General features: G+C 37.6%; 17 protein-coding genes and 4 long non-coding RNA genes across 43 annotated transcripts in view; 9 read left to right on the top strand and 12 right to left on the bottom strand.

Moving 5' to 3' along the window:
- mast4 (microtubule associated serine/threonine kinase family member 4) overlaps nt 1-134,191 on the bottom strand; it is a 152,275-nt gene extending 18,084 nt beyond the window's left edge. For 3 of the 10 annotated variants that reach the window (XM_065284553.2, XM_073814774.1, XM_065284554.2), the window contains exons 1-19: nt 133,758-134,191; nt 101,711-101,864; nt 96,594-96,721; nt 49,305-49,336; nt 35,618-35,698; nt 24,615-24,703; nt 19,181-19,250; nt 18,080-18,158; nt 15,039-15,193; nt 14,876-14,951; nt 9,406-9,615; nt 9,147-9,248; nt 8,500-8,632; nt 6,800-6,864; nt 6,493-6,584; nt 6,189-6,397; nt 5,894-6,032; nt 2,077-2,209; nt 1,675-1,840 (exon numbers count right to left, since the gene is read on the bottom strand). In XM_065284553.2, coding sequence (XP_065140625.2) covers nt 1,675-1,840; nt 2,077-2,209; nt 5,894-6,032; nt 6,189-6,397; nt 6,493-6,584; nt 6,800-6,864; nt 8,500-8,632; nt 9,147-9,248; nt 9,406-9,615; nt 14,876-14,951; nt 15,039-15,193; nt 18,080-18,158; nt 19,181-19,250; nt 24,615-24,703; nt 35,618-35,698; nt 49,305-49,336; nt 96,594-96,721; nt 101,711-101,864; nt 133,758-134,000 — 2,356 coding nt within the window. In that variant the 5' untranslated portion in view covers nt 134,001-134,191. Of the gene's footprint in view, nt 1-1,674; nt 1,841-2,076; nt 2,210-5,893; nt 6,033-6,188; nt 6,398-6,492; nt 6,585-6,799; nt 6,865-8,499; nt 8,633-9,146; nt 9,249-9,405; nt 9,616-14,875; nt 14,952-15,038; nt 15,194-18,079; nt 18,159-19,180; nt 19,251-24,614; nt 24,704-32,042; nt 33,092-35,617; nt 35,699-36,803; nt 37,126-49,304; nt 49,337-73,186; nt 73,307-96,593; nt 96,722-101,710; nt 101,865-133,757 lie in introns of those variants that run through there. The other 7 variants (XM_065284555.2, XM_065284556.2, XM_065284559.2 and 4 more) reach the window with 6 other exon arrangements.
- An 8,401-nt stretch (nt 134,192-142,592) lies between these two features.
- LOC135774442 (interleukin-12 receptor subunit beta-2) lies at nt 142,593-168,459 on the top strand. Of its 6 annotated transcripts, none has more exons than XM_065284549.2 (16): nt 142,593-142,701; nt 142,825-142,863; nt 143,157-143,216; nt 147,803-147,905; nt 148,013-148,224; nt 148,428-148,573; nt 151,289-151,424; nt 155,167-155,267; nt 156,128-156,350; nt 156,514-156,699; nt 158,345-158,473; nt 162,345-162,491; nt 165,377-165,520; nt 165,702-165,795; nt 167,169-167,250; nt 167,399-168,458. In XM_065284549.2, the coding sequence occupies exons 1-16, from the start codon at nt 142,647-142,649 to the stop codon at nt 167,948-167,950; spliced, it is 2,409 nt and encodes an 802-aa protein (XP_065140621.1). In that variant the 5' UTR covers nt 142,593-142,646; the 3' UTR covers nt 167,951-168,458. The 6 variants fall into 6 exon arrangements, with proteins under 6 accessions (XP_065140621.1, XP_065140624.1, XP_065140622.1 ...); XM_065284550.2 differs by having other exon boundaries at nt 142,612-142,701; nt 142,846-142,863; XM_065284552.2 differs by lacking the exon at nt 142,825-142,863 and having other exon boundaries at nt 142,607-142,701.
- A 3,961-nt stretch (nt 168,460-172,420) lies between these two features.
- Nucleotides 172,421-191,424, bottom strand: srek1 (splicing regulatory glutamine/lysine-rich protein 1). The gene is made up of 12 exons (XM_065284546.2): nt 191,175-191,424; nt 190,441-190,574; nt 183,431-183,543; nt 182,711-182,875; nt 180,830-181,008; nt 180,040-180,170; nt 179,860-179,953; nt 179,602-179,712; nt 179,378-179,509; nt 178,604-178,672; nt 178,410-178,524; nt 172,421-173,813 (listed from the first exon to the last, which is right to left on the bottom strand). Exons 1-12 carry the CDS (start codon nt 191,291-191,293, stop codon nt 173,661-173,663), a joined length of 1,515 nt encoding a protein of 504 aa, XP_065140618.1. The 5' UTR covers nt 191,294-191,424; the 3' UTR covers nt 172,421-173,660.
- A 1,878-nt stretch (nt 191,425-193,302) lies between these two features.
- LOC135774569 (uncharacterized) lies at nt 193,303-195,416 on the top strand. Its single transcript, XR_010543736.2, has 5 exons — nt 193,303-193,879; nt 194,397-194,490; nt 194,590-194,722; nt 194,805-194,903; nt 195,014-195,416. It is a non-coding gene; the product is annotated as an uncharacterized lncRNA (long non-coding RNA).
- On the bottom strand, nt 195,066-196,419 carry LOC141282254 (uncharacterized). Its single transcript, XR_012336796.1, has 3 exons — nt 196,079-196,419; nt 195,518-195,654; nt 195,066-195,199 (listed from the first exon to the last, which is right to left on the bottom strand). It is a non-coding gene; the product is annotated as an uncharacterized lncRNA (long non-coding RNA).
- Nucleotides 196,420-220,332: 23,913 nt separating this feature from the next.
- On the top strand, nt 220,333-244,210 carry tmc2a (transmembrane channel-like 2a). Its single transcript, XM_065284691.2, has 18 exons — nt 220,333-220,677; nt 221,447-221,596; nt 222,973-223,063; nt 223,319-223,400; nt 223,749-223,855; nt 226,828-226,926; nt 227,111-227,253; nt 227,655-227,802; nt 228,436-228,624; nt 236,861-237,040; nt 237,142-237,300; nt 237,652-237,780; nt 239,623-239,690; nt 239,912-240,151; nt 240,320-240,445; nt 240,534-240,612; nt 243,068-243,191; nt 243,294-244,210. The coding sequence occupies exons 2-18, from the start codon at nt 221,484-221,486 to the stop codon at nt 243,503-243,505; spliced, it is 2,289 nt and encodes a 762-aa protein (XP_065140763.1). The 5' UTR covers nt 220,333-220,677; nt 221,447-221,483; the 3' UTR covers nt 243,506-244,210.
- Nucleotides 244,211-247,073: 2,863 nt separating this feature from the next.
- Nucleotides 247,074-252,586, top strand: LOC135774440 (annexin A1-like). Its single transcript, XM_065284545.2, has 13 exons — nt 247,074-247,164; nt 247,324-247,387; nt 247,523-247,634; nt 248,070-248,164; nt 249,334-249,447; nt 249,814-249,904; nt 249,986-250,065; nt 250,163-250,219; nt 250,728-250,821; nt 250,932-251,027; nt 251,645-251,703; nt 251,827-251,949; nt 252,392-252,586. The coding sequence occupies exons 2-13, from the start codon at nt 247,334-247,336 to the stop codon at nt 252,446-252,448; spliced, it is 1,032 nt and encodes a 343-aa protein (XP_065140617.1). The 5' UTR covers nt 247,074-247,164; nt 247,324-247,333; the 3' UTR covers nt 252,449-252,586.
- Nucleotides 252,587-256,126: 3,540 nt separating this feature from the next.
- On the top strand, nt 256,127-263,698 carry LOC135774439 (annexin A1-like). Its single transcript, XM_065284544.1, has 12 exons — nt 256,127-256,254; nt 256,893-256,998; nt 257,326-257,420; nt 257,945-258,058; nt 258,148-258,238; nt 258,315-258,394; nt 258,494-258,550; nt 258,716-258,809; nt 258,909-259,004; nt 259,984-260,042; nt 260,564-260,686; nt 263,509-263,698. The coding sequence occupies exons 1-12, from the start codon at nt 256,204-256,206 to the stop codon at nt 263,563-263,565; spliced, it is 1,023 nt and encodes a 340-aa protein (XP_065140616.1). The 5' UTR covers nt 256,127-256,203; the 3' UTR covers nt 263,566-263,698.
- A 3,226-nt stretch (nt 263,699-266,924) lies between these two features.
- Nucleotides 266,925-300,322, top strand: pcsk5a (proprotein convertase subtilisin/kexin type 5a). Its single transcript, XM_065284543.1, has 37 exons — nt 266,925-267,310; nt 268,588-268,692; nt 268,920-269,036; nt 269,171-269,305; nt 270,012-270,088; nt 270,465-270,553; nt 270,851-271,023; nt 272,132-272,344; nt 272,438-272,538; nt 272,864-272,967; nt 273,248-273,365; nt 273,528-273,716; nt 274,242-274,378; nt 275,298-275,405; nt 275,604-275,706; nt 275,796-275,986; nt 276,194-276,278; nt 276,370-276,473; nt 276,860-276,998; nt 277,086-277,201; nt 277,286-277,388; nt 278,829-278,965; nt 279,115-279,315; nt 280,157-280,225; nt 280,368-280,410; nt 282,588-282,730; nt 283,336-283,536; nt 287,143-287,226; nt 287,484-287,682; nt 287,767-287,981; nt 288,355-288,597; nt 291,454-291,687; nt 293,920-294,094; nt 294,372-294,589; nt 298,315-298,415; nt 298,568-298,763; nt 299,167-300,322. Exons 1-37 carry the CDS (start codon nt 267,149-267,151, stop codon nt 299,637-299,639), a joined length of 5,601 nt encoding a protein of 1,866 aa, XP_065140615.1. The 5' UTR covers nt 266,925-267,148; the 3' UTR covers nt 299,640-300,322.
- A 1,494-nt stretch (nt 300,323-301,816) lies between these two features.
- prune2 (prune homolog 2 with BCH domain) lies at nt 301,817-311,768 on the bottom strand. Of its 2 annotated transcripts, XM_065284539.2 has the most exons (11): nt 311,615-311,768; nt 310,107-310,183; nt 309,466-309,666; nt 309,065-309,241; nt 308,579-308,681; nt 307,867-307,998; nt 306,873-306,959; nt 306,688-306,786; nt 304,575-304,613; nt 304,377-304,424; nt 301,819-304,040 (listed from the first exon to the last, which is right to left on the bottom strand). In XM_065284539.2, exons 2-11 carry the CDS (start codon nt 310,159-310,161, stop codon nt 304,013-304,015), a joined length of 969 nt encoding a protein of 322 aa, XP_065140611.1. In that variant the 5' UTR covers nt 310,162-310,183; nt 311,615-311,768; the 3' UTR covers nt 301,819-304,012. The 2 variants fall into 2 exon arrangements, with proteins under 2 accessions (XP_065140614.1, XP_065140611.1); XM_065284542.2 differs by lacking the exon at nt 304,377-304,424 and having other exon boundaries at nt 301,817-304,040.
- A 9,928-nt stretch (nt 311,769-321,696) lies between these two features.
- Nucleotides 321,697-335,603, bottom strand: LOC135774436 (guanine nucleotide-binding protein subunit alpha-14-like). The gene is made up of 7 exons (XM_065284538.2): nt 335,194-335,603; nt 328,232-328,416; nt 325,279-325,433; nt 324,496-324,624; nt 324,292-324,421; nt 324,057-324,210; nt 321,697-322,587 (listed from the first exon to the last, which is right to left on the bottom strand). The coding sequence occupies exons 1-7, from the start codon at nt 335,360-335,362 to the stop codon at nt 322,397-322,399; spliced, it is 1,113 nt and encodes a 370-aa protein (XP_065140610.1). The 5' UTR covers nt 335,363-335,603; the 3' UTR covers nt 321,697-322,396.
- A 2,109-nt stretch (nt 335,604-337,712) lies between these two features.
- On the bottom strand, nt 337,713-354,162 carry gnaq (guanine nucleotide binding protein (G protein), q polypeptide). Its single transcript, XM_065284537.2, has 7 exons — nt 353,402-354,162; nt 344,095-344,279; nt 342,971-343,125; nt 342,273-342,401; nt 340,213-340,342; nt 339,594-339,747; nt 337,713-339,309 (listed from the first exon to the last, which is right to left on the bottom strand). Exons 1-7 carry the CDS (start codon nt 353,535-353,537, stop codon nt 339,119-339,121), a joined length of 1,080 nt encoding a protein of 359 aa, XP_065140609.1. The 5' UTR covers nt 353,538-354,162; the 3' UTR covers nt 337,713-339,118.
- A 982-nt stretch (nt 354,163-355,144) lies between these two features.
- On the bottom strand, nt 355,145-369,976 carry hnrpkl (heterogeneous nuclear ribonucleoprotein K, like). Of its 4 annotated transcripts, none has more exons than XM_065284533.1 (16): nt 369,845-369,976; nt 368,631-368,741; nt 367,246-367,343; nt 367,086-367,142; nt 366,234-366,277; nt 363,236-363,308; nt 362,890-363,003; nt 362,642-362,770; nt 362,178-362,485; nt 361,856-361,909; nt 361,341-361,383; nt 359,560-359,575; nt 359,358-359,390; nt 359,164-359,231; nt 357,694-357,863; nt 355,145-355,995 (listed from the first exon to the last, which is right to left on the bottom strand). In XM_065284533.1, the coding sequence occupies exons 2-16, from the start codon at nt 368,689-368,691 to the stop codon at nt 355,965-355,967; spliced, it is 1,299 nt and encodes a 432-aa protein (XP_065140605.1). In that variant the 5' UTR covers nt 368,692-368,741; nt 369,845-369,976; the 3' UTR covers nt 355,145-355,964. The 4 variants fall into 4 exon arrangements, with proteins under 4 accessions (XP_065140605.1, XP_065140606.1, XP_065140607.1 ...); XM_065284534.1 differs by having other exon boundaries at nt 361,341-361,380; XM_065284535.1 differs by lacking the exon at nt 359,358-359,390.
- Nucleotides 369,977-371,432: 1,456 nt separating this feature from the next.
- ntrk2b (neurotrophic tyrosine kinase, receptor, type 2b) lies at nt 371,433-403,577 on the top strand. The gene is made up of 18 exons (XM_065284531.1): nt 371,433-371,979; nt 374,015-374,089; nt 374,192-374,263; nt 374,345-374,413; nt 374,512-374,657; nt 376,565-376,716; nt 381,934-382,066; nt 384,526-384,840; nt 385,099-385,119; nt 388,426-388,443; nt 388,541-388,569; nt 388,686-388,785; nt 389,669-389,857; nt 390,366-390,496; nt 390,776-390,948; nt 393,027-393,267; nt 395,602-395,760; nt 399,263-403,577. The coding sequence occupies exons 1-18, from the start codon at nt 371,786-371,788 to the stop codon at nt 399,446-399,448; spliced, it is 2,403 nt and encodes an 800-aa protein (XP_065140603.1). The 5' UTR covers nt 371,433-371,785; the 3' UTR covers nt 399,449-403,577.
- A 1,344-nt stretch (nt 403,578-404,921) lies between these two features.
- Nucleotides 404,922-429,332, bottom strand: kcmf1 (potassium channel modulatory factor 1). 4 transcript variants are annotated; one of them, XR_010543683.2, is made up of 8 exons: nt 429,091-429,328; nt 414,782-414,949; nt 414,530-414,669; nt 411,747-411,848; nt 408,710-408,887; nt 408,107-408,392; nt 407,624-407,942; nt 404,922-407,316 (listed from the first exon to the last, which is right to left on the bottom strand). XR_010543683.2 is itself a non-coding variant. In XM_065284529.2 (8 exons), exons 1-8 carry the CDS (start codon nt 429,275-429,277, stop codon nt 407,231-407,233), a joined length of 1,377 nt encoding a protein of 458 aa, XP_065140601.1. In that variant the 5' UTR covers nt 429,278-429,332; the 3' UTR covers nt 404,922-407,230. The 4 variants fall into 4 exon arrangements, 2 of the variants coding, with proteins under 2 accessions (XP_065140601.1, XP_065140602.1); XR_010543682.2 differs by having other exon boundaries at nt 404,922-407,313; nt 429,091-429,327; XM_065284529.2 differs by having other exon boundaries at nt 404,922-407,313; nt 407,710-407,942; nt 429,091-429,332.
- A 1,060-nt stretch (nt 429,333-430,392) lies between these two features.
- camk4 (calcium/calmodulin-dependent protein kinase IV) lies at nt 430,393-472,688 on the bottom strand. Its single transcript, XM_065284528.1, has 12 exons — nt 472,529-472,688; nt 472,305-472,437; nt 452,896-452,974; nt 451,641-451,703; nt 450,729-450,811; nt 447,855-447,927; nt 438,085-438,175; nt 437,722-437,796; nt 437,013-437,088; nt 436,547-436,673; nt 432,397-432,549; nt 430,393-431,773 (listed from the first exon to the last, which is right to left on the bottom strand). Exons 2-12 carry the CDS (start codon nt 472,412-472,414, stop codon nt 431,612-431,614), a joined length of 1,092 nt encoding a protein of 363 aa, XP_065140600.1. The 5' UTR covers nt 472,415-472,437; nt 472,529-472,688; the 3' UTR covers nt 430,393-431,611.
- Nucleotides 471,083-471,982, top strand: LOC135774567 (uncharacterized). The gene is made up of 2 exons (XR_010543734.1): nt 471,083-471,211; nt 471,331-471,982. It is a non-coding gene; the product is annotated as an uncharacterized lncRNA (long non-coding RNA).
- A 2,067-nt stretch (nt 472,689-474,755) lies between the features above and the next one.
- Nucleotides 474,756-494,724, bottom strand: wdr36 (WD repeat domain 36). The gene is made up of 23 exons (XM_065284527.1): nt 494,448-494,724; nt 492,745-492,772; nt 492,004-492,104; nt 491,717-491,834; nt 491,470-491,602; nt 488,502-488,556; nt 488,187-488,319; nt 487,805-487,980; nt 487,600-487,720; nt 487,432-487,497; nt 487,227-487,310; nt 486,925-487,079; nt 486,739-486,853; nt 486,472-486,637; nt 483,379-483,487; nt 478,822-478,901; nt 478,305-478,412; nt 477,693-477,790; nt 477,088-477,233; nt 476,877-476,993; nt 476,486-476,567; nt 476,194-476,381; nt 474,756-475,018 (listed from the first exon to the last, which is right to left on the bottom strand). Exons 1-23 carry the CDS (start codon nt 494,598-494,600, stop codon nt 474,869-474,871), a joined length of 2,682 nt encoding a protein of 893 aa, XP_065140599.1. The 5' UTR covers nt 494,601-494,724; the 3' UTR covers nt 474,756-474,868.
- Nucleotides 494,725-496,762: 2,038 nt separating this feature from the next.
- Nucleotides 496,763-502,895, bottom strand: slc25a46 (solute carrier family 25 member 46). The gene is made up of 8 exons (XM_065284526.1): nt 502,416-502,895; nt 502,017-502,059; nt 501,800-501,857; nt 501,567-501,644; nt 499,373-499,473; nt 499,190-499,246; nt 498,776-498,833; nt 496,763-497,971 (listed from the first exon to the last, which is right to left on the bottom strand). Exons 1-8 carry the CDS (start codon nt 502,666-502,668, stop codon nt 497,384-497,386), a joined length of 1,236 nt encoding a protein of 411 aa, XP_065140598.1. The 5' UTR covers nt 502,669-502,895; the 3' UTR covers nt 496,763-497,383.
- Nucleotides 502,896-504,262: 1,367 nt separating this feature from the next.
- Nucleotides 504,263-522,617, top strand: tmem150ab (transmembrane protein 150Ab). Of its 2 annotated transcripts, XM_065284525.2 has the most exons (9): nt 504,304-504,358; nt 507,818-507,912; nt 512,392-512,647; nt 513,975-514,022; nt 514,104-514,190; nt 514,309-514,376; nt 515,907-516,034; nt 516,121-516,298; nt 519,804-522,617. In XM_065284525.2, exons 3-9 carry the CDS (start codon nt 512,583-512,585, stop codon nt 520,112-520,114), a joined length of 885 nt encoding a protein of 294 aa, XP_065140597.1. In that variant the 5' UTR covers nt 504,304-504,358; nt 507,818-507,912; nt 512,392-512,582; the 3' UTR covers nt 520,115-522,617. The 2 variants fall into 2 exon arrangements, with proteins under 2 accessions (XP_065140596.1, XP_065140597.1); XM_065284524.2 differs by lacking the exon at nt 507,818-507,912 and having other exon boundaries at nt 504,263-504,358.
- LOC141282201 (uncharacterized) lies at nt 520,689-523,434 on the bottom strand. Its single transcript, XR_012336728.1, has 2 exons — nt 522,610-523,434; nt 520,689-522,271 (listed from the first exon to the last, which is right to left on the bottom strand). It is a non-coding gene; the product is annotated as an uncharacterized lncRNA (long non-coding RNA).
- Nucleotides 523,435-532,659: the final 9,225 nt, after the last annotated feature.

Here is a 532,659-nt window from a genome sequence, read left to right as displayed (position 1 = left end):
ATGGTCAGAAACAATGCTCAGGTAGGCTGTGGCATTTAAATGATGCCCAATTGGCACTAAGGGGCCTAAAGTGTGCCAAGAAAACATCCTCCACACCATTACACCACCACGACCAGCCTGTACAGTGGTAACAAGGCATGATGGATCCATGTTCTCATTCTGTTTACGCCAAATTCTGACTCTACCATCGGAATGTCTTAACAGAAATCGAGACTCATCAGATCAGGGAACATTTTTCCAGTCTTCAACTGTCCAATTTTGGTGAGCTGGTTCAAATTGTAGCCTCTTTTTCCTATTTGTAGTGGAGATGAGTGGTACCCGGTGGGATCTTCTGCTGTTGTAGCCCATCCACCTCAAGGTTGTGCGTGTTGTGGCTTCACAAATGCTTTGCTGCATACCTCGGTTGTAACGCGTGGTTATTTCAGACAAAGTTGCTCTTCTATCAGCTTGAATCAGTCGGCCCATTCTCCTCTGACCTCTAGCTTCAACAAAGCATTTTCGCCCCCAGGACTGCTGCATACTGGATGTTTTTGCCTTTTCACACCATTCTTTGTAAACACTAGAAATGGTTGTGCGTGAAAATCCCAGTAACTGAGCAGATTGTGAAATACTCAGACCGGCCCGTCTGGCACAAACAAACATGCCACACTCAAAATTGCTTAAATCACCTGTCGTTCCCATTCTAACATTCAGTTTGGAGTTCAGGAGATTGTCTTGACCAGAACCACACCCCTAAATGCATTGAAGCATGCGATTGGTTGATTAGATAATTGCATAAATGAGAAATTGAACAGGTGTTCCTAATAATCCTTTAGGTGAGTGTAGATTACTAGTAATAATGTTGTAAATAACATTCAGTATCTTGCACAGACCAATCAACCTTTAATATGTCGTCAGGAGCTGTAAGAACATTTTTTGTTGCACATATCTACTTTTTTAAATTTCAAAGACATGGAACCTGTGGACTTTCATTTATAATAAACCAGGAATTACAATTCCAGCTGTTCTACTGAAGAAACAATTTCACCTGCATCTTGGATGACCTGAGGGGATGTAAAATAAAAGTAAATTTTCTTTTTTGGGTGAACTAACTTTTTCATTTTTAAAGCAAATAATTACAGCATACCAATTATGTAAATAAGATCAGTATTTTATAACATTGTATTATACATTTTTTTCTTAATACAAATTAGCATGTAAGGATGTTGTTATGCAGTTGCTAGAATGTTCTGGGTGGTTGTTTACTAGCCCATGCCAAAACAGCCCTGCCCTCTTAAACAAGTTATGCACAGACGTTTAACCTAGGGGGTTTAAATATGTAGAAGCTAGTATTAAATAATTATAATACTAATGCCAACAATCAAAATTATTGCTCTAAATATAAAAATATGCCTCAAACATTAGAATAATTGTATTAAACAAATAAAACAATTGTCACATGTGATACAACTACCAAAAAACTGATATAAATGCCACTGATATAAATCCAGAGATCAAGCGGGTCTGCATAACAACAAGTGCAGATTAGAAAATGTCTCATGTCTTTTGATCATATTTAATACTGATCTCCATTAATAAAAAGGCACATACTTTGAGACACTATCTCCATCTGCAAAAGCTTTAGGCTCAATGCAGCATGACTTTATTACATAACAGAAATCCGATGTTACTGACCACTGATGACCTGGCCGAACAGCTCCTCTGGAGTGTCTCCAAAGAACGGTACACAACCCACCAGGAACTCATACAGAATGATGCCCATTGCCCACCAATCCACTGGCTTCCCATAGCCTTGTCTCAAGATCACTTCTGGAGCAATGTACTCCGGAGTCCCACACACCTGTGAAAAAACATGGGCAGATATTACAACCCTACTGAATATGCCAATATGCTAATCATTAGCAGATGTCATGCATTGGTTAATAAGCATTACCAAAAAGACCATGCTGATCCATCACCTACAGTAAACTAGCGTGATCTAGCACTAACCAGCATAATCCAAACTGGACAATTTAGAAACATTAATAATAGACAACTTAATAATTTATTCAAAGAGAAATGTAAAAAGATCTGTACCTGTTTATCTGAGAACTCTCTGGCATCCTTCTCCACGTGACCCTCATAGAGATTAGTGGTCATATTCATCAGTCCCACCTTTGATAGGCCAAAATCTGTCAGCTTGATGTGTCCCATTGAAGTGACCAATAAACTGTCAGAAAGTAACAACATAGTGTAAACAATCATCACAACAGACTATGAAACTTCAATGGAATTACATAGTGGGTACAGATAGTCACCCCTTCTCAAAATGTGCACCTTTATATACGCAGATGAAGCATAATATTTGTCTCTTATTTAAGGGGGTTTTACTTTAAAGATTTTGGTAGAAATCGGATGCTGTTTTTGGTCCTATGTATGCAGAAATATAGAAAATTTGAAAGGATTCATAAACTTTTGAAAACCTCATATGTCATTCAGCAGGAGATGAGAGTTTAAGTGCAGCTTCAAAGGACTCTAAACCATTTATTAGGGTCTTATCTAGCAAAACGATCATCGTCACAAAAAAAGGTACATTTTAACCACAACTTCTCGTCTTGCACAAGCCAGTATGACCTTACATATTACATAAACAGGTCGAAAGGTCACGCATGATGTATGCGAAACTACCGCTCCAGTAGACCGCTCCAAAGTTCTTGTATGTTGATTTATACTAATTTATGTTTTTGTGACGGTTTATCGTTTAAAATGGTCCACAAGTGTGCATTTCACATTCAGTACTGTGCAAAAGTCTTCGGCCACCATGCCACCAGTAAGGGATAATGTAGAGGCAGCCGGTAGTTATCGGGAAATAAGCCCCGACAGTGTGATCAGGACCCGATAACTACCGGCTGCCTCTACATTATCCCGCTTATTACACGGCTACTTGTCACATAAGAAAAAAACCGGACATGAATATGAATTTGAAACATTTTATTGGCATTTTTGTTTTAAATTAACATTTTTATCCTTCCGCGAAACTTTGCACAGACGCATAAAATGATCGTAATACCTTATTAAGATCCTCTGCTTCATACTTGTCTGTCTCCATATTTTGTCTTTTAGCCAGTCTTTGAGAAGTTTTAATGCCCATTCTGTATTTTTTTTGTGTGTTGGCTTCGTAGCTGTCATGCTCTATTTTGACAAGTTCAGTCTCAGTAAGCTGTCTGTGTTTTGTCGTGGTTGTCCAGTGTTTGTCACAATATGGCGCCATCTTTATTGGCGCGGATCGATTTTACTCGTACAAGTAGTACCGGCTATGCGTTATTACTTTGGAGCGGTTATTATTTGAAAAGGACGAACCTGCAAATGTCTCAACTGAACAATTAGAATCAAGCATTCCAGAGAGCCGTGTAATAATTAGATTTATTTTTTTTGCAACGTTGTAGTGGTAATATAAAATTGCTTCTCAGTCTCTTTAAAAGAATGCAGCCAGAAAATACAGGAAATGTATATAGTATTAAAACTGTATAACATTTTTAAACTAATTTTTAGAGTAAACTCCCCTTCCACTTGAGCAATAGCAGAAAACTGCAGGATCTCTTAAACATAAATAAAATTAAATCCTACTTTCTAATTTTAAAGAAATCAAAAAAGCGTCAGCTAAATGAATAAATGTAAATGTAAATGTACCTTATTCTGCTTAAAAACGCTCAAGATGTGTTTAGTGCCAAGAGAGGTCACACTAAAACCAGACGATGCCTATAGAAGACATTCAGTCCTGAAAATTTTATTTATTTGTACATATTTTCTGTTAGTCTCTTAATAAAATAGATTGAAAATAAATTGGGATGGACATTAAAAGTTCTTAGACAACAAGTCTGGTGGTCGTGGCCTAAGACTTTATCACAGTACTGTTTATAACGCTTGAACTTTCGATGTGATTAAGTAATACATAAAGTCGAGCAGGCGCGTCACATGACTAGTACAAGATGAGAAGTTGTGGTTTAAAAGTACTGTTTACTGGCAAAAATGACAATTGTTTTGCTAGATAAGGCATCGATTGGGATTGTTTAGAGCCATTTGAAGCTGCATTGAAAATGCATTTTTTTAACTGCACTAAAAATGTAAACTAAAGTCCACTTATATATATATAAAAAATGTTTTCAAAAAAATGTTTCCAAAAAAAAAAAAAACTTATTTCTTCTCAACTGAACAAAGAAAGATATAAACATCTTGGATGACATATGGGTGAGTAAATTATCTGAATTTTTTTATATGAAAGTGGAATATTCCTTTAAAGGAATAGTCTACTCATTTTCAATATTAAACTATGTTATTACCTTAACTAAGAAGAGTTGATACATCCCTCTATCATCTTAGTGCGTGCACGTAAGCGCTGGAGCGCGCTGCGACACTTTGATAGCATTTAGCTTAGCCCCATTCATTCAATGGTACCACTCAGAGATAAAGAAGTGACCAAACACATCATCATTTTCCTATTTAAGACGAGTAGTTTTACGAGCAAGTTTGGTGGCACAAAATAAAACGTAGCGTCTTAAAACTCTCCTGAAAAATCCACTCCCCTTCTCCCTCTCATAATGGGAGAGGGAGAGTGTTACTGCGCCGAGTCGAAGTACTCCCAAAAGTGCTGTTCCGCCATACAATATAGTTCCTCTTTTAAATCCTCTTAGAAAAGCGCTACGTTTTATTTTGTACCACCAAAACTTGCTCGCATAACTAAATGCTATCAAAGTGTTGCAGCGCGCCCCAGCGCTTACGCACTAAGATGATAGAGGGATGTATCAACTCTTCTTAGTTAAGGTAATAACATAGTTTAATATTGAAAATGAGTAGACTATTCCTTTAATCTTATCTGAAGAAAAGCTTTTTGGAAAATCTATGGAAACCAACCAGAGGCCAAGATAATCTACCAGAGATGGGGACTCCAGTTTGAGACTCGGACTCAAGTGCGACTCAAGTCGCACACACAGTGACTTCAGACTCGACTTGAAACTCTTCCTCAAAGACTTCAGCCTCGACTCTGACTCGAGCAGCGCGACTCGTGAACAATGTTCATTTTTAGGAAACGTCTGATGAGCTTGCTGTTATTTCCCTCCCTCCGTTACCTACAACCTGCTCACGACGTAACACGTGTCCTAACTGCTCCGCGCGCACGGCCATGCATCAGCGAACATACTTGTCGACTGCACCGGCAGCTGGTGTGCCATTCATCTGAAGATTTGGGTGGTGCTGTGATGGATCCGCGGTTCGGCTCGCATGCGTTTCGATGATTAATATGCAATTTAATTTTATTTGTTCTTAAAGAGACAGTAACCTCAATTGACCTACTTAAGTCTGTGTCATTTATGTTAATCAAACAACCCAAGACAAACAGAAAATCACTTCTATTGCTCTAATAATAATAATAGTCATATTTAATTTGTACAATAAAGACAGCGTTATTATCCATTTCATTCGATTTCTGTACCTAATGCTAATTTTAGACCTTACTTAATGTGCAACTTTGTTCTTTTTTTTTTAAATGTTTGTAATTTCTTTATTTGTTATTAGAGTTTTATTTGTTACAACGAGACTTGAGACTTGACTTGGACTCGAGCCCAGAGAGTTGAATTGGATTCAAGCTCAAAGACTTCAGACTTGACTTGGACTCGAGCTCAAAGACTTGTGAGCATCTCTGTGATCTACCAGGTCAAAAGCATGTGCACTAGCTATTAGTTCAGTTCAGTTTAACAAGCATCTACTCTAGCCTGAATGCCAGTACAGTAAGTGACTACAGTAGCATAGACTAGCAAGAAGCCTTTTCCCATCCGGGAATGGGCAATCTTTATTTCTTTGCAATGCGCTTCCTGTATGTTATCTTTAACTTATTCATTTAATTAGAATCAAACCGTACTTGTCTGGTTTTAGATCCCGATGCACAATTCCATAGTTGTGAAGATACTCCAAGGCTAACACAGTCTCTGCAAAATACATTCTGGCCATATCCACAGGGAGAGGACCCATGTTCTTCAGAAGAGTAGCACAATCCCCTCCTGTCAAGTTGTATAACATACAAATCAATGCTGGAAATATTTCAACCTTTTTGAAAACTTTAATAGTACATACTGAAAGGCTACTTCAAACAAAACTCTGTGTTCTGGTAACATAGTGATAATACAATGCATAATGAAACTAATCCCTTGGCTTACCCTCAACATACTCCATAACCATGCAAAGATGTCTGCGAGTCTCAAAGGAACAGTACATGCTGACCACAAAAGGGTTTTCTGCAAAAGTCAGGATGTCTCTCTCCACAAATGCCTGCTGGATCTGATTCCTTAACATCAAGTTCTGCTTGTTGATCTTCTTCATGGCGAATCGCTGTTTTGTCTCCTTGTGTCTCACTAAATATACAGCACTATGAGACAAAATAATCCAAATTAGTCTGCATATAGGCTGATTAAATCAACAAACAGCCAGCCAATGTTAAATACAGCCGTTACGTCATCTTACCCATAAGCCCCATTACTGATCAGTTTGATCATTTCAAAGTCGAGTTCACAGGGTTTGCGTCGGGACCGCAGTGCTGCACTTAGGCTGTGGGACTGGATGAGATATACAGCACATAGTATATTATGTAGCCTGTTATACTTAATAAATTAATTGAAGGCCACATTCTATTTATACAGCCAAAATAAATATTTGAGATTCATTTAACTAAATGTTCTTGTTTACTTTGATGTGCTTTACTAATTCCAAATTGTTTGGAATTCTTTATTTTGTGGTTAACCATAGTTTATAAATTAATATTTATACTTACAGTAGAGTCATCAGTTTCAGGAGTTTCTGCAATCCCACTGTCGTAGCTTGTCAGCTGGGCAATTTCTGCAAAATAAATAAATAGATACAAAAATCACACCATGCTGAAATACAAAGTTTTCTATGAATACGTATGCAATCAAAGACAAGGTTCTTTCTCCATGGAAAATAGTCCAACCCTAACCGTGGAAACCATGCTTATCAAAGTATTGCTTTCTGTTACATTCATTATTTTCATATTTTCTACCACGGAATATACCAATTACTATTTAATAAATAACACAATTGTGCTAAATAGTACTAAAAGCTTGTCATCATAGGCGGGGTTTCCCGCAGCACATTTCAGTTCAGGTGGCCCGCCTAAGCTTGGAAACCCTACCGCCTTAACTAGGTCGTCCAAAAAAAACGTAGTGCGGTATAGCACTAAAAATGGTTCCCCTATGATCAAAAGCCAGTGAACCGCTTTAAGTGCTATTTAGAAGCATTTTTAATAGTGTAGCATTTAATGCTAAATGGAAGGACAATCAAGTGAGTGGTCTTGGGTCTTGTAACAAGGGTATAAATTATTTACGATGTTGTCAAAAATCAACCCTCATGTTGTTACTGTATGCCTGTAAGTTTGCAGACCGTAACTCCAATCATGGAAAACATTTCCTTTGTCATTGATGCACTTAGAAAACATCACAAAAGAAGAAAAAAAACATCCAGTGCCTCCATGTCTAACCGATCTCAAATGCCATAGGAGAGACAGTATTACAGTATTCCTTACGTCATGACTTAACACAGGAGCATTAAAAACCCAAGCTCCCTGGGAATTTAAGCATGGCTGTGCACATGGGTAGTTTAAAGACTGCAACTAAAACAATACTTTTCCCCCGTTTTTTGTTCTTGTCTTTTTCAGCAAAATTAAGTCACTTTTTCCAAAAGAATAAGTCTGTAGAGCTGACTTCTGTGGTTTTGAAATGAGTTAAATGGTGTGTAAAGCAGAGGTAAGTTTACACACATCATGAAACATTTGCTCGGAAAAACTGCTGCTCCAGACAAATCCCATCGAGGCAGTTCTCAGGAGGCTTCAACAGTAACCGATGAACAGCAGGAGGTAAATGAACCAGAGGGTCGTTCAGCTGTCTCTAAAGACACCTAAAGCCATCGGAAAAGCCTCAGAACAGCTGCCTATCTCCATTTCCAATCATCACACAAAATGATTTGGATGTTCTCTGAGGATTTGGAAGACTTGGAGGTCTTTGTAACGAAAACTTCCTTGGCAAAGAAGACGAGGCAGAAGCTACAAGGTCTATGGGCGTATTCAGTTCTCATTACCGAAAATGATGGTCTCGAGTACCAAATCTGAGGTTTCTTAAAGGATGTCTGGTCTGTATTAAGCTTTTAGTCAACAGTACAGGAAATTAAACCCAAACGAAAGGATAAATATCACATTTTCTCTACCTAGGCTCGTGACCATGGTCATTAATGAAAGAGTCCAAAACAGACAGATGTACAATGATAGTACGATAGTAACTGTGCAGCATATATATTTGCTACTAACTTCCTCAAATAAAACTTGTTTTTCCTCAGATATGCTAATTGTAATAATTGTTTAAGGGCTGACTAATAAAGCCTTGACTGCCATTTAAAACAAAACCTAGATATTGACATCGAATTTTCAACTATTTTCGTATATTCCCGTATTAACCCTCCTACCCTCAAGTGGGTCTCTCGTCAGCCCAAGCTGGCTTATAATGTATCTCGGGATGTCTGTCTTGATTCCTTGTCCCTCTTTGGCATGACCCTCTGCAGCTTCCAACAGATGGTAGAACTCCTCAGGATCAAACTCCTACAGGATATAATACATACATCTTTATAATAAGATTTCAGATAAACTCGACAGTATCTGCATCATTCTAGAAGCAAATCGCAAAATAAAAAAAAAATGTTCATATTGATTCCGATGGAAACTATTACATTTTGGGTTAAAATTACGTTATATTTTAAAGCAACACTATGTAGTTTCCATGTAAAAATGACTTACAGCTCCCCCATGTGGTTGAAAAGCACAACAGTGCCTGGTATCAGACACTCTTCTGCAGGCAGGGGGAGGGGCGGGGCTGTGTTTCCTACCCTCCACCGCCACTTTCAGAGTGTGCTTGTAGCAGCTAGGAGGCTGCTCAGGTTGCAGCAACAGTACAATTTGTCCAGTTAAAAGTTGTTCTATCACTGAAATAATTTTAGAGACATTATTTAAAGGTAAAAAAACTACATAGTGTTGCGTTAAACCATAATAAGTTCCAAACCTGACTGACCTAGATCATTTTATTTTGTTGGGGAATTCTTTCAGAATTCCAGCTTACCAGGCATTCTAGGAGTCGTGCGGGCCTGGCAATCACAATGAGGATCTTCTTTACCAGCTCTTTAATGAAGGTCACCTCTGCACTCTCTGATCGCTCAGTCGACTGCATAACAATGACAGAACACATCACAGGTCAATGCAAAGATGACGAGTAACAAGATGGTACTTTGCTTTAAAGTATGGCAGCTGTACTGCACTGGGGAAATGTATTCCAAACACTGCAACCAGAAATGTTCTGGCCATCTAGAAATGTTGTTTACCTCATGAAAGAGCCTTTCCAGTTTTTCTGTGAGCTCACAGAAGTATCGAGAGGTGATGAGGCCAAGACGAGACTTTTCCAGGCAGTCTCTGGCCAGCTCAATGATCTGGTGGTGTGCAAAGCTGAGGACACCGTCTGCCAGAGGGAGGACATTCTCAGGAGAGTTGCTTTCGATGATCTCCTTGATGCGCTCCTCCATCTGAGCCGTGGCCTGAGGGGTAGTAGAGAGACAACATCAGTGGTATAGTGTGTCATTAACCTGGCCCCATAATAAACATTCCACCATGCTCGCCAGATTTTCACAAAAATGAAACAAATCCCATTCTGTTTGTATTTTTTTTAAATATGTAACTTATTGGGTTGGTTCCATCTTGACCAAGAGATTCTGATATGTCAAAACTAGGTCCACATTTGGTATTCCAGCTGACCAACTATCTAGAGCAGATGGGACTTTACACTAGCTAGTACAGTAAAACCAGCTTCCAAGAGAAACTGGACTCAAGCATGGGAAGTTTAAAAACCTCTTAGCAGAGTTTAAAATGTAACTTTACTCAAATACTATTTTACATAAATCCTCAGATTCTCTTGACTTTTTTTCAGAGTGACAATAGCCGTGTAGCAAATACCAGGTCACAAGCGGGCATGCTAATACATTCCTAGGGCCGGTTGTGTTTGCACAGACACTTCCGGGGCTTGATCGTGCTTCTCCGTGGGTTGCTTTGGGGCCAAAGGCCAGAGTTTTTTGGCTCGCCGAACAACAATGGACAACAGTGCTGAAAAATGACAGATGGTGTGTTGGATGATCGTCCCTCTGTTAGTGGAGAGATCCCTTGGGTCACCATTTAAGCTACAGTCGGCGAATTAACTTATTTGCTACACCTCTACATACAATACACCTAAAATATTATGCAAAACATTGCACAAGTGTTTCATATGCGTGTTTATTCTGTTTGTGTCGTGTTGTTTGTTCATCTCGGTTAGATGTTTTTGAGTCAGCCCTAAAAAAAGTAACCATGGATTTATTATAGTTAAACTGTAGTGGTCCTTTACCATTTTTTCCAGATTTTTTGAGTTAATTTAACTGCTATATGAATGTAGCAAATCTTATACTTGGGTATACTATGTGTATGTGCAATTTATGGAAAACGTCAAAGGTGAGCTGCTTTATTGTTTTGTGTCTGCTTTACAGAGTAAAGCCAAATAAAGACTTTCAATCTGTCATCCAGGGAGTTTTTGCATTGTATGTGAGACATGATGCAGCAACAGATGGAAGAGTAGGAGATGAAATAAATAAAATGAAGATGATGATAAGGTGAGAGGTGATTGATGTTGAGCAATGGATGTTGAAATCAGACGAGAGATGTCTTAAAATTCAAGTGTTTGTGTTTATAGTGCACTGTTATAAACATAACATATAAATAAAGTAATACCCCACTATTATAACTAAGGCTGCGTGTCAGTTTACTATATTGAAAATGACTGCATAGTAAGGTACACAACCTCCAATGAAACATACAGAAATGCTATGGCACAACCAAAGGGTAAATATAACCATCATTAAAATAACCACTGTAAAATAACGTTTTTTTAACCTCTTCAACCCTGAGGACCCTGTCCCGGGTCCAGAATTTCGTATTTTGACTTAATATAAAATATTCTTTTAATCTTTGATGCTCCGTCATGGACCCCAGTAACACATATGAGATACTGTTTGAAAGCTTAGAGTCTCTACTTTCTGCAGATATGCATCACTGTGACACATCTTTTACTGTATGAAAGTTATTTACACTTAATTTACACTATCACCCCCCCAATATTTTATTATATCATTTAATATTTACATATTTCATATTTTTCAAAAATGACAAACATGGGCAAGTCTTATATCAAATGAAAGCTCTCACTCTCAGGAATAAGGCTACAGCGTTATTTTTGTTCTAATATCAACACATATCCAACAATCATCAAATGAATAATAAGGTAAAAAATGGTCTTTTGTAAACATATGGGAAACTTGAGTGTGGACTGCCTCAGATAGCACATATAGCCACAAATGATACACCATCTTTTATTTTAGGTCCTACTCTAAACAATGAGTCCATTCACAGCATTTTCTTTGGTTGTGTGCATATATAATCCCTTGCTATTTATTATATGTGCAAAACAAAAAATTAATATTTATATGAAAAATGTATTTTCACACCCTTTAGTAAAATGAGAATAGCTTTTGAATGCGACATGCTAAAGAGTTCATTCTTTTTTTGGGTGTTTACTGTCTGCTGCTGGTAACAACCAGAACTGTCTGCAGTCTGCTAGAGCACACAGAACCAGAGTTATACACTATCAAAGACAGTGTTTATAACATAAAAAAGAAAATTTGGTGTTTCATCATATGAAAAACAACATAAATAACAATATTTGTCACAAACAGCAGCTTTTTATGTAACTTCAAAGGGTTTTCTTTAAAATGATATAAAGAAATTGCATGTATTCCACTGTATGTGGTTATGGGGACACTTCAAATGTTTTTAGGCAGAAATTGTATACAAAAAGGGTATTATTCCTCCCTTCAGTTGGAGTAAAATAACTTTTGCATAGATTATGATAGAGAAAAAAATCCTTTTTCCTCTGTAAGCTGACAATTGCTGGAATCAAACAAAACTGTCTGCAGGGACCTGAGATACCCAGGGCCAGAGTTATAAACTTTCAAATAAAAACTTTAGAAAAAAACATCAAAAAGCGCCTATTTATTTTTGTGTTTATTAGAGGACTGATATCACATACAACCATGTTGAGCACTTTTAACAGTGTTTTATGTAATTTCAAAGGGTTACCTGTAAAATGATACCAAACTTTTGTATGTAAACCTCTGCATGTGGGTATGGGATGCTTTTGAAATTGGGTAGGCCAAATCCAGGCGAAAATCCCCAAAATAGCTTCAGGGTGTAAGAAGTTAAAGACTTTGTGGATTCAGACTTGATTATTGATGGGAACATTCTCTGATGATTGTCTGACAAGCATATTTTCATTTTTGAGATGCAAATAAAGTTATTTTCACTACTATTCAGTTATAGTGCAGGTATTGGCATAGACAAATTTACTTCTTGTTTAGATGATTATTTAAATGGCTGTCTGACAGTTACCTTTTGTTTCATGTGAAACTCACTTATTAAAATTTTCAAATACCACACATCTTTTAATGTGCAAGTACGTTTACATCGACAAAGAACCGGTTACAAATATATACCTGCATTTAAAATGTTCCTAAATAAATATAAAGCTAGGACACGTTTTAACGTTCCTAAGAATTACTAGGCGTATATAGTTTCATGGCACATTATGTAGACGAACGCTTTATATATTCCATGATATATATGTTCTCAGCGTTATTGCTTATATCGTTGAATATACACATTTGCAGAAATTTGCTATTCATTAATTCGCTTTTAAAGGGACACTCCACTTTTTTTGAAAATATGCTAATTTTCCAGCTCCCCTAGAGTCTTACCGTTTTGGAATCCATTCAGCTGATCTCCGGGTCTGGTGCTAGCACTTTTAGCATAGCTTAGCACAATCCATTGAATCTGATTAGACCATTAGCATCGTGCTAAAAAATAACCAAAGAGTTTCGAAATTTTTCCTATTTAAAACTTGACTCTTCTGTAGTTACAACGTGTACCAAGACCGACGGAAAATTAAAAGTTGTGATTTTCTAGGCAGATATGGCTAGGAACTATACTCTCATTCTGGCCTAATAATCAAGGACTTTGCTGATGTAACATGGCTGCAGGAGGCGTAGTGATATTACGCACTGCCTGAAAATAGTCCACTGCTACTGAAATTAATCAAGAGTACTATTGTCGGGCAGTGCATAATATCACAAAAATATCGAAACTCTTCGGTTATTTTTTTTGCGCGATGCTAATGGTCTAATCAGATTCAATGGATTGTGCTAAGCTATGCTAAAAGTGCTAGCGCCAGACCCGGAGATCAGCTGAATGGATTCCAAAACGGTAAGAATCAAATGTTTAACTCTAGGGGAGCTGGAAAATGAGTATATACAGTATACAAAAAAGTGGAATGTCCCTTTAACTAAATGCTCACCATAGTTTAAAATATGGGCAAGATAAAGTCAGTGTTAAAGGGGCCATGACATGAAAATCTGACTTTTTCCATGTTTAAGTGCTATGATTGGGTCCCTAGTGATGCTATCAACCTAGAAAATTTGAAAAAGATCAACCCAGTAACTTAGTTTTGGTAAACCATTCTCTACAAGCACATGAAAAAATAGGTCGTTGAAATTTGGCTCTCCTTATGATGTCATAAGGAGCTCTTATTATAATAATCCAACCCCTTAATCCAACCACAGCACTGCCATTTAGTGCAGAGAGAAAATAATTCACAGAACAATTGAGTTTCAATTTCAACAAACCACCATCATTGTGATCAGTGTTTGCACTTGATCTGCACATGTGCATTTTAGAGGACACACCCAAAACGGCACATTTTTGCACACACCTACAAAGTGGCAATTTTAACATGCTATAATAAATTATTTATATGGTATTTTGAGCTAAAACTTCACACATGTGCTCTGGGGACACCAAAGATGTATTTGACATCTTAAAAAAGTCCTGTGACATGGGCCCTTTAAAGTGAAATTGCCCCAAATATAACATTAAATTAAGTCTTGTTTTTAAATCAGTTCATTTTCTTGTAGGCTATTAAAGGTAAAGTATGTATTGTATACTATATGTTTACAGTACAATAAAAATAGGCAATATGCATAACAAATAATATGAATATATGCACAAACCTACAGACAGGGTAAATACCTGTACATAAGAGACATATAAGACACAATCTCTAAATATGGAAATTATAAAAATGACTTGTATGAGAGATTCACTTGCGCCTATTATGAAATTACTCGTTTGTTATGTGTGCATTATTTCACTTTCCTCTGTCATACTCAGTCTATCATGCAGAAGTACAGAGTTAGCCAAGCCCCTTTATTTACATTTCACAGTATACATGGAATAGAAAAATTATACAGTTAACATTTTTGTTTGACGTAACAATATATACCGTCATACCGCCCAGCCCTCCGTATGGTTAACAACTACTTTGCCAGGTTGAAACCCTGCCTCGCACTGCTGGCTAATGATACAGACTGAGTACCGAGAAGCACCGGCATTGACATAATTGTACTTTTCTGGCTTTAAAGTTTAACTTTTCTACATTGTTTCAATTCGTTGTCGAGTAAAATATGGACAAACCCAACTGTTGGGTTTAAATTAACATATAGTGGGTTGTTTAAACTCAAAATGCTGGGTTGGGTCAACTCATGGCTTGGTCAAAACTGGACACTTATGTTAATTTAAACCAGCAGGCCTGTCCATATTTTACCCAACCAAGGGTTCAAACAACATATGAGACAGTCATATGATAGTAAAGAGGTTTAAACCTACCTTAGGGAATCTTTCTTTGTATACATGATTCATCATGATAATCTCATGGTCAAAACATGACGGTGATCTTCCAGGACTGAAATAAAAGAAAAAATAATTTAATACACAGAACTTTCCATATCATCATTATAACTACCAGCAGCCAAACACAAGTGCCCTGTACCTGAGGCTGCGTGATCGAGGTCGCATGGGAGTGATTCTTCTGCGGTCGTCACCAGCAATGCTCTCAGTGCAGAAATGCTTGGACAGGAAGTGCAGCTCATCTGGTGTGGGCTGAAAGGGCAACTGATGGAGCTTCTCCTGTGATGAACAGGATGACTGGAAATGAAACGAAAATACAATGAAAAAGAAAAGAAGAGAAATGAGATGAAAACAAAAGATGACAACTGATGTGTAATGACACACATCAAAATGTAAGCATGCATATGGCTGTTTCTTCGGGATGAAATTCTTAAAATAATGGTTAATGGAGACCTCAGGCAAATATTTAAGCATATCAGTGAGAGACTGTCCTCCAAAAAATAACAACCTCACAGGTCGTTTGTACAAGCACGTTATTACGACGTAAAGTGATGTATTAAGGGATTTGTGTCCTCTAGCGGCAGTAGCTTATACAACCTGTTGTTACGTTTTAAGGTTTTTGCCTTATACATCACATTAGACACATTTAATTTTATGAATTTGTAAATGTAGAAACGGTTTCATAAACATTTATGGTTTTAAAGATATTTTGGAGCATCTAACCCCACCCTCGCCCTTACCCTAAACCCAACCACTTCTCAACCATATAAAACACAACACACAAGTAAAAGTACAGTCAGGTATTTATTGCATAAACAGTATATCAAAACGCAAAGTTAGATCTCATTCAAACATAAACCAGCATGACGCAGTCGGTCACAAGAGCCAATAGTGCTTTACATTCTTAGCTAACATAATGTAATGATGCAATCGGTCACAAGACAGACGAGAGCCAATGCCTTTTCACAATCATAAATGACGTATCATCGCTTCTTCTGGCGGCAGTTTTTGAATCAGTCTACACCGGATCTGATATTTACAGCGGATTGTCATCACTTTTCTTCAAATAAATCAATTGTTTGACCTTGGTACACTTGGAATATTTCAAGTACATTTTTAAAAAGTTGTGACTGGTTTTGTATTCTGCGTTTGTATCATATAATAAATAAATGGGTACGTTATTTGCCCTAAATGCCTGAAGAGTATAATAAAATACATTTAATCCTGTCGGTTTAAATTGAAAATCTTATCCCAGTACATGTCATCATAGCAAAATGACCCCCCCCCCCAAAATATCATTTTATACCCTAATATATTAAGTTTCACCTGCTGCCGGTAGAGGCGCTAATTTAGCAAATGCATCTATTGGTCGTATTTGGTGAAATAGACAAACGACCAAAGCAATCGTATGAGTTGGAGGATATGTTGATAACTGAGGGGCTAGGATGAAGTGCTCTCAATAAATATAACAGCCCGGTACAGATTTTTTTGTGCTGGGTCCCATACCCCAGTGCCTACTGTATTTATTAAAAGAATAGTTTAAAAGAAAAAAATGTCTCATAGTTTACTAGTAGATTTTATGAAATAAAATCAGTAAACTATATTTAAAAAAGCTGAATTCTTGTTTTTTTAATGAAAAGTTGAGTTAAAATGACATAAAAATGTGAGTAATTTGAGTAATTCTAAATAAAAATATTATTGAGTAAATGCAACTTAATTTGATCATGTTTAATCCACTTAAATTTTTAAGAAGGAAATTAACTTAATAATTTTGTATTTGTATTTGTAGTTCCCAGCATGCTTTTCACGGGAGTGCAACTGCAGCGTAAATTTTGAAATTAAACAGTATTTTATGAGTTTTTCACTTAACGGACAACTTGCTTGTGTTTAATGTTCATTTATTTTAGTGATTTAAAAGAGTTTCTTTTACATCTTTATCTTTTGTGGTTACCTTTGTTCAGAAGAGTGTTTGTGTTTAAACTGTCGTGACACAATTATAATCATAATGTGTGCAAATTCACTCAATGAGCAATAAATGTGCTCATCACATTGTGGTATATAATAATAAATATAGAAACAAAAATGCTAGAAAAGCAGTACATTTTACGTTAACAGCTTGTGATATGTTCCCTGATTTTTCTTGAGTAGATAATGCACGTTATTTTGATGGTGTCGGTTTAACTAATCTGACAATTTAAAATGATTAAATCAGGAAAATTCTATTCAAAAAGCTGTAAAAATTACTCAAAAATATTATGTGTAATATTGTTAACACTATTTTTTAAGTAGATATCACATATCATTTATACAGTTTAAGAAATTAAGTGTGTTGAAAGGAAGAATATTTTAATTTTTTGGACTTTTCCTTGGATGTTTTGGCTGTTTTAAAAGGCCAACAACAATGGTTCAGATACAACTAGAAACAATAACAAACATGAAACCATTAACAGTTAAGTTAACAAATGCTTTTAATTTCATCATATTTGGATGGGCAGCTGCAGTGACTGTGTCACTAAACACAGCAAAAACCAGAGAGTGGATGAGCAAATGAGTGAGTGGGCAGTCTGGCACAAATTCAGGGACATATTTACGAGCAAACAAATCTGGCGTTGCTCAGAGTCACATTAGTCAGATTGGGAAACAGTGATGGCAGCATCTGTTACCGGTGGCAGACAGTCTCAGTCCACATATCAGTTCAGTTGAGCGTACAAGCACACAGACCCATCCTAACTAAAAGCTTCAAAGCAAATACAGCAAGGCAGCTTGCACGAAGCTGGCAACATACAGCTTTCGTTGGTGGCTTTCAATGTAGTCAACACACGGCATATGATTTTACATGCAAGTGTCTTTTGAGATGAATTAAACGTGTTAATGATAATTCATATTAATATAATTTCATAGGGGTTGAGCATGTTGGGAAACACCTGCAATAACGATAATAGAAAGCACTGCTGCTACTGACAGCGATTTAAAATCACTGTGCTGTTATTTGCTGGTGGGCAACCTACTTAACTACAATATCAAACTGTGATCACTCCTTATTTGCATCATATAGATCTCTGCTCAACTGGAGGCTACCAGTCACTTAAATTTGGAAACTCTTTATGCAAATAAATGACTTCCAGTGGCCAGAGGAGATGCACCTTTTCCTACACTTGCATGGTACAAATGCATGGTACTTACAGAAACAGTGGAACTGGGTGTGTTTGTGCCATATCCAGAGGAGGGAAGGGATGCCAAGGACCATCGTCGCCCATCAGTTCTACAAAACACAAACGACCCTCAGTTCATACATGTCCCAAAAAAATACAAGAGCTAGACACGAGTTAGGGGCTGATGTTAGTCAACAGCATTGTAATAGGTGAGTGATACACAAGATAAAAGAAAAATGCAAAGTGAGTCATTTGTTTTCAAAGTGAGCTGATGAAAGCCAGTGTATAATCTATGGGTTCAGGGCGGATATCTTTCACAGTAGAGGTCCGTTAGCAATTTCCTTTAAGCTGATTGAATGATCTGATGATAGTCACAAAAAAAGACAAACGCCACAAACATTGGGAGGAGCATTTTATGGACCACGTAAATACAGAAAATGTCCAAAAATGCTTGTGAGGGCCCTGGGTATGAAACACGTCTATGCATACAGTACAGGAAGGTGCATGACGCACTATGGTTGATTTCTTTGAAAAACAATGAGTTATTATATTAAAAAAGAAGTGTCATTTGAATTACCTGTCTGCTCTTAGGCCATGACTAGAGGATTAAAAATAGTACAAAGAATAATTGGTATGAAAGCAATAATTCAAAAGAACAAAATGCAGCTTTTTTGACAAGCAGCATGGCAGCTCTGCTAAGTCGCTTATGTGATGGGTAAAAACCTGAACTTCTGAACCACAGATTTATGCTGTAAAAAACCTGTCAGCTCCCGAGGTTTTCAACAGCAGCAACCAAGGGCTTTTATCAACCATAATGAAGAAGAGAAGCGTCTATGACTGTTCCTCCCATCAAAGAACATTTTCTTTGTACATTTCCTGATATTTCTGACAGATCTGGAGCATTATTCTAATAATAAAGCTTTCTTGTCTATCAGAGAGGGTGGTAGAAAATTAATTGATAGAAATAGATTTCCTGGCTTAAGAATTTGGACATGTATTACATATTTACACTTAAAAATGAATCAATTACATTGTAAGAGCATTTGCAAACAAACGATGCTAGCCCTTATCCCCAGGACTATATCACTTTAATATTTTCAGATGAGAAAGTAGATTTGGAATTTGAAGTTACCTTCGAGTGAAGGAGAAATGAGCTGAAGCACTCGGTGAGAAGTTTCTAGGACTGTCTTGAGGACTGGTACCTGCAAAAGCAAAAAAAAAACAGGTTTAAAGAGTCTAAATTTCAAAGTAGGGAATGTACCTTCCTTCATTTCTTTAATGGTTACATTATATTTTTCAAACAGCATGTTTAAAGCTACATTCCACTTTTTTGAAAATATGCTTATTTTCCAGCTCCCCTAGAGTTAAACATTTGATTCTTATAATTTTGGAAAACATTCAGCTGATCCTCAGGGGTCTGACGCTAGCACTTTTAGCATAGCTTAGCAGAATCCACAGAATTTGATAAGACCATTAGCATAGTGCCCGAAAATAGTGCCCTGCTATTGAGAGATACAAGGGACCTATTTTCGGCTGCTGCGCAATATTATTGGGCCTCCTGCAGCCATGTTACAGCAGCAAGGTCCTTGATTATTACGCCAGAATAAGAGTATAGTTCCTAGCCATATGTGCCTAGAAAATTGCAACTTTTAATTTTCAGTCGGTCTTAGTACACAATGTAGTCGGTCTTAGTACACAATGTAACTACAGAAGAGTCAAGTTTTAAAAAGGAAAAATATCGAAACACTTTCGTTATTTTTAAACGCGATGCTAATGGTCTAATCAGATTCAATGGATTAGGCTAAGCTATGCTAAAATTGTTAGCGCCAGACCGGAGATCAGCTGAATAGATTTCAAAATGGTAAGAATCAAATGTTTAACTATAGGGGAGCTGGAAAATGAGCATATTTTTTTTTTAAAAGTGGAGTGTCCCTTTAATAAACTGAATTCATAAAGATGTAATAATTTATCTTTTCTAAAATAATCAAATAAAACAAAAATAAATTTTCATCAAAACTAGGGATGCAACAATTATAGATTTTGATGGTACGACAACAATCATTTGCACTCGCACAAATTCTCCCATATTTTGAGGTTGCGCCAACTATATTTCAGGAGAATATTCGACCGAAATGGTGGCAATGCTGAGCCCTGTAAATGCAAAACATTATTTTGTATTTAGTATAAAAGCAGTATCTTAATATTAATATGTAAAGAGCTCATATGCAAAAGCTAGTAAAACGCCACCCTGTGTCAAAAATAAGTAGGGCTGTGACAATTAATCGCGTGTCCCATTAAAAATGCCTGTCTAAAATCGATTCTGAATCGCATGGCTCCGATTCTGTGTTTCATGCACAGCTTGTGTGTGTACTACAGCGTTTGGTCAGTAGGAAGTCCTTATCAATCTAAAATCATTATGAGTCGGACTCGTTTATAACGCGTATTTAAAAAACCAACACTAATGTTACAAAATCATTAAAAATAATCTTTATTATCATGAAAATACCTGAAACAATCAAAAGCTATATAAATATCCCTTAGACATTTCCTTGAATATCGTTTCTAATGCTACTACTTCTGTGGCACAAAGGGACTTTCTGCACGAGAGCGCCCCCTGGCTTTTGGATGTGGCGGCATTTCACTGTAATTCATTAAATTTCTTTCATTGAGAAAACGCGCATTTGCACGATTAATCGTCCCAGCCCTAAAAATAAGATCATTATATACGACCCAACCGTTGCAAAAATCTTTTTTTTCGATTTTGCAAGTATTGATAGTGTGGGATTCTTTTTGTTTTCTCAGGAGCTTCACAGCCAAAAGTAATAAAATTAGGGCAAGTAAAAGAGCCAATATTTTCATTTTTGGCACAACAATCCTCTTAACCTAGAAGCAGGCCAGAAAGGCTTCTAACACCATATCTGTAACTATATGCACTCCTGCTTTCATTTTCTGAACCCCACTGTTTCAAGGGACTGCTCTTGGCAATATGGACACATTTGAGAATCTGGGAGTTCCCAAATCATAGTCATTAGAACCAGTGTTCCTCTTTCACTAACATGGTCTTCTGCTCTGCAATAATTACAGATAATTAACCTGAGTGAATATGGGAAGTTAATAGTTAATTAACAGACATTTCTATGGGCTCGCTGGCATTGATAAAGATACGCAACTATGCTTAACCGATGTTATCTAATCATTACTGGTGACTCATCTACTGATATTTACACGCAACTGATATAAGGACTGATAAAAAAAATTTAGATAATAAAGCACAGGTTACAGACTGATATTGTGTTCTCAATAATTGATGCTAATATCTGTTTGTCTATCTACAGTATAAACTGGCACAGTTGGGTACAGTTATAACCCAATGCTGATATTCTCAAAAATTGTTAGGACTGACATATTAACCTATAGTATGTTTACATTTTTAGTCTTACACAGTCTTAGTTCTTTTCCAGGTTAATCAGAGTCTTTGTTCTAACCGGCCGCAACGCGATGCCACAACATTTCTATTTTAGAAACATTTTTTTGTGATGTCACAAAAATACAGATATCTCATTTAATGAAAGTTCTGCCATTATGAATATTAATTATCAAACCTGGGTGTGGAGAGGCTGATTATAGATGTTTAAAAGCAGAAATATATAAGAAATCCCTCAAGTTGCAGAAGGAAAGCCATAAAAGGGAGGGATGCATGTGTGTGTGCCCTCCTCAGCTGCAGTTCGAGAGAGCAAAACTGTCGTGATTGGCTACATTTTTGATTTACTGTCTTGCACTACACCCTTTTTCCCATTCAGTATGGACAGACAAATTGCCCATCGTTGGAATCATATCACGTCGCGCCTATAGGACGCGGTTTTACGCTTTGTTCTAAAATAATTTTAAATATAGCACAAAGGAAAGCTTTGTGTCTGGGGAGGCGTGCAACCGTGTGTGATGAACTTGCAATGCAGACTGTGAGTTTACATAAAATTTAGCTACATAAAGGCTAAATACAAAGATGAACATCAATTTATTTATACCATTTTTATTATTTTAAATACTTTTATACACTGAAAATTCATGATAATTGTGTTTTAAGAAAACTTAATTCAATTATGTGAAGCCTGTGTTCACACAAGTTTTTTTTTTTCAGTGAAGGTAGAGGCTTCATAGACTTGGCAAATTCATTTGTTCAGAAGTTTGTAGGTACAGTCAGACATTCGTTGTGGGCATTCTTTGCAGATCAGACATTTTGATCATGAACATAAGTGGAATTTTGAACTGTTGGTCGTGCTCGAGGGTTTGAGTTAGAGACTCCAATGTGGGTATAGTAATGGTCAAAACTGTCCTCTATCTGTCCACCAAGGAGAAGAAAGCCAGCCATATGGAAACAGTGGATATAGTTGGTTTATCCAGGGTAGCAGCGGAGTTTTACATGTGTGTTTGTTGCGCTGGATTTCATTGAAAAGTCTTAACCGGGTCATGAGTGGCATGCGGTAAGTAAGACCAGGGTTTCACACAGCACTTAGCAGTTTGGGTGGCCCGCCTGAGCTGGGAAACCCTACCGCCTTAACTAGGTTGTCAAAAAAAAAATTTGCTGCACAAAAGGCCGTCACATGCATCTCGGAGAATAGTGCGGACGCGCTTCAAGCCACTAGCGGGCACGCGCGCCACACGGCGGAAATTAGAAAGATGTGGTCCGGACCGCCACTGTCTGGAGGATAACTAGCCAGTTGATAAAACATCTCGGAGAATAGCGCGGACGCACTTCACACCGCAAGCCTGCATGCGCGCCACACGGCCGAAATTAGATAAAGACGTGGTCCGTCATGTCTGGAGGACAGTTGATAAAACACGTGTATGTGAGAACTGTAAGTGGACTTATGTTTTGGGTTTATTTAAGCCTGTTATTGTATTAGTCTATAGTTCTTGCAAATTTAAAGTAAGTTAGCTGGTGATTTTGTAGTTTGAGCAACCTGCTTGCTAGGTTTCACATGCCTGTTGATTAGATATAATTGTTGAGTGCTCTTGCTCACTTTATTTATGTGCATTATTTACATGTTACAGTAGTTACACTCCTTTAAGATAATGTAATTAATAGTGGGGAAAAAAATCTTTTTTTATAATTTTTGTGCTATCTATCATCGTTTGCCAGACGTTCTACAACATCTGTTTTAGTTTGTGTTTATTAACCCCTTATTTTCACGCATGCTATTCTTGTTAGAGTTAAAAACATTTAATTCATTAATAATCTAGTATGTGTTCATTTTTGTCATAGTTTCTTAAAATTTAAGTTTTATTTGAGTGTTTTAAATAAAAATATTTTAATTTTCATCATGACGCGTACGCCCCGCCCCTTTGATTACGAAGCCCCCCGGCCCCATACCACCTGCCCAACCCTACCACCTTAAATAACAAATTTCTCTGCGGGAAACCCTGAAGACTTTTGTGTTATTTTGAAAATATATATAAATAACATTAACATGTAATGAATCATACTGTAAGTTAAACAGTGTTGCATGACTTGTACTTGCTTCTCCCGTGGTTATACTATTCTATAGGTACTCCAGTATAACATCAGAAATGCAGCTTGTGTTATGGACGCTTTAATACTCAAATTTGAACAAAACGCCCATATTAAATCAACAAGAATGCTGAGTATTCCAGTAGAAAAATTTCTCAGTGGCAGTGTGCTTGTAGAATGAGAGGAGAAAAATGCAGTGGGCAGCTCACGAATCAGACAAGATTGTTGCTTAAACAAGCTTTTTCCTTAGGGCTAATTCAAAACAAGAGTCACTGTTCTCAGGACCTGCCTATTCCTACCAAAGCCTACTCTCTCTATAATGAGCAGAAATGTCAAGTTTTCAAGTCTAATACTTTTTCATTTCTTATTGAAACTTGTTGAAACTTCTTTATTGTGGCATGTCAAATTACAACCATTTAGAAAATGTTTGATGTTTAAAGGAACAGTATGTAAGATTGTACATCAATTAATCATAAAATGGCCCTGATATGTCACTAGACATTAAGAAATCATTTTCATTTCAAATACTTATATCACTGACAACAGTGGTCTGGCCAGGATATTGTCATTTAAAAAGTGGAGTTGCAGCCCTCAACTGATGTTTATGTTGTCATTTTGGGTATTGGCCACCAGTTGGGTGATTGCAATACCAGTTTTGGCCACAATCCTACATACTGTTCCTTTAAAGTTGCTGTGACTTTTTTTTAATCACCCAAAAAGTATACGGTATGTGCCAAATATCAGAGCTGTAGATTCAGGGTTTTTTTTGGGGGGGGGGAACCCATCTCTTGCAGCTAATGTCACAGAAAACTCTTGCATCAGCTATGCAAGCAGGATGTTGGACCAATAGGATTTTGCCACTGTAATAGATTCAAAAAGTGACCAAAAACCTTCTGTTATCATGCTATTATGTTCCGACTGGTTAAAAATCTAACTGTGCCAGTCTGGCAGATTTTGCAGACATCAAAGCAGTAAAAACAGACACGTACGCACAGACATGGAAAGACATGCATTCACGCACGCACGCGCGCACACACACACACACAAAACAGGTTACCTGTGTGTGATGAGAGAGGTGAGTGTGGTCGAGGAAGTGCAGCCGACTGTCCACTTCCTATGAGACTCTTTCTGTTGCCCGTTCTGCAGCTAGAAAAACAAACCAAAGCATTGGGTTTTTAAAGGACACCTACAAGAGATAGTGTGAAATTACTACAAAAATGTTTTTGTTTAAGGACAGGTGAGTAATTTAAAAGTGTAGTACTGGCACAACCTCACACAAAGATTTAAAAAAAAAGTTTGACTTGCATGGATAATAGAGAAATTGTTATGCCATCTAATGCTGCACTGTGAGCTTGGGAGCCACAAGGGAACCATTAACTTGTTTACAAAGATAATAAAAGTAAAGTCAATCTTCCTTAAACGGTCCATGTGAATGATTTAATAAGATAAGCTTACACACACACACACACACACACAAAAAAACATTTGAAGATTACAATTCTACATTGATGGACCCTAGGTAGTTGCCTATATGTGGTTGTCTTTATGATTTTCTGGGTTCTAGACATGGCTTACGACCCCTCTTGTAAGCCTATTGGGATTTTTACTTGACCACATAATTATCATTACCATCTAATGGTTACAGTCTTTGCCAAAGTTTAACAAACTCCAATAGCAATAGAAATAGTGATGCTTGCTTCAGCAAATTAAAGAAAACTTTATTACTAGCAACAAAACAAAGCAAATAAAAAGAATATATTACATTATTTCACACCACAGGACTGTTGAATGCTTTGTTCTGACTGGTTGAGAAATGTACCACGGGTGTGCATTATTTTTTATAAATGCACACCTGACAAAGCCTTAAAGTAATTACCAGAACAATGCTTGTGGTAACAGTGGCATAAACTTAATAATTGATTAAGGTCCTTTGAATTATCTAAGGAAAAATTGACGACAGGCCGTTGAATTATTCGAAAATAATGCCCGCCCAAGGTGGTAATGTGCCACGACACGAAGTGAAGTTACACTGCGGGTGTGCATTATTTTCAATTATACCACGGGTCTGTTGAATGCTGTATTCTGATTGGCTTAGAAATGTTCCGTGGGTATGCATTAATTTCTGGTAACCGCACACCTAACTTGTCAAATGTCTTAAAAATAGGCACCAGAGCAAAGTCTGTGGTAACCGTGGTATAAGAGGAATAATTGACTCCGGTCCTTTGAATTATTTGAAAATAATTCACACCCGCGGTGTAACAGCATCTGCTTCGCATCGTGCCGCATTGCACCTTAGGTGTGCATTATTTTCTTATAATTCAATGGCCCGTCGTCAATTATTCCTTACATAATTCAAAGGACCGGAGTCAATTATTTCTCTTATACCATGGTAACCACAAACATTGCTCTGGTAGGCACTTTTTAAGACATCTGAAAGGTTAGGTGTGCGGTTTACAGAAAAATAATTAACACCTATGGAACATTTCTCAGCCAATCAGAATAAAGCATTCAACAGGCCGTGGTATAATAGAAAATAATGCACACACGTGGTGTAACCTTGGGTGTGCATTACTTTCCAAATAATTCAATGGTTCCTTACATAAACCTCAGCTGTCTACAGCCCAATACAGTTTGATTAGTTTTGTTCGCAAACTGTGATTTGTGCCTGCCAAGATACCTTGTCAATAGTGTAAGTATCCTGTGAGATGGTCTAATGTTCATCAGTTTTGTCACTCTTCACAGAAAGTGAGTGCAGTCATAGCTAAAGGGCACAGTGTAGTTTTCGTGACAGTCAGGTCGGCGCTAATCAAACAGATTCGTTTAGTTTGAGATTGAAAGATCAACTTTACCCTATACGAACACTGTACCATGTGTAGGCTTGCCGAAAAACTCAGTGACATTCCTCTGACATTTAACACAAATGTGCCAACAATTTCACTATCCTAGGGCAGTGTGATCGTCTCTAAAACATACATGTATGCACATATGAAAACTGTCCTCAAAGCAAGATATAAAGGTGCTGACAAGGTACAACACCCCTACTGGTATCACAGAGGATTAATGAAATACATTTATAATCTAGACATCATTGAATTATTGTGAGAGGTTTAAATATGGTTGTGTCTAGTAGGGCTGCACGATTAATCATATTTTTATCAAAACAGACGGTCTGTGCAGAAAGTGCAGAAATATGTACGGTTAGTTCCTAAAAAGGGTCAAATAGGCGTACTCTATTGTTTGGATATTTCGGATTTAAGGAATGTGATGCTGATTAGGCAAGTTACGAGTTTTGTGCAAACTGTGCTCCTGTTCCGTCCAAAAGTGCAATATAAAGATGTTCAAAAGCTGAAGACACAAACCGCAACCATAAAAAAAATCCCCGACCATGCACGACACAGACAACAATAACGGATCACGTATCATGTAAGTTAGCCAATATGTGTCCATTAAGCACCGTTTAGCAGCAAGGGGTTTAAAAAAAGTATTGCCACATAAAAGGCATATCATAGGCTAGCAAAAAAGAATTTACTTTTTTATTGGAAAAAAAATTCAGTTTAATTCTAATTTAATATAAATATATATTAGAGCCCTGTATTTCAGCCTTTTTACGCCCCTCAGGTTGGGTTTCAGGCAAATTTTAATGTCACAGTTAATATGCGTGTCAGGCCTCAGAATTTTTTTATGGTGCGTTTACACCAGCCACAGTAGAGGCGTCAAGCGCCAGTGATTTCAATGTGAAGTCAATGTGAAGATCCGTTGATGCACGTTTGGAGGTCTCGCGGCGTGAATGTTCATTCGCACATCTAGTTTGTGTGAATGGCGCGAATTGAGCATTGCTGCGGCAAACGAGTGAGTTGAAAATTTTGAACTTTGGCGAAAAACACGCTGCGTTAACCAATCAGGAGCTTGCTCTAGTAGTTACGTGATGACAGGAGTCGCAGAAACCCCTCCCATGACACGAATTTCCGCGTGAATGTCTCGATGACTAAACTCAAAATGTTCAAGCGGCAAACTAGACACGGTATACGCAAATTTGACGCCTCAAACGCAGCTGGTGTAAACCCACGGTTAGACTTCTCCATCTTTTTATTTTTTTAGTAAATTAAAAGAAACGTTGAGACAGTGATAATTGTAAAAGAAAAACTTTTAACTTATTGCACGAGTCCACCTCGCACATTCACGATGCACCTGTTGCAACAGTGTTTAGCGTCTCCGTCAGCAGCGGGACCTTCAGCGCATCAGGAAAAATGAAGAACTGGATTAAAACCTTAAATACTGCGCATACTGTGTGTGTTGATAATAAACATTTAAACTAACATTGTGATATGCTGAAATATATATTTTATTCAATTGTTCTTGAAGGCAAGTGAGTGTTGATTTAAGAGGCTCAATTGATCAAACATGTTGTCAACTTGCTAACCGTTGGTCATCATCAAAAACCTTAATTTAACCAACAAAAAAATGCTGTAAAATGTAAGAAATAAAATATTTTTTATTATTTTTCAGTTAAAACTGAACTGCTTTAATTGCTACAAGAGTAGTACAGCTGTGTAAGGAGTTTATTTCTGCAGAATTATTTTGCAAAATCTATGCAGAAATTTGCGAAATGATTTTAAATGTTTTTAAAAGATCTAAGAGAATGGGAGCAATTAAATATTTTATAATGTATAAAATATATATATAATGGCTATAAAGTGTAATAAAAATACTAAAGTGAATAAAAGTTCTTCACTAAAAGAATGATAGTCATTTTTAATCGTGATCAAAAGTTTGAGCAAAACAATCGTGATCATCATTTGTCCTGTACTCGTGCAGCCCTAGTGTCTGTCTAGCACAATAATGGAGGACAGGGTGAAATTTTAGAGGGGGACGGAACATGTGAATGTGGCCAGCTCTCCAGTCATTGATCCCACGGCTGAATGGGAGCTTGGCAGTCAACACAGATGACATTGCAAAGCCCTTGTGATCTGGTGATGGGTGTGTGTATATTTTCTCAGCCTCAGGTCATTGAATATATTTATGATTTGCTTTTCCTCTTCAGAACACAAAAGAAAACCTTTCAGACTGCTCTGGCTACTCTTTTATGAATTACAAAAGTGGATTTATTCTGTCTATCATATCATTATTCTGTCATTTGTGAATCCAAAAGAACAGGTTGTAATGAAAAACAAATGTGTAAATGTGAACTGCATATTGTGTATGATCGATGCAATATATTTCAAAGCCATTTAACAGATAATACAGGTATCTATAAAGCATTCTATATCTATAATAACAAAGTCAATGAACATATTGCAAATTATGTGCACAAAGATCTTAACTGAAAGAGATTCAAATGTATAATGTTATTTTTTGCAATATGTAATTCTACATGAAGACTCGGGACATCAAACTTGTTATCAAAAGATCAGGGACATTTCAGTTGTCCATGACGCAGTCATTTATGTACCATGATAGGAGGATGCAGAATACTACCTGGGGTTCATGGAGGCTCAGTGAAAGCGGATCAGACTTTCTTGGCTATTTATACAGCAACTACACACAGGCAGATTAAGAATGAACGGTGTTCACATCTAGAGCCACACAGTGATGAAAATACATAACTCTCGGCTGCATCACGGGGAAACCCACGCTTAAAATGATTATAAAAGCCTGTAACATGCAATGACTGATTCATGACAAAGATCAGTCACTGCTTATGTCAATTGTTGTACATGACATTTCTGTATCGTCAATGACTTTAGTCATATATAGGCACATTGACGCACTTTGTAAATGGTAATTGTGGAAATGTCACTTTACACTATAGGGCTGCTCAATTATGGGCAAAATAATAAATCACGATTATTTTGGTAAAATCATGATCATTTGTCACTCAGTGCATCTATTTAACCTATAGGCTACACTTGTCAAAGCAGTGGTGCCTTTGAAGTGCCTTACAAACACATCAGTCCAGCACCACGCAACTTATATTTTAATCACACAATAATTGGTTTACATGGATAATCTTGTTTTTGTAATTCTTTGAATTAATAATTAAAATTGAAAATAAAAAATTATTAATTGCACAGCCCTACCCTACAAATGCATCCTTTTAATCTAAAATAACACAAAAACACGTTATATCCCAATAACGGATTTAAAAAATGGTCTTTTGATCTTATCTGAACAAAACACTTGTTTTTACAATGCTGAATGTACATGGCACAGTACAAGCAAATCAATAATGAAATAACACAAAAATGTTCTGGAAAATTTTCCAGAACTGACTTGGTTTACTAAATAACTTCACAATCTCTTAGTTTTTCTAATCTATTTCGTGTAACCCCAACAATGTATTTCTTTCATGGCCAGCGCTACAGAAGATTGCAAATAGATCAGGTCAGCTATTGTTGATACACAAAATTTCTTTCTAAGATACCAAGGAATGTAAAGGCAGAAAAAACTTCCAAAGCAATATCTAATTATAAATATTAAACAGTGTAAACCAGAAAAGTACAATGTACTTATTTAAAATGAGTGAACTGTACTACTGACATTTTTTATTTAACTTTATTAAGTTTTATGTGTGTTCAACAATTTCACCTCTTTGAGTTCCACAAACTCAAATGAAATAAGTCAAACTTATTTGAGTTTAACTTAATAAGTTAAACTTCCAAACGGAATCATTTTAATACAACATCCTTATTTTAACAAATAAATGCAACATTTTTGGTGATTGTGATAAGGTTTATGGGATTCAATCCTTCTTGTTAAGGTGTACAATTTAGTTCAGTTTAACGTTAAATAAACACAATTAAGTGATATTTTATGTGGTTTTAAAGAGAAAGACTCAATAGTTAAATATTCATGTTGGAGATTTAGAAAAGTTTGCTATTTTTTAGTTTTGTGGTTACCATTATTTAGAAGTGTAGTGCACGTGCTTAGGCTGTAGGTCGGATACAGTATGTGTTGCTTAAACAATAACTGTGTAAAGCAGGGGTGGGGAACCCTGGTCCTGGAGGTCCACTGTCCTGCAGAGTTTAGTTCCAACCCTAATTAAACACACCTGAAAAATCTAATTCAAGTCTTCAGTATTACTTGAAAATGAAATTCAGGTGTGTTTGGTTAGGGTTGGAACTAAACTCTGCAGGACAGTGGCCCTCCAGGACCCAGGGTTCCCCACTCCTGGTGTAAAGTCACACTTACATACACATGAGTCACATTGTCTATTTCTGTGAGTTGTGACCAAAAAAATGTATGCTACACTACTTAAAAACAGTAGTTTTAGTATAGTGTACTTAAATATTAAATACAATAAAATATAAACCTTTAATATATGTAATTTAAAAATATTATTTACTTAGAAATTTTAAGTTGATTTACTTAGGTAATCAGTGTCCACAAAATTTTTGACTACTCTGAATTTTACATTACTTTTACATTGAATATTATAGTAATCAATCAAAGTACTAACATTTTTAGAGCATTTTAAAATATTTTCCCTGAAGGTCACTGTTGTTTAATGTTTCAATTTAAACCAGTTGTTTGCTCACAGGAACATAAGTAAACCAAGGACAAGACATTTTTCTCATGGCAATATCCAATTATTAGCTCAGGTATTCTGAGAACTTAAATCAAGGTCAGTATCTCTGATCATAAACAGACACATGTACTGTAGTTCTATCTTAAATTAAACATATGATTTTTTATTTTATTTTAAATGTAGGAAGTAACACATAAAGGAATCACTGCTTGGTTATTGGTATACTTCTCTGCCATTATCACAGTTACTACAGATAAATGACTTACTCATTACCGAGACCTTCACCCTGTAATAATAAACACTGAAATGATCACAATGCAAGGTCCTGTTTTTCATATATTTCCCAATCTCAAACACAAACGTCATGGTAAATACTACTGTATAACATTCTAAGAGCGCTATAAAACAAGAGACCAACATTTAGCGTGCTACTTAGCCCAAGTATATTAATCTGATCATCTGAACTGTAAATTGGGTCATTCCGAGGATTAAAACGTATGTGAGATGAAATAGAAAAGCACATGACATCATAGCAGAGATATCTATGACTAGTTTGCTTTTTGGTGAAGGTTTGGTCTTGTCACATGAGAAGTGAAACGGATACGATGCATCTTCAGCATTTTCTGCAGAAGCAGTTTATTTGATCAAATAACATACAAAACTAGCTTTTAAGGAGATTCATAAAACAAACCACGTTCCTTGCAAAGAGCACGCAAATTTAGGTAAACACCCTTTAATTACGCCTGTATGTACGCAAACATCTTTTGTGCCCGCCGTATGGTCTAAACAATACAGTTCTGATTACAATCAGGAGGCACTCCGGTATAGCATTCACAAAGGAAATCAAACACAATGGAAAACACGGCAACTGGTTTACCATATTGTTCTTCTCTACAACCTCAAACGACTTAGTTTCAAAACTCTTAAGTATCGGCAAGTCAACATCCTCAACTTGATTACCTTTTGGAGCGCCATAATCTTGCTCCACTGAAAAACTGGGGCATGGAGAAGTTGGAAAGTACGGTCCACAGGCTGGAGTCAGACATGGTTTCAAATTCATGCCCACAAAGTGTTCTGAACTGCCTCAGAAAACAGGGAGAGCAGACTTGCCTGGCTTCCAAGGGCAGTAGGCACCCGGCGCAAGAGTCTCGCCGGTAAGTCCTTCCAGCACAACACAACGTTTGTCCATGCACATCTGCCGTTTGCTGCAGCATGCACAGGCTGTCAGGTGGACGATGTGTCCTTTGAAGTGTCCTAAATCAAACGGTAAGTAGTCTCCTGTGAGCTAGTCCTATTCAGGTCATATCCGCTTCTTCTCGGTCACCGCATGCCTAAGGGACAAAGGTACGGGACTGCTTCAAGCAGGACGACTTTTGTTTTGCTGTGAAAGTCGCATGGCTTTGCCTCTATCCCGTAGACTCATTGAGACTCAAGCACGCACCATATCGTGTAACAGGCACCTACCGTATCACATCCTGGGGCGGGGAGGGTAGAGGAAGGGAGGGGGCGTGAGTCACAGCAGCACTGCATCATCAGCAGACGACGCATTGAATGCAATCAAGGCTCTCCCCATCTGGCCCTGCTCCAACACCCATCAGGCTGTTTGAAGTGGAAATGCACAGCTTTATTTCCCAAGCTTTTCAACCATGTGTAAGTCCTGCGTCCTGCAGCCAAGCACCCTCTCTTCCATTTATTTCTTCCTCATTGGACCTGCCGTGTAAAGAAAACCACCATCTCTTTTCCACTTCAGCACCTTTGATCCCCACCTGCTTTGCTCTTCAATCTGCTCTTTTGGCAACCAGACCCAGAGAGGCCCAACCTCCCTGACACATGACAGATGAAGTCGGAGGGGTGGAATGGGGCTGCTGGTTTTCGACAATTAGCCGTTGAATGCGCAGGGGCCGCTAGTCACTAAGGTGTGAGGTGAAGAAAGCCACTACAAAAACCTTCTGTGCAGGAAGACAAGAACCTTAGGACAACCAATTCTAATCAGACCTTCAAAGAGTGCCTCAGATATTGACATTATCATAATAAGTCTGGCCAGCCTGAAGTGAGCAAAGTCAAGACTCACAGCTTGCATCTTATGACTTCTTATCTTTTCCTGAAGAGGCAGTGACCTATAACACAAAATGTTTTATGTTTTCTAACCCAGGAACTATTTTAATACTGCTTTGTCATCCTAAGCTCTTGCTATATAAATGCTGTTTTTGGTGCTCCCATGTGAATAGGATGAACCAAATACGCAAGCATTCATCTGATTAAACTGGGTGGGATGTTATAACAGGTTAACACCATGCAATTCCTTCCCTTCCAGCATGTTAGTCATACATGACCATCAACAAACTGCAAGGTAGCTTGCTTGCTTTTTAGTAAGGTACACTGTTGCAAGGTAACACTACACAAGTGGGATAGAAAGACTTGTACATATAGTGGTAAAATACAAGTTTTAGTGTCTACAAAGTACTTTGGAAATTAACGATATTATTTATCTTGATTTGTAATACAGTAGTTCATATTGATAGTTTTGCCCTAAAGCAAACAGCTGTCAGTTTTCATGCCTGTGCAAGCATTTATCAGTAACAAACAGATTTGATACTTTCAGAGCAGAATAGGATCATTATTATTATCTTTAAATCAACTGAAAAGGAGTAGTTCATCCAACTATGAGATCTCTCTCATTATTTGCTAACAAATCAGATCAGCGCAGTAAGTTCAACTATGCCGGCATGTCAATAAGGTTCAATCTTATTGTTTTTTGTGGTCTTGTGACTAGTTATCCTATGCATGTTTCATCACAAGACACATAATGAGATGATGCACCAACATTTAAATATTTAAATTACTGCGGTAATATGTACAGTATGTTGCCATAGATGTGCAACACCCTAATCGATCATTAAATAAGCTAAAATCCTTTTCTCTCATAAATGTATTGTTTCGCTTCAGAACACCTATATTAATCCACTGGAGTCATACTAAATGGATTACTTTAATAATGGATTTTTGGAGCTAGGGCATGTTGAGCCCAATATTAAAATAGAACACAACAGCATTTAAAAATTTGAATTTTAAATTCAAATTATTCTGCATTTTAGAGTTTTTTTGTAGATCCAAACCCTTTGACTGTTTTATTTTGTTTTTGTTTTTTTGATGTGTGCTTATATAATGTTCTCAAAAATGTGAATTTTAAATAAAAAAATTTGGGGGGATTATATGAGGGGGAACTATACAGGGCTCAACTCAAACAAAAAAATTTAGGTTTTCACCAAAATGTTCACTGGCCAAAAAAAATAAATTCAGTGTCACATATTTAACAATAATAATTCAAAAGTCAAATATAATTGTATTCATATACAACAGAGTCATGTTCCAACAAAAAAAGGCTCCCAACTTTTCTGCTTTACCTGTAAACTGACAGCAAACTGTGCAAAATATTGCATCGTTTCTTTCTTTGTGTTATGAAATAAATGTCTGCTTCCAAGATGTTAAATAATATACATTGATGAAAATATATTTTAGTGACTGAGGGTGAAGCACTGGCCCGATCGGGCAAGTGACAATACTTTTTACTGGCCCGAACATCTCTCACGCTTGCCCCGGGCCACCAGGCAGTCCTTATGTTGAGCCCTGCTATACCTTAAGTCCAACTCTACAAAATTATATTTTAAATGGCATTATGTAGGGTATGAACAATTCTAAATGGTCTGCTAAATGCCTAATGTTGTTATGACCTCCTTAACAGTTCCACTTTACGGAAATCAGATTATTGTGTGTAAACACCAACTAATCAAACTAGTTTAAACAGCTCAATGACCTAATTCATCCGTAAATCCAAAAGACATATACTTGATAAACATAGTCAGATTTACTGTGGCATTCACAGTTTTGGCTCATCATTAAAGCACTAAAGGGGGGTTTCTAGAACAGGCAACAAAGTATATAAATGCTTGAAACAAAAAAAGGCAAAGCTGTAAAACAAAATCATTTTGTTAGGCATATATTGTGTACTCTCAAACAATTTAATACATTTACAATTCCTTGTGAAGCACATTTTAATTTTAATTTGATAAATTATTGTGCAGAAATTCCCTTATTATACTGTTCAAAGTCTTCCTCTCTCAAAAATGAACAGGATGTGCCCTTTGTCTTTGCAGTACAAGTAATCACTGCCACAGTGCCTCACAAAGCACAAGCTTTTCAAATGACCTGATTTCTCCAGAAATGGTGCAGAGCTCTTTCCACCAAAATGTTCAATGGCCAGAGCAGCAAATCCTATTTAGCACATAAAGGAGGGAGACTCCAAAAAAAAAAGGATGGGGAAGGGGTGTGTCTTTGAGAACATTATATAAGCACACAGCAAAAAAACAAAATAAAACAGTCAATCCAAAAAGGGTTTGGATCTACAAAAAAACAACTCTAAAAATGCTGAATAATTTCAAACCCCCTAAACCCCCATGCTTTTTTAATTTTCAGAGGCATTAGGTACAAGTTGAGCCAAAAAACTAAATGACTTTATGGGTGAAGCACGCTCTTACCTCCAAAAATGAAACGCGTGCAGCGGGCTGCATGGGCTGCAAGGGCTTGTAGGAGTTGGACTCAAGCTTCGCGGAGTGAGGCTAGAAGTCAAATTGAGTTTTGTGAGCGTTCATCAGTAACAAAAGGACACAAAACAGTATTTCTCAGAATGCAGCCTTTGAAACGACATACACGTACTAGCATGCATTAACCACAGTGCAGCATCATGCATGGCCATTGTAGGCTATTCTGGTAAGAACCATCACATGCGGTATTCCGTCCGACAGAATCATCTGCGACACATTTATTTTGGACGATGCCAGGTATTACACTTGTTGATATTACACCCTGGCTGGTCATATGCGCAAATCTACTCTGCATCTGAAAATAACTCTTTAGAACCTAAGAAGGATTTCGAACGTAAATCCAAAAATAATTCCACCCCAGGCGCTTGTTTATCAACAGCAACAAAGATACAGATCACTGATTCAGTGAAACCAATCATGTCAGAGGAAACTGCTGAGCTGACACGTCCAGGAGATACGCATGTATTGGTCTCCTTAGCAACAGCAGCCGTGATGCAACACCTGATCAGAGACGCAGACATGCATCTCCTGCGACCTCTGTAAACAAAAACAAAGGCATCTCGTCTTCTCAAAACATCAAGGGCCAATCAAATATGCAGAGAGATTAACCGTTTATGTCGCAGCATTAAAGGCTCAGCTGCTATAATACAGTGACGTCTTTGACCTGCTAACAGGTCGAAAACAAACAGGCCTCATTTATAAGGCATCTAATTCCATAACTGACGATGGGCAAAATAAGCTAAAGTTAAAGTACGTCACTGTAGCCAAACAGAGGGGCAGGTTGCCCAGCTGCGCACATCCACTGGCTCTTATGAGCTGTGGATAGAAAATGATCTTGCATCTGTGTCCAAACATAATCCTGTTCAATCACAAGACCACGCGCAAAGCCGTTACAAAGGGACACTTTAAATGCCCCAAGCCGGCAAACGCTAGCTGGATCTAGCAAGAGCTAAAAAACCTATGTTTACCCTTCAACACATGCTCCGGACGCTGCTACTGTGGTAATGCTGCGCTACTTGAATCAGATGTGCCCGACGCTGCTACAGCGACAGACACACTGCAGATAAACAGTCTGGTGTCCTCACAGCCAGGGAATACAAGAGAGAACCAAAATACTCACTCCAGCGTCAGCCCGGGAATCCTCAGCCTCTCTCGCTGGGCTTTCATGGTTCCTCCGCACACTTTCACTCTATTGTGTACATGATATATTCACACTGCTCGCCCGCATGCACCCTTGTGCGCTGACAAAGAGCCAGAGCAAGGCTCTGGTGCAGAGAAACCGGCTGAGAGCTGCACACGGGGGAGGAGAAGATGGGGGGGACCCTGTGCTCTCGGTCGCTCAACTTCCACCCCGAGCTGTCAGATGCGATCGTCAACTGCCTGTGGAGGGCAGGGAGGCTGGGCAAAATCCTGTTTCCCCTCCCTTGTCGCTCTCGCACAGACACCAAACACAGACCTTGACGCCCCTCCTCCACCACTGAAGGAGCCTTACGTCAGCAAAGCACCGCTGAAAGTCTACATGCTGCCCTTGCTCAATGCAGCAGGGCTGTTGACCATCACTCAAGTTGTTTGTGTTGCCCCATTGCATAGTTTCCTTAAGCACTGCAGTATAAATGGGAATGTCTTCCTGCAAAAAGTCCTCAAAAGCTCTAGAACCTTGCACTGGTCTGCACCATCCTTTTGGTAGGAACAAAGGTGCTTGGAGACAACTGCAATAATGACTTTGGGGTTTACACACAATTTAACCCTAGTTGTGCTTAAGAGCAGTTAATGACCTCATAAAGCCGAAGAAACATCAGACCTGAAAGCACAAAGGTCTCCAGCTTGGCAACATCAATATGTCTCGAACCAAACCAGATACATCACATAACAGTATTGACAAATGTATCCAAAATGGTTAGTAAATTAACACTTTTCAAGCACTACATTTGGAGTAAAAAATGCTGAATTAACAAAGCAAGTCAGTGGTCTGCAACATCATGTTACAATATTTAAAACAAATCCAGGAAATAATGAAGAAGCATAATGGTTTAACCAAACTGAAGCGAAACAAAGGTGCTAACCAAATTAAGAGGATCATTATAAATCTTAAATTAGATTCTATTCATAACACAACAAGTCCTTTAATTATCAGAACAAAAGCCCTACTCACATACTCAATAAAATTGAGTTGCAATTGTACTTTGTATCCTCTGCAACATGTGCCTGGGTGCAATAATCTAGCAATCATGGCCATATCCTTTTTTTTTTAAATACAATTTTAATGTAGATTTCTACAAAGTGCTTGAAAATGTTACATTTTTTTAAAGCCAGGGGCCCCTTAATGAATAGGAAAAGCAGGAACCCTCAAGTATCAAATCAAGACTGGATTTACATACGTTGTTATGATGGCTACATTACAAAGATTTTACAATAATAATGTTTGGCATCCTACATTACATACACTATATTCCCAAAACTTTTGGGACACCCGCCTTCATATGCACATGAACCGTAATGACATCCCATTCTTAATACATAGGGTTTAATATGGAGTAGGCCCACCCTTTGCAGCTATAACAGCTTCTATGAGGCTGTTTACACTTGGCATTAACATGCGTTTTTGTCGATCGGATCACAAGTGGACGACGTTAATGCCAGGTGTAAACGGTGTTCAAAACGTTTTGAACGCGTCCACTTTCGACCACTTTCAACCACATCCAGAGGTAGTCGAAACCACTTTCGATCGGATCGCTTTGGAGTTGCGGAACGCAAATGTGGTTGAATGTGTTCGAACAGCCACACGCGACCGCCTTCTCTCCGCCCATTTATCTAATCTGAGGTATTAGACACAAGTTCTACGTCTTTTTCGACTTCTGGCGTGAACATACGGTGAACAGCGCTATTTTTAGCCTTTCATTGATAAAACTACTGCGGGTGTTCTCCGTAGTTTCGTTTTTAAAGCGTGTAAGTTGCGCGATCCTATTTCATCAATTGCGCTGAAATTTCAGAGAAAGCTCCAACATATAAACGTACAAAACACTGTGCAGCATGTATACTTGCTAAACAAGCAGCGGACTTCGACATAATATTAGTTTGCGTCCATATAAACTCATAATTACTCCCGCTCGGGTTTGAATGACAGCAGAGAGACTCGTCCACCGCCTCACGGACCGTCCCCTCACAGTATTCAGGACAGAAGCGGTCGAAAGTGGACAAAAGAGACGGATTTAAATAACAGGTGTAAACGTAATGTGTCTCTCCCGTCCACTTGTGATCCGATCAATGAAAACACATCTTAATACCAAGTGTAAACAGCCCCTAGAGGTAGACCAATGTGTTTTTTTCTCTGGCTGATGCCGATTCCGATATTTAGAAATCAGGGCAGCCGATGACCGATATATGATGTCGTTTTTCTTGGCCGATATGTTTGCCCGATTTTCTGTTTGTAGATAATAATCAGATTATTTTAAATGTAAAAATGTCACTATTTAAGCCAAAGTATTTAAAGGTGCAGTGTGTAAATGTTAGCGGCATCTAGTGGTGAGGTTGCGAATTGCAACCAAAGGCTCAGTCCCCTGCTCACTCCTTGTTTTTGAAACGAATAGTGAAGCTATTGTAGCCGCCACTGGATAAACATGTCATCGTCTGAGACAACTTAGTAAGAAAGTTTGTCTGTTAACGGCTTCTGTAGAAACATGGGGGCACAAAATGGCGACTTCTATGTATGGGGACCCTCAGATGTAGATAAAATGTCTAATTCTAAGGTAATAACGATTTATTGTGAAAGGTCTTTATACACCCCTAATAATATTTTTTTGTATATTATTTTGCATTTCTGTCAAGAGATCCTTCTAAAAATTACACACTGCACCTTTAAAAAAAAGATGACTGGTCTTTCTGAAGAGTTTTAAAACCTCCTCTGCATAAAGTTAACATAGTAAACGTCTATTTTTTTAGTTTAGACTTTTATTTAGGGCAAATCTTTCTAAACACATTTACATTCTCTTTTCTGAGGCGCCATGAGTGATTTATTGTGCTGACGTAATCTTGTAAACACAAACTTACAGACAACAGTAAGTGAACATTGGATCAAAAGACCAAACAGGAGCCGTAGCAGATGGCAACTGGGACGTAGGGGCAGAACCCAGTTAAGCACAGTTCTACGGAATAAGGGCAAACTGTAATGCATTTATGTTTAGGAAGTTGAATGAGTAATACATTACAGAATCTAGGTGATAGATATATATCTGAATAATACCTACATATCCTTAACTCATATTCAAAACAGTTGAAACCTGAGGCTCATCAAGGGTTTGTGTGTCCGTGTGTGTGTCTGTGTGTGGAAATAAAGCAATCATCTGAGGCCGCTGGGATTGCTCCATTGGGATTTAACAGGTCACACCTCACATATTAGATTCTATTTCCATTTATTAATTGCACTAACCATTTCGTTTTCAAACTACCATCATATATCTGTCAACAGAACACTCATAATGTGTATTAAAGGAGATCTAAATTATTTTTAAAACCTCACTTTAAATGGGCCTTTTTCAAATAAGATTTTCCCTAAGGTGTATTTATAATTCAAGTCATGGCTTCTTGCCAAAACAGTTGAATTTTTTTACAAGATGATCTTTTTTCTCTGCCCTCTTAAATTAAATGGAAAATATACTGCTATTCTACCTTTTTTGCATTTGTGGCATTTTGCAGTCAGTAATGTCACAGTCACACTAGACTTTTAGCAACCGATGACATCACACGCCATGCTGTTGTCTTTACAAACTAATTTTAACGTTAAAATAAGTAAAGTAAGTTTGTAGCGACATTGTCATCAAGGCAACTTCTTTTTTACAATCTTTCAAGGCAGTGTTTAACAAGACAGGATTGTGCAACACCACTACTGTTAATGTTTCCTCCATCTTGGATTTTGTAAAAAGGTCATGTATGCGACGTGTTAATCTCCTATTAGTCACACGTCTTTGCGTGATACAAATTCACAGTAATGCAGTGAAATGCAAATTTTTCAAAGGAGCTTGCATTTACGATCTACCGTATTCATATGTCAGTGGTTCGAAAAGTCTAGTACGACCACAACATAAGGCATATTAATTATAAAAAATAAAAACCGTACAGCCCATGACCTGCTACCGCTGCTGTAAGCGGGTGACTCACCTCTCATTTGCATTCAGTTGACACATCAGGCGGCCCATAGATGACCTGAACATTTATAACCTCCCATCCACTACTGCACTTCACCTCACTGTTGATCAAGCCCAGTCACGTGACCACTACATTAACTCACTCGCTCTCAGAAACGAATAGACAACCGTAGCGGCACATTCATCACACCCCCCGTGTTGCCGTCACAACGGACAGCCCATAAATCACAAACGCAAAGGGCCAATAAAAGTCATTGACATGTTTTTTCTTCTAATTCGGTTGTGACAGGTTCTGACACCCTGAAAATCTATCACATACATCCAACCGAGAGCGCAAGGGAACCGTGAGCCCATACTGTCAGATGAGATGTTGCACTCTTATTTAATAGTTTTCTCACATAAATAGAAGTTTTGTAAATGTCAACATACTGCATGATGAAAGTACTGTGGAGTGGGAAAGAATGCACAAGCATGACAAGACCTAATACAGGTCAAATCAAACAACAAAAACTAATTTTTTTTTTTTTGCCATAGGTTTACTTGAAATATCTGCCGTATCTGCTGTTTGTTTTGACAAGCAATGTAATTTCAATGCTTTTTGCAAAACAGTTTTCAACAATGCTCATTTGCTTTTGACAAACAGGAACGCACAGTATTTGCGGCAATCATAAACAGAAGTCTTGTCACGGTGCCAGAACAGTACAGTATATTTTCGCAAGGGTTGTGAAGGGCATCACACTAACCACATCATACTACAGTTGCTGGAATGTACGGTGTTTATCCTAAAAACCTAATGAGAGAATCATAAACTAGAAGCTAGCATTGTTATTTTGATCAAACACTATTGCTTCATTTTGGCAGATGTCTTTTAAAATGAACTTAGATACGTGAAGAGGTCCCACAAGAAATTTGATCTATAGTACTGAATAAGAAATTATACTTTATAAAAACAGTATGTGGGGTCTGTCTCCTCTTGGCCGATTTATCCACATTTTTGAATGCGCAAGTAAGTGATGTGACGTATTACCTTTTTTTTGTGCGAGACTTCCAATGCAATATCCATCTGGTAGAGAAAATATAGTGGGAGCACGCACAAAACACGAATAATAACAGTTATGGTAAACATTAACTACAGCCTCCATGTATAACCCATTGGGAGGATGACATGAAGATATAATTTTAGTGTCACTACAAAAGAGTCAAGTTTTAAATAGGAAAAATATCAAAACTATTTGGTTATTTTTGAGTGGTCTAATCAGATTCAATGCATCATGCTAAGCTATGCTAATAGTGGTATCGCCAGACCCGGAGATCGGCTGAATGGATTTCAAAATGGTAAAAATCTAATGTTTATCTCCAGAAAATGAGCATATTTAAAAAAGGTGAAGTGTCCCATTAACTACAAACCGGCTGCCAAACCTCCCTTCACATAGCGGTGATCTACTATCGCCGTCTCCCCTTGTCTTTAGGAAACCAAAACTTTTATTTTCGACGAGGTATTTGTTCCAGAGTTCATTTTAGCCACTAGTAAGACCATTAAACAAACAGAAACAGGAAGTAAAGTTCCGACAAGACACTTAACCACAACAACGCACGTGCGTCCGATGAAACGGTCTATAGATTCAGCTCTGTGTGTAGATTATAGTCAAAATAAATGTTTTGTGGAGATTTACTAACTTATGTCAACCCCCAACTGCACAAATTATGCCGTCTTTTTGGATTTCATAATAAACCTTACCTATCCAGTCAAAACGGCACACTCGTGTCACTTGCAATACGACTACCACTAGCTTTAGTGGCTCACTGGATGTTTAACACAAAAGAGCTCAAAGATGGCTGCGCCCACAATTACGTCAAAAATAAGGTGGATACTTAATGCTGAACTCTCTATGCCGTATGCTACGCATAAATTAAATTTATATTTCTGCATTGTTGTCTACATTGACATGCAAACCACTTGGCAGTGTCAACTGTGGTGTATCCCTAAAGGTACATTTACACTGGGCAAAAGCTTTAAAGGTGCTCTAAGCGAATTGAAGCGTTTTAGACCATAAAACATTTTTTGTTACATACCAGAAACATCTCCTCACTATCTGCTTGCTGCCTGTCCGCTGATCAAACTGTAAAAAAACGCGATCTCTGTAGACAGCCCAGGCTTCACAAACGGCAATATCAACAAATGGCCAAACCTAGCAGCACAAAACAAAACAAAGTATTCCAGCCAATAAACGACAAGAAGGATTTGGGGGTGGGGGTTGGGCGCGTTCATGAAAGCACGGAAGGGAGGGGGAGGGGGAGGAGTTAGCTACGCTCTGTCTGTTTGAAAACAGTTCAAACATCAACAGGAAGTGACGTCGCACATTATTCGCTTAGAGCGCCTTTAAAGCTTCATGGAAGGCATGTCTAAAGCGTGGTCAACAGCCAATCACAGTGGCCGCAACACATGCGCTTGAAAAGTTGAGAAATGTTTAATTTCTGCTGCGAGCAACGGCAGTGACGTGACATTGACGCGACATCCATTAAAAGTAAATGAGAAGTACTGTATGAATGTACTGTAAGTATCAAAAGCAAACAAAGCAGCATATTCTTGTGTATGTGGTGGAAGAAGCATCAGACAGCAACTTTTGTTACAGTCAAAGTTGTTAAATATCGCTCCTCAACTTGGTCCATGTTTTTACCGTCACAAATGAACAAAATATGACAAAATGCTACGCAATATATCATCCCGTTTCCTATCCGAATTTGCCACACAGCTTTTGGTATAAGCTTAATTGTCAATGAGACTTGAGTATTGCAATGCTCTGTAGGTCGTCTGACAATAAAACCCAGCTCACATCTCACTTGTCTGTTACCTGTTGCGGCCCACATCAAATTCAACGACTTTGAACAGCTCATTTCATCTTCCACAATATTCAAGGTCTACAGTACATTCCACAGTTTAGTGCATTTAGTGGCTTCCAAACGGCACCTGGTGTTTCCATCTAAACATTATTTTCAAGCTTTACTATTAAAAATAAAGCAAAACTGTACACAATAGTTCAGCATCCACTAGTATCTGTCATAGCTTTTATATCTTGGATTAATGATGAATGATGTGTATGTGTATTAACCTAATCCCAGCTGCTCCCGACGAGCTGGATGGCGCCTTGCATGGCTGACACTGCCGTCGGTGTATGAATGTGTGAGTGAATGGGTGAATGTGAGGCAAAATTGTAAAGCGCTTTGGATGGCCATTGGTCTACGAAAGCGCTATATAAATGCAGTTCATTTACCATCCATTTTTACCATTTGATGTCTGTGTTTAAACTCTTATTATACTGTCAGTGAGTCACATTAGCAAGTGGCTAACGCATGTTGCACTTACGGTCATCATTCATCATTAGTCCAAGTTATAAAAACAACGACAGACACTAAAATTTTTACACTCATTTAAGCAAGTATGTAAGCTAACCGGGCTACATCTAAACAGTAGTTTAACTGCAACATGCTTTGCTAGCATGGCTTACTGATAAGACATTACAGTAAACTAGACATTTTAAAACACTTGGGGGAATATAAACACATAATGTAATAATCATACTTAAGGTTGTGGTTAGGAGACACAGTGGGCCCTATTTTAACGATCTGAAACGCAAGTGCGAAGCGCAATGCGCAGGTGACTTTGTGGGCGGATCTTGGGCGCTGTTGCTATTTTCCCGGCGGGAGAAATAACTCTTGCGCCAGGCGCAAATCAATAAGGGGTTTGTCTGAAGTAGGTTCATTATTCATAGGTGTGGTTTGGGTGTAACGTCAAATAAACCAATCAGAACGCTATCCAACATTCCCTTTAAACGCAAGGGTGCAAGTTTCATGGCGGGTTGCTATTATTATGATGGATTTACCAGGCGCACGCCAGGAGCGGTTCACAGCCGAGGAGACCGACGTTCTTGTAAGAGCAGTCAAAGACAGAGAAGTTGTTTTGTATGGGGATGGGAGAAACCCGCCCAAATCAGCGTAGGTTAAACAGGCGTGAGAGGAAATAGCCACAATTGTCTCATTAGCTGGCATCCCCATCGTTGCGCAATGCGCTACAATGATGTCAGGAGACGGGGGAATCCCAATTGCCAGCATAAATCGGGCACGCCGTGTAACGGGAGGTGGATCTGCCTCAGGACCTGACGCCAGCAGAGGACATCGCTGCGTCCACCCTCACCGCTGAAAGGGTTTGGGGGCGTTGAAATCGGACCCAATAAACGCAAGCAAGGTCCAACCCCAAAGTACACTTACAAATCAAGTTCATATACATTAAGGTTTCTTATGAAAATATTTTAATCGTTATTTGCATGAGAATTTTTTAACGGAGCCACACAATAAATAAAAACTATCACCACAATGCTCACCACTATGATTTCCCTTATCTCATGTGTTAATATTTTTTATTGTAACAATTTATGATTTGCAAAAATAACTGTTGCATCTGTGTAGATTAGATCTGCAAAGTAGGTGCGCATTGTGCACGCTATACATTATGCGCCCTTAAAATAGCATAATGAACCACGCGCAACGTGGTCAGTGGCGCAATTGTTTTTTGAAACTGCAGAATCGCATCAGGGATGGTTTGCGCCGCAACACGCCTCCTTTTTTGCGCTGAACCGCCCCAAGGTGCGCAAGTTCATTCCCTAGTTTGCCGACGTGCGTCTGTGAAGGCAGGGCTCCAGACTAACTTTTTTCAGTAGGAGCACAGTGGCCCCCAACTGAAAATTTTAGGTGCGCAATCAGAAAATTTAGGGGCACACACCTGAATCAACATGCTAACCAAATATTCACATTTCTACTTATTTACACTGTATTACTAATAAATACTTTGATAAATGCAGAAAGTACAATGTGCTGTTTCAAATTTAGTGTCACATCACAAAAAAAGGTCAAATTTACAGGTCGCACATGTGCGACTGGATGTAAAATTCAGTGGCACACTCTAAAATTTTGGTGGCAAAATGCCCCCATTTGGTGGCAGTCTGGAGCCCTGGAAGGGAAAAACCCGCTGTGCGCCGGTGCAAAATATGAATGATACATGCATCACTGACAAAGTCAATTGCGCTGGGTGCAAGATAGGGCCCTTGAACCATCTTTCATTGCCAAACATTTATTAAATTCCTTCCGTGAAAAAGTAATTTTAACCACTGATTCTTCACAGCCAAACGTTTAGTAAATCCCTCCTTAAAAAAGTAATTTTAACCAATGATTCTTCACAGCCAAACGTTTAGTAAATCCCTCCTTGAAAAAGTAATTTTAACCATTGATTCTTCACAGCCAAACGTTTATTAACTCCCTCCTTGAAAAAGTAATTTTAACCACTGATTCTTCATATCTTCATCCTTTGGTAGTGAACACAACACAAACTTGCCTTTACAGCTACAAACAGTGTCCGCCTGACATGATGTTTACACACTAACTAGCTGAAGTGTCTGTAGGCAGTTCAGAGTTTTTGTTTCTCCTGGGCAAGACTGTAGGCGGAGATTATTATACAAAGTGTTCGTATCTACGTAGATAGAGACAGGCAGGAGATTCAATACATATGACGACTCGTTTCCGTGATTCAGAGTCGACTCCCTACTTTAGAAGCCAATAACTTTATTAATCGTGCACATTTTGGTTGAACTACTTTGCACATCTTTACATTAATGGACAGTTACATGAAACACTGCAATACAGGTAATTTTTCGATTTTGGGTCTGTGTGGCTCTTTAAAGAACCTTTGCATGAACTCTACATAGATTTGGAATGACGCTGTGTGGCAACTGCACAAACATTAGATGTTACATGACCAAGCATCACATTAACTCCTCTAAAAACTCAGAGCATCAAACTGTCATCAACACATAATAACCTGTGCTATGTGAAGAGCTTATTTTTAGTCTTCCATATGCATATGCAATACAGGCTTGATCTTTAAATATCCATTGCACATAGAAACCTTTTAAATGGGAAAGCTATTTAATGTGGCTATAACTAGCATTCCAGTAGTCCATTGCCCTAGTAACTCAAATCACACCATGACCTGTTTACAGTGAACAGGTGTGACAGATCACAGCAGTCACATGGTGCGCTGTAAAAGCCTTTGGGCTCTCCAGCTTTTGTGTAATGCTATCTGTGTGTTTACAGAGACCAGAGAGAATGAAAAAACTGAGTTTATGTTTCAAAACATATTGGCAATATTATAAGTATTATTTTTATAAGTTTTTGGTTATGCCTGGTTGGTGTGATTGCTGCTTTCTGAACTTGAAACTTTGTTTTGGTCTATGTGAACTCTGGTATAACTCGCTGTTGGTATGAAAACAATCCGACCTACTTTGTGGAAGTGAGAGCTCTTCGACCTATATCATGGTGCGTGTATACACTTTTGCAGACAGACAGGACTGGTGTCCTGCAAGGAGAGAAATAAAAGCATGTCTTATTTCTGCTCGTCTCTACAGTAATTGCTTCAGAAAGCATTCTGCACTTTCTTCATGCTCTCAGTGCTCTTCTGTACTTACGTTATGGAAATAAAACCGAACACTTAAAAACATTAGTTTTTTAAAGTAAGTGCAAGCTTGCAGAGGCTCTGGGAATCAAACTCAGGTTCAGGAAAAGCAATCAAACAAAGAGTGAAAGCACTTTAAAGCAAGAGCAAAAGACTTTAAGATCTTAGATTAACGGAGATACTATGTCTAAAGTTAAATCTCAATAGATTACACATTTGGAAAATTTGACCTTTCCAGGCTCTTGTCCTGTCCATTCTGGACTATTGCAATGCGTTACTGGCCTGACTCCCAGCCTGCACAACCTAACCCCTACAGATGATCCAGAATGCAGTGGCAAGAGTGGTCTTCAATGAGCCAAAGAGGGTGCATGTCACTTCACTCTTTGTCAGGTTACACTGGCTTCCTATAGCAGCTCGCATCAAATTCAAAGCTCTGCTCCTGGCCTTTAATACCACCACTGGGCCAGCACCCCCTTACCTTATTTTAACAAACTTATTTTTGTCACTTAAAAAACATCTGAGCTTTCCCATAAACAAAGTTTAATTCTTGCACTGCTTTATGTTTTGTTTGTAACACAGAGCTTTCCTTTTTACAATCCAAAAGTAAGAGCCCAAAGTTCAAGTAACAGAGCAGAATGATATTTAATGAGACGTTAATGTGAAACTATGATGAGGATAATAATAATTTTAAACTATAACAAGCAAACCTGCCAACTATTATGTTGGCCAAACCTGCTAGATATGTACACTGAGACGTAAGCTCTTCGGCCAGCTTCCATGTTGTGCAACCGTGTATATTTAACAGGAAGGGAAACCTTGTCTATGAATTTTATTTCCATCATAAGTGGTTTTAATAAAGGTGATATTCTCATATGAGGCTTTGAGTTGCATATAACCAATAAACATTTATTCCTCTTTGCATAAAATACACAATTTCTTGGGAAACCGGGCTACGTTTCACATATTTGTTTTCTGTAGCCTGTATGTGAACTGCCAATAACACGGCCACCTTTGGTTAGCCAAGCATTCTTCAGATCATAACAGTTTATTCCAACACTTATTCATAGATCAATTGCAAGAGGAATCTTGGCCAGACTTCATCCACATAAAGTGAAGGTTTCATTCATTTTTCGAAATTATAAATGTGCATTCCATTAAAAGCTTAAGCAAAGCATGCCTCAGATCACACACCAAATCTGCTAACGGATATTAAAAAAATGATCAATAAATCATAGAAATATGACTATGTAATAACTCATGTAAGGTCATACAAAAACCTTGAAGTCATTTAATTAAGTAAAGACCTTAATAGCTTAAAATGTTTGCTCGATACCCACATTCTGCAACATGCAAACACTGTTTGAGATTCTGTCGGCTTCATCTATGTCCACATACAGTATATGTTGTTGTTATGACATCAAAACGTTATCTCAAATCCAACTCATGCAAAACTTCGGATATGTGCTACCAAACCAACATCAAGGAGTCCTTTGAGTACTAAACAAAATATTTGTATGCAAACCACTTGAAAAATATGGAAGAAAATAAATAAAATCTGAATGCAAGCAAATCCTTTAATGTGCACATGAGGGCTGCGTTGATTTGTTTACTCATCAAATTCTAAACAAAATCTCAATTTGGAAGGTAATTGGGTGTGCTATTTACATTGTTGCATGGTCTTTTAAAAAATTGCTAACTAGGCAGTTCTTCTTTGTATATCAGAACCTTCAAAGCAACAATATAAACAGCAAAAAACAATACAAACCAGCTGACACTCATAATTCACTCTTAAGCTATCAACAAGGGATGCGGATGTCATGCACTTGTAAAAAACCTCATCCCAAGTTAAACTTATTACATTGAATATTGGAAACCTGACAATAGTCTATAAATGATGACTACTTTTTTTGGTGGTGTTGCAGGTTTATGTCTAGGTTTTGTATAAAATGGATTAGACATTAAAATCAGTTTTACTTACAGACTTCCTCGTCTAGGAAGGCTGAGCTCCTTCTGTAAGAGAGAACACACAACAACAAGCTGTTTAGCTTCATAAATGACATAAATTAAATACATGAATACTTTTCATGTGAGGATTAAATTGACCTAACGGTGAATTCTTCAATCAGTTTAATGTTTAGAAATGTGTAACTCGAACAAAGCCATAATAATGTTGATTATCTTGAAAAGTGTTACTATTGTGACTGCTTGACACTTTCCAAACATTTCTGCTTTTTCGTGAGCAACCTGACATTTCAGCCAGACATTCGACCAATAGATGCACTAAAAATGCAATAGCATTTTAGGCCAGGGGCATAAGGGGTTTAGTATAAGCCATTATTTTTTAAAACCTGTGTTTGCTACTAGTGGTGCATAAATTATACACTTCACTTTTAAACACTCCTGCCTATGACACTTGACACTTAGTCTCAGTAAGTATGATAATAAATAAATAGGGTAAGTAGGCAAATCATATGCAAACACATGAATACATCTGTATAATGCTTAGCTCTAAAATGCTGTCTTCTGAGGCAGCATTCCAAGGCAGGAAGGCATCAAGCCATATCAGAATTCAATGTTAGGTTTACATCCTGTCTCCTGAGATACCTTCATGTCCTGTCCCACAATTCTATGCGTGGGCATGCACAGAGAATATGATTGGTCGAGCCTGATTAAAAAAAATTAATGGCATGCTGAAGCACAAATTCACTTAGATTTTCACTTTTTACATCTTTTAATTGCATTTCTAGCGAGAAATTAGTATTTGTGATTAGTTATCACATAGGCGCTCTCTGTTTATATTTCAAACGGAATTCCGTAATGCTGCCTATGAAGTCTGTCCCAAAGCATTTCTCGGAGCTGCCTTCATGCCTCCGAAGTCATTGCCTCATGAGGCAACAAGTCAGCTGCCTAAGCTCTCGGACGGTGCCAAAGTCACTGAAGGCCAACTGAATGCCAACAGTTGACCCATTTTTCAACGGCAAGTCCAGGTTTCAATGGTGACCCACTTTCACAGCTCTTAAGATACATTGCAAGTTTAAGCCGAAAGTATACTCGGGACGTCCGCGTATGCGCGCCGTCCGCATGACGTCATTTTCGTCATCAGGAGGGTCCGCGGCCGGCCGCGCGGACCGTCCGCGTGCAGCCCAAAATTTGAGACCGCGCGGACAGTGCGCGTACAGTCCGCGTACGACAGCGCATGCGCATGAAAATATTTAGACAGGACACTCCACTATAAACAATTATACAAAGGAAATAGACAGCATTTGCACACACACTATCGTTTTTCTTCTTTAACTTTTACTTCTTCCAAGAACAGAAAGCTCTGGAGCATGTTTGTTTGATTCCTGTTCTTTGTTGTCTTGTTGTTTGTTCTAAACTGTGTTTGCAATGGTGGATCAGTTACTTTTCTTCACCTATCCTAATGTTATAATGTACTGTAAATGTCTCCAAATCAGTGCTGCCCTGACAGCCTGTTAGAGTAATAATTTGAATAAGAAATCATTTGTATTGCGTATAGTGTCGAACGTGGCCATCCGCGTGTAGCCGCGAGGACTATACCCGGAAAGCTGCGCGGACGCGTGCGCGCGCGAGCCGGACGCGGAAAAAAAGTATACCCGGGCCTTTAGCCCTGAAGTCGACATGCATGTTTAACTGCCATTCATCACAACAATCCAAGTGTGCTCTAAAAATATATATTTTGTAGAACATGTCTTTATTAGGATTTTACCAAATATTTAGAAACAAAACAAAACAAAAAAAACCTTTCCCCAGGCAGGATTAAAAAATAAAATAAATAAAAATAAAATAAATAAAGTACAGATCAACAGCTTCTTCAATATCTCAATTTTTAACAAAACTAAAAAATATATTTTGAATTTGATATCAAGTCTTTATTAACCCTTAACAGTTGAAATGTAGGAATACTGCATTATTTGACAGAAAACTTTGACGACATACAACAAATCAAAAACAAAAGGCTAAACATGTCACATACACTATATTGCCAAAAGCTTTGGGACACCCCTCCAAATCATTGAATTCAGGTGTTCCAATCACCTCAATGGCCTTAGGTGTAAAATCCATCACCCAAGCATGCAGACAGCTTTTACACACATTTGTGAAAGAATGGGTCATTCTCAGGAGCTCAGTGAATTCAAGCGTATTACAGTGATAGGTTGCCACCTGTGCAATAAGTCAATTTGTGAAATTTCCTCACTACTGAATATTGCACGGTCAACTGTTATTAATATTATAAAAAAATATCATAAAGACATGGATGAACAAGTTTGGGCTGGAGGAACTTGACTGGCTTGCACAGAGTCCTGACCTCAACCCAATAGAACATCTTTGGGATAAATTACAGCGGAGACTACAAGCAAAGCCTTCTCGTCCAACATCAGTGTCTGACCTTACAAATGTGCTTTTAAAAGAATGGTCAAAGAACACACTAAACTAAACCTTCTAGAAAGTCTTCCAAGAAGAGTTAAAGCTGCTACAGCTGCAAAGGGTGGGCCAACTCCATATTAAACCCTATGGATTAAGAATGGGATGTCACTCAGGTTCATGCTTATATGTTCATATAAAGGCAGGTGTCCCAAAACTTTTGGGAATACAGTATAGTGTATCTTTGGAAAGCTGAGATTCTTGTGATTGAAATTATGGAAAGATGCAATCAACAAAGCAGGTACAATGAGTGTCCTTTCTAGGAGCTTTTAACCTTTTTAGGAATGCTAATGGGTTAAATATATGTCATTTTGAAACCCTGCACCTAAGAGAGCTTTAACAGATCAACAGAACAACATTAAAAGGTTTTGGAAAACTTTTTAACTTTAATATACAGGAGGTAATTCATTTAAAGCGTTTTTAAAGAATGCCTTAATGAAAATTACATCCATATCTCTAAAGTGATGTTTTATTGTGCTGGTTATAAAAGTCAAATTTGAATTTAAAACGTGCATTTAAATTATATGAAAGATTCCCAAATTAGCTTTTTGCAGATGATGCAGTTTTCATGTTTCAATAAGAGGCTGACCTATCTGCTCATGCACCTAATGCAATAGTCACACAACACCAGCAGAGGGCATTTTAGTTGACATTTGTAATGGATTTCATTAGAGAACTTTTATTGTACTGAAATAAATGGTTTCTTTTTGCTTGGGTAAACATTTTTACAAAATAAAAAATATATGCCTAAAAATATGCATTAAAATTAAACAGTTTCTTTTACATCAGTAACCACATTCAGAATTGTATCTTTTTGCAGTCTTAAAGAGCTGAATGTTAGTCAGACACTATATTAACTAGTAGGCTATACAATACTGTACTGGTGATATTATTAATTTAATCATTTATTGAGCATTGGTGTCTTTTATAATATTGTGGTTTAGAGCAATATTACCAAAGCAGTAAGCCACTCTGGACCATGTGTTACAGTCATTTTACCACAGTTCTACATCATGACCAACAACAAAACCCAACCATCATACCAAATCACCGTATCGAATGGCCTCCCATAGCTTATTGTCCCCACACCATCTGGCTATTATAGTTGTAAAAATGTGTAATCAAACACTTTAAGTGCCACTCTTTCCACTGAGCAAAACCTAACTGTGTGTCCCCACTGCCGATTCCCATTCATCAAGTCAAGAAATCCCATCCCTGCACAGTCTCAGTTAGTTACAATTACATTAGTAAAATGTATTTCAATTCTTAAATGTTACATAAAAGAAATAAAGATATGCATAGCACATCCAATGTGTTAAAAACATTATATTATGCATCATGCCAAAATGGTCACTACTAAAAATACTTTTTTTGCATTAAAACCTCTCTTTTGTTCAGAGGAACAACAATTCGTTTATTTTTATATAAGTGAAAGTGTGTAAGTGGGCTTAAATTTTTTTTTTAAATATTTGCATAAATTAGCCTAATTACAATTTAGGTAACTACAGTAGTAATTACAATTGAATTAAACTTTTAACGTAACCACTCACACTTACCACCATTGACTTACTATTGATTTCTCTTTTTTTTCCAACAAATTTAAACGCAAAAAACTGCAGACGTCTAGATTTCCAGAGTCAAAAACTGGATGACATTTCCAACAGCATCTAGATCTGAACTCCTGATGCACGGATGTGGCTTTAAGCCCCTCTGTATGGTGCTTCTGCACACTGAGATACTGTAGCCTCACGCTACTCAAAAATAATGAATGAAAGAGAACTCTGAAGCTGATGGGGTGCACAGCGGGGGAACAGCAGTGAATGGTGCGACACTGCAAGGGTTTACCATGAATTCAACATGGGGCAGGCTCACCAAGGGCTGAACATGAATATATGCATTACTATTCTCTGAGAGTGCCTGTGGAAAGGTTGCGCTATTTTCATCACATTTGTATGAAATGCAAAGGAAACAGAAAGAGAAAACCTTGGACTGAAGGGGGCTTGTTGAGATAGTTAAAGAGGGTCAAGATTATAAGTATGCAAGAAAGATCCATAAGACTATATTTCATTTAATGGAGAATTAAAGGGTTTTTTAATAACCCAGATGCAGTTTCACACTATAAAATGTCATAAAGACAGATTCAGATTTGCATATATATAACAATGTCAATCGACTTTAACTTCAGATTGCTGGACAAATTTGAAGCAAAGTTAATTTCTTTTGGGAGTAAATCATACAGAGTACCGGCATGACACAGAGCTAGGAAACACATAACAGCACTGTCCAGCGATCACTGTCCAGTGTTCACTCCCATCCCACTGAGAGAAAGGTCAGAGTGTGCACCGTGAAAAGTGGAATGTCATAGGGACAGAAAGCTTGTTAGCTTCTGCCAAACAGAAGTATCTGAAGGCTGATTAGTCACAGGATCAGGTGGATCACTACGATTGCTCACGGACAGCTTACTCAAAATGGCAAGCTTCAATCTGATCAGCTGACTTTTGGGTAATTTATGTCATCAGGAGGGTGTGCGGTTATCTGTACACACAGCCAATTTTTGACGATACGTGTACAACAGCACATTTGCAAGAATTTTTTTTGAGACAGGATATTCTACTATGAATAACATACAATAGACAGCGTTTGCACATAACGTCTTTTCTTCTTAAATTTTCAATTTTTTTCAAGAACAGAAAGCTAAGAGGCATTTCCTTTAGGGATGCACCGATCCGATATATTTTCATTGCGGAGCAAGGATTCCCATGTAAGGATGCTTCAAGTACATCAATGCTGCGCCCAGGAAGCACATAATCGTAGCGTGGATGATTAAAGCCGGGATACACTGCACGATTATTGGCTGTCCCAGACGAAAAATTGCCATCGTGAAACAAACGCTGGTCTCCCTAAGCCAAGAGCAAAAGCTCTAGCAAAATTTTGTTCAATCTCAGCAATAATTGGTAGTCGGCATATATGGAGAAGGCGTTGTTATTTGTACCCATAAACTGAGACCAGAGGCAAGGACTATTGGATTACAATGCTTGTATCTAAGATTGTTTGTGTTCAATGAAATTTATTGTAAAAGGTGAACACAAATAAAAGATTAAAATGTGTGCGTGCATTTAAGGGACTCAGTAGTGCACACACAGAGAGTTGCAATCTGTGCATATTTGGTCTTAAAGAGACAGTAAGCTCAATTGACCTACTTAAAGAGTAACTAAACCCTAAACCAACTTTTTTTAGTTAATGATCTGTAAGAATGATGCTTTATTAGTGCTGTTCATTGATTTTAGTAATTTTTTTGACATTTGGATATAAAGTGTTTCAATACTACAATATATGGTGTAAAAACGTCTGATTGCTGCCCTCTTCAGGTTGAACGGTGGCTACTGCAGTTGAATTTTCCTATTGGATTTTGGGTCCAAAAAATGACTCGTGACGTAGGCAGGTTCAAGCTCACCACGCCCTTGTTACGATCTCACCACACACTTAATACGAGCTTAGTTCGTCCCCTCTATCTTCGTTGGTATCTGCCCACTTTTCTTGCATTTTTCAAATATTGCCAGTGGGTGGAGTCAGGCTCTGACCAGGGGTTTAGTTAATCTTTAAGTCTGTCTCATTAATGTTAATCAAACAACCTAAGACAAAGAGAAAATCACCTCTGAAGCTTTAAAAAAATAATAATTAATTTATAATATAATAATTTAATTAATACAATAAATGCAGTGTTATTATTCAATTGATTTCTGTACCTAATGATTTTAGACCTTACATAATGTGCAACTTTGTTCTTTTTTATACATTTTTGGAATTTCTTGATTTGTTATTAGATTTTTCCCATACTTTTTTGCAGATCCGAAAAATTATCGATCCGTGCCTCAAAAACCGTAATGTGATCTGAACCGTGAGTTTTGTGATCCGTTGCACCCCTAATTAAAGGTCGGGTCAAGTGTATAATTCCTAAAATACCAATCCGCACACTTGAAAATATATTTACAGTAGCATATTTATTTGATCAAACATCCCTATTATATGTTCTCCTAAACACTGCCATGATTAATAATTAATAATTACTAATGTTCTTTTAACTTGTAAATCATTTTAAATTACTGTTTTTTAAATTAAAAATTTTATAAGATGTAGCAGAAAGCACTCTACACATTTAACATTTTGTGTGTGTGTGTGTGTGTGTAGTTGCGCGCATGCAACTTTAACTTCAAAGTAAAAATAATAATAATTATGTATCGGATCAGCAGGTACTCCATAATGTTTGATTACTGTTCTTTGTTTTGTTGTTGTTTGATCTAAACTTCATTTGCAGTGGTGGATTTGCTACTTTTTTCATCTATCCTGAATTTGTGAATGTCCTGTAAATTAAGAGAAAAAAGTTTATTTATAAAAATTATAGATTTTTGAACTAGATGTTCATAAAGTTCATGACATTGAGGGGCGGTTTCCTGGACAGGGATTAGACTAGTCCTAGACAAAAATAAATGTAAGCACTGTCCAAACTGAAAACAACTTGCACTGACATATCTTAAAATACATCAGTGCCCTTTGTTTTGCCTCAAAATGCACAATGCAGTAATGTTTTTAGTCAGGCATTGTTAAAAGTAGTTATATTTCCTAATAAACTAAGGTCTAGTCCTGGCTTTTGTTGGAGACATAACAGCTTTTGTGAGTGGTTTTTGGATTAGCTGCAATAATGTTGTCACAATACTGGAATTTCTAACCTTGATACTACAGGCCTACCTACCAAAATAATGGTATTTGGAATAATATTAATGGAATAATACCATTTCCGGTACCGCGTGGGAAAATCTGTCACAACATTAAGGCCTTAAACTTTTTATTTTTGTTATTTAATTATAAGACAAATACTTTTCATTGGTCCGTTAATTGCCCCAGAAATAAATGGGGATAGTCGATAGTAGTGTCTTTTTAAGACCATTTTATGTAACAGATTAGTTATGACAAAAAATAGCATAATAATGCAAGAACAAGGATGTAAGAACACACATTTGATTTTTAAGAATATTAAGATAAAAAATATGAAATATTAATTTGAAATTGGGATGTAAGAAAAATAATACAGTTCTTAATATTTAAAACATAAATTAATATGATTAAATATGCAGTATAAATCCCAGCTTCAAAGGGTTTGTTGATTTAGACGAGTGTTTACTCTGATCGCAAGTGATATGCAGTTACGTTTATAATAGTTACACCCAGTGCTTTAAGTGGGCCGGTACGCTTCGGTACTCAGTACCGCCACTTCCAAATATAACTCTTGAGCGTACCAGTTTGGTTACCCGCGACGTAACTTCGGATTTCCTCAGGCGACGTGTCGAGTAAAACATCCTTGAAATTACAATATACATTTAGTTTTATTGCTAAACTACAAGTGCACAAAATTTCAAATAATTTGAATGACGCGCACAGGAGTTTTACCACCCGCAAAAATGGAAAACAATGGGACAAAATAATGTGATGACTTTCGAGTTTCAAATGGCCAGTATTTTGTTATTCCTGAACCCATATACATTATTTATTTTAAGTTTTTTTCAAGCTAGTTTTAGCATTTAACCATGTTAAAAATTTTACTCACATACCTACCTTTTGCACATTTTATTTATGTTCAATAGCTCTTTCTACAGGTGCTCTTTCTAAGGGTATTTTTTCCAAAATCCTTTTGCACATTTTATTTATGTTCAGTAGCTATTTCTAGCTCAAGCAAATCCACAAACTAATAAACTGATTTATTATTTTTTACAAGGTCATCTGTTGACTGCTGTATACAAAACCTCTTTAATAGTTGTTGTTACCTCAGCAGAGAAGTTGACTCAGCAAAAAAATAAATAAATAAATAAATAATAGAGTACCAGCACCTATTTTGGGTCACTTAAAGCACTGGTAACAGCTCAGATCTAAACACTAGATGTTATGATTATGTTTCACATGACTTCACATTATTTGTATAGCTGTTTTCATCACCTGTATAGCTGTTTTTGAACACAGTAGACATGCTGGCTTGTTTACGTTAATTACCTCTCCTTACGTCGGAGATGCGGGTTGTAACTTAAAAACCAATTCCAGTCGGAATTATCATTTCAAGCGGTATGTATTCACCAGAAAAACACAACATTTCTGCTTGAGTAGCTTTCTCTTCGCCTGTCACGGTCCGCTCGCCCTCTCTCTCTTTGTGTGTGTGGACCACATGTGGACCCTGAGCTGCACGTGCCATTCTTCAGAGACAGACAATAACAGAGGCAATCGCAATCTGCTAAAATGCTAATGACATTCATCTTTTTTACAAACAAACACACCTGTAAACACTATGGTAATATATCGCCTCTCAAAAAACTACCGACGTCATGTTTACCTATCAGGCGATAAGTTGATATCGCGACAGGCCTAACAAGGTCATTACGGATTTATTCTCCTCAGCTTCTGTCTAATGCTATTGGGTGATTCTCACGAAACCATTGAAACACCACAGCACTATTGATTTTAGCTATAAAATGTGTAATATAGTAATATTAAAAAGCATCAGAATTAACACATTACTGTGTTCTACCTTGCACAATGTGTGATTTCAACATAAGAATTTATAATTTGTCAATTTTATCTAATTTTCTCCTGAAATTCTCATTACCGCAATGTGTCCGGCTGTGTTTGAACATGCGTTATGTTGTAATTTAATCAAATTAACACAAAAATATTTAGAAAAAAAATAAATGGATGTTTTGCTAGACTACTTTAGATGACAGAAAAAATATTTACTGAAAATTCATGTTCAATAATAATGAAGAAAAATTAGGAAAATGATGTGTCCATGCCTGATGTTCTCATCCTCCGCAACACTTTTTGAGAACAGTTTAAGCACACATACAGAATTTTAATAAAGTTTGATTTTGAGTGACCAAGCACATGGACCAGTTACTTCAAGATGGCTACCAGGTAAGATCATTTTTTTACAGTTAATTTGAAATATTGTCTTGTCAGAATGCTTACACGACATTTTGATTATCATTACCACAACAGATGCTTATTAAATGTTAATTTAATTAATAGAAGCATAATACTTTGATTTTAAATGCATGTGCAGAATCTCCAAATTATGTTCTTTCAGGTTTGTCATGTCATTTTAAAAATATGTCAGTGTTGATGTTTTCTGACTGTTGTGGTAATGAGATTTTTTAGGACTAATTTTTTAAATTATGTTACAAAAAGTGTTAAATGATAAGTAAAAGTGTTTTTAATTAATTTTCCCATTTACTCCAGACTTTGTTTTTCAATGTCTGGTGGGAAAAAAGTAAATTTAAGCAATTTTTACATTTTCATGCTTGACATTTTTAAAACCAAGTTTTCGTGAGAATCACCCTATTACAGAAATATCACACTTTAGGAAATATTTTTGTTTTTCTTCAGACCTCTAAAATAAACGTTACTATCTAACTAATTTACTAACTAGTTAATAGTAATGGTCCATAAAAATTATTAACGATATTGATATTTCTGACACCAATATGGAAATCTAAACATATTTTATAAAAACTACATATTTATTTCTTACATTTATATATAAAATGTAAAACACCTCAACTAGATTTCACTTTTTGCAGTAGCTTAGGGATGGGACGATTACCGGTTTCACGATTAACCACGATAAAATGTCCTGACGGTTAGTATTATCGTTTAAATTTTAATTATCATTACAACCGTGTTTGATTAACGTGATTTTAAAAACTGACTGTAAATCCGGTCCAGCCAGAATCAGTTTGACGCAGGTGCACACATGCAACATAGTTTTTTGCACAAGAAGGTATTTAAGGGATAATGTATTGTTGTCATTCATGTTAAACTTATTAGACAGATTTATTTATTTTTTAACACAGAAATAATTTCAGGGACATGAAATATTAAATTGTGATTTTCAAAAATAAAACTTGTTCAAATGTTTTCAGTGTGTATCAGCTCTTTTTGAACATTTCCATCTCATTTTAACAAAACCATGATAATATTAATAACCGCGATAACTTTGGTCACTATAATCATGATATGAAATTTTCATCCCATCCCATCCCTACAGTAGCTGTAAGCTTCCAAAAGCACAAGTTGATATAAAGGTGCAGGAGAAAACTGCAGGATTTTGTAAAATGTCTTTTTGCAGCTTTGGAATGCAAATTTGGATCATACCCTGTTTTTAACTATGAATAAATTAAATCTAAGATGAGCAACTCAAGGTCATGGTGCTTTAAACTTTTCCAGGTATTGACAGATAAACTTCAAACCATCCCTGGACTTTTGAAAATGTCTTTTTTAATAAATTTAATGTTAGCATGGATTCTAAGCAGCCCGGTAACACACTACAAAACATTTCCTGTGTTTGATAAAACCGAAAACACACAACTAAACGTATATCCTTAACAACGGTTTGCAACTCTTGACCACAACATAAAAACTCACATGTCCTTGTTGTAACATCAAAGCTTTAGTGATACGGATTTAAAGACCTTGCTATGATAGTACATTAATAATTCCCTTAGAATTTGCTGCTACGCTGCACCATCACAAGATCAAAAGTATGTCAGCCTATCGAATATAAACTGCTGACTCGTACAGTAAGTTAGTAGAGGGCTTCCCCTCTCATTCAACACCTTTTTTTGAGCTTCTAATGGAAAACAGATTGAAAGCGGAGGTTGAACAAATCAGCCATCTGTTATTTCCCCCCTAGGGCAGTGCTGCTGAGCCCCTGGTCAAGAGAAGCAATGTTTACATTAAGATTTCTGATAAGATGAATGCTTTAAGCGCACAGACAAAGCAAGCAGAGTGACTCATTTTATAACAACAATGGAAATCTGTAACATTTCCTACAGAGTCCAGTGTTTCCCACATAAACAAAAATCCACTTTAATCTGTAGATTTTTTAAAGGAACGGTTTAATCTAAAAATACAAACTCTGTCATCTCTTACACATCCTATTTTTTCTCTGTGAAATAATTTAGTAGACGATTGTGGAATGTCCATGCTGCTCTTATCAATACAATGAAACTGAATGGTGGGATTTATACATGCTCTAAAAATAAGACAAAAAAGAGATTTCAATGCTAATAATCTTTACCTTTGCAAAAATGCAACTGAAATGTGAAAACTTTCAAGTCAATCATGGTACCGGTTTTGAATACACTCAAATGCAAATGAAAAAACAAGAATGGAAGTTTTTCTATTTGTTCCAAACTGATGCTTGAAATAATTTACATTTATAGGAAAAATAGCTGCTAAGAGCAAATTTTCCTCTAATCTTCCACAGAAGACAATTTAACAACATATTATAACAACTGTTTTGAAAAGGGGAAGGTGACAGTGGGCTCTATCATACACCCAGCGCAATGCAGCACAATGTGCGTCGCAAGTGTCTTTTGCTTCAACCCAGCGCAATTATCATTTTCACGTTTAGCGCCACGTTGTTTAAATAGCAAATGCATTCGTGCCCTATTTTGCGCCCATGGGCGTTCTGGTATGAAAACGAAGTGTGTTCAGGCGCGTTGTTGGCGCGTTGCTATTTTGAGGCAACTAAAATAGACTATGCCATTGACCAACAAAAACCAACTAAAGTCCATATGTTTTTTGTTATTTAAAGAGCGCGTTAGTAATACGCACCTATAAATGGGACGACAACGCAGGTTTGCTTATCACATACATGAATGCACAGCAGCACAAAAATGCTATTAAATAAGAATAAAGGATTAAAATGTAAAATACTAATATTGAGTCTCTTGGACATTAATGAGGACTGATTATGAGACTCTAGAAGGCGTAAAGAGCTGTTTCACATGTAGCTTGGTAAGTAAATAAATGCTTTGCTTTAAAAAAAATTCTATTTTTAAATGTTTTTTAAACGCTAGCCTACGGATTTAGTGTATATGCAATGATTATGTAGGATATCAATACATTTACAGCAATTAAAAGCCTGCTATTTGTACTTCTATGACTGAAAGAAAAAGGCTTTTAAAGGTTTTAATTCAAAAAATCAAAGTTTCAATAAAAATGAAAACAACACAATTATTTAACATTAATCTTAAACTGGGGGTCTTCTTCTTCAGCTTAGTTTTCCAGTTTACAAAGTCCGTCATCTAAATAGGGATTAGACATAGCGCCAGCGAAACTGGCTTTTAAAGGGGATGAGAGATAAGACTCTAATTGGTTTATTGCATGTTACGCCCAAAAAACACCCATTACTCATTAGGAGAATATGAACAACCCTTTTCGACCGTGTGCTCGCCGCACAAACCAATTTTCCCGTCGTTGAATTAGCAAAAGTGGCATTGGACACGGCCATTTCGACTGTGCGCTTTAGACAATGTGCTTAGATCGTTAAAATAGGGCCCAAAGAATGATGAAAATTTTTTATAGACATTATTGGAAATGTTGAGAATGGTGGGAATATGCCCTTCAGGTCTGTCCGCTGGCTACACTGCTGCGAAATTTTGACTACAGCCTTATACTGTACCATCGGTTCCCTTAACTACGTTCAATCAATCTAATGTTTCCTTATCAGATGTTAGAACAACATTTAGTAGATGTTAGTTTGCTGTTGATCATGATTTGAAATACAGAATTAAAGGTTTTATCAGAATTTAACTTAATGCGATTTTTAAAATAAAATGCAGTGAATGCTTTCTAAACAAATGAGTTCCGTTGACTTGTACAGTGTTGGAATACCCACTATTCAAAAAGTGTCCTCATTATTTAAGTACTGAATTGTGATCATTCTTCATTTTCACATTTCATTGTGGACAGATTTTTCAAAACAATCGCCTAAAACCTAAAATGCTAACACAAATAGTTTCTTAAGGAGATGCATCTAGTTATTTTTAAAATTCCATTTTGGCTCTGCTAGAGGGTCAGCTTTTGCTTAGAAATTGTTTTAAATGGAATAAGCATAACTATAGCTCTTAACAATCTTAAAGATGATCAGACTACAGATCAGCACCATGGAGACAGCTAGCGTGTGAATGGCGACTTCAGGGTTTCCCCATAGAAAATTTGTTAGTTAAGGTGGTAGGGTTGGGCGGGTGGGCGCGACAATCATACAATAGCAGGCTTAAATAAACCCAAAACATGAGTCCACTTACACTTCTCACGGGCACGCGTTTTATCAACTGGCTACCCTCCAGACAGTAGTGGACCACGTCTTTCTCTCATTTGGCCTTCAACATTTTTTTTTTTTTGGACAACCTAGTTAAGGCGGTAGGGTTTCCCAGCTTAGGCGGGCCTCCCAAACTGCAAAGGTCTGCGGGAAACCCTGGACTTTGCATTCAGCAGGAGTTTGTATTAGATAAGACATCAGGTCTGGGGTCAGTGGTCAGGTTACAGTTGCCAGGAAAAGGTTGGAATGTGCTATAAAGGTCAATCCAGCTAATATCATGGTCATGGCACTCAGAAATCACACAGGGCCACAGAACAGTGTTTTCAAAATTGGTAAAGGTCAGCTGATATGACAGACAGCAAGAATGCGGATACATTGTCTTTACACAATCACTCTGTTACTTTATTGTGTCCTTCCCTTTCTAAGCATTTTGATATCATGAGAATAATTAATTAATTCATGAGACAAAGGTCTGCATATTTCAGGCTATAGAGAATGGGTTAATAGCCAGCAGCAATCCAAACTTGCTAATAATGTGGGAACACAACTTAAATAACAGAACCTTTACCATCAGCGGTAGATGGTTGATGATTTGAAGAAGTTTTCTTGGATCACGTACGGTATAATTTTTTGAAGATTTAGTAGTCTGTGATGTCAAGGCGAAGAGCATTATAAAAAGCTCAGAGAGGTATCAGTATCTAAGCAGTGATAAAGTCGGTCAGGTTATAGATTTAGGAAACATCGAGCCAGAGCCTACACGTACAGGTATCACATCATCTAGCTAGCATCAATGCTTGGATACTAGCATCAGTGACAGGTGAAGTACAGACGGCAGGTTGTTTATTTATTGTAAGGCCAGGACGCTCTTGTAGTCAAGCAGCAGCACTTTTGTGGGAGGACTGTAACGTAAGCACAATAAAGGGCACTTTTTTGATTATATTAATTTCAGTTTAGGTTGAGAATACAGTTAGGAGGGCAGACAGGCATGGGATGCACTGATGTGTTCAAAACACACGTTTAAGCCACAGAAACAGATTAGTCCAGTTACATGTACAACCGCAAAAAGCACATATTGTTCTTAACTCTTTCCCCGCCATTGACGAGATATCTCGTCAATTAAGAGAAAACGCTTCCCCGCCAATGACGAGATTTTCCGTCTTTCCGCAATACCGCTAGTATTCACCAGGCGGCGCCCTTCCGCAACTTTTTAAACCCGGAAGTATTGCCCTATGGCAAGCTGCTGCATGTCTGTGTCTGTTTTAAAGATCGCTCTGAATGGGATCTCTATGAAAAGTCCGTCACAAAAATGGAATTATCTCTGCTTTTTGCTCAAAATATGGTGTTTTTGCAAAAACCTACCCATATTCAAAAGCTGATTGCAAAAGAACCACTAAAGGTAGGATGAAACGTTTTTTTTTTTTTTTTTTGAAAGCAGAGGGTCTGTTCTTTCATTTGGTATATTGTATGTTTATATATTTAAAGAAGAACATTTTCTGGAAGGCATAAAACTTTGGTGAAAATCATGAAAAACGCTGGCGCTGGCTGGCAACTTTTTTTAAAAACGCTGGCGGTGAAAGAGTTAAGCGCCAGATTCTTCTATACAATAGCGCCCCTGCAAAATAGGTGGATAATGATTCTGAAAAATTTTGGAACAGTTTACTTGACATTGCGTTAAACCAAGAATTTCGTATATCCTGTTATTGCGTTGACAAACAGCGCAGGCAGTTCTGTAAAGCACGTTAATAAATAAAATAAAATAAAAATCACGTTTTAATGCCTAATGCAGGTGCTTTCTGGGAAAGATGAAGTGTTTTAAAATCCAACTCATGTACATAAATAAGATGTACAGTATAGGACAAAATATAGTGACTTAAAATAATAAAAGTCCCATACAACAGAGTTTTTTCTTTTTGCATTGTCAAGCAGCATGCAGTGAAATGCTGTGATGTGGGTCTCTTAAGCTTTTTGACATTTCAAGCTCATTAAAAAATAATAAATAAGTTTCTACATTTCAAAAGTCACGCTCCCTTTACTTAAACATCATATTTGTCTCAGTAATTTCACTATTGTTTTATTGGATGTTTTTTTTTTCCTTTTAAAAACCCTCCAAGTCTAACTTCAACCATTTGTTTATCCAATTTATGGTTCTCCTGCAGTGTAAGTAGCACATTTGAAGAATTGTGTATTTCCAAAGAATCAGACTCACACTGCTAGATGAACAAAGTGTCAGCCAAGTGTTTTTAAATCCAAGTCATGTACATAAATAAGATGTACAGTAAGGGACAAAATATAGTGACTTAAAATAATAAAAAAGTCCCATACAACAGTGTTTTTTTTTCATTGTCAAGCAGCATGCAGTGAAATGCTGTGATGTGGGTCTCTTAAGCTTTTTGACATTTCAAGCTAATTAAAAAATAATAAATAAACTTCTACATTTCAAAAGTCACGCTCCCTTTACTTAAACGTCAGATTTTTCTCAGCAATTTCACAACTGATTTAATGCATGTTTTTTCCCTTTTAAAAACCCTCCAAGTCTAACTTCAACCATTTGTTTAGCCAATTTATGGTTCTCCTGCAGTGTAAGTAGCACATTTGAAGAATTGTATATTTACAAAGAATCAGACTCACACTGCTAGATTAACAAAGTGTCAGCCAAGCAGATATGCGGCATATGGCACACAGCGCATACAAATTTATTTTAGATGTGCTGATAACTTCCAGAGGAGTTGAACACACACACTGTGCTGGACTGGTGAGCTTTTGATGTTGGCACGAATACAGTAAAGGACCAAACCTACACCATGCATCAAATCATGCTGTTGCTGCAAAATTAGCATTTTATTTGGATTAGTGGTGGCAAAATATTAAAACTGAACATTGTTTGTAACGTTTAGGGTTGTCAAAAATAGATCAAGAACAACCAGAATTTCACTATTTTGATTGTCCTGAGATTTTTTTAAGCATTTAGTTTGCATTTACAACTTGAGAGTATAATTTTTGCAACAAACGGCATTGCAAAATATGTCATAAGGTTTCAAGAAAAATTTTTTGATCTGCTATGGTCATTAAAAGGATAATCACACCCAAAGTCACACCACCGGTTGGTCCAATTTCACCTTGTTGGGCTGGTCATGATGCTCAAACAAAAGATAAATGTTTCGATTGTGTGAAACAAGGAGGCAATTAGGATGAAACATAAAAACAAGAAACTGCCTTTAAATTTTGTGTGACAAGCTTCTGGGCAGCGTATATTTGAATTTATAGTTCTATAGTTTTATAGTCTATAATGGAAGTTTCACTGCACATTAAAATGGGAATTTCACATGCATCTGTAAATAACATCTCATTTGTTAAAGCCCCATCCTAATTGTCATAAAACTAAATTGGATCTTAATGGTTTTCCCCATATTTTGATGACAAACAATTTCCTGTAGCTCAATAGGCAAAGCAAGTCATGGTTCGATTTATAGGATGGCACATATATTCATAAAATGTCCAGCTTAAATGCACTGTAAGCCACGTGTCTGTGGGATCACTATAACACTGATGCTCTTGTTTTAACCAGACTTTTAGAAAATGTATTTTAATTCAATTGAAAGGGAAGAATGTAGACTACAGCTCTTCCATGTTCTCTGTCGCTCATGATGAACACATAGCAGCACTGTCAACTGTTCAGGGCGTGAAAAATGAAGAGCCAGAGACATGTTGAGAATGATGTGCATTATTGCTCTTCATGTGGAAAATAAGAAATGACTGATGTGTCCATATAGGTGCAAACGTCTTTCATTAGACATTATCAATCATGCTTATTGAATTCTGATCTATTGTCATATATCATGCAGAGCAAAGCACACGTCACTGTCAGCTTCAGGGAATGCGGCTAAGATTGCTCACTACACACATAAATCAAATATAAATGCCACAAAATAACAAACGTGAAACAAAGCGAGGGTATATCAAAAAATTATATTAACGGACTTTCCACAAATGGCTTTTGATTGCCCAGCTCTTGCAGATTTCCATAAAAAATGACACAAAAATTGCACAAACATACATTCCAAATTGCCGAATAATTACCTCTATAAAAAAGAAAGGTAATTACATATGTACATCTCATTAAAAACAAAACCCCAATGTTTTTATGAGGCCTCATTGTGAAGTGAACGCAGACTAAACAAATGCAGGGAGAGGTAACCCCATGAGAGTTATGAGTGCACACATTTACTGCAACTGTAATTACAAAGCTAAAACAGCACCACTGTCTATTCATTCTAATTACCTGCCAGTATCTTCTGCCCATTTCAATATGTTCTGCTGACAACAATATCCCCTATGGAACAAATCAGCCTACGGGATATGGCCTGTAAGACCCATGTTTATTAGCAAGACAATATGTCTCTTTTGAATGCATTACTGAATCTAATGTCATAAAAGGTGGAACAAGCGGGAGGTAAAAAGCAAATATTGTTTTTGCAAACTATAAAGATTTTTTCATAAAGGCATGTTGATCCAAGACTGTGACTTTTGCAATTTTCCCTTCCCTTGATTCTTTATTATAATAGTACTCATTTACACCAAGAACTCATTTAAAATTAAACTAAAAGGCACAATGAAATGAAAGGTCTATTCCAAATTAAATACAATATAGTCACCACTCCACCCTTTACTCAAACAAAACACAAAACTACCCCCTAACCAAAATCATTCCAGAATTGCATGACCAAATAAAATGCTTTACATATAAAGTTTTGATTGTTTCAAATATTTACTGCAAGTGTTTTGCTTTTGGTGCACAGACCATTTCATTAAAAGCCCTAGGGTTGGGTAAATATTAGATAAAATCAAGATTTGTGCTGAAAAATAAAATGACAGAATAATGTGAATATCAGACATTGTTAATAATTCACAATGCACCAAAGACGGCACCGATGGGCACATTCATTTCCACAAAACGTAACCATTAAGGTGGCAACAAAAGTCCCGGCTTCCAAAAGGTTCCCGACTATAAATACATGTATGCCTAGTTATTATAGTTTATAAAGTTTTAAATATGGATATTATTTTAATAAAGTCGCATTGATTACCCTTACGCTGGATTTCCACCAACTGCGGAGCGGCTGCAGATCGGCTCCGCTGCGTTACGGCTGCACACTCCGCCATCCGCCAATACCCACCAGTTCCGAATTTGTTGCAGAGCGGCTGCGTGCTGAACTGACAAGGACCCATGAGGTCTCGCAAATTCACGTGATGATCGCGCGATATCTAGTTCTGTCTCCGCCCATTATGACGTTAAATTATGATGTTTTGCTGAACCAGCCCAGATCATGACACGAGATCTCGCGGAGCTGTCCAGCATCCGTCAAAAATAGAAGCTCTGCGTATTTTAGGGGCCTATAATTTCCGGAATCGCGGAATTGGCTAATTCATATGGAATCTAGTATTAACGCGGAATTTTGCATATTTTCAATAAAATTATGTTTTTGTGTGGGAGACGAACGTATGTCTGGGGGAAATGCTGACCGGGGGATGTAAATCTGGGCGACACTGAAACCATGGCGAAGCGGCACTCCACACTCTGCTTTCGTCAACGAAAAAATTAAGAAATTCGACGCTAAGCACTTAGTTCCGAGCAGGTCTCACATGGCTTTTATGTGACCGGACAACTGTTATTTTGTAAGTTTTGTCAACACTCTGTTCACGGTGAGCGCGCTCATGCTGTCCTAAGTCAGATCACTATCTTGTGTATGTTTGTAAAGTTATATGCATTTCAAGCGATTGTGTATAAAATATGGATCGTGTTCCGCTGGATTGATGTGTTTAAGGCACTTCTGAAGGCACCACTGCTTTGACACCTTGTTGTAGCCTACTGCAACAACACTAAACAATGCATTGAATTGAGTTGTGTAGTATTTGTTCCGGAGGGCTGCGAATGGCCGGAGCTGTGACGGATTCGGAACGCAGTCAGTGGAAATACACACATTGACTTGAATGGAAACTGATTGACTCCGCCGCCGTTCCGCAGCGGATTCGCAGCCGTTCCGCAGTCGGTGGAAATCCAGCATTAGAATGCCTTTATTTACCCACTGGAGCTGTTTTGATTACTTATGTGAAGGATGGAAGCACTTTTTTGAGCTTGAAAGTCTTGGACCCTGCCATTATGAACTTGGAAGAACCTGGATGTTTTCTTTTTTTTTTTGTTATATTTTATGGCCATTTTAACCTTTATTTAACAGTGAGTAAGGAGAGGACATGAAAGTTCAGTGAGGAGAGAGGTGTATGGGATCGGCATATGACCACGAGCCGGGAATTGAACTCGGGTTGCCGAAAGTGCGAGAGACCCTAATGTTGGAGCACTGCCCACTACACCATCGGCTCAGACAGAGCCATGACATTTTCTAAAAATAACTCAAATTGTAGATGATGGACTTATGTATCTTGAATGGCTTTAGGGTAAATATATCATGGAGTAATTTATTGAAAATTGTGGGTTTATTTATTTATTGTGGATATGGCGGCATTTGGATGTCTGGTTAGCATTACAAGCGCATGTGGTAGTAAAGACTGGGTCTGGAGATGCGTTTTTGACGTCGTGTCGAGCTACGCAGACCGACGTATGACATCAGTAACATTACAATGCGTGATTAAAAAACAAACAGATAATTCCGCGCGACTGCACCGCAGCAACCTGACGATCCGCGCAATGCCCGCCGCTCCCATGAAGCCGGCCACAACTCACATCACTGAAGCATATGGTTTAAAAGGATGCCGTGAAATTCGGAAATACAGTCAGTCAGGTGCAAAATGTACAGCGCCGTCAAAAGTTCAATGGGTTATCATGTCATATTTAAACATCAAATGTCAAGAGATACCAGAGAGCCATACGAGCATTAACATTACATCTTGACTGAGGTAAGAGGACAACACGACACAGCTTAACGCTAAAATGATAGCAAAACACTTAAAGCTGCTTAATGTTATGAAGCTTGAACTTTGACTGGACGTGTTTAAAAGTGCGCTGTCTATGATGCACATCCACAAAGGGAGTTAAACTTTCTTTTTTTTAGATAACTTAGTAGAAAACTTAGTTGAAGTCTTGCATTTATGCAGATAGATGGACGTTGTACATTTATGTTATATAAAGGATTAATATTATGCAGAGTGCGTCATACAGAAAGCGCTTCGGTTTGTGTTTATTAACCCTTTAGTTTCACTTCATCACGCAGCTTTTCCTGTTAGAGGTTTCTGTTAAAAACATTTAATTTATTAGGAATCTAGTATGTATATTGTTCTGTCATAGTTTCTTCGAAATTAAGTTTTATTTGAGTGTTTTTAATAAAAATATTTTCATTTTCACCATGACGTGTACGCCCCCACCCCCAGTTAATCGAGTACTCGTTCTTAAGACCTATGGATTAATAGAAATGAAAAAAATTACATAAATGCACATCCCTACTTATTAGTACCTCAAAAATACATATTAGTATCTCAAAAGTACATGCTTGTACTAAATGTTTACATACTGTATCTGTACCTAATGGTCCACACAATTACCTTTTTAAAGGGTGCTGCCCCGCTGACAGCTAGGGTACATATTTTGACTTTTTTCTAACAATGTAGGTCCTTAAGGTACGGTAATCTACCCAAAATTGTATTCTGTTTTGTAGTCCTGTAAAGGTAAACTAAGGGTGAAAAGAAAAGGTGCAGAAAAGGTACAGTTTTGTACCTTTATTTCTGACAGTGTATGTAACAAGTAGTTGTAAGTGGTAACTACATAAATATGTTTAATGCGATTTTATTAATAATATATATTTAAGCAATAAAGCTTGTGTAGTAGTGTGATATAGCTCTATGTCATCATGGCTGTGATTAGGCCAGAGTAACAGCTCTGAAGTATCTTTGTCTGATGGTCAAAGTGAGATTTAATTTGTTGTCGATAGATCTAACCAAACAGTCTTTTATTCATATTAAATCTCTCATTTGTTATTATTGTTTTGCTTTGTTCTTGTCAGTACTATGAAACAGACTAATAAGGGTTTTTAATATAGCATTTTAACCAGATAAAAAATCCCCAAGAGTCAGATTGATGTCGTTTGTGGGTGATGTTTATAAATATTAGTGGTGTTCTCTTATGTTTTAATATTCACAACACCGGAAAATAAGCCATCAAGTGTACCGAATCCCTGATGTATAACTTAGTGAGCCAGTTACTTACAAGTGCCAAAGCGCCTGTAAACGATATACTAGCTGGGTTAATTGCAGCTTTTTCCAGTAACAGATAGAGCGACTGTACAGCTCAAGTGCTTCATGCCATTCATGACCAGTGGCGGAATTATATGTAAACAATACGAGACGGTGAAGCTGTTACTGTTACGATACTGGTAGAATATATAACGGCTATCAGCCAATCAGAACCTAGAACCAGAAATAATTGTTAAAAAAATAAATAAATAGGTCACACTATCTGTTCAGTGGGTATCTAACAGTTGCCCTGCATGAAGCTACCTTAATTTTCTTAAATTAGCATTAACCCATCTAAACCCTAATGCTGCGTTTACACCAACCGCGGTAGAGGTGAGAAGCGCGAGTGATTTCAATGTTAAGTCAATGTGAAGACGCGTTGACGCGCGTCAAGAGGTCCCACGGCCCGGAAAAGGCATTCGGCGTGGAAGACGCGTTTCCGCCTCTTTCGCGCGTGAAGCTCGCTGAGCGTTGTGCGCGGTACGCGCGAATGGTGCATTTTGCGAAATTCACGCGAATTTCGGATGACGCCAGGGTTGAAAAATTTGAACTTTGGCGGAATTCCGCGCCACGTTAACCAATCAGGAGCCTGCTTGCTGCTGTGGTGGCAGCCCCGCCCGGAGTCACTCATTCAACCAACGCTTGATATAGTATTGTCCATAAGCAGTCACCCGGAGCTATACGACACAATTTCTTATTTCTATAGAGGAGACAGGAATAAAAAGGACCTCGCTTGGAAGATTGTCAGTGAGGACATTGGGCAACCTGGTAATTGTAATACACTTCACTTTTGAGTCACGTGACGTTTATAGACCCGCGTCGTTTATTTTCCCCCTATAGTAATACAAATACCAAATACAAACTGGTAACTCTCTCGATAAATGCACAATCAACATCAGTCATCTTGCAAACAGACAACCGCATAGCCCCTCCCACAAGAAGCGGAGTTTGCCTCTGACGCGCGTCAAATGCTTGCTTTTTCCGCGCGTCTACTCCGCTCTACACGCGCGAATGCATCCAAGTTGTTCAAGCGGCAAACCACGCGCGTTAGACGCAATTTTGACGCCCAAAACGCGGATGGTGTAAACTCAGCATAACACTAACTGTCTGTGATGCCGTATCAATTAAGACAAACTCAATTGGGAACTTCCCTGACAATATAAAAAATTCATATAAAACATTGCAGTCAACACACCATCTCCAATTTAGGAGATCATAGCCCAAGGCTATACAGAGAGTGTGGCATGGCGCATTGTCATGCATTTGACAGACAAATGAAAAAGAGTCTGTCCGATACAAAATCATAAAGCAGTACTCTGAATCTTGTCCCCAGGCAAGCCATATTTTTTCTGCCATGAGCTACTGTGATGCTCTCAGAGATCACAAAGTGTCCTTTAGCTCAAATAAAACAGAGGTTAAAAGAGTATGACATGAAATATCAAGCAAAGTTATTGCCAATAAAATAAGATAAAATATAAACAAATCAATCAAAACAAATCACTCTTAAAATTGCTCTGCTCCAAGTTAACAATAATTGTAATTTTAAATATTAAATCTACACCATTGGCACTCATTCGGAACTTGCCATTCTAACTAAAGCCTAAATGAACTGGAAAAACTAACTGCGGCTCCTTTGCTACTAAATGCTTTAATATTAATTGTTTTGCCAGCAAAGTACAACTTCAATTAAGGTTTCATTATCATAATGAAGTCAACAGTCTAGCGCAGACACCACTTTAAGAAAGAATGCCTGTTGTGTTCAGTTTTGTTAAGTTGCTGACCATGTTTTACCAGAAAAGGTAAAGGCAGTTTTCTGACAATCGTTTTACAAATCAATACTAATTCCTGTACTTTGGAGGCCTTTCAGTGACAACTAAAACATCTTAGTGATGCACTTGGAGATGAAATGTCTAAGCATGCAGAGACACAAGCCTCTATTTTCTTATTCAACCCACACGTCAAGTGTTCCCACAGTAGCTACAAAACTCCAATGAAGCAAACGCCCCCGCTCGCCGTCGCTCCACGTTCCCTACCTGTAGCCCGCGTCTCCTCAGAATGCTGGACTCATCCATGCTGTAGAGGCAGAGCACACAGTCTATCCCTGTTTGTGCGTCCCTCGCCGCTGCTTATCCATACTGCACTGCACTGCCTCCACCAGAGCTCCGGCGATCCTACAGGCACGCTTCATCTGATCCGAGCTGCTGCTAAAGACTTACATCAGAACTTATCTGATTGGAAGGGGCCGGTCAGCTGACGTGTCACAGTTTCTCTCTTTGAACTTCAGGACAATGTGGGAGCATGTACGTGTTTGAAGAGGAGAAATGATGTGAGTGTAAAAGAGAGGGAGATTGTGAACACATGTTTGGTAACAGAGTGAGCGAGCGAGCGAGATGCAGGAGGGGCGAGTGAAGAGGTGGAGGTATAGACAACCAGCTCAAATTCAGTGTTAAATCCTACGGGGGGCCAACAATTTATTTCCCCCCTCCAAAGCAGGCACGTTCTTTGGAGCCCGGAGTGACCGCAAATGGGGAGAGAGAGGGCAGGAAATCCTGTCATGTATTGTTTTGCCACCACTAAACAATGCAGCTGGCATCCTGTGCGTGCGGTCACATTTGGTCAATAGCACTGGTGATGTGCTGGTTACGAGTATTGAGTCTATTTGTTTTTTGACCGGAGGTGCAGATAAGGAGTCTGGTGTGAAGGTCAGAAGGCTGGGCAGACAGCGGTCACAACCGGGAGAATTGAGTCTGATTTCGGGGCAGAAATTGGATAAAGGGAGGCACAATGAGAGAATGAGAGCACAGGAACACATAGGACTTCCTGTAATGGCTACTTTGAAAGCACTTCCTTCATTATTGTGATGAATTACAGCTGAAAAGAATCAGAAATTAGGCTTCTTTCCTCTCTAATATAAATTGTGCTCTATGCGAGTGTCACAAAACATGTTTATGATACTGTATTTCAAATAATAAGGTTTTCCCATACATACAAAATTAACTTGGTTTTTCAGCCAATGCACTGCAAAAGCCATTAAATTACCACAAAAGCGGTGCAAACCTTGCTGTAGAGCAGGGTTTATAACCCTATTTTAATTTTGGGGATAACCCCGCTTCTAAATTCAAGTGTGAAACGCTCCTTACCCTAGGGTTTAAAGCAGAGCTTAGAATGAAGATAACTCAGGGTTAAGTGCAGTGGGAAAAGCCTATAAATAATTTGTTGGGCATGTGAGAGTGCTGTGTGTCATCGCTTCCCAAACTATTTGAAAAAAAGCCACATGGACGCCAGTGTTGAGAGAGCACTTTACTTCCTGTTTTCTTTAAAACAATTGCATCCTAATGACGAAAGCGTGCTTGGCCTCCCCCCTTTTTTGCACATTTTAAAAAGATTTGCTTCACATTTGGATGGAAACTCAGCTACTGTCGCTCATTTGTCTTACTCCACTCCACCAAGTCTAACAGGGCATTCACACGGGGCGTAAGCGTTAGCGCTTCCCATTCACTTTTAATGGATGACGTCATTCGTTGCTGAATTGAATTGGTGGATCCGTCTGCGACGCGCCAGTGCCGTTGCTCGCACCAGAAGTTAAACATTTCTCAACTTTTCAAGCGAAAAATGCGTGTGTCAGCCAATCATATCGCCTTATGCAAAAAACCTAGGCAGAGCCAGCCAATTACGTTTATGGAAGAACGGAGCTTGTGTTGTGGCCACTGATTGGCCGTTGGGCACGCTTCAGACAAGCCTTCCATCAAGCTTTAATGCTTTCGCCCCTTGTGAATTCGCCGTAAATTAGTGAGTGACACTGTGATTGTAAACCAAGACCGCGTACGGCATCCGGAAGTGCAGTCTGCAAAATGCCTGCGCAGCATTACGCAAACATTATCGATTACTTTTCAAACTGTAATTATTAATTTATAGGGGGGGGAATTACATTGCGATATCAACTTATCGCACAGCACTACTTCTTGGTCTTCTGCTGTTCTTCTCAGTCTCTTCCTGTTTAAGTTGGTGTTTTTTTGGCTAGAATACACATCAAAGTAGACAAGGCTTTATGCATAATGTCAGAAGTCTGGCTACCTGATATTCCAGCCAGGTCTCACAAAATTTCGTTATAGAGTGACGTAATTTTTTTATTATTTTTCGTTGATATTATCACAAATTTCCGTGTTTTTTCACGATGGTATAACTAATTCCTGTTTTCGTGTGATTATCATGTTACTCAACTGTTTTTTCCTATTTTCTTACCATTGTCGCTTAGGTTTAGGGTTAGATTTACATAAACTTACATCCCTACCCAAACCCAACACTAATGCCGAGTTCAGACCGCATGATTTTCAAACAAGTTGGGTCACAGATATTTTCATATTGCGTTACTATCTGGGGTAGCATTCAGTTGCTGTTGTTTCACACTGCACAATGGATCGGCAACAGGGGGTTTCACACTACATGGCTTTACCATAGGAAGAATCGCCGACAACTTTGTCCCGGTCCGAAAACTAAGTTTCACAGCCAAACGCACGCGAGAAGTGACAAGGAAACAACGCGAGGTAGCGCGTTCAAGACCGGAGTTCTCGCGTTACACTGTGGATTATTATTATTAATGGTAGCCCGCAAAAAGCTTGCCATACAAATTGCATATGCACACATTTGAAGCAAAAAGAAAAAAAAAACAAGCCCTTTTCTTAACCAAATCCATGCTTGCTGATATTATGGGCTGTACCTTCATAACTCCTCCACGAACTTCCAGCTGCCCTGTATGTTGCTCTCTTATTGGCTGTAGGTCATCGCCGATGTTATTTTTAGTCAAAACACATTTCAAATGGCATATTTTTGTAATGCCGACAGGTCCAGATATTTAGCATGCCAGATATCTCACGTGTGTCAGCGACTCGTCTGCGATTCTCTCAGAACGCGTCTTGGATAATTCGCACCGTGTGATTGTCACTCGCGTGCACGAGCATCGATTTGCCTGTGATTTCGGGCATTTGTCTGCAATTTCTCAAAACCTTTCAGCGAGTCAAAATCAGGGCTAAAATCGTGCAGTCTGAACTCGGCGTAACCCTAACGCCAGGCGACATATAAAAAATGTATCAGAATAATATAAACCAATACATAAAGTGACATTCTAATGCAAGCCCCAAATCTAACCCTAAACCGAAGCGACAATGGTTTGAAAATAGGAAAAGGCAGTTGAGTAACCAATACGTGATAATCACATGAAAACAGTAATTCGTTATACGATCACGAAAAAAGGCGGAAATTTGTGATATCACGAAAAAAATAATCAAAAAGTTTACGTGACTATATCACAAAACCTTGGGAGACTGGGTAGGATATTCATCCCAGATGGTCTAGGTAGTTATCATTGTATACTCCTTTGTTTGGAGTAAAAAACACCCTGACAAGCTTTAACACCTACAGCATTTTAAAAACCAGCTATACAAACTTTAAATCAGTTATGACCTGGTTTTTCCAGTAGAGTGCCCCCAAAAACTAATTATTCCTTGAACCAGCTACATATTACAAGTCAATACAGTGTAATTTCATGGGAAGCTGTAGCGGCATTTTTAAAACATTCACTTCCCCATTTCTCAAGGAGTGTTACTGGGCAGTGCCTTCTTATTAAAATGTAGATAGGCAACTTTTAGCGACAGCTATCACGCCATTCCCAATTGTCAATTTCACAGTTGTGTATGTTTTTTACTCGCCTTCCGTCTCACGTTTTTTTCACCTTTCCACACACTCTCTCGCTCCAACACACTCACAAACCCTCAGCCTTCTTCGCTCATTCATTTCAATTCACCATGACTGCCCTGTGAATATTAAGTGGGTTCCCCCCAGTTTTCCTTGTTTTTCTGTCCAGGGTTGAACGAACCCAGATATGGAGTAGCACAAAGGAGATTGACAGCTACATGCAGGCGACATACAAGTTTCTAGAAGGTCAAATGTGTAAAAATGTAATAAACTCTTCTTCATTGTTCCTTCACCTCATCAACCAGCTTTCCTGCAGAGACGAGTGTTTCTTGGTGTAGGAATGATAAAAAGCATAATCTGACATTGCTATTTTAATTTCTTCTGACCTGAGGCGCAGCGGTTGGATTAAGAACGTCTCTTTTCTGTAGACGAACAATTGCAAAAGATTATCCCAAGAGAATTAGTCCCATTTCAGCAAGTACAGTGAACGGTGACAGAGAGCAATTACAACAACTCTTCTTTACAGTTTAAGCAATATAGACCTGACCAGTGCAATACAAGTACCAGTAATTTCTCTTTCAATGTTGGGAAAGCTCCCTGTGGTGGGATATAAATGCAAACGGCGAACTTTCTCAGTCCCAAATGTATTCAAGGAAACTGTTTTCGATTACAACGGTTTCAAGTCACGTATAGGAATTCAAAGAGGAATTGTCTAGGAGCAACTTCATTGACAAAAAGCAAAAGCGCATGTCATAGCTCTTATTTCCCGCAGACTTGCAGGAAACAAATTCAATGACAAACATATGAGCCAGCCTCTGCGGGCATCCGCTTAACGTGATTTACCCAAGGAGGCTGTGTTCCTGGATCAACATCCTTGATGGAATACTGCACTACATAAATTAGACATTAAAGTCAGGGCTAGGATTGGATATTAGGTTAGGTTTAGACTAGGATTAAGGGCTTGAAACATTCTTTTAATCTTTTTTTTAAGTTTAAGGCACAGATTTAATTACAGCTTGTGCCAGCGAAAACCATCATTTTGTCGTTAAATAACGACTGTCAGGATTTACTAAAGACGCGCAGTGGATAATTAGCGCTGAACAGGTGTGGTCTAGTTATTTTTGCGACCCACTTTGTTGCATACGCATTTCAAGGAGTTTACCTTTTAGACGCAAAATATATGGGAGGAGAGTATTTAAATGATTCATGCAATGCCATATACTAATGTTTGCACATGTGATATTACTGGAATGTGTGCCATTATATAACGCAGAAAAAGTATTACAGCTTATCTTAAATCATTTTGTGCTTGAAATGGCTGCAATTGTTGCTTAAAGAAGAGACATCACAGAGATCAGAGAGCGCATGGTACAAGGCAGGCGTTTTTTTTACGTAAGATTTTATTTGGAATGCCACAGGAACAAAAATATTGTGTGTCATGTTATTTTTTATTTGCTGGAGAAAACATATTGTTTCTTGTTACCATTATTTTTTTGTCCTTTTTCAGTGTACTATGGCTTCGTTAGTTGGGATTTCACACCCCAAAATATTAGGGATGTCCGTGGTGCTGAACTCAAGAGCATCAGGCGTTAGTCGATCACCCGCACCTCATCAGCTCTGCTTAGTTGCGACCCTGAACTCATTTGCGTTGCTCTTAGTAGATTGTGTTGGGGAAAGGGCTGGGGGAAAAAGATTTACAGACTTTAAACGATCTTCAATTTAACAAATCAATACAGATTCCGGAAATCCCTGAATCGATTCTTATTGTGCATTCTTTACTTCGGGAAGGGCTCGTAAGGAGTGCCCAATGGTCCGGGGCAAGGGTAGGGCTGGGGGGAAAGATTCACAGATTTTTATCAATCTTAAGTTTAACAAATCAATACAGTTTCTGGAAATCCCTGAATCGATTCTTAATGTGCATTCTTTTCTTCTAAAGAGTGCCCAATGGCCCGGGGCAAGTGAGAATAATGCTCAGGACAGTTGACAGAACTGTAATTTGCCTGCATGGGCCAGTTTGTCATTTGCAGGTTTGAGGCCTTGTCAATTAAATTTTTTAAGCAAAGACGGCACGAAACAAATTTTAATGCGCTACCCACGCACTGATTTAGAAGTTTTGTGTGTGCACATCTGAAACATGCAACCGACAAGCCACATCTCAAGGCTTTAGACAGAGCTGGGTTCATGTTTCCTTGCACTTGAACGGACATTTTTTACCAAAAAAAATTGAATTGAAAAATTTAATCAGACCAAGAAATGTCTATCCAAAAATATTTTTTATTCTTTCATATGCAAAAAGTGAAAAGGTTACTACATTGCAAAGTGTATAATAAACAAACGTTTGAGCCCATGCTTTCTTCAGTGCTTTCTTCAGAGCCACAATTTATTGGACTCAACAAACTTTTTTGTTCTACCCACCTGAGCAAATCTTTTGTCAGTTTTAAGCACATTCTACATCTACTTGATTGCAAAGTTATTGATAACGAAACTTTTTTGTACTGAATCTAAACCGTATATAAAAAAAGAATTAAATTGACTGCCACATTGCACGGCCCTATTAACTCTTTCACTGCCATTGATGAGATATCTCGTCAATTAAGAGAAAACGCTTCCCCGCCAATGACGAGATTTTCCGTCTTTCCGCAATACCGCCCTTCCGCAACTTTTTTAACCCGGAAGTATTGCCATATGGCAAGCGGCTGCATGTCCGTGTCTGTTTTAAAGATCGCTCTGAATGGAATCTCTATGAAAAGTCCGTCACAAAAATTGAATTATCTCTGCTTTTTGCTCAAAAAGTTGGTGTTTTTGCAGAAACCTACCCCCTTTTAAAAAGCTGATTACTTTTTTTTTTGTTTGAAAGCAGAGGGTCTATTGTATGTTTATATATTTAAAGAAGAACATTTTCTGGAAGGCATTAAACTTTGGTGAAAATCATAAAAAACGCTGGCGCTGGCTGGCAACTTTTAAAAAAAAACGCTGGCGGTGAAAGAGTTAAGGGGTACAGAAATATTTTTGATGCCAGAAAACATTTTACTTTGATAAACGATGTAATGCATGTGCATCCTGTCCTATACACATTAAAAAATTAAGCCTGTCAGCAGATGTCTGAGCCCAGGTAAGCATGATGATGATGATGATGAAGATGAAAAAAGCAGTCACTACTGATTCACACTGAGGTCACTGCAGGTGAGGAATAGGACATTGGCCAATGGTCATAAAAAAGAGGTGAAAGATTTTGGGGATCTTAGTGGTTGGGTGACTTGAGAGGCTCCAGAGAGACCAAAGTAGGAGTGAGGGATAGAGGAAGGGAGGTAGAGTGGAAACTATCTTCATAGGTGAGAGCAGAGGGCCTGTGGTGAAGGCTGATTAAGTGACCTCAGAGGTCGAGCTCTGTTCTAGCCTATCTGAGCCTCTAAGGGGCATTGGGATCTAAGTCAAGGGTCCTGCAGAGACCAAACACAGAGAGAGAGTGTGAGAGAGAGAGAGAGAGAGACCTGAAACCATTACAACCACACTATCTCACCAGGTCTGATACAGGATCCTTTAACTGGCACATCAAACAAACCTGATGGCAACCACAGAACAACTGTGGTATCAGCATCATATTGGAGAACACAATGATGTCATGGAATGAAAAAAACAAAACCTTAAACAACATATTAACCAAGATGTGCCAACTTGTCAAAATGCATACATTCCAAATATATCTCAGCGACTTATAGTAATTTGAAGGTTGGAAAATATGACGAACAATGTCATATTTCACTTGATGGTTAATGCAGTGATATTTCAGCAGAAAACCATTTTAGAATAGAACGGGCCAGTGAGTCAAGAGTTCAACATCCCAACTGCTCCCACTTCATCAGAAAGACAGCTCCCATTTAGCTTCTGTCTCTCTCTCTCTGTGTACACACTGACATGCAGTAGGCCTGTAACTCAATTCAAGTTTACTAAAGGCATTCACCTCTCATAACCCTCCTGAGATGATTTTGAAGGTCAAAAAAATCAGATATACGTACCAGTGGAAATTGTAACAGGAAAGGACAGAGATATTGAAAACGGGTTTTGCCCGGGTTATTTAAGTTCATACGTTAAACCTGTTGAAATTAAACAAGTCGACTAGTGGTCAATGATACTCTTGGCCAATGAAGTGTGTTTTAACTAAACTTAAACATGGCAAATAATTAGCAAACCTGTATATTAGGCTATAAGGTTACTATTACAAGGTTTTATTTGGTTTACTCAAACATTGCACACAAATGTATTTTATACCAGTAGACTTTGGAGTTAAAGCAGGTATTGACAAATGCAGACATCTCAAAGTATTATCTCATTAATTAGCTCTGTCAATATTTCATTATTCACAGCAGAAATTGTGACATGGCCTTGTGTAACAACCTCAAAAGCAATTTAATGATTTCATGAAAGGCTGCATGTGCTGCATAGTGACGGAGATGTCTATTAACATCTCTGTCAAGAACAACTATTTAAGTTTCATGCACTTTAGTTTACAAATTAGTATGTTAACAACTTTGAAAGCTCATCTTAGGAGATGCTATGATTTAAGATGACTTTATTTTCATGTTTCTGTCAACACAACAGCACCAGACTTTTTGGGCAAAGGAAGCGACCCATTTAATCAGCTTCGATAAGAACATCAGAAATGGAAAAATTTAAAACTACACTGAAATACAGGGTTCAAAGGTTTAAGGATTTAAAATGGACCTCCTTGTAATTTAAAACTTAGAAGCTGTTTACTCGGATCGCAAGTGGAAGACGTTAATGCCAGGTGTAAACGCTGTTCAAAACTTTTTGAGCTCGTCCACTTTCGACCACTTTCAACCACATTCAGAGGTAGTCGAAACACCTTTCGATGGGATTGCTTTTGTAGTGTAAACGCACATGTGGTTGAATGAGTTTGAACAGCCACAAGCGACTGCCTTCCCTCCACCCATTTATCCAATCTGAGGTACTAAACACAAGTTTTACGTCTTTTCTGTCTTATGGCGCGAACTCGCGGTGAACACCGCTATTTTAAGCCTTTCATTGATAAAACTAAAATGGCTAATCTCAGTAGTTTCGTTTTGAAAGCGTCTGAAAGTTGCGCGATTCTATTTCATCAATTGCGCTGAAATATCAGAGAAAGGTCTAACATATACATGTACAAAACACTGTGCAGCATGTTTACTTACAACACAAGCAGTGGACTCCGACATAATATTAGTTTGCGTCCATATAAACTCATAATTACTCCCACTCGCGTTTGAATGACAGCAGAGAGACTGGCCCACCGTCTCACAGACCACCCCCTCACAGTATTCAGGACAGAAGCGGTCGAAAGTGGACAAAAGAGATGGATTTAAATACCAGGTGTAAACGTAATGTGTCTCTCTCGTCCACTTGTGATCTGATCGATGAAAACACATCTTAATACCAAGTGTAAACAGCAAGAGACTGTCCCCCAAAAAGAACGACCTCATAGTTTGTTTGTACAAGCAGCTGATTACGGCATATTGTTACATGTTAGGGATACGAGCCCTCTAACAGCAAGCAGGTTATTAAAACATGTGGTTACGTTTCAAGGTTGTCTGCCTTATGAGTCAGATTAGACGCATTTATTTTCTGCATTAGTAAAATCAAAAATGATTTCATAAACAATTAAAAGTCTTAAAAACATTTTGGAGCATCTAACCCTTAGCTTAAACCCAACCACACCTAAACGCAACATGTAAGTAAAAGTATAATCACTGTTTTTTATTGCATAAATTGACCAATAAACAACAGTATAAAAGTATTAAAACAACTTGTGTTGCAAACCTTGCGAACTGAAGCCATACGATCACTTTACATACAGAACTATTTAATAGAAGAACCATTAATATATTAAGTTTCACCTGCTGCCACTAGAGGCACTAATTTAGTAAATATGCATCTTTGGGCCATATTTGGAAAGTTGACAAACAACTTAATCTTATGGGTTGGTTGATAGGTTGGAAACTAATGATATTACGTTGGAAATACTAAATAAAATAAAAAAGAATAAATTTGCTTTTTATCACAATGCAAGGCTGGAATTTAGGTATGCTAGGAATTCAGAGTTCTAAAATGGTTGCTTACATACTATAATTATAAAAAAAAAAAAGATTATTAAATGTCTTCTTTATAATATAAACATCAAATGTAATCTTTCTGTTCTAAAGATATAGCACAATAAATAAAAACTGTAACAGATCTGGTCTTAGCCGTGGTTAGCGGTTTTATATCTGTTAAGACAAAAGTTGTCATTTAAACAACAGCTACTAGCCAACTTTAAAAAATATTGGAACATTCTTTTGTAAAACAATATATATTCCAATCCAGTTTTTATTTTGTTTTTTGACAAAGTAAAATGGTTAAGGTGTGCTAAGGTGGACTACAAATAAATCAAAGTCCACTTTATCTACAGTCCAGGTACAAGGTCAAGTTGGGTCAAGAGAAATAGCTTGGAGTTTGGTTGTTTTAAAGTGGACTCAGCAAGCTCTTTGTTATGACAGAAGCGTGCAAGTGTTTTGGGAGTAAAAAGTCATTGCTGTTTAATATAAGAGGTGATTAGTTATTATACTCCTATTTATACATTTAGATATCTACAGTAGGCGACAGCAATATGACGCACTGTAGATAATATGGTATATCTTTAAAATTAAATTAACAAAACAATATAAAAAACAATACTGTTAAGTTTTTAATGACTTTGTTATGATTTTTATTATTTTTAAGCTCTACTGGCTGGTCAAATACAATTTGTAGCATTCAACAATGTAAATCAAATGCAATAATGAAACAGACTATCCTTCATCTCTTTGTTTCTAAGAATGCAGCCAGAAACAAAAGAGACTGCTATCAGTGAAGGACATCTCTGGCCACAATAATGAAGAGACACTCGCGGCCACAAAGCCTCGACATCAGGATTATGACGTCTTATCTCCATGTCTGGCCAAGAGGAACTGTATTGATTTTCTGTCAAAGTTCATCACGCTCGGAACACACAAGATACCAACTGTAGCTGGTTGAATTTTTACACTGATGCAAGATCAAATATTAAGCTTTCTTATAATGGAACGGGTTAGGATTTGTCTAGCTCCAACTGGTGCAAAATCGGTATGAAAACTCAATAGCTCCATATGATGGTCTGTAATTCATGCTGAAGGGCGTAACATCATAGATTGGGGTTGAGGACATGGCAAATCCAGCTGAGGTCAGAGCTAAAGTTTTTGAAGATTTGGCACTGCTACTGCAGAAAGACAAAGAATAAAGTGGTAGAATACGCCGTTATCAAGCACAGATGGTTAAATGCTGATTGTGTCTATTAGAAATCACAGACCAGTTCATCTTGGATTCAAGCCAGCAGAAAACAGTTGTGAGAACAGAGCCATCAGAAACCTCAAGTTCGGTAATGTTCTCAAAATAAATGTGCTTTAAACATTTCTACCTTTACAAAAAGTACATTGTACTGTTGTACTCAATACGAATGCGTGTAAATTTTATTTATACAGTAAAGATTGTGAAGTGTTTTATTTTCATTACTTTTAACAGACATAAGCATTAAATAAAGGCATATTAAATTTCTCTTTGCAGAAGAAATATTTGTTGTGCTTATTAATTTGATTCTCTATTTAAAAAAATTATCTAATTACTGCAAGTAATATAACAACAACAACATCTGTGGTATTACTATATCTAGAAAGATTTTTAACAATTACAGTCATCAAAGAGCTTGCATATCAGCTTGAAGAATTGATATCGGCATTGGAATCGGCCGATCACGAAGAAAACAAATCGGTAGTCGGTATCGGCTGCAAAAATCCTGATCAGCGCATCCCTAGTTCTTGCTTATGGTTAAGAAATTATATAAGATGCATATGTGTGCACTTACTATATATCAATATCTCAACATAGCTCAAAGACGACTTGGATGAAAATGGATGAAAATCTCCTCTGGGGAGTGCTTGAATTCCAATGACTCACTGCAAGTTCCGCAGTGTCATAATGAATAAATAATCCCTTTGTAGTCGTCATTTGTATTCTACCCCGTGAGACTACTGCTGGATAGTAATAAAAACAGCAATTGCCCTGAGCGGCCCTGTCAATAGAGCACAGAGTTGATTCAAAATCTCACTAATAAATTGCATAATTCATCAGTTTCAGATATGACACGTAGGTCTACTGTGAAGATTTGATTTATGGCACACAAACCCCCCTAGTGAAGCTCTTGGAGAAATGAAAGAAGGCCTGTACAGTTTCATCATGGGCTGGGAAAGTATTTATTTATAGGCATTGTCGTCCTCCGGATGAGACGTTAACCGAGGTCCTGACTCTCTGTGGCCATTAAAAATCCCAGGATGGGATCCTTCAAAAAAAAAGAGCTGGGGGTACCCCAGCATCCTGGCCAAAAGTGCCTATAGGCCTTCTTCATATTATGTCATATTCTTCACATAGTGTCCTCTACACCAATATGCAAGTGTATGGTGAGCATTCTGGTGCAGTATGGCTGAAGTCGCATCATCCAGGTGAATGCTGCACATTGGTGGTGGTTGAGAAGAATTCCCCTTTCCATCCCACACATTGACTTTACTTGGGCATGCCGCTCAGGTATATTAACCATCACCCAAGTATATCTGGCATCAAATTTGTTCCTTTTTTGTTCTTCCATTATAATGACAGTCTTTAATAATGACATTTTGCATGCAAGCACGTCGTGTCTCCCCCGCTTGAGTTCGGTGTGCGTTTGCATGCTCTCTGTCTCTCAATGAATTGGGTGCAATGCGAAGCAAGCTCTGTGTCACGTTGTATCCTTCCATGTTTCTGAACTTGAGCAGAGTTTTACCATTAGAGTTCTTCACGGTGGACCTGGGACCCCTACAGTTCTGGTTTATATTTTAAATGGTCAGTCGGGTCCGGGTCGGTCCTAGTTTAATTACTTCAGGTCCCAAGTCTGATTAATATTGTGTGTAAAACCCGAGTCGATCATAGAACAGCCGTGAGCCCTAAAGCTCATGTGTAGTTTCAGCAGCCTCTGGTTTCTATGGTGATAACAACTGGTTCTTGATTAAAGGTCCCGACCACATGCTGCATTTTCTTTCTCCCAATTTTTATAACATTATTATTAATAAACCATATCTTTTCTAAAATCTAAAAAGTTTGCACAGAGATGGTAGCAAAAAACAATGCTAATGTCAAGTCCATTGCACTGAACAAGCTAAGCTTAAGCTGTCTCAAGATATAAAAAATGCAAAGCTGTCATGTAAAGTCACCCGACACTCGGACAGCAAGTAGACTTTTGAATCTGAAATAATGAGTGGATTAACCTGTATTTAATCGCCAAGAGAGAAATAGAAAGAGAGGCACTGTTAACTACAGATCGGCTGCCAAACCTTCCTTTACATAGCGGTGATCTTGTCTTTAGGAAACCAAAACATTTGTTATTTTCAATAGTTCAGATTAGCCACTAGTTAGACCATTGCAAACTCTTACAAACAGAGACCGGAAGTTAAGTTCAGACTAGGGATGCTCCGATCGATCAGCCGCCGATCGTAATCGGCCGATAACGGCATTAAATGACGCGATCGGCACTCGCTAAATTTGCCGATCTCATGAGCCGATCTTTCTGTTTACTTTTGTCATCATAGCGTTCCTGATGCGGCTGCAATTAGAGACAATTTTAGACAGTGCGAGCATTTTGTAACCCGTTGCTCATGTGTGACGTGCAGATTTGGATTTCTCTCTCTGCCTTTACAGAGATATGCGTATTTTCTATGAGAATGCGCTCCGGTCCTCAGCGCGATGCGTCTTCACATCCCTATCACACAGCGTATACAACACATATCTATCGCGGACAATTGCATCCTCATGCCGAAAGTTTATTACTTGCATTCGTTTTAAAGTTTTGAAGGTTTAAACTTCCATTTCCTCACAGCTGCTCTTGTTTGCGGACACCCGCCGCACCCATACACAGCAGCCGGTCATCAGTGCACGTGAAGAGAACAATCTCTCTCACGTCTTAAAGCAACAGTAACCTAATTCATCTCTCAATAAAATTACTCTCTGCTCATCAGTGAAGAACTGTTGTACTTCATACGAATGCGTGTATATTTAAATCATACAATAAAGACTGTGAAGTGTTTTATTTTAATTACTTTTAACAAACATAAACCTTTTTAAAGGCATATTACATTTCTCTTTGCATGAAGAAATATTTGTTGTGCTTATTTATTTGATTCTCTATTAAAACAATAATATACCTAATTAGGGGTCAAGCCCCGAAGGGGCGAAGACCCCTATTGTATTTGTTAGTTTTCTTATTATTATTATTATTCTTCTTCTTCTTCTTCTTCTTCTTCTTCTTCTTCTTCCGCCATTGCGGTCTATGGCAGCCCATAGAACCGTACGTAGGAAAGTTATGAAATTTGGCACACTGATAAAGGACAGTCCAAATATTATCCACAGCAAATTTGGAGTCTCTATCTCAAACCCGCTAGCGCCACCAACAGTCCAAAGTTGCACTTATGTTTTTGCTTATAACTTTTGATCCGTAAGTCCTAGAAACGAAATTCTTGTTTCCTCTGATTCCTTGGCTCAAGACGATTCGACTGGACCCTATGACGTCATTTTCCGTCATGAAAATTTTTCCGCCATTTTGAATTATTCGTAAAACCTACTTTTGCGAACTCGTCCTAGAGCTTTTGCCCGATTTCCACGAAAATCGGTATGTAGCATCTACAGACCCTCACGGCAAAAAGTTATGGAATTCATGTCGATTCGCCAATCTGTTTGCGTAAACCGCGTCAACAAATTTTACGTAGAGTGCAAAAAAATGGATTTGAGGCTGTATCTTCGCCAAACTTAAGCCTATTGAAACGACACTTGGTACTTGTGATGCCAGTCAGGAACTGAGAGCGCATGCCCAGTTTCGTCGCAGCGCCACCTAGTGGTAAGACGAATGTTTTACACACCTATAACTTTGGCTGTGATCGACGTATTTTCATGGGACTTGTTTCCTTGGAGTCCTGAATTGTTGCCGAGTCCAACGATACCAAACATGCCAGAATTGGCCTTACGGTTTACCCTGCGCGGCAAAATAGCACTTAAAAAACACGCGCGAATATCTCCGCGAGCGTAATTCTGATCGACTCGAAAACATCATAGGAAGAATATTGCATTACCTTCTGAACAAAAAGTTCTATTGGCATTGTATTAAAATTTTCATCAGAAATGGCTGAAAATTGCAAAAAACGAAAAATTACCTTTAAATTTTGTGTTTTTACACATAAATGGCTATAACTTCGTAACGCAAAGAGATTTTTTTACCATATTTGATACCCTGATGTATGAGCATATTTTGAGGCCACACAAAAAAAATTGTATGCTTGCACCACTAGGTGGCCCTATAATTGAACAAAACCTTTGATATCAAGCCAGCCCTATGGTCATACAACTGTTTCTTCACTAAACTAAAGTGTATAGTCATAAAACTAGCTAGATGTAACACAGTTATGACCTGAGGTTGCATGCACAATTTTGTCATTGCGCCACCTACTGGTTTTGAGATAGAATAACGCATTTTTTGCCTAAAACTACTGCAACAACACTTCTAAAACCATGAGTCATCATGGATTATTCCTTTCATGGCTTTGACTATAATCACTGATGGTTGCCAATTCACTCCCTAGCAACCAATGAGAATACCTTATCAACCGTTTTTGCAAAAGCTATATCTCTGCATCGGAACACCGTAGAGACACGGGGGTGGGCTCTTTTCACTAATTAAACTTGGTTTATCTAGGTTCTTCAGTCTGCTTATCCAATCTCAATTATACATCCTTTTGGGCCCTTTTTGGCTTGACCCCGGTGATTGCTGCTTGCAGCTATATTTTATAGTTAGTTTCATTTCTACAAATGGTGTAAACTCTGCTAGATTATAGATAAAAGATTCCCATTCCACTGCCATTCTGTGATCGGCACTGATCGGCGATCGGCAGATCATGATCTTGGTGATCGGTAATCAGTGATCGGCCCCAAAAATGCTGATCGGAGCATCTCTAGTCCAGACGTGTAACCGCGACAACGCGCAAGCAAACGATAAATCGTCCCAAGACAAACAAGCGGCTTTCGTGATCAACACGCAATTTCCGGTAAACTCCGCTAAGAATAAATAACAACAAAGTACTTTAAACTTAGTTTATTTATATAACAAGCAAAATAAACAACACGTAGATTACCCAGGAAACCAAAACATTTGTTATTTTTAATGAGGTATTTGTTCAAGAGTTCAGTTTAGCAACTAGACCATTAAAAAAAATTAAACCAGAAGTAAAGTTCAGACCAGGGCCCGGTTCCCCGATAACGTTCACTCTTAGCGTGCTAAGAAGACTCAAAAAGATATATCTTACCAAAGTTGTTGATGTTCCTAAGTGTGTTCCCCGAAGTGTCTCTTAAGAAGCTTCTTAACACGCTGCCTCTAAGAACGACGTACAATGGCGCTGTCCCAAGTGAAGGTGCTGAATTATTTGCAATCGATCACTCAGGGATCGATTTTCCACTTCACGCGAAGGTGCATTACGACGTTAAGAAAGACAACACGTTATATACAAATGGAACATTACTCAAATTATTCCAGTCACATTTATTTTAACATAGTTTAAGTTATCCGTAAAATATAGACTATTAATTAAATGATCAAATTGTCAGAAATACGGGTAGACGAACCGGGTATCCCTCGCTCTTTATCCACCCTCCTTATCCCGTTGTGCCACTTGTGCCGCTTCTTGACATGGGTTTTGACTTAAAAAAAATATGTAATACACTTTTATACGACTGTTAAGGTACTTAACAATCAGAATTGATTGCAGTATTTCTGTTTAATGCGGTAGGCGATTTTTTTATTTAGCCTCGTCAGGCAAAATGTCAAAAGGTTTAAGGGTTGACGAATAAATAAATTGGCATGGACTTAACAGTTACGTGGCCGGTGTTGTGTGGAAGTCTGTTTCCCCTATGTTTCCCTTTAGTGTAGTATTTTTATAGCATTTTTATCACATTATACGTTTATTATTTATATACATTGAAAGTTTTAATGGCTACTGAGATGTATATGTGTGCATTTATGTAATGTATCTTGACTGTTCTTGATTGTAAGTCAATTATTTTTACAGTATAAATCATATTATTCATATTATATACTTCGCGTATGAACGTTTTGGGAATCATGCCATAGAGTTAAGAGAGAGGTTAAGGTATAGGTTAAGAACTACTTAGCGATAAGAACGTTTTGGGGAACCGGGCCCAGATCCGTATCGCATCACTGCATGTGCGTCCGATGTAACTGTCTATAAAAAAGGAGAAAATCATCCAAGATAATACTTCAGTTGTTTTCATGATGACGTATGTCACGTTATGTATCAACATGGCGGATGTAGTACATCAGTATTCAATTTACCCTACCCATCTTCACACTTCATACAACATACAAATAGTAGGTACTTCATCAAATTCAATACGTACGTACTGTCAAAGTATGTGATTTCGGACGCAGGGGCTGTTTTATCCAACAATCCACTATAAGCTATTTTTAATTAACTAATATTTTAGGTACAGTATGGCTACTTTGTCTATGTTTGCGCTGTCAAAAAATAGAAACCAAAGCAGGGCCAACCATTATTTTTTATGTTCCACAGACTGGGTTTGGGCAAAGTGAGGTTGACAAAAATGACAAACATTATTATTTATGGTTGAAGAATCCATTTCACATAATTACTATAAAGATAAAAAAAACTTAAAGTGCCTAAGAAAATAATTGACAGGTTGAAGAGGAGAAAACAGAGCCATATTTACAAGTAACAGAACAATATCCCTAGACAAACACATTTGTTACCAAATCCATTATTATTTTATATTCCCCCTGGAAGACATAGCTCCCATGAATAAGATTCAATAAAGAAAAAAAAAAATAGAAAACGACCCTGAGCTCGATATAGCAATCAGACATCCACACAGTGATCACTGCAGAAAGGATAACAGAAATCACATTTTTCTTTTATCACAACTCTCTTTGACAACACATACAGTTTACAATGTTCCTGAATATCCAAACCAAAACCCATATTGCCTCCGCATGAGGTATTCAAAGGGAATAGATAAGCCTCCTCTGTGTGTGAGAAATATCTTTCCAAGGTCACGTATGAACTGTCGGCCTACTCCACAGGCACTCGTTTTCACTAAAGAGCGTTAACATTCCCAAGACATCTTGCTTCACTTTGTATTTTGCGGGAGTTGGAACATCTAAAAAGATACAGCAGGAATGGCACTGGGGACAGAGCATTAGCAATTCAACGGGAGTCTCCGCAAAGCGGGAAGGCCCAGCCATCATTGATTTTCAGTGAGGCTGATTTAGAAGTAGGGTCATGTAAACATCCGATAAAAGGCAAACACTGCACACGGTGGCTGAGGAAACAAAACGGAGATCGACTGAGACATATATGGAAGAATAAACATGGGTATGGAGGGTAATGGTTGTCTGTTAATAACATGATCTGTTATTCTTACTAGCCAACCACTTAACCGCTATACAGAATGCATGAATCAACAAACCTTATACTGATGAACAGAAAAATTTGTTTTTAAGCTCGTCAGACAGTATTCACATCAGCTGAGCCGGTCTAGGCCCTTATGTTTAAAAAGATGAGAGAGAGAGAGAGAGACACATAGGAAGCCCCAGTGATAAGCCGATTGGATACAGGCGCTAAGTAAATGACATTCTGTTTGCGCTGTATTGACCCAGCCCACTGTGATCATTAATTTAAATCAGGCACCCAACCTAGAAGCTGGACTTCTATCTACAATGGCTAGGGAGAGGCAAGCAAGACAGGACGGGTTTCCTGGATTAGCTCAGACAAATAAAAAATGTAAACCTATTTAACTATTAAATGAAAACTAAACCAAATGACAATGGCCCTGTACACACTGCAAAGTTTCGAAAGGGACAACAGCATTTACATAAGAAGTAAATCCACTATATGATCATTCCATGTCTAACATGAATAACTCCTTAAAAAATGCAAAGATTGACACTGAGGTAACCATAACAACATTCTAAGATTTTTAGCATTTGCGTTTTTTATTAAACCACCTTCTTGGCGTACGTGTCTGGCTGCTTGATTGAGTAATGTTGCCCTTATAGGGCAGGTGTGGGCAAACTTTCTTACTGGAGGGCCGCATAAAGTTTTAAAATAAAGGTTAAGAGGCGCTTACTGTACTATGAATTTAGCAAATGTAGCTTTATTTATTCAAACACGCATTAACTACGCAAGTAATAATTGACGACGGGCCATTGAATTATAAGAAGATAATGCACACCCGCAGTTTATCGGCTGAAGGCCACCTTGGGTGTGCATTACTTTACCAGCTTCTGTCTGATGTTTTTGCTGTCCATTCTGTTTTAAACATGCACCATTTCGTGTTTCTCTTTCTATTTTGTTGCTGCTCTGGCGCGCTAATTTTCCCGTTGAGTTTTTCAGCGCTAGCGACATTTTTTGGACATTGATGGTATTGCATCAAATGAGTCATTCTGGACCAAACTCCTACACTGTTTAATATAATTATAAACTACTTGGAGTGCCAGATTGAAGTGCCAGGCAGGCCTCTGTAGAGGAGGGCAATATATTGAATATTATAAAGATATTTGTCTAAAAGATATATTACAGAATATCTTCATAGTTGAATATTAATGGGGACATTCCATGAAAATCAGACTTTTTCCATGTTTAAGTGCTATAATCGGGTCCCCAGTGCTTCTACCAACCCAGAAAACATGAAAAATAGCAACCCTGTAACTTTGTTTTGGTAAGGCTCTCTCTGCAAGCATGTAAATATATGGGTCATTCGGAATTCGTACCCCCCATGACGTAGGATGAGGATTAACGTTACCTAAGTGCAAGAGAGAGAGAGAGACTGAGTGAGAGAGAGAGCGAGTGAGCGATTGAACGAGAGAGAGAGAGAAAGCAATGCGAAGGTTCCCTTTCATCAATACAAGTATGTTGTTTAATGTTTCTCTGAAGTTAATATGAATGAACACGAGGATTAATGCACTGCACCAGACAGAATGAGAGAACAACGCGTATTCACAATCAAACACAATAAGCATAAATATGCAGTAGCGCCTCACTGCAGAACAAGACATCCAGGGGGCGGGGTTGGATTTAGATCCAGGGGCGGAGCTGGATCCCGATCCAGAGATCCCATTGGTCGGCAGTTTTACCACAAGACACGTCATACACGTGTTGCTGCATTACCATTTCCGCATTAAGTTGTAACTAAATTAAGTTATTATTTTGACATAAAAACTGACTTTACTTATGACTACAATAAAAGTAGTGCCTTTAGGGTGAAATGTAAGTTGCTATAATGTTTTGGAGTAAAACATTTCAGGTAAGCCTACTACGAGTAATCTTACCACATACAGTTTAATACCTATTAATGGATACAGTATGAATATGCATAATTATTAAAATATATAGGCTATGGCATGTTATTTAGAAATTAATAAATTGACTTTGAACTTGTTTTAACGCGTCTTTGCTTACAGCCATTAGGAAACAGGTTTCCCTCGTAGATGATTTACTTTTTTTTAAACTTGCTAATAAAATATATCAAATAAATTTGTTTTTATATTTACTCGTATAGGAATAGCTGTGTAATAAGTGGGATAATGTACAGATAAATCCCATCAGTGATATCAAACTGTCGGGAACGTGTCCTTACCTCCCCTTACACCTAACTGTGATACTTTCTAAATTATGAATCTTTCTCAACTATATTATTTATCAAACGTACACTTAAATTGATAAGAGCAAATGTTGGCGACCACAGGTTGCAACTAATTGCGGGCTGCAACAACGCAAATATACTGGTTCATTTGACGGAACAAAGTATATAAAGTGGATGTTGTGTTCCACAGTGAGGACCATCTCTAAATATGTTGTTTAATGTTTCTCTGAAGTGTCAAATGAATACGAGGAGTCACAAGACAGAGTGTGAGAGACGGACAGAAATGCGAATCATACACAATAAGCATAAACATGTCATTTGATCTGTTTCTCTAAAGTTTAAGCATTAAACGTGTTGTTTTATTACAGATCTTTTAAATGTGCTTGTGTGGTTTGGTCAAAAAGTAAACTTCTGAGTGTTTGTGGAAGTGTATTTTATTGTTGAAAAAAAATTGTGCCTGTTTAAAACACTGGCAGCATGAGACCTAAAAGTCTTTATTTTTATTCCACAATGTTCCCCATCTGCTGATAAACATGTATTTAGTATGCATAAAACAGATGATTGACTTTTTAAGAGAATGCAATTTCTTGTCTACAGCGCGAGCGCTTGAGACTCCGCCCACCTGAGCAGCTCATATACACACAAAAACGGTGCACTTTTGCTCAGACCCATAAAGTGCCTATTTTAAATGGATGGATGGACTGCATTTATATAGCGCTTTTAACAGACCTATGGCCATCCAAAGCGCTTTACAATTAGCCTCACATTCACCCATTCACTCACACATTCATACACCGATGGCGGTGTCAGCCATGCAAGACGCCAGCCAGCTCGTCGGGAGCGGCTGGGGTTAGGTGTCTTGCTCAAGGACACCTCGACACTCGGTCCGGTGGAGCCGGGGATTGAACCACCAACCTTCCGGACAACCTACATGAACCACTAGGCCACTGCCGCCCCGCATTAACATGCCACAATAAATTACCTATATGGTATTTTGAGCTAAAACTTCACATATGTACTCTGGGGACATCAAAGATTTATTTGAATATCTTAAAAACGTCTTGTGAAATGTCCCCTTTAAATAGTAAGATTTTTGTGCCAAAGACGGCACCAATAGACAAATTCAATCCACCTTTGAATCTTACAAGTATACAAAAAGTAACCCTTCCTCATCAAAATGCCAACAGCAGGCGACACAGATGTGAAAAGAGACACATGAGTAGATGAATTAATCCTCAAAAAGAATGCACATCTCTAATATGGTGATTTTGCATGGTTTGCAAGAAGAAAATCACACCAAAGCGTGACAGTTTTAAACAATGATTAATTTATTTATGTATTGGATTTTTTTTGTCTATTATAATAAGTGGTATGGATTGCAGCTTTAGGAAAGACTGGTAAGTGTGAACAATGCTGCAATCTCAAAAACTCTCACCTAAGAAGAAACACTATAGCTGGAAAATACCAAAGACCTCAGTGTTTATCAATCCATGCCAAGACAAACTATATACAAAATCAGAAAAAACAAAGAAGATTGCAAACCGCAAATGACCTTTTTGCAGATCTGCACAGCGGTACTCGTGGAAGAAAAAGATGTGCACTGCACACCAACATCGAAACCTCATCACAACTGTGAAACATGCATCAAAAGCACACAGATTTGTGTTTATGAATGGCCAAGTCAAAGTCAATACTGTCACTACTCGCTTAACTGCAATGTTTTCCATAAACTTAAAAATCTAAAAAGGCATACTTTATGTAAAAAAATATGTCTTTTGAAATTAGTAATACTAAGACATTTTTTGTGCAATAATTGTGCAAACTTCGTAATAATTTCTTTAATATTTTTTTTTAATGGATAGCTGTACCAAATAATGAAAAGAAAGCGGAATATATGAGAACTTATCTATCTTTATTGCTATAAAATAAGAATGTATTACCTATTGAACCAGTATATTTTGTGTATTCTAGAAAAATAATATACCTGAGAGAGTTTTTATAGACCTTAGATGCAAAAGCCTCTAAATGCCACCCATCAAAATTAGATAATGATATTAAACAAATGCTCTCGGCACATATTATACATTCATCAAAAATGTTTCTGACATAAAAAAATGCTCATTTACAAGAAAAAGTGTTGGATGCACTTAAAGGGTTTTATATTATTATATTGTACATCTTCATTGACATTATTTGACAACAAACAATGATCTACAAGTTCTTTCAGCTCTTTATGCCTTTCATCCTTTTATAGTATCAATATAATGCTTTTCGGGACGTGACCTCAATTTTTCCCTCCACTTCTTATTGCAGATCTCATAAAAAATACTTCACAATGCATTTTAAGAGAAGTAAAGTGATGCACATCCAATTACACCAGGGATACAGCAGTCCATACATGAAAAACCCTTGTTAAAGGTTTCGGTCGGGATAAATGATGAAACATAGGTGCTCTGTGAACCCTATGTGTCAGATAGGGTGCAGTGATAGCATCAAAGACAGCTTTTTTGTTCAGTATACTTCAAAGTTCATCACGCTGCTGTCATCAGCAGTTATGTCATCAACAAAGATGAGTAATCCAGGTTCAGTGGCAGCCACACAAAAGCTACCACCTGCTCGTCTCTATGTGACAACTGAATTACAACCCATTTACTACAGTGGTCCGCAGTGTCCCTTAAATATGCAAGTGTAACATTTCATTTTCTCTTCATTACAAGACACCATCAAACACAACAATGACAGGAGTTTTGTGTTAAAATGTAAAGGTAACATCAAGCAAGTCTACTGTATTTAAAGAGTTATTTGTTATTGAATACAATAGACTTCAAAACAAGACAAATCAAGTGTGCTTTTGATACACCAGTGCCCCCTTGTGTTCAAGATACAAATCTACCAAATGATCTCATACAGATGTCAGGGAGCCCCTGTTATGGAAATAAGGTAATGTGGTATACTGACCAGGCTGGCCGTGAGGGATGGTGCAGATTTCCCAAGGGTCTGGGAGCGCATGCGAACCAGGTTGGTGGTCTCTGAACCTGTGGCTGACCACGAATGCTGTGCTGAGACATATGGCAGCAGGTACTTCCCTGGAAAAATTGAGGTTGGTTAGGCCAACTGGTCAGAAATAATAGCAAACTGACTTTTTTACTCTGACAGCAAAAATGCCATTTGTCATATAATACCTAAACTTCCACACCTACAGTAGGAAACTTAAAACTTCCAAAAAGTTCGGCAGAGAAATGTGACCCTGTCTGCACTCACTTTAAATGGCTGGGTTATTTTTGATCCATAATGGGTAAATATGGGCGAGAACACACCGCTGGGTTAAAATTGACCCAATGCTGGGTTATTATACCCCATGGTCACATAACAACAACCTAACATTGGGTCATTTTAACCCAGCATGATGTGTTCCTTCCAATATTTACCCATGATGGGTCAAAAAATACTCCAGCCATTTTTAAAGTGTGTGAACTTTAGCCTAAAATCTAAAAATCTGATTATGAGATTACACTCTAAAACATGCTGGGTTATTTTCAACCGAGTATTGGGTCAAAAAAGGGAAGAGCCCGGCCTGCCGGGATGTAATTTAACTGATGCTGGGTTATTTCAACCAAAAATGCTGGGTTATTTCAACCTATTGTTGGGTCAAATATTAAAAAATTGGGTTAACTGTAACCCAGCTGCTGGGCTCATCCTTTTTTTAAAAGAGCCCAGCATTTTTTAGAGAGTTGGAGCAATAAAGTTTGATTTCACTCATTGATTTCACTTTAATTTTAATCTTTGACAAGTCCTTAGTCAATATTAAAGATTTCAAGGTAAATTTTCTTTACATAATAATAGGGATGCACCGATAGGATTTTTTTGGGCCGATACCGATTTAAACAGACAACGTCTGGCCGATGCCGATACCGATATTAAACACTTGTATACAATACTATACAGTTGGTCTATTAGCTAGTTTATTTCTGCATCAAATAATTTTTACTGAACATGGATTGGATCTAATTAACATTCAAGTGACCAGCATAAAAAGAGAGGCACAAATTAAGCTAAAACAAATATAAAAAGACAACATGACAACCTGTAAAGGAGGTTTTTGCTATTCTGCTTTCTTTCATTAACAACATTAACTCATTTTTTTTACATATAATGGATTTCTTTATGCAGTTAATTAATAAACAATCGGTATCGGCCTTTCTCGTGCTATTGCCGATATGCCGATGGTTTCAAATTAATCAAAAATCGGCCGATAAATATCGGCGGCCGATACATCGGTGCATCACTACATAATACTGTATATTTACGTATGTAGGATGGTTTTATTTAGAAAACCGTAAATCACAAAAAAAATGACTTTAACTGGGTTTTAAAGGTAGGGTTAAAATAGGAAACCAGGTGACTAATAAATGTCATGTCACTATTTGCCTGTAGCAGTTGTGGCATAGCATAAAAACTCAGGTTAACATGGAAGATGTTTCTTCCAAATAACTGCTTGCAGTATATGCCAAATAATTCATGAATAATACATGCCAAATAAACAGCATGAAGGTCATGGAGCCTTGGTAAATTACAAATTACAACTAATGCAACTGTGAAAATCCATATCAACTCCATACGCTTATCTTGGCAAAATAATGCAACCTACAGTATGAGCGATGAAGGCAGGGAAACCCCTGCACCGGTGGCCCACACTCACCACCCAAAATGTGCAGCATTATTTTACACGATCCAAGAAACAGTTTGACATGCACAATTGGCTTTACTTTATATATATTTCGATTAACCTAGGTCTTTCACTTTGCTGTACTGTAAATGTATTAGGCAAAGCATGATAATGCTGAACAAATTCAGAATAAAAGGAGCAGCAGGGGGGTCATGTGGTCATAACAAAACCTCATCATTGTATTATATTAATTCAATTTGATTTATGTTTGCTGGGATGATAGAAAAAATGATTACCACACACATAAAACAATGCATTAAATGGAGCCTCTCCAGATAATTAAATGGATTTGATCATTTTTGTTTTTTGTCTCTTCACTTGTTATTATCCGTGGAGTGTTATTTCAGGACTCAAGTGTTTATGTATGATCTGACGTCCTTTACATATGAATCAGCAGCTGTTTGCTTTCTCGGGCTAAACACAGTAATATTCTCCTTGACAACTAGCAGGTCGTGACAACACTGCTCTTTTGACCAAAATGTGAAGCTTGTATTTTTGTAAGTGTTTGGGCTATAATTCATTATTTTGAAGTGAGGCTACTTTTCTAAGTGGATAAACGTATGGTTTTGGGTTACTAACATAATTCTTGTGTGTTCGGAGTTTACACCATGTAAACAGTGCTGGGATATGCAAGGTTACATCCAGTCCTTTTCCTAGTATTCATGTACCTCGTCAAATGTTTACTCTTTAGCCGGCAATAAGCTTAAGGATTGGACACACTTTGCACAGACAGGGTTGGTAAAAGATTTGCAAGCTGCAATGGAGGGCAAGAATTTTTGCCAAATAATAACTTCTGTAAAAATGCAAATGAAACAAAGAATATAAAGAAAATAAGAGTTTATGAGAAATATAAATAATGACAGATTTTTGGTTTCTTTTAAATAATGGGTATTAAATTATGATAAAAGCAGTCCAAAAGCACTTTAAATCAGATCCATTCTAAAAGAAATCTAACAGAACGATTCAGCTGGGGTATAATCACATTCTAGGCAACCTTTTGCTAACCAGTATTTGTGTGTTTGTGGCTCCACATGGCCAGAGAACCAGGTCAAAAAAACAGGATACGTAGGAGGAAAATGCCTGTTTCCACAATGTATCATCCACAGAACTCAGGAAATGTCAATTTATCACCCTCAGCATGAAGTATTTCAAATATGTATCCTATATACCTGATGCAACACATATAAGCAGTTTAAGCATAACAAATGTCTAGATTACAAATATTTTTATTAACCCTGGGAGTTTTAAATACGAGTTAAAGTGTCTATTTGGTGCAATAACAGGTTTTTTTATTTTTTTATTATTTAACACGTCATATTAAAGGGATAGTTTGCCCAAAAATGTCATAGTACACTCCCCTCATGTAATTCTATTTTATGATAAATTATGGTAAGCACACAATTTCCAAAGTAGGAAAAACAAATACTATGAAAGTCAATGGGTACCATCAACTGTATGGTTACCAAAATATCAAAATATTTTCTTTTGTATTCAGAAAAATATAGAACAACATGCGAGTGAGTAAACTATGACAGAAATTTAATTTTGTGAAGAGACACAACAAACGAGCAGACTAGAGGCCGACCGATATGCATTTTTTGGGGCCGATGCCGATACAGATATTAGGGAGTAAAAAAAACACAGATAACGATATATCGGCCGATATTCTTTATGTGTATATTATAGTACAGTACACATATACTACAGTATATTATACTAGCAGGCTACTGTAATGTACATATAATACACTATATACATTAACAGAATATACTATATATAAATACTTTTTTTGCAATGATCACTCACAAATGTGGTGATCAAACACTTAAAATGACGTGACAAAGATATGTAATATAGGCAGGTGTGTTTTACAAGTTAACAATAAACTTTATTATCCAAAATGATTCTGATATAAGTGCACAAAACAGTAAACTTGACTAATTATAAATAACTTTAAAAACACAAACAAAACAAAATACATATAACTTAAATGATTGTCAGTTTTGACGAGAATAATGTTATATTGGGCTTATTTTGAAAATGGAAACTTATAAAGTCATTGTTTATTTGCTTTACAGTAAGTTATGTACTTCACAAATTAATTAGAAACTTACTGTTAAGACGACAATGCTTTACTGACAACATACTGATGTAGGCTTATGTTTAATGTACTGCACAACGTTTTTATGACGCGAACCCACAATGTTCTGCCGGTACTTTAAACTGTCTGCTCTCCGCCTCTTTAATTTAGCGAGGGTGTAAAGTTGCGCAAGCTTATTTAATCAATTGCTTTGAAATGAGCATGTTCAGTAACAGCACAAGCAGCTGTACTCCCACAGACTGCGCGTCAGTTTAAGCGTGTCCTTTCTCCGCCTCGCGTCATTTCTTCCTCTTGCGTTTTAAACAACTCGCAAGTGGACAAAAGAGACGGATTAAAAACACCAAATGTAAACCGGAATGTGTCTTTCTCGCCCACTTATAATCCAATCGACCAAAGCGCGTCTTAACACCAGGTGTAAAATGTTGTGAAGAAACCGCGTGACTGCCCCCACCTGAACTGAGGGACTGACTGAAGTGAAGGGGGGTTGGCTGGTGTCACTACAGTGAGTGACCTGGGTCACCATTAGCAACCAGTAGGGCGCACTCTGCTGGACAAACAAGTACTTACATCTTTCAAAAGCATTTAATGTCTTCTGTAAGGAACGTTCATATTGGCTTCATATCTGCGGCTTATACACCGATACAGATATATCTGCGACAGGCTCATATCGGCCGATAAAATCGGCAAAACGATAAATCGGTCGGGCTCTAGAGCAGACGGAAAAAAAGACCAAATAAATCCATTTAATCATCTGGAGAGGTTCCACCTAATGCGTTGTGTTTTATGTGTGTGGTAATCATCTTTTTTTCTATGATCCTGGCAAACATAAATCAAATTGAATTAATAAAACACTATGACGAGGTTTTGGATATGGCCACCCCCCGCTGCTTCTTTAATTCTGAATTTATACACGCCGCCTTGAAGATGCTTTTAGTAGTTTCGCATTTTCACCCACATGCCTTTCATTTGAAAAACCCTGCCCTCCAAAAACATTTCATCTCACTCAATATGAACAACCTCATTAACATAAAATAATTCACAGGAAGGGTGCATGTGGGGCAAGCACTTCCTTTTTTGGGGTTGCTTGTTTGGCGATTTAAAGAGAATTAGTGTCAGGGATATTTAATGCATGACATATTAAAATAAACATGTTATAACTGGCTAATCTAAAATGCTTTGAAACTGGTTGTTATAAAGAAAAACCATATACATTTTCCTGGTTTTGTACTGTAAAGGGCTACGTGTTACCTGTTAAAGCACCTCCTAGGCTTCCTCGTCTCAGTTGTTTGCCATCTTCGCTGTGCTGTCGTTGAAATTTCAGTGCTAAATTTGTGCCCTGAGAGACCTCTGGGTTACTGAACTTGCGGAGCGACATGGAGGGGGGGTAGAGAATGTTATCCGGCTGGAGGAGAGGAAGAGATGAGATCAACACAACGTTTAATCTGGGAACGTTTATAGAGAAGATCACTGATTACATTAAAATAGAGTCCACAGGCAATAAACAACAAATTAAACACATGGAAGCATATCCACTAATGACAAAGGAATTTGATATATCTATTATATTAAATATCTACTTTTGGCATTCAAAGATTTAAGTCTTCAATCAGCATAATTTAGTTTTTAATAATGTTATGTCTGATACTCTGAAATCACGGTCATTATTGTAACAATTGACATTTTAATATTAAATTGTCTCTACGTTACATAACACATTATTTCCATCCACATTTAGTTCATTTAAAGCTCCATCCTTTTAACTGTATCCCTTTCACCCCCTCCAGCTCTCAGCGAACAAAACAAGCAATTCTCTCTAGACACGCAAACACATTTGTGCTTTTTACCTCCTTGTGATAAACAAATTGTAGGAAAAAAACTTTATAGAGCCTTAGGCTTCAGTCACACCAAAAGCGCTTTAAACGCTTGCAAACGCAAGGCGCGACGCACTGCCTTTTTTAAAAAAAGAGCAGTGCGACGCGGCTTTTCATATTGCTAAGCAACCACCGAGTCAGCTGTCTTGTCAATCAAATATTGAAGCGTGAGCGCCCTTTTGCTGTTAACTGTCATATCAGCAGAAACTTTAAAAAGAGGACGCTTGCTCTGACCTTGTTTGAGGGTCAGAGGTGCACAAACACACAGGAGAGAGTGAGCGAGTGGTGTCCGGTTCTTCAAAGCAACTGTAACTTCCCTCACCACAACGTAAGGCCCGCCTCTCCCCTCATTCGATTGGACAATGGAAAGACACGAATGACGTCGGGCGCTTCTCCGCTCTCAGCGCTCCTTCAAAAACGCGTGCGCGGCAGGCGGCAAAAAACCGCAAGGCGCTCGGCGCGCATAAACAGCGCGCAAACGCGCCCTGCCCATAGAATATCATTCAAAAAAGGCGCCTGCAACTGCCATAAACGCTATTGGTGTGACTGGCCCCTTACACAACAAATTGCTTTTAAACCAGCTTTCACATTACAAGCACTCCGCAACAATGCTGCAGAAACAATGCAATATATAATATAAGGGATATATAAGGAAATATGCAATATACAATAAAACAATGAAACCAAATTAACTGAGAAAAGTAAGGAACAGTGTTATTGCAGAGATAGAAAACTGTTTCCACTCACAAAATCTGTGATATCATAAGAAAGATTAAGAAAACTAATAGAGTTGCACGATTATGAAAAAAATCATAACTGTTGATTAATCACTTTGATTGTAATTGCAATAATTATGAATAATTAAAGTTTGGAAATGTTTAAAACTTTTTGTGAAGCAGCTACATTTAAACATCCAAAATAATATAATGTGTAAGTAATAAATAATTATGGAAGTTATGTTGTTAGTAAAAACAAATGGCTAAAGAACATGTCAACTTTTACATTTTAAAATCTCTGATCCACCACTGTAATTGGTGCCCAAACATACCACCAAAATGCACAGAAATGAGCATGGGCATTCAGGTTTTGCCTATTATGTAATAGTTTCACCAGTCATTGTAATCCTGATAAGTTTTTCGATCAATTGTGCAGCCCCAAACACTAACGTGTTTTACTTGCCCAAAAAAAATTACTTAAAAATAAACAGACACCAAAACCTCATATATGGATCTGCGGATATCCAGGATCTAAGGTAACAAACATTGTGGATTAAATTACACCGTCACATAATACTTAAGGTTAGTGACGCAAGTAATTGAGACAAAGTTGACAATTATTAAAAGAAATTCACGTCATTCCCTGAAATTCTCAATTTACTTAATCTATGGTGGGAGTAATCCTTTAACGTGTGAATTATGATGCTTTATGGGTGGTCACAAAAGGCAAACAATGAACCCTCTTTAAAATAAATAAATAAATAAATATGAAAAAGTGGAACAGGAACCTAAGTAAATAAATAAATGTGAAAAAGTGGATCAACAACGAACCTTTTGCAATATGGACTGTACAGTGCATTTAAGTGAGCTTTGTTGCTAATATTATTGGATTTGAAAATTTTATCCTTGTGGTGTATTGTTACCGTTGCATTGTTACTATCCCAAACACTAAACCACAACATATCATACATGTCTTCATCTCATTGTCGACACAGGTGAAAAGGCCTAAGTACAACATCTCAATATGGAACAATGGTGAAGCAGAGGAAGAGGTTCTTCCCGCTGTACAGTATGTAAACACATGGAGGCCCACTGGGTGTTTTCAAAGGGAACACCCTCTCATTTAAGGGAAATGATTCATGACACTATGTTCTCTTGTTTGGAGAAGCCAAAATAAGGTAAAATGGCCTCCCAGATCTTTGGGAGAACATTGCTACAAGACCTAATGGAACACACATGAGATAAGCTCCCGTTGAAGAGGGGTGTGCAATAAAGGCAAAACTATTTGATGAAGATGATGGGCTCTCTTACACCCGGCGCAATGCAGAGCAATGCGCGACGCAAGTGTCTTTTGCTAGTTTCCACCCTGCGCAATTATCATTTCCACTTTAGCACCACGTTGTTTAAATAGCAAATGCATTTGCGCCCAATGTTGCGCCCATGGGCATTCTGATCTAAAAACGAAGTGTGTTCAGGCGCATTGTTGGTGTGTTGCTATTTTGAGGCAACTAAACTATTGACCAACTAAAACCTGGTCTAAAGTGGCGCAATATGTTTTTTGTTATTTAAAGAGCGCATTAGTAATATGCGCCTATAAACGGGACGACAACATGGATTTGCTAATCACACACATGGATGCGTAACAGCACACGAAGCTTTTAAATATTAAAAATTAAAGCATTCAAATGTAAAAGATTATTATTGAGTCTCTTGGACATAAATGAGGACTAATTATGAGACGTTAGAAGGCTGCAGCCTGGTAAGTAAATAAATGCTTTGCTTTAAACAAATGCATCTGTTTTTAAATGTTTTTTTTTTAAATGCTACCTCACGGATTTATTGTATATGCAACTCTGTACCTGTGGATATGGTGAGATGAGAAACATTTTTAAGTAATGCTTAAAAAAAACTGACGCTGTCCAAGTGCTGAAACGAGAGCCGTTTGTAAAATCTTTATCTCCTGTTTGTTACAAATAAAGTATTTTTAGAGTACAAACCTTTTATTACATACTTGTAAATTATTTTTTGATGATATTGGATAGCCATACATTTAAAGCAATTAAAAGCCTGCTTTTTTACTTCCATGACTAAAAGAAAACGGGTTTTAAAGGTTTTAATAAAAAAATAACAATTTCAATAAAAGTGAAAAACAACACAATTATTTAACATTAATCTTAAACTGGGGATCTTCTTCCTCCGCTTAGTTTTTCAGTTTACAAAGTCCGTCATCTAAATAGGGATTAGACATAGTGGCAGCGCAACTGGCTTTTAAAGGGGATGAGAGCTGAGACTCTCATTGGTTTATTGCACATTACGCCCAAAATACTCCCATTACTCATAAAAAAGGACCAACCCTTTTCGACCATGCGCTCGGCGCACAAACCATTTTTTCCGTCGTTAAATTAGCAAAAATGGATTCGAACACGCCCATTAAGACGTTGCGCTGTGCGCTTTAGACAATGCACTTAGATTGTTAAAACAGGGTCCGATATCTGTAATTTTGCAAATAATGATAACAGATGATATTTTTCATCCTTCAAAATTTTTTGAAAGACTTATATTGTTCTAGCTCCTTCTTACAACATGTTAATAGGATTAATTTTGATAGGTTAATAGTAGGGCTGGGTATCGATTCAGATGTTTCAGATTGATTCGATTTCGATTCACAAGCTATCACATCGATTTGATTTAGATTCTCGGTCCGATTTTCGATTCCGATTCTCGGCTGGATTTTTATACTCGATTTTTGATTCAACTCAACGAATATAGATTATATAGAATATTATATATTATATTAGAATATATTAGCATATAGACTGAATGAATGAATGAATGACAGGCTCGCCTCTCGCTCCTTGGTAACATCGCGCAAGGCAAAAAAAGGGTGACATCTAGTGGAGAAGACTAGTAATTAGATTAACGTTAATCCTACGTTCAATGTTTGTGGGAATACTTCTGTCAAACACGGCCCAAGCAAAGTTATCATATGCTGACTGTCAAATCACGTAATTGACAGAAACAAGTGTGATCTCCTTAACTCCGTGGCAAGTCTTTTTTATCGGTACTAAAACCTCACACAGCAACAATAGCTTCTTCCCAACTGCAACTGGCCTCCTCAACAACAAACCATGACAGATTAACTGTAAAAAAAAAAATGCATGCAAGTCAACTGAACCTACTATTTTAAAGAGCAACTACTCTCCGATTCACGATTTTACGTTTCCTTAGGTGTGTAAGTGTGTATTAGTACGTGTTAATGATATGCAAAAGGTACATACCGCAAAGTAAACTATGATGCGAGTTATCGTTTCCAACGTAAATCTACTTCTTGGACTACAACAAACACACGGATTGTAGGCAACAGTTTACTTCCTAGGCCTGTTGACATTGACAAGACCGACATTATCATAATTCCTCCCTCTTCTGACTCGGCCTGTAAGTTGAGAATCAGCCTCAACTCCTGTCAGCATTGCATTGTGAGCGAATCTTTCAAACATGGTAAGGAGCGTCACATTTCCGGCTGGCGTCAGATATATTCAGGCCAATCCCAACGTACATATGAGCTGGCCAATCAGGGACAGGCTCCTCAATCTGCTTTTCAGATCAATGAGCTTTGTACAAAATTAGAGCGGATGTACAGTGTGTGGAAAATAATGTGTTTTCTTAACCATAAACCACATAACACATGGTATTATACCAAATACACAAAATAACAATGTCTTTTAGGAATGAAAATAGGTGCACTTTACGTTTTTGACTAGTATATAGTTAACATAAGTTATGAACAAGCTGAAATTATTTATCTTAATTTAAGTTAAAGTAATACAAAAACTGATGGCTTGCATGACATTACACTTTTCACTAATTTCAAATCTTTTCTCCAAAATGATATCACATCATCCAGTGAACCCCAGGTGGTCTTAATTGCTGAATAAGAAGTTTATAGATTTCTCTACTGAAAATACTTTAATGTAATGGGCAGTCTGGTACACTTTCTGTGTGAGATTACATTGAATTGAAGTTTTTGATTTTTGCAAAAGCTCCTGCTATTTTTGTGGAGAATATGTATCGTACAGACCGTACTGTAATTGGTTGACGAGTGGTAATATGAAGGGGCCACCTAAACCATAGACTATTGCTTTATAGTGCATCTCACCCAACCCCAGATGGATGGTTCAATACTGTAAATGTTTAATAAATTGCTACATAACATGTTAAACATCATACAGTTATAATTAATTTTCCATGTCAACACACTTCATATTCAAGAGAACAAAGAAATAAAACCCATTCAAAACATATCAAAGAGTTTGTGCTTTTCACTTCACATTAATCCTGGTTAATGACTAACATGTTAAACAATAAAGATGGTGATATCGTTACAGGGTGCACTTACAACTCAACAAACTGACCAAAACATATTTGCTAAAGGCCTCAGGAAGACAAGTCAATGTGAACTGCTTCAGAAGGAAATATGAGCCTCAAAGCCAACAAAATCTTGCAAAAAATACTTCCATAACAAAAACCATGCAGAGACTAAATGCTCCACAGGTTTCTGTATCATGTTTCAGGGACATACAATCAAAAACGTGTAGAAAACTGAAAGATTTCATCTAACTACTGTGCTTTGATGTACAGTTATTAGTCCCACTAATTAAGTAAAAAAAATCCTTAGGGTTCACTGCAATTACAAACGGTGTAGGTTATAAAAAAAATGTAATCTTTCCTTAATCATTTACAAAACATTTTTTAATATTTTGTTAATAGAATAATCGTTTGTTTGCCCATAGGAAATGCATAAAATCACAACATAACCACTACCATTCATTTTATGAGATGAGATGTAACCGTGTGTGCAAAGCAAAATTCAAAACATAAATGAGTTTGTTTTCCCTAAGGCTATCGGCAACAGGAGAACAGCCTGTTTACTGAAGCTGTCACAGTAAATCCTATGTCCTTAGCTACATAATTAAATAATCATGGCCAAACATTACTTCTAATGTTAGAATCTACAGTAGTTCATTTAACATCAACCACCAAAATCCTTTTTATACTAAAATTTATAATTTTCACTTCATAAAACTTAGTAGAAAATTCAGTACAAAAATGCCATGAACCATACCCATAAGCTCCTGTGACTTACAGTAGTAATTTAATTGTTCATGTTAGTCAAAGAAAACTGATGGGCCATTTTATTATTTTATTATATTCTATGAGGTGTATTTATAATTGTACTCAAGGTTTTTGCCAAAAAGCATACAAGTTTAAGTAATTTATGGTCTGATTTGTGCTTCCCCTTTAGGAGCGTTCAGCTTTTTGTGTGTTTCCCCATTAAGAGCTTTCGGCTCGTTCAGTGTCCCACCCACTTTTATGATTGATACACTACATGCTGCATCTACTACGCAGTTTCATTACAAATACAGCTTCTTGTGCTTAAACGGTCTTTTTAAGCACACCGTTTGTTTATTCATGTCACAGACAGCCAAACAAGCTCACAACCAGCAGAACGATAAAAGTTTTTACCACTAAAGGAAGCAGATGAATGAAAGACTAGCAAATACAGACATATTGTTCCCAGCTAGTGTGTACACCCACATTTTTACTATTTTAAACAGAAAATTTCACCCTAAATATTGCACTTATTGCCAGCAACTGTGAGCAGAAGTTATCAATACAATACCAGCATGACTAAATTTGATTTTGAGTAAACTAATGTAAACTTGATTTGTATATTGCATCCAATAAGGTTTATACTGTATGCATACACAGCTTAAACTGTTTAGTTTCACTTTAGTTTCTACTGTGTCTCATACTGTGGTCCATTATAGGGATGTCCCGATCCCACTTTTTCATTTCCGATCCGATTCTAATACCAGAATTTCGTAAATGAGCCGATACCGATATCTGCCCGATACTATTGTAATTAAATGTGTATGTGCTTTCTGCTACATGTAGTATCATTTTAAATGTTAAAATCAATTATTTAAAATGATTTACAAGTTACAGGAAACAATAGTAAAAATTTATCATGACAGTGTTTAGGAGAACATATAATAGGTATGTTTGATTGATTAAGTGTGCAAAAAAAAATTTCTTAATTGCGTAAAACTGTCATAGTAAAAAAAGCATTAGTGTGCAGATGGTTATTTTGGGAATTATGCGTTTGACCAGACTTTCTTTAAGCTATTGAGTGTATTAAAAGACTTTGAATATAATGCATAAAACATTTATGATGCTTTTATATACGTTGTCCTTTTAATAGCTTGTCAGTAACAACAACAGCTAACGCACAAATCGGAATTGGATCGATCATGTTGTCGGTCCTCGATCCGATGTCCTGATAAAAAATCCCTGATCGACCCCAATACCGATCCAGCATATCGGATCAGAAAATCCATAGTCCATTAACTCTTTCACCGCCAGCGTTTTTAAAAAAAGTTGCCAGCCAGCCCCAGCGTTTTTCATGATTTTCACCAAAGTTGAATGCCTTCCAGAAAATGTTCTTCTTTAAATATATAAACATACAATATACCAAATGAAAGAACAGACCCTCTGCTTTCAAACAAAAAAAAACCATTTCATCCTACCTTTAGTGGTTCTTTTGCAATCAGCTTTTGAATATGGGTAGGTTTTTGCAAAAACACCATATTTTGAGCAAAAAGCAGAGATAATTCAATTTTTGTGACGGACTTTTCATAGAGATCCCATTCAGAGTGATCTTTAAAACAGACACGGACATGCAGCAGCTTGCCATAGGGCAATACTTCCGGTTTTAAAAAGTTGCGGAAGGGCGCCACCTGGTGGATAATAGCGGTATTGCGGAAAGACGGAAAATCTCGTCATTGGCGGGGAAGCGTTTTCTCTTAATTGACGAGATATCTCGTCAATGGCGGGGAAAGAGTTAAGCTATTGAGTGTATTAAAAGACTTTGAATATAATGCATAAAACATTTATGGTGCTTTTATAATACGTTGTCCTTTTAATAGCTTGTCAGTAACAACAACGGCTAACGCACAAATCGGAATTGGATCGATCATGTTGTCGGTCCTCGATCCGATGTCCTGATAAAAAATCCCGGATCGACCCCAATACCGATCCAGCATATCGGATCAGAAAATCCATAGTCCATTAACATGCACCTAGCGAATAAAGCACTCAAAAGTAAGTTACTTTTATGTGGAGCGACTATTTATGCTGCGCCGTTTGGAATTCCTCATCCGTCAGTGTGTGCGCACACGTTTAAGTGCACTCAGTAGTTCATACACAGAGAGAAGCGTTTCCAAAAGCAAGCGAACATGAAATCTTTCTGTTCTTGACAGGGCACATACAAACAAAATTATCTCCACAGTGTTCTTTTTCTAATAAAAACATTTGTTTATTTCCTAAGTTTATGTATAGATTAAAGGCAGAAAACAGGTCTGTGCTTATCTTAAAGAGAAAGTAACCTCAATTAACCTATTTAAGTCTGTGTTATTAATGTTAATCAAACAACCCACACTGTTAACCCAGAAATTGTCTTTACTCAAACAATCAAGGAAAAATTAATATTTTCTGTTTTGAAGCCAAAGCTTAAATTGATTTGTTGATTTAACTGTTAATCTTACAAAATCTATTAAACTAAAACATTCAAGTAAAATGAACTTAAAATTATTAGTTCGTGTTGTGAGGAATACCCATAATCCTTTGCGCTTTAATATTTTTATTATTTTCTGCTTTTTCACAAATTAAAAACTGATAAGAACTTTCTCTATTCAAATATTTGTTAATAAAATGTCATATAGGTTCAAGCTCTTATATTATTGATGTTGTTTTGTTGTAAATTATAATTTTGTGAAGTCACCGTTCAGGTGATCAGTGTTTCCGTACATGAACCCTGTTCAAAACATTTTATTGTATTTCTCTCCACTGTACTTACAATGTATGTTAAACACATTTTTGTGTGTTTCTGTGGAAAATCACGTTTATTCAATGATTGACTTAAAATCAGTCATTAATTTTTGTTATAATACCATTTATAACATCAAAAGTAATACAAAGTGATAAAAACTAAAATTATATGCAACAGGTTTCCTCACACATTTCTAGTAATGTCATCTAAACTGGGTTAAGAGTGCAGGAATATTTTCGAAGAAATTAAAACATTAAGTACATTAAACTTTAAATTAATTGTTATTTCAACCAGGCAAAATCAACTTTTTTAGGGCAACGAGTTTCCATAAATGTTTTAAGTTCAATCAACCTGTATGGGCTTACAGTGCAAGACAAAGAGAAAATCACTTCTGCAGCTCTAAAAATATTATAATTATCTTTAATTTATACAATAAAGACGGTATTATCTGACTTATTGCATTAATCGATATAAATGTAGCAATGTGCAGTAATAAATAACATAATAATCACAATCGAATTGAGGAACCAGTATAGATTCACACCTCTAATTCTAATTATATGACCAGGCAGCACCTGTATAAGACATTTTGCATATTTCTTTTTTTACTGTGGCAAGTGACCTGTTGGGTTTGGATAAGTTAAAAGAGAATGAAACAAAGAAAAATGTTTCCTTATCTGAACATATAGAGTGGATCAATTCATTTTTATGCACATCACTTTTGACTTTCTAAGTCACAAAAACATCAAAAAATAACCATGTAATATAATGCGCACAACTGCACAAAGCATTTAATAACCTAAAATGCAACACCCACTATAAGAAGAAGTGGAACCTCATATTGGATTAATCACTATCTGTATTCATGGGTTGGTCATTTTTACCTAGGCACGCTGGACATAATATAACATCTCTACAGTAGATCACGCACATGGCTATGATCTCATAACTGGTCGCTTGCCAGTGCTTCTTTCCATATCTCGAATGTTCATCTATTATATAACCAAATGATCTTGTAAAATTTCTCTGACCATAGAAGTACATTATGCTGTGTGTATATATATCTGAATTGAATTCTTTTTATGACCTTCTTTATAAACACTGAAATAAAACCGTTGCTGGATTTACGCCCTTGTTTGGCAGACTTCCAAAGAAATAGATATAATCAGTTATATAATTAAAACATAACTCAAGCAGACAGATCACTTAGTCCAGACCTGTTTAAGAGGATTAAAGGTGTGTATTATAGTGAAAGATCCATAATAAACCAACATTATTCCATGTATTCTAAATGCTTATGATGCGCAGATATCTAGTGGCATTCAGCCATGCAGAAGAGCACTTTCAATAGAAGAGCTGAAATGTGGATTCTGCGACCCATGAAGTGGCTTGAGTTAAAAGCACATTTCTAATGGATCCAACTAACAAAACACACTAATGTCCAAACCAGAAAATGTATTTTTATAAACAGGTTATAGGTAATTAAATGCAAATTTCTTGACAAATACGGCAATAAAACATTATATCAATGCATATTAAACTTTAAGTGCCAGTCAGATCCAGTGTAGCTGTCCATCAATGTAAACAATGTGAAAAGTTGTTAAGCCCACATAAGCAGGCTTTTATATCAATATGCTACCTCGTAATTGTTTAGAAAACAATTATCACAACAACTTACATAATTAGTTGTTGTTATCATAATGTAGGGTTGTCCCGAAGGACGATATCATCGTGATGCCATGCCCCCGCCCCACTCCGCTGCGAGTCGACACACACTAACTCTCTTCTATAGATTAGGAGTCAGGAGTTGGTCTATAAATTAAATTGAAAATATAACTTATGCATAATTTGCTAGAGACGTGACGTGTGTTAGTCTGTGAAAATATCCGACCGAAACGCGGGATTTACATACCATGTTTAAATTTTGATGTTTCTGGCCAGAAATACCATCTTGTTTACTTTGTCTGGTTTAAAAAGCTGCGGATTGGAGAGCTGGCTGTTCCCCGCAGTGCTGAAGACCCGCTCTGAGGACAAAAAGTATTTATGTAAAGATATTTATTAAAATAAAAAGTGCACAACTCTTCTTATGTGGAAGTAATGAAGTAAAATAACGAATAATAATTATATAATGACGAATAATAACAAAAAAATTAAATACCCCCCCCCCGCCTAACGATATCATCGTCCATCGTGATGGTTTAACGTAACCATCGTCAACTGCCAATTTAGGAGACATCGCCCAACCCTATCATAATGTTCGTATTCTTGATGCAATTATTATGAATTAAGATATTACAAAGACACATAATGAATTTGCCAAGTAAACACCACCTCAATAAAAATGATGGCATAATGAAATTGTGGGACTGTATATTATTTATTTATTTAATACATTTCATTATTTTACATTATCAGCACTTCTACTCATGCTTAAATATATACTGGGCAGAACTGCAATTAAAAAACAAGGCAAATGTGCAGGCTTGTGCAACAGATGTGACAACATATGCAGGCTTAAGAAATAATGAATCAATACAAACCGAGCAAATTGTGTACTAACCCCTAGATGACATGATTATATAATGTCATGTTCAGAGGAGCAAGGTAACATAGCTCAGTTGTTTTAATTTTGGTTGTTTCTCATTTTTAGGTAGCAGAGCATATAGTCCCAGGAAAGCGTATAGAGCGGAAACAGACAGTGAAAGCAGTTTTTTATCTCTTTAAATCCATCAGTGTGGAAAATAACCACACCACATCAAATGATAAAGAAATTACGTGTCTGGAAAAGTGGAGATGCCTGTATCTACTTGTACATGCAGATGAGGCAAAACTGGCAGAACTCTGCTAAGCAAACAAGAACATCCAGCCACCAAAACACAAGCCTCTACAGAAACAACACACGCAAGAGTCAAAGGTCTAAGTATGCCTTTCTAACCAGCAGATAAAAACAAGTTCAAATAGTGAAGTAGTACAAATAAGTTTTAAATAGCTATAGACTGCCTTTATATAATTTTATAAATTGTAATATTTGTAATATTACACAAAGTTAATAAAAATAAAATAAAAAATAAAATTGTTTATGTAGCTATACTGGTATATATGGTGGTGAAAAACATCCTCATGACGACACTCAAGAATACCATTCGATCGAAATCCTCCGTTGCTCCCATGTTGAGCCTTTGTTTGTTTTGCGTTTTTATGATGATGTCACGGCAGTGGAGGAAGACCACACTTGTAACATTAAGCCTATTTTCACACCCACTCTGAAGCGGCACTTAACATCAACGGAAAAGAAAACGTCAATTTTTTATTTCTTTATTTTTAAAAGTTAAAGACAGCGGATTTAATAATATAAATTATGAATTAATTACACTTTGTTAAATTCCATCCGATTCGATTAAAAGGCACATTTACATATAAAATCTGGCTATGAAACCAAACCATTTAACAGCTATGGTTGCTGTGTAGTGATGCCAACAACAGCTTGGTAAAAAAGGCTAAGAGACTGAGATTTATCATATTCAATCCATGACTTGAATTTGAATGAACAAATTATTTTATTAATATAACTGTGACACCATGGCACTACCACATCACTGTTTTGTGAGGTCATCTAAAACATTCTTAATCTATTAATGAGATTATGAAACTGCTACTACCCACAGGATCACCACAACATTAATGATCCCACGAGAGAGGATTTCACACGACAATATATTTCTAACTGAAGGACCTTGCACAATTTTCCACACTCTGTTGCCTTGTGAGTAACCCTGTATGACACATCAATCAGGATTCATCATTTATTCATCCTGTTATGAAGTACTGTGTTGTTTTATCATGCAGAAATATTATTTATCATCTCTCTCTGAATAGACATTGAGCAAACCATTTAATCTGCAGTACTGGTTACTTAGAAACAGTTACAATTAAATGTTTAAAGCCATAAACAAAAGGATACAAGGGAATATTTTCTTTGTCTCTCTGGACATGATTGTTTTTACATTTTAAACTTTATAGTCTCCCTCAGGAAGGGTGAAAGTCACAAAAATATTTAACAAATCAAAAATCAGCACTTTTATAAATGATAGAGCATTGCGTTAGCAGCACAAATTGGGATTGGTTCGATCCCAGGAAAGACACAAGGAATCCACAGAAGTCGCTTTGGATATGCCAAATGCATAAATGTTTAATTATGTATATTTGGGACATTTGATATCCTTGGAAATACTTTGAAGTAAAGTATTATATAAATTCTATGCTATGTACATTTCAGTACCATTGTTTAAAATTACTTTAATAACATTACTATACCAAAGTGTCATAAATTTTTTCCACGTCAAGATACTTATACTGTATATTCTATATTGGTATGAGTATATATTAATATTCCAAACTATTTATTTGAGTGGAACAGTGTGCTAACTATGATGTGAAGCTCTTTTTCCCAGAAAATGACGAGATATGTTTTTGGGATGCCTCCCGTGAGAACTACTGACTTTAGTTACTCATGGAGTGTTGGGCCATACTTAAACAAACAAACTTTATCACACTGAGGAGAGGCATTCAACAACTAACCCAGTATTTCACTCTATTGTAGGACATACAGAAGTAACTTTCTCTTTTATTCAAATCTGTTCTAAAATGAGAAACACAAGTGATTGACCTCTATTCACAATTTTAACAGTAAGATTTGACAACAGGAAGGGGAAAACATTCTCAGGCTTAAAGACTCACACAAGGTCATGGGTAAAACATATGGATAGTCCCTTATGTTTGTTTTCTCATGAGGGGCTGTATATCATGTCCTCTTACATTTCCAAGTTCCCATTATTGAAATAAGACAACTGAGAGTTAAAACACAACCCATTATGTTTGAACTATTTTCTTAAAGCCACTTTCTACTTTTTATTTTTCTTAAAAAAAATGACTCGTTTTGCTAGATAAGACCCTTATGCCTCATTTTGGATCGTTTAGAGTCCTTTAAAGGGCCATTCCACTTTTTTTGAAAATATGCTAATTTTCCAGCTCCCCTAGAGTTAAACATTTGAATCTTACCATTTTGGAATCTATTCAGCTGATCTCCGGGTCTGGCACTAGCACTTTTAGCATAGCTTAGCACAAACCATTGAATCTGATTAGACAATTAGCATCACGCTAAAAAAATAACCAAAGAGTTTTGATATTTCCTATTTAAAACTTGACTCTTCTGTAGTTACATTGTGTACTAAGACCGACAGAAAATTAAAAGTTGCGATTTTCTAGGCAGATATGGCTAGGAACTATACTCTTATTCTAGCGTAATAATCAAGGAATTTGCTGCTGTAACATGGCTGCAGCAAGCGTAGTGATATTAAGCACTGCCCGAAAATAGTCCGCTTGATAACTTTCAAAAGCAGGGGACATGCGGGAAGTTGTACATTCGACCCCGCTCCACAGCTTTATTGTACCTGTATTGAGCTTTGTTTTTCATTATGGCGTACGGCCTGTTTTTTTTTTTTTACATGTTTATTATTTCATACTGCAAATCATATAGGGATTGACTGAATTGGCATTCGTTCTTGCAAACACAAAATCCTGGAAGGACTGTCTATTGGTTGTAGGGCTGTAATGATTAATCGTGTGTCCCATTAAAAATGCAGGGTTTCCCGCAGCACTTTTTAGTTCGGGCGGCCCACCTTAGCTGGGATACCCTACCACCTTAACAAGGTCGTAGAAAAAAAATTTGCTGCACAAAAGGCTGTCAAGTGCATCTCAGAGAATAGCGTGGACGCGCTTCACACTGCGAGCGGGCACGCGCCACATAGCCGAAATGAGAAAAAGACATGGTCCGTCAATGTCTGGAGGATAACTAGCCTGTTGATAAAACATTTAATTCATTAATAATCTAGTATGTCTTGATTTTCTGTCATAGTTTCTTCAAAATTGAGTTTTAAATAAAAATATTTTCATCATGACGCATACGCCCCACCCCTTTGATTGGCACACCCCCGGCCCACCCACCTGCACAACCCTACCACCTTAACTAACAAATTTTCGGCGGGAAACCCTGAAATGCCTGTCTGAAATCGATTCAGAATCGATTTTAAATCGATTATGTGTTTCATGCACAGCTTGTGCGTGTACTACGGCATTTTGTCAGTAGGAAGTCCTTATCAATCTAAAATCATTACGAGTCAGAGTCGTTTATAACGTGCATTTAAAAAAGCAACACTCATTGGCACACAGGGAGTTCCTGCACGAGAGCGCCCCCTGGCTTTTGGATGTGCCGGGATTTCACCGCAATTCATTCAAATTCATTCATTGAGAAAACGCGCATTTGCACGATTAATCGTTACAGCCCTAATTAGTTGTTCCAGTGTTCAGTAGCAGGATATTAGGGAATTTAAATCAAACAAGGAGCAATGTTTTTCAAGCACCATAATTTACACTTTTGGAGAATTTAAGTATTTTAACATAAAAATTGACAAAATTACATAATTTAACTCACTTTATTTAGGCTAAACCGTCATGCTAAACATACACACTTGGGGTCTTCACAGGTCCACCTGGATCCGAAAACCCGAGGTCTGACCGACGGAGACTCGAGTGAACTTGGTGCTAAAATGTTCAGTCCGAGTGCCTTGGACATGGGTCAGGTCTGATATTAGTGGCCTCGTGTCTTGGGTAATTTAAAATAAATGTGCTTTTACCGCATGGACTAGGGGTGCACAGTTATATTGGCCGATGATGCTTGCTATGCTTCTCAATGAATTGCGGTAAAATGTCGCTACATACAAAAGCCAGAGGGCGCTCTCTTGCAGAAACTCAATATGTGCTGCAGACAAAGAACCATACACACGCAGCTATGACACGCAGCTCCAGGAAATGTATATAAATATAAATGAAATGAAATGCATATCAAGTCTTGGTAAGAAATTATTTGAGTTAATTTGGGACCGGGTACAAATCTTTGGACAAAAAAAAACTTCTAATGCACATGCTAGGCAGACAAGAGCATCAGTAAATTTATTATCCAAATCTCAAAAGGATCACTTTCTCACGGATCCATGTATTTTCTTAATAATCTCTGCCACAGATCAAAGTCATTTACCAAAAGTATTTACATGATGATGTCATTGCAGGAAATTCTGTCTGTTTGTATCAGATTACTTTGCATTTCAAGCCCCTAAAAATTGATCTTCTGAACTTCACTCCAACTTAACAGCAGGAAGCACCACGCTTTGCTGAACCATTGAGCTTTCTGTTAATGTCATTAGCAGCCAATTTTCGACTACTACAAGTTGTTTCAGCACCTGACAGGCGAAGTATCAAATGTCACTGTCAGAAATGAATCAACGTAAAGGCCTATATCATGTGTAAAGGTCAAATCAACATGAGCTACTGCACTGCAAATCCAACTGTGGCCCATCTGCCCGAAATAAACCAAGACCAACCTGATATTCTAAAATCAGACATGAAAATCATGAACCACCCGCCACAACAACACTAAACCAGAGTAAACGGAACCTGAGGCTCTAGTCTTACTGGATTAATATGCTTTGCATAAAGGGCACCGACATTTCACAGATAAAGAGATAGTACTTTTGACCAGTCTGTTTAATGTACACTTGATATAAAGACTTAGGGGCGGTTTCCGGGACAGGGTTTAGATTAGGGAAAGACTCGGTCATTTAAGAAGTTTTTCCAAACACACCTTACAAAAACCATTGCTGGTGTGCATCTTCAGACAAAGCAATGGCACTGATATGTTTTAACATTCTCTATGTCAGTGCAATTTGTTAAGACAGTTTAGGCCGAGCTCACCCAAAAAAATCCTGGCCGATTATAAAGCACACACATAAGGGGAATCTTGACAGGTTATATTTTCTTAAATCTTTTCTTAAATCTGATAAACGATTTTCTAGGCAGATATGGCTAGGAACCATACTCTCATTCTGGCGTAATAATCAAGGACTTTGCTGTCATAACATGGCTGCAGGAAGCACAATGACATAACGCACTGGCCGAAAATAGCCCCCATTTAAAGTTACTATTATCATTGCGCCTCCTGCAGCCATGTTATGACAGCAAAGTCCTTGATTATTACGCCAGAATGAGAGTATAGTTCCTAGCCATAGCTGGCTAGAAAATCGTTTATTAGGGGTGTGACGAGACACTTAATTCACGAGACGAGACATGAGATTGGTTTCACGAGAACGAGACCAGACGATATTTTCACACTTTTTAAGAAATCTCTAATAATAAAATAAATGAAACAGAAACTGAAATCACGTTATTTTTAAAAGTTTTTTTTACTAATCAAGGACTGGCCCTAACAATTATTTTGCTAACTGATAATGAAGTAATTTGTTATTTTTGGGTAATAAAAATAGACCCAAGTGTGCACTAGCCTTTAAAATTACATAATAACGAAGATGCAATAATAATTGGTTCAAATAAAGTATTAAAACCAAGTTACATTAAACAACATTACATTAACAAACACATTACATTTGTATCCTATAAATAAAAAGCATTATGTATGTATTATAACAAATGCCTGCAGGGGGCGATAGTGGACTCGTCTCGAGGATGCTATATTCACTTTCACTTTCACTTTAGACGGAGAGAAACGATTATTTTTAGTCAAACAATGTTAAAATCCATTTCAATATTTAATATATGTCCATTTCTTTACAATAGAAATGATACAGCCACCGTAATGTTTTGCAAGGACATGCAGACATTAAATCATGTAAACTCTGAGTGAGGGTTTAATCTGCTGAGACTTCACATCTGACACTGATCAACAGACAAACACAACGCGTCTCAGAGTTCACAAACGAATATTATTGGAAACCCAAACAAAAAGGCAAAGGCAGTTAAAGACAGAATATAATGCATGCACTGTAAAAGGTTCAAACAGAAAGCTGCATCCTCCAGAGGTCGCATATGCAGGCTGCATACATCATCAAGGTTTATTGCAGTTAATTATATGAGCATTACATTCGCAAGTCGTAAGCATATTAGCTACAACAATTTGCGATTAACTAAATAATTAGTAAACTTTATAATTGTTAATATTCTCTAATAAGACAGTCTTCATTAAGTAAATGCAGTTTAAATGCGACCTCCGAAGGATGCAGTCTTTTATTTGACAAAAACGCCAGCATTTCACTTCCACAAGAAATCTCGCGAGACACATTTAATCTCGTTGCACGAGATCTCGTCACACCCCTATCGTTTATGTTTAAATCGTAAATGTTTAACTCTAGGGGAGATGGAAAATGTGCATATTTTTAAAAAAGTGTTCCTTTAAGAACACTGTCATTGCAGATGTCATCCTTGGAACGTCATCTCTGAACTTTTTGACAGCAATTAGCTGTAAAATGTTTTGTTCCTGCTCGATTTTTGCTATCTTCGAGTAAAATAATGTAAAGTTTTTCATAAGATCCGCTGGGGTCAATGTGTTAGCATGACAGAAGCTTGATGCTGTCGGGAGAACAAGCAACAGCCGGCATTTTTCCTTCTACCGAGTGCCTCTCGCGTAAATTATTCGATTTTGATGGCTTACATTTCTTCCACACCACAGAAAACCACCACAGGTTCAACAATGCCATCAAAGTATTATTTTGTTTTTGTTTGTTTGTTGATCACAAAGTACAAAGTAGATGAGGAAAACTAGGATTCTGTGTGTATTCAATGCACCGCCATCGTTGTTTACAATGCGTGGAATGGTGCGCTGTGATTTGTTGAGCGGATTTATTACATTCTGCAGAGAAGGAGGACTGGTGTTTATCACGTTTTGAGAAAAAGGGAGAAAAGATGACAGAACAGTTTATATATCAATTATTATTTGTATTCTCATTGGAATGTTTTTATTAATTATTTATTTATATATTGTAAATCTTATTTTAGCATTTAATATAATTTTTTTTAATCAAAGTTGAAACTGTTAACATTAGTTAATGCACCATATAAACTAACATGAATAACTCCATTAACACAAACAAGAATTAATAAATGCTGAAAAACTTGTTAATGTTTGATAATGCACTTACTAATGTAAGCAAATACAAGATTATCGTAGAGTGTTACAGAAATTTGTATTTCATATTATTCAGTACACAAATAATCCAGGGTCTGTTCTGTTCACACAACAGCTTACAGGCAAAGATCTAATACAGTGTGTATATGTACATATACAATACCCTGATCTGTGATTTAACTTGATCTGGGACTTTACATACCACAAAAAAATTTTCTTGTGTCTGTGCAATTTCTATCAAGGCAAACAAACCACTGCTCCTTCACTTGCTGCTTAGTTATTCAGACGTAAAAGCCAGAAATGTGCAGATGCTGCCCAATTCCACTATATCTAAAATTATGTATACATGCACAAAATTTTGTCAATTCGACTCAAATTAATCTGATGCAGGTTACAACAGTACAATGTACATGTACCCTGTTTGCACTCCTGGTAGCGTTTCATAATTCTGCCCACTCACTGCTTTGGTACGCCCTCAAAATTACATTAGGGTCTGAAGGAAACGGAAGTGACTTGTTGGCTTGAGTCATACTGAAACTCTCAAATGTGTTATGTGTTATGTTATTTTCTTGTTTTTGCTAGGTATTGCCCCATGACTGACGCGCTATTCAGTCATGTTTTTTCCACACTTCCACAAACAGTTTCCCCATCTCAGCTGTCTACCAGATCCATACAGCAGCTTGCTTTGAGGTTGCCATTTCAAAAGGTTGGTCATTCACCTCTCATTGTCTATTGTACAAGTAATGATGTAATCATCCCGATTTAAAATCCAAAATATCAAACATTTTTTATATGATCGGGGCGGCCCTAATTTGCTTGTGAGCACATCGGGATGTGTAAGATTTCATCTGTAAACATTATACATTATATAATAATCTGAGATTAACATTGGAACCGATCAAGGTCCAGGACCTGATTTTTCCCTCTCAAGAATCCACGAGAAAATCGGTCTGATAATCCTGTAAAGCCAGTGAGATAGCTTTAAATAGGGGTGGGCGATACGACCAAAATCTTCTATCACGATAGGATTAATTTTATATCATGATAACGATATGTATCACGGTAGAGTTTTTTATGTTTTAATAAGGTTTAAATCTTTAATACCATAGAAATGTTCATAATTCTCACAAAAAACATATACAAGCATAGAAAGAAGATAAAAACAAACAAAACTCAAGCTCTCTGAAGATACACAGTCAATAAGAATGATAATAAATAATTATGCATGTATGTATAGGCCTATATATATTTTTATTTAAGGTAGAAAAGTGATTTAATCAGGAGCAGTGAGAGATTTTTTTCTCAATGCTGTTTGATTAACACGAGTGACAGACAGGAGCAAAATTAGGTAACTTCCCCTTTAAGACCAAAGTCCGGATCCAATACACTGTTACACATGCGCTTTATCTTTTAGCTGTTTACTTTCTCTTAAGACCTTACTGGTCGTGTCTATGATGATGCTTGCAAAGACGGGAATGTTGACGCATATGTGTATTTAAGGCCAATAAAGCGGGAAAAATGCTCACGAGCTTAATAAGCAGAGGTCGCGCGACTTGCGCGCTCCTCACAGACAGAAAGAGCAGCGGTTGCGCGACTTGTCCGCTCCTGACACACAGAAAGAACGCACGCATACAGATCTGTTGTCTGTGTTTCAATGGCTTAAAATAACTTGTTTTAAAACTGCAGTGCTTAAATACGTGTACAAACGTTACGTTTTCGCGACCACAAGCACAGGAGCGTGACGTGGGCACGTAACCTCGATAGAAACGATAGTCCAAAATCTCTACCGGTTGACAAATTTCTACCGGTTAATTTTGTCTACCGGTTTATCGCCCACCCCTAGCTTTAAACATGCAGTTTAGAGGCTGTTTACACTTGGCATTAACATGCGTTTTTGTCGATCGGATCAAAAGTAGACAACGTTAATGCCAGGTGAAAACGGTGTTCAAAACGTTTTGAACGCGTCCACTTTCGACCACTTTCAACCACATTCAAAAGTAGTCGAAACCCCTTTCAATCGGATTGCTTTTGTAGTGTAAACGCACATGTGGTTGAATGTGTTCAAACAGCCACACACGACCGCCTTCTCTCCGCCCATTTATCTAATCTGAGGTACTAAACACAAGTTTTACGTCTTTTCTGACTTCTGGCGTGAACACACGGTGAACAGCGCTATTTTTAGCCTTTCATTGATAAAATTAAAGCGGCTGATCTTCGTAGTTTAGTTTTGAAAGCGTGTGAAAGTTGCGCTAAAAATTCTGAGAAAGCTCTAATATATACACGTACAAAACTCTGTGCAGCATGTTTACTTGCTAAACAAGCAGTGGACTCTGACATAATATTAGTTCGCGTCCATATAAACTCACAATTACTCCCGCTCGCGTTTGAATGACAGCAGAGAGACTCGCCCACCGTCTCGACAGACCACCCCCTCAAAGTATTCAGGGCAGAAGCGGTCGAAAGTGGACAAAAGAGACATATTTAAATACCAGGTGTAAAAGTAATGTGTCTCTCTAGTCTACTTGTGATCCGATCGATGAAAACACATCTTAATATCAAGTAGGGCTGCACGATTTGGGTAATTTTTCCCATTACGGTTATTCATGCTAATATTGCGATGTGCGATTGCGATTATAATAAATGGTATCATGAGTCAACTTGATGGGTTTTAAGGAAAATCCACACACAGTTTAGTGATAATGCTAAAATGTGTATTTGTAAAACTAGAAATGTTTTCGTATTGCCACGTGATGTAGCAACTGCTCAGTGTCAGTAATCCTAAATCCAAAATACTGCCATACAACAGACGTAGAGTTTTTTTTCTAGCTACCAGATCACTGTCAACCTCCTCTGCATCCATCTTCGCTCTGGTATTTCTGCGCTGCGCACACACAAGTGACGACGCACACCACACAGGTGCATGTCACACATGCACTACCTTTTTTGTTCGTTTTTCTTTCTTTTTTTTAAACAGCAAGGAAAATCATCAAACTGTTATCAGAAAGTTGGTGTTAACAAGTCCACACATGGATTTATTTAATATAATTGCAACATTTTGCTGTCATATAATTGCACAGGCTGACATTGCGATTGCGATGCGATTAATTGTGCAGCACTAATATCAAGTAAAAACAGCCCCTTAGTCTGGTACTAGGCTTAAGTCCCAGCCAGGAAATCAGTTCTAATGCTGCATTTACAACAGCCCCGGTAGAGGCGGCAAAAACGTGCTAATCTCGCGTAGTTGAAGGCTTGAACATTTGAGTTTACTCGTTTCATTCGCGCATGAAATTTAGTCATTCAAGACATTCACGCAGAAATTCGTGTCATGGGAGGGGCTTCTGCGACTCTGTTGAGACTCCACTCCCTTCCTGTAATCACGTCACTACTATAGCAAGGTCGTGATTGGTTAACGTGGTACAGAAATCCGCAGATTTTTCAACTTGGACGTTTCCCGCGACAATGCTCAATTCGCACTGCGCATTCCGCGCAATCTGGCCGCGCCTACCACGCCTCAGGATGCCTAATCGCGTCTTTGCATTGCCTTAACATGCAAATCCCTCACGCTTGCCGCCTCTACCCCATCTGGTGTGAACCCTGCATTAGTGTTAAACATGGTAAAACACATTAAATTAAGCTGAATATTTTCACCAGTGATATTCATAGATCAAAGCACCAACCAATTAAATGAATCAAAATGAGCTATTGTTGAACTACAGTTGGTTATAAAAGTGCTAATGCAAAATAAATATACCACTAAATACAATGCAAAAACCAGTTCACAACAGTTCATGAAACCTTTCTAACATTTCAGCTTGGAAACCTTGGAAACCTTCTGCACGAGGCATACCAGACCTCTCAAGGATTTACAACATTTCTGTTTCAAAGAGTTATGTCCTAAACAACAGTCTAATATCCTGGTTCCACAGAAGAAACGGGGACACTACCCATAAATTGTGAAGCTAATGAGTTACTATAGGCCTAAACAATCCACGACAATCTTGTCTGATGTAGAGAAGCCATCAAATGTAAATAGCAACTGGTCTCATTAATCCTCTCAGTTTAACAGAGAAATGTATCATCAAAGAATATTCAACGTTAAGTAGATTTTTTATTTTTGTGGACTTTTTGCTTAAATACAGGCCAAATCACAGACAACTTCTGCTTTTACATGATTGCCAATGACATTACAGTACATCTGCCTGACCTTAACCTTTTCCCCTGCTCCATTTCCAACTAAATAATTTTCTCTGGAGGTTATTTTACAGAGCAGTGCTGCTCGGGTCAGCTTCACTGAAAGTCCCACTCCCAATGTCACAGTAGTGTCTCAATGACCTTAAAGAGGCATGCTCTCCAGCACACTGCACGGCTCCTTGCCCCTTAAGATTTACTGGTGTAAATCAGCACCACAGAATCTAAGTAGCAAGGCCATGTTTCCTGTGTTGACAACATTTCCCAATGGACATAAACAGATGTGTTGTTAAAAAGCATGATAGTGTAACACACTTGCATATTTCTTGCTTGAGGGAAAGAAAATTGCCTTTTGTGTTTATTTAGACATGCTCATTCACGAAAGCACTTCTGTAAAGTCAATGTCAGTTTGTCTGATGACAAACATCAAACTACAATGCAAAACAGACTCCACAGCTGCAATCCAACTCCAAAAACACTTAGGCCCTGTTTATATTAATGCATTTGCGTTTTAAAACGGCATTTTAAAATGAAAACGATCCTCGTTTATACTGGCATTTTAAAAAGAATCTTCATCCACACTATACACCACCATAAATGCATGAAACATGCCCAATCATGTAACTGGGCATGCGCATAAAAGTGTAAAATAACGTATTACTCTAATAATAGCTTACCTTTGCGCGTTTATGCAGCCTAGGGGTGTGCGATATTGACAAAAAGTCATACCTGGGTCCTTTGCTGGCAACTATAACAGACACTATTTTTGAACCTATAAAAATGTGTTTGGGAAAGTCTTATACTGTTCTATTTCCCCCCTCCAACATATTAATATGATTAATAGGTTAATTTTGATTTTATAACTAAACAGAAAGGTCTTTATGATTTAAAAAGAAAGCATTCAAGTGAACAGTACTAAACAGTAGCAAACTTGAAGCAAAAATAAATTTCAGCAAATGCAAACTTCAATCAAACATAGCAAGAGGTGAAGTATTGCTTTAGTCTACCAGAAATGCTTATTGCATTATTTTTAAAAGTGTGCGAGGTCCGTGCACGTCCTCCGCTAGCAACACAGAAATAGCTAAAAGCGCAACGCCTAAACGAGCATTATATATTAATGACGATGAGTTTATTGTTTTTATTCATTTATATTCACAAAACTTATCAACAAAACATCGATTAAAATTAAGAGACAAATTATCTGAAACGAAATTCATTTTAAAGTAGCAAACAAAACTTACATTAAACTGGAAAATAATGTCCCATTACAACTCTCCCTTCATATTGGCCTTTACAACGCCCTATTTGGCGTTTAAAATTACAGTCTATCTTTCGTAAGCTAACTAAATTTAAACAAAACATAAACACATTACAACAATACTCAAACCCAACAATCCTCAAACATTAATATAAAACAGACATTATCTATAAGGATACATGTTAAAACAATCCAATATAGCGTTTATAATAGCTGGTTGGTAGATGTTTACTATTTTTGGCAAAACCTCCGTTGCAAACCAAAATTTACATGAATAAAATAATTTTTACTTTTAAAATGATGCGCTGTCACGTTAACATCAGCTGTTCATTTACATAAGACTCCGTCTACGTTCATTTACACTCAGAGCAACGTCTGAGTTCTCAAACTAAAACAGGGTCTTCATCGTTTGCGAACGAATCCGTTTATGAAGGTCGAAAACGGTAATGTAGTGTAGATGAAAGGCGTAAACGTAGCAAAAGTAACGCGTTTTAAAGGATAAACGCATTAATGTAAACATAGCCTTATAGTGCTGAACTCTAGTATGATGATCATTGCTTTCAATGTAGATGGACTATAGAGCAACCAGGGTATCATTCCCTAAACAAAAGTGATGTGTTTGCGAAGACTTTTACTTTCCTTGGACCTTCAGGCTTAGTGTCTGTCTTTTATAATCCTGTCTTATTAACATGGATTTATCTTCCTTTGTAGTGTTGCTTAAAAATACAAAATCCTAACATAAGTACAGGCAACAAAGTTTATTTTAGCTTGCATTACAAAATTCTTTGTTGCACTTATGTTACCTCAGACAAGTTTCCAAACAGGTGTTAACAAACTGCCATCATGAAAAAGCTGAAAACCTGTGCAGGCACAACAGTAAGCAATGTCCTTATAATAACACCAACCAAACCACACATAATTGTTGACTGCATTAGAACTTTAATTTTCAACACTGTTTTGGATTGCCAGTAAAGTCTTGCTGTCATGAAGTTATATCTTAAGAAAAATACCAATGCCAAGTTCAGCCTATTATAGGTTATGACTGCTTTGAATTTGCCTGATATTAACTCTCTGGGGTCGACCGTGGCGTGCCCGCTGCAAACTTTTTATTTTTCAATCACTCTGCAAAGAGACAATTTCCTCATTTATTTATTCATTTTTTGTATGACATGTCACTTGATTGGTGGAAAAGAAGAAGCTGATTTACTCCAAGGGCAACACTGTCATGACGGCAACCTTCTTAAAACTGATGGCATTGATTTTTGTCCACTAATCAAGTGACTTGTCATAATAAGTAATAAATGAACAAATAAATAAATTTGTAAACTTCGCTTATGTACTCACTCCTGTCTCCTCACTAAAAGTTCTCTCCAAACACAAGTGATTTCTTTGTGCTTTCATCAGGCAATGGCCACACACACACTCAAACACAAGAGGCATCATATTTTTGATGCGCTTTGGGGTATCTTATACTGTACATAACTGATTGAAAACTGGACAGCTAAATCCTTATTTGCTCGCGCCTATCTCTGTACAGCATGTATATACTTACATTCTATTAAAATATTTTGTTATAAATTCACATACCTTATAGAAACCATGGTTTTATTACAGAAAAAGTACTTTCCTCTCACATTCCTGCCTAAAAGGCCCATTATGCGGCTCATGCAAGTATTTGTTTCCTCAGGTGTCAATCACAGATTATTCAGGAGCATGTTCTCGCATATGGCCTTTCTCAGCAAAAAATGTCTTAGATATTCTAAATCAATATATTGTTTTATGTGAATGAGTAGGCAAAATGATTTTCACATCATTTTAAAGAAAAAAAATCTAGATTACTAGGATCCTGTTTTGTAAAAAGTAAATTTTTGCAAAAAAAAATTATAAGTATGGGTTTTGTGGACTTATATCAGTGACTTTTAAAATGCATGCATAAACATTTTTCTCTCAAAAATACAAACATGAACATACATGTAGCTCATATAATATTGTAGCCAGTTTGTGCTGAACACAGTGTTTTTTTTTCTTTCATTTTTATGTTTCTAAACATCTGAAAAAAGCAAAAATGTCAGTGCAGGTCAAAACTGCTCAAGGATGCAAAAACAGCCAAGACCTCGGAGGGTTAAGCTAAACACAAAATCTGCATAATTCATATAACTCAAGGCAAAAAAATTAAAGAATTACATGCACTGATATGCTGTCTAAAAGTCATGTCCTCCAGTCAGCTTTCATTCAAGGATTTCTTACCCTAAACCCATCAGATGGCATCCATTCTGGCACCGTCAAATTTCTTTTCAGTGCCATTGGTTTTCCATATAAAAGAATTCACTCAGAAGCCAATATTAACTACATCTCTCATCACAACTGAACCAAGCGAAACCCATACAGTAAATCAAAATCAAACAGACAAGCATCCTGGGAACATCACCTGTGGTGGATGCAGGAAACCCTAAACAGATTAAAGTCAATCCTCTTAGCCAGTAAGCCATTCACCAACACTGTACATTCTCTTCACAGATCTGAGAAACTCTGTTCAAGTAAATGGATGATTATTTATAACAGTTGATATGTAGTTTTACTTGTTGAGTCCGGTCAAGAGCTTTATCAGTAAAAGATAGAAAACGGTTACTCAGATTAATTAAAACAAACATAAGAGTACTTATAATTCTGAAAACAATACGTTGTGAAAGATCATGAATGATGACTAGCTTGCCCACATATTAAAAGCAAACATTTCAAAACCCAGAGATTACTTTATAATCAGAGAAGCATTCAAGTAATTATTTTAGGTCTGCTAATCAAAATATATTGTCTCGGTTTTGATCTCAATGCACCAAGGCAACACCAACAAAAAAAAACTTTCTGACTGTATTAACTTATGCGGGATAAAACAACAAACAAACGTATGCTCATATGTGCTTTCTTCTCTAATAGAGTCACCATTCAACAAAACTGTCAAACAGGTTTCCTACAAAAAATCCTATGTTTGTCATTGGTAAGGTTAAACAGATCATCCTGTCCCAAACTTACATTTACACTTTTAACACAACTATGCCACGTCCACAAAAAGTTGTCCTCAAATGCTCTCAGGTGCCACACCTCAGAGCATCAAAAAATAAACTTTTAGGACAGTGGCAATGTCTTTACATTCAGGTCCTGTTCTTTTCTGGGACAGCAGTCATGAGGGAAGGGTGCAAAAAAAAAGAGGCTATTAAAAGGGACATTCCACTTTTTTCCCACTGGTTAATCAGCGTGTGACAAACCCGGTGAAACCGGTATCACCGGGTGGGAGGGGCTTATTTATTTTCACTTTTGAAATACGCAGCGGCTTGCGTACCCTGCGTTAAATCGCGTATGAATTTACGTGCAATGCGAGTTAGGGTTGTTGCGGTGACAGAATTTTCCCACCGGTTAATCAGCACGTGACAAACCGGGTGATACCGGTTTCACCGGGTGGGAGGGGATTATAAATGCACATACAGACGTGCGCATTTTACTTTCACTTTTGAATTAGATGCAACTGTTGTTTAAATCCAGCGCTTGCGTACGCTGCGTTAAATAGCGTATGAAGTTGCGTGCAATTGCGAGTGCAAAAGCTGGTTTAAGTGCTTGAGTCAATGTGCGCAGGTACTTCTGACAGAAACCCGCCAGTCCCAAGCAGAGCAACCGGTTATTCCTCCATCAAGCGCTACTTGAATGATGGGTTTATTATTATTCTTAATGAAAAACACAACAACACAACGATCTCGCTTATATTTAACATCATATATGTATATTATAACAAAAACGAGTAAGCACGCGGCTTCTGCCATGATCGTCTGGTCAGTCAGCTCGCCGCAGACTGACAGAAATAAATGAAATCTGACACCCCCCGCCGCTGCTCTGTGATGACGCGCGTTCAGCTCCGCTGAATTTAGGCAGCAGACACATTCAGTTCTTAGTGTTTGCTCTCTCTAACGAAACTTAATTATTTAATTACAAAATATCAAAACGACGGTGAAAGACGGTGTCGCGGTGGGCAAGTGATCCAACCGGTGAGAGGCTGAAGCACCAGTAATCACTGTTTCACCGACTATCGCAACAAGCCTAATGCGAGTGCAACACTGGTTTATTTAAGTGCTCGAGTCAATGTGCGCAGGTTATTCTCACAGAACCTGCCAGTCCCAAGCAGAGCAACCGGCTAGTTCTAGGGCTGCATGATTAATCGAAAAAGAATCACGATCTCGATTCATACATATAGGCGATCTTCATTTTAAATGACGGCGATTCACTTGCATTTACAGTATTTCCCTGTATTCAGTTTCTGCGTTCAAGTGTTCACGTATTTACATTACAACAACCCAAGAATATCAGTCAAACTTGCTAACACACACTCATACAGGGTAAAACCAAACCCTATTCATTCACCAATCAGACCCGATCGTTTCTCTCCTCTCTCTCATCTCATTTGCGGTGTTCCGCTGTCACTCGCGTGACGTATAACAAGGCGGCAGACCTAAACACAGTCGTTTACTTGGTGGATCTGGAGCGGCAATTTTCACAAAAAAGAGAGGATAAACGAGTGTCACTGTGGAAAATCCTGGTGGCGACGGAGAAAGTGAAGATGCAAACAACATTGTTTTCGAAAAAAGGCAAGGAAATTATTTACCTCAGGCTCCGGACGTTTCTAAATCGGAAGGCTGCAACCTCAGGAGGTCGCATGCAGGCTGTATACGTCATCAAGCCTGGTTCATTTGAGTTAACGGAGCATTACATTCGCAAGTTATTAACATACTTCAACAATTTATTATTAACTAAAAATATTAGTCATCTTTATAACGTTAATTGTTAATATTCTGAAATTAGACAGTCTTTATGATGCGCAGTTTAGAAATGCGACCTCCAGAGAGGCTGCAGCCTTCACATTGAGAAACGGCCTCTGTGCGTTCCCCATTAGAAAGGGTTTTTCGCACGAGGGGAACATTGTTACATGTCTGCGTTTCTCTCTGATGCCTCAAAATGTTGATCTTTTAGTCTTTTAAAGGTTTAACGTTAGTGTTTTTAAAGTTTTAAGGTTGGCCAGTTTGATAGTACAAAAAGCACAGGTGCAATTTAACAGCTTACAAATTTTAAATTATTCTAAATTTTAAGGGGTCTAAAATAAGAAAAAGAGACTTTTAAGAAACGTTATTATAACTGAAAGTCCTGTAGCACATTTTTTAGTTAAGTGCATAATAAATGTTTTTGTTAAAATAAAGAGAATCGGGTGAGAGAATCGGGATCTCAATTCCCATGGAAAAAATCGGGATTCACATTTTAGCTTGAATCGTGCAGCCCTAGCTAGTTCTACATAAAGCTCTGCTTAAATGATAAGTTAATTATTTTTCTTGATGAAAAACACAACAACAAAATGATCTCGCTTATATTAAACATCATATATGTATATTATGACAAAAACAAGTACGCACGCGGCTTCTGCCATCGTCTGGTCAGTCAATAGTCTGACAGGAATAAATGAAATCTGACACCTGCTGCTCTGTGACTTGACGCGCGTTCAGCTCCGCTGAATTCAGGCAGCAGACACATTCAGTTGTTAGTGTTTGCTCTCTCTAACGAAACTAAATGATTTAATTACAAAAAATATCAAAACGAAGGTGAAAGACGGTGTCGCGGCAGACAAGTGATCTAACCGGTGAGAGGCTGAAGCACCGGTAATCACAGTTTCACCGACTATCGCAACATTCCTAATTTGATTCTTACCGTTTTGGAATCCATTGAGCGGATCTCCGGGTCTGGCGCTAGCACTTTTAGCATAGCTTAGCACAATCCATTGAATCTGATTAGACCATTAGCATCGCATTCAAAAATAACCAAAGAGTTTCGATATTTTTCCTAGAAGACTTGAATAGAAAACCCCACTACTAATATGTTAAGATATGTCAGTGCTAAGGTGTTTTTAAATTAAGGCTGATCAATCATGCATTTTAGTCTGGGATTACGATAAGCACTGTCCGCGAAGCCGGCACTTTAAATCTAATAACAGTGTGGCAGTGACAGGAGGTCAAATTTCTCCTCCTGAATATCAGTTTACCCCGACCACCCTACAGTATATGTTCCCACCCACTTGACCTGGCTGTGTTGTTGACTCGGTGTGGAAACTTGTCATATATCTGATTTTTCAAGCTATCAAATCCTTAGGCAAGCCAATAGGACATCACTCTTACTAAAAGGGGCCTGACATATTAGCTATGTGCTTAAATTGACAATCACTAGGTCGAGCTGGACAAACCAGTTGGGAAGAGTGCAAAGACTAACCTACTTTACAAGTTAGACAAACAAAGGTTAAAGAATTCCTGTTTCATTTAAAGAACCCATTCTAGGAAACCAGCAATGCTTGTTTTACATAATGTACAACGTAATCACCACATATTTAGTTTAGTTTAATAAAGCTGCATGGCAAAGTAAAAAAAAATACATGTGTTGAATACATATAAACTTAAATATCTTAATGAACTCAGTTAAATTTGCCACAGAGCCTAACACTAAGATGTTCAAGTGACAACAACCTGTTAACTCCCTTAATTCGATTAGATTAAAACAGGACATTTAATTAAAAAAGGCAGCCATTTGGGTGAAAGGGTTCAAAACAGGAGTTTTTAAAACTTTGACGAAAGTTAAGACTTTACCTTGATATTTTAGGGTTCATTTATTACATACACTATTTTATTAAAATGTAATTTTTGTTGTTAACGAAGTGTTTTTATTAATTAAAAATATTTTGCCAACCTAAATGTCTAAAGCCACAACACAAATAAATATACAGATGTATTTTCTGAATAGAATGCCAGTGCTTGCAAGACAAGTCAGCAAAAAAGCCAATGCCATGCATGCCACTATCAGACGTCATCTTCATATGAGAATCAAAACATAACGTCAGACGGTTATAGGCTACTCGACCAATCACAATTCAGTATATGTATATGATTGTAAAAAATACAAAATCACAATTCATTATGGAAATAAATAAAACAAAGACAAATCGTAATTTAAAGTGAATATTACACTGGAATAACTTCAAAATCAGTTTGATTTTGCATGCGCACTTTCATACTGTATGTCACATTCAAAATTTAACCTTCTTGAAAAATATAAAAGGTTAACATGTAGAAGGTTTACTTAAAGACTAGCTCGATGAAGTTTGTGTGTAAAGCTCAACATATGAGAATATCTTTCAATGTAGAAGCTTACATAGCGCGAGAGAAATCGCTTTTATCCATACACCCACACTTTTTGTTCACTCTCCTATTGCGATTATCGAAGATAATGCTATATCTGTGGTATATTAGTCAATGCACTTTAACTTACCATTTCATCATCGTCTCCTTCTCCTTCTTGGTGCTCTTCATTTCTCTCCTCGTTGCAATCCTCCGAATCATTTCCTCTCACTTTCCCTTCTAAACTTACAAAACCTAAAGCGTGAAATGTCAATTTGTCAAAGTGCAATTCGGGTTCGTACGGCTCGGATCGCGTATCGCCCTCTGACAGAGTGTCTGATCCTGATGTATCGTCTCCGCCACCGCCAAATGTTTCACACTGTTCACTCTCCATTGCCCTAAAACATCTCGTTATTTTTCTTGAACTTTAGTGACATGCCGTAATACAACTTGTCCGATGTCTGGCTAAGAAAACTACCCATACTAGGCTGCGATATTAACTAATATTAGTGTTATTTTGAAGCCAAACATTCATCCTGAGTGAAGTTTGTATCACAAAACTGCATGCTCTGCCTCGCGCTGCAGCGTCTTTGACTAAAGCCTGAGCTTATTGGTTGTGCAAACTCCGCCCATCAGCCAATAAGAGAGGAGCGCGCTTTCTACGTCAACTCAAATACACGCAGAGCTTCTGACTTTAAGCTCAATTTGGATTTGCATTTGAATGTAACAGGGAGAGGTTTAATGTCAAAAGCTAAAGGGGTTTCTAGATCAGTGTATACATCTTTATCACTGGATGTTCTTCCCAAAGTAAAAAAAAAATATTTGGAGAAATAAACCACACTATTTGAAATTGTATGTAGGCTAATTGTAAAGATCATGGTGGATAAGAAGTACCGAGTTATGACACATTAAACAAGGTATTTAAAATAAATTGGATTATTCAATATCTAAAGGATAAAGATAGATAGTATATGGCATTAGTTTCCAAACAATTTATTTAAGCAAATGGGTGACCTTGCATTTTTGTTAATATGTTATCATTCAATTGAAAAAATACCAGTTAAACTTACTTATTTCCATAAACAAGCTCTCTTGGTTTGGATTCTGGCCTATGAACACAACCTTTCCCCTGGGAGATCTTACATTTGGAACAACAAAGATATGCTGTAGAAAATAAAACACTTTTCTTTGATCAATGTATTAACATAGAAGGAATTTTTGGATAAATAAAAAAAATACCAATTAAACAAAGGAATTTGCTGGTGTGATGGATGCGGTCCCCAAAAAGGTATTGACTCTTTTTAGAAAATACATCGCAGGATGGAGATCCAAACCTTATTCGCATTAAGAGTAAAATATTAATTGGAGATATAAATATATTGCACAATAACTATATAGTCACAAATAACTATATTAGAAACAAATTTAATAGAATTGTTTATCCTCCAGCTCGTTTCTTTTTTCACTACTGTTTTTGGGAAGGTGAATTGGTGCAAAGCTTGGCAAACAGTTGACAATTTTTTATTAATAATAAAATAAGTTTCTTTTAAATAATGCATAGGATATACCCAGTTAAACATGCGTTGGAAAGGTTTAAATTGAATATTGATTACTCATGTTGTTTTTGTGAAGGTGTAAAGGAAATCATTCTTTATTTATTATTCCATTCTATACAGATTCTAAAGATGTTTTTGGTTGAATTGAAATGATTTATTATGAAGAACTGTACATTGTTTTACAGCTAACTGGATTGGACATAATAATAGGCCTAAATTTGGATGATTAAACACTTGATAAAGACAATAAATATCTTATTCAAATGTTGATTTTACTGAGGAAATTTAATATTCATAAAGTAAAATGTTCTTACTCCAAACCAAATATCTCTCATTAAAAAAATATTGTACTATGATAAAGAACTGTTACAGTAAAAATCACAAGATTACAAGCAAATATGACATTGCTAGTTAAATGACACCCTTTTCTCCTTTTTTATTTTATTTATTTATTAACTCTGGCATGTTAATTGTATAATAATTGTATACTTTTGTTTAATTGCAATGTTTCTCATTGTACTGTTGTATTATGCCAAATAAAAAAGACTTTTAAGCTCAATGTACAGTTTATTTCATTGTTTTTGTTTTTATTTCATTTGCATGACTACCAAATGTATTTAATAGATATAACAGCTTACATAAAATATAAAGAGATTGATAGACACTAATAGATTAAGATAGCAAAATAAACTCATTAAATATTAATTTATATATTTTATTGTTTAAGCATTAAGGTGACTATAATCATTTATATTTTAGGTCATATATTTTCCCACCATTTTTAAATGTGATGTTCCCTTAAAACATCTTAAATACAAGCATGGTGACCCATGAACATGCAGAACTCAGATTTACTGTTTCAATACCAACAATAACGTTGATCCAGGACTAATACCCTACTTGGTAAAATCACATTATAGAGGAAGAGCACAACACCTTTTGTATTCTCCGATCTACTCTTAATTTCCAGGTCCTTTGTAAGGATCCTGTTTGGTCTTTCCAGACTATTAATTGGGTTTCAATACAAATAGAAAATTTGGGTCCCATTCGATTAGTTTTATTTTTGGTTCTTTAATGCAATGAGTTTTAATTTGCTCATATTTACAGTTACATGAAATGAATGATTTACCCAAATCAAGACTCAAGATTTATTGTCATAGTTAAACAAACTTTTATGTAGCTATTTTGCTTGACAATATAACTATAAACAAACAAAAACAAATCTTTACTATGATAAATTATTATTTGCCAAGAAGACAGAGGATTTTGACCACTCTAAAAGTAAACCAAAGCATGCATCTGTCAAAGTTTAGAACATGCCACCTGACCTAAAGACTTTTTAAAATGAACTATAAATAAATGTGTCCTTAAAATAGATTTTAACCCTGGATAACCCACGGGTCAAATTTGGCCTATGTTAATTGCTGTTAAGAAAAGGGTTCTTGGGTTCTCCAGGGTTAAATTCATTTCAAAGATTGCTGTGTTGTAAAATGTATACACTAACTAATTGCTCAAATTGTGTAGACCAAACATAAATTCGTTCGTGGTGTTTTTATCTATTTTATTTAATAAAAGCTGCATACAGTTTTTACATGCACTAGGGGGCGCTCATCTACAATAGTTAGATTTGCAAGCATATACGCTACAAGGGTCTGCACCCTTTTTGTGAGCAAGGGCTACCACAATGGCTAAAACAATCTGGAGGGCTACTTTTTTATGTAGTCTACTCAAAACTTTTTTGTTTTACTTGTTGTTTTTATTTAATTTACTTGTTTGTATGTTTTAACTATGTTTAAAATGTTATACATAAAATAAGACAAGCTAATAAAATATGTAATAAATAAATAACAAAATTGAGGCAATTAATAGAATGTGTTTAGTGGGCAAATCACAAACTCTGTGCAGGCAACCTGGTGCCCACCGACACCATGTTGGAGACCACTGTGCTACAGCATATGATGCCTGCAGTTCAAATTAAAATTCAACATTTCAGTTATAAGCAGGTCTAGATAAAACACTGGGCAAAAATGAATTCATACAGGGTTTGCAAATAAATTGAATAGCACAGTGCCTAAGCATTGTTGCTTCATGTTTGTTCTGTTAAGAACAAAAACTTAAAGATGTACATGTTTACATCATCTGGAAGCAAAATCTATCTTTGGAAAATAGTTTTTTATATTGATGAAACCAGATTTTCTCTGAAGTAGTCTCCTCTAAATAGCTCAGTAGTAGAGAACTGTATTAGTAGTGCCGAAGGTCATGAGTTTGATCCAACCTATGTACTGATAAAAAATTTTTTATACATTGTAATGCACCACTTGGATAAGAGCATCTGCCACATGATGGTGTAGTCTTATTTTGCAACATGTCTAGATTGCAGAATGAACATTTATTTAATCATGTCATTTTTAGGAATCATTCTGAAAATAAAGTCAATTTTGGTAAAAGGATCTTGTGAAATTCAACCAAATACACATCACACAAAGCAAAAACCCACACACTTTTATCTGAGTCAAGGATCTAGACCGCCCTCTTCCATGAGTCAAGTAATAAAAGAGATGAGTGGTAGAAGTGTAGATAAACATATAGGTGGGGGATTTTAAAACTGCACTGCTCACTAATCCTCTATATATGACCAATTTCCTGTAAGTGCTCGTAACTGCTTTATATATATTTGCCAAACAAGTGACCACTCATACTTTGATGTTGGACCAAACCAATAACACAAATTTAAAATAAATCAAAGCCTAAAAAACATGTTTAATATCTTTACTACGTGCAATAACAAAACGTGCAATTAACAAAAAGCAAAGGATGTTCACGGTTTCCACAATCTTTATCAAGCCAACTGATCTACATGTGGTTGCTGTTGTTCCCTTTGACACAAAAAACATGTTTCATCTGCTATCAGCAGTAAAACAGCTAGAAACTGGCTAACAAATAAAAAAGACATGCATGAATTATTTCAATTTCTGCATTTCGCAGACACTTTTATCCAAAGCGACTTAATTAAAGCGCATGACAAGGTATACAATTGTATCAATATGTGTGTCCCTGGATTCGAACAAATGACCTTTTGAGTTATATGGGTGGATGACTGTTGTAATATAAATGAAATTAACTGTGTAGATTATGTTGAGGCATGACAGTTTTATGTTATACTGCAATGTGTTTCCTAAGTTGGGCCTCCTGACGTTGAAGTCTCTGAGGTGTGAACATGTGCCTTCCTGTGTGTGTGAAAGAAAGATCTCACAACACACATAAGTCATTTTTAAATATAACATTACCTAAAACTGAAAAAGATACCATATACATAGTTGAATATAGGAACTAAAAAAATTTAACTAAAAAGATGTTTCCTTGAAAGACTTACAAAGAGTTAAAATGACTTGTCATTGGCTTCTGAGATGTATCATGTGAAACTGTGCCATCATTTCTAAACTGCCTTTAAGACTTCAGAGTAATCTAAGAAAAGCGCTAGTTTCCTTAAAAAAGTTCCCACCACAAGTTCCCACCACACGTTTTGCACTTGTTATGGTACATTTTAACTGTGAACTCTGTAAACAACAACTGAATTTTGCCATGAGAGTAGCATCACATAACCCAGAGTCTTACACAAAATTTTCAGGCTGCCAATAACAAATGTATTTTTACTTTTACCAAATTTCTGTTTGTCTCTTATTTTCGTTAATAAAATTTGTGTTATATTAGCCTCTCATCTGCCAATCCACCATACAGCTTTCTTAATATCGGTATCGGCTATATATATATATATATATATATATATATATATATATATATATATATATATATACACAATGTATATATACATATCGGTCGACCACTACTGCTAAAATGCTCAGAAAAATGATAAAGGTTTGTTTAATAGCGGTATGACTAGACAGTTTGATTGTTTAGTGGTTGGCAGGGCTTATGTACTTAAATTTTGTAAAAATATCCAATATATTTATAAGTAAACACCTCTTTTTTGCATGATACAATGTGAAATTGTGAATAGCACTACAGAAAAACTATTGCATTGAATTTAATTGAAATAAAATTACCAATGGACCATCAGTGATTTCAAGTTTAAAGAGGGTGACCTTTGTGAAATTCAACGATACATGTTAAATCTATTTTTAACTTAAGGAAGTGAAACTTTTCTGCCCCACTTTTCTCAGCCACTTGTATGGCAATCTAACATTAGAAGGGATTCATTCAAGTTTAACTAGATCACTATGTGTTAGAAATTATATATTGTATACTCACTTTTTACACATAATACAGTATGCAGTTTTCTTGTTTATCAATAAGAAAATTATATGTATGTTTTTTTTTGACATTTCACTGAAAAAATATATTAAAACCGCAAATTGCCGCACCCCAATTTGCTGTATACAACGCCCTAAAAGTATATACATTTGAAAGTGCATACTGTACATTTCATTGCATATACTGTACCAGAATGGTTTGTAAGTACCTGGAAAGTGACACATAACAGAAGTGACCATTTTTGCCAGGATGCACATTCTAATCATTAACAATCACACACAAAATACAATAAAATATAAATGAAATTAAGTGTGTAGATTATGTTGAGGAATGACAGCTTTATGTTGCACTGCAATGTGTTAAAATATATATATATGCAAATGTACATTATTAACAGTATTAACAGTACTAACAGTATTAACTTATGTGTAAAACAGTAGTGCAGTAACAAGTCCAGAGTAGGAGTGCAGAATGTGAAAATATAATTTAGACTATGTATAGGATATCTGTATAAGCAAATGTATAGTATTAACTTAAAACATTGGTGCAGTAACATGCAGTGAATGCAAATACAAGATAACAATGGCAGCAATAACAAGATGTGCATATGGAGGAGATATGGAAGAGATGCTGGAAAATTGTCACTGGGAAAGCACAGCGACTGTTTCTTAAAATGCCCCTATTTCATTGCTAAAAACAACATTATTTTGTGTATTTGGTATAATACAATGTGTTTGCGTGGTTTATGGTTAAAAAAAACACATTATTTTCCAATATACCGTAATGTTTTGTAGCTCCAGATTTCACTCTCTTCCTGAAATGCACGTATTTGAAAAGCACTGTGTCACTGATTGGTCAGCTAATCTATACATTGTGATTGGACTGAATACCTCTGATGTCAGTCAGAAATGTGACGCTCCTTTGTTTGAAAGATTCCGTCACAATGCAATGCTAACAGGAGTTAACTTACAGGCTGTGAGTCCGAAGTGGGAGGAATTATGATAATGTCGGTCTTGTCTAGATCACCAATACCAGGAAGTAAACTGTTGCCTACAATTTATATGTTTGTTGAAGTCCAAGAAAAGAGATTTACATTGGAGACAATAACTCACGTCATCATTTATTTGGGGTATGTACCTTCTGCATATCAATCATAGCAACCTAAGCGTTTGGCTGAAGAAAGCTCCCACAGTTGGCACCCGCCTGGCATTTTCAGCTGCGTTTAAACCCTTTGGCGTCATCATCTGCGTTGATGTGCAATTACACATGCAGACTGCTATTAGACTTGTATCCATGCCTGTAACAGACAGTCGCAGTGCAACAGCCAAAGAAGGAGCAGCCTGGTCAGTAACCCCCCCCCCCCCCAAAAAAAAGCTTGTTGTGTATGTTATTTGAGAAGACCAGCAGTGATAAAGGTAAATAGATGACTTTTGTTGCAATTTTGAGTTAAATATCACTTCTCAACTTGGTCCATCGTTGTTTTTTTACCATCATAAGCAGAAATGCAACATAGATTTTCCCTTGACTTGTGGTCCGAGTAGAACGGCACTTAATTTAATTTCATTCCTCTGCTGGTCGCTGGCGTATCTCAACAAAGGACAAGGCATTTACAGTTGACACGCTAGCTGTTGCACTATTCTTTAAAAAAGACAGGGGGCGACCCAAGGAATTGATTCCAAAACCAACACAAAGTAAAGGATAGAAGTTGTTCACCGGAACAACCCTGATGCCTTTAACATCAGAGCTTGATATATAAATATGAGAAAATGAATAAAAGAACAATCTCTTAAATATGTCCTATTACACATAATCATTTCATTAACGTTTTTACTAAGCAAACAATACAGAAATCTCAAGGTTTGTATTTTATTCCTCATCCAGTGGTACATTTAATAAAAATATTAGCCAGAAATTCTAAATCATATGTAAAAGAATTTGTGGTTCCATACTTTACAGTTTATAGTTTCCATACTTTAAGAGTGTCAGATAAATAGTATATGTTTTGCATGGATTAATCAAAGAGATATGTCACAGGCTTGCCTGCTCGGTTAGAATTGCCTCGAGGTCAGTCATGTTCGAATGCGGAGCCGCATGCACGGTTACAAAACTTGCCATGCACTCCTCCATACGAAATGAGGTCTCGTGTTTCCAACGTGCACAACTCTTTTTTGTGGCTATAAATTTCTTTGTTTTGGTGAAAACGGAGGAAGATATTTTATATACTGTTTGTAACCAAACCGAACATGATCCCCATTCACTTTCATAGTGTTAATTTTTCCTTATTAATTTTTCCTACTATGGAAGTCAATAGGGCATGATCTGTTTGACTTCTAAAGGGGGTCACACACTGGCCGCGCAGCTCAGTGCCGCGCCGTTCTAAAAATATTGAACACATTGTTTTCTATGAGTATACGCACACCGGCGCCGACAGGTGGCGCCTGTCCACCGGTGCTCAGCTTTGACTCAGAAAGTTGCTCAAATCCCTGTCACGCCACAGAGCACCACTCACATATTTTAACATTAAATAACATCATATTTGTCCCAAATCATTAACGATTAACATTGGCTGCTAACGTATATTTTGCATTTTGAAGTAGACGCTATCTGACTAAGCTTGCGCTATTTTTCCGGTTTACGATACCTCAGAGTTATCATAGACGCGACTCGACTCTGCGCTTCGCCGCGCATCCGGTGTGCGACCCCCTTAACATTCCTCAAAATATTTTACTTTGTGTTCATCAGAACATAGACATTTGTACAGGTTTGTAACAACATTAGCATGAATAAATGATGACACAAGTTTTATTTTTGGGTGAACTATCCCTTTAAAACTTTGGCCGCGGCTGTATCTCATCTAGCCCTAACCCATTAGATCCCAGGTCTGTTAAATTACCTGAATAGGCTATGTCACACAGAAAATGATTTTAAAAAACATCAATAAAACCGCACTTTTTGTTTCTGCAAAGAAAGCTGCTGTAGCTTAATTATTATCTTATGGTTTAGTTCCTGTGCATCGTAGACGCGTTATGAACTGACTGAACGTGACAAAAAAATCCTAAATATGATTCGTAGGCAGTTCACTAGCTTGCAAGACACAGTTATGATAGCTAAAAGTGATGCATAAGCGAAGTAGGGAATACCCCCTGAATCTCTTCCGTCAGTTCGTAGGCTGTGAGTTCATTTAGTGAAATAGACGCTCAGAAGAGGCGACGATGCGCGAGTGTTCGGATGCTTTATATTTATCTCTTCTCTTTTATTTCACTCTGGGTACAGTATATGCTTTCACTTTTATACACTTACAAAGTCGCATGCTACTGTATACAGTGCTTTGCTATAGTGCAAATATGGAAGGTTTCTTTCTTAAACTTGAATTAGTTTTATTAATCTCAGGTTTCGTGTCTCTTCGCACAGCTATTTCCAAAGCAAGCGGTAAGTACATGTTAGTCTGTGATATATGCGTGTATATATTCAGTATGTGTCTGTTAAGTGGCTACTAAAGTTCCTTGCATATTTGCATTAGTTTTAATACTTGACTTTTCTATTAAAAGTGCTCCTGCTAAAGAAATAATGGCTCTTCAGTGGTTGCAGCATCTTCAGCAAAAAATTTTTTTCCAATTATTTTCTGATTAATAGCGTTCTTGAGCTGGTTATTTTGCCTTAGATATTACATTACCAACACAGATTGTTTTCTTAAAGGTTAAAACCGTTCGGTTTTTTTTTAGGATCCTGTGACTGCGGCAAATCTCCCTGTACAGTAAACACAAAATGTAACTTCACAGAAGGTAAGAAGGACCTTTAACAACTCATAATGTAATAACTGCATAATAACTGTACATAAAATAATAAGTACTACATTATAATGCAATAAAATATTCATAATGTAATAATTATCTCAAAACCTAATAAAATATTGAGCCTATAATGTTGTAACAATCATTATGAAAATGTATTACACTATAAATTCCTCAAAATATGATCTTAATGTTATAGTTTTAATGTTTTGGTTTTTAAAACCAAAAGAATGTATTAGCCTACACTTTATTTTACGATGTCACTGTAATGTAATTATACATTTAAAGGGATAGTTCACCCCAAAATGAAAATACTGTCATAATTTACTCACCTTTCTGTTGTTTTAAACCTGTATGAGTAATATGGATGGTAAGCACACAGTTGACGGTACCCATTGAATTCCATAGTAGGAGAAATACTATGAAGTCAGTGGGTACCGTCAACTGTGCATAGCATCTTTTTTCAAAATTTCTTCTTTGGTTTAAACCGTAAAAAGAAACTCATACAGGTATGAAACAACATAAATGTGAGTAAATGATGACGGAATAAAAATTTTTTTGGGTGATTTATCCCTTTAAGTACTGAGTAATAATAATTAACAAGTGAGGAGTTTGGATACAAAACCCTAAGTGCATCTGAAATGTTTTCTTGTAAATGAGCACTTTTTATCAGGCTCATGTGTCATTTTACTTTATTAGCAATGGAAAGGTTACAGTTGTAACATACTCCAAACAGCATGAGATGAAGTTCTAAGTACAGATAACTTTAATAACACATAAGATAATAACATAAATCTGTGGCATGGCAAGACAAGACAATAAACAAGACCTGAACACTACACAATACAATGAAACAATAACCTACAAAGGACCGTGAGGCACTGACAGGCCTGGGCCTTGGAGCAGCAGCTTAAGGTGCTTTCACACCTGCCTCGTTTTGTTCGGTTTAATCGTACCAGAGTTCGATTGCTCACTTGGTGCAGTTTGTTTGGGCAGGTGAGAATGCAGAAATCGAAATCTGGTGCGCACCAAAAGCGGACCAAACAAGCGGACCGAGACCTCCTTGAAGAGTGTCTCCGTCGTTTGTAGTGCATTACAATTGTTGTTTTCAAGCCGCATCCGCGATTCATTCTGGAAACGAACAGTTTGATATAATTACAGCACGCAGTCATATGTCCACAGTGTCTGCTGTATTTTCCTCCTTTTTGTTTACTTCCGGGGTTCCGTTGGAATTTTGCGCACGTTGATTCTGAAAAATCGAGAAGTAGTTTAGGAAATACGTTCAAATACATATGGCCAATGAGTGATGTGGATCTTATCACATGACAGAATTTTGGTTTGTTTCAACTGGGTCAGACTAGAGCAATCAGTGTGGTGTGAAAAGGAACCAAAACTGCTAAAAAGCTACAATGTATAATTTTTTGCTTATGGTCTGGAACAAATGAACCGAACTACAGATGTGAAAACACCCTTAGACACGCCGGCAATGTCCTCTGTGCTCTCATCCCTTCCTACCCTCCCCCAAAAAATATTTAAGGGAGCGACCATCTTGGCTATGGGGTCTGGCATGGGGTGATCTTGGGAACAGGTTGAGGTTTGGCGACCATTTTAGGAACAAGTTCAGGCATGGGGGCGGTCATCTTGGGAACAAGTTTAGGCATGGTGTTGGTCATCTTGGGAAAATGTTCAGGCATGGCGGCAGCCACATTGGGAACAGGTTCAGATGTTGTGGAGTCTTACTTGGGAATACATTCAGACTTGGTGGAGGCCATCTTGGATGTGGCAGGTGGCTTAGGAGACTCAGGTTCATGGGCTGCAGTGACCTTTGTGGGCACTGTAATGCAGTGTGTGGCCCAAAAACACAACAACGCTTTTGCCACCACCGGTAACACTGCAGACAGGGAATATCTCTGATGCCTCTGAGGATACCTGACTTGGGGCCACTTGCGTAGCAGGCTTGCCCTGACTAGGCTGTGGCAAGCCAGGCATGATGTGAGCTGGCTATGGTATAGCAGGCATAACGTGAGCAATTCCAAACATGACAGTAGGGGCATAGAAAATCTTTTGTGTCATCTCAAATTCACCCACAGTAACGTAAGATCCAAGCAAAACAAAATCAATATATTTCACTAAAGACCAGTGGTTAAGGCCCAAAGGCAACTGTTCATAAATATGGTCATCCATACAATTAGTAAAACAAAACTGTAACATGGTTTCATCCCATCAAACATTATAACCTCAATTCATGAAGTCCTGAACAGATTCCTTGTTGGGATGACCATCTGGATTTAACATAAACAACTTAAGCAACGGCAGCCATATTGCAACAGAACGCCCACCACACATCAGTTTATTAGTGGAGAGGAGACAGAGTGATATAGCCAATTAGTATGAGGAGGTGATTAGTAGGCCAACTGAGAAGAGATCCAATCAGAGCTACTCATTTTGTGGGACAAGTTGTGAAGAAATCCATTCAGAGCTAATCTTTGAGGGTAGGTTGATCTATGCAGGCAGCAGAGGCATTTTAAAAACCCGCTGCAAAGTTCGTTTTCACAATAGGTTGTCTAAATTATATTTGGTATTGGTAAATGGACTGCATTTATATAGCGCTTTTAACAGACCTATGGCCATCCAAAGCGCTTTACAATTAGCCTCACATTCACCCATTCACTCACACATTCATACACCGACGGTGGTGTCAGCCATGCAAGGCTGTCGGGGGCAGCTGGGGTTAGGTGTCTTGCTCAAGGACACCTCGACACTTGGTCCGGTGGAGCCGGGAATTGAACCACCAACCTTCCGGTTTGTAGACAACCTACATGAACCACTGGGCCACTAGTGGTTCTAGGTACAGTCTTAGTTACCCAGCTTTGGCTGATGTCAGTTGACTTCGCTCGTTAGCAACACGCTAACGTTTTGCAGTACACCCGGTCCGAAGACATGTCTCATTGACAACAAAAATGTCAGAGCTAACGTCTAATCTGGTCACACCTAATATTACAAGAAGACCGCCTGTAAAGACGACTCATCCAGAAATACATGCGAAGGTAAGCATACACACTAAGGTTATTTTATCAGATAAACCATTGTGTTTTCGCTAAACTTGGAGTAACTTAGAAACGAAAGGAATACACATCTGAACTGTATTGATTGTATTGGATTGTCTGAATTAATACTGAGTATAAATACTCAGTGTCCTCAAATGGAATGAAATGTGTAACGTTACTATTATAGTAGATGTTGTGCTGTTACATGACTGGAAAAAGTGCGTCTGTCTGTCTGCCGTGCGTGCGTGCGTGTGTCTGTGTGTGCATGTCATTCAAAGAGAATGCATATCTTTTTCTGGGACCATGTATATTTCTTAGGTAGAGCGGGCCTTATGCTTATTTTATGTGAGATTATCTTTTGTAAGAAAGCCACGGTCATTTTATAAAATAAAATACGTGTTTTCTACAACAACCATTAAATCTGGGTTTGTATTGCATATTTAAACCTTACCATTCCATAACAGAGTGAGGATACTTCCAATGACTAAAAAACTAAAGACTAGACTAAGACTAAAACTCTTATGATATTTAGTCGACTAAAACTAGACTAAGACTAAAAGATTTCAGATGACTAAAATGACTAAAACTAAATGGTGTGTTTTTCAAAAGACTAAGACTAAATCAGAATTTGCTGCCAAAATTAACACTGCCAGAATGCCGGTGCACACCCCTAATCTTTTTCGAAGGACATCCTGAGATTTTTAACCACCACAGAGAGTCAGGACCTCGGGTTATTGTCTCATCCGAAGGACGGTGCTTTTTTGACAGTATAGTTTCCCCATCACTAATACAATGGAGCCAATCAAATCAAGACACACATAAAACAAGAGACAAACCTGGCTGTAAATGATTTCAAAATAAAAGACATGACATATAAACCAAGAACACAAGACAGATACATAACAATAGCCAGTGATTAAAGATCTCTCTTTTGGAATTTCATTACTATATTTGACTGTCTTTTGTACATGTTCACCTAATTCACTTTCCTTGCACTTAGAGGTCTTTGGTACGAAATCATCGTGGCAGTTAACGGAATCTACCAACAATAGGATATTTGTGAATGCCGTTAGGGTGGGATTAAGCGGATTCAAAGCGAAACTATTTGATGAACATATAATACGTGCTGAAAACATTTGGTTAATATTATTATCTAATTTTTGTATCATGTATCTAAGTTCCAGTGTGTTCATAATGTAGTAAATTTAACGTATTATGAAAAATCATTATTAGTTTATGAAAAAAAGTTATTATGAGCTCAAGACTTTTTTATGTTTTGAGAAAAACTATTACATTATGAGCATTGTATTTAATGAATAATGTCATATTTATTGCATCCTGTGCAGTTATTACATTACAGAGCCATTGTGGATATGTAAAACTGTACAATGTTATAATTTTTTTCTTAAATAAAAAAAGATGAACCCTTTATTGTTCAATAGAAAATATTTATTTGCAAGGTTTTCAAATGCCTTGTTCAATTGAAGGTTTCTTGACTGTTTTTACAATTGTATATATCTCATTTCAAAGGAGCAAATGATTTTACATGCTTTATAAAAAATGGAAAAATGTTTTACATCTGTGAGTGGAAACCCGGAGATATTTCAACCTCATACACACTTTGCATTAAACAGTAAGTGAAAATTAATGATAATATCAACTGTTTAAGGTTATAAACTTTAGCCCGCTTGTGTCCATCCATTTATAAGTTTAACAGTGCTTATTATTCCATTTGAAAAGAGAAACATTTGGAGAGATACCTGGAAGCCGTGTGTTTTCTGTGAATAGGAGGAAGTGCAGATGTGCAAATGTTAACCAGAAGAACACAACTTCCATCGCAGACGGTTTCCGTGTAATTCCAGATTACAAAATGACAGCTTATGTTATTGCAACAAGTGAAGATCAGAGAAGCTGTACCTACAAACGTTTAAGTGGTCTTCCATCACAGATGAGTATGTAACTTTTTTAACTATGTAAATATATTGATACATTTATTGATAAATAACACATCTTAATATTATAGTAATAAACTTATTTTTTATCACCTGTTGAGTTCAACCTACCTGTATGCAGACATTACTCCTTGACTTGAAAAGCTTTAAAATTCAGACAGGATTAGTGATTCCACATTAAGATGTTTTTTCTTTAATTCCAGAAATTTGCAGTCCTCCATCAGCAGTAGTTTTTGAACGAAAATTAGGAAATATGTATGTTCAAGTAAAATGGGGGGAGGATGAGACTCATATTACACAAAAGTTCTCTGTAAAGTACAGAGAGTTCAACTCTACAGAGTGGAAAGAGGTAAATATCAATAACAATACTATGAATACTATATTTGTAGAATTTAACTCTAAAGTCCAATTATCATTTTATTTTTATTTATTTTTTTGATACAGAACACAATCAATCCTTTAACAAATGCTAATTTAAATAATATTTTATGACAAAATGTCTCATTTTGTTGATGTGCTGCTGTAAACATTTAGTTTTAAAGAAGACCCGTTTATCTCGCTAACAGACATCCTTTTCTGTTTAATGGAGTTCTGGCAACTTGTTTTTTTTTTTTTTTTTTATTTAATTGATGTGTGAGAATTGATCAACCCAGCATAACAACTCCCCCATACAGTGTACAATAAGAGTGTGGGTTAATGTACTGTATATTAGAGAGAACACTGTATGCTGCTGGGTGTGGTGTGGCTTTGTGGTTAAAGATATGGGCCTCATAGCTAAAACCTGGCATGGGTTTAAGCTAAATGAATGTGTATGCATAAATAAAAGTATTTCTAACTGTATAATCTGTATAAAAAGGGTCTTCCAAAAGTGGCAGCACCTCTGTTATATAATATATATTGCAGTGCATGGAGAATTTCTTTATAGAGAAATTTAATACATGGTCCAGAAAATTAATACTATTTAAAGAGCCAGTAAGATGACAATTTTAAGCATCCTATCACTGTTTATAAGTCCCGGACAACAGGTTTAAATGCATGCAAGGTCAAAAAACACTGTAATTGTCTCAAAATATAAATTTAAAATTACCCCATTTCTCAGAGATCCCCAAACGATTCGTGTGAAGCCGTTTAACGACTCAAGTCTGCCTAAACCCCACCTTCCAGCAGCCTACTCTGCTCTGATTGGTCAACTGACAGAGTGTCTTTGCACAGATCACAGATCAGTCGCACAGACTACAGATCAGTGACACAGACCAACAATAGTGCAACATGTATTGACCTCGTGCTAACATGATTTACTGAGAAGACATTGTCAACATCAATACACATCATTCATCATTAATCCAGGCAATAACAACGACGATTGAAACTAACATTTTACACTCATTTAAGCATTTATGTAAACTAATCGGGTCATAGCAAAACCGTAAGTGAGCATGCGTTAGCCGTTTGCTAACGTGACTCTCTGACAGTAAATTAACAGTTTAAACAACAAAATCATTCATCATTAATCCAAGCAATAACAACGAAGATCGAAACTATCAATTTTACACTCATTTAAGTATTTATGTAAACTAACCGGGTCATAGCAAAACCCTTAGTGAGCATGAGTTACGTTAACCGCTTGCTATCGTGACTCTGACAGTATATAGCGTTTAAACAACGATATCATTCATCATTAATCCAAGCAATAAAAACGACTAAAGACATTTTACACTCATTTAAGCATTTATGTAAAATAACCGGGTCATAGCAAAACCGAAAGTGCAGCATGTGTTAACCGCTTGCTAACGTGACTCTCTGACAACGACATCATTCATCATTAATCCAAGCAATAAAAATGATGATAGACATTTTAAACTCATTTAACCAAGTATGTAGCTATAATCATACTTACAGGTTGTGGTTAGGAGACGCATGTTGTTCCAAATAAAGTGGGTACTGAACCATCTTTCATTGCCAAACGTCTAAATCCCTCCATTAAAATTTAATTTTAACCACTGATTCTTCACAGCCAGACACGTTTAGTATATCCCTCATTGAAAAAGTCTCCTTTGGTAGTGAAAACAACACAAACTGAAAACACAGCGTGAGCTGATGTTTACACACACTAACTAGCTGTGGGCGGGTCATAGTTTTCGTTTCTCCCGCGGGTAAGGCTGTAGGCGGAGATTAGTATTTCGTGTGACGTGGATGCGTTCGTGTGACGTGGATAAAGACAGGCAGGAGATTCAATCCATATAACGACTCGTTTCAACGATTCAGAGTCGACTCCCTACTTTAGAAGCCAATAACTTTATTAATCGTGCACTTTTTGGTTCAACTACTTTACACGTTGTTTACATTGATGGACAGCTACATGACACACTGCAATACAGGTCAGTTTCGATTTTGGATCTGTGTGGCTCTCTAATAAATAATTAAGTTGGTGGAAAGAGAGAAACAACAAAGTTAACAATTACAAATAAAACTTGGTCTGTAAAGCCTTTTCTCATGAAAGCAAGAACGGGTTGCCAAATGTAACAAATCTGTTCCAATTTCAGATAACACTATGATGCAGTATTTGAAAATGTATATCTTTATTTGTGTTTAAGAACCTGTGGGGTGACTCTGTAAACAGTATCAATTAGGGAAAAAAGATATTTTTAAACAAAAAATGCTTTGCCATAAAGGCAAATCGATTGCTTAAGCATGCGAATTAAGCATGCCAAGTTATTCTTAAGTGTGCATGCACTGTAAAAATACTTTGCTGCCTTAAAAATTTTTTGTTGAATCAACTTGGATTTACAAGTCATTTCAACTTACTATTATTTATCTTGACTAAAGATGAGTTGTTATAATTACAGGTGAGTTGTTATAACTTGACTTTTCTCAACTATATTTTATAAGTTGTGCTAACTCATCTCTGTTGACATGACTTGTAAATCTGAGTTGATTTAACAAAATTTTTTAAGGCAGCAAAGAATTTTTTACAGTGTGGCAGATCTGTACAAAATATTTTGTAATGTGCTCATTTCAGTCTATGGCATCACAGCGTACTATGTTTTTTCCCTTTCCTCTGTAGCAACTATCTATAAACAACATAGAATGTTATATATGGAATCTGACATCTTTTCTGTCATATGAGATGCAAATACAGTGCATTACCAATGCAGACTGTTCCCAGTGTCCTCCTGGTGAAGTCATCATTGTCCCACGTGGTAAGTTGAGTAATTTTCTAAGTATACAGTACGTTTGTTGTATGGGCTGTTTATAGAGTTTAATTTCTGACACACACGCAGCATAGAATAGCAAGAAAATGACAAAACATTCTATTACGTCCACGTATTCTTTCCCTCTTTCTGTCTTATTTTCACAGATACCTCCTATTTATTCAATTCCAAGTCATGCATAAATAACTCATTGATCTCATCAGCCCTGCATCACCAATTACTCATTATAGGTCCAATGCAAAGGGTTTCTGTGGCTAGATTTTAAAAGGGACAGTTCACCCAAAAATAAAAATTTGGTTATCATTACTCACTCTCATGTTGTTACAACCCTGTATCAATTTCTTTGTTCTGATGAACAAAAAGGAAGATTTTTAGTGAAATGCTTGTAACCAAATCGTTTGTGGACCCCATTCACTTCCATAGTAGGAAAAAGGAATACTATGGAAGTAAATGGGGTCCACAAATGGTTTGGTTACAAACATTTCTCAAAAATATCTTCCTTTGTGTTCATCAAAACAACTAAATGTATACAGGTTTGTAACAACATGACAGTGAGTAAATAATCATTATCATTTTTGGGTGAACTATTCCTTTAAGCACATGCTGTTAAATTTCTGATTGGGTGTCAGAAATTACAAATTTACTTCTGCTTTTAAATTACATGTGTGAAACGTTTGTCTAACCAGTGTTAAAAGCGTACTTTACAAAGTATATTACCCAGGGTTAAGCATTGTAAAAACCTCTCATGTAATTTAAAATAGTCCCCTATATACTATTCCCCCTATTGTTCACTATTCAATCCTAATATAGTCCACTTTCAAAATGCATTATGAATATTCTCAAAGTCTATGAGCATTTTAAGCAGCGTTTTGCACCTATTGAATGGCCCTGCAGGAAAGGGAAGCCACACAAAGGTGCAAGAAAAAGAAAAGGATGTCTCAGATGCTGAAGACTTTTATTAATAATTTTTGGGTGTTAGGTAGTTAGGGGATGTGTTAGGGTGTTTTTTTTAATGGGCACCACACTCTCAGAAAAAAGGTACAAAAGTTCACTCTAAAATAAATTCTGCTGGGTTGTGTTAAATCCAATGCTGGGTAAATATGGTACAGAACACATGTCTGTTTAATAAATAAACCTGTGCTGGGTTGTTTCATGCTTGGGTTAACAACAACCCATCATAGGTTTATGTGACTTGTCCAATATTTACCAAGCATTCACTGTAAAAAAAATCCGTAGAAATTACCATGTTATTGCAGCTGGGTTGCCGGTAATTTACCGTAGATTTACATTTATGTTATTTACTGGCAAGAGTTTGTTCAAAGTTATATAAATTTTAAATATTAACAAGTCTTTATCTTTACAGAATAAAACTATACAATAACAGCCTCATGCAAAGCATTCTGGGAACCAGAAATCATCATCAACCTTTTTCTGTTTTTTGCTTCAGATTTTGTTTCCCAGAACGTTTTGCTTGATGCTGTTTTTTTAGTTTTACTCTGTAAAGACAAAGACTTGTAAATGTTTAATGTTCATTTAACTTTGAACAAAATATTGCCAGTAAAAAACATAAATTTAATTCTACGGTAAATTACCGGCAACCCAGCTGCAATTTCTACGGAATTTTTTTACAGTGTTGGGTTAACGGAACCATATGTAGGATGGTGGCCAAAAATGGTACTGCAATTACTTTCAAATTACTGTAGAGCGGTGTATCCCATCCCCCCTGACACGAGGTTGCCAGATAGTTTAGGCTGCACGATCCAGCAGGACCATACTGGCTACATCAAGAAGCTTCCAATGGCAAGTGATGAGTCCAACACAATATGTTTTTTCTGTTAAACCTTTTAGGCTGATCAGGTCTTTGTTTACAAACCATTAAGTTTACAATTAATGAAGAAGGGTAATAAACTTGTCATGCCATATATCATTACAATAAAGGGTTTAGATGTCCTTTCGAAGTGCTGTTTCATGAAATAAATGCTCTAGCAAAATTAATAATACATTTTATGCAACGAGGTTATATCGGAATGTGCTCATTCAAAAAATGACATCATACCTGTATTATGAAAGAGCGCGTCCATAGTAACTACAGACTCGCGCTGCTGGCATAAAAGGTTTAACAAAAAAAAAACAGAAAAAAAACTTACTGTGTTGGAATAGTCGCATGCCATTGGAAGCTTCTCCTAGCAGCCAGTATGGTCCTGCAGCCTATACTATCTGGCAACCTCGAGGATTCACAATATAACATCCATTTGCAGTGATCAGTGCAAATTCAAATTCTTCTCCTTTTTCAGCTGTCTTCATCTTTCAAAGGCATCTCCTATACAAATCCTTGTTTTATTTCAGACTTTGTCATGTATTTTGGATTCATAACGAGGTCTTTCGGTTTCGTAACATTTTTATCCGACAAATTCGGATGCTGAAACACTACTGACTTCGTGATTGGTAGATAGATGGAGGGTGGTGCATCAGACCAAAACACAACATGACAACATAAACATCAGTTGAGGGCTGCAACTCCACTTTTTAAATGACAATATCCTGGCCGGACCACTGTTGTCAGTGATAAAAGTATTTGAAATGAACATTATTTCTTAATGTCTAGTGACATATCAGGGCCATTTTATGATTCATTGATAGAAATTTCTTACATACTGTTCCTTTGAAAACAACCCAGCAGAATTAAAAGTGTTATCACTGTGATGGTACCTTTTGGTACAGATTTATACCTTTTAGGTACAAAAGTGTACTTTTTAAAAAGGTACCAGCCCAGTGACACCTTTTGTACCTTCTTGTACCTTTCACTGAGAGTGCACTAGTGTCACTTCTTTCTTCTGCCTTAATTTAAGTTTTAATTTACTATTATAACAATTTTGACTATTCCCTAAAATAGTCCACTTGAAGAAGTCATTTTCAGTGCGAACTTCAAAATGCATTATGAATATTCTTTAAGTCTATGAGCATTTAAAGTAGGGTGACCATACGTGCCATTCTTCCCGAACGCGTCCTGGACAGGATTTCTGTGCGTCTTCTGGAAGTCGTATTTGTTGACCGCATAGGCCATTCAGTTAAAAACATAACGCATACAATCGTAGTTTCATTCTTCTTCTGTAATAATAATAATAATCCTCTAGATGTACAGTATGTGGTCGACAAATACGAATTCCGGAAGACGCAACCGAATTCCTTGCCAGGACTCGTCTGGGAAGAATGGCACGTATGGTCATCCTATTTTAAGCAGTGTTTTTGCACCTATTGAATGGCCCTGCAGGAAAGGGAATGGCCTTGAAGGAAATGGAATGGTTCTGCAGGAAAGGGAATGGTCCTGCAAGAAAAAGGAGGTCACACCTAGAAAAATGTTACCATAACATTTGGGTCAAAAAATTCTTTCACTTTCTGTAGTTTTCAAAGATAATCCCACCTAAACATATACACATTATATCAGGCCAATCAGTTTGCACACATTACTCCATCTTTTAAAGGCCCCGCAGGAAAGGGAATGGTTCTGCAGGAAAAGGAATGGTCCTGCAAGATAAAGGAGGTCACACCTAGAATAATTTTATAACATAACATTTTGGTCGAAAAACTCTTTCACTTTCTGTTGTTTTCAAAGATAATCCCACCTAAACATAAACACATTATATCAGGCCAATCAGTTTTGCACAAATTACTCACTCCATCTTTACTGTTTGATAATATAATAAATGTATTTTCATAATGTTCTCCTCAGAACTTACCGATGCCCCATACATTCAGCATGAGATTCAAGACCATGTAAAGGATCCAGTTTATGTATCAGCAGGACAAAGAAAAGTGATTGTGAAGTGGAAGGTACTTTTCCCAAACCACAAATTTATTGTATTGCATGTTACTGGTTTTGGTAGTCAAAACATCCTAAACTAATGTGTGCAAGATATCCATACTAAAATCTTGAAGGATTTCATTGGACCAAATAAGAATCTTTTAGGGGTGAAATAAGATCTTACTGGCTAAACTACATTTCATATTTCTATTGTTTATTTTTATCACAATTAGTTCATTATAGTTGGATCTTATTTTTATTATTAAAGTCCTTGTAAAGTAAGATATTAAATGTGAGTTTGTCACACCACAGAAAAATGTGTTATTAACCACCCAACCAATTTTGAATGCTGGGAAAAAACGCCAAATAAATAAAATAAGTTTAGAAAATAGGCAGCATTTTCTACTCTCAAGCAGTGGGGCGTGTCCGCTGTCTGTGCTGAAACCACACCCACAACAAAGTTGTCTCTTTCAACCGGAATGAATGCTCGTGATTGTGTTAGGGGCGTGGCCATGTGTGGTGGCTCAAGTGTGTTGTTTAACCACAGTTTTAACCCCGCCCAAATAATTCTGTACACAGAAATGGTGAAAAACTGTTTAACGACCTAACTCTGCAATTTACAACTACATAGTTTACAGTCGTTTTGGCGTGTTTTAGCAATACATTTCTAACATTTCTAATTTTTTAGAAACAATTTTCAAGATTGACTTTACAGTGACTTTTAGTGTATTTTATAAAGTGGATAATGTTTTGATCGATGTTTACACTTCTTAAGTAATCATTTTAAAACACACTGTTCTCCTTTCTTTTACATTTAATACTTATTGATCCCATTTGATTCGTTTAGCATTGAAAAATCCAAACAGGAATTCTCCCCTTTTTCTTTCAGTATGCACACAGTGAGGCTGTGACTTACTACATTGTAACTGTAAGAAAAGTCTCTGGGGAGTCCATCAAGGATGACAGTTTCACCACCAAAGATGCAACCATCACCCTGTTTCTGTCTTACTCCAGCTACAACTTTAGCATCAGGGCATTTAACAGTGCTGGATCATCCCCTGCTGCCAGTATAATCATAGACGACATGGATGACTCCCTGCAGAATACTCAGGGTAACACTCAAGTTTTGTAGTACACACAAATGCATGAATTTTGTTATCCTTTGGGATTCAGTATATTTATGCTGCAGTAATAGAAATTACATTATGGGTAAAGGAATTGGTTCAGTTGCATCGAAAAGCTGTGAATTATTTGCCTTTTTGATTTATTTTTTAGATTGGTTTGGCCCATTCAATGTCAGCATAAAAAGCAACAACAGTTTCAGTCTGTGGTGGAACAGCTCCGCCTCAAGTGTGTGTTTCTCTGTAGAGTGGTGGGCAAGAGGACAGATACCAGCTTTCCGATCATTCTACATGGATACATGGATGACGCACAAAGAGATAACTGAGATTACTGAGAGCAGTAATGTTCCTATTTTTACTCCAATGAAGAACAAGTGAATAGAGTATTACTGTACAGTAGTACTATTTGATGATTTGCTCATTCGTAAAATTTGTTACTTTTGCTGCTGTTACATAAGACGTTTCGTTCTATTGAGTTACATTCATATGCTTGCACGTGCGGCAAACCAGAAACGTAAGCAAAAAAAAAAATCACATTTTGGCACATTTTAAAGTTCAAAATTGGTGAACTCTGATCTTATCACATGAAGACGTGCAACCAGATTAAGTAACAGTATTGCACAATCCTATTCCGTGCAAACAAAAACAACCATAGCCATGCAAACACGTTGGAATCCATGATGTGTGAAAAAAATGTGAATGGACACATTTTTTAGAGTAGGGCCAAAGCTAATGGTGTAGCATTTGTGGCTATCTGAGGCAGTTCACCGTCAACTTTCACATAAATTTACAAAAGACAATTTTTTACCTCATTATTCATTTAACGATTGTTGGACATGTGATGCTAATCTTATTTCTGAGAGTAAGCGCTTTCATTTGATATAAGACTTGCCCATGTTTGTCATATTTGAAAAATATGAAATATGTAAATATTAAATCATATAAAAAAAATGGGGGGGGGTGATAGTATCAATTAAATGTAAATAACTTTCTTACAGTAAAATATATTTCAAAGTGATGCATATCTGCAGAAAGTAGAGATTTTAAGCTTTCAAACAGTATCTCATATGTGGTACTGGGTCCATGACAGACCATAAAAAATTAAATTAATATTTTATATCAAGTCATAATATGTCATTTGGACCCGGGTCTAAAACACACTGTTCTCCTTTCTTAGTAGAGTATTACTGTACAGTAATATTATTTGATGATTTGCTCGTTCGTAAAAAATGGATGTTTCGTTCTATTGAGTTACATGCATATGCTTGCACGTGCGGCAAACCAGAAACATAAGCTCATATGAAAAAAAAATGCACATTTTGGCACATTTTAAAGTTCAAAATTGGTGAACTCTGATCTTATCACATAAAGACGTGCGACCAGATTGAGTAACAGTATTTCACAATCCTATTCCGTAAAAACAAAAACAACCATAGCCATGCAAACACGTTGAAATCCATGATGTGTGAATAAAATGAAGCACACAACCAAAGAAAATGCTGTGAATGGACTACTTTTTTAGAGTAGGGCCTAAGCTAAAAGATGGTGTATCATTTGTGGCTATCTGTGCTATCTGACGCAGTTCACCGTCAACTTTCACATAAATTCACAAAAGACGATTTTTTACCTCATTATTCATTCGACGATTGTTGGATATGTGATGATAACAGAACAAAAATAACGATGTAGCCTTATTCCTGAGAGTTAGAGCTTTCATTTGATATAAGACTTGCCCATGTTTGTCATATTCAATTTTTAGCGTGTTATTATATACCCGCCGGATATGCAGGGGTCTGAAAGTCTTATGTGACTGCAGCATCACCCATGGATGGTTTCAATCTTAGACTGTATCTCAAAAAGGACCTAAGTCATCGTTTACTGATCATCCTGCTTTCCATAAGACCTAATAAAATAGATGGGTTTGGTTTTGGTGTCAACCATTTCTAATCTCAATAACGCTTTTGTTATTTGGTCTTTCTTTGCAGTTTTTCAACCCTATGTGAGGTATTACTTCGTCCTGCACAAAAGATCATACAAAGACACCTGCAACATGAAAAACATAAATGACAGTGAAATAACCTATGGCACGTCCCAAGCTTACCTCACCGAAGGAAGTCAGTACAAATACTTTATATTTGTCATTATACAAAAAAGACCAGTTTGTGAGTTTACATGCTGGCCCAGCTTGTCATGCATTCATTTGTTGTCTAAAGAAGTCAAAGAGAACTTTGAGAGTACAGAAAAATGTGCTATAGCAGCCAAACTAGATTGTCATGTGCAGAAAATGTAGTATTAAAAGTCATAGGTACTGTAAGTGTTAAGTTTAACACATTGAGGTGCTAGGGTTACTTTTAAAATGTTTCCACTACCGATTATTTATAGTAATGCATGCAGTAAAATATAATCGGTAATGTGTTCCATTAGCCTTCCCAACTCGTAACTTAATTTAATGCATTCTTACTATTAAATGCCTTACTACAAGAGAAACTTTCCATGATTTGACGTGGACTCACGTATCTCATTTTTTATGATCAAGTATATCATCCTGGTAGAAAGAATGCACATGAGAGATGTGAAGCATTTTAACATAATGCTCATATGATTTTGAACAAGGTTACAATTTCTACTTTTACCAATGAGTATAACATGATTTGTTTTTTGATGATATGTGGGTCCTCTTTATAGTATGGAACAGAATTCGATATGGTACTAAAGGCTGCATCTGTTTTGCATTTCTCACTTAATGTCTGTATCTTTGTAGCATTTCTCACTTCTCATCTATGCTTACTAAATTTATATACATGTACACCACAGACACAGTAGATAAAACGTATATTGCTGAAACGTCTAACTGTTCACTTTAAGGCTAAAGTGAACATATATATATATCTGTATGACAGTTACTCCAAGTAAATACCAAATAGACTAGTAAGTAAAAAACAAATGTCTTCAAATGTCTTCATATATGTAACTAATCTGCATATAGTTCACTATATTCTGACCAACAGACAAATATTTATTTATAATTGATTTCAAATATAATTTTATGAAAAAATTCTCATTGAAGTTGCAACAGAAGAACATGTATATTTATAAGAAATTATGTTTTTTTGAGAAAAATATTCCAGGATTTTTCTCATTTTAATGGACCTTAATGGACCCCAACACTTAACACTTAACTCAACACTTAACAGTTTTTTTCAGCGGAGTTTCAATGGACTCTAAATGATCCAAAACGAGGCATAAGGGTCTTATCTAGCAAAACGATTGTCATTTTTGACAAGAAAAAATAAAAATATGCACTTTTAAACCACAACTTCTTGTCTATCTGCGGTCCTGTGATGCGGCAGCGCGACCTCACGCAATGCGTCATCACGTCAAGAGGTCACAGATGATGTATGCGAACTTATGTCCCAGTCTTTACAAGTGTGGAGAAAGAGGACCGTTCCCACGTTTTTGTATGTCAAATGATAATAATTAATGTCTTTGTGTTAGTTTATTGTTTGAAATGGTCCAAAAATATGTAACACGTAACCTTTCTATGTCACTATATTACGTGAGGTCGCGCTGGATAAGACCCTTATGCCTCATTTGTAGGGATGTGACGAGATCTCGTGCGACGAGATCTCGCGAGATTAAATGTGTATCGCGAGATTAAGTGTGTCTCGCGAGATTTCTTGTGTAGGTGAAATTCTGGCCGTTTCTCACATAGATATGTATATAAAGGCTAGATGGCTCAAGGCGGAGTCAGCTGTGTCGTCACTTGGCGGCCATCTTAGGTCAGTGCTGCCATAGTGCTGCTCCCTGCTGCTGTGGACGGAAGGTGAGTGACATACGCCAACTAAAATGCTCGTAACTTGCTGAATTCTTGACGGATTTACAAACGGTTTGGTTTTTTACAAACGTTATTAACGTGGCTATAATTCTGGATGCTTTAACATGTTTCATGAATTTTTTATTTATTTTTAGTATACGTATTCAGTGTCATAGGTACATCTTTGACGTTTATAACAAACCAATCCGTTTGAAAATCGGTAAAAAATTAAGCAAGTTATGGTCATTTAAAAGTACCTGCATCATTAAAACTCAATGCTACGAGTGAGCGAGCGCCCTGTCCTAAGATGGCCGCCAAAATGCGGACGTTCCACTCAATTGGCCATCAGCGCGGACGAGCCATCTAGCCTTTATATACATATCTATGGTTTCTCAAATAAAAGACTGCATCCTTCGGAGGTCGCATTTTTAAACTGCATTTACTTAATAAAGACTGTCTTTTTAGAGACTACTAACAATTATAAAGTTTACTAATAATTTAGTTAATCGCAAATTGTTGTAATATGCTCACGACTTGCGAATGTGATGCTCAGTTAATGATCTGAAATAAACCTTATGACGTATGCAGCCTGCATTTGCGACCTCCGGAGGAGGCAGTTGCAGGCGCCTTTTTTAAATGATATTCTATGGGCATGGAGCGTTTATGGCAGTTGCAGGCGCCTTTTTTAAATAATATTCTATGGGCATGGAGCGTTTGCGCGCTGTTTATGCGCGCTGAGCGCCTTGCGGTTTTTGCCGGCGGCCGCAGCACGCGCCTTTGAAGGAGCGCTGAGAGCGGAGAAGCGCCCGACGTCATTCGCGTCTTTCCATTGTCCACTCGAATGAGGGGAGATGCGGGCCTTACGTTGTGGTGATGAGGGAAGTTTACAGTTGCTTTGAAGAACCGGACTCCACTCGCTCACTCTCTCCTGCGTGTTTGTGCACCTCTCACCCTCAAACAAGGTCAGAGCAAGCGTCATCTTTTTAAAGTTTCTGCTAATATGACAGTTAACAGCAAAAGAGCGCACGCTTTAATATTTGATTGACAAGACAGCTGACTAGGTGGTTGCCTAGCAATATTAAAAGCCGCGTCGACACGCACTGCTCTTTTTTTTAAAAAGACATTGCATCGCGCCTTGCGTTTCCAAGCGTTTAAAGCGTGGTTGGTATAATTAGCCTCTTATAGTGCATGCATTATATTCTGTCTTTTACTGCATTTGCTTTTTTGTTTGGGTTTCCAATAATGTTCGTTTGGGAGCTCGTATGAAGTCTGAGACGTGTTGTGTTTGTCTGTTGTCAGTGTCAGATGTGAAGTCTCAGCAGATTAAACCATCACAGAGTTTACATGATTTAATGTCTGCATGTTCATTTCTATTGTAAAGAAATGGACGTATATTAAATATTCAAATGGATTTAAACATTGTTTGGCTAAAAAATAAGCGTTTTTCTCCGTCTAAAGTGAAAGTGAAGATAGCATCCGAGAGACGAGTCTACTATCGCCCCCTGCAGACATTTGTTATAATATATACATAATGCTTTTTATTTATAGACCACAAATGTAATGTGTTTATTAATGTAATGTTGTTTAATGTAACTTGGTTTTAATACTTTATTTGAACCAATTATTATTGCATCTTCGTTATTATGTAATTTTAAAGGCTACTGCTCACTTGGGTCTATTTTTATTACCCAAAAATAACAAATTACTTCATTATCAGTTAGTAAAATAATTGTTAGGGGCAGTCCTTGATTAGTTAAAACATTTAAAAATAACATGATTTCAGTTTCTTATTCATTTATTTTATCATCGAGGGCTTCTTAAAAGGTGTAAAAATATCGTCTCGTCTCGTTCTCGTGAACCCAATCTCGTGTCTCGTCTCGTCTCGTGGATTAAGTGTCTCGTCACACCCCTACTCATTTGGGATTGTTTCGAGTCCTTTGAAACTCTGTTGAAAAAAACTGTTAAGTGTTGAGTTAAGTGTTAAGTGTTGGGGTCCATTTAAATGAGACAAATCCTGGAATGTTTTCCTCAAAAAACATAATTTCTTCTTGACTGAACAAAGAAAGCATCAACATTTTGGATTACATGGTGGTGAATAAATTATCTGGATTTTTTTAAAGAAAATTGACTAATCCTTTAATGCTAAAAAGACTACCGGTTTCTGCTTGCAGTTCCTATCAGTGCTCCTGGAAATGTGACTGTTTTAAACATTACCCAGCATTCCTCAGTGATCACATGGAGCCCTGTGCCCGAGGAAGATTTGCGTGGATTCTTGCTAGGCTACAAAATTTACCACATAGAGGATGACACTGAATCATGTAAGTGTAAATTCAGATATGATACTGGTAAATGGGCGTAGTCAGCATGTTAAAAGTCAGGGGAACGTGGGACATAGATGTCACACCATCAAATATTTGTGACAAGCGGATATAATGAATAGGCACTCTCACATACAGCTTTTCAAACGCTCTTTTAAAGCATGTTATGCCTTTGTTGATTTTAGTACTGCAATGGAAGTTTACACCACTAATAGGAAGATATAAATCAGCTGCTAGTGATTGACACCATTATTCTTTATTGCCTCTACTGCAAAGTGACAGCCCTTCATTTTTGTTTTCATTTTTACATTTCAGTGCACTAACTACCACCTATATTAGCATAAATTACAGGGCTGCCCTCGACCAAAGATTTTCTTAGGGGCTAATCACACCAAACGTGGTTTAAACGCTTGGAAATGAAAAAAGAGCAGTGCGATGCGGCTTTTTACATTGCTAGGCAACCACCGAGTCAGGTGTCTTGTCAATCAAATATTGAAGCGTGAGCGCTCTTTTGCTGTTAACTGTCATATTAGCAGAAACTTTAAAAAGAGAACGCTTGCTCTGACCTTGTTTGATGGTGAGAGGTGCACAAACACGACAGTGAGCGAGTGGAGTCCGGTTCTTCAAAGCAATTGTAAACTTCCCTCACCAAAACGTAAGGCCCGCCTCTCCCCCCATTCGATTGGACAATGGAAAGACGCAAATGACGTCTGCTGCTTTTCTATTCTCAGCGCTCCTTCAAAAACATGCGACCGGCGGCAAAAACCGCAAGGCGTTCCGCGCACATAAACAGCATGCATAGGCTCACTGACCATAGAATATCATTCACAAAAGGCGCCTGCAACTGCCATAAACGCGTTTGGTGTGATTGGCCCCTTAGTCGACTAGTAGTGTAAACTTCCCTCACCACAACGTAAGGCCCGCCTCTCCCCTCATTCGATTGGACAATGGAAAGACGTGAATGCCGTCGACTGCTTTTCTGCTCTCAGCGCTACTTCAAAAACACGTGCTGCGACCGGCGGCAAAAAACGCAAGGTTTAAACAGCACAAATACCCTCTCTGCCCAAAGAATATCATTTAAAAAAAGGCGCCTGCAACTGCCATAAACGTGTTTAGTGTGTTTGGCCCCTTAGAATATCATTCAAAAAAGGCACCTACAACTGCCATAAACGCGTTTGGTGTGATTGGCCCCTTAGCCGACAAGTAGTCGTTCATTTTTGCTATTATTTGACTAGTCGCATGTTTATTTATAGAATAATTTATTATTTAAATATAGGAGGTTGGCTGTGATATTAATTACATGCTAATTGGCCATGTCTGTAATTTGTAACCATATTTCGCCAAACGCCAAGGTCCTGTGATCATTTTAGTAGCATACTGTGTGAATCCGCATCTCTGTTATTTGGCCAGGATATAATTTTTCAAGCTCTTTACCTTGGCTGTTTTTTATCTACCATTTTGTTCTTGTCTGTTTCTGCGCAGCCGGCTCTGCAGCTGAGCAGCACAGCACATACACATACTGTAATTATTTTTGTTAAATTTAGGATATATAAATTAGAATAAAACGAATTAATACAAATATGCAGTAAATTCAAACACTTCAAAGGTAAACCGACAGCATTATCATCAAATAAAAACTCTGAAGTTAGAATACTCTTTAATATAAATAATTTTTCTTAAAATAAGTGTAGGATATTTTAATTAGAAACAAATGAAAACCTTACATCTATTAACAGCATTTTGTGGGGGTAGTGCATTGTTTATTTGGCGGTGCAGTTCCATAACAATAAGAAACTTTTTCACGAGCACTGAGTGAGCGAGCGAGAGAGAGAGAGCGAGAGAGAGAGAGCGAGAGAGAGAGAGAGCGAGAGAGAGAGAGAGAGAGAGAGAGACCTGCGCTGATTTACTGGGGCTTATTATGAAATTACAGAAATGACTTGTTCATTTATTATGAGTGGATCATTTCCCATTTCTCTGTCACATTCAGTCTATGATGCGGGAGTGCTGAGTTAGCCACGCCCACTTATTTACATTCCATGGCATACACGGAATCTGACATTTTTTTTCATGGTAACGGAATATACCGTCATACCGTCTAGCCAAATATTGTCCATCAATGGAAAACATTTTAATTTTTATTCATTTTAGCTTTCGGATAATGTGTAAGTCTCAAAAAATGAACCCTTACGACTGGTTTAGTGGGCCAGGGTCACATAGAATTAGATGAGTGTCAATCCATTAAACAACAACACTGTATATCTCAGAATTTTGTAAACCTGACAAAACATTTAACATCAAACGCAGGATGTCAGCGGGAGCATTATACATTCGAAAAGCCATGAATGTATAACTGAGGAAGTGGTCGGGAGATTACAAGCAGAGATTAAAATATCAATAAATGAGCGTGGAGTTTGAGTACCTGTTGTGTCCTTTTAACTTACACTGCCATTGTAATCTCTGCTTTTGTTACTCCCGACCACTTCCTCAGTTATACATTCATGGCTTTTGGAATGTATAATGCTCCCGCTGACATCCTGCGTTTGATGTTAAATGTTTTGTCAGGTTTACAATTTTCTGAGATAGACTTTAATGACATTGACTTTGTAATATACTCATTGATCTGGGAAGAGCACTTTTAAACATTAGATGCAGTGTCAAAGCGCTGCGGTTAACTAAAGCTGAACCTCACCAAATTTAAGTTTGCCAAGGCAGTTGTCACATACTGGAGAAGATGACCAAGGCCTCTGCTATTGTTAAATTTCCTTCTTCCTAACAAAAAATCATATCCGTATATGTAACTGTTGCCTATTAATAGGATTCTGGATTACACCTTTTCTATCTTAAAGCTAATATTATTGTCTTTGTGCATCATTTAATTCTGACAGTCACTGTAATGCATCCCAGTCTGAACAGCTTTCAGTTGCAGAAGCTCAAAAGCAACAGTGCATACCGCGTGCAGCTGGCTGCGTTTACTGCAGCTGGGGAAGGCCAGCGCAGTGAGCCCAAACCATTTGTTACAAACATGCTGGGTAAAGTAATATTTCTTTTTAATGACTTTAAATTAGTTGAAAAGTACTAAGTTGATGTTTTTTATAACTTAATGCTTTTCACTATATCTAGTAAATGACATACAGTACAGTATGTGTTTTGGACGGTTTGTGTTTGGTTTAAATAAAAAATATATATCTTTTTTGACACCATTTGTTGCAGAATACACAGCCTTGAGCAGCATTATAGCTGCAGTCATCGTGGGAATCATCATCCTTTTACTTGCCGTTCACCTCAGCTGTCGACTACTGCACAGGTTGAGTTATATGCATTTAAAGATGACTCAATGACTTAAATGTACACATAAGGAATAATTGATGACGGGCTGTTGAATTATATATATATATATATAAAAAATAATGCACACCCAAGCAGTGGCTTAGCAAGTCAGTCCTGGGCCCATATGCAAAAAAATTACGGGCCCCCTTAAGCCAAAGCCCCCCCAACCTTGCCCGTTGGCACTGTTAACTGTGGCGCGCAGGTCTGTAAACAACATATACTTTTAATAAGGTAGTCAAATATTTTTACTTTACTTTTTTACTTTATAGGGTAGATTTAAAGGTTCTCTAAGCGAATTGACGCGTTTTAGACCATAAAACATTTTTGTTACATACAGCAAACATCGCCTCACTATCTGCTTGCTGCCTGTCCGCTGATCAAACTGTAAATAAACGCGATCTTTGTAGACAGCCCAGGCTTCACAAACGGCAATAACAAAACAGTGGCCAAACCTACAAACAGAAACCATAACAAAGTATTCTAACCAATAAACGACAAGAAGGATTTGAGGGTGGGGGTTGGGCGCGTTCATGAAAGCACGGAAGGGAGGGGGAGGGGTTAGCTACGCTCCGTCTGTTTGAAAACAATTCAAACATCAACAATAACTAACGTCTTGCAGATTCGCTTAGAACGCCTTTAAATAAAGAAAAACAAAATGTTTTGGGTAGTTTTTGACTCGTGACTAACTTCTCTGCCTTCTCGTTTCTCTTTAAGGCCCCACTTTTATGTTTATATTTGTCCATCCTTAATGTTCATGTAGATAGCCGCTATAGAAACCTCTCACACTGTTTTTTTTTTTTTTGGCGCGGCGATGCGTCATGAAAAAAATGATGGCTTAGTAGTTTATGGCAGCCGCGGAGTACAAAAAAAATAAGAAACGCAAACAAGAAATGACTTAGAAATTAGACATTATGGAGAAATAAGAAATCACTACACATGATATGCATACAAAATATATTTATTGCGGCCACAAATAAAAATTAATTAAAAAAAAATGTTTTATTAAAACCTGGGGCGGGCCCAGGGCGGGTCCCCTATTGGCCCGGGCCCATTTGCACGTGCATACCCTGCATGCCCAGACGCTACGCCACTGCACCCAAGGTGGTAATGTGGTGCGACGCAAATGTGCATTACTTTCAAATAATTCAAAGGACCGGAGTCAATTAATCCTCTTATACCACGTTTACCACAAACATTGCTCTGGTGCCTATTTTTAAGACATTTAAAATGTTAGGTGTGCGGTTTACAGAAAAATTATCAACATCCATTGAACATTTCTTAACCAAACAGAATAAAGCATTAAACAGATCCGTGGTATAAAGTGTATTAATTCTGTGCCATACGTTTTAGAGCCAAGAAACTGCTTTGGCCCAGTATACCAAATCCCGGAAACAGTAATGCAGTTCAGAAAATCGAAAATGGCCATGAACTGGTAAGCATGTGTCATAAATCAAATTTTACATTTTTGATCAGTAGAGATATATTGCAATTGATGCTGAGGTCTACATTTATTGGTTGTGTGTTTTACCAGTTGTTCGATGAATGTATACAAACCTCTTTGTCCTATTTATCATCTGCAGAATATCCTTGAGCCACTCATCAGAAAGAAGCTGGAGGAGAGCGAGGCATGTGACCCCAGTGCAGTATGTGTTGTTGAGAGGAAAAAGGAGGCATCTCTTCTCAGCAGCTCTTCAAAACCTGTGGCTGTTGTAAAACCCACTGTCCTCCACCTCAGTGAAGAGGAGGACAGCACATCCACATCGGAAGAGATGGCAACCACAGACACCCCAACATTTGAACCAAATAAAGAGTCTGTTCCAACTGAGAACTTTCCTATGAACCTGATTAACATAGAACCTACTTTGAGTGCTTCAATGGACAGTGAGAACGATGCCCCTGAAGATTCATCTAAATCCCAAATTGACTCTCCTGTGAAGCCTGCTGTAGTTTTCATGAGTGATTATACCACTATGGAATTTTTCCAGCAGGTTGCTAGGGCTGGGATCCAGAGTACATCCTTCCAAACAGGACAACAAGGACTTGTTTTCGTACATCCAGGTCAGGATTACGTTCGTCAGTCAAGTTATGCAGAAAATAAACAATGTCATGGTCAAATTTATGAGTGCAAATAAACACCAATTTGCCAGCATGGAACCCAAGGATTTTCTTTGAAACCTGACTTTGAGTTTGTTAACAAATCATGGTGGAAATGAATAGTTTTGTAAAGTGTTCAGGAAAAATGCAGGTCTTCCATTTTGTGCAGCATGTACATCTGTATTCACCGGAGGTTAGGTGAATAACAGCTTGTACTGTAGCTTGCTCTTTACTATTAACTGCTCAAAACACCTAATCACTAACAAACTTTACATATACACATATGTCGTGTAGCAATAAATACTGTATAGTTATACATCCCAACTTGAAGGGGACATTTCAAGACTTTTTAAAGATGTAAAATAAATCTTTGATGTCCCCAGAGTATGTGTGTGAAGATTTAGCTCAAAATACCCTATAGATAATTTATTATAGCATGTTAAAATTCCCACTTTGCAGGTGTGAGCCAAAATGTGCCATTTTTGGGTGTGTCCTTTTAAATACAAATGAGCTGGGCCCATATTCTTAAAGGACAAGTTCGGTATTTTACACTTAAAGCCCTGATTTCAGATTGTTTATGATGAAATACAACGGTTTTGACTGAAATTTGGACATATGCGGCTGCCCCGAGAATTTTCGGGTGTTTGTTGTTTCACCTCCCACCTCTATAATGGCTTTATAGGTGCACAGGAACAATCCTTCCTAAAATGCATTAAACTTTCATTTACAAAGACGTGAAACTCACCGAGTGGTCAGGGGTGTTCACTGATATGCTCACACAAAAATCGCTGCAAAAGACGCATTCCAACAGGTTTCATCGTAGGTTTCGTTGTGAGGTACGGTATTACTCCGCGCCGGGAACGTTGTTTCTATTCTTGCAATGTTCGGATTATCGCCACCAACTGGGCTGGAGTGTTAATTATTCAAGCTCTCAACAGAAGAATGTACGGGTGTGAGGGGTTTAAAAAAATAGGTCCACAAGTTTACAACAAATGCTAAAACACCAGTTGGAAAGCATCGTTTGCAGCGATTTTTGTGCGAGAATATCAGTGAACACCCCTGACCTCTCAGTGAGTTTCACGTCTTTGTAAACGTAAGTTTAATGCATTTTAGGAAGGATTGTTCCAGTGCACCTATACACCCATTGTAAAGGTGGGAGGTGAAAAACAAACACCCGAAAATTCTCGGGGCAGCCGCATATGTCGGAATTTCAGTCAAAACCATTTTATTTCATCATAAACAATCTGAAAACATGGCTTTAAGTATAAAATGCCGTACTTGTCCTTTAAAGGTGCTCTAAGCGAATCTGTATGACGTCCCTTACTGTTGACATCCGAAGTGTTGTCAAACAAAACGGAGCGTAGCTAACTCCTCCCCTTCCCCTCCCTTCCATACTTTCTGAAAGAGTAATAAATGCGCCCAACCCCAACTCCCAAATACTTCTTGACGTTTAGGGGGCGTGCACACCAAAGCTTTTACGCCCGCGGCCGGCGCATGTTTTCAATTGTTTTCAATGGAAGCTCTGCGTTTTTCAAATAATTTTTCTTCCGCGCTGAAAACTGGCGCCCGGCAGTTTCCCCGCTCACCACAGAGCACCAACAGTTGAAATTTGTTCAACTTTGGATGAAAAGCTTCGCTCGTCAATGTCAGTTCTCACGCGGCCGTCCAATATAGTATCGCAAGTATCACAGCAGCCAACCGTCTCACAGCTGACGTATCAGGAACCAAGTGCTTAGCTGAAGAAAGCTGGCACTCAGCTGAAAAAACAGCTGGCATTCTGCATTGTCCAGGCGTTTTCAGCCGCGTTTTAAAGTTTTGGTGTGCACAACCCCTAATTGGCTGGAACACTGTGTTATGTTTCATGGTGGTAGGTTTGACCACTTTGTTTTTGTTGCAGTTTTCGAAGCCTGGGCTGTCTGCAGAGACCACATTTTTTGACAGTGTGTTCATATAGGAAAGGCAGCTAGCTGATAGTGAGTAGATGTTTACTGTATGAAACAAAAACATTATTATGGCCTAAAACGTGTGAATTCGCTTAGAGCACCTTTAAAGCTTCTTAGAATCCATTCAGAGAGCCCCTATTTTAGTTTAAAATGTCTTTGTAGGAGTCTTAGCTTAAAAGCGATTTAGGACACTTGTGAGAGCAACTCTGAAAAAGGAAAATACAAAAACTTTTGTCTTTGTGAGGAGCTGGAGCTGACCCTGATGCTACGTATAACAAAGTCTTTTGATACTGTCATTGGTTGGTTGTCAAAGAAGGAAGAAAAATAGTGCTTTTAAGTATAGGGTCTATTATAAGGCATCAGTTTGTTTTACCCTTTTGCCTGTTTCACAGTACACACCATCTCTCTCTCTCTCTCTCTCTCACACACACACACACACACACACACACACACACACGCACACACGGGGGCGTCATGCACCATTTTTTTAAGGGGGCACAGTGTGCACAGTTCACAGAAATTTGTGCATACACAGACATCAAATGAAATATTACAGAGCTTTCAGTCTTTTCCATGGCACTTACATTTCTAACAATCTGAGCGTTCCTGCCTTCATGCAAAAACCTCCATAATTAAAGTGTTGACCAATTTTTATATCGAATACTATTCAATTGGAACAATGACATATCATAATGGCATCATATTTACATCTGAAACGACATGAATTTTGCACAACTGCATTATCCTAGTATTTTAAATCCATAAATTATATAAACAACGAAAATGACATAAGCTATAACCACGTGATTGATTTTAATGTTCAATAATGACTTTAAAAAATATGTTTAGATCAAATTATTAGAAGAACGGATTTTTGCATTCAATTTTACCTCATATGTGAGCATGTGTGGCCGCGCCCCCGTGAACTCTGGCGAACTTTGGCGTTGTACCAAGATGAATCTAGAAATCTCTACTAATATAACGTCGAGACGGTCACATTTTAAACCATACATTTTCTACAGGTTAACTGCACATTGCCGTACTGGGGTTTGGAAATGTTGTGAGGGTTTCTTACACGTTTTAATTCCTCAGATAGCCAAATGCAAAGCTTGTGAGCGCGCTCACGCTGATGACGTCTGCGGCTACGCTGACTGCAGCGCCTGCTTCCAGAATAAAGTAATGTAACACGATCAAAACTGCAAAAATCTCTGAAAAGTGACAAGGATGCAGCACAGAATTTATAATATTGTGCATATTAAACAGATTAAAAGACAAGTAACAATTAATGGACGCTTCTTTGATTTTGAGGTTGCATGCAAAATCCATTTGGCTCAAATAACCGTGCAATAGGGCACGTACCCCCTCAGTTTCAATGGGCATGACGCCTCTGCCCACACAACTTCTATTTCTGGCGCTATGACATTTCTGCTATGTGTTGGAGATGTAAGCATGTCTCTACGAAGATCGTCACAAACATGATTCCTGCATAATTTAATGTGTTGTGTCTTATTAACTCACTGCCATGCGTTGTGTGCAGCACTTTTTATCCCTTTCCGCATTTTGTCCGCTTTCCCTGGTGCTAAAGAAACTCTTAAGCCTCTTAAAAGTCCTCATCGATACTCCTAACAATTTTGGAAATTAAAGAGTGGTTCACATTATAATGATAACTAATTCACTCGCGCAAATCACTTGCCTTTAATGGCATTAACTAATATTGCATATTTCTTGTAATAAAAACTTTTGCAATTGTTTACCCTGTGAACACCAGCTAAACCAGCACCAAACCAGCATGCCATGCTGGTCATACCAGCATATGTTGTGTTTTGGTGCTGGTATGCTGGTGTTCTTTTCAGCAGGATACATGTCACTGATTGGTTTATCGTTCATCATGTGAAAAAAAATTGCCCAAAGTGATCTCAACGGCATCGTTCATTGTATCTTTATCGTTATAGTTGTAATGTGAACTCCGCCATTCTCTTTAATATAAAACTATTTTTACAACTATTTTTTTATAGTTATCGTTATAATGTGAATAGGCCTCAAGACCTTTATTAAATGTTAAGATGCTTTCTGAATTACTTATTTCTTTACTAGGATCTTTTTTTAATTTTAGGGGAAAACGCACACAATTCTAAGAGTTTTCTTTGAATTTCGTCACTAGGAGCAACTCTTTGACCCCAAGATTTTTTTTTTTGAATACGGGCCTGATCTCTGCACTAAATGGCAGTGCTGTGGTTGGATGGTGGAGATAAAGGGGCGCTATTATTACAATAAGATCTGACATCACAATGGAAGAAAAATTTTAATGGCATATATTTTAATGCTTGCAGAAAATGGTTTACCAAGACTAAGTTAATGTGTTGATAGAAGCACTAGGGACCAAAAGGCAAATTTTCATGATATGTCCCCTTTAAATTGTATCATACAGTGGGCCAAATAAGTATTTGAAGTTAGTGAATGTCATTAAACTAGTAAACATCACATCAAAAAAGTATACTGCATATTGTACATAATACATAGCCCACACAAAGATTGTTCACCATTGTAAAATAGAGATTTGAGGAGAATGGTCTGTGAAAGGCTTTATTGTGTTGTTGATTTACATTAAAGCCCATTTTTAAATATTTTAGAAAACCACACACTGCAGTATAGAAGAAATCTTAAGTACACTGTCTTTACTGTATATTTTGCATTAGGGAAAATCTGTTTTATTCACGTATAACAGATGAACAGAATCACACAGCTCACAAATCGATATGTCAAACACTACTCCATCTTATTTATATTAGTTCCTGCTGCTAAACAAGTATATAATTGTATATATCCATTTACTAAAGTATTTGACTGTACGGACTGTATATAAAAATAAATACGAATTCTGAAGCATAAAGCTTTAAACTGTAGTTATTCTGAATGGCCAATAACAGTATACTGTGTTCACCGATCAATAAAGGCTTCTCAAAACACTATTAAAACATAAATATGTGCCACATAACAATACTTACTGTATTAAGATATTACTGTAGGTTTCTAGTCACTGGTTAATTCTGTTAAAAATAAAGATAAAACTATGCAATTTACACCAGCTTTGCTATAATGTTATTTAGGTGACAATGATAGATAAATATTCCCTTTTGACTTCATTTACAACGTTGTTAATATCTTTTTGCATCTTTCTAGGCACTTTTACCATGCACTGTTCATCTACACATTTCACCACAAACATTTTTTTTACACATTATGTACACAAAAACTGTGTAAAAGACTGCCTCTAGTAAGTTTTAGAAATATATCAAAAACCCCTGGGTCATAGTAAAAAAAGAACAAAATAACCAATAATACTTTTACATGAAGAAAGTTTTTATGCAATATATTTTTGAAAATATAATTTCTAAGGCTTTCTCCCCCCAAAATAAAACGTCTAAAACTAAATGTTGAAACTTCTTTACATTTAAATTAGTAAGAAAAAGGATGAACACAAAATAGCACGAAATTATATTTTTAAATGTAAACGTAACATGCAATAAAAACGAAAACAAATGTTAAAATGTGACCTTAAACACACTCCATTCAACATGCGGTAGCTCTCACCACAATAAATCTCTATCCAAATCTTTACATTTTTATCCATATGAATATCATATGACAGATAGCATATTCACAGCGACAGGTAATGTTCACGTCAATGGACGCAGGGAAAAGCATTTTAAAAGGAGTGACTGCTCTTACTGTATGACACGCTATTCTATGCTGTCAAGACACAACGACTGAACATCACAGTTCTTGGAATAGCATTATGTGTTGATCACTCAGCAGCAGAGAGATCCTCCTCATCTGCGTAAGTGCTCCCATAGCTGCCGTTGTGATGAGCTCGGGGAGATTTTTCATCACTGGCAACAGAACCTGACCCAACATCGCTGAAATACTCATAGTCTGCTACCTCGTAGCTCCTGTCCACCTGCAAGGCCACAAGACTCAGTAAGTGTGTTTCACGTGACCCAAATAGACACTTATGAAAGCACTGCCGGAAGGGTTATTTATAGAATTACGCAGCAGCACTGTCAAAGTTAGATGACTACTTAATATCCTCTTTAAAAAACACCAGTTTCTGCTGCTTCAAACATTTCCATCCCACAAGTAGATTGGGTGGAATTATTAAAAATGAAAACAGTTATGAATCATAACTGTGAAATGTTAACAGGTATTACTGTAATAATTGAGGAGTTCAAATGAAAAACATCTATGTGCGTCTGGTGTTTTCTCGTAAATTAGCATTTTTTATGAGGCTCTTATGTTTAAGTGCGGTAATTTCACTTTAATGGTGATGAAAAGGTTATTAGTCAGTAATTAAAATGCCTTTTTAATAACAAAATGTCAATTTAGTCATTTCATTGGTTTGATTGCTTTTACTGCTTTAATAAGGAAAACACCACAGTTTTTCAATATTTTACTATGTTCTTACCTTAACTTAGACACTTTTTTCAATGAGTGCACTTAAAAATATGTGTGTGTGGCGGAAGAGCACTTAGTTTGCAGCACTTCGCTCTCCGCGTGCATTAACATCATTCTGACTTCAGAAATTTGAGCGAAGGGGGTGTGGGTGTTCTCAGGAGTGATGATATTACTGCGCGCCGAGGTCGATGTGCTGCAAACTAATGCTGCGTTCCAGGCAGGTTTTTAAACCCGTGAGTTACGACTTCAAAACCACGACTCACGACCCTATGCGTTCCAGGCAGCCTGTAAATCGTGTTTTTACAACCTTCTACCGGTGAAAGTGCACTGGAACGGCAGTCAAACCCGTGACTTCCCACCCGTGAACTCGTACTAGATCGATGTACTCCCAGTTCAGAGTCGTGAGTCGTGGTTTTGAAGTTGTGAGTTACGGGTTACAGGTTGCCTGGAACGCAGCATAAGTGCTCTTCCACCCATAGAAATATACACTAGATGTCGCCTTGGGGTTCAAAGCATGCGTCAAAACCGCCGCCATCTTGGAACAGGGGTCTTGTCATAGGAAGTATCTAGGTAATGCTACTATCTCCGCCTGTACTCCGAATTCATGGACGATGCCGGACTTTTGTGCTGCGTATGGATGTTAGGGCTACTAACACTATGCATTATAGTTAGAAAAAGTAGATTTTCAAAATATCTTTATTTTTTTTCTTGACTCAATGCTAAATACATGTCTGACTGTTGAAACGAACCAAAAGAAAACCAAGAAAATCGCATTCATGACGATTTATGGTGATTTTATTTCCGTAACACCGTTGCCCACAATGACGCTGATGCGGGATTCCCCTGTTTCAAGATGGCGTCTCTATTTGACGCATTCGGTCCAATGAACTGCCGTAGCCTAGGCGACATCTAGTGTACATATCTATGCTCTTCCACCATACAGTATTGTTCTCATTTTTTATCCGCTTAAAAATCATTTTATTTTGTGCCACCATACTTGTGTAACTACTCATGTAACAGTCTTTATATAGGGAAAACATGGAAGTGTTTGGTGGGTTCTTAAAGGTGCAGTGTGTAATTTTTAGTAGAATCTCGGTAAGAGGTAAGGTAAACTGTGGTTTTCCTTTAAAGGTGCCATAGAATAAAAAACTGTATTAACCTAGACATAGATGAATAATAAGAGCTCTGTACATGGTAATGACATATCGTGAGTCTCAAGCGTGTTTGTTTCGTTTTTATGTAAACATCATGCATGCAAAAAACTGCTGGAAAACAGGCCAATCCAACATAACACCGACTGTGATGTCACAGTCGAAATCTACGCCCCCAACATTAAAGGTGTAGCGGAAGATTTTCCAGAATTTTTGAAAAGCACCACCCCTCCACGTTTTTAAAAAATGCACATGCGCAACACTCTACCTGCTCCCGAGAGGGAACGCCTATTAAACGTATGCGCATGAGAGAGAGCATGCACGGCCTTTTCTCTTCGCTCTGTTTACAAGTTCTGCCGGCATGGCTTATACATTGAGATGTTTACCGTGTCTGCACAAAATCGAACCTAGGGACGAGCACGTACGACGACCTTATGTAAACATATTGTGATGACGAGTATTTGATGACGTCATCACCGGAGCGCGATTTAGCGCATGTTTATGTTTACATCGCATCACATCGCCTCCTGACTTTTCTTACGTGATTAATAAATATGAAGTTGGGGTTTGGAAAATGCTTTAGAGGAATAACAGGAATATGCTGCACTCCAGTTATCAGTTTGTGAGTTTTGTGTTGATTTATTACGTTATTGTTTAGGTCAGATGATGAGTTATTGTTTGTATAAACTGTCATTGTATTTCATTTATTTAGTGATTTATTTTGTTTCATCTTGAGAGTTTTTGTCTCTTTCCCTGTCATTAGGGTAATGTGGATCAGTAATGTTTAAAATGCGGTCGTCTATTATAAAGGGCGATACCATTATCTGTAAGGTGGGGGGAGGACAGTTTATAAATTAGTTATATTTGTCCTAGGGTCTTCTAGAGATGTGTATATGATGGACAAATGTTTATTGCTTATTTTATTTTAGTGTTGTGCACCATAATGATATGGAAGGGGGAAATATCTTGTGTATTGCTGGTTTAGCTATCCCTTTTTGTGGTGGACTTATCCAATTGGGTTGGGCGCGAATTAAGCTTATAAAAGCCTTTTGAATAGTACTTTTTGTGGCCAGTGTTATGGTTAGGGAGTCTGCTGAGAGACACATGAGGCCTGAATAGTGTGTTGCCAGCTACAATGTAGCACCGGTCAGGTTTTGCTGCTATCAGCACTTTGTTTGTGTTTTTTTTTCTTTTATTGTTTTTTTTTTGATAACTTTGTTGTCTTGAACTTAACACTGAAGATATTTTTGGCTTCAATAAATTACCCTGGGTCATCCTTATTTTACGACCAAGTTGTACTGAGTCTTCCTGCTCTTCCCTTACCCCTCAGCGTTCTCTACCTGACACATATCATCAGAATAATTGACAACTGGGGTGACCAGTTTTTTTGCACTTAATAAAGTTACATACCTTCTATGTAAATACCAAAGAACAATTTAACATATTATTTCAATGCATTCTTTGGCACCTAATGTGACACTGTCATTTTGTGCGCCGTTGTTCATCCAATTCATCTTCCTTGCACTGACTTGGTTGAAAAATAGACGTGGTGTTTAGTAGATTCTGCCAACAAAGCTGTATTTCTGAATTACACGAAACTGGGATTAAGCAGATTTGAAGCTAAAGTATTTGCTAAACATACCGCATTCGCTGTTTTATTTATGTGCACAATTGAAATGTTTAAAATGTATTGTCTGTCAGACTAATCCATTTTTGTTGCCTTCAAATGGAATCCCAATGTCTAGAAGAACCCTGCAAAGGCACATTTCACACTTTGTCTAAAACATCATATTTTAAGGAAACACAAGCTTTACGGTTAAAACATGCTTCAAGCTGATGGTTATCAACATTTGTTTCTTATCTAAATAAAAAAAGTAGAACAGCACACAATGAGATACAGCCAAGCATGCTGTGCAAATTATTCAAAAGCATCTAGCGAGCTCTTTGAGGTGCATGGGTTGCAATGACATCTTCTAATTAAAACTAATGTAGTGTGCAGGAAAAATGTCTTTATACACCATTGCTGTATGATTGCTGAAGTGTAATGCAAAATTGTCACTGATCCAGTATGATGGAACTACTGAATTCTAGTTTTTATCCTGTAACTAAAACCACAACTTGCACTACTCTAACCGTTAACCTACACGCCCCCAGAGATTAGATGTACCTGGTAATTGCGTAGTTTCATAAAAACCACAAGATGTGAAATGACTGCATTTACATAGTGTTAACTGATTGATTGTATAATGTGGGACAGAAGTTTCAAACTTTTAAACAAAGGTTACTACTGCAGTCAATTTACCTGCCTTAAAAGCAAAATTTTCAGTTCAGAATTTTAACATTTTTTTGTGGCAATGCAAAATTAAACAAAGCAACATGGTTACACATCATTTCAAGGTGTTACAGTGTTATTATATTAATACTTACAGTGTAATACTTACAATATGTATAACACTGTAAGGTTAGATTTAGGGTTGGTTGTTTGTAATTATGCATTATTTACTGTAAATACTGCAGTAAGTACATGTTGCATGTATATCAAGCATGTATATAATATTACCAGCAACACTGCAAATATGAGAATGATTTTGTCTGGCTTTATGACCATGTCACCTTAGTTAGATGATCTTGCTTTGCCTTGCAGCAGTGTGCAAACATGTTCACGTATCTGCTCCCTTGAGTAAGGCACGTCTCCCCCAATTGTACCCCGGGCGCTGCAGTGATAACTGTGTGTGTTTATGACTTGTCTGTTCACTACCCACTGTGATGGGTCAAATGCAGAGGTCATATTTCTAGTATGCAGTTGGCTACTATACTTGACAACCATGTCACTTTTACTTTCATGTAACTACTCTACTAACCCTAATGTATTTTTAATGTTTTTAAAGTACAAAGTGGGACAACAACTACAAAAAATCACCCAGTCTATTTCCACTGCATGCTGAATTTACCTGTGATGGTTTAGCCTTGTGGTCATAATCTCTGCTTTTCCTCCTGAATGCCAAGCTCTCGCTTCTTTCCCTGCTACTGTCTCTCAGTTTGTCTCTCTTTTTATCCTTCTTCCCTCTGGGAGAATAAAAAAATATTAGAAACTTTCAGAGGTCTTGATAAAATCCGACACAATTTTGAAGTACAATATAGGAACCTTTTTGGTGATGGTGACCTGGCCCTCCGTCTTGGCGACCTCGATTGAGATTTGCTTCTTTTCTGTCCTCTGAAATATAACAATATAAATATAAAAAATCTATATAAAAATATTATGATTTAAAAATGAGCTTCTTTTCTGTCATCTGTGACAACAAAATAAAAATATGTGACTTAATCTTAAAGGCCTTTCTACAAAAGATTGAAAATAGTTTTGTAGATGAATGTAAAATTGTGCCTACATCTCAAATTGTAATTAAATCTGTAATCCATAACTTAAGTAAATACATAGAAAGCCAGTGTTCAAAACTGTCTCCTTACCATACCCAGGTTTGCAACGATAAGCTTATGATAATGATTTATAATTTGAGCTGTCGGTCAGTTTTTGCGAGAAAACTGTCAATAAATGGAAAAAAACTTTTGTTCCGCCATCAGATTTGTTTAGCCGTTGTTCAAGCTTTAACACTTTATGGAATGGTTTCCCAGGCAGGGATGAAACTAGTCCTAGACTAAAATAAATGTAAGAGCTGTCCAGACTGAAAACAGCTGGCACTGACATATCTTAAAATACAACAGTGCCCTTTGTTTTGCCTCAAAATGCACACAAGTAATGGTTTTAGTAAGGCATGTTTGTTAAAACTAGTTATTTTCCTAACTTAACTAAGGCTTAAGCTAATCCCTGTCCAGGAAACCACTTCCAAATTTAATATTTTATTATTTTACCAAACATTTTTTAAACATTATTTCAGGGTAAATAATAACGTGCTCCTCTAACCTGCTTGTACTACGGGAGCATCTTGATCTGCTGTAGCCTTTGGGCGGCGTTCTTCCTTTTTTGACCCTCTGCCTCTTTTCATCCCAGTCACCTTCTTTCCGAACCTTTCCTTCCTTCTCCTTCTTCCGGTCCCTGTGTTAAGGAGAGGCACTGAACTTAAACATCTTTTTTACTTTAATTAAAGTTGTTTTTTTCCCAGTAAAATAATGTTGATGTGGGTTTACCTGGAGTGAGATCGACTCCGGCTGTGTTTTTTGTCTCGGGATCGCGAGTGTCTTCTATGGGACCCACGTAAATCATTTAGCCTCTGCCTTGGCCTCTGAGATGGACGACCCCTTGAGGAACCATTTTTAAAATCGGTCATTGTTGCCATTGCTAAAGCACCACATAAAATTGTTTGAATTTTTTATATGTGTAACAGTTTCAACTATGACTATGCCAAAAAACGTTATATCCCAAAGAATTCTTCATGTGTAACATACCTGTGCCTGGATCTGGATCGCTTCCTTCGTGAGTGAGACCGAGATCTGGACCTTTTGAAACGCCTGGATCTACTAGGCGACCGATTCTTGTCGGCTACAATCCACAAGAATTCCAACATTTACAAGGTAACATCAATAAATGATTATTGTATGCGAGTGTGCGGATGACTGAGGACAAACCTGGATCAATAGCAGCAGCAATAGTTGACTGAGCCTCTCTGACCTTTTTCATAACGTCCTCCAGTTCTTTGGCTGCAGCCTGTGGTGTGAGCTCTGGAGGCTTTACTATGGCATTATTGGAGTGGTTAATCCTAAAAATGGTGACATTAATAATTGATCAACATATTGTTAAAAACATCATGAGCACACTGGTTGGGCATGTATGAAACAGGGTTCCCACACCTTAGTAAACTTCGAATTCAAGGACTTTCAAGGTGCAATACCCTCAAATTCAAGGACTAAATGTTGGGACACATTTCAAGGGAGAGCTAGGTTACATTGTGTTCCCTTTTAAGATACATTGTTAAAGTTCCCTTTCGAGGGAACTCGCGCTGCATCACTGCAGTGACACTTTGGGGACGCCTCCAGGGGTAAGTGCGTCTGACTGTGTATATCAAATTCAACCAATGGTGAGGCTTAACGACAAAGACAGAGTGATGCGGGAGCCAGGAAGTATATCGCCATTTGAAATATTGTCAAAGACGGCGTTACAGGGATGCAGGAAGTATGGCAGGGGAAACACAGCATCTCATTCCCTTCTCAGGGAACAACAGTTACATATGTAACCCGAGATGTTTTCATGTGTAAAAGCCATGTCCAAAAAACTAGAAATAGATTCAAGCACTTTCAATGACCTGTATCTAAGCATTTATATTTTCAAAAACTTCCCAGGACCTTGAATTTTCCCCCCAGATTCACAAACTTTCAAGGAACCGTGGGAACCCTGATAAAAGTTTAGAATAACATATACTTCAGCGGTCTGTCTCCGAACATGACACCGTTAAAGGTGAGCGCTCGTGTCACTGAGTCCTGATCAGAAAATTCCACGAAGGCAAAGCGTGTAGGCTGAGTTTCATCCCCGGCCATCCTCACAAACTTCACATCTCCAACCTGCTTGAAGAACTCCAGTAGCTGTTCGGCCGTGGTGGTCTTTAAAAAGATAAAACAATTACAAAAAGGTAAGAAAGTAAAAAAATCATATAAATATTATTACTAGGGCAGAGCACCATGCGAAGCCCTATTGTTTTTAAGGATTTATTATAATTATTATTATTTTGGGGCCCTTAAAGGAATAGTCAATTTTCTTTAAAAAAAAATCCAGATAATTTACTCACCACCATGTCATCCAAAATGTTGATTTCTTTCTTTGATCAGTCGAGAAGAAATTATGTTTTTTGAGGAAAACATTGCAGGATTTTTCTCATTTTAATGGACTTTAATAGAGCCCAACATTTAATACTTAACTCAACACTTCACTTTCAATGGAGTTTCAAAGGACTCCAAACGATCCCAAACGAGGCATAAGAGTCTTATTTAGCAAAACGATTGTCATTTTTGACAATAAAAATAAAAAACATGCACTTTTAAACCACAACTTCTCGTCCATCTCCGGTCCTGCGTGACCTAACGTAAATGCGTAGTGACGTAGAGAGGTCACGTGTTACATATATGAAATGCACATTTGCGGACCATTGTAAACAATAAACTGACACAAAGACATTAATTAGTATCATTCCACATACAACAACGTCAGAACGGACCTCTTGACGTCATGACGTATTGCGTGGGGTCACGCTGGTGCATCACGACCGGATCTAGACGAGAAGTTGTGGTTTAAAAGTGCATATTTTTATTTTTAAAAATGACAATTGTTTCGCGACCCTTATGCGTCGTTTGGGATCGTTTATAGTCCTTTGAAACTCCGTTGAAAAAAACTGTTAAGTGTTGAGTTAAGTATTAAATGTTGGGCTCTATTAAAGTCCATTAAAATGAGAAAAATCCTGCAATGTTTTCCTCAAAAAACATAATTTCTTCTCGACTGAACAAAGAAAGACATCAACATTTTGGATGACATGGTGGTGAGTAAATTATCTGGATTTTTCTTTTAAGAAAATGGACTATTCCTTTTACATGCTCAAAAACATATATGACAATATATAAGTTGGTACATGTATTGTTCTCATCAACTTAAACAACTTTTGAATTGGCATCTATTAGCTCTGCCCAACAGGAAGTAAGCCATTATGGATTTTGCAAAAAAGAGCATGTTGTGAACTTTTAAATACTTCACCAAAACTTGTGGGAGTATCACCAAACTTGGTCATCATCATGATGCCAAGAAAAGTTTCCAGGTATTTCAGGAGCATGGTTTGTTTTGTTTTGGGTGTTAATATTTCATAAAGATTTATACTTTAATGTAAAATCTAATAATCAACATTAATAATTGATTGATGATTCAAAGGAAATAATCAACAAATTGATTTTTGTCATATTGTGGAGCCCTAGATGGCGCTGTGGTGTGAGGGCCTGTCACTGCTGTCAGCTATATTTAATATAATTTTTAATATAATGTAATTTTAATCTTTTTGTGGCATTATAGAAATCCTGTTAAAGGCACACAGTGTAATTTTCACGTTGCAAGTTGCAAAACAACAAATGCATAGCTTGATGACACTGTGACACTAATGTAAATCAATCCAAATGGGACTCACAAATTATGTTGATGGATGACATAAGTGACTTACTGTAATAGAAAAAAAACAACAAAAAACACACTGGCTACAACTACTACTTCCACATGTGGATCTGCAAAGACCATTCGCCACAAAATATTGCATTCACTTTCACATACCTGTGAATTCAAGTTGCCGACATAGACGGTCCTCCTGATCTCATCAATTTTCGAGGGATCAACATTGCCCATAAGTGGAGGCTGTGACGTCACTCCGCTTAAAGCCGCCACAGATGTATCCAAACTAGACTTAATGACTCCCAGATTAACCAAAGGAAGACCACGCTGACACAAAACAAATGAAAGATGTACGTTGTGACAACTTGTTAGAAGTTTTAAATTACTGGATCCTTCACATTTTTAAACAAACAAAAGATAATATTAATGTAGTTTTTAAATAATTCCCCGATTTATCGTTTCTACACGCAATACACAGGGCAATTTACTCTTCTCCTGTCAATCGTTAAATGAAAAAGAATAATCTTCAGTCACATCAAATCACACATGGCAAAAGGTGGGTGCAACTTTGTAAAATGCTGCGCAGACCGATCGGTGCATGACATTAAGATACTGCAAGAGCTAACAGCGGAGCAGACCAAGGTCATACGCGATGTTATGCGCTGATCAGTCCAAACAAGCCTAAACTTCCTCTGCTCTCGGCACCAGGTACCACCAAACTTTACTACAGTTAAAACCAAAAATTATGGTTACCACAAAATAACCATGGTTTTGAAAACGAGAGTTTATAAGCATACACTGGGTTGATTTTAATAAAACTCAAGAAGTTGAGAATTAAGTCACTATTGACATTAATGAGAGCAGACTGTATGTGTGTTTTACATTTAGCGTAGCAGGGCTGGGAATGGGCAGAAGTCCTCCTCCGTTTATCAGGCTAGTGACAGGCGTAGCAGGGGCCAAAAGCGAGAGGGCCTTTGCCTCTTCTGGGATTTTTCCTGCGGAACAAGAGCACACGCATTAGAGAGGTCAATGGCGACATCTCATGCTGCTTTGCCAGGACTGCACCCAAGAATCAAAGGAGAGCCCTTCAACAGCTTATCACTCTCTAACTTCAACTCCATCCCTGACCATCAACTTCACAAACAATCTAAACTAGCTTAGCTAACTTCTTTTTTTTACTATCATGCTTGGATCTCCCAATGGAACTTCTTTCTCATATTCTTAAACATCTTTGTTTTGGACACCGTTGCCTTTGGCTTGCATAATGGAGGTTGTAAGTCTATTCTTTCCCACTTATTCTATTTTAGTAATGCTGCTTTGGAACAATGTGCATTGTCATTACAAAATAAATAAACTAAACTGAAAATCAACACAGTGCATACTGTAAACAGGATGACTTTTGCACAAAAACAGAGAAAGAACACTTGTCCTTTCCTCTTTAAAAATAAAAAAAAGATCAGAACAGAACATGTAGAGAATGATTTAACACTTTGTGGTATGGGTCACCTGTACTGGAAACATATTGGTCATGAACCGTACGATATCAAGCATGGACGCTTTCTCCCTGGGGCGATCGTTTCGCAGTGTTGGTAAGGGTGTGCAACACAAGACAACCGTTCATGTTGGCTGCATCACTAATAGCACACAGAACATCAGATACAGAAAACAAGAACATTTTAAGTGTCTTTGAGAAATCCCCCCCACAAATTGTCACCACTAAAATGTTTTGCTTAGAGATCAGTTAACAACAAATTGCAATTTTTCAAATAAGCGTTTCTGCCAATGTTGATACAAAATATAAGGGCTGGGCATAGATTAATCTCATACAAAATAAAAGCAATTTTTTGCATAACACATGAGTGTGTGTTGTGTGTAAATATTATGTATATTTAACCACACACCCACACATACATATATATATAAATTTAATTTATATATTGTTGTTTTTATTTATAAAATAAAATATATAAAAAATATAAATAAATATATATACACACACATGTAAATGTTTCTTAAATACATACATGAATGTGTGTGTATTTATATATACATAATACTTACACACAGCACAAACTCATATGTTACGCAAAAAATTGCTTTTATTTTGTACGAGACTAATCTATCTATGCCCAGCCCTACAAAATATCTTTGCATGCTCTGTGCTTACATTAAGTCTATTGCTCATAAGTGAACAGATTTGTGGTAGGTCTGTGCTTTAAAATGGGCAAGAGACCCAAAACTATTTAACGAAGATAAACGTTTAAAGGTGTGTGCTATTTTTATAATACTTCATCGATTACAGTAAATTTAGCTACGGTTAAGAAAACATTCACACTTCAGCAAATCTGTCATCTTACTGAATTACAGATCTTACATAGACAAAACTGAAAAAGTGAATTTCATCATTTTGCCTTGCCCGTCTATTGCGCATGTGAAACTGCTGCATGACATGATGCCATTAAAGTCAATAACAATTGAAAAGCCAGTAAGACTTTCAGAATGTAAAGCTGTATGCACACTGCTAGCGACTAGCAACGACAAAAAGTTGCAATAGCATAAATTTTTCAATGGATACTTGACGACTACTAGCGACCCGAGGGGCAGTGACTGCTGGCAACAGGAAGTGGGCATGTGCCACACTACATGACAAAGCTGAAAAAAATTAAACTTTTTGTAAATTACATGCGACTTTTGTTAGGTAGTTTATGTCATTCGTCCTTCGTCAATTACTGAGAGGACGGTAATTTGTTTGTTTATAACTGTACAGAATTAGGAACACCTCAGTGAAAGAGATGGACAAAACACATCGACAGTCACTTGCAAGGTGCACGCAGCATAAGTTAAATTTAAAGGTGGCTCAGCAAAATACTTAAATGAAGGGGACTAAATGCCACTGCCAAAATGTCAACTTTTTTAACAAAATTTGCTTGACAAAATTCTGCTTTCACAGCTTTGAAAAGCAAATCACAGAAAACAAGAACATCTACGTATAGGTATGTAATTCAGTAAAATGAGGACTCTCAATGGGTCGGACTACTTTTGCAAGTCACCGTGTTGCTGTATTATACACTGGTTCCCTTCAAAGAAAATTTACTGTTATTCTCCAAGATCTTTAGGGTCAGAGTAAAAGCCTGAGTGCGAGAGAAAGAGAGAGATAGAGGAGGTGATCTTAATGCATTAGACATCAGCAACAGCTGCCCTTGTACCGTTCACACTTTCCTCCAATACTGGGCGCCAAGTCAACCTGGACAGCTTTCAAAGACAGGCAAAGGAGCAACTGTGGGGTTGGGGAACGAGGGACAAGGGGACAGAAAAACAAAAAAAGAAAAACAACACAATGAATATGCAACGTTTCTAAGAGGCAAAAAGGGACAGCATGTGAGAGAAATAAAATAAAAAAAATGAAAGAAAATAAATAAATAAAATAAAATAAAGAGACAAGGTGTCCATCTCGGAAGGTTCAGCGGCTAGGTTCCTGGTCACACTCCCCCCTTGAAGGCAGCGTGGACCCCGGCGGGTATACTGGCTTGGAAAACAAAGCCTTGAGTCAGGCTAGTGTAGTAGTGTAACGCCTGGGCCAGTCTAGTGATCTGATATGCACACATAATCAACACAGAAAAAACATACAAAAACCAAATTAATCAACGTAGTAAGCCATCCAAGAACCAAGTCACGAGGACAAGCATTTCAGGCAAGAGGGAAGCTCTCTTAGATACCATGTTTTGCATAAATGCGGATGTTTACAGACAAGAGAGAAAATAAAAAAAGAGGAAGAGAGAAACAAATGGTTAGCCAGTTGTTGCCCTGTAGACTTTCCAAGACCTCATCCTATAACCGCATAATCTGTAGATTACATACGTTTACAATGCTTAGTTCATAAATGCTTTCCATAAAAAGGGTGCAAAATAGGACTTAAAAGGGAACATACACTTAAATGATTTTTTTTTAAGGGAAGCAAAAATTGTTTGTTTATGGCAGCACTTCCCAATCCTGGCCCTCGCGCACCCCCTCCCAAAAAGTTGAAGATGTCTCCTTATTTAACACATCTAATTTAACTCATCAGCTTGTTATGGAGACATGTTTACCGTTTTGGAAGAAGGCTGAAGTTGAATCAGGTGTTCGGAATAAGAAGACATCTAGATATCTCTTTGGGGGGGGGGGTGCTCGAGGACCAGGATTGGGGAGGACTGGTCTATGGCATCACTGTGAAAAAAACACCTTTATTGTGTGTAGTTTTGTGAGATTTAAATAAATGAATTTGATTAAAGGTCCAGTTCTTTCTGTGTATTTGAAGCTTTGATTGCATTTACAGTGCAGAATATAACATGTGCTCATGTTTTACAGTCCTAAAAATGGGCTGATAACTTCCTTGTCCTATGAAGTCCCTCCTTCAGAAATACGTAACATGTTCTGATTGTGTAGTTTGTTTAGTGTGTTGTGATTCGACAGCAGCTTAGCTTAGCAGAGCCGTTTGAGCCAAAGCAGGTGACTGACGTATTCCTGTGGGCGGAGTTTAGTCAAAAACTGTTTTATTGACTTCATTCAACTGGGAAATAAAAGGCTGTAGTCCAAACCAGCCGTTCACTGTAGGCTCTGAAAGGGGAAATCTGTTAAAGAAAATATATCGCCTGGCAGTGAACTTTGAGCTTTATCATTTTGCAGGTATTATTTATGCTCTAACAGCACCATTACACACTAACTAAAGTTTGAAAAATGGGATCAGGAAGACACTAGTTTATTAAAACATCTGCTCTACAGCACTATAAAAAAAATCCAACTTTCAAAATATTCTCCTAATAAGAGTAATAACACAAACTGACTTTCAGTACGAAAGTGTAAAGAAGTCAATGTTTTATTTTGTGCATAATGAATTATATTTTTTTGGTCGATTGGACCTTGATATAAAAAATGTGTCAAAAATTCTCCCAACCTGTCAAACTGTTTTATCTAAACAAACAAGGATTAAACAAGAATTTGAAAGTTCCCAGAATGCATTGCAAATTATTAATGTATGTGGTTAAATAATATTATTTAAAAAAATTTACATTTTAAATTATAATTATATAATTAAGTATTTGCTGGCTTTAATTCTTTGTTGTTTGTGTCTCTTTTAGTTATCCATTGTATTTAGAGTTGTTTTGTATTGAATAATGTTTGATGATTGTCACCATGGTTTAGGTTTGTGTGTTTAGCGTTTATGACGCAGTGTTGTTAATAAAAGTGTATTCAACACAAACTGTTTGAAAAGTTACTTGACCAATGTTTTGTTCTCTCTTAAAGGGATAGTTCACAAAAAAAAAAAATTCTGTCATCATTTACTCCCTATTAGGTTGTTCAAAACCTTTATAAATATCTTTGTTCTGCTGAATATAAATTAAGATATCACTGAAGAACGGTGCCCATTATCTGTTTGGATATGCCCATGGTCGGATAAATGTATGCAAGTTGGGCATTTTATGTATTTACTTATTTTTTTGTTACATATTTTACTTCTTTTATGGAGTAAACTGGACTAACTTTTTTATAGTTTTTATCTATATATTACATTTATTTATTTATTGTGCATGATGTTGTTTGTGATATGTGTGTGTTGCTTGTATGTTTTTATGTCATTGTCAAAGACAATTTTCCATTTTATGTAAGTTTAATGGACATTAAAGAAGTCTAAGTCTAAGTCAATATTACCATAAAAACATATAGCTTGACAGCAAGTAAATAATGACAGAATTTTCCCTTTCTTGTAAACTATCCATTTAAATAGATCAGATTTTTAAAAAAATTACTATGTAAATAAGAAAAAATGAATACATCTAGCCATTTTACATGAATTCAACCAAAATATAAATAAGTTGAGGTATAACTTCAGTCCCAATTCGTTGAAAAAAATTATTGTAAAATGTTTTTTAAACAGTGAATGCATTTAATAAAAGTTATGGTATGAAACGGTTTTATAATTGTTATTGTTGTTAAGAAGGTCAAGAAAACAGCAAAACTCTATAATAAGGTTGTTAGTTAATGCATCAGCTAACACGAACAATGAACAACACATTGACAGCATTTATTAATCTTAGTTCATGTTTATTTCATCATTTACTAATACATTTTTAAACTAAAATTTTTAACTAACATTAACCAAGATTAATAAATGCAGAAAAACTATATTGTTCCTTGTTAGTTAATGTTAGGTAATACATTATTTATGTTAACAAATGCAACCTTAAAGTAAAGTGTTAACAATAAATTTTTGGCTTTTTTATATTTTTTAATAGCTTATATATACTGATACAGATACAGTAGCTCTCATTCAAATGAAAATTACATGTGTATATTGTTGTTTCCAAACAAGCATCCAATCTGCACCCTATTTATGGAAATTGTCAGTGTATCAAGACGATTTTCAGACAACCTTTTATTATGGGCTGTTCTTGCAGTGCCTTTGACCTAGAGCATTTGAAACTTCTATGTTGTCTTTAGTAATCCTCTCAAAACCTCTCTTGGTTAACATGTCAAGTAAATCAGCTAAATTTAACAAGCAAGCAATTTTAAGCAAAAGCTCAATAATAAACAAATGCAAAAATCCTTAATTTTTACATATTCAGATACTGCTAAAGTAAGTCAAGTGTCAAGTCAACTAAAAGGTTAAGGTTTTATAAACCATTCTCAGTATAACCATTTTTCTTTCAAAAAACAAATCAAAACAAAAGAGAATAATAAACAAGCTAAATAGATTATGCATATCACTGTATGGGGGACTAAGGACTTAAATTGCATGAATTAATGATGTTTTTATTTACAAAAATCTAAATATATTAGTTTTGTAAAAATATTTTCAACACAAAATAAAATAAATATTTTGAATGCCCCATGTGTCTCTCAAATAGCTATTTTTGGCAACTGCAAAATACTTTTGAAAAAAATAATAAACTAAAAGTTAAATTAAAACAACAAATTTAACATGAATACATGTTATGAAATAAAATGTACTTCGATTTTTAATAAAAAAAAAATGTTATGGTAACAATAAGGTTCATTAGTTAATGTATTAACTAACATGAACAAACCATAAGCAATACATTTGTTACAATATTTATTAATCTTTGTTAATGTTAGTTAATAGAAATAAAGCTTTTAATTGTTTGTTCATGTTAGTTTACAGTGCATTAACTAACGTTAACAAGATTTTAATAAAGTATTACTAATTGTTGAAATTAACATCAACAAAGATTAATAAATTCTGTATAAGTGCAGTTCATGTTAACTAATGTAGTTACCTAATGTTAACTAATGAACCTTATTGTAAAGTGTTACCGATTTTATTTTTTTTAAATGACACTCGTAGTCCCTCATACACACAGCTCACTTACTGTAAAAGAGCAAAGGCTTTGTGTTTACTTGACTTTTTTGCTACGTCGGCATCCTTTCTTTCTTTTTCAACTTTTATGTAGGCTTAACTAAATTCAGGTTAATCACACTAACAAATCAATACTTGAAACCACACTGTGTTTAAGCCCTGCTCAGGTGCAGTATCCATTTATGAACTACCGGTAATGACCTCGAGTTTAGAAAAAACACTGAAAGCACGTTCACAGAGTCGTTCACTGATGCTGCGAAATAAGACAAGAGTATGATCTTAATCATCTCCATCATTTCCACATCCTTCAGCTCAAATGATAAAAACAAGAGGTGTCAAAACATCACTCGTCTCAACTAAACACAACAAAATGTACACAGCTGATTACACTCAAACGTGCACACGGCACGATTATCATTTACATCTAGAACACAAACACATCATGGTTTGCTGCTCCTTCTCATAAGCTTGATCTGAAGTCAGATACCCAGTGTTTTGCATGATCAGCACACAAATGTAACACACATGCAAACATACTAACCTTCTGCGCATGGCACAACAATAAGAGCTCTGTCAATAAAAACTGTGTTGGTTAAATGCTGTGCCACGCCAACACTGGAAGGCTCTCTGTACTTTATGTAACACACTTTGGATGAAAAGGAAAGAGGTGCATTGCTGAAAGAGAAGAAACAAAGTGTTATTTAAAACCGCTTCAATAATGAAAAGTTTGATAGGAGCATTGCTAAGTCAGTAATGTGGTATGAAAAAAGTAAAACAAGATTGTTGTTTATATATATATATGGTGTTTTCTGTGATGCACTTTAAATAGAGTACCACACATAAAGGATCTTTATATGTTTTGCAATTAAACATTGTCATGTCAGCAGCTACAGTAAAGGTGATTTTGATGGTTGCTTTATGTTGCTGTAACTCCCTGTATTTGCTGATCTAATTTTGATAAATAAATATATAAAAAGAATGCAGTACCACGTAAATACTATGGTATGTTAATATTCTATAGTTTCATTACCATGGTACCCCCTCACTACTTTCTGTAAACGTCATTATTTAAAAGGCTCAGATGGGATAGTTTGTGTTGCTGACATCCCTGTAAAGGGTTCAGGTATGTGTTGTGTTGCTGATGGTGGGATGACATCACTGTAAAGGGCTCGGTTGAGTGTGTGTTTGTGTTGTCATCATTGTCTGATATGTCGGTTTGTCGTGGCGTGTATTTGTTCGTTACGAATGTATTATGCGTGTGTTGTTGTGACTCACTCAGGCGGGTATAGCCGCAGCTCCTCGATGTCTCCCAAAAAGCCGAAGAGAGTTCTCATCTGATCGCTGCTCACCGCCGACGACAGATTAGTGATCTGAATCACATTAGTCCCAGGCATCCCACTTATGTCACACTAGGTTGAAATTTAATACTGTAAATACAGCGTTACACCCGAGCAATCAGGGCTCAGATAGCCACTGACATGCTGTGATGTTAGCATTGAGGGTTCTGGCCTCCCTGAGACAGCAGCGCCACAGGTTGGCCTGGAGTATTAGGACGATCAGTGTCATTGACATCCATTAGCGACCCCTGCTGTATCATTACTTAATCAAAGTTCTATTTTTTGTTTCTTTAATAAATTTTTATTTTTATCATTTCACTTAAAAAAGCCATAGTATACTTTAGTGTATTACAGTAATCTCTACTCTTTGTTAAGATAAGTAAGATTTAGTGAATTCCTTAAATAATGTTATATACTTTTAATTACTATGGTAAGGCTCAACACTATGGTATAAATTTTATTATTTTACTACAGTTTACAGTTTATTTTATCTTTTATTTTATCTATTTTATATGTGGCATGTACTATACTCGGGTAAAAATAAAGAAGAATCAGAATCACCTTTAAGTACTTAAGTACTGTGGGTTTACATGTAGGAATTTGTTTTTTTTTTGTTCTGGTGTATAACAATGAAACTACTACAACTACAATAAATAAGGAAACATTCTGTTATTTTATAAAAAAGAGGTATCAAAAGAGACAGGTCAATTAGCCTACTGTGCAGTGCAGGATAAAGTGGGCCTAGTGCAAAAGCACTATATACAATTTGGTTGTATATACAATAAACGCCATTTTTGAAAAAAAAAAATTAGTTACTGCCAGAATCAGTATTATATCAGGTCAGTATTAAAGGAAATTCTTAATTTTACACAAAATCCAATATCCGCCGTGTTATTCTGTCATCTTTTCTCCCTTTTTTCCCAAAACGCAATAAACGCCACTCCTCCATTTTTACAGAACGCAATAAATCTGTTCCAGAAATTACAGCGCACCATTCACGCAATGTAAACAAACAATGGCAGCGCGCTGAGTACACGGAGTCCTAGTTTTCCTCATCTTCTTTGAACTTCGTGATCAACAAACAAACAAAAACAAAATAATACTTTAATAGCACTGATAAATCTGTGATGGTTTTCTGTGACGGGAAAAAAACGTAAGTCATCAACATCTAATAATTAACGCAAGAGGCACTCGGGAGACAGGTGCTTGTTTGACAGCATCAAGCCTTTGTCATGATAACACATTGACCCCAGGGGATCTTATGAAAAACTTTCCATAATTTTACTCAAAGTCAACAAAAATCGAGCAGGACCAAAACATTTTACAGCTGATCGCTGTGAAAAACGTTAAGCGACGACGTCAAATATAACCGCAGCAATGACAGTGTTCTTAATATGACAAAGTAAGTGTTTTGATAAATGACATTAATGTTTATATTTTTAATTAGTGTGTACAACTAGTCAACTAAATGAATATAACATGGCAAAGATGAATGCACATTTATACATTGATTCAATAGATTTATAGCATTTTGAATTAAAAACTTGTCATGGATTTATTGCATTTTGTGGAAAAAATAATCCGTTTTTATAATAAATCTTTGAAAATCAAGTTATGGATTTGAATTTTTTATGTTTTTATAACCTAAAGATGCTATGTGAAAGTTTGTAACAGAAAATAGTGGTTTTCATCTTGACACTTTCTTGGTATAGAAACCACGTTTTACCAAAATTTGTCAAAATGGATTTATTGCGTTTTGGAACCAAACTCTACATATATAATAATTATCACATAGTATTATGTAGATTTAATTAGAGGATAGCTATTAAGAAATAGCCAATGCGAGAATAGACGTAGTGGACATTTAAAAAGAAAGAGCTCTTAGAAATTAGCAGCGAGTTTCACGAGCGACTACCAATGGGAGTGAAGTACTGTAAGTGGAGCACTGATTTGTTGTTTACAACATGGGGTAACGTCACACTACTACGCAACCAGAAGTGGGAACGCCCACAAGCGACATCAACCACCAGCGGCAGGCGATGAGCAGCGATAACATCGCTGGCTGTCTGAATGAATTAAAGAGCACCTATTATGGGATACACGTTTTTAAACATCATTTTGTGTGTAAGTGTGTATTAGTACATGCTAACGATATTCAAAAAGTACATACCTCAAAGAAAACGATGACGCGAGTTATCGTCTCTAACGTTCGAGGACTACAAAAAACACTCGGATTGTAGGCAACAGTTTACTTCCTGGGATTAGTGACGTAGATAAGACCAACATTATCATAGTTCAGCCCTCTCTGCTTTGCTTGGGTACGCCCTCAAAGACGAGGGTGGGGAGCGCCGAGTCAGAAGAGAGCTAAAATGGCGGAGGTTGTGAGTCCCTGCTTTGACTCTGTTTGCAAACTCTTGTTTCATTGTTTAAGCGATTAAATCTCTCGAGTAGACGCTGTCTCTTTAGATGCGAGGGAAAATAGCACTTTATGGACTTCCACAGAGGACATCATGTTTAATACGGTTCCGGAAAAATCCAGTCAGAAGTTGTTCACGGAGTTTTCACAATAACTGCTTCTCATGAACCGAAGCTGGATGTCTCCTTCTGAAAGTTGGATTGCTGTGCACTTCTGGATCACAGGCTGTAAGTATTCACGTTTATTATTTGCCTTTTACTGTACATTACGTAACCGGTAACCGGAGATTAACATAATGTGCGTGTAGAGCTAAGCTTGCAAGTGAACTGTTTTGTGTTGTAATACTGTATTTCATAAACAACGTACCATATTTACACACGTGTATGTTGAATTATGCAGACTATCGTTTTTTTTATCGATGTTGGTTAAGACATGTTTACAAACTTGCTAAGTTACCAGCTAAACTGTTACCGGTAAAATTTGTTCTCATGATCAAACTCAAGAAACTCTAAGTACAGATGATTTGTTTAAAGTTATATGTATTTTACTGTTGTTTTTACTTGAAGCTGTCTTAGATTTTGAAACGAAGTAAACACGTAATGTGTGTTGCTAATGTTGGGCCATGTAATATGTAATACATTTACGTTTTAATGAATAGTCTTACGATTTATAGTCATGGTACTCTATTGTTATAATATGTCTTTTTGACTGAATACATGTTTGTTTTATTTGTCTATATCTTAGATTCGCAGCTGGACACATTCTTCTACACTGTATGCAAACATGCAACATCATTACACACAGTACAAGGAGTCAGACTGGCATATGAGGAGCAAAGGTGTGTAACACAAATGATGTATTTAGCTAATGAAACCACTACCAGTCTTAGATGTATAACTGATGATGACAAAGTTTTTTTTTCTCTGCATAATCATAGGAACCCAGGCAGTAGCATCGTTTCACAATGTTTCCATCACCATCATCAGTGGATGCCTTTGCCGTCCGTAGCCTGAGATTTCAGATTTGCAGCAAAAAAAATTGATTTTCTCATTTATTGGAATGCTATGCAGGTATTTAAGTATTTTAGTAACTGTGTTAAATAAAGTAGTATTTACTTTTACAATAAATTTATGCTTGCTTATATTTTTACAGGTTGTACCTTGCAGCCATCCATTACAATGTCACCAAGCCGTAACAAAAGCAGGAGAGGGAAAGTACAAGGCTATGTTCCCAAAACACAAATGACATACCGTAAGCAGTAATGTTTTATTTCAAATACATTCATAATTAAAAACTTAATGTATGAAGCAGGGAAATAAATGATCAAGACAAAAGATTTATTGACTGCAATATTTCTACAGTTATGTGGATGATGTGATCAGGCTTGTGTTTGATGAGGTATTTGAAGATAAGCTGAAGGAAGCCCTGATTCCAATGGACCTGGCATCACAGTTTGAGAGACCTTCAAAGGAGGACGTGATTGCATGCCATCTTCAGTGCAGGGGTCGTCAGAAGCCAACATTCCGATCAGGAAGCTCCAAGCGTATCTGGAGAACAACACACGACAGGATGATAACCTTATAGTGTCGTCTTAGATAGCATCAGCTGACAAAGCTTTGATATGCCATTTATCTGAATAGATAGCTGTAAGAAATGAATTGAACAATTTTTGAAACAAGAGCACAATATGGTTACTAAAGTATGTTTATTTGTATATTGTTTAACATTTAAATATATATTTGTAATAAATAAACTTTTGACTGACTACTATATTTTCTTTAAAGTTACATCTTTTGTTCTTTTGGGTACTTTGTTACTATAATGATACTTTAGTGTTATTGGTTTAAAAATGTAATAAAACTTACTCTAGTCCTGCGCCTCAAAGGCTTATAGTCGGTACAATAAATGTTCTGTGTGTAGGGATTTAGACAATTTGTGCAAAACCTGGATGATGAATCACGCAGGTAAGAGTCCCTGGAACCTGTTGCATTCTCCTTTAAACCTAGTAAGTAAAAACATAGCACAGTCTTTCATAATAAAGTTTACCATAGTAAAATAATGTAGAACTAACATTCATTTCAATTAATACTTTCTTTGTGCTACATTTGGTGTTTACATATAGTTTGCACAGTAAAATAGTATGTAAGCAGTATTTTATAATTAAATTTACTATAGTAAAATAATGTAGAAATTACCAAGTGAAATCGTTTTATAATCATTTCAACAAATACTTTATATGTGCTACATTTGGTGTTTCCATATAGTTTGCACAGTAATATAGTATGTAAGCAGTCTTATAATAAATTTTACTAAAGTAAAATAATGTAGAAATTACCAAGTGAAATCGTTTTATAATCATTTCAACAAATACTTTCTATGTGCTACATTTGGTGTTTCCATATAGTTATGTAGTACGTTATAATTACCTTTTGGATGTCTTTGCAACACATTTTCGTCTTCGTTTAGCATTCTGGCAGAGCTAAGGACACCTAAAAAAGTTAAATCCAATCGCATTCATTGACGGAGATCGTTTATATCGTAACGGCCTTCTGAACTCTCTGGATCGAGCTCGAAGTGGTAAGGCAGTACAGACACCATCGTTTATAGAGAAATATAACGCTTGTTTACGATGCCTCTGAGGCTGTGACTCTCAGTCAGAATCTGTGTCAACCCACGCGTAGTCAGGGGCGTAACCTTTCAAACACACGCCGAACCCAGCTGACCAATAACAGTTGAGTAGTCATCTGACCAATCCGAATACACTAGACATTTTGGGAGGCGGAGACAGGAACTAAACCGAGCGTTTTCCAGACAGTGGGAAATCGGTGAGGTATGTAAGCAATTTATAAGACTCACAGTGCATTAATTCAAGTTTTAATAACATGTATGTACTATGGGATATTGCAATAACGTGCTAACGTGCCAATTTATTAGCATAATTGGTGCTCTTTAAGGAGCAGCATGACGTAGGTCTGTGGCAGCTGGCAGAGTGACACCCTATTAGGACAGCCAACGACAAGCAGTAGCAGAGCGACGCGATCTCATTCATTTCAATGGAAACTGGGCGACTTCCGGCGACACGAGCGAACGTGACCGTTGGCGACAGAATGTAGGCGCAATTAGCGACGGAGTCGCGCGACAAAAGTTGAGAAAAGTTTAACTTTATGCAAATTAGCAGCGAGTTTCACGAGCGACTACCAATGGGAGTGAAGTAAGTGGAGCACTGATTTGTTGTTTACAACATGGGGTAACGTCACACTACTATGCAACCAGAAGTGGGAACGCCCACAAGCGACATCAACCACCAGCGGCAGGTAATGAGCATCGATAACATCGCTGGCTGTCTGAATGCGGCGTCAGTGTTGCCAACTTGGCGACTTTGTCACTAGATTTAGCGACTTTTCAGACCCCTTTAACGCTTTCAAAAAAGCGACTAGCGACAAATCTAGCGACTTTTTCTGGCGTTGTTGGAGACTTTTTGACTTGAAAGCACGTATCATTCACTCTTCTCAACGAGCAGCTACCACTGCTTCTGTGGGCTCAACCCCCATCCCAAAGCACTCACAGGCGGTCTAGTCCTTGCGCAGCAGAGCAAAGTCTCTCCCAGCTGCAGTCAGGGCAGGAGATGTTGTTCATCTCTCCGCATCCAGACGGCATACAGAGGTGTAAAAAGTACTCAAAAATTTTACTCAAGTGAAAGTACAAGTACTGAGTGTAAATTTTACTCAATTAAAAGTAAAAGTATCTGGCCAGAATTATACTTGAGTAAAAGTAAAAAGTACCACATTAAAATTGTACTTGAGTATTAAAAAAGTAAAAGTAACCGGAAGAAGGAAAACGAGAGATTCATGTTTAAGCTTTCTCTAAAAACATGAAGTGAATGAACCACATACAAGGTTTTATCCTTTACAACTGTTTGTATTTAATTGTATTTCATTATCAAACTATAAGACTACATAATTTCCAACATGATCTCACAAAGTTCAGTGGTATAGTCACAGAATTTTTTTGCTTATTTATCTGTGTCATTGTCACGGATCTCCGCATTGTTCCGTGTTTGTACCACGGACTTTCTTTTTCGTGTCAGTTTCATGTACCAGGCCAACAGGCCAACACCTGTTGAAATATAGTGCTATATAAATAAAATTAAACTAAACTAAATGTATTGATTACTCAATTGTTTTTCCTATTTTTAAACCATTTTCGCGTGGGTCTGGGGTTAGATTTGGGCTTTGGGTTAGGATGTCACTTTAACTATTGGTTTATACTATTTTTTCCATACTTTTAAACAATTGTCGCCTGACGTTAGGGTTAGAAGTTGGGTTTGGATGTCATTTTATGTTACAGAAAGTCGTTCTAACCCCAAACCAACGGGAAAATGGTAAGAAAATAGGAAAAACAATTGAGTAACCAATACGTGAAACTGACACGGAAAAGAAATAAGGTGTATTAGACCTTGTTCACACTGTAAGTCCAAATCCGATTTTGGTGCATATCCCATAGGAATACAATCACATTTAGATGTCATGCCAGCGCGACGTCATTGCCATAGAAACAGTGCAGATAATCCGGAAAACGGCTACAGGATGCACAGATCGGATCTGAACAGTTGTGAAACACAATGTGGACAGTGAGTCAGTCAAATTAGATATGCACCAAAATTTGGACTGACAGTGTGAACAAGGTATTAGTCTTGATAGAGAGGCTGCAAACAGCAGGGAACGTGTCACACTTTATGTGTTGTCGGTTTCAAAGAAGCAAAAAATCTTCATCATTAGATGAACTGTTGGCCAATTCCTCAGTGTGGTCCAAAGGCTCCAGAATAAATAACATTTCAATGAAACTGACCATCAGCGCAATTCAATTGGTTTGACAGAGCAAGCAAAAATAGATCTCTAAAAAATAAGTACTTTTTGACTGTAAATAAAATTGTAAGGAGTAAAAAGTACTTTTTTTCTTTAAAAAATGTAATTAAGTAAAAGTAAAAGTACTGATTTTTAATTGTACTCAAGTAAAGTAAAAATACCCAAAATTAATACTTAAGTACAGTAATCAAGTAAAATTACTCAAGTACTTTACACCTCTGACGGCATAATCGTGCATGCGGGAAGCCAGAGCTGCCTGATCCCGCGATGGTTTGCATTTATGGTGGGATGTAAATAAATGGTCTTTCAATAAAATAAACCACAGTACAAAAATAAATGTATTTGAGTGAGCTGAGCAGCAGCACCTTCAGACAAAGTGAACGGAGTTGACGCGTTAATGAGCTATATATGTTACCTGCAATTAAACAACGTTTCCCATAATTTATCAGTTTATCTTCATATGTTTTAAAACAGGACTATTTGGACATATAGGTTAAACATGAAGATTGTTTCATGAGAACAGAAGCAGATAAATGAACGAGAAAACATTTTTATTCATTCATGTGTATTAAAATTACATTTGTGACCGTTCATAGAGAAAGAGAAATTTAAAAAAGCCAATGTAGTAAGAATGCAAATATGACGTGATGACGTCACTGTTATGCTAATGACGCAGTGACGTAATCTAGCGACATTTAGTGACTTTCCAAGCAATAGCTACTTTCCATTGAAAATAGTTGGCAACACTGGGCAGTCTCGCAGAAAATAATTCAAGAAGGCGTAAAATGCGTATTTCTGTATATATCTGATATCTCTGACTCGAGAGACAGTTTGCGCAGATCAGCCATTTACGAGTTGAAAGATTCTCAAGTCAGAGCCGAAAACATTGCAGATTCGCATGTCTCTCGAGTCCGCAATGTTTCCGGCTCTGAGTGAGAATCTTGGGTCAGTTCTCGCGCAGATCAGCCAGTTATGAGTGGATCTATAGAGTGAGCGAAGTCTCATCAATAATGTTGCAAGATTTGTGTGTGTGGTGGCGCTGTTTATGGTTTTACATTAAATTTGTAGTAGGACTCAACTGATCCTGGTTAATGATAGTAGAGACTTGCGACTCATTAGATAATTTAAAGATCCAGGTGTAAGATCCGAGTGAGTTACAACTCAAACAGGTCTAAAAAAGGTATAGCACCAAATATCCTTAGCGGTTTTCACTGCAGCATCATTGAGAGCATTTTGACAAGCTGCATCACAGTGTGGTATCATGTCAACATAAATTGATTGTAAGCGTCTGCAAATTGTGTTAAAGACTGCCGAGAGGATTATAAGAACAGCACTACCCTGCCAGCAGAACATCTACAACTGCAGAACCCATAGAAGAGTCAGCTCTATTCTGAAAAACCCCATCCAACCCCAGCACAAACTGTTTACACCTTTGTCCATGTGTACGGCCTCACAACTGCAGACCAAATGTAACCATATCAGCCAAGGACCTCCACATTCAGCATCTTTACCTCCAAGATCATCTGAGACAGCCACCCATACAGCTGCTGCAACAATCAGTTTGCATAACCAAAGCATTTCTGCATAAACTGTCAGAAACTGACCTGACTGCAGTTTGTTGTTGTAACTGACTTGAGAAGGCAAATGCTTACATTCGATTGCGTCTGGCACTTTGGAGATGTGTTCTCTTCAGGTTTTTACTGTACAGGGCAGATGGCAGACAGCGTGTATGGCGTGGTGTGGGTAAGCGGTTTGCAGATGTCGACATTTTGGATCGAGATTCTGAGGCCCATTGATGTGCCATTCATTTAAGTCTATCACCTCATGGCAGCCCCATTTGTTTTGTGTGGTAGACCTTTGTGCTCTTCTGCCCCTGCCCCCTTGTCTCCTTGTTAATTTTACTATTTGTTTAATTCATGTCACCTGCAACCTCATCATTTACTCTCTTATTTAATGCCCTTGTGTTTGCTGTCCTGTGTGGGTTCATTTTTGTGTCATGTTATACCATGTTTCCTGTCCTGTCAGTTATTTTGCCCCCTTGCGGGCCTTTATGTTATTATTAATAAAGTTTTGTGTTAACAGTCTGCATCTGGGTTCTCCACCTTGGGAATCATGACAGAAAGAGACAACTGCTTCTCAATGGTTTATTAACCTGGAAACGGTTTGGAAATGTATCCCTGTCACAGGATGTTGGATTTATTCACGCAGGTTAAAAATATTTATTGAATGCTACTTTTCACATATGTATTTGCACAGCATGATCATAATAGGCTGAATATTAATTTATTGAGAGAAAAAGATGTTATGTAAAATCAGATAATGTGCACCCTTATACAGCAAAATTAAATTATCCTCATTTTAGAACGCATCTGCGACGATCTGACTGTGAGATTGGTAGTCGATCTGGCTTCTCCTATAGAAGCAACGAATCTTCGACTATTCAAGGTCACCCCTAAAACAGTTACAAGGACTTTTTTCTGCAAAATACACAATTTAGGTTCTCTAAGAATATAAATGTTTATTTCTATAACAGAATATATAACAGGCATGCAATGAATTTTGGGATAGCCATGGTTGCTATGGATCAATCTGATGAATGCTTCATTTTACGGAAAACAAAGGATGCTTTAGGAGGCATTTGATATGAGTCTCTGAAATAGTTTCGGCGGGACAGCGCTCCTGCTCTTGAATGTATTCAGGCAAGTCAGTATTGACTGTACATGCGCATCTGTTAGACGTGCTGTTAAACCGACAGAGTCCAGTTCCATACCGAGAAAAGAGATCCTCTGCACGGGGCAGATTTTCCCCTTTTCCCAGTTGACCCGAAGACCCAAACATGGGAGGTGTTTGAGAACTAATGATGCTCTCGGCCATGTCGCCGAAAAGGCAGGTCTGGGAAATCGGAGCATTCAGGAGACGAATCTTGTCGACCTCCTCTATGTCCACAAGACACAGCCAGATGTAGCGTTCTAGGAACACCAGGGTGGATATCGCACGACCAACACAGCTTGTATAGTGACTTTGGTTGCACGGAGCACCAGGTCAGTAGCCGCGCAGAGGTCAGAAAAGACTATCGGGTCATGAGCTCCCTCGTGCAGGTCTCTCAGAGCCTTAGCCTGATGAACCTGCAGCAAGTCATAGAATGCAGGGCAGAAGCCGCCTCCCCACAAGCCCGGTAAGCAGACCCCATCAGCGATGGGTTATTAGCCCGGCGTAGAGCTGACGAGAGACTGGAGGCTCGTGAGGGAAGGGTCGGCTGCTTCCTCTGTATGCCTCGGGGAAAAGACGCACTCGTGACATAAGAGAATGGCTTTAAAATGACACACATTCATTGGTGCTGCTCTTTTAAGTGGAAATCACTTTTTAGTAGAGAAGCAACGCATCTCAAACTCAAGTTTAAACTGAGAAATCAAAGAGGTGGAAAAAATGTGAGCCTCCGATGCAGTGCTGTCTGTCCAACCAATTGCAGACAAGCAGTAAAGTTCCAAGCAGGAGAAAGCTTCTTGTAAGCAAATGTTCTGCCGGCTTTCAAAGCAAATAAAGCTGATTTGGTAATGCACCTGATCAGGGCATGAAATTAACACCCGACCACGCGCCAAATGCGGGTGGATTTTGCAATTGGCGGGTAACACTGTCAATCTACCAGCCACATTGGCGGGTAGCCAATGCGAATCAGTGATGTGCGGGTCATTGTATAAACAACCCACTCCCGACCGACATTTTCAACTAACCCGCCCCGCCCGCAATTGTTCAAAATAGTTTTTAAACTCGACCGACTGACCGCGGCCTGAATATCAATAAAATATTTTTGGATGACTCGTAACCGGCACCCGCTCATTTCTTATCAACCTGCGCATTTTACCGATGCAAATTGAGTGATTCATTGAGAGGATGCGACTGCTGTTTCGCAACGTTCATGCGATTGGAAAGAAGATGAGGCACTTTCCTGACTACGTTTGGATGTGCGAGTAAGTATTAAATTGTTGGTGAGATGGGATGAGAATGCAATGCTGACGTATGCTACTGTACAATCACAGTTGCACAGATGTGTAGTGCTGCTGTGACGGATCAGAACTCTTGATGTGTAAACTTTAGAGAGAGTTGCGCTACTATGCCTTATACTGTAGTACATTAACATACATTTTGCGAATATAGTAATGAAAAACAACGTATGTGCGGCGTTTATGTGCGCAGTTTGCGCCCCCGCTGTCTCTGTGTGCGTGCGCGGGTATAAGGGAACTCAAAAGGGCACATCGGAGAGACGCGTTCCTAAAAGCATGCGTACATAAAATTTTTCTGCTCTTGACAGGGCACATATAAACAAAATGATCTCAACAGTATTCATTTTCTAATAAAACATTTCTTTATGTCTTAAGTGTATGTATAGACTGTCAAAAACCAGTCTGTGCTGGTCTTAAAGAGACAGTAACCTCAATTAACCTACTTAAGTCTGTGTCATTAATGTTAATCAAACAACCTAAGACAAAGAGAAATTCACATTTGTAGCTCTGAAAAAAAATTATATTTAATTCATACAATAAAGACAGTGTTATAATTCACTATTCGGGCAAAAAAAAACTGGCTGGTAAAAAGTCTCTGTGGCAGGTGGATTTCTAAATCCACCTGCCACAGTGGCTGGTGGTCAAAAAAGTTAACTTCAGGCCCTGCACCTGATCCACATGAAATTCCTGTGAGGCGGGGTGGCGCCAGCAGATGCAAATACCTGCATGCCAAGTACATTAGCGTTTTAGTAGTTTTTCGAAGTAAAATTTTCCCAATTTGTCGGTCAAATGCACAATAAGCATTGCAGTTTCTATTTCCCTGTGTATCATTAACCCGTTGCTTTCAGACCGAAGCTCTACTGCCTGACTGTTTGTGTTAAGCATTGTGTATTTTGACTGCTCCTCCATACTGGATTGAGCTGTGTATTTCTTATTAACTACCATTAACGTCCAGACATCTACTTCTCAGTAACTACTATGTTGGGGTTTTGTGTAGAACATTTAAATATTGGATGTTGTTAGATTGTGTGACTGTAAAGTTAGTTGGTTTTCTCATTTTCCTTAATTTGTTTTAGTTTGTTTAAACGTGTGCATGTATTTAACAAAGGTATTATAATTTGTTTAATTTATTTTCCTTAATTTTTTTCAATTTAAAGAACTTTATTGGCATGATTGTGTCACTTACAATATTGCCGAAGCAACTTATTTGTCAATTTGTTTTTTTATTTAAATTTGTGTGTGTATTTTCATACACTTATCTGAGGTATGTAAGCTGTGCTGAGGTTGCCTCTGACCCTGGTGTGGTGTGTTTCTCTATACTGTTGCAGCCAGCTAAGAGTAATGTTTAAATGTGTATTTCACAAGTTCACACTTACAAATAAGTTGGATAGATAAATTGGTAAACATACTGTATTTGGCGTGCTGTCCTGGGAGAGGGCTCTGAGATTGGTAAATGGCCCAAACGCAGAGTACCCCCACCGGTTATCCTGGGTACACACCAAAAGATAATTGGGCTGATTTTGGGCCGATTTCCCCCCTTCCGACAATCATAGCTATGTCCCGAGTATCGCGATGGTTCTACAGATTATTTTATCAGATTGTCCCTTCATGTGAGGTGTGTTAAGAGTGTCCAAACCTGCTCGGAAGAACGTCTGAGCCGCGCCGATCGCGAATTGTAAATATTTACGCAGCACAAAGGCCGCTTCTCAATTCGTAGGTCACATTTCCAGGCTACATATATAAGTCATCAACAGTGTATTACTTCAGAATATTAACAGTTATAAAATTGACCATTATTCCTAGTTTATCGTATATTGTTGTAATATACTTATGACTTGCGAATGTAATGCTCAGTTAACCTGAATAAACCAGGTTTCATGACGTAAACAGCCTGTATATGCGACCTCTGCAGAAACGGCCAAAGTGAAGTTGATGTGGACAGCAGAGATGGAGGATCAGCTTGTTGTTTTGTGCCAACAACGTGTCTTGTAAAAAATATTCCAAACACTATCATTGAAATGTCTTCATGCCTATCGTCCGCCATGCTTATTCTGAAGTCTCGCAAGATTTTGTGGGATTTCTAATGTTCACAGTCGAGACTCTGGTTAAAAATCGGTTTGTGTGTGGTGTGCTGTCTTTGACACATAATGGCACACCACACACTATAGGAGCAAATGGTTAAATCTAGGATTATTTATCTTCATGTTTGTGATCTATCAAATTTTTAAAATCTTATAAGATGTAAAAAATCTTTTGGTGTGTACCCAGCCTTAAGGAAGTAACCTGGTGAGTGAGAGGAGGTGGTGGAGGGGTTCTGAAGATTTAAGGAGAATCCTTGGGGGAGTTTGACTCTGTTTAAATATGGGCTTGCCTTCGTGCTGATTGGGTAGATATGTTGAATACTGATCGTAATCAGCTGGTGAAACTAGAGTATTTGATTACTAATGGTTGACAACTGGTGATACTAGAGTTTGTTCATTACTGATGGTAGACAGCTGGTAACGATTGATTAGTTTATTTTGACGTGTTCCTCACAAACTACATTAATAAAACTTAATGTAATACTTAGGCAAATTTATGTGCATAATAATTGGGATATTACCCGGCTTGTAAGCTGTGCTGATTTTGCCTTTAGCCTTGACTGTTTTCACAGCTTTACGTAGTGATGGGAGAAACAAAGCTTTTCGACGCTTTGAATCAATTGAACAATTGCTTCGCAAATTGATTCAGTTTTTTGAAGCGTTTGAAACACTGCACCCGCTGGCGACACCTGCTGGTCAAATTAGTGTAAACACTGAGATCTTGGCCCAAACATGACACATTTGGCAAACGATTGTAAATATGTTCACAATAGTGAACCGTCAAAAGTATTGTAAAAAAAAAATCAAGTCATTAAATACCATTAAAAATTTGTGTTTGGATTATGTGTTTCAGTAAGGGTATTTATGTTAATTAGACAATTTACCTGCAGTTACTTTTACTCCACCTTTTTAATTATACTCACATGTGTTTGTCATCAAAGCTGCCTATAAAACACATGCAAAGTCAAAGTGAACTGGATGGAGATGAAAACCTGTGGGAACTATTGGACAGTAAGATAAACATGCACTTGTGTGTGAAATTGAAGTTGTGTTTTAAAAAAAAATTGAACAGTGACAAAAATAATCACAAGACCAATGCAAAAATTACATTATGAATTTTTATTTAAGAACAGAAGTTGTTGTAGTGTTTTAGCACTTAACCGGTTTCTCTTTTTGCACAGAACTTCTCCAGCTTTGGAAAAAACTCTTTCACATGGCACAGATGTAGCTGGTATTGATAGGTATTTTTTGGCAAGCTGAAAGGTATGAGGGAAGAAAGTTTGATGTTTTGACCAAAACTCCAGTGGATCACTTGTTCTATTCATGTAAGCAGTGGTCACCAATCCTGGTCCTGGAGGGCCGGTGTCTCTGCAGAGTTTAGCTCTAACCCTAATCAAACACACCTGAAACACCTTAATTAGCTGCTTCAGGTATGTTTGATTAGGGTTGGAGCTAAACTCTGCAGAGACAGCGGCCCTCCAGGACCAGGATTGGTGACCACTATGTATGGTATATTTAAATACATTACTTCAACTGTTGCATCAGCAGTGACACTATGACCTCTTGTGTTTTATGTATCTTATTGGTCAAGAGTTCCCATAGGTTCACTATGTCTTCTTGTCCTTCTGCTGAAGTGGCTGCAGCTGAAGTTGATGTCTGGAGTGACTCAGGTGGTTGAGCCGATGAAGATGTTTCGCACATCAATGCACTGCATTCCGCAATGCAGTCCTTGACTGCAGCGTCAGCATTGGCTGGACAGCCAAAAACAACAGTCTTGAATCTGGGATCCAAAAGTGTGGTGTCACAGGTCGGAGCGGACCACCGATGTTGTGAGTCTCGCCCCTCCCTAGTTTCCACCTCGAGGAGGTCCCAAAAACACCCCAATGACCAGACACACGACACGAGAGAGGGGGATGTAAATTTAAAACAATCTTTATTAAATTATTTAAAATAAGTAAATGGGGAAGGGGAAGGGAAATCTAAAATAGTTCTCCGGCATGGAGAACTTTAGCTCAGAGTCACTCACAAGGTCGTCCGACTTCTCCTCCTCTATCCACACGTGACTATGGATGAATATTCTCAGCTTCTCCCTTTTTGGTCTCCCAGGCGAACTGCAGACGGAGCCTTTCAACCTCCCTTACTGGGCACAGAAGAGGAACACAAGTAAGCACACTGGTAAGTAGATGAATAGGTGTCTTGGACTGGCGGCCTCGACTTGTAAGGGGCACGTTGGCTTGAATCTTGAATATCCAGAAGGCAGTCAGGTAGGTAAGCGGAGGCTTTGGGCTTAGACCTCGATCATACAGGTAAGTATCCAGGTAGGTCCACTGGGCTCTTGGCCTTGAGCGTACAGGTGAGTATACAGGGCAGTACACTGGGATCTTAGCTTTAGGCGTATGGGTGAGTATACGGGGCAGTACACTGGGCTCTTGATTTTGGGCGTACGGGTGAGTATACGGGGAGGTACACTGGGCTCTTGGCTTTGGGCGTACGGGTGAGTATACGGGGAGGTACACTGGGCTCTTGGCTTTGGGCGTACGGGTGAGTATACGGGGAGGTACACTGGGCTCTTGATTTTGGGCGTACGGGTGAGTATACGGGGAGGTACACTGGGCTCTTGGCTTTGGGCGTACGGGTGAGTATACGGGGAGGTACACTGGGCTCTTGATTTTGGGCGTACGGGTGAGTATACGGGGAGGTACACTGGGCTCTTGGCTTTGGGCGTACGGGTGAGTATACGGGGCGGTACACTGGGCTCTTGATTTTGGGCGTACGGGTGAGTATACGGGGAGGTACACTGGGCTCTTGATTTTGGGCGTACGGGTGAGTATACGGGGAGGTACACTGGGCTCTTGGCTTTGGGCGTACGGGTGAGTATACGGGGAGGTACACTGGGCTCTTGGCTTTGGGCGTACGGGTGGGTATACAGGGAGGTACACTGGGCTCTTGGCTTTGGGCGTACGGGTGAGTATACGGGGAGGTACACTGGGCTCTTTGCTTTGTGCGTACGGGTGAGTATACAATATTAATTATATATTAGTTCTATACTGTATATTTTCTCATTATTTATGTATTATATATATATATATATATATATATATATATATATATATATATATATATATATATATATATATATATATATATATATATATATCATATACCCCGCCTCCTCACTAAGATAAAAGTTTTTGTCTTTTCCTTACTCAGAGTTGCTCTCAAATCAGTCTCGAATCGCTCTTCGGCTAAGACTCCTACGTAAAAGTTTTTAAGCTAAATTAAGAGTTTTCTGAGAGGACTCTTAGAATCTTTAAGAATACGGGCCAAGATGTTTAAGAAACTTCAATAAACATGCCTTAGACATTACTTGAGTGTAAATTAATAAACAATAGCACTGGCATAAGCATCTGCTTCGAGAAACTTACAAAGAGCATGCAGTATGAGCATGAATGTTGGCATGCAGTATTTGGATTTGCCGTCACCGCCCCACCATGCAAGTATAAAATGAGTGGAGGTGCAATGCATAATCAGCTGTGTACTTGGGAAGTACTGGGTCACCTTGTGCAACACCTCCAGTATCTACCGGCTCTCCCGACGATGACCTCATGTCTGTCGCAGCATCGGAGGGATAGCCATAACTTTCTGACACTGGCTCAAATCCGCTCCCACCTTCATGCCGGTTAGAGATGTATAGTAACGAAGTAGAACTACTTCACTACTGTACTTAAGTACTAAAAGACAGTATCTGTACTCTACTGAAGTATTATTTTTTTCTCCTACTTCCACTTTTACGTCAGTACATTTTTTCTTTGAGTTTAATACTTTTACTCCAATACATTTTTTATGTGCTGCATAGTTACTCGTTACTCTCAAATGTTACGAATCATGGTCACATGGTGGTCTGAACCAATTGGAAATAGTAAAGGGCGACCCCTCCCAACCTCTCACTCACAAATATGAGCCAGGGTTGTTGACAAATGTGAAGCGAAGAGAGAACCAAAGTGCGCGAGAAAGACAGAGAGAGAGAGAATGCGCAAGAAAGGGCGAGTGTGCGCGAAAGAAGGAAACCTAAATTCTATGAAACACCTTGTACCTTTACCTATTACCATTTTATCGACTAATATTTCATTAATTCTGAATTCTCTATCGCCATATCAGTTAAATTAATCTGAATTATCTGAACATTCATGTCCTTGTACTCCTGCTACAGCCAAAGGAATTGTAAGTGTCCTTTAGCTTAAACATTTGAAATAATATAAACAATATTATATTCAAACTTTTGACTGTTCCCTTTCAGTCGGTCACTACGACGTCACGTCGTGACCGACGAATTGGGAACTCGCTTAGAGAGACCAATCTGCTTCGAATACTACTAAAACGCCAATGAACTTGGCATTGAGATATTTGCATAATGCTGGCGCCGCCCCGCCAGGTGCGTATATAAGCAGCAGGTGCAAATAAGGAAATTAGCTTTTTATCGCTTCGAAAGCCGGCAGTATCTGCTACTGAGAAGCTACTCTACTCTGGTGGGATTCGATTGCTGAAGTTGGTTGGACTAGCAGTACCACAGCGGACGCTTCGCTTAATTCCACGACTCTACATCTTTATTTTGTTTTGAGTTTAGTGTGTGCGTTGCCTTCCTGTGCGCTCATCAACTAAGCATCTGAGTGAATTTCCCTAAAAGAGTGATACGAGAGAGCTTTGTGCCTTGTTAAAGGCAGCCACTCTCTCGTATATCCGGACATCAGCGTCCTTTTCAGGATGGCTTTTCGTCCGTGCGATCTTGGGTGCGGCAAATACATGGGTCCGAAGGACGGTCACGAGCGTTGTCTTTCGTGTTTGGGCATCGAGCACGCAGAGGCAGCGTTCGCTGGGGGTAAGTGTTCTCACTGCGAGAACATGTCCCTTGTGGATTTGCGCAGACGGTTGTCTTTCCTCCGGGAAAAACGCAACCCTCGTCATGCGAGTGCTGAACGCCGCCACGGTGCGGCTGTGAAGCTCTCAAAAGACGACCTGCGCATCACTGTGCTGAGCCGAGCGGGGGATTCGTCCTCAGGCTCTCAGCCTCCTCATCCACAGCCGGTTGATGTGCCGATGGAGACTTCAGCGTCGTGTTCTACGATGTCTCTAGAATCCATCGTGCCGCCCTCCGGGTCCACCGACGCCGCAGCATCCGAGGGTGGGCCTCCTCCCCCTGACGTGGACCCCGACGCCCTTCCTCCCTCTGGTCGGGTTGGGACGCCGGAGTTCGATCCAGAGATGGTGGCCGTGCTCGCTCGAGCGGCGGAGACCGTAGGGTTAGAGTGGGTTCCCCCCCCTCAGCCCGAACCGTCCCGCCTGGATGATTGGTTCTTTGGAGCTGCCCGGGTTTCACAACCCTCTCCACCGGTGCCTTTCTTCCCCGAGGTGCACGAGGAGCTGACTAGAACCTGGAAGTCGCCGTTTTCCATGAGATTACGGCCGTTTCAGCCCTCCCCCCTCACCTCCCTCACCAGCGGAGCCGCTAAGGGTTATACGGGGATCCCTCCCGTGGAGCGTGCTGTCGCGATGCAGCTGTGTCCGGCACACGCTCCCTCTTGGAAGGACCGCCCAACCCTCCCCTCTCGTGCCTGCAGACAGTCCTCCGGTTTAACGGGCGCTGCCCACCAGGCATGTGGAGAGGCGGCCTCAGCCCTGCACGCAATGGCGTTGCTGCAGGTTCACCAAGCCAAAGCCTTGAGGGATCTGCACGAGGGAGGACACGACTCGCCTGTCCTTTCGGAGCTCCGGGCTGCCACTGACCTGGCTCTTCGCGCTACGAAGGTGACAGCGCAGGCGATTGGTCGTGCCATGTACACGATGGTGGTCCAGGAACGCCACTTATGGCTATGTCTGGCTGACATGTCGGAAGCGGACAAGAACAAGTTCTTGGACGCTCCAGTGTCACAGGCTGGCCTCTTCGGTGAGTCGGTGGAGTCTTTTGCCCAGCAGTTCTCCGCCGCCCAGAAGCAGACAGAGGCGATCGCACAGATCATGCCCCGGCGCAAGCGACCTGCATCTGGCCCTCCAGCGCCGGCGGGCCCGTCTGCTCCTCGCCGAGGGCGCCCTGCGGCGGCTGCCTCCGCCCCCCCCACTAGAACATCTTCCAGGCCACGGAGGGGGAACAGCCGTCGACAGCCCGCCCCGCCCGCCCCACCCGCTTCCCGTGGTAAACGGAAGACGAAGCGGCCCTGAGACGGGCGACCTGGATTTGGATGGGATCACTCTACGGGAGACGGTGATGGCATCGCTCCCTCCACCGGTAGAGGGCCGGGTGGAGAATCTTTGGTTTCCTTTTGTTTCTGTTCCGCCGGCTTCTCAGCCGGCACCCACAAAACCACAAAAAGAGTGCATTCCTATTCCTTCTCCAGGTCTTCAGAGGATCGAGAGAGATGTGAGCGGGCATTCACATGCTCTTCCTCCCTCTCCTCTATCGCCAGCGGGTGTTCTGAGGAGTTCCAGCTCTCCGCTGAGGAGACGGGACCACCAGCACCCTCCTCGGAGTCTGTGCTCTCCGCTGAGGAGACCAGACGACCGTCACCCTCAGCGGGCTCAGGTCAGTGTCACACACACACATACTGTAGATACTTATGCTGTCTCAGCAGACGTACCGGCAGTACCACCTGTCCCGCTCAGCCGCCCCACCGCGGGTACCCCGACAGTGCCGTTAATTCCCCTCGTGCGGTCCCTGGGGGCGTGGCTTCAGCTTCCCAGCCCGTCTCGTTGGGTTTTACGCACTGTTCGCCTCGGTTACGAAATTCAATTCATCCGGCACACACCCAAATTCTCGGGCATTCGTTTCACCACGGTGAAAGCGTCCGATGCACACGTACTGCGTGCAGAGGTCGAAGTCCTGTTGGCGAAGGACGCGATCGAGCCGGTCCCTCCAACCGAGATGAGATCGGGCTTCTACAGCCCGTATTTTATAGTACCCAAAAAAGGCGGCGGGTTGCGACCGATCTTGGATTTGCGCGTTCTGAACAAATCTCTACAGAAGAGGTCCTTCAGGATGATAACACCGAAGCAAATATTCAATTCAATTCGCCCCCAAGATTGGTTTGCGCCAATAGACCTGAAAGACGCGTACTTTCATGTGTCCATAATCCCTCGTCACAGACCGTTTCTCCGGTTTGCGTTCGAGGGACGGGCATACCAGTACAAAGTTTTACCGTTCGGGCTATCCCTCTCTCCCCGTGTGTTCACGAAAGTAGTGGAGGCGGCGTTAAAACCCCTCAGAGAGAGCGGCGTTCGCATATTGGCTTACCTCGACGATTGGCTTATAATAGCGCATTCTCGACGGACGCTGTGCGAGCACAGAGATTTAACGCTTCGGCATCTCGCCCGTTTGGGTCTTCGGGTCAACTGGGAAAAGAGCAAACTCTGCCCCACGCAGAGGATCTCTTTTCTCGGGATGGAACTGGACTCGATCGATTTATCGGCGCGTTTGACAGAAGAGCGCGTCCAGTCAATTCTGACTTGCCTCGGTTCATTCCGAGGGAAGAATGCGGTCCCGCTGAAACAATTTCAGAAGCTCCTGGGGCATATGGCTGCAGCAGCGGCCGTGACACCGCTCGGACTGCTCCATATGAGACCGCTTCAGCGTTGGCTTCACGATCGAGTCCCGAGGAGAGCGTGGCGCGCCGGCATCCATCGTGTAACCATTACACCTGCGTGTCGCCTAACATTCCCCCCGTGGTCGGACCCCGCGTTTCTCAGGTCCGGTGTGTCCATGAGACAGATCGCTCAGCATGCTGTTGTACACACAGATGCGTCCGACACGGGCTGGGGTGCCACGTACGACGAGCTTACGGCTTCAGGGGTGTGGACAGCACCCCAGTTGCACTGGCATATCAATTGCCGAGAGTTGTGGGCAGTATATCTGGGACTCGTACGCTTCGCTACGGAGCTGCGAGGGAAGGATGTACTAGTACGCACCGACAACACTGCGACCGTTGCGTATATCAACCGTCAAGGCGGTTTGCGCTCCCGTCACCTGTCGCATCTCGCTCGTCATCTCCTCCTTTGGAGTCAGAAGCATCTGAGGTCCCTTCGTGCCATTCACATTCCGGGCTCGCTCAATACAGCAGCGGACGCGCTTTCTCGAGCTGCGCGCCCCGGCGAATGGCGACTCCACCCCCAGACGGTCCAGCTAATTTGGAAGAAGTTCGGTCGTGCGCAGATAGATCTGTTTGCGTCGCCGGACGATACCCACTGTCGCCTGTTTTATTCACTAACCGAGGGCAGCCTCGGCGTGGACGCATTGGCACACAGCTGGCCTCGGGGGATGCGCAAATACGCATTCCCCCCAGTGAGCTTAATCGCACAGACACTGTGCAAGGTCAGGCAGGACGAGGAGAACCTTTTACTGATCGCCCCATATTGGACGAGCAAGAATTGGTTTCCAGAGTTAATGCTCCTCGCGACAGCCCCTCCCTGGCGGATTCCCCTGAGGAAGGACCTTCTTTCTCAAGGAGGGGGCACATTATGGCACCCGCGCCCCGACCTGTGGGATCTCCATGTGTGGTCGTTGAGCGCGCGCAAGGTTTAAGTGATTTACCACAAGCGGTATCTAACACAATCAACGCGGCACGAGCTCCGTCTACGAGACGGGCTTACGCGTTTAAATGGAACCTTTTCGTCACCTGGTGCTCTTCGCAACGCGAGGACCCCAGAGAATGCCCTATTAACACCGTGCTTTTATATCTTCAACATAGGTTAGACGGTAGGCTGTCACCCTCCACCATTAAAGTTGATATCGCTGCTATTTCTGCTCATCACTCACTTATTAACGGCAGAACAGTTGGCCAGCATGATTTGGTTGTTAGATTTCTAAGAGGCGCTCGTAGGCTAAACCCCTCGCGCCCTCCTTCTATTCCTCCTTGGGACCTGTCCATGGTGCTGAAAGCCCTTCAGGCCCCCCCGTTCGAGCCTTTGCAGTCTGTGAGTCTGAAGCTTTTATCAATGAAAGCTCTGACCCTGCTAGCATTGGCCTCAATGAAGAGAGTAGGGGATTTACATGCATTCTCTGTTGACGACTCGTGCCTTCAGTTTGGTCCTGATGCCTCAAGCGTAACATTGAGGCCCAGACCAGGCTACGTGCCCAAAGTTCCCACGACTCCTTTCAGAGACCAAGTGGTGAGCTTGCAAGCGCTGCCTCCGGAGGACGCAGACCCAACCGTGGCTTTGTTGTGCCCCGTACGCGCACTGCGACTCTACGTGGATCGCACGCAAAGCCTCAGGACCTCAGACCAGCTCTTTGTTTGTTATGGTGGCCAGCAGAAAGGGAAAGCTGTCACTAAGCAGAGGATGTCTCATTGGATAGTTGATACTATCGCCCTGGCTTATAATCTTCAGGGTATTCCTTGCCCCTTTAATTTGAGAGCGCACTCCACACGGAGCGTTGCCTCATCTTGGGCTCTAGCTCGTGGTTCCTCGCTAACAGACATCTGTAGAGCTGCTGGTTGGGCGACACCTAATACGTTCATTAGATTTTACAGTGTTTGTATTGAGCCTGTATCCTCTCGTGTTCTTTCCTCACCAGGGGGAGCACGGAGAACAGTCTCACAGGTCGGCTTGCAGCCTCCATCTGATGCTTCATAACTGTGTCAGTATGGAAGGCCTTCAGAACAAAAATGCGTAATGGTTTGAATTGTTCTTCCTCCGCTGCCTTGGCAGCCTTTGTTGCGGAGCATTGGCTGTCAGCCTTCACTAGCTGCATCCTCGCGAACCTACGTGTTGGCTCGGGCTCCACATTGTGTCCCACCGGGTTCCTTTGTGAGTATTTTTCCGTGGGGTTAATCCTACTAGCCCACGTTTCCCTTAGCAGAGCACTGCTTTGCTTACACAGCCACGGCTGTCATTTTACCTCAACTACGGTTGACTTTCGCCCACCATTAACCCTTAAGACGGGTGGTGGCTTCCGCAGCGTTCCTATCCCGCTCAGGTAGGGCGCTTCCCAGTCGCTGGCACTTCTGTGGGGTTAAAGGAACATCTAGTGCCCGGCCTTCTGCCTTAAAACCTAATTCTCCTTATCCTTAAGTGGAACCGGAGGGCTTTACGCAGACACTGGAAGAGGTCAGCCCCTAGTGGCGTTTTGGTAGGGATTCCCAATTCGTCGGTCACGACGTGACGTCGTAGTGACCGACTGAAAGGGAACGTCTCGGTTACGGATGTAACCCTCGTTCCCTGAAGGAGGGAACGGAGACGTCACGTCCCGTCGCCACAGGTGCTGCCACCTGCTGTTACGGCCGGTCACACTTTCCGGCTTTCTCAGCGAAAAAGAAGCTAATTTCCTTATTTGCACCTGCTGCTTATATACGCACCTGGCGGGGCGGCGCCAGCATTATGCAAATATCTCAATGCCAAGTTCATTGGCGTTTTAGTAGTATTCGAAGCAGATTGGTCTCTCTAAGCGAGTTCCCAATTCGTCGGTCACGACGTGACGTCTCCGTTCCCTCCTTCAGGGAACGAGGGTTACATCCGTAACCGAGACGTTTTCTTTAATAACTACATTACACAATACTTGTACTTTTACTTTCAGTACTTGAGTAGTATATTTTAAAATAATTGGCAACTAGTATAACTTGCAATACTTAAGTACAAAGCATGTTTAATACTTTAGTACTTCCACTTAAGTGCTGTGCTTAAAGAGCACTTCAACTTCTACTCAAGTCACTTTTTTGATAGAGCACTTGTACTTTTACTCAAGTCTGGGTCGCTAGTACTTTATACATCTCTGCGGTTACCGCTGCTTGCAGCTAACCCAGAAATGATGGCTATTCGACTTGATGGCGGGGCTGCTAAGGCCTATGCCAATGTCCCAAAAGTGGAGCGGCCGGCCACCGCATTCACTTGAAGGGATAAGCCTGCCCTTCCCTGGCAGGCCTGTAAGCAGTCATTCTCGTTCATGGGGTCTACATATTTGCTTGTGTGGAGGCGGCTTCCAAGGTTCACACCATGGCATTGCTGCAAGTGCATCTGGCTAAGGCTCTTATGGATCTGCACGAGGGAGGTCATGACCAGGCTGTCTTCTCAGACCTCCGTGCGGCCACCAATCTGATGCTTCGGGCAACCAAGGTCACCACACAGGCTGTTGGTCATGCGAATGCCATCTCTGGCTGTGCCTGGTGGACATGAAGAAGTTTGAAAAAAACTGACTTCTGAATGTTCTGATCTCCCAGGCCGGCCTCTTCTGTGACACGGTCGAGAGCTTTACCCAAAAGTTCTTGACCCCCCAGATGCAGACTGAGGCCATATCTCACATCATGCCACGTCAGAAGCCTGCTTCCTCATCCAGACCATCAATGTCAGTGCCTCAGTCTGTCCCTCTTCAAGGGCATCCTGCTGAGGCCGCCTCCATTCTTCCACCTTGTACACTATCCAGGCTCTGCCGAGGAACCGGTTGTAAGCAGGGTGCCCCGCCCACTAGCCCGCCTCTCATGGTGGCAAACAAAAATGTAAGCGGCCCTTAGACAGGTGATGTGGAGATAGAGGGGATCACTTTTCCGGAGATGGTGATTTCACCACTTTCTCCCCCCGGAGGAGGGCCGGGCAGAGAATCTTATGTTTAGTTTTGTTTCTGTTCCGCTGGCTTTTCAGGGGCACCCACAATTTGTAAACTGGCTATGCGATTCAGTTTGCCCACCGTTCTTCCAAATTCTCACACATCCACTTCACACCAGTGAAAAATGCTGATGAACATATACTGCGTGTGGAGATTATGGTCCTACTGGCGAAGGACGAGATAAAGTGATCCCTCCAGCCGAGGTGAGGTCAGGGTTTTACAGCCCCTACTTCATAGTACGCAAGAAAGTTGGTGGATTACTACCGAACTTCGTATCCTGGCTTATCTCAACAACTGGCTTATAATAGTGCAGTCTTGACAGGCACTTTGTGAACACAAAGACCTAGTGCTCAGGCACCTCATCTGTTTGGGTCGTCAGGTCAACTGGAAAAAGAGTAAGCTCTGCCCCGTGCAGAAAATCTCTTTGTTTGGTATGGAACTGGACTCGGTTGAACTAATGGCACAACTAACAGAAGCACATGTACAGTCAGTACAGAACTGCTTGAGTATTTTATGGCAAGAAAGCGGTCTTACTGAAACTTTCAGAGGCTCCTGGGGCATATGGCAGCCACAGTGGCGGTGACACCACTCTGGCTGCTTCATATGAGACCGCTTCAGCGCTGGCTTCAAGATCAAGTCCCAAGGAGGGCTTTGCATAGCAGCCTGCACTGTGGGATCATCACACCAGTGTGCCATTGCACTTTCACTTAATGGTTAGACCCCTCTTTTCTCCGGGATGGTGTACCCCTGAAACAGGTTGCCAGGCATGCTGTTGTGTGCACAGATGCCTCTACCACGGGGTCTCAGGTGTTTGGACAGCACCCCAACTGCACTGGTACATCAACTGCCTCAAGCTGTGGACAGTTTATCTTGCACTCAATCACCTCAAAGGCGAGCTTTGAGGAAAAGGTGTTTTAGTCTGCACATACAATACTGCAACTGTTGTGTTTATCAACTGCCAAGGTGGTCTGTGCTCTTGTCACATGTCACAACTCGCCTCTCCCCTCCTCCTGTGAAGTCGGAAGCATCTGAGGTCCCTTTGTGCTGTTCACATACCTGGTTCCCTTAATGTAGGGGAGCGATGCACTCTCATAAGTGGAGATCACCCCTGGAGATGCCCGATCAGCATCATGATTCCTTTCCTTAAGCAGTGGTTGGAGAGGAGGCTGTCCCCCTCCACTATCAAAGTATACATTGCTGCTATTTCCGCTCACCATGACCGATAGACGACAGAGCAGTCGGACAGCACAACCTGGTCATTAGGTGGCTGAGAGGAGCGAGGAAATCCACCTTGCCCACCTTGCACTTTCCTTCAGCAAAGCACGCTCTGTGTCTCTGTGTAGGTGTGTCTCATTATAGCCTCTTTATAACCCCCCTGGAGACCTCGATATGCAAAACCCCTGCGATTATTCCATGTCGTAATACCTAGTGAAACCTTCTTAGGGGGTGGCTTCCACAGCGTTCCCAGCTACCACCCAGATGGGTTTGGTTCCCAGTGTGCCTAAATCACTATAGGGGGTTAAGGAACAAGTAGTGACCGGCCTCTTTGCATCAAGCCCAGGTTCCGCCACTTCAGAACCTAGAGGCGGAAGGTTTATGCAGGGCACTGAAAGGGGCAGCACCCGTGATGCTTTGTGAGGGACTCCCAATACGTCGGTCACAAGTAGTGGCCGACTGAAAGTTTAGTGGAAAATACAAAGTTAAGATGCAAATACTGCATGCCAACATTCATTGGCTTTTTGTAAGTTTCTCGAAGCAGATTGGTCCCTCTAAGCAAGTTCCCAAAGCGTAAACACAACGGGACGTCTCCGTTCCCTTCCTTCAGGGAACGAGGGTTGCATACGTAACCGAGGAGTTGTTTCCTGTTACTCTTGATGGTGTTATTCTTTACTGATTGCTGTGTTCCATATTGAGGTGCAGTGTGGCTGTGCTTGTGTGCACGTGTGGTGGATGTGAATTACGTTGTGCTCTTTTTCTCTCTTTTCCAGATAGGAGAGTTTTAAGACTTATTTCTTAAAGAGCTGGGTGCTCTTTTGTGTAATGTTTGTTATGTACTTTATGGTCAATGAACTAAAAATGACCTTTTGGTAGTTGTTTTTTGTGATGTACTGTGTAGTGCATCTTTGTGTTTTTATCATTGCTAAATAAACAAACCTTTTGTATAATTTTGTGTCTCTTGCCTGATTCCACCGAACTGAACCTGTGGGCTTTATGCTAGTTTAGAGTAATTCCTCTACAAGTAAACTCAAGTCTTATTTTGGCTTCTAATTCTGTTGCCCTTTTTCTTCGTGTCTGCCACACAATGTTTGTTTGCTTTTACACAGATGGGTGGTGTCGTTCCGCATTTGTCCAGGACCAAAAATGAACGTTATGCCAATGCACACGCTCTTTGTCTACACCGTGTGAGACTAATAAACATGTAATTGGTCACTTGTGAAAACTGAGATGCTGTGTCATCTACCAGGTGTTGTCATGTAGAGCAGACACAAGATCACACGTCTGTTTGTCTGCTCATTAGTCTAAAATCTATTTGGGTGTCTCTGGGTTACAACCAGCACCATACATCCCACACTGGTTAAGACACAATAGTTTGGTCTAATGCTCTTAGATTTATAATGAGCTAGCTTTATAAAGAAATATGGACAATGTCTCTTGTAGTGATGATTATTGACAATTGTCTGAAACTGTAAACTTCAAAATAAATTATTTTTGCAGATAGTTTCTAGCCAAATTAATTTGAAAGTAATTGTCTGTTAAAAAGAAAGTGCAAAGCTCAATATAGTGTGAAATGTGTTTAATTGTCTTTGAAGGAAAACCTAAACCTTCATTAAATCTTTAAGGTAGCTCTTCTTGTGACATCAGAGCCAGGTGTCATATATCCCAGTGAGTGAGAGTGCATCGAACAGTTTAAATGAATGTGGCATACTGTCTGGCAGGTCATCTGGAATGCTTTTTGATTTTCCTCCTTGAACACTGAGGAAATTTGAATATTCACATTTAAGGGGCTTGATTTCTTTTATATTACTTAGCTTTATGGTCATTTAATAAAGATAGTCTTCTGTGCATTGCACCTATGTCCTTATCTTCAACAGTGAGTTTTCTGTCAAAAAACTTTGATCTGAAACCAAATCATTAAGATGAATATTTTGCCTCATTTAACATACTAATATGGCACATGTGAGGTCACGTGGTGTTGCTATGGAAATAGAGAGTCAGTTACTCGAGAGCAGTTGCACACCTGTGCAGTAATTTGTTAGACCACAGGTGCAAGGTAAGAAATTCAGATGCTAATAGAGATCAGAAGGGCAGAAAAATGCCAAAGAAAAGTGATACAGCAAGAAAACTGGAAGATGGTGAGTTATACATTTTTAATCAATACTGTGCTTTCATGGCTATTTTTTTAAATCCCTGGTAATGACAACTATTTCAGTGATATATTGCATAATTCTTGCCTTTTCTATGTTTATTTGATTTTTATTAGTTGGAATAGATATTGATGGAGAGGTGGAAAGTGCTGAAGGTAAGAACAGCATCAGTATTACATGAGTATTCACTCATTTTATTGAGATAAAAGTGTGCTTTTGCTTTTCTAAATCAGATTTTTTTGAGACTTACAAAGAGGGACAAAAACCTTATCTAAAAACTTATAAATAAGCCAAAACACTATAAACTCCTAAAATACAGGTGCAACAAGTGATTTTGCCAAAGAATAACCATTTGCCCCCCCAAAAAAATCCAGTCAATAGCTCTTTAAAATACCCATTTCTTACTCTTATTATAGCCTTCTAATTCTTCTTTCTTACCTTTTATATGTCTAAATATTTTTTTTACCTCAACAAAATACCTTTTGTGAAAAAAACTTATTGTGTTAAGTTTTTTTATGAAACCAAGACTGGTTTTTCTTTTGCATCATGTAGCACCTTTATTTTTAAGAATGTAGCAGCTGCATACTACAAAAACACCTTGACAAAACATAAACAATGTTTCATCAAAAAAAGGAAAAATCTAAAAGGCTATTGCTCTATAATTTAACATAATTAGGTCTTCAGTAAGTATGTTAGCCTATAAACTTGTCAGAGAGATGTTTTTTATGAGTGATATGCTTACATTAGCATAAAAGCATTCCCTCTTTTACACAGAGGAGAACAACAGGGCCAAAGGCAAGGGTACTAAAAAAGCAGCCACTGGCAAACGTGGCAAGGGAGCTGCAAGTGAGGATGGTGAAGATGAGGATGAGGATAATGTACCCCCTAAAGGTCGTCGAGCGGCTAATAAAAAGAAACCATCCCGGACAGAGGCAGATGAGGAAGACAGCGACGATGGCATTCCTCAGAGGAGATGCGCAGGAAACAGGCGAAGAGGAAAAGTGAAAGACAAGGGTGGAGAAGGGGGAGACAACAAAAGAAGCAAGAAAGGTGGGAGAAAAAAGAAAAACGCTAAAGAGAAAGAAAAAGATAAAGACGGCGACGATGATAAGAAGAAGAAAAAGAATAGCAGGTATGGAACACAGATTAAGCCGGATAGAATTGGATGATTGATAATTAATTGACTTCATAGCTGTTCTTGACACCTACACCAGAATGTAAGAAAAAACTCTCTTGAAACTCCCATTACAAATACTTAACCCATTCTGGCACCATGATGACTAAGAGAATCCAATAGAATCAAAAACGGACTGTATTGATTTTGCAGCTCTTATTCTTTTTCCAGTAATATTCATTAAACATTTTATTAAGCAGATTCAGCATCCTGCCAAGATGATGTCCTGGCCATTTCATTTTCTTTTACTACAAAATGTTTACGCCTATAGAAACAGATATTAGTTTAAAAAATATATTTAAAATCATGTATACTTACTAGCATAAAAAAAGGTCGTTCACTTTACTTAAAAATCACATGGGTATGTAAATATTGATAACACTACTGAATACTATTTTTTAAATAGAAAAATATTATTTGCTCCTGAATGGTTAAACATTTCACCCATACACTCCATATTCAAAGTCCTGCCTTAATAAGGGATCATTAAAGCCCATGTACAGTATACTATTAACAAAAGTGGTTGACAGAAAAAAGTAGTGATTATGACAGAAAACATTTGCCAGCGTCTGCTATTTTAGCCTCTTCTTACATTTCCACCAGAGTATCATTTTAACTATTTAAAGCCATTGCATTTTTAATACTATGTCTCCCCATACACTCCCTACACGTATTTGTACCGGTTAGAGTTCTGTACCCTCCTATTTCCTATTTTTTTCTGTGTTAGTGATGATGATTCGAAATCTGATGAAGATGAGGACTCTATGTCTGAAGGAGAAATGGCCAGATTGATGGAGGAGGTAGAGGAAAAGAAGAAACTGATAGCAAACATCAGGAACAAGCCCTGGAGAATGAGAAGACGACTCAAAGTTCTCAAGTACTTAATCACCTGAAATGAGATTGTTTTAATTTCAAAATTCATGAGAAATTAAGTTGTTTAGTGCCCAGGAGAGCTTAGTTGTGAGTATATTCACAAACGAGCCTCAAGTCCATTCTTGTAATAAAATTGTTAGCCTACTAAATAATAAAAACATAAAAGACACACATTTTATTTTGTTATTTTTTATTCGATTTAGTAGAAAAGCTATTATTCTGCTATAACATATAGTCCATAATGTTTTATATCAATTTAATAAAAAAATAGTACTTGTAATAGTCCAGATGTGACGTGGACAAATGTAACGGTCGCATGATCAGCCAGTTATTTTTATTTAACATCATTATCAATTATCAGAGTTAAATGAACACTTTCAAGATAGTTGAAATTTTAACACTAGGCCAGAGTTTCTTTGACTCACAAAAGTGTTAATGTGGTCATCTAAAATAGGTCTTTGGTGTCCCCAGAGTGCATATGTGAAGTTTTAGCTCAAAATACCCCATAATTTTTTATACTGTAGCGTGTTATAATTGCCATTTTGTAGGTGCAAGCAAAAATGTGCCGTTTTTAGATATGTCCTTTATAATGCAAATGAGCTGATGAAATGCAAACATTGCAATGATGGCAAGTTTAAATGAAACAGCCAACAAACTAAGATTTGCAATTTTAGGTTTCAAACAGAGATGGTGATAGAGAAGTTTCAGATTGCCAGAGGGGGACACTACTTAAGTATTTTTACTTCCTAAATAAAAGTAATTTTTAAGTATTCATATTTTATCAGTGTTTTTCTTACATTTACATTTTGTCATTTAGCAGACGCTTTTGTCCAAAGCGACTTACAAGTGAGGTAAACAATAGAAGCAATTATGGCAACACAAGAACAGCAATACATAAGTGCACAAGAAAAGTAAAAGTACACAATTTTTATGTAATTAGGAATACACAGTATTATTCTATGCTTTAGAATGTAGTGAACATTTTTTTAGTAAAGTAAAGTAAAAAAAATTCCCAAGAAAAACACACTGATAAAGCACAGATGCTTTAAAAATGTACTTTTAAAATACTAACGTTGTCAGATTAGATTACAGGAGCGTTAAAAAATTACGGTAATTTTAGTTTTACTTACCGTTCAATCTGCAGGACACATGAAAACAGAAGACTGAAATATGTGGGTGGAGTGTAATAACACCTCTAAGGAGTTGGGTTAACACTGGCATGATTAACTTCAACTCTGAACAATGATTTACTCTAAATATGTTAAATTTATTCTTTAGGCGTTGAATTAACTCAGAAATGTTTAACACTGAAATTTGAACTCTCAAATTTTTGCTGTGTAAATGTTTTAAACCAATTTTAACATGTTCGTGTGTCTGCAGGGAGGCTCAGCAGTTTGTGGATAAATTTGAGGGGGCTTTGGGCAAAGGCAAAGGCAGAAAGCTATATGCCTACAAAGTCATGATGATGAAGGTAGGAATATAAGAATCCTCACTTCATCTTTCATTGTGGTGCTAGGATCATTATTACACCAATGTCCCATGCATTGAAACAGGTAGGGGTCTGTTTAAATTACCTTCATTAAGTATTAAACTTGACAAGTAAGTCATCCAAAGCAACCACAACATTTTAACATTATAGTGGTGAGGAGTCTTTAGAAACTGTAAATATGCAGTTTGTTACACCTAACTCATCTTGTGGGGAACTCTTTTTTGCCTCATCATACAGAAATGGATAAAATTTCAAAGAGATTTTGAAAATTTTAGAACAGCTTGCATACCTTGGGAACGGAAAATCAAGGAAGTTGAGAGTAAGTATGACATATAAACACAACCATGTTGTTTTACTTAGTTTATTCCAAATAATCAAATGTTCAAATAAGCAAAATATTGCCCACTAGTGGCCAGTTATGGAATAATCTTTTGAACCTTATGGCAGTGGTTTTCAAACTAGAGGCCAAATGCCCTTATGACATTTTATAAAAATACATGAATTTATCATAAATTTTGTGTAAATAAACCTGGCTACTATACAACAGTACTACATTGTATCATTTAATATGTTTTGTTTCATTCAAATGTTAAGTTTTAGAATGTTTTATGTCGTCTGAAAAAAAAAACACTGCCTTATGGTCTATCGTTTTGTGCTTGTTTTGCAGGTCATTTTGGGTCATCAGTTGCTTCATACTTTATTTTCTTGCGTTGGATGTACGGCATGAACATGGTCCTCTTCGGCTTGACATTCGGCCTGGTTGTGATACCAGAGGTCAGGATTTTTCTGTTATGTTGTTGCATGCCCACCTGACAACAGAGAGTGTCTTATGAAAGGAGATTAGGGTCGCACTTTATTTTACAGTACGTGTACTTACCTTGTACATATATGGTAAATAAGTTGTACTTACCGACAAATGTGTGGTACTTATTTTTAGGTATCTACATGGTAGTTAATTGGTATCATTACTGTACTTACCAGTAGTACATACTTGGTAATTATTATGTAACTCTAAGTAAGTACTGGGTAATAACATATACATACTTATAGTGCAGGTATACTGTAAATAACGAGAAACATTACTGTACTTACAAATAAATGTGCAATATAAGTATTTAGTATTTACTGGCAAGTTAGGGTAAATGACAGATATTTATATTGTACATATATGATAACTAATATCAAACATTATTGTACTTACAAATTAGGGTGATAGTGTAAGTGTGAATAACTTTCTTACAGTAAAAGATATGTCAAAGTGATGCATATCTGCAGAAAGTAGAGACTCTAAGCTTTAAAAAAGTATCTCATATGTGTTACTGGGGTCCATGACGGAGCATTAAAGATTAAAATAATATTTTATATTAAGTCAAAATACGAAATTTTGGACCCGGGACAGGGTATCATTTGTGTATATACCATAGAAATGTACATTCACCTAAAGGATTATTAGGAACACCTGTTCAATTTCTCATTAATGCAATTATCTAAGCAACCAATCACATGGCAGTTGCTTCAATGCATTTAGAGGTGTGGTCCTGGTCAAGACAATCTCCATACTCCAAACTAAATGTTAGAATGGTAAAGAAAAGTGATTTGGAGCGTGGCATGGTTGTTGGTGCCAGACGGGCCGTTCTGAGTATTTGAAAATCTGCTCAGATTTTCGCACACAACCATGTCTAGGGTTTACAAAGAATGGTGTGAAAAGGGAAAAACATCCAGTTTGCGGCAGTCCTGTGGACGAAAATGCCTTGTTGATGCTAGCGGTCAGAGGAGAATGGGCCGACTGATTCAAGCTGATAAAAGAGCAACTTTAACTGAAATAACCACTTGTTACAACCGAGGTATGCAGCAAAGCATTTGTGAAGCCACAACACGCACAACCTTGAGGCGGATGGGCTACAGTACAACAGCAGAAGACCCCACCGGGTACAACTCATCCCCACAACAAATAGGAGAAAGAGGCTACGATTTACAGGAGCTCACCAAAATTGGAGACTGGAAAAATGTTGCCGGGTCTGATGAGTCTCGATTTCTGTTAAAACATTCAGATGATAGAGTAAGAATTTGGCGCAAACAAAATGAGAACATGGATCCATCATGCCTTTTTACCACCGTGCAGGCTGGTTGTGGTGGTGTAATGGTGTGGGGGATGTTTTCTTGACACACTTGAGTATTGTTTCTTACCATGTCCATCCCCACCATTTACCCATCCTCTGATGGCTACTTCCAGCAGGATAATGCACCATGTCACAAAGCTTGAATCTTTTCAAATTTTTTTTTTTTTTTTGAATGAGTTAACTGTACTAAAATGGCTCACACAGTCACCAGATCTTAACCCAATAGAGCATCTTTAGGATATGGTGGAACGGGAGCTTCGTGCCCTGGATGTACATCCCACAAATCTCCATCAACTGCAAGATGCTATCCTATCAATATGGGCCAACATTTCTAAAGAATGCTTTCAGCACCTTGTTGAATCAATGGCATGTAGAATTAAGGCAGTTCTGAAGGCGAAAGGGGGGTCCAACACAGTATTAGTATGGTGTTCCTAAAAATCCTTTAGGTGAGTGTATATTACTTTAAAGGGGACAGAGAATGAAAAACCATTTTTACCTTGTCTTTGTTGAATAATGGTAGTCTACCCGCATTCACGAACATACAAAAAGTGCTGTACATGCTAAACATCTCAGTCTCATAGAAATTCCTCTTTTAGAAATGTCAGCCAGAAAACGGACCAATCTGAAAAACTGATGCTTATGACATCACAGGCATCTCACTGCCCCTCCACTTTAAAATAATTGGCTACATTTTTTGAGTGGCAGCAAAGTCAGCCAATCAGTAATGAGATTGCAAGTTAAGCCAGTAGGGGAAGCCAAATAGGTGCAAAACCACTTGTTTAAAATCCCCCACCCTAATAGAGCTATCTGAGAGAGGTTTTCAGGAAGCTTCTAAGGCATTTCAGACCCAAACAAAAAAAAAAATTGTCTAAATGTCACATCACAGAACAAGGATAAATACCCCGTTCAATCATTCTATATCAACTTTAAGGAATTCTTCCTGCTGCATTATATACTATGGCTTTCCTTTTTAATGAATAGTATGATGCAAATATGACGCACAGAAACTCTGGTCTAGAAACTAAATTCTGGATGCACTTGTTTGATAAACAATAATTATCTTTAACTAATTATTTAAAAAAAAGGTTTTGTATAATTTTATTAATATTAGACTTTTTAATTTCATAAATTTTTGTTGGAAAAACTACAAACCAATAAAATTATCCCACTTTTTTCTCTTTTTATCCAAATAATGTAAACTTAAATGCAAAACAGTAGTAAAGTAATGCAGCAACTTAGCAGCTATTTATCCTAAGTTTAGTTATGATACACAATCGATTAACTCAAAACAATAAGACACAGCATGACAGTGAGCCCCTGTTCTTTTTATATCAATGGGCTTTAAATAGTGTTTAGTGACATCAGCACCTGCACTATGTCAGTGCAGCATTAAAACGGTGCACTTCATCATCAGAAAATTAACAACTACTGTATATTTGATGGGCTGTTGCATTGCACAGGAGTGAGTTGCATTGCGGGTGAGTTAGCTAACAAACATATTTTGTGTCATGTTGATGTTCTTTTGTGCAAACATTTCTCTTATAGAATCAATAAAGTATTATTCTATATCTATATTTAAATTATGGACTGTTACTTGTGTAGTAAACTTATGGAAATATCCACTAGGTTCTCATGGGACTTCCATATGGGTCCATTGCTCGGAAAACTGTGCCAAGAGCGGATCAAGCCACTGCAATGGATTACTCTGTTCTTACGGACTTCAACGTAAGATATATCACTTATGTCTTATGAATATTACTAAGACTGTCAACAAATAGTTAATCATAAATATATGTAGCCAGTGTTATCCATTAAAATGTTAATTGCATCTCATATTAATATAAAAATGTGTTAAATATGTCAATATTTGTCATGTCAATAACATTTTCTGATGGCTTCTGTTTGACAGGGTTACTGCAAGTACTCAGTACTTTTCTATGGCTACTATAATAACCAGAGAACCATTGGCTTCCTGAAGTTTCGCCTCCCTCTGTCTTACCTCATGGTGGGCATTGGGACCTTCGGGTATAGCCTCATGGTTGTGATCAGAACGTGAGTCCCTCTTTCATCCATTGCTAGATGTTGTGGCAATGGCATGAAATGTTCTTGAGAAGTACATGCGACTCTAAATATGTACAGTGTATGACGTGTTCTCAATATTATATAATTGTGTAGTATATTAAACATCTTATATAAAAAAAATAAACATTCTATTTAAAGGTGAAGTGTGTAATTTCAGCACCAAACTGAATTAATAACTAGTAAAAGTAAGCACATTTTTATGGTAACATGAAAAGCATTACCTATAAAAACAAGATATTCTGGGCACCCGTATGATTACTGTCAACACTATTGTTTGTATTTCAACTGCAATTAAAAATTGCGCTTCTGTTATCCTGCCGGCGAGAATGGATTCTCTACAAGTTTTAAGTAAAGTCCACTCTCGCTGTTAGGATGGCTAAAAACGCAGACGTGGGGGGAGGGGACGGTGAGGACAATGAATTCACCTTTGCCTGGAAGATGTTCACCAGCTGGGATTATCTTATTGGGAATGCTGAGACAGCCGACAATAAATATGCCTCCATCACCACCAGCTTCAAAGTATGTGGTTGTGTTATTGTGTGCAAGTGGGTGGGTACCTATGTTTGCGTGCTGGCCACTGCATTTTGTATTTTATGATCTGTTGGTCCTTTTAGAAAACTGAGGAATTTATCTCTGTTAAACCACATTTCCACCACTATTTTGATCAAAAATATGTCTGGACTAGGGATGCACAGATACCACTTTTTTGGAATACGAGTATGAGTACGAGTACTTGCATTTCAGTACTTGCCGATACCGAGTACTTAATAAAAAACATGATTTAAATTTACAGGTAACAGGTTTAGTCATATAATTTAACAAAAAAACAAGGGACTAGTTTTCCAGTTTGTTGTAAACTCTGCCTCTTTGGACAACACAAGAGGCATTAACCCCTTACACGCCGCTCAAACATAGACATTTCTCAGACCGTGGTATCGATCCCTGGTATCGGGGGACTTTTAACGAGTACTTTAGAAAATGTGGTATCGAGGCGGATACCCAATACCAGTATCGGTATCGGTGCATCCCTAGTCTGGACCAATGGATACAGTTTGCAATGTTTCTATATGACCTGAAGCTTTGAATATATTTCTACATCCCAAATGCCCAAGCATTTACTTTCAGTCAATAAGGCTGTAATAAATTTTACAGGAGTCTATCGTGGATGAACAGGAGAACCAAAAAGATGAGAACATACATCTCAGGAGGTTCTTACGTGTCCTAGCAAACTTCCTCATCACTTGTACTTTGGGAGGAAGTGGCTATCTCATCTACTTTGTAGTCAAACGCTCCCAAGAGTTTGCCAACATGGACAACCTCTCATGGTATGAGAAGAATGAGGTATGTATTAACATTGTATCACAATCTTAAGCAGACCTGACAGTTTATACAGATGTGGCCTTTAAAAATGCGCGTTTCTGAGAGCAGAATGCCGCGGAGACTTCCGAAATTCTGCGAGATCCCGCAGAAGGGGAGTTCGGTGGGGGACGCAGGAAATATAAAAACCTGTAGAGGGCAGGCGTGTTTCATGTAGGCCATACTGACGACAATGTGTGTGCTCGACTTCATGCTTAGCGTATACTGTATGATATTGAAGTAACATGACACGGATTATCAATGTTTAGGCGATAGACTTTGATGTCATACAAATGCATGCTTTTTGGCAAACATTTTGTTGGCGAAGTTTTCTTTTGCCAGTTACATAAACAGTCACATATTCTTCATAAAAATCGGACTCAAACGCGCATCATTTGTCTTATTTTTTCCGTGTACTTACAGTAGAAGAGACGTGATGTATGATAATCGAGTCTAATAACAAAATAATTCGCGAAGACCTTTGAAGAGACCGAGCGCATTTACGCAATATCATTAACTAGTTTATCTAATTTTACATTTAGTTCATTTTTGCATCTGAACGTTTTAATAGCTTTAACATGTACGGTGCGCTTTTCTGCATTACTGAACAGTAGGCTACTTTTTATATTATCATGTTTCCCTTTACATGGTATGAAACACGATAAAAAGTATGCATTGGTGTTTAATACATTTCACTGAGAATTTGTATAATATGTTATACTTTTGTACTAAGGAAATAAAATCATATTGTGAGTGTAAATATTCATAAATTGGAGGAGTTTCTGAGGTGTTTGTCATCGGCAAAATGTGCAGTTTCTTTGTTGCTGATTAAAAACCGTTGGCTATGTGATTGTTTAAAATTGACATTTTTTCTACTTATTATTAATTTATTTTTTGCCTACATTTACTCAAATAATATCAATGTGAAAATATAAGTAATTCATACTTCAAGTTAGGCGTAAAACTTACACATTTTTGATGTCAAATAGAAATAATAATAATTTGAAATATGCAATTATTACAGTTTAAAAAACTTAAATATATTACTCTGACCTTTTTAAATATATTGACTAAAATAATCTGTAAATGTAATACTTATATTATTAAGGCGTATACATCAAATAATATATGTACATTTTACACAAAATATCTGTTCTATTTTAAGTAATTTATTTTCCAACTAAAAAAATCGCATAACTGCATTAAGAGATTTTATTAAGTTACTTTAATCATTTATTTTATGGATATTTACAAAGCCACTGAATCATTTTTAACAGTGTGTACATTATGACCTTACGGTAGACTATTATTAAATGCATATAAATAAAAATATGTAAAACTAAATAAAAAATATATCATACACGGACTGTATGTAAGCATACGTTTTCTTGTTCGGTGCACGTGGGTTTAAATGCCGTTTTTCTAAAGAAGAATTTTAAAACTTTATTGGTGGTATTGAAAAAGAATTGGAAAAACAAATTCCAAGTCCAGGCACTCAGTAGGATGCAAAAGTTAAAAAGCCTTTATTGATATTCAAGGGCTAAAACATTAAAACACCAACGCGTATCGGCCCACTGGCCTTCATCAGGGTGTTGGTAACAAACAAACTTTATTGGTGGTAGTTGAGAAGAATTCCTTTTTCCATTTCTAAATCATTTTGAGCGCAATATAAATATATCATATTTTTATTCTTATTATATAAGAATACGCAATTTTTACAACATTTTTAACATATGGAAAATATACGTTATGTTGTGTGAATTTCCTAATTACAAGCTTTTGATGAAATTGCACCAAAACTAAACGTGCATAAAAACATAAAAAAGCAATTTAAATAAGCGAAAAATCTTTTTTATGAGCTCAAAATGTTGAATATAATGTGCTATTGCTGAAAATTGCCCATCTCTAAAGGAGAATATTCATCTTTAAAGTTGAAGAAACAAAAAAGTACTGACAAGCATTCTCAAATATAGCCTATATATTCTGCAAGCACTCAGTTGAGAACAATTCCATTTTCCATTTCTAAATCATTTTGAGCGCAATATAAATGTATCATATTGTTATTCTTATTATATAAGAATACGCAATTTTTACAACATTTTTAAGATATATAAAATATACGTTAAGCGTGTTGTGTGTATTTCCTAATTATAAGCTTTTGATGAAATTGCACCAAAACTAAACGTGCATAAAAACATAAAAAAAATCATTTAAATAAGCGAAAAATCTTTTTTATGAGCTCAAAATGTTGAATATAATGTGCTATTGCTGAAAATTGCCCATCTCTAAAGAAGAATATTCATCTTTAAAGTTAAAGAAACAAAAAAGTACTGATAAGCATTCTCAAATATGTATATTCTGCAAGCACTCATTTATCCATAATGATGTAATTTATTTTTTAATAACATATTGTCGCTGTCGGGCAAAGATACTCTCTGGACACCAAGACCATGTCTATGGGTTCAAGAATAACAAAATATTGGCCATTTGAAACTCGAAAGTCATCACTTTATTTTGTCCCATTGTTTTCCATTTTGCGGGTGATAAAACTCCTGTGCACGTCGTTCAAATTCATTGAAATTTTGTTCACTTGTAGTTTAGCAAGTATGTATAATACAATTTCAATAATGTTTTTACACTGCACATCGTCTGAGGAAATCCGAAGTTGCGTCGAGGGGAACCAAGCTGACAGCCGCGACAGCAGAGATTGTCACGTAGTACCTACAAAAGGGTACCTGCAGCGATATCATTCTGGCTTGGTGGGATGTCAGCCAGCGAGAGTCCTCTGATTCTGGCCTTGTTCTTTTACTCCTCAGAGTCTAAAACCAGGAGGGCATATTAAGTATTCATTGTATTTTCATTTTAACAGAGCAGCTATGGTTGCGCGTTTCACACACCTCTCCAAACCACGTTGTTAACACTATGCTTGTTCGACTTCATGCGGCGCCACAAGAACCGACAGCCGGATGACGTCAGAGTACCGCGAAAATGATTCAAGAAATCATATTTCGCCTCGCTCTCGCGATACTGTGACGTCTTCCGGCTGTCGATTCTCGGGGCGCCGCATGAAGTCGAACAAGCCTATTGACAGCAGCAAAAGCTACGCATGCGCTTTTAACTTGTAAAACTCAAAGGTGTATGGGTAATGTAGTCTCTGCTCTCGGTGGGACGAATTAGGTAGCTTGCATTGTGAAGGGCGCTTTGAAAAGCGGCAGCGCAGCCAAAGGATTAAATTAAGCCTCTGATTTAAACAGATGTGCAAATGAGCGTTCTGGTACGCTAGAAGTACGTTCTGGGCGCAGGGAGAGGTGGTGGTACGCAAGAGCTATATTTGGAAGTGGCGGTACTGAGTACTGGCGCCTACCGGCCCACATTAAAGCACTGGCGGTAGCAAAGGTAGACGGCCCTTTGAAAAGCAAAAGAAAGCTGATAAAAATGAGAAACCCACACTGAAATAAATTGGAGTAGGATTTAGGCTACTTAACAAAATCTAAACATTTTTCACTCAGAAAAGGCTAGTAAATATAAACAAAATTATCAGCAGCTTTAACTTTATTACTTTTTTAATTTTAATTCACTCTTTGTTTCAGCGATGTTTATAAATATACTATATTTTTGCATTTTGATTACAAACTGTTCTACACTGAAAAGAAACTATTGTAATCTTCATGATTTAATCACGTAAAACACAAGTCTAAACACAAGCACCACTTTTCTGAATGATGATAATCACAAACATCCCAGAGTTTGTAAACCAATTGTTTGTAAACATATTTAATGCTAACTACTTAAAAATTCAGAAAATATTTTTTACAGTGTATAAATAAAAAGACATGAAGGAAGTTAATTCCAAAATGTAATTAATTGTACATGGTTTAGCTGCTTGTTTTAGCAGCTACCAGTGACACAGAGTCAAGAAATTAAAAACCACCCACCCCTAGGTCTGCCAATTCTTTGCCAACCCCCAATGCTAATCGATCACCTCATCATCAGGGAATCAAAAGAAAACCGGTTTATCCAGTTTTCACCAGCGCGTTGGGTTTTAATTTCAACCCTTGCAGTTTCTTTGTTAAAATGCTATTTAAGCAAATAGGCCTAATACATACGCTGTATGTTATTTTAAATGAATGTTTATAACTTATAAAATTAAGTGGATATCAGGTAACTTAATTTGACATATGTTGATATAACCTAGGCTCTTTTTGTTATGAAACATGTTCAATGGTTACAGTGCCTCATGGTGGGGTTGAACCCCTGGTTCAGTTTACCCCATCTGGTTCACTTTGCCCCACAGCCACCGTTTTGGAAAACTGCCTAGCTTAGTAATTCAGGCTAATCTTTAGCTAAATCATTCACATGGTTTTATACATTAGCCTATCACCAATATGTATGGTATAAATATTTAGACCTGGATAAATCTACTTTGACATAACAGCCATTATACCTGGTATGTATACATTTTACTTTGATAGGATAAAAACTTTTTTTTTTTTTTTTTTAAATCATACTTTAATCATAACTCTTTAATTTGTCCTTCTCTTTAACATAGCCAAATATAAATTATGGTTGCTACCTGTATTTGTGGTCACACGGCTACAAATCTGTATGGTTGCCTAGATAAAGGGGGTGGGTCAACTTACCCACTGGCTCACTTTGCCCCACTCTCCCCTACTTGGTATTGAGAAACGGGCATTGTTTATCGAAGCCGGAGCGCGAGCTACAAACTACAGAGCGAGTGCGCGGGTGCACAATGGTGAAAGAGCAACACACGATGTAAATAACTAAACCAGTGCTCGCAGTACAGACACTTTATATTTTAGCGTACTGCGTACCTTCACTTTCTTTTGCGTGCCACCACTTCTCATGTTGCTGGTACTTTGCCTTAAAGAGTCAAAGGGCGTTTCTATGTGGCGCTGCGCAGACAGTTCGGCAACTAAGACATCAAAGTACCGCGAGAGCAAGTCGAAATGTTACAAATGGTCCGACTTTACCTTTGCTCTCGCGGTACTCTGATGTCATACGCCGACCAGTCAGCGCCGCACCATTTAAAGTCGAACACACAAAGCGTCAAGGCAGGGCCGCTGGAAGTCATTTTGAACAGGGGGTGCTGTGAATTTTTTTAACCAAAAAACCTATGAGCCTATAGGCCTATTTAAAATACATTTTAAAAATAAATACATTGAGATTTACTACTTTATTGTCATATACACTTCAGGGCACACAGCCAGGGTCTGAAACACAGACATCATCAGTTCTCAGATGAATATGCGCTATTAATCAGAAGCAAAAATACTTATCCCAGGGGGAATTACTTTCGTTACAATTTACATACAACATATAATATTATAACAACATATAATATTAATTAAACTTCACAGTTTTCAATGTCCATGCGGACGAACATATTTTACTTTCGTTTTTAAGTTAAGATCACACGTCGATTAACAGATGTAAAATATTCTTACATTAACATACCTAGTATATTTTTATATAGATCTTTTTTTACTAAATAGTACTATTACTGTCTTTTTTAAACATATAAATAATTCATAATTTGAACAAAAATAATAATGGGTTTAGTTCTGATATTGTATACTTTTAATAAGAAAAACATGGTGTATAATTACATTTTTAGAATAGGCTTTATATAAGGTTTGTACTGTAAAAATACTTTATTTGTTACAAACAAAAGATAAAGAATTTACAAACGTGTGGAGAGCCATTTCAGCACTTGGACAGCGAAATGTTTTTTTTAAAAGCATTACTTAAAATGTTTTCTCATCTCACCATATCTACAGGTGCAGAGTCATTATATACAATAAATCCGTTGGGTAGCATTTAAAAAAAAACATTTAAAAGTAGATGCATTTGTTTAAAGCAAAGCATTTATTTACTTAGCTACAGATGAAGCAGCTCTTTGCGCCTTCTAACGTCTCATAATTGGTCATCATTTATGTCCAAGAGACTCAATAATAATCTGTTACATTTTAATCCTTTAATTTTTCATATTAAAAAGCGTTTTTGTGCTGCTGCGCATCCATGTAATAAACAAACCCGCGTTGTCATTCCGTTAATACGCATATTATCAACGCGCTCTTTACTCGAACAGAAAAAACTCGCCTCGCGAATTGCGCCGGTTGTATAGAGATTCCAAAGTCTCTCATGAGCTAGAGGACAAATATCCAGGGAGTTCAGTATTTCTGTGTGGGCATGCATCAGGGAAAGGTGTGTGAGTCTTTTCTGGGTCATGGTGCTGCATACCAATGTCTTCAAAAGATGCAAGGCGGAGAAAGTGCGCTCGGATGAGGCCACGGATAGGCACAGTAATGAAATTAAAATCCAAAATACACGTAATAACCTACGTGTGTCAAAAATAATTTCCTAAAATATTCATAAGTAATATATCAATTGTGCAAAATATTTTAACCTAAAAAAAATATATTTCTCGCCTTCCCGCGACCATGCGTCAAGGTCTGGAGGAAAATGATACCTGCCCGGATCCCACGCACGCATCTGCAGTTATATACATTTTACAAAACCAGTATTCATTAGATTTTAAGAACTTTTTTGCCACTTTTAAAACTGTAAAACTAAATAAAAAAGATATCATATGCCGAATAAGCATGTAAGCATATGTTTTCTTGTTCGCTCCACGCAACACGGGTTTAAACGCCGTTTTTTTTCTAAAGAATAATGTTTACACTTTATTGGTGGTGGTTGAGAATAATTTATATTGCTTGCAGAATAATGTATATTGCATTTTAGCGCAATATAAATGTATCATATTGTTATTCTTAAATTAAAGAATACTAATATATTTTTTACAACATTTTTAACTTTAAAACATACATATAAAGATGCTTTGTACAATAGCTTTGCTTCTGACAACAATTTTCTGTAATAAATCAGTAAATGAATCACAAAATGTGTTGAAAGTGGCGAATAAAATGCTTGTCAATTCAAACAAAGGTGTATAAAACCGCTTTAATTAACAATAACTAAACTGTGCTCTTTTGCATACCTCTACTTTTCTCATGTCTTTCTTTATACCACCTTTATCTTTTTAAAATCTTGCCACTTTTAGAAATAATTTGTTTGCATTTTTTGTATACTGCACACTTTATTTGCATCAACTATACCCATAATAACATTTTCTACGTTTTTCTTTCAATAAGGAAATCTGTTTATTGTTATGAATAACGGCTGAAAGGATAAAAAAAAATCATAACACTGACTGCCTATATGCGCAAGAAAGGTATTATTAAAGTTTTAAATATGTAAAACTAAATAAAGATATCATATGCCCACTGTACAGTATGTAAGCATAGGCCCATGTTTTCTTGTTCGCTCTGCGTGGGTTTAAACGCTATTTTTCTAAAGAATATTTTTTTTTACTTTATTGGTGGTGGTTGAGAAGAATTCCTCTTTCCATATGTATAGCATTTTAGCGCAATATACATGTGTCATATTATTGTTCTTAATATATTAAGAACAATAATACTAATATATTTTTACAACATTTTTAACTTTAAAACATGTATTTTTATACCACATGAATCTCTTTAAAATAGTAATACTTTTAGAAAAACGGACATAATTATTAATATTATGAACAAACAATGAAACGGTGTCAAAATTCGACAACACAAATAATTAAGATATTCATTGTAAATAGAGTTAAGGGTATTAGGCTCACACTAAATTCTTTGTTGCACTTAGTATAAATGCCCATTGCACGTACAGTCATCTTAATAAATGTATGCGCTGTTATGCTGGCAAGAAGGGGTTGACGTCACTTTGCTGTTTTAATAGAAATATTAAATATTCAGCAATGCCCTTATTAACTTCTGGAAACAACCGCAATGACAACGCATATAAAAATGTAGTTTTTTATGCGCCACCTGGTGGATTTTCTGTGAAGCGAAACACATTAAGGGAAAAGGGAAAGTAGCCCCCCCGAAAACACTTGCAGAATTCTGCGTGACTCCGCGAGACGATTTGGCGAATGCCGCGGGAGAAAACGCGCGTTTTTAAAGGCCACATCTGTATACTGTACAGCTTTCAAATCAGTAACAAAATGCAAAATAGAACAACAGTGCATGTATTGTACAACCTTGATTTATTTGTAATAAGTCATATAGTAACAAAATAAAACATAAATGTGAATTTTCTTTCTGATGCTAAAAAATTACGCTAATGATATAATAAATATGTGTCCCAGCTTGAAATCATCATGTCCCTTTTGGGTCTGGTTGGTCCAATGCTCTTTGAGACTATTGCTGAATTGGAGGAATACCATCCACGTATTGCTCTCAAGTGGCAGCTGGGACGTATTTTTGCGCTCTTCCTTGGTAATCTCTACACATTCCTGCTTGCTCTGTTTGATGAGGTCAATGCAAAAGTAAGAATTTGAACTATGGCAGTTTTTACATACATTTGTGGCAAATCACTTGTTGGTAAGAAAAGATACACAGCTGAATAAACAACTTTTTTTCTATTAAGCTAGAAGAAGAGAAGTCCATAAAGAATGCCAGCATCTGGTTAATGAAGGAGTATTATGCCAACTTTACAGCCAACAACCCAAATACCACAGCCACCCCACCTCCTATGGACCCTGCTGATATCATCAGAGGTCCATGCTGGGAGACCACAGTGGGAATAGTAAAGTGTTACAAACTTTGTTTTATTTATCACACTGTCACTCAAATGGTCCCAAGCTGCACTGGGGCAGTACTTTTTAAAACAATCCTAAGATGTACCACCAGTTAAGTTCAGATATGTATACATTTGGTACCAATAAATACCTCTGAGGAACTAGTATGAACTCATGGGTACCAAGGTGTACTTTATGAAAGGGTATTGCCCCAATGACAGCTAGGGACACTTTCTTTATTGCAGTGCAGTAAGTGTCAGGAACTAATTTTTTTTTTCTGTATGCACACTGGCTTTTCCATGATTCATTTATGTGGCTGTAGGAAAATAATTCTGATCATAATCTCACCCCAATAACAGGAGTTTGTGAAGCTGACTGTATCAGATATTCAGGTGACGTATCTGACCATCCTAATTGGCGACTTTCTGAGAGCAATGATTGTGCGTTTTCTGAACTACTGCTGGTGTTGGGACCTGGAAGCTGGCTGGGTGAGTTTAATGGCGCTTTTCCATCGCATAGTACCCTACGGGTCAGGTCGTGTCACCTTACCCTACTTTGGCTTGGTTAGCTTTTCCATTGAGTTTAGTACCACTTCAGAGTGGGAGGGCCTATAGGCGTGTCGTTATAATTGCGCTGCCTACTGATGTGACATCATACAAAAAGTGGGAGCGTCGTTGGAATGCAGTGTTTCCCAAACATTCCCAAATCAAAATTGACCACCAAAAATAGATGTTTGCACATCACGTTTATCACTACCTCTATCTCACATGAAAGTTTCTGTAGAAACACCCGTGGCATCAGCTCCGCTAAGTTGCAAAAACGCAGTGCATACATGCTAACGTGTGCGTTGTTTATGTAACTGCACAAACTGCAAGGAAAACACTGGTATGGTGTTCCCAATTTTGAGCCTGTGGATGATTTCACCCCTAAAAGGAAGTTTGGGAACTTACAACAAAGCACAGATGACAACAGGTTTGCTCGAGACAGCGCAAGCACAAAGGTAAAGCTAATGGCGAAGGTTAAGCAATGGCGCTGGTACTGTAGTGACAATTCTCTCAGACCAATCAGTGATCTACAGTGTAGAGGTCTACACAGGTCCAAAAATTCCTACCCGATCAGACCCGCAAATGTGCTACACTGAACCGACCCGGACCCGTCTGTTGTTTTGAAAGCTGGACCCGGACCCGACCCGGACCCGTCTATTAAAAGCTGGACCCGGATCCGACGAAGACCCGTCTAATATTTAAAATTTGGACCCGAACCCGTCCGGGAAGACACAGACCCGACCGGCAAATATTCTTAGCTAAATGTTATTAATAAGTCAATAAACAAGTAGCGAAAATTAAACTTTTTGGCTTACCCATAGAAGTTAGTCTTCTCCCTCCTTGTACCTGTCTGTGTGATGCACAATCCTTATTTCCAAGAAAGTTCCATCCATGTTATTCCTCTCTTGACGATTGAAATGTTTAATGCTTATTCCAGCTTTTAAAGTCCCCTTTACAGTCATGGTGATTAATAACGCAGTTTTACAACTTGCTTAATAATGTTTGCCCATTTGGATTATAATAACGATTGCTCGTTCATTGCCATGGATGCTTTCGTTAGCTTTGCTTCTTTGCTATCATCTCTGTGCTCTTTGAGTCGCGAAAACTAGATATAACAGCAAGACGGTCAATTTATAATATTATTATAAAAACTAGAGAAGTCAGTGCAAAATGCACGGTACGGCGGAATAGGTCCCGCCTTCTAAATAAAAGAGCCAATTGTCAAAGGTAAAGTCATTGCGTCTCACTGCAGAAGCTCCTGACTGGTAGCCAGAGACACATTAAAAGAGCAGGTGGTAGTAAAAAGGGATTGGGTAATACATACTGTACCCAGTAGAAAAGCCAGCAAAAGTAAGCTGACATGACCCAAACCATGGGGTACTATTATGGTGGTCATTCGTGCCAGTTCCACTGGACATGTCCCTAACAGGATTTCGAGTGCGTTCTCCGGAAGTCGCGGTGGTTGACTGCATACGTCATCAAGGTTTAATATTTCGTGTTCAATTCAGAAAAGCATCCGTTACATTTCAAGGTAAGAATGAAACTACAATGATTGTATGTCTTAAAAAAAATCATTCTTAATTTTCTAAAGTATTTTAATTGAAATGTGAGAACTTCAATGACGTATGCGGTCGTATCCGGAAAACACAGCCGAAATCCTGTTCGGGACGTGTCTGGCAGAACTTGCATGAATGGCCACTATGCAATGGAAATATCTGAATCCTTCTCTATAGTCATTCAAACCCATGTCAGGTTTTGGCCTCTAACAACCTCTTTCTTTCTCAGCCTTCCTATGGTGAATTTGACATTAGTGGCAACGTGCTTGGTTTGGTTTTTAATCAAGGAATGATCTGGTAAGAATGAATGCATAAAACCACAAAAACATAACAATAAGTAATGGACTAAACATGTCACAGATTTTGCAGTTCATGAGCAAATAAAGACTGCTCTAAACCGTAGTGAGCTGCAAACACAAAGACTTTTTTGCAACCCTTTTAGATGGCATAGCTACATTTGTTTAACCAGTAGCTGTGCATGCATATTTTTAAGCAAATGTTTTGCCTTTGTTTGTTAGGATGGGTGCATTCTATGCTCCTGGTCTGGTTGGAATCAATGTTCTGCGTCTCCTGACTTCTATGTACTACCAGTGCTGGGCGGTAATGGCCTGTAATGTTCCTCATGAGAGAGTCTTTAAAGCTTCTAAATCAAATAACTTCTACATGGGCCTGTTACTGCTCATTCTTTTCCTGAGTCTCCTGCCTGTGGTTTACACCATTATGTCTTTACCTCCTTCATTTGACTGCGGACCTTTCAGGTAACACATATGTTCACTCACTCATTCACTCACTTCTTACATGTGATGTTGTGGTTTTGGTGAAAATCAGCCACGTATTTATGTTACCCCATCCCTCCCCACCCCTTAAATGTAAAACACCAAATGTATAGTTAGCCATGCATAGTGTTGCATTTTCTCTTACCACAGTGGCAAGGAAAGAATGTTTGATGTCATTATGGAGACCATTGATTTGGATCTACCAGCATTTATGGGGACGCTCTTCAGCTATGCAGCAAATCCTGGGCTCATTATACCTGCAGTCCTGCTCATGGTGTGAGTGAATATTAGAAACTATTCGATTCTTAATTTCACACATTATGATACATCAACTGTATTGTGACCAGCAAATTGTTTTTTACAGGCTGGCAATTTATTATCTGAATTCAGTGTCAGAAGCCTACAAGAATTCCAACATGGAGCTAAAAAAGAAGATGCAGATGGTTGGTAATATTTATGTTGATGTCAAGTAGTATGCACACTAAACCTGGCTATGACTTTTTAGAAAGGAAAATATTCTTAAGAATATATCAAAATATGAAAATTTTCTCATAATTTACTCACCCTCATGGCATCCCAGGTGTATATGACTTCATCTCTTTTTATATGGAGCTCAACATGGCAAAGTGTGAGATTCTGGATAGAACCATAACTAAAACACTACTAAATGATACTAAGGGCCAATCTAATTTCTCTTCCCCTTTGTCTTTGTCTTTCCCTTGCCCCTCGAAACCGAGTGAAGGGGAAGGGGTAAGACAGATCGTTCCTCTAAAAAATGAGACACCACTCAATTACCGTTTGCATCACCTTCCCTTGCCGCTAACTGGCTGCTACATCAACAGACAAGCGTTGACATAAACAAAAAAGATGCCGTGGTCTCTGGTTGTGGTATCGATTGCCTGAGCTGAGCTCAACAAATGGCGCATAACTTAGCTGCTAGCTAGCAGCTTAACTAGCGATTCAAAACAAAAACATTTCAATTAAAACTGCTTGAACATTTTATTAAAAGTATCATAAAACTTGAGTGTCATAATATAATCTCAATTAAACTGCTGAAAATAACGTTACTTTCTTTTGTGCGACTCCTTGACAGTTCGATGTTCAGCCATAAAAAATCTTGATGCCGGCTCTCCTGAGAAATTCCTACGTTAACGTTTACCCCTCTATTTCAAGTGTGGTCCTTATCACACTTCGTTTCAAGGGCTATGTATCCCTACGCCTTGGCCCTAGCCCTTGATCAAACTGAGAATTGAGACACCACTTCGCCTCACATGAACGCATAACCGAGGGGTAGGGGGTAAGACAGAGAAATGAGACGCATTTTAAAACACTAGTAAATCCAGAAAATACTACTTTCTGGAAGAAAAGCTTGGAACGTGGTGTGATCCGCTTATTCTCTGGACGCACTCGTGATCTGCAATTAACTTCTACCATATGGACTGGCAACACAGTCTCACACCCATGGCGTCAATATTTGACGACACTTGACCATGCGTCAATATGTTGACGCGGAGGGTATACCTTTCGCGTCACTTTTTGACGAACTGGGGACTTCAATACTATGAGGTACGCGAAATTAAACAGTTGTCAACTGACATTGGGGTTAGGGATAGGTTTGGGTAGGGATGTCATTATGTAAATCTAACCCTAAACCGACGCGAAAATGGTAGAAAATGGTAAGAAAATAGGAAAGAGAATTTCGCGTACCTGATAGTATTGAAGTCCCCAGTTCGTCAAAAAGTGACGCGAAAGGTATACCCTCCGCGTCAACATATTGACGCATGGTCAAGTGTCGTCAAATATTGACGCCATGGGGTGAGACTGGGTTGGGACTGGAGATTCAGAACTTGAGGGCAATCTGTTTTGTTTGTAAGTGTCTCTTAGCACAGGGCCGGAGACTCAGAACGATAAGGTTTTGTTCTCTTATTGTCCCTCTCAAGGGAAGACTCAGAACAATTAACATCTATAAAAAAGGTACATTTATCACAATTTGTTTAGGTGATTCCAAATGTCAACATTGGCTTTCAGAGATCATGCACCCTGCCTTTAAGGATTTTTTACAATCACCCTGACTTCAAGTGAGTGTAAAAAGGGGTGATAAGGAGAAATGCCGTGGACCAATCAAAACATTGTCGTCTTCTCAACTTTGGCACTGAGATCAGCCATAAAATATGTCTGTCAGTTGTCTGAGCAGCCTAATCTGAGGAAACTGGGCATTTGTTTGTGTTAACCCACCAACATCCAGTCCTGTAGCAGTTGGGGAGCGGCCCAGAATGCTTTATTATATGCTGTTCATTACACGCTGTAAGGCTGTCTCCATGCATCCATGTCTAGCTGCCTGCAATTCTCCTCCTTCACTACTCACTTTTTCCTTAATGCAGTTGTGTTGTGTGGAGGGTTGAACTTGGGGCCTCAGGTCAGAGCAGCACGCATTATGTCAAACATCTCTCTTTTTTTAGGGTTTGTTTGAGATGCGTGACACGCGTCTGTACTGTATGTGTTTGTGCTGCGCATATCAGAGTGTGTTACAGTGACAGCTGAAGTTTCGCATTCAAGTGTGCATGCCCATCCACAAATCAAATCAAACTGTGCCTGAGACCACCTCTGCAAAGTGTACCAGGGTACAGACCCCAGCGATCATACTAGCCAAACGAACCTTACTTTGGGGTCAAATGTACTTGGATATGGTACGGTATAATATGAGTACACCCTAACCCGCCGAAAGCCTCCTCTTTGGGATGGCACATATCTGAACCAAATTTTATACAAGCATAGACGCGTATACATAAATAATATTTGAAAGTGGTATTATTTTAAAAACATGGTAATAAGTTTGTCACAAATTAACAGTTTTTGAAAGGGCAAACAATGTGATTTTCTAACACAAAAACTCTACAGGCACGAGATGAAGAGAAAAACAGACGCAACAACAAAGACAGCACCAACCAGGTGATGAAGGACTTAGAGGATCTGCTTCCAAGTAATTCTCGGGCACTCCACGCCCATCCACAACATAATGCAGGTTTGCCTTAAAGAAACAATATTGTTCTTCTTTAGTGTGCATAACAAGATAGCAGATCAGGCCCACAACTGACCTTGCTATTGTTATCTTCCACTTCCTTAGAAAAAAAACCTGACCATGGTGGGAGATCCCCAAAAGTGAAACCAGGCGCTGCCGGAGGTGGGGTGCATCTGCAGAAAGATGTGTCACTCGCATCAGCCAATCCTAATGCCCGGGGGCCTGTGACTCGAGCACCAGGCCCCCGGGGACCTGGTCCACTTCCTGGCCAACCAGGGGCTGGCAGGGGCCAAGGGCCACCCCCTAGACGGCAATAATGTGTGGCCTATTTAATATTGTTTGCACTGGTTGTCTATGTGCTTAAACTCTGCTTTAGAAGTGGTATTGGTTATTTTTTTAAAGAAAATAATATAATATGAATAAGAAATGCTCATATGTGTTATACTTTTAATGTGTGTACATGATATTACTGCATACCTGTGGCTTATTCAAGGTTAAGTAATCAGGATACAAATACTAGTAACTGTAATACGTTACAGTTATGTAAAAAACATAGTAATACGATTACAGTTACATTTGGTAAAAATGGGAATACTTTCAGGATCACAATGATTTCATTTAAAACTAAATAAATCATTATTTTTTCATAACACTTTCAAGCACAGCTTGACTGTGCAGTAGTTCCTGTTGTCAGTGATGACTCACATGAGCCACCTGCTGGTGCATGGGCAAATAACACAACATTCCCTACAGACACAGATCAAACACAGCTAATTGAGACAATACTCCCCACAGGGAAAATCATTTTAGCTAAAATGTTGTGTTTGTAAGTGCTTTAAATTTCTGTTGATGGTATGATTGCAGTTGTAAGTTTTGTAGTGGTTCCAGAAACTGTACAAATTAACAGAAGAGTAGTCTACCCTTGCAGAGAATTACAAGATGTTAGCTGTATAGGAATACCACTGCAAACGTGGCAGGCCAAATTACGGCTTCAGTCAGCATTATTTACCTGTAACTCTTTAAATGTTGGTATTTTAAAAGTAGCCATCCCAAATCTGCTTTTCACCAGTGACTTATATTCTGTTTTGTCTCTTATAATAAATTCAACACCTAAAATAGTTTTGTTACTTTATTTTGAAGAAATACTGATAATGAAAACAGAATTACTTGAGTTAAACAAATGCCTAAAGCCAAATAAGATCTGCAAAATGTGTTTTGGGAAGTTTGACTTACCAACCCAGTCTCACCCCATTTCTTCAATATTTGACGACACTTGACCATTCGTCATATGTTGACGTGAAGGGTATACCTTTCGCGTCATTTTTTGACGAACTGGGGACTTCAATACTATTACGTCCGTTGCATTCTCTTTCCTATTTTATTACCATTTGCGCGTCGGTTTAGGGTTAGATTTACATAATGACATCCCTACCCAAACCTAACTCTAACCCCAACGCCAGGTGAAAACTGTTTCTAACCCCAACGCCAGGTGACAACTGTTTAATTTCGCGTACACTGTTTAATTTCGCGTACACTGTTTAATTTTGCGTAATCTAACCCTAAACCGACGCGCAAATGGTAATAAAATAGGAAAGAGAATGCAACGGACGTAATAGTATTGAAGTCCCCAGTTCGTCAAAAAATGACGCGAAAGGTATACCCTTCACGTCAACATATGACGAATGGTCAAGTGTCGTCAAATATTGACGAAATGGGGTGAGACTGTGTTACACTTACATGAGTGTGTCACAACGTGTGTGAGGTAAGACGACGAGTATCCAAATAACAAAACTTTACTTTCAAAAGCAGGATGAATACACAACACAGCATGAACACATTTTGCTAACTGACACGACCGGACAAGGAAGACTGAAACAAGCACAACTTAAATATGGCTCTAAACAAGATAATGATAAACAGGTGTTGATAATTAGACAAATGAACAGACGATGATGACTAACAGAGGATAACTAGGAAGGTGAAACTCAAAACATGCAATGGACACAGATAGGAACGAGACAGTTCGCCCCCTCCCGGCAAAGCGCAACCTCGCACTGTGGAAGACAGATGACGGTAAGGATGCTGGACTGAGACACAGTAGAAGGAATGGGCAGAATCCTGAAATACAAATTAACAGGCAGATAAACATTAAAGTCCATGGTGGTAAGGAAGGTGCAATGAGCCATGGAGGAATGGATGGAGGGAGTAGCCATGGAACGGGCAGTGAAGGACAACAGCAGGATGGCCTCCATGCTACGACCGACGGAGAAGAACAAGTGAGCAGATGGAGAGACGATGAGGACAAGCAACATCTGATGATCTGGTGATGAGCTTTGAAGGTTGAGCCAGAGTGGACTGAGCTGGAGAGACCAAGGACAGAGGTGACCCCGGAAGGAGGAACCCGCGGTAACCAGAGGGGTGGAGAGGCGGAGCATAGCGACCGACTCGCAAGTCCGAGGTGGAAGTAGAGTTACCAAAGGGGAGCCAGTAGGATGCCACAAGGCTGCAGGTCTCGGGTGAGACCAAAGGAGGGAGGAGCTGAGGCTGGGCCGATAGGTCGACAGGACGGGATGGAGTGCAGGGAACAGAGGATCACGGTGTGAATGCAGAATCCTCGCATCCAGATGCTGCTGTAGGTTGCATGGCCGGCGATACAGCATCATTGGGCGCCGGGCTGCAGAAATCTAACAGAAGTGAATTGAAACTTGACTGAACTAGGTGATTGCAAGATAAAAGATATAGATGGGTGGGAAACAGGACCCCACTGCTCCAGTCGATAAGCCAGTCCTTGGTTTTAATATCCATTAAAACCCCTTCGCCACTGAATTCATGGGCTCACAGATTGGTGAGTGGGCTCTTCGTCCAGTATGATAGTAGCCGCAGTCCTCTTCTCATTGGTATCTGGCTTACTCATCGTGGCGGGTAGTCCTTGTCTGTCTTTGGGGGGCTCACATGATATTTTCACGGCCTTGGGTGGTGGATCGGGTTCTGAGGTAGGCTGTCTTGCTGGTGCTGAGTTGGATTGGACGATTGGGTCATATTCTTCTACGGGTGAGACGATGAAAAACGATTGTGTAATCCACAAAACAAAATTAATGTAACTTGACAATGACCAGATGGGATTTGCTTGTTGCATTACAAACCACAACTTTATCCAGTCCAACCCAGAACCCCTCCATAAGGGCAAGACCACTGCAAGTGGTGTGGTGGCAGGTGTCTAGAAACTCCTCCACATATTCTTCTAGCCTCTTGCCATTCTGGAAGAGGAAGACGATTCTTTCTGAGGATTGTCCTGCTTTACCTCCAGGGTGAATGTTGATGGCAGCAATTTCCATCTTCATTCCAGTTTTTTGTCTGGACTTCTGTCACAACGTGTGTGTAAGGTAAGAAGAAAAAGACAAGTAGTATCCAAATAACATATAAACTTTACTTTCAAAAGCAGAATGAATACACAACACTTCGCTAACTGACACGACTGAGACCGGACAAGGAAGACTGAAACAAGCACAACTTAAATAGGGCTCCAAACAAGATAATTAATGATAAACAGGTGTTGACAATTAGACAAATGAACAGAGGATGTTGACTAACTAAGAGAGGATAACTAATCTAGGAAGGTGAAACTTAAAACATGCAATGGACACAGATAGGAACCTGACAGAGTGTCCCCATAACAAAATATTTATTTTGTCATGCGCATCTGAATAAACCTTATTTCATGTTTTAGTTTAGTTTTGTATCGGGTTTAATTGAGCAACCACAAGACCACTCGTCCTTCAGTTAAGGGTGTGAGTAAAAAAACACAGTAAAAGCTTGATACCCATTGCTACAGACAAGTACAACCAGAACTACCAGATTCATCCCTTCCACCCAACCCAGTTTTTGTAATGGGTGTGTGTAAAGAATAAAAGCCCCAGATTTGTTGCTGAATATCAGATATTTAACACCAACTTTTATAGCCAACGAAGGTGGACAGGTAAGAGATCTTTGTTAATAATTTTTATGTAGATATATATTCAGTCAACATCATTACATTCACTCTCAAAAAATGCTTGTTTCTGAGAATGCACAAGAGTACATATCTAAAGCAATTAATTGCATTGATAAATATTGACTGTATTTTAAAATGTTCAAGCTTCTGCAAGATGGCATTCTTTCAGAAATTTCTCCAGAAAATTAATGGTGACGACAGCACCAGGGTAGGTACAAAAGATCTACTTATACACATGACAAAGCAAACATTTTGTACTTATATAACTAACACATATACTACGGTGTATATTGAAAGGGTCACCTGAACTGAATGTGGTGTTTTGTTATATATTTTTTCACAGGGTGTAAAAGTTGGTCCTGGTGAGACTGCATACTTTGGGACAGTCAAACCTGATCCAAACTTCAATGCTCAGAATGATGCTGAAAAACTGAAGAAAGCCATAGAGACAAAAGGTACATTTGAGATAATAGGATAAATATGACAAATGATCTAAAAGACCATTGTACTTATATTTCGTGTATAAGGGTCAGTGTGTGTTATGATAGCATATATGTATTATATAAGAACATATATTATATTAACATATAGACAAATGTATGATTCATTATCATTTGCGTGTTAGTTCTTCCTAAAAATTAATTTTGGAACACTGACTTTCTTTGCGGAAGAAACTTTGAACAATGTTGAAGCTGGGGTGACTGTGGTTCTCATACTTAACAACTCCTTATGTGTTTAATGTAAGAAAGTCACATGGGTTTGAAACAACATGAGAGTGAGTGAACCATACTGTATGAGATGTGCTCCCTATCGACTTAGCTCATAAAGGTAGCCTACAACAGATCTGTGATGTAAACACTGCAATGATTTAGTCTTTTTTTCTCATAAAGGTGTGGATGAAGCCACTATTGTGGAGGTGTTAGCAAAGAGGAGCAATGCACAGAGACAGCAGATCAAAGAAGCTTTTCAGAATAACACTGGAAAGGTGAGCACACAAATGCACATCATACCCTCTAACAGATTTTTCTATTTCTGTATGGAAAGTTTTAGAGGAAAATGTAATAGTTCAAAATTTGCTCTAAAATAGTTCATGAGATATAGGGGCAGTTACCCAAACAGGGTTTAGGTTAGGACTAGTCCTTAGCTTAGCTAGGACATTTACGTAGTTTTTAAAAATATACTTTACAAAAAACATGTAGTGTGCGTATTTTAAGATATGTCAGTACAAGCTGTTTTCAGTTAAGATAGCTCAGATATGCATTTTTTTGCCCTGTCTGGGAAACCGGCATTTAAAGTTGTCCTTTATGATTTATTGAAGAATCAACTTTTTAAATATAATTTAAGGAGCAGCAGGACAGAAGTGCAATATGATTCAATGGCAACGTAGACAACTTCTTCTAGAAGAAGATGTTTGATTTTGCATGAAATGGGTCAGTACTTGATGGGCACTGCTATTTGATGTCACATGACAATTAAGCAGCAGAGTTGTTACAATGCAATGCAACAGTCAACAGCATACCAGCATCACTGTAAATTCTAAGTTCAGTTTACTTAAAAACATATGGAAACCAATATTTTTCTAATGCAAACTTTGGGAAATTAAAGTTAACTTCGTTATCCGCTATTAGTACTGTAAGTAACAAACTTTTCTCAGTAAATTTACAGTACTAATAAATATCAGTTTAGTTTAAAATGTCATGTTCAGTTAATATAATAATCAATAAATACTAATGTTATATAAAAATAAGATTACTGTATTAATTAAATTAAACTAACATGGTTATATATTTTTTACTGTTAACATCCTAAATACTAGTAATCTAGACATGGATTTAATCTCCCATTTAAGCTGCTAATTAGAAAAATGTGCAATCAGTTTCCAACGTTTTAAATTAAAATGAATATATTTTTACATAAAACTGACTGAGAATAACTTAACTGTTTATTTTTGTAATTTAATGCTAGAAAGCTTTGTAAAAACATAATAATGCAATGAATCCACAGACACTTCAGTTCAAACAGTATAAGACATTCTGACTAAATTGCATTCTGCTGTCATAAACCACCAACATTGTGTGCATTTGTACTTTTGCACAGTATTGCACTGTATGACATGATTTGCAAATTAATTTTATTATTTTTCTTGATCTTTAGCCTCTGGCAGATGCATTGAAAAAAGCTCTGAAGTCAGATTTTGAAGAGGTGGTTCTGGCCCTGCTTATGACACCACCAGAATATGATGCTTTTGAAATTAGAAGAGCCACAAAAGTATGAAGTACTAATTATTTTGTTATCACTTTACAGTGAGGTTGAATTTGTTAACATTAGTTAATGTATGAACTAACAATGAACAATACTTCTACAGCATTTGTTATTGTTAGTTCATGTTAATTTCATCATTTACCAGTACATTTTTTAAATCAAAAGTTGTAACTATAAAAATTTGTTCTTAAACAATGAATTAGCATGATGAATAAATCTATATTTCTTCTTTTTAGTTCATGTTATTAGCTAAAGCATTTACCAATGTTAACAAATACAGCCTTATTGTAAAGTAAAACCATTATTTTATTAAACTCTTTTAAAATACATTACTACAGTACTATAATACTTTATTAAAAACATTTAATTCAGGGTCTTGGGACAAAGGAATCTGTCTTAAGTGAAATTCTGGGAACCAGATCAAACAAGGAGATTACTGCACTTAATCGTTCTTTTAAAGAAAGTAAGAAAAAATATCTAAATACTGTATGTGCATCTTTATTGTGAATGCATGTGTACTGGTAAACTGTTTACCTTTTTGTAGCGTATGGAGAGCTGCTGGAGGATATAATTAAAAAGGAAACTAGTGGAGATCTTGAGAAAACACTGGTTGCCCTTTGCAAGGTAAAAATTTCATTTGGTATGACACAAATACACACTGCATAAAAAACTAAATATGTGTATTAATTGCATTGTAAAATGTTATTATTAATACTTTTAGGGTACCAGGAGTGAAGACTATAACATTGATGATGGACTTGCAAAGAGCGATGCAAAAGTAATTCCCTGCAATGGTCCCTGACACACACTCATCTAGTTTCTTTACATTTAAAATTAATGTTTGGTTGTAACCTGCTGAGACAAAATTTAGAAATGTGGGTATAGTTTGCAAACATAAATATCCCATTTAATTTCTTTGAAGTTTTATGCAAAGCATGCAAATCAATCTTGTGTGGTGTTAAGCTCTTGATTAGAGATGGTAAGTGACTTTGGTAGTATATAGTAATAGTAAATTATGTGTGCCATTATAGAATTTGGCACAGTTAGGTTATGCATATTGAGAAGTGGAGCGGGCCTAACACTGAGCCCTGAGGCACCCAGGTGATATAGACATCCCTACCTTTCAAGAAGCCTTGAATGATTGCCCTGTGACGTACTAAAAAACCTGCAGTTAGATCTAAACCCCTTACTCTCTATTCTCCTATCTACACACTTTATGCATTATTAATCAAAAGAATAAATGTAATACCAACATAATAATAAATAACCACCTGTTATTGTCTCAGTCTCTGTTTGAGGCAGGGGAGAATCGGATTGGCACTGTGTGCTCTGTCTTTATTGATGTCCTCACATCAAGGAGCGAAGCTCAGTTGTGTAAAAGTAAGTAAAGACGTATGATAAAAAAAACACAAACGGTACATGTAAGATTATTATTATTTGGTTATAGTTAACTTTGTTTTTGAGACTATAACAGTATTATTTATCTTTAGTTTTCAAGTTTTACGGGCAATACAGCAAAGACGGCTTAGCAAAAGACCTGGCGGGTGAGCTGCACGGAAGTCTTGAGGACTGTCTCATGGTCCTTGGTGAGGAACTACATTTAGTCTTTCTGTACATATGTGGGTTTGCAAGAAGCTTACATTAGACAGTTAGATAGTTTAAATTATTTTATGTTGCTTGTATAAGGACATGTTTGAAACTTTTAGACAAGCCTGTTTCGCTAGCTTTATGTGTTAAGGGCAGGTCCAGTCAAACACAAAAACTTAATGCACCAAGATTAGGTACAGAGATACAATACAAAATTAATGAGGCTGTTCAAATTCACATCATATTTATGCACAAAAAGACACAGGTCCTTATACCTGTCAAGGTCCCAGTCTGCCTTCTTGCCGGTTTCCCTAGTCTTTCCCAGTTCTTTTCCCTACAAACTCCATTCTCCAGGATCCGCCATGCTCATTCACCTGTGTCTGGTCACCCCACCCTCACCTGAAAGCCATTAGGATAACCTTGTGTGCTGTTTCTGTGCTAGTCTGTGCATTCTTGTGATATGTTAATTAAAGTTTGTGATTCCGAGCTTCCAGGTTTTCTTTCCTACACATGTACCCTGCCAATAACGTTATTTGAAAGCAAAATGCTAAAAGCACCTAGTTCAAGTTGCTTTGGATAAAAGCATATGAATAAATATAAATGTTTTATATTTCAGTGAAGGCTGCTTGGAACAAACCCGCCCTGTTTGCGGAAAAACTTAACCATGCTATGAAGGTAATGTTGCAAAAGAATTTGGGGATTGTATTGTAGTTTAAAGTTGTGTACTGTGCATATTTTGATATATTTAGGATGTTTTATGTAGGAATTCTTTGATTTCAACATGGATTTGGTTTCTAGGGATTAGGAACCAACACTGACACACTGACTAGAATCATTGTGAGTCGTTCAGAAATTGACCTGCTGAAAATCATTCAAGAGTACAAGAGGATGTATGGAAAAACCCTTCAGGAACAGATTCTGGTTAGTCTCTTTAACTTATAATGCGTGGTCAATCCACAGTACAATACAGTCAATATGACATTATTACACATTCTGCTTCTATTTGCTTTGTGTCCAAAAAAAAGAAATTATTCACCAAAATGCTCCACAACTTTAAAAAGCGTCAAAATAAGAAGATTTCATGACATTTGAAAGTAGTAGTCAATGAATGCATGCATCAAAACAAATGAAAAATTATCCACAGTTAACTTGCACAGACTGCTGTTGTGCTCACTGTGTCAACAGTTTAGCAAAAGTCACCAAACTGTGTACCAGCAAAAAATGTCCTTGAAAATTTCACATTATGGAAGTAAAATTGGTTGTGGATGCTGTTTCTTGTTCATTATGCCTTTTTAAATAATTTAAGTAAACCTATTGCCAAATACTGTATGCCTCCTAAAGTAAACTGTGTTTGATTTTACAGAAGGAAACTAGTGGAGATTATGAGAAGATTCTGCTGGCACTATGTGGCACTCAATAAACTTCACATTAAAACCATGTTTACTCATCACAAGGATGTATTCATTATCTGTGTAAACTGTACTTACTGTCATTGATTAGACTCATCATGGCGCTGTTCATAAAGTGCTTCATTAAAATTCTGCACACTGTGGGAAAATTTTTGTATCAATTTATTGCTCAGCCCTGGCTGGATCATGTGGCCTTTCTGTGTGGAATTTGCATTTCCCCCCTGTGTCAGCATGGGTTTACTCCTAGTACTCTGGTTTCCTAACGCAATCTAAAAACATGCAGGTTAGGTTATTGGAAATATTAAATTGCCCTTCCCCCAATGTGTGTATAGATTAACTTGTTGAGATTGACTTGGGTGTAAATTAAGGCTGTTATCAAACCAATCAAACCTTGGTTCACATGTAATCTCATGTCATCAGACATACAAGAGGGTGTTAATCACAATGCAACTCTGCATATTTTTTAATAATGTTGGTGTTATCATGCACAGCAGAGGGAGCGACAGCTGTGCATATGTGCTTTAGAATGAGGAATTCCTCAGATGTCATGGTAATCGTGCATTGTGGAAACATGTGATCGATGACATTGGCTAAAACGCATGTGCAGGTTGCTTCCTTGACAAGTGCGCATTCCAGTCCATGTCAATCCTGCAATCCCAGAGTGGGGGCCGCTTTTTGGCCCGGGAGTTTCAGGCCCAAGACCGGCCCACTTTTCCATGGTGTAATTCCAACTTAGCACTTTTTCCAAACTGTATAAATGAACCAACAGTTCAGCTCTTGCTATTGTGTATAGTTTTTGGTTCAACCAGTAATGTAAAGGTTAAATAAAAATGTAATAATAATTCACTTATTCATTACAAAAAAATATTAGTAATAAAAATAAAATAATAATATAAAGTAATTTTACAGCATATACAGATAAAGTTTGAGTTTTGTTATCAATATTAAATTACATAATATTTGCAAAGTCTATGAATTGCCATGTCTTAGGTGATACACAAAAGGCTTTTAATTAAATTTTATATTTTGCTTTTGAATAGGTTGACAACAGTATTAGCCGAATGTTGCTAATGCTAATCATAGGCCTATCTCTCTTTACCTGTTGCCACTAGTGTTTGTCCTCTTGAAAATAAATCGTTAAGCTTGGCACATTTGGCAGCATCCTCCTCCAATGCCTTTTTCAGCCCCTCGTGGCCTCTTACTCCCACCCATCCTGCCTCATACGTAACGTTACGGTAGGGCCGGCCCAGATATCAGTAGTCTACCTGAGACAAGTTTGGAAAATACGGGCTATGGACCGAACCAACTCTATGGGAGGGGAGAACTCCCTCACATGGTATAACCCATACAGAGGCTGAGGTGTCAGAATGCAGAACGTGTGTAGTGTCATTTAAGAGAAGATTTAAGAGGCCTGGCCCAAAGTCATATAAAATTGACCATTTCAAAGTCGAAAAGTGGTCTCTGGTTAGACAAATCCATTTTCCATTCTTGTTGGGAATCATGACACTGTACTCTGGGCTAAAGAGGAAGGGAGGCCTTCCAGTGTGTTATCAGCTTTCAGTTCAAAAGTCAGCATCTCTGATGGTATGGGGGTACCAATCTTGGCCAGGAAACTTCCAACACCAAAATTCCAAAATCTCGATGCCCAGACATCTTCAAACCATTTTGAATAGAAGAAGAGATGCTAAGCCATGGTTAACATGCCCCCATTACAACCATTTTAAGACCTGTAGGAGGCATCAAATTTGAAATTAGCTCATTTAGTGGATCAAAGTGTCAAATTTTCTGTGTTCTGTTGTGAATAAAATATAGGTTCATGTGATTTGAAAGTCTTTTAGTTTTCATTTTATTCAAATTTAAAAAGTGTCTTATTTTCAGAATTCGGGATGTATTTTGCAGTAAGTTACTGCATTGTTCTTTCATATGTGACATGTGCATTATGTGAGAAATCAGTTCAGAGGCTTTTTATCTGATATCTTTGTCACATTTGAATAAAGACATAATGTCCAAACTCATACAAATAATAAACTGTTGAAAGTCTGTTTTTTAATTATATTACATTCATAAAATGTTATATTTTAAAGCATATGCATAAGCATGTATGTTTTGGAAGGCACTATGATTACTGAAAGGTATTAAAAAAACTTTATTTAACCAGGAAATAGAACTGACTGAGATTAAAATCTCTTTAACGGGAGTGTCCTGGCCAAGTTAGGCAGCTGAGTTTACATAGGCAATTTTACATCAGAGTTACAACACACAAACACACACACACAGTACAACAAACATTGTTACATAAATATAAAAAATACATCTGATTAAAAACATTTACACACCATTAATTTACTCTGATGATTGTTTAATAAATACATTTTAAAATTGACCTCAAGATATTAAATTAGTTTTATCTCAGTCTGGAGAAATTTCCAACCCGAGGCCACAGCATATTTAAACCCGGTTTTACACCTCTCTGTTTTGGCAAAAGGCACACACAGACTGTGGGTCGATTTTGAGTGTATTGAATAACGACAGGGCGACTTCTGTTTAATAAGACAGCAAAGATAAGAGGGCACATATAAGGGCATGTAAAGGTTTTAAAGTATATACTCCCCTTCAGATGATGTCTATTTTAGGGAAGGCTTTGTGTATTTCAGCAGGCCAGACAATGCAAAACCACATACTGCAGCTATTACAACAGTATGGCTTTGTCGTAAAAGAGTCCAGGTGCTGAATTGACCTACCTGTGGTCTAGATCTTTCACCTCTAGAGAGCATTTGGTGCATCATTAAATGAAAAATAAGCCAAACACGACCATGAACTCTTCAACAGCTGGAAACCTACAGTATATCAGGTAAGAATGAGTCTAAATTCCAACACCAAAACTCCAAAACCCCGATTCCCAGACATCTTCAAACTGTTTTGTATCGAAGAGATGATGCTAAGCCATGGTTAACATGCCCCCATCACCAATATTTTAAGACATGTAGGAGGCATCAAATTTGAAATTAGCTCATTTAGTGGATAAAAGTGTCAAATTTCTCTAATTAAACATTTATTATGTTATCTGTGTTCTATTGTGAATATTGGTTCATGTGATTTGAAAGCCAATTTATTCAAATTTAAAAAGTGTCCTATTTTCAGAAATTGGGGTGTATTCTGCAGTAAGTTACTGCATTGTAATACGTGACATCTGCATTATGTGAGAAATCAGTTCAGAGGCTTTTTATCTGATATCTTTGTCACATTTGAATAAAGACATAACTCCCAAACTCAAACAAATAGTAAACTGTCAAAAGTCTGATTGTTTTTTTTAAGCATCAGTATTATCTTGTGCAACAAGGCCACTCATCGTTCACAAGACCAATTATTGTTTATTTATGGGTGTGTGCTGCAAATGATAGCTTCCTGAATACAAGAACAACCAGAAGTACCTGACTTGAACCATCCACCCAACCCAAAGTCTGTTCAGTGGGCGTGTTTAAGGGATTTGAAGGTTATTTATTCCCCAAATTCTTTATTTCCAAACACTTCTTACCTTTACAGAGAACAGGTAAAAGATCTTTTTTTTATGTGCATCCTGAAGTTCTTCTTGATATATTCATAAGTGATTATTGATTATATTTTTAGGTAATACATTGATAACATGTTATATTTTAAAGTTGTTGATTCTAAATATTTAACATATTTAACCAATGTTTTTTATTTTTAATTACAGCTTTGTAAGCCAACCTTTTGCATTTGTTTAGCTTTGTCACAGCTGCACAAGATGCCACTCTTCAAGAAATTCAGCAATCAACTCAAAGATGAAAGCACCATGGTAAAGACTTAAAACACACACAAATATATACAATAACGTCATAAGTATTGGGACAATTAAGGCAAAATTGTCCCTATTTGTTGGGGATTCAAGAAATGTCTAAACGTTTAAAGGTGAATATGAGACAAAAGTACAGAATGTCACAGGTTTTCACCTGTTTAAACATATGCAATGCACTTTGGATTTTAATTCTACTAATGTGAGCATATTGAGACTGTCTGACAAGATGAACGGCATCCTGATTCATTAATTATTCACACATGAAAAAAAGCAGAGAATGTGTATTATCAGTTTGATCCATTGCTTCTGTGTCTTGCACTTGGTGTCTTTATAAGGTTTCAATATGGTTGATTAACAATAACCCAGCAGTTGAGTAAAAACAACCCGTTATTTGGGTAATTTTAACCCAGAAATGTGTTCTGTCCAATAGTTACCCAGCCCTGGGTTACAACCCAACATTTTTTAGAGTGTACTTTTGCCTCATATTCATTTTCTCCACACACACTATATGGAGCACATTTGGGGACATATGTTGTATATGTACACATGACCAAAATTAATTAGCATTTCATTGCATGGAAAACAATTACATTTTAAAAGCTCCTAAATAAAGCTCTCCATTGTATGTTTTATTGCAGGGACCTAGAGGCTGCACAGCTGGATACTTAGGAACAATCAAATCTGATCTTAACTTCAATCCCCAAAATGATGCCGCAAGATTGAAGAAAGCCATAGAGACCAAAGGTATGGTGGAGATGCAACTGTAAATATGCATGTCTTACTGAAGTACTACTGTTATGTGTAACACAAAAGGTGTGGTGGACACGCCACTTCTGTAATAATCCCATAGTCGAATTGCTGAAAGTAGGCCATATATGGGTTAAACACTATCCTCTGAAATGCAGCTGTGTTGTGACATGCATTTAGTTTTACTTCACTTTCCCCAAATCTATTTTGTGAGTGTGAAACTACACATTCCAAAATGCATCTAAATTATGTTGTATGGTAATAAAGAGTGCTTGTCATCTGATGAACTGCAGTGATTTTGCGTTTGCGTTTCCCTCATTGTAGGTGTGGATGAAGCCACCATTGTGGATGTGCTAGCAAAGAGGACCAATGCACAGAGGCAGCAGATCAAAACAGCTTATCAGCAGAGCACTGGAAAAGTGAGCACACAAACCCACAGTTTATACTCTTCACAAGATTTTCTATTGCTTATTTATGCATATTCTAAGGGAACCACCCATTAGCCCAATTGGCGTGGTGAAGGGTTCTGCACATCGTGTCTTCTAAAAGTGCTTTTAAAGGGGATTTTGGTAATTTTATCTGACTACAAAAGATAAAATCGTGGAGTTTATTACACGAATTGAAGGGATTGTTATCTTCAAAAATAGTGAAATTTAGATGGATGTTTGGTTATTCTGGTTTAGCTCTTAACTTTGACATTAGCATTGTCTTTAACATGCTATGTAACCTTAAATAAGCCCGCATCAAAACAGAGAAAATATAATTGCCTCCAATTCTTCTAGTAGACAATCCAACTGAAAGATGCAACAATATGTGCCAAGAGAACCATATTTTAGGTTTTGAAGGTGTCATGCAATAGTAATGTTTATATTGTTGTTTTTTTACTGCACTGATATTATATTATGGTTTGCACATGACATTTATTATTTTTCTTGATCTTTAGTCTCTGGCAGATGATTTGAAAAAAGCTCTGAAGTCTGATTTCGAAGAGGTGGTTCTGGCCCTGCTCATGACACCAACTGAGTTTGATGCTTTCGAAATGAAAAAAGCAATGAAGGTAGATAGTGTTCATCATACTGCAAATTATGTTTAAAAATATTATTTTTTATTAAAAGACTTTAAAACCAAATCAAATGTGATCAATAGGGTATGGGGACAAATGAAGCTGCCTTAATTGAAATTCTGGGAACCAGATCAAATAAGGAGATTACAGGACTGAAGAATAGTTTCAGAGAAAGTAAGCAGAAAGCTCCAAAATAAATACCTATTTTCCTATCTAATTGTAGATGTGTTGATAACCTCTTACTTTACAGTGTATGGAGAGTTGCTGGAGGACAACATTAAATCTGAGGTTAAAGGAGAACTCGAAAATGTTCTGGTTACCCTTTGCAAGGTACCAAAAAATTACATTAGGTTAATTTCTGTAAGCAAAACCAATATCTTTCAAGCATTTAAAATAGATACTGTAGTAAAATATATCTCATAACTTCAGGCTACAAGAAGTGAAGATCCCAACATCGATGATTCTCAGGCAAAAAGTGATGCTAAGGTAAATATCATTTAATTCCACCAGGGAGTTGATCAAAACAATGCATATCCTTTATATGATTCCATACAGAATTTGTGATTCTTAATATTTACTTATATGATTGACACAAGCATTTGATAACATAATTTTGATACAGCATCTCACGTTGGCGAATTGTTTTCTCAGGCGCTGTTTCAAGCAGGAAAGAATCGGATTGGCACTGTGTGCTCCGTCCTGATTGAAATTCTCACAACCCGAAGCGAATCTCAGTTGTGCCAAAGTTAGTAAAGCCAATTTTTTTTAGATAGCTCTATATAGTAAATGGCCTAACAGATAATTGAATTAAAATAACAACTATGTTATTTTAATGCGTCTGCAGTTTTCAAGAATTACAACCAACTCAGTGAAACTGGTTTGGCTCACGACCTGCAGGATGAGCTTCACGGAAGTCTTGAGGACTGTCTCGTCACTCTCGGTAAAGATACAAGCCCTAATTTAAGCACTGTTTATCCCTAAAGGTATTTAAAAGATGTATTTTGGTCGATATGATCACAAGTGGACGACACACAAAATGTGTAAACGCTTTCAGCTTGTCAATTTTTGACCACATTTAGACCCAAGTAGTTAAATCAGATTGTTTCTGTGCTGTAGACGCTCATGCGTTCGACCAGCCTCAAAAACTGGTGAATGTACCAGATACAATGGTTTTATATAGGTTGCGACTTTAAGTGCGAACCCACAGTGTTTAGGCTATCATCATAACGAAAGCGGCTGCTCTCTGCCTCTTTCATTTTTATTTTATTTAGTGAGTGTGTGAAAGTTGTGCGACCTTATTTTATCAATTGCTCTGAAATACCTAGGAAAGCCCTTGCTATGCATATGCATGTACATAACTATGTGCAGCATGTTCACTAAGAACACAAGCAGATGTACTCATACATTACATTATTGCACATCAACGTACACCCACTTGTTTTTTAATGAAGGCAGAGGGACTCGCCCATATACCTTCCCCTTAAAGTAATCAGTACAGAGCAGGCAGAAGTGGACAAAAGAGACAGATTAAAAGACAAGGTGTGAATGGACATCCATTTCTTTTGTGCACTTGTGATCCAGTCAGCCAAAACACATCTTAATACAAATTATAAACAGGGCCTTAAAGTGTGTATGAGGGTGTGTTAAACGGATCATCAGGCTAGACAGGTGAAATAATTCAGTGACTGAGTAAAAGGAATCTTTCTGAATGAAAGCAATTCTATGCATGAAAGCTTTAAGAAAGGCTTGTTTTTCCAGCTTGTTGAGGGCGGGTGTTGTCAGCATAATTACTCACATTACCAAACTAAGATTAGGTACAACAATACAGTATGAACTTAATGAAAACATTCAAATTATTCAATTTTTGTGTCTTCAAAACCCCAATTACTCTTAAACGTTCTGTCTCTGTTTTATTTCAGTAATGGCTGCTTGGAACAAACCATACTGCTTTGCGGAAAAGCTCCACTTTGCTATGAAGGTAACACTGAACAGGAATTCATGGAATGTTTTCCTGTTGGTTAATCTTGTAGTAGTATCACTTTATGGGGTGGTTTCACAGACAGGGTTTAAGTCTAGTCCAAGACTTGTTTGAGCTGTCTTAACTGAAAGCAGTTTGCCAGACATACCTTAAAATATTTCAGTGCCATTGTTTTGTCTAAAGATAAACACTAGTAATGATTTTATTTTTTTAAGGTATGTTTGTAAAAACTGTGTAAATGTCCTAATATGACTAATCCTAGCCTAATCAAAACCCTGTCCGGGAAACTGCACCTACAGTAGTGTTGCATGTTTGTGATTAACATTTTCTTTTAAATAGTTCACATTAAAACTGTTACATCATCTTAACCAGTTGCGACAGAAGTTGAAACAATCAATTTCTTGTGACATTGTGCCAAGTAACTGGTGGGTGTTGTATAGGCAGGCAAGTTGCTAGTTGCTTAGGAAAGCACCTCCAGTAAATCTGTTTAATTACTTTGTATTATGTCCTGTTCGTTTAAGGGACTAGGAACTAACACTGACACACTGACTCGAATCATTGTGAGTCGTTCCGAAATTGATCTACTAAAAATCATTGAAGAGTACAAGAAGCATTACGGCAAAACCCTTCAGGAACAGATTCAGGTGAGTCACTGTCTTAAACCTACAGTAGGCCAACTACACTATGGTGAACATCAAATCAAAATAAATTTAATTTTGTACGCTGGTTAAACATCACTCAAAATTTGTTGCAAACATTTTTTGGTGCAATTTCAGAAATAATCTGTCACTGGAGCAGTACCATTTTAAAAAAGTACCCCTAAAGGGTGCATATTAGTACCTCAAAGGTACATATTAGGAGCTTTTAAAAGGGTCCTGTCCCAGTGACAGCTTCTTTACCTTTATTTCTGACAGTGTAGATGTTCTCCTAAGTAAATAATTTACATTCTATATATTATGCACTTCCACTATGCACTATACTGTATAAGCGTTTTTACAAACCAGAAGTATAAACGAGGACAAGTGACGTCAAATTAATAACACAATTTGACTTATATCAACTCACATAACAATTAATTTGTACATTGAGTTTTCATGTCAGTGTTATCTGTTTTGCACATCATGATCGCAGTCATCGTGTACTTAACTCTTTCCCCGCCAGCATTTTCAAAAAAAGTTGCCAGCCAGCGCCAGCATTTTTCATGATTTTCACAAAAGTTTAATGCCTTCCAGAAAATCTTGTAATCACCTCTCAAACATGGGTAGGTTTCTTCAAAAACACCCAATTTTGAGCAAAAAGCTGAGATAATTCCATTTTTGCGAAGGACTTTTGATAGAGATCAGATGCAGAGCGATCTTTAAAACATACACGGAGTTCTTTCTCTTTCACGCGAGGCGCTACTTCCGGGTTGTAAAAGCAGTATTGCGGAAAGACGGAAAATCTCGTCATTAGCGTGGAAGCGTTTTCTCTTAATTGACGAGATATCTCGTCAATGGCAGTGAAAGAGTTAAAAAGTAACTGTCTTCGCGGGTGAGCTTTGCTTCTACCGCGCTTTATTTCTTCCGCTACATCAGCAAAACGTCTCAGTTATGGATGTAACCCTCATTCCCTGAAGGAAGGGAATGGAGATGCCAAGTCGATGACCGACAAATTGGGAACTCACTTAGAGACCAATCAAGAAAGAGCCAATGAACACTGGCATGCAGTATTTGCATCTGCTATTGCCGCCTCGCCGGGCGAGTATAAATAGGAAGGAGGTTCACTGCATCTTCGGTTTTTTCGTTTCTGGGCAGAGCCTAAGAGACCCTGCTACCTTAGCAGTGGTACAGTACAGCAACTGTGGCGACGGGACGAGAACTCTTTGTTTCCTTTATTCAGGAAACAATGGATACATATGTATCCAAGATGTACCCTTTCAGGCGGTCACTTCGATATCACATCGATGTGGAATAACCGCAAAGGGAGGTCTATGGGGTGTCTGACCGACCAACCTACCTTCTTTAAAGGGTCATGGTGAGCGGATATAGTAGCAAAGTATATTTTAGTGGTAAATTTCTAGGGGTCTTCTTAATTAGAAGAACACTACTTGACAAACAGTTTCCAATTCAGTGCATTAGCATGTCTCGTCGACTGTGCTGGCGTAGAAGTGATCGTGTGCACTACCTGCTGGGGTAAGCCACTTAGAAGGGCCAGACATGGATATTTCAAAGGTCTGGACGTGGGGGCCATATGGTGCTCCCTTCCTGAGACAGAAGGTCCTTCCTCAGGTGAATCTGCCAGGGAGGGGCTGTCGCGTGAAACATAAGTTCTGTGAACCATGTCCTGATGGGCCAGTAAAGTGCCACTAGTAGGACCCACTCCCCATCTTTCCTGACTTTGCACAATGTCTGTGCGAGCAGGATCACTGGAGGAAACGCGTTTTTTCCAGCTGTGTGCCAATGCAACTGTGCAGAGTGTTCCCTGGTCAAAGAATAAAATAGGTAGCAATGAGAGGGTTTTGGGAACACAAACAGATCTACCTGTTCCGGCCCGAACCCTCTTCAAATCAGTCAGATGTTTGGCTCTTAACAGCTCATTGGACACATAATTGAGCGTGCCTGGGCTGTGAATAGCACAAAGTGACCTCAGATGCTTCTGACTTCACAAACTCGCAAGGAGATCCAGGGCGAGTTGCAACATGCAACTGGAGCCAGACGACCTTATCGGATGATGTGTGCAAAGATCACAATATTATCTGTATAGACTAGAAGACCTCTGCCTTGTAACTTGGTTTTGAGGTGGTCAAGAGCAAGATACACTGTCCACAACTTGAGGCAATTGATTCCAGGTTTCTCTTCACACTCCTGATACTGCATGCCTGTTGTACGTGGCACCCCATCTCATGGTAGAGGCATCCGTGAATACCACAGCATGCCTGGAGACCTGTTCTAAGGGCACACTTGCCAAAAGAAATGAAGGGTCTGACCATGGGATGAAAGTTTGGCAGCAGGCCAGTGTGATTTGCACCCGGTGGATCCCAGTGGCGGCCGGACATAGCTGCATTGCGACCGATCGCTCTACTGAAAGGGAAGATGGTACCAGATACCATTCACAAATGCTCCCTCAGCATCACAAGCATAGTTAGCCGGCTGTAGTCCATAGTGACTTGATATTTACTTACAGAGATGAAACGTGGATTTGCAGACACACAAACAGATGTGCAAGGGATAATAAAATGGACAGATTTGCACGCATAAACCGGAAAAAAAATTCATATCCGTGTATTGGACAGTAGAGGTCGAACCTTATATTGAGGTTCTTATATTGAGAATTGTGGCATTTTTAGTACACAATGATTTGGAAACCACTTACAATCTTTGGCTTTGCGTGGTAACTTTATATAGGAAAATGTACAAATCTACTTTAAAGTGTTGTTCAGTTTGCTCACGTAATGTTGCTGATGTAAATTCTGTGTTTGATTTTACAGAGCGAAACAAATGGAGATTTGGAGAAGATTCTGGTGGCACTCTGTGGCACTCAATAAACATCTATAACTCTAACTATCTTTTCATCACCTGATCGCAATTGTGCAAGAATCGCATCACTGTGGTTTATTAAAGTAAACAATTCTTGTGAGTGCGTATTGCTTTCTTTGCCTAATAAATTAATTTGACCAATTAAGCGTCTGTGTGTTTAAACTTTATAGTCATAAAAGGTATACCTGTAAAGTGGTTAAATGAGGTCAGAATGTTTTAGAGAACCATTCAGCCACCTTTGTATCAAAGAATTTAACTAAATAAAAATATTGTAAAATAAATATATATATTAAATGAGTTAGCATTAATCAAGTGATTGTTTGATCTGCTACACAATTTTTGGCCTGACACACTATAGTTGAACATGCTTTTCCCTTTAGAACTACCTATTTTTTTTTTAGAGGTGGGAGGTGAAAAACAAACACTCGAAAATTCTCGGGGCAGCTGCATATGTCGAAATTTCAGTCAAAACCGTTCTATTTCATCATAAACAATCTGTAAACAGTGCTTCAAGTGTAAAATACCGAACTTGTCTTTTAAGAAATAGCCCACAAACATTACCACTACCATCTGCTTTTTTGGAATAGCGCTCTCATGCTAATTTGCCCCATCTGGCCCTTAATGGGGACTAAAATGATCATGATTTGTGTACAGATTCTATAAGAAATCACAAATTTTAGGGGAACTGTGCAGAAATTTCAGGGGCTAAAACCTAGTGACGTCGGGCCTTCTGGCATAAACCTTAAAATAACGTGTTAACAATCATTTTAACACCAGGGGCCTCATTTATAAACGTTGCGTACGCACAAAAGAAGGCGTACGCCACTCTCTACGCAATAGTTGTTATTTATAAAAAGCAAACTTGACGGGAAAATGTGCTGTCCGTCACGCAAGCTCTGACCCAGGCGTACGCACAAAAACGGGTGAAATGAGAAATGGCGACACAGTCGGCAGATGGAAGAAACACGTGAAAGTGACAACAGTGCCTCTCATAAATAACATGAAGACTTCACAAAGCAAAAGTCTTACAATTAACAGCCTTACACGAACACCCGTTTGATCGATCAGCAGTGAAACAAAAAAATAAAGATATCGAAAATTACAACAGAAATTCAAATGAACACATATATATTTGCTAAAAGAAAAGTGAAATATGTTCTGCAATAATATTGGCATGTTGTGCAATTCATCCTCATAAAGAATATAGTTCACAGAACGAAATAATGTACAAAACTGATATTCTGGCGGAGCAGATATAGATGCAATTACATAGACAGATAGATAGATAATTAAGGAGATATATAGATAGATAGATAAATAAATAGATAGATGTATTAATTGTCCACTGGGGAAAGTTGTTTTCATAGTAAACCATATCTTCATAATCTACGGAATTATGGTATTCATGCATATGCCTTTACTGTGTTTTATTTTTGATAAAACAATGCATGGCGTATGTCTAAACCATTCAGAAAGCAACAAGAAATTACATTTGCGCTAAACAATGTCCCCTTTCCCCAACCCGTGGCAGACACACTCTGGCGATGGAGTGCTAGACGTTTTTGTGCCTCGACTTTGATGTCCGACCATTTCTTTATTTCGGCCACGGTCCGAGGTTGTGAGGCTACAGCATTTACGGAGTCTGCCACCGTTTGCCACTCAAGTGCCTTTTTTGGCATTAGTAATGCCCACACTGTGCCCTCCAAACAACATTTTTCTCCTCTTTTCCACCTCGCCAACGATAACTTCTACTTCACATTGAGTGAATTTACGTTTTTTTGATTTCCTCTCTGTGTTTGCCATGATTTCGCAATCAATGCATATTAAATTGTGGGCGTTTCACGGACTATTTATGGACAACTATGGGCGTGTCATGAAGCCGCAAAAGCTGCGCTACATTTAGAATTGATTGTGATTTATTAAGGGAAAAATGCGTAGGATGTGCGTGCGCACGGTTTTATAAATCCGATTATTTCTGTGCGTACGCTCGTCCTATGTTTTATCCGTACGCCACTTCTGACGCAAATCCTACGCAAAGTTTTATAAATGAGGCCCCAGATCACCAGAGTTTACCCTTTAAAATACCCTTGATTAAAGCAATAAGTCCCAAGAAGCAGTGGGTTACCAGTGCATTTTATAACGCGGAGTGCCTAAAACCCCCTTAACTGTTATAAAATGCACTGTAACCTCACTGCTTCGCGGGACTTATTGCTTTAATAAAACGGTAACTTTACATACATAGCAGGATTTCATAAAATAAGACACAAATAAGTTGTAATTATATTAGTACAAACAAAGTAGTTCCTCAGAATCAAGAGTGGCTGCAACAGAGCGCAGTTCACAACCAACACAGACGCAGCAAAGAAACAATGAAAATATGATTTAAGACTGTGGTGTTTATTTTATAAATCAACATTCATCTAATTTAATTCATACATTAACATTTATATCATGCAACTGTTGAAGTGATGATCAAATATGCTTGGAAGCATGCTTAACTCTTTCCCCGTCAGTGTTTTATTTTTTATTTTTTAGTTGCCACCCAGTTTTAGTTTAATGCCTTACAGAAAAATTATCTCCTTTAAATAAACATAAAATATCAAATGAAAAAACAGACCATCCGCTTTCAAACAACAACAACAACAAAAAAGTTTCATCCTACCTTTATTTGTTCTCTTATCAGTTATCACCTCTCAACTTTTCAGCTAAAAGCGGAGATAATTCCATTTTTGTGAAGAACTTTTGTAAGAGATCAGATTCAGAGCCATCAAAACTTACACGTCACGCTAAATCCACCACAACGCTGTTGTGTCGAGTGAATGCGTCAGTGTTTAAGTTGGGTAAGATTGCCATCTAGTGGATAATAGCGGAAATATCAATTGAAGACAAAAACAACTCAGAGAACGGTTTTTTTATTGACGAAATGACTGAACAATATCTATGACATTTATCTGGATATCGCCATAATTGTGCAAAAATACTGTGGTGTTTATTTTCATAATTCAGTACGAAGCAACAGTGGCGCAGTGATAATTATGTAATGCGGACTGAACCGTGGGTTTACCGGAGTATTTTATCACGGCTTAGAACGCGTTTCAACCAATCAGAATGAAGAACCAGAACGAGCCGTTTTATAAATACCATTAAATACTTCTATATACTTCAAATACAAATACTACTAACTAAAATGGATGTTTTAAGTAATGCATATTTATGCAATCAAGGATTCATGTAATTTATGATATAATATTTATGTATTATGTCCATTAATTATTATGTGTTAATAATTATGTCATGTCATGTGTTTCCTGTTTGCTGAAAGAACACACAGTACACCTGTAGAAACTGATAGGACTGTAACCGGAGACGATGTGTCACAGGCAATGTAGTGGACTCATCACTGTGGAGCAGAACTCACACAGTTAACCCAGATCCCTCAGGAACTATTGAAACTAATTTAAAAGTCTTTAGGTACATTGTATTGCAGAAAATGTCAAGTCACTTTTTAATAAGAACTTTTTAATGAGGATTGTTAGCAGATGAATTCTGGTAAAGTCTTGTGTAAGTGGTGATGATCATATCCATTTGAAGATGATGCCTACAGCTATTTTTCCATATGCACTTTTTCTTGGGATTGGACTTCAATATGTCCAGACGAGGTTATATACAAACCATTGGGCTGTTAAAATTACAGGAGGTCCTGATGTTGCTAATCTTGTTGCAGAAAAATATGGATTTGTGAACATGGGCCAGGTATGTACACTTTTAAAGATGTTTTGACATATACAAATTGCTTAAGGTTGAAAATATAACACTTTACAATAAAGTTGTATTAGTAAAAAATAGTAAATGCATTAACTGAAATGAACAAACAATAACTAAAATAGTTTTTCAGCATGTATTAATCCTTGTTACTGTTAGTCAATACAGTTATTCATGTTAGTTCACTGTGCATTAATTAATGTTACAATTACAACGCTTGATTTTAAAAATGATTCAGTAAATGCCGAAATTAACCTAAACTAAGATTAATAAATGCTGTATAAGTATTGTTCATTGTTAGTTCATGTTAGCTTATGCATTATAAAATTACAACAAATACATTAACAAATTGTTAACAAATACAACCTGCACTTTTTACAGTTTTAGGATGAGTATGTATGTTACTTTAATTTTGCCATTCTTGTTTGACATTCTTTAAAAAAAAGATAATTGATCAAATAGATAATATTTAACTATGTGCTATTTTCAGTTTCAATATTTGCATTACTATTATGCTACTATGATCTCAATATTGATTACTTTCCCATTACCTGTACAAAAGCTACCAAAGCGTACTAACATGGCACTGTGAAAAGTCAATTACTGCCATTTGCCAATTATATATTACACCTACAAAGAGTTAAAGTTGTAATATGAAGGTCAGAAAATTTAAACATTATTTGCTGTACTGTATAGGTATTTACAGTGGCACTTCAAGGTATTTTCAAAACTCCTATGGTGCATGCCCAAAGCACCATTATAGTAATGTGGTACCATGTCCAAAATTTCTTGGCATTACCATTGTCTGTTCTTCACTAGGCCTATTCCATATTTCTTAAAAGGTTGATCTTTCTAATTTGACCCGATGTGTGGGGTACTGGCTTTTGTGTATAACTGTGTTTAATTTTTGTCTTACAGACAACACAGTTTTTACTAAGCATAACTAAGATGCTTGTTAATTCTACACTCACTCGAAATGTTTGAATATGATTCACTGCAAGCACTGTTTGGTTGCTTTGGCCAATACGTGTAAAAATGCCATTGCACTGGGTGTCAAAGAGCAATCATTAGCCAAAGTTTAAGCTGAATTGTGCATTGGTAGCTCATGTTGCTTCTGATGGTAAGTCTATCAGCGGTGTAAGATAACCCTTTTGTTGTTTCAAAGGCATACGTCAGCGATGGATACATAATTTATATATTTGTCAGGTGAGGTTAACCAGTGGCATATTTTAAAACAAAAAGACAATCTTCTTTTTCTCCATGTGTAGATTGGTGGACTGGTGGACCATTACCAGTTCTTGCATACTGGAACTATGAAACGATCCACTATTGAAAGCAGAGGGAACCATAGTCTTATTTCCATGGAGACTAAGGTATAAAGATCGTGTATCTCCAGTCACTGAGACACCACTGAATAGTTAATTAGATAGATTACACTGCCTAAAAAATACCACACACACCGGGACACCGAACTACATGGATCACCTCAAACTAAACGAGACAATAATAATTACCCTTAATCATTTATTTAATACACTGTGGTCTGTGAAGCCTGATATGCATGCAGAAAAACATCATAAATATGTCCCTGACATTAAAGGTGGAGTGGATCCAACAACAGATGGTTCAGAAGAGAACAAAAAGAACCAACACAATGGACCAAACATACACCACCACCAGCTTCAATGACCCCAAATGGGACAGCATGTGGTATATTGTTAGTATGCAATTTCCATTCATTTACTGCATGCTGCTTCATAATGAAAAACTGTCCATCAACAATTTTGAAATGGTTGGATTATACTGTAAAAGAAAAAAAACAACTCAAAATGTGCCACGCATATTCAACAGCACTGTGACCCGAACTGTCTGACAGACATGAATGTCAAGGCAGCATGGCACATAGGCTACACTGGGAAAGGGGTCGTGGTTTCCATTCTGGATGATGGTATAGAAAGGCAGCATCCGGACCTCAAGCAAAACTATGTAAGTGCATTGATGTTATGAGATAATTGGGAATCAATCAATTAGTTTTATGAAACAGAACATGAGATATCTGTTTAAGGATTTTCATTAGTCAAACAATATGTTTTTCAAAAGCTAATGCCAATCTATGGAAAACAAAGTGGTTGATTTAATTTTAAAGGGGACATATCATGAAAATCAGACTTTGTGCTATAATTGTGTCCCCAGTTTGTCTATCAACCTAGAAAATGTGTAAAAGTACAACCCAGTTACTTAGTTTTGGTAAACTGTTCTCTGCAAGCATGTGAAAAAATAGGTCATTGAAATTTGTCTCCCCTTCTGATGTCAGAAGGGGATAATACCGCCCCTTAATCTGCACTATCCAACCACGGCACTGACATTTAGTGCAGCGATCAACTCATTTGCATTTTAACATGTTATAATAAATGATCTGTGGGGTATTTTAAGCTAAAACTTCACATGTATACTCTGGGGACACCAAATATTTAATTTGGCATCTTAATAAAGTATTTTTAAATTTCCCCTTTAATAATAATTTAATAAGATTAAAATGTTTTTCCAATCAAAATATTAATCACCAATTGTTTTATATCATTAATATTATTTAATAGTGTAGGATGCACATGCAGATTAGATATGCATACTGTGAAGACTTTATTTGTTGTCAGAACACTAATTGGTACAAAAATGTTTTTTTTTTCATAAGGATGCACGAGCAAGCTTTGATATTAATGGCAATGATCCTGATCCAACACCGAGATACGATGCCACCAATGAAAATAAGTCAGTCCATTAAGAGATGGCTAAAAACCCATCTCTTCCGCCAACACCTCACTTACTAATACAGAGCTTTATATCTTTATCCATTTTTCTATCTTTATCTTTTCTGTAACCCTTGGCTATGTATACTGTGTTAGACTTGATGAAATTAGTTTTAGTGCACTTATGTATTGCTGTTCTTGTGTTGTTCTAATTGCTTCTATTGTTTACCTCATTTGTAAGTCGCTTTCTACAAAACTAAACTCTGACTAAATGTAAATTCCATTTCCACTGACCCAACACAGTGTCTATAATCTGCTCGTATTTCCCTCTTACTGCATGAACTGAAACCTTCCTGAATTTTTATAAAGATTTTTCTTTCTTTATGCTTTCTTTTAAGACATGGAACGAGATGTGCTGGTGTGGTGGCTGCCTCTGCAAACAATTCTTTCTGTATAGTCGGAATCGCATATAATGCAAAAATTGGCGGTAGGTTAGCAGGAGTGTTCAATCTTTTACTGTAGTTCAGTTTAAAATTGTACAATTCAGTTTTAGCATATTGCTCAGTATCACAATGATTTTGTTTATTATTAAACCATGATTTTTGTCTGACCTTGCGATATAGCATGCAATCTATTCTCCATATATTTTTATGTAAAACAGTAAATTATGTAATGTACTTGAATAAAACTCGTCTTTGTTCAAACTTTGCCCCGGACATTGCTCAGACAAATAATGAACTGTAGTATGGTTTGTTTGTTTACGTGTTCTTTTGTTTATATGTAGGTGTACGTATGCTGGATGGTGATATGACTGACTTAGTGGAAGCTCAGTCGCTGAGTCTAAGGCAGCAGTATATCGACATCTACAGCTCCAGCTGGGGCCCAGATGATGATGGCAGCACAGTAGATGGCCCAGGACCCCTTGCCCGACTTGCTCTGGAGACTGGAATCCGCAAAGTTAGTGTGTGCTTGTGTTTACTTAAAGATAAATGTATGACATATATTAATATAAAATGGTTTGTATTTAACCAAACCAATGCCTAAAAAAGCAGTGCTCACATTTTCCTCGAAAAATATTTATTTTTTGCATGTCTTCTAATGTCATCATTGCAGTTGCAAAATTGCTTAAATGTTAAAATTACAGATGAAAATGCAGAACAAACACACTCATTGTGTTGGGTACACACAAAATGTTGGGTTATTTTCAACCCAGCATTGGGTAAATATTAGACAAAACACACTTGGTTTAAAAATTACCCAATGCTGGGTTGTTTCAAATAGGGTTGTAGTTCTCAAGACCGCTCTCAAGACCACTTTTTAAAGGTCTTGTCTTGGGTCTCAGACAAAGAGGACTCAGATTTTATTTCAAAACCGGTCAAGACCACAACTGATGGCACATCACAAATTTGTTTGTTTTTTTCATTAATTTTATGCAGTTTATACAGGTTTGGCAAATGATGTTTGCATTGTTTACGTATTGTTTAAGTCTCTCCCAATGACAATTTTTCTAATTGTATTACTAAAAACACCTGCATTGTGTAAAGGGAATGGCAAGCCATGGAAAGACAGTTCAATAAATTGTTATTTCAGCTCTTTAGTGTTTGTTCACTTTTATTTGCTTTTAGACAAAGATAAATTCTCACATATCTGCAATGCCTTTGATTATTTTATCAACTTCTCTGATGACATACACACACTCACACACACACACACACACACACACACACACACACACACACGCAAACCTACAGACAAGAAGTGCCTAATCATATGCGTATTCCACATTTTATCATACATGTAAGTGTTTTAATGCAGTGACTTGCAATGGTCTTGGTCTTGACTTGGTCTCGGCCGGTCTTGGTTTTGATTTTGACTTGGTCTTGACCCTTTAAAGTCTTGGTCTTGTCTCGGTCTTGGCCTGTCTTGGTCATGACTTGGTCTCGGTTTAGGTGGTCTTGACTACAACACAAAAGCTGGATTGTTTCAACCCAACTGCCGGGTGTTCTGTCCAATATTTACCCAATGCTTTAGAGTACAACAATTTTCTTTCTTTTTGTTTATATAGGGCAGAAAGGGGCGTGGATCCATTTTTGTTTGGGCTTCAGGTAATGGTGGCAAAAGTCAAGACCACTGCTCATGTGACGGTTACACCAACAGCATTTACACCATCTCTGTTGGCAGTACCACTCAAAGTGGTCGAAAGCCATGGTACCTGGAAGAGTGTGCCTCTACTCTCGCCATTACGTACAGCAGCGGGGATAGCAATACCCTGGGCATTGTGAGTCATTCATGTCCTGCCATTGATTTGTTAATGCATTGTGGGCAATTGATGGCCTGTTATGACTGGTCCTGTAAATGTCTGCGTTTCCAGGTGACAACAGATTTGAGGCAGCGTTGCACCGATGAGCACTCTGGCACTTCAGCATCGGCACCCATGGCTGCAGGAATCATTGCTCTAACACTGGAAGCAAAGTAAGCAGTCTGCAGATGTAGTAATTAATCTGTTAGATCTGGAATCCAATATGGTGTTCTAAAGCTACCTGTGAAACTCTTGCAAGTGTAAAATACTTATTCAGGTTTGCTTAACACCAGATAGTATAATGTAATTTATTCAATTAGTTGTTCTTATCTCTTCCAGTTTGAAAACTTAAATTTGGGTCTAGTACCTAAAGGGTTGCAGGTCCAATGCATGGCCAATTTCATATTCATATTCCACAGATAATTAAAATGTGATTGTCAAACTACAATCACCATTGTATCCTTGCTAAATATGATATGGCTCTGTTTTTGTCATTAGCCCATCTTTGACCTGGAGGGACGTTCAGCACATCATAGTAAAAACATCTCAACGTGGTCACCTGAGCGCCTCAGACTGGCAGAGCAATGGAGCTGGATATGATGGTAGATTTTCTATGAAACATCACTGATTTACATCATTTAACATTTATTAACTGAGCATAACAACCATTTAAAAAATGCCTAAAACACACTTAAGTTCAGACAGATCATGAAGTGAAGATATTTTTATCACTGACTGTTCTAAATACACTCTAAAAATTGTGCCAAATAGCACTAAAAGTGATTTATTGGCTTGAAATAGGGAAACCAATAAAGTGTGCTATCATTAGCTGTTTGGTAAAACAGTGGCTTATAAAGTGTATTATTATTGGCTGTTGTACAGTTAGTCATCTTTACGGGTTTGGATTGATGGATGCTGAGGCCATGGTGAAGGAAGCAGAGACTTGGAAGCAGGTCCCTCCTCAACACATATGTGAGGAGAACCAAGTCCATAATGCCAGGTAATAAAAAAACTAAATTATTTTCAGAATCATTATGAATATTATAATACCATGGTATTACAAGCATATACAATACTGTGCCATGGTACTGTCACATTCATTTTTTTAAGGGAGTGCTCAAAAATACTATACATTTTCTACGGTACACCTTCTCTGTCTTAGGATCATAAGTCCAGAGAGGGTGTTGAGGTCTGTGTATAAGTCCTCAGGCTGCTCTGCTCAGCGTCAGCAGCGTGTGAGCTATCTGGAGCACGTTGTTGTACGCATTACAATCACGCATCCATACCGTGGAGACCTGTCAATCACATTGACATCACCATCTGGGACCAGATCTCAGCTTCTTGCAAACAGGTATGAATACAGTGAAAAGATCAATCAGACAGACGTAATAAAATGACACGATTTATTAAAAATACATATCAACACTTACTTGAGCATCACAATCTCACACAAAACTCAAATGTCCAGAAAATTAGCTGTAAGTTAATTTATAAGAGTATAAAAAACTTTATAGGGGCAGTTTACCTTACAGGGTTAAGTTTAAGCCAGGACTAGGTCTTAGTTATATATATATAGGACATTTAAAGGGACTGTAAGTAGGATTTTAAGTGTTTTATAAATCAAAATCAATGGGTTTATTCATAAATATGTCATCATTGTGGTCAAATGACCTCTGCCAATGATCTGACTTTTCTTTCTAATCTATGAATTTCCCCTCTTTACTTACATTGAAAGGGTAAGCCCAAGAAGGCTTCAATATCGAAACCACCCCTACAAGTTTCCTAATTTTCCATTGACAGAGCAGCAGTTTATAACAAAAAGGTTTTTGTCAAACCAAACATGGTCTTAATGGGTCTGTTGTTGTTTTGGGACCAGAGCAAAGGATCACTCCAATGAGGGCTTTCATAAGTGGGAATTCATGACGACTCACTGCTGGGGTGAAAGACCAGCAGGAGACTGGATGCTGGACATCAGAGACACCCCCTCTCCAAGAAGAAACAGCCGATTTCAAGGTACAGTATACAAGTTCTGTTGCAGTTCGATGCCATCGATATGGTCACTATAACTGTAAAACCATGGTGTTTTTATACCACAGCACTGAAAGATTAACGTATGAGAAGCACCACCTGTCAAAAATTAGATATCAATATTAACCAAATGCTCTCGGTATTATCAAATTCTTTCACTTCAAATAGACTTAATCCTGGCCTCAGACCATTCAGAAATATCGCATTGGTGGCAGAATCCATTAAGAGTCTTCAAAAAAAAGTTAATTTTCAAGAAAACATGCCTTTTTTCACATCTGAGAGTTTTGCATCTGAGGTTTTCATATTCATTTATGGTTGCATTTGTATGTTCTTCAACATGTGCAGTAGTATTTGTATGTTCTGTACTTCACAAAACGCCAAGGTACTGTACCACCATAGTATATTCCTACTGTAAAAAAAAAATCATGCTTAAAGATTATTTTAAAATCACAAATGTATGGAACTTTTTGGTTTACCTTACAGTACTTTACAGTATGCACTTAGAGTGTAGTAGTTACCCAACAAAATACTTGTAAATACATGCATCTATTATGGATTAGTTTCACGGTTGGTACCTAGTAATTACACAGTTATAAAATAAGTACATAGTACAGTATGTGTATGTTAAAAATGATGATTACCCTTTATTTTACTATCCTGTTTAAATATATTATACTTTGAGTGTAATTACTAAGTATCAATTCTGAACCTAACCCATAGTAAGCTCAAGTACTTTCAATATTGTATTGGGTAAGTGCATTGTGGTGCATGTATGGTAGAAAAGGGCTATGGTAAAGATGTCCATTTAACAAGAATAAATCAACTATAACAGCCTTTATCATGTTGCTTGTATTGTTTGTGTGGCAGTTCACCATTATTTGTTTTTCTCTATTATCCACATCAGGGAAACTAATAGAGTGGTCTCTGGTGCTTTATGGAACATCCACACATCCATACTCTCGACATGAACAGCCCCGGTCTGCTGAAGACGACATCACAGAGGAATACAATGGTGAATATGTACAAGCCTATGGGACAAGTGAACATACATAATTATACATATATATATTTCTAATTATGCTGTGAATATATCAGCCAAGGCAACGGTGAATCTTATCTTAAGGATGTTACTGAAAAGTTAAAGATGTTGAGTCTGTGCATAGGTTTACACATTGGCTCTCTCCTCTCCTCTTCCTCTCCTCCACATAAGGCTCGTGTGACCCAGAATGTAGTGACGATGGCTGTGAAGGACCTCAACCCCACCAATGTGTTTCCTGCTTGCACTTTTTCTTAAAGTTCAAAAACAATACACGGTCAGCCAACTCTCTTTATTGCAAGGGATATGAGAGCAATGAAACAACCAAGAGTGAGAATGAAGGTCTTCTTTTGTCTGTTTGCCCAGCACCTGTGTGTCTGAATGTCCGGTCGGGTACTGGGGTGATAGGAAGAGGTGTAAGAAGTGCTATTCGTCCTGTAATTCATGTCTGGGCAGCCGCAGTGATCAATGCACAGGTTGCAAGCCTGGATACCATCTGGATGAGGAAAAGAACACCTGTGTGACCAGTTGTGTGGATGGCTACTACCTAAACTATGGTAAGTCTGATATTAGGACTGACACAGCCTGTCACAGTCAGCTTTGACTGTTTGTTGTCTGTAGACTGTACACTGTAGACTGGTTCCCCAAAGAACCTTTCAGTCAACAGTTCCTAAAATAACAATTTCTTTCATATTTTTATAGTCTGTAGATCTTATCCCACTACGAAGAAACTTTTTTGTAACCGTTTTGTGTGTGTGATGCAGAAGACAACGTGTGCAAGAAGTGCAGTGAGAAATGCATGAGATGTACGTCTGCATCCATTTGCACAGCGTGCTCTGAGGGGACCAGGTAAAAGACTTCTTTTCAATGGCATGAATATGGTAATAATATTTTGCAGTGTCTGGTAAGTGATTATTGTTTTTCTTTTTGTTTTGTTTAGTCTGGTGGGTAACCAATGTCAGAAGAGTTGTAAGGTGGGCAGTTACTACGATGAGCCCAAGGACACGTGTGAGCGCTGCCATCCAGCCTGTGCTACATGTGCTGGTACAATCAAATTAAACACAACACATTATTTCTTTTTTTTTTATCTATTCTGCTCCATGTAGTTACACAATACTAACCAGAGGCACACAGGATTCCCAATGAAAAAGGATCCAGTTGGAATTTTATTTAATGACTCAAACACAACACAAATCCATAAGTAGATCTTTTAAAATTACTCGGTGTTCCTGTAGCTCAATTGGTAGAGCACTGCATTAGCAGCATAAAGGTCATGCGTTTTCATAGAGATTTACTGTTATATCTGCAAATAATCGGTATTAGTCGATTAAACCAGTTCTTCCCACTATCGGCTATCGTGTGTTTTACAGTATGTTAAGGTTGTTTGTACCAAAATGTAAAGGTTGTGATATTGTATGGGTTTTACACAGCTGCAGGTCTAGAGTCATGTATTCGCTGTGCTGAAGGTTACTTGATGGAGAACTGGAGATGTTTGGCCACCTGCAGTCAGGGTTTCTATGCTGTTCAGCTGAACACAGACAGCACAGAGACTCAGAGCACATGCAGAAGGTGTGTGAGCTATAACCTTATACATTTCCATTTGTTGCCATCATCTTTTACTCCCATTTTGATTTTGGAGAATGTGTGTGTGTGTAGGTGTGACACAAGCTGTCTAGCCTGTGTTGGGCCAGGTAAAGGGAACTGTAGCAAATGTGTGGATGGACACACACTACAGGACGGACTCTGTGTTCTGAGCCACAACTGTAATGATGGTAAGTTGAATCATTCAAGAATATACAACATGTTTATGAAAAATATTAGCACCTGTCACATTTTAATTTGTGTTTTTGTGTTAGGAGAATATCAGTCTGAGAGTGGAGAGTGCATTGCATGTGATGTGTCCTGTGCTAAATGTAAAGGCCCAATGGCTGATGATTGTCTGAGCTGCCCCAACACACAGTGAGAAATCCTTCTTGACTACATGTTGACATTATGATTAACAATGTGTTTATGTACACTCACATAAAGGACAATTAACCAATCACATGGCAGTTGCTTCAATGCATTTAGGGGTGTGGTCCTGACTCCTGATCAAGTTTATCTCCTGAACTCCAAACTGAATGTCAGAATGGGAAAGAAAGGTGATTTAAGCCATTTTGAGCGTGGCATGGTTCTTGATGCCAGACGGGCCGATCTGAGTATTACACAATCTGCTCAGTTACTGGGATTTTCATGCACAACCATTTCTAGGGTTTACAAAGAATGTTGTGAAAAGGGAAAAACATCCAGTATGTGGCAGTCCTGTGGGCGAAAATGCCTTATTGAAGCTAGAGGTCAGAGGAGAATGGGCCGACTGATTCAAGCTGATAGAAGAGCAACTTTGACTGAAATAACCACTTGTTACAACCGAGGCAAATCATTTGCAAAGTCTCAAAACATGCACAACCTTAAGGCGGATGGGCTACAACAGCAGAAGACCCCACCGGGTACCACTCATCTCCACTACAAATAGGAAAAAAGCCTCCAATTTGCACAGGCTCACCAAAATAGGACAGTTGAAGACTGGAAAAATGTTGCCTGGTCTGATGAGTCTCGATTTCTGTTGAGACATTCAGATGGAGTCAGAATTTGAGTAAACAGAATGAGAACATGGATCCATCATGCCTTGTTACCACTGTGCAGGCTGGTGGTGGTGGTGTAATGGTGTGGGTGATGTTTTCTTGCCACACTTTAGGCCCCTTAGTGCCAATTGGGCATCATTTAAATGTCACGCCTACCTGAGCATTGTTTCTGACCATGTCCATCCCTTTATGACCACCATGTACCCATCCTCTGATGGCTACTTTCAGCAGGATAATGCAGCATGTCACAAAGCTCGAATCATTTCAAATTCTTGAACATGACAATGAGTTCACTGTACTAAAATGGCCCCCACAGTCACCAGATCTCAACCCAATAGAGCACCTTTGGGATGTGGTGGAACGGGAGCTTTGTGCCCTGGATGTGCATCCCACAAATCTGCTATCCTATCAATATGGGCCAACATTTCTAAAGAATGCTTTCAGCACCTTGTTGAATCAATGCCACGTAGAATTAAGGCAGTTCTGAAGGTGAAAGGGGGATAAACACAGTATTAGTATGGTGTTCTTAATAATCCACTAAGTGAGTGTATATTCAAGTTTACATAAAAGTTAAGATGTTACGTGTTCCATGGTGCGAGACCTGCAAGATTATAGGACTGAATCTGAACTAGAATCAGGGCTTTTTATTGTGGAAAATAAAAGGAGTGGTTCCAGATTAGTTTTGAGCTCCATATTTGACCTTTTTTGGACGAACTACTGTATAAAACCAGCCACCACATTTACTGATTTTGAATTTTCTTCTTTCTTGCTGGTTAAGTTGGCTGGATGAGGGCCGCTGTGTGGTCAGCTGCTCAAATGGGAAATACCCATTTAGTGGACAGTGTCATCTGTGTGATCACACCTGTGCCCAGTGTGCAGATTCTGGACCTGCTAACTGTACCAGCTGTGATACAGGTAATGGCTCCTTTAATTGAAAACACAAATATTTTGTCAAACAAAATATATATTTTTAAGCAAATCATTCAAAAACCGTATTTTTTACTTTATGGCTGAGGTGTGGCAAAGTTATTTTGGACTGTTTAAATTGTGTGTTTTATTTGTAGATAAGTTTGGGAGGGACCGTTACCTGTATGGTGGTGAGTGTGTGGATGCGTGTCCTCAAGGTTATTTCCACACAGCACTGAAAGCATGTGAGCCATGTCCTTTAAACTGTAAAGTCTGTTCTTCTGTGACCCACTGCATCCGATGTGAAGACTCATTCTTCCTTAATGATGGGGTCTGTAATGCACCTGAATGTGGAGAAGGTAAAGCTTCATAAACCTTCCTGTACAATTAATTTAATGGTTGCATTATTTACTCATGTGTGCGAATAATTTTCTTTCTCTCTGAAACACAAAAAGTTCTCTCGTGCAGTGTACTTTACACCTAGCCTGGTAAAACCAGACTCTCGTACATTCATTTCATTTGTACAGAGAGTCTGGCCACGCTCCATTGCAAAGCGTTACTTCCGTTAAGGAGGGTCCATTGTTGAAGTTTAAAACTATTGGATCTGCCAAGAGTCACTCAGGATCTGCCAAAGCCAATCGCTAACATGTGGTCGTGACGTATATCATGCACCGAAACCGTCCGGAAACAACAAGTCAGAATAATCAGACAAACAAAAGTTAGCAAGCCTGGTTCTTGCTCCGGCTTTAACTTCTGTATATTCGGCAGTTTTGCAACAACGGACCGAATAGCTTTTCTTACATCTTTCTTCGCTGCCATTACTGAACTACAACTCAAACTGACGCACGACCTCAACGTCATCGTTCTTAGCCACCCCCATCTGTTCGCTGATTGGTCCTGCAGATTTTTGCAGGAGAAAACGAAACTCTATAGAGCCATCCCAGACGTACTGCTGAAGCGAAATGAAAAATAAGCGGAAGCACGTAGGAGGGCGGAGCCAGGCTACTTTACACCATACCTTGAAGATAATTAATAACGAAAAATATTTATTTTCACAGAATGTTCTATATACATTATATACACGATGATTTCATGTAGAAAACAGTAAATCACAAAAAATTACTTTAGCTTGGTTTTTACAGACTACAGTCACATTTTGGTGCACGGTTATGTGAGTATATGTGTGTGGTATGTTTGTAGGTGAGGTGGAAGACCCAGATTATGATGTGTGCATGTCATGTGAAGAGGGATGTCAGAAATGTGTTCTTTGTAAGTTATTTATTTTTGGTCTTTTATTTATAAATGAATGGCTTTTGATTTATTTGCAATGGAGGCCAAATCAATTTGATTTCTCACTTCGCTGTGACTTGAATTTACAAACATAATTGGCATTTTGCTTCATATATTCCAGACAATCCCAAGCACTGTCTGTCCTGCATTGATGGATATTACAAGTAAGAAGTGTTTGAAAAAGAGACCTACATGCTTGCTTAATATGTGCATCTAAATTTAAATGACCCAACAGAAAACTTCTAGTACGATCTGGTGATGATTTTCTGTTGTAATGTCTTAGATCAGAGTTTTCCAAACTGGGTTCGTGAACCACAGAAATTGCAGGGTGGTTTTATAAAACCAAATAATTACTTACAATTAATCATAAAAAGTACATAAATAATTTGAAAATTAGAAATCTAAATAAATAACTTACTAACAAATACAGTGAGGAAAATAAGTATTTGAACACCCTGCTATTTTGCAAGTTCTCCCACTTAGAAATCATGGAAGGGTTTGAAATTGTCAGCATAGGTGCATGTCTACTGTGAGAGACATAATAAAAAAAATCCAGAAATCACAATTTATGATTTTTAAACTATTTATTTGTATGATACAGCTGCAAATAAGTATTTGAACACCTGAGAAAATCAATGTTAATATTTGGTACAGTAGCCTTTGTTTGCAATTACAGAGGTCAAAAGTTTCCTCTAGTTTTTCACCAGGTTTGCACACACTGGAGGGATTTTGGCCCAATCCTCCACACAGATCTTCTCTAGATCAGTCAGGTTTCTGGCCTGTCGCTGAGAAACACAGAGTTTGAGCTCCCTCCAAAGATTCTCTATTGGTTTTAGGTCTGGAGACTGGCTAGGCCACGCCAGAACCTTGATATGCTTCTTACAGAGCCGCTCCTTGGTTATCCTGGCTGTGTGCTTTGGGTCATTGTCATGTTGGAAGACCCAGCCTCGACCCATCTTCAATGCTCTAACTGAAGGAAGGAGGTTGTTCCCCAAAATACATGGCCCCCGTCATCCTCTCCTTAATACAGGGCAGTTGCCCTGTCCCATGTGCAGAAAAACACCCCCAAAGCATGATGCTACCACCCCCATGCTTCACAGTAAGGATGGTGTTCTTGGGGTGGTACTGTACTCATCATTCTTTTTCCTCCAAACACGTTTAGTTAAAATTATGACCAAAAAGTTCTATTTTGGTCTCATCTGACTACATGACTTTCTCCCATGACTCCTCTGGATCATCCAAATAGTCATTGGCAAACTTAAGACGGGCCTGGACATGTGCTGGTTTAAGCAGGGAAAACTTCCGTGCCATGAATGATTTCAAACCATGACGTCTTAGTGTATTACCAACAGTAACCGTGGAAAAGGTGGTCCCAGCTCTTTTCAGGTCATTGACCAGCTCCTTCTGTGTAGTTATGGACTGATTTCTCACCTTTCTTAGGATTATTGAGATCCCACGAGGTGAGATCTTGCATGGAGCCCCAGTCCGAGGGAGATTGACAGTAATGTTTAGCTTCTTCCATTTTCTAATGATTGCTCCAACAGTGGACCTTTTTTCACAAAGCTGCTTGGCAATTTCCCCGTAGCCCTTTCCAGCCTTGTGGAGGTGTACAATTTTGTCTCTAGTGTCTTTGGACAGCTCTTTGGCCTTGGCCATGTTAGTAGTTGGATTCTTACTGTGGGTTTACACCAAACGTGAAGCTTGCAATCACATCACGTTGCTCGCTCTAGATTACTCGCGGGATTTAACTTTGTGCCATGAGCATTTTTCGCTCGAGTTGAATATTTTCAACTTAGGCGAAGACGCGTTTGAGGCATATAGCGCGTGTTTTCACGGCAAACGCGTAGGCCATATCGCGTCATTCGCATCGCCCCACGCGAGGACGTGTCTGATCGTGTCTTTGCATTGACTTTGTACGTAATCTACTAGCGCAAATTGTTGAACTCGCATCTGGTGTAAACCCACAGTTACTGATTGTATGGGGTGGACAGGTGCCTTTATGCAGGTAACGACCTCAAACAGGTGCATCTAATTTAGGATAATAAATGGAGTGGAGGTGGACATTTTAAAGGCAGACTAACAGGTCTTTGAGGGTCAGAATTCTAGCTGATAGACAGGTGTTCAAATACTTATTTGCAGTATATATTAGAAAACTGTAGATTCATGCAGAATGGACAGGTAATTTTTTATGTATTCATTTATTTCAAGTAAATATATATATATTTATATATATATATATATAACATCAAGGGGGGTTCTTTTAAACTATTTAGAAAATCCCTGTCTTAGATGACATGTCTGTCTTATGTCTTAGATGTGACTACAATTGTGTGTTGCACAGGTTTGAGGAGGGCTGCTATAAACACTGTCCTGCTAAGACCTACACAGTGGAGGAGACCATGAGTTGTGAGTCCTGTGATCATGACTGTGTCAACTGTGATGAAGATGAGTGCTACTGGTGTGAAGCTGACCTGTTCATCTCAGGTTAGTCGTTTATAATTCCCTTCATTACTGAGGCTACTAGTCAATGACTGAAACTATACTGTTTGAACCAAATGGCCTAACTACAACTTTAAAACGTCAACTAATTTGTTGTTAACTTAAAATATATTACATGGCTCTCTTAAATACTTGATTTCGTTGGTTGATTTGGATATATTTCTGATAACAAGTTCTGCTCAAGCAAAATGTCTCGACTAACAAACTGCTCAAGCAAATGTCATATTGAAATGTAATACTGAAATATTTAATGTATTACCCCACCCACCTTTTTTCTCAAGTCATCATAAACAAAATTCAGAGCTTGATTTAACATTTAAATTTAATATTTGTGTCAATTTTTTTATTTCCTTATTATTTACTAAGAAAAAAAAGTGGGATAATGTATATCCAGACAGTTGGTTATGCTACATGTCCTGATCACCCTTTTGTGATTTATTCTTTGATAACAACCATCTGGCTGTATGTTTTTTCTTATACATTACTAGCTTAAGGAATATTTTCTCATGCATATATCTTGAAATGTTGAGAAACTTATTTTGCATTATTATTTTGCCTGAAACATTTTGTGAGTTTTTTATGGCCTGCAGATGGAAAGTGTGTGCAGGAATGTCCGGATGGGTTTTATGGTAATGAAGATCACCAGGAGTGTCAAGAGTGTCACACAGACTGCAGTACATGCAGTGGACCCGAGGACAGTGATTGTGAAACCTGCAGTGATGAACTGACGCTTGATAATGGGGCTTGTGTGCCTGAAAAGGATGTTTGCCCTAAACAGAAATACCTTACAGGTAAGAACCACACATTACATCACAAACGAACAATCATGAAAGTTTCAAAGAGGTCATATTAGAACACAACTGCTCTGACACACAAGCGAGTAATGTACTTGAATCAGGTTTTAGAGATCCTTCAAAAGGCTACGCAGAGCTGCGGCTGCTGCTGCCAAACACTTTACCTATATCTTACATTTAGTGAAATACCACCTAGACCTAGTTTCAGAACCTTAGATTTTTCACAGGAGGGATTTTTTTGAGATCCTGAATCATTTACAGGTCCAGTTTGGGTTATTTAGCGGCAGTGAGATTGCGAATTACAACCAACGGCTCAGTCCAGAGCTAACTTCTGAATTTCGAAATGCATAGTGAAGCTACGGTACCTTGGACCTTTAAAAATAAAATTCACAAATATAATATCCACCTGTTTCTCGTACGCGGATGTAAGTTATGTGACGTATTTCCTTTCTGGTCCGAGACATCCGATTCAATAACAAGCCGGTAGAAAAGAGTGTAGCGGAAGCACGCATAAAGCATGATATATAAACAGTTAATATTTACTACACCTGCCATGTATGAACCAGTGTGAGGATGAAATTAAGAAGTGGCTTGATATATGAAGATTATATTCAATCATTTCATGTTGTTGGTCGGAGGTGACGGGTCTTCAATGCGCAAATATAAAAGCAGAGACATACTAGTATCTTTACAATGGGAACGTCAGTCAAATGTTTGTACATGTATTTTACCAAGACTTCGTGTTTTTTACCTTTCAGGGGCTGGTTTATGAATGTCACAACTGTCCCTCTGGTGTAAGGTTTTTTTTAAACTGTAATTTTTAATGGACTTGTTTATGGTGACACGTGTAAGAAGCGATGTAATAATATTTTCACGCGGCCAGACACAGTCAGCAGTATCATTCAACACATTGTAAGTTATTTGAACAAACCATAATAAACATCGTTTTATGAAAATATTATTACATCGCTTCTTATGCAGGTGGAGACATGAGCTTATGAAATTATTTACTTACTTTTTTAAATATTTGCTTTTTCATTTAAAACATAACAATGCTCAAACACATTACGAACTATTATAAACATTAACTAAGCAGATTATGTCATATATATTCTGTACTGTAATTGCATTTTTGTAATAATATATAGTAGCAGAATAAATAAATCAGCTAAATCGGCATATTTTTATTAGCATAATATTAGTTGTTTTTAAACAATTATTGTATTAATTGTTTACTGGTATTTTCTATGTAAGGGATAATGTAGAGGCAGCCGGTAGTTATCGGGAAATAAGCCCCGACAGTGTGATCAGGACCCAACGCGAAGCGGAGGGTCTTGTATCACACTGAAGGGGCTTATTTCCCGATAACTACCGGCTGCCTCTACATTATCCCGCTTATTACACGGCTACTTGTCACATACGAAAAAAACCGGACATGAATATGAATTTGAAACATTTTATTGGCATATTTGTTTTAAATTAACATGTTTATCCTTCCACGAAACTTTGCACAGATGCATAAAATGATCGTAATACCTTATTAAGATCCTCTGCTTCATACTTGTCTGTCTCCATTTTTTCTATTTTAGCCAGTCTTTAAGAAGTTTTAATGCCCATTCTGTATTTTTTTGTGTGTTGGCTTCGTAGCTGTCATGCTCTATTTTGTCAAGTTCAGTCTCAGTAGCTGTCTGTGTCTTGTCGTGGTTGTCCAGTGTTTGTCACAAGATGGCGCCAAACAGTAATCTTTATTGATCTTTATTGGCGCGGAGCGATTTTACTCGTACAAGTAGTACCGGCTATGCGTTATTACTTTGGAGCGGTTATTATTTGAAAAGAACGAACCTGCAAATGTCTCAACTGACCAATCAGAATCAAGCATTCCAGAGAGCCATGTAATAAGAAAGGTTTTACTGGATGGATTTGAAAAAATACAGATCATGATTGCGCCACATACACATTCAGCTCTTGTGCATGGATTATGGTTAAAACAAATGTTTTGTAAAGATTTACTGCTTTTGTATTAGCTATTATGGTAACCCCTAACTACACAAATTATCTCTGTCTTCTTGGATTTCATAATAAACATTAAACAGCCAGTCAAAACGGCACACATGTGTCCGTCGCAATGGACTATAGTACCATTAGCTTTAGTGTCTCACCGGAAGTCATAAACCGGAAAACTCAAAGATGGCGGCGCCCACATTTACGTCAAGAAACAGGTGGATAAGGGGCTACAGTTTCAGAACGTCAAGTTCTTCCAAAAAGACTCGGGAGGAAATGTTACATTTCAATGGTATTTATTTAACAATTTATAAGGGATGCAGCAATGATATAGTTCTTTGGTGTAGACCTCTTCCATAGCTCAAAGCCGGAGGGTTGTAGATTCTTGCTGCTCCTGCCTGAGACAAAGGCAGGGGCATAGCCTACCCCCCATGCATGGACAAGGGCCAACCTGGTGAGGATGGAGGTGAAGTCAGTGTCAGTATCGGCACACAAAAAAGAGGTTGAGTAGGGCACTTATATACTCCAAGAGTCAAGTGATGATTGGCTAGACCAAAATGTAATGAATGACGTATCATTAAAGGCACACGGCGTAACTTTTTGGCTACTAGGGGGTGCTAGACATGTATTTTTCATGTCTAGCACCCCTAGAGGCCACAAGCGGCGCAGCACTGTCGCAAAAGAAAATAAGACAACTCTTTAGGTCACAAAGTATGCCTTCCAGCATGTCATATGAATATAATTTCATAGGTTTTATTTTTTTCAAACGCCAAAAGATCGCGCAGCTCACATTTACAAGTCAGGTGATCACTTGGTTAAAGTTTATATAAAAAAATTGCCTTAAAGGGGAATCAAAACCAAAACGGCCATGTCGTAGATCCATGACACTACCACGAGGCCACAGTGTCAGGTGATATAAGTTTCTCTCTACACTCTCCTTTTAGCCTCCAGTAAAATTCATGTTAAAAAAAATAGTGTTCAGGCGCCAGACAGGACTTCTATATGGAAGCTATATAACATTATTTAATAGTCCAAAAGCATGACGTCCAAGTCAGCATCGGTCAGGAACCCCTCCTTCTCCTTTAGTTCACGCCAGCAAGCAAACATTGGCCCGATATTGATCCTCGTCCTTTTTTTATACTGTCACTCTCTTGTTTTCTCTTTCTGATCTCCTCCGACAAAACCTTGGGTTTCTTTTTCTTAGTTGCTGCTTCGGCCATGACAAAAACATCAGGAAAATAAATAGTTGCGCTCTCACGTTCGAATTTGAGGAAGTGGAGGAAGTGATGTATGCCATAAAGCAGATTTTTGTAGTTCTTTTTGTGACCGGGTTACTACCCGAAACCCCAAGTTTAAAAGTACGAGTTAGCAATACAGACCCCATCAGGCTATGGTAGGCATGTCATTCAACCTATTTTAAGTCGATGTACCATCACAAGGGTCTTGAAAATATATTATGAAGGTTGAAAAACTACAAAGTGTCACTTTAAGTCATTAAGGTAGAACTGGCTCTAAAGCTTTAATTTCTTGGTTTGACAGGACATTTTGGTCCAACTGTAAACTTTCTTTTGTGGTATATCTTTATTTGCTGTTGTGTCTCAGATGACGGGGAATGTGACTTTTGTCACCCTTCATGTGAGTCCTGCTGGGGGAGGACGAAGAATCAATGCAACACATGTGTCCAAGGTCTGACTACCCTACTCTGTGTATTCTCCTGTATTTAATTATATCTAAATGAATAAAAGTACATGTAAAGAATCCCTAGATATGGAATGGATAAGGGATGAGTGGCTTTTTGGATGTTGGGTACATAGATGAATGGTAGATTTTTGAATTAATGGATAATTGGAAGATGAATGTTTAGATAATAGATTAAAAGCTGGGTGTTTGAATCAATGGATAATTAGACAAATGAACAATGCATGTGTGTGTGTGTGCTGCAGGTCGTTATCTGAATGCAGATCAGATGTGTGTGGCACGATGTCCTGCGGGCAGCTATGGAAGTAAGGAGACTGGTCATTGTGAGACATGTTCACAGGGTTGTGCCCAGTGCCAGGATGAACAGCTCTGCACACGCTGCCAGTCAGCACGTAAAAGCCCTCTTTATCTGGAGGCCGGACAGTGTGTGCGCAAGTGTACTAGGTTGGTGTATGAAATGTTTGATTATGAAAGGAGATATACGATTAAGACTATGTATTAGCGGTGTGTATTTGTGTGTGTTTATAGGGGATTTCCTATAGGGCAAGTGTGTAAAAGCTGTGCACCTGGTTGTGCATCATGTGAGAGTAATGCAACATACTGCCTAAGCTGTCAGGAGACGTTTCTGCTTCACAAACATGAGTGTGTGGCAAGCTGTCCATCTGGACATACAGCAAGTGATGGGAAGTGTGTGAAGTGTCCTGTGAACTGTGAACTCTGCTCTGATGAAAGCCTCTGCACAGGTGAGACGCAATTGCCAATAAGATAATTTGGTTTAGATTTCTTTTCCTTTCCTTTATTTATGAAAGTTTTTTTTATTTATCTAGGCATTTGTGTGAGATAAGAGTATCAAAGTTTGATTTCAATCATTGACTTCTTAATATATTTGTGTTAAATTGAAGCAAGACAATCAAATGTTGGAGATGCAGATTTTTAGATGCTACCTGCCAGTTTGGGTAGTTTGTGGGCTTGCCATTTTAATAGCTGAGATTGTTATTTTTGTAGTTAGCTACTGTATATAAACTTAAATATAAATTAGTTGGATTTGTGTGTGGATCTTATTGTCCTCCATTCACTATTCTTTCTCTATTTTCTTTATCTATCCTCTAATTCCAGATTGTCAAGACAAGTTCTTCCTGCACGAGGGTCAGTGTGTAATGGTGTGTCCTGACAGGTTTTTTGAGGACACAGAGCAAGGTGTTTGTGAGCCATGTCACTTAGACTGTGAATTATGTGATGGACCGGAACCAAACAACTGTGATTCCTGCACTGATCCTGACAGCGTGCTGCACAATGGAGCGTGTTTACCCCCATGCCCCTCACATACTTACAGGGAGAGCAGATCTGGAGAATGTATGGGTGAGACTATGTCATTTTTATATTTTATCATCAGTACCCGATGCACACTAATTGCATTGTAGATGTTTTAGTCTTAAGGTCTGCTTTAGCTTTAGTTTAGTGTTTTGATTAATGGGACCTGCCATGCAAAGATCACATAATCAGATTAATACTTCTATGCACTTTATCTTAGTAACCACTCAATAAATGGATGATTTCAGTTGTACTATAAATTAATAATGAATAAAGTATTGGTAACACTTTATTTGAAGGGGTGTTTATACGACTGACATGACATCTTCATAATCATGACATGACACGTTTCATGAACATGAAGGAGATTTTATGCACGTATATGACAATTGTCATTTAGTGTCATTCACTCAATAATGTCATTTTTAATGCAAAGATGACATTGATGAGGTGTCTTTGTAATGACATTACCTTGGTACATTACCAAGACAACATAACTTGTCATAAATCTGTCCTAAACATGACATAGCAGATAAATTATCAAAATTAAGAAACTACTTAGCTTTGTGGGTTAACATTACAGTAAATGTCAAGTGGTTGGTTTTATTTTTCTTGACCTCAACTACAGTGGTACAAATAAAAAATTGTCATTAAAATGTGTTAATACTTTGTCACATAGTTTTATAACAGCGTCATGAATATTTATCTGGACCTCAACTAAAGTGGTACAAATTAAATTTGTCATGAAAATGTCATTTATTGTTATAACAGCGTCATGAATATTCTTAATTTCATAATTTTTTTGTTTCCTCCAGGTGTTAGAGAAATAAAATCAATCATCAAATAATATATTAAAATGGATACATTTCTATTTTATTTCATTTGGAGACCGATTCACATAAAATTAAATGAAAACAGTACAATGGTGGGTTAAGCCAAGCAGTGTTTGGTTCATATCGCTACAAAAACTTTAATTTAATGTTAATTAATTAAATTAATTAAATTTTTTGTTAGTTTTTTCTTCTATGTCAGAAAATTTCAGAATCCTCTTTGTGAGGAAGAACAAGTTCTTTGTCAGTTTTATGTATTTTGTTTTATTAAAATCTTTTGATGTGTCTGTGTATTAACAATTAGTAATAACACAATGACTACATGCTACATGTCTATACTCATTGAGGTCATCAAATCAGATGCTTCTCGATGTTCCACGGTCTAGGCTTAAGAACAAGGATGTTGCAGAACAAACCCTTAGGTTTTTTTTCTGTTGCGTCTCCATGGCAACAATAGTTTTTTATAACAGCAAACCTGGGTCGCTGTTGTGAAACACTTTACGATTACCCCTACCTAAAAGAACCGTTTAGGCAAGGCAAGGCAAGTTTATTTGTATAGCACATTTCATACAGAGGTCATTCAAAGTGCTTTACACAGAAATGAGAAAACAATATATAAAAAAGAAAATGTAAAAATAAGAGATACACGATAAAATCACAATAAAAACAAAGATACATGAGAATTTAAAATAACAATTAAAGAAAATAAATGTGATTTTAATAAAAACAGTTTAAAATGTTAAAAATAGTAAAACGGGAGTAAAAGTGACTTGAGTTAAAGATAATTCACTTAAAAATGAAAAACTCTGCCACATTTGCCGTTAAATAACGACTGTTGGGATTTACAGGATGCACAGTGGATAATTAGCGCTGAAAAGGTGTGGTCTAGTTATTTTCTGATCTTATTGCATATAGATTTCTAGGAGTTTCTTGTTCAGATGCAAAAATTATGGGTGGAGATTATTTAAATTATTTACGAATGCGGAGGATGGGGCACAGAGCAGGGAGCAAAAAAATCCTCTGCATTTGTCATACATCACTATGAAAAGTGCGTACACTACGTTGATACTCTCTACTGAATGCAAAAAAGTCTAAGATGGCGGATTTTGACGTTTATACAAGATACAAACTCCCATGGAGTTATTTATCCCCATGGAGCGATGTTTATTACTTTTGCGAAGGATGAATGCACATTCCTTGGACCTTAAGGAGCTAGACCCTATATTCATCCATTATAAAGATTGGAAGGACATTTTCAAAAATATCTAAATATGTGTTCGTATGAAAAGGATGGACATATGTAACTCAGATGGCTTGAGAGTGAGTAAATTATTGGGGTAATTTTCATTGTATCCCTTTAAGCTTCACCTTTGTGATTGTTATTGTGTAATAGCGGTGGTGAAAATCTCAACCCAGTCTCACCCCATTTCGTCAATATTTGACGACACTTGACCATTCGTCAATATGTGACGCGGAGGGTATACCTTTCGCGTCATTTTTTGACGAACTGGGGACTTCAATACTATTACGTCTGTTGCATTCTCTTCTCCTATTTTCTTACCAATTTCGCGTCGGTTTAGGGTTAGATTTACATAATGACATCCAAACCTAACTCTAACCCCAACGCCAGGTGACAACTGTTTCTAACCCCAACGCCAGGTGACAACTGTTTAATTTCGCGTACACTGTTTAATTTCGCGTACACTGTTTAATTTTGCGTAATCTAACCCTAAACCGACGCGAAATTGGTAAGAAAATAGGAGAAGAGAATGCAACGGACGTAATAGTATTGAAGTCCCCAGTTCGTCAAAAAATGACGCGAAAGGTATACCCTCCGCGTCACATATTGACGAATGGTCAAGTGTCGTCAAATATTGACGAAATGGGGTGAGACTGTGTTAAAAATCTACATATTGTGGCTTTAAAATTAATTCTTATTAAAGAAAGTTTATGAAAACGTACATTTTTTGGTTAGTCAATCTATCCCTGACTATATTAATGACATGTTCGATGACCAGGCATGTTATTAACAGCAAGTTAAAGCCTGTTTCTCTTTTCTGTTGTTGTTTTGAAGCATGTGACAGCTCCTGCCTAACCTGTTCTGGCCCTCACGACACGTCCTGCACAAGCTGTTTTGAGGGCTTGGCAATGGATGCTTACAACCGCTGTGTCACACCCACCACATGTCCAGCACACCATTACAGCAAGCAGGATGGAGAATGTCACTTGTGTCACAAATATTGCCACGACTGCTCTGGGCCGCACCAGAACCAGTGTCTCAGCTGCAACCACAACCACTATCTTCACAGTGCGTTCACAAATTTGTAAAGTTTAGTTACATATTGTTGATATTGATGGATTGACTCATGGTTGTTTAGGGGGGTTAAATCATTTTCTTTTAAATGAAACTTCTAGTCAAATAATCATAATAATAATTTAGGTCAAGGTCAATACACAGTATTTTGGCAGTGCCTGGGTGAGCTGTACTATGATTAATTTTCAATAGAAAATAGAAAATTAATATTAAGATTGAGTAGATATTTTGTTTTAACAAGCTGTCAATAGGCTACAAAGGCAGTGTGAAAGAAATTATGTTTGTGTGTTTGTACTATTTAAAAAATGCCATTAAGCTTTAAAAGGACACTCCACTTTTTTAAATATGCTCATTTTCCAGCTCCCCTGGAGTTAAACATTAGATTTTTACTGTTTTGGAATCCATTCAGCCGAACTCTGGGTCTGGCGGTACCACTTTTAGCATAGCTTAGCATAATCCATTGAATCTGATTAGACCATTTAGCATCGCGCTCAAAAATAACTCAATAAAAATAAGAGTTTTATATTTTTCATATTTAAAACTTGACTCTTCTGTAGTTACATCATGTACTAAGACCAACGGAAAATTAAAAGTTGTGATTTTCGAGACCGATATGGCTAGGAAATATACTCTCATTCTTGCGTAATAATCAAGGACTTTGGTGCCGTTCCATGGCTGCAGGAGGCGCAATGATATTATGCAGTGCCCGAAAATAGTGTTCTGCTATTGAAAGTTACCAAGAGGACTATTTTCAGGCGCTGCGTAATATCATTGGGCCTCCTGCAGCCATGGTACGGCAGCAAAGTCCTTAGGCTCTATCATACACCTGGCACAATGCAGGGCAATGCGCAACGCAAGTGTCTTTTGCTAGTTTCAACCCGGTGCAATTATCATACTCACGTTTAGCGAAACATTGTTTAAATGGCAAATGCATTTGCGCCCAATTTTGCACCTGGTCGTCCATGGTCGTTCTGGTCTGAAAACGAGGTGTGTACAGGTGCGATGTTGGCGCGTTGCTATTTTGAGCAACTAAAATAGACTACGCCATTGACCAACTAAAACCTGGTCTAAGGTTTAAAGTCAATGGACTTGTTTTTTTTTATTTAAAGAGTGCGTTAGTAATATGCGCCTATAAACGGGAGGACACCGCAGGTTTGCTAATCACATACATGAATGCGCAGCAGCACAAAAACGCTTTTAAATATGAAAGATTAAAGGATTGAAATGTAAAAGATTATTATTGAGTCTCTTGGACATATGTGAGGACTGATTATGAGCCGTTAGAAGGCGTAAAGAGCTGCTACACCTGTAGCCTGGTAAGTAAATAAATGCTTTGATTTAAACAAATACATCTATTTTAAAATGTTTTTAAAATTTTAACCTACGGATTTTTTGTATACGATGACTCTGTGAATATGGTGAGATGAGAAACATTGTAAGTAATGCTTTTTAAAAATCTCATAGCGCTGTCCGTAATGTTTGCAAATTATTTAATGAGATTACAATGATTATGTGGGATATCAATACATTTACAGCAATTAAAAGATTTGTACTTCTATGATTGAAAGAAAAGGGCTTTTAAAGGTTTTAATCCAAAAAATTTAAATAAAAACAACACTTTTTTAACATTAATTCTTAAACTGGTGGTCTTCTTCCTTCAGGAAGAAGTTTTCAGTTTACAAAGTCTGTCATCTAAATAGGGATTATTTAGTGCAACTGGCTTTTAAAGGGGATGAGAGGTGAGACTCTCATTGGTTTATTGCACGTTACGCCCAAAACACACCCATTACTCCTTATGAGAATAGGAACAACCCTTTTAGGCCGTCCACTCTGCACACAGACCATTTTTCCGGCGTTAAATTAGCAAAAGTGGCATCGGACACGCCCATTTAGACTGTGCGCTTTAGACAATGCACTTAGATTGTTAAAATAGGGCCCCTTGATTATCGCAACTTTTAATTTTCTGTCGGTCTTAGTACACATAGTACCGCCAGACCCGGAGATCGGCTGAATGAATTCCAAAACGGTAAAAATCAAATGTGGAGTGTCCCTGTAACATTATAGGAAGGTTATGGTATAGTGTTGCCAAATCGCCTCTATTAAATTGAACTCAAATCTCAGATTTTGTTTGCGTAGCATCCCCAACATGCAAATTATCACTTTTAAAACATGATTTTACTAGTTAATGATGTTTGAAAATCTTTTGAAATACCACTGTATCCACAGACGGCAGCTGTGTGGAGGTGTGTCCACTTGGTTTTTTTCGTGGAGAAAGCCAGCACTGTGAACACTGTCATCCAAACTGCATGAGCTGCATGGGACGACACAGCTATGAGTGTATTAACTGCAGAGATCACCTCTACAGAGATGTGAAAGAATGTGTGGACACGTGTCGCTCTGGGTAACTTCACAACAATACTGAATATGTAATGGTAGATGACAAATACATGTAAAAAATACTGCTTAATAATCAGTGATGAAAACCCTGTATTATATTTGATATCATCTTAAAGTGGTGTACTTTTGAATCATCCTATGTGTTTAGAATATATTTAAACATATAAGTTAGTATTAAAAAGTTGTAGACCAATATATCTCTGTGGCCAATATACTGCACAGTATCAGCCAATCAAATCAGCTTTTTTGAAAGTGTTTGGTCCTCTTACTACTGTATTCAGGTACTATGCTGCTGCTGGTACCAGGACATGTGAGCGGTGTGATGAGAACTGTGGGGAATGTATGCAGGCTGGAGCTGAGGGGTGCATGAGCTGCAAGGAGGGAATGATGTTTGTCAGGAAACAGGGCCGCTGCGTGTTTACCTGTCCTGATGCATACTACCACGACGCACACCACAAAACCTGTGAACCCTGCCACACCAGTTGCAAAACATGCACAGGTAACACAAGCAACTCAGGGTGTTATCACTAGCAGCATCAGACTGCTATAGCTATAATCTTGCTGTACTTTGGAAAGTCTACTGCTTTTGCAACTAGTATATGGTAATAGCGACAGAATAAATACAGTCAATGCGATTTTTTTGTGAAATCTGTCCACTCCAACTGGAGTCTGGACAAAACTGGAGTCTAACTCATGAATTAGCACTGAATGGCCCAGACTTAGGGTGACCAAACGTGCCATTCTTCCCCGACGCATCCCGTCCAGGATTTCGGTGCTTCTTCCGGAAGTCGTATTTGTTGACCGCATACGCCATTCAGTAAAAAACATAAGATATACAATCGTAGTTTCATTCTTACCTTAAAATGTAACGGTTGCTTTTCTGTAATAATAATAATAAATTAATAATAAAATATATTATTAATAATCCTCTATGACGTATGCGGTCGACAAATACGACTTCCGGAAGACGAACACAAAATCCTGGACGGGATGGGTCCGGGAAGAATGGCACGTATGGTCACCCTACCAGACTGAAATTTGGAGCCAACGTCTTGTTTTTCAGACAAATAGATTTTTACAGCCGGTGTTGTCTTGTATATTTAAAGTAGGCATATATCTTCCTAACTTTAAAGAACTTTATATAATCTTCTGTTCTTTAAACCTTAGTGTGCTGATAATTGTGTTAATATTAACTAAAACTACAAATTAATTAGCAAGTAAACTAGATAAACCCTAAAAATTTCCTCAGAAGCATTAACACTCATGGGGCGGTTTCCCGGACAGAGCTTATCCTAGTCCCAGACTAAAATGCATGTTTGAGTTACTTTAATTTCAAAACACCTTGTACTATGAAGGTAATTTAGCGCCTAAAAGATTTGCATGCGCAGGATAAAATTTATAAGAATGTACTTAACATTGCAAGCGTAAAATAATAACAATGAGTCATCAGGAGCCTCATTTCATAGCCCCTCCTTCCCACCCGCGCTTGCAAACTCAAATCAGTGAGAGAATTGTGACAAAACTGCAAGCGCAGAGGGACCAGCAGATGTCAGGTTATTTCAGGAAATAGTTTTCCTCCGTATGCAACAAGTCTTTTACAACTGGTTTATTTTACACACAGAGACAGATTCTGCGTGATTAATTCATATTTGCCATTCATGAAAGTGTGTTTTTCATTGCACACCAGTGTTTGCAGACTTGCAATGCTTTTGGCAGTATTTCAGCGCAAAAAAACGTGCCAAAAGTGTAAGCGCGGAAAAACTGAGGTCAGGTGCATACAGTTCAAACTTATTTAGTGTAAATATGAAGTTTCAGTTTTACAAAACATGAATTACACGTACAATTAACAGTAGTATGTTGCAAAACTTGTTTTCTTACGCTTGCAACTTGATTTACACCTTTACAAAACTGTTTTTGCACATGCAAATTTATTTTACGCTTGCAATGTTAAGTACATTCTTATGTACTTGCGCATGCAAATCTTTTAGGCGCTAAATTAACTTCATATTGTACTGACATATTTTAACATATATCAGTGCCATTGTTTTGTCTCAAGATGCATACCAGTATAGTTTTTGCTAGTTTGTAAAACATTACAGTACCTAATACAGTTTGAAGTCATAAAACAGAGGCATTATGATTTAAATCATTTAAAAGGACCATTACTCCTGTTTCTTGAGGTTTGTTTAATAGAAACCGTTTCTAACCTAGAACCCACTGCTATTCATCAAGTCGCATTGCCAATTGTTAAGGCAGAAACTGATTTATGGCTGTTTCATAGACGGTGACGCAGAGAGCCATGCCCTGTAAAAACATCTGTGTTTGCCCGATTTCCGCATGTCTCCAACTGAGTAAAGTAGCGACTGTCTATGTTTTTTAAGATGTATTTAATAATACTGTATAAACCAATCCTGCGGGCCAGATTGGACACTTCTGCAGTGTTGTGCCTGAACGAGTTCATTGAACGAAAGTTCATGAACTCATTCATATTTTGGGCAAACGTGAACTGAATGCACTGTATTACTGCCTGATGAATGTTACTGTGAACTCGTTCATTCTGGTGCTTGTGAACGGCGCATGTTCTCTCAGTTTAACGTCGTTCAATAGGATGCCAGATTTCTATAGAGTCTTCCAGGCGAAAACCCGGCTAAAACACACTGTAAACAGGCATTATGTGTAACAGAAAACACACCCAATCTGGCAACACCAGCATTTCACGGCTGCATGCGTCATCAAAACAACACTGACTCTGGACGCTGCTGAAATCCCTGCCGTGCCACTCACAGAGTTTAATATTAAATAACATTATATTTGTCCTAAATTGTTAACGATTAACATAGGCTGCTAACGCATATTCTGGATCTTGAAATAGACCCTGACTAAGCTCACGCTATTTAACGTGCATGTGCGGTCTGCGATACCTGCGAGTTGTCATACACGCGACGCCTCGCATCGCTTCTCAGAAAAAATCATTAACAAAAGTGTCCTTTTAGGGTAGTTTATTTCTGATAATAAACAAAATAAATAACAAGTAGATTACCTAAGTTCAAATCATAGCTAAAGTGTATCAAAAACTACTTTGTAGAATTAAAGTATACAATGTTAACTACAGATTGGTTAACTCTTCACATAGCTGTGATCCATGATCATCGCCTCCCATCGTCTTTAGGAAACCAAAATATGTGTTATTTTCCAAAAGGTATTGGTTCCAGAGTTCAGTTTAGCCACTAGACCATTAAACAGTTTCCTCCAGATGCGTCACCACGACAATGTGTGTTCTTCCGATGAAAGTGTCTATATTCCTCGTACACTACCAAGTTTAGGGTCACGTCACTAAAATGTTTCTCCTGATTATGATATCAAAAATCGAACCCAGTCTCACGGAGTTGCGTATAAATAGCATGAAGTGTGAAAACCGTGCAATACTTCCCATTAAGTGAATGGGAAGGACTGGGGTATCAAATGTATTGCACATACATTTGATACCCCAGTCCTTCCCATTCACTTAAACGGTGCATCTTTTTTGTCGTTTTATTTATTGGTTTCTCGATTTTTTAGCCAGTTTTTACCATTTTCGCTTGGGTTTAGGGTTAGAACAACTTTTTGTTATATAAAAATGACATCCTAACCCAAACCCCAATTCTAACCCCAACTCCAAGCGACCATGGCTTAAATATAGACAAAAACACGGACAAACCTGTATACAGTATTAAATAACGTCCTCAAGCAAATCTGAAATCAGAAAAAAATTGAGAAACCAATAAATAAAACGACAAAAAAAGATGCGCCGTTTAAGTGAATGGGAAGGACGGCGAATCATATGCACGCCAAATTGAAATTTGCCGTATGTATTGCACGATTTTCACACTTCGTGCTATTTATATGCATCTACATGAGACTGGGTAGCAAAAATCATATGATCTAAAGTTGTATGCTTAAATGTTTAAAATAGTTTTCATAGACAAGAATACAATTGTGCTAACACAATAATCTTTATTAAAACACAAATATTTTACTTAAAAATGTTTTTGAGAATGATAATTTCTAAAGACCAAAAAAATGAAGGTAAAGCAGCAATACTGTTAATGTCAGTGAGACCTCAAGAAGCTAGATTTAATTTGGATCTTTTTAGTTAATTCTCAAATGTATATTTCTGTCTTCAATTGATAAAGTATTTGAACATTTTAGTACCTTTTTTAACCCTCATGTCATATGTAATGGCAGGCAGACGTCTTGAGGATTGTAATTCATGTCGTCCAGGATATACACTCTCACAGGGTCTTTGTGTGTCACCTTGCATGATAGGAGAGTATGCTGTGTCTGAGGTAAACTTCTATCCATCTGATTCCTATGTGGAGTAATTTATTCAGACATGTATCCAGTCACTTTTGTTTTATATACATTCATTTTGACTTAACTACCTCAAAATCCTTTTGTAATGAATGTGCTCATCAGACTGTTTACCATCTCTTTGAAGGATACAGGCTATAACTGTGAGCCATGTGATGCGTCCTGTTTGGAATGTAGAGGCCCTGGATCACATAACTGTACCATGTGTCCAGAACAATTCATCCTGACAGCAGAGGGGCGCTGTCTGCCCTGTTGCAAAGACACACAAAAGGAAGACAACGCTGATGTTCAGGAGGACTGCTGTAACTGTACTGAAACCAGAGGTAAATGGACATAGAATATTTGATTTTGGTGCCATTTCTGTGCCATTGGTTTCATTAGTGGTATTAAAAGTGTCTGATGCTCCTAAAGTGAAAACTCTGTCCCTCATGTTGTTACAAATCAATGGGAATGTCTAGCTCCAAAAGTAACAGAAAAACACTGTAAAAGATTTCCATATAACATACAGTGTGGTAATTAGAGATCATCTTAAATCATTACATAGGTTTGCTTCATTTACTTTAAAACAGCATATCATTACTGCCATCTGTCACGCATCTTGCAGCTTTACAGTTTACTGAGAGATTGTCATTCATAAGTGAGCTATCCATTTAATAGTTTAATAAAAAAAAAACATAAGTTGTCCTCTCTGTTTTTTTTATTGTGTATGACTTGTCTCTGTTTAAGGTGTGTGTGTCCTCAGCACAAACTTTGCCTCCCTTAACCACGAGGAAGAGGAGTACACAGGAAACCTTCCACTTTTCATCACAACATCAATTCTGCTTGTCATCGCCATCATTTCTATAGTAATCCTCATTAAGCGTTCCCTATCTAAACGGCCCATGCCTGACACCCCTTTCCCCCGGGGATATGAGAAACTGGGCCATGGTGGTGGTCAAGAAAGCTTCCACCGAGGTACGACATCATCCACCTACGGAGGTCACACAAGCTCTAGTTCAGGACGTTTCAATGAGACGAAGCTAGTGGACTTCAGTGATCGGAAGGGGAGTCGCGATGATGACGACGAAGATGATGAAGATGAAGATATTGTGTACATGGGGCAGGATGGCACCGTGTATCGTAAATTCAGATATGGGCAGCTGGGTGATGAGCAAGAAGATGAGTTAGAATATGACGATGAGAGCTATAACTTCCGATAACACCTTAAGGTGTTTAAACAGTTAGGGGAGAGCTTTATCTTAGTGAAATACGAAGTTAATGGGTCAGTTTTCAAGATAAAGACGACATTGTTTTAATTAATAAAATAATTAATTGGAATTTTTTATTTAAAAAGTTTAGCAAACCCTTTTCTACATTCTTGTAGCACCTTCAATTTGTAATATTACACTGTCAGAAAAAAAGGTTTAAAATTTTACCTTTTCTGTCACTGGGGTGGTACCCTCAAAGGTTCAGTTTTGTACCTTTTTGGCTATACAACACATTGAAATGTTGTACCTTTTGGGGTACATTATTATACCTTAAGGACCTATTGTGTACCTTTTAAGGACCAATTTTGTACCAAATAAATGTTAGTGGTACAAAACATTGAACTGTACCTTTAAAGGTACAAAATAGGTCCTTAAGGTATAATATAAGATTTCAATGTGTTGTATACCCATAAAATGTACAAAACTGAACCTTTGAGGGGACCACCCCAGTTACAGAAAAGGTACAATTTTAAACATTTTTTTTCTGACAGTATTGTAAGTGATAGTTAGAAGATATTGTTAGCCCATAATCCTTTTTTGGCCCTATTGTTAATATGTTATTGTTCATTTTTTGGCTATTATTTGGCAATTTTGTTTTTGTTTTAACTGTGTGAGTGATTTTCATAATGTCTGCAGTACTGCAGTAACTTGTAATTCACCTTCTTGTTTCTGGTCATAATTTTTGTTGTGGTAGTTTGTCAGTCTTGAATTTTATTAAAAGTATAACATAATGAGATTACATTTGTTACATCTATTTTGGCACATTGATTGGGCTGCCAAAAGTTTAGACATTTTTGCACAAAAACTAAAAATCTGAAATTTCCAAAACAACCCAAATCTAATGCTAAAATAAAAAAATAATAAAATAATTAAAATATTTAAAAATATCTATCATTGCATTATGCAAACTTTCACTTACAACTCAAAAATAGTAGGCATGCAGTGTACAGTGCAAATTATAGATGATAGATGCATTGTTAACATGGCCATAATATATTAAAATACAGTTTCAGATGTTATCCAGCTCCATTTTGCCATCCTGTGCCTGTCAGATGTCATAAAAACAAACCATACTTAACCATACATAATTACGGTTAAACATAAGTGTTCCTAAAGGAGCTTTTTTAGAATTTATGGCTCTATAGAAAACCTTTAACATACACAGCACCCTTCTGGTTCCTTTTACCCATAAAGGTTCCTGTTACCTTTATAGTCTTTTAGAGTTTTTCCAACACAAAGTTGAAATAGTTATTTAAAAAAAAAAACTTAAAATGTGCATAGCAACCAATTGATGAGCTTGATATTCTGCTGTTTTGTGATGATCCAGATGAGTAAAACCTTTCAAACTATTTTCATTTTGTAACAAATTTTGTCTAAAGCCACTACAGGTACAAGCCTGTAATTTAGCTAAAAAATAGACATAAAAATAATTTCCACAGAAACAGAAACCTTCCTTCAAACAGCAACGTATTAACTTTATTTAAATATTACTAAAAAATCTAATGGTGACATGGTGGCCTAAGCACTGTATATTTTCTTTAAAAATAAAGTTTTAAATTATTTTGCATAGTGACCATAGTAGAATACAACTGGAAAATACAGGAAATGTATGCAGTATTAAAATTATAAACCAAAATAACCTCGTTCACACAGCACTTTGGTCCCAGAAAATACCCATAAAATTGCCAGAAAGACTTCTGTATGAATGCAAACATGTCCTGTAAATGTTCTGAGATTGCTCCCAAAAAGAAAACCTAGTAACATTCCCGGAAAACCAGGAAAGTGCTGTGTGAATGAGGTTCAATATGAAGGAACAATAAGGGGTGTCTTTTGCAGAGCTCCTGTGCCGCGTAACCCTAACGAAAATTAACCATGGTTTTACTACAGTTAAAACCAAAAAACCTGCAAGGTTATGACAAAATAATCATGGTTTTCAAAAACCACAGTTACACAATGGTTACTGTAGTAAAACCATGGTTTTGCTTATAGTTATAAATACACCAACAAAACATGGTTAGGCGTACTACATTTTTTTACCACAAAAAAAGGTTAATTTCCGTAAGGGAAACGGCCTTTAAGATTTCACGTGGACTTCAAAAAAGTAGTGTAGATTTTCAATATTACATAGTGGTTGTTTTGGCTAATTTGTATGAATTTGTATGAAGTGAATCAACGTCACAGGGGCAAAAGTAAATTTTACAAAAATGTACGAATGTGGTAATGCGAATGAATGAGCCACCTCGTAAAATATGTGCAAATTTCCACAATTATTTCCAAACAACATATAAAAGTGAAATAAAATTTAACAAAAAAGTCACAGGTATTAAAAAATCATCATATTTATATAGTACCACACATAACTGTTTAGATAAAATTTTTATTTATTAATTTACTCTGCATCCTGATACAACACATCTCAATATGCTCTGCTACAGAAGGCCTCTGGATTAAAGTTTTTATCTATTCATATTCTTTGATAGAATTTCAGAAGGATCAAATATTGACAGCCATGGACACATGCAGTAATACAATCACCCACAAGATGTCTCTCAATATACATTATTTTCACACTTGGACACTTATGGTGAATATTGTACAGCGATCTTTTTAAATCCCTTAATAAACTCAAACTGTTTGTTGAGAAATCTAACAGCAAATAACACAAATACACAAACGTACATCGACATACACACCTTTACGCATACATACCTTCACACACACAGTACACATTGACACAAGAGGTGTTTGGAAATAGATAGAGCAGTCACAAAGAACTTTAAAAACCTATGCATGCTCACAGGATTTTACAGACCATTTGATTGTGTCAACTATTTTATACATGACATACACGTATTTAGACATCAAAGTTTTGAAAGATCTAGAATAGATTTGTAGTGCGTATAGGGCACTAAAGAAACTAATGGATCACTATGGCTTCTGATTCTTAAAGGTAAAGTATATAATTTCACTAGCGGCATTAAATGAAAAAAGTTACCAGAGGAAAACATGAATGTTGTTTGTCTGTACAAAACACTCACAATAGAGTGGCTTTTTTGTGTGGCGGTGCCCGCAAGCACTAGCTGTCATATCACCATCTAGGTTATCTATATAGTCTGGCTATGAGTAACCCACTTTTAGCCAAAATAAATATCATGTAACCTCAGTAAACAATTATTACAAGGTGTTTGGTTTTTATTGGTTTATTCTATTTCATTTATTTTTGGCCTATGGTAAAACTTTTATTAAAGTTTCACTGACAGCCCAAGTTTTGCCTTGTTTTATCCTAGACGTCTGGGCTGTGTTTGTACGGCTATTAGACATCTTTTAAATGCAAAATTGTTTGCTGGGTGTTGCTATGCAATTCCTCAGTCGAAAGAGCAAGTGTTTCCCAAATATGGCTCAGGTCCCTCTGAAAATATCTTTGAGATTTTTGATACTGTTTTTTTAAGACAGGACAAAAGTAAATAGCCCACCTCTCCTTAAAAAGCCATCTGATTTGATATGTCATTCACATAAGTTTAATACGTACACCTGAGTTAAAAAAAAACTATTCAAGGGAACTTGTTACTCTTTACATTTTCATGAAGTCATCCTAAGATTGACATGTGGTTGTCTCTGCAGGTAAAACTGATGGTAAAACTACAAACTTTACCTTTAAGTATACTACAAAGATTTTCTTCCTGATCAATTTAAATTGACTGTATAAAGTTTAATTTTAAACCTGACCTATTTTGTTTGTGATTATGGCAATGATTAACTTATATGTCGTGTATGTCTGATCTTATTTCATCAAAATACAATTTAGCATCAGAATGTACTGAGCTTACAGGTTATCAAGCATTGTCTTTATGTGTACAATAACCATGCATGCATTTACATTAATACATAGCAGCTCATGTGAGGTGGAGCCTAGCAGACAGAACTCATATGTCCAAACACTGTCTACTTTATACATGCTCCAATTATAAAAATATCTGGCTGTGAAAATGATGAGCCTCAGGGGGGAAATTACTATAAGATATTATTGCTAAGATGGCTCTCATGCACAATTTAAGTAACAAGATAACCTTGTGCAAGACGATAGAAGACAATGTTTCAAGCATTGGTTTAAGCTACCGTACTGTGGTACTGTGTCCTGTGGTGCTAATTCAGATGTGAGAAAGGATTTTTTTGTCTGACATTTTAAAGAATAAACTGTGTTGCATTAAGCTTAGCACTAAAACACAAAATACCTTCTTCTTTAAGATAACGAGATTATTGCATCCACATCCGTGCGCATTCATTACAATACTCAAAAGATAGGTGCAGGCAATGTTCTTGCGTCCTTATGAACTGCTTGCATTGTGATGAGCTCTGCAATACATAAAAATATGATTTCTTATCATATTACTAACCTTCAAATTTCATATTAAACTATTCTCAGGGAGGTGATATAATAAAAAACGTTTAAAAATAAAACAATGTTCATATCCAAATAATAAAGTCCCCATTAACACATAAATGAACCTAATTGAGTATTCAGCAACACGGTCTTCCCACTCAGTATGAAGGAATAATGAAATATTGTTACATATTTATGCTGCAAACCAATATTACAAGTAAACATCAGGACAAATAATGAAAGATATGGAAATGATGATGATATGACCTCTTTAACATGCTCCACTAAAAATTATTTAAAAATCTTACATAGATTCATTTGGTGAAACCTCAGTCCCTTGGAGAAAATTGTTAATTCTTCAGAAAAATAGGAAAAATATTAATAATAATGATAGGAAAAAGAGGAATAAGATAAATCATAGATTCATACAGTCAATACACTGTATGTCATAAATACGGTAAATGCTAAATAAATAATGCCACTATTGTGTCTTTTTAAATACTCACATAGAGCTCTCTGCTGCCTCCCGTAACTCTTCATCCAGTCTAGAGATACATGAACACAAGGTTTGAAAGCATTTATATATATTTATATACAAGGTTAAAAACATTTCTATATCCTACCACTCTTTCTATAGAAAGAAACTGAACAAGGTCAAGATATTATCAGAAATAATAACTTTTGTTGTAAAATTTGGTTTGGGCCTGTTTATTAGGGCCATGTTTTTTATAGTTTCAGAAGGTTTAAGATATATTGCACAAGTCATATGAACTACTGTATACTGGACTAAGTTTATGGCAGTCTTGGGTCCTTTTAAAAGCTTGCAGCCCCAGTACCAAATCATTGTAATTCTATCATTAAAAGTAAGGCCAGGCTCACACTACAGGATAATGTAAAGCGTTCCCTTTGGCACAATAATCTTAATTATATTTTGTAGTGTGCATGATTTTTAAATGTTGTAGTAATCTTGGTATATTTTTACAATAAGGTTGTAAGCATTGTAGTAAATGCTTTTACTAACATGAGCACACAATGAACAATGTACTATTAAAATTAATTAATGTTAGTTAATGTCAGTACAATATAATTCATGTTAGTTACAACACTTGATTTTATAAATGTATTAATACTACGTAACCACATCGAAAGGTCACACATTATTTATGTGAGACAAACACTAGCGGACCAAAGCTGACATAAAAATATTGATTAGTTTCATTGCATATACAACAATATATCGGAACGGTAATTTTTCTTCACACTTGTAAACACTGGAGTGGCAGTTTTGCATACGTGATGCACATCACAACGCTAGTGCAAGACAAGAAGTTGTGGTTTAGAAGTACTTAATACTGTTTTTTTTTTTTTAATGACTAAATAAGACCCTTATGCCTCGGTTGTGTTCGTTTAGAGCCCTTTGAAGTTGCATTGAAAAAACTTTTTTTTTTCAACTAAACAAAGAAAGACATGAACATCTTGGATGACATGGGGGTGAGTAAATTATCAGAATTTTTTATGAAAGACTTTTTAAAGATGTCAAATAAATCTTTGGGGTCCCCAGAGTACGTATGTGAAGTTTTCACTTAAAGGTGCAGTGTGTACATTTTAGCGGCTTCTAGTGGTGAGGTTGAAAATTGCAACCAACGGCTCAGTCCACTGATCACCCCTCGCTTTTGAAACGCACAGAGAAGCTACAGTAGCCGCCAGCGGAAAAACATGTCATCGATGGAGACCAATTAGTAAACAAAGTTTGTCCATTAAGGGCTTCTGTAGAAACATGGCGGCACAAAATGGCGACTTCCATGTAGGAGGACCCTCTGTGTATGTAGATAAAAACATCTTATTTTGAGGTAATAAAAACATAACGGTTCATTATTAATAAGGTCATTATACACCCCTGATAATATATTTTTGTATGTTATTTTGCATTTCTGTCAAGAGATCCTTCTCAAAACTACACACTGCACCTTTAAAATACCATATAGATCATTTATTATAACGTGTTAAAATTGCCACTTGGTAGGTGAGAGAAAAATGTGCCGTTTCTGGGTGTGTTCTTTAAAATGTATATGTTGATCTCTGCACTAAATGGCAATGCTGTGGTTGGATAGTGCAGCGGCATTATCATCTTCTGGCATCATAAGTGGAGCCAGATTTCAATTATCTATTTTTTTACATGCTTGCAGAGAATGGTTTACCAAAAATAAGTTACAGTACTTGATTGCTATTTTTCAAATTTTCTAGGTTGATAAAAGCACTGGGGGCCCAATAATAGCATTTAAACACGGAAAAATTCAGATTTTCATGATATGTCCTATTTATAGCAAAGGCAGTAAGCAGTAAACAGTGCCCTTTACCCCAGGTTAATAAATGCCTGTTGCTATAGAAACCTGTAATCACAGGTTTTAAATTACAGAGGCACAATTCCTGTAAAGAATCTCACAAACACATTTAACACATCTTCAACACACCCGCCAGTTATCTCTACCTGTTCTGCTCGTGATCAACGTACAGGCACATAATGATCTGTTTTTACTCTCTCACTGTACTTTATTTTCCAATGACAAAAATACACTGCTACATATTTTCTTCATAGATCGCTCATTAATATTTGCTTACCTGATGATGCACTCTGGTATGTGCACATACTCCATTGGGATGAGCTCCTCTAGTTCTGCTAAACTGTGCACATACTTTATCTTACTGCTGAACTTTGAGCTGGTAATGAAGCACAATTCTGATTAAAATGACTGTTTTGTTTTCTTTGCATTTGTTTACAAAATTTTGTATAACTATCACTGTACCTGATAAACGGTTTAGTGATGGCTAGAATTGTCCTTATGAACCATGATGGGTGAACGATGATGAAAGATTTTAAGTTCTTTCTGAGTCTGAAAAAGTGAAAAAATTATTACTTTGATTTTTTGTTTACTTTCACATTTTGAAGCTGTGCGTTTTCTACACATAGATAGAAATAATATGAATTTGACTTTTTCATTTAGGTAAAAGTCAGTTTTAAAGGAAAACACCACAGTTTTTCAATATTTTACTATGTTCTCACCTCAACATAGACTAATTAATACATACCTATCTTTTTTTTAATGTGTGCACTAATCTTTTTACAGTGCGTCGTGAATGTGTTAGCATTTAGCCTAGCCCCATTCATTCCTTAGGATCCAAACAGGGATGAATTTAGAAGGCACCAAACACTTCCATGTTTTCCCTATTTAAAGCAGCTACATGAGAAAGTATGGTGGCAAAAAAACAAAACTTGACGATTTTTTAAGCAGATAAAAAATATGAATGGGGCTAGGCTAAATGCTAACACATTCATGACAAGCTGTACACAGATTAAGTGCATGCATTGAATAAAGATAGATATGTATTAATTCGTCTAAGTTGAGGTAAGAACATAGTAAAATCCTTTAAGTAAGAAATATTTATTATCTAGCATACTGAATAATAATTGACAACGGGCCGTTGAATAATTTGATAATGATGCACACCTAAGATAGTAATCTGGCACAACGTAAAGCAGGTCACACTGCATGTGTGCATTATATTCAAATAATTCAAAGGACCATAGTCAATTATTCCACTTATACCACGCCCAGAGAGCAGACGACTGAGTCAGATCTGCTGATTTTGGCGCAGAACTGGCACGGTGTCATATGCTGTCCTGGCGGTTTCCACAGACATTAAGACATTACTCTGGTGGTTATTTAAGTGTGCGTTTGTCAAAAAAAATACTTTTTTCAACCAATCAACAACCCCATGGTATACATATAAATATACTACCTCCTGTCAATCATCTGGTAGCATCTCTTCAGCCAATTGAGGCCTGGCATTCTCCGGTGTGGAGTGGCTCCATTCAGGTAGACGATCATATAGTCCTCTGCTACCATGAGCTCAAGTGTGCTGATAACATACCTGAAGAGCCATTCATATTTATCTAATGTTAATACATATAATTCATTCATATACAGTACTGTGCAAAAGTCTAAGGCCCATCACCCTGAATTAGATTTGTTGTTTTTGCAATGTTATAGTGAGAACGTTTTTAGGGTAAACTCCCCTTCCACTTGAGCAGTGGCAGAAAACTGCAGGATCTCTTAAACCTAAATAAAATTAAATCCTAATTTCTATTTTGAAAGAAATTTGTCTTCTTACTTTATTCTGCTCAAAAACGCTCACGATGTGCCAAGAGAGGTCACACTAAACACCGACCATGTCTAAAGAAGACATTTTGTCCTGAAAATGTAATGTTTTTTGTACATATTTCCTGTATTTTCTGTTTGTATCTCAATAGAAAAGATTGAAAAATAAATATTGATGGACATTAAAACTTCTAAAACAACAAGTCTGGTGGTGGTGGCCTAAGACTTTTGCACAGTACTGTATATCAGGGAAGGTTTAACAAGGCTATGTTTATTACATTTTAGATAGGAATGCAAATGGCTACCCCAAAAATTCTAATTGAAATCTATAATGTTTTTGTCACTGAACTTACAAAAAGAGATTTTCCATTATGTCATGATAATCCTCTCTGTCACTGTCTGGAAGAAAACATGCAGCAAATACAATGATGGCATTGGTTCCATTGCCATAATAGCCTGTGTGTGAAAGGAATATTAAAGGTTAATATCCAGCGCCTGGATACACACAGCTGGAAGTCAGTCAAAAAAAAATTTGTAGTGTACTATTTAAATCGATAGAATTTTAAATAAGATTAAAAATGTGCATTTGTCACATGCCACATTTTGAAAATGTAAGTATAAAATAATTTGTCTAAATAACTGGTGAATATTTGCCAAAAAAGCTACCTATTCTTGTTTTTAAATCCCAGGACATTTGCCCACACACGTGTCCTTGCAATAGTTTTTACAAATTGAACTATATTACAAATCTTCTGTGGTAATCACTACAAAAAAAAAAACATATTTTCTTAAATAAGGGAAAATACTGTATTGGTATCATATGGTGATGATTTATGTACCTCCATGAGAGATGACTTTTTGGTAAGGTTCAATGCTCTTCATGTTAATGCGGTGCTCTTGTTCTCCAATGATGACGGTTCTCCAGAGTTTGGAGTCCTGACGCTCCTCTTCAGCACTGTATGTGGGAATGGGCTCAACTGTTTCTCTAACAGAATCTCTCTGAGCTGCTTTAGGCTCTGAAAAGATTATATTTCAATATTTTTCTCTTAAGAAAATAGTTTATTCTCCTTTCAATACTTTCGATATTGATTTTTGTTTTTCAATATTATTATTAGTAATAGTAGTAGTAGTAGTAGTAGTTATAGTAGAGTAGTAGAGTTATTATTATTTTATACGATATATATATTACTTTTCCTTACATTTTAATCTGATTGACAGACAAATATTATTTACATCCCACCTTCCCAGTCAATTTCATGATCAGTATATTCTGCCTCATCAGGTGTGTCCAGCTCATCCACATTGATGTCAAGATCATCCGGTGTGTCAAACAGGTCATCCTCACTTTGGTCCAATGATAGGCTTATTCGAGGTGCCGACAGCTTTTTTCTCTGAGAGACCCCGCCCTCTTGGCCCTGCAGTGGCAAGGATGTGGGCGGGGCTAATGAAAATCAAAATGAAAAGTGCTGCTATTAATGTTTTCAATATTACTTCAAAGTACTTAAAATTCGATGAAATTACTAAAGTAAATGTCTAAAAACCATTTACATTCATGTTTGTATGTCACAGTACCTGTACATTTTTTTTAGTTCAGTGTTGTTAGACAAGACGAGTAGAGTAAAAGAAGTCTACTTTTACTTTGCACCTCTGATTATTTTAAAAACTCGGAAGGGAAACCAAACCAAAACTTTTATCATTTTCAACAAGGTATTTGTTCCAGAGGTCAGTTAAGCCACTAGTCAGACCATTAAATAAACCTGCCCAGACATGTAAGCACGACAATGCACGTGCCTTCGATGAAACTGTCTATAAATGTTAAGGAATCTTTGTAAAAATAATATGACAACTTTAGTCAGATTCAATAAATATTTGAGAGGTTACCTGGTCGACCCTCTGCCCCCTCAGAACTCATCTTGCGTTCATGAGGCTGCTCCATCCCAACATTGCCAGAAGAGGAACTATCAGGAAAACACACAAAACCATCAGGTTAAATAAATATACAAATTAAAAATAAATGTTACATTACCCTGCTCACACATATCCATTACTTAAATTAACTTCTACAAAACTGTAGATAAAAGCACACACAAGAGAAAACATACTTAAAGTAAATCTAACAATACTAATAATAAACTATCTAGCCATTATTGTAATACACACTGGTTTAAATCTGAGCTGCCTAACAGGGACTCACAGGCAAAGAGCTGTTTGCAGATAAAATGCTGATAAAATGCATATAATCGTGTACCCTGTCAATCCGGATATTTCGAAGCTTTCAGTATGTTGTAACAGAATAGTGTAGCACAGGTTTTTTTAACAGTTACTGCAGCTGCAATACCCAAGAAATTAACTGACTGTCAACACAAAACAGGAAGCTATGCTTAATCTTATCTGTGCTAAAATTCTTGTCTTAACCATTTCTACATCGTCCATGCATGGACTTAAAAAGAATTATGACTTCTATAGATTTCATTCTGAACTAATGCTGTTTTCTACATAAACTCATCTTACATATGATTTTATATTGACTGAGGTCATGTCAACGATTGAAATTAAAGTTAAATCAATGAGTAACATTAAACCTAGATGCTCCAAATCTCAAGACTTTAGATTGGATTTCCCAGACCCGGTCACATACTGTAGGTGAAACCTGACCGACCCCAAACACACACAAACAAAGCTATGCAAATAGACAAGCCAGCGTTACACCAATGCCATATTATGCCAGATGGTTGTTATTCAACAGAGAATAAAGAAATCTTTGGAATAGCTACTAGCATACGGTTACTATTTGTACAGTATATACTGTGCATACTGTGCAGTTTTTCCTAAATGCATCGAATGTACAGAAAATAATCATAATACATAAGTGTAATAATAAGTATTTTCTAGCATTCTACAATGATGGATAAGGTCAAAAGGAAAAGGTCCACAGATCTCTTTATTTCCAAGACATTGGATTAAACCATCTGTCCATCCGCCACAGTAGGAAACAGGAGAAGGGGGCGGGTGCTATGCCATTAACATCGATCCCTTCTGTCATTCTCTCCTCCTCTTTTTGAATCCCTCTTCCGCTTCAACATTCACACATGCATTCACTAGTGAACACATAGGCAAATAAAGCATGAATTTGAATAATAGCCAAAGCAGGTCAGCCTCATTATGTAAAAATTTGTTGCATTCATCCTTGACAAAGAATCATTAATGATGCACTCAAAAACAAAAGCAGCTGCCGATGTCTTGCATCATAAAAGATGCTGGAGCTTACCAAACACAGATGCATAACAAACAGATGCCCAACCCTCCATCCAATTGCTCAGGGTGTAAAACACAAAAATGTATCTTGTTTCCATCTCATCCCCTAATATAATCCTTCAGAATGCACTCACCACAGCTAAATAACAGTTCTTTCCCTTCTGCCCTGGCTTTTAGATCCCAGGTCTGTGACTGTATCTCTCAGCGTCAGGGATGCTCAGCTCACTTGCTGCCGAGAGGTTCCACCATTTTGTGGTCATGTGATCCTCTCAAGCACCAAATAAGGGCATGATGCTGTTTTCTCCACCCTGAGCTCCAGATACAAACGAGTGAGTGAGACTCACACGCCTGTGCAGCTAAATGAAACTGTTGGGGTCTAACACAGGTGAGGGCTCAGTGAATCTGGCTGTGCGGGCAGGGGAGGGAGAGGACAGACATGGATGAATGGATATGAATGAGTCTATCTGTGAGTGCTGGATATTTCACCAAAAGCCCATAAAAACTATCCTAAACTAAGCTGTGAATTTTAAAGCAATTTTTATTTTTTTTATAATTAAGAATAATGCCTAAAATAATTAAATAAAGGTTATCTGCAATTGGTAATAAGAAAAACTGTATGTATACCTATGTACACATTGTTACAGTATTTAATACTGTAATTCTCTAAAGTATGTAATGTAGATCATGAGAATATTTATTGTATTGAATTTAAAAAAATTGTTTCATATATTAATGAATAATGAATTTTAATTAATAAAAATACATTTAATTTATACTCTTAACATTTTATTAAAATATGATTTTTAAAATATTACAAAATCTCTCTTTTGAGCAGGAGGATATTTCTCATCACTGTACTCATTGAAATTTTAGGTTAAACTTTGTATGCTGTATATTTTTATGGGTAAGTACATTGAAAAAAATGATTCATTCAATTTACTCAATTTTTTTAAGGTAAGTGGTTGCAATCAATTTATTTAAGCTACATTTAAACAAAAAAAATTAGAAAAGCAAAACAAAACAAAAAACTTTTTAAGTAAATTGAATGAATCATTTTTTTTCAGTGTGTATATATGACAAGTAAGTACTGTGTATATAAAGAGCAGATGCAACATGGTTTATGATATTGACAGAATGCTCTCGGCACATATATGTTATATACTATTATACATGTTAAAGACTTTCGGTTCAAATCCTGACCTTAGGCCGATCAGAATCAGTTTGTTGGCAGAATCTGTTAAACAACACGTCGATTTTATTAGCCAAGTTCTTTAAGTGCATTGAAAAAGAATTAAATTAACAACACACGTACATGTATGTCAATGAGAGTTTTTTACCCAAGTTGAGTTTTTTACCCAGTTAAAGGACGTTTACCGAATATATTAGAATATTGACAAAAAAATTTAGCCTTTTACCTTTGTTCATAAAGGACAGTGAAACATGACTGGATTAAACTTCACATTTTTAAATAAACAATAATAAACAGTACTGTAACACTGCAAAACACTTCATTACATGCCATGCCAGCTGCAAATACCTGTACATTTCTGTATTTGTATACCGTAGGAGCACTCAAATACAGTTGTGTTATTTTCTCAAGGAATCATTTGTCGTTTTTACACACCACTAAACATCTGTAACTTCCTAAGAAATGACTGAAACAACCGTGTAAAATATTATTAAGCATCTATTGCTATGTGTTTTAGCACATTTGATAATGTTCTGATTTTAGATTGACACAATGTTGAGAGAAGTGTGTTATGTGTTTAGCTACTCACCAGGTCTCTGTTCCATGTGTCTTGCTACAGGAAGCAATGGGAGGTGCTCAATGACCTCTTACTCAGCAAGTGTTTGGTCCAATGTTCATTGCTACAGCAACTGTGCCACACCGTAAGGTTGTAAACTGTAATGTGTAAAACGCAACTGCTAGAAAAATGCAAGTTATTCACTTCTAGCAAACACTGTATCAAAGAAAGTAAAATAGAATCTTGTAGTTTTATACTGACTGGTGTGTTTACACTGAAAACTTCACTTTTCAATATGTTGAGGTTACTTTTGCATGTTTTCTTTGTTTATTGTGTATCTTGTGACCAATGCAAGGCTGTAATCAAATACTGTGACACTGTGTAGTTGAATCAAAAAGAGCAGAAAAAAATTTAATTGAAAAATTTGAACTTGGGAAACACTGTTAGTTGAGATAATATATGTTTTATTGTTGCCTATTGCTCTCACATCAGTAGTGATAAAGCATTTTCAGAAATGTACTGAATGGTGTCAGTTTTGAGAGCGAATGTTAACAGCAACTAGATCCATTTTAGTTTACTTATAGAAAAGGTACTGTAGATGAATGTTGACGTGATCAATTATCTGGTTTTAAATCACCTGGAGGATTAAAATGCTTATAAACAACTGATTTTATATGATTTTATTTCAACTTTTAAGACTTTTTTTTCAACCTTTGGTTTAAATTAAAAAAATGAAACAATTTTGGCATGAATCCTGCAGGTGCTAGGTCTACTCCTTTTTAACAAAGAGAACCCAGAGAGTCAAAGTACATAACAGTCTGTCTCAAGTAAAATATTGTAACACTGGTGTTCAATAGGGCTGTGTCAGCTTGCCAGGCCTTTATACATTGTACACCAATGATAGATAGATAGATCCTTTAATTGTCCTTGAGAGAAAATTTGTTTCAGGCTAGAAGGATTTTAAGCAACCCATCTCATATACTTCACTCTTGCAAAATGTTTGCCCTCTGGACATAGGTATGGGATACCTTATGGTAAATTAAATAGGTTCAAAACTAATTTGTGCTGATATACTATAAACATCTTAAGGCAATAATTCATCAAAAGAATTTTGATACAACAATCAAACTTGTATACCATGTCAATTAATTTACATAGAACGCAAAAAAATAGATTTGAGGTTGTATCTTTGCCAAACTTATGCATAATTTATTGATGTTTTGTGGCAGGGCCACCTAGTGGTCAGGCAAATGTTTTACATGCCTATAACTTCGGCTGTGGTTGACACAAGGTCACAAAAACACTGGTATTCCTATCTTTGTGGGTCTGTGCCACTTTTTGGCCTTATAACTGAACAAAACCTTAGACGCAATCAAGCTTTAAAGTCATACAGCTGTACACTCTTGGAAAGAATTTACACATCTTTGTGCATTAAGCTTTTATAGAGTTGGGTCCGAGTCCACCTTTGTCGAGTACGAGTCAAGACCAAGTCCTTAAACTTCAAGTCCGAGTCCAAGTCCGAGTCCAAAAGGGTCCGAGTTGGAGTCAAGTCCGAGTTCTTAAAGGCCGAGTCCAAGTCGAGTCCGCCCGAGTCCAGAAAGTAATTAAATTGAAAAAAGATACAAAATTTGTATTGTAAATGGTTACTTTCTATTAATACTTTAACCTTTCAACCCATTTAACCAATGGCAATATAAAATGTAATAAAAATACCTCTATTGCATCTTGTCATTGCCATTGAACATTTTTATTCTATGTCAACTAGTTTCCTATTAAAACTGATTTCAAAGAAAAGAAAGGGATATAGAGGTATCTTCTTTTTACCAGATGTCTTGCAAATAAATTCTCTATGATTTTCGTAAGCAAAAAAAATTATTGCTGACTTTGAGGACATCGTGCTAGCCACGCATTGATGTGTGTGATGTGTTTGTCTGCAAGTATGATGCGACTGGCTGCTGCCTGGCAGTGTGTTGCAGTAAAATAACAGGAGGGGAGACGGTCCCGTACACACTTCATATTAAATTTGGGTTGTCACTTCACCTTTTAATGCTTAATCCTGTTCTGTACACACACACTTCAGTAATTTACGGTATTTATGTACAAAAAAAACGAGGACCTGGCAACACTGCAAGACCGCGCGCTGTGAAGCAGCCTCACAAAAGAAGCGTACAATACACAACGCCCGGACGGAGGTTCATTGCAAAACACAATGCTGTTAGATTATTTTGGTCAAAGCTGTGAGTGATAAGCACGCGAGACGGCAGAACGTTGCAATGGTTATTTCTGTGTCAATCATCACATTTTCGGGAGTGAGTCTTGTTCCATACATACATGAAACGGACATTTAGAGGATTCACTCCCGCATTTAAATGCGGTTGTCACTCTCGAAAGTTTGCAGTGTGTACGAGACGAGACATTAATTAATTTCTCATCTCAAGTTCATGCTGTTTTTAATGTTGCACATGACGTGGACTCGACTGTACTCGGGATATTTTCAGAGTCCAAAATTTCCAAGTCCGTGTCAAGTCCGAGTACAAATTCACCCGAGTCCGTGACAAGTCCGAGTTCATTCAAAATTGTTCTCGAGTCCGGACTCGAGTCCGAGTCCAAGTTTGAGTACCCCAACTCTAAGCTTTTAACACATTATGTGTAATTTTAACACATTATGTGTCATTTTGTGTTGATTTTGTGTTCAAATAACAATAATAAATAAATAAATATATAATAAATATAACACAAGTTTTGTTAAAAGTGTGATGTTTCAATAATAACACAGATGGGTGGATTCTGGGACAAAACATTTAGTGTGTTGTCTCAGAATCAACACTAATCTGTTGTTTTTTAACACATTCGTTCGTTCTAACAGTGTCTTGCAGAGTTTCGTCATGCAGAGTTTCGTCATAGTGCCACATAGTGGTTTGAAAAATGGTTCATTTTGCTTCAAACTACTGCAAACTTAGATCTAAAATCATGGATAATTCCTTTCATGGCTTCAAGTACAATAATTGTAGAATGCCAATTCAATACCTAGCAACCAAACAGAGTACCCTAGAAACCGTTTAGCAAGACTTATATCTCGGTGTCAAGACATCATAGACATGTGGCTTGGAGTATATTAATTGATGGATGCCATTTCACTCCCTACCAAAGAGTACCCTAGAATAGTGGTTCTCAAATTGTGGGCCCTGTGATGGTGCCAGGGGGCCCCAGTTTTATGACATTTTATATGTCTCGTCAATTAAGAGAAAACGCTTCCCCGCCAATGACGAGATTTTCCGTCTTTCCGCAATACCGCTATTATCCACCAGGTGGCGCCCTTCCGCAACTTTTTAAAACCGGAAGTATTGCCCTATGGCAGTAATTCTCAAAGTGTGGTCCCCCCCAGTGGTCCGCCAAAAGATGACCTAAATTAGGCAAGTGTTTATACCAGGGCTATTCAATTGGCGGCCAGCGGGTCAGACCCGGCCCCCAAGGTAATTTGATCCGTCCCTTTATGTAGTCTGTAAAAAAGACATCTCTAGAATAAATTTAGTAAGTTAGACAACGGGCCCTACAGTTACGAGTTGATGCGCGTGCGTCTGTTTCATACAGCATGAGCTGCAGAGCGCGAGTCACGTGACTGGTGCGAGCAGCTGTGTCACGTGTATATATTCGCGGTTTGGTCCACAAGTTCAACGCGATCGCCTCCCCCGCTCGCGCCCGCGTCTCAAGATGCGATAGCTGACTGTGGTGAGTTAGGAGACCGGACTCTATGGCTGTTTTAACTTTATTTGTTGTATTTCCAGCTAACACTGCCTTTTCCGACAATTGTTGTCTGATAAGTCTGCTCAATTATGACTTGCTTATCAACAATGACATTTACGTTACATGTCTTAATAAATGAAACTGCCGTTTTTCCAAAATTCAAAGCATCGTTCTCACACAATAATGCAATTTAAACGAGTAACAGTTCATTTGCACCACTGTATGCGTATCGTGCTGACAAACATACACCTGATTTCACTGCTCTTGCGAAATCTAAAAACATATTCTGTCTTATTAGAAGCTAGCCTAATGTTTGCCAATTATTAAGATGGCTGTTGTTGTTGAAATAGGGCTACTGTAATAATTAGCTTTGACAAAAAACTGCATAAAACAATGTTATGTTCCATGTTATAAACTTTTTTGATATGTGCACTGAAGTGAGTAAATGAGTTAAATTCTCAATGAGTGTGATATGGATCTTATTTACCTATTTAAATGTAGAATAAAGCTTAATGTCAAGCATAAACTGAAAGCAGCTAAAATCCACAGATCTATTAGTTTTGTAATGTACTATTTTTTGTTTCATGTGTAAAATCCCTGTAATTTCAGTGATTTTGGACATTAAGGGGAATTTTTTTCAGCATTATATTGTTACCATAGATACAACCATAAACTTCACATACCCACCACCTCAGTTTTAAATTAATGGCTCTTTGGAATAACATTAAGTGGGACCTAGGCTGTTACAGTATGTTTAATTGCAGTTTTTTTTCACATGTGCAGTTTGTTGTTCATATTAAGCTGCAACTCATTTCACATTTACTTTTTCAAATTAAATAAAATTCATATAATAATTTCTGAACATAGCATTGCATTTGTGTTTAAAAAATTAGTTTTTGACTTAAAACAGTTGCATATTAAACTTAAATTTAGCTTATCCTTCCTATTTTGTTGTTTTTTTGGGGGCGTGTTAGAGTCAGATTCTGTTAGGTGGTCCTCAGAAAAATATTGGAAGATGAAGTGGTCCTTGGGCTGAAAAAGTTTGAGAAACACTGCCCTATGGCAAGCTGCTGCATGTCCGTGTCTGTTTTAAAGATCGCTCTGAATGGGATCTCTATGAAAAGTCCGTCACAAATATGGAATTATTTTTGCTTTTTGCTCAAAATATGGTGTTTTTGCAAAAACCTGACCATATACAAAAGCTGATTGCAAAAGAACCACTAAAGGTAGAATGAAACGTTTTTTTTTGTTTGAAAGCAGAGGGTCTGTTCTTTCATTTGGTATATTGTATGTTTATTTATTTAAAGAAAAACATTTTCTGGAAGGCATTAAACTTTGGTGAAAATCATGAAAAACGCTGGCGCTGGCTGGCAACTTTTTTTTAAAACGCTGGCGGTGAAAGAGTTAAAACGGTTGTGTTAAAACAACACATTTTGTGTCTAGATAAGGTCACAGAGCTGATCCTCCCTATTTGCAGACTACGCTAGCTGCGTAGGGCCCCAGACCACAAGGGGGCAACCTTATTCTTAACTTCATGCAGCGCTGCACAGACCAGCTTGAGAGTGACATCATTGTGCCACAAGAGCCATTTGAAATTTTAACACGTAAGCCGTTTCTCAATGTCAAGGATACTTCCTTGGCAGGACTAGTCCTTACAAGTCACTTCCTTCAGAGGCTAGCGAGGCTCCTCTTAAGCATTCGGAGAAGACGTTAAATGGAACAGGCTAGCAAGTGCGCGTCATTGCGTAATTGAAAGGTGTGCTTTCGGTGCTGCGCGCATAGGATTGTGGGTGATTTCAGCGCGTGAAGAGCGCGAAGGATACGCATATGCATCCTTTCCTGTATATGGGATATTTCTCGAACGGAGGACTCAGTCCTTGGCTGAAATTTTGAGGATCCTCGACATTGGAACAGTCCTTTGACGGACGTCGATGACGTAGCATCCTTGAAATTCTGGCTTCCGAGGATCCTTCCTTGACATTGAGAAACGGCTGTAGTCTGATCTCAGGATACTTTAATTCCAGTTGTCAGTCCATCTATGCAGCTCCACGTGTGGTTGCCGCTCCTAGCGACATGCGTCTTCATTCGGATATGGTTTAAAGACCCGGAGCAGAAAAGACAATGAAGGTGAAGTAAAAAGATTAAGAACACATTAATGTTTTAAATTCCTATTTAGTCTTGACTAACCATGCAATGGATTTATAACAAACACTGCAGTCCAAATCCCTAGATTCAGTTTTATTCCAGTGTGTTTTGTTAGAAATGCTTGTACACATTAATAATCAAAATCTTTCATACGTTTTAAAAATAAACACATTTATTCATGCTAGATGTAGTGTGACTCCTGTTAGCATTTTAAAACAATGCACAATAGGTCTAATGTTTGCATATTTAGATAATTATTTATGTATTTGGTATGTTTATCTGTGGAGTCTGATCATGCCTTAGTTGTTAAACAAATTGGAATATCTGTTGTTGTTTGTTATAGTTTATCTGACATCTATTTTGGTTTTATTTTATTCATAATTTTAAACATCTCTGAAAAATAATATATGTGCAGCAGACCTTGTTTTCTAAGTACTAATGTAACAGATTAAGGCCTTTCAAAAAAACATAAAGCAATGTTATAACTAGGAAGTATTCTGATGAGTGTCACGGTAATGTACATGTTGCAAAAATGTAAAGCTATAAGATAATGTGTTTTTAGTTAACATTTTGTTTATAGCTACATTTAAGCAGAAATTTGAGAAAGTGACTATTTTTATGAAGGCGATGACAGGGCCCCCTCACAAAGTTGCTTAGGGCCCCCAGAAGGCCAGGGTCGGCTATGGATAAGGACAACACATTTAATGTGTTGTTTCTAACTAGGAACAACACATTATAACAACACATCTTTTGTTTATTTGAAAACAAAATCAACATAATAATGACACATAAGGTGTTAAATAGGATAACACAAAACAATGTGTAAAAAATGAACACATCCTTTCTTAGAGTTCAGGAACATATATTACACTCGTTACATTTCTAGAACGTTTCAAACTGTTTACATACTCAGTTATTACTTCCCTGTTACAAACAAAACCATCTGGCAAAACAGGATGAAACCCACATTATTTGTGCTAATGTGCAGCATTTTTACCACACAAACTACTGTAGAGCAACTCATTTCTAATGCAAAAGTACACCAAAGTTGGGCTATAACCATATGGGACATTTTGAGCAATAGCATGTTTAATACAACAACTTTATAGCACATTAGAAATAGCAGCAGATCATGTAAAGAAGTTCAGCATCCTCAAATATGCTGCGATCAGAGGTATCAGTGTCACAGTATGTACATATAAAGGTTTAGTCCAGCAGTGTTGAAATATTTGTCCTGCAGATGCGTTAATGTTGGGTATTATATTTGAGTTGCAAAGAAAGTAATTACATGTGACTACATGTAATTTGCATAGATTCAATGTACAGTACTGTGCAAAAGTCTTAGGCCACCATCACCAGCTTTGTTGTTTTAGCAAAGTTTTAATGTCCATGCATATTTATTTTTCACTCTTTTTTTAGATACAAACAGAAAATGCAGGAAATATGTACACAAAATAAAAAAACTAAACAATTTTCAGAACTAAATTTCTTCTTCAGGCATCAGTCAGTATTTAGTGTAATCTCTCTTGGCACGAAACACATCTTGGGCTCTATCTTGCACCCAGCGCAATTGACTTTGTCCGTGACGCATGTATCATTCGTATTTTGCCCCGGCGCACAGCGGGTTTTTCCCGTCACAGAAGCACGTCGGCAAACTAGGGAATGAACTTGCGCTCCCTGGGTGGTTCAGCGCAAAAAAAGAGGCGTGTTCCGGCGCAAACCATCCCTGATGCTATTTTGCAGTTTCAAAAAACAATTGCGCCACTGACCAGAAAAAAAAGTTTAAAGTCAGTGGCGCGTTGCGCGTTGTTCATTATGCTATTTTAAGGGCGCATGCTTGACCGTAATGTATAGGGTGCACAACGCGCATACACTTTGCTTATCTAATCTACACAGATGCAACAGTTATTTTTGCAAATCATAAATTGTTACACTTAAAAATATTAATACACGAGATAAGGGGAATCATAGTGGTGAGCATTGTGGTGATAGTTTTTATTTATTCTCATGCAAATAACGATTAAAATATTTTCATAACTTTGTTGTGTGGCTGTATTACGTTTATTTTATGTAAATAATAATTAAAATGTTTTCATAAGAAACCTTAATGTATATGAACTTGATTTGTAAGAGTACTTTGGGGTTGGACCTTGCTTGCGTTTCTTGGGTCCGATTTCAAAGCCCCCAAACCCTTTCAGCGGTGAGGGTGGACGCAGCGATGTCCTCTGCTGGCGTCAGGTCATAGAGGCAGATCCACCTCCCGTTACACGGCGTGCCCGATTTATGCTGGCAAGCGTGGGTTTCCCCCGTACAAGGACGTCGGTCTCCTCGGCTGTGAACCGCTCCTGGCGTGCGCCTGGTAAATCCGTCATAATAATAGCAACCCGCCATGGAACTTGCGCCCTTGCGTTTAAAGGGAATGTTGGCTAGCGTTCTGATTGGTTTATTTGACGTTACGCCCAAACCACACCTATGAATAATTAACCTACTTCAGACCAACCCCTTATTGATTTGCGCCCGGCGCAAGAGTTATTTCTCACGCCGGGAAAATAGCAACAGCGCCCAAGATAGGGCCCCTTGAGTTTTTTTGAGGAGACCTGAAGTCATTCAATTAGAATTAGAAATTAATAATAGATTTAATTTCATTAAGGTTTAAGAGATCCTGCAGCTGCCTGCTATTGTCAAGTGGAAAAGAAGTTTACCCTAAATACTTGACACTTCAGCTTATACTTGTATGCTGTTTTTAACACTACATACACATTTCCTGTATTTTCTGGTTGTATTCTAATAAAGAGACAATTATATATCACTATACAATTGCAAAAACAACCAAATGGTAGCATGGTGGCCTAAGACTTTTACACAGTATTGTATATCTGTTTAGTGTTTAGTCACATTGAGTATTGTGTGATAATCAAATATGGCTACATGTGGACAACAATTGTTTAAAATAATACGATTGAGTGGATGACCCTGACGTGAAGCCCCCTTATTACCACAGGTTTCATTTATTATCCAACCCATTTATTATCTTTCATTTATTATCTACTTCTTGATATATCTAGTTTAGTATGTTTTAAAAGGTATTAAAAATACTCTCAAGATAAAAATCCCCAATCAGAAAATCAGTTCCAGCAAACAAACATAACAAAAAATTTATAATTTAAATTATAGGACACATGCCAAATTACCAGAATCCACAGACATGTATGACTCAGAAATGGCTTGTTGAGCCATTTTTACAGACTCAGAGATGAAAAGTATAAAGGCAGTATGTCTGACCTAACGCAAGCTAAAATCCCCAAGGTTGTTTTGTAGAATGGTGTCCTTTACTGATCTAAACACACGTTTTATATTCTCTGTGTCGGTTGCGCAAGTAAAGTGTGCATAGATGCGTTTTTGCGCGTCTGCGTTCTGTTGATTATACATTTCCAGGATGAAGTTCATCGCTGCATCTGCATCATTTTTAGGACCTGCAGAAAAAGCAGATAACAGATTCTATCATCACTTAAGTCTAATGAGAGAATACTACTGTAACAGTGATGAGGAGTAACTAAATCTACTCATAATAACTAGTTTAAAATAACGGTAACAGTAGTTAAGGTGTTTTCAAAATAATGTTTCAGTCGCACCAAATCATACTGCCACTTTTCTGCCAAATCATTAAATGTATACAAACTTTGATGAGAAAATATTAATATATTTACCATGTAGTTAGTTTATACTTTTTATATGTTTTTAAACTTTTATAAGAAGTATTCATAGGGGGTGCACGGTGCAAAATTTCTGTGCCGATACCGATATTTTGATTCGCCTACTTAGAATGATATCTACCAATAAAGAAAAGCATTAAGTGTTAATACTCTGTCAAATAGTTTAATAACAGACTCATGAATATTCTTCAGTTCGTAAAGTTTCCTCCATGTGTTAAAGAAATAAAATCAATCATCCAATAATAATAATAATAATTAAAATTGATAAAATAATATTTTATTGCATTTGAAGACCGATTCACCTAAAATTAAATAAAAACAGTACAATGATGGGTTAAGCCATGCAGTGTTAGGTCTATATCAACAGAAAAACAGTTAATTACATTAAATTAATTAAATGTTTTGTTCGTTTTGTCAGAAAATGTGTCAGTTTATGTATTATTTACATATATAAAGTTAAATTTAATATTTTGACGTGTCTGTTGCATTTTGTTAAGGTATTTAAAATAATTCTTATCATAGTATTAAAACTTAATGACATTTAAATGACAGTTTAATGTAATTGTTACCCATAAAGCTAAGTAGTTTCTTAAGTTTGATAATTATTCTGCTATGTCATGTTTATTACAGATTTATGACAAGTTATGATGTATTGGTTTATGTCAAGTTGTCCTAACATAGACATTCCTAACAGAGACCAATGTCACACTGTAAAAAAAATCTGTAGAAATTACAATATTACTGGGTATTACTGGCCACTGACAGTAAATTACTATAGATTTTACATATATGTTATTTACTGGCAACAGTTTGTTCAAAGTTAAATGAACATGAAACATTTTCAGTCAATATCTTCTACAGTAAGTTACTGGCAACCAGCTGTATAATAACAGCAAATTTTTACAGTGCATCTTTGCATTAAAAATTATATTATTGAAAAAATGACACTTAATGACTGTTGTCTTAAAATCTCCTTCATGTTCATGACACGTGTCATGTCATGATTATGAAGGTGTCATGGCAGTCTTATGAACACCCCTTCAAGTAAAGTGTTACCCAATCTGCCGATACCCATTAGTGGGAAAAATTTATTTTATCTTCCGATATCAATTATAGGCCGATATATGGGTGCAACCCTAGTATATACTATTGTTTTATTTGTAGCTTGACAAGTTTTTAAGAAGCTTCCCCAACATTGCACTGTTGTATGTTTATAATTATTCCCCAACCTTGATATTCTGGAAAATAATCTTCAAGGTGCGAAGTTGCGATTTTCTCCTTCAGGAGGTCCGTCTTATTAAGAAAGAGTATGATAGAGGACTGATGAAACCAGGGGTAGGAGATGATGGTTTTAAATAGCGCCTTACTTTCTTCCATCCGGTTCTGTGGTAATAGAGCAGAATTTAGTATCGTAAATGCAGTTTATCAATTACAATAATCTGCCATGATGTAAACATTGCTAACCTCATTCTCACACTCATATAAGACCTGATCGAATTCGCTCAGAGCCACCAGATAGATAATGGAAGTAACATTTTCAAAACAATGGATCCACTTTCTTCTCTCTGACTTTTGGCCTCCAACATCAACCATTCTGGATTAAAAGAAGTGGTTTAGCAATACAGAATGGAATAATAGCACATCTTCAAACTACCAATTAACATTCACCTGAATATGACTGTCTTGAGGTCAAAGACATACTCGATGATGCCTGTGGTTGGTATTCGGACTCGGAGGATATCCTGCAGACTGGGTAAATAAAATGCTGAAGAGATTCTGTCAATGTCATCCAGGTAACTAGAAAACCAGGAAGAAATATAAGTTTAGGGGGGGGGGTCTAAAGCACGAATTCTTATTACTGACTTGTTAACACTCTAAAGAGCTGGATTCTTCATGCTTAACATAGGCATTTTCAAAAAAGCATTTAGATGAATGATGGAGAATTTCTGTGCCATATGCACTTTGCTAGGGTTTTGGAAAGTTATTTTTAACATGTGAGATTCGTACGTAACAATCTTGCTTTGTTTTTTTTATGGGCAGTTAGTGCTGGAAGTACAGTGGAAGTCCTTATATGGGCACTTCACCCGAAATGGCGCACACACACCTACCAAGAGCTGGCACGAAATCAACGTCACCAGATGCCCCCAGGAACTTGGGGATTTATAAATCTGATAAAACTAAAGACTCCATGTGAGATATGAAGAAAGCAATACTACTCTATACGCAAGATTAACATGAGATTAACAGAAACAGTATGTGTTATGGGACCTTTAAACCACCATAGTAGGGTGCAATATTATTTAAAAACTGCCCACATAACTATATATAGGCTACTTTAACTTCCTTCATCTGCCCAAATAAAGAATGCTCTATTGTTTACCGCAGTGCTCAAATGGAACATTGTCGTTTTCTTATTGTAAGTAGGGATGTGTAAATATGCACTGCTCTCACTATTTGGCGGAGTCTGAAAGTTGGAACTCTCTCCGACGTTCGTAGCATTTCTGCAGGCCAAAGTCTCTCCACATGCTCTTTATGGCTTCAGCATATTCAGAATTAATTGACTCCATTGCGCTTGCTGTTGCTCTCTTAAGCATTGCTGCATACACCTACATCATATCACACAAACACACACAATTTCACAATATGAGTTTCAGTTAGGGCTGCGCAATAAATCGCATGCGATTGACATGTGCACCTTGTCAGTAAAGCCGGTTTCTTGATTAGTGGTTAATCGCCATCACCCGTTTTCAGATGGAGCAGCATTTACTACACAAAATCATAGTTCACTTCACACACAATCGGACAAACCGGATTTACTGACGAGATGGTCATGACAATTGCATGAGATTTTTTGTGCAGCACTAGTTTCTATTATTTTTCAGTAAAGTTGATATATTTTAAAACCCTGTTAATTGTTAAACACTGTCAGAAGAAAATGCTCAATACAGGTCCCAAGCTGTCACTGGGGCAGGACCCTTTAAAAGGTCCTAATAGTGCCTTTCGCACCACGGGAACCTTTTCATAGTACCCAAACTATTTGTGGGACTGCCCACTTTGTGGAGTGTTGAGACCACAGGAACTAGGTTGATTTTAGTACTGGTACTGCCTTTTTTCAAGGTCTAAATTAGCTCCTACTCCAGGGTAGGGTCTAACCAGAACAACGTGAACTATTCGTGCCCTAAGTGTATGTTTATTGGCCAAAAGCATGTCATACAAAATACTAGCACCGATATTCTTTTAAATACTTACTCTATGTACATATTATAAGACATAAACATACATAAACATAACAAACATGGTCTTAGCGTCGATGATATATAACACTGCACGACAGTTGGAGTTGATTTAATATCATAGCCTTCCTTTTTGCTATTTAAATCGCATAACGTAACACACGCTAACACACCAACAACAGAAAAAAAACACATCTCCGATCATGGCATTCACATGTGTGATATCCATCTGAGCGTAATTAAAAAAAGTTAATATTGTTCTATCAAAGGTAATCTATCAAGAGTTTTATTAGGCCTACATTTCTAACGGCACATATCTGTATTATCAGGGGCGTCGGTTTGTGTTGAAAGGTAGAGGGGACAAAAGATCAGATGAAAAAACATTACAGCAGGACGTAAAAACATTGAATAACGGCGCATCAAAAAATGGGCATAGCTTAGGGCAGTGGTTCTCAAACTTTTTCCGCGTGCGACCCCCCTTTTGTACGCCCCCCCCAAAGAAAATTTATGAAAAAAAACGGTTCTAAAATGTAAATATTTTATTAAACAAAACATATTAAGTTATACAACGTAGTGTTGTTGGTTAGTAGCCTATTTTTCAGGTTTAATTACACAGAATTCATGGTAAATTAATGTATTTTATAAAATGTCATAAAACTGGGGCCCCCTGGCACCATCTCGCGGCCCCCCTGGGGGTCCCGGCCCCCAATTTGAGAACCACTGGCTTAGGCCAGTCAACAACAGGAAAATACTAAGCATAAAACCCTCAACAATGTTGACTGCACATGTAACGCTGGATTTCCACCAACTGCGGAGCGGCTGCAGATTGTCCCGCTGCGTTACGGCTCCGCACTCCACCTTCCACCAATACCCACCAGTTACGTATTTGTTGCAGAGTGACTGCGTGCTGAAGTGACGAGGACCCATGAGGGCTCGCAAATTCACGTGATGATCGCGCAATATCTAGTTCTGTCTCCACCCATTATGATGTCAAATTATGCCGTTTTGCTGGACCAGCCCAGATCATGACACGAGATGTCGCGAATTCAGGTATGATCACGCAATATAGTCATGACTCCGCCCTGCGAAGGTGTCCGGCATCCAACAAAAATAGAAGCTCTGCGTATTTGTTCCAGAGGGCTGCGGATGGCCGGAGCTGTGACGGATTCGGAACGCAGTCAGTGGAAATACACACATTGACTTGAATGGAAACCGATGGACTCCGCAGCCGCTCCGCAGTCGGTGGAAATCCAGCGTAACAGTCCCTGCAACACCAGCTCAACCAAACAGTGCCAAAGTACCATACTGTAGTAAACAGCACAAACCTGCTCAGAAGTGACAGAAATCATGGAGAACATAATTCCTGAGGTCCGTGGTCTCTTTATTCATGCAGCGTGTTATTTATGGGGTGGTATATTTCATGCCTTCGCCAAATGCTCCATTAGAGTCTAATTCTTAGAGTCTTGTGTAAAATATACCACATACAGATTATTTACATTTCACAAACAACTGAAAAATTTTGTCTTTAACAACTTGTTTGCATCGAGTCCTTCTGATGCACATTTGTCACTAATCCAGTACTGCGTGTAGTGTTTCCCTTTTGCTGTCGTGACCATTTACATGACGATTTGGCGACTGTATGTATTTGTAAATGTGTATTATTCAGACAGAAGCTTATTGTTTGGGCCAGATTGCTGTCTGGATGTTTTCTGTTTCGCCCATCAATTCGTGATTTCAGATCAGCCATGGTACGTCACTTAGTCACCTTAAAGTCCCAACTAGCGGTGTAAATGCAACCGAGAAAATGGTACTGAAGAATATTTAGTTCTCGGGAAATCGTTCTGGTAAATTATTACCCGAAAGGCCCTAATGTGTACCATTTAGATACATATGTCTATACATTTGGTACCAGTATGTACCTTTGAGGTACTAATATGAACTTTTTAGGTGCATACGGGTACTTTTTGAAAGGGTACTGCCCCAGTGACAGCTGGGAACTATTTTTTGACCATTTTGTCTGACAGTGAAGCATTGAATGCTGGTATGATGGTGCACATACCAGACTGCTTAACTAATTTAATCTGCAAACCTTTATTAATCAACAAGCTCTTTTCTTATCAGGGAAGTGATTAAAATCAATCTTTAAAAATCTCCAAATTCCTTCAGCTTACTGTATTCTTGGCATCAGCAAAAGGGATTTTTAGGTTCTCCATTGCTTGGATCAGGTTTTGAATGGCAGTAAAAACATTCTGGAACACCAGTTTAGCATAGGCCCTTTTGTCGTCGTCTGTGTAGCCTTTGCCATGAATGATTCTCATTTGCTTGATGAAGGTGCTCTTCCCACTTTCCCCTGTGCCTGTGGAAAATTTAGGCTGTGAATAGAGCTGTCACAATGATTAAATAATCATCTCATCGCGATTGTTTGACCTCATCACAATCATTTCAGATCACCACAATGATTGCACACCTCTCTAAAAAACACAAGGGAGAGCTGCAGCGTCTGTATAAACGAGAAAGTATCAGGGCACTCCTTAACTGACAGTGTAACGCAATAAATTGCAAAGCCATTCAATATAGTGGAAAAACAGCATTTAAAGAAATTATGCAAAAATTTAAGCAGTATGAACTGCCAGGTAAAACATACATTTCCAAAACAGCAATTCCAAATTTATGGAAGTGAAGGATGCTTTTCTTAAGGATCTGCATTGGAATTGGAAAAAAAAGTCACACCGTGTACAAATAACAAGGTCATATGAGACACAGTCATATTTTATACATACTGTGAACTATATTCTCAGAAGCGAGCACTGCTACTTGGGCGAAGTGATTTGCACAACTCTGACCGAACTCTGTGCTCCTCACTAGGGGGCTTACAAATCACAACACATAAATAAGAAAATGTTTGTGTTATTTTGTCACTTATTGGGAGCAGTTTTGCTAGCTGGAGCCATTCACTTCCAGTCTTTGTGCTAAGCTAAGCTAGCGGGGGCTGCGTCAGACAGAGTTACAGCACTCACAGAGATGAGAAAGGTATGAACAGACTTATCTAACTCTGGGGGATATGGTGAATAAGCTAAATTCCCAAAATGTGGGCGTGTTCCTTTAAGAGTGACTTCATTTTTTGGAGAACTATCACTTTTACATGTCATAGGTAAAGGTAACAGATTTGAAGGCATCTAGTGTAAAACTTGGTATTTTATCTACCTAAAATACCTCAAAAATGACTAATACCCCGGTAAAACTAAATAAAAGTTGAATAAAGTTGCATTGTGTGTGAAAGACGAGAGACTAGAGATGTTACAGTGGTGGGAAAAAGTGTTGCCTCTCTTCCTTATTTTTTTGTATGTTTGCCACAAAGGTTTTGGTCATGGCCCTGTGTGAAAAAGTGCTGGCCTCCCAAACCTAATAACTGGTTGGGCCACCCTTTGCAGCAACAACTGCAATCAAGCATTTGCAATAACTTGCAATGAGTCTGTTACAATGCTGTGGAGGAATTTTGGCTCACTCATATTTGCAGAATTGTTGTAATTGTGCCACATTAGAGGGTTTTTGAGCATGGACCACCTTTTTTATAAGATTGAGGTTAGTACTTTGACTAGGCCACTCCAAAGTCGGTAGACAGCAGAATTCATGGTTCCATTTATCACAGCAAGTCTTCCAGTACTGAAGCAGCAAAACAGCCCCAGAACATCACACAACCACCACCATATTTTACTGTTGGCATGATGTTCTTTTTCTAAAATGCGGTTTTATTTTTATGGAAAACCTAATGGGACACACACCTTCCAAAAGATCCTTTTGTCTCATCAGTCCACAGAGTATGTTCCCAAAAGTCTTGGAGATCATCAAGATGTTTTCTGGCAAAACTGAGACAAACCTTTATGTTCTTTTTGTTTAGCAGCGGTTTTCATCTTGGAACTCTGCCTTGCAGGCCATTTTTGCTCAGTCTCTTTCTTATGGTGGAGTCATGAACACCAACCTTCTATGAGTGTTCTTTGGATGTTGTTGTGGGGTCTTTTGTGACCTCTTGGATGAGTTGTCGCTTCGCTCTGGGGTAATTTTGGTCAGACAGCCACTCCTGGGAAGGTTCACCATTTGTGAATAATGTTTCTCACTGTGGTTCACTGGAGTCTCAACAGGGGCGGAGTGGGACCCAAAAATCTACCGGGAAATTTCATAGACCACCAGCCCTCCATGGTCAAAAAAAATAAGCAAATGCTGAAATCTAAAATTACAATAAAATGACTGCACAACAACATGAAATACCAAGTGTAATAACTATTATTTAAAAGATCTTAAAGTCAACAACAGTTCCCTAGTTTTAGGTAAGATTAAGCTTACTATGGTTGCAAAGCAGTTGCTTATAAAATTATTAAGCCTGTTTGGAGAGAGATGTTTTATGTGACAAAATGTCAGTCATCGTGTGATAACGAAAATATAACGCAACTTACATGTTCTGAGCAGGTGTTGTCAGTCAACAGGCTGTAAACTGTTGGCTAAGTTACATACACTCGTGAAAAACTGATGCTGATTATCTGGGAAACATTCTCTAACAGCAGTCAAGTTGTCATTGTTTGTGTCAAAGTTGTGCATTTGTTGTAACATTAAAACAGGAGATCAGACTTAGGCTACTCTTTGCTGCTCAAAGTGATGCTCGAAGCTCCATTCCTCTATGGTGTGCGAGGCTATGCTTTTTATTGGTTGTTGCGTTAAATCTTACCCAGATACAACAGTCCTATTTTCTGATTGGCTATTGTGTAGCCTCTTTCTTTATTTTTTGATTGGCTGATAGAACTCCAGGGGAGACGGGGTTGATAGAGAGAGCGGTGCGGCCAGATACATTTTGAGCGCTGAAGCATATTAAATATATGATAAATAGGTTTTGGTGTGGCCGGAGTGCACGACTAAAGACTGAAAGCACGGCTATTATCAGACCCGCCTTCGCGACCTTAAAACACTACCGGCCCACCGGGAAAAGTCCCGACTTTCCCGATTGCCACTCCGCCCCTGAGTCTCAAAGCCAGGAATATCTTTATAACCTTTCCAAAAACTGATAGATCTCAATTATTTTCATTTTTTTACCACCTGAATTGTGAATGAATCTAAACATTATGTGTAGCTTTTGAGGATCTATTGGTCTACTTCACTTTGTCAGGCAGGTCCTATTTAAGTGAATTCTTGATTGTGAACAGGTGTGACAGTAATCAGGCCTGGGTGTGGCTAAAGAAACTGAACTCGACATGTTGTGTTTAATTGTGTTATCTTTGATTGATATTTAAATTTGTTTTATGATTTGAAACAATAAAGTGTGACAAACATTCAAAAAAAATCAGGAAGGGGGCCAACACTTTTTCACACCACTGTTACATAACCCTTACGAAAATTAACCATGGTTATATTGTGGTAAAAGCGTAGTAACCATGGTTTTTTGGTGTATTGATTACTATCAGCAAAACCATGGTTTTACTACACTAACTATGGTTTAACTATGGTTTTTGAAAACCATGATTGTCAAAACCATGGTTATTTTGTAGTTACTATGGTTTTACTACAGTAACCATGGTTTTTTGGTTTTAACTGTAGTAAACCATGGTTAATTTTCGTAAGGGAAAGTCCAGGGGCCTCATTTATCAAGCGTTCGTACGCACAGAAGTGTGCGTAAAGTGTGCGTAGGAACAGTTTTACGCAAAGTGTGGAATTTATCAAATTGCACTTATACGTAGAAATGTGTGTAAATATACGCACACCTCGGAGTATGCGTACGCAGAGCATCTAGTGGTATAATAGCGATACTACACAGGACCGTCCATCCCCAGTGTTAAAAGAACACTTTGTCTATTTATTATCCACCCCCAGGTGTTAAAAATGATTACTGTTAATAAAGTAACTGCAAAACAGTATTGAAGTTAATTAATGAAATAAGTGTCTAACCCTATGTAAGAAAGCTCCGTCAAATGCTTGACACAGTGGCTTATCTTGCATTATTGGAAGACTTGGCAAATCATCCATTCCGCCGGGAGCGCGTTTTCAGAGATCGCGCCGATGATGCTGGTTATGACGCTGTCCAGTTCTGTCATTGTCTGTCCTCCTACAGATTTCACGTCGGTGTGCTGTGACGCGTTTTTTTTTTGGCTGATAATTTAATTTCAAACCACTTTTTTATTTCTAGAAGTGTTCTCATACCCAACGAATTAAACTCACTGGTAACATGTTCCCATGCAGATTTGTTTTCTTTTGTTAGTCATTCCTCCCGTACTAAGTGAACCAAACAGATGTGTTATTAACCTCATCCACCAGTAACTCAATTTCTGTGTCTGTAAAGTTCCTCTTTTTCGCTCTCTTTGCCATTATTGCGATAAGGGAAAAAGCACAACCACGTGACTTATAACGGGAGGTGTTGTCACCATATATGGTTCATTGGAGGCGTTTCGGAATGCAAATGACCATGAACGTGCACGAACATGGTTGGTGCGTTCCAGGCAGGTTTTTAAACCCGTGAGTTACGACTTCAAAAACCACGACTCACGACCCTATGCGTTCCAGGCAGCCTGTAACTCGTGTTTTTACAACCTTCTAGCGGTGAAAGTGCACTGGAACGGCAGTCAAACCCGTGACTTCCCACCCGTGAACTCGTACTAGATCGATGTACTCCCAGTTCAAAGTCGTGAGTCGTGGTTTTGAAGTCGTGAGTTACGGGTTACAGGTTGCCTGGAACGCAGCATAAGAACAAGTGGGATTTATCATCAAGGATTACTTACTGATGTGCGTACGAACCCCGTGCGCACGTTTGATAAATCCCGATTTTTTTGTACTTAGACACATTCTAAATTTCATTCGTAGGTACAAATATAGAACATTTTCTACGCACTGTTGATAAATGAGGCCCCAGGTGTCTTCATTGGGTTTGAATGTTCACTACTTTGAATATTTGCTTCTGCGTGTGATCAAATGATATGAATAATTTGTTTATGATTTTATGATATGAAACCAGTTAAGCTGCAAATATAAATATAAAATGTTAAAAGTAAACTAAACAGTCAGATACAATAAATTAAATCATGTGCACTACTGGTCAAATGTTAAGGGCTCGCTTGACTTGTTTCTCATAATCTTAAATTTTGTAATCTGAAAGTGTATGTTAAAATTTTGAAAGTCATTTTGGAGTTAAAACTACAATGGTGTGAACAAATTAATTTGTTTAATTTGAAAACTACAATTTTATTTAAATATAGAGTTTTGAAGCCATTACTTGGACTTAAGAATCTTAAGAAGATGGTTGATAAAATGCCAAAAAAATTCTTTGCTGCCTTCATATTTTTAGTTGAATCAACTCAGATTTACAAGTAATTTTAACTCACTATTATTTATCTTGACTAGAGATTAGTGGTTATAACTTATAAAATATCGTTGAAAGAAGTCAGGTGTGTTCGGCTTCATGCAGCACCGCATGAACTCGAACACGCCTGTCAACTTTATTTTATAAGTTGTTAATTTATTCAACTAAAAAAATTAAGGCAGCAACACATTTTTTACAGTGTAGTTTTAGTAAGTCAAACATTTTTAAAAGTGTAAACAAATTACTTTCAAAGAATAAGTGTCCCAAAACCTTTGCCCAGTTCATTCTGTGCATTTGCTAGATTAATTTTTATTTTTTATTTTGCTAATGCATTTATATAGACTTCTTTGATTGTTACTATGGAATTCTTTCAATATATAGATGGTTTTAATTTGATGACTTTTCTTACTACTGTATACCTTAATAAGAAATATGTACAATGTAATTTGATACAGTGTACATATTGTGTTCACATGCTGTAAAGAGTAGGGTAAGGGTTAAGTTAAGGGTTAGGGACAGGGTCAATATTAAACAATGTAAAAACTTATATGGACACAATAGCATGGGCGTCGAAACCATTAAATGTGGGTGGGACAAGACCTATCCACTTTTCAAGAACCCACTTTTTCTTTAGACTCCCTATAAATTAAACTCCATGGACACAAAAAGGCAAATACAGGTTTTGGGCTATAAAAGGAATTTTTTTTGAAAAAAGACACGAGAATACAAGAAAATGTGCATTTACCATCCAGTAAATGTTTTGGGCACTCACTTTTTTTTTTTGCTTCGACGCCCATGCACAATAATATACACATACATATTTTTTTGTAAGTAAACAGTAATTGAAGACATTGAAAGTGGGTCTCAGCAAATAAACTCTTTGCTATGATACGGCAACAAGCTTTTTAATGGCACACTATCTTTTAAACATTGCAGACTCATCCATTGAAACAGGTCTGACATACAGCAGTTTTTCTGGAGGCTATAGATTGGTATCTTCTTTGAAACAAGGAAACACTAGAGTACTGTAACTCATTCAATTGTTCTTTTAGTAATGCAACTGACTAGCAGAAGACATAAAATAAAAAAATTAAAAAGGAAACTAGTGTATACATTTTTAAATATTAAAAGCTCAGATGCAAAACCTGTTAAGTGCATCTGACATGTTTTCTTGTATTTAAGCATTTTTCATCACTCTTAATGGATCCAGCCAACAAACAAATATTTCTGAATGGCCCGAGGCAAGGATTAAATGCATTTAAAGCGAAAATATTTAATGAAGGTATAATCCAAGAGCATTCAGAAATATCATTATCTAATTGTTTCTGAGCTCCTCATATATTGCAACTACATTCAGATACTATATATTTGAATCTATCAGTATATCTTATGATGGGAATTTACACAGTTTTCCTGTTTGCATGTTTAGATAAATACACTGTCATGTTTACTTTGCATCCTGGTTTCACAATAAAAGTAATGCTGCATTATGATGTTGAATAACTTTCCAAGGACATATTTTGCATATATTTGCATGTAACCAGAAACAGTCACACAGGATATATCTTCTAAACATTAGAAACATCAATATTGTATGCCACATAAAATACTTTTATATTGTGTGTAATCTGAAAATTTAATTGTGTGACATTAATAAAAAATGTATCTAAATTATTAGCTTTAAATTATGAGGCTGTATAATTCCGGATGTATTAAACCTTTACGTGAAGTGTCATTTAAATAATAAATATACATATATAAAGTTTCATATAGAACCCCATAAATATATAAACTTACCTAAAAGTAAGAGTTTTAGCTGTCTGGAAGCATCTTTCTTGTCCATTTTAAGCTGCCTCTCAATTTCTTGGTGAATTCTAAAGCTTTCTCTGTCTTCACCTGACATGCAACAGTCACCCATCCTGCAGAGTCCTAAACTCCTCCAATACTCACTGCTTAATAAATTCATTAGCCGACAACAGCAGTACACAACAAAAGAAAACAAGAATGCCTATGGGAACACGCCTACCTCAGAAGCAACTCATGCTGGTACTGTAAATTCATTTCCAGGTATCCTTCCTCTATCAGTGGACGGGGAGGGTAGTTTTACAGTAAGCTTGTGGATCTACGAGTACATTTTTTTCTTTGCTATAATGTAAAAAAAACCTTTTTAAATATATTTTATTTAACACTTCTAAAACTATGATATAGTAATTATACATGTTTACACTATATTTATATGTGTTTCTGATTTGAGTAAATGATTTAAACTTTGTTCTTTGAAACTTTGATTATCTTTTGCAAGAAAGACTGCAATTTTAAACACTAGTGATCATGTTACACATCATGCAAAAATGTGAAACCTTGAAACAAGAGATCATCCAAATTGAGGGCTATTCGATGCAGAATAAGTGTGGAGGGACACTTTAAAGAGCACAGAGCTGAAAAAAAGGTCTAGACCTAAGTTAAATTAGGAAATATAACTAGTTTTACTTTTAACAAACATGTTTTGCTAAAAACATTCCTTGTGTGCATTCTGAGGCACAACAAAGGGCACTGATTATTTTAAGATGTGTCAGTGCAAGTTGTTTTCAGTTTGGGCAGCTCCTACATTTATTTTAGTCTAGGACTAGTCTAATCCCGGTATAGGAAACTGCCCCAAAGTGTAGCTGGTCTGAAACAACCTGAAAGAGGTTAGGGGGATTTTTATTTAGGTTTACAGGGAAACTTCCTGTGTGAAACTGAACGGCTTAAAAACATTAAATTGTATTGTATCAACAGGTGTTTGTGATGGTTGGGGTTAGGGACTGGGGTAGGTTAGGGGAATAGAATATACAGTTTGTACAGTAATGCATTGCGTCTATTGAATTGTCCCCGTAAACCGTGTGTGTGTGTGTGTGTGTGTGTGTGTGTGTGTGTGTGTGTGTGTGTGTGTGTGTGTGTGTGTGTGTGTGTGTGTGTGTGTGTGTGTGTGTGTGTGTGTGTGTGTGTGTGTGTGTGTGTGTGTGTGTGTGTGTGTGTGTGTGTGTGTGTGTGTGTGTGTGTGTGTGTGTGTGTGTGTGTGTGTGTGTACAGTGCAGGGCTTTTTTTAAGGTGGTCTAAGTGGGATGTATAGTGTTCATTGCCAGAGTTTAACGTTTAGCAGGCTGACAGCTGAGGGAAATAAACCAATAATGTCTCACACATGCTCAAGCTGTTGCTAAAAAATATTAAATATCCATGTTTACTATATACAAAATACCTCCGCCTAAGGTGGTTTTTTAAATATAAATTATTACCATTGGCGACAATTTGGCAATTTTCATGTTATAATTTTAATGTATGCTATAACATTAAATGTGCGCTTTCTGCACTGTAATGTTTTGTTATGTGTTCAGGTTGTGTTTTGGACTTTTATTTTGATACTCTGTTCTGTTCCGGCTTTTATTTTGAAATATATCATCATGTCACACTTCACATAGCGCTTCCTGTTTGTTAGTATTTAAGCACTTCCTGTATACCTGTTCCTGGCTGAATATTACTTATGTATGCCCAGCCTGTTTGCCTGTGATCTGTTCATCTGTATCCTGTTTTGCCGCTGTCCCTGTGTTTGACCATCGCCTGTATTTTGGATTTTGATTGCTTTGCTGCGTGCCCTGAACCTTAGCCTGTTATTTGGATTACGATTGTTTGGATTTACCCTTTCTGGATTTGTTTGCTGGCCCTATTGGGATTTTACAATAAACCACCTTTTTGCACATGGATTCATTTCTCACTCGCTTTCTTTAAAGCACAACCCCTTACATGCACGAGCAAAAGCCTATCACAAAATTTGTCGTGTCATAATAAAATGAGACGCAGCGCGTGTGACAAAATATGGACGTGTAAAGCGAAAAATCACCTTTCCACGACAGAAAAGATTTCATAAATGTTTCATAAAATAACTCATAGCTATCTTCAGGCAAATCATTTCAATGGTTTTACAATAAATGTATATTTACCATCCTTTTTTCCTTGTGCAGCTGTCATGATATAGTCACGTGACCAAGAAATGCAAAGATTGCTAGATTAAAGAAGTTACACAGCTAACCTAGTGACACATCTAACCCCACCCACTTCATACATATTAACACACAGTAACAGCTTTAGCGTATACTGACCTGTGGGTGTTTAAAAGGTTTTGCCAACCTGTCCACAGACTTGGTTTCAGTTTGTTTTCTGCATGATACACGTATAGAGGTTCATGGACATTTCAGAAGAATGAAAGTTTGTAGAGGCATTAAACAAACAACTTTATTGCCATCTCTGTTTGGATTATTATTATTTAGTATATAGCTTAAATTTCCCGGTTTCTGTTATGTAAAGCTGCTATAAAACAAACATTTTACATTTTGATTGACTGATTGATTTCACTGGAGAACAAAAAAACTCTGTAGCCCCCTTTTTTGCTCTTAAATGAAGTGTGTACTTTACTGAGCATGTAGGTATCTTGTGTAACATTACACTTGCAGAATGAGGAAGTTTATAAACAGGCAGCAATGGACTACTGTAAAGAATGCATAATATCAGATTTCCTGGTAAAGCCTGTGGGTAATCAATAAAACAGCGACACTATTTATTTTGGAAAACACGACGAGCATAAAGGTATCTACACGCTTAATCCATGCTTAAAATGTATATGTCATTGCATAAGATAGCATGTTATTGGGGCTTAAAGGGGTTAACCTGTTAAAGGGGTTTATGTCGAATTAATGTTATACTTCATACAGTATACAAACACATAATCTTTCTAAAAAGCAGCCTTTTATTGCAAAAATGTTTAAAAGCAAAAAAGGATCCATATTCAGAGATGTCCATATAGTTTACAACTTCCAATCAAAAATGTTTTTAATGATCGCAAAAGTAATTTGGTCCTTTACTCATGGCCATGGCTTTTCTTTTTTGACTCACTACTTTCAAATTCACAAAGAGGCAGTTTCTTTGAAAATGACTTGCATATTGACCAAAGCTTGGTTACACCACCTAACCACACTTTTACAATACCAGAAAGCATCATTAGTTAAATGAAGACATTGGTTGGGTATCATACAGTACAGAAAATCCCCCTCTTGGCATATCATAGAGTACATAAATAAACAACACTCATTTAAAAATACAAACAGAACATACTATTGTTTTCTAAACAAACAGGGCATGGTTATTGCATATGACATAAGTTTAGTAATACAAGCTTTGGCACTTTTAGATTTAATGTAACTTTCAAAAAACTATTTTCTATACTTTACAAATGCAAATGCTTTGCAGGGCAGAAAAGCCCCCTATCTATTGTTTTCTCTGCCTTTGAAAGAATACCACATTAGAATACCATACAAGTACTGAAGCTTTCTTACTTATCTAATGCTGCTGCTGAGAATAATTAAACAAATACCCTAAGATGGAGCACTACTGTAGCAATAAAAATGTAAACATGATCTTTAAACCAAAAGAATGTTTACAAATGCTGTTCAGTAACAATTTTAATTTAAATGGATAAACAATTAAGTTGGACCTTACAGACAAATGTGCAAATAAATAGTTGTGAGTTATAAGCAGCGTGTGTTTCTTCCTACAATTCATAGAGAAATAACATACGTGTCCAACTTCAGACCAGCGTACAATTAAATCAGAGTTTTTATTAATCAGACTCAAGCTATCTGATAAGCTCTTTAACTGGGCTGGACAAAAGCAAAAGTGTAAAGGTCTGTTTTCAGACTAGATTGTATTCCTTTAGTGTGTGCTGCAAGATGGTGTCTTTGACCGCTGCAAAAACAAACCTAATGTTTTCTGTGTCAGTAGCACAAGTAAAGTGAGAATAAATTATTTTCTCCGTGTCTGGATTCAGGTCGACAAACATCTTCAGGATAAATTCTCTTGCAGCTTGAGCGTCTCTCTGGGCTCCTTAGGGAAGAAAAATGAGATGATGAGTCTTGGTAAACTGTGCTGGCAATCATAATGTAAGATTTTTACATTTTTTAAAGACGATCTCTGCAAACCCACACACAATATTAGGGTATTTTGGTATTTTTCTTTATTGTGATACCTGGATATAGCTTGGGTCCTTCTTTCAAGTCAAGAATGTGTGATTTTTTGTGATCATCTTTATTTTAACACCTGTATTTTATTTTATTGTCCACCATGTGGTGAATCAGTGATGACCAAAATCATCCCAGTGTTTTACTTACCATCAAATTCAGGAAAGTAATCTACAAGGTGTGAAAACATTATTATCTCCTCTAAAAGGTCTTTCTTGTTCAAAAAAAGGATAACTGATGAATTCTGGAACCATGGGTATGTTATTATCGTCCTAAACAATGCTTTGCTTTCCTCCATTCGATTCTGGGGGACACATAAAACAGGGCAGTTTCAGTGGTTATTTTAAGCCTGTCATCAAGAGTAACTGAATGTTAACCCTCTGACAATTTCACAAAACCATTTAAAGAGATTCCATTCAAATGTGTGTTCAAAATAATAAAAATCCATTTAATCTACTGGTTATATAACTAAATAGTATTTACACACAGCATAATGTGTGTTTGAGGGGTTAAAACAAAACTGTGAGCGTATTTGCCTAAAAAGGTCAACCTTTTTTCTAAAATTACAGATATGTAAACCTGAATCTTCACAAAATTAAAATAATGTGATTGCCATGAGGGTCTGTGGTGGTTCTGTTATTTCCTATTTTACAGTTTTACTGTTACAGCGCAACAAACTAGCATATATCCATTGAACCAAAATGCAATCCCTGCTATAATTCAGGCAGTGAATTGATTCTTTGGCTCCCTCTGCTGGTAGTCCATTTACCTCATTGTCCGACTCTACTAGAACTTGGTCATATTCACTGAGTGCTGCCAGGAACATGATCGAGGTGACGTTTTCAAAGCAGTGAATCCACTTTCGCCTTTCTGACCGCTGGCCACCTACATCCACCATCCTGATAGAGAGGAAAAGGCCACGTGGTTAAAGTCTACCTGTAGTCAGTAACTTTAACAGTTAAAACTAGGGCTGTCAAAAGATTAATCGCGATTAATCGCATCCAAAATAAAAGTTTGTGTTTACATAACATATGTGTGTGTACTGTGTATAATTATTATTTATATATAAAAACACACCCAATCATGTATATATTTAAGAAAAAATTGTTATATTTATATATAATATAAATTATAGAAATGTATATACAGTATTTAAATGCAAATATTTCTTAAATATATACATGAATGTGTGTGTATTTATACATACATAATATTTATACACAGTACACACACATATGCTATGTAAACACAAACTTTTATGTAGGATGCGATTAATCGCGATTCATTTTTTGACAGCCCTAGTTAAAACTCATCTTTGGCATCATAATGGCATATATATATAAATATGTTTTACCTGTCACAGTAATTTCTTCATGCTTTAAAACAGCCTGAGTGTAACTCTACACCCTTGCCTCATTAAGTATACGCAGATCTATGAATATGCAAATTAGTCCCCGCCTCTACTCAATCGTACACAGCTTGGACCAGATATGAATGTGTGCGAATTAGTCCCGCCTCTACTTTTTCGCACCACATTAGACCATAGATATAAATGTAAAGATGCTACATTCTAGCCTGGGTTTCCCCATGCTGCCTTGCATGCAAATGTATTCATGCTGCAGGTCTAGCATGGAAACCATGGACCTTTTTTGCCCCTGAAATAGCGAATCACAGAACGGGGAGGGGGCAGCAAGACGATGACGACGTCTATGCGACACACCGAAGCAGTTTGGTTTATCCAATGTCGCTACAGCAGACGCGAAGGTTACTTTTCAATGCAGCCTTAGATAGTGTTCTAAGTAGTTTTGAGCGCAAGTTTATTTAAAAAAAGAGCAACTTTTGGCGTTAAACAATTTCATATGCAAGAAGGATGTTTGGATATGGCAAGACATGATAGCCACAGAGTTTTATAGGACCAACCAGCTAGGCATCGTCGTTGACGAAGTACAATTAACTTATAAATGGTAAGTGGTATTTATTAATATCATATTGTCGTTATGCCTGTACTGTGGTTGTCACAGTGCCACTAAAATGTGTTGCTTTTTAATATCAATATACAGCTACCGGTTTAGTTGCATAGCTTTCAGCTGTGTGCACACGTTACGTTACCGATAAAAGTCTTTTACGTTTGAATTTATGTCGCTCTACATACGTCATCTGGTATAATTGAAACGACTGGCTATGAGCTACGTACAGACGCATTTGATAGACATTCGTAGCGTCTTAAAAATAGGCACCAGAGCAATGTCTGTGGTAACCGTGATATAAGCGGAATAAAGCAGGTCCTTTTTTCTAATTATTCTAAAATAATTCACACCCTCGGTTTAAAGGCAATTTAACGCAAATTACCACCTTGGGTGTGCATTATAATCTTATAATTTAACGGCCCGTTGTCAATTATTACTTACATAAATATATAGGGTGATTTCAGATGTGTGTGTTTGTAAAATAATGTGAAGTGTAGACAATTGTTAAGTTACTACAGAAGAGTCAAGTTTTAAATAGGAAAAATTTCGAAACTTTTTTATTTTTTAGCGCAATGCTAATGGTCTAATCAGATTCACTGAATTATGCTAAGCTATGCTAAAATTGGTGCCGCCAGACCCGGAGATCAGCTGAATGTATTCCAAAACTGTAAAAATCAAATGTTTAACTGGAAAATGAGCCTCCACCACATAGTCATATAAACAAAAATACAGGTGAACTTTAAGCAGTCATACACTTGCAAACAAGGCATATGAGCACTGGGTTGAATTTCATAAAGTAAGTTCTTCCCTTCAGTGAGACATGAACAACAATCTGCAACTGAAAGTAAAAGTAAAAGGTTACCTGAAAATGACACTCTGTAGGTCAAAGGGGTATTCAATAATGCCTGTTGTAGGCACTCTGACCCTGAGAACGTCTTGCAGGGTAGGAACATAGGCATGATCAGCAATGCGATCCAGTGAAGTAAGATAGCTGTGGACAAACAATACGAATTTTCACAGATCTAAAAAGCTGTTAACATTACAACGTTTTCAACCGAAACCAGTCAAGTTTTTATGCAGTTTGACTGTCTGTTTATATTGGGGTCCGGAAACTCAAACTTTTGAAGACTGGTCCAAGTCCAAATCTGTTTTTTCATCATACTTGGCAAGTGTGATCGGCAAATAAACACATTCAATCAGATTTTTACAAATCTATTTCAAGCTACATTCAAGCATCGCATTTATGGAAATCCGTTTTAGTTCTGAACACTCTGATCGGATTTCGCATAGCTTTTTACTTGCAGTATTTGACATTCTCACATCATGTAAGACGTGAGCACATCGGATGTTGTTAAGTCAGAAGCAAAGTTGTTTTGTTGTTATTGTTGATGTGCGAGTGACGATGGCAGCAAACAATAAAATCCTGTATGCCAGCCTCCTATATGTTTCTGCTGCTTCATAAGATGCAGTAAGACACATCAGCAAGGCCTTTCATTTGCTTTCCCTTTGTGTTTAAGAGCAACAAGTGAGATACTAAAGAGATCTTATTTATGCACTTACTATTTTGTAGAATCTGAAAGTTGGTACTCCCTCCTCCGGTAATAACACTCCTGAATTCCCGGGTCATTCCATAAACTCCGGATAGCATCTACATAGGGGCTGACAAGCATGTAAACCTTCTCTACATCCACTTCATTGACAATGTTTGCATTGGCCTGTGAGAAGAAAACATATTTAAAAACAAAACAATAGCTTTAAAACTCTAACCAATGGTAACCGATTCATTTTTCAACAGAACCCAAACCCAAAGACTTTTTAGAGTCACATCCCACTCCAAGCCAATTTATGTCTCTACATAACTTAGTTTTATTTTTGACCCATTTTACATAACTTAAGTTTGTTAAAATTCTTTATCTCACAAACCTGACCTAATAAAATGAACTTTGTTTTTAGGCTGTAATGTCCCATAATATTTTAAGCACTGTAAAAATAGGTTTGCCTTCAGGGCTGTCTAGAAAAATAAAAAAACAAGACAGCACATTTCAGCAAGGAAGTGAATTTTTTTTAATTAATTTCATAACTTGGAGGGGTAATTTTATTAAGCCTGGGCAACATGATTAGCCAAACTGATTGTATCTTTTATAGTATCTGTCTCAGCTGTTGACCTACTTGATGGAAATGAAGTTACTGAGTGGCCTTTATAAGTACCAGATGTCAAGTTTTATAGCTATTGATGAAGTCTGTCTCAGAATGATACATTTTACTGATTCCTTGTTCTCACATTTATTTTGTGTCAACTTTAAACAATGTAAAAAAAAATGTAAAAGAGGCAAAAGGGTGTTTCTGTAGCTCACTTGGTGCAGCATTGCATTAACAGTGCAAAGGTCATAGGTTCAATCTCAGGGAACACATACTGATAAAATGTATACCTTTTGTGCATTGTAAGACGCTTGTCGTGATAGCAAATTTAAGCCAAATACATGAATGTGAAATGTAAAACAATAATGTGAAAAAAATGAAAATGTAAAACAATAATGTGAAATGTAAAAATGATCAAACCAGAAAGGATGAAGAATGTTACCAGACGTCCTGTGAGGAATGCAATGAAACATCTTAATCATCAGATTTTCAAACTAATAGTTTGTATTTGAGTGAACTGTACCTTATGTACCAAATGCCTGTACCTTATTAAGCTCATATTTGTAGGGAATGTGTAGAGTTTCCATAGCTTGTATCATGGCCTGCAAAGATGTGAAGATGTTTTGATAGACCAGCTTGGTAAAGCCTCTTCTATCCTCCTCTGAATACCCTGAGCCATGGATGATTCTCATCTGTTTAATAAAGGTACTTTTTCCACTCTCACCAGTGCCTGAAAATGAAAACATTAGTTTTGAGTCATTTGAGTTTGTTTTAATGAACAGGTTTGTTCAAATGAATCATAATCAGATTGTAAAGTGATCTAGTGTGTTTCACGTTTTCTTTTATTGCAGTAAAAGCCCCCATTAAGGCGAAATGTAATTTTTTGAAATTTAAATTCCATCAATGCGCATCAGTGATTTTTATGACAACATTTTGCACTTTAGCTGCTTATCAAATCCCATGCTGTGAGGTAAACTAAAATGCTATTGGCTGTTTAAAAGGCAGAGGGGCAACTTGATATCTCTCACTCCAACCACCATTTTAGGGGAAAGTATGCATCTAACAAATCAAAAAGGTTACTTACGTAACCCTGGTCCCCTTAGATAATGGGAAAGAGCACTGCATCAGTAGCTTATGCTATGGGAAAACTCCTGTTTTCTCCAAAACTGAAGCCTATTGGTTCACATCTGTGAAAATGAAAGACCATGGGCATTTTCAGGCGGAGCTATATGCATATATAAGTCTGAGTCAAACACTATTCAGTACCGTCCTTATTCGACCGAAGTGTGAGGTAGAGCTTACTTTGTGGTGTTGTATCATGGCCAGCTACGCAATGGTCGTTTCTCTAATATCAGGGAACCAGGGTAACATGAGTAACCTTAAGCAAAAGAAACGGAATCCTCACGTACATCCAAATTAAATGCGGGTGCAGGATCAATTACATACTACAAATAATAATAAAGCAAAGATCCGCACACCGAAGAGCTCCCAATTTACATGATTTTATTAAAGGAGCATTTCACCCATAGAAACATTAATCTTTATTGAAAGTGCGTCACATTTGTAGTCTAAATGTAGCATACATTTCGAATTTGGTGCCTATTTGACCGAGAAAAGGGGTGTTTGTAGTCTCACCCCCTCAAACAAAGATATTGGACTTTCTGCTTTCAATGATGCAAAATGATGATTTTTACATCATTGAAAGAAGGAAGTGCAACACTGAAATCTGTATTTCTCCTTTCTCAACGGCAACTGAGGAAATGATGCACGACCATTCAAAAACATGACTGGGGTTCTAACTACACAAAGCTTAATGCAAATGTGTGAAGTGTCCCTTTAAGTCTTTTCGGCCCTTCCTCAGACTGTGCGGATCTTTGCTTTAATATTATTTGTACAGGAATAACCTTATCATTCCCTTTCAATACGGTTCACCCCGCATTGCATCAGTAGGTGATGGTATGGGAACGTATCCCATCATGCCGTGCTATGTCGGAATTAGAATGCGTGCAAGCCAGAGACCAGGTGGTCGTGTAGGGACATATATAGCGGCTATGCTCATAGGACTTGTGTGTGCAGCGGTGGTACATCCGGGCTATAAAACATGACAAAGGTGGACAGCAAGGACCAGGTACCATATGCCAGGGCAACAACATCCACAATTGAAATGGACAGCATTTGTGCAGTCCACAAAGCTTACAAACATCTGCCCTGTTCTCTTAACCAGCCCGTGAGAACAGACCACTTTTGTGAGTAGTTATTGTGTTCAGTACCCCGTCAAGAAAAATAGAAATTCCTGTTGAGGAGCCATACGGGCTAGGGATGCCAGATCATTCCCTCCTGCTGGGAGAGAAGGTCTCTTCTTAGCGGGATCTACCACGCCGCTGCCGACAACATCTGGATCAGATCGAAGAACCACAGCTGGTTCTGCCAGCAGGGAGCGATCAGTAGCAATGGGCATTCTCCCCCCTGCCAGCTTGTATAACATGCAAGATCGGAGGCCTTCCAGATGATTTATAAATGAAATCACTATCATGCACGCCGATTGAACCAGAACATGGTGGTGTTGGAAATGTTAAAGTGCCAATATCACGAGTTATCATGCCATTGTGTCAAGGAGACAGTCCATGTGCCGAAGGCGTGTGTGTCATCGCACAAAGCTCCTCATCCTATATCTTGAAGGCATCTGTAGTCACCACTTTCCTTCTGCCCACTGAGCTCTGTGCCTGTGAGGAAAGGCGAAGGGATTTCCAGGTGAACGTTACCCTCTTGTCGTTTCGTGTAACTTTGAGCTTTAGGCGTCCCAACAGACAGACAGTCTTGTCCTGGCAACCCAGACGGAACTAAAGTGGCCGAATGTGAAGTAGACCCAACGGAATGAGCAGGGATCCCACAGCCAGAGCCCCTTTTAAAGAGGTTACTGTGTGTCTGAACGCTAACAAACATTCCGGTGTCTGCCACCTGGGTTGAGTCAAGCATCGTGCCCAAAAACAAGATCCGTCAAGTGGGGGTAAGCAAACTTCTGTCAAGGTTAATCCTAAACCCCAAATCGCCCAGATGCTGGAGGAGAACGGGGACATATCTCCTGTTCTGATTGAGCTAAGACCAGCCAGTTGTCGAGATAATTCAGAATGCAAATCTTAGAGGGGTGAGTGGTGCATTTGCACATTTGGTAAATGTACGTGGGGCTAGAGAAAACCCGAATGGTAGGACCATGTATTGGTATGCTATTTCTTTGGATGCAAATCTCAAGAGCAGCATGTGTCAGAGGGCTACTGGGATATGCCATGGGCAGATTTGAGTGATAATCCGTTTCACAGTGAGCATTTTAAACAGTTGTATCATAAGAGAGCTGTTTAAAACTTGTAACTTTAGGATGGGTCTGAGACTGCCTTACTTCTTCAGAACGAAAAAGTAGCAGCTGTAAAACCCTGACTCGATTTGGATCATGGAAACTTTATCGCACCTTTCTCTAGCAGGGCTTTCACTTCGGCTCAGAGAATACCAGAAGATCACCTCCGCATGCTCCAGCCTCACGGCAATCAAAGTTGAACACCATCCTAGCCTTACTACAGAGGACTTATACGATCATGTGCAACTAAGCCAAGAGAGTGTACGAATCTTTGCTAAAAACCTAAAAGATGCAGCTCTTGGTAGAAAGACACAACCCTCTTCCTCACAACATCATCGCACAAGACCCAACAGCCATGACAGTAACCAGCATATAGGGATGGGACAGTTAGAAAATTTCATATCATGATTATAGTGACCAAAGTTATCACGGTTATCAATATTATCATGGTTTCATTAAATTGAGATAGAAATGTTCAAAAAGAACTGATACACACACTGAAAACATTTTAACAAGTGTAATTTTTGAAAATCAGCAAACAACAAATACAAGTAGCAGCTATATGCACCTTTTTAAGCATAAACATTAAATCAGGGGTGTCCAGACTTTTTTGTGTGGCAATCTACTTTTAAAATGATACAGCCGACAAGACCTACCTGCTAAAAAACATTTTTTAACAAAACACTGTTAATTTTTTTAATAACACTATAATGTGTGTTAGGAGGACTATCTCTATGTTGAATTTAATGCTGTCACCATTACTCTATTCTTTTTGAGGAGTTAAAAAAAATCCTTAAATACATGCAGAGTACTCCGAGTCCTTATAGCGGAATAGCGGAGATGCAGTTTTGATGAAATAAACTAGAAAATGACAACATTATCAGAAGCATCTCTCTCCCTCGTTCGGTTGGTCGATCGATTGCGCGCACATACACCGTATGTGTGGCTCAACTCCTGCATGAAGGCAAGAATGTGCATCCAAATTTCGGAAGTTAGACGACTCCGCTGCAGCGGGCAGACATAAGATTTATAAAAACACACTTGAGAAGAAATGCGCAGCAGCTCAAAAGACTTGTTTCTAAGACCATATTGCCAATTTGGCGCTTTGTTTTCCGAAGCTCGTGGAGGCGTGGAGCAGCATACACAGTTATTAACTTATGTGCGATCTACCGGCATTGCATTTGCGATCAACTGGTCGTATTGGACACCGCTGCATTAAATGAACATTAACATGGAGCCCCGAGATGTATGACCCTGTTTAATGAACAGTACCTTAAATAAGAAAAACAAATACACACATAAACAATGCATTGAAACACAGTGCACCTGTTACTGCCTTCCGCCACGCCTTCTCGTGCAAAAACCAATGTTGCATGCGCGCGCCTGCGTCAAGCTGATTCTGGCTGGACAGGATTTACCGCGAGTTTTCAAAACCACGGTAATCAAACACAGTTGTAATGATAATCAAATTTTAAACAATAATACTAACAATCAGGACATTTTATCATGGTTAATCGTGAAACCGGTAATTGTCCCATCCCTACCAGCATACGACCTCAAAGAGGTATCTACAAACAAATATCTCTTCCATCAGAGCAGAGCAAACGACATCAAAACAGACAGAAGGCCAACCAAGTACTTCTCCGCTCAGCCTCAGTCAATCTACAAATATGGACACTTCTACATATCAGTCAGAAGCTACAGACAGAGCAACACAGCCCATCTCACCATCACAGCAGTCTACATATGCTGAAATTACAAAGGGCAAACAACACACTGGCTCCTCAGACATTACAGAAGTGAGAAATCTCCTACACCTCATCTGTAAAATGCTAGCGTAAGGCAACTGGACTACCAAAACACCTATTTCTACCTCACAATTGCATCCTTTACTATAAGCTCTTGGAATATCCAAGGCCTCTACTCCTCAACCTTAGGGGCCAAAACCGTAAAAACAGAGTTCCTAAAAAATTTTAATAATCAGGACATCATTATTCTACAAGAAACATGGTGCAGATCAGACACTGACACACGCTGCCCTTCGGGATACATAGAAATTATACTGTCATCACTTAAGAACTGCAACGTAAAACTTGGAAGAGACTCTGGTGGCATTATCGTTTGGTACAAAGAGACTTTCAAAAATGACTTATTTGTACAGAAAAAGGATTCAACACACATCTGGCTTAAACTCAAAAGAGGCATCATAGACTGTCATAAGGACCTTTATATCTGTGCAGCCTACATACCTCCATCAGAATCACCATATACTACAAGGACAATCTCTTTGACCAGCTTCAGATGGAAACCAGCCATTTTCAGGCTGAAGGAAATGTACTGTTATGTGTGGAGACTTTAATGCCCGAACAGGCTCAGAACCGGACATTATAGACACTCATGGGAATAATCATATACTGAAAACAAACATGCTTCTCATTCCCACCACTACAACACGAAACAACCCTGACAGTACAGTTAACAAAAATGGTAGGGAGTTGGTGTGTCTCTGTCGAGGTTTGGGCTTATATATGCTTAATGGTAGGATCCGAGGTGACTCTTTAGGTCGATTCACATACTGCTCATCTCTTGGTGCTAGTGTTGTTGACTATGCCATTACAGACCTAGACCCCTCCCTATTACGAGCATTTACAGTCAGACCACAGTCTACCTTATCAGACCACTGTCAAATAAATGTGTTTATAAAGAGAACACAACAAACTCATAGAAGTGAACAAAAGCCCTGCAATTTGACCAAATTGAACCCAACATTTAAATGGTCCCCAAACTCTGAACCCGAATTTATTAGCGCAGTCAGCTCCAATGACATTTCCAACTTAATTAATACATTTAAAACAACACAGTTTATGACTAGTAAAATCAAGGTAAATGCTGCAGTACAACAAATAAATCATATTTATGAAAGATGCGCAATCAAAGCGAACCTACAAACAAAAAAAAAACTAAAGTAAAATCTGGAGATGAAATCTGGTTCGATAATGAATGTAAAAGACAACGTCTCCGACAACTCTCCAATAAAAAACACAGAGATCCACACAAACCAGAAATCAGACAAAACTATTGCGAAGCACTTAGGGATTACAAAAATACAATGCACTACAAAAAACAACAACACCTCAATTTTACTCTCAAAGAAATCCAAGACTCAATTCATAATAATCAATTCTGGGAAAAATGGAATAGCCTAAACAAAAAACAAAACCAGGACAAGCCCATACAAAATGAAGAATTATGGAAAGACTATTTTAAAAACCTATTCAGGGAAATCTCCTCAGATAGTCTTACACCTGATCAAAAAAATGTACAAACCAAACTAAAATAATTGGAATCCATCATTAAAAACAACCAAAACCCATTAGATTACCCGATTAGCTTAGAAGAACTAAAAGAAGCACTAAAGAAATTAAAACCCAGAAAGGCATGTGGTTTAGACAACATCAGAACAGAAATGTTGAAACACAGTCCTGCAGCAATGCAAGAGGCACTTTTAAAAATGTTTAATTTAATCTAACAAACTGGACACTTTCCTGAAACCTGGAGTACAGGTTTAATACACCCGCTATATAAGAGCGGAGACAAATTGGACCCCAATAACTACAAAGGCATTTGGTAAATAGTAATCTAGGGAAGACTTTCTGTTGTATCTTAAATGCTCGGATTCAGGCCTTCCTTACCAAACACAACGTTTTAAGCAAAAGTCAGATAGGATTTTTAACAAACCACCGCACCACTGACCACATTTATACACTACAGACGCTAGTCAATCAACACGTTCATCATAAAAACAAAGGCAAGGTTTATGCATGTTTTGTTGACTTGAAAAAAGCATTCGACTCGATATGGCACGACGGCGGCTTATACTATAAAATTCTACAATCAGGCATAGAAGGAAAAGTATATGACATCATTAAATCCATGTACGCAGAAAACAAGTGCGGAGTTAAAATTGGTGACAAAAGAACAGAATTTTTCAGTCAAGGGCGTGGGGTGAGACAGGGCTGTAACTTGAGTCCAACGCTATTCAACTTATATATTAATGAGTTAGCAGTGTTACTGGAACAATCCAGCACACCCGGCCTCATCCTAAACAACTCAGAGATTAAAGCTCTTCTGTATGCAGATGATCTGGTGCTATTGTCAGACACACTGCACAAGGTTTACAGCAATACCTGGACCTGCTGGAGAAATACTGTCAAAACTGGGCCTTGACGGTCAATCTGAAAAAAACTAAAATTATGATTTTCCAGAAAAAAGCAAGACTACAGGATAACAGATACACATTTACTCTAGGAAACACTGCACTAGACCACACCTTACACTACAACTATCTCGGGTTAAAAATCAGCGCATCAGGCGGTTTTGGTCTCGCGGTAAATGCACTTAAAGAGAAAGCTAGACGAGCATTCTATGCCATCAAAGGCAAATTTAAACAAACAGACATTCCTGCTACAGTTTGCTGTAAAATATTTGATAGTGTAATAATGCCCATAGCTCTATATGGTTTTGAGGTTTGGGGTCCACAATGCCTAACAGATTACTCCAAATGGGACAAACATCCAATGGAATCCCTGCATGCTGAATTCTGTAGAAATATTTAAGCTTAGAGAAAAACACTTTGACAAAATCTCAAAGCTCATACCAGAGTTTCATAGCTCTTCAGATTCAGATCAAATGAAGATGTTACTGAGGGAAGACAGACACCCATCAGCTGCTGCTAAATTCATTTATCAGTTACACACAATCAGAAATAATCCACAGCCCTGATCTTGTACAGTACTTTTATTCTACCTCTCATCTGCCTCCATAAATGTACATTTGTATACTTCAAATGTTTATATTTCAAAGTCTACTTTATATTGTAAATATCCTCTGATTCTATTTTATTTTATTTTATTTGCAGTAGTACTTCATCCATCACACAGCACCCTATCTTAATTGCACCTTAATTATTTGTTACTATTGTGTTATTGTAGGCTATGTTTCTTGTTTTATGTATAATGCTTTGGCAATATTGTAAGTGACACAATCATGCCAATAAAGTTCTTTAAATTGAAAATTGAAATTGAATACGCATGCGATTGTTGAAGGCCGAAGAGTGAAATATGCCCCTGAATCAGGCAAACTGCAGTGAGTAGCCATTTCTTATAACATCTAAAATCCAACCGAATATGCCACGAATGAAGTGTCAGACAAAAAGTTTGACGGTGAACATTGGCGTTGAATGTGAGTCGTGGAACATGAGCAGCTTTCCACCAGTTAGGGGGTGATTGCAGAAGTGGGACACCGCAAAGTGGTGGGGTGCCACTATCCACTATAGCATAGTGAGGAGGAGATTTGCTCTTTTTTGTGATGAGTTAAAAATTAGGATCGCTATTCAAAGCGTGGTTAGGTGTGGGAGTGCATAACCGACAACATTTAAGTTGTGTCCAGCACCCTGATGTAAACAGGGAACTTGGAACACAGTATCATTGTTAGCCATCTGACGAGGTGAGACTTAACCCCTTTCTATTTGCGTCAGTCATCCTTTGGAGGTGAAGGATCCAACACCAACCTGGGGCAGAGGCCCTGGCACCTTGGAGGACCAGCACGCTTGCCGTAACATTTTAGATCAGGCTCTGCTCTCCGACACTGCTACACCAGTGTTAATGCTGGTTTGGAGTTGGCTGACGTCAGTGGAGGAGCTTGCTCTTTTCGGCAAGAAGTGGCTCTTGTGATGCCTTCTGGGCCTCATTGAAGCATTGAGTGAAGCCCTAGACGACATAACCAAACAGGCCGGCTGGAGACAGGGGGAGATGGAGGAGCCAAGAAGCCACACGATCATCGTCTTTTAATCTCTGTGAGATTAAGCCATAGGTGATGTTACAGCACCAAAAGGCTAGTCATGGCACAGCCAATGGCCTGGGAAGTGATCTTGGAAAAACACAGAGCCAGGTCCTTTGCACTGCATAGCTCTTGTGTAGGCACGAATGTTGCTGCTGTCAACCACAGAGGGCATGAGGGTAACGGATTCTTGGGTGCAGGTAGAGTGAGCGTCGTGATCTTGTCAATGTTGTATAAATCAGTAATAAAATTGTGTTTAAAAAAAATGTTTGCCAATGAAGTTCCTTTTGAATATTTTTCCCTAACCCATTGGCAATCAGATTTATTTATAATATCTTGTATTATTTTGCTTTAGTAAATCTTGTTTTAACGATATGTAATATTTTGTAACGGTACTTGCAGTTGAGTGATTTACGGTTTGCAGCACATGCAACAGTTGTTTTTGGTCTGTCGATCATACGAATCTATAAACGAGACTAATAGTAAGACAAACGTGTATTGCAGTTCAATTCTCGTATTTGTTGTGTTTATAAAATGCGCTCAAAATTCTATAGATTGATTACTTTTTAAATCAAATTTTTAATAGCATGCTGTTTGACATTTGTAACGCAGTAACCTAAAAGTTTGAATAAGATGAAGATCATAAGAAATTGAGCATGTCTTACCTAGTAGTAGCAGCTTGAGTTCGCGCCGCGCATCTTTCTTGTCACGGCGGAGCTTGCGCTCGATCTCATCGTTGATACGCCGCGCTTCTTTCGCCTCCTCGCTCAAGCAGCACGCCATCATCGAGTCCAGCGTCATGACCACCGGGAAGATTTACAATTTAAGTGAAATTTAAGGAAAATCAGTCCCGGATCTCATCTAATCTCTCGGAAAATGCCATAGAAGTAGTTTCCTTGCAGCTAAAGGGAGAATATACTATGCGTTCGTCATTCATAAAATGTTTCTGTAGCTGTAGAGCATCCTTAATGTTTCAGTTCAAAATGTCCCAGCTGGCTTTAATCCTAACGTGGTTGTTCTGTGTTTGATATTACTCAGACAATCATTGATCAGGCTTAATAACTCCACGGTAGACGCGCGTTCAGCATTCTCCTCATCGACACTTGATGTTTTCTTTCGTGAGAAAGTCAAGTCTCTTGTCCAGGAACTTGTGATGGGAATATTTGCATGAATAGTGTTGTTCCCGTGTTAAAGTATCCTCTCCGGGCGTGGTATTATGGCCGACAATTCCCTGGAATACCGTATCCAAATGGAGAAACGCTACACGAGAGTCATTTTGCTGACGGGATTTCCTAAGTTTTAAAGCGATTGTACAAGTGTGCACAGAGGTCTTCGCCTCGTTGATGTAAATCCCAGTTTGAACAGACTTGAACTATCAGCTCTTCTACGTTATACTGATATATCCGTATATGACTCGGTCGAACCGATTCGTGAACCGCTCGTGTCTGGTTTGTAAGAGAATATAGTGTGGGATTCATAATAAAACTAACAAAACATTTGAAGCAATACTGTGTGATTTAATAGTCATAAGTGGCCTACTTGGTATATATTTTTTATTTTGACTACAAAAATACGCAATATTTATTTTAGCCTACTACAAAAATACGCAGACACTAATGAAGAGTCAAACCGGTGAATCATCTTTCGAAACTGACTCACTGAAATGAATCGATTCACTCCAATGATACAGACTTTAATAAAAGCAGCAGCAGGTCAGTGCTGTGACGCGCAGAGGTGAGCAGCAGCTGGTGTGGTGTATTATATGAATATAAGCTGTTTTGACCCTTACTATCCTTAAAGTTTATTCCATGATTTTCATTTTATGCCAATACAAGTACGTTCAAATTATATTAAATTCTTTTTAATAGGATATGATGCAGGAATAGCAGTTTATCCATTTGGGTCAAAATGTGTTAAAAACGTTTCTATAGGAATAATTTTAAAAAAGCAATTGTGTTTTAAATTCAATCAGCTTTTATACAGTTGACAAATTGCACAGAACTTAAAATGGTTGTACTTTGGGGCAATTAACAAATATTAATAGCTCTAAGTTTTAAGGTCTTGCATCATATAAACAATTTTTTTAATCATATAGTTTGATTTAATTTGTTGCACCTGCAGTCCAGAGTAATCCATACAAACTATAGTAGTAGCCATATTAGCATTATATTTAGTAAACCATTACAAAGGATGCAAACAAACAATAGATCACATGAAAGGCATTTTAATGTACTAGTTGGATTTACGTCTTAACCACCCAAAGGTTTTGCAAAGTTGGTAAAACACTCCTCTCTTTCCAACAGAATAACTCTCATTTATAATCGTATCACTGCCTCATATAATGGAAATTTATTCCAAATGCATTACCACTAAAATAAAAACACCACACCCAAAAAGCCAGACAATGATTTGGTAAAAGGTGGCACAGACTTTATTTTTTAGATTTGCTGCACATTCTACAAAGACACCAGGGGAAACAGAGAAAAAGTTACAAGAACAGAGACCTGCCACAAATTTTTACAGAGAAGCTTTTTGTTTTCTCCTCCAACTGTGGAGTGAAAGATGTCTAGACAGATTAATCTAAAATGGTAAAAATGCTTACAAACAGACGTACAAAACAAGCTCCAGATAGACTGAATGGATCCCAATGCCGATGGCGTACAACAGGTCTGTCCATCTCCTGAAGTTGTCAATCTGAAAATCGGGCTGAGAAAACTAGCAATTAAAAAAACCTTAGGAATTCATCAGCTTCCCACCCTTGATACCCTCAATTTTCCAAATCAAAATAGATGTTATCCTTTAAATACAAATGATATTTAAAATTTCTACGATTAACTGAATATTTACACTGACCAAAAAAGCCACATCACAAGAAAAAAAAAACATGGGATGATAAAGCCATTGAAAAAAAAAACTATTAAGTTTACATTCTGCATGTTACACAGACTTTGCATGCAGCTCTGATAAGGCCAACAGTGAACATTACAGATGGGCTCCCTCGACTTACAAAACAATCCATAATAGAAAAAATGCGTGCAAGAACAAAAAGACAACGTTAAAGAAATAAGAGGATCCACTTGCTTTTCAGAAATCTTATCCCTCAAATGTTTTGTTTAAAAAAAATGGAGAAATGGAAGGGAGCACATCTACCCAAGAAGCCGAGGAATGTAGGCTCTGAAAACAAGTTGAAGTAAATGAGTATGGCAGTTTGGCTTCAATCTCCACGCTCTAGAAGAACCGACCAGAGTACTGCTTCACACTGAAAGAGGAAATAGAACAGTTGAGACCAGAAACAAAATTTCAAGCATGACATCATTGTCCTGGGACATTTTAACCAGTGGTCAAGTTATTGTGAATATGTTTTGGGATGTGGTCCCATCATAGCCAAAATATTAAAATAAAACATGAGAACATCAAATGTTTAACAAAACCTTGATTATTTTCATTCAATTTGCAATGCAACGTTTATTGAGAAAGTAACTTCATTAAGCATGTTTGTATACACTGATACTAGCATGCAAGAGGACTTAAAGTCAACATGAGCATCCTATATGATGGACAGGACTTGATTTTCTTTATTGGGAATTTATTGAATAGAATAAACATGTTGTTTCAAATCAGAATGCAAGTGTGCAGAAGACTACTCCTTCCTGAAACACTGTCGGCACTTACATTTGGTTTGTAACATATCCCAACATACTCTTTTAGATCTATAATTATTTGAGCTATTATATTATAATTGTATAATAATTACAGCTTCATCTATAATAATTTCCCATACCCTACATTATTCTAGCAGGCTATTTAACTATTAGCAAAATTTCAGAGGCTTTATTAGCCAGAACACTTGGCTTACACAGTGTCTTGAAACATGATATCAATAAAGGATGTCCTACATTCATTTTGGGGTAAACCATTCCTTTCAGAAAACATTTTCAGTTCATGTTGACTTTGAAGAAGCCACTGCATTTAAAAAAAAATAAATGAATGTTACATCCATGCAACAAGAGTGAACAGTTGCATTTGCGCATCAGAAAAGCATCTTTCAGAAAGGAATCAAGTTTGTGTTTCAAAGTTAAAACTCAAGAAAGGCAGGCATGTTACAGTAGAAAAGGCTGGCTTATGCTCCATACGTGGTGGAGACTCTCTTTGTTAGCAGGAGCTGATAGCTATAAGCTGATAGTTATAAAAGATCAAACAGAGTATAAACCAGCATCAACATGCAGGAAGATGGAAGTTCAAGATGTTAGTCGAAAAAGGCAGGCCTCTTCAGTTAGGGTGGGTGAAATGTGTTTGAGGGTGGGGGCAGATGATGCTGGGCCTGTGCTGTAGGGCAGACTGTGATTTGTTGTCACTTTATCTAACTAACAACAACAAAATCACAAGTCTTCCAGACAGAAGCAAGCCAGCTTGCACTCCATTCTCCTGGGCCCCATTAATTGGCTTCTTAGTAAATTATTTTTTGGGTTCAAAATGGAACTGATACAACCCCGTTTGTACACATTTCACATAAGGAAAAAATATCAAAGGTCCCCCTGAAGCTGAAAGATGTTAGGTCAGGCAAAAAGAAGTGCATGAGACAGCAGTCAAAAGGTATTTGAAGCATGAAGCAAGTGTGGAGAACTACTGTTTTAGTATCAACACATTAGTGCAAATGAAAAAAAAAAAAAAGGGAATTAAGAGCACAATATTTTTATTATACAAGAGATTGGTTTACCATTTGAAGCAGAACATTAAACAAAATTCCATTCCTTGCCTCAACCAGGGATGTTATTTGGGTAGTTTGCATTTGATATTTGTTAAGATACATTAGACATCTCACTTAAAATAGCTGCAATTCTGTTAGGTTGCAAAGCATTTTGCTTTTAACAAGAACCAAAAATTGACTCGACCCTGAAAACATGGTGTCAGGATGTTGATGTATTTGCAAACATGCTAGAATAGGTGAAAGACTTGCCTGTTCTGTAGTAGATACTGGGCGTTCTGAATCTGGTCCTGTGTGCCTGTGATGGTAATGATTCTGTCCTCTGAGCCCTCTAGTGGCTCATCGATTTTGATAGATGCTCCCGACTCATGACGGATCTGCTTGATCCTCTGCCCGCCTTTCCCAATGATAGAACCGGCCAGCTAAAAATGGACAAGGTTTTCATGAATGGGGTGATTAAGTGTTGTTGTCATATACTGAAACTAAATACGAAACCAATTCATTTTCTGAATGCTTTAAAATAAATAAAGTAACATAGGAAATGTTAATGAAAAGGAAACCTCACAGTCAAAATTGGGCAAGTGTTTAAAAATGGATAATGGCTAAAACCTTATTCGAAATGTAAGCACCAAGTTTTTACGTTTTTTAAGCACCAACTGAAGTCACATATGAAAATGCCACTTGACGTTGAGAGCATAGCACAGCTGTGTTCCTCAATTAGTTTTCACCACGAGCCAAATTTTGCCAATACAAAGCCTATAGGGCCACAGACTATAAAGTTTGCTCTGCTATTCTTGTTGTTATTGATGCTGTTGTTTTTTTAACAAATAAAAAAATCTCAATTTAGATGCAAGCCAACTGTTCATGCTCATCTCTACACCAGATATTCTCACCATTTAATAGAGGTTCAATGGGTCACAAAACTCACAGTTTGGATCATACAATGTTTTTCTAGTTACGGATTGGATAATTTTTCCGATCAGAAAGATAGGGGCTATTGTTGCTTTAAGAGCGAGTTTACATATACTGTAGCCTTTTTTTGTAATTCTCTTCACTGCAAATGCAATCTATATCACTTTAAAGCTTGTTGCGGAAGATATTATTTTATACCGGAGGATAGTAATGACTGACCGGACAATTTTTATTTTGTACAACAGATCCAGATCATCAATGACAAATCAGTACTGCTTGTTTCCTATACATTTCGCTGCTTCGCAGGCACGTTTTACACCATTAGTACCCATCCAAATCTGTGAGAGAGTGCATAAGCATTTAAATATATTTTTCCTCCCTACAAGTCAAGATGGCCCTACTGCAGGGCAGAGATGCATTTTTGGACGTCAGGCTAGCGATTTTGATAGCCCTGCATGTGGTCATGACAGCACACCACACACCATCAGATTCACTTTACAAACAAAGCAAGCCTCGACTGATGCAAAGGAAAGCTTTTATAAATGTGATATATTTAAAAATATATGTCAGACCAAGCTGTTTTAAGTTAAGACAGTTAAAACATGCATTTAAGTCTGGGACTAGGCTTAAGCCTTGTCTGAAAACCCAGGTCATAGTAGACTATTTTAATTAAGAAATTGCATAGTATAAATAGTATTCTATTTTTAAGCAGAATTTGATAAGATTAAACTTCAAATAGCCCAATGCGCTCCAAATTTCTTAACAATTAGTAAACCATCTCCTAAACTATCACATTTTCTATGTACTTACATCTTTGGGGATGGTCACTTGTGTTGTTATAACAGGACCGCCAATGTCGCTGTATGAACCTCGACCACCTGTTGAAACAAACACCCTACTGTCATTTCCCAATGCTTTTTTGCAGGTCTTTCACTGATACGTCTCGCAATTTTAAACATACTTCATTTTCTGAAATCATAGACCACAGTATCTGACACACTCACCAGATTGGAAGGGTTCCCAAGAGGAATTATTGTCTTCAAATAAAACAAGAAAAGAAAAAGAAAACGGAAAAGTGATCAAGACATCAGAGCTATGATAGGGCAAGATACAGACAGAGAGAAGCAGGAAACACTAAGCTATTGAGAGAAGTGTGACTGGAGATAACCTTGAACCTGTGGATGTGTACAGCAAAAAAACACTTACCATATCCACCTCCACTCTGTGTACAATGACAAAGAAAAACAAGAGGGGAAAAAAAGTCAATTCAGAAAGCACAAGCGTATATTCATTCTATACAGAGTGATGACTTTTAGAGTATTTGTAATAATAATACATCTCATTTTATGTATAAGCATTGATTGGTCAATACATAATTTTAACAGTAATAAAATACACAATGTAGTAGCAGTCATGCTTAAACACCCGTTCACACTGCACATTACCTGTACAGGTCAATTATTACCTACAAATTTACATTTCAGTGTAATTTGTTATTGAATAAATTTTTTATGATACAAGTTGTTTTATGATGCAGTTATGGCATATTATATGGGAGAAGACTGCGCATCAACTGACGTCTGTATCTGAAATTTTAAATGTGGCTCATTCAATCAGATTTCAGCATCAAACTATTAATTTACTAAAACATGTGTGCCGATTCTCTAAAGCACCGCTGCTCTTGAGTATGCTTTTGGTGCCTTAAGTTCATTGGTGAGTGAGTGTGATGGCTTTCACCTATGTATTTAACTGCTCCTTGGTAACCAAGGCAACAAGTGATTCAAAAATCTGTTGCTAGGCAACAGCAGACCAAACCAGTGTGTCAGGCATAAGAGCGTCACGTATGCATCTATTACACTGTCACTTTAGAGAGAAAGAACAAGCTGTTCCGCTATGGTTTTCTAAAACTTAATAAACAAATCTCGGTCCCTTAAAACTAGGGTTGGTTATTGAGAACCGGTTCCGGATGTAAAGAAAAAAGGGGGGGAATCGATAAGCTGCATGCATTTTGATTTAGTTTAACAATTCCTGACTTTTTCAGTCATTCTCGCATGACGAACAGCAGTGAGCGATTTACAGTTGTATCTATCTGCCAGGACCTGCCACAAGAACCTTCTCTCTTTACGCACATGTGCAGTTCATTACACTCTGCACTATGTCTGACCGTTGCAAACATTCAAAAGACTGTAGTATTGCAAAATGCAATACATGCGGTAAGGATATTTTGTGTAAGGGAGGAAATGCATCTACTATAATATCTGCTTCGACACAGCGTTAATCTGAATGAATAATAGGAACTTCTGTATAACTAACAATTGCTTTTGTCTACTTGATTTTTTTAATAGCGATCATGATAAAAAAAAACATCGGGCAGCTACAGGACAACAGTTTATTTAAAATTATATCAATTTGTATCATTCTGGCACGTTTTAAAAATGTAGTGTTTTATTCATAAAAAAAAAACTTTTGTTAATGGACAAGCCATAGCTTTGAACGCCTCTAAATGAATAATTCTGTAAAAAAACACATTTTTCAACAGTCACCCGTTGCTACCTAGCGTATAAATTATTAATTTTATTTAATAAGTAATTTTATTTTTAAGAGAATCTGTTCACTGTAGCCATGAAGGGTTATATTCTCTCTTACTGCCTGTTCGTTTATGTTGTATTGTTTTGTGTTATAACAAATAAAACTTCTGATCATTCCTTAATATTATTTATTAAATTTTTGGACAAATTGTCACAGATAACAGTTACAGCCAACAGATTATAGACTAAATGTGGCAAGAATAAATTAATTTAAAAATCTTGAAAGTATCTGATTTTTTTCTCTCACAAAAAATATTGGAATCAAAACCAGGAACTGATACTCTGAATTGGTATCGGAATCGCTAAAATTAAAACGACCCAAGATCATCATCTGATAAATGTCAAGAAATCCTCCAAAAATACAAACTCATTTATGCATTAATGTTCACATGTACTCACCATGCTCTCATAGCGGTCTCCAGGTCGCCCCCTTCGGTCACTGCTTACACGAATGGAGAAACGTGATTAATTTAAAATATTTGTACTTTAATAACCCACTTAAAAAGTCCTCATTGATCAATAAGATATAAGCCTATATCAAAACACAAGTCAAGTAGTGCAAGTGGTGGTACTAAGACATACATTTATTTTGACAACTGATCACTAGTAAATGTCACGGTGTAGAACCATAACTGCTGGTACTCATGAAATATATTTGTTTTATTCACAAACCTTAAAGTTTTACCTACTTTATAATTCTGGCTGTCTGCAATCTTTTTTTAAACACAATTTGGCCATTCAATCTGGACAATTGCATTTAAGCTAAAATGTGCCACCTGATATGCTAGAGTAAATTTAGTGTGTTTTAATCCATACAGATATTTGATCCAAGTATGAATTATTTTGAGTTTTTTATCCACTTTGTTTTTGCATACCTTAGGATAGGTATAGCTACCAGTCTTGAATTTACTTACTTTGGTCTGTCATCCATATTGCTGTGATAGCTCTGGTGGGAAAATCGATCACCTCTGCAAACAAAAACGGGGTGCTTTCATATCAGATATCATCCTCTCTATTACACCACAGTACTTTTAGCCTGATATGATCCAAAATAAACAACTCTGATAAACCAGAAATAATTCCACGACTTACATTATTCAAAAGCATCAAGGATAATCAAAAATCATAACTAGAAAATCAGCTGTGGACAAAGTAATCAAAGTAACTGCAACATTTATTGGTGACTTCTTTTACAGTACTGAAAAACGAAATATAGAATTAGATGAATGTGCGTACCCTCCTCTAGGGGGTGGCGGTGGAGGCAGGGGCAGGTTTCGGGCCCTGCTACCCCCACGTCCTCCTCTCCCCGGTGGGGGTGGAGGTGGTCCACGGCGGGGGCTCAGATCATCATAATCCCGCCTAGAAGGCATGGGACGTCCGCCACGGCCAGGAGGCATGCGGTCGAACCCTCCTCTGCCTCGCATGGGGAAACCTCCCATAGGCCGCCGACCTCTTTCCTCATACATCATAGTAAAGCCACCGTAGTCATAGGTTTCATCATAAAAGTTTGGGTCATAGGGCTGGGCTCTCCCCTTGATGGGAGCCTACAGATAATGGCAGAAAAACATAAGCTTTATTTACAAAACCAATCTTAGAATAAATCAAATGGAATGCATATTTGTCTGAATGTCTAATAATAAGATAACGTTGTTGTTAAATTGACTACAGAACTCAAATGTTTCCCCCAGTCATCATCTCACCTCTGAAATCAGTTCCAGAATGACCTTGATGCATTCGACTACACGCTCAGGTTTACCGCCCACTAAAACCACACGGTCGGTGGAATGGGGGCAGCACTCCTGGAAGAGCTTGATTGTAGTCTGTGTGTTCTAAAAATGAGATGACCAATTTCCAAATGTCAAGAAAACTGATTAAACACGTAAAGCTACCCCGCTTACTCAATGTATTTTAGTTTTATGGCATGTGGTATTTTTAGCAAGGTGCTTACCTCCCTCAGTTCCTTAATCTTGGCACCTTTGACTCCAATAATGCCTCCGGCCAAACTCTGATGAATCAGCAGACGCAGCTCACAGTCAAAGTCAGTCCCGCTGTAGTGCTGATACTGCCAAATATGCAGGATTAAAAGCAAAAATGCCAAAGCAACATATGTAAACTTACAGTGTCATAAAATGTCACACTATAATTAACATCAATTCAAGCTCAAATGAATGATGCCAGATTTTACAATGTCATTTATTTTAATTAATTAAACATTCCACATTTCCCTTTCAGTACCTTCACAGTCCCCTTGTTAAAAAGTTTTAATACTGTAGTTTTTGTATAAATATGCTTACCTCCTCCAGGGTAGGGATGATCTTTAGTAGAATCTCACCAATGGTCTCTATATCTGCACTCACGCTCAGGATACTGAAGCAGCACATCAAGCAAAATAAAAAATAGAAGCAAAACAAACGAATACAGAACTTTAGATTTCCAGCCCTGCCGTTTGCCACAAAGCAATAAAGAAAAGGAAAAAAGATTCCGAACCAAAAGAAAATTTAAGAGTGGCTGCTGAAAACGATTAACATCTTTCAATACTGCACTGATAGACGGGCAACTGACATGCATTTGTTTCTTGCACATTCAATTAATAAAGGCCTGAGGAGATGGGCGACAGTGCAAGGGCTGAGACTGAGCAGGCACTCTACGGCTACACGGGCCAAGAAAGAAAATGAGAAAAAGAGAGAGACAGACCTGCTTACCATTCTCCCACAACCAGAAAAATCGGGGGTATGAAAGTGAAATAAACATTTTTGCTAATCACTCTACAGTGCCACCAGCACACCACATTCTCTCGACAAGGAGCGAAAGAGCTAAATCAAACCAAAAACATACAAAAGAAGCAGAAGAACGTGGCGAGGGGAAGTAAGAGAGATTGTAGCAAAGTTTGCACGTATGTGGGTAAAGAGAAAAACAAAAAGGGGGAAAGAAATGCAGCACTAGAGGAAAAATCAAAGACAACAGAGATGAGTGACAGAGAGGACTGCACCACGGTGCAAGCTCAGAATCATGGACAGTGATGTTGGGAACAGTGAAAGGGAGGGGAGGCTCAGGAAGGGGACGAAGTGGGCCAACAAGAACAGAGTGAAAAAGAGATGGGATTTTTTTTTTACAAATTTTCACCATCAGTACCAACAACAAAAATAATCATCCAAACACTTTATTCAAAATAAAAGTAATGAGATTCAGGACTCTCTCCCTCTGAACCAGAAGTGATTGATTATATATAGATATATAATTCTGTGCGAGAAAGTTCGGAAAATATATTCAAAGACTTGATGAGAGGGGTGTTGGGTAGGGGTGAAACGGTTCCCGTGGATAATTTAAATATAACCATTTCGTATAAATGGGAATGAATTGTGAGAAGTAAATTTTAAGAGAAACTACAGCGATTTACTTTTTTTGTACAAATCGGACACATGCAGACTTACAAAGTCTAAGCGCTTTACTTAAAGCGCTTTACTTAAAGGTGAATGATTGAACGGGGTATTTATCCTTGTTGTTCTGTGTTTGGGTCTGTAATGCCTTAGAGGCTTCCTAAAAACCTCTCTCAGATAGCTCTATTAGGGTGGGGGCTTTTAAACAAGTGGTTTTGCACCTATTTGGCTCCCCCTACTGGCTTAACTTGCAATCTCATTACAGATTGGCTGACTTTGCTACTACTCAAAAAATGTAGCCAATTATTTTAAAGTGGAGGGGCACGGAGATGCCTGTGATGTCATAAGCATCAGTTTTTCAGATTGGGACGTTTTCTGGCTGACATTTCTAAAAGAGGAATTTCTATGAGACTGAGATGTTTAGCATGTCTAGCACTTTTTGTATGTTCGTGAATGCGGGTAGACTACCATTATTCAACAAAGACAAGGTAAAAATGTTTTTTCATTCTCTGTCCCTTTTAAAGTCCATTTCAAGAGTCAGCAGAGTTGTAGACGGTTACATTGGAGGACGCACACACGTTGTGGCCCGAAGTTAACTTCCGGTTTGTGTTGGTTTATAGGTCAGGCTTGTGGTTAAACTGACCTCTGGAACAAATACCTTGTCGAAAAATAAAAATGTAATGGTTTCCTAAAGACTAGGGGACATGGCAAGCATGGATCACCGCTATGCATAGAGAAATTTGGCAGCCAGGTAAGAATTCATGGATCTGTAGCTAACATTGTATACATTAATTTAACACAATCGCTTTAGCTCAGTCAAAATCCTTTTAATAAAGTCGGGTCACTGCGCAGTCACATTTGCAATGCCTCCTGGTCTTGATAGAACAAGACATGTTGCCTACGTGTATGTCTCTCTCTCAGAGGATTTCATTTTTTAACAGGTGGCGATTGGCTCTTTTTACTGGAAGGCGGGACTGGAGTGTCCATTCTGACTATTGTGATCTGCCCTATTCATATCAGTACCAATGACGCATCTTGTTTATTTGTATATATCTTTGGCTCCGTGTAGTAGTTGATATGCTTTAGCTCTGATCTGATAATTTTTTTATTTAAGCTGATAATTTACTGGTTATGTATTTTGCTTGTTATCAGTAATAATTTACTCTAAAGCAGTGGTTTATAATCTTGTCCCAGGGGATCCACTGCTCTGCATATTTTGTATGTCTCCCTTAACTGACACACCCAGTTCTGTTCATGGATATCTCCGTTAATGAGCTGAATAAGGTGTGTTCAATAAGAGAGACATGCAAAATGTGCAGAGCAGTGGTTCCCCTGGGAACGGTTTGAAAAAGACTGCTCTAAAGGGACTCTGTTGTTACTGATTCTTTGCGGAAGTCTATCGGAAGTGAAGTTTGGGCCACAAAAGCAGGTTGTTTCCATCTATAGTCTTAACATCCATATTCTCTATTAATTCTGTATCCTTCAACTCTATATTTCATTAAATGTTAATGTTTCATAACATACATTTTGTTTTGTATAACTTATAGCATGAAGAGTAGAATTGTTAATTGTACAGTGTGAGCAATTTTATAAAGTATAGCTAAAAACGATGGCTTATAAGAATAATGACAGTTAGATTATCGTTATTGACCGATCATCACAGAAGTATTTACCAAACGAAATATTAAAATCAACAAAAACATGAACCGTTACACCCCTAGTGTTGGGGGAAGAGAGAAGACATATACATATATCAAAAATCATTTTAAAAAATCTAATGGAACATTACACGTTTCTTAAAAAGGGGGAGGGGGACTATATGTGTGAAAATGTTAACATGAAACAGAAGGCAGGTTATCAAAGACATGTGTTCTCTTTCTAATCAGGCAGTGAGGCAATAACTGGTGGGACATACCGCTCTGGGCCACTGCTGTCTGGGACTGATACACTGGCATTGTACTGCATTGGTCGTGGAGGTTGGCATTGGGCAAGGGCATTCAATCACATGATGTCAAGTAAGGTGCCCGTTTAAGGAGGGGCACGTTTATGGGCGGGGCCAACCGGGGTGTCAGGTGGGCGGGCGTTCAGGGGCGGAGGTTGGGCCAACATCAAGGTGGGCAACGCAGGAGGGGCAAGTCGATCCAGTACATGGGCAACGGAGGAAGGTGGCCAAAAACAAAAAAGTAAAGGAGAGGGAAGAGGGGGAGAAGGAATACATTTTTAATTGAATACAAGGCTTTACTCATTACTCTACTGTCCACATATTTCTTTGAAGAGACTTGGCATAGAGTGCACAAGAAACAGAATGGGACAGATCTGTAGAACCACTGGAAAACAGCGGTTTATACAGGACTATGGGTCAGCTCAAGAGTCAAGACATCTGTAATTGGGTTTTCCAAGCAGGCGAGAAAGCTTTTAAGAACATGAGGTCAAGAAGTACTTTCTCATTCATGTGCAAATGTTCAAGATCCACAATATAGCCCTATTCAGAGAGCTTGTCTGTGCAAATGAGCCAACCTATAGCTACAAAATGGAAGATCTGCCATAATAATTTGTTTAATTTTGATGGACAGATTGGTGTCATGTGATTTACTTTACGGGATTTCAAATCAGTTTCATTTGTGCCTTTGGCTGATAAATCTGAAATGCTTGTGAAAACAACTGTTGGTAAAAGGATTTGATGTCAGAAGTCTTGTTTAAACTTGGCCATTAAAGAACAGCGTTTACAAAGTTCACCATAAACATGCATCAACGTCTTAATACTCACATCTGTGCGCAGCGCTTTAATGTTTTTGCCCCCTTTTCCAATCACAGCTCCAGCATTCTAAAAACATAAAATAGGGGCATGAAACGTAAAAGTACACCCTTAAAATGTTTCAAAATCTGAGGTCTCAGCTTTGTGGAAGGGGTGACTGTAACCAACTCACTTTGCTTTGGAGAAGTACCCTTAGTTCCACCATTTCATCAGTGTTGCGAGAGCGTTTGAAAGCCTGCTCCTCATCCATGTCCTCAGCAGGGCGCTTGCCTGAGGGAACACAAATGTGCAATGTGAGCTTCAACAACGATTAAGACATTCATGTTTATCAAATTGCTCGTCCCAGAATATGCCATCAAGGAATTCAAAAGATTATCAAGCCAGTGGTTACAATTCTTATGAAATTTTTAGTTTTTTTAAGTTATAAAAAAACTATTATAATGAAATCTCATTTCTATTCAAAAATTCAAAACTGTGTGAAGAGAAAGAAAGAAAGAAAAAGCCTGTTTGTTTTGGCATCAGAAACACTTTTTACAATGCATTAAAAAAATTATTATGGTTTTTTTTTATTAATTCAGTCACTCACTTGCACGTTCAAGGCTATCGCTAAAAGTAGTCCAAAATCTTTATTTACCTTATGCATAAGAACATTTAAACATCTTAAAGGTAGGGTAACACATTTTGAAAAATGCTAACGGTAGCCGCCTAGCAATGAAATCCCGATCCCACCCTCAAGTCAAATCGCCATCCAAAGTCACGCCTCTTTATAAACACATGAACACGCACAGATCAGACGGTCACGTCTCATGTCTCATTCACCAGTGAGAAAACTTTGCAATAACACTTCCAAAATAACCAACATAAACAACTGGTTTACATCAGAATTAGTTTAAGCACACGGTCGATTGTGTAGACGTAGTAACTATATCTTTATGCTAATCCGGAAAACGAACACAAATTTCATAAGCAACACAACGTTTCATCAAAGTAGAATATCTGAATCCATCTCAATACAAACATATCGCGTACCTACCTTACCAAATAAACAGTGCAACGACCCTTTCAGACCCTTTGCCTCCTGTAGCTGTTTGCATCTTGTGGTAAAGCAGTAAAGTTACCGATGTTAATTTGGGTTTTTGCTCTTGCTGATCCAGGCAGTTTTTGCTGTTGTTGTTATAAAAGATGCATTTAGTTTTGTTGCTCCTGTGTAGGTTGTCAATTCAGCAGAAAAGTTTGCTGTTCTCGCTGTTTACAGACAGAGCGCACGTGAACGCGCCGATGACGTATGGTATCTGCGTGGACTCGCTGCGCGGTGGGAATTCAAATTACGCTTACGTATGAGGGACATAAAAGGAAACGTCCGTTCGGACCGAAATCTATGATTTGTTGAACATTTTTTGGTCCTACGCCTTTCACAGATGACATACATTTTTACAAATACATTTAAACAACTTAACACAGTGATTGCTATCAGAATGTGAGGAGACTTTTAACCAGCATAACTAAAAATGTTTCAGGATCAAATCTGTTACCCTACCTTTAATTAGGAAACATTACCGTTAGTGTCAGTGTTACTGAATGTGGTCTCTTCTTCGTCCTGCTTAATTTCTGTCTCCATTGTCTTCAGCCAGCAGTTAAACTGGAAAAGGCTGTCCTGGACTGCTAATTCTGAGAGACACAGAGAGTGAAATGAACTTTAAAATACATTACAGTCATAATGGGAAAAACTAATGTTTTATCAAACCAGTTAACTAGCATCAAAACACACAAGATTTTTGCACATACTACCCTTACAAAGACCTGTGACAGCAGTATTCTCGTACAGTGATAGCAAATGTAAGCTTAATTTGGTTATATGTCATCATGGAATGACTTCCACCGTAATTTACCATTGAATGTTCATGGAATTTCACGACACTTTTGACCATGTTACACTGTACCTAAAAACATAGCATTTCCATGTCCAAAAACCAATCGTGGTAACACCATAGTACGTTTTCTATTATTTTATTTCCTGATGAGATACAATAATATGCCAATGTCGATTTTTTTATCATTTCGACAAAAAACAGATATAATAGAAAACAATTGATGTCAAAATAATTCCATACAATTTATGTAATATAATAAATAAATAACGAAATATACTATAAGACATGTTTACAAATATTCACACTGACTGGTTATATAAGGGCTGTGTCAAGGCCCACCGTTTCAAAATGGTGCGCGTGTAGCCTTTAGCATGTTAGCATTACAGTTAACGTTACCTTGACAATATAAACTATCATCAATAAACAACACAACAATTTTTGCTTAATTTGAAAACAGAAATACTTCTAAATTAAATAACGGTTAGACTATAACGAAACTATTGTCGTCAAAAATTAATAATTTTGGCTGCCGATTTTATGTGGACAAAATAGCTTATTTTCTATACGACGTCCCCTATTCTGCTAACAAAATGACGATATGGGGTTTATTTAGTACATTTATTAAGTGTGTAAACGTATACGACTCGTTTTAGTTAAATATTAGCAATCATAAATTGTTGTCGGTTTACTGATTGACTGCTACCCGTTCTGCTGGAAACTCACTCCATTTTGAAAAATCATCATCTCAGGAAACTAGTTGGCTAATTTACAAACACAGCGACGCATATAATGGTATAATAACTGCTCGACACCTTTCTATTTTTACTACTCTCGAAATGAACAGTAAGATTTAAAACTAAGGTGTAATTGTAGCGATATTATTCAAATTATATTACAAACCTGCAGGCAGCCCTTCCGTCACACCAGTTTTCGCCCGAAATTTTCTGCGCCTTCTACCTTGATTTCATTGTAGGTTTACAGGCATTTTTTGTTTTGTGATTGGCTTTAACGCAACTCACAACTGCATCACTATTGGTTGAAACGGCTGTCAATGTAGAATCTAAATGTGTAATTGGCTATGGAAGTTGTCACTAAACCAATGCTGGCCCGCCCATTGGCTGTCGTTTAGATTTTGGGCCATCGTCATAGCAACTGAGAAGCGCAGCCATCATGGCTTTATCTTTTTAGTGTGCGTTGAGCCTGGCATCAGACATCAATTTAAAAAATCGTATATTACATTGTAAAAGATTTGGTGTCTGGTGAACATTAAAATGTAAACCTAGGATACAGTGTAAGTGGCTTACGATAAAAGTGTCTACCAAATGCATGATTGTTCATTTTACATACTACAGTAACTCTTGTGGTTCGCACCAGAAGGCTTTGGCAGAGTGAAATAGAAAAAAAATACAAAAACGTGGAAAAATGACAATGATAAATAAGAATACGTAACTATCTTACCTATTTTGATGTAAATAATGTCTTAACGTTTTGGAATTTTTATGAACGTTTTAGTGGTTGTAACGTAATCGTCTAAAGAGGACAAATAAACAGATAATTGTGTGCTTGCAGTTCACATTTACTAAATAATGTTTTTTTTGCCTTTGTCGCCCTCTCCTGGGGTAACATAACTATAACACTTGACTATTTCACAATCCAACGCAGGAGCCTACAGTCCTCTAAGGGCCCTCGGTGTAGTACTCATTCTAAAATGAAATCTAGCACAATAAAAATAAAATACATAAGGCGTGTTATCTATTGAAGATGGGCTCTAACATTCCTCACAAGACAAATAGTAGATTAAATTTAAGATTAAAAGGCACAAATTTTCCTAATTCTATTATAGCGTTCACGCCTTGTGTTTCTTTAATATTATGCAAATCGCTCACATATTATTTAGTTTCTATACTCATAGGCTACACCATCACGATTGGAATGCATGACTGACACAATCAGTAAAAACAGTCTGGCATTTTTGTTTAGTAATTATTTTTCTAGATGCAGCCCATCTTGTGCGTCAAACCGCACGTCACACTCTGGTAATGGCTATTCATGAAGTTGTTGTATTGTTGAAAAGCACGATAGAAACGCAAGACAACCCCGCATTCGAGGCCAGCTCAGATAATTGTTAACCACAGGAAAAACAATAACATCAATTAAGCACCCAAATGTATATATACAAATTAAAAGCAAAACGTGGCCGCCTATAAGAAATAGCTGCCAATACCCGTGCCGATCAACGTAAATACCACAAAGATCGCCCCCATTAACACCACAAATGATCGATTATTGCCAATATCACATATTTGAAAGCATTTTAAACATCCCTATCCACATGTAATTACAGCGATGGCTGAGGAAGATGTGGTCGGTAATCAATAGGCGCTTGCAGGTACGCGCTGCTGCCTCTTAATACACAAACACACACACGCACGCACACACACACATCAGCGCGCGCGCGCGCTCACACACACACACACACACACACACACACACACACACACATACACACACAGTCTCGCTTGTTTTCTTCTCCAGCGCTGGATGTGGATGAGGCGTCAGCATCAGCACCGCAGCCCATAGACACAATCTGCAGCCACATAGACCAGCGCATCTGGAAGAAGCCAACCCGAGATAGGGCAACATTTTGTCACCCACAAAATCGCGGTGGCTAAATTTCACATTGCGTTATCACCTTTCCGCGGAGACACGAGAAGGCCAATCCATGACAGTCTCTCGTCGCGCAAATCGTCTCTGCGCTTTCCACAGCAGCGCCACAAAAATACTATAGACGCTACACGATATTGAGTTTCGTTGAATAGCCTACACTGCGTTACACCTGCTATGATCGCAGAGGTTCATGGAATGGCTAGATGGGGATTGTGTGGGGTTTTATTTGGGCTCCTGAGGCTCAGCTCGGCTTGTCCTGCATCGTGCACTTGCAATGCCTCGAGGATCTCATGTATTGATCAGGAACCAGGGATCGAGGATTTCCCCGTCTTGGTCCCGGAATCTGACATGGAAAACATCACTGATATGTAAGTGAAACGTTACAGCAAGAAATAAACCGTGAGCTATGTAATACAGCTTCACGGATGAGAGAAAAACGAGCGTGCGCGTGTGTGCGCGAGAAGTGTAGTTAGATGCATCAATCTATTAAAGGCCGTTTCGTTGTAAATAAGTCTAGTGCACTATTTAGTCCCTATTGCGTGCAATTGTGCATTGCTCTTGGATGGCATCCATAACCTTCGCATTTCCGACCCTGGCATGTGCATTTGTGGAGTTTGTTATAATAAATAAAGGCGTACAGATATGAAATCAAACAACACCATGCAAATGCATAATGGACAGGTAACACAATGTGTCCTGTGTTTGTGAGTGTATGTTAGTGAGAGGACGACGAACGCTTTTAAGGGGTGGGGGCCATGGTAAATAGGCAGTAAGTTGGCATGAAAGCAAACCTAAATGACCACCATACGTTTTAAAATGTGGCGATTCGCAGCATACCAGCTTTCATAATTTAGTGAGGTTGCTGACTCACACCGGCTAACTTTCTTTACCAGAACAGGACAATAAGGCAACGTTATTGGGTTACACAAGTACATTATAAATTCCTTACATGAAGCAATTAGATGCATATCGGTGGAGATACAGCGTCTGGTTTATAGCACATTATCACCGATGATCTAATCTGCTCGAGTGCGTGCATTAGATAGCACTGAAAGACTAGTCGACTTGAAAGACCGTCAAATGATTTAATTGCCCTGGGGTTAAAAAAATACGCTTCCAGGTCTGAAATAAACACTCGTCGGTGCAAAGACGGTTTCTTAAATAAATGTCCACTTAAGGCGGATTTAAGTAGTAGTTAACACGCATTAATTGATGTGTATGGGTTAGTTGGGGAGTAGTCTAACGTGTCCGCAGAGCAATAGCATTCGGCGCCTACGCAAATATGTCACTCCGTTTCCACGACAACGGCTCGCCGGACTCACTCCAGGCATGTGCTCGTGTAGTGAAATCATACACATCTCTGTTAACTTGTTCATATATAAGATACGTAAATAAAAGTATGTATGTAAATAATAGAAAGTTTAGTTTGCTCTGGGAAATGTATTTTTGATAAAGGATGATATAAATAATTGTTGGTCGTATCCGAGATTTGTACAGTTTTTGTTTTGATCAGTGTATACTGTTCCAGTGTATGGTACATAAATATTGTGATCGTTGAGTATCATTGTATATATAGTTTATTCAAATATCATGGTATTTCTTTTAACATTTATGTTTACTGAAAACCATTGGTTTGATTACTTTTTATAAGACATTGGTAAATCTAGTTTATTTTTTGTTATCAGTTATTAGCCTATTAGTAAAACACACTAAAGCCAACTAAAATACCAGTAATTAGTCATATACCATTGTAGTTCTCTTGTTCTATTTTTTGTAATATTTTTTTGTGTGTACCAAATAAATGCATCTGTATATTGTATCAGTATAATATATGTCATGGGTCTTCAACAGGGGGTCCGGGGACCCTTGGGGGTCCTTGGTGGTATAATCGGGGGTCCTCCAAATATTGTTTGAATGAAAAAAATAATGGAAATATATAATAATATAAATTCACCCAAAATAACGTGTCTTTGTAACATAACCATAATAACCAAGTATGTATGATAAATAATAATAAAGACAGTCCTAATTTGATACTGGGGGACCCTGCTCCTCCTCTCCATCCATTACGGGGTCCCTAGCCTAAAATCGGTTGAAGACCACTGATATATAGTGTATTTTCAGTAACTTTGCATGCTGTAGTACTGTGTCATTATCGTCACAATTACACACTTGTCAGATGCTTTTATCTAAAGCAACTTTTAGTGCATTCAAGGTAACAACATATAAATTTTATCATTGTGTGTGCCCTGGGTTTGAACCCACAATGTTGCCCGCTGCAAATGCAGTGCTTTGCTAATTAAGCTATAGGTACCTTTTGATATTACATTACCATCTGATAATATTTTTGTATCATATTGGCCCAGCATGCATTGTAGTAGTAATCATGTTTTCTTTCAACAGATATATCGCAAATCAAAAAAGGCTATTTACAATCAACGAGGACCATATGAAGTTTTACTCGAATCTCAGGACTTTGTAAGTATCTGGCCTGTAAGCAGTCATATAAAATGATAATGGCATCACATGACAGAAATACTTCCTGTATGTAAGCATATTGTAAACGTTTCCCTCACACAGAACAGTGACCAATACTCACCTGACATTTGTATCTACATTGGCCTTTTTCAACAATTCCAAACTTCAATATCTGTAAGTCCCTTTTTTAGACTATATTGGAATTCAGTTATAATGTGTGATGATGTCTAAGTAATTTTCTGTTCTCTGTTGTAGGAATCTCAGAGACAATAACTTATCAACACTCTCATGGATGGCCATTCGTAATTCTAACATGTCTACTTTGTAAGATCTTTTCAGTAAAAATACAAGAACTGTATGCATGTACAGTACTGCTGAGTCAAGCATATAAGCAACTGTGCCTTTGTTTGGAATTTCTTTAGGTTGCTCTCTGGGAACCCGTTGCAATGTGCATGTGAGAACATCTGGATTAAAATGTGGTTGGATGACAGTGAGAGAGATGGGCTGCAGTGTCTACAGGAGGGAGGACGAGCTTATGCACTGTCTAGACTCACACTGCCTTCATGTGGTAATTCAAATTACGTGATGTTCAATACCCAACTAAGGGGTTGTTTATACGACAACATAATTTTGAGTCAAAGTGTACGTTTTTGATAACAATGCCTTGTCTTTATGTAAACTTCATAAAGACAACATGTGTGAGTATAACAAAAACAACAATGGCGGCCTACAGAACTGTGTTTGTGCTGCTCAAGATACTGCGTGTATTAATGCTCCTCCAACAAAGTTGACAAAATGTTGCTACTTTATAGAGCGTTTCAGCAGTAACAACATAAACAAGCAGCTGTCGCGGTCTGCACGTAACTTCCGGTAAGCTCCGCTAAGAATAAATAACAACAAAGTTCTTTAAACGTGGTTTATTTATATAAAAAGCAAAAAACAACACATAGATTACCTAGGAAACCAAAACATTTGTTATTTTCGAGGAGGCATTTGTTCAAGAGATCAGTTTAGCAACTATAGTCAGACCATTAAAAAAACGAAACCGGAAGTAAAGTCCGGATCAAGACGCGTATCAAGTGCGTCCGATGAAACCGTCTATAGTCCAGGATCACCTGTAGTAAAAACCCTACCACATTGTCTGTCTAAACAATACTGCTCGAAGCGTTTGCCATCCTGATCGTTTATATTTATCACCCAGTAGAAGAATCCATGGCTGCGTCCGAAAACTCTAAATTGCTGCCTTCTGAGACAGCATTCCAAGGCAGGAAGGCATCAAGGCATATCTGAATCCATTGTTAGGTTTACTTCCTGACTCCTGAGATACCTCCATCATCCTGTCCCACAATTCAATGTGTGTGTGCGCACGGGGAATGAGATTGGTCGAGCCTGGTCGAGTTCGAAAAAATAAAATGGCGGCCAAGAAAGCGGCCGGAGCACAAATTTAGTGTAAATAAATGTATATTTTCACTCTTACGCATTTTAATTGCATTTTTTGCGAGAATTAAGTATTGTAGTTTTCAAATATGTGATTAGTTATCACAAAGGCACCCTCTATTTATATTTCAAACATGCTGCCTATGAAGGCTGTTCTCAAGCTTTTCTCTGAGCTGCCTTCATGCCTCCGAAGTCAGCTGCCTAAGTTTTCGGACGCACCCCATATGTGTGATGTTTCTTTACAAAGTAACATCACCATCTACTGGCCTGGCATGCATAATGCAGCGGTTTTAGCAGATCTGTGTAAATGCAGATCTTTTTGTAAGTGTTGTCACATGAAAATGTGCAAAAATGCAAAGGAAAATCTTTTCCATTTCTTTACTAAGTTATATCATTGTCGTGTAATTTAAGTGACTAAGTTAAATCATTATCCATCATTGTATGGAGTGTATTTAGGGGCTGAAGTATATGCAATCTAAAAGTATTTTGAATTCTGAAAATTACATTTTGACAGTTTTCAAGTTTAACTTAATTGTTCAGTTACAAATCTTCTTTTAAAAGTTTCAGAGGACAGTGCAAAGTGTCAAAAAAATTAAAAAAAAGGTTTAAAAAAAGTAATATTTTTAGGACTTTTAAGTACTATTCTAGGCCTTATAAGAATTATTTTAGGCTATTTTTACATGTGTGACTTTGATAAATGGGTGTGGCAGCTGTAAATTGTAATTAGCTAGATAATGTCATTCATCTTATCTTCTTAACCTCACTAATGGTAGAAACAAAGCCAGAGCACTATAAAAAGGGCAGGTAGTACAAAAAGTAATTTTAATGTAAAATCTTAAATTAAATTAATTCAATAAATTATGTACAGAATTTTCATATTTGAGTGATTTTTGTCTTTAACATTTCATAGCAAAATAAGAAACTCACTTAAAATTCATATTTTACATATGAACTCCATAATAATCCAGAAACTGGTAGTTACAGTGTAAATGGGTAAATACTGTAGTAAACATGAACATCTGTCCAACTCTCTTTCAGAGTATCCACGCGTTAAGGTTAACCCTGCAGTTGTCAATCAAATGGCAGGAAGTGATGCTACAGTGATGTGCAATGGGTCCGGAGCCCCACCCCCTGAGCTTTCCTGGAGCCTAAATTCAAGTGATCACCCTCCTCTCACAACTAGCCATGAGGTAACACTCCACATGCCTTTGAATAGTGGGTAGGATACTGTAGGGTGAATACATAGTGGATTTCCAGCCACTGGGTTAAATATCATTTTACCAGTTACTGTGGCAGAGTGATACAAAACAGCAAAGTGTCCTCATGCTTTTCTCGGTTGTATCAGCACTTTTGAAACATTTCTAATCCATTCAGATTTGAGGGTCTGAAGTAACTGCTATCCTTAAGTCAGTTTTCACATCTCTACTCTTTACACTGTTTCACACATTAAGGACACTTAAACACTTAATCTTTATGGCATCCTGTAATAGGCTTTCAAATATCTCAACTGAACACAGCATTAAAACCGCAGATACTTGACACCAACCCCTGAAAGCTTTGTTTCCATTAATATTTAAAAAGCTCACTATAATACTTACATTAAAGGAGCCTTCATCCTTTAGTGAAAACAGCAGTCTCTTTGATAGGTTAAATACGTTGAGGTTTTGAATAAGAAGATTAATTATTTAGCATTTCATTCATAAAGTTTTATTTGGCAGGGCATTGATGAGATCAATGTATTAATTTTTAAATGTACATTTAAAGTGTATTTGTTTTTTGTATTTTGATTAATCCTGTTTAAATTTGAACTACACTGTTAGATATGTATAATCTAAAATGCGGCACACCGGCTCCACGTCTGTACTTAAGACAATCATTGGTTCTCCCTTGGCACATATGATGACTAGTCAAGAGACTCACAAGAACCATTAAAATGTTACGTGTCGACAGCGTTTTTTAAAAACATTTAAAATATTTTTTGATATAACTCTAAATGTGTTAAGCTGAAGAAAGGAAGTCATATACACTAAGGACCAGTTGATGGTGGAGATGTGCATTATGTGTTATGTGATATGTCCGTTATTAGAATGAGCGCATCTGGTGCAATTAGTGTATCAAAGCAATATTTAACACTGAACATCGCTTAATGTATTAAGGGGTGGTTTCCCGGACAGGGCTTATCCATGTTTAAGCTGCCTTAATTTAAAAACATCTTGCACTGACACATCTTAACATACAGTTATGGACAAAAATATTGGCACCCTTGGTAAATATGAGCAAAGAAAGCTGTAAAAATAAATATGCAATGTTTTTGAGCTCAAATTAAATATATATATATATATATATATATATATATATATATAAAACAATTCAATTGAAATATCTGAGTATAACAGATGGAAAACTTCAGAAATCAGTTGAAACTTGGGTTTTAGAAACCTAGCACCATCATCACTACAAGTTATTTGGGACAACGTTTAAAAAAAAATCCTGTGCTCTTATGCAAACACAAACTGCAGCATATTGATTTGCCATACTGGACCTTTAAACAGGAGCGTGTTCAGTGGCCATATGAAACGAAAAAGAGTTTATTGGCATCAGGAACACAAAATGGTGTTGGTGCACACAAGGATTTAAAAGTGCTCCATGTCTACAGTTAAAGGAACAGTATGTAGGATTGTGGCCAAAACTGGTATTGCAATCACAAAACTTGTGGCTAAAACTGGTACTGCAATCACACAACTGGTGGCCAATACACAAAATGACAACATAAACATCAGTTGAGGGCTGCAACTAGAGGTCTACACGGGTCCAAAAATTCCTACCCGAACCCGCAAATGTGCTACACTGAACCGACCCGGACACGTCTGTTGTTTTGAAAGCTGGACCCGGACCCGACCCGGACCCGTCTATTATTTAAAAGCTGGACCCGGATCCGACGAAGACCCGTCTATTATTTAAAATCTGGACCCGAACCCGTCCGGGAAGACACAGACCCGACCGGCAAATATTCTTAGCTAAATGTTATTAAAAGTCAATAAACAAGTAGCGAAAATTAAACTTTTTGTCTTACCCATAGAAGTCAGTCTTCTCCCTCCTTGTACCTGTCTGTGTGATGCACAATCCTTATTTCCAAGAAAGTTCCATCCATGTTATTCCTCTCTTGACGATTGAAATGTTTAATGCTTATTCCAGCTTTTAAAGTCCACTTTACAGTCATGGTGATTAATAACGCAGTTTTACATCGGGTCAACTTGCTTAATAATGTTTGCCCATTTGGATTATAATAACGATTGCTCGTTCATTGCCATGGATGCTTTCGTTAGCTTTGCTTCTTTGCTATCATCTCTGTGCTCTTTGAGTCGCGAAAACTTTAGATATAACAGCAAGACGGTCATTTTATAATATTATTATAAAAATTAGAGAAGTCAGTGCAAAATGCGCGGTACGGCGGAATAGGTCCCGCCTTCTAAATAAAAGAGCCAATTGTCAAAGGTAAAGTCATTGCGTCTCACTGCAGAAGGTCCTGACTGGTAGCCAGAGACACAATAAAAGAGCACTTGCGCGTTAGCTGCCTGGTTGGAGCAACCAAATATAAACTTTTTAACGCAATTTTAGCGTCATAGAAAAAATGTATGCGACAGTTCATCTAAGTTTTTGTTGCTGATTTTGAAATATTTTATTTAAAGTGAGTGTGTTCTCCGAGTCCGATTGACCTCGGGTATTACCCACAATGTTAAACAGACCCGGGACCCGAAGTAATAGATTGAGACCCGACCCGGACCCGGCTGATCATTTAAAATATAGACCCGAACCCGTACGGTTCCCAGGTCGGGTCCCAGGTCTTCCGTGTAGACCTCTAGCTGCAACTGCACTTTTTAAATGACAATATCCTGGCCAGACCACTGTTGTCAGTGATATAAGTATTTGAAATGAAAATGATTTCTTAATGTCTAGTGACATATCAGGGCCATTTTATGATTAATTGATATAAATTTCTTACATACTGTTCCTTTAAATATACCTCCAAATCTTCATTGTTGTGAATCAACTTTTTATACCAGAGGTCCTGGACATCTTATTCAGATACATGGCGTCATAGATTATATCAAATACCAACAAATAAAAGTCAAAACCTGACAGAAATCGTATAATGGGTCATGGTTAAATCTTCCATCAAGAACTTGTGGCCAATGTCTTTTTGAGAAAAAAAATATTATGTGATTTTCCCCCACTTTCAAATATTTTTTATTAATAAACCATTGGATTTTTGTGATTTTTTTATTATTAAAACCAAAAGGAGAAACATTGTAGAACTATTTTTAGTTTATTTTCACAGCTTTCTTTGCTCATATTTACCAAGGGTGCCAATATTTTTGTTTCAAGATGCACACCAGTATTGTTTTATGTAAGGTATGTTTGTAAAACTTTTTTAAATGTCCTAATATAACTAAGGCCTAGTCCTGGATTAATCTATAAAGTGAATTAAAATAAAGACTCAAGGTTTCAGTCGGACGATGACGATATTCTCCATGCTTTTGTTAGAAGATACAGTCCCTGTTGTTCAGTTGGGTTTTGCAGTTAAAGGAGCTGTATGTAGTGTTTCTACTTAAACTAATCCCTTTTCACTTGCCTGTGTGTGAAGGGGTTGTAATTTCACATTAAAATGATCCACTTTGTGGGTTTTGCTATTACCTCTGAAAAAAAATATTATTAAATTTATGTGAAAGTATCCGGGTCGGATTTGGCGCGAAATCCGGTGACGTCAACTGCATGCGCGCTTCCGAGCCTCTCGCCTTGTCTACTGACAACACTGCAACATGTCTGATAACAGACTGAAACTACCTGCTCCCAGCACAACACAGACTCCAACACAAACTCCACATATTGTGAAGAAAAAAAATTCCTGCTGAAGCTTGTAAGGCCAAACGTGAATCGGATCAACTTCGGACAAAAACAAGGATTAACATCGGCAGGGCATTTGAATTATGGAGAAACCTCCGCTTTGTTTTGGGTTTAAAAACAGATATGGAGTTGCCTTTCATCCTATTGGACAGGTTACATTACTAACAAGCTACAAAGCATGTAAAATATATTTCGATTTTTGCTTTAGTTTTTTAGATGTGGTTTTGGTTTGCTAGCTTTCGCTTTAGCATGTGTTTGCCCACACTGTAAAAAATTTGCTGTAATTATGCAGCTGGTTGCCAGTAACTTACAGTAAAAGAAAAAGACTGAAAATGTTTCATGTTCATTTAACTTTGAACAAACTGTTGCCAGTAAATAACATAAATGTAAAATCTACAGTAACTTACTGGGAGCTAGTTGCCAGTAATACCCAGTAATACTGTAATTTTTACAGAAATTTTTTACAGTGCAGCCTTCGTCGATCGATGACGTAAAATTGCGGACGCGTTTGTTTGCATGCGTCCGATTTTTTAAAAGTCTTTAAACTCGTACAGTCTGACATTGATGGAAACTGAGATTATACAGTGTGACAGGGACTTAACTACAATATTTATCACACAGTGTGGCAAGCAACAATCCTAAAGGACTATTTTGTATACCAGGCTTTACTGTTATACTGAAATTGTTCGGTGTAGTTCACTAACCGTTTTCGTTATCTTACCGTAAATGTACCTATGTAACACCAAATTACATAGGCTAAATGCAGTCAATTTAACGTTGCAGTGGAAGTTTACCTGATTTTCCAGCATGTTGTGGTGCTTTCTCAGGTGTGTTGCATCTCAGTCTGGCCGTCGCTCATGAGTTCGAGCACGCGCTTGTAAATTTATTGGTTGCAATTTGAAACATCACTGCTAGAGGCCGCTGAAAACTACATACAGCCCCTTTAAGTTTGATTTTTGAAATCTTTGGCTTTCCATATAAAGCTCTCCCTGCTGAAAAAACAGCATCAAACCAGCATGGGAATTAGCTGGTGGTCACCAGCATACCAGAACCAAAACACAACATATGCTGGTCTTGCTGGTATGACCAGCATGGGGTGCTGGTGCTAATGCTGGTTTGGTGCTGGTTTCGCTGGTGCTAATGCTGGTTTAGCTGGTGCTAATGCTGGTGCTGATGCTGGTTTAGCTGGTGTTTACTGGCAAACCAGCACCAAAACACAACAAATGCTGGTCTTGGTGGTATGCTGTTTTTTTTCAGCAGGGCTTAAGTAGACGTAACTATGAATTAGCATTACAGCTAAAATCACGTTGATGCAGATGTGACTGACTTCAATATTATCATTTAAAACTCCCCTTTCTCTGCCTTTTTGAGCAAACATTTACCTTTCAATGTGCCAATGGTGCCATGTGTAGCCAAGGTCACAACCCCTGAGACAGATAATAGACAGTTCTCTGTTGTGTACCTAATCAACCAAAAAGATCTTTAATTTGTCCTTTTTACAGATAAGTAAAATGGAGCTGCGGTCAGTGTTGACTCTAAGTGGACTTTCACCTGATGACAACGGCAGAGAGCTCACCTGTAGCGCCGAGAACATTGTTGGCCAGACTGAAGCTACAGTTCTACTCAATATTCTTTGTAAGAACATGATTTATTGTGTAAAGTTGCCTTGCAATTGAAATAGAATTGAAACCAAATAATGTTAATGGGGTGAAAAATGTTCAACCTCTTTTAACCGTTTGCTAGTGTCATAAACCCTAAAACAATTATCGAGATTTTATCAAATATATACACGAGGAAAAAACAATTATATCACTTATTGTTTTTTAGCATAAGGGGGAAAATAGTCATTTTGTAAAAAAGTACTGTTTCAAAAACTAAAGCAAACAAATAATGAGTGTAGCATCACGCTGCAGAAGCGGAATCCATTTGCAGAGGTTTATTAAAACCAATCTTAGCAGACAAATCCAAAGGGGCAGGCAAACAACATGCATGATAAGCAGGTAGAGGTAATCCCTTACGAAAATTAACCATGGTTTTACTACAGTTAAAACCAAAAAACCATGGTTACTGTAGTAAAACCACAAAATAACCATGGTTTTGACAACCATGGTTTTCAAAAACCATAGTTAAACCATGGTTAGTGTAGTAAAACCATGTTTTTGCTCATAGTAATCAATACACCAAAAAAACATGGTTACTACACTTTTACCACAATAAAACCATGGTTAATTTTCGTAAGGGATACACAGATAGGCAGTTTAAACCAAATAACAGTACAAAGGGTAAATCCAAGAGTACAATGAATAACAAACACTCATTAAGGCATAGCAATACTTCGCAAAGTTCAGTTAAAGGCGCTCTAAGCGAATAATGTGCGACGTCACTTCCTGTTGATGTTTGAACTGTTTTCAAACAGACAGAGCGTAGCTAACTCCTCCCCCTCCCCCTCCCTTCCGTGCTTTCATGAACGCGCCCAACCCCCACCCCCAAATCCTTCTTGTCGTTTATTGGCTGGAATACTTTGTTTTGTTTTGTGCTGGCTAGGTTTGGCCATTTGTTGATATGGCCGTTTGTGAAGCCTGGGCTGTCTACAGAGATCGCGTTTTTTTACAGTTTGATCAGGAGACAGGCAGCAAGCAGATAGTGAGGAGATGTTTCCGGTATGTAACAAAAAATGTTTTATGGTCTAAAACGCTTCAATTCGCTTAGAGCACCTTTAAGCATGCCATGTTTAAATATACAGGTGGCAGGAAGTAAACAGAGAAGCAGAGGGAGGCTGTACTCGGTCAGTACTCAGGTGTGGGCTCCCTCTGCTGGCTTGGGGTTACATTGAGTTGTGATTGGTAGGAAGGGCTCACAGGGATGTCTTTGCATCATCTGAGTGCATCATCTCATAAATAACATGGAGACTTTATGTGTAGGTATGCTGTCTCATACATAAAAGCTTTATTATATTGGATAATAAAAAACACATTGATACAAGAAGAATTTCTGGGAAACACCAATTAAAAAGAGTGGAAAGTAAATGGAGCACTAACCATATGTCGGCCTTCACAGGTGAACGAGTAACAGAACTCGGTTTGGTTTGGTTTGGTTTGGTTTAGTTTGTGTTGCCTTCTTCCTAATGTTCAAATTCTACAGTTTTAAGAAAAAATAACACAAATACAGCAAACATGTTAATAGTTCCCTTTTAAAAAAACATAATAACATGCAACTTTAATAGTAACATTATTATTTCCCCATGCTTGAAAAACCTGGTATTTTTGGTCAATGAATTTGCCACTTATTTAATTAGTATATGGTTGCAGTTGTAATGATAAAAGCATAGATTCTCAATTATTAATAAGCTATTGAGCTATTAAACACTGTGACTCTGGTTTGGAGCATATGGACCAAATATATTCACATAAAATGGGTACAGGTATAGAGGCCGCAATGCAGTACACAGATTTTGAACCAATACATACTGAAACCCTCCCAATGTTTGTATTGGTTTTGCATTTATTGTTTTAGTTTTTTATGTCTTATGACAAAGATAACTTTACATTGTCAATGCCAAACCACACAGTAAAAAAGACATTATGTTACAATAACATCTCTGTTTCTATATATTTAACAGAATTATTTTTTTGTCATTAGCATGTAAATCAAAAGTGGTTGAGAAAATGCTATAAACAGGTTCTAAAACAAAAGGTTAAATGAACCCAGAATTTTTTTTATATTTGACCCAAAGGTTTAAGACAACCCAGCATTTTGAGCTGAAACAACCCAGCATAGGTTGAACAGGTTGGGTTCATCCCTCTTTGACCCAACACTGGAGTGTATTCTTTGTTGAAACCTTTTTAACTATTTTGTTTTTGGTTATACATTGTACGTTTCTTCACATTGTAATATTACAGTAAGCCTCTTCATTTTTATCATCCTCCTCTATTTCTCACCCTAGTACCTTCTATACTGCCCTTCCACTCCTTATGCTGTCATATGATTTCCTTTTGTCAAACTGCAGCAAATTTTTCCACATTCCTCCTGTTTACTCCTGCGATCACACTTCCTCTCCTCCTCCTCTCTGTCCTTGTTTTTTCTTCCTGGGTCAGTTCCTCCTTCTATAGTGCAGCTGTATCAGCCCGAGCAAAACCAGGACTGGTGTATCCCATTCACTGTGACTGGCAACCCGAAGCCCGAGCTGCGCTGGTACCACGAAGGAAAGTTGCTGGAGGAACAGGAGTACATCAGAACTGAGATTCATGACATCACGGACACCGAGTATCACGGCTGTCTGCAGCTGGTCATTCCCACTCACATCCACAATGGCATTTACACACTGGTGGCCACTAATGAGTTCGGAGAGGCCAGCGGGAATGTTTCGGCACACTTTATGTTCATGCCTGATGTGGACCACTCAGGAACAGGTGAGATTGGGTTTTCTGATGAAAGTTAAAGTTATCCCAAAGACCTTCAATACATGGTTCAGATGTGTTTGATGAGATTTGAAGTCATACTCTGTGGGATGGTGGGGAGTGTTTGACACCCCTGGCCTGCACAACACTCTGTATTGTGTTGATCTGTATTGTTTTATTCTTTTATAAACATTAAACCCTACTAATCCTACTTATTGCATTTTTTGCATCTGTGACATATTAACCTTTATAATGCTTTTGTTTCCACAGAGGGAAACATTTTCTACTATGGTAAGTAATTCTGTGACACAGTACATGATTTCTTTAATATTAATAAGTTAGGCTGGTTAAAGGAACAGTTCACCCAGATATGAAAACTTTCTTATAGATTACTTTCCATCCCAGATGTATATGATTTTGTTTCTTCAGTTGAACACAAATAATTTTATAGTATAACATCATAATGTTATCTTCTTCTACGGGAGGCAACATGGCGAAGCTCCAGAACGTACATACATCCAGGGGCAGCACGTGACTGCTCTACCGAGGGGCGCAAATTCAAAATAAGTGTTCGGAGTGTCATGTGTGTTGTTCGCGTTTTCAAAATATGTGTTTATTGCTTCATGTGAACCATGTGCATCACGTGTTTTGTCAAAATAAGTGCCTGTTGCACATGTGAAAAAATAGGTCATTGAAATTTGGCTCCCTGGTTATGTCAGAAGGCCTTAAACCGCACCTTAATCTGCACTATCCAACCACGACACTGCCATTTAGTACAGAGACCAGCTCATTTTAAAGGACACACGCTAAAACAGCACATTTTTTGCTCAGACCTACAAAGTGTCAATTTTAACATGCAAAAATAAATTATCTATATTATATTTTGAGTTATATTTTGAGTACATACGCACTCTGGGGACACCAAAGATTTATTTTACATCTTTAAAAAGTCTTGTGAAATGTCCCCTTTAACATAATGGGCCCTATTTTAACGATCTAAGCGCATTGTCTAATGCGCACAGCGTCTGAATGGGTGTGTACGAATTCACTTTTGCAAATTTAACGACGGGAAAAATGGTTTGTCGAAAAGGGTCGTTCCTTTTTTTTAATCAGTAATGGGTGTGTTTTGGGCGTAACGTGCAATAAACCAATGAGAGTCTCAGCTCTCATCCCCTTTAAAAGCCAGTTGCGGTGGCGCTATGTCTAATCCCTATTTAGATGAATGACTTTGTAAACTGAAAAACTAAGCGGAGGAAGAAGATCCCCAGTTTAAGATTAATGTTAAATAATTGTGTTGTTTTTCACTTGTTATTTTTTTATTAAAACCTTTAAAACCCGTTTTCTTTTAGTCATGGAAGTAAAAAAGCAGGCTTTTAATTGCTTTAAATGTATGGCTAAACAATATCATAAAATTTTTTTTACAAGTATGTAAGAAAAGGTTTGTAATCTAAAAATACTTTATTTGTAACAAACAGGAGATAAGGAATTAACAAACGTCTCTCCGCAAGTTTCAGCACTTGGACAGCGTCAGTTTTTTTAAGCATTACTTAAAAATGTTTCTCATCTCACCATATCCACAGGTACAGAGTCATCATATACAATAAATCCGTGAGGTAGCATTTTAAAAAAAAACATTTAAAAACAGATGCATTTGTTTAAAGCAAAGCATTTATTTACTTACCAGGCTGCCAGAGGCGATTCTAGGGTCTATGGGGGCCCCAAGCAGAAAATTCCCTGTGTGCAAGAAGTGTGCAAAACTTCTTGCACACTTGGGTTAAGCAAAATACAATGTCCTTTGCTTAACCCACTATTCTACAGTGCAACAGTTATTGCGAAAGATACATATATACAAGTGTAATCTTCATCATACCTAACATTATTAACATGTTTGGATGCATAAATGGCATAACATGTTTGGAAATAATGACAGCAGAGAAATATTTTCTACATTATACAATGATAGCAATGATTAATAACTTATTTTTACAAGAATGTTTTAAGAAACCAGTCATTTTATGACTGCTATACTAAATAATCTCAGTAAAGTTACTGCTAACTCTTATAAGTTAGTGTCCTAGAGTTAAATATTAGTAAACTAAATATTAATTTCATATCTGAAAATACAGAACAGTATAACACATACATCTGTTGATTTTCTCAGCAACAATGCAATTCTATAGATTTGACAAGAGGTTTTCCTGAGATTTGTTTGATAATGTTTGAGACCTGACAGGGTGAGGATGTAGTTTGTCTTACCTCATCATAAATCCTTTCTTCTTCCCTTTCCCTGCTTTGTACAAAACATTTCTGATGTCCATCTACAGAAGCCAATAATGATCGAGTCAAAATAGGATTTGCATTGTTATTTAGAAACTTCCTTTAGTCGCGTCATGTTTTCATAAGCCAACTCACTCGCGTGGCGTCTTTTAAATGCGGTTGTGCGTGAATGAACGCAAAGACGCGCGCGGACATGAATATGTGCGTGTACGCGTCATTGCGACTGCTTCGTTGCTTTTACAAGCGTAAATTGGTAACTACATTGCATATAGATCCGTTTTTGCCGCGATTGTCTTTGTAAAGGATTGCACTAGTTAACTGCTAAAATTTAAACTTGAGATTTACACCGGGGCACAAAAGATTTACACTTGGGCACGTGCCTGACTGGAGCTGGACCGGACACATTAAACCACATGTGGGTACGAGGCTGCTCACTTTAGCGCCTTTTTGCGGTTAAATTGTTTTAAATCACTTGAGTGTTAGCAAAACGTTGTGCACCGGTGTGAGATTGAACGTGCCCCACGACTGAACGATACAACGTCACCCATTCGCTACGTTCATTTTCGAAACTGGCAACTTATCCACCTGGGTTGGATTTTGACTGGGCTAAGCCAATGTCAATCAACATTCCATCCAATTGGAATTTTGATTTGCAGTCATGTTGAGTATCTATGTTCATCTACCGGGTATAGCTGGCCATCCGAGAAACAAACTCGGGGGCCCTCTAGTGGCTCGGGGCTCCAAGCAGTTGCCTGCCTTGCCTGTTGACAAGGTGCGCCTCTGCAGGCTGCAGGTGAAGCAGCTCTTTACGCCTTCTAACGTCTCATAATCAGTCCTCATTTATGCCCAAGAGACTCAATAATAATATTTTACATTAGAATGCTTTAATTTTTCATAATTAAAAGCTTTTTTGTGCTCAAAATAGCAACGCGCCAACAATGCGCCTGAACACACCTCGTTTTCAGACCAGAATGACTATGGTCTAAAAACGGGGCCGCAAATGCATTTGCTATTTAAACAACGTGGCACCAAACGTGAAAATTATTATTGCGCAGGGTGGAAACTAGCAAAAGACACTTGCGTCACGCATTGCGCTGCATTGCGCCGGGTGTAAGATAGAGCTCAATGGGTTTTTTGTATTAACTGTCATATACATCTGGGATGGTATGAGGGTGAGTAAATTATCATAGAATTGTTATATTTGGGTGAACTATTCCTTTAATGTTAGAAGAGAATGTTAATGACTGCTGGATAATTAATTAAAAATTCATTGTCCTTTTAACTGTTGTGACTGTTCCCACATGTGCTGTATTTACACAGACACAACCTTTAGTCCAGGTAAGCTTATTTTGCTTTTCATTAATCCTTAATATTTCATTTAATCGCATTAAATTATAATTGTACCCTAAGAGTTGTTATTTTGTATCTTTTTAAGACACCCCACCATTGGAGGACAAAGTTGCGGTATGTTGTCTCTATCTAAAGCTCTATTAAAAACTCTTTCCCAATGGTTGACCCGCTTGTAAGAATATAATCTTGTATAAAGGAAATTAACCAGCTGGTGTGTGTCATTTCTTTAGGTGTATATAGTGGTAGGAATAGCTGGGGTTGCTTTAACTGGATGCATCCTAATGTTAGTTTTCCTGAAGTATGGCAGAAGTTCCAAATTCGGTATGAAGGGTAAGTTCATCCTCTAGGTTGAATTTTATCATTTCACAGCTGCCAAATGCTTGTTTTTAAAGTCAAAATCCTGATTAGATACAAACATATTTATATCTTCATTGAGCAGAACAAATACATTTATACAGGACAATTTATACAAAGTAAAATATGACAGAATTTTCATTTTTGTGTGAACAAAATGGCTTTTTAAATGTATTGAGTGCAACCAGCATAGAATGAGTGCATAGTGTATTGTACATTTTTTGAGATGCAACTTTGTTCTTTGTAAGGCATGTAAGCATCCAGATTTTATTTCATTTTCTACTGACACCGTTTTGCTATGGAACACTGACATTTTACGATCCTGTCAATTGGTAATGGATTGAATCCTTGCTGACAAAGCATTCAGTACTTGGACATTAATGCCACATACTAATATGGAACAATATGAATATTTTGTAATATAGTTAAACAACTCTGCATTTTTTTAAATAGTTACAGATTTAATGAGCCACATTCAAAGTTAATGTAAAAAAACAATAAAAATTCCTATATGAATGCACATTTAAAATTAATATGCTAAGTTGCATTGTTGCTTGGCAACAGCAAACATTCAATAGTCAGGTTAATGCTCTATTACTTGTAATTTTTTTCTTTTTTTATAAAATAAATATAAATATGATACTTGTGGTTTAACCATGGATACAGGGATTGTGTTGCTGTACCACTTGCCTAAAAATACAGATTTTCCACAATAAAATCACTGCTAAACGAATTTTCTTTATTTTTTACAATAATGCACTTGCTGAACACTTGATCATGTGTATTTTATTAGTACCATAATACAATACGGTTTGTATTGATTGTTGTATCGTCTGGTATATCTAACTCTCTCCATCAGGATCTTCATCTGTCATCAGTAATGATGACGACTCAGCCAGCCCACTCCACCATGTTTCCAACGGCAACAACACACCATCGTCCTCAGAGATGGGCCCGGATGCTGTTATTATCGGAATGACAAAGATCCCAGTCATTGAGAACCCTCAGTACTTCCGCAACCCCGGCAGCTTGCTGAAATCGGACACTTGTGAGTTGCCATGGAGCGCAGGGTGACCGGTGACCCCACTCCATTATATGAAATAGATTCCAGTCCTAGGTTGCCACTGGTCAGTTGTCATAGTAACCTCCCCTTTTGTCACCATGGCGATAATATCAGTGGTGGATGACGGTATGTAATGTAATCTTTGATAAAGCTGTGTCGTATAATGCCCGCTTTATTTATACTGAGAAAGGCTTCCTAAAATTATACTGCATATAGAGGAGCGGCGTGTTGTTACTTTTGTAAATACGCAAACTTTCGACTTTATCCTGGCAGATGATACAACAGGTAAAATAATCCCATCGACTTACAATGAATTTGGAACCCAAGCCATATCTAGAGACCAGAAAAACAGAGAGCAGAGGGTGGGCTATTTTGACTTTGGCCATTGAGCAACCACCTAAACCACCTTAGTAACCTTCCTGTCAATACATTAGCAACCGCATGGCAATATTTTAAATACCCCAAAATAAATTTTGTGTTCCTTGCTCTGCAGTTGTCCAGCACATAAAGCGCCACAACATTTTGCTGAAGAGGGAGCTTGGAGAGGGTGCTTTTGGAAAAGTGTTTTTGGCTGAGTGCTACAACTTGACACCTGACCAAGAGAAGATTTTGGTGGCTGTTAAGGTACAGTACATTTACACAACCAAACATTTATGAAATGATAACTAGGGCACAGTGGCTAGTACATTTCCTCTTGAAAGATTTTGTTAAAAATGCTAGATTGAGCACAACTAAATTAAACAGAAGTCGTGTTTATAATGAAATTTCCCATGCATCATCGGTCCATTGTTTTAAAACTGACATTGACGACGTACTGCACAGCACGTCTGGATGATGGTTTTAGGTAAAGCATATGTTAGGTGTCTGTAATAATAGATTGTGGTTGATTTTTTAATCCTGTAGACGCTTAAAGAAGCCAGCGAAAGTGGGCGAGCAGATTTCCACCGAGAGGCAGAGCTCCTAACCAACCTGCAGCACGAACACATTGTCAAGTTTTATGGAGTGTGTGTGGAAAGTGATCCCCTCATCATGGTGTTTGAATACATGAAACACGGAGACCTCAACAAGTTTCTCAGGTTTGCAAGAGAGAATTTATTATACTCAATTGCTATATGTCACATTTTCATATATATGTATTATGTTGATTGTCCAGGTTAGGTAAAGACAAGCTAAACACAGTACAGTTAAATCGACAGAACTGGGGACATACTGTTGATTATCACTGAAAATGCTGTTCCTGAAGCTCAGTTAAAGGCACAATATGCAAGATTTATGAATTAAAACATCCACAAACATGTGATTTATTTTGTTCACATGTGTACTTTATCCTCAATTTTTTTAATAATATTTGAATTTTGCTGCCATAGAAAACATAGATGTGTGTTTGACTTCATGTGGCACTGCACAGACCGATTAGCATCACTTAACATGATTTGTTAGCCCTGTATGATTCATTGCTATCGACATTAAGGTTGAAGACTACAACTTCCACACTTTAACAACATCATCCAGCTGCCATTGTTACATATTGTGCCTTTTAAGGGGTAGTTCAGCCAAAAAATGTAATTACCCCATGATTGACTTATTCTCAAGCCATCCTCGATCATGATTTTTTTTTCAGACAAACACAATCAGTGTTATATTAGAAAATGCCCTGGCTGTTCCAAGCTTTATCATGGTAGTAAATCATGCTTCTGATATGACGTATGACATGGATTACGAGACATTGTGGAGATGAGATTTAAAGCGTAACTAAACCCCTGGTCAGAGCCTGACTCCACCCACTGCAATATTTGAAAAATGCAAGAAAAGTGGGCAGATCCCAACGGAGATAGAGGGGACGAACTAAGTGTGTGGTGAGATCGTAACAAGGGCGTGGTGAGCTTGAACCTGCTTACGTCACGAGTTATTTCTTGGACCCAACATCCAATAGGAAAATTCAACTGCAGTAGCCACCGTTCAACCTGAAGAGGGCAGCACTCAGACGTTTTTACACCATATATTGTAGTATTGAAACACTTTATATCCAAATGTCAAAAAACTTACTAAAATCAACGAAAAGCACTAAAAAAGCATAATTCTTACAGATCATTAACTAAAAAAAGTTGGTTTAGGGTTTAGTTACTCTTTAAAGGGATAGTTCACTTAAAAATTCAAATTCTGTAATAATTTTCCTCACTCTCATGTTGTTACAAACCTGTATAAATTTTTTTGTTTTGATGAACATGAAGGAAGATCTTTTTCAGGAATGTTTGTAACCAAACTGTTCATGAGCCCCACTTGTGAACGAGCACCTGTCATTACCGGAAGCTACTTTTTTAGTTTATAAAGTTTTAAATATGGATTTTTTTTGCATCCATTGCCCTCAGAAGGCCTTTATTAATCCTCTGTGGAGCCGTTTTGATCACTTCTGTGAAGGATGAATGGACTTTTTGGGCTTCAAAACAGAAGCACCATTAACTTACATTTATAAAGCTTGGAACTGTAAAGGATGGATGGACTTTTCATTTATTTAATACGATTATAAGTCTGGAACAGCCAGGACATTGTCTAATAGAACTCTGATTGTGTTAGTCTGAAAATGATAGTTATATGCATTGAGGATGGCTTGAGGGTAAGTAAATCATGGGGGATATAGATCTTTGTGTGAGAAATGCAAAAGTCATGGGTTCAAGTCCTAGGGATCACACATATTGTTAAAAAATGTAAAGATTAAATGCACTTTTCAGGTGCTTTGGACAAAATGTCTGCCAAATGCATAACAATGTAAAATAAAAAAGTACTAGATTTTTATTGTAATTAATTTTTAGAATCCGAGAAACCGCCCCATTGTGAAATATGTTTTAAATTAAACCAGAGTGAAAAATGTGCATTAGGTTCAACTATAATTTTGTATTGCTCTTTAGATCTAACAACTTTGTTTTTTTGTTAGCTTTGCTGTAAATATTAAAACTGTGTTTTGCTTGAAAACTAAAATATAAAATGTATAAAAAACCATAGTGCATTCCAATTTACTCCAACTCATTGCATCAAACAGCTTTTTTCAGTACTGTAAAATATTGTACAGAACCCATACCTCTCACACCCCAATGCCAAAGTTAATTCTGAAAATACTGTTGCTGGGTAATAACCTCTCATCCTCTCTTTGTTGCAGGGCTCACGGTCCAGATGCAGTACTCATGGCAGACGGTCAGCAGAGTTTGCTGGTAGAGTTGACTCAGCCTCAGATGCTGCACATAGCTCAGCAGATAGCAGCAGGCATGGTGTATCTAGCTTCACAGCATTTTGTGCACAGAGACTTGGCCACACGCAACTGCCTGGTGGGTGAGAACCTGCTGGTCAAGATAGGGGACTTTGGTATGTCCAGAGATGTCTACAGCACTGACTACTACAGGGTAAGTGGGTTAAATCATTTTACATGTGTCTAGTGTGGGTCACATTCATTTGAAGAGGTCATATCTTACTTGTTTTATTGTTATTGTCTTCTTGTATCACTGAGGTCTCTTTATAATGTAAAAGAGATTAACAATCCCATATCTATAGTTGAAAAGGCAGCTTGCATTTCTCGCAAACATTTAAGTGCAAGTCAGGTGTCACTGGTAAGGACTGTGGAGTTGATCCTATATACAGAGAACAGAAAAATACAGAAACACTAAACAGTAGCATTTATTGAGGAAAACTTTAGAAACTTTATTTTTTAGCGCAATGCTAATGGTCTAATAAAAAAAAGTTGTACCGCCAGACCTGGAGATCAGCTGAATGGATTCCAAAACATTAAAAATGTTAATTTTTCTCAATATCCGTATTGGCCATAAAAAAACCACAGCACCACAGCTTTATGTTGAGGTCCTGATCACCCATTCTGTTCTTGCGATAATGATCTACTATACATTTTCCCTAAAATATTTGTCTGAACAACTTAAATAAAAAATATAAAACCCCAGTCCTTGTCTCTCTAGCTGTCGCCAAGAAAATAGTCTTTCATAACTGGAAATCTAAATCATCTTGTCATATCAACCATTGGACTAACCTAATCACAGAACTCATTTTGACTGAAGAAACCATAGCGCATAAAAACAATAATATATCTGCCTTTAAAGAAACCTGGAAACCTTTCATAGCTTTTCTACGAATTCACCAGTTAATGTGAACCAAGTACATTCCCATCAACCCCCATCCCACCCTTCACTCTAACCACCTCTATCTTCATTCCCCAACAACACCTATTAGACACACGCACAGTCATGTTGGCATAAAAAAAAAAAAATTAAATAAAAAAAAATGCCACAAACAACAAAAGCTCCCCACAGTGAGTTCTTCCAGAAAAAGCCCAGACCATCTGACACCAAAGGGCTGTCCCAAACACTCACCCTGCCAACACAGCCGGAAACACACTGCTGTGTCAGCAACCCTGGGTGTGATAAAGGATTTCATCTCCCTCTACTGCGAAACTGAAAAATAAAGGATCATTTTATTTCATGACATGATGATTGCTAGCCAATAATCCTCAGGAAGCCTACAATGGATGTATCACTGTACTCTACACTGACTGCAGTAGTCAAGTATTTCTAGGAGTTCCATACGATGCTGGCAGGAGATTTGCATGTTTTTTATGAAGCAAATTCAAATGACGATTTAAATGTCTTTTGAATGGAAAGACATAATAAAGTATAAAAAGTATAGATGAAGAGTTTGGTTCCAAAACGCAATAAATCCATTTTGTCTAATTTTAGTAAAAAATTTGTTTTCTATACAAAGTAAGTGACAAGATGAAAACCACTATTTTCTCTTACAAACTTTCACATAGCATCCTTAGGTTATAATAACATTAACAATTAAAATCCATAATTTGATTTTCAAAGATTTATTACAAAAACTGATTATTTTTTCCTCAAAATGCAATAAATCCATTGAATCATAAATGTGCATTCATCTTTGCATGTTATATTCATTTAGTCGACAAGTGGTATACACTGATTAAAAAAAGTAAACATTAATGGCATTAATCAAAACACTTTGTCATATTAAGAACACTGTCATTGCTTGGGATGTCGTCGCTTAACTTTTTTGACAGCGATCAGCTGTAAAATGTTTTGGTCCTGCTCGATTTTCGTTGACATACAGTAAAATAATGGAAAGTTTTTCATAAGATCTTCTGGCGTCAATGTGTTAGCATGACAGAAGCTTGATGCTGTCAGGAGAACAAGCAACAGCCGACATTTTTCCTTCTCCTGAGTGCCTCTCGCTTAAATTATCCAGTTTTGATGGTTTACGTTTCTTCTCCACAGGTTTATCAATGCCATTTAAAGAATTAATTTGTTTTTTGATCACAAAGTATAAAGTAGATGAGGAAAACTAGGATTCTGTGTATTCAAAGCATCATTGTTTACATTCGTGGAAGGGTGTGCTGTGATTTGTTGAGCGGATTTAGAGAACGTCGGATTTTGCGTAAAAGGAAGAATTTATTTTATAATACTGTCCATAATAATTTTTAAATGGCGTTTATCGCGTTTTGGAACCAAACTCTTCAGATATTCTCAAAGCCTTCAAAGCGGATGCATTTATTACTTATAGACTATAGAAAAGTTGTAATTTCATTGTAACAGTTCATAACAGGACATTACTACATTATATAATGGCTAAAATTATAACAGAGATAATGGTTAATTGTTAGAAATATAATTTAAGTTCTGTACATTTATCTTGTCATTGTTAATGTGCAATAACAGGTGGGTGGTCACACCATGCTGCCCATTCGTTGGATGCCTCCAGAAAGCATCATGTACAGGAGGTTTACCACAGAGAGTGATGTATGGAGTTTGGGTGTGGTCCTCTGGGAAATCTTTACCTATGGCAAGCAACCCTGGTACCAACTCTCAAACAATGAGGTAAAAACCTTTATAAACTAATTCAACAATAAAAGTATCTGTTTATATCTTTTTGTCTAAAAAAGCGAGTCACTTATTCAAATTATTGAGCAGCATTTCCCCCTTTTTTCCATTTAATAGTTATATTTAGGTAAATGCTGCTCTTCATTAGTATTTTTGATATAATCTTTTTTTTGTACTAAATCTGTCTTATATTTATATCTGCTCAATCAAAATTAATTTGTTAAAAATCCTCATTGTTTTTAACCAGAGAATTACTGTTCTGACTAAATTGTATAATCTGCTATATTTTTAAATATGTTGCTTGCTTTTGTCATTTACAACTATAGCTACATATTGACTACCTTTTAACCTAACTTAGCCGGCATTCAAAAGAAAAAAAATATTTTGTGGGTTAATATATGTCATAGAAATAAAATGATACATTTATAACTATTCATATTTTTAGTTGTGTATGTTGTGAATTAATGTAAACAGTCTACTACATGTTCGTTCGTCATGTGTGGCAGTTACACTGTTTTCATTCAAACGTTCAAGAGTTTGCCTGCCCATTTAGTATTAACAATTAAATGGTAAATGAAATTGGCTTGCTGCCACCAAAGGGAGCTCGAACCAGAGGCTAGAGACCCAAGTTCAACATCCCTTTCTGATGTACTCTTTTAAAGGTACCTTGGTTATAAACACATATATAAATTAACACTGGGATTGGTTATGAGTTTGAAAAAAATTAATAAATAACGTGATAAAATCTTTTTAATCGGAGGCTGCCATTTTGTTTTTCATCACTATACGTGACGTCAAATGGTTGCAATAAAACCAGTTCTATGTTCGGGTTTTTTGAAGTTATGAAATTAATGAATTTTTGTGTTAAAGGCAAATATAAAGTATTAAAGCGTACAAGTCTTCATAGTTGGGGTACCTTTTAAGAACGCAAAATGCTGTGTATAATCGACTATACTGCGTCAACACCTCTGGGATATTTTATTGCAATTAAAACCATTCGTGGACCCCAAAGGAAAAAAGAATACTATGGAAGTATTTGGTTACAAATATTCCTCAAAATATCTTTCTTTGTGTTCATCAGAACAAAGAAATGTATACAGGTTTGTAACAACATGAGAGTGAGTAAATGATGACAGAATTTTCATTTTTGGGTGAACTATCCCTTTAAGGATCACAGCGTCCCTTAGGCAACAGTCATCACTTTAGTTTCATGTCCAAGTGGGTGCATACTGTGTTGTTGAGCACTCAACAGTATGTACTTTCCCCTACACAAAAACAGTACATACTATTAGGGCATAGTATATACGTATGAAAATTGGGATGCAGCTACAGTTACATGCTTTGTTATTGTATGACAACTTGCCGCCACCTACTGGCAATTTTGCTTTTACATTAAAGTATGCCAATTTTTTATCGTTTCAATAAAATTCCATGTTTTAAAACATTTTATATTTCTATTTTGAGAGGTTTATATTTAAAATGCTTCCATTGTTTATGTCAGGGGTGGGGAACCCTGGTCCTGGAGGGCCACTGTCCTGCAGAGTTTTGTTCCAACCCTAATTAAACACACCTGAAAAATCAAATTAAAGTCTTCAGGATCACTTGGAAATTAAATTCAGGTGTGTTTGATTATAGTTGGAACTAAACTCTGCAGGACAGTGGCCCTTCAGGACCCAGGGTTCCCCACTCCTGGTTTATGTCATTGTAATGGCAGTGTAAATGCATTCACACCACCACTTTAAGTCCATGGTAAACATTGGCCATGCATGTTGGCGCGTTGCCCAGCATTAATTTCTGTCATCAGGACAGCCCGCGGCCGTCGGTATCCGTCCACGTGCATGCACAAGAAAAGATGTTGAGACAGGAAAATCCACAATGGCAAGAGCGAGAGTATGCATACACTATCATCTTTTCTTCTTTCATTTTCATTAACTTCCAAGACAGAAGGAGCATTTCCTTCACCATAATGTTTGATCCTGCTCTTTGCTTTCTTGTCATTTGTTCTAAACTTTGTTTGCAATAGTGGATCCGCGAATTTTCTCCATATATCCTGAATTTTTTAATGTCCAGTAAATGACGCAAATAAGTGCTGCCCTGACATCCTGGTAATCATTTAAACAAGAAATCATTTATACTGCGTATGTGTCATCCATGCTAATCCGTGGTTGAGTATGCTTTGAAAGCTGTGCGGGCGCAGAAAAAAAGTCTACCGGGGCTTTTAAACTTTCTGTGTAAATAGATCTAATTGCTTCTGCCAACTGTATGATTGTTTTTGAGTTGTTTTTTTTACAAATAGCTAGTTATTCCTATTTTTATTAAAGTATTCAGTGGAAAATTTGGCCTGTTTTGACTATATTTATATATATATTTTAAATTTAATTAATAGTAGTCACGATTTTGTCCTTTTTGACTCATTGGATGAACACTGTGCTTTATAAGCAAATGTTTTATATGTTGTTACAATTTAGCATGTGTTACATGTGCAACTTTTGATGGAAAAATAGCTAGTGTGTATTAGTATAACATCCATCAATAAAAGAACTGTGACCGGAACCGAACTTATCATTTGTAACTACAGGTATATTTTAAAGGGGAAATATCATTAAAATCTGACTTTTCCATGTTAAGTGCTATAATTGGGTCCCCAGTGCTTCTTTCAACCTAGAAATTGTGAAAAAGAACAACCCAGTTTCTTAGTTTTGTAAACCATTCTCTGCAAGCATGTGAAAAAATAGGTTGTTGAAATTTGGCTCCCCTTGTGATGTCAGAAGGGGATAATTCCGCCCCTTAATCTATACTATCCAACCACAGGCACTGGCATTTAGTGCATGGATCTGGGGCCTCATTTATAAAGCGTGCGTACGCACAAATTTGATCGTAAAGTGTGCGTAGGCAAAAATCCACGGCAAAGTCCATATTTATAAAAACTGTCTTTGACGTGGAAAAGTGCTTAGCGCCACGTCAGGGTCTGAGCAGACGTACGCACTTTTGCTTGTCTGATTGCTGCAGGTTTTTGGAAATATAAGCCATTCTTGCTGTTTGAAATTGGGTTTAAACATTGACAAGCACTCTTTTATATGTCTGACATTAATTACGCATCGTTTAAAGGCGGAGATCTGAAACTGGTCGGCTGCGCGCAGAAGTTCAAGTTCATTTGCGATTTATGGATTTGAAAGAGGTACGCGCGTTTTCTGCGCGTACGTTCGGTTTATGAATCACACGGACGCATTTTTGTTAAATGATCGTAAGATCAAATGTAGGATGGTTTTTACGCAGCATTTTATAAATGAGGCCCCAGCTCATTTCATTTAACAGGACACACCCAAAACGGCACATTTTCCCTCCCATCTACAAAGTGGCAATTTTAACACGCTATAATAAATGATCTATATGGTATTTTGAGCTAGAACTCCACATACATACTCTGGGGACACCAAAGATTCATTTGACATCTTAAAAAAGGCAAACCCATTCTGAACATGTTGTACTACCCCCGCAGGTGATCGAGTGCATCACACAGGGTCGGGTGTTGCAGAGACCTCGTACCTGCCCCAAAGAGGTGTATGACCTAATGTTGGGCTGCTGGCAGAGAGAGCCCTACATGAGACTCAACATCAAAGAAATCCACAACTTGCTCCAGAGCCTGGCCAAAGCCTCGCCTGTTTACCTGGACATCCTGGGCTGACACTGTGGAGGATCTGTTTGTTAGTATGAGTGTGTAATTGTTATTGGAAATGTGTGTATGTGTGGGATAGAAGGAGAAACTGATGGTTTAGATTATACGTGTGTGTGCATAAAATGGCTTGTGCTTCAGCCATCTCACTACATAGACTAAAAGCCTTAAAGTTAACTGTGAGTATTGCTTTGAGTTTTTCCACATCCCGATACGTCCATAACGGTCACGCATCATTGTATTTTTCAATCCTGAATGGCCTACAAATTAATAATTGGAAGCTTTTGATTGTTGTAAATAGGCGTTAAAGACAATGTAGACCTTTTGTTTAAAAACTCTTTTGAATATGGTAACTTGATTTCTGAAAGTTTACAACAATATTGTTTGCGGTCACGGTTTGTTTATTAAGATGAACATAATTCGGATGAGTACCCACGCCGCTATCGCCCGGTGGACTGTACGCAGATTGCAATACTATTCACAGAGCAAAATATGAAGTTACAATCATTTAACTGCCAGCTTTCTTTTATTCATTCCCATTACTTTGAACACATCTAATAGATTTTTGGACTATTCGTCTTTTAAGCAAATTTTGATGTCTAACACTGAGTTTGATGAAAGGCATTTTGGTATCAGTGTGGCCCATCTAACTCAGTCTGAACTTTGTAATAAGAAGCACAGCGACAAAGACGCCTCCGAATTTTTTATTTTAAAGAGGCTCGAGGATGGACACGGGATGTTTGGAGTGAAAGTTACGTCACCAGCAGTGGCACTGAAATGTTTCCACAGACTTTGTTCGGCTCCCTGGCCACATATTGAAGCACCGAGTGGGGGCACCCGCCTCACTAACTGTTGGATGCTGTTCCTCTGTCAGTCAATTCCACTTCGGGTGCTTACAAACTAGGGAATGCTCAATTGATGGAAAAACATACAAGATGCTATTTGACGATGTGGAAAGAGCGGGAAATCAAGTGGGAAATACAGCAACACGGATTTCAAAAAACACAACTGGACGCACCTTTCTGAAATTCACATTGGTCGATGGATACCTACATTAAAGTTCTTTTGGTCACAAGTCCTTGTGATGCAACATCCTCATTGAAATCACTGGATTTAAATTAAAGGATGTTGAATCTCTAGTGTGTAGGCGCCCTTAATCGTCGTTCGGTTTCAATTTGGATTTGGAATGGATTTTGCCTTTGAGAAGACTAAAGAGTTCTTTCTTACCTGTTCCTGGTGACTACGAACCATAGATGTTCTCCGTTACGTAACAGACGCAGTTGGATTTTTTGCTCTCGGATTCTTCATTACTATTTGTTTATGTGTCAACTACGAAATAACTGCTAAATACTATGTGTTTGTGATAATCTATGATCAATTTGTTTTCTGTGTACTATGGGCCGTTCAAAGCGATGGGCTTGGTGGGCACTGTGAAGTGAAGTTCGTGTAAAAAGTTCGAGTCAGATTGGCCCTGAGGTCACGACAAGTAGACCCTATGAAGGGACAGTCTCGACCCAACCTGTGTGCTTTTACCCCACCCAAACAAGTTAACAGAGGAGGACAATTAACTTCTACTATTAAAAGTTCCCCACAAACCCCCTACATTTGTTATTAACTTTAGCGCAAAGCCCAATCAACTAAAATTTGAGGTTTGCTGAAGATAGGTGTTCTGTTACTGCGACTTATGGGTTTGGAACTTTTTTGAATGTTACATTATTTAGATAAAAAGCTGTTACATTTTATTCTGTTGCATATAACTAAATGAATATTAAGTTTTGAATATTTTCATCCAATTTTGGTGTGTAAAAGTTTGATTATTTTATTGGTTTGTAGTCCAACTTGGATTCATTCAATTATAAAAACTCTAAAGTAATTTTCGGTTTTCGACCAAGTGAATCCAGAAATTTCGACATCTCTCTTAATTTCAGTCCATCACCAGAATTGATCTATTATTATGAACACCTTCCTTCCTCACATAATCACAGTGAATCTGACCTCAGCTGCACTTAAACTGAAAGCGTGTCACTCAGCGAAACTCTATCTTTGATATTAACCCTTATTCCCCATTTTGCCACCCAAAAGGTGAGCGCCAGATCAATGTGACTTGCTATGAAGCCCTGGATGTGACTCTTGAAACACAACTGACTCGGGAATGGACTAGCTCGCCCTCATTTGGCCCGATTGTAGAAACACGGCTTTAGAGGCTTACGGATGGTTTCTTCAAACTTGGGTCAACAAGTAATCACGTAGCAATGCTCTAACAACCATGCAGAAATACCATAGCAACACCCTACCAACAATGAGGCGTAGACGAGCACCACTTACACCATCTTCAAAAATGTAAAAATCTAGTTTAGCAGAAGATTAGCAGATGACATGTAGATTTGCACTGATCCATCTTGTTGAATAAATAGTACATGCAGCTTACGATCAAGTTTGTTTAAATCGCAGATGACCGCTTTGACCACAAAGACAACCAGAATCTAGTCCAGTTCCTCAACCTGGCTACAATCACTGTTGACTAACTCCAGGGCTACAGTATTTTTATGACATGTCCTCCTTTGTGAGGATAGATGTCTTTCTCAATTCAGATTGACGGAGATCTTTGTGGTCTCCAGCAACACATTTTGCACTGACTAATTGATTCTTTAGGGGTTAGAAGTACTGGAGGTGTGTTGCTCTGAGAGTGTCTGTATATATGCAATTAGACTGTAAATAAACATGAGCAGGATCAATCATTCTTTGTACACTGATGTCAAATTCTTTCCAAACAGTCCATTGGCAGGACTTACTTTTAACAGCCGACTTTAACCAACATCACTAAACGTTGTTGAACAGTGCGTCCAATCAAGTCAAGTTTTGGTCATTACAGTCACGCGAGTGACTCGTGACCTCTTAGAGCTTTGCACTTTCTTTATAGATGTACTGCTCATATTTTTGTAGTTTTCACCCTACAATTGTAAGCACTGCAAAAAAAGAAGAAAAAGGGAAAATGCACAGAAAGCAGCTCTTTCAATTGATGGGAAGTATCTGCAGATATTCACAGCAAGTGCTTGGTCAGTTACGTGAAATGATTTTTATTGTGTTGTGGAAGACTGACTTTGCGTAAAGACTTTACGGAACAAACATGGCATTTTCTCTGTTTTGCTATACAGATTTGTCTGTTCTAAATAGCCAGCCTGTACTTTATAATCCATTCTGTACAGTTCCAATAGATGTCTATATAAATAGTATGTTCTCTCTATATATTCTGTTTAAAACAGGCATCATGTCAAAATGTGTGACATTATAAAGGGAAGAAAAACGTCTACTGGGCCTTCGGCAATATGTGAGTGTAAATATGGTTTAATTTACGTGGCAATGTATCATTTCTTTTTCCTGTGGTTGTTCACTCTGAAAATACAATTTCTTTTATAGTATCTGTATTTGATCAACTAACATTTCCCCCCGTGTAGTACGATTAGATGTTACCGAAGCTTACTGCGCCCTTTTTTTAAATACTCGACGGTTGGTTTACGTAAAGAAACAATATATTAAACTTTGTCACCATTCACATTCAGGGGGAATGAGCGAGGAGTATTTCCACACTCATTTTATTTTTTGAAGCTCTTAAACGTTCTATATGAATAACTGTGATTGAGAACTGAAATACTGTTGCATTTATTTAATTTATAACCCATTTATTTAATTTTACTGTTGGGGTGAATCCTACTACAACTGAGATAGAAATGTGTAATATTTAGCATGAAGAAAATGAACCCTATTTGTAGAACTAGAAGCAATTTATGCATCGTTTCCCTATGACAGTTAAGCACATTGCTCTTAAGAAATGTACTTAATAGTCATAAAAACAATGTCATAGCCATTTTCTTGATGCTGAAGAGTATTTTTTTTCTTTTATGGATAAATATGATTTCTTCATATTTGCAAATTTCCCCTTTACAAGTTGTTAAGCTGGACCACTGGTTGAGTGTACATGCGTGATCTGGTGTGTGTATGGGTGAATGTGTGCTCCAGGCAGACTTAATCTCACACGGCTTTAGGTGTCAGTACTCTATGCTTGTGCATCCTGTGAGAAGCTTCTTTGCAATCAATGGAAATGTTCCTTGTACAACTGTGCATTTAATAAACGTGTTATGTCTTACAACATTGTTTGGATGTTGCAAATTATATTCCTAAAATTTGTTTACAGGTTTTTGTGATCATCTGAATACTAGCACTTTATTCTGTCAACTTCTCTATAACTGGACACTTTGACTGCAGAGTAAATTGAGTGATATGTCTACTAATATAGTATTTATCAAATGGCATTGGTAATAATCCACACTCATAAATTCTGACTTCCTTTCCTGTCGTAACAAAGCCATTTTGTTTAAGTAAAGACAATTTCAAACTGTGATATACATTTAATTATAAATAGTTATTCATAATATCATACATTTTACAGCTGATCGCTGTCAAAAAAAGTTTAGCGATAACGGCAGCAATGACAGTGTTCTGACAAATAAGTGTTTTGATTTATGCCATTAAGGTTTATTTTTTAAATCAGTTTATACCACTAACTGAAAAAAAATATTCAATTTACTCATTTTTTTTTAAGGTAAGTGGTTGAAATCAATTTATTTAAGCTAAGTTGAAACAAAAGTTTTTTTTTGTTTTGATAAAGGTGCACAACAGTGACTAAAGTTTCGATGCACAGTTACATCTTCATCAGAGTCCTCCTTCATCGGGACTCTGATGAAGATGTAACTGTGCATCAAAACGTTTGTCATTGTTGTGCACCTTTATTAAAATATTTTTATACAGACATCTGTGCTGCACCAGCGATCCCTTTTTGTCTATTATTGTTCCGTCTTTCTCTGGTTGCACCGGATTGTCTTGGATTACAGAAGCACAGTTTACTCTTCCCTTTTTTTGTATTCCTAATTTTTTTTGTTTAAATGCAGCTTAAAAAATTGATTGCAATCACTTACCATAAAAAATTTTGTAAATTTAATGAATAATTTTTTCAGTGTAAATGAATATAATATGGCATGATGATTGCCCGTTAATATATTGATTTAATTGATTTATAGCATTTTGAAAAAAAAAAACTTTTCATGGATCAGATTTTATAATAAATCTTTGAAAATCAAATTATGAATTTGAATTTTAATGTTATTATAATCTAATGATGCTATGTGAAAGTTTGTAACAAAATATTTAATTTTGTCACTTTCTTCATAGGCTTAGTAATGGGAATTGTTAAACTTTACTGACGTATTAGCTACTACACTTCTTTGTTTGATCATATACTAATAACTAAAAATTTATGTTAAATTTTACATCTGAGACAACGTAGTGACAAAGTGCGCCTTATAGAACAGTTTATCAGTTTAGGGCTACTGTAGAAACATGGCGGCTTGAAATGGTGACTTCCATGTAAGGAGACACACGGTGTATGTAGATAAAAACGGTTTCTTCTATGGCAATAAAAACAATACAGTTCATTTTGTAAGGTCTTTATACACCACTGATAATATAGTTATGTATATTATATTGCATGTTTGTCAAGAGATCCTTCTAAAAAGTTACACAATGCATCTTTAATAACAACGCATTCAAATTTCCAAAAGTCACAGTTTTTCATTTGATTTGTCCACCTCTAATAACTTCTGAACTTGTTTCTATGTTTATGCAAGGAAAGAAAGGAGATATTCATGTGCCCAATTGCTCACAAAGGGTTATTTTGGTAGACAGGGCTGCAGTATGGCATGAAAGGTATCCCAAGGGTAATATTGAGGTCTAACAATAGCCACCAAAGTGGCAAGGAAGGCTGCTCCAAAACAAAAGATTCGGTGAGACAACCTGATCTAAAAGCTGGCAGGTAAAATAGTATTAATCTTGATGCCTTGGGGCTACATGTTGTCAGTTGCATTTGTTATATTTTCTGCAGCGGGCATGTAACTGATAAGGCAAGGACACTTTTTAGGCAGCATAATAAAGGCCTTATTGTATTTGGGTAAAAATAAAGGGAGTTTTATTTAATAAAGCTAAGGAATATATTATGAAGTTTGTATCTTAACTGCTACTAAAATACTTAAAAGCTTAATCCCTCTTTTTTATAGTGTTTTGTCAAACCCTTATCAATTTAGCATATAGCTGAGATGTTTTAGTGGGCAAGCATCATGTTTCCTATAGTAACAAAAAACAGTCTATTTTCGCAATTCAATTTGGTCCCCCTGCTGGTGCAGAAATGAGACACATCACCTCATAAGAGCTAACAAATTTTTTGTGCCAAATACAGAGTAAACTTCATGTTATATATATGGATAAAACTATGGGGTTACCACAGCCACAGAGAGCAAAATGATGGGATTTGGTTTTCATCAAAATCTGTGCACCGTTTTTATTGTAGTATTCTAAATTTACATTTAAAAAAAAATTCTGCCCATATCCTAGATCCATTATGAAAGTTAACGCACAAATTCCATATACATATCATTGTATTTTACATAGAGGATAAGAGTATAGGCATGGAGGTGGCATGATCAATTACAAGGCTTCAAAGAATCAAGAGATAGAAAAACAAAACCCTGAATAAATAGAAGGTGCTGTCTATTAGCAGATAGTACGTTAGCATGTCACTCTTTTGAAAGGTTGAACAAAAAGCCTTCAATATGGCAAATCCAGTGCCCTTCTTTACCGATGAAGAAAGAAGGGATCCAAGTGTACTAACAGCAGATATGCGAGTAGATCGAGATGAACATGGGGAGCCTAACTTGTCTGTACAAGTGCATAACTTAGAGAGTACATTTGTGGTTACACAAGACACTAAGACATCAACGTCTAGGTTATGAACCAGATTATGTTGAAACCTAAATATTTAGTTTGTCCCGTAGTCTTGACCAATCTGGGCATACTGGTAGTTTGAATGTCTAATAGTGCACAACAGTGATTCCCAGAAGTAAAAATCCCATTCATTTTGTGAAATTAAAAATAGACTATTGAGGATCTAAATGAGAGAAAAGACATAAGCGAGTCTTAATTTCAAGAAACTATAAACAAGTTTCATCGCAAATCTCTGAAGAACTACACTACCAATCCCAGAAATCGCTGTTGAACCATTAACAAGAAATTACTGGTTAAGCAATGTGAATCACATCGATTCGAGTTACTTCATATCTCACAAGTGCGTTGTTCTGTACAGAATATCATTTGGAAATCTTATCAAGCAATAAGTTAATACTGAATAAATTAGGTTGGCGAGTTAAACTTTCTCTACCAGTAAAAAGAGTCCCAAATAAAGCCAAAGCATCAACGATTAATATGCGTAGTTTCAAACTCCGTCATCCTAATGCTTCATGGGATGCGAGTAGTTCATTACCTCAAAAGAAAAAGTACATTGTGTATACCTTAAGGTCAGAAAATGTTTTAGTGTTGAGAGATGGTTTTTGTCTCTCTTTGAGAACATGAATGGGACTTATACTCTAGAAAACCGCATAGGCGGTCACTGTTGTGCATCATACTGTCAAAGATGACGGTCAGGTTGTAGCCGAGTGACAAAAGCGTATTGCAGTTTCTCTGCCAATTTTGCTTGATATCTAAAAAAATAAACCCAATTTTTAACACTTGGAAAAAAGTTAATGAAAGCTTTGGGATATTTTGCCTTTTTAATGACAAGGTCATTAAAAATCATGCACGCTGCAAATAACCTCATGCAGTAGTTATGGTAAACCATCCAAGCACTTTTTATTCATTAATATTCATAAATACACACAGCAGCTTCATTAGAGAAGGTCTCTTGTTTCCTCTTCAGTTTTTGAATGTGGAGTATTTATAAGGAGAGCCTTTTGCAAGACAGGAAGCTGAGGTCTGCCACAGATACCTACGCTCACCTGCTAAAGGAAAAAAATTAGTTATGTGGAATTGATTATCAACTTATATATATTTATTTATATATTTATATTTCTCATTTTGTCTCTCGTTCTGTGAATCTCTCTCTTGTTTTGCGCACTCTCCCACACGCCTGTTCTGATGTGTTTTGATTTTTTCCCCCACTCGCTCTTCTTTCATGGATTTATACAATGTAACAAAGGTGACAGATCTGAAATTACAATCACCGAAAAAAGAAAAGAAAAAACGAAAAAGAAACAAACAAACAAACAAAAAAAAAAAACGAGAGAGAGCTGTGTTTTTTTTGCCCACCGTCATTGGCAGTTACAGCACAGAGGACAATGTCTGCGTGATGGTGGTGGGATATCATCAAAGAGGAGGTGGTGGAGGCTCCTTGCCTGTGGAGCTCTCCTTCAAGTTGAGGCTCTCCAGAGCCACGTCTAAAGGCATGATGTCCACGCAGCCCATGGCGCCGAAGTCAGCAAAGTCTCGCCTTTCGTCCTCGTCGGAAGAGGAGCTCTCCTCTCGCATTAGCGTGGACAGCAGGAGCTCCTGCACGAACAGGGTGCGGTCTGCGCGCTCGCTCTCCAGCGCCTGCCGTTCTGCCTCTGACATTTTCGGCTCGGTCAACCTGGTGGGATCAGGGAGAAGAGGTTACTACTAAACTATAATACTCCAATGGAAACAGGTTCGAATCTAAAGTGCTAATTGACACCTTACACCATTTAAATTTTCTACTTAACTAAACAAAGGCCTATGTTTTAGCTGTAAAAATAAACAGATCTCCAACAGTACCGTGTGAGCAGGAACTGGGAGCTGTGGGAGGCCAGCGGGTTGCTTTCAGTCATGGCTGTGTTTGTGGCGGAGCTGGGCGGCGGGATGCTGGCGCTGATGTTGCTTGGGTTGCTGCGCTGACGCGTGGCGTTGCGAGCCGTCTCAAGCTGTTGACGCGCTGCCTGCGCCTGCTGCCGCTCCAGCTGAAGTTGCATCTGCAACTGCTGCAGCTGTGAAGTCGAGGGGCCAGAGGAGTTCAGCTGCCCTCCTGCCGAGCGCCGCACACCCGACAGCTGAGAGAGCAGTTCTGCTCATGTGGACACAATGAAAAAGACAGTAAGATAAAAATCAATCATACAATCAAAGACTACTTAAAAACTTGTGTGGCCTAGACAGAAGTAGTTTATTATGATGACACCGCTAACAAGCTGTTGATCTGTACTATGACAATACACAAGGACACAAAGTATTATGGCTTTAAGACCATGTCATTTAAGCTGATTAATTAATTAAATTCTTTGTTTTAGTTACAGCTGCAATGTTTATAAGCATATAGTCCCATGTTACATTTAATGACACATATTTAAAACAATCTGAGAATATGTAGATGTATATGCCCCACACCTGCTATGGGGTCCATTGCTTCCCTATTGCTTGCAGAGTAGGAGGAGCTTTGTGAAGAGGAGAGCCCACCGGTAGAGCTACTGGTAAAGTGCATGTTAGTCCTGCGTGCCCGCGGACCACCCAATCCCCGCCCAGGGTGGAACATTCGACGCACATGCCGCACGCCGCTGCTCTCATCGTACAGCTACTGGTTAAGGAGCAACTGGTAAAAAAGTATTTCAGCACACACCCATTGCATCTCACATCAATAAACATTAAATCATACAAAACAACATCTTGACTTGGAGGTTTAACATGAGAAACACGAGAAACATCTTGACTTGCTCATACAAAAGAAACGAATGTACATGTTTTGAATAACTAACTAAACGCTAGATATCAAGAATTGCGATATTGTATCATGAGGAATATGATCTTGACTTTGTATAACATTCATTCTTAAAGCAATATAACAGTCACAACAGTCATTCTCCTTGCATTCCACAGAAGAAATTCATTTGGGTTTGGATCAACATAAAGGCGAGGGAATGACACACTATTTGTGTGTAAACTCTTTCTTCAAGCTTCCTCAAAAGCACATTGCCACAAAACTTAAAGAATTTAACCCATTAATGAGCAGACTCAATTAAACATTGCTATAAAGTTACATGTCAAGTGATTTACAAAACACAAGAAACTCATTTCTCCATAAACCACTCTTAAAGTTGCAATCTGTAATTTTTGCCTCTCTACTGCCACCTTTGTGCAAAACATTAAGCTGCAAGTTATTTTTAACATAAGTTGGGGTCAAATTTATGGAAGGTATTTTTTGTCTTTTTTAATTAATGAATTAATCATAAAAATAAAAAATTAAAATCGCAAAATATGTCCCAAATTTGAAAAGTGAATGCTAAAATAATAATTTAAACATTAAATTTAATTATTTCATTTTCAACGTGATGAAGCATCATTCTGGCCAAATTGAAAAATAAAATTAATTTGATGATTTGACATTTCATTTAAATTAATAATCTTGAGGCAAGACTGCCAATTATAAAATAAAAAGGTAAACTTGAAGAAGAATCTGTAAATACATTTTTTAAAGAATAAAAGGGTTTTTATTCATGCCCAAGCAATAATAGGGACAAAATTAAAAGTTCAGTTTTAATTTTGTGTTCTCTTATTTATTGGTTTTCATTTTCGGTTTCATTTTCAACTTGTATGCAAATTCAATGTTAATCGGTGGGTGGGGTTTACTTGCTCAAAAAAAGGGGATTGGCTAAACATGTCTGTACAAATAGTCTACTGTGTCGCTTGTACTGGCCCACATGTGCCAGATCTTGCTGTCATGGTGAAATGTGAGCATCATTTAGACTATACGAGCTGACGCGTGGATGAGATTCGCATGCATTGTTTACATTTCAAATGAGGAACCAACACTTAAAAAGTGGCTGGTTCGCTGTTATGTATGTGCGTATTTTCACACATAATAATTTTCAAATTTGGGACATAGTTGCGATTTATTTTTTATTTTATCATTTAATTAATTAATTTAAAAAAGACTAAAAATACCTTCCATAGAAATAAAGGTAAAATTATAAGCAAAATGGTACCGACAGCTTAAACTACAAACAATTATTATAAGCTTACCATCACAAATCAGGGTATGCTTTTTGTGCATTTCTTAAGCAATAACAGTTATGAATTGCTCCTGTAGGAAGAGTTTAAAGAGCATCTATTTTCTGATTCACGATTTTACACATCCTTTGGTGTGTAAACGTACATGTTAGCGATATGCAAAATCACAAATCCCAAAGTAAACAAGTTATCGTCTCCAAATCTCTCTTCTTGGACAACAAATACATGGATTGTAGGCCAGTTTACTTCGTAGGCTGGTTGAGATGGACACGATGGTCATTATCATTATTCCGCCCGCTTCTGACTTACATAGTAAGTAGTCTATGTTTTCATATTTAACTCTTTCCCCGCCATTGACGAGATATCTCGTCAATTAAGAGAAAACGCTTCCCCGCCAATGACGAGATTTTCTGTCTTTCCGCAATACCGCTATTATCCACCAGGTGGCGCCATTCCGCAACTTTTTAAAACCGGAAGTATTGCCCTATGGCAAGCTGCTGCATGTCCGTGTCTGTTTTAAAGATCGCTCTGAATGGGATCTCTATGAAAAGTCCGTCATAAAAATGGAATTATCTCTGCTTTTTGCTCAAAATATGGTGTTTTTGCAAAAACCTACCCATATTCAAAAGCTGATTGCAAAAGAACCACTAAAGGTAGGTTTTTTTTGTTTGAAAGCAGAGGGTCTGTTCTTTCATTTGGTATATTGTATGTTTATATATTTAAAGAAGAACATTTTCTGGAAGGCATTAAACTTTGGTGAAAATCATGAAAAACGCTGGCGGGCAACTTTTTTTAAAAACGCTGGCGGTGAAAGAGTTAAAGAATTTACTACTGACTAAACCATGACTCAAACAAGTTTAAAGCAGTGCAGAGTAGCGCTTGTTGTTTGTAGTTTCTACAAACACAAATGCAGACATGGTTTTATGTTTTAGTATCCTTACCTTACCAATTTGTTACGTTCTGGTTAAGCCGCGCTTGTAAACTTGATCGATCAGCTTGGTCATCTGCATTTTCTGGATCAGATTTGGCTCGTATTAATAAGGTAGTAAAGACGATATTAACTCCTGTCAGTATTGCATTGGGAGCTAATACAGTAAGAAGCGTCACTTTCCAGGTGCTACAGGGGTATTCAGGTGAATAAAAACATACTGGTTAGCTGTCCAATCACTGCGCTTTACAGAACAATAAGCTTTATATCAAATCAACGCGTTTCAGGGAGGCAGGGCAGAGAGGAGCAAAAATAATGTACGGTATGTGGAAAATAATGTGATTTTGAACCACAAACACATTGTATTATTCCAAATACACAAAATAATGTTGTTTTAACCAATGTAATAGGTGCTCTTTAAGAAAAAAAAACACAAACTAATTCTGCATGGGTTGCATGAATGTGGCCCATTCATTATACAGTCAAGGATATTAAATCTCTAGGTGCTCTGTGTTCAAGTGTGAGATGAGCAGCAAAGTCATCTGTCACATGATTGGGGTCACCACCAGGCAATGCGGCACAGATTGGGCAAATCTGCGATGGAGAGAAAACCAGAACAAAATGTCAAACAACAAATTGTAACACTCTGAACAAATTAAACATAAGTCATGTTTCCATATAGTGTTGCGCTGATTTGCTATCGACAAAGTGAATCAGTTCCAGTCTGTTTCCATTTAAGTGGCCTTTCATCAATAAAATTGTGTCATAATGACAAATAAGTATTTGGTGTTCTGCAAACGAAATCTGAACTGAATATTTTCGTTTAAATTGCTTAAAAAAAATTTTGTATTCAGTATTTGAATTAAAATTCAAGTTTATTTATAAAGCACTAAATAAAACAACAACGTTGGCTATAGTGCTGTACAGACAATAGCACAATAATAAAAAAGACAACTTAAAAGATGGTCACATCCGTATAATTATAAAAGTAATATAAAATAACCTTAAAAAGACATTTAAAGCAACACTAAAGAGTTATTGCACTTTGCTCCCCCTACAGGTTAGAAGCGTCATTGTTCATTAGCACTGTCGTAAATACTGCAGCATAGCTGGCTTTGATTGGATTGTAGGTCTCCCGTAAAGCAAGTTTTTGTAGTTTTCACTCGAACTACAGGACCACTACCCGATGGTTGGAAACTTCTTTAGTGCGGTTTTGGCCGATAGAGGGCTGCAAAGCGAATGTGAAAGTGCCATTCACCCTGTTTTGAGTGGATGAACCACTGAAACTTTTTTGGAAACGTTATTTTATGGTAAAAAAAAACTCTTTGGTGTTGCTTTAAAATACATCTTAGCTAGAATCAGAAGAGATATTGTACTAGCAACCTCCGCCACTTCTATGATCAAATGCTATCGGAAAAAAAATGTAAATGAAGAGTTTTGTTCCAAAACGACAAAAACTTAATTTTTAAAAAAACGAGTTACTGACAAAATCATGTTTATATGATTATATCAGGTCAGTATGTAAAAGTAAATTCTTAATTTTAAGCAAAATACAATATCCGTTGTGTTATTCTGTCATCTTTTCCCCCAAAACGCAATAAAGCCACTCCTCCTTTTCTGCAGAATGCAATCAATCCTTCAACAAATCACAGCGCACCATTCCACGCATTGTAAACAACAATGGCGTTGAGATTTATAAATGAAATTCCTCATCTTGTAGTTCATGATCAACAAACAAAAACAAAAAAATATTTAAATGGAATTGATAAACCTGTGGGGGTTTTCGTAACCCATCAACATCTGATAATTTACACGAGAGGCACTCGGGAGACAGAAAAGGCCAGTTGCTTGTTCTCCCGACAGCATCAAGCTTCAACAAACTGACCCAGTGGATTTTATGAAAAACTTATTATTTTACGCAAAGCCAATGAAAATCGAGCAGGACCAAAACATTTTACAGCTGATTGCTGTAAAAAAAGTTCATAGACGACGTCCCAAGTATAACTGCAGGAATGAAAGTGTTCTTATTGACGACAAAGTAAGTATTTTGATTAAAGGAGTAGTCCACTTTAAAGTTGGGGTCTATTGACTTTTTATAGTAGGAAAAAAATACTATGGTAAGTCAATGGGCCCCATCTATAAAGTGGACTGCTCCTTTAATGCCATTAATGAGTGCGTTTACATGCACAGTCTTACGCCGATTATGCTTAATAAACTGATAACACGTGGGGTCATGTAAACGCGTAAAGCGGTTTTCTTTAATCGGGGAAAGCCCATAAACAGCGTATGCAAAAACCGATTTCATTACGCCGATTTCGCATGGCATGTAAACACCTTAACCCGCTTTCTCACGGTTTTGTCCATGTGCACATGTCTCCGCGTATGAAAGATAAACGTCACACGCGGAAGTAAGCGCAAGGTAACGCATAAAAGTCTCCGCTCGACTAAAGCAGTTGGCAGAGAAACTGTGAAAATAAAAGCTCATGTTACATTTACAGGTTCTGCAGACACGATGAGAGATACAACAATACAGCTTAAGACAGATATGCCGTCGGCTTTTTGATCGACTATTATGTACTATAGGTGGTGACGTCACTGCCTGCGAGAAACCTGATAATTCTCCAAGTCCCATGTAAACGCAGTTGACTGCATAGCCGGCTTATTGATTTGCATGTAAACGCATGAAAACAGTTTTCTATAATAAGCATATTTTTGATAGTTATCCGCTTATTCTGTGCATGTAAACACACTCAATGTTTAATCAGTGTATACCACTAGTCAACTAAATGAATAACATGACAAAGATGAATGCACATTTATATATTGATTTAATAGATTTATTGCATTTTATGGAAAAATAATCAGTTTTTATAATAAATCTTTGAAAATCAAATTATGCATTTGAATTTTTTATGTTTTTATAACCTAAAGATGCTATGTGAAACTTTGTAACAGGACACGGTTTCTTGATTAGTAGTAAATTGCCATCACCTGCTTTCAGATGGAGCGACATTTACTACACAGAGCCGTAGTTCACTGAAAAGCTAGGAAATATCCCATTCATTATCGCAGGCTAGCTTGTCAGTAAATGTTCTGTGTAGTAAATGCCGCTCCATCTGAAAGCAGGTGATGGCGATACATCTTTTTATATTTTTAGAAGAGGTCTTGGGAAATACTGTGAATTGTCAGCGATTTTAGGAGCTGGTGTACAATGGTACAAAACATTAACACAACACCTGCAAACGCATTTCGGCGCAGAGAAAATGTGTACTCACCACTTCTGTAGAGGTCTCTGCATGTTCTGAGGTGACGTGCTCCTGTAGAGATGTTTCCGTGTAGCCCATTTTACCACAGTAAGGACAAGTAAACGACTGAGGCTGCTCTACTGAGAAAGCCTCCCCCCCATAATACAAATCTGTAACAAGTTTAAATCCAACTCAAAACCATTTTCGTCAAGACTTATTCACCATTAACAAACAAGGAGTAAAAACTTTGTTATTTGATGTCAACTATATGGCTCCACTTACCAAAGTCTACCCTGGTTAGTATGCACTGCATTGGGTGCTCCGTGGTGTGTCTAGTTGTTGTGGCTCCACTTTCGTAGCAAGATGCGCAAAGGTCGTAGTCGTAGCAAATTAAACACTTGTATCGGCGCCCTCTGAAGTTCCCTTTTAAACACGCATCACAGCTCACACCTGCAAAACAACACACAGGCAATTTAACTCAAAAGAGCCAGAACCCATCTGAAGACAAATGTGGACCGGATTTTCCTCGTTAGGCGCTATACAGTATAATAAAGGCAAAATCAACAGTCCATGTGACTGGCGGCAGATATAAAGGCAGGAAAAGTATTCAAAGCAGCTTCGCCTTGTTACGGATGACATAATGTGTTGCCTTGTTAAGAACATGACAACAGAGCATTAAGACTTTAGTCACTCAAGATGAATTCTTTTGACTATAAACTATAAGAGGATCCATTTTTTTGAGGGAGCAAGACTGATTAATTGTATAATTACAGTGTAATTGATATTTTGTTTGTGATATATAACTAACCAGTCATGTGAATACTGTGATGGTTATAATATTAACTTAGCCATTTAGTTTCCTGCAGACCATGCCAGCACTAGTTATATGTCCTGTCATTGAATACTTTACACCACATGAAGCTGAAAAGTATTAACTATTGAAAATGAGTTCCACCAGTAAATTATGACATGCTTGCTTGTTAAATGGAATCAGACTAGTTCTATTAGAATCAGAATAGTTTTCAAAGTGAAACATGTAACTTGATTGTTAGGCCTGTAGATTTTCAGTACAGTGCTCATTTTTATGTTTAGTCTCACAGTGTGGTTTTATATATCTTTGGGTTAAAAATGAGGTTTGGCAAGTTATAACTAGACTTTTCCTTTGACCACTGTGGTCACAGTAGAGTCCTGTAAACAAACCAAACTACACATTCCACAAAATCTAAACCAAGAGAGAAATTTGCTCAGATCAAAACAGCCAGCAGCCATAACGCCCTGTAGCCCAAGACTGGTTGCCCACTGAAGCCAAGTAGGGTTCAACCTGGTCAGTACTTGGATGGGAGACCTCTAGGGAAAACCAGGTTGCTGCTGGTAGAGTAGTGCTCAGCCAGCGGTTTGTGTGGGTTCTAACACCCCAGTATAGTGATGGGGACACTATACTTTGTGATTCTCGCAAAATTAAACTGATGCGGTGTCATGAAACATTTTCATTAAAAAAGTAAATGCAAAGCAAGAGTACCAAAATAAGAAGCATTCAGTTACAAACATCTATTCATGTAATATTTTGCACATGATTTCAAATGACATCATACGAATCAACTTTTTTCCACATTTAAGGGGAACATTTTCATGACTGATTTTGGGTGCTTTGACATGGAAATATTTATAATTAAAAAATCTAAAAAATAAAAAGCTTCAGCGCATGTTATACTATAAACGTTTACAGTAAAGAAAGGTGGTATTTGGTGATCATTGGTAAATGTAGAGACAATAATAGAAATATAAATGTGTCCAAGACCAATTTTCTCCTCCTCCGTAACAATTTTCAATCATTGTTTAAGCACTCAATGAACATTTTCAACAACAAAAAAAATTGTTGGAAGGGACATAATTGACTGTGACACTCAAGATGGCTACCAGGTAAACAGTTCTTATTTTTTCTCTCCAGATAAAAGTTGAAATTTTGATTGTCATCATAGTACCTAGAAAACTTTTAAGTTCTCATTATCGAAACATGAGTTTGTAAATGCATATATTTAATGTAATATCATGTTATGGTAATGACAATTTTTGATAATAATTATCAAAAAAAGTAAAGAATTCTATAGGAAAAATGTTTAAATCTCTTAAAAATAATGGTTATAGTAAGTTCAGACCTTAATCTTATATGTGCAAAAAAATTCTGATGCTAGACACCTTCTAAATGCAAACTCGATTCCTTTTAAGGATCCGGGTTATTGTGAGTCACTCACTAAAGTGATCCGGGTTGTGTGAGTCACTTGAGTCACTTGAGTCAGTATTGCTAAATTGCCAAGGAAAATCAGTACAGACCCACTTGTAACCAGCTGATCCACGTGACTCGAGATTCTCAGAGCAGGAAACATTGCAGACTCGCAGACCATGGACATGAGACTCGCTCTACAGATCCACTAACCGGCTGATTCGCGTGGATCAGCCGGAGCCAGTTAGTGGATCTGTAGAGCGACTGAAGTCTCCTCAAAAGCAAATCCACAACAAAAGCCTTTCACTTCTGAAACATGCTTATAGGTTTTAGGTTTGGTGTGTATGGTCGACCATTTAAAAAATAAGCCTAATAACAACAGCATAATAATATAGAGAAAATATAGAAAAAAAACGTATGTAGCCCCCAGAGCCGGAGAGACAGTTCGCGCAGATCAGCCGGTTACGGATCAGCCGGCGGATCAGCTGGTTACGGATCAGCCGGTTACGAGTTGAGAGATTCTCGAGTCAGAGCAGATTCGCATGTCTCTCGAGTCCGCATTGTTTCCGGCTCTGAGTGAGAATCTCGGGTCAATTCGCGGCTCGCGCGGATCCACAGGTCTCTCGAGTTTGCAATGTTTCCGGCTCCGAGTGTGAATCTCGGGTCAGTTCTCGCGCAGATCAGCCGGTTACGAGTGGATCTGTAGTCTGAGCGAAGTCTCATCAATAATGTTGAAAGAGGTTTGTGTGTGTGGTGGCGCTGTTTATGGTTTTACATTGAATTGTAGTAGGACTCAACTGATCCGGGTTAATGACACTAGAGACTCGCGACTCATGATTTAATTTAAAGATCCGGGTTAAAGATCTGATTTTGTGGGTTTTTGTAAAGATCTGGATTTCGTGAGATTCACCCTACTGTCAAAAAGCACCGTCCTTCAGAAGAGACGTTAAACCGAGGTCCTGACTCTCTAGCCCTTTCACACAGACATTCCGGAAAATACATGGAAAATGCATCCTGGATTTTTTCGGGATAGTTCAATTTTTTGTTCATTCACACTGCCATGATTAGCCGGCAACTGCAAGGTCCCGGAAAGACATTTCTCGTGGTGAATGTTTATAATGTTATCTCTCGTTTTAAGGAGCTGAACCATAACTTTTGTTGCGACACGCCCATTACGGCATTGTTTCGGCTTCTTGTTCACACAGAGGGTTTTCCGTGTATCTGACTAGGTTCTCTTTCCGGCAACGATCCCAGGAGATATACAGGACGTGTTTGTGTTCACACAGAAGCTTATCTGGCAATTTTACGGGTATTTTCTGGGACCAAAGGTCTGTGTGAATGGGGTTTCTGTAGTCGTTAAAAATCCCAGGATTTCTTCTGTAAAAGAGTAGGGGTGTCCCCTGGCATCCTGGCCAAACTTGCCCATTGGCCTACTAATCATCTCCTCATATACTGATTAGTGATATTACTCAGTCTTCTCTCCACTAATAAGCTGGTGTGTGGGCATTCTGGTGCACATTGCATCAATTAAGGGGCAATTGGTTTGAAGAAAGTAAATATGACAAGAACGATTATAAGTATTGATAACACACACATTTAATTTTAATATCAACGTTAGATCCAAATTATCATGACAATATACATCCAAATTCATTTCGATATTTAATCAGAGCTGTCTCAACATCACAATGTCCACTACGGGAGCGCAAGATGGCCCTGCATGGAACACAGGATAGCATCAAATACCCCACCATTAGATAACTGCAGAACACAGTTTCAAATAGCCAAGTATTTTGCTTACTTTCTGTGCATTTTATCATCAAATGGCAAAGTGTGGAAATACAGCCATTAAGCTACCAGACAATCATTTCTCTCTGTTATTGTTATAATAGTCCTTATTATGGTGTTCATAACAAAACTGGCTTGAAGTAACATCGCCTATAACACTAAAATAAATATTTACTCACACGTGTGCTAGTTCATGCAAGTTTGTTAGGTAACAGGAAATGACTATTTATGTTTTTACATTAAAATGACTCATACGCTCTTTGTGCACTTGTGCTGAGGAGCGTGCATATATCAGGTGTGTGTATATAAATGTGCAGATTAAACTGCAAAAACGGTATCACTATTAATGATCGACCGAAAATACGTGCCATTTTCTTAATTTGGACAGAAGAGAATGATCAGCATCTGTAAAAACAAAGATGCATTTAAAATACATAGCTGAACTCTGAAGGATCAAGCACATAACGGTATCGGTTCAAAAGAAGTTTAAAAAGTTGTAGGCACAGTACAAAGCGTTTAAAGTGTAGCAGTGCTGAGAAATGATAGATGATGTGTTGGATCATCATCCATTTATTAGAGGAGAGATCACGAGTCTATGGATGTCACGGTACCAAAGATCTAGAAGTCGTTACCAATACCACAAAAAGTACACGGTACTAAAGTCAGTACCACAGTGTGTAAAAAGAACAATTATACTTAATTATTAAAAAATTTCAACATTATGTGTCTTTTAAGAGCTTCTGTTTAGGTTTGCTGTGTTCATGTTTGTTGACTTCTCTCCTGGTGTACACGCTCCTCTGGCTCATACTGGCAAAAAAAAAAAAAAGAGTGCGAATAAGAGAGATTTTATTTATCAAACATACTGTTTGACAATGACTAATAAATCAGTGAAGACTACAGGTGCTAAGGTGCACTCATATACACAAGTACGCGACCACACACATACTCTGAATGCAAGCATTAAATTAGTTTTAATTAACTCACACAGCTGAAAATAGTTAAAAACTATTAACTTACATTTAATCCAGTGGCATTAGGCAACATTTTGCTGATAGGATGGCTAAATGGCAATGCATGGTAGCCAATTTGTAGATAGTTTATAATGTTGCAAATGCAGCATCATTAACAAATAACTGGGTAATGCAAACATTACATCTAACATAACAACATAACGACAGCTGGACTCCCAGCAACAATGCCAGATAGAATAGAAGTCCCCTACACATAAAAAACAAGACCTTTAATATCAGACGGGAAAAATGTCTTAAAATACAAGTGTTTATAGTGCATCCATATAAACTTGGGGTGGGAAAAATCTAATAAAAAAACAAATACAGAAATGACAAAAATTTACAAAAAAAAGAACAAAGTTTCACATTAAGTACCGTCTAAAATTGCTATTAGGTACAGAAATCGAATCAAATGAATTACAACACTGTCTTAATTGTATAAATTAAATATAATAATTATTTTTTTTTAGCTACAAAAGTGATTTACTCTGTGTTGGGTTGTTTGATTAACATTAAATGACAAAGACTTAAGTAGGTTAATTAAGGTTACCGTCTCTTTAACTTAAAATAAGCACAGACCTGGTTTCTGCCTCTAATCTATACATACACATAAGACATAAACTAATGTTTAAAGGAACACGCTGACTTTTTGAGACTTTAGCTTATTCACCATATTCCCCAGAGTTAAATAAGTCAATACATACCCTTTTCATCTCCATGCGTCCCGTAACTCTGTCTGACACACCCACCGCTTGCCTAGCTTAGCACAAAGACTGGAAGTAAATGGCTCCAGCTAGCATACTGCTCCCAATAAGTGACAATTAACCGCCAACATTTTCATATTTATATGTTGTGATTTGTATAGCCACAGCGTGTACAAATAACAAGGTCATATGAGACACAGCCATCTTTTAAACGTATGCATACTTGGAACTATATTCAAATTGTTTTATTTTTATTTTATTATTTTAGAAAATTAAAATTTTATTTTATGAATTCAGTTTATTAAACATGCTGTTTGATAAGTGAAATGTAATGAACCATTAAAAAAAGATGAAAAGTGAAAATACAAAATCCAGAATGGGATTTGTGAAAATACATTATATATAACTGAATTTAAAGGCAGAGTGTAGGATTTCTGAAAAACGCTTTGGAAAAGGAAGTCAGGCCGACTACCAAAACACTTGTAGCCAATCAGCAGTATGGGGCGTGTGTACTAATCGACATTTTTGCCTGGGTTGCATATGTGTGGGGCGGGTCTATCAAAAGCAGGTCCAGATTCTATTGGGGTAGGGGCGTGTTTGTTTAGGTGATTTCAAATATCAACACTGGCTTTCAGAGATCATGGACCCTGCCTATAAAATTAATAATTTAAAATAACATTAAATGTTTTTTATAGGGCACAATGGATCTACGCGTTTTAAGGATAAGAGCTCGTTTAAAAATGGGCCAAGCACAAGTCAAATATGTGGCAAATAATTTAAAATCAAGTTCGATTGTTCAAGCTTTTAATCTTTAAAATGGTAAAGTTGTGATGCTCCTATAATTTTCAATGGATGCTCCTAAATTTTTGCTGGGGCCCCTAAAGCACCACTGCTACCTACTAAAAAAGTACATTTTGAGCCGTGTTAATACAGCATTATTTTGGATTGCAACACCCACATTTTTCCATATACACCACCTGCTGGTGTGCATACACTAAACTGAATTAAAAACACTCAGGCATGCCATTCACGTCTGCATGCATTTCAATTATAATGACAAAGTTGTGTGCTGTGAAGATGTTCAGAAGATGAACAGCTTGCTGGTCCTTATCACCTGTTTGAGTCCTTAAGTGCACTTACTTCATTGCTGAAAAACGTTATTTTGCGTATTTGGTATAATACAATGTGTTTACGTGGTTTATGGTTCAAAAAACACATTATTTTCTACATACCGTACATTTTGGTTACTCCAGATTTTACTCTCTTCCCGTAACGCATGCATTTTGTACAAAACTCATTGAAAAGTGCCGTGTCCCTGATTGGCCAGCTAATCTGTATGTTGTAATTGGGCTGAATACATCTGACGTCAGCCGGAAATGTGATGCTCCTTACCATGTTTGGAAAGATTCGGTCGCAATGCAATGCTGACATGAGCTTACTTAGAGTAACTTACAATCAGAAGCAGGAGGAATTATGATATTGTCTTTCTTGTCTACATCACCAATCCCAGGATGTAAACTGTTGCCTACAATCTGTGTTTGTTGTAGTCCAAGAAAAGAGATTTACGTTGGAGACGATTAAGGCCGAAATCGATCGAAATTAAGTCACAACCTCGAACTTCGAATTAAAAAAATGGGATCGTCGATGCTGCTACGCCCCATGTCCCGTTCAGTTGGCTTGCCAAGCGAGGGAAAATAAACCTCTCAGAGGTGCCTTTAAAAACATCGGTCAAGCGGAACGTGATTTATATTTTAAACACGAGAGATGTATTGCTACAACTCTTTGAAATGCATATAATAAACAGGATTACTACCTACTGATCCGACTTCAGACAGAGCGCAGCTCTCTGCACATGCACGAGAGAGCCGCCAAGATGCAGCGGGTTATATTTTAAACAAAAGGTATAGTTTGCCTCAGCTCGCATGAAACGCATAAAACTGAACAAATATGTAAGGATTACTACTTTAGTTTATGTCTAGACTTTGGACAGATGCGCATGCACGTGAGACAAAGAGAAGCGCAGCTGCTTATGACGCACTGGTTTTATTTCAGATGTGTGAATGTGTCCAAGACGCGTGCATTAAGTCCATGTGCGTGCAAGAAGGAATCCTCTTTATACAAGCTATCTCGCATAAAGTGAAGCCCACAAACCCCCATGCAAAGAAAAGCACGCAATGCGCATGTTAATGTGAAACTATATTAATAATAAAGGCATATCATTTTTTGTCTTTCAAAAAAAACATTTAAACCGAGAATCGAATTGTGACATTAGAATCGAAAATGTAATGAACCGAGGATTTGGAGAATCGCACACCCCTAGAGACGATTACTCGCGTCATCAATTCAATTCAATTTTATTTTATTTATATAGCGCTTTTCACAATTTGTAATTGTTTTAAAACATTAAAAGAAGCAGGGGAAACACAGAAAAATTGACAGACAATATAAGTAGTAAAATACAGCGGCTATAAATAAAGTTTACAAGCGAGCGTATTAATAATGTATCGTATACAAGAGGGTGCTAAGTAAAGCCACTTACTTTGGGGTATGTACCTGTACACACTTACACACCAAAGGAAATGAAAAATCATGAACTGGACCATAGGTGCCCTTTAACAGACCACAGTTGTTAAGGACATTATGAAATAATTAATAAATCACTAAAACGCCAAATTTAAACTAGCATAATTACAGATGGCAAAAAATAAGAGGAAGATAACATTGAGATCAAATACAAAATGACCTGTGTACCTGTACTCGTTTCAGTTTGAAGAACTCATGGAGAATATAAAGTCACTGAAAACTGAAAATTTCAACCACAAATGTAAAATTTTCTGTAAAAAAAAAAACGTGAGTGACGCTTATACAAAACCTGCTACTACAAATTGCCAGGGCATTGCTATGCGTGGCTAAGGTGCTCTAAGTGGTTGTTAATGTGTTGCTATGGTGGTTGCTTAATGATACAGGTCAAAACAGCCCACCCCAGTGTTTCCTCTAGGATTTTTTCCAGCTGTGGCGGCAGGGGGCGCCCATGATGATTATAAATGTACATTATTTTTTTTAATGTAGAAAATAGGCTACAGTAAACTAACATGTGTTTTTTATCATTTTCATGCTGTCATTTACTTTTCCTTATATTTATAGCATATTGCTTTTCTATGTTTGATCTAAACTGTATTTCCTTAAAAAATACGTAAGTTTTATAGCTTCATACGGATCTTTCATTGTAGTTTTAATGTAGTGTGCAAGTTCGTGCTCGGGTTTAGCGTTACAGAGCTGTTGCAAAGTCACGCACAGTACTGTCTGATAATCCGAACCGCTGTGATTGACAGAACACCCGACATCTGCAGCAATTTATTCCACACCCGGGCTGTTTGACATAAAGAGCCCGACCCGGTCACACCGCAAATCGCGCAGTTATAGAAACCTTTATGCTCTTCGCAGACAGATCTTAAACACAAATAAGCACGGGGACATTTAAAAACTGTTACCTGTCGGAATCGAGTCGAATTCTGTTCTTGGATGTTAGACCCGCAGTTCACGCTCGCATATTGAGTCCCGACCTGGATCTACAACGCATATAACACGTTAATATTATTACACCCGTTACATCAAATATTAGAAGTTTCACCCGCGGGTACCCCGACCCTGTTGTTTCGTCTGAAAACAGATGAAACAGTCTCACCGTCTGCCTCCAGTTTTTATTACCAACGTCCTTCTCTTCCACGGGAATAAGTTTCCTTCCAAACAGATTCGACTAATGTCTTGCAGTCCTATATGAGTTGTATTCAGTATTTAGCCTTGTTTTTGGACAAACATCTTATCATTTAATGTGAAACTTTGTGAGTGTCGATCTAAAGCACAGAATATTGACTGACAGCTGAGCGGTCAGCAGCGCGCTGCGCTTATAGCCTATATTCTGAATAACTAATGGCCAGATAAGTTGATAATATGAGTACAGTGATTACAAATGAATGTCCAAAAAACTCGTAATATGTTAAATCGAAAGTTTAATCATGTCATTTCTCGCAGCCCCGCGCTGGGTCCGTGGATATGCGCCTGTGAACAGCATACGCGTGATGACCTTGCAACTTAAATTACCCTTAATTAATTGCCAGAGAGATAAAAGTAAAATAAAATTCGAATCTGTAAATTGTGTATTTTTATTTATGTAAACTCACAATAAGGAGAAAACCTTGTGCTTATTTAAAATCATTAAAAACATGACGTGATTTCTGCTGCTTTGGTTTAACAGCGCATCACAAAAAAAGAACAAAAACTCAAATACTTTTTTTATTCGTTTTGTCAATCTGATAATTATAACATATTTCGTGTAGACTTATTTATTTTATTATTATTTCTCAAAACAGAGACGTAGCCTAATCATCATCCGTTGATTTAAATCTATTTGTGCATGAAACTAAACCCATGGGGGAAATTATGATATTTTAGGAGATTTATTTATAAATGAGTAAACAACGCGAATCCAGAAATTAATTTTTTTCTTTCTTGCTGGGCGGACATTTCGGTATAGCTTTATTTATTTTGCGAGCTTCCGCCGCGGGTTTTGTCTAGAAGGGATACAGAAAATGTCAAAAAGTTTAGGATTAGATTTGGAGGTAGGATTTTTAGGATGAAAACAGCGGCTCTGGCTACATAAGATACACATACATCCTACAATCCTGTGAAATGTTGTGTTAAGAGGTGGGTTTGGGTGAAGGATTAGGATTAAACAGTCCTCATCCGGCGAGATTTCGTTTGCTGTATCCCTTCTATCCACAACCGCAGGCGTGGCGGGGATGTTTTAGGCGTGGCGGGCCGCCACGGTTGAATGCATATAGCGGAAACACTGAGCCCACCCACTACTATGATATCTGGTCCCTAGATATGGCTCGGGTCGCTCTATTAACATGAAACTAGAAGACATTTCACTATATATCGTTTGATTGCTCTGGAAAGTCATAGCATATCTCTCCCACATAAGCAGTGGGACAGTTTTATGGTATATTTATGTTTGCAGCACAGCTGTGCAACACAAACTAGTGATGCTCGATTTGGGTAAAATCATAATCACGTTTTTTTTTTTACATAATCGCGATTATTTAACATTACTCTTACTTTTAATTAAGTAAGTGTTGCAATAGGCTACACATGTCAAATCAGTGGTTTATATTTTGTGGTTTATAAATGTACCTTATATTTTAATCGCACAATAATTGTTTACGTCGATTATCTTGTTTTCTTGTTGTTTGATTCAAGAATTGAAATTGAAAATCAAAAATAATTAATTGAACAACCCTAGCAAAAAGCATACAGCAAAGTAAAACACAAAGTCAGAAGTCTGTTCGATTCAAGGTAAGAAGTCAAATCCTTTTCAAGATCAAGAAGTTGTCTATGCTGTGGTAGACACGTTTCCCTAGAGAATTAAAACAGCACCATGGCTACATGTGAGCTCCAGGCCTCTCTTAATTTATATCTTTACTTTCTATTACAAAGGTCGATAGTTCAAAACAAATTCAAGCAAAATGTGAACCTCTGAAAATAGAGCTATGACACGCATATAAGTCTGTGGAAAAAGTGCGAGGGGGCTATCAGATCATAGCTAGTTTATCATTTACTGAGAGGATCATACCTGAGCTACTACTACTTCTGCCTCCTATACCACAAATCCAAATTAAGCTGTATGCAAAACTGAAGTTGCTTACACAAGAAATTGCACCATCTATTTAGACGGCCAATAACAAAAAAAGTGCACACAAAATGGATCTCTAATTTGAATCGGTTGTAAAATGGCCAAATATGCACACCTGTGAACGCACATTACTTTTATTAATTCTATATTAATGCTACTAGATGCTAAATTGCTTGGAGACTGTAAAGAGTCTATAGTAACACTTGAAGAAGTTCTTGAAAAGATCCTTAGTTTCGGTTTATTATTAAAAAAATATATTCAATGAACATATGTGTGTATACCGATATCGTTCTAAAGATCCTTTAGAAGGCGCGTAACTTTAAAAAAAACATTACTTTCCATTTCTGCATCTGGCAGATGTGCATACAAGGTATAAAGCTTACATACCACCGCAGCAGTCTATTTCTGTTACAACTTCTCAAACCTGATCACAAAGGAATGACATATTGGTTAAAAACAATGGATACAAAGGAGGAGAACTGGAAATGTCTTTGCAAATTTAACTGACATGCCTTAATAACCCAAGGGGACACCAGTCACGGAAAACTAGTTTGAGTATCAACTTGTCCAGTCGCATCTGAAACATCTACCGTTTTTAAAACACCTCATATCAGTTTTATGATCAAATGCCATGCTGTATTAAAGATTCAAGATCCTCTATAGACCCTTTTACTGTTTGTACACAATGATGACGTGGCAGCGTATGCGCGCGCATTTAGGCAACGGAAGTATCGTAAGAATCAACAGTGAAGCAACACAAACAGTAAGTTATTTTAAAAAAATTGACTTTATCAACATTTTCAACACAGCTACCAGATCCGTGTACTATAGTGGAGTGGATAAAAGACGTTAGCAGATGGCCAAAAATAAAGTTGCCAGATACATATATACGTATATTAGTATATTATATTAGTGCAACCAAACGCAACAACGGGACATTTTGATGTTGAGAAACCGTTTTAATAAACTTTCTGAGTTGCTACCACGTTAGAACCAATGGGGAATAACACCACTTCTGTTGCCCAAATGCGCGCGCAGGCTATTTGATCACGTGAGCTGTAAAAGGGTCTATTTACAACGACAGCATGAACAGCTTCCAAAACACCTTTTCACAAATATTATAATAATTATCTGATGTCTCACATATCACCAGCATCCTCTCATTTTCAGTTACTCTCAACAACCATGTGCCGCATGCTGAGAAAACGGGGACCAGACGCATGTGCAAGCAGTCTTCATTCACAGGCAAGTGACATCTCGATGTCATGAGTGAGCTGCTAACCCTAGGCAGCATTTTGTGGAATCAACAGTACATAAGATGTAGCAGGCAGCTTACAAGGTTTGGAGACACCCATTAAAAGCAAAGTCTGGGTCTGAAAATAAAGAGACACACCGACCAAAGGCAAGTACGACGTTCATAAAAAGCAAACAAAATGCAAAGATACACTAACACAAGATAATAAAAAGAACTACAGTATTACCATGTTTGTAAGAATGCCAATTTTCTGTCTACAACGGTATTGTTTGAAGCAGTTTAATATAAAAACATGGAATATAAATATTAAAATGACATAGTAACACTGTTGTGCCTGCAGCTCAATTGGTTAAGCATTGAGTTAGCAATGCAAAAGTTCAAGGTTCAATTTACCGGAAAAACACGTATTGGTAAAATGCGTACCACCTTGAGTGCATTGCAAGTCACTTTGGATTACAGTCCATGCCAAATGCATAAATGTACATGTAAATAAACATACATCTGAACTGACCATAACATGTTTCACAACACATCTGGAAAGTGTAAAATGTGAAAGAGAAACCAACACAACTTTTTAAACATGTTTTGTCGACTGAATTTACTCATTTTAGTTACGTTGTGTGACAGTGGGATGTAACTATGATTATATAAGATTGTAATAATATATTAGGTAGTATATAAATTACTATATGCCCAAATGAAATTAAATGGTGCATTCGTTAGAACATACTACAGCCAAGTGTTGTAAATTATAGTATGCTGTAGCATATTATAGTAACTTATACACTTTGTAAATGAAAACTGTAGTATTCTGTACTATGACAATACAATAGTGAACTGATCAACCGTACAACACTTTAATATTATTTACTATGATATGGTCCAAAGCAGTATAGTATCTGGTCATTAAGCTAGTTTACTATAATACAGTCTAAAGTATACTAGAGTTGTTTCATGTGGGCAGACTATTAATTTTTTATAATTTATATTTTTTACCACGGATCAAGGCATCACTAAATTGTCTAGAGTGTCTTTCAAACCAAAAACGTAGTATTGATATGGTACACAATAGCATTACAGTGCAAATGATGCTAACCGGTGCTTAAACAATAAATGAAAGATCCAAATCTAAAAATGTAATTTTACAAGCCGAATTTTTTAGGACTTTTACGTGCACTTAATCGTCTAAAGTGACTTTTAACAGGCCAAATGTGTCAATCCACATGATCAACCCAGCAGAAGCCTTCAAGTCTTGAATGGTGAATCTCTTCCTTGTATGTTGTCCAAACCCACAGATTTGCCCAAATACACAATAACCTATACAAAAGACAAATAAAAATAGACGCATTCTCCAAAAACCAAAACGATATATTGGTTAGCAATCACTGCTATGGCTTCACTGACACCCGCTAATGCTAAATCCAGACGTGCAAGTCATTCACTTGTGTTGGCCCTGAAACATGACATGACTGGCGCACACGCACTAACACGAGCTCCAGACTCATCTCCATAACCGTTTACCGGGTTCACTTTTGACCTCTGCTCGTCATTCTAACAGGTTATGGTTACTTAAACCAGGAAACCTGACAAATTAAGCGTCTTTTCGGAGGCCCAATCGAAGCACTGACCTCTCCACGGGCTCCCTGCGGGAACGCACTCACCCTCAGTCCCGCGGCCGTACGAGACGCAGCAGGCCCAGCCTAGCACACAGGCCCCGTTCGATAACGCAGCCAGCGGCTTCAAGAAAACGCCCTGTGCGTTACCGCCGCAGTTTAAGTTCACGAAAAGCTGTACGATTTAAGGCAGCCGCCATGACGAGTCTCTCCCAGTGCGTTTGAATTGAAAACATGGCAACCAGAGGGTCAGCGCTGGCCTAAAATTCAAGCCAACGACGTAGCGATCGGCGGTTTTTCGTACTTACCTTCATGTCGGGACATCCTACAGACAATGCCACAGCCCCCTCCTCGGGCTCCCTGACGCCTGTGAGTCGGAAAGGTGCCGCTAAAAACGAAATAAAAGTGGGGACGCGGTCTTTCTTTCCTATTTTCTCTGCTGAAGATGGATCCGGGGCTTACACTTCTATCCGCTTCCCCCTCCCCGTCTGTCATCAAGCGCCTGTGTGTGTGCTTGAGAGAGCGCGTACACGGTCTGCCAGCAGGGGGCGAACGGGCTCATCTGCTTCTTCTTCTGTGGTGTCTAAAGGGCGCTAAATTCGTGGAGCTGTTCAGGCTTCCTAGTGTAAAGTTTACATCGCCACCTACTGAACTTGAAAATATTTTTATACAAGCAACGACAATACAGTGGACCCTCAAAAGTATTTTATTCACAAGTAAACACAAATTTCATTGACAAAATTATCTTTAATGGTATTTTATTCTGTTTTCTAGATTACTACTTTATTTTTTATCCTATTATGTTATTAATTTTTGAATCTTTTTTTATTTGTATTACAGTTGCAAAGTCTATGTTGAGTCCTATATTTCAAGTTGTATCCTGTGCATAACTATATCTGACAAATAAACAAACGGAATTAAAAATATCATAAAAGCAGTAGCATTATTTGTTTGCAGATTATATTTTGTTATGTAACTGTATTGCACCACATTTTTCAGCATTACGTGTTAAATGTCTACTTTTATCCCGTCACTGTGAATTCAAACCAAATAAACACAGCTGGCTGTACAGTAAACAATTAGCTGGACAAAAGACTTCAATAAATATGCTGAGAAGTTGAAAAGAAATGAAAATGAACGAAAATAAGAAAACGGATATAAGTTTAATAACATGTAAAAGAATGTGCTGTACCATACTAATGGTATTAAATGATAATAAACCATAATTTCAGTGGGAATGTAATTTTTTTATCACTTTCCCTGTGTAAATCATAAGTAATAGCTTTGAAAGGTAATAGCACACTTGTTTAATTTTCCAACCCATGAGTAATAGTAATAGTGATGCAAGGGTCTTGCCAGCAAGCACCTCTTAACTCTATTTTTTACAGTCTATGTCTTAACTATAGTTTCCAAACAGGCTTCCCAAACACTTTTACTGACCCATTCATCATCCATTATAAGAAAATAATTATTAGATAAACCGCTTATTATAGGTACCCATGCCCAAACCCACACCAGTAGTGGAGGTAGAAGTTGACAGCTGGAACTCTTTCGTACATAACAATAATACCAAACTCACACGTTTAAAAGATGGACATTTACGTACACAATATTATTTTGCATGTTTTATTTCTATTAAGTAATATAATTAACCTCATACTTATCATTTAGAATGAGTCATTTGACATAGAAACAGGCAGAGTAAGTACATTATAGTGTCAAGTACAAAGTGACTTTCAAATGGCCTTTAATATCATACCGTTAAATAGACAATTCCTATCTGTAAAATACAGTGCATTTTTAAAAGACATTGCAGCATTATAGATAAACATTCCTACATGCAAAACATTAACCCCTATATATCCACATTACATTCCTTAAATGTGATTATCAAAAACATTTCCTCATACCATACATTAGAAGCATGCTATAAAGAATATTAAACTGGATCAAAACCTTTATATACTCGTGTGAATGGTTTCAGACATAGACTTGTTGGTAATGCACTAAATTCAGAAATGAGTTCTATTGCTAGTAAGTCATTTAGATAATAATCCTGACACTTTTTTAGATTTTAAAGGGCATCTCTAAATGAGACAGGGAAAACAGTGAAAATCAGATTTTGGCACAAGGGAGTGTTTCTCATTGCAATATTTTTTGTGTCAGATAGACATACTATCCTACTCTGAAAAGTGATTCTCAACAATGTCAGGAGAAATTCAACATCTCTGTTAACATCAAATCAATGTTTGAAAGATACTGTCTAATAGTATTTTCAAAAATAAGTTTTACTGATTATTATAAAAACACGGTATACAATAAGGCATTCTCAGCTTAAGCTTATGTAAAGGTTTAGTTGAAAGTTCACATGTAAATCTGTTTTACAGCAAATGTTAAATAAAAAATATTAAAACAAATATATTATGTTTAATAAAAAGCAGCACAAATTTAATTTTAACAACTAAAGTTCTTACGTGTCTAGAGTACTTCCTCTTTATGATAAATTGGCAGTTTTATCAAGCATAATAAAATAAACACGAACAAACATAGAGGTAATGATCACATAATCGTTCGTTCTTCTCAGCGCCGCCCACAATGATAAACTCATTCGCTGTACAAAATCCAAACTGAAGTACTCAAGCTGACATGGTTATCACAATTGGCTGAGTCACACTGTGGGACTTTAGATAAACAGTCTGCATGCAGAGGTTCAGTTTCAGAGGTTCAGGTCCAAGTTCAGTTTGGTTATTCATGAGGACCACAGTAAAATTCAACATATTCCTTAAATGAAGGGAAGAAGTTTCAGTTCCACCGAGGCTCTGTGCACATCTAAGAATCTTCATTCTGAATTTGAGGCTGTTCGATGTCTGCTTGATCTTTTTCCGTCTTCTGCTTGATAGAGTTGCAGCAGTCTGTTTTGGTGCTGTCTGTATTGCCGTGGCTTCCTGCGCTGCCCAGTCGAGATGAAGCAACCACTGCTTTGACTGCTGCCTGTGTAACCAAAAACATGGAAGATTCCTTTGGTTTTAAAGTTGGAAAGTGCTTTTTTATTCATACCCATAAACATGACTATTTTTTGATGTTTGGTTGTCATGGTTGTTAAAGGTTAAGTGTGTCCTTTTACGTTTGTGAAAATATTTAGAGATTTACATTTTCTGAAGAAAATTTCCGTAGTGCTTGCCATTGGAAAATAGAGATGTGGATGGTGTGCATGCTATGTGGTTGCTCCGGTGATCTGTGTGGTTTTGCTTGCTTGGCCAAAGACGAAAAAGTCCAGCCCTAAGTCTCTATATTCTGGTTCCTAGATATGACCAGACTCCCTTCTGTAATGTAATTCTTAAACACACTTCTAACAAGCATTTCCAAACTGTTTACTTACATACTCTTACTGACCCATCCATCGTCCACTATAATAAGATATAATAAAAATAAGTCTAGCAAATAAATCTTAGCTAAACAGTTTATTATAGGTAACTCTGCCCTAACCCACACCTGTAGTTGAGACAGAAGTTGACATGTTGGACTACGGAGCAATGTTTTAAAAGTTGTTTATTGAAACAAATACACACTTCACCTTTAAACCATCATCAAAACTTGCTATTGACGTCTCAAACCTTGAGCTTTCTTCGAGCGTTAAACTCCTGGAGTTTCTTCTGAGCAGTGTCCATATGGGTAAAGTTAACAGCCTTTCCAGTCACCCAGGGGTGCTGCAAGGCCTGTTGTGTTGTCAGACGTTTCTTTGGGTCCTGGACAATCAGTTTCTTTACCTGAGAGGACCAAGAAAGAAGGACTAAAGGCTTGTTCACACCAATGACAATAATAGTAAAGATAAAGTTTTGAAAATGATTCAGAATTTTAAGACTAAAACAATAACGATACAGGGATCATTTTTGCGATCACTTTAAAGCAACACTATGTAGTTTTTTTACCTTTATTTATTACACGGCTCTCTGGAATGCTTGATTCTGATTGGTCAGTTGAGACATTTGCAGGTTCGTTCTTTTCGAATAATAACCGCTCCAAAATAATAACGCATAGCCGGTACTACTTTTACGAGTAAGATCGCTCCGCGCCAATAAAGATTACTGTTTGTTTGGCGCCATCTTGTGACAAACACTCGACAACCACGACAAGACACAGAGAGCTTACTGAGACTGAACTTGACAAAATAGAGCATGACAGCTACGAAGCCAACACACAAAAAAATACAGAATGGGCATTAAAACTTCTCAAAGACTGGCTAAAAGAGAAAAAATGGAGACAGACAAGTATGAAGCAGAGGATCTTAATAAGGTATTACGATCATTTTATGCATCTGTGCAAAGTTTCGCGGAAGGATAAAAATGTTAATTTAAAACAAATATGCCAATAAAATGTTTCAAATTCATATTCTTGTCCAGTTTTTTTTCTTATGTGACAAGTAGCCGTGTAATAAGCGGGATAATGTAGAGGCAGCCGGTAGTTATCGGGAAATAAGCCCCTTCAGTGTGATACAAGACCCTCCGCTTCGCGTCGGGTCCTGATCACACTGTCGGGGCTTATTTCCCGATAACTACCGGCTGCCTCTACATTATCCCTTACATAATGTCTCTAAAATTATTTCAGTGATAGAACAACTTTTAACTGGACAAATTTTACTGTTGCTGCAACCTGAGCAGCCTCCTAGCTGCTACAAGCACACTCTGAAAGTGGCGGAGGAGGGTAAAGCAAACAGCCCCGCCCCTCCCCCTGTCTGCAGAAGAGTGTCTGATACCAGGCACTGTTGCGCTTTTCAAGCACATGGGGGAGCTGTAAGTCATTTTTACATGGAAACATAGTGTTGCTTTAAAGTGATTTTTTTTGAAATAGCAGATTGTGAGCTTAGATTAAAGGGGCCATGGCATGAAAATGAGACTTTTTCCATGTTTAAGTGCTATAATTGGGTCCCCAGTGCTCCTATCAACCTAGAAAATGTGAAAAAGATCGACCCATTAACTTAGTTTTGGTAAACCATTCTCTACAAGCACATACAAAAATAGGTCGTTGAAATTTGGCCCTCTTTATGATGTCATAAGGAGCTCTTATTAGAATAATACTGTCCCTTGAATCTGCACTATCCAATCACAGCACTGCCATTTAGTGCAGAGAAAAAAATAATTCACAGCACAATTGAGTTTCAATTGCAACAAACCACCATCATTGTGATCAGTGTTTGCACTTCATCAGCTCATTTGTATTTTAAAGGAAACACCCAAAACGGCACATTTTTGCACACACCAACAAAGTGTCAATTTTAAGATGTTATAATAAATTATCTATTTGGTATTTTGAGCTAAAACTTCACACATGTGCTCTGGGGACACCAAAGATTTATTTGACATCTTAAAAAAGTCTTGTGCCATGGCCCCTTTAAATATAATGGTATCGTCCGTCGGTGTTGCCACTAATATAATTATCATAGTTATTTACAGTTATAATTAATGGGCCTTAACACAGTAATGGACATTTCAAGTTTAAAGCTGCAATCTGTAACTTTAAACCCCACCATCTAGAGGACAAGATAAAAAGTGACTGATAAAAAAGCTACTGCAGCAGTACACATATGTCATACAGTAGCCGGGTCCTCTTCTTTCTGTTTACACGACGTGACGTAATTACACAATGAGTTCAAGTTATATTCCCGCAAAATCCGACCCGACAGCTCAAAATATAAATCATTACTATAAGCTTACCGTTATGAATTTGGGTAAGGAAAGGTCAATAATTTCTTCTTATTTTATAACTAAATACAGATACAGATTGAAACTTTAAGGATTTGTAACACAAAGGTAAACTACAGCAGAGTGAAGTTATATGGAAGGTATGCGCATATGGAAGGCAAAATATTATTTCTGTATATTTATTTCCAACAGCAAATGAAAAATAATTCACTATTGCATTCATTTCTTTCTTACTTTCCAAAGGAATAAAATAAATTTAATTAAGGCAGTCAAATGAAAGATGTTTTCCCCTCAGCAGCTCTATTACAAACCCCATGAAAACAATTAAAACATTTTTTTTATAAAACACAAAATATGATTATAAGAAACTTAATTTTCTTTTATATTTTTTAGACACCTATACTTAGTTAATAACTGTGAAAAAGGACCCATGAAATCCAAATTAACCTTACTTTTTACTCTTATAAATATAAAGTAAAGTGTGCAAAAGTCTTAGGCCACCAGCACCAGACTGGTTTAATGCTTTAATGTCCATCCATATTTATTTTTCAATCTATTTTATTAAGATACAAACAGAAAATACAGGAAATATGTACCAAAGCATCGTCAGTGTTTAGTGTGACCTCCCTTAGCACTAAACACATCTTCCTTTCTTGAGCAGAATGAAGTAATAAGACTAATTACTTTAAAATTAGAAATTAGGATTTAATTTTATTAAGGTTTAACAGATCCTGCATTTTCCTGCTATTGCTCAAGTGGAAGAGAAGTTTACCCTTAAAACTGGACACATCAGTTTACATTTCTATACAGTTTTTAATACTATATACAAATTTCTTGTATTTTCTGGATGTATTCTATTAAAGAGACTGAGAAACAATTATATATGATCACTATAACATTGCAAAAACAACAAATCTAATTCTGCCATGGTGGCCTAAGACTTTTGCACAGTACTGTACATATAAACCGGTGTGGTGCAAAACGCTGACAAAATTCGCATTCAGAAGACGCATTCATTAAAAGCGTATAATTGCGTGTGCTAAAAAAAGTCTAGAATTTTTATGAAGTCATCCTACACTTCATTAAAACACTATTGGTTATTGTAAAAAGAAGGAGGGTCTTCTAGATAGTGGTGCACTTTCTTTCTGTTTCAGTTGAAATGACATCACCACATTAAATAATGCTGCGAATTCCAAGGTACTTTAGTCGGCCTTTAATCACAATTTGTGAAAAGGGTCCATTACAACGTGTCCTAGCAAGACGTGTTGCTCATTCAATGAACGTTCTGTGCATTAATCATCAAACATGGATGAGGAGCGACTCATCCCTTAAGGAAAGCCATCAAGAGCGGAGGGATATTCCTGTGTATGTGTGTATGCTCCTCAGCTGCAGCACGAGAGAGAGCAAGAAACCGTACAAATATAAAAGAACACAACTGTTCTTGTTATTTACTAAGTCATGCTATGCTTCTTTTTCACATTTAGTATGGACAAATTGCCTATTGCTGGAAGCACGTCGTGTATAGTTTAGACACAGTGTTAGCCTAACCGCAGGCCTTTAATTCAACTTAATTCAAATCATAGCTAAAGCATATTATCTACTACACTAAACTAACGATACTGTGTTAAATGAATGTATATACACTACTACAGAGTCTTGAATTCTTGCCTGGCTGCCAAACCTCCCTTTGCACAGAAACGATCCATGCTCACCGTGTCCTCTCATCTTATAAAATCTAAACATTTTTATTTTCAATAAGGTATTTGTTCTAGTCAGTTTAGCCAATAGTCAGAATGATAAACAAACACAGACTGCAAGTAATCTTCGGGGAAGGGGCATAAACGTGTCAACGCACGTGCGTCCAATGAAACGTCTTTAACATGTGTTTTATCTAGAATTTAACTAATTTGTGTTCACAGGTGTGTGAATCCTATTATAAAGCTTCTTTTGCTCTGTATGCGGCTCTTTTTGAATAAAACACAAGGAAAACTGTATTAAAATCAGATAAAAAAATATTGTATTACACCTCCTATGTATAGTCTTTAGTTTAACTACCAATACTTACAAGATCCTTTGCATTAAGGGACACATTGTCCCACCAGGGGGAGACAAATTCATATTCACAGTTAAGGATGCGTTTAAACATGTACTGGTCTCCCCTTTCATCAAAAAAGGGCTCAAAGCCACATAACCTAAAAATAGAGAAGACAAACAAAACATAGATGCTTTAACTAAATGAGCATGTGTTTTCATAAAACACACGTTTTAATAGCAGCTTTAACAACCAAGTTGCACATGTATCACTAGATGAAAGTTTACATGCTTAACCATTCGGATAACTGCTGTAGTCCTTGTTAGCACACTTTTTTTTAAATAAGATATAAGATTATAATACACTTATTTTTGTCCCTTAAGCTTTAAAACATGCTTTACAGTTTTCAAAAGTGAGGGTGCTCTGTTAGTTGAAAATGAATGACTAAGATTCTTGTGAAAGAATAACTTAAGACAGTGAAGTACGTTGTTTCACTCACAAAATGTACGTGATAACTCCCACAGACCACATGTCCACCTCAGGACCATAGGCGCAACCACGCAGGATCTCAGGAGCTGAGAGAGAGAGAGAGAGAGAATAACAAAACATTAAAAGAACACCAAAAAAATTTTAAATGATGCTCCATGTGACATTGTTTCTGTAACTGGGTCAACGACGCAAAACTAATCTTTTATTTTAGACCCATTACATCTATTAAAAATGGATAGTAAATTCATTAACTAACATAAAACAATGTAAAATATAGTTTTTAGCATTTATTAATTCTTGTTAATATTAGCTAATGACAATACAGTTATTCATGTAAGTGCATGTGTATTAACTTATGTTAACAGTTTAAATGTTTTATTTTAATAATATAATAGTAAATGCTAAAATGAACATGAACTAAGATTAATAAAGGCTGTAGAAGCGTTGTTCATTGATAGTTTATGTTAGCTAATGCATTAACTAATTGTTAACAAATACAACCTTATTGTAAAGTGTGACCATGTTCGTTTTTTAAAAAAAAACAACATAAAACTACAATGAAACATTTGTAGAAAAATATGTTATGGTTATTAAAGTCATTCAATTAAAATGTTTTATTAAAAATGATGTAAACATACATTTTCTGAAATTAAATGAATGTTCCTAATACATCCTTATTTGCAAAATAAAAGTAGTAAACCCCTTTTACATGAACTCACCACAATAGCCCGGAGTCCCGCACACGGTCTTCATTGTAACCTGATCATCCACAATTTTAGACAAACCAAAATCCGCTGAAAAGACAAACCACACCAAATAAAACTAGAGTTTTACATGTTTTACATGAAAAGTAACCGTAAGTGGTGCTTGCCCATGAAAAACTAAGTGCCATGGGTGTTGTACGTAATTTTTACAACCTTGTTGTGTGAAGTGTTACCTAATATTTGAATGATATTGACAATCCATTCTTTGAAACAGACAGACAGAGCGTTCCCCTGTAGTACTGCCGGATCAAGTTGCTTGGAAACTAATTCAACAACAAGGGATGTCTAGGCAAGATGCATACAGACAGAAAGCCTTACCTATTTTAAGCGGAGCATCTGGCGCTGAGGTGGCATACAGGAGATTCTCGGGTTTCAGATCTCTGTGCACTATTCCGTTCTCATGCAGATACTGCAAGAACAATGCAGACACAAGGGGAAACGCCTCTTGGTAATGTGCAATGCTTCATGTGGCATACACAGACATTCAGGTGTGACTGAATAATAAAGTGTCACTAATTAACATGCACTGTCTTCATCATTAGAGTGTGTGGAATTGTGTTTGTATTCTTCAGTATTCATTTGGGAGACTCTTCTGTGTGCCAGATCACAGTTTCTGTTTTATATATTTTTTATATTGCATGTTACTGTGTCTGGTCAACATTATGAGGCACTATGTACCTCAGGTAAATGTACTACTTTATTGCAGTGGACAGTATAATTTTTTTTAAATGCATAGGGTATGAAATAGACAGCTTTTACATCTAAAAAGGCACCATCAATGCTAATGGGCGTATAAACAGGTTTAAAAACAAAATACTTTATGCTTCCATCCATCTCTGCATATTTCAGCAAGACTTTGGTAAACCACACAGACCTAGTGATACCCATATATACACCAGCAATGTACATTTAACAATCCTGTATCAAACATAAATGGGACAACCTTCCTCTACCCAAATTAAAGCAACTTGCCTCCTCAGTTTCCAGACATATCTGTTGTTAAGGGAATAAGAGATAAGGGAATGCTATACAATGGTAGACATGGCCCTGTCACAACTTTTTTAGACATGTTGCAGACATCAAATATATAATTGCATTATTTTTCTCTTAAAACGCTACATTTCCGCAGTTGAAACATTTGATATCTTTACTTTTTTCCATTGTGAATAAAACATGAGTTTATGAGATTTGCAAATGATTGCACTGTGATTTCACAGAGCGTCCCAAAAGTTTGGGGATTTGTACAACGCTATTTAAAGTCATGATGGCACTGTTATTTTTACATACTTAAAAGACATTTTCTTCAATCTTGCATTTATATAAAGTCTGTAATCTGTGACACATGGTCCCTGTTATTTGTGGATTCTTGTGTACAGCTGACAGAAAACAACATGAAACGCTGTGACAACAGCAAAGTTTAACCCTCATATTAGGTTCCGGGTCAATTTGACCCGTTTTGATTTTTAAGCTGTCGGATAAACTAGTTAACCTGTGATTTTATTCTTGAAATTTTGTGACTTTTATGGCCATGAACATGCATGCAAAGTTTGGACATGCTGATATGTTATACCAAAATAATTTTTTAACGATTTTGAGGTTCACAGTTCAATTTGACCCGCATTTTGATTTGTTCCAAAGCAACTGTATAGACCTAAAAATATATATTTTTAGTGTTTGTTGCTATATTGGTGTTTTACTATCCTGAAATGGGGGTAAAATGCTTCTCCTAACTCTTTTGAGTACTGAAAAAGACTTACAGACACAGATGGTAAAAGTGAGGTATCATTTCTATTTACAATGTTTTTCATAATGTGATAAGAAATTGCATTGAATCCAATGTGGGTCAATTTGACGGACTACATCAAAATCGTCACAAAAAAAATCAATACAACACAATACAAGGGTTAAAATGTAACCAAAAGTTGTTTTTTTTCTGTGGGTTGAAGATGAAATGATTTTATTATTGATAAATAATATATGATTAGTTATTGATATTTGGACTGTGGACAGTCATTGGGATGTTTTTGGGCCAGTTTTGAATGTCCATTCGTATGGTTTGATAACCCTGGCTGTGCGTTTGCGCAGACGTTTGTTACGGATTCTATAGAATGTACATGTAAACGAACATTTTAATCAGATTGCAATGTTGAGGGTGCATGTAAACTGTATTGTTGTAACCTTCTATTGTATAAAATACAATCGGAATGAAAAATTTTGTGCATGCCACTGAGTGTCCCAAAGTTTGAGGAAATGGGATTTGTACATCACTATTTAAAGTCATAATGTCACTGTAATTTTTACATACTTAAAAGACATTTGTGGATTCTTGTGTACAGCTAACAGAAAACAACATGAAATGTTGTGACAACAGCAAAGTTTAATGCGTTTAGAGTTCAATATGTATTTCATTTGAGCAGAACCAAAGCCTATATCTTAAGTTTATTCAACATTTGATCAAAATTCATTTGCCAACTTGCAAGCACTGGTATATCCTTTAGGTAATGTAAAACTAGTATAAAGATCCAGCTCGGAGTCTGAATCGCTCTGCAGTATAATTAAAATCTTTGCAGAATTGGGTATCCCTGAATTTAAAAGAGTCATCTTCCCACATAAATTGATAAACATTGTCTTATTTTACAGAAAACTTTGTGCTCCATAACTTTTTTGTTGATGCCGTTTTAGACCCCCTGGGGGTCCGCAGAGTTAAGTTCCAAATTTTAATGTATGACTTTTGGCCATCCTACAAAACAGCTAAACACAGGTGTAATCTTGACTTGGTGGTGTAAAAGAACTCTCTGATATTTATGTTTTTATATATGGCTTAGATTCACTCTGACAAAATATTTATACATATCAAAAAAGTTAATCCTAGGGTTTGGATTTTGTATTCCCAAGTCTACAGAAAACAACAGATCTGTTTTTATAATCAGCCCGATGCACTTGTCAGCGCCTTGGTAAGTGTTACCACGGAAACCCATTAAACACAGCATGGTCCACAGAAGTCTGCCTGGTTACAGAGAAACTACATGTGGTCACCATTTAACATGCTATCCATAGAGCTGACAAACATGACAGAGAAACTCAACCTGAGGCTTTCACTTCTCATGTGACAACACAGTAACAGCCACTCAGAACACCCTAGAAACCGCAAAGAAACATATTGCCGTTAAAGCGTCTAGGGCAAAAGCAAGTGCCACTTATTTTTCTTCAGTAAGTGAAAAATAATCAAATTTAGCTAATAATGTGTGGAGTATTTAGTTTAATGCAATAAAGCAAGCTGAGCTGTGAAGTTGGCCCATAGGCAAATATGTCATCTTTTAAGTCCTTTAAATCCAAGTGCTTTAAATTACTGGAAAATACTCTCTTTGTAATTGTCAAACCATTATGCAAAAGTCCCACATAAAGGCAATGACACCATAGCCGCACTGGTTTGTTTGCGGCAGAGCTGTGGTGATTCCTCAGAGAAAGCGCAGTAGAGTGCCAGCTTCCCAACACCAATTATTAGGGTGACATAAAAGAGTGTAATCTTTTTTGCGCCCAAGGGGATTACTTCCATCTTGTTCAAAACTCAGCAGGGCTGACACACAATGATCATACTGAAGAAAGATTACATACAGGTCTTCTGGGATGACATGAGGGTGGGTAAATTATGAGAGAATTTCTATGAGCTATATCCATAAATCTCATTCACACATTTTTGATATTCAAACTTTTTGGGTCGCATTCAGACACGAAACATAAGAAAAGGTTTTGGTGAAACCAACGTGGACCAATGTTTCTGGATGTGTCAATTCAAAATGCGAAAGTACGAATGGGATTTGACTGCTATGGTAAAGGACCAGCTGATTCAGTCAATAAAGATTTATGCACAAAACTGTTACATGGCTTCAGATTGAGCTCTAAAGATACAGCATACATTATTCTTTAAAACAAGTTTTAATGTCAAATGCAATTTCTTAAATTAGGTGATGATACAGTATATTATTGACTGGAGAACAAGCAAAAATCCAGCATCATCGAGAGCCTCAGAAAGTCCAAAGGAAAACTGCAACGACATTGCACAGTCCCAAGCCACTATGGATGTCCTAGACATCCTAGACATCTCAGTCAATCAGGCAGAAATCTACAAAACAGAGATCCAGAGGGATACCACACAGCCAGCTGGCTTTGATGTGGCAGACACTGCTGTTGTGAGAGAACCTGTGAATCTCTTCACACAGCAACATGTTTAAAAAACGCTATCTAAAAAGGCGGGTCACTTCAAAGGGAACTCATATCGTTCAGATTTCCTTTACACTGCTTTGTTTTATGTCCCACTCTGAGCTGCCATTCTTGCTACCCACCAACTTTGTGATGAATCTAGCTCATGAGAAAGCCCACTTTTTATTAGCTCATCTCCTTGGCAACAACCATTTTTGATGAAGAGAAGAAAATGCATTTCAAATACATTTAAATAGACAAAAAAATAGGTCTAGTGTTTTATTCAGGCTTTAGTGCCCCTTAAAGAAAGTTTACCCAAATATTCTCTCATAATAATAGTATCCCCTTAATGCCATGCCAGATGTAAATGACTTAATGTTTTCAGTTAAACACAAAGATTTTTTTTAAATATGGGATGATTTTATATGGCATGAGTTTATACTGTAGCAGGGTTTCCCAAACTGGGGTTTCAATCGATTAATTACAATTAAACCATAAGATTGAAATAAATACATTTAATATAAAAATCTATATAAAACATTTACTGACAAAAATATTTAGTTTATTTGTTTAATCTGCAAGTCATGTGTGTCAGGATCCTGCCTGAATCTTGTTTTTTATTATATCTAGTCATGTTGGCAGGGTTCTGACAGTACAATGTTTTGTGTTTGGGGAATGCGTGGTCTCAGTATTTTTTTGGATTAGACCACATATTTCCCATGTCTCGTCACTTTTTTTTCTCGCCGCCTTGCTTGTTATTATTTTCACCTGTTCCCCTCATTAGTTATCCCTGTTTAAAGTCTTTGTGCTCTGTGTTCTGTCTATGTTCATATTACCTTGTTCCTGACCTGTTCCTGCTCTAGATCAAGTTAAGTCAAGTGTATATTTATGTGTGCTGAGAGCGGAGAAGCGCCCAACGTCATTTGCGTCTTTACATTGTCCAATCGAATGAGGGGAGAGGCGGGCCTTACGTTGTGGCGAGTGAAGTTTACAGTTGCTTTGAAGAACCAGACTCCACTCGCTCACTCTCTCCTGCGTGTTTGTGCACCTCTCCCCCTCAAACAAGGTCAGAGCAAGTGCCCTCTTTTAAAGTTTCAGCTAATATTACAGTTAACAGCAAAAGAGCGCTCACGCTTCAATATTTGATTGACAAGACAGCTGACTCTTTTTTTAAAAATGCAGTGCGTCGCGCCTTGCGTTTTCAAGCGTTTAAAGTACATTTGGTGTGATTAGCCCCTAAGTCAAGTTTATTGTTAATTGTTTAGTGTAGTATAGTCTAGTTCTGTCAGTGTTTTGTACATCTTGTTTAATGTTGTTTTGCCCCCTCATGGGTTTTATTTTCCTTGTTTTGTATATAATAAATTCAGCGTTTTTTCTAATTTTGTCTGCACTTGGGTTCGTCTCTGTATTTTCCGTGACAGAACGAACGTAGCATAAAAGAACCAAGCAGACATGCATTGTACATCTGACCCAGAGTGGTGGAGCTCCATTTCTTCCCAGACGCTCGCTGGAAATGCACCATTTCCACCCCAAAAGGAGCTCCCCCTCAGAGTCTATGCTTTGGCTGTAAAAGGTGAAGGTGTCTTTCCCTGAGTTCCTAACCAGCACCTATTTGGTGGCTGGTCTTTGGGACCCTCCACTGATCCCAGAGCGAGGGAGTTTGGTGCGGCTCCCCTACTGCAAGTTAGTGGGTCGCCTTATCCAGCGACAACGACAACAGATGGTTATGCCACCTCCAAAGCTCTTGGTCAGCCCACTGTCCCCTATCCCAGAGGGTCGCGTCATCGGAGTGGTGATGCGGCGCTCTACACCTCTGACCCCTCTGAGGGAAGCGCGAGTGAAGGATCTTGTGGGAGCCCACCACTACTGCTTACTCTTGGCACCGCGAAAAGAAGAGGAGGAAAAGAGCATCGGCTCGTCAACCAGCTGCAGCCTCTCAGTCTCTGCTTCACAGCCGACTGCAGAACTTTCTGCCTCAGCGCTACGGACCGCCACTACCCCCATGTAGTGTCTCTGTTCCTGTCTCAGCCCTGCTGCCAGTTGCAGCACCCCCTGTCATGGGTCCACTCCTGGAGTGCCCTCTGTCTTGGTCCCTGTCTCGTCTCTGCTGCAGTGCACCCTGTTTCACCGGCTCCATCAGCTGCTTCCTCCCCTGCACCATCATTGTCTTGTTCATCTGCCTGGTCCCCAGCCCTGGTTTGCCTCCCCCCTTTGCCCCATGGAACTCTACCTTGTTGCCGTTTGTTTCCCCTGTCACCCCTGCCTCAGTTTGTCCCTCATGTCTCTCCATCCAAGCCTGCCTCCAAGACAAAGCCTGCCCGTGTTCCTCGTAAATAACAATATAGCAGAAAACATCTTGACCAGTTTTTATGGCAATCCAAATTTCAGCTACTATCCACTAGGTGGCACTCTTACCCATCTTATAAACCCTAAGCCATCTATGGTTTCAAAAACAGTTAATACTCTGTGTATGTTTTAATTCTGAATCTGATCTTTAACAAAAGTATTTTACAAAAGTACAATTATCTTTAAAGGAATAGTCTACTCATTTTCAATATTAAACTATGGTATTACCTTAACTAAGAATTGTTGATACATCCCTCTATCATCTGTGTGTGTGCACTCTATCATCTGTACTTCGACTCGCCTAAAAAGTCCGCTCCCCTTCTCCCTCTCATAATGGAAGAGGGAGGGTGTTACTGCGCCGAGTCGAAGTACTCACAAAAGTGCTATTACGCCATAAAATATAGTTCCTCTTTTAAATCCGCTTAGAAAAGCAATACGTTTTATTTTGTACCACCAAACTTGCTCGTATAACTACTCGTCTTAAATAGGAAAAACGTTGATGTGTTTGGTCACTTCTAACTTTGTCTCTGATTGGTACCATTGAATGAATGGGGCTAAGCTAAATGTTATCAAAGTGTCGCATCGCGCTCCAGCGCCTACGTGCACGCACACAGATGAGTGAGGGATGTATCAACTCTTCTTAGTTAAGGCAATAACATATTTTAATATTGAAAATGAGTAGACTATTCCTTTAAATACTATGCAAATGCTATGACCAGTATTCCAAAGAGATGGCATCCAAGAATTAATGTGCAAGCCTCTGTTTGGAGACAGCCTTCCTTTCTGCAGGCCATCAGGAAGGGCCTGGAGGTTCATTACCTGGTCGGGAAAGGGAGTAGTAGAAACCTTGGAAACATACATGTCTCAGGAAAATATGAGAGAAGGCTAGCCCAAATTCAAACCACATGCTGGCAACTAAGAAAGTTTGCATCCCCAACCCTGTGTGGAGGACCATCTTCTGGGAAGAGTGCACTGAGCTCAACTGATTATAAGGGCTAAATGGAGTTCAAAAAGATTTGTAAAAATAAATGATAAATAGACTGCTTTTATAGCACTTTTAACAGACCTATGGCAATCCAAAGCACTTTACAAGTTGCCTCACATTCACCCACTCATTCATACACTGACAGGAGTGTCAGCCATGCAAGGCACCATCCAGCTTGTAGTGAACAGCTGGGGTTAGGTGTCTTGCTCAAGGACACATTGACAATTGGTCAGGAGGAGCCGAGGATTGAACCACCATACTTCCAGTTTGTAGACAACCTACATGAACCACTGAGCCACTGCCACCCCAACAACAGAGAGGTTCCAAGAGGGGATGAGGTTAGACCTAGGAGGGTTACTCATCTTAAAGAAAAACGAGACCTGCAACGTTGCAATAACATTAGTTTTCTTTTCTCCATTAACATACTACTTTCCTAGAACAACAAAGGTATATCAGTTTTGCAACAGTAACAATACCAGAAAATGTAATATTGCTTTAAATTTTTGCACATTAACAAAACACAGCAGATGATGACACTCTACAAATGCTTGTGAACACAATTAGACAAGGATGGCCAGCCAAACTGAATAGTGTTCCCTCAATAATACGGTTGTTCCACCCTTACATACATGAACTGGTCACAGATGATGGTATTATGTGGAAAGGCCACAAAGTTGTAATCCCAGAAACACTTCAGTTGGAATAAGCACAGATTGTACGTGGGGGTCACCCTGTAGCTGAATCTACCAAACGATGTGCACGTGGCATATTCTTATGGCCTACTATGACCAAAGACATTGGTGCTTACATCACATTTTGTGTCACATGCAACAGCACCAAAACCCACCAGCAAAAAGACTTCTTCAGCTACAAACCTGTAGTTCCAAGCCTGACATCTTTGAATGTAACAGTCATCAATACCTGGTGCTTGTTGACTCTTATTCAGGATGGTATGAGATTGATCAGCTCTACAATTTGATCTTAGCGTGTGTCATACAACAGCTAAAAAGACACTTTTCCATTCATGGGTCACCGCAAACCCCCTCACAGACAATGGGACACAGAAAACTGGACTCTGACTCTCTCTCTCTCTCTCTCTCTCCATTAAATGTTAAATGTTTGTCTCTTGTTAGCTATGTTTCATATATTCCAAGTAGAGTAGTCAATAAACATGTTTCTGTTCATGTCTCAACGTTTCTTAGAATTAATGTAAAATTATGTACAAATTAGTGAATTAATTGGTATTATAAATTCTGCTAAATCAGATGAAACCTACAAAATTTATATAGTTAATGATGATTAATTGTATGTATTTGCCTTTGAGCTAAATCAACATTTCCCTGATTGGAATGGTGATAAAACAACTCAGGGTTGTGAAGAAAATATCAAATTAATAATTGTAATTATTAAAGAGTAACTCAACATTATCAAAATGAGGATTTGTTGTTTTAAACAACACTATTCCAAAACCCCTAAATTCGCTACACTGACAATCTGATATGGCTTCAGTCAAAGTTAGTTTTGAATCACGCAGCAGTGATTTTCTCAGAATATCATTGTGTATTCCACAAACTATTCGATCACGAGTTAGCTCGTCTTGTAATGCACCAAATTTGCCGGTTTTTGATTTTACTTTAAAATCGCCAATGTAAGATTCAAAAGTCTCACCAGGTTTCTGTGATCTCATGTTGACCTTGTGTTGTTCGATGGTGATGCTGATATGAGGAGCACAAATCTCACTGAACTTTCTTTTTAAGCTGTCTGGGTCTTCCCTTAACTCAGCCGGCGTAATAATAACACTTTCATTTTCACCTCTTGGGCATAAACAAAGGACCGTTCACGTTCAATGGCTTCAGGACCCGTGAGGTTAAAGAGAATGAAAGGTTGTGTTTAATGTGGCTTGTCTTCATGAGCTGCAGCAATAAAGATATCAAACTCTTTTCTGCATTTTTTTTGTCAAAAAAGAGAGGATCTGGTCTTCGAAATTTCCCTGTCATGGCTGGCGTGTGCAATATAAGTGTTTACATAACTTAGCGGCTATTTAGGTCACGAGTTGATTAACATGCACAGAAACTTTTCCAGCGCAGAAAAAACTCACTTTCGCGTGCTGTCGTAGTTCACTTCTGACACCATAATGTTTAGTGTATTATAATAAACTTGTCAGGAACTTCTCAATCTGTGGCTTTATTATTCACATTTCACACATACATTACATTGCACTGCAGCTATGCATAACTAAAACACCACCAGAGGAGACGGGGCTGATACGTAGATAGACCTTGTGACTACTTACGTTTACAGTGATGTCACACATATTGATATACTACATAACACATCCTGCAAGATTACTTTTTGTATGGAAACTCATGGTTAGTAAATCATTTCTGTTTGAACTGATCTAATAATTTGTAAGAAATCAGGAACCTCCTTTAAAGATGTTGCCTTTATGGCATCAGGCTGTTTTGAAAAGGCTTTTTATTTAGAAGCTACAGCAGCAGGAGAAGCAAAAGACCATAAGAAGGAAACAATTTCCATCAGGAACTGTTAATAGACTCACCGCGACTGCCTCAAGCACTTGTTTGACTGCATCTGCCGCGTCTCGCTCACTGTAGTAGCCTTTCTCCACCACCCTGAAAGAGAGAAGGTAATATTTGGCCTCCAGCAAAGCTGCATATTGAACGTAAAAATGCTTTCTGAATCTTTTTTTTTTCAATTTACACTTCATTATTTTCTAGCCTTTAGTGTGAGTCAACCACACCTCAGTGGGAGATAAATGGGGATGCTTCCATCAATTGTTTATGAGAAAAAGGCCTTTAAATAACTCATGTCAAGACAAAAATAAAATAAAAACACAATAAAATAAGTAAGTTTTACAGTTAAAAGTGTCAATCTGCTTTGTGAACAGTTGACTGCAGAGATGTACTTGCTATTTAGTATGGAAGTTGAAGCTAAACTCACAGATTACAGCTTTTTAGAACCTCCTTATTAGACCAGGCAAATTTTAAAATTATCTGAAGAAAATGTGATTGCTAATCGCTTACCTGCACAATGCTAGGGTGGTTTAGGTGGTTTTTTAATGTGTTTGTGTGTAGTTGTTAAAAAGTTGATAGGGTGTTCTAGTGCTGTCCCAAAAGTCAAAAATGCCCACATGTTTGTTTTTTATGGCTATGATGCTAATGTGTGTGGGCCACTAGGGTACTGCAATGCTGTTACTAAGATGTTCTGAGTGGATTTTCTGTGTCTATGACATTATTGAACCATTTTCACACACAAACTGAAAATACATGGAAAATGCATCCTTGATTTGTCTAGAGATCGTTTGATTTTGGTTCATTTACACCGCCAATGGTTTTCCGGAACCTGTGTGTGCATTTACAAACATGCCAGCATTGTTTCTGCCTTTTGCTCACACAGGACACATTACTTAAATGTTACAGCAATATTGCTGTCACAGTCCTGTCTGTGACGGGTGAAGCTTCCTTTCCTACGGATCAACAGATGGAGCTATCACATATTAACTATTACCATTCGGACTACATTTCCCATGGGCCCTCGTATCCAGGACTGATAACACTTTCACCTGTAGCCTATTATCCCACACTATTTAGTCAAGCCATTCACAGTCTTGTGTTTCAAAGTCTTGATTTTCCACAGTGATCATTACTGAGCATTTCTTTTTTCTTACTGTTTGATTCTCTGCTGCCTGCCCCGACTATTGCCTGTTTATTGGATTCAGATCGTAAGCTGCCGGTCTTGACCTTTGCCTGTCCTGTTTATGATTGTGTCTAGCCTTTGTCATTGCTGCACTGTTTTACGATCCTGAACTGTTTGACCACGATTTTAAATTAAGCTGCAGATGGATACTCATTCCGATGACTCTTACACTGTCCTTGTGTTTCCCTGTTTTAGTCTCTTATTTTAAAGTTGTGTATTCTGTTTTGATCCGCCGTCTCTGCCTGCAATTGTCCACCACATTACAATTAAAAGGTCCCCTTTACAAGAGTCATCCCATAACATTTACGGGACATGTTTGTGTTCATACAGAAGTCTCTCTGCCAATTTTACGGAAATTTTCTGTGATCACAGTACTGTGTTAATGGGGCACAGCTTAGGGAGTTAAGTTAGGGAGGGAACTGTAATAACAATGATACCCAAACCACAAGAGAGGTGTGAACTGCATTGTTTTCATATGCTCTTGCACAAAGAGAAAAAGCACAGGTCGAGATTTTATGATATAATGGATTATATTTAATTTAATACTGTAGTCATGTGGAGTTATTATATTACACTTTTGCATCCTTCTGTGAAGAGGTGGTCACCAATGTAAGCAAATGGTGGTCAACAATATAAGCAACAAATCCACGTTTTGGTTACCAAAAACAAAATTTCCTTTTTAGGTGAACTAACCCCCTAGGGCCAGATTTACAGACATCTTGCACCAGCGGAAACCATTGTTTTAGCCTAAAATGATGACTGTCAGGATTTCCTAAAGACGCACAGTGAATAATTTGCACTGAAAAGGTGTCGTCTAGTTATTTTAAGTTTTTTTTTTTTTTATTCATTCACGCAACATGATTTACTAATGTTTGCTTGTGTTATTTTACTGGTATTTGCGCCATTATTTAACACAGAAAAAAATGTGTCTTAAATAATTTTGCGCTTACATTTATTTATTTAGCTGATGCTTTTATCCAAAGCGACTTACAATTGCTATAGATGTCAGAGGTCGCACGCCTCTGGAGCAACTAGGGGTTAAGTGTCTTGCTCAGGGACAAAATGGTGTGTCACAGTGGATTCGAACCTGGGTCTCTCACACCAAAGGCATGTGTCTTATCCACTGTGCCATCACCACCCCACCCGACTCCATCCCACTTGAAATGGCTGCTTTTGTTGCTTATAGTAGAGGCATTACAGAGCATCTGGTACAAGGAAGATGATATGTTTACATGCAACAGTGTATTTGGAATGCCATGGGAACATATTATTCAAAAATATTATTTGCCAAGCCATGTTATTTTTTGTTTTCTGGAGGAAATAAAAAAGGAGTAACTAGAAGAAACTTCAAAACTGTAACCCTTCATTTTTGTCCTCCGGTCTTTTCAGTGTACTATGGCTTCGTTAGCTGAGATTTCACACCCCGAATTTTCAGCTGAGATGTCTGTGGTACTGAACATAAGCGCATCTGGTGTTAGTAGATCACCTGCACCTGCAGGAACATCAGCTCTGCTTTTTTGCGACCCTGATCTAATTTGCGCTTCTCTTAGTAGATTGCATTTGTTTCATTATGGAAATAAGCTTTTGCGCCAGTCTTATTTAATTTGCGCCTTTTAGTAAATAACCCTTTAATTAAAATTCTTGAAAAACATTCCAAAGCACAGTTTATGTTTTCAATTTTTTTTTAGCATGAATCAAATCATTTCCATAAACTAACCTGTCAAATAATTCTCCTCCGGTAACAAGTTCCAGCACGAGGCTGATTTCTGCAGGCGTCTCAAAGATCTCCTTCAGTTTGATCTGACAGAGAACAACATGCAAAAGAAAAACATTTAACTGGAGGAATTTATAAATGTTTATTGGTCAATTATTAATAGTTCACTATCCAGCCATTTGCAAACATCTTCGTAAGATCAAACATTCGTATGGACCAGTTCAAAAGATGTAAACAACACTGGTCCAGAAGCACTTCCTGTTTCCGTTTTTTAACACTAGATAAACGTTGGGATAAAATAAACCAACAAAACATATAAACCTGAATTAACTGAAGTTAAACAAACATCTTAAAGATAATAATATATGTAAAATAAAAAAATAACTGTCACAAACTGGAACAGGAAGTGTTTCTGGACCAGTGTTGTTTACATCATTTGAACTGGTCTATAATCAGACCATGCAGTGGTATGGAAATATTTAAATAGCTAGTTATTTTCATTTATATCATTTTAAATATGCATACTTCTCTTACAAAATCGTATCGATTACCCTCAGAAGACCTCTATATATCATCCTGGAGCTGTTTGGATTACTTTTGTGAAGGATGGATGCACATTTTGAACCCCATTTTTTAACCATTATAAAGCTTGGAAGAGCTAAGACATTTTCTAAAATAGCTGAAAATGTGCTTGTCTGAAAAATGATAGACATGTATCTCGGATGGCTTGAGGGTCAATTATGGGGTAATTTTCATTTTTCAGATATTTTATCCCTTTAATGCTAGCACGTATTCTTGGAGCTTGTAAAACTTGTGAATATATCTTCATATGATGTATCAGGACACTTCTTTATTTCATCATCACACTGGCTCATACATGAAATGCAACAGACCCTTATGCACAGCATGACTTACTATATTTGGATGAGAGAGGCGCAGTAATACACCTATCTCTGTTCGAACAATCTTCTTGTCAACCTGTGAAAACAAAGTTATGAGTTATTGCCATAGTACAATGTGAACAAGGTGAACAATTATGAAGCCATTACAATCAGTCTTGGAGTAAATGGCAACACCAACTCTGTGAAAAGGGTTGAAAACCTTTAAATTTCAAAAGTTTTAAGCCGGAAAAATTAGAAAAACAAAACAGCTTTATATTAACCCATTATATTAACCCTAGAAAACGCTTCCCTGCCAATGATGAGTTTTTCCGGCAATCCGTATTTCCGCCTTACCCAACTTATAAAACCTGGAAGTATTCCCTCAGGGAAAACAGGTAAACTCAGATGTACATATCTGTACCAAAAGGTTACATTTTAGGACATTTTTAAGAAGGACCGTACCAGTGACAAATTCTGTAGGTTTTTTCTGAGTTTGTATGATTTTTCTTCGTTCACATAAACAAGATGTTCCCAAAATGTTCTGGCTTCCTTCCACACAATGGAAGTGTAAGATATTTCACTGGTTATCATTTGGCTTAAGATGATTTGAAATACAGTGTGAGTCACATGAATTACTTCTATGCTAAATGTCTTATGTCCCTTTGGTTCTCGATAGCATCTATCCCCATTTACTTTCATTGTATGTAAAAGAGCTTGGACATTCTGCAAAATAACTTAGCTTTTGTGTTTCAACCAAGGGTTTGGAATAAATTAGGGATAAGTACAGTAAATAGCAGATTGATATAACCTCTATACATCTATTATTATTTCATAAAATTACTTTTTTTATTTATATTCTTATTCATATTCTATAATTTTGCTTTTTTAAGCAGTTCCACAATTAATTCACAGCACCTTTATAAGCATAGATTTAGATATAGCATTTTAACACTACTACCATTATGTCTATATATAGCATCAGCATAGTTTATAATTCAATCACATATGCATTAGAGAAACTTAAGATATTCCCTATACAGGAACAAGAAAGCATAAATGATTAAATGTTGGCAGGGTATGAGTGCTGATCTGACAACAGCACCGACTGAAAACAATAATACCCATCATCCATCAGAGAAATGGAGAGAAGCAGAAAAAAATAACAGTAATGATGTCTTTATGATCTTAGATGCAGAAAAGAAAGTCCTGTCCAGAAACTCGTCAGTAAAACAGAGAACAAAAATGAGAAGACAGCCTGGCAACATGCAGAGAGATATCTGCACACTTACTGTTTTTTTCAGCATTTTCACAGCATAGTGCTTCTGGGTGCCTTTTTGGCAGCATCGAAACACCACTGATGTGGCTCCCCTGCAAGAGACAAAAAAAGCAAATGACTCAGATTAAGTTGAAGCCCATAAATTACTATGACCCAATTTCCCCAATATGTTAATAACTGGAGATAAAAATTGGGCTTTAGAGATAAACTTGAAAAGCTTAAAACAGTAGTTCCACCAATATGGCATGTTTAGAGAACCTTATAGCTCCAATATCACATAATATGAGATGCAGAAACAATGTCGTGTCGTAGTGAGGACACGCGTGTCATGGCAACATGAAGTTATGGTTAAGATCTTCAGATTAACATTCACGTCGAGAAATGTCGGCAAACTGGACTGAAGCAGATAGCAGGGAGCTCATCAATATCCATGATAAAGGGATCCTTCAGCAGTATAAAAGAGTAGCATGTCAAGCGCTCATATGAGCTAATAAACAAAAATCCACGCGCATCATCGCAACAACATACACTCACCTAAAGGATTATTAGGAACACCATACTAACACTGTGTTTGACCCCCTTTCGCCTTCTGAACTGCCTTTATTCTACGTGGCATTGATTCAACAAGGAGCTGAAAGCATTATTTAGCAATGTTGGCCCATATTGATAGGATAGCATCTTGCAGTTGATGGAGATTTGTGGGATGCACATCCAGGACACGAAGCTCCCGTTCCACCACATCCCAAATATGCTCTATTGGGTTGAGATCTGGTGACCGTGGGGGCCATTTTAGTACAGTAAACTCATTGTGATGTTCAAGAAACCAATTTGAAATGATTTGAGCTTTGTGACATGGTGCTTTATCCTACTGGAAGTAGCCATTAGAGGGTGGGTACATGGTGGTCATAAAGGGATGGACATGGTCAGAAACAATGCTCAGGTAGGCCGTGGCATTTAAACGATGCCCAATTGGCACTAAGGGGCCTAAAGTGTGCCAAGAAAACATCCTCCACACCATTACACCACCACCACCAGCCTGCCCAGTGGTAACAAGGCATGATGGATACATGTTCTCATTCTGTTTTTTTTATCTTGTGCAGCCGCACTTGTCATATATAGGAAGTTCACAGAGGCTTTTTAGTCAGTAACCACCAAGCAATACCCCAGTAACCAACTTTTTCTTCAAAAAAGTACACTCGTTGGTGTTTAGCTTTAAAAAGTTGATTCATAATCCAATACATTAATATCAGATTTGTCTTGCCCAGGACCAGTACAGTATGTTGGATCCAAGCAACATTCAGCAGTTACAAACCAACATCTCTTGGGTGGACAGTCTGGCTAATGCATTTAAATAAGAAAGGCCACCACAGTGACCAGGGCCAGATCCTAACAGCTCTCTCTATGCAAATGTGCCCTACCACTGAGAGAACATCTGAATAGAGCAGAAATCAGCTTAGGACTCCACATAATCCCCATGTCCAAAAACATTCATTTCATTTGCTTAAATAACCAAAAAGCACATTTAATAAAATCCACATACCTGTCAACATTAACTGACAATTAGCAAAGTAAAACCGGGCAACGTGCATAAAGCATCCTGCTTAGTTCCATGTACAACAGAGGGTACTCACATTATCCAAACCGAACTGTGCCCGAGCGCGTCTGACCCCCTATAATGCTGGGTTGTTTGAACCTATGGTTCGGTCAAACCAAACCAAACTGAGAGGTTACAATTAATCTGGAATTTTCTAAGTTATTTTACCCCATGAATGTTTTTTCAGACTTGAACCAGATGGTCAGAGTCTGATTTTTAACCCAAAGGTCTCAAGTTTAACTTCCAAGACTGAAGTGGGCATCTTCCCCTGAGTTGCTCCCAGTAACAGCTGCCCACTGCCCCTGTTGTGTGTTCACACGACTGTTCTTAATCTGATTTAGGCTGTATGTGGTTTTAATTCTGATACATATACAATATCTGAAACTGCATTACCAAAACAAGGTCAGAAAGCATTCAAAACAATATCGGTGGCCAAATTTGTTCCATTACATGATTTGTGTAACTCCTTTAGTAGATCAAGCACTGAAACAATGCAGCAAGTGCACGGAAATAAAAAGCACTGTCAGTGGGGCAAATCTTATAAAGTACCTACATTTGAACCTTTGTACAACTTTTTATCTACTTTTTACACATCTGACCCTCAGCCAGCAGTTGGGACCCACAGCTTTCAGTTCATCAGAAAAGTTAATAGAAGGTCAGGTTGAAAACATCAGTAATGACCTATCCTGGTTTACATGGTGATGCATGACAGAAAACAGAATAGCAACCATTATTTTCAAATCATGGAAAGAATTGAATTAAACATTGAATTTGATCCTTTTCGCATTATTTGCCCATGCCGACAGAGAGCTGCAGCAAGCGTTTGAAGTTGTTGTCATAGCAACCAGATAGATAGCAGCTAAATAGTCAGCAAAATAACTTGTCAGCAAAACATTTTCCCTTCTCAGCAAATGATTCAAGACATGACACAAAGACACATAATGCAGATATCTAAAAAATATGTCAGTGAACCGTACAGCTGAAATCAGGATATAATTACATTTTCTAAAAGGGATGGTTCCCCACAGAACAATATAAACTAGGTTTATGGGAACTCAGGTGTGAAACATTTAACATTTCATTTCATGTCTCCTTCAAATTTTATTAGCGTTCCTGTAGCTCAGTTCACAGACCATTGTGTTAGCAGTGCAAACTAAGTTGTGGGTTCGATTTACAAGGAACACATACCGCTACACAAAAAATTTGATTATATTATATGCAAATTTTGCTTTGGATAAAAACATCTGCCAAATGTGTGAATATCCTGAATATTTATAGTGGAAAAATTCTCTAAACAGTCACAGCCTGAGATAAACGATGAGCTGAGATCATAATGCATCCTTTGCTAATAATGAAGGAAGTCACTTATTCTCTTATAATGAAATCAACCTGTTTCTATTGTAGCACTCAATCCTTGCTAAGGGATGCAGGATGCGGGTTTCCATCTCATTACTTTCAAACTAGACTAATTTAGCATTGTTTGATAAAGCACTTATGTGGGATTTAAGACATTTAATTGTAAAGTGATAAGAAAGACAAAAAGTAGTGTTGCTTATTTAAGGGCAGTTTAGCTCGTTCAACTCAGATTTACATTTCAACATACTGTTATTTATCTTGACTACAGAACTAACAAATATGTCAAAATATGTTATAAGTATGTCAACTTCATTTTATAAGTTAAAAAAAGATTTAAAAAATAGAAAGTTGAAATTACTTAAAAAAAGGAATTATATTTTTTTTACAGTGTATGCATTTGTTTTCTGATTTCAATATCACTAAATAAACTCAGGATGTTAAAAGGATAGTTCACCAGAAAAATGAAAATAATGTCATTAATAACTCTCCCTCATGTAGTTCCAAACTCGCAAGACCCCCGTTCATCTTCGGAACACAGTTTAAGATGTTTTAGATTTAGTACAAGAGCTTGTTGACCCTTCATTGAAAATCTATGTACGATATACTGTCCATGTCCAGAAAGGTAATAAAAACATAATCAAAGTAGTCCACGTGACATCAGTGGGTCAGTTAGAATGTGTTGAAGCATCGAAAATACATTTTGGTCCAAATATAACAAAAAGTTCGACTTTATTCAGCGTTGCCTTCTCTTTCGCGTCGGTTGTGAAGCGCATGGGCGTGACTAAAGTCACGGGACTGCAGTGACGCGGATTGAACTAAACAGTTAACGTGGATTGAATCTGAAACCATCTTGTGTAATAAACGCATGAAGGCAGATTAATGCAGACTCTATTGTCATTCGATTTTGTGTCTTTACCTCAGACAGATGACGTCTTGTTGCTGTTTTACTTTTGTTCTGGAGATAGATCTCGCGCTCTTCCATTACTAGTATTTAACTTCAGCAGCGCTGCGCAGACCTATCAGCGTATGACATCAAAGCATCGCAAGAGAGTTTAAATAGTACTTGAGTATTTGCACTCTCGCAAAACTTTACAGATCAGCTGCACAGTGCTGCATAATCTGCATTAGGTCAAATCTGCATTTCCCTCACAACAGACAATATACAGTCCAACAGTTTCCATAAAAAGTGGTATTCTCTGGGTGCTCTTGTAAACTACACCAAGGGATGCAACAAAGTCGACCAAGTCACGGACTTGCTTCCACTGATCAGTATTGTAGCTAGTAGTTACATGACAATCTTCAATGGAGTTATGAGACTCTGAGAATGGTCCAATCACATGAGGTCAAAAACATAAAAAACAATATTGATCCACCTACAACATAAGTGGGAGGGTTTGGGGCGCACAGTGCTGCGCCCCAAGAAGGATCTGAAACAAGCCAATTAGAGCTAAGCCTTAAGTCACATGCTTTTAACAGGTTTACTGACCTATATACACACTCGTTTGGGTGGCACCCCAGACACACACTACACACACACACAACAAAATACAGATTAGAATGTTTTTATAAATTATAATATGAGAGTGAAATGTTACAAATAAATAATTTTATTTTGAATTAATTTGCACTATATATTTAACTTTTTGGTAACATGTTAAAGTAGCTTTCTTCCAACTTTAAAGGGGTGGTGCCACAGTGCGCCAGCGGGCACTAAAAATTATATCAAATCAACATACACTTTTATGTTATTTGGAAGATTAGAAGGGCTAGGATATGTTCAAAAACATCTGAATGTGTTCGTATGAGAAAGGATGGACATATGTAACTCGGTTGGTTAAATTTAGGTTGAGTAAATCATGGGGAAATTTCCAAGTTTAAACAATTTTAACTTGTTTTTAGAAGTTATGTAAACTTATCATAAGTCAAAACTTAAAATAGTATGTGAATTGACTTGCATAAAGTTTTTTAACTTCACAGTGTGTGGAAATTTTTTTTATCTGCCGATACAGATATAGGCCAATATATTTGTGCATCAAAAAAATCTCTGTATTTTTAGGTTGAATGCAATATACTGTATATATCTTGGTATTTTCTGCTTGTTCTAGTTATATAAAGCCTATTTTTGTCTGCATTTATGCATAAACATTGTTATTTCACATTCTGTCCAAAGTTGTCCACCAAGCAATGATGATAATTGAAGGCTATGAAAACATTCAGTTATTCACTTATCTAAGCAGTTATTTACTAAGCATAGTCATTATAATAGCCTACATTCGATTACCACTTTTAAAGTTGCTGCTATTATAAAAAAACACTTACTTTAAAGGTCTACATTTCTGCCTATAGCACATGCAATGCCCAACAACAATTATTTTAACAAAATATATATATTTTATGTCTGAATTTTATGGCATTCTATTCTATCACTCTCCATCTGTTCGGTCTGTAAAGTTTAAAAGAGATTCACTTGCATAAAGCTTGTCTAGTCCTGTCAGAAAAAATAATTTATTTGCACGAAATTGTGAGATTTACAGATGCAAGATACACCTGTGAAATCGTGTTTGGAGTTATTTTAAAGCCGCTAATATAGCTAAACCATGTCTCATATTTGAAACAATTTGGATTATACACTCTCCCCCCGCAGCAGCTTACTTTGTGCCCACCACTATTTTTACACTCATAGCATCAAACTACTATATAGCAATATAAGCAGAATCGCATCATCCTACTAATGTATCTTGCAAATTCAGTAAAGCTGACACAAATGGGAACCTCATTAATGCCAAAACACAAGACTTTATTGATTAATGTCTGAACGTACCAGTATTCAATTTCATAAAGCTATTAATATCATATTTTTGTTATGAAACAACGACACCATATGTGGTGAAGATCTCGAATATTTACACTCGTGGGCTCTGATACCAAATCCGTCCACATCCTAGCAAACCATATGTAATGTGTCACCATATGTGATGTGTCACCATATGGTTGCCTTTTTTAGCTCATTTACAAACCATAATAACATGTAGTGATACAATTCACACTTGGAACCATGACATGCCCAGGCACCCAGCTCCAACTGAGAAAAGCTTGCTGTATGCGATTCTAAAGAAAAATTTTAGATGATGACAGACTGATTATAATGTTGCTCATGGGTGTCTGCTGAGAGTGGGGGATTTTATATAAAAAAAGAACATGATAAGCAAATTGTGATATACATTTTGTGGTACACAACTATTATCGGAAAAAAGCATTCTTATCTGGCTTATCTACTTATCTAGCTGTTTTGGTAATGGTCTATAAAGCATTCAAAACATTTCATACAAATAAATGTCTTTAGTATCTTAAGTAACCGAAAATGTATAGCCAGTCGATTGTTATTAATAACTATGTTATAAATAAATACAGGCAGGGCGATCAGGACTTAACTAGCATGAAGGGATTTATTTGTGTACAAACACCTTATCCTGCTTATTACAAAATACTGGGTTATTTTCAACCCAGAAATGGGTCAAAAAGTGATCAGGCATTGGGTTAAATTAACCCAGAAAATGTTTATATTTGACCTAACAATGGTGTAAAAGACTCTTAGTTTCTGCTAGTTTGGAGGTAGAGCATCCCAAATGGGGTGTCAGTTAAAACACCATGAAGCTGAAGCAATTTCCATTTCAACATTTTATTTCACCAAATGCCAGTACAGATTTCATGTGACACAGCTGTGGTTATGGCTTTGCTGTGCTGTGGCTGTGATATGCTGTGCTGTGGTTGTTTAACTTAAAGACAAATAATAATAAAGAATTAGATAAATCCATATTATATAATAAACAGTACAATAGATTCCAAACAAACAGGTAAAGATAACAAAACTTACATTACACACAGCTAAAGCACCACAGAGAAATGCATCAGGAATCAAAGGAGAGTCTGAACTGCTGCACTACCAAACACAATTAAAGAGTCCACTAATTGAGTTCATATAGGCTCCAGCTGTCCTTGGTGGGAGGAGCTTCCAATGAACTAAAAGATCTCATTTAATTTTCTACATAGCCGCCCCAAAATATGATTTCATATTTTCAAACTCAAGAAAATTCCAATGACATGACAAATTCAATCTTCAATAAGTGGTAAAGGTATAAGGCGGTGAACAGGTCGTACATATGATTTGCCTTTGATTTCAATTTCAGCAACTCTTACACGGCCATCTTTTCCCAGGAATGTCTTCTGTACTTTACCAATTGGCCATAATGCACGAGGGAGTTGAGGGTCTAAGACCATGACAACAGTTGAATTCTGCAAATTATCTTGATCTTTCTGCCACTTCTGGCGAACTTGTAAATTTGGTAAGTAGTTCTTAATAAAACTGTTCCAGAATTGATCTGCCAGGACTTGGCTGTGTCTCCATCTTCTTTGAGTCAACACGTTAGAATCTGCATAAATAACCTGGGGTAAGGAAGCATCTCGCCGCCCCATGAGGAGCAAATTAGGAGTGACAGGATCCATGGTATCAGGACTAGAAGAAACATATCCCAGAGGTTTAGAATTCAGAATTTCTTCAACTTCGACCAGTACTGTGTGCAAAACCTCTTCCGTAACCACTTGACTTCCCAAAGTAGCTCGAAGAGCAAATTTGATAGATCGAATTTCCCTCTCCCATGTTCCTCCAAAATGGGGTGAATAAGGGGGATTGTAAATGAATTTGATCTGATGATCCCACAATCTTTCCTGTACATCTGGACATAACTGGTCAAAGGCACTTCTCAACTCACTTTCACCCCCATGAAAATTAGTTCCTTGATCACTGATCACTTCATATGGTTTTCCTCGACGAGCAACAAAGCGACGTAATGCCATCAAGAAACTGTCAGAATCAATTCTGGTTAGCAATTCTAAATGAACACATCTAGTTGTTTGACATTTGAAAAGCAATCCCCATCTTTTTTCAGTCTTACGACCAGATTTGATCATAAGTGGTCCGAAACAATCCATCCCTGTAGACCAAAATGGAGGTTTGAATAGATTTAGCTTAGAGGGGGGGAGATCAGCCATCCTAGGTGTTAAAGGTTTACCTTTCCATTTAGCATACTCAAGACACTTAGTCCTTTGATACTTTTTCACAGCTTGTCTTCCTGCTAAAATCCAATAATAGCACCTGAGATGAGCATAAACTCTGTCTGCTCCCGGATGACCCAATTTAGCATCAACATCAGCAATAAGGAGTTGAATGATCTCATTCTTAGAATCAAGGATTATGGGATGGATAACATCAAAGGCCAAATCTTTACTGTGTCGAAGTCGTCCACCAACTCTAATAACTCCAGCAATAGAATCGAATTCAGGTGCAAGGTTATATAGTCGACTACTAGATGGAATGCTCTTACCCTCTTTCAGTGCAGCATACTCCTCTGGAAAATCTTTCATTTGGGCCTGCTGCAACAAAAGGATTTCAATCTGAGCTCTATCAAGGGAGGAATTTTCTGGGTAGGCTGCCATAGCTTTAATGAGCTCATTCCATGATCTATATTGCTGAACATCCAAGGCTAAAGGTTTGTCCTTGGTATTATTAAGACCACAAAACAATGTCTTCCTCAACTCTGTAGTATCCACTGAATCAATCTTAACAGGGAATTTTGGCCATTGTTCAGGGTCAGCATAAAGGAAGGAAGGACCTTGACTCCAACGATTTTGCTTGGCTAGCTCAGCAAGGCACTTGCCCCTAGTAATATCATCAGCTGGATTGCGGTTCGTCTCAACATATCGCCACTGTTCAGGAGTAGATGTTTCAAGGATTTCAGTAATACGATTAGCAACGAATACTTTGTAGCGACATGTCTCAGATTGTATCCAATTCAGTACAGTCGTGGAATCAGACCAAAAGATTGTTTGATGAATGAGCAGGTCAAGTTCGGTGTGTAATAAATGGGCCAGCTGAGCACCAGTAAGGGCAGCACATAATTCAAGACGTGGTATGGAAATTGGCTTACGAGGGGCAACTCTTGATCGGGCCATCATGAAGGAAACAAGAATTTCATTCTTGTTGTTAACAATTCTCAGGTACGCTACTGACCCATAGGCTTGTTCAGAGGCATCACAAAATACATGCAACTCTCTCCTAATAGAGTTCCCCTCCTTTTCAGTAGGTCCATAAGATCTTACCAGTTCAATTGAGGTAATGGCAGGTAATTCACTTTCCCATGCGGCCCATGCTTCCTTAATCCCTTCAGGTAAAACTGGATCATCCCATTGCCTTTCTTTATTCCACAGTTGTTGAAGGAGGACTTTGGCTCGTGTAGTGAAGGGTGTAAGAAATCCTATAGGGTCATACTGACTTGCAAGGACCCTATATACATTACGCAAGGTAAGAATCTTATAGTCAACAGGACGATGTCTATAGCCTAGAGTATCCTTTGCACAGTGCCAGACTAATCCCAAAGTCCCTTCACTTGGATCCACACAGTCCTGGCTCAACCATAACTCAGTGCTATTAGATTTAGCATCAGCAGGAAGATCTTCAACCACTGCTGGCACATTACTTGCCCATTGTCGGATTTCAAAGCCTCCATCTTGCAAATGGGACCGTAGCTTCAGAACAAGCTCCTTTGCTTTCTGAATATCTGGGACACTTTGTAGACAGTTATCAACATAGAAAGCCCTAGTAACAGATTCTCTGATATCCACACAATCGTCTGGAAAGTCTCTTGTATGCTTCTGTAATGCATAAGTTGCACAACAAGGACTACAAGTTGTTCCAAAAGGTAAAACTTGCCATTCATATACATCAGCCAGTTCATTCCTTCTCATATTTCTCCACAAGAAACGCAAGAGGGGTTTATCTGAAGGCAGCAGTCTGACTTGGTGGAACATAGACTTGATATCTCCACTAATGGCCACAGAATACTGTCTGAAGCGAAGGAGGACACCAAGCAAAGATGAGCCTAAGGTAGGGCCAGGTAACAGGTGACTATTCAGGGAATCTCCTTTAAAAGGTATAGGAACAGTTGAATACTAACCGGTGCTTCCCATTGTGTTCAACTAAATGGTGAGGTACAAACCAGGATTCACGACTTTGGGAAACTTCATCAGAACTCAGCTTTCTAACATAGCCAGCTTCAATTAATTTCTGGATCTCAGCTTCATATATCATGGTTTTCTCAGGGTTATGAGTCAGTTGACGTTCTGTTCTTCGGAGAGATGGCATAACAGCCTCCTTAGGAGCATCAAACAAGGGTGCATTCTTTGAACGAAGGAGGGGGGTAACATACCGGTTAACATTATCCACAAGCTCTCTTGTTGTCAACTGTTCAAGACAGTCTAGGGCATACTGATCTTGTTTAGAACGGATTTTGGCCTTCTCACTCCTATAGGGGAACACATCCACTTGCCATAACCGTTCCACATCCTGTTGTAGCTGTGTTGAGGGAAGAGCTCCAGAAAGGAAGAGGCACTGCGTTTCAGTCTTAGTTGACTGATTGAATGGTATTGGCCCTTGTAGAGCCCATCCCAATGGGGTATGAACTGCAGCTGGTCCCTTCTGCAAGCCAAAACGTACTTTCTCTACTGGAGCTAGAAGATAAGGATTATCAGCACCAATCAGAAGCATAGGCTGAACTTTGCTAAAGTTCTCCAGTGGTAGTCCTTGTAAATGATTAAACTGTCTCCGAAGGCTGGAAATGGGATATGACTGCTCAGGAAGTGCTAGTCGGTGAGCTGTAAAGGCTCCTTGAATCTGATAGTTCTTCTGGGAACTTACTGCAGAAATGGTGAAATCAACATTGGCCCCTTTAAGGATCTCTGTATCTTGGCGGACAGTTCTAAGGACCAGTGATTCAGCAGTACCTTTCAATCCTAATCGCTGAGCTGCCAGGGGTAAAAGCATTGTTCTTTCAGAGCCATCATCCAAAATAGCATAAGTCTCCATACATTTACCATTATGACTTAGTTTGACTTTTACAACTTTCAGAAGGACTTTAGGTGAGCAGCTTGGTCGACTTAGTAGGAAAACACCAGAATCTGACTTCTGATTTACTTCATGTAGAACTCCCAAATGTTTACCCTTGCATTTAGGACAGCCTTTCTTCAGATCACACTGAGAAGCACGATGACCTCTACCACATCTCCAGCAGCACTGTTTCTCCCTAATCCAGATCCGCATAGTCTGCAAATCAAGCTGGCTGAATTCTTGACATCTGCTAAGATGATGGTCATTACTATTACAAAATGGACATAGAGCTTTCCAGAAATCCTTTGCCTTATATGAACTGGAATACTGACTAGTGTGAGGAGGACAATGAGCAGTTTTCACTTGGTCAGTACTTACTCCATGAAGAATAGTAGTAGTTGGTAGATACGGTCTTGTTGGCTTTCTTTCCCTCATAGGCTGGTCACAACTTCTTTTAGCAGCACCAACCTGCACCACTATAGCTTGACAATCTGCTTCCTCTTGAAGCCAGGAAGAAAAGCTCACCAGATCATAAGATTCTCCTGGTTGGGTGATTCTACTATGTCGAACAAAATTAGCAACTTGTTCAGGGGGAAGTTTACTCAGTAGCTGCTGCACATGAGAAGCACATGCTAACTCTGCTGCTCCTTCACCTTGGCCCCAAGACTGTAACATTCCCACTAAAGCACGAATGCGCACTGAAAAACTACTGAATGCTTGTGAGTCACCAGATTTAATTGTAGGAAGGCTCATAATATCAGCAATTTCCCTGAGGACAAGTTGATGTGGCTGACCATATTTCTGCTGGAGGGCTGTCCAGGCTGTAGTATATGGCTGAGGGTGATGAGAATATGCCAAAGCTAAATTACGTGCTGAATCCAATTTTAAATGGTCAAGGAGAATGTGAAACTTGTACTCTTCAGTTTCATCCTGTGGAAGCAAGTTCTCTATAGCCATCTTCAACATGATGAATTGTTTAGGATCCTCTTTACAAAAATATGGAAAGGAAGGGCCTTCAATTCTAGAAGTTCTTGCAGCATAATTCATCTGGGCTCTTGGTCTCAAATCTACTTGAGGACTTAATACAGGATATGGTCCTAAAGGCTGTGAAATATGAGACATTTGGTTATCCTGCAGCAACTGCATGTTGGAACTCACATTGACTGGACAGGATGGACTAGGTATAACAGCTGGAAATGATTGAGACTGAACATCCTGGGTAATAGATCGGGCTATGTTCTGACCAGCTAACCCATTATCTGATATACTGACTGGATTTAACGGAGCATTACTGGGTTGCACTGTACATGGTACAGATGGGTGATTATTTACTACTTGAGATGGCTGAATGGACAAAACTTGAGGCACTGAACACTGCATAGGAGCTGGAACACTTGGAGGACGCTGATAATTAGGTGCATTTAATGGAACTGATGAAGGGTTAGGGTATATATAACTGGGTGGCCAGATTCCAGGATATACTGGGCCAATAAATGGAGGAGGTATTGCCCAAGGAGGTATTGGTGGCTGCATTACTGATCTATCAGCATGGGTATGTACTGATGAAGGTTGATGCATATCAGTCCAGGAATTGTGAACAGGTAATATGGAGGGCATAAACTGATTGACAGAATTATGTAAATTTCCATCCATAGCATGTAAATGGGCAAAATGAGAACTCTGACTAGAAGGTAATGGTCTTGACAACGAAGGGTTAACATTATTCTCATTACAATGAGATGGGTTCAATGGCTGAGCATTCATATTTACACTTGATTGAGATTGAGGAGTTGGTATCATAGAGGGAGGAGGTGGAGGTAAAGTAGACTGTCTACTCACACATGGAGGTGAATTTCTCCCAGGAATAGCTTGCTCTTTATGTCTCTCCTGTAGACATTCTCGCAGCTCTTGTACTAATGCTGCAGCTGGCTCAGTCACCGTATTAGCAGGAAGTGGGGGATATGTCTTAGGTGAAGGTAATGACTGTGGGCTACTTGTTTCAGATGACCATGAACTTCTTGGAGAACTCATGCGATTAACTTTACTTGATATCTGCTTTACACTTTGGCCCAATTCCATGACAAACTCCTTCAACTGTTTCATCTCCATTAAAACAGGGTCACATGGCTCAGAATAATTCTCTGCTGCATTTCCAGTACTAGTTTGGGCTGGGACTGATGAAACTGGATGGCTTTGTTGCTTGGACTTGGAACTGGGGAAAGTCCGCTCATAATCCTCAAGGTAGGCTGGAGGTTTAGTCTGCCTTGAAGACTGACGGCGAGGTGGTACATGGCATTGGCTACTTATCAGATCTTGGTCCATTGGAAAGCTCTATCCGGCTCGAAGAACCATGTAAAAGACTCTTAGTTTCTGCTAGTTTGGAGGTAGAGCATCCCAAATGGGGTGTCAGTTAAAACACCATGAAGCTGAAGCAATTTCCATTTCAACATTTTATTTCACCAAATGCCAGTACAGATTTCATGTGACACAGCTGTGGTTATGGCTTTGCTGTGCTGTGGCTGTGATATGCTGTGCTGTGGTTGTTTAACTTAAAGACAAATAATAATAAAGAATTAGATAAATCCATATTATATAATAAACAGTACAATAGATTCCAAACAAACAGGTAAAGATAACAAAACTTACATTACACACAGCTAAAGCACCACAGAGAAATGCATCAGGAATCAAAGGAGAGTCTGAACTGCTGCACTACCAAACACAATTAAAGAGTCCACTAATTGAGTTCATATAGGCTCCAGCTGTCCTTGGTGGGAGGAGCTTCCAATGACCTAAAAGATCTCATTTAATTTTCTACAAATGGGTTAAAACAACCCAACATTTTGGGTTGAAACAATCCAGCATACACTGCAGGTTAAATTTCAACCCAAGAAGCTGGGCTCGAGTGTCCCACTAACTTCCGGGTTGCCCTAAAAAAATATGTCATCCCTAGGCACTCTATAATAAGCCACCGAATTTTGCCACTGGCCAGTCAGAATTAAGTATTCCAGAGCACTGTGTAATAAAATGTAGTAACTAAAAGCATTAGGCACTAAAGGCATATTTTGCAATCCTACTTCTGTACTACTATACTTGCTATGTGTCCTATTAATGCCCTTTATCCTTGTGCACATAAAATTCACAATATAGCAGAGCCTCTTGCACCTTATTACTTAAATTAAACAGAGACTACATGTAAGTATAGTTTGGCACAGACAATACTAGTAATTAATTGTCAGAGGGTTACACATTTTGTGCCGCTGTTGTCCTGCAGTGTTACATGGATGCAACAATATAATGAAACAGCACATAAAAATATTTAATCCTTTTTTAATTGTATAAACTACATTTTTTTTTTAATTTACACATTTTGCTAATGCACTAAATTGTATGTGACCTATTTCTTCTGTTTCCTCTATTGAGTAAAATCTTCTTCTTCTGGTTTTCTGCACTACAAAACGCTCAAATAAATTCTTCAGCTGTATCTTTCTGGTGCATTTTAATGCACAGCTGACTGAGTGAGTGTATGTTACACAAGCTGCTCCTGTTTCTGCTTTCTACTTTCTGAGCATTATATAATCACAGTGGAGACTGAGAGAGTGTGTGTGTGTTAGTGTGAGGGAGGAAGAGGAGCTCTCTGGGGAGTATGGTAGGCTTCATTACTCAGCCTGCTCTGCCTTCTTCAGGACCTGGGTGGTTTGCATCTGGCCCCATTTACACAAGCCTGCTATGAGATGATAATATTAACAAATGTTATCCTTTTATATCTCTTAAGCCTTTAAAAGCCTCTAAAACGTTCTTATGCCTTTAAATTGTACTTAAGATAGGTTTTTTAGGTCTCTGGAGTATCTTGATCTTACGCTAACATACCATTATTACTGTGCTTGCTTAGGCAAACAATAATATTATTGGTCATAATTAGGAATTTGGTCATTTTTAATCCTAAATATCCTAAGCTTAGCTGTGTAACCACATTAATGATACCTCAGACTGACCCACCATTCGAGGATCTAAATATCTAATCATCACAAAGAAGGTGGGTTCTTTTGACTTGGGCCAGCAAACAACTACTAGGTATGCCTTAGTGACCACCCAGATCTCCTTGACAATGCCATAGCAACCACCCAGAACACCCTAGCAACTATATATAGCCACGTGCTGGCAGAACACCCTAGCACAGTGGTTCTCAAACTGGGGGCTGAGAATTTCTACCAGGGGGGCCCCAGTTTTATGACATTTTATAAAATTCATTAAAAAGACTATTTAATACTAAGCAATGACTAGTACTAAACTATGACTAAACTATGTAGTACTGAATTGCAGAGTTAGACAGTTTTTCAACATTTCTGTGTTAAAGATTATTTGGGCAGGGTTAAAACGGTTCCGGTTGTACGTGGGCGTGGTTTTAGCAGAGACAGTGGACACAACCCCAATGTTTGAGAGAAGAGAATGCTGCCTATTTTTCAAAGATTCGGATAGATTTTTTCCATCATTCAAATTTGTTTGGGTGGTACTGGTTAATACCACATTTTTCTGTGGTGTGACAAACTCAGAACATATAATATCTGACTTTACAGGGACTTTAATTTGTTTTGTTTAATTCAAATTTTAAGTTTTAGAATGTTTTATATCATAAATTTTCTTTGAGGGAGGGCACAAGGAATGCACCGTACAGAATTGGGGCCTCACCTGAAAAAGTTTGAGAAGCACTCCCTTAGCGTCATGACTGCAGGTTTTCCAAAGGCAAGCTTATCTTCATCAAAAAATGAAAAAATCTGGTTTTATTTACAATGTTGTGCCTGAGTGCTGCCCTTAAGCAATCCCATTAACAGATATAATACACTCCTGTCAGCCAAGATGTATGTGATTCATTTATTCCAAGATTCATTAGATTAACTGAATTTATCTTTTAAGTGCCAAAAAATACAAATCACTCTTTGCTGAGCGGATGAAAAAGTTTGCTTGTCTTTGTTATTGCAGTGCAGACTGTCCTAGCTCCATATGCAAGTGTTTTACTTTAATGTGTGCAGATTCTTGCATGCCATGGGATTTCTTCCTAAAATTAGACTCAGTATCGGCCATAAAGCCTCCTGAGCTTTTTCAATAACACCTTTATAATTCTATAACTAATTTTAACTTAAAAACACACAAAATATACAGAAGAAAGGTAAAGAATGTTCCTGTTTCAAATGCATATTGCCATACAATAGCAGAATAACATTTTACTATAGAATTTGGCCAAAACAATTTGTTTATGGCATCCTTCCAACTATAGGCAAGTGTCCTTTCCATGTTGGACTATGGCCCAAATCTGTTCAAGTGTCTAGAAATTACAGACATTATAGGACACTCAGCAACAATTCATATCCCACCCATAACAGATCGATGAATGTTACCCCTCCTTCACACTGATCTTTGTCCAGTCCAAAGATACTAAACAACAATCTCATTATAAATGGCAATGAAACCTGTTGTTTATCGTCTTGTCCCACAATTCTATTCGTGTGTGTGTGTGTGTGCATGGAATGTGATTGGTTGAGCCTGGTCTAGTTCGAAAAAATAAATAAAGCGCCTGCCTGATCACAAATTTAACTCTTTCCCCGCCATTGACGAGATATCTCGTCAATTATGAGAAAACGCTTCCCCGCCAATGACGAGATTTTCCGTCTTTCCGCAATACCGCTATTATCTACCAGGTGGCCCTTCCGCAACTTTTTAAACCCGGAAGTATTGCCCAATGGCAAGCGGCTGCATGTCCGTGTCTGTTTTAAAGATCGCTCTGAATGGGATCTCTATGAAAAGTCCGTCACAAAAATGGAATTATCTCTGCTTTTTGCTCAAAATGTGGTGTTTTTGCAAAAACCTACCCATATTCAAAAGCTGATTACAAAAGAACCACTAAAGGTAGGATGAAACGGGGTTTTTTTGTTTGAAAGCAGAGGGTCTGTTCTTTCATTTGGTATATTGTATGTTTATATATTTAAAGAAAAACATTTTCTGGAAGGCATTAAACTTTGGTGAAAATCATGAAAAACGCTGGCGCTGGCTGGCAACTTTTTTTAAAAACGCTGGCGGTGAAAGAGTTAAAGGGACTGTAAGTAGGATTTTAAGTATTTTATTAATCAAAATCAATGTCTTTATTCATAAATATGTCCTCATTGGTGTCAAATGACCTCTGCCAATGATCTAACTTTTTGTAAGCTTAGAATTTCTACTTACATTGAACGGGTAAATCCAAGGAGGCTTCCATGTTGTTCCGCCGTATTGATAAACTATAATAGCACAGAGGGACAAAAAGCACTAGCCTACCAACGAGTTTCCACAACACGTTTTCATTTAGAACAACACGTGAACCAGCTGAAATGGAAAAGGAGATCAGTGAGTACATAATGGCTACCGTAGTTGCAACACACATTTGGAAAAGCGAGGCGCTAGAGAGCACTATTCGTTTGAATGCAAAATACAATTTCACTACTAGTTGGAGGAAAACCTTACTTATTGTCCCTTTAAGTCTAAATAAAGTTACATTTGTACTTTTTACACCTTTTGATTGCATTTCTAGCGAGAAATTAGTATTGTAGTTTTCAAATATGGGATTAGTTATCACAAAGATGCTCTTTGTTTATATTTCAAATAGAATTGCATTACGCTGCCTATGAAGGTTGTCCGAATGCGTTTCCCGGAGCTGCCTTCATGCCTCCAAAGTCAATGCCTCATGAGGCAGCTAGGCAACAAGTCAGCTGCCCAAACTTTCCGATACATGCAAAACCCAGGCAGGGGCGACTAAGTCAAAACCATGAACAGACCAGCACGCCTCAAATTCATCTGAAAGATCCACATCCCTCCAAAAAGTAATAATAAAACAATTCACCAAAACCCTGTGAAACAGTTCTGCTATGAATTTGTTTGAAACGGCTTTCATTGTAGGCTTTTGTAATAATTTTGACATTTTTGACACAATATCTGATTAATTTCTGACCCGGCACAACACTAAACAAAAGAAATCAAACTAGGAATAAGTTATTTACTGCATTTGATGCAGAACATTTTATATTTCAAAAAAAAAATTGACAGACAATGAACTGACAAACTAGTGATATCACTCCAGTTGTTGTTTTATACCATTGTTGGAATAAAATCCAAAATCCTCTTAAGTTAGGTGCACACCAAGCTAGTGGCCGGCATTTGGGTAGGTTTTTAGTGTCATCTAACTTAGTTTTTCCCAAAAAGTAAACCACTTGCATTTTTTGGAATCAACGATGGCACTTTATTCTGATTGGTTGTTCAGCATAGCTAACCAGGACATAAGAAGAAAAACGGAAGTGACACAGCAAGCAAATGACAACTTTCATCTTTCATTCCAATTTGTTAACATTTTAAAAAGATATAGCCCATAAGACATTAGGGATATATCATGAAGCCGAGATTTGTGCAAAACTGGTAAGTGAGCACTGCTTTGTTTATGTTTTGTAACACAGCAGTCACTAGCTATTCCGTTTTTCCATTTTGAGTAGGGAATGCCAACTACTTCCACTTGCTAGTTCTCTCATCTCATGCAGGCACAGAACAAATGTGCTACTTGGCCGATGTCTGGTGTGTCAGGGCATGCTGGGAATGTCCGCAGACCTCACAGTCTGTGCTACTTTGTTGGCATCTGGACACACTCCCACCCTTAGTCTGTGACCAAGACAAGACTGAGTACAAATGCTTTCAAGACTGAGACCGAAACCATCAAAAAAAGACTTACAACTGTCTCAAATACTATAACACTGTTTCTGGGTATGTGGAATTTTCATTTAATACTGTCAGTCAATATGAAGTTTGTTTGATTTGTTAATCAAATACTACCATAGCAGACACCTTGGAGTATGCCCTCTCCTGTTACACTTATTGCTTAGTGACAAATGAATACAAGGAAATGTAAACACTCCCTCAGTTTATCACTTGTGTAGAATAATGCCATCAGCGAGCCTTATGAGTGTTGTAAAAATATTTCAGGAGAAACATTTAGGAATTATTCATAATGGGGGACAAAAAGTATGATGCTTTGTATTAAATACAATACAATAATTACAATGTGACACTGTTTTATAGAGTGGGATCTACCAGGTGTCTACAAGGTTGTAGTGTTGACTGCATTTGTCAATGTACAACATTAATAACTATTCAATCCAGCTCATCTATTTTTAATAAAACAACCCAACATCCAAATGTTATTTTGAGTGAAAAATATTAAATAGTGCAGATAGCCTCTTCATTCATCTTGCTTCATTTGCAATGTTTACGTTTTTCTAGTTTCCATTAGGTAAACCCAACCACTATCCTCCATGGTACCAAAATGTTGTTTACTTCCACATTTGAAAGAAATATGAATTCATCAATAACCACACAAATAAAGGTTAATTTACGCGATATGCAACTATGCTGGGGGTCCGTCCAAGCAAGCAGCGCATACTGTTTTGAAAAATCATTTAATAAGCAGATGATTTTTCAAGCACCACATCCAGCCCAATACAGCAGCACCTCCGCTTACCGTCCCAATTCAGACTCGAGCTCATAAAAGTCCGCCAGCGTCTCTTTTTTGGATCCGTCGATCCAGTATTCAGGAGCGGTTCTGGAGGCGGGCATGGTCACTTTCAGCATCTCGGTATCGGAGCAGCGCAGATCTGCACAGATAACAATACCACCCTTAATAGCACGAGGAAATCAGAGACGCGGTCTGAAGAGACCTTAAAATAAACGTAATCTGAACATTACCTGTATGTAATGTGCGTCCCTGAGGTGGATGTGTAGCATCAGTGGATCTCGGTTGTCCTGTCGCTCTCGGAGTCTGCACGAAGCTTCCACTGGGTCTTACTGTCGCCTATGTAGGGCGCTTACTGTAGGAGGCTGTGTGTGTGTGATTTTACCTGGATTCAATGGACGTCACGGTACGCTATTACATAACATAATACTCTCCAGTTTAGTTTATGTACATCCAGTACACTACTATTATTACAAATTATAAACAAAATTGTTAATTTTCATAATTCTAAATATTAAATTAACAATATCTGAATTGACAGACTTGAAGTGTCAATGAATCAGCTCGTGTAGGGTATCCTGAAGAATTTACTATATGGGATATATATTCATCCCGACACAACTATATTTAATAATTTCATTTTACATACATGTATTTTTAAACATTATTTTCATGAACATTAAATTGATAGTTTATACTGAAATAAAAGTGAAATTACTATTTACCCACTCTCAAGTTGCACATTTTTAATAAAAATGTTCTGCTGAACACAAGATTTTTGTCAAGATCAATCAAGAATACCTTTGACTTCTATAGTAGGAAAAAACTGGTTACAACATTGCTCAAAATGTCATTGTTGAGCAGAAGAAATGTATAAAGATTTGTAACAACTTGAGTAAATGATGACAGAATTTTCTTTCTTTTTGTAGTAAAATATGCAGAAGATGTGTCTTTTAGTCTAAAGATTAATGCTTTTTCATTTTTAAGTTGCATTGGATTGAGTATAAATAAATAAACTTAACTGTACCAAGTAATACCATCATAGGATGTTTTATATATATATATAATACTTTCTAAAACACCGGATTTTTTATTTATAAAAAATACAAGAAAACATTTGAATTAAAATTAAGCATGTACTTTAAGTCTCATCTTTCATCTGGCTGACACCAAATTCCCTAACTGAATAATAGCATGTGCATCCCTAAACAACAAATATTCCTCTTCCAATTTAAATGTGCAATGAGAAGGGATCTGAAAACCATCCACACTGGGTCCATATTGGCCTGCAGGACTGGTCATACTTAAAGCTCAAGCAGAGCAGGAGTGCTCTGGCTCCCACACAGAGAGACCCATCTGTTCAGTATCTGTTCAAACAAAAAACAAGCACTACAAACGATTGTAAAACAAAAAAGCTAGGAGAGCATGTAGAATAATTTTGCTAAGGGACTGCAGTAGTAACAATCTGAGAGACTAAAGGATTTTTGGTGGTTAAAATGACATTCAGTCAAAGCATTTAAAGAAAATGTGCTTACATTTTTTGGACCCTTTTTGCCACTTATGTTAGTGGAACATGTCCATAGTTCATATATCATGTGGTTACTCTTTTAGGATGCCTGTGAACCTAAATTTCACACATACAGTAAAACTCAGTTTTACATTAAAAGGCTAAAACAATTAAATTGATGCAAGATTAGCTCTGGTTTTCATGCCTGCATTTAAGGACTATTTATCCTATGATCTCACAGCCCTGTATATTTTAGGGTGGTATACCGGACAGGGATTAGCTTAAACCAGGACTAGGCCTTAGTTTAATTAGGAAATATAATAACAAACATTACTGGTTTGCATTTTTAGGCAAAACAAAGGACACTGATGTATTTTAAGATATGTCAGTGCAATTTGTTTTCAGTTTGGACAGCTCTTAAATTCATTTTAGTTTAGGACTAGTCTAATCTCTGTCCGGAAAACCGCCCCTTTAAGTTCCTTATTTAATCTTCCATATTTAACAAATGTAAATTAACTCATTAGTTGGGAGAAAGATCCATGATCTATGTTAGATAAGGAAATAGACAAAACGTGCAATGCCGTGGGCTTTTAGGACCATAATAGAGAACCATCAATATATACAGTACTGCGCAAAAGTCTTAGGCCACCATGCCAGAATTAGATTTTACTTCTTTCTGCTCCAAAACGCTCAAGATGTGTTTAATGCCAAGAGAGGTCACACTATACACAGACGATGCCTAAAGACATTTAGTCCTGAACATTTATTTTTTTGTACATATTTCTTGTATTTTCCGTTTGTATCTTAATAAAATAGATTGAAAAATAAATATGTATGGACATTAAAACTTCTAACACAACAAGTCTGGTGGTGACTTTTGCACAGTACTGTATGTTCGCCATGATTACATGTCCTCTTCCCAAACTATAATCTTAAGTAAAAAAACACAAATACACATTCACATACTTTTAATTTGTTACCAGTATAAGGTAAGAAAATTCAGTATGATACAAACATACAAAATTATTTGTATAAATGAAAATGACCTAGAACACAAAAAGGAACTCTAAAGCAGTGCGCTCTTGATATAAGACAATAAACAGAGGTTTTGGTGTAAAAGTGTTTGCAGGGAAAGCCACGACTCCTTCACTTGTTGAGACAAACTCTCTGCCTCCTCCATCAGGTCAGGGTGCTCAGCAATTAACCGAAGATGAAGCTGAAACACAAAGACAAAGTTCTAAGTGAAACACAAATGACAAACCAAAACATGACAATTTATATTACACATTTTAGATGTTACAATTATGATTAGGACATAGAGTGGCATATATACTGGCAAAACGTGTTTTAAATATGCTGTCTAGAATATAATTAGGCCATTTATTACTAGCATTTTGAGAAGGATAATAAACCATCTCATCAAGGTCCCCTTTATTGCCCAATACAAAAGCTCAAGCTCCCCAACTGATAATTTCTACCAAATAAAGCATAGACAGTTTCATTGGACGCACGTGCAGTGACACGATACGCATCTGGTCCGAACTTTACTTTACCGGTTTCATGTGTTTTGGTTTCCTAGTTAATCTACATGTTGTTTATTTTGCTTGTTATATAAATAAATTACATGTAAAGTACTTGTTGTTATTTATTCTTTGCAGAGTTTACAGGAAATTGCGTGCTGACCACAAAAATGGCTTGTTTATGTCGTTACTGCTGAAATCGTCTATAGCTTGGTGTAACATGACAGAAGTATATTCGTTAAAAATATCCAAACTTTAATTAAAACTACAGTTTTAGCTATATTAGCTTATTTTATTGTTTGTTTTGTATTATTTGGAATAATTTTAAGTCATTTTTAGACCCCCTAGTGGGCCCCCCAGGGGGAAACACTTGCATTATATGCTTTGCTGCCATCTGCTGCTTACAATCTAAACTTCAAGTTGTTTCTAATGTTTCTGTGGGAATTCTGTACAAATCTTGCGTGCAAGTATATTTATTATATTTCAACAATATGTATATACAGTCTGTACATCTTAGTATAAATATCAGTCTGTTCTTATCATCAATATTAGCTACTGAAATAAATTAAGCACTATGAAAAACCTAAAGCCTAACTAAAACTACAGGACTTTGTGAAACGACATGTTTTGCTGTTTTTATAACGTAATATTCATTTTATGTTATAATAGATCTTTTTTAGGCCACTCCTTTGGAAGATCCCTGTTACATGATGTATTAAATCATGTTTAAATGTTACACAATGTTAACATTTGAAATAAAAAAAAATATATAATGGCAGTACCGCCACAAACCAATGTTGAAGGCGGCTAGTTTACATAAAAAATACATGTAATTGTACAGAAACAAAGGTCTTAAAGTCTCATCCCGTACCTTAAGGAACAATGCTAGCCAGGCTTGAGCCAGGTCAAAATCCTTTTTAGACTGAAGAACGCTGCTGATCATCTTAAGGAAACTTTGCATAACGCTGACATCTCCACCCATTTCTGGAGACAAGCCCCTTAACTCTGTTTCGATGGCAGAGGGGCCCAACTCCTTCAACAGCTTCACTGGCTCCTCATCTGTCATGGCACCAAGAAAACACATTCAACCCTCAACACAATCTCTACCACGGTCATCATCCGTATGTAATGCATCACATCTTTAAACAACATACTGGACTTACACGAGTTGTTGTCTAACGCATTCTCAAGCTGAACGTAGAAGGTGGACTTCTGTGACAACACTCCTAAGTTGACAACTTTAGACTATGAGAAAGAAAGGTGAATGAGATAGGTGTTGCACTTAGAGCTGAAAGTTTAAATGGAGTATATAGGGGTTTTCAAACTGTGGGTCGGGAGTCGGGACCCACAATAATTACAAATAATTCACACAAATAAACACAGTGCTAAACTAGAACACATCTGTAAGGTGTTACCAAACAGAACTGTAAACGTTTATGTTTGCAAGATATACCACATAAACATGCTTAAATACAAAAATGCCAGTGTGGAAACCAAAAATAACACATTTAAATATACTAAGCTCAAGAAAGATACCATATAAAGAGAGCTTACTTGTTCCTCTGTGGTTTTGTCAGGGACAGCAAACTGGGGCACAAGCCCTGGAATTGTGGGAATGAAAAAGGGTGCAGCTTTGGGCAGTTTTGGAGGTTCTTTGGGTTTGTTCCTTTTCTAAGGGCAACATTTTTTAATAATTATTATTAAGTTAACTTCGTTCAGCTTTAAACAGATCTCCATTAGTTATTGTATTTTGTTTAACACGTACCTTGATGACATCCAAATGCAGAAGGTTCTTCCAGCGTGAATCCGGGAGGAGAGAGAGTGTGATAAGATGTTCATCCAGCTGTGCTGGTGACACATATTCAGCCATCTCAGAGCTGTCAATGTCCAAAATATCCTCTTCATCTGTATCTACACACAAACATATACATGAGATTTAGTCAGTCTTGAGCAACATGATCCTGTGAAGCTTCATAGTCACAATGAAACGGAAGTAGTGATTGTTTTATTTTTCCCGTCATAATGCATATTTGAGTGAAATGACTTCTGAAATGAGAATATAGGTAGGGTGGGACTTGAATTAATCTGTTAAAATTATTTGGATCGTGAAAGTGCTGTTTGCTAATCACTGCAATCTTTTCCCAGGCCCGCCTTCTCACCATTCCATTCAGACCGGAAGCGTAGATCGTTTTGCAAAGGGAAAGAGATTAGCAGTTTTGATTAAAGGTTATGAGGGCATATCATTTTTTTTTAAATAATTAATCTCAACCATAAATAATTTGTAAAAACATACCACAATATTCCCAAAAAATGTAAGTTTATAATTTCAATTTCATTGTGACTTAAATATCTATAATAATGTGCTTGCACCTTTGCTTGGGCAGGTCCCTGGCAGCATGATCACAGTTGGTTCATAGTCTGCAGGTAGAGGGCGCAATGACACCATACCACAAAGTGTTTTATTGGACCTAAAAAAAAGTACACACAAAAACATAGCCGAAGTCTAAAAACACATTTCAAACCAAAGCATTTTCAAATGATTATATGAATCATAACATTAAACTAAAATGAATGTTGCCCAACATGGTTATCTAAAATAGCATGGCACACCCAATTAAGTGTAAAAAAAGATTAAAAGCTAAACCAAACAATGGAAAGACATGTCTTACAATACATTTACTAAAAGACAGCCCCTAATAATTCATATTATAATTAATAACTCATATAATAATTCAGACTCATTTAAATACATTGTCTAAACTTAATTCTCTCATTTGTGTTTTGAGCGTTTGACTCTTGAGTATAACACAACTCAATCAACTCTCACTAAAAGTAATAATTTTATTTTCACAAATACCCACAGAAAGTTCTACTAGATATAAAAATTCTAATGCCCTAATCTAACGCTAATGTGTAAAATAACAAACTGAATTACTAATAACCAGATCTAACAGGCCCAGTATCTGCAAGACAATCTCTTACCATAAGTACACACCAAGACCGTCGACATGTGACGAGGCCAGGAAGTTCCCAGTAGGGGACATACTGAGACTGACTGCCGCTGCATCTACCAGGAAACAGTCGACCAAACTGTGAAAGTCAGCAAGAGAAAGGGGAGGGGTGAGCAATGGAGAAAGAAACCAGTAAGAGGACTTGCTAAACAAAAAAAAAACAATGAGGCCAGAGGGGACTTCAACGGCTAGAGGAATCCCCATTAAATATCCAATGTATGAAAGATAATAATTATCTCTAAAACTGGTTTCACTGGTTAGTTTTAAAAGCAATTTGTGACTGAATACATGAAAGGTTATCACAAATATCTTACAAGTAAATAATTTAGAAAGTGTAAAAGGTGTCACTGGAATGGCTTGGTTTTTTCCCTGCTTCAAAAGGCTACTTTAGTGGTTTGCTGCAGAACTTTCTCTTGAAACCTATCAAATCCTTACCTATCACAGACTTAAAATTAAATGCAAATACTACCATTCTCTAAAGTCCATACCTGCCAGATGGAAGATCCCATGTTCTGATGGTGCAGTCCATAGATGCTGTAATCAGCCATCGTCCATCTGGGCTAAATGTCTGGATAGAAAACACAATAGGCTTCAATACACTTGTGTTCAATTTACAACAATTTACCCAAAAATAAACACGACTTTCCATCTTCATGGAAACACAAAAGATGTTTTAAAGAATGTTTACACTACTCTTTTACTGTATATACAATAAAAGTCAATAGGGACTGGGGCTGTTTAGCTCCAAAACCACAAGAAAGTTCAATTAAAGTGCTATAATAAGAGGCCATGCACCAGTCTTTAAAATGGTACATATTTATGCAAGGCATAGAATTAAATTGTTATTTAAATCAATCCTTTTCACTGCAACTTTAAAATCTTCATACATTTTACCACAAATCAGTTATGAAACAACTATGGTTGTATTATGGTTCCAAAGACTGTATGGTATGGAAGAAGGCAGAATGAACCTCTAAGGTCTTCCTTTGAGTTCTCCTGGAAAAACATTCTCATTCATTCTTCTTTTGAGTTCAACACAAGGATTTAAGAGTCAATACATTAAGCGTGGATACATTTTAAGAATGGCTGAACTTTCCGTATCGATTGTTATTTATGACACACAGCCTTCATTTGCCCATTATTTTGGGGTGCTCAAAACATTTCTGGATGGCAACGTTTGACCAGTAGGTGTGCAGCCCCAACCGATAAGCCCTTTCATACAGCGATTACGGAAAATACACAGAAAACTGCATTCAGGATTTGTCCAGGATCATTTGGTTTTTGGTTCATTCATACTGCCAATGATTTTCTGAAATCTGTGCGTGCATTCACAAATTTTTATGACAAGATAATAAGATGCACGTGATGTGCTGTTCTGTCATGTTGATGAATGATCTTAGCTTTAGTGTGAAGAGCTCCCTGATCTCTGCTTCAGTACAGTTTACTGACATTTCTTTAGTTGTGAATGTTGACCTGTGTTTAAGAGCTGTACCATTACTTCTGATTGCGATGACACTATGACACGCCCCTTATGGCATGGTTTCTGCCTCTTGTGCACACAGAATGCTTTCCGTGAATGTCACAGCAATGTTACTAGGTCCTCTTTACGGGAGCAATCCCAGAATATTTATGGGACATGCTTGTGTTCACACAAAAGCCTCTCCGCCAATTTTTACGGAAATTTTTTGAGACCAAAGTGCTGTGTGAATGAGGTTATATTGACATGCAAGACAGTGCAGGGCAGCGACTAGATGTTCTAGTCTCTGATTCTCGATCTCTGTTTCTCTATGAATTTGGTTGCAAAAGCTCCGTGTCACATTGTATCCTTCCATGTTTTTGAACTTGAGACAAATTGAATGCATTAAGGGTCTTCACATTAAAAGGTGCTGCATTAATGTGCAGTCTCAAATGTCCCTCCGATTTTTATGGCGATCATAGATATATACACTAGATGTCGCATTGGGGTTCTAAGCATGCGTCAAAACCGCCACCATCTTGGAACAGGGGCCTTGTTACTATCTCTGCCCGTACTTTGAAGTCATGGACGATGACGGACTTTTGTGCTGCGTATGGATGTAAGGCCTACTAGCACTATGCATTACATTTAGAAAAAGTAGATTTTCTTAAAGCTCTACTGTGTGCTTTATTGAGTTAATTCTTAACAAAAACCCATGTTTTCTTTCAAAAGTATGTGCTCATTCATGTGTAATTACTTCCCACCCACTAATCAAAGTATTCTCGTAAGTGTAGAATCTGCTATTTAAAATGCATACCGTCGAAGCGCTCTCTGGCTGAATCCATGTTGTGCCTCCATCTTTGAAATACATTCGCCGACGAGGGACATTCCTGAAATTCAAGCTCCGCCTTTCGCGCTTTCACTCTACACTCAGGTGGCCGATAGCTGAAGCCTCCGTAGGTTGCATGTGTAGGCGGTATACGTCATCAAGACAGTCTTATTTCAGAATATTAACAATTATAAAGCTGACAATTATTCTAAGTTAATTGTAAATTGATGTAATATGCGTATGACTTGCGAATGTAATGCTCAGTTGATTTAAATAAACCAGGCTTGATGACGTATCTAGCCTGTGACCTGCGTAGCTGAAACCTTCGGATTTTACAACAACCGCACACCGTGATGAACCTGCGATCTAATGCTTTGATTTGAAAGCCTGTTGAAGACATATTCTCGAGGACATTAAAACAAATCGCCAAGGATGCGAAACGGGGATTTTAAACGACAACGTGACAGGAAAAACATCAAGACCAAAGTCACTATTGGAGTTAGTTTTCCAAGATGGGGCTCAAGGGACACTGAAGTTGCACTTTCTATATTCTCCACAGGTAATTCAGCATATTCGTTTACATCTATACAGTCCATGTTGTAAACTTGAAGTTTTATAGTTTCTTGGCTAACTTTAGCATGATTATGCATAACACTTGTTAGTGTAAACATGCATGTGGTTTAATGTCACGCCGTCTCTCCGCCCATTTATGTAATCTGAGGTAATAAATGTTTTTCATCTTTTCTGGCCTCTAGCACAAACACACGGTGACAGCGCTATTTTTAGCCTTTCATTGATAAAAGCGTCTGATCTGCGCGTCTTTCGTTTCATTTTACAAGCGTGTGAAAGTTGCGCGATCTTTTTTCACCAATATCAGAGAAAGCTCTTACATATACACGGACATGTAACGTTTACTTAAAACATAAGCATTGTACTCTGACATAATGTTTGACACAATACTCTGATAAAAGCGTTTGATCTGCGCATCTTTCGTTTCATTTTACAAGCTTGTGAAAGTTGCGCGATCTTTTTTCACCAATATGAGAGAAAGCTCTTACATATACACGGACATGTAACGTTTACTTAAAACATAAGCATTGTACTCTGACATAATGTCTGACATAATACTCTGATAAAAGCGTCTGATCTGGGCGTCTTTCGTTTCATTTTACAAGCTTGTGAAAGTTGCGCGATCTTTTTTCACCAATATGAGAGAAAGCTCTTACATATAAACGGACATGTAACGTTTACTTAAAACATAAGCATTGTACTCTGACATAATGTCTGACATAATACTCTGATAAAAGCGTCTGATCTGGGCGTCTTTCGTTTCATTTTACAAGCTTGTGAAAGTTGCGCGATCTTTTTTCACCAATATGAGAGAAAGCTCTTACATATACACGGACATGTATTGTTTACTTAAAACATAAGCATTGTACTTTGACATAATATTAATTCGCGTCCATTTAAACCCGTCATGGTTGCTTTTTGTATGTGATTTTAAGCGGACATATCATGACAATCAGACTTTTTTCATGTTAAACATAAATCTGTGTGCTTTGATGGATCACAGGCAAAGGACATTGCAAATTGTTCATTTTTTTCTCATTGCTTTTGCTTTGTAGCTACTGGAAGCCATGTTAACCTTGGCATGACACGGCTGGGCCACCGTACGAGTTAAAACGCGTTCCGAATGGGGGGGGCTAGAAAGTAATATTCAGTTACTTGTCATATAGACTTTCACCGCTAGATGGGAGTAGATCCTACACAGTGGAGCTTTAATATCAAAACTTTACATTTTCTTTGGACTCCATGCTTAATGCTTAATACATCTGACCAATTGGGAAAAAAAACCCTAGTAGAAAATCGCATTCATGACAATTTATGGTGATTTTATTTCGGTTACACCTTTGCCTATAATGAAGCTGTTTTAAGATGGCGGCTCCATTTGATCCAATGGCGGCACTTGTTCCAATGAATTGCCGTAGCCAAGGCGACATCTAGTATACATATCTATATATGGCGATAATAAACTGGCTCTTGTTTTAAAAGACAAGACCACACACTGCACTTTCTTTCTCAAGCATTAGTTTAGTTTGACGTTTGTAGCACATATTACTTGTCTAGAGTCTTTGATATGTTGTTACATTTTAAAAACATTATTCAGTAGCTTATTTATTGGAACAGTTTAACATAGCACTTGATTTTATTTCAGAGATTGTTTCTACTCCTTATGTTGCACATTTGAATATTACATTCAAGTTCAGGGTTTTGGTATAGTTTTATGATTTAAGTTACTTTAAAATACGCACTATTTATGTTGCCTGCTCCTGAAATTAAATTCAGAAAGATGTAGGCCTAATGCATTGTTTTTGTTAATATGACTCGTATACAGTCTGTTTAAGGGTATGATCAAGTATTTTCAATGGTCTAGCCTTTATTAGGAAAACAAAAATCAGATTAAAACAAAGAATCGAAATACCCACACAACTGCAATATGTATTGAATCAGCACACAAGTATCTGGATAGTATTGAATCACCAGATTAGTGAATCGTCCCAGCCCTACCCCCAATACTATCATCTATCGTCACAGGCTGACCACAGGACGATCTTAAAATGGTAATAATTTTCTGTCTAACACATGAGCCTCGCCAGTTACAACAGCGACCACAAACCACAAAACAATAGGGGCCTGTCAGAGATAGTGGTAGTTTAGTCAATTTGTTATGTTTGAGTGAAAGCCTTTTCTAAATCTCACCATGTCATTGATCTGTCCACGATGTCCAGAGAACCTGCGGACTATCCTCCTTGTTTCCAAGTCCAGTATGTTCACAGTGAAATCATCCAGAGCGATGGCAAGCATTCCACTGCAAAGACACATCAATTATAAACTAACGTCAAACAAACCATCCTTAGTAGGGTTGGGAAAATTTCCAAAATTACATCTTTTTCAGCTTTCTCGCGATTTTAATTTATTTTTTTTATTTGATTACTTTTATAAATTTCCAGAATAGCCATAGTCTGAACAACAATGGCATTAATTTCAATTTAATTTCATTTGTATACTTGCACATAACAAATCTAACAATATATAACAATAAGTGCTAGACGGATTGCAGTGGCCGATATATCGGTCGATATTTGGATTTGTCTGACAGACAGATCATTATTCACTTTTTAACATGACGTTATGTTGTGTTACACACAACAACACTGGTGTGCAGCAAAGTCCTTTTCAAACAGTCAAGTAAGATGTCAGATCCAAATGAATTATGTCTTGAAAATATGTTAAGTACCTTAAAAGGGCATATTTATAAATATTATGCATAACAAATGAAGAGTTTGGTTCCAAAACCCAATAAACGGCATTTAAAAAAATAGTTACTATACAACTAAACAACAATGGCAGCGCGTTGAATACATATGGAATACTAGTTTTCCTCATCTACTTTGTACTTCGTGATTAACAAACAAACAAAAAAAAAATACTATGATGGCATTGATAAAACTGTGGTGGGGAAAAACGTAAGTCATCAAAATTTTATGATTTAAGCCTTTCTTAAGGTATGTGTGCATATTAGGGAAAAAACTAAAGTCTAAACTAGTGGACGCGTTCAAAACGTTTTGAACACAGTTTACACCTGGCATTAACGTCGTCCACTTGTGATCTGATCGATGAAAACGCATGTAAATGCCAAGTGTAAACAGCCTTTAAGAATCCAACTGCTAACATGGCCAAAGAGCTGTCCAAAGACACTAGAGACAAAATTGTACATCTCCACAAGGCTGGAAAGGGCTACAGGGAAATTGCCAAGCAGCTTGGTGAGAAAAGGTCCACTGTTGGAGCAATCATTAGAAAATGGAAGAAGCTAAACATGACTGTCAATCTCCATCGGACTGGGGCTCCATGCAAGATCTCACCTCGTGGGGTCTCAATGATCCTAAGAGAAGTGAGAAATCAGCCCAGAACTACACGGGAGAAGCTGGTCATTGACCCGAAAAGAGCTGGGACCGCCGTTTCCAAGGTTACTGTTGGTAATACACCAAGACATCATGGTTTAAAATCATGCATGGCACGGAAGGTTCCCCTGCTTTAACCAGCACATGTCCAGGCCCGTCTAAAGTTTGCCAATGACCATTTGGATGATCCAGAGGAGTCATGGGAGAAAGTCATGTGAGATGAGACCAAAATAGAACTTTTTGGTCAATATTCCACTAAAAGTGTTTGGTCATGTTTTTGAATGGTCGTGCATCATTCCCTCTGTTTCCCCTGAGACGGGAGAAATATGGATTTAAGTGTTGCACTTCCTTCTTTCAATGATGTAAAAATCATCATTTTGCATCATTGAAAGAAGGAAGTCCTATATCTTTGTAGAGGGGGTGAGACTACAAACACTCCTTTTCTCGGTCAAATAGGCACCAAATTCTAAATTTATGTTACATTTCGACTACAAATATGACACACTTTCAATAAAGATGAATGTTTCCACGGGTGAAATGCTCCTTGAAGCATGGGTAGCATCATGATTTAGGGGTGTTTTTCTGCACATGGGACAGGGCGACTGCACTGTATGAGAGGATGACGGGGGCCATGTTTTGCAAGATTTTGGGGAACAACCTTCTTCCCTTAGTTAAAGCATTGAAGATGGGTCGAGGCTGGGTCTTCCAACATGACAATGACCCGAAGCACACAGCCAAGATAACCAAGAATCGGCTCTGTAAGAAGCATATCAAGGTTCTGGCGTGGCCTAGCCAGTCTCCAGACCTAAAACCAATAGAGAATCTTTGGAGGGAGCTCAAACTCTGTGTTTCTCAGCGACAGGCCAGAAACCTGACTGATCTAGAGAAGATCTGTGTGGAGGATTGGGCCAAAAACCCTCCTGCAGTGTGTGCAAACCTGGTGAAAAACTACAGGAAACTTTTGACCTCTGTAATTGCAAACAAAGGCTACTGTACCAAATATTAACATTGATTTTCTCAGGTGTTCAAATACTTATTTGCAGCTGTATCATACAAATTAATAGTTAAAAAATCATACATTGTGATATATGGATTTTTTTTAGATTATGTCTCTCACAGTGGACATGCACCTACAATGACAATTTCAGACCCCTAAATCATTTCTAAGTGGGAGAACTTGCAAAATAGCAGGGTGTTAAAATACTTATTTTGCTCACTGTACATATAAGATGTATACCATTTTAATAAAACCATTTCAAATAAATAAATAAACAAATTACCAACCATATCATATAAGAATAAAGGATAATTGTGATATAAATCAACCCCCGCTGAACGTTTTTGTTGTATTACTTGCTTCGCTCTTACTATTTTTAGTTATATGCCAAGTAAATGTTTTGTGAAGGTGGTTTTAAAGGTCCTGACATGCTTTCACTTTTTATTCCATTTTGCTGTGCTCAGTCCATCTGTTTCTGAACACAGAAACTTGCAGATTGCATCTTATGTGAACATGTGAGTCATTCTGCACTGCCCATTTTTGATAAGCGTGGTCTGAGAGGCGCATGTGGGTTTGTAAGTCCCTTAACCTTATGTCTAACTCGGCGTTTATATTGCTTTTGATGGTAGAAAAATAATTCCATTACAAATAATGAAAATCACATGTAGGTCAAGTGGTATGATTCATTGATGATGCAACTTTTCTTCAAATGTTAATGTTCTTTTACTACTTAAAAAATGAATTTCCATTTTTTATTTCAACTCAAGTGCTCTTCTTTATCATTACCATCAGAAATGCTGCAGACCTATTTTAAATGTACACTGCACCACAAAATAAAGCCACATTTCTCCTGTACTTTCTTGCTAAAATATTACTTGTTGATGTCTGTAATACCTGTCTCTATGAAGAAGAGAGCATGCAGGAGCAGCTGGCAAGCTGTGTGAATGTAAGAGCTCCTTGGATTTAAACTTCCAGATTTTCACAAGGTGGTCCGCACCCACGCTGACAGTCAGCTGGTTAAGACCGTCCACAGCGACCCCTCGCACTGGCCCTGCATGCGCTGCAAGGCACAACAAAACATGCACTTGACCATTCTAGAATAAGAATTTTCCCAGAACAAACAAAACCTCTAGAAGTTTGTCACATGTTAAAAGAAATTACCCTTGTCTTCTCCGTAATGTCCCCTATGTAGACCTGACTGCATGTTAAACACATCAATGTGTCCAGAGGACAGGGCGATCACTGCAAAGTTCCCGCAGGAGGTGATATCTATAGCCTGAAGAAGGTATGGGCAAAGTCAGTTTCAATTATGCAGTATGTAGTAAACAAACAAATTGACACACTTACTATTGCATGCACACTAAGGGCCCGGTTCTTTTCGAAACGTTCTGGCTCCAATCTGTGAGCACCAATCGAACCCTTTTGATAGTTCCATGTCGTGCACATAAGGAAACCACGGTGGCATGCAATAATGCCATCCCAGTCACTCTGACGAGCGGTTTCTATATATATGATAAAAAAAGCTCAAGCATTACGTACATACCGTATCACGTAGTGTGCAATTTCGAACAAGTATTTCGGACTCAATGTGCAAAGATCTTAACACTGATTTAAATAAATGATTTATTCACAAATAAATAAAAACATACCAGAGGCAAAAGTAGTGATGGTTGGAAGCTTTGCAGTGTCATGCGCCACACCCTTTTTTTTTGCTTTCTTTTTGTTTAGGCTGCCTGTTGGTGTTGTAAAACAAAAGTTTGTTAGAAATTGATCAAATCTGTATGATATAATAAAACAATATTTAATCAACAGCATTGGCAAGGAGATAATGATCTAACAAGAAAACGTTATTACCATGCCCCAAACTCTTGTTGAACCTTTCATGAACAGTTGAAAATGACTGCAAGGTACCATCTTGACCTAAGATGAAGAAAAAACGATGCATAATCACATTTCATCTATTTTTATTTGTTGGTCATCCTTATAATACCTTAATTATGATATCAACGCTAAATGACATACCAGCGCTAAGAATATGCAAGCCACTCTGGTCGTGGTGCCGAATTTTTGTTGGTGGAGCGCTGTGGCCCATCCGATGTCTTAGCAGACGACCGTCACCTCCAGTAACATCAAAAATCCACACCTACTCCATGCAGCAGACAAACCAATTAACACCAATACAATACAATGCAAAACAATCATAAAATGAAAGGAATATGGCACAAACCCGTATGGCATTGTCCGCTCCGTTGGTAATCAAAAGTGGTTCGCTGTGAAGGAACGTGAGACCAGCGATTGCAGTTGTGTGAGCGTCTCTCATCTGACTGACTAGTTTCTTCTCTTCCAAATCCCACAGTCCGATGTGTCCGACTGGACTACCAGATGCCATTATTGGATGCCCGTCTGCACAGCATGATTAAAATTAGTACATAGCGTGTTTGATTACCACTGTATTATAGGATTCAGTCATTCTGGTTTTCATTATAGGTATGCATTATTCAAAATGACTCAAGTTTATGCTCCACAGGAACTCGACCAGTAACTTTGGCGTTGCATAATATGCTTATATCAGATAGTAGTCTACAAAGTATTTCGTGTAACAACATTACCTGTCCTGAAGGATAAGGCTGTAACTGGACCCCAGTCTTGTTGAAACTTCATCAGAGTTTCATCAATTCTGATATTGTGAATGATGATCTGGCCAGATGCTAAACCCACACCCACAACATCCACAGCTGGAGTCTGAACAAAATCAATTCAAGAGAGACATTATTAGAAACTAGATTACTAGTTATATTAACAATGTGTTGCAATGCCACAATGCTCAATAGGTATTTGGGGTGGTTAGTGGGTGTTCTTGCAACCTGATTTCTATGTGATTACTCTCAGTCTACTCTTTCTTAAAATTTGGTATCAGTACAAACCTGTTGTAGAGCAGTAACAGCTGATGCCCATCCAGGAAATGTATACAGGAGTTTGCTAGATTAAGAGAGATCAGATTTTTTATGTTGTGTAAATAAAAAATTTTTTTCTGTCAGCTCAATAAGATTTCTAACACTACAGCAATGCATAATTCACATACAAATAACACAAAGATCTATTACTATTAGAAATTCACATACTGTGAATAAAGAAATTATACATTATTCAAATATCTGACAATTTTGATATTATTGACATACACTTTAAAGGAACACGCCCAGATTTTGGGAATTTAGATTATTTAAAGGAACACACCCAGATTTTGGGAATTTAGCTTATTTACCGTATCCCCCAGAGTTAGATAAGTCCATACCAGAGTCGTATAATAACAGAGTTACGAAACGCTTTGATCTCGCCGCCGCGCGGTCACGTGATTCATGTAACGTTCTACAGTTCCAAACCAAGCAGGGCTGTCAATCTGTTTGCATAGGTTTTCAGCTATTTTAGATAAATATTAGCTTGTAATGGGAATTGATCAATACTTACTATGTTTATAACGTTTTTTTACTAGGGAGTGATGGAAATACAGTAAATCAGTTAATAAAGATAAACAGTTAATTGTGACCCAAAGATAACTGTGGTTATCTATACCAACTACAGCAACACAGTTTATCTTTTATTTTTGTAGTAAAATATGGCTATATAAATGGCTATCAATCTGCTAAAAACATAATTCCTACACTTTTACTATATTAAAATCACAAAAAAAGATCGCCAACGCGGTTATTTGTAACAGTGAAGCATAACAGAAACACACTAAATTCATATTTAATTGTATTTATAGTACACATTAAATGTTAATATAATTATACATGATTTTCGAGGATACATCACTCGTATTACTTACCAAACACAATGAAACACATAGCAGCTTTGTGAAGCAGTGTGACTTTCTTATAAGGCATATAGCTTGTCGCTGTTGCCCCCTAGTGTTACTCGTAATATATAAAAAAGATAAGTATAAAGTAGATGGCCACCAGTAATAAAATATTAAACCATTAAATCTATATTATTCACACATTATACACAACTCATTAAAATATACAATTTTTACTAGTTATTATTAACGATAATCATTACCTACAGCAGAGTTCATAAAATATCACTGTTGACTATATTAATGAAATGTCCGAAAATGTAAAGAGAAACGGTAATTTCATCGATTTACCAGCAGGTGCCATTGAAATGAATGGGCTTCAGTGCTGCGTTTGGAACTATGCGTCACTACCGGTCACTACATGAAACGCTGTTACTTCCGCATTCCATTCTTACAACGGACGTCTATGTGAGTGTCGTAACTCTATTATTATACGACTCTGGTCCATACTTACCTTTCTCATCTCCGTGCGTGCTATAACTCCGTCTGACGCAGCCCCCGCTAGCTTATCTTAGCACAAAGTTTGGAAGTGAATAGCTCCAGTTAGCAAACTGTTTCCAATAAGTGACAAAATAACGCGAACATTTTCCTATTTATGTGTTGCGACTTGTATAATCACACCGTGTACAAATAACAAGGTGATATGAGACACAGCGATCTTTTAACGCTATACATACTGGGAACTATATTCTCAGAAGACGTAGCACTGCTACATGGGCGGAGTGATTTGCAAAACTCTGATCGAACTCTCTGCTCCTCACCAGGGGCTTCTTGGGTGCTGCGAGCAAATCACTCAGCCCACGTAGCAGTGCTTCGTCTTCTGAGAATATAGTTCCCAGTATGTATACTGTTAAAAGATCGTTGTGTCTCATATCACCTTGTAATTTGTACACGGTGTGACTATACAAATCACAACATATAAATAGGAAAATGTTTGTGTTATTTTGTCACTTATTGGGAGCAGTTTGCTAGCTGGAGCCATTCACTTCCAGTCTTTGTGCTAAGCTAAGCTAGCGGGGGCTGCGTCAGACAGAGTTACGGGACGCACTGAGATGAGAAAGGTATGTATGGACTTATCTAACTCTGGGGGATACGGTGAATAAGCTAAATTCCCAAAATCTGGGCGTGTTCCTTTAAATAAGGGTGCAATTCACAAAAGCAAAAACATTACTTTATCCAAAAAAGAAAATTCTGCTAGATCCGAAGTTTTTTACAATGAAAGTAAATGGGGACCATGAAATGTAGTGAGTAGAGTGCCGCAGGGATGATGTATTTTTGTAGGCTAACCCGGAAGTTAGCGGGACTCAAAAAAAGCGTGTTCATTTTTCCCAAAGACTTTTGGATTATCGCAAAAAAATTAACTCTTTGTTTAACAAAAGTTTATGACACTTACACGTTTTGTCCAACAAGTTAATCTTCACAAATGAATACACTTTTATGAATTTTGAAGTAACTTAAGGCTTTTTATGTTTCTAGTAAATGCATTTACAGTTCGAAATTCATTAAATTTGTATGCACCTGTGAAGATTAACCCACTAACTTCCGGGTTGGCATACAAAATCCATCATCCTTGCAGCACTTTATTTACTTCCAATGCTTGTCAAAAAGCGTCTTTGACATTTAAATAAAAAGATTTTTCCTGTGGTCAAGAAACTCAAAGAATTAAGTTGAAAAAATATTGACAGAGTTTTCATTTCTGAGTGAACTATAATTTTACGAGTGAAATAAGTTGGCATAGGGATGCACAAATATATCGACCTATAATTGGTTTCGGCAGGTCAAAGCAATTTTTCCACTATCTGACATCGGTCGATTGTTTAAAAACAGCTGTTGATCATGGTAGATTATATCTTGGTAATCAAAAAACTTATCAGAACTCATACTGTGTGATTATTTTGAATTGGGTGACAATGACATTACAATTGCGGTTTGTACGATAGATGTCATTTTAAGCAATCAAATATCGGAATTGAATTTTTTTTTTATCAGTGCATTCCTACTAATGAAATATAGCAGTTGTTAGAGATGCATACTTTGATTTAACATTCCACAACTGAAGACTCCCTTGACTGCTTCCAAACAAAACTTTGTTCAGGTAGGTGCTCGGGTGCATCACAGCAGACACCTCAAAAGACACTTTCTCAAACGAAATCTGCAAGTATGTGTCTGCAATAACATTAACAAGATGAGTCAAGACAGCAAATCTATACTGGAAAGACATCATACATTTTCCACAATTGTAATGAATAATAGCAAAAATAATAACAAGAACAAACTAACCTTCAGACTCAACATCCCAAATGATGACAACATTCTCCTTGTCAACAGAAATGAGATGATCTCCAAAAGGCAACAAAAGATGTACATCACCATCATGGCCTATGTATGTGTGAACAACCTGAATAGTAAACCAGTAAAATATATATTTACATGTATGCATTTGGTGTATGATTTTATCCACAGTGAGTGCTTTGCATTTTATGAGTATGGGTGTTTCCTGGGAATCATGTCCTTGCACAAATTTGATCAGGCTACTTCAGTTTCAACAATAACAAATAATGTTTTACCTCTTTGTTTTTTGCAAAAGCAGAAATAGCTTTTCCATGTGCAGCATAGACAAGCATTCGATCTGCTGCCATGCACGAAATATCTTCTGGGAGGGAATTGCCTGTAGCACATCATTATGACAACAAATTAAATCACACATTGACATATTACATTGGAACATCTCTATGCAACACTGCTCCAATTTTTAGGGGTGGTTACCTGGACAGGGTTTAGATTAATCCAGGACTACACCTTATTTATAACAGGACTATAAAGTAGTTTGTTTTTTCCGCAAATGTACCTAACAAACAATAATAAAAACTATACTGATGTCCATATTGGGACAAAACAATGGCACTCATATACTGACAAGTTTTGTCAGTGCATGCTGTTTTTAGTTGAGACAGCTTAAAGACGGGGTGCACGATTTTTGAGAAACGCTTTGGAAAAGGGAGTCTTGCCGAGTACCAAAACACACTTGTAGCCAATTAGCAGTAAGGGTCATGCATACTAACGACATCGTTGCCTGGGTTGCGTATGTGTGGGGCGGGTCTTTAAAAAAAAGGTCCACATTCTATTGGGGTAGGGGCGTGTTTGTTTAGGTGATTTCAAATGTCAACATTGGCTTTCAGAGATTGTGCACCCTGCCTTTAAACATGCATTTTAGTTGGGGACTAGACTTAAACCCTGTCCAGGAAATCGCCCCATAGTGTTTGATTATGTGCAAAAAAAAAAGACAAAAACATTCAAACTTTACTCACTGACTGCAACAATTCCAAGTTTCTTGACCTGCCAAAAGAGAACGACCAGTTTCAAAAAGCCATTTTATGTAGTTTATTAACGTGCATATATGTATATTGGGACTACAGGTGAAAATTAGCATTTATGCTATAACCTGGCTCATTTACAGTCTGTACAGTAATGTTGGATTGTTCATTAATGTGCACTGTCCCGAATAAATAAATAAAAATAATAATAAAAATTATATATATATATATATATATATATATATATATATATATATATATATATATATATATATATATATATATATATATATATATATATATATATATATAACAATTTTATTATTATTATTATTTATTTATTTATTAGGGACAGTGCACATTAATATCTATATACAGTCTGTAAAATGATATATATAATTTTAGTACTAACTTATTCAATTAAACATGCAGTTATTAGATTATTATTCTCAAGCTATATGTGCTGCACAAACAAAATAAAAGTTTCCATTCAATAATGTGTTTAAAGAACTATGTTATAACACAATGTTACAAGATCAGCTGTGTGTCAAACAAGTATTATTTTATTGCCGCGTTATACCATTGCAGTTTCATGGTACCAGTGTTTTTCTCTACCAAATGTTACATAAAAAGGTGTTTGGTGTGGGCAAAAGGAGAGGTAAAATATGATTTTGAAAGGTGGGCGTGGTCTAGTGGTTCAAGACCCGAGATGCTGACTCAAATATTGAGGTTTAAGTACAGAGAAATAGAGAGATAAACCAGAATTGTTCTCCCCGAAACCTATTTGGAGAAGATTTAAATGGAAACATCACCTATGTGGTCAATGTACAGTTATAAGTAATTTATGCCTTGATTAATGAATTAATTACTTAATTAATTAAGATAAATGATTATATAAGGTTTTTGACTATTTGTCTTGCATTATAACAGGTTCACTCACAAAAATTAACAAAACTTTATCACAGACCAGACCCTTACATGCACACAAAAAGGTTACCTTATTATTTAGTTATGAGAACTAGAAATTTAATAGACTTGCCAAGCAACTGAGTAAACAAAACTTAGTATATATCCCTGTGACATGACAATTGATGTTTTGATCAATTTATGTCTATAAATAATGAATTATTTGGATTTTCATTTGTCATTTTTTCTTGTTTATATTATTACTTTATGATTAATAATAAATAATGAATTATTATTTTTCATAAAGTCAAACTTAAAACTATAATTTAGATGGCATCATTTATTATTTATAAATATAAAATGCAAGTTAGTTTCTCAATAATATATGATCTTTTAAACAGAATGTTTATAATTACACAAATATTAGATAAATACTGTTTTATTTCAAGTAGAAAACCGTTATGACAACTAATCCAACCCCACAACCAAAATCAGTCAACCCACAAAAAAAGTTAACTTTACCGTAGTATGGTACAGTCAGTGATGACATAAGATAGCAACACCGCTTTGTTATATATCATGATACCGAATTTTGACGATACAATGAAATGATGATCACACAATCGACCGTGAGTTTAAGAGGTAAGTTACTACAAATAAGTACTTAAAACAATGCCGTGATATTAGCACGTTACATGTCAATAACAACAAAAAATTAATTTGCATCACTTGTACACATTTGTAATAAATGCTGCTGTTGTGCGACGGTCATTCATTTAATCCGCACTTACATTATAGGTGTGAAAACACTGTCCAACTGCAGTGACCACGTAGAACTCACGGTGTTTCTTATGGAAGCGAACCACGTGTGGCAAATGATTGGAGTAAAGTCCCAAGGCTCGGAATCCCGAAAAGATCACACTTCCTTTCCTTCCCGTAGCCATTTCTGATATTTGTTTTCAATCGCAGATTATTAACATTAACTAAATACACACCGACACTTATATATATTTAACAGCGTTTCCTGCGCATTTCTGTACGCGGTGGATGTTGTCGGTGTTACACTAAACGCGGTCCGTGTGGAAATTCCCTACAATTCGTTCCTCATAACAATTAATGCAAATCGTACAATGAACAATACACTAAAGTGAAAATTCCTTTTAAAAGGGTGCAAATTGTAGAAATTGTCATTTTTAAACATTTCAGACACATTCAACTCACGTTAATAATTTAATTTATGTTTAAATAATCAGAAAACTCATAATGACATGTTTCAGTTCATACAATATATGTACAAATGTAGCAATTATTAAAAAAAGACATTCATGTCACATACATTGTGCACAACAAATAAAACAAGTTAAGTTAGAGTAAACTTTAAATTAATTTGTGACTCTTAGCTTTTGACACATTGCTTATTATAAAACGACACCAGCATCCCATGAAGGCAGCCTTAGAACATCCCTTCGGTCGACGTTGAATTGGTGGTGTCTTACAGTTTTTCTGTTAAAAGACAATTTCATATGTAAAATTCCCTATAAAAAATTAGTAACTGTATTTTACCACATTTATTTTCAGTACTTACAGTGCTGTCACTTATCAATTGTTGTATATCATTATAAAGATTGCATGAGTTATTTTTTGAAGACATCCAGTTAAAGATGCAGGTAGGATCCTTTTCAAACTGCAGATGAGAAATAGCAATATTCAAAATTCCAACTATACCTTCACATTTGAATTATGTTTTAATAAATGAATAATGGAACATATACATGTGCACTCTGGTGTAAATAAGCCACACAGTTAGTTGTTAACAAACCTTGGGAACATTTCTGCATGGCAGATCTAATCTCTGAGAAGAAATGAAATAAAAAGCAACAATTTAAGTGAAATATTTTGACATACGTTAAGTCTATTAATGTTATAAGTTTGTGTATTCCCTTAAAATTAAACCCCTGACCAGTGTAAAGCATGACCCCATGCTCTTAATTGAGCTACGGGAAGATTCAATAAAGAATATTAAGTCAATATGACATGTAACATTAAATGACTTGCATAAAGACTTACCTCCACATAAGGTTTTATTATTTCATGGGCATGATACTTGACAATCTTGAGACATTCATCCTTTTGCCATTGTAGACTTGATCTGATAAAGTTTAATATGAAAACTAAAAATACCAGCTCTGTGAAGAAAAAATGTTTAAAGATAAGAAAAAACATTTAAACAAAGGCACATTTGAAAAATGAAAACTAGTATACAAGAAATACAATTGCAACATACTTACCATAAAGCTTTCTGCTGTCCATCTCTGACCCCTTTTGAAAATCATTAAAGGCACCCCTTTTATACCAAACTGAGAAACGTGATAAAGATAATGCTTACACATAAGATGACTCAAATCATTGCTTGTCATCACCCTACACATTTCCAATGCTGTTTGCTTCGCAGACCTGATTTCATTGCGAATGAAATCGAAGATATATTCATTCATGCACAAAGTGGGGGTGGCCTTTAAATTACGTTAAAAAAAAATAGCCATCACTTTCACACAAAATAAGATATGAATTCATTCAATCTCTGTTTTTAAGCATACACACACAAATGTTTGACATTCATATGGCAATATTACATGTGCTTGACTAAACCAAAATAGTGAAAATTATGACAAACATTTGTAAAAGGGATATTTTGGTAACTTAACTATTAGTGTTCTTAATTCCCTTGGACTAACGCCTTTTCTTAATGATGAACAAATAGTGATAGAGTAGATCTATTTATCAGTATGCACCAATAAGAAAATGTGAAAATGTAATTATTGACATTTAGCTATATGTGGACTGTAGAATGTATTTTAAAACAAATGATCATATCATTATCATTATCATATTTTTGATAACACACTCTTTAACACACTTTAAAGTGTTACATAAGGTGCAGGGCATCAGTATACAGTACACCAATTTGTTGAAAGGGGAAAAGACTGCACATAGAGTGTAAAAGATATGGAGGCTTCAGGTGAATATTTTCTTTAAAACACGTGACAAAAGCAACACAATTATAAAAACAACACTAAGTTTTCATCCAAAACATATTTCAGAAATTTATTTTAAAGCACATGGCCCAATAATTTAGAACTTTGATTATTTGCTATAATAACCAGGCGTGGGTTAGTTTTACACATGCGTCCGTGTACATAATGATTACCTTTGTAAGGAATTTAACTAATTATCTTCTATATCCAGATTGTTGTTTAAAACATTAGCACAAGTTTCACAAAGATACAAATATTATTTAATGGCATTTTATACAACTACTCACATTGTACACATTGCAAGAACATGGCACAGTCCTTTAACAAATGTTGCCTGTAACCAACAGAACCACCACATTCACACCACATCAAGAGATCCAATGTCCAGCAAAGTGAATGAGAACATAATTACAGTGATGTTTGAAAAGATTATACTTATTGGTATGTTTGGCGGTGGATGGTTACTGACTAACATAGAAGCACAACTGCATTACAGCTAATAAAATGAATCGTGCAAATTAACTAGACAACCAGTGCTTCGTGAAACAACATATGTAAGCTGCCAATTCACAGAGGAGGGCCAAGAAAACATCACGTATTTTTAGCCAAATCAAACTTTTTTGGAATGTCCAACCCAACCCAAAAAGAATCCCTCAATGAAATTTGGAAGAAATCTCACTGAATCATTCCACTCAAGCATTTCGCAACATCGCCGAGTAGATCATTTTGGTTATCTGCAGCACCGCAGCGTGCAGCGAGTACTGCACCACGATGGAGCCGAAGCCCTTGTAGAAACCCATGGTGCCCTCCTCGCGCCGAATAGAGTTTATACAGTCTCTCATTCCTTCATATTGCGTGTTTATGGGCAAAACCTCGAAACCTAGATCAGTGTTGTCAATGATGGTGCGTGTTCCTTGGATGTGCAGCCTGTGCAACACAGTTTCCAAAGGAAACAACAGCACATCCGCACACAGGCTGGCTGCAAAGCTGGCCATGAGCTCGGGAAAGTAGGCATCCAGCATCGACTGAACCGAGTCCAGTCCTGAGTCAGAGGACAGGGGTTTCTGCGAACCACTTTTCTGACGACGCAACAGATAAAGAACCAGCCTCTGCACGCTGGAACTAATGATATAGTGAAGAATGCCGTGGAGTACCGTAGGGAAAACCAGGTTCCAGAGAGGAAGTAGGCGCTTGCTGTGGGGTATACCCATTCCCATTACACGTCCAATGCCTTCTTTCACACAATCCAGTATGCCTGGATTGTCTCGGATTATTTCACTCTGGTGAGGGAACATAAAAAATATTGTGAATATTTTATGTATTGCTTAGCTTTGGGAAAACAGGCTTTGCAGCAACTTGTATGAGTGCAAGCTAGATCAATTGCTGAAATAACTACAAACGTTTGCGATGAGGTAGAGTATGTTTCATGCTATTGTGGTTCTGCAGATGTTCCACAGATGAGAAAAGACATTATTACAACAACAAGTTGCATTTTCCAAATGGTTTTTTTACAAATTGGCAAAATTTCTGCAGCTATCCAGAAGGCAAAATATGAGCAAAACTTGTAGCTGTTATCATATTTGGTTCTGCCACAACGGGACAGATACTTTGATATTTTCCATCTGATGCAACCTTGGAAACTGACGCATTGGAGAGGTTATTTGGTAAATTACCACAAGATCATATCAGATTGTTTCCTTATAGACTTAGCGCCTAGATGGACTGGGTTTTTTCTGAGGTGCCAAACAAAGCAATATACTATTTCTAATGAATAAATAATATTATATTACAAATTCATCATTGATATTTTAAAAACAAGAATTCAGAACTATTATTAATACCATATTTTTATACTACAAAAATCTTAATTGTAATTAATATTCTGATTTTCATTCTTGAAACTAGATAATTTACCTAATATTAAGAAAAAATATTTTGAATATATTAAAATGATGTGTTATTCCCCTGGCAATTTGTTCACTTGTTCAAATTTATTTTAATTTTCTCTTTTTTTTTAGACAACATTATAAATGTATGTACTTCAGTTTTTACTGAATCCAGTCTCCAAACACTTTTAGACTTACCTGTACAGTCTCGATGAGACTTGCTGAGTAAAACGGCATCGCAACCACATATGTCAAACTGGAAAAAAGACAATGATTTCACAAGATCAAAGTGCTAAACAAGATAAGGAAGACACAGATAATTTAAATGTCAACCCTATGGAATTCCCTTTCCGTATTCTTTGAGGGATTATTGTGCAAATATCTGTGTATAAAATAAGCTTAGTCAGATGCTTATTCAAATGGTTACTGGACATGGAAGAGTGAGGTAAAATAATGACTCATATATGAGGCAAGTGATAAACTGTATAACCAGCAGATTCTCCATTTTTATAAACAATATCAAAAACCATAGGAAATTCACATCTTGATACAGAGTATATACTATATAAAAACGTATCATTATTAACTAAAGAAAAAAAACTCTCAGCTTACCCTTTGAGCACTAAATGTCCTACAACTTGTTTGGGGATCCACCTGTGTGATAACTCTCTGTGAAAGTGAATGACAGGATTACATATGATATAATTTGTCTCAATACACTATCTATCTGCATTTAATCAAGTAACAGACACTTATAAAGAATGGCATACAAAGTTATGTTGTACATTTCTATACCTTGGCAATGGAGTGCATTCACTGATGATTCCCTCAGTTCCAAGGGTGACTCCCTGCACAACAAAAGTGCTGCCCATTCCTTTCCATAAAGCCTTTGGACCCTGTATGAGAGAAACATTAACATTAACTTAACATATTCATACAGTTGTGGTCAAAATTATTGGCACCCTTGGTAAACAAAGAAGCCTGTAAAAATAGTCAGGTTTTGATTTTTGTGTTTGTTGATATTTGATCGAATTAATGCAGACATGTATCCGAACAAGATCTAGGATCTCCGGCAGGAAAATAGGCCCACACCATTTAACTGTGCACATGAGGTAAATTTTTATCCCTGTTAGCACAAACAACCATGTTGTGAGGTTGCTTACAAAAAGCTTTTTTAAAGTTTTATCTGACCTAAAAACCTGATCCAGTTTGAAGTTCCAGTAGTGTTTGAGAACTGAATATGCTGAAGTTTATTTTTAATGAAATCTCCCAAACAAGTTGTGGTGATGTGCCGTCTTATTTATATTTTTAGTCTTTCTTACCTCAAGTCTCAGATAATTTTTGCAATTCTCTAGCTGCCCCTTGTGACAGCCAGGTGATAAAGGAATTATCCCCTGAAGTTAGCGGGACACTGGTTCCCTCACTAAAAAGCCTATTCAATTTTCCTATGGATTTTTGAATAATCGCAAAAAGTATGATTTGTGTGTAACAAAAGTTTATGACACCAGACCATTTTAAAGTCTAAACGTATTTTCTAGTAATGCGTTTAGACTTGCGGCTTTCGCACACCGGTTGCGCAGCGCGTGTATGAAACGGCCATGAATCAGTTTCTGGCCTTAAGCCGCCATGGCGCCATCTGACGAACAGTAGTTGGTTCTAGTTTAGAATGTCTATTTTAAATGTCGTGGCTGGTCAGGACCGAAGGGTAACCTTACGATCTCTCAGAGTAATCAAATATGAAAGTGACTTGTTAAAATGCCCAACTTAACAGCAAAAATAATGTGTTTACAGCCTGGTAAAAATAGTGTTTTTGGTCTATATAGCTAATTTTGCCCTTTATGACAACTGTAAGGGGGTGATTTTTTTATAACTTAAAGTTCAGCATAATTAAGAGGGGGCCACTTGAGTGACGTGTGCACTGTCACTGCTGTTTCAGCAACCAGCCACCTCAGCTTTACCCACGTCCTGCCTCTTTACCCATTTTTGGTTATGCGCGACTGATGCGCGGTGAACCGCAGCCAATATGGCAACGGCAGGCACAACCTACTATTGGCTTTAAAAAAGCTCTTAAAAATATATGGGTGAAGTCAAGAATTGACAAGACAAGAATTGACAAGACATTGTCGTAGAAATGTAAGGAATCATGAATTAAAAGCATAATGCCTGTTATTTATGACATTGTCTTTGCTAAATGACAGTTCTCATTACAAATATATTCCAAAGGAAGTTAAATGATTTTTGGATGATTTGGCAACACACTGAGGATAAGGTATAATTCTGTTAAGGTTTCATACAGAGGAAGGTAAATTAAAAGACCAGTGGGTTTTTACAGATGTAAATTTGTGTATATGCTTTATTGTACAGTATGAGTATGTTAATGTTTCCGAGGACTTATAAGAGCCATGTGTTTTTCTAGTTTTCTTGCTAATGATATTGTAATTTGTTTAATTAATATTAACAGAATTAACAGTACGCTAAGGTTTAAAAAAAGTTATCCAGTCCTCGCATGGTGACGTTATTTACGATCTGGACCTCGACCTAAAACGGGTTTGACATCCCCATTTAATACATTCAAGTTTCCTTGCATCTAAAAGTCAATAAATACATTTGCACTTTATGTTATTTGTCTGTGATAATACACCTTTTGGTGGTATAAAAGATACATATACATGCAGTGGCCAGTACGACCCTGTCTGTGAATCCAGGCTAGTCCAAATTTAATTTTAAGATTAGGAGTTCGATGTCCCTCATTGATTTCAATCTTTGACATGCTCATCTTAGTCAATATTTTACATTATGTAGGACGTTTTTATATAAAAAAGTAAATCACAAAACAGACTTTAGGTAAGTTTTCACAGGCAGGGTCACAAATGCATGCACTTAGATAAATATAATTTGTAAAAAAAAAGCTGTATAAAACATTTTTGAGCAACAACCCCAAACATATATTTTACCTTATATATCATTTATGTTTTATGACATAAATTACCTGAGTTTTTGTGACATTGTACATCACGCTGATGGCTGTCAGTGGTGACAAGTGGTAACACCTGGCATGATAGTTCACCTGAAACAATTAAAAAAAAAAATCCATCTCACACATACATCTCATATTTATTTCTGTACTGCTTATGATAATGAATGTTTATGTACAAACATCCAAAAGCTTTTTGGAAAGACATGAAGAATGATGGTGTGCAATTTTGTTTCTTATAGGTTTACCTGACATTGACGTCGAAACACAATGCAGGGATGGGCCAGTACATTTTCTGTAAAGAGGCTAATCAAAAAATAAATAATTGGAAAATTATTGAAAAATAATAATATCAAAAATTATGAGTTCACTAACATAAGGTCTGTCTGATATTTTACACTCACAGTACATACTGTAATCAGTGTTGTGCACTGCCAAAGCAGTGGATATTTGGTGTTTTGTTACCTTGCAAGACCTATCCCGAACCCAGCAAATCTGTTCAGTTGCTCTAAAAGACAAAGGTTAGGAGAGTCATTTTTAGGGGAAAGGTACTTTAGCTCTTGCTTATATTACACAATTCGATTAATTTTTAAATCGGTTCGACCGAATCGCTAAAAGGAAGGACTTGATGGCGAATCAGTGTGAGAATTTCACTGCGAGAGCAAACTGAAAGTGAAGCAGAGCTGCATAAAGTCGACTACAGTACATAAAGGGGCGGGTCGGGGCGTGTCTTACTCTTGACAGTATCTCAGCGACCACCAAAGCGAGTGAGATACTGCTGTTATACAATAACATGTCAATATTCAGATAATATTTATATTATTAAAAATGTCTTACGGCATGCAAACTGTACTAAAATCTTACCGGACGGTGGAGTCGCTGACTGTGTCTCGTCTGCAGCTCCAGGCGGAGCAGGTGCAGTCTCAAATTGGGGTGTGTGGTCATCAAAATGCAGGTTTCGGCTACCGGGTATATCCGGAGGTGTGGTGACCCACTGCTGGAGGTCAGCACTAGATGAATTATTAAATGACCTCCCTGAATAACCCCCGCTGAATGACGGATCTTCCCTGCCCCTGTAACCTAAACCCTCAAAGTTGTCAGGCCGACGAGAAGTCATGCTGGGAAATGCTGGGGATAAGACACTGAAATTATTAAATATCTCAGTCCGACTTCATACGACTTATAACCTCTTTGATTTGATGTGAATTCATTGAAAAATAAAGGAACAAAAATCGAAATTTCGATATTGGTCTGCTAGTTGACCCAGGCTGTGAGCAAAGCTAGTGCTTTAGCAAAACAACCCAACACCCGCTAGAGTGACTTTTGTCTGGTGACATTTTACTTCCGTTGTGTGGCATTCTGGGATATGTAGTTCGGCTGTTCAGCATATAAAAGGCAAAATGTGCAATTATGTACATGACAAACTTGTCTTAGCTGATTCAAAAATTCAATACAACCAAATACAATAGCAATTCATTCTCAAGAGCCAATTTATTTTTTTGACTTTGACAGACATGTGTATTCTTCAAGTTACTGTCTGCAAAAAATTAAATAAATAAATAAAACGAAAAAAAAAAAAAACTATGCCTGGGGCAAAAAAAAAAAAAAAAAAAAAAAAATATATATATATATATATATATATATATGTGTGTGTGTGTGTGTGTGTGTGTGTGTGTGTGTGTGTGTGTGGTGGTGACAACTTGTTGTGTGTCTTTCGTTTTAGAATTTAATGTGTTAATATACTTCTAAAATTTATTTAAGCATTTCAAGCTTGACAAAAGGGGAACTATAGAAATCTAAAAACTTTTTTCTAATTATTACATATTGTAATCAGGTAAAATGGGTCCCTCATATTTTCCTCCTAAAAATGTAAATGGTTGCAACCTGTTACCACAACAGTAGGCAACTTGATCTGTCTATCAATTTCAGTGGTATATGTCTGCTAAGGTGAGCATAGAAGGACTTCAAAGAAAGATTGTCTTTTATTTATAGATAATACTCAATAAGCATTTCATTTTAAGTGTCTATGTATGTTTAAGTAAATACAATTTATGAGGAAATTTTACAGTACAGTCCGAGGGTTATCGAAAAAATGGGCCACTTTTGAAATGTGACTTTTAATCCATTTGTTTAAGCTAATATTTTAACAGTAATATATACTTATCAACAAAATGGAAAAAAAACGAATTCACTACCTAAAATAGTTCTTGCTTTGCCCTGAACTATGTGTAATGTCTCATGTTTATAAGTAAATACATATATCAGAAGTATTAATTAAATGTTTGTAACACATCTCAAAAACATTATTAAAATAAAAAAGAATAAAAAATACATACACATGCATTCATTGTTTAGCCTCTCTTTGTTTTGTAATTATGAAATTAATTGTTTGCTAATTCATTGGCATGTTCAGTGGATTTTTATAACCAATACAGACATAACAAAACAAATTTGTTGTGGCCACTTAATATAATTGTATATATGATTAGCCAAACATTGGCCCATTTTAGATTACTTCACCTAAATGAGTGCATATTATATGTTGATATACTAAGATATATAAGAAATGTGCTGCAAAAAAAAAGTTGTCAGCCAAGCTAGAGTAGGATGGGTGTAGTTTTTGTTGAAAATCTGATTTAAATGAAATCCAAAAATAGAAAGGAAATGATTTGACTCATGACGAAGATGAGGATGAGAGCGCCGCCTGTTGATCAAGTTGTACCTCAGCTTGAGATGCAGCAGCTTTTACGGAGTCACAGGGATACAGCAGCAGCAGCAGCATCCGCTCGCGAGCCGCGGGGCCTGCGGTAAGATCAGGTTTTTACATATCAAAACATACCTTCTCAATAATGACACGATAACGTACGTTATTCCACACGCGATACATACAACTATGGCGCGTGTGTAGATCAACCAATACATAAATTACAATGTTTTAATCGTTTAAAAAGTTGTTTACTTAAATAGCATCCCCTGGATAGCGCGTGAGCTATCTTATGGTGCGGATCTGTTCTCTATAAAACAATATAAAAAATATGCAATACTGTTGTAACTTGCATTTTGCATATGTATAACTTTAATCGTTTATCTGGCTTGTCTTGTCGTTTACATATATTTACGCCGATCCGTGCTGAAGGGGAGATTAATACCGATTAGTTCATCTCACTTTGTGTGTTTTGGTTTTAATGTTATATGGTAATAATTAACGGTAATTTGCTGTACTAAAGATTAGTTCATGATATTGTGTATCTTCTCATTAATTAACAAAGTTAACACATGCACAAGCTAGTTTATTGGTACCTCATCAATTTTAATATTTTTATTGAGCATGGATTTAATCTATTTACAGAAGTAGTTCTCTCAAAAATTCTCTCAAAATTTACTCGCCTAATGTCATCCTAGATGACTTAGTTCATTTAGTTTAACAAAAAATATTTTTTTATTAAAATGCCATCATGTTGTTCTTATATAATATTGTCAAATATCATTGGTTCTGGTGTGTATCCTGATTATTGGTCATAAGCATATTCCTTCAGTGAACATGCAAGAACCAATGAGATTTAATGTTATCAGAATTTCGCCATGTTTGAACTTACCATAGCTACAGTATTCTGTGATGTGTTTCCATTGAGTACAGTATTAGCTAAAAATAATATCAACTATTGAGTATGATTAATATAATGCATTTTTATTACAATTTCAAAGAACTATATGCAGGAACGTTTCAGCCATGGCAGTATGCAAATGAGCGGTCTAAACATATTTACAGAGCGCATTTTTAAAGTTGGTCGGGCATACTACCTTGTGAAGTTTATCATAAAACTACACTATGCTTTGTCTGTTTGGCTATACTGCGCTGTGTACAGCGATCATAAAACGGCAGAAAACCTCGCACTGTACAGATCAGACTGGCCTGACATACATTTACATTAAGTCATTTAGCAGACGCTTTTGTCCAAAGCGACTTACAAATGTGGTAAACATTGGCGCAATCGCTTGGTGACAGAGCGCAGGGATCGAGAGGGTATGTAAGGCTGTAATAAGCAAGCGAAGGTAAGGGGGTGCTGACCCAGTGGTGGTTTTAAAGGCCAGGTGCAGAGCTTTAAATTTGATGTGAGCTGCTATAGGGAGCCAGTGTAACTTGACAAAGAGAGAAGTGACTTGCACCCTCTTTGGCTCATTGAAGACCTCTTGCCGCTGCGTTCTGAATCATCTGTAGGGGTTTGGTTGTGAAGGCTGGAAGTCCAGCCAGTACATTTTCACATAAAAAACCCATCATTGGCAGGGTTTGCGTTTTCTCTTAATTGACGAGTTAACTCGTCAATGGCGGGGAAAGAGTTAAATGTTTGTACTTTTCTCTTGTCTGCATGAAGGCTAAATGACATTCTCTAATCGGATGCTTTACATGTTGAACGTATAGCCTATTATAAACATTACAACGTGATTGGTATTAACTAAGGCAAAACGCAGCAACAATAAAGACATGTACACATTGTTTCGTATTTGCGTGTTGTTGTTTTCTACGTTTAACTCTTTCCCCGCCCGCGTTTTTAAAAAAAGTTGCCAGCCAGCGCCAGCATTTTTCATGATTTTCACAAAAGTTTAATGCCTTCCAGAAAATTTTCTTCTTTAAATATATAAACAAACAATATATCAAATGAAAGAACAGACCCTCTGCTTTCAAACAAAAAAAAAAAAAAACGTTTCATCATACCTTCATTAGTTCTCTTGTAATCACCTCTCAAACATGGGAGGTTTCTTCCAAAACACCCACTTTTGAGCAAAAAGCTGAGATAATTCCATTTTTGCGAAGGACTTTTGATAGAGATCAGATGCAGAGCGATCTTTAAAACAGACACAGAGTTCTTTCTCTTTCACGTGAGGCGCTACTTCCGGGTTGTATAAGTTGCGGAAGTGGATAATAGCGGTATTGCGGAAAGACGGAAAATCTCGTCATTGGCGGGGAAGCGTTTTCTCTTAATTGACGAGATATCTCGTCAATGGCGGCGAAAGAGTTAAAGTAGCCTATTAAATTTAGCATCGTCTCTTCCCTGGTTGGGAAACATATACAACTAATGCAGCATCTTATCTATTTTTTAAATATATATCCAGGACGGCGCTGTCCATATACAGTACTTGGGTGGTTGGTTGAATTGTGTCATAGAAGCAGGCTTCACTCAGTTTCTTATTTATTTTTGAGAGTGCTCGGCCAAACATGTGAATAATCCCAAAGAGGAAAAAAGGAAATGTTTACTCCACAGACACACCTCGGCTCAGCCTCTGTGCTCTTGAGCCAAAACGCGTCTGTGAAAAATGAGGAATGAGTGTTTGGCCCTGTCCCAAATGGCACACTCCGGACTTGTGGTTCTCCTCAGAGTCCACACTTTGATGACATTATGTTGTGCAGACTTTAGGGACCCTTGATGTGAGTCCACGTGGTTGCACCGGAGTGGTATTTTGGGACATACTCGAGCGTCAAGCCGGAAATAGGAAGAGAAGCTAGAAACTCCTCCCTTCCATCATCTGATTGGTCTGATTGCTACAGTATTTTGCAAGGACTTCTGGGTTGGTAAAGTGCGCGAAGCCTGCTGCGGTGTGGGTTTCGCCAAAGACCGCATCAAGGGGGCATAGGGGGCGCTGATGAGCACACTTCGAAGCATAAAAATGACAGATGGGATCATGGAACACCCTACGGACTCGTAGACTAAGCGAGCACGTGCAATTTAAGGCCACGAGAGCGAAAGTCCAGATGAACAATATGTTAAAGGAGCGGTGATTCAAATACTCAATTTTAACTTGATACTTTGTTATATAAGAGGTCATCATAGTTGTTTCAGAACCGAAAATGTCCAAGCCAGTTTTACAACCAAGTGTGGAATTCTGAGAAATATGACGTCAAAGTAGAATTGAAGCACCTCCCCATAGCCAAATACAATGACCACTTTTGTAGCCCCGCCCACAGCTTCGCGTGACACGTGTGTCTCAACAATCAATAAACATGTCTTTAAAGATTGCCAAATGTAACCAAAATGACTTTTAAAAACCTTTTTTCTGAGAGACTTTTATTTTGACGTGGTGATCTGTTATGATAGAGTAACCATGGTAACAAAGTATTGGGTTGTGGAAGAACCGCGTGGGAACAACACAGAAGCTGAATACTTTAATTCGGAGGCTCGGAAAATAACATTAGGAATGCGTGGATAAAGGTTGTTTTTAAGAAGTTCCAGCTCGCGTGGGAGTGTTTGATTACCTTGTGTACTGTGCAGATTCACTTGTAAAGAAGCAAGTCGTTGCTGGATTTGCAGAGAGACTGTGATTAAAAGCACCACTAATATTGGATCTGCCGAAAATGACACAGCAAGTAGGACATTTTACTTTATTTAAGTTACTGCGTTTCACTATTGCTTTGTTAGAAGAGATCGCTTGATATGTCCTGTTGTAACATCCATGTATAAACACGTATGTTTGACTGTTTTAATTTACTAAAAACATTAAACGATTAATAAAGGTGCAACACTTAACAATACGATTGTAATTTAACGGTAGAAATATGCAAAGTTAGTGATAAGGAAGGACTTATCAGCCGCAATTTAGATTATGATGCCCGCTTACTGTGTTGTATACGGTAATTTAGGCAAGTTGCGTTTGAACGGTCAAACACTTAACAAAGCTTTTTTTATCATATAACTGTGGTATGTAACGTTACGTGTATCTAAGAGCAACCTCACAAGCACAATAGAAATATACAAAGTTATTGATAAGAGCTTATCAGCCGCAGTTTAGAATCTGATGCGCGCTTACTGTGTTGTTTACGGTACTTTAGTCACGTCGAGTTTAAAGTTTTGTTTCTACTTTACTATACGTATTGTCATTTATGTGTATCATCTTTAGCACCCAGAATCTTTTGTGGGTCAAACATATATGTGTTCAGCTGCTATTTTCACACATTAATGTTTTTATAACATTTCCCCACATGTAATGACGGGGTATGAAGCCGTCCAATCATAGCAGTGGGTGTTTACGTCCAGGTCTTCAATGCGGCCCGTCCCTTCAAACGAAGCTTTTCTCCTGAGAGCAACCAATCCATGTTACAAAATAGCGTATAACCTATTGTTTTTGATGTTTTTGAATGTAAAAACTACGCGAACATCATAAGTAGACCTCAGACAACAGCATAAAACAATAAAATCGACAAAATCACCGCCCCTTTAAATAAAAACAATATTGCGCCATTGACTTTACACTATAGACCAGGTTTAAGTTGGTCAATGGCGTAGTCTATTTTAGTTGCCTCAAAATAGCAACATGCCAACAATGCACCTGAACACACCTCGTTTTCAGACAAGAACGGCCATGGGTGGAAAATTGAGGACAAATGCATTTGCTATTTAAATACGTGGCACTAAACATGAAAATGATAATTGCGCCTGGTTCAAACTAGCAAAAGACACTTGTGTCCCGCATGGCGTAGGGGTATGACAGGGCCCTAAATTTCTTTAACCAGATTTTTTTATATCTTATAAAAATAATGTAATTGGAAAGAGAATGTTACTGCAAGATTGTTGTACTTATGTTTTAAAAAGGACTAGAAAAAATATTGTAAATTGGTCAAATGCTCTGAAAAAAATCTAGATTGATTTTTTTGCCCATCCCTACCTGCGCTGCAAGAATCCTTATCAGGTCCTGTGGAACTGGAACAGTCACGGGAATGCAGATTATGAATACCAAACCATACACAAACATAAGTATGTTTGACCCCCAAAGTCTAGTCGTTTAACTAGTGTGATCGTTCCATATTGTACATGGGTTCACTACACTTAATTATACCCTGGTACACTTGCAGAGCAGGTCTCTGGTAAGGATAAGTTTGTTTCTATGGTCCGAGTTAGTGCAATTGAATGGAGGCAGTATATTAAGTGTGGAAAGGGTATACCGTTACATTCAAGATTACATTTTAAAGCATGAAGAAATTACTGTCAGAGGAAAAACTTTTCATATGCTGTTATGATGCGCAAAGATGAGCACGACTAACATGGCAGGGCATCTCCAGGTTCAAGGTCAGATATTATATTTCATAAAAGTCTAGGCATAGCATTTTTTTTTTTTTTTTGCTTTCAAAAAAAGTAAAAATCGAGATTCGCTCTCGGTCTTTGCAGCGTCATATGAAGTCAAATGCACCTAATCACAAACGTATGATTTCAATGAAATTTTGTGCTGTCTCTAATGAGAGAGCATGCATATCTTCCAGTTTTCTTCAAAATATTCACATCACAATGACGTGAGCATTCTTGGGTCCGGATCGTAAAGTCTATTGCGGCCATTCCCAAACTGTGGTCCGCGGACCACTAGTGGTCTGTGAGGGTACTGCAGGTGGTGCGTGTATAGGCAAAATAAAATCTTAAAGAATATATTTTATTAAGAAAAATATATTTTTTAAGAATATGTTTTAAGAATCTGTGGTAATGATGTGATGACCAGTTATAATTTTAGTGCTAGTAAGCCTATTTAGAAGTGCAGATAAATTCAGGACTTTGTGTAGACATATTTTATTATGAGTATTATAAGGTGGTCTGCGAAAATTCTTGATTACAAATAGTGGTCCACACACACAAAAAGTTTGAAAACCCCTGGTCTAGTGTGAGTGCAGGCCAGCAGGGGAGTGGGGAGGGGGACAATCGCACTAGGGTATGGTTCAGTAGTTAAGTACTATGTAGGTACATCCTGAGTAAATAATGACATACTTCACTTTTGGGTAAACTATCCTTTTAACCCTTATGTGTTGTTGGGGCCATTTTTGGCCATTTTTGCAATTTTTTTGTCTTAATTTGGCCACAACTTTCTCTGTGTTTCAGCAAATGGAATGATTTTTGGTGACAAATCTTATATTTACACATATTTTAAGAAAATGCTTTGAAATTTTTCAAAAACTTATCAATATACCGTGGGCAAATTTACTACCCTTACGTGTTGTTAGCGGCCAAAAAAGGCCACTAAATTAAACTGCTGTAAAAATTTATCGGATGAAATTTTTTTCACATTTTTTTTGCATAAATCTGTTAATCAACCTCAGTACTGATCAAAACTACCAAATGTTTGCAAAAATTCCATGATTTTAACTCTTTCATTGCCAAGTTAATAAGTAGTGTCACTGATTTGGGGGAAAAAAACACACAAAATGACAGATTTTCAATATAAAACGTGACTGTGGACTGGATTTTCTTTTACCTTTTTTACAGTCTTGGGCATGCCAAAGATTGGTAAAAACATTGGCTTTGATGCATTTTTAGTTTTTGTGCAGCATCAGATTAAATTTTTTTCTCCCTCATTTATTGTTTGTGGCCATTTTTTCCCCATTGACTTCCATTATAACAACATTTTTTGATTGCTGAGCCATGACACCTTATAACCATGCATTCTTGATTCTTTGTGCCTTTTCCTTTTGCAAAGAGGTAAAATTTGTCATTTTTACTGTTGATCACCATGTGGCACCATTAACCCTTTAGTAGCCTGTGCAAAAAAACAGAGCATAAATTCTGGTCTGTACATTGAGTTATATGGACTATAAAACCATTGTGTGTGTACGAGTGTGTGTACGAGTGTGTGTGTGTACGTGTGTGTGTGTGTGTGTGTGTGTGTGTGTAGGGTTAGTGTTAGTATTGAGGAGAGAGCACCTCCCTCGCGCACCAGTTAGTGCTGCACTGGTGAGAGGGATTTAGTCTCCTGTAGCTGTCCCTCTAGACACAAATCCACAGACACCAGCAGGCACCAGCAGCTCAGGAGTGAAGAGGGGAACATGCAAGTGGTGTACAGAACCAAAAAAAGAACAGTCAGCATTTGTATCCGTTGTGGTAGACACACTTGCAGAGAGCACCAAGTAATATGCTGCAAGTCCTGCTAAAAAGACTGAACACACACACGTACACATATACACACCAAAAAATTAGTTTGATTGTTTAGTTCTCCATCCATCCTCTACTCTTGCTTCATTGTTCAGTTTATTTGAAGTTGTTTTTGCATTTTGGTTCATAATAAATGTTGTTAATAAATCTGATGAAGAGAAGATTTTTTACAGATTTTTCCACACAGACGCACACACATGCAAGCACGCACGCACACACACACACACACACACACACACACACACACACACACACACTCTCTCTCTCTCTCTAATATGCTGTTATAGTCCATATAACTCAATGTACAATCCAGAATTCAAGCTCTTTTTTTTGCACAGGCTACTAAAGGGTTAATTGTGCCACATGGTGATCAACAGTAAAAATGACAAATTTTACCTCTTTGCAAAAACTAAAACCACAAAGAATCAAAAATGCATGGTAATAAGGTGTCATGGCTCTGCAATCAAAAAATGTTGTTATAATGGAAGTCAATGGGGAAAAAATGGCCACAAACAATAAATGAGGGAGAAAAAATTTTAATCTGATGCTGCACAAAAACTAAAAATGCATCAAAGCCAATGTTTTTACCAATTTTTGGCATGCCCAAGACTGTGAAAAGGGTGAAAAAAAATTCAGTCCACAATCACTTTTTATATTGAAAATCAGTGATTTTGTGTTTTTTTTTTTCTCAAATCAGTGGCATCACTTATGAGCTTGGCAATTAAAGAGTTAAAATCATGAAATTTTTGGAAACATTTGGTAGTTTTGATCAGTTCTGAGGTTGATTAACAGATTTATGCAAAAAAATTTGAAAAAAATATTAATCTGATACATTTTTACAGCCTTTTAATTTAGTGGCCTTTTTTGGCCGCTAACAACACGAAAGGGTAGTGAATTGGAACAAGGCACAAGGGTTAACAATGTCCCTATTTCTTCACTAGTTCCCAACTTCCCATTAGCTGTTGAGAATCCGAGGGACTACAGATGTAGCCAAAGGAGCATCGCTTTGCCCCGCTGGTCCTCACATCCCTGCACTGCATGGCTTCACCTGCTGGGGTCTTTCATCGTGTTTCCATAACCCCAGTCCTGCACACCCTCATGCTGGGGTCGCAGGCCTTGCACAGACTGACCAATGACTGCCTGGATTGTTTTGCCTGTCAGCCTGTCTGCCTTCTCCATCACTGGGATATGGATTGTGTAAATATTTTATTTTTAATATTGTGATATTCAAATGTCAAAAGTAGGATGATGTATGTGTAAAAATAAATACATGTTTACTAGGGAGTAAAACAGTAAATATTTATTATAAAGCTGTGACTTATGTGATCAAAAAGTTATTAATCGTTATTAATAGATACCCCAACTATAAAGACTTGTATGCTTTAATACTTTAAATTTGCCTTCCAGTAATAAAAACAATTTAGGCTGTCAAACAATTAATCATGATTAATCGCATACAAAATAAAAGTTTATGTTTGCATAATATATGTGTGTGTACACATACACATATTAATTACACACAGGACACACACATATATTATTATATAAATCTTAATGTGTGTGTTTATATATTTATTCATAATTACACATAGGACACACACACACATATATATTATGCAAACACAATCTTTTATTATGTATGTGATTAATCGCGATGAATCATTTGACAGCAATAATAAAATATTTTTATTACTTTAAAAACCCAACATGTAACACTAATTTTAACCTTTGGAGGCCGCCATTATGTTTTACGTTCTTAAAATGGTTGTCATGAAATATTACTACAGTTTACTATAGTAAATACTATGGTAACTTTTTAAGTTTTTAATTTGAGAATTTTTATTCCCCAGTTACACATTCTTACCTCTCAGATTGCCTTTATTCTGATCTACTCATTGAAGATTGTTTATCATGTTTACCTCGCTGCAGCATTAATAGAATGGGTTTCCATTAGCCTCCGATTATTATTATTATTTTTTTAAGTTTATTAAAACTTTTTTATTTTTACATTCCCAGTGTTAATTTATTTAACCATACATGTGTTTATACTGTAACCGGGGTACTTTTTTCTAATTGACATATTATGGTGTTTTGCTATGGTTTCATGGTAACAACATGATTATTTCGACCTAAACTATAGTAATAACTATAATACATTGGTACCAATAATTTTTTAAGAGTTCCCTGAAATACTATGAAAATTGATCACTACCAGTTGGTGTATATTCCTTTACACTAGGGATATTGTAATATCATAGTAAATTTGTGGTTACTTTGATTTTACTACAAAAAAAAATGTGGTTACTAAAATGAAACAGCTGTTCATTTAATGTAAGGGACTGTCTGATACATCATTGTAATATTGTACCAGAACAGGATTTTTTTTTTTCTAGCTGGTGTTGGTTCAATAGATAATGGACTACTACTAGCTCAAACATTGTTGGTTCAGTTCCAGGCTTTGATGAGCTGAAATCACAGTATAGCTTTGCATTAACATTCCTGATCATTTATGTCTGAATTGTAGTTATGCCATGGCAGTAATGAACCATCATGTCTGTCCTGTTGAGAACTGGTAAGTTGAATGCCAAATCTTAATCAGTCGTCGTCATGTGTATTTTATACAGTATTATATGCTTAGTTCTGTGTATTGTAGGTCATACAATTTGACATGTACAGAGGAAACAGCGAAGAGGGGCTTTCCAAAAACCTGCTGCACTCTTCAAGACATCCCGCTTATCAGGTTATTGTTTGTTGCTGTAAATTTCTCAGTCATACCACAACATGACTATAATGCGATTCTTCTTTTACATTCTGCTTTGCACCCACTCGTGATGATTTTATTTTGTTTTCTTTGACAGTAAATGTGGTTGCTATCCACCAGAGAGCTGTCTCTTCAGTTTGATTGGCAATGTTGGGGCTTTCATGGGTAAGACTAATGTAAACGGTCATGCATGGAAGATATTATCTTGATAATTTGAAATAATTCATTTAAATGATACAAATGAAAACCATTAAAACCAGATTAATTTCATTATAGAAAACCTTGCAAAATATGTGCCCAAGTTGAAAATGAAATGAAATGATTTGTGTGACAATGCATCATCCCTGTCAAAGTGAAAAATAAAATGATGTTGATCATTTCATTGATAAAATGTAGGGATTTCGTCATGGCCAAGTGGCTTTGAATGACATCCACCGTTTCTTTTAGAGCATTTACGGAGGTTTGTATAAGACAGATAGATTCCTGATTTAAGACCGAGATATCTTTGATATTAGAATGCTGTTTAGATACTGTTCAGAAATCAGTTGGTCCATAATGGCAGATTCAAAAGTTTCTGTCGCGCCCTGTTTTTTAATAAAGGGAGTAGCAGCCATGGCAAGCTGATAAGTTAAATCAGGGGTCTGTTTCTGAAAGGAGATTAGGGGAAAACTCTGAGTATGTTAACCCTAAAATGAGGGTTTTCCGTTTCAGAATGGGGGGTATGTTAAGCCCGAGACAGTGGGGTAAGTCAAGCCTGTTTCAGAAGGAGAGGTCACTTATACTCCTAATGATACTGTGTAAAATGAATGTATACAATGTTAACTACAGATTTTCATTTATTTTTCAATTGTTTTATTTTTTTACTAAAGATTGTAAGAAAATGCAGAAACATACCTCTGAAATAAGTCCCTAAACATGTAATCCTACCTTAAACATTAACATTAGTAATGATTATAGCAAATATAGTGACATTACTGTGTGCGTCTATTGGAAAAGTTAAACATTTTCCCTTTACTAACACTTCAATGCATCTTGTCCTACAATTTCAATGTGTTAATACAAATTGATACACCTAAAACTCTATGGGATGGATTCCTGGACAGGGTTTAGATTATTCCAGAACTAGGCCTTAGTTATATTAGGACATTGAAGTAGTTTTTACAAACATAGCTTACCAAAAATAATTACTGGTACGATCTTGGGACAAAACAATAGCACTGAAATATGTTAAGATATGTCAGTGCAAAAAGTTTTTAAATTAAACGTGTATTTTAGTCCGGGACTAGGGTATGGCTTGTCTGGGAAACCGCCCCTTTAACTTTTTATTTACCAGCTGTTTTCAAACTAAAGAACATGTAAATTACATGACAAACTATATTTTTAGGTTTCTCAAGTTATTTATCTTTCATTTTGACAGTGACAGTGCATTATCACTTGAAAGAATTTTCATTATTTTATTTTCAGTTTATTTTATTTTTTATAATTTCTATTTTTATTATTTTTTTAAAAATGCATGCCAAAAGTGAAGTGTGATTTTTTTAATATTAAAGGACACTAATCTATTTGTGTTTCTAAAATATATTTTCCTTCATAATGACCATAGTCATGTTAACCGAACCTTTCTAGACAAATGAACATATGTTCATCTTACTTACTGTTCTTCTCTCCTTCCTTCCTTACATTCTGTCTCTGCAGTGGTTATGGTGTGCATGCTGCGTTATGCTCAAGTGATTGAGCATAGCCATCACTGCTGGACCAACACAAGTGCTTTGGTATCTGGGAGCATTAATGCTCTTGGCCTGGTCATGGTGGGCAACTTTCAGGTCAGCAGGCAAATCTGAATAATAGCCTTAGCTCATGATATAAAAATGTAAATTATATTATAGTTCCGCTCTTTGTTGTCCTTTAGGTTGATCATGCCAAGACTCTTCACTATGTGGGAGCTGGTGTGGCGTTTCCAGCAGGTCTGCTGTTTGTGTGCCTGCAGTGCATTTTGACGTACCGTATAGCAGAGACCATGCTGGACTATTGGATGGCTCATGTGCGTGTCGCTCTCTCAGCTGGAGCTCTGATATCACTTGTTCTCAGTATCCTTACCAAGAATTCATGAGTGTTTCTAAATTGCAGTTGTCATTTGTGTTGTATACAATAATGATTGTGGGGTAGTGAGCTGTGGTATAAACAAAGATATTGTATACAGTATAACAGGCTTGAGCACTGCTATTGATAGTTTTCAGTCACGTGTTTTTGACACCAAGTTCTCAGCGTTTTAAGATTATAAACACCATCCGATTCCATATTTTAAAGTGACTAAAATGCATCAGATTAATGCCAGACCTCCTCTTTGGCTATGTTTTATATGTATTTCGTGGAAAATTCCTTGCATTATACTGGCACCCGAATTATATTTATCCCTTAGCATTACTGAAAAAGGGATTAGCTTAAACCAGGACAAGGCCTTCGTGTAATTAGGAAATATACCTAGTTTTAACAAACATGCCTGTCTAAAAACATTACTTGTGTGCATTTTGAGGCAAAACAAAGGGCACTGATATATTTTAAGATATGTCAGTGCAAGTTGTTTTCAGTTTGGAAACCGCTCCTTAGTATAACAAATAATCTAATAAAGGTCCAAAAGGATTCGCAAACATTGCGTTTTCACATGACTGGTTAGCTAACTTTAGCAGTTAGTAAAACTTATTACTGTAGTTGGTTGCCTCAGTACGCAACAACAATCTAGGTAAGAAAATTACAAAAAGATATGATTTATGGCTAAAAATACAGTGATCAATATATCAGATGTATACCTTTATAATAGAGCTTACCTTTAATGAAGTGGTCACTGTAATACGTGATTTTAGCGATATCTGTTCCTGTTCAAAAAGATAGAACTTTAGTCTTGCATAAATCTTAGTCTTGTCACTTATGAGTACTAGTTACTTTCCCTAAAAGCAAACATAATTATGTATTTACTAAAGATGCACCGACTGCAATTTTCTTGGCCAATTCCGATTTTTCTGCAGGTGTGACCTGCCGATACCAAATTTAGCAAATTCTGATTTTCTTTCTAAGAACTATAATTGACAGAAAGACATCAGATGTGTGTGTCAGTATATGGATCCATGCTTATTCGGTTATAAAGTGGCAAGCAACATGCTGCCAAAAATCTGCTTATGTTTGTGTCATTATGTTAAAGGGATAGTTCACTTTAAAATGAAAATTCTCTCATCATTTACTCATCCTCATGTTGTTTTAAACCTCTATGAATTTCTTTTTTCTGATGATCACAAAAGAAGATATTACAGCAGAAAGTGACCATAGACGCCAAAATGAGAGTATAGTTCCTAGCCATATCGGCCTAGAAAATCGCAACTTTTAATTTTCCATCTGTAACTACAGAAGAGTCAAGTTTAAACAGGAAAAAATCAAAACTCCAATGCTAATGGTCTAATCAAATTCAATAGATTATGCTAAATATGCTAAAGTGGTATGGCCAGACCCGGAGATCAGCTGAATAGATTCCAAAATGATAAAAATCAAATGTATAACTCTAGGGGAGCTGTAAAATGAGCATATTTTCAAAAAAAGTGGAGTGTCCCTTTAAGTATATACTAGGGGTGTAACGGTTCTCGGTAATGAATCGAATCGTCCTGATATCCTCCCACGGTTTGGGAACTTTTTTTTATTTTCTTATATAGTTTGGTGAAAAACACACATAAAACCGCTAATGTATGGTTCTGAAGAAGCTCTTTGTGTGTTTAGTAGTGAGTATCTGTCCAATCAACTCGAAAATCTGTTGCATACCTCACTGGTCCTCCTCACGTGTTGGTGTGTGTGTCGCGCAGACCGTTTAGCGTGGCAAGCGAAGGGAGAAAAGACGCTAATAGAGGCACCTCCAGCTTAATTTAAGTCAACTGCAGCAGCGATGTTCAAGACAACGTGGACAAAACTGTAAAATTCGCGAGTGGCGTATGCTCAAGGCCATACATTTAATATGACGAGTCGCTTGCTCCGTCATCACCAGGGTGTTGTTCATAGCACGTGATCGCAGGTGAGACTGAAACAGCACACATTGCCTTCTGTGTTTAAATGTTAACATACTGATCTTCTTGCCAAAAAACTTGACCCTAAAACCGTGATACGCACCGAACCGTAAGTAATTTGAACCGTTACACCCCTATTATATACAAAGTCTATTTCATGTCTTTTAGTTTGTAAACAGAATTAAAGCGTCATTTTTGAAAACTGTGCATGTGCACAGAGCTATGAGTTTTAAGACCCTGGGGAATCCCTGGGATGAGTGACGTAGAATGAAACGTGTGTATCAATAAAATATTTTAAATTAAGCAAATAAAACACAACAACAAAAGCGTTTGGATGCAATGAACATTATTAACAGCAATAATCTGACATTAAATTGATCTTATAGATTAATTAGTACTCCACTTGACATTATTTAACTATATTGTTAAACCAATATTGTTCAAACAACGGATATGCTGAACTATTTTCAGGAAAAAGTCAGAACAGGCTAGATTCTCGGTTGTTCAGCAGCGAGTTATGTCGTTGTTTGGGAAACGCACCCCTGAGCAGAGTCCTGCGCACAGGTGGGTGAACTGGTGGAATATTATCAACGTGTGCGGATGCAGGGTAGAAATAAATATAGGCATGGGGGGACTGCAAGGGCGGACTGCAAGGGCGGTTCAGATTTCAGTCTTTATGAAAAACGGATCACGTTTAGATGGGTCGGGAGCTACTTCCACAGCGAGTGTGCCTGTTGCTTTAACATTATTGCTTACGCAACTGGCTACAAAAGGACTGGCTTGGAATTGGAATGTCGTGAGACTGACCGGTTGCCGATCATTAGTAAAATCGTCCAATTCCGGTCTCTGGCTGGTCGATCATTGCATCTCTAGTATTTACTGTACATACAACTGTGTTACTCCTATTAAAAACAAACATGTACTGTAAAAGCGACAATGTTTACTATAAAGATTTTTTAGTTCATTGATCCATCAAGACCTTGGCTGCGTCCGAAATCGAATACCGTGACTGTAGGTATGCCTATATAGTATGAATATGGATAGTATTAATGAATTCTGACGTACTAAATTCGCCATGTTGAAACATCACGTGACATACGTCGTCATAACAAGTTAGTTGTTAACTGGAATGGCGTTAAATAAGTGCAATTTTAACACAAGGGACAGCTGTTTAATATATGTATTTGCATTTGATTAGAGCTGGGTCTAGCGCTTTTGGGCATTTTTGAATAAAACAACGCCCCTCCGTCATCTTCTTTGTTGGATAACTCCTCTCCCGGGAGTTCACGGGATAGCAAAGTGTCCATCGAATGAACACTTCAGACTCTTACCGGAAGTAGTAGGTCATCTGGGTACTTTTCGCCTACTGTTTTTGGAATGCTATGAATTCAGACATACTACTCGCCTCGCCTACCGCTTTTTGCCTACTATATAAGTTGCTGCTTTCGGACGCAGCCCTTGTCAGGTGCTGACTGTTGCTTTGATGGAAGTGTGTAATTAATTTCAACCAGATTATTACAATTCCTTAACATCATCCTTCCTATCCTAGGTGGAATCTTCTTTGTCCATGAGAGCTTTGTGTTACAACATGCTGCGGCCATCTGTGAATGGGTCTTTACAGTGCTGGTTTTGGTCTACTATGGCACCTTCACCTATGAGTTTGGCACTGTCAACAGCGATACCATAATGGCAGCCTTAATGAAACGCAGTGAACATCACCACCCGGGGTCAGGGGTCATCATGGGTGGTATCGGGAAAGGCGTTGCAATGGGTTGTGGTGCCCGCAGCCTAAAGTCTCCTGGAGGCAGTAGCACCTCCACACACCTCAACTGTACGCCAGAAAGCATTGCCATGCTTTAGGTCTTAAGCGAAACAGTATTCTATCAGACCTCAACACATCAATCCTTTTCTTATTACACCCATGTCTCAGATTTATTAAAAACTGGTACAAGCAATATAGAATTACTTTGAATGATAACAGCAAGTTTGCAAGCTTGTTGATTTTAATCTAATAGTAATGACCTGCTGGTCGTAACTAAGGGATTTTGCATGAGACTGTATTTTGCATTGTGTAAAACAACATAAACATGTAGAGCACCATAACCAGCACATATACATATATATATATATATATATCCTTCTCATGCTGTGTTTACGCAATAACTCATTTCTAAAGGTGCATTGAAACATTGACAGCTATTCAAAAAGTCGAAAATTCTAAATACTGTTGGGACGCTTCAGCATTTTTTTTCTGACTGCAGTATCCATCTGCATCAAGAAGCCAATCACATTTTCTGTTATGTCTGAACACTCATTGGTTGTAGTCTCACCATGTGTCCTTCCTCAATTTTATTGCATCGCCAGGAGTCACTGTCGCTCATAACGGCTGATACAGAAATTCACTTGTGTTTCATTCATAAGGTCCAATAACTCCACTGTAAAATTCCTGTCAGATTAAATGGCCCTAAATCTGGCACAGATCTGCCAGCAACATCAAGACACTTGGCCAGACAAAGAAGATAAATGGCTTAACGTATCCAACCCTCTTTCACCTTTCTAATCTGTAGGAACTGTGATTGGATCATAGGTCAAGGCAGAGGACAAACCATAAATGTAGCAATAGAGATATTGTTAGTCCAGCTTAACCACCCATTGATGCCAATAGTTGTGGTTGCAGTGAAGTACCTCACCGATTGTCATACCTGAGATGCAATTGATCTGTTGATATTGTATTCATTCCATCCATCACTCACAGTGTTTTTGTATTAGGTTTGTGAGATTATGTTAGGTGCTATGGACTGCCTGTCTTACAGTTCTAGACAGAATGTGGTTGTAACTATTCAGGTTTAAGCTGTTTGATAAAAGATTTACATGAAAACACAGATTTATGTAACTTTACAAAGCTTTTGCCAATCTTGGTAAACTTTTTTGACTGTATGGCATCAGCCAGTTGCTATACATTATGCTTCATCCAAAAACTGCCTGCGTGGATCTGTTGCATCCCAGGTATTGTTCAAAAGAGGTCATTTTTTTAAACACAAAAAGCAAATGTTTTCTATGTATGTCAGTTATTAAATTGTTTAAGTTTTTAATTCTTTAGGCTTATGATAATATTCATTGTACTTTCATCAAGAAGTTCATCATCAGATAATATGAAAATATGTGACCCTGACTGTGAAATCCACGCTGAAATCTCTATTTAATTATGAGATTTGGAGCATGAAAGATTTTTCAGTCATTGATTTTAATCTTTGACATGACCTTAAAGATATCAAGGTTGCAATGATTTTATTTAGAAAATCACCACACAATGACTAGCTGGATTTTCACAGGCAAGGTCACATATGCTTCTGAGTTTTGAACTTCTCAGAGATCTTAATCACAATTCCTTTCAATTTAGAGGTTGTTTTTTAAAATATTACTTTTTTTGTGAAGATATAGAGCAATTGCTTTACAAAGCTGCTTGTAAATGAATGTCTTTAGGTCAGCGTAATGATGCATAAAATGTGAGTATTGCACTGAAGGCAGGGCCTAATTAATAATGAAATGAAGGCTGCTGCATTCAGCATCGCATCGCACTGTTAACACTGTTCTTCCTGGACATGTCATTTTGTAACATATGGAATACTTAGAAAAGATATCAAAATAGAATGGAAATGATGTTGTGCACTAAAGGGGATGCCTGGATATTTTTTTTATTTAGTGGTCCCGAAATGTGAAATCCTCTATAATAAGCTGTATTTTGATTACACACAGTAATTTAGTTTTAAAATATTGCTCATTTGGAAGAAATGCTGTATGTGTTATATTGATACATGTTATAGAAAACCAACAATTGTTGGTTATGTGTTCTATTTGTTTCTTTTATTGTAATGCCAGACAATGAAATGATGCAATTTTCAACTTTGTTAAAGTACTTGCAAACAAGTATACCTCCATGAAAATCATACTGTGGTGAGAGAAAATGTTGAGAGTTCCTAAAGGAGCTCAGATACACAGTTTATGAATGCATTTAAACTGAAGCTATTTATGTTGTTTCTGTTCTGTTATTTACTGCTTTGATACCTACTGCTTCATTACGCACCAATTGATTATGTAGATAATATCATCTTTTCATTTGAGTTTTCATACAGAGGTGCTTCTCCTTACAGTCCTTAATGTATCAATTGAAACCATCGAAGCAGCTATTTGAATACGACCCCAATCACTTTTTACTTTTGTCAAACTGATTTTCCAACAGCTAATTCGATATCATCACAATAGCAACATATTTTCTGATGAATGTGAAATGGAAATTAATCAAATTTACTAACGTATTATAGTTCATACTGCAACTTAATGTTTTGAGTTATAACTCCTTAATCTGCATGTTTTCTTACCTTTAACAAGGGTTTGTTTTGAATTAAACCTTGTAGCTTAATTTACAAGACACTGTTTGCTACAAAAGTTGTTTGCGGGCAGTATCCAACTGTTTACAGTACAGCTCTATCATGTTTAATACAGAATTAAGATGACCATTTTAACAGCTTGCTATTTGTCTGTCGCCAATGAGTGGCGAAATAAATAAATTTTCAGACACAATGAAGTGCCGACCTGCTATTTACTCATTAAATTTGACACATATTGAACTAATCTCAAGATTTTTTCCTGCTGTGCATGTGTTGGTATTTTTAGGCAAACACATGAAATGGTTTTGTTGACATTAGTAAATCCATTGGCTAACATGAATAAACAATGATCAACATAGTTTTTCAGCCCTTACTAATCTTTGATAGTGTTAGTTAATGCCAATACAGCTAATCGTGTTGTTTTATGGTGCATTAACTAAAGTTAACAGTTGTATTAAATTAGAAAATGCTGAAAGATCTGTTGTATAGGACTTGATGTTGATATCCCTTAATGCATACTGGAGGCACCGATGAGACTCTGTGGGATAGTTAATTGAGTGACCCTCTGCCACACTACTCCTCAGCCCTTCCATCTCCTGAGGTTGCTTCTTTCTCATAACCCCGGATTTCCACTGCGGAGTGGCTGCAGATCAGCTCCGCTGCATTACGGCTCCGCATTCCGCCGTCCGTCAATACCCACCAGTTCCGTATTTGTTGCAGAGCGGCTGCGTGCTGAAGTGACGAGGACCCATGAGGTCTCGCAAATTCACGTGATGATCGCGCGATACCTAGTTCTGTCTCTGACCATTATGCCATTGAATTATGACGTTTTAACAAACCAGCCTAGATCACAACACGAGATCTCGCGTAGACAGAGCAGTACATCAAATCCATCCAAAATTTTTAAAATAAGAAGGCTGCTAAAACATTTATTTATTCTCTATCTTTAATGTATTTATTTGAAACTCCCCCTGGCTCTTTTCCTGTCTATTATTTGTTGTTTCTGTATTAATGACTTTATTTGTGTGTGTTTGTAATGTTTGTATTGCAAAGATTTAATAAAAAACACGAGTTCTCGCAAATTCAAGTATGATCACGCGATAAAGTCATGGCTCCGCCCTGCGTTCCGCAGTCGGTGGAAATCCGGGGGAACTCAGTGCATAAACACTTGACATGACCTAACCTCAGTCTCTAACGGCCCAATCTCACCACAACCCGACCATACAGACCAACCCGTTTGACTAAGGCCAGAAGCCCCACTGTCCTCGTTAATGCAGGTTCAGTGGCAAACGGTGGCAAACTACCGCAATTACCCAACAACACCGGTCTATTGCATCGTTGTGACTTCGTGGGATGGTCAATTGAATGATGGCACCCTTTGGGTTGTCAAGTGGGCGCTCTCCTTCCTGGGTGTTTCGCTGATAGGTCCACAACACCTCCAGAGGGTTCAGCAGTGAATCCCAGCATTCCAGGTTCACTCACTAGGTGCCATCAACTCACTTAAAGCCCAGGCGGAGTCTTTTTTCTTCATCCACAGCCATTGGCTTCCCTTTTCCGCAGCCACGGAAAGGTCTTTGACTGCCTGTCGATGGGCCTTTTCATCGCACTCCTATCTCTCGGAGTAGCCTGGATGTTAAGGAGGCTACGATACCTCTGCAACCTACTTCCAACCACATTCCAGCCTTGTTTATTGCGCATTGGTTGCAAGTTCAGCCTACCTCAGCTTTTCCGTTCATAGGCCTCCTCTACTGCACCCTCCCAGGGCATGGTGAGGTCGATGATGTAGACAAGCTTGAGCGAGGCTGACCACAGAACAATGTCTGGTTGCAGGTTGGTGGCTGCAATTTCAGCTGTGGAAGCGGAGTCTCTTGTTCAAGTCTGCCAACAGCTTCCAGTCCCGTGCTCTGCCTAACTCGTATTGGGTGATACACAAAAGGCTTTTAATTAAATTTAATATTTTGCTCATCCTGTTTCTCCTCCCCCAAATGAAACTGTTTTACATTATACATGGGCCACTTCAGGCTTACACCTAGATGAGCCAGTGCTAACTGTGCCACATCTTTGCCAAAACTGGCCCTGATGTGTCTTAATACAGCTGGGACACAGTTGCTACATCATATATGGGCCACTTCGGACTCACAGCCAGATGAGCCGGTGCTTACTGTGCCATATCTTTGCCAAATCTGGCCTGGATACATTTTTTAATAACTCGGCCAAATTTGCTACATCATATGTGGGTCACTTTAAACACACCCACGTGAGCAAGTGCTTACTGTGCCATATCTTTGCCAAACTGGCCCGGATACGTTTGTAAAGAACTGGGCCACATTTGGTGTATTCCAAGATTAGGCCGTGTCTGTTGTGCAGCATTTTTACCAAAGGTGTCATGACTGCTGGGTGATCGATGGCTGTGTGATATCTGTGTGTGTGTGTTGTTTACCTGTGGTGCCGGTTCCTCGTGTGTTCACTAACTCCGCCCCCTTGTTTCGGTAATTGTTCACCGGTGGTGTCTCGTTTACCTTTTCCTTTATATTGCACGTAGTCCTGTCTTTCGTTGCGTGCTCATTGTTTTATCACAGTCCTGCTGCCCTGCCTTGTCTTGTCAGTCACTTTCTGTCTCTTCCTCTTGTTACCCCAGGTTTGGTTTTCGGCGATCGGGGACTCGTCTTCGCCCGGACCGCTCGCTTGTGGATTACTGGAACTCATTGACTTTGTTTGTCTCTCGGAACAACTGTTTCGCTTCGTTTCTAGGCGGTAGTGTTAATTTCGTCAGACGAGACGAGACGAAATATGTTCGTCAACGACCTTTTTTTCCATGACTAAGACGAAACGATGACGAGACTACACACATATTGAAAAACGCTGACTAAGACTAAATTAACATGCATTTTTGTTGACGAAAAAAGACGAGACTAAAATTTTTGGATAAAATAAAAACTAAGATAAAATCTCTCTTCATTTTCGTCTTCAATCGTCTCTACTACATTTTATGCAATGAGGTCATATTTAAATGTGAATTCATTCATAAAAAGACTGCATGCTCTTATTATGAAACTGCGCGCGTCTGTCATAACTCCAGACAAGCTCGCGCTGCTGAAATCTCCATGCTAAGTGTTCACAATGTAACATCCATTAGCAGTTAGTCTACAAACGTATTACATATGAGAAATATTGATATATTTCCATCGGATTTTTGTAATTTTCATATGGTTTTTCAACAATTGCACGCACACGCAGCGCGATTCTACTATGGAAAAGGCATACGCGATCAGGTCAGTAAGAGTCTCGTGTGTAAAATGAGCCCACACACATTATGATTAATATTTCACAAACAGCTAAAAAGTTTAGCATTTTTTCAGCATTGTGTTGATGTTTTTGTGTCGTATTCTCGTGTACCTGTTGTCTTCAGTAACTTAGACGGCTTGTCTTTCTGATCCACATTCGCTATTTACCAACATTGTTGATAATCTATACCTTATATTATTCAAGTATTCTGAATGTACAGTATATTGTGAGGACAAAAGCTTATTATTAGTAACTGATCGCTGTCTGGGTGCTTTCCTATCGCCCATCACTGAATGAATGGTGACGCAATTTACACGCAATAGAGATACGTCACCGCCATTAACAAAGTTGCATTCAACAAAAATCATTCAACAAGTGTAACCAATATTTGAGATGTGTGTAACCCTATTTGACTAAAATGGTTATCAGAAATAATCTCAGAAATAATTTCTTTTTAAAAAGACAAAAATGTTTTTAACCAAAACTTGACTAAGATATATTAAGTCTTCTTTTGACTAAAATTACCGTAAAACTTCAAATAGCCCGGGCTTTTATTTTCCCAAACCTATCGTCACACCAGGCGTCTAAAAGAGACAGGCGTCTATAAGAGACAGGCTTTTAATTTAATTGTTCCAGCATGACAGCAGGAGGCTACCACATATTACGTTTTATTTATAATTTGAATGTGTTTAACAAATTAGTTTGTGTAAGTATAACAGTCTTAAATTATTGGCAGCATAAATAAAGCAAATGAGGATATGCTTTTTTATTGGTTGTTGCGTGAAATCTTACCCAGATACAACAGTGCTATTTTCTGATTGGCTATTGTGTAGCCTCTTTCTTTTTTTTTGGATGGGCTCGCTCGACTAGAACTCCAGGGGAGACGGCTTGATAGAGAGAGCAGTGCGGTCAGATACATTTTGGGCGCTGCAGCATATTAAATATGATAAATAGTGTTTCCGCGTGAGAAATACAAAGTGTGGCGGAAAAGTCCCGACTCTCCCGATTGCCACTTCGCTACTGTCATCATCACTTCAAACCTGACGACGAACCTTGTTGTGTTTTCATAGTGATGAGTAACGGAATAACTGCGTCTGTCACGTGACATCTACCGGTAAGCAAAACTTTAGCGTGTGCAATCTGCACCTTAGAACTGGCTTAAACAGACGATCTGACGGGTTTTAGAAGATTAAATACAGCCCGAAACTAAAAAACAGACCAGGCCTTTATTTGAGACAGGCGTTTATTTACCCAAACCTGTCATCACACCAGGCGTCTAAAAGAGACAGGCGTCTATTTGGGACTCGGCTATTATTTGAAGTTTTACGGTAGACTAAAATAACAAGACTTTTAGTTGACTAAATCTAGACTAAAATGACGAGACTGTTAGTCAACTAAAACTTGACTAAGATACCTTGAGTTGTCTTTTGACTAAAACTAGACTAAAATGATGAGACTTTTAGTCGACTAAAAATTGACTAACAAAAAATGATATGCACAAGACTAAGACTAAGACTAAATAAAAAATAGGTGACAAAATTAACACTACTAGGCGGTACACCAGCTGTCTCTGTTTCTCATCGGTTTGCATCATCACCCGTGAGTGGAGTACACCTTTTTACCATTGTGGATTACATTGACTGTTGTTTCTCGGAACCGCTGGTTCGCTTCGTTTTTAGGCGGTGACCAGTTGTTTCCGGGTGGCTTCATCTACATCAGGATTTCACAGTGGATTACCCGTCTGAGAACTTGGATTTTCCACCTTCCATCTCCGCCTGTCATCCACCTTCAGGGCGGCGTGTTTCATCCCTCTGTTGCGTGTGGTGACTGTGCTGGTGTTCTCGACGGAGTGCGTGGGTGGCTCTCTCTCTCCCTTCGGATCTGTACTGGACTATCGTGTAGCGCCGACTCACTCTCTCCTACTGTGGGAGTGCTTCATTCCTACAGTAGTGTTGTCATCCAGAGTGAGTCAAAGGGTGTGTGCCGTGTGTGGATCTACCAGTGACTTTGCTCTCCAGATCTCTCATTCTATTTTCTAAACAAATATTGTTAACTTGCACTTGACTCCGAAGTTTTTCCTGACAGAAGGTGGCCAATATTTTTTGTTTGATATTTGGGCCATATTAACTATTTCTCGGATGGGCCACTTTTGGTTTATACTGCCCTACAAAAGCTAAGTGCAGTAACTACGCAAACACTGAAACTGAGAAAAATGCCCTTAAAGTTTTTTTTACACCAGCCAGTCTAACATGTTACTGCAATTTTGGCACACATGTTTCTCTTAAAATGGGACAAAATTGAACCGGGAAACTTTGTCACAAGACACATCAGATCTCACAAAGCGCATTTCATCCCTTAACTTAATTTTGACCAAATGCGTAGTTACTGCGCTTTGGCTTTGTAGGGCAGTATATTCAGATGACATTTGGCTGTGAGCACAGCATCTTTGCCTTAAAAGGCCCACATGTGATTTACTATATATGGTCCATTTTTGCTTTTTTACATGTGAGCCACTTTAGGTTCACATTAATTTTATTCGGGGCCATAAGAAGGCCAACAGTGCAGCATCTTTGCCTGAAGTGGCCCTGTCAGCCCCTGGCTCCGCCCATGGCACTCTACTGATCCAGCCACGGTGCAACAGAGAACACAACTAGAGGTCATTCATGCCCGTTGCCATAAAACTTAATAATTTATCCACCTTATGCAGAGGTCTCATCAACACTCAGTACAGAAGCTTAACCATCGTCTTATTGCACTTACAGGGCAATTTACTCCACTCTTAGAGTCAACTTTTCTACTCACTCTAAGTTCTGCTGGGTAATTTTTTAACTCAATCCTGGGTATATATTGGACAGAACACATTTTGGGTTAATAAATAATAGGGATGCACCGAATCCTAGATTTTTTTTCCACCGAACCGAACCCTAGGCTTGCACTATGCTGGTCGACGTCACGCGGCCGTTGATTACACACATCGAGTGCTGACGTGGAGATAAGCTTTTTCTTTCGGTGAGCCTTAGGGGCAGTTCACATTTTGCGGACTTGAGCGTGTCGCACCGCATCGCTTTCATTATGCATATGCTTATGGTAATTGTCAAAATAGTTTTTCCCACTTGTCATCCTGGCATAATGTTGCCTATCCTTTTTTTTACAGTTAAAATTAAATAAAATGAAAAATACACTGCTGTGGGCGTTGTTTACTTCATTAATGTGTTTTACTGTGTTAATGGAATAAGGATGCGATTAGGATTCTGTATTCGGTTTGGCCGAATCTTAAACAGTGGATTCGGTATTCATTCGAACCCAAAAAATCTGGATTCGGTGCATCCCTAATAAATAAATAAACCTCTGCTGGGTTGTTTCAACTCATGGTTGGGTTAACAAAAGAACCCAGCATATGTTTATTTATATCACAACATGAGTTCTGTCCAATATTTACCCAGCATTGGGTTAAAAATATCCCAGCAGAATTCAGAGTGTGTCAGAATCCTGCCAGATCCTTGTTTGTATTTAGATCTAGTTTAGCATGGCAGGGTTCTGACAGTGTACATGTTCTATGTGGGAGATGCGTGGTTTTAGTAATGGTTTATTCTGACCACGCATTTCCCGGGTCTCGTCACTTTTTCCCCGATCCCTTACTTGTAATGATTTCCAGGTGTATGTAATTTACTTTGTCCCTATTTATTGTCCTATTTGTTCGTCTTGTCGCCTATCCTGTTGGTTTGCCTGTAAGTAACTTGTGAAGTCTTAGTCTGTTTAATGTTTTGGAAAAGTTTATTGTTAGTTGTGTTAAGTTTAGTGTCGTGTTTTCCTTGTCCTGTTTTGCCCCCTCGTGGGTTTTGTTTTTCTGTTTACCCTGTTTTGTTTAATAAATTCCTTTATCGTCTACGTCTGCATTTGGGTTTGTGTCTTGTGTATAAATCCTGACAGAGTGTTGGTAATTGGGTACATTTCAGTATAGTATATGAACTGTATATTATAACATGGGTGTATAAGAAGTGCACTATGTTTTTAAGTATTGTATTATATATTTGTAAGTTTATAGCAATATAATGTTATAGCATGTATGTTTATATACAGTGCATGCACTGTCTATTGTATTTTTGGTCTACTGTGGTTGTAGGCATTGTCTGTGAGTACTTTAATGTGTTTCTATTTAGTTGCTAATGCACCTCAGTTTCCCACCACTGTAAAAAAAACTTAGCATAAAGTTAAAACAACTTGGTTTTGCAAATCAATTCAACCAACTATTTTAAGTTTTGGCTTGTGAAAAGTTGACATAACTTATAAAATCAAGTTGAAATTGTTTAACACTTTTTAATTGTTTAAGGCGCAGTTTCCCAGACAGGGTTTAGATTAATCCAGGAGTAGACCTTAGTTATATTGAAACATTTAAGTAGTTTTTACAAACGTACTCTACAAAAACATTACTGTTGTGCATTTTGAGACAAAACAATGGCACTGATATATTTTAAGATATGTCGGTGCAAGCTGATTTCATTTGGGATAACTCAAACATTTTAGTCTTGGACTAGATTTATGCCCTGTACAGTTAACCACCCCATAATGTTTTAAGTTGTTTACAGTGGAATCAATAAAGCATGCATCCATCCATCCATCCAGATGAAACATTGAACAGCTACAGTATTTACCTCCCCAATTTCTCACAACATACTTTTGTCAGTTTAACCCCCCCAAAAAATTTAATAAAAACCCACTGATGTTAAATGTATTTATTAAATCTTCAGCACTGGACAGAGCCTAGACTTTCAGGGAAAAACAACATCTTTCAAAAACATTTGTGACACCTTAAAAAGCATAGAATGACCTGACAGATACATTACATGATCTCAGATGTGCACTTCCTTTAAATCTGCTATATAAAGCTTCTGTTTACATATTAAACTATTAGCACATTTTTGGAATAGGACTGGATAAGACTTTCTTGGTAACCTTTTCTGCAAAGTCATGTTTATATGACAAAGTTTTGGTAACAGGCCTCAAGTGCTCTCAAAATCTGTTTAAAAGATTGTCTTAATACAGGTTCAAAATATAAGTTTTAAATTTAGGGAAGTGTTGTAATTCAGTGATGCAAATTGCCGGTTAAATACTATCAATTTAACTGATTCTGTGAAAATCAAACTATGTATAACAAGAACGTTTTTTTTTTAAAAAAACAATGCATTTTTTCACATAAGCTCAGATAATTCTTAGAACACAATGCATGCCAACTAGTTTTAAGGCATAAATGTCTCCCAGCAGTGGTGAAGTGTAGCCTAGACAAAACTGCCAACTATCGGTGATTTGTTCTCTTCGTGTTCCACAGTTTGCTGTTGTTGATACTATGGCTTTTCCAAATCACTGTGTATTTCTGTGTGCGCTTGCATGTCATGGGTGGCAAGCATAGCAACCACTACAGCAAATACAATAATAGCTGAAATTAGTACAATGGTAACAAGTCCTTTATTAGCCCGCAGGTACTCCATCTTCTGGTTCCTTTTTGGTTTTACAGCTTCGTCCAAATCCTTACATTGAAAATAAAATTAATAGAGAGTTGGATCTGCGAATTATAATTTGACTTGTACAACACTACCACATTCTTTAGAAGAAATAAAATGGAAACAAAAGAGACAACTGTTAACATCCAAATAAAGAGAGTACTCTGTACAAGTACAGAGATAAAAATTATATAAGCATGGCATATGCACATGCATAATATGTGGTAAGTTTAATATAAATAGTTTGACATATATTCTTTGTTGTGTCTTTGCAAACTTTTGGATAAGTAGGCAATCCATTTAATTTCATTACCGTTTAGAAGAAATAACTAAGATGGTAAATCTTGGCTTATTTTAAAATAAAATCCAGACTGTCACATGAGTTAACACAAAGAGTTTTGTTTGATGTTACACTCTAATATTGGACTCTAAGGCAACACAGATATACACTTTACTCACAGTGTTCTGAAGATGTTCAGCTCTCTGACTGAGATCATCCGTTCTATGTATATTATCCAACATAATGACTTTCACCTCGTCTGCATCTCTCTGAGCACTTTGAATTTTGCTTTCCTAAAACATACACAAATAACAATAGTATAGGTTACATCATTACCGTCAATATTTTAAAAACTTTTATTTTACACCTTACTTTATTTTAAGCATAACAATGTATTTATTTAATTTTAAAGTGATCTCGCTCTGTTAACATAAATGTCACACGGGTGGATACAGTTTTAACTGTGATAATGTGCAAATACTTCTTGGGTGACTATATTTATCATAATCTATCACTAGCAGCAGAAATACGCAATGTTATCAATACTACACTGTATAAATACTTTAAACAACACACAAATTTGTGTGTGTGTGTGTGTGTGTGTGTATGTGTCTGTGATATTGCTTAAAATGAAAACTTACCATAATGCAGCAGTACCACGTTAGAGCCTCTATTTGTGCTTGAATCTGACGATGTATAAAAAGCAAAGTAAACTAAAGAAATGAAAATGGATGTAAAGTGAGAGCAAGGATTTGTAGGTGTGTTGAGTAACCTTTATGTGCAATGCAAGGCACCTCCTTTAGCTTTGCTTCCTCTAAGTTGGTTAAGGGTGGAGGTGGAAATAATTTTCTTTCCACCAATCTCCAGCTGATTTACTTATAAGGCAGGCCATTAGTAAGCATAATTTTTCGGTAAACTAGGCCATTTGTGCCAGTTTCAGGAAAAGTTATTATT

Source organism: Paramisgurnus dabryanus, chromosome 5, assembly GCF_030506205.2.
Source record: "Paramisgurnus dabryanus chromosome 5, PD_genome_1.1, whole genome shotgun sequence".
Lineage (NCBI taxonomy): Eukaryota > Metazoa > Chordata > Actinopteri > Cypriniformes > Cobitidae > Paramisgurnus > Paramisgurnus dabryanus.
The sequence above is the reverse complement of the archived record's forward strand: the minus strand, read 5'-3'. Positions and strand labels throughout refer to the sequence as shown.

Bases quoted from the DNA above. Each gene is read 5' to 3' on its own strand.
- LOC135774436 (XM_065284538.2), bottom strand. From the start codon at position 335,362: ATGAATTTATTAAGCAGTGAGTATTGGAGGAGTTTAGGACTCTGCAGG. The intron at 328,417-335,193 runs GTAAGTTTATAT...AATTTTCCACAG, and splicing joins GCTAAAACTCTTACTTTTAG to GCACAGGGGAAAGTGGGAAG. The intron at 322,588-324,056 runs GTTGGGGAATAA...CTTTTTCTGCAG, and splicing joins TTATTTTCCAGAATATCAAG to GTCCTAAAAATGATGCAGAT.
- srek1 (XM_065284546.2), bottom strand. From the start codon at position 191,293: ATGCCTGGGACTAATGTGATTCAGATCACTAATCTGTCGTCGGCGGTG. The intron at 179,713-179,859 runs GTATGTTACACA...TGGTTCCTCAAG, and splicing joins CGATCCAGATCCAGGCACAG to GGGTCGTCCATCTCAGAGGC. The intron at 178,525-178,603 runs GTTCCTATATTG...TTATTCTCCCAG, and splicing joins AGGTCACCATCACCAAAAAG to AGGGAAGAAGGATAAAAAGA.
- tmem150ab (XM_065284524.2), top strand. From the start codon at position 512,583: ATGACTGCCTGGATTGTTTTGCCTGTCAGCCTGTCTGCCTTCTCCATC. The intron at 514,191-514,308 runs GTTATTGTTTGT...TTTCTTTGACAG, and splicing joins CAAGACATCCCGCTTATCAG to TAAATGTGGTTGCTATCCAC. The intron at 516,299-519,803 runs GTATCCTTACCA...TTCCTATCCTAG, and splicing joins TCTGATATCACTTGTTCTCA to GTGGAATCTTCTTTGTCCAT.
- tmc2a (XM_065284691.2), top strand. From the start codon at position 221,484: ATGTCTGAAGGAGAAATGGCCAGATTGATGGAGGAGGTAGAGGAAAAG. The intron at 223,856-226,827 runs GTCAGGATTTTT...AATATCCACTAG, and splicing joins GCCTGGTTGTGATACCAGAG to GTTCTCATGGGACTTCCATA. The intron at 228,625-236,860 runs GTATGTATTAAC...TATGTGTCCCAG, and splicing joins CATGGTATGAGAAGAATGAG to CTTGAAATCATCATGTCCCT.
- LOC135774442 (XM_065284547.2), top strand. From the start codon at position 142,647: ATGCGCGAGTGTTCGGATGCTTTATATTTATCTCTTCTCTTTTATTTC. The intron at 147,906-148,012 runs GTAAGTGAAAAT...CCATTTGAAAAG, and splicing joins TACACACTTTGCATTAAACA to AGAAACATTTGGAGAGATAC. The intron at 155,268-156,127 runs GTACTTTTCCCA...TTTTTCTTTCAG, and splicing joins AAGTGATTGTGAAGTGGAAG to TATGCACACAGTGAGGCTGT.
- wdr36 (XM_065284527.1), bottom strand. From the start codon at position 494,600: ATGGCTACGGGAAGGAAAGGAAGTGTGATCTTTTCGGGATTCCGAGCC. The intron at 491,603-491,716 runs GTTAGTTTGTTC...ATGTTATTGCAG, and splicing joins TTGGGATGTTGAGTCTGAAG to ACACATACTTGCAGATTTCG. The intron at 487,721-487,804 runs GTTTGTGCCATA...TGCATGGAGTAG, and splicing joins GAGCGGACAATGCCATACGG to GTGTGGATTTTTGATGTTAC.
- pcsk5a (XM_065284543.1), top strand. From the start codon at position 267,149: ATGATGCCTACAGCTATTTTTCCATATGCACTTTTTCTTGGGATTGGA. The intron at 274,379-275,297 runs GTACAGTATACA...TATCCACATCAG, and splicing joins AAGAAACAGCCGATTTCAAG to GGAAACTAATAGAGTGGTCT. The intron at 282,731-283,335 runs GTTAGTCGTTTA...TATGGCCTGCAG, and splicing joins AGCTGACCTGTTCATCTCAG to ATGGAAAGTGTGTGCAGGAA.
- LOC135774439 (XM_065284544.1), top strand. From the start codon at position 256,204: ATGCCACTCTTCAAGAAATTCAGCAATCAACTCAAAGATGAAAGCACC. The intron at 258,239-258,314 runs GTAAGCAGAAAG...CTTACTTTACAG, and splicing joins GAAGAATAGTTTCAGAGAAA to TGTATGGAGAGTTGCTGGAG. The intron at 259,005-259,983 runs GTAAAGATACAA...GTTTTATTTCAG, and splicing joins GGACTGTCTCGTCACTCTCG to TAATGGCTGCTTGGAACAAA.
- gnaq (XM_065284537.2), bottom strand. From the start codon at position 353,537: ATGACGCTGGACTCGATGATGGCGTGCTGCTTGAGCGAGGAGGCGAAA. The intron at 344,280-353,401 runs GTAAGACATGCT...TTTCATTTTCAG, and splicing joins ACTCAAGCTGCTACTACTAG to GCACTGGTGAGAGTGGAAAA. The intron at 339,748-340,212 runs GTAAATGGACTA...TGTGTCCCCCAG, and splicing joins TAGTAGAGTCGGACAATGAG to AATCGAATGGAGGAAAGCAA.
- slc25a46 (XM_065284526.1), bottom strand. From the start codon at position 502,668: ATGACTTCTCGTCGGCCTGACAACTTTGAGGGTTTAGGTTACAGGGGC. The intron at 502,060-502,415 runs GTAAGATTTTAG...TTTGTCTTTTAG, and splicing joins GTCAGCGACTCCACCGTCCG to AGCAACTGAACAGATTTGCT. The intron at 498,834-499,189 runs GTAAGCTGAGAG...TCTTTTTTCCAG, and splicing joins GGACATTTAGTGCTCAAAGG to TTTGACATATGTGGTTGCGA.
- ntrk2b (XM_065284531.1), top strand. From the start codon at position 371,786: ATGATCGCAGAGGTTCATGGAATGGCTAGATGGGGATTGTGTGGGGTT. The intron at 382,067-384,525 runs GTAAGAACATGA...TTCCTGGGTCAG, and splicing joins AGTTCTACTCAATATTCTTT to TTCCTCCTTCTATAGTGCAG. The intron at 388,570-388,685 runs GTATGTTGTCTC...TCATTTCTTTAG, and splicing joins CATTGGAGGACAAAGTTGCG to GTGTATATAGTGGTAGGAAT.
- hnrpkl (XM_065284533.1), bottom strand. From the start codon at position 368,691: ATGGAGACAGAAATTAAGCAGGACGAAGAAGAGACCACATTCAGTAAC. The intron at 359,232-359,357 runs GTGAGTGTGTCA...TTGTTTCAACAG, and splicing joins TTGGGAACCCTTCCAATCTG to GTGGTCGAGGTTCATACAGC. The intron at 357,864-359,163 runs GTAAGTACATAG...GTCCATTTTTAG, and splicing joins AAGTGACCATCCCCAAAGAT to CTGGCCGGTTCTATCATTGG.
- camk4 (XM_065284528.1), bottom strand. From the start codon at position 472,414: ATGCTGAAAGTGACCATGCCCGCCTCCAGAACCGCTCCTGAATACTGG. The intron at 438,176-447,854 runs GTGAGTCTATTA...TTGTTCTTGCAG, and splicing joins AAGTGCTTGAGGCAGTCGCG to TATCTGCATGAGAACGGAAT. The intron at 431,774-432,396 runs GTTTGAGACGTC...TTGGTTACACAG, and splicing joins ACGCTCGAAGAAAGCTCAAG to GCAGCAGTCAAAGCAGTGGT.
- kcmf1 (XM_065284529.2), bottom strand. From the start codon at position 429,277: ATGACAGACGGGGAGGGGGAAGCGGATAGAAGTGTAAGCCCCGGATCC. The intron at 408,888-411,746 runs ATATCCTTGACT...CAGTAGCTGTAC, and splicing joins ACAGAGCACCTAGAGATTTA to GATGAGAGCAGCGGCGTGCG. The intron at 407,943-408,106 runs GTACTGTTGGAG...TGATCCCACCAG, and splicing joins TCCCAGTTCCTGCTCACACG to GTTGACCGAGCCGAAAATGT.
- LOC135774440 (XM_065284545.2), top strand. From the start codon at position 247,334: ATGGCATTCTTTCAGAAATTTCTCCAGAAAATTAATGGTGACGACAGC. The intron at 249,905-249,985 runs GTAAGAAAAAAT...ACCTTTTTGTAG, and splicing joins TAATCGTTCTTTTAAAGAAA to CGTATGGAGAGCTGCTGGAG. The intron at 251,704-251,826 runs GTAATGTTGCAA...TTTGGTTTCTAG, and splicing joins AACTTAACCATGCTATGAAG to GGATTAGGAACCAACACTGA.
- prune2 (XM_065284539.2), bottom strand. From the start codon at position 310,161: ATGGAGCAGCCTCATGAACGCAAGATGAGTTCTGAGGGGGCAGAGGGT. The intron at 309,667-310,106 runs GTAACCTCTCAA...GATTTTCATTAG, and splicing joins GGGGGCAGAGGGTCGACCAG to CCCCGCCCACATCCTTGCCA. The intron at 306,960-307,866 runs GTAGTATATTTA...TCACTTTTTCAG, and splicing joins TACCAGATGATTGACAGGAG to ACTCAGAAAGAACTTAAAAT.